Raw genomic sequence first — 576,716 nt, forward strand, 5'->3', positions numbered from 1 at the left:
GAGTAAAGGGTCCACGGCACCTCTCTGAATTCTTTCTTACAACTGCATTTTATTTATAACTATGTCAAAATAAAAATGTTTAATTAAAACAGGAATAGTTGTTACATGAAGACATAAAAGGGCCAGGAGTCAGAGGTTGGGAGATTTTGGAGAAAGTTATCAGTGTACCAAGAGATCCGACCTCCCTCCCAAGGCAATAAACTAGGGGTTGTTTCCTCTGTCCCTGCAAATCAAAACAGGGGCTTTAAGAAGACAGCTTGGAGAGTTTGATATCTGGCCTCCAGAAATGGGGACATATAAACTGACTCACCTGAAAAATCTAAAAGGCAAGAAACCAGCTAGCTAGAGGCTTTGATAGAAAAGCAAATGAGAGGTGGCTGCTCGGGACAGCCCAGAGTTTGTGAAACAAAGGATGTGTGACTATTTCCTGCGGAACAAATGGGGACCATACACAAGGGAGCTATGGGTCTTCCTAGTCAAGTCCGAGAGAGTCATCCAGAGGTGCAGAAAGACCTCGAAAGAAAGAAGCCAGGGTACTCCTGAGTTCCTGGGGATGCAGGGGCCCTCCCAAGCCTTGCTTCAGAATAGAAATGCCAGTGTAGGCAAAACAGTGCCTTTTCTCTTCTGAGAAACCAAAAGCCAACATGGGGAGGAGGAACAGAAGTCCTAGGTTAGAAAGGAATAGGCCGAAGCCAATGCTGCATAGTGATCACACGTGTTTTCTTGTGTTACCACAGATGGCAAACACTCATTATTGATTCTTGAATGGGGCAACCCTATGGACTTCTGTGAACAGGAGCTTATAGATAATTTTTAATCATCACATAAACAGGTCAGGGTCTTCATTACTCAAATGTACTTTGAAATTGTTTTTTAATTAACATAATTACAATATAACCAGCAAGAGTAAATTAGTTAAAATTAAACAATTTGATGGAATCATTTTTTTCTTCCTAAGCATAATCCCTGACGTAGCAGTCTTTTATGAGAAGTCATACTTTTTTAGGCTTCTCTCTCACCTCCCCTGCTCTCCTCACACCCCTGCTCTGAACCCTACCCCCACCCATTCTTCTCTCCAAAGGGGAAGTTCTAATTATAAGTCACATTGCAGGCCATGGATCATGCCACATTTGCTAGTGGGTGGAGCCATCACGCATAAAGGGTCAGCATATGAGTGTTTTCTCTCTACTTTCTCTCCATATGTGATGTTGAAGTGATAAGGTGGCCCATGTCCTGGCCATGTGCTCTCAGGATGATACAATTCTCAAAAAATCTTAAGGGGGGACAAAGAAGGCTGTAGAAAATTACTATTGTATGATAATATCTATTTCTTTCTCATGTTCTCTTTTCCATCCTTTAAAAAAAAAAAACTAAAAAAAAAAATCTTAACATACTTTTTTGTAATCAGTAACTATTTTATTCAAAATTCTTGAAGTCCTAATTCTGCTACTTGTTTCTGGTGATACTTATTCAAGGTGAATTGTTTCCATAAGTGTTTTGTACTTTTAGATTGTGAGCTCATGTTTAGTGGAGCCTCTAATTTGAAAACTAACAGTATAGCAAGGGTGTTCCCATCATTTACTCTTTAACAAATATCAACTAACATGCCAGTAGACCTATGCATAGTCTCCACCCATAAGGAGCTTTAGAGTTATATCTGCCTGTACTGATTGGGCCAAATAGTCAACATCTTAGTTATAATATTTATAGCTACATTTACTGAGCAATCATTGGGTGCCAAGCATTTGATATGCATTACATGTAATCCTTCAACAACACTTTAAGGGAGGAATGATTATTTCCCCACTTTATAGATGAGAAAAGCTGAGGCTTGTAGAGAGGTTGATAACTTTTCCATGGTCACTCCTAGTAAGTTGTAGAACCAGAATTTAAAGTCATGTCATCCTGATTCCAGAACCCAAACTTTTATGTCCTAGGCTACATTATAATCACACGTAAATTTCAAAGCACTCAGACTCAGGCACGAAGCAAAGGTAACAACCTAAGACCAACAGGAGAGAGACCGGACTGAGCTCCAGATGTTCCTCATTCATTTGCACATAAAATATGGGTGGAGAGTAATAACCTGCTACAGAAACCAGCCTCAGGGAACACACATCCAAGGTCTGGTCAGAAGCAAAGATTAATTTCAAGTTTCACAAAATAGGGAAACTGAGGCTGCTGCTTCCCTGCCCCCATTGGAATAGTCCTGGACTTTCAGGAGTCCAGCTGCAAGGAGTTTGAAGGAGAAAATAAAGTTGGGGGTTCTGTGGTAGAGGCAGACATGAAAGCACAGAAGTAAGTATGTTACACCAAAGTTGACTGATATGCTGAAGCCCACCATCTAGTAATACATTTTATTAGGATAAAAAAAATAAGGATTTTTCACCATGTGCTGCTGTTTTTGAAAATGCCACTGCATGGGTCTGGAGGACACAGCTCCATAAAATTTATATTTTCTGGATTTAAACAAGACAAGTTCAGAAGAAGATCTGTCAAGTTGAAAACCTGAGAAGCTAAGAGTAAAGTGTTAGGGGAGTGAGCTTTTAAACAGTGCTTTCAAGTCATTAGGTAGGTAGGTGATCGGTGGCAATAAACAGCAAGGATGCTTGAGCCCACTTACCAGTGGATGCAACCTCTTCTGAAGAAAAAGTATTTTCAAAAACTCAGACTAAATGAACTATGGCAAAATCCTTGCACCTCAATAGAATACATTATACAGCCTTGAAAATCTCGTTTGAACTGTTTATACCACTATTTGCCGTCTATAAAAGTACGATACACAGTCTTTCAAAATAATCCCTGCTCTTGAGTGCTATGGAAACAAGCACGATGTAATTATTAAACTCTCAGATTCTCGCCTGAGGCCGACTCACCTCCCGAGAACACCAGACAGGGTTCTTGCTAATGAAGCCACAGCCAGGGCCCAGTTCTCAGGAAAGCTGTCCAGGGTCACTGTGTTTCATGACTCCCAGCACCCCCGCTGGTGGCAAGGGGGGCAAAGCAAGACAGAGGGAAGGACAGCTCCTGAGAGCAGAGGAGTGGCGCTAACTTTCTACGTATATAAAAGAAAATGTATCATTAGGTGACTGCTGACATTTAATAGGTAATTCAGTCAAACGACCTCCCATTTCATAGCCTGGAATTTGATGCGGTTCTCCTTTTAATGACCACTGAGCAGACGCACGTTTCCCGTTTTCATTGAAAATCCCAGCACTCTGTCTTTCTCCAGGGCAGCTCCCCTGAAAGAGGGGGAGCGTGAAGGGGAGCCCCAGGGGAGCACCCCCAGACCTCTGCACTGACCTGTCGGTCATCACTCTGCCGCCCGCTGCCTCCCGCCTCTGTGAGCCCCGTTCAGGCCCCGGTCGGGGCTTCGCCTGCTTTCCCTTCCACTTTGGGGCGGCTGTCGCCTGCACCATTTCTCGGGGGGCCTCTCCCTTTGTGCTGAGGTATAGGGCTCCTTGGGCTCCGTGTCCTAAAGCAAGCACCAAGTGCATTTCTGGGGTGCTGCCTTTTGTCACAATGGGGAAACAAACAGGCGTTAACCACAGTAACAAAGGTGTGCAAGTTATAAACTGATAAGACTCCTCAGGTCCCCAGTAATCGTCCTCTTGGAAGCACAGTTCCGGGGACAGAGGAGATTCAACATGTTTCCAGAAAGAAGAATGCTCTGCCATTTAGCAGCTTACGCTGTAACTGTACAAAGTGAGACCCAAGCTGCCTAAAAAAAGAAGAGATGAGGGGGTGGGGGAGTGACTTGTATATTTATATGAAATGATCTCCAAAACAATTTAAGTGAAAACTAAGTGTAGAACAGATACATTTTGTGTTAAAAAAAAAAAAAAAGGAGAAAAATATAGTTAAATATATCTATTTATAAATGCCTAAAATACCCCTAGAATGATACATTAGAAACAGGGAACACAGATTGCCTCCATGGAAGGGACCTGGGTGGCGGGAGGGGTCCCTTGGCAAGAAAACTTCTCTCTACAGTCCCTTTAATATTTTTTGAAGTTCCATTCTTTCCTCTCTGAGCCTCTTTACATGTAATTGTACTCACCACTCCACTGATGTAGATAGATGGGTGATAGACAGATTTTAACGTTAGGAATCTGAAGAGATCATCCATTTCTCTGGCATGAAAAAGATGACCGTCTCCCTCTCTCTCACTGTCACTCCATCCATTAAAGGACTGTTGTGAAGTTAAAATGTATTCTTGAAGTATAAGAAAACTACAGTAGACTCTAAATAACTAGTTCCCTTCTCCTCCCTATCTGTCTCCTCCACTCTGCCTTCACTTCACACACAGCTGCCCTCTTCTTAAAAATAAATTTTGAAGAAAGCTCTTGAGGGATGCTTAATATCTTGCTGGTGGTTAAATTGAGCTTTCAAACATTTTTAAAGACTTTGTGGAAACATACGCTTTGTTCCCAGGGCTTTTCGTCTTTATTTGAGTACTACCAGCAATACTTAACCACCTAAAGTGCAAACGTTCTCTGAAAATTAAGTCAAAGGCCTGGCAAGTCTTCTGATAAAAGATAACAGCATCCTGCACATAATGTCGCCCTTCCCTGGAGCATTTTTCAAAAGCAAATTAACATCCTCAAGTTTAGTAAAAACAATTTGACTCAGAAGAGAATTGATTGTTGCAGATGGCCCTCAGCTTCTGTTGCAGCTTTGGAAACATTCTTCTCGAGTCACCCAAAACTGTTAGTCTAATGTGAAAAAATGAGAACTCGGCCCTGCCATGGAAAGTGTAGCAAGAGCCAGTAGATTGCATTTCCGCAGAGCTGGAACTGAGAAAACGCGGTAGATCAAACAAAGGCACCACGTTAAAATATTTGTTAACTTGCTGGTATGATTGTTGACAAAGATGTGCTCCCTACCCTGCAAGAGAATTACACAGCTCCACTGTTTGCCATGATTCCTGCGAGGCGGAGGGCATCTCACTGCCCATCGTCACCCTTGGCCATGGACTTGATCGGCCAATGAATGTCAGCAGAAGTGAGGGTGTGCTCCTCCCAGTCAGAAGCTTAAGAGGCCTGCTCTTGCTTTTTAATCTCTGCCTGAAGAGCAGCATACCCTAGGTGGGCTGCTCCATTAGCCTGGATTCCAAAATGAAGACTCGTGGACAGGAGCCACATGGGACAGAGCTCCAGCCCCAGCTGCAGCCACAGGCAACCTGCAGCGATAGAGGAAGGGCGTCAACCCAGCCACAGAGGGCAGGCAATGAGACAGAGAAATCAATCTCTGTTGTTATTTGCCACTGAGATTTGGGGGTTGCTTTTTATCACAGATTAGATAACTAATACAACATTATGATGCACTCATCCCAAGAGTGGGGAAACTGGATATCTGCATTCTAGGAAAAGGGGGAAAGAAATGGACACTTATAGAACATTTGCTCTAGGCCAACTACTGTTCTGGGAGTTTTCATGAAATTGCCTACCAATTAGATGCCTGAAATAACCTCTTGAGTCTCATCTAGAAAATGAGAGGCTAGGGTCCTATATTCTGTAAGTTCCCAGCCAAACTGATGAGAAACAAAGGTCAAGGAAAATCTTAAAATCGACCAAAGGAAAGGATATATTACCTTTAAAAGAATGACACCAAAACTGAAAGGAAAGGGGAAAAAGCAAGACAATGGAATATCATCAAAGTGGTAAAAGAAAATACCTCCCAAAAGAAACTTCTATATCCACCTAAAGTACTCTTCAAAGTTTAAGGCAACATACATTTAATACAACAACTCAGAGGATTTGTGATCAGCACAAACACACTAATGGAAATACAAAAGGCAGTTCTTCAAGAGAAAGGAAAATAATCCCAGAAAGAAGCACTGAGATACAGAGAACGATGCTGGACAATGGAAAGGGTCAACAGTGTCAGCATCTCTCAGTGCATATTGACTACAAAATCACAGCAATAATGTCATGTGAAGTTTAAAATATAGCATTAATATCTTCAACATCAGTAGCACATAAGGCAGGAGGGGGTTGCTCTATCATTTTTGCATCACCCAGAACTGGTAAAAACAGTTTTTTAAAAACCATATAAAGATATGTATCACAAGTATTAATCATAGAAAGGAGAAAAAAGAACACAGGCCAGTAGATGACCAATTTAAACCCAAATGTATCAATAATACATTGAATGTGGATAGATGAAATTCATAATTAAAAGAAACGGTTGTCAGACTGTCAGATTAAACACAAGCAACTCGATCACATAAAACAGATACATTGTAAGTAAATGAGATTGAGACTAAAAGGATGGTAAAATTATACATGCCACACAAACACTAGCCAAAAGAAAGCTGGTGCATGTCCACAACTATAGGACAAAGCAGACTTTAAGGCAAAAAGCCTTACTAGACAGACATAAAGAGGGATATTTTAGGATGATAAAAGAGCTGATCTAAAAAGAAAATACAGTAAGTCTAAATTTGTAAGAATCCAAGAACATTATCTCAAAACATAGTAAACGAAACAATTGGCAGAAATAAAAGAAGTAGAAAAATTTGCATCCTAGTTGAGACTTTAGCACACCCTTCTCAGTAACTGACAGAAGACGCAAATATACCATCAGTAAGGATATAGATTTGAACAAGATTAACGAATGACCTAGTGGCCAGTGTGCCCAACAAGTGTCAGATAAACATTCTTTTAAAATATCACAAGATATTTTTCAAATCATCCAAAATCTGAGACAAAAACTAAGTTTCAAAATCAAATTTCAGAAGATTTAAGTAATATAGGTTATGTCCTGACTCACAGTAGTGGAATTGAGCTAATAATACGAGAAAGGTGATTAAAAATCCCTGTATGTTTGAAAATTAATCCTTCTAAGTAGCTCATGGGTTAAAGAACTTAGTGAAAGCGAGAAATATTTGAAATGAATGACAATCTTTTTTTAACTACATATTCATTTTTACAGATGAAGAGCTAAACCACGCTTCGAAGAGCATTTATGGCCTTAAAGTTGCAAATCAGAGAAAAGCTCTAAGTTAATTGTCTCAGAACTCATCTTAAAAAATTAGAAAGAGAAAAGGACATTAAATTAAAAGCAAAGAAAGGTGAAGAGAGGAAAACATAAAGATCAGAAATTAATTGAATAAAAAGCAACCTGATGAGAGAATCTGTGAAAGGCCTAATGAAATTAACAACTCCCGCCAAGACCAAGAAAAAAGGCAACAGCAGGAATAAAAAGGGACACCAGCTACACGTCTACAGACATTTGAATACAACACCTGGATATCATTAACGACTTTATGCCAATGTATTTGAAATGGTAAATCAGCTGAACTAATTCCTAGAAAAACATAACTTAGCAAAAGCATTAGAAAGTCTGAGCGGTCCTCTATCCTTAGAGAAACTGAATACAGCCTGGTGTTTTTTCATGAAGCAATTTATTACAAACATTTCCTTGTGTCATTAAGTATACCTGTTCAGTGAGAATAGAGGACATTTATTAGCTAAGGTTGGGGTTTTGTAAGCTTTACTAATTCTTAACAACATGACCTTTGGTAAATTATATAACCTCTTCATGCCACAATTTTATTTTAAATGCTAACCTCACAGGTGGGATATCCCATGCCCTGGATCTAGTAAATGTTTGATAAGGATGGGAAGGAGTATTTTTAGTGAGTGCATAGAAGCCTATTTTTCCTCTTATAAATGTTACAAGAAAATCCTTGTTTATCTACCTTTACATATACTGTATCTCTAATTTCCTCAGGATAAAATGCAAGAAGCAAAATTGATAGATCAAGAGAGATTCATGGTGCAGGGGGCCCAACTGTCTTTCAGAAACGCTGAATCCAATCACGCTTCCAGAAACAGTGTGAAAATGCTCACTTTCTACACCCTGGTCCGCCTGGACATTATCCGTTTCTATTTTTCCCAACTTGGTAGGACAAAGCAGCAGATAAGTATTGCATTTATTGTGCCTTTTATTTAGTAGTTAGTAAGTGGGAACATTTATTAGCTCTCTTGCCATCTGTAATTGTCCTTTCATGCACTGCCTTTTCATAGCTTTTACAGGAGAAGAGAGGGTGGAAAACCATGCAGATCACAAAGTCCTGGTGTGCAAGGCCCCTGACATGGAGGGCGAGGAGAGGCAAAGGAAAAGGCAGACTCTTCCAGATGGTAGGGAGCAGGTTTAAAAAGCAAGGGAACGTACACACGAGGCCTGTCTCCTGCAGTCGCACCCGCCCACCGGAATCTTAAAAATGCATACAGAGGCCTTAGCAGGGTTCAGTCAGGTATTGGGGCCAGGCGGTCGAACCAACACATGACTCTCAAGGCTGGGTCCTTGAGAACGGTCCCACTGTGGGAACTGTGGGTGGAAGTTACATTCCAAGGAAAGGGGAGGAGCCTCTGACGGCCTGGATTTAGCTCTGGGGTCAATGGGAGGTGACATACTCTCAATTACCTTCTCCAACACCACCATCTAAAAAAATGTTTTAGCTAGTCTTTCCTAAGACCCCAAAATTGTTTGGGCCTTTTTTTTTTTAATCCTTACCTGGGGATATTTTTTCGATTGGTTGCCTCTCGCAGGCGCTGGACCAGAACCTGCAACAAAGGTACGTGCCCTTGGCCGGAGTCACACCCGGGACCTCTGCGGGCCCGGGCTCCAACCACTGAGCAAAACTGCCTAGGGCTGTTTGGGCCTTCTTGACAACCCTTCTTTCATCCATTTTTTCTCCTGGGATACTTTAATTTTTTTCACATTGATTCGTAAGAGATCTTTATAGAGTTGTTTACCTTTTAATTCTGCTTAGGTTTATTTACTTTCATCCCCATTTAATAATGAAAGCATTAAGGCAATGGATTTGTCTCTGATTGCAGTTTGGGTCATAGCCTGGGGGTCCCTATGGGGAGGTCTCTCATTCTCGTCTTAATTTTTCCATCTGCAATTTGTTTTTCGTAGTATCTGGATTGAGTACATAAATATAAAAAACAAAATCAGGACAGCACAGTCACCAGCTCACATTATGTTAGGTGTAGATTCTTGAATAATCACAGAACATGAAACAAAGCACATAAAAGCCACACCATGAGGATATTCTCAATGAGAGTAGTTGGCATTTTTCTCAATTCAAGGGTTAAAGAAAAAATACGGGCGCAGGGAAAGAATTTAAATTCTAAAAGGCAAAATTTATACATCTCCACTGTCAAAAGTTATATGTAGTGAAATGATATGATTAAATCATGTTTTCACGTACCGGGTGAAATCTACAATGCTTGGAGAATGCCAGTGCCAGGCTGTGGACAGGCACCAGCTGTCGTGAAGTCCTTGGTGATCTCACGTGAAAAGCATGTCGCCACAACAAACTGCCCCGGGGGCTGTTTCACTGGGACTAGAAATTACTTCCATGACTAACAATGTATGTGGCATTGTTTATATCGTAGCGCTGACAGTTCAGAAATGGCTGACATTTCCGAAAGAGCCAGCCGATGAGAGATTCTGTGCAGTATCTGAGAACAACGGGCAACCCGAACTATGCTTAATCATGTTTATAAAGCGAATAGCTAACACCTTCCCTAAGGAATAGATATACAGCCACATCAAAAAGATCAAAGTGTGCCCCATCCGATGAGATACAGTAAAATGGGCTACGTGAGCTTGGAAAACAAAGTAAAAAAGATGGGCAAAATACCCAACTGCATAAGAGATGCTGATTCCAGCTTCTATTTTGGCGAAAATGACCCTGTTCCTGTCAACGCTTAACTATAACAATCTGAGGCACTGGCTTTTCTCAGATGTCACAGACACAGAGGATTTCTTGACATCAGCATGTCCCAGGATGACTTCCCAGAGAGTCCTCAGAACCCAGAACACTTAACATTGGTCTGGGAAACATCACTGGAAATATATTTTGTAAAAGTATGTTTCTTGACATGCATACAATATATATTACCATGTAGCGCAACACTATGCACACTTAGTAACAATTATGCTGTCATATATTTTATATATTCTTTTTATTTATGTGTATATATAATATAAACATATGTAAAATGTATTTACATAGTATTTTTGTTATTATATATATTCAGTCAATCTTCACTAATCTTACATTCCATATTTGCAAAGTTGTCTATTTGCTAAAAATTATTCATAACCCAAAAATCAAGACTCATGGCACTTACACAATCATCTATTGACATACAAAAAGTGGCAAAAATTGCCCTGGCCAGTTTTGCTCAGTGGTTAGAGCACCCACCTGCAGACTGAGAGGTCCCCGACTCGATTTCGGCCAAGGGCACATATCTCAGTTGCAGGTTCGATCCCCAGCCTCAGTCGGGGCACACGCGGGAGGCAACCAATCAATGTGTCTCTCTCACATCGATGTTTCTCTCTCTCTCTTTCTCTCTTCCACTCTCTTTCTCCCTCCCCACTCTCCCTGAAAAGCAATGGAAAAAATATCCTTGGGTGAGGGTAAAAAAAAAGTGGGGGAAATCTTGCGTTGCCTAATGCTCTTACTCTCAGCTCAGGCGGAACAAGGCGACATTCTGGCTTCTTGTTGTAGCTCTTACTGTAAACAAGTGGGGGTTTTGTGGTTTATTTAGTAGTTGGGTTCTACCTCTCCAATATTCATTTTGTGTGTGCTATATATACATAAATATATATAAGCATTAATACATATAAGCATAAGTCAACATTAAAACTCTAGAATAACAAAGAAATAAACTGAAATTCCTTAAATATAAATCATATGAATAATTATGAATAGAGGTTGCAAACAGGGAAATAGAATGTTTTGAAAAGAATAATATTTTAAAAACAAATTTATGTACAATGATCGGGAGAGGATTCTAAGAAGACGTGATGCATATATATGCCTCTGAGAGCCTCCCATGCCCAATTCCCCTCTTAGGTAGATGGGAAAATCCTATCCCATAATTACCCTGGAATGTAGAGAACCACTACATGCCTGAAAAGCTTTCTGCAAAAAGCACAGTTAGGAGGAGCATGGCAGCCCACCTACTGTGTTCTCCACCAACGGTCACAAGCTGAGAATCTTCCCTCCTGGCATCTTCCTGCAGACCTTGCCAAAAACAAGCCTTCCCACCAGGCCACAGCAATCAACTGCCTAAACTAAAGGCACCTAATGAGCCAGCTAGTCTCTCCCGTGTATGCACAGAAATAATTAGCTTAGTTCTGATTTGCCTGTTTTTATAAGAACACTAAGAAACTGCAAGGAATCTCCACTATCTTTGCCCAAAATGTTTTGTCAGGAAGATGGCCTGTAGAAAACGTATGTTACTGTTTAAAATGTGCAAAATGAATTAATGTCACCTTGACTCAGCAATGTCTGCGCGCTTACACACTCATAAATAATCCAAACGACCCATGCCAAGAAATTTCTTGAATGAGAGGTAAACAGCCACAGGCCTTGGGTTGGTATCTTGACAAATGAAGTAATTAGTAGAACAGTGACTTAATCGTCCTGCTATGGGAAAGCATGCTAAGAAACTACAAGTAATTTACATCACGTATGCCCACTTAAATGCCTAATTCCTGAAAGCAATTAAAAAATATAATTTTAACTTACGTGGGCACAATTTCCAAGGAACCTCAAGGAATTCATATCCTCGTCACCCAGAATGTTTGCTTCTTGGAAAGACAGGTCTTTTCCCAGAAAGATCAATTAAATGCTAACCAGATATTAAGGCTTCTAAAAAGCTTACATCCTTCTAGATCAGATGTCCCCAAAATTTGTCTTAAAGGGCCAGATAGTAAATATTTTGGAGCTTTGCAGACCAGATGGTCTCTGTCACAACTACTCATAGTTGTGCAAAAGACTGACAGTATGTCCACAAATGGACATGGCAGTTTCAATTAAATTTATTTACAAAAACAGGCAGAGAACCAGATTTGGCACTAGGGCTGTAGCTTGCTGACCCCTCGCTCTAAACCCTTCCTCTAGAACTCAGTTAATGCAAAACAAAGTGTGAGGAGAGGGGCAATCGAGACTCCCCTCCACCCCACCCACCCCTGAATCAGAGCTCAGAGCTCCAAAAAGAACAACAGCCAACAGCCAGCGAGAATCTCTCCTTTTCTTGCTTGTTCGTATGACAGACTGTTCCTCAGAGCCAACGAAGACGTGAGGATGCAGAGGACGTTTCCAGAGAAAGCTTCTGTCATAGCATGTGACTCAGTCTCACTTCAAAGAGGTCCTCCTCTGGGTCAGAGGGAGGCATTTTCACCTGGAGCACCACTTCTCTCTCCAGGAAAAGCAAGTACCGGGAGGGCTTAGCTGCCACCTTGTGGGGAATTGGAGCCTGGACAGGGAAATGGTCGGGCCCAGACACCAGGAGCGAGCTGGACCGTGTGCTTGGTGACAGGCACTCTGTCACATTTGCTAGACCCTGGGCCTATGGGCCCTACAAGGAGCCAAAAAAGAAAGTCTCTTGTCCTCAAGGAGTTTACAATCTGTAGGGGAAGAGACAGATACTAATCCAAAAAAATTGCACAAACGTATGTAAAATTACCACCACAGAAAAATGGTCTTGCATGGTGCTCGGAGAAGGAACAAAAGTGGCTCGGCCTGGGCGGGGAAGGCGGGGAGAGCTGCGCTGCGAATGCGATGGTTACGCGGGGCCTGACGGTGAGGAGGGGCTTAGCAGGTGGGAAAGTGAGGGAAGGTGATTTCAGAAAGGGAGCAGTGTCTGCAAAAGCTCTGCTGCTGGAGGAGAGCAGGGGGGCTCTGGTGTGAGACAAGGGCAGGGAGGGAAAGGGGCCAGGCTGTGCAGGCCCCAGAAACCATGAAAATGGGGGGCTCTTTATTCTATAAGCAGAGCGAAACCATGAAAGGCACTTTAAGCAAGGAGGAGTGACAAAGTCAGATTTACATTTCAGAAAGATCACACTGTGTCTCAGTCAAGGTGTAATCAGGAAATGGAAACTGCACAGCAATTTGGGGAAGTTTAAGATCAAGAATTACTACCTATTTCACAGGAGATTAGAGTAATGGGGGACTGGCCTGTAAGAAATAAAGAGAACTCTAAAAATCAGGGTGGGGCAAAACTAGGTTCATAATTTTGAGTACATAAAAGTTTATTCTTGAATTATTATTAATTACTGTATTATTTTCCATACAAACAACTGTAAGCCCACTTTTGTACTCCCTATAGAAGCATCTCGAATACAAGGAGCAACTACTCCCCAGGGGAGAGCCTCCCACTCCCGGGGCTGAGACCCAGACCTTGCAGAGGGAACCGTGTGGCTCCCGGCGTGGCAGAGAAGTTACCTTGGTGGACCTCGCTGAACACCCCTCCTGCAGGGTGCCACGGGAAGCCATTCAAAGGGAGCTAACTCTAGAGTCACTCTGCTATGAGACCACCCACGAGGGATGCCACGAGAAGCTTCTGGCTGCTGGGTGCGGCCGCCCACGGTGCACCTCAGGAGCTGGGCTCAGGCACCGGTGCTGGGAAAGCCGCGCACAGGAGCAGCCTGTAGGGAGCGACGCGCCAGGCCAGGGAAAAACGCCCCTTCTCCAGTGTCTCTCCAGGGCCCTCTACTGACAACGTTTAGCATCGTGCAGGCTGCAAAGGAAGCATTTGAAGGACCCAGCAACGCACCAGGTACTTGAGGCTGAGGCCGTAGATTGATAAACAGCACGCATTAGCCTCCATGTGGAGAGCCTTCTAGAAGAGGAGGGAGGGTGAGTGAAAACAGACCAGTTAGGGGCACTTACGTAGCCCAGGAGAGAGAGGAGGGAGTGGTAATAACCTATAAGACGCTGCGCATACACTAGCAAGTTCCCTGTGGGCTATGGGAAAGACACCCAATAGTGGGGTTTCTGTCCCTAGGGTCACTGCACTTGAAGAGCTTCCCTGGAAGACATGGCTGAGAGAGCAAAGAGGGTCAGCTGTCGTGGGTCCTAAGACGAGAGAGAGGTAGCACCAGCTGTCCTGAGTCGATTCTTTGTATACAAAAGGCACAGGAGTATTGCTCCCATGAGACAGACTTGCCCAGCAGGTCTACAAAGTCACTAGAGAAAAGTGAGTGTCACTGTGACAAACCATCACTCCTGTTTTTTGAAAGTTTTTAAATGAGTGGCCTTTTAAAAAAAAGCATCCAGCAAACTTGGACTTCTGGTGCTTCATACAGGCCTTACCTACCTGCTGTCTCAAGATCATCAGGGGAGCAAGGACCAGGTGAGGGGGGCAAAGAAACACCTGCATTTCTTTAAAATATTGACATCACCAGGTGGTAGAACTTGAGTACCAACTGAGAAGGCAGGGTCGAAGTTAATTTGTCCACAACGAAAACTTACCACCTCAATACAAAACTAAACAAGAGTTGCCCTGGCCAGTGTGGCTCAGCTCGGTAAATGTCACCCCGTGCACTGAAAGGTTGTTGGTTTAATTCCCTGCCAGGGCATATACCCAGGTTGCAAATTCAATCCCCGGTTGGGGTCTGTGTGGGAGGCAACCAATTGATGTTTCTCTCACATCAGTGTCTCTCTCCCTCTCCCTCTTCCTTCCTTTCTCTCTAAAATCAAAGATATTTTTAAAAAACTTTTCAAAATAAAAAACCAAACAAGAGTTTATTATGACTCCCTCTGATTGAGGGTGGGGAGATGAGTGTGGCAGGTGACCACTATTTTATAAACCCTTCTATGTGGTTTGATTTTTTTTTTTAATCAATGAAGTCGTGCTGAGAAACTTTCAAATAGATGAGAGAAAGCTGTTACATCATTGTGGCACTGGACTGGAATTTCAACTACTCAAAGAAGACCACTCTTGGGCCTGAAAGTAACACAAGGACTTATTATCTGAGAGTGACTAAAGTCATAGGATAAGCCTGACAGAGTCAGTGGAGAAAGAACACAGTTTCCTCCTTTGAGTCCAGCTCTCTCAGTATACTGGCATCCGCGGGAAGTGCACTGAGAAAGAAGGGCCTAGAATTTAGCTCTGCTTGCTCAGTGGAATCAGGATCTGAACGGGTCTGAATGGAGAGGCAGCCCTGGTTTCTGAAGTCAAGTAGAGGAAGCTTTCATTCCATAAAAGTTTTGCTTGCTTTTTACAGGTTGATTTTTTATAAAGATGAAGCTTCAAACCTAAATTCTTCCTGTTTGGGAGGCATGAATCAATACAGGGGTGGGCAAAAGTCGGTTAATAATGATAATAAAAAATAATACAATAATTAATAAATAATAATACAAGAATAAATTCTGTGTTTCAAATACTCACAACTGTAAACCTATTTTTGTTCACCCCATCAAAAGGAGTAATGAAACAGACCCCCCTGGTGGATTTGCAAAGAACTTGGCTAAAAACATCTTGAATCAACCACTGTCCTGCCCATTTGAAGGTACGAAAGGGTCAGAGTAGAGAGGGGAAGGGAGTGGGGTGGAAGATTCCTTCCGAGAGCCCTGCTGGTCCTCGGACCAGAGGTGGTGGGTGTAAGAGGCCTGCCTCCGACTTCAGGCTTAGTGAAGGGGCCTCCGCAGAACACTCGTGGGGCTCGTGGCGCAGGGGTCACGGGGGATTACTCTCTGGCTCCTAGCTAGGAAACCTGGAGGACAGTAGTGCCTTCCAGGTGCGGCAGGTTTCAGGGCCGCTCCTTTTCTTGTGGAGCCTCTGCAGAGCTCCCTCCCTCCCTGCCTCTCCCTCAGGAAGTCCCTGACAACACCCCTCAACTTCTGCATCTAACAGGGCAGCTCCAGCCCCTCTGATCAGGCCTCTTTACCTCTGGGGGAAGCCAGAAATTGAGGAGCTCCCTTAGACTTCTCCCTCCCCCTCAGGCCCTAGAAGAGAGACCCTGAGGCCCGTATGGAGGGTGGGTTCTCTCAGGAACAGCACCTTCGAGGGCTGAGGGAGGAAGGATGGCAGCAGGGGGTAGGTGTACTGTTGATTCAGTTACAAGAGTGGCCCCACCCAATCCTATGACAATCTGGAACTGGGATGGCCCTTCAGAATTGCCCCAGGCTGAGGCAAGGGGCAGGACCCATATTCTCCCATCAACTGGACCCTACAGGTGGGCTCTTCTCAGGAGGGGACATGTCCTTGGGTGAGGTAGATCTCTTTGCTGAGGGCAGTTCCTGTAGCAGGACCAGGCTGAGGGGCATCCAAAACTCCCAGCACCTGGAGGGACGAGTGCCTAGTCTGCAAGAGGGACCCTGGACATCACACCGTGGAACCCACCTTACCCTTCCCACTCAGAGTCAGTCACTAAGTGTCTTCCCTATGTCTGCATTTTAAATTTCAAATAAGACCCATCTCTCTTCAGATTACTCTCATTACTGTTCAGAAAATACCTGGAAGTTTTGCCCGGCCAATGTGGCTCAGCAGATGAGCATCGACTATGATCCAGATCAAATCCCCATCAGGACACATGCCGGGGTTGCGGGCTTGACCACCGCTAGGAGGCGTGCAGGAGGCAGCCGATCAATGACTCTCTCATCACTGATGTTTCCCTCTCTCTCTCTTCCTTCCTCTCTCTGAAATCAATAAAAACATATTTTTTAAAAAAAATACCTGAAAGTCTAAATGCACCAGGCACTGTGGTAGGGTCAGAACAATGGGTCAATCAGACAAATAATCATCGAAACATACACTTTCAAACTGTAATAAGTGTTCTGAAGAAAAATTAAAAGTGCCGAAAGCTACGAGATCATGTAACCAGGGAGGCTTGCCCAGCGGGGAGTGGGGTGGAGGTGGGGAAAGCTTCCCTGAGGAAGTGTCATTTGAGCCGGAATCTGAAAGATGAATGAATGGGTGTTACAAGCAGGTGCTTGGTTGTTGGGGTGGGGTGGGAGAGGTGTGGGCAGGCTAAGGGAACAGCCTGTGCAAAAGTCCTGAGACAGGTGGGACAATGGATTGGAGGACCTGCAGAAGGCCAGTGTCTGGAATGCAGAAACCAAGAGGGAAGACCAATGACTGATGAGGCAGTCAGGAGCCAGATCCTGCAGAGCTAAATATTTGAGGCTTTTCCCCTAAAAGTAATGAAAGCCACTAAACCATTTTAATCTCTATAGAGTATAAATTATATACCTTAGTTACACAGAATATTCAACTATCCCCAATCTATGCACATTAAATGGATCATAGAGATATACAAAATGGTTAAAAACTAAACTCTGTGAATGTTAAATGCTGGGGGCAAAAAAAAGTTTTTAATGCAGATTCTATTATTACTACAATAGCCTGTTTCTCTGCCTCTAATGGCTACTTGAGGTTTCTCTGAACAACAGTACCTGTTACTGACTAAATGCTAGCTTGAGTGCTTTGCATCCATTACCTGACCTAATAAAACATTTTTACAAAGTAGGTACTAATTTAGAAACTGAGAAACAGAGAGTGCAACTTGCCCAAGTTCTCACAGTCAGTAAATGGCCGAATGAGGCACGGAGCCAGGGGTCCAACTGTAAAGCTACAGCTCTTGACTGCTACACTGTCACACGCCACCCAGGTTTGGGGAAGCGCCCAGCCTCTCCCGCGTTTGAGTACATCCACGCTGCCTTGAGCTTCCTCCCACCATGCACCCTCAGACACCACACAGCAGACCACAGGCTGTCTTTTGAGGGCCACCCCTAAAGTCAAAGAACTTGCTACTGGTTGAGCTCACCGGGTCCTGACGTAACCTCCCCTTACCAGCCCATCATTTTGATGGCTCAATCTTCTGGCAGCTAACCTCGCCAGTTCTAATGGATATATCCTAGAAAAATGCAAATTTACTTCAATATGAGTCAAAGAAAAGCAAGGAGGCAGATCCACTATACTATTCCAGTAACAGTTACTGTTCTGTCATCCTGTCTGTGATGTTCAAGTTCACCCTCTCTTCTTAAGAGCTGGTACGGTTCAAACTGCAGGTTTATAAACAATTAGGAAAATATCCGCTAGATGTCAGCCATGAGCCGCAACGGGTTTTCCTGGGCCCAGGAGTAAGCCATTAAGGAGCAAACATTCGGAGTCGGAGTGATTTCCTTTGCAGTGGGAACTAAGACAGGAATTGTAGTTAGCTTTTTGTGTGAACACTGTAGTTTGACTTTTCAAGGAGTATAAATAATCAGACCAATAGATTAGATCATGTCACTTGCTCAACAAGCTCCAAAGTGTCCTCATTCAGAGTAAAAACCAAGGTCTTGGCCACAGCGTGTAACACGCCCCTCCTCCTACTCTTCCACCCTCACCCCCTTCAGCCACTGTCCCCTGATCGTACAGAAATTTTTCCCCCAGAAACACCTGCATGGTTGACTCATTAAATTCAGGATATTGTGGCTACCTTCTCAGAGAGGCCTTCCTGGACACCCTTTCTAAGATAGCACCCAGCCTGCACCACCCACCCATCCAGCCCAATCCCCTAACCCTCCTTCATAACACTTACCACCACCTGATATGTTCGCTTACTGTTAGTCTCTCTCTGGAATGCTAGCTCTCTGAGAGCAGGGACTTTGTCTTGCTAATTCTTCTATTCCCAGAGCCTTGACTGTACCAGGTTTATAGGAGGTACTCAATAAATAAGAAGAGTTGTTATATCAAATTCACACCATGCTGTTTGCATTCATTACTAGTAACGATATTTACAAATAGGACACTGACATCAAACTTTGTAACCATGTCTTTTTTAAATTCAAATTTATTATGGCTTTAAGGAAGTATGTGATTAGGCATCCAAGCTCTTTTTGAATGATAACACTTTTTTAAATTACTCGAAGATTGTTCAGTGTTGTATACATGTTAGTTATCAATAGAAAAAGATGAACAATTTATGATTTCATGTGTTCATGCAGAGTAATGATGCTGAATCAAACTCCCAAACCCAAACACCTGGGTAACTGAGTCAAAAATCCTAGTTGGTTTGTTGGGTGTCTGTGGTGTGCACACATGTCCCTGTGTGTGTACATTTATTACAATTACTACCTGGGCATCCAGAACTGATCTGAAAGCTGATTGTTGCCCAAACTCTTCAAATTCAACAATTCCACCCTCTCCCCCCTATTACAAAACCAGAAGATTTAAACATTACCAGCAGTGCAGAACCAGTAAGACCATTCCTGTCTTTCTTTAGCAATAATATCTGCTTCCAGATTGGCTATGTCTAAAGCTAAGTGTGGAGTCTGGCTCCCTCCCAGAGCAGCTACGATGAACCCCTGTGAATACTTTTAAGATCCAACTCAAACCCAAGGTTTCATTTTAGTCTTTGACAAAAAAATGTCACCCAAACATTTATCTTTCATTCCCGACTCTGTGAAAAGGCTTCTGAAGACCAACTTCAGTGTCCGTCCAACCTAGGTCCTCACAGCTTGGTGCTCAGGGCTTTGTCAGGTGTAATTAATTGGATTCTGTCTACAAAATCAGCAGGGCTCGTTTCCTCTGGATATGTTTCTTGTTCCCCCAGAATGTACACCGTTTCCTGTGATCTTCACGACAGTTCTCTCTGAGATGCAGGACAGGCCAGCCTCCTCCAATTTACTGACGAGCTTGTGAGCAGGCGATGTGCCAAGTGCTCACTGTAAGTACAGCTGTGACGCCAGAACCAAATGCTCAAGTCCAGAACCTCCTTTCTTTATGCAAAAGCATCAAAAAGACGTGTGATTGCTAACTTACTAACAAGTCTGTTGACTTGAACATATGGATGATATAATCCCCTTGGAGATCAGCCATATTAAATCTAGACCAATACTGAGGGTACACTTGCAAATGCAAATGATGGCCACATATCTGCCCTTCACTTAGGTGTTTTAAACTACTAAACACCTAACTGACCCTCTCTAGGAAGCTATTTTTCTGGTGGGCAACAGAAAGGAACTTAAGAATCCACAGCTGCAGTGAGAGTGACACGACAGGACGCTGCTAGAATCTTATAAGCCAGGGGGAGAAAGAAAGAATCCCCAGGGAACTTACTAGGAAATGTATATATGTAATATTTGTATTACCTTTAAGATTTTAAACATAAGAAATAAAAATCATATCATTTATTGTTCCCTAAATGGCCAATAAATATTAAGTGACTATACTACTTAAACTGGAACTGCATGATTAAGGTGATTTAGACTTAAAATATACTTAGTTCCTCTCTACGAAGACTGCTTTAAATCTACCAAAAGAGATTCGTCATCATCTTTCACCTGGGGTTTAAAAGTAACTTTTAAAGGCTCAGGGGCAGGGTTGTCCCCCTCTTCACAGCGAGGATACACCACCCTGGCCTCCTCCTGGTCTGTTCCACTGAGCTCGTCGCTGTAGAGCTCATTGATGGGGCCCAGCGACTGGCTCCCGGCGATGATGTCCACACCCATCTCCCGGACCTCTCCTGGACCCTGGGCCACCGGTCGGCCTTTCGCTTTCCGAAGGCTATGCAAATTAAAAGCTTCCTTCGAGGGAGCTGCGTTGGAAATAGATTTCTTAAATCTCTCCCCGGACTGCTTCAGCCTCTCCCCCGACTGCCTGAGCCTCTCCCCCGACTGCCTGAGCCTCTCTCTCCTCTCTGGGGTCACTATTCTGGTTCTAATTCTGTTGACTCCCTTGTCGAAATTCTGCCGTGTCTTCTGCATGTTTTCTTTGGAAAACGCCTTTTTGATATTATCGATGTGCTCCTTGCCTGACTTCCTGAGCCTGGTGGATCTGCTTTCTTCAACGTAATATTCCTCATCCGAAGACAGATCTATTGGGGGATCGAAGACATCTTCATCATCTTCCTCTTGAGTCTCACTTAGGTTTTTGTCTTTGACGACAGACAGGGATGTGGGACACCGAATGTCCTCCTGGGGGAGAGAGAAAGCAAGCGTGTTAGAGACCAGCTCCTTCGCCTTCTGCAATGCCTTTAAATCTCCTCCATGGGCGGTTTATCCTATGCCCACTCCATAAATGGTAACTCTCCGGGTTTCTCTCTTCTCTCTTCTTCATTTTATTTCTTCTTCACCCCCCAAGCTCACCCTGAGCAACCTTACCCATACCTCTGCCTTCAGAATTGTGAATTGTAAGCAAATTCAAAATATTTTCTCTTTACCTCCTTTCCCTTCTCCTAAGATGAAGACACATTTTCAAATGACAGACTTCTCCACCTAGATGTAGCACGAGTATCTCAAACTTAACTCAAGGCCTACCCATCGTCTCTCCATAGCTATTTCCCTTCCTGGACCTCTCAGCACCAATACCCATCCTGGTGCCACCCAGCTAGAAATCTCAGAAGCATCGTCCCAAATATTTCCCCTCCTTCTTATCCCATATCCAACTGCTCAATAACAGTGCTTATTCACTCATCCCATATCCAAGTACTGTCAATACCACTGTTTAATAACTCCTCTGTTCCCATCTCTTTCCCCCTTGCCTCTACCAAGGTCTTAATTCAAGTTTTTTTCACCTGAGGCCTGAATCTGTATAATACTTCTACCTCGAAAACATCACCTAAGCGTTTCCTGAGAAATATTCCTAAAGCATAGCTCCGATCATATCCTTTCTCTACTTTAAAACTTCTGGGAGCTCATCAATACTCAAAGGATAGCATTCAAACTCTTCAGTACGATGAGAAGGCCCTTCAGTTTGAGCCAAGCCACTTCCTCACACCTCCAGTCCAGCAGCACACAGCCACTCTCAGTTCCCCAAACATAAATGAAAACATTGTGTACCTTAAGGTTCTCGCTACCTTAAATGCCCCTTCACCTCTGTTCAGCTTTGTAAAAAATCTCTCTCTTCAAGAATGGACTCAAATATCCCTAACTTCCCCAAGAGGCTAATGGTGTCTCCAACTTACGTCAAAATGACACGTGCATATCTCTATTTACAGCATCTACCACAGTTTGAATTGAATTGGAACTCTACTTATTTATAAATGTCTCCGAGGCTTTCACTTGATAAGTTCATGAAAACAAAGATGTGTCTTATGTTTTATGCCCAGTATGACTGGCAGGTCAAATAAGAGGCTATGTCTTCATCCAACAAATAGTAACTAAGCACTGACCATACACAGTCAATGTCCTAGGAACTGAGAACCACCTCCTGTGAAGAAACAGAGTAGAGGAGCTTACAGTTTGCGAGAGAGAGAAATAGGCAAGCTGAATATAAAGTATGTTGGATGGTGGTAAATGCTAAGAGGTGAAAAATAAAGCAGGGAAGTGACTGAAGAGGATGCTCAGAAAGGTCTCACTAATAAGGTGACATCAGCCTAGACCTGCAAGCAAATGCTGCATCTGGGAGGGAAGGAGAAATAGCAAGGTGGGCAGAGTGGCCGGAGCAGAGTGGTCTAGGGGCAAGAGGAGGAGGAGAGAGGGCGAGGGAGGAAGCAGGAGGGCCTGGTCACGTAGGGCTCCGTATCCAATAGCAAGGGCAGTGGCTCTTTACGCTGAGCGTGAGAGGAAGCCTTTTAAGAGTTTTGAGGAGAGTAGTGACATGATTTGACCCATGTTTGTAAAAGGACCACTCTGTTGAAAACAGGCTATAGGGGCAAGATAAGAATCTGGGAGAACTGTTTGAGACCACTGAGATAAGTCAGGTGAGAGATGGACCAAGGAGTTGGCAGAGGTGGTGGTGAGAAGTGGTCTGATTCCTGATCTACTTTGAAGGTAAGAGCCAACAGGATTTGCTGCTAGATTTGGATGTGGAGTGTTAGAGAGTGTCAATGACAATTCTCAAGTGCATGGTCTAACCAACTGAAGGACAGATCTGTCATTAAAGGAGATGATAAAGATGGCAGGGGGAAGAGACTGGATGAGAAGGATGGGATCTATATGTGATGACTCTGAGCTGCCCCCTGGAAATCCAAGTAGAGATGCCAAGTAGGCAGCTGAGTGTGTAAGTCTGGAGTTCAGAAGGGAGGTCTGGACTACAGATAAACATTCAAGAGTCATTAACATAAAGATTAAATTAGAAATCATGAGACTAAAGAGATCACCAAGACATTGAGTGAATGAGTCTACACTGTTATTCAAACTCCTTGGGATCAAGGTATGTTTCAGAATTCAGAACATTTCAGATTTGGGGAAAATAATATATTATGTAACATTCCCAGTGAGACATTGGGAAGAAACATTTTGGTGGCAAAAAATATGAATATTCACTCTAAGGTGGGCTAAAAACTATAAACAGCCTCATACTATTTCAGGTCAGGTTTTGCCATCAAATGAGTTTGAGTCAAGTAAGGTCTTGCTCCAAATAAGTTATAAAAAAATTTAGAAATTTCTAGATTTGGGTGTTATAGGATATAAATGAATTTTGAACTTGTAGATAAGAAGAGATGAGAAAATCAAATGGAGAAATATCAGCCAGTGAGTCAGGAAGACATCCAAGAGAGAGTAAGTAGCACCCCCCAGCAGCTAAGGGAAAAGAAGTTTTTTGGGAGGGAGAGGGAATCAACTATCAAATGTGTCAAAAGGAGATTGAGAACTGGACTTGGGAACAAGGACACTGGTGACCTTAAGAATCAGCCCAGAAACCCAGCTGCTAAAAGGAACCCAACTCACTATTTAGGGGTTATTTCTAAAACTGAACAATCAAAACTTTGAAGATCACGAGACTTTTAACTGACCCCCTTAGGTAAAATTCCTAAAGCAAACTGCTCCTATTTTATAGCCAGATTAAACCTGTTCAGAAGAAAATGTAAGAAACACATTTATGTGTATTCCAAAACCTATTAGTCTATGGTCAAGAAGGATTCCTGGAGCCTTATTTATTTAGATACTTATTAAATATTAAATTCTTTGGCTACAAGATTAGAGAGTCTAGGAGCTTTAAAAAAAGTAAAGTAAATAAAGAGGTAGGGTGGGCGTCACAGAGCTCTCTGATAAATCAGAAGCAGCAAAATTATTCCTCTCCTTTCCTGACACCTGCTGCAGGGAGTAGCTTCAGCAGCACTGCGTGGGTGGGTGCGGCTCGGGAAGGTATAATTAGAAAAGGAAGGGACCAAAAAATAATTACTGCTTGGTAGGGGGAAAACCCATCACAATCCTGCTGTGAAAGCAGATACAGCTTAACTCGGGAATCACATACCCTCCTTCACCTGCTCAACAAATTACACAAAAGCAGACTTAAAATAAAACAGAGGTAGAGTCAGGGAAAGTACTGTTATATGGATCTATTTGTTGTAACGCCTGTGAGTGAGAGATACCATGAGTCAGTGGTGACTACACTGTAGTAATAATTGAAGATTATGGGATTGAATTATAGTTGATTTCCAAATACAATTATTATATATCTTTTTATGTAAAATTCCAGGTAAAAAAGATGATTTTTATAACAAAATAAATACTTTGGGTCATAACTGAATATCATAGTAATATAGGCAGAGGAATTTGGAATATATAGAGGTCTGGGAATTATCATTAAGGAATGGCAAATATCTCACTTGGTAACCACAGGCATGTGTTTAGTAAGCAAAATTGTTAGAAGATATGCTAAGACTCCAGCTTGTATGATGAGAAGGTCATCAAAGTGTAAGCAGGTTCAGAGAGAAATGATAACTGTATGAGAAATAATAATTTTTTAATGCCAATGTCCAGGATTAGGTGACAGCTCAGCATACACAACTGTGAGAGAGAAAAAACCAATAAAGATTGCCATCAAAAGATATATCCTGGGAAATCTTTTAGAGGAAGGATCCAAACAGAAATGTACATATCCTATAGCTGAATTACTCAGCTTCAAGTTAATTTTAGTAGAAGGGGCATTCTCAATGTCCATATTAACTATGAGAATGAATTATAAGAATGACTTTAAGAATAATCATGTGAATATTGTGTAGTGTTCTAATATCTTTGATTCACCAAATCCGAGTTCTATGTCCACTGTGATTTGCCTTCATCTTCTCTACAAGCTCTCCCGTTATAATTGACTGCTTACTGACAAGCTGCTGCTTGCTTACCCCAAAAACTTAATTTCACAGAATCTTCACAGCACTCCATCTCACAAGGAAAGAGATCTGACCTAACTAGTGCCTCTCAGCTGCTTTTTCATACTATCTTCTGTTCTTTCAAGTAACTATAGGGGCTCAAAGAGAAAAAATAGCACATTTTAGGGAATAAGTGGGTGACTACAGAAACATCACAACTTTTTTTTTTTTTTTTAATTATATCAACAGACAAACAAGAGTGAATTAGAACTTCTCGGAAACTTCTTTGCTGTAGCCTCTGTAAATCTTGATTGGTACCTGGTCATTCTTGGCACAACCGTTCTCAGGAGGGACGCTGCATACTAAGAATGTTTGTTGGCCAGCCCCATGTAAGCACAAGGTGACTTGTGCCCATTACGGCCAACGCCCTTGGAGAGTGAATTGAAGAACGGATACCGCATTCTCCAGTGCCAAATCCAGATCTCCATGACATACACTAACACTGGAACTGGCCTCTGAGACTCAGGTGACTGGGTTTTTTCAAATTTTTAAGTCTGGAGAACTTCCAGGGGTCTGGAAGGAAAGGGAAGTGGCGGAGTCCAACCTTCTACCTTTGAAACAAGCAACACTTCTCCCTGCTTCCCATACTTCTTCCTAAACAACCAATAGGCTCTTAATACTACGCAGCTATAAAGAAGGAGCTCATACCCTCTGGGACAGTATAGAATGACCTGGAGAATATTATGCTAAGTGAAATAAGCCAGGCAGAGAAAGACAAGTATCACATGATCTCACTCATATGTGGAATCTAATGAACAAAATAGACTCATGAACAGAATAGATACAGAGACACAGAAGCATGGAACAGACTGAGGAATCTCAGAGGTAAGGCGTGAGTGGGTGGGTGGGTGGGTGAGATTAACCAGAGAATTTGTATGCATATGTGCGTAACCCATGGACACAGACAATAGTGTGGTGAGGGCCTGGGGGGAGGAGTGAGTGGGGGATGGGAGGGGTTAATGGGGGGGAAAGAGGGACATCTGTAATATCTTCAACAATAAAGATAAATTAAAAAAAAAAAAAAATGCACAAAACCACTGTGTAACTTTATCAGTCAACAGAGGGCCCTGCAGAATTGACTAATGTATAGAGAATGCTGTGGGGGGCTATTGCCTACATCCCTAGTATCTTACAATCATCTGCCTACATAATCCAACTGTGTTCCTATTTCATTTTATTTTTATTCTTCTAGGTTTTTCCCCCTAAGTATACGAGCATGCATCAATTTTAAAAATACAGTGTGGTAACAATGTATATATATGCACCAATGAACATCCCTGCATATATTACTGATTTTACGCTTAGAACAAAATATTTGACATTAATTTTTAGGCCAAAAGGTTTGTGAATTTTTAAAGTTCTTAATACCTACTAACAAAACCGCCCTCCAGAGCTACTGTAGCAATTAATACTCCTACTAGCAGAATACTGTAGTGCTTGTTTTTTTTCCCACCCTTAAACTCTGAGTATGTTATATTTTAGCAACTGCAAATATTTAAGTAGGTGAAGGTGGAATTTTGCTCCTTTATTTCTGTCTTTTGTGAACTGCCTGATAATAATTTTCCCGTTTTTCTACCATGGGAGGGGAATTCAACTTTTTCCCTTTGATTTGTAAGAATTTTAAAATATATTATAGGTATTATGCATTTGCCATGAATATGGTCCTATGTTTTTTAAAAAAAATGAGTTCAACTGTACAGTAATATAGGCACTTAGCCCAATATACAATGCCACACAAAAACTATTATATTAAATCAGTTAAGTAAAAAGACTCTGTAATTAAATATAAGGAATCACTTATGTGACTCCTACATTTATGTAACTATAATAATAAGAAAAATACAAACAATTGCCTGACTCATTATAAAATACAGTTTCTAATTACTGTGACTCTCACGTAAAAATTCCAATAGATTATATTCTGAAGAGCGTACATTTTACTGTTTAGGGCTTTCCTGGCTCTCCATAATAATAATTTTTTTAAAAAACCACATTGTGAGGCTCCTGGTCCTAGGTTTCTTTCTTTATATTACACAGAGGTGTTTTATACCAGAGGTTTCTTAGGTGTCTTCCAGTTCTAACATTCTAAAGTCTATGAGAAGGCATCACACTACTATGGCTAATATGCTGAAAGAGCCTGACCAATATTAAGTTTCAAAGGCAAGAAATAGCCCCAGCTATGGCCCATAGTTCATATTACACGAAATGGCTATGAGGCTTAAAATACTGATCTGATAGTAGGTTGGCTAACTTAGAAATGGTATGATCCTGAGACACCGGCTGATATGGAATTCCACTATGTGAATATATACAATAGTTAAGAGGTGACACTGAAAGTTCTGATAGGACTTGCTGGCAGTTCAAGGAGAGATTGCAGTAGTTATCAAGGTAAACCCAAGTGCAAGCTTACCTGGAATATTACCACGCGGAATTTGTTTTTCTTCATTATTTCCTCTTGCTTGGTTTCAACTTTCCTCACGTGAACCTGTTGCTTCTCCACCCGGGCCTTCACGTCTTTGATGTGAGCGCTGACTTTTCGGGTTTTCTCAAACAACTTGTTAATGACATGGCCCGTGTTGCTGTGGGACTGGGAAAGCTTCAGCAGGTCAATCTGGACAGATTTGACAGCGTTTCCCATGTCCCTGTGCCTCTCTTCTATTCTCTTCTGGCTGGCCTGCACTCTGTCCACGATGGTGGCCACCTTGTCCAGCACGGTCACAATGGTGAGAGCGGCATCTTGGTCTTCATCTTCTGTCACACCTGACAGGCGGTTCTGGTGGGTCTTACCAGCATTGGAAGCAGACCCATTATGTTCCATTTTGTTTATTTCTCAGCTAAAGATGGCCTCCCACAATCAATGCTGGCTCTTAGAGCAAACAGTTAGCTTCATAACAGGCAGCGGGGTTGTTTAAAGGGTTGGAAGCCCCACCCCTGGAGACTGGTCAAGTATTTATAACTACAAATACCCATACGTGACTGTTCTGCAATATGAGCCCTTGCAAAGCACTGGGGACTGTTCCAAACATGCTTACTGACTGACGAAGGGACTCAAATAAGACTGTGTGGAGAGGAGAGGAAGCTTTTCTCAAAACAGTTCACTGAAGCCACCATGTCGCTTATATTAAGCCCAGAAGCCAAATGACCAAAAAAGCAAACTCTGAATTAGTCAGGTGAGGATTTTTTGCCTTTAACTAATTTCCAGTAGCATTTGTAAAAGCAAAGAAGAATTCTGAGCTGAAATTTACTTTTTCTATTAATTTCACATGTTAATTGCACCGACATAGCAATATCAAAGAATGTAATAAATAAACACACCAAAGCAAAGGCCATATAGTGAAAACATTATATTATAACATGCTTTTCCAAATCAAATATTAAAATTAATATTCAATTTTGAACATATTCTTAAGTTCTACATGCATACTTCTGAGTATCTAAACTACACATTAAACAGCTGAATACATTCTACTCACACTTCAGATCTTGAAACACCAACAATCTATTAATATAGCTATTACTACAGGACAAATTTGGATAGAGGTCTTAGGTGATTTTTAAGCTCACTTTAAGAGCACCAATTATTTTTGCATTTTATTCACAAACACGGATACAATTTCTTTATGTTAAAACAAATATTTTCTTTAAAAATTAATGTGTATTAAAGTAGTTTAACTGAGAGAGTAGGCTTTATTCCAATCTGTTTGTTAAACAGACTATTTTCACAATATCTAAATCTACTTTCCAGTGATCTGTTCCATCATTGCTACCAGATACTTTTTTGAATTATCAGAATTACTTTTTCAAAGAGAGGAATTAATCAAATTCCAGTCCATACATCTCATAAATATTTTACACCTAACACACACATCTTTACAGTTCATGCGATAGGCAGTGTCTAAAAAAATCAGTTACTAAATCTCAAAACATTTAAATGTCTATTTAAACACAGTGTCTTCTAAAACTTTTTTTTGTAAGAAAAGTAATCTGTAAACATCTTTACCTTTAGTTCATGCTTAGCCATTTGCTGTGGTCAGGAAGAAGTGGGTATGACTTTACAACCATTTGTGAAGTGGTCCACCTTTGCAAAAATATTACATTCCATGGGTAAAGAACAAGTCTTAGAATTACCATGTGGTACAAATTTATGAAATCAATTTTTGTATTTAAAAACATAAAACAAACACTACTAAACAGTCCAAAACTGTTGTAGCTGAATATTCTAAGTACGAGCCAACTGTACTACACTAAAAAATGTCCAAAAATAAGGCCTCTGAAATAAATATTTCCATTCTTTAAAAAAAGACATAATAAATGTACATCACATGGTCAGTGTACATATAAAAGTCATCATCTTAAACCATCCTGGATGACGTATCTGAAGTAAAATGACCTAGGTTTTGCTTCTGTCGTCGTCCTCTGTTGTTTTTAGGGCATTTTCTGTTGAGTTAAAAAAGAAAGAAAGAAAAATGTCATTTTGTTTAGGATATTTCAAATGTTTCCAAAGTAATGCACATAAAACTGTATTGCATGCCATCATATGGAAGGGATAGAAGGGAAACAGGACACTATTTGATGCAAGACAAGGTAAGGACCAATGTGTCAGACGACTATCTTCCTGACAAAAATGGAAGATGGTACATGATGCCGGTACAGACACAAACAAAATTCACTTCCAAGGTCTCTACTGCTCACTTGCATCCCCAAGAGCAATCCTCACCCTTCCTCTCGCCCGGCAAACCCCCAGCTACAGTGACTAATAACATGTAAACCTGGGACAGTAGAAAGGATCCTGGCCTACATACTTTCCCTGAACACTGACACCCCCAAGATGATAAGAATAGCTTAGATGAACAGAGAAATCAGGAAGAAGTATGCTTACTTAACCTCTGACAGGAACACATAGGAAATGCCTAGAGATTTTAGGCAATGACTCGAAGTCGTTCCACACCCTGCTTGGGCAAACCACAGAACCCAATAAAGAACAGTCGTGCTGGGGATAAGGGATATTCCTGGACTCCGCTCTCATTTTGCCATACATGTTCTCCACAGTGGTGTAAATCTCACTGTGTTGTAACTGTGTTTGTGCCTGTCCATAGGATGAAAACATATGAGCTCTTATCATGTGTACAAAAAGTACTGTGCTGTGCAATGCGGATTAAAGGGACTGGGATGGATGCTGGTAATGCTGAGCTTGGGCTCTGCTAAAAACTAGCTGTGCAACCTTTTTTTCCTATATGTAAAATTTTAAGAGTTGGACTAACCTCTAAAATCTGTCAGCAAGAAATTCATAATCTAGCCCTGGCCCGTGGCTCAGTTGGTTGGAACGTCATTCCCCGACACCAAAAGGCTACAGGTTCAATTCCCGGTCAGGGTACATACGGAGGCAACCCATCAATGTTTTTCACATTAAAAGAAAGAAATTTATAATCTAATGGAAAGTCTTGTAATAAGGAGAGCTCCTAAATTTCCATGTTTTTAGTCAATTTCAAAGAGCACTGCTTTGCCTTGATTCAAAAGCCTTGGTGGTAACACTTCCATTTTATATGTGGTTTTTCACAAATTGTACCTCACTAATCCTCAAAAAAACACTATGAGATAGTGCTGGAATCATCTCTATTTCATAAATGGGGACATTAGTTAAGAAGCAAGCAACCCCTCTTGTAACTGTCACTAATTCACCACGACCTTGGAAAAGTTCTAACTTCCTAAGGCCACGGTTTTTTCATCTATAAATTAGGAGGTTTGTCAAGGGTGATGTCCAAGGACCCTGCCAACCTGTCCTTCTACGAGTCCAAAAACAAGAAAAATGATTCCAAGCAGAAAAGAAAAAAATGTTACTCATGCAGTCTTGATAAGTGGGTCAGTGGGAACACCCTATTAGAGGAAGATTCCTCGCATGTAACAGCCACCCTGGGAAAAGTGAACAGCTGTCCCGTAATGGACTGCGTGGGAGAGGCAGGCCTTAAAAATTCAAAGGAGACAAGTCCAAGTAATTATAACTATAATATTCTAAATCCAAAAGAGCAAGACATTCAAGGAGAGAAAATACCACAATAAAAAGACAGGCCTCAAGGACAGATCTATGCTATATTCAATGACATGACCCTTGGGTTACGAAGACCATGGGCGGTAAAGATACAGCAGTAACACAGTTAAAAATATACTGCGATGTCTCAGTGTCTGTGAAGGCAGCAAAGGGTCTGGGGTATCAAATGGAGGGTATAACTTGAAAACTACCCGCTGGATAATTTAATATAGTAGCTGAGGATCACAGCACACTGAGAACAGGAGCACAGAGCTGGATAATAGTCTGGATTAGGATCTGTACAAGGACTTCACTATCTCAATGATCTTGGGCAAGGTACTTCTCATCCCAGGGCTGTAGTTTTCTCATTTCTCTAGAATGAAGGGGTTGAACTCAAGAGTTGCTTCCCACTGACTCTAATATCCTTTGATCTTCTTAAAGATGGCACTATCACTGGGCTTCAAAATCTTCCCTTACCTTTACCTTACTTCTTTCTTTCACCTCCAAAATCACTTACTACCCCAAGTCCTAAATGGTCGCCCCCGACCTCACATTTTCTCTCCTCCAACACAATGAATTTTGCAAATGACACTCAAATTAATGCTCTGAAAAAATGTTTTATACCAAATTCCTCCCGTTCAAAACCCTGAACTGCTACAGTCAAGTTGGAACCTTGCTTCCATGCGATAGTCACATTTGCCAAATATATAAGTCACATTTGCCAAATATATATCCCCAGATGACCCAACATGGACCCTCCTCTGGATTGTTCAGTGGAAAGAGGAATGGTCGGGGACTCAGGCAGCACTCCATCCAGTCCAGGCCCCTCCACCTACCAGTCTGGGAGACCATAGGCAAACAAACACCTTAACTTCTGAGCCTATATAATAAATGGCCACAGGCAGGCCTGTTGTTGCACTTTTTTTTTTTTCCTATCTTCTCTTTCTGCTGTCATTACTTTTTATATCATTATGTCCCTATTTTAATCTACTGCCCAATTTTATACTCAGCCGTCTTGCCTAAGGGCAGATCATCTGTTCTATAAAGTCCACTGACTTTAGTGCCCGAATTTTATGAAAAATATGTTACTCAGAGAACACTTTTTTTTATTATCATTTCTAGATTTATCATTCCAGCTCCAGATGGCTGAGAATGCTGAAGGTCTGGATGGAAGCCAGACCTTGGGCAGAAGAGTCATAAATCCTTTATGGCCTGCCAATCTCTGTACTTGATACACTCCAATCCCCTGCCCAGAATAATGGGGAAAAGTATACAGATGATGTTTATGAAAGTCCTGAGCCAAACCTTAAAGGAGGTATGGAAAAGGCAAGCAAGAAGAAAAGACATGAGACTGGGAAGCACAGAGACAATATGAACTTGGTTTGCTTTGATGTTTCTCAGGTCTAGGTCAATTCTGACTTAGGTTATTTCCACTCAGCGTGGAAAACATCCATTTCATGCCAATGCACTCTAAATAGTCCTTTAATTTGGAGTTTAGTTACGATAACCTCCAATGGTTTTAGTTATATTAGAGAATTTTAAAGTTTAGTAGTCATGACTGTATTCCAGAAAATGAAACGACATTAAGACAATAATATTACAAGAAAAGCAGTTTTCTGTAACCTCTGGTTTCTTCCTTTCTTGTTATATTTACTATGAATAAAGTATATTCTTTGGGCATAAAACAAATTACAGTTCATCAGGGCTTAAGAACGTTTGGCATGGCTCTTCCGAGTATGTGCAGATCATTCTAAAATGCCCACTACTATCATTATTGCCCCTGAATGCAGTGCTTAGAACCAAGACACAGTTCTAAGATGCCTCATAAATTCCTTTATGCCACTGAATATTCTCATGCTCCCTCTACCTGCAGCTCAGACAGACCCAAGTCCCTGGGAATGAGTTCTTGTCCATCTTCTAAAGAAGCAAGACAGGGAGAGGTCAGACCCACATGGAAATGTCAGTGAACGAATGCTAGGATTTTTTTCCTAACAGACTGGTGGACTTAAAGCCCCTATCATTTAGAGTGAGGTTCAAGGTTCTCCTTTAATTTAACAGCTTACCCACTCTTCTAATACAAAGTTGGTATTCCTTAGGTCATCATTACCTACCTGGTTATGCACATGACAATAGCTACTATAATGGCGATCTGTACAGCTCCAATAATTGCTGCAATGAGAACATGAGTAAGCTTTTGCCTGCTTGGCACTACATAGAGAATACTAAAGTCTGTCTTTTCACAGTGCTGTCCAGTGTAACCAGATTCACATCTGAAAAGGGGGAGGAAAAAAAAAGAATTCCTATGAGAATTACAAATTTCAATAATTTTAGGTTTTAAAATTAAAAGATATGAAAAGATGATATATTTCAACAGGACTAGAAAACCAGGCACCCTCCCACTATTTGAAAAAAAAAAATAGCCCTTTGTGAATTTCCTTACACTCTTTTTGATATATCTAGTTTACATAGTGCTTTCCCCCATCATTATATCACATTAATTTTTAAAGTTGCTAAATAGTCTTTATTACCTTCATTCAAAAATAGATATTTCATCCAGTGACTACAATGCAACTAACTCATCTATTCCTTGTTCTAAGACTTGTCAGTTATTTTCCATTTTTCACAATTATAAATTAGGTATAGTGAACATCTTGGTTGAATGTTACTTCTGTACATTAGTGCTATTCCTTAGGCTAGATACTTAGAAATGGGATTATTGAATAAATGGGTATAAACATTTACAGTTCTTTGAATACAGCACCAAATTACAGTCGAGACACTTTTCAGTGTACATAATATAATCATTTACGATGCAGGCAGGAAATGAAAATAAGTTATTAATGACAGAAATGAAGACAAGCAGTCAAGTAGGTGCTAATCTTAGAAATTATCTAATTCCAATTAAAAGTAAATAAAAAGGCAACAATATCATGATGATAATAATATGACATAGGGAAACATTTAAGATATTTAGCAGAAAATTTACATTTTGGCTGACAGGAGTAAAATGTACGAATTAGGCAGCCTTCAGTTGGAACTGATTAATAAACATCTGAAGTGGAAAGATGGTGTATTTATTCATGTCCCATACTTCATTACCTAAAAAAAGCTTTTTAAATAAAGCACTTATAACAACAACAAAGAAACTTGGGGGCAGGGATGAAACAGGGGAAGCTGGGGTGATATGAGTCCACCAATCCCTTCCCTAAGGCTCCCAGACACCTGCCAGAAGGTGTCACTTTGGGCTCTAAGCTTCCTAGCAGACAAAAAAAAAGGGGGGGGGGGTGAGTAAGGTAGGTAGATAGACCATGAAATAGAATTGAGAGCCCAGAAATGCACCCATAAATCTATGGTAAACTGATTTTTTTTAAATATGTTTTTATTGATTTTAGAGAGAAAGGAAGAGGGAGAGATAGAAATATCGATGCGAGAGTAATATCAATTGGCTGCCTCCTGCATGCTGCCTACAACCCGGGCATGTGCCCTGACAGGGAATCAAACCAGTGACCTCTTGGTGCATGGTCAACACTCAGTCCACTGAGCCACAACAGCCAGGCTGGTCAACTGAATTTTGACAGTGGTGCTAAGACAATTCAATGGGGAAAGAATAAATAGTCTCTTCAACAAATGGTGCTGGGACAACTGGTCACCCACATACAAATAAATGAAGCTGGACCTCTTCTTTACAACATATAAAAAATTAACTCAAAATGGATCACAGATCTAAATCTAAGGGCTAAAACTGTAAAACTCAGGAAAAAAAATAAGTTAATCTTCGTATCTTTAGATTAGGCAATAATTTCTTAGATCTGACACCAAAAGCACAAGCATCATCAACAACAAAGTTAAACTGCACTAAGTGAAAGTGTGTGTGTGAAAATCTTTTGTGCATAAGGACACTATCAAGAAAGTAAAAAGATAAACCACAGAATGGAAGAAAAATTTTGCAAATTATATATCTGATAAGAGACTCAGATCTAGAATATATAAGAAACTATAACAACTCATGCCCTAGACAGTTTGCTCAGTGGTTAGAGTGTTGACATTCAGACTGAAAGGTCGTGGGTTCAATTCTGGTCAACGGCACGTATCTCGGTTGCAGGCTCGATCACTGGCCCTGGTCAGCGTGCGCAGGAGGCAACCAATCGATGTCTCTCTCACACTGATGTTTCTCTCTCTCTCCCTTCCATTCTCTGAAAGCAATGGAAAAATATCCTTGGGTGAGTATTAACAAAAAACAATTTAAAAAAAAAACAAACCAAACCATAACAACTCATTAACAAAAAGACAAAAAATTACAAAATGGGCAAAAGATCTGAACAGACATTTCTCCAAATAAGGTATACAAATGGCAAATAAACACATAAAAAGATAATAACATCATTAGTCTTCAGAGAAATGCAAATCAAAACCTCAATAAGATACCACTTCGTACCATTAGAATGGCCAGAATCGAAAATTCAGATAATAACAAATGTTGGTGAGGATACTGTAGAAAACCATCTAAAATTTCCTCAAAAAGTTCCATATGGAGTTACCATTTGGCTCAGCAATTCCACTCCTAGGTATTTACCTAAGTGAAATTTAAAAATACATCCATACAAAACCTGCAAACAATTATTCAGGGCAGCATTATTCATAATTGCCAAAAGTGGAAACAATCCAAATAGTCATCAACTGGTAAGTGGATTAAAAATATATTATCCATTCAATGGAACTCATTCAGCCATAAAAGGAGCAAAGTACTGACACGTGGTACCATGTGGATGAACCTTGAATATGTGGTGCTAAGTGAAAGAAGCCAGACACAGGAGACTATGCATTATATGAGTCCACTTAAATGAAATGTCCAGAGTAGGCAAATCTAGAGAGACAAACAGATTAGTGGTTGTCTAAGGCTGAAGAGGATGGGGAGATTTGGTAGTAATAGCTAAAGGGTATGGAGTTTCTTCTTGGAGTGATGAAATCTTCTAAAATTGATTGTACTGACTGCAACACTGCAAATACACTAAAAACCATTGGATTGTTTTTAAAAAAATGAAAGAGAAGAAAGTGGTAAGATCACTGACACAAAATACAACCTCCACAAAATCAAATCAAAGCAGTTGTTCAAAAGAACCACAGTGTTATTGTTATTAAATTCAAGGGAACTTTATCTCACTGGTCCTCATTAAAAGAGGGCACCCTCTGGTACAGAGGACATCATGCAGCTGCAATAAATTCAGTAATATAATAAAGTCCCATAGGAGTTTTTTAATAATGTCTTTCATGCTAAGCTAATGGCCAGAAGTCAAAGCTCAGTAAAATAAGAAGTTCCACAGGGAGCTATAACGTCCTAGATATGCAGCGCTCTGACAGTTAAGCTTAATCCAAAGATGAAAATCAGAATATCAAAAAGAATGTATAGGCCATATATTATTCAGGCAATCCTCCCTGGATATTATTTTCTGCAACTGACTTTGAGTTACACTCTCCAAATATCTTGAGTATTAACTTCTAGGTGATTAATTCTTCATCTGTTATTAATTAAAGGCAGATCCAGGCATTTGGTACACTACCCTTTCATCCCACACACCCTCCCCAGTAATAACATTCCCTCCCATGGCCTCCAGTGTTGATTCATTCAACTAACATGTTTATTGAGTAGCTGACATGTGGCAGGTACTGTAGTGGGCATTTGGGATACATCAATGAGTAAAAGAAATAAAGATCCCTGGCCTGGTTACCCTCTAGCTGAGGGAGGGAGGGTCAATAAACATAGTAAGTAAATTAAACGGTTAATTTTAACAACACTAAGAGATAGGTACTGTTATTACAATTTTAAAAATGAGGAAAGCAAAGCTTAGAAATTTTAAGTAACTTCCAAAGGGAATAGCCAATAATTGGCCACTCTGGCATATCTGATTCCAAAACTTTTAACCACTATACAATTCAATCTTCTTACTGTCGACTACTAAAATCCTATGAAATGCGATGGTATCACTTCCTCATCAGGGCATCCTCCTCTCTCATCCCTCACCTAGCCATCTTGAAAAATGCCCCATCCTAAGAGAGCAACATAATCTGAACTTCTGTCAAAATACAGGGTGTCCCAAAAAAATGTATACATACTTTAACAGCAGAGAGCTAAATTTTGAAAATGAAATGTATTTTAATAATCACTGCCTTTTATAATTATTCAAAGTGTGTGCATACATTTTGGGGAATACCCCATATTTACGCCACTGTGAGACAAATGAGGAACCCACTACATGATTTTAAAACTGGCCTAAATGTAATGTTATATATCAATTATATCTCAATGTTTGAAGTTAATTAATTCTTTAAAAACTGGCCTATTCTCTTCTTCACGGCTGTATACTTTAAATGTTCTGGGGAAAGGGGGTGGGGGGAACTAGCTCCTTCAAAGACAAGGACTTCCAATCAGGAAAAAGCCAAAAGCTTAACAACAAAAAATTTTTTAACCACTAACAGTTTATAGGTTGTTTGGTTGTTTTGTTTTTTAAAGCAGGAGGAGAGAAGGAAAATGAAAGAGTCAGGAGAAGGGAGCTAGGTGAGTAGAGAAAGCAACAGACCTAAATTCAAATGGCCTCTTTTACCTCTGGAGAGAAAGAGTCACTGGCTTGTAGGCTGATAGAACAAAAGAAAGTATAATATTTCTCCATGTTTTGATGTTTTTACAAAGAAAAGAAAAAAGGATTCTGGCGAAACTTCAGGAGGCAGGAGTGAGCCGAATAATAGCATCTCCCCTTGTCTGTGGAAACAGTACCCGTCTAACTAGACCAACCTGAGGGAGACGATGAGCTCCCCGCAGCAGCAGTAACAAGTGCTATCGGTAGACAGACACAGAAGAGCAAAAAGCACTAACACAAGTGGAATATCAGGAAAAATCAGGAAATTGGAGCTCTAAGTTTGTCCGAACTCTATTTGTAACTTCCTGCTAACCTTGAACAAGTCACATAGCCTCTCCGGAGTCAGACAGATTTCCACTCCTAACCGTTTCCATCTCTCACATCACACCTGGTTCTACAGCCTCATCTCCTTTATTTTTAGAAATCTATTTTAGCATATATTCTGAGTTACATATTCTCTGCTCCTCACACGTTTTAGTCCCTCAACCACCTTATGACAGATTGCCTAAAAACCAAAATAGTGTTGAAATATGACACACTTATTTTTATATTAGAATATATAACATTATATTAAAAACACTAAATCTCAAAATCCCAATACAACACTGTTTTTGCCTATTATCTGCAAATTTTTTTGAAATGATGCTAATTTCTTTCTACCTCCACTGCAAATAAACAGTACTTTTTGGTAATAGTTAGTCCTTCTGTAGAGCAGTGACCACTGATGGAAATAATTCTCATCTCTGACCTGGAGGTATACCGACTTACCTACAAGAAGCCTTCTGAGTAGCATAGATGAATTCACACTTTCCATGGATGCAGTAACCATTGAGGTTTTCAGGGCAAGGCATGTGGTTTCCAATATAAACATCTTCTCTTTGATCACTAGCATCTTAAAAGAACATAAACCAGGTCAATAAATAGTGAAAAACAAATTGAGAAATACGGACTTTTCAAGGGTTCTGAGACAACAAATAAATCCACCCGTTACTGGGTAATTTGGAAAGGAAATTTATCGAGTAGAGGGCTGGATAAGACTCAAGGTCACATAATGCCACAAGCACAGCAGGTAGACTATTTAGACTCAAAGCATTTGAAAATATTTGCAGGATGTGGCCACTATGAGCTACTGTTATTTAAAAACAATCTGCCAAAGAAAAACTAAACATCTTTGTTAAAGAAATAAATATGACTCCTACAAGAAGCTCACCTCTGTGACAGAGAGATGCTATATACAGCACTGGCTTTTGGAGAATCAACTTATTCTAGTCATTTACCTGGGAGGCTATGAAATTGAGGCCAGAGAATACTGGAATGGCAGAGAGTAAGCTATGGGATTCTGAAATTTTAGGGTGAAAAGCTTGTTTTTGGAATGAACACTAACAAGAATATCAATATTTTTCCAAATGAAAAAAGTTTTGCTCTTATTTTTATAGTTTTTCTTAGACTATATTAATGTAAAAATTCAAATAATATAGAGAACAAAAAATATTTAATCTTCTGAGATTTTCCTCCCCAAAGGAAGCCATTGTAAACACGCTGATGAGCATCTGTTCAGACTTAGGTATACTGATTTGAAAGGAACTGAGCTGAAGCAAAGAAAATGGAGGTGTGGTGAATAATTCCTCTGTCAGAAATGGGAAGAGGGTCAGGAAGGAAAAACAGGAAGAGGAGCGACAAGTGAAGACAGAGGGACCCAGTCTTCAAAATCAATCATGTTCATTCATTCATGCTCTATCCATCCCTCTCTATCCCTATCAGTCTCCGTCTCTCTCTCACACATACTTACATACACACACTCATTCACAAAGCCACATATTTTGGAATGGATTTTTGTACTTTTTTTCTGGCACATACACTAATACATTAATCCTCAACTCTATGGACCCAGAGTTCCCCAATGTGTAGGGGCCTGTCAATTTCCCCAGTTTCCTGCTGTTTCTACCGACGGTTCCAGCTTACAGAGTCTGTGTATTATTAGCTGTGTGACCTTGAGCATACTGCTCTCTCTAAGCTTGACATTTCATAACTGTAAAATCAAGATCATAATAGGACCTATGCATCATGCGGTTTTGAGAGGACTACGTGAGATAATTAATGCACGTACGAGACACTAAAACAACCAGCTAGCACCTCATGTAACAGCAAAGGCTTATCTTCTCCAAATACAAATAAAGGTGCTAATATAATTTGAAGGATGTTAATGGAAATTTAAAAAAGGAATAAAATAGGAGGGTGTGTATATATAGGCATGTGTGTGAGAAGAGGAAGAGCAAAGGAAAAGTGGGGATAGAGGTGCCAACTGCAGAAAAAACTAAGATCGAAAAATGCAGATTTTTCTGAAGATCAAAACTTACATACAAAAAGAAAAAATTTTAATGACTATTCAGCTTAATGATAGGATAACTAAAGCAGAGAGGTCGTGTCATCCCTAACAAGACCAAATTGATGCCTTTTAACTTCAAATTTTATGTATTCACATCATACTAAATTATGCCTAGAAAAAGAACTATACTAGGAGTCAAGAAGCCCAACATGTAAGTTCTCAATTTTAAGGATACCTCTGCTGTCTTGTGACCTTGGTCAAATCACTTTCTTTAACAGAGTTCAATGAGATCAGTATTGTCCAACAGAAGTGAAATACGAGACATAGGTAATTTTTCTTTTCTAGTAGCCATATTTTTAGAAAGTAAAAATAGGTAAATTAATTTTAATCAGATATTTTATTTAACCCAATATATCAAATAAATGTCATTTCAACATATAATCAATATTTATTATAAAACTGTGATTTTCCACTATTTTTTCTTAAGCCTTTAAAATCCAGTAAGTACTTTGTACTCACAACACATCTCGATTCCAACCAGCCACGTTTCAAGTGCTCAGTAGCCACATGTGGCTAGCAGCTACCACACTGGACAGCACAGAATAGATGACTTATTCACTTACCATTTATTGATCATGCTCTACACATCAGGCACTCTGCTAGGCCCAGGAGACAGAAAAACCATTGGGACATATCCTGTCCTCAAAGGGCTTACAAGGTCTCCTCCTGCTCCAAACTGTAATTCTGCTGTGATGAAAGAAATCAAGCCCTCCTTTGGGCTGCTGAAATCCTGAGCACCCACTTGTCTACTACAACACTCATGACATTGTCGTATAACTATCTGGGCTTTTTAAATCAGTCTCTGCCATGGAACTGTGAGCTTCTCTGAGACTCTAGATGTTAATGTTTTTCATTCCTGCACAACTCCTAACCCTTGGAATGTAGTACTTTTCCTTCTCTGCTTTAAAACTAAAAGTGCTATTATTCTATGTTTGAAATCAAGCCATAAGTGAAATAAGGCAAAAAGCACGGTCTCCCACAGCTCTCATGGACCCACAACTCTCAAAACATGGTACGTTTGTGGTGTGACATACAATGACGTATATAATAATGGGACCACAGAGACTGAGGTTATGTACCAACCTGTAATGATAAAGTCCTATAAGGTGTATAACAACAGGATTGTATAGTCTATGGAAGACTGTAGTAATGTAGTAATCTACCATAATAAAGTCCTATAAACAGAAAATTTCAAAAATAATGCAGAGCTGAAAGCTATCAGGATTCAGCTACATGACAGCAATGAGAGAAACTAATTTAGAAACAGGGTTTCAAAAAATTAATAGACAAAGTATGGCACCAACAGCATTTACTGAATGAATTAATAAAGGAATGTGGCATCAAGCTCTAGACAAAGCAAAGTGTATAAAACATGGACATGTCTAGTAAGACTTTGAAGTCTGGCTGTCACAGAACACAAATTCAGCATTCTGCTCAATACCAATGCTATCCATTCCATTATATGTACATACTATTTCTGTGCAGAGCCATATGTTCAGCGAAGGTACAGAAGACATTTTTTTAAAATATGCATGGTCCCTGTCCTGAAAAAACTTATCATCAATTTAGGAAATCAACATATACACACAAGAAGATGACCAATACAAGGGAAGGAAAGAAGGAAGAGAAGTGTGGCTCAGTAACTGAAAAGAACATTGGTACTTAGGAATGAAAGAGACTCTTGCAAGTTGAGAATTATAGAAGGCCAAGGTAGGGGTGAGGGAAGTCTAGGAAAGCTGGAGACCTTGATCTAGGGGGTCAGTCCAGGAGGCTCCAGAGCCCCAGGGCCTCCAAGGTCCCAGGCTGGGTCATGGGTTATAATTAAATGCCAAAGAAGGTTTTACAATAGTAGGTGTTATGGAAGTTCAAATTCAAAGGGTAACTCACTATAGGTGATATTACTCAGGAAAGAATTCGTAGATAGGGTAGGACTTAAGTTAGGTCTCAAAGCATAGATAGGCTAATAGAAGAAGGGTAGAAACCAAACGGAGGTTTTATGCTCACAGAATTCTCAAGAACAAGTAGTAGATGAACCTACAAAGAGAGGTACATTCAGCCTGGGGGAGGGTGTAAGTCAAAGTTGGAAAGATAGGATGAAGTCAGATTATGGAAAAACATGAACTCCGGGTGAGAAATGTTTTCTTAAATCACGCAGACAAAGAGACACTAAAGGCCTGTAGCTGAAGAGCAACACAATGAAACCCATGTTTTACATAAAAAATTAATTGAGAATAGTTGCCTAGGGCTGGTAGTTAGGGGATATGGGGAGTGACGGCTAATGGGTGTGTTTTCTTTGGGGGGTAATGAAAATGGTCTAAAATTAGATTATGATGATGTTTGTACAACTCTGTAAATATAACAAAAACACACTGAATTACACACTTTAAACAGGTGAACTTAATAGTATGTAAAGACTCAAAAGGTGTTGGAAAAATTAATTGGATGCCAGCATGCAAGATAAAGGGCCAAGAGAACTAGAAAGACCAGGTGACCAATTAGGAGGATACTACATAATCCAAACTTGTGACAGTGAAAAGCTAAGCAAGAGTTCAGCAGTAGGAATAGATATTAGAGATCCAGAGAAGTAAATATGGCTTGAAGATGCTTTGGAAAGTAAATGAGCTCAAAAACTCAGATCTGGAAGGATCCTGGAGGCCCTCTGGTCTGATGAAGGAATCCCTTTAGTTAGTAACACCGAAAGCCTGTTTCTACCTGAATATTTCGAGGTCAGAAACTCAACATTATACAGTTAATTCCAATATTATCAAATTTTCCTTTTGCTAAATGAAATCTTTCTTCCATTAACTTTGTGTAGATTTCTCCCATGTCTGTTCACCACCTAACCCACTGCCCACCAATTATTTTTCTTAAGGTTAAACCTCCCCAGTCCAATCCTTTAGAGAGTTTGATACAACCATCTTTAAGAGTGGTGCCCACAGCACTAACTCCCAGTACATTTAAGCAATTGGTAGAACAGAACTACTTGGTTTACTAGAGATGCTCTTAACATGGAATTATGTAAATGTGCTCCAAAGAAGATATACAAAATAGTCGATAAACACATGAAAAAATGCTCAACATAACTAATTGTTATGGAAATGCAAATCAAAACTACAAGATAAGCACCTCACCCTCAGTAGAATGACTACTATCCAAAATCCAGAAAATAACATGTGTTGTTGAGGATGTGGAAAAATCGGAGCCCTGTGGACTGCTGGTGGCAATATCTAGCCTTTAAGTGTCGTCCAAGTCTGACTCCTGAGCACAAGCTCTTACCATCACACTATTATTTCACCAAGCAACCCTGGGAGGTGTGTAGAGAATGGACAAAAGCGGAATGTCCAAGCACCTGCTCTCTAGGCCGAGTCAATTAATAACTTCAAAAAGGAAAGATAAAAAGGCTTTAAAGATGTCATAAAGCAGGGGCAGAGGCAGAGGCAGAGGCAGAGGCAGAGGCAGAGGCAGAGGCAGAGCCTCGCACAGCAGGAACTGGGCAGAGAATGGGCCTGTCTAAACAATGCCCTCAGGCAAGTGGTGACAGGCAGCCTCCGGGAGTCACAGCTGCAACGGCTGGTCTCTGAACAGTGTTCTGTGTGTCTGCCACACACAAAGTGTACTTGGTCACCCAGGGGCCCCAGAAAGAAATCCACCATCAGCAGGAGTATTTTCAAATACAAAGGAGAGTATGGTTCTATGTGATGATATTGTAAGAACAACTGGCACCAGATGGCTTATCCACAAAGGCATGTTCCACTGGCTTTCTGTCCTGGTCCATCAACGTAGAACCCAAATAAAGCAAATGAGGGCCCGGCCAGTGTGGCTCAGTGGTTGAGCATTGATCCATGAATCAAGGGGTCACAAGTTTGATTTCCAGTCAGGGCACATGCCCCGGACTGCAGGCTCGATCCCCAGTAGAGGGTGTGCAGGAGGCAGCTGATCGATGTTTCTCTCTAGTTAATGTTTCTATCTCTCTATTCCTCTCCCTTCCTCTTTCCAAAATCAATAAAAATGTATTAAAAAAAAAAAAGATAAAGCATGAGGAATTGTATTAACAACCAATACATGCATTTTGAAGGCCAATCGCTGAAGCCACAACTGTATCAATACTGTATCTGTAAGTCTAGGGCTCATTATTTCTACAGATCCCCAATTAAAAGATTCAATATACTCTTTCTTTCTTCCCCTATACTACCCTACACCCCAAGCTTCATCACTAGCATATCCCTCTATATATCCTTCCCTAATCCCAGTCTCCCTGCACCCCATCAAAGAACTTCCTACCTAGGGAAAAACTCTTACCTACCTTCCAACACCTCCCACTCTCTCATTTCTAAATTCGCTTTCCACAACAACCCTAACTCTTCCTTTCCAAGCCTTTCCACTCTGCCCAGTGAAACACCTTTTCTAATGTGAATAAATGCACCCACCTCTCAGCTATTCCCTTACAAAGTACTCCTTTCATCTTCCTGACGTGCCAAGATCACATTACTTCCCACACCTTTCCTTCCACCTTACCCTGCTGTCTTACCACCTGTCAACTCCAGGTCAGCATTCCACCCTCTCTCACAACAACCTTCCTCTCTTACAGGTCTGTGCTGTCCACCTTCTAACCATATTCATCGTGACTCTCCACCATGCTCCACAACACACATCCTCAGACTTCCTTCAGTGATTTTAGCAACTGGCTCAGTCTTACCTTTTGATGAGGCAAACTTTGTCAAAACCATTTTTAAAAGGGTATATCAAAAGAACCATATTAAAATATATAAATAACAATCACCAAGCAATGGAATATTTCAGTATCTCTGGTATCGCTGGTGAGCAGGAATAGAGACTACTGCGAGAAAGAGTTCGTAGGTGGGGTTAGGGTAAGGGCGAGGTAAAGCTCAGGAAAGAAGCAAAAATGGCTTGGTAATAAAAAGGTGTTATGGTTCAATTTTAGGCGGTAGGAAAATATCTTTTGATAACAAATGGCCTCATTAAAATGTCATACACCACAAAGGAACTTTGTGGGTAGATGGAATTATTATAGATTGTGATAAAGTGTAGTGTACATGGGGTGTATCCATTTGTCAAAATTGATAGCTAACATTTGTGCATTTCACTGTATATAAATTATACCTCAAAAAAAAACCCAGTAAAATAAGAATAATGATCATTAAGTGGATGTTGGTATAAAGGCAAAACAAGAATGACAGTGCTGATTGTCTGCTGAAGGTGAGTATTGGATATATGAAGGTTCATTATACTATTCTGTTTTTATATGTTTGACGTTTTCTATAATCAAGTTCTTAAAATGCCACATACCCACCTCCCACACACCTCAAGCTTGACCATCATATCCTTTATGCCTTCAACATCTACAACAAAGCTTCTAACGCCGAAATTTCAGTGGTTACCAATGGTTTTCCAACAGTCCAAGGAAAGCACTAACTCAGCCACCATGCTGGACAATCAAATGCTCCATTTCATGAGCACTCTCCTCCAGGAGCTCAACTTAAAAGATCTTTCTTGCTGAGTACCATCTTACATTGTTCCAGCTACTTACTTTGGTTGTCTAGATATAACCTCATTCAGCCTCGACGTTCTCGTTGGTCCTTTCCCGAGTAGTTGTAAGAATCAAATGAAGTAACGGATATGAAAATGAGACATGAAAGAGCACTGCAAGTGAGGTCAAGGGACTTGGAACCCAATCTCTGTTCAGGCCTCTACTACACGTAAGAGTTTGTACAAGTAAGTCCTACAGCTGCTTTGAGCTGCATACATTCTTTCAAAGTGTGGCCCAGACACTCATACTAAATGCTAGTAATACAAAAGTGAACATGTCCTCACTGAACTCACAGCCTAGAAGGGAACACAGATGAGTAAAAGGGCAATTATAATCAGAGTAGGTGATGTGCTTGCATAGGGGAATATATGAGAGAGGCACCTAATACAGATTTACAGGTCAATTCCCAAAGGGAATAATTCCCAAAAGGAAATGACTTTTAAGCTGAGACTGAAATGATGAAAAACAGTCAGGCAAAGAAGAGGTCCAGGCAGAAGGAACAAGGCTGAGAGACCTGTTCCCAGAGGGCAAGTGTTATAGCAGGTTCTACAGAAGTAAGGAGGACTTCAAAAGCAAATATGAGGGCTCTTTCTACATAATTTCCTACAACTGCATGTAAATCTACAATTACCTCAATAAAAATTTCAAAAAGCACAGAACATTCTGTAAACTGAGAAGCGCTTTAGCTATTTCAGTTAATAATATTACTAATAATCACTAAAGTATATTGCTAAGAGAGCAAAAGTTGGAAAGGTCATTATAGTAGACACAGAACTACTAAGGATAGCTAATGACCACATTTCAATAGTTGGCCAAAATTCGAAAAATCATGATTCAGTACCTTTCACATCTGGTCGGTATTGTAGTCCATCATCTTTCTTTCCCAATAAACTAGTGTCATCCGTGTCTATAAGAGAAAACAGTTTTCAAATTAAGATACATATGATGTTTAAGTCACACCATGAAACTCCTAAATATTCCAAATGCTCCAGGCCTTCCCCAACACTGTCCACTATCCTGTGTACATTTCCCACCACTGTCTTGATCTACTGAGCCATTTCTGAGTCAGGCCCCAGGTTTCCCAGATGTATACATGTTCTGCATGACAAACAGTCTGATTTCATTTAGACTTCACCTCAAATGTCGCCTTAAAGTCTTCCTTGTGCAAACTAAAATAATGCATACCCTAAAGAGAAAAAATTAATCCTTTCTCCAAAGGACAATGGTCTCAAGTTATACCTTCTACCATGATTTCCCTGGAAACATATCAGATTAAAATAAATGTGTACTCTCAGCTTGTTATCATACAATTTGACTATAAAAATGACCCCTGGCTGGTGCATTGTATTTAGACTATGAAGACTGTAAATGAACTGTAAATACCTATTGGGAAGCACAAGCTAAAAGCTTCCCCATACGCTGTGGGAGAGGGAAGGGAAGATATAGTTAGGTGTGGATGGAAACATTATAAAGGGGACTAAACTAAAAGTAAAGGGCCAAAGCATTCTAAATCTGCATGAATTTCAATGAACAAAATTCTTAAGCTTGACCAACTGCCCGGAATTTGAAATTCCAGGTAGTACCATTCAACCTTGCTCCAGTTCCTCTGAAAAAAAGAAAATAAAATTATTTCTCTAAGCTCCTCTTTCAACTTAGGCTCTAACTGCCACCCCATGAACGAAAAACAAAATATGCTACTTTCTCAAGATCAAAGCTAAGTGGACTGTCTACCTATCAGCAAATGGTTTCCCCTACCATGCCCATACCTGACCCCCACCTAGAACTCCTCGGATGGGTTTCTTAGGTATTATTTGGTAGCTTAGACCAGAAATATTGCACATAGTTGTGCAGTATTTCACAAATAATTTGTTATCAATATAAAGTACCACACTTTGGCTTATAGCCTTTCCGCTTGGTGCAGATAAAAACATATCCATTTAATAAGTCCCAAAAAAGAGGGAGGGGAGACGGGAGGGTGATTAGACCTAGTAAGCAAGAACAACGTACAGTCCTAGTCCAGGAGCACGTGCCTGGCCCTCGTGTGTTACTAGGAAATAATACATTATCCTAGTCTGTGTGCACATTACTGAGGAAAGAAGGCTTAAAAACCTCTGCCTTTAGTGCCTGAATAATTCTAGTAGAAATGGAAAAAAACCTCATTCTTAGTTGGGATCATGGCTTCTCAACTATGACAAAGCCAGAAGGGCAAAAAGAATTTTTAACTGAAGGGTAATAATTTTTCCTTTTCTATAACTTCATACCAAAAGCTCTAATGGTACATAATATGTAGGGGCAAAAACTACAGAGAGGATATGGAAACAAACAAACAGTTATGCTCTAGAGAAAAAGATGAAGGAATATATGAAATATTTATAATTTTGCTATAATTAGGTTGACATTCTTAAACAGCTGTAATCATTACAAATTTAAGACAACCTTTAAGAACTATGTGTGCATCTAGAAATCCATGTTAAGGTCAGCTTCATAACTATACAACCAAAAAGTATGGTTTGTGTCTTTAGAAGATGAAAATAAATGGAAAAAAGTCTAAGATAGTAACAGAAAAAAGAAATTCTAAAATCTAATAAAAAAAAGCAACAAAGATTTCACGTTTTACAAATTTGGATCACTACCAAAATGTACAACTAAAACTATAGGCATACAATATTAAAGAAAGGACTCTAGGTAAGTAGAAAGAATTTTACCTGTGCAATGACCAAGATGCCTTATATCAATTTGTTCTTGCTTTATACAAGATGCTTCTCGAACAAAACAGGGATTATTATAGGAACTCCCATCAGAAGCACACACGGGATTAAAACTGTATCCACTGCAATCTATATTACATACACACCTGTAGGAAAAGACAAAAATTACCTATGTTTTACAACAAATGTATTTCACAATGCTGCAACCCCAAAGAGGAACTAACTCTTTTTTTCCGGTTTTTTGTAGCAGATGTCAACATGTTGTTTTAAGTCCCTGATCAGTTTAAGCAAAGTGAATGCTCAGCTAACAATTTCTTTCAGGAAAGAATTTAGAGATAATTTCATCCAGATATTAATAATCCAGTGGTTTCTCTAGAATTTTCATATCTAGATACAACAATCAGGAGATGTCAAAAGTCAACAACATTCACTAGAAAGCAACATAGTATACAGGAAAGGACGCAGAATTAAGAGTCAAAAGTCATGAGTCTGAGTCCTAGCACAACTAATTACCAGATCAGCATCCAGATTCTTCCTCTAAGCCTTAGTTTAGAGGAAGTAATAATAGAATAACTATATCACAACTTTGACAATTAAAAACATAATAGATATAGCCCTGGCTGGTATGGCTCAGTTGGTTGCCTGTCATCCCATGTACCAAAAGGTTGCTGGCTCCATTCCCAGTCAGGGCACATGCCCAGAGTGCAGGCTCAATCCCCAGTAGGGGGAGTGTAGGAGGCAGCCTATGATGTTTCTATCTCACATCAATGTTTCCCTTTCTCTCTATCTCTCTCTCCCCCTTCCCCTCTCTCTAAAATCAATAAAAAAATATTTTTAAAAAAGAAAATAAACATCTATATTTTAAAATAAATAACATATAAAACATGTAAAATGAAAGTCCTCAAAATCTGTACATCTACCTATATAACTGAGTGTCCACTGAACACTGAAACTGCATTATAGAGAAGGGAGTCCAAGACATGGTCAGTCCTCACAAGAACACTAAAACCTAGTTGGAAATATGATAATTAAAAATGCAGAGACACTAGTTTTCAGCAACATGGTAGACTAGGAGTCTGGACTGACTCTCCTGCTGAAAACAATAATACTGGGTAAAATATTTTTAATCATTCTCTTAAATAAGTTGGCAAGAAAGCAAGGAATATGTAGGACAAAAATTAAATAAAGACAGGAACACAGAAAGGTCAATTGAGTTTGCTAAAGCTGATGTTCAGCTTGAAGCTATTTGTCAAACTAGGTAAATTCAACTGCTAACACTTTTGGTTTTGCAGCCTCTGGGAACAGGAGACAAAGAATACTGACCTATCTATGGTAAGGAGTCTGAAGGCCCTAGAAGAGCTGGTACCTCAAAAAGCTACAACCCATTGCATAAGGGTAAACTAAAACTGAGTTGCCATATTCCAAGGGGGCTCTTTAAAGAGGGGGAAATGGGCTGCCCTGAGTCAAGGCACTGGAGAGAAGAAAGAAAAACATCTCCCCTAAGAATTCAAAACCACAAGCCCAGCCCTCATGTGGGTAATTATAACTTAAAATACTACTTGAGTGTTCTAAAAAACCTCAAACCCAGAATTTATTTTAAAAGCTAAAGAGTGCAAGGGGCCCTAGGCAACTGACAGAAGCAAATGCAATCTCCTCTGGAGAAACCCAACTTTATTTCCCTAGACCGCAAACATTTTCCAAGCTATAGTTCCAAGAGAAATACGCAGCTCGCACACACTCACTCACATATCCACAACAAAGAAGGAATTAAAACACCATAAGCAGAGCAAGCATATTTTAAAAGACCCAAACAGAACTTATAATATGTAATGTATTAGTAGCAATAAAAAATTCAGTGGTGAGATTTAACAGTAGATTAGATCATCTAAAAATGAATCGGTAAACTGGAAGACAGGTCAGAGAAAGTTACCCAGACCACAGCCCAGAGTCAGAGTTGGAACATAGGAAAGATTAAGAGATGTGGAAACTGAGTCGCATGACGTAATAAAAATCTAAATGGAGTTCCAGAAGGAATTAAAGGAATGAGGCAACGGCAGTGTCCTCAACAATTTCTCATCAAACTTTCTAAAACTAAAAAAAGATCATCTCACTATCATTTCTAAAACTAAAAAAAGATCATCTCACTATCCAAGAAGCCTAATACGTTCCAAACAGGATTATTAAAAAGGAATCTACACACTGAAATATCACAATGAAATTTTATAACAACAACAATAAAGAATATTTTTAAAGCAGCCAGAAAAGAAAAGAAAGGTTACCTTCAAAGGAGCAAGAGAGACAAGTACCTTCAAAAGCAATACTGAAGCCAGATTTTTATTTATACCCAAAATACAGTGGAATAATACAATGTTCTGAGATACTATATGATTCTATCTAGAGAAATGTCTCTCAGGAATGAGGGTAAAATAAAAGTAACTTGGAAGAATTAAAAACTTAGAGTTTGCCGCCTGCTATCAGTAAAAGAAATTCTAAAGGCAGTAGAAAAATGATCCTATAAGGAAAAACGGAAATGCAAACACAAATGGAGAACAGAAATACAAATATGTAGGTAACGTTAACAAAATACTGACTATATAAGACAACAACAATGCTCTTTGCAGTTAAATTTTTTTTAAACAGGAAATTAAATTATAATGACAGCATGCAAATTGCGCAGGACTAAAATTACAGTGTTTAAGAAGAGATAGTGATGAACTTTTAGACTTTGATAAGTTGAATATGCATGTTAAAATTACTAAGGTTACCACTAAAAGAAAGAATACCCTTAACGTGAAACTAATAGAGAAAAAAGTCCAAAAGAAGGCAAGAAAGAAGAAACAAAGGAAAGGCAAGGACAAATTACACAATAAGATAAAAAAAATATCAAAATATATCAGTACTTATATTTAAGTGAACTAAATTTTCCAGCTAAAAAAGCAAGATAGGCTGGATTAAAATAGAAAAGCCAACTATGTGCTGCTTATAAGATACATGTTAAAAAGTAATGACCTGGGTAGTTGCCATGGCCTGGGGGAGGGGTGAATGCTGAGTTATTTTTTAACAGGTAGAGTTTCAGCTTTACAAGATGAAAAGAGTTTTGGAGGTGGACAGTGATGTGGTAACACAACATTATGAATGTATTTAATACCACTGAGCTGTACACTTAAAAATAGTTAAGATGGTGAATTTTATGTTATGTGTATTTTACCACAATAAAACAAGTTGGAAAAATTTAATGATACGGAAAGTTGAAAATAAAAAGGCAGCGAGAGATACCACCCCTGGAATGTTAGAAATCTGGAATGGCCCTAGTATTAGACGTAAGAGACTACAAAGCAAAAAGGATTCTGAGAAAGAAAGAAGGTCCTTTCATAATAATAAAAAATTTCATTCACCAAGAAGTCATAATAATTCTAAACATTTAAAAATAACCTCAAAATCTATAAAGCAAAAACTGATAAAACCACAATGAGAAATAGCTAAATCTACCATAGATTTTAACATGCCTCTCTCTCTGTAGTTATAGATCAAGCAGATAAGAGATCAGTAAAACTGAAATATTTACAGGTGAAATGCCATGATGCTGGGGTTTTCTTTAAAATACTTCTCCCAGAAATGTGAGGATATAAAAATAGATGAAACAAAATTGGACTTTTTGAAGCTGAATGATGGAGATACAAGAAGGGGTTATGCTTTATTGTTCTCCCTTTCTATATGTTTGAAGATTTCCTTAATCCCTGGTAAATTAAAGACCTATATTTGAAAGGCAAAAATTCAAAAGACCTAAAGGATCAAACATAAGAGACCAATAAATTTAACTTTGAAATGAAGATCATTCCATAAAGACAACAAAAAATTAGGTATAGCCCAATAACCAACAAATAATCAGTATCTAGAACATATAAATAAAAAAGTCTAAAGATATATAACTTAATGGGTAAGAGATGGGCAAAGCCATAAGGAGAAAATAAACAGAAATAAAGAAAAATAATAAAACAAGCTTATAGGAAAAATATATGTGAAAAGATGTTCAACTGTTTAACACTCAGGAAAATGCAATTAAAACCACAATAAAATGGACACTATCACATTCACTAAAATGGCAAAAACTGAGAACAAGGACAATACCAAGTGTTGGCAAGGGTAAGGAGCAACGGGAATTCTCTTCCTCTGCTGGGTGGAGAGCTTACTGGTACAACCATTCGGGAAAACAGGCATTACCATGAAGAGCCAGACTTGCACAAGTCCAACAATTTCACTACTAGAGAAATCTCTTACATGTGCACCAAGAGACATGAGTGAGAATGTTCACAGCAGCATTATGCACAAGAACAAAATATGGGAAACAATCCAGATGTCCCACCAACAGTAAAATGGACTATAAAAGGATGTGATATAATCGAACAACTGACTTCAGTAAGCAGCGGAACTGAATGAACTACAGCTGTGTGCATTAGCATGAATGAGTCCCAGAAACATAATGCTGAGCAGAAGAAGGTATGTGTAGTATGATTACAGTTATACAAAATTAAAAATCAATCAAAAGCCAACTCATACATCATTACGAGACTTATCGCATGTAGTAAAACTATAAAGAAAGCAAAGGTATGATTTCCACAAGATGCAGTATAGCAGGTGGGTGGGAGAAAGATGCAATTGGGGAGGGACATGGGGAAGCCAGTTCTGAAGTAGTGATAATATTCTATTTCTGGCTTGGGAGATAGGATTCACAAAAGTTTGTTTTAGTTTTGTGCATTAAACCAAATGTGTATGTTTTCATACACTTCTGAATATATGCTCTATTTCACAATTTTAAAATTAAGGCACCAGAAAACAATTAAAAATTCATAGTTACTAACTTAAGTCAAAATGGCTTTTACATTTTTAAAGGGTTGGGCAGGGAAAGACTACGTAACAGAGATCCCATGTGGCTGCAAGGCGTAAAATATTCACCATCTGGCCCTTTATAAAAAAACTTTGCTGACCCCAGGTTTAAGGGCAAAATTGGGATGGCGGTAATGGTGGGACAAATGGTGGCAAATGGAAGAAAGTATTACAGAACTGTTTTAGAATTTTAAAAAGGCTCAGCAACAAAGGCAAGATACTGTTCCAGTCCCGCAGGGAAAAACAAGTGATTCAGCAGTGGGCGCTGCCGCTCAACCAGGAACCGCCTTGGTCAAGTGTCTGACGGTCCGTGCCCTTGGTGAGACGGCACCACTGCATGGAAGATTAGGAACTGTGAGAACAAACCATCACTACTGTTTTCAATGGCACACGAGGAAAGAAAATGAAATTACCAGCTCAAGGAGAGTCCAGCTCAGTGAGACAATGAGCAGAGGAGGAAAGTATTAGACTCCAGAGGCCACTGATACAACTGATTACAGCAATTACAGGTGTTTGCAGACTGGCAACAGCAGCCTAGGGCAGGATGCCCAAAGCACTGGAGTGTGCAGTAAAGTGGAAAGAAATCATTTTAGTAAATATGACAAATTCAAAACACTTAACAACCGTTTACTCTGCACCTACTGTGAGGGTAGAGTCACATTTGCCTCATTTAATCCTGACTACCACAAATTATGAGTAGAAAAACTGAATATGAAGGAAGTTTTAAAAAACCTAAGATCATAAATGAGTGGCTGAGACAGTGTTCTCTCTACTGACTGCAGCTGTTGCATAAAACAGGAATCTCAGCATAGAAACTGACAAGTGAAAGGAGGTAAGTGCATAGTTATTTTCCACATTTATATCATGAAAGTTGCTGTCACTAAACTGGCCTTGCTTTTCTCCCAAGCATGCCAGACACTCCTACCCCAGGGCTTCCCTTTTTCCTGAAATACTTTTCCCTCAAATATCCACCTGGCTCAATCGTTCACTTTCTTCAAGTTTTTTTCTCAAATTCTAAAAGAACAGCTAAAAATCAAATCACTAAGCATACATTTAAAAAGCTGGAAAATGAGTAACAGAATAAATCCAATGAAAAGAAAAACAAAATATAGGTGATGGATACAGATAAACAAAGTTACAGTGGAGAAGATCAGTAACGCCAAGAGTTGGTCCTTTTTTGAAAAGACTTTCAAATTGACAAAGCAGGATGGGGTAAAAAAGAAAGAGAAACAAAATATCAGGAATGAAAAAGGGAGTTACGGATTAAAAGATAAAACATTATAAATAACTATGTTAGAAAGTTTGAAAACAGATAAAATGAATAATTCTAAAAATATATTAACTATCAAATTTTACCAAAAAAAGAAATAGAAGCTGAATGATACTATAATCATAGAAGAAATTAAATCGGTTGTGTGTTTTTAGAAAAATCCCTCAAAGACAACATCAGATCCAGGTGTTTTTAAAAAGAAAATTCATGAACACATTCATTCCGATCACCATTCAAGAAAAATAAATCCTGTTATTACACAAAGCCATCCAGAGAATAGAAAGAACAGTCCCTAATTTATTCTATAAAGCCATGTGACCTTAAACAAACATGCAGATTATAACTCATTGAATAAAAATGAGTAAGAGAAAATCTCATCCTTATAGCAGAGAGGATACCAGCTAATAATGCACGAGCATAAAAGAGATACTGCAATCATAAAGCAACAATAAGCTGTTATACAAAAGGTGCACATTGAGAACAAAACTGAGCTTTTGGAAATTAAAAATTATAGCAGAAATGAAAAACTCAAAGAAGTACTGGGAGATAAAGTTGAAGAAACCTCTCAGGAAGCACAGCAAAAAAAAAATTTTAAATAGAAAATAGGAGAGAAAAGACAATTAAAGAGCTAATCAATCTAGGGGGCCCAACATCCAAATAACAGAAGTACCAGAAATAGAAAAGAGAGGAAAGGAAATCATCAAAGAACTGGAAGATTTCTCAAGTCAGAAGTCACTAAGTTTCTAGGAAAAGGAAGAACACTGTGAAATTTCATTACTCTGGGGAACAAAAGGAGATGCTTTGAAAGAGAAAACAAATCATATACAAAGGGTCAGGAATCAAATGCCTTCAGACTTCAAGAGCAACACCGGGTGATGGAAGACAACAACAGAACAATGCTTTCCCAATTCTGATGGAAAATGACCTCGCAGCTAGAATTATGCACTTGCCAAGTTACGGTATTAACTGTAGGTTAAAAACATTTTCAAACATCTTGTACCCTTTCTCAAGAAGCTACAGAAGGTTATACTAAAATATGAGAGTAAAACCAAGAAGTCAAAGGCAAAAATTACAAGACACAGAGTATCCTATATAGGAGTGACGTAAAGGAATTTATAGGATGATACTCGTGGTATAACCAGAGATATATTTGGTCTTGGTCCCCTGTTCCTGGTTCAGAACTCCTAAAAACCCTTTCTCAGTGAGAGCAGAGTCTCTCGTATGCCGATGAGATGATTTATAGCTCCTTCCTGAGTTCTGAGGACCATCAGAGTCATTTTAGCAAATTATCGGATGTCGGCGAGGTCTCCAAATTAATAGTATGCTGAGCGAAAGTGCAAGGGATCTCATTTGTGGCCAGTGTCTAAAGTGGAGAGAGTCTTGTGGGTCTGAGCCCTTAACCCATGGGCCCTATGCTAACTCCCAGTAGATAGTGTCAGAACTGAAATGAAATTAATTATAGGACATCCAGTTCATATGGAATTGGAGAATTGATTGCTGTTGGAAAAGACACACATTACAGGAAGACCCTGGGAAGACAGCTCATACAAGATGGAAAGGGCAACCAGTCCACACTGAAACAGTTTCACTCTTCAGCTCTGTAGGCATCCGCGTTGCTGGCTGCCATTACCAAGACGCCTAACGCCACTGTGTCTTCAATTTAGTCAGAGGACAGAGTGCCCAGGTAAGCCTGGTCCAGATTCTGATCTGTATTTAACTTGTCTTGACCACATGGTGATAAAGTTCCCAAGCTCCCCTCCGTGTCCTAGTGCCCAAACCAAATGAGCACACTCATTTAACTGACGTACTCCCGAGAGCTGGCAGTTGGCTATGGTGAGATCAGAAGTAGAAATCACACAACAGTCTACTTCCTGAAGATGTTTCTGCCAGTCATCCATACCTGGTGACACTAGAATCCTGACAGGTGTCTCAGCTGTAGTGAGCCCCACGTTCCCTGTGACTCACTCATGGTCTTGCCTACCGACTTCCTCAGAAGGGAATCTTGTAAGCTCTCTGGGAAGCCAAAAGCCAGGCTCTGACCCAAAGACTGTTCAACGTATCTTCAGCAAGCCTTCATGTATGAGTGGCAATAGTGCCCTTGCTTTCCACGGCTGGGTTAATGCTTGGCCCTGCTAATATAGCAATGTTCTATTTTGTACCCAAGGTCTTAGGTACATAGGTATAGTATTCTCTAAGTTGTATGTGTATGTCTTAAACACTTATACATTTTACAATAAAAGTTTTCAGTGAAGCGTAGACCAGTGTGTATAGTGTGCTGACATGAGCCTGAAAAAAGGAAAGAAATAGAAGATATGTACATATTTGCTTGTACAGTATAAAATATTTCTGGGAGATTAAATAAGAAACAGGTCACAGTGACTACCTCTAGCACAGACAACTGGGAGGCTGGGAGGGGGCAGGGTAGAAAACAGACCTGTTAGTGTAATGGCTCTTAAAGTTTTAGAATTTCTAACACTGCAAATTTCAAAGGCTTGAATGCATACCTAAATAGATGATTTAGCTCCATGATTTTGGCAAATCACAACTCTGAGCCTTTAAAATAGGGATAATACCTCATAACACTGGTGAAAGAATCAAATAAGTTTTTATAAAAAGCCCTCTGAAATCATCAAATACTATGCACATCTGAAAGGTATTATTATTATTGAAAAATATCTATCCTTTCCATTCCTTTCTCCTTACTCTACATAGAAAGAGCCATTCCTTCTCGATAGGGTGAGTTTATTTAGCAGGTGGGAAAACAGTGGCTTAAAATAATTCATGTGAAGTTATTCAGACTTAACACACACCTAATGAAGCCTGCGAGGGGCTCAGCATAATACCAGTCTCTTTCACACATACTAAATCCTCAAAATGACCCTGTGTGCAGCTCTAAGTGCATAACAAAACCCTAGCATGAACTGCCAAGAGTTCACTGAAGACCTACGGAGGGCCCCTAAAATACCCAACCTTATGGCAAATTCATCCAACATAGAAATCAGCAAGACAAAGTCCCTGTCCTCAGGAGCCCACAATCTGCTAGTGATCCCAACAGTATAAGTGCTATGCAGAGGTTGTTTCTCAAGATCAAGGAGGAAGACAGAATAAAGTCACCTGACTCAGAGGGGCTGTGGAACAGAGCAAGGGAGGCTTCCAAGAAGAGGTGCTGACTTGTGACCCAAGTCATGCTTCACCCAAGTCTAGAAGTTAGAGGAGAAACAAGTAGAAAAACAGGGATGGGACTCCAGACAGAAGAAATAACAGAGGCAAAGCATCAAAGGTAACAGAGCATCCAGAAAACTGCAAGAGGCCATGGGGATATGGTGTTTTGCATTTTAAAAACAAACCTCTCAAAGGAAACCTTGACTGGCAGCTGGTGTAGAGCTACAGGAAGCTACTTCTGGGCCAAGGAGATTGTCGTTGCTAACATCCAATTTATACTTCATGTAAAATAAGAGTTTGATAGCGTTTATTTCCTGTTACCAGGAAGAAAAGAAGAGCATACAATTATTGTCCCATTGCAATCTAAGAGGCCACAGTAGGAATTTATTAAACGTAAATAATTCTAAAAGTCTACTATTCTATATATATCCAGAGCAAGGCTATGATCAGTGATAAAAGTTACGGTCACCTTTGATTACAAGGAAATAAGAACAGAAGAGTGGATCATGGTAGAAAAGGGACTTCTTTGGTTATTTATTTATTTATTTAAATATATCTTTATTGATTTCAGAGAGAGGAAAGGAGAGAAAGAGAGAGAGATGAGTCACTGATTGAGCCCACAACCCGGACATGTGCCCTGACCGGAAATCGAACCCCGCTCACCTGGATCCCCTAAGTTGACACTCAACCGCTGAGCCACACTCAGCTGGGCTCTTTGGTTCTTTTTTTAAACAGCATCTGTGGCCTCCAGATAAAAGGACACAACAGAGGACAAAGACGTATATACATAGCATTACTCTCTCTGTTTAAACAAAGGAAGAGATTTCATTGCACCTCCTCAGGGAGAGACTCGATCAGACTGTGACACGGACCAACAATCCGCGTCAGAACAGAAAATGGTACCAAAAAGTGACAGAGATGTCTAGCAGGTGGGCTAACGGCTTATCAGCGCTATTATACTGCACACACACCTGATTCTCTGAGCAACTCTGAGATCTTTTATCACTCAAGGGCAAAAATAGAAACAGCCTCTCCAGAAATACTGACATCAAAGAGGCAGAAAGCAGGAACTATTTCCATAAAGCACATCATAGACAAAGTTCAAAAGAAGTAATTTGAGGATTTTTATGACTCACCTGCACTGACATTATGCCTGATGAATCTACAGACTGCTCGAACCATCCGTGGGCAGGGATTCAGGTCAGGGATTTAAAAGACACGGATGTGAAGGAGTTCTATGATTATCTGGCCCACGGTCCAGGCAAACAGCTGATGGCTACCTTGTAACAATAGCTTCAGATTAGAAATACTGTTTAGAAAATGATGGGGTGTGATTGCTAAGGATATGTGGTTTAAGAAATATAACTTCCTGTAAAACAGGTACTGTTTCCAACTTTTAAAACTAAGTAGAAAGTCTACCCACTGTATTTCACAAATGTCATCACAAGGGGTTACTGAAACCTCACCCGTGTGGGAGTCGAATTTCTTGGAACCTCCACCTCCTCGCCCAGCATATAAATTCAAAAGGTGAGCATGAATGAAAATGTCCATCACGAACCAATGCAAAGCCCATAATGTCACTAGAGAGAAGTGCTTTAGGAAGAAAGGGACAGCTCTCAGAAGCAGAAATAACTCAAATTATAAAAATTTAAAACAGCCACTGAGCAGACAAGAGAGATAAAAGACATGCAATTAACAAAATCCACGCACTTACTCAAGGACCTGTTTACTCTGATTTTACATTTAGAATTACTTCTAACATTAGCTATAGTTCCTACAAGCATTTTGCTTCCTATGCCTGGGAGGTGAAGAACAAATTAAGAGTTGGGGTCATCTACAGTCAGGCTCACTGACAAGGCCCACTGACAGACCCAGAGCAGCAGCTAGGAGCCCTACACGGGAGAAGAAAAATTATTTTTTAAAAACGATATAAGAACCCAAAACACAAAACAGAATGGCTCCTTAAGCACAGGGGTGCAACAAGCGCCACTAAGAACACTGGAGGCCCCTGAGAACAGCATGGTGAACACATATGTGCACAACACAGTGAATAAATCCCTTCTTAAAACCTGTGTTCTGGTTGTGCTGCTTAACTGCAAGCCATTTCACCTCTTCTGGCCTCGGCCTCATCTGTAAAAACAGGATAACACTTTTTTGTCCTACCCACCATAAAGAGCTAAAAATAATTTATGTAACAATGCCTAAAAACTGTAACATTAATATTGTTAAAAGATGTTCTGTTTACTGTTTAAGATGACAATATATTTAAGTCAATTTCCATTTGAATGGCTAAATAAAAAATTAGCACTTCTCTTACTAGCAGAAAAATCAACCTACATGGTACTATTCATCCCTCCCCACAAATGTCAGATTTTTAAAAACTATTATCAAGAGAAAAAGCTTTTTAAAGCAAGAGGAAAATTTAGCTGCCCTTTGGAAACTAGATAGGTTATATAACATCTCTCCTGACAAGAAAGACATTTCAAAATGAGAAAATATAAAATATTTCAAATGAATGCCCATACCTAAAAGTATGACATGAAATATCATACCTATTATAGTTATAGAGCAATATTTTTCAAACTGAAGGTCATAATCACTAGTGGATTAGCAAGCCAATTTACTGTATCACTACCAGCAATTGCTAAGAAAATAAGATAGAAAATATTAGAGTACACTGCATTTAATAGTTCACGGAATGTTCTTACTTAATATGCATTATTACCATGTGTACATGTACACCAGTGCTGAGTCATGGTGTAAATGTATTCCTTACACGGAGTTGTGGTCAAAAATGTCTGAAAGTCACCGACAAGAAAATAGAGAAATTGGGCTGTGGTGGTCTAGACAAAAACTAAATGGAAAATTGTAAAGCACCTAGTACTCAGAGTGATGAGGAGATGAGAAGGGAGTACAGAATTCACAGCTGGGACCAGGCTGAAGCAGAGGGCACTGTTTTTGAAAAGTCTTCAAGCAGCAGTTCATAAAGTAGGAAAGAAATAACAGTTTTCCTTCCAGAAAAAAAACAAATACAGGAAGCAGATGTAAGAAAAACACTGTTCTAGAACTTAAGAGGATCTGCCCCACAAGACACTGACTTTAGTCCTGAGTTTTCTCATCTGTAAAGTGAGAGGACCAGATTAGGAGATAAATTTTAAGATCCTGTTCAACCTTAACATTCTCTGATTCTGGTAGAGTTTATAATAATTAAGTCATGATATGAGTACTTGGTTTGTAACTAAGACCTTTTGTATTTAATAACTAAAATGTTACCTTTTAATAAATTATATTAACGCTTTTTTTGATAAATAACAGGTTTTTACATAAAAATCAAGGCTTAGTGGCTAATGCTGTCTCTCAGTTTCAGAGTCTCTCGGTTTTCTATACCTAAAAGGTCTAGATGGCTGGGTTGAAATTACCTTCAGACAAATGCTACTATTCACCTGGTGGCAACCATGAAAAGCACAAAGAAGGGGCCTTGAAGTAGTTACATAACCTTTATAAAGCTTTCTCAGTACCATGGTCCATTAAAAGGTGTGGTTTTTTTTGCCCAACCAGGCGTGGCTCAGAGGTTGAGCATCGACCTAGGATCCAGGCGATTGGGATTCGATTCCCGGTCAGGGCACATGTCTGGGTTGCGGGCTCGATCAATGACTCTCTCATCATTGATGTTTCTATCTCTCTCTCTCTCTCTCTCTCTCTCCTTTCCTCTCTCTGAAATCAATAAAGATATAAAATTTAAAAAAAAGAAAAAAAAAAGGTTTTTTTTTTAAAATTACAATAACTACTGAGATACATTTAAATCAGTAATAAATGTTTTATAGACTAAAAGATTAGATGCTCCTAAAATTTCCTTTTGTCTCCTTCCACAGTACAAACCACCATTTTAGCTTAATCACTTCCTGTCCAGGTAGAGGTCCCAACTGCTTCCTTCATGTGTTTTCCTATGATTGCATCAATTCCCTGGCCTGGAGGTGCTGCTTGTCCCAGTGTGTGCGCTCCTCAGTTGGCTCCTTAGTCTGCATGCTCCTTCTTACTGGTAAGCCCTCCCCTGGTCTGTGCCTACTTCCTTATGCATAGAGCCTGTATCTACAAGAACAGTGGTTGCAAGCTCTCAAGTAAATAGACACACACAAAATGAATTTAGTACATACAACAGAGTTGCCCTGATTGGGCAGAGACTACCTATTGTATCATGAGGAGGTGTTCACAGAAAGATATATATTTTACCGTGTAGATATCACATTTGGGCTACCTCTGAGACTACATGGAATCTGTTCTGTTTCTAAGCCCAAGATCTCTTTCAATTTAGGGATGAAAAATGAGAGCAGAAAAAAGTATGAAACAGGACTGAATAGAGATACTGCCGAAGGAGTAAAAACAGATCAGTGGTCCAAGTCAATCAATCACTGACAACTATTTTGACTCTGAACACTATTATAAAACAGTCCTGAGGAAAAACACCACAGAGAACTAAATCTCTAGACACACACACACAATGGTGTTTCATCATGCCATATTATTGGTACAAAGTGAGAAGAAAAGAGGTAACATCTATTACCTGTTCTCTCTGAGAGTCCATATTACTCACTTCTCTCTTGTCCTACAGACTAACATCTACTTTGGAAAACATGTTCTTCCAAATCAAACCGCCCTGATTGAAATGGATAGACACGTCAATCCAAGTGACCAGCGTGCAGAAACAAAGCAAATTTGGGCCTTGTTGAATTCACTTTTTCCTGAACTTACCAGTCTTTTGCCAATTCTCACTTGCTTTGAAATACATACCAAGTAAATTATCAGACATTAATCTTACCAAGGGCCATCCAAATAGCTGATTTTGAACATTATATAATATCGAAAATAGTGTGATCCTGACTTGTAAAACTGACTTTGGGCATTAGTGCTAATTAAAGCATATTACTGCTACTCAGTGAAAGGCTAGAATATGCACTTAAGGTAAATAAGACGCAGGACTGGAAAATACACAGCGAAAACACATATGAGAGAGAGAGAAAGACTACATCTCTATAAAATAAGTGTTTTAAAATATGCACTAAGGGTAAATTGAAGCAGTGAAGATCCATTTGTGCTGTAAGGTCCTGAAGTCAGCATTAAGGCTTTTAGAATTAACCAAATAAAAGGCAAGCACCACAGGGAAATGAAAGAAGGTTGAGACTGGGAATAAAGAAGCAGGAATCTAATGAAAGGAAGAAATAAACATGACTGTGTTGACGATTTATTGTTACTATTCCACCAAACAACACCGTTTCTTTTTTTTCTTTTTTTTAAATATATCTTCATTGATTTCAGAGAGAGGAAAGGAGACAGAGAGCGAGAGACAGAAACATCGATGATGAGAGAGTCATCGATCAAGCCCACAACCCGGGCATGTGCCCTGACTGGGAATCGAACCCTGATCGCCTGGATCCCAGGTCGACACTCAACCGCTGAGCCATGCCCGGCCAGGCACAACACCGTTTCTTACAGGGAGTAACTGAAAAATCAGATAATGCTGTCCAGCAACAAAGCCCACCCTAGTAAAGGCTGAACATGAGCAAGAAAATAACAGAATATAATGTCAGTCTATGCAACCGGGATTTCTATACATAAATTTTACTTATATAATATTTACTTACTATAATTTAAAATTATGAAACAGTTTTGGAATTCTTAATACATGAAAATATATGTAACTTTTTGTATAAAAATTCAAGTTAAGAAGAAACTATTATTGAAACTAGTTGAAAGTATAATATAGGGTAATTCAGAATAAAGTATTTCTGCTTTAGTCCTTGGTATAAAATATATAAAACTATCAATGGAAAAAAGAGACAGAGGTAAAACCAAAAAAATCACAAATGGATTTTCATTCTAAAATATAACACTTAAGGTGAATTAAACAGCTATAGCATTATACCAACATAAGAGAGAAGTCAGTGGGCTAGCATTAAACAAAACAAAACAAAAAAACACACAGAAGGAACACATAAAATATACAGAAGCAGGTTAAATGATTCCTTTCTCTAATATATATATTTTTAAAACTCCAGGTAAGTTTATCCCTTGTCCTCGGTCAACTCACCCAACATTTTCTGCATCTTCATCACACTCAGCTTTATATTTGCAAGGTCCACACTTGGAATGTTTCCTGTGAACTTCTGCCCCTGACCCTTCCTCCTCTGTTTAAAAAGAAAAGTTAAATATTCAATCAAGAGTTGGGATCCTTCCCAGATATGCTTCATGTTTTCAATTATTCTATTTCTGGGGAAAATGCACCCCAGCTCTTGAAAACAATTACTTCCAAAATTTATCAATGATTGAGTCCAAAAAGATTGCCAATACTGAATACAACATATCCTGTGAGGAAAACAAGTACTGGTGCTAGCAAAATAATCCCCTAACCTCTGCATAAAGGAACAATTTGGTAGGTTTTAAAACTTTGTTGCCTTTATAAGAATTACCATATATTATTATTTAAGAGGCGGGGGGAAACATGAGCAATAATTTTAGTCCAGTGATTAGGCTCTTGAAATAGCCTTTCTAACTACATAACAACTAATTCCAGAGTTTAAAAAAAAACTCCAAATTTCAAAAAGGAAAGGGGTCTCTCTACAAAGAACTTGCCCCTTTTTTTGCTCTGCTACTTAGCACAGCCAAAAACACCCAGAATGCAGATGTGTGTGGGACTCTCATGATCCATCTCAAAAAACAACGCCTACCAGCAAACCCCAAAATTCAGCTCACATCCCACATTTTAGGGAACCCTACATTTGTGGGTCTCAACTTGTGTGGACCCTACCTGATGATCTCAAACTGGATGTTCATCAGTAAAAAGGTGTTAAAAGGCAAGTATCCAAATCGAATGTGCCTATTTGGTAAAACTTCCAATTTTGGGTGTATGCGCACACTTTATGTAGAAATCCTCCCCAGATTATCATGAATACTTCCAAACAGATTCCAGGGATCACAATCCTAAGTATCTCTAAGGCCTAGAAACATCATGAGATCTAGAAATCACACAATCACCATGAGCTCACATATGTTTATATATTAATCTGAGCAAACCTCTCAGCTTTTCTAACTCAACTCAGTTTATATCCAAAGGGCAAGACATCCAATATCTGTACTGCATAAGCAAATCTTGAGATCAACTTCCACTTCTCTAATACAGTAACAATGACAGTTTCCTAATTAATACCCAACCACACGGGCTAGACCACATGATCTCTTAAAATCCTTTCCAGCTCTAAGATCTAGAATTTACGATCTGATCCTTCACACATGATCATGAAGTTTCTACTTGAGCATGTCCACTTAAACCAAATTCTATTGTTCAAAAGCTTTACTCTTTCAGTTCTTCTATTCTCTAGGTAAGCTTTAAAATCCCTACCAAATGTGAAATTTTAGGATTCTATGAAATGTGGAAGACAGGAGTAAGGTTTTAAATAGTGTTGAAAGGATCACGACTGTAGTTTTCATTTGTATAAGTGTGAACCTTACCAGCGAGTTTTCTGTTAGTGTATCCCCACAGCATCTCAAACATTATTTTGTCTACAGTGGATACTCATTAAGAATCACAGCGTCATTAAACTGAGATAGATTAGTCATTCTTAATTCTGATAATTCAGGATAAATTGTTATATGCTATTCCCAAATATTAGTTTTATACAGCAGAAATAATTCATATACATTTTAAAATTAAAATAAAAAGAGAAAAAATTTAATGGTTTAAGCTAAACTCTAGATTCCATTAGAGTTGCTGTGCACCACTCACTCTAGAGTTTTTTAATACTGTACCTTGAAAATGCCTTCGGAGAAAAATGTGTAAGCTTGGGGTGCAAGACAGGTACAAATACCCTAGTCCAAGCTAAAAGCACTTGTGGGAGTGATCCTAGGAGAGGCACTCTGGTACAACCTCAGTTTAACAAGTGCTGCATTTTCCCTTCATCTGACAACAAAACTTTAATGAAAAATAACTGCATAAAACAAAGATGCCAGGCTAAGGGGGACAGAGGCACTGGGTGAGAGTAATGGCTACAGGTGGGGTTTCTTTCTGGGATAATGAAAATGTTCTAAAATGGACTGTGGTGATGAATGTACATCTCTGAATGTACCAAAAGCCACTGAATTCAGACTGAAGGGTCTCAGAGGGAAGGCGGGTGTGGGAAAGTGGGTGGGGAGAGGTTAATCAGAGAACTTATATGCCTATATGCATAACCCATGGACACAGACAATAGTATGTGGAAGGCCCAGGAGGGGGAGGGCAGATGCAGGGAGGAGGGAATCAACGGGGGGGAAAAGGGGGACATCTGTAATACTTTCAACAATAAATATAAATAAATAAATAAATAAATAAATACCAGGAGAAAAAAAAAGCCATAGAATTGTACACTTTAAATGGGCAGATTGTAGTCCTAGACTCATTGGCTCAGTGGTGAGAGTGCCAGCCCATGCACCGAAAGGTCCCGGGTTGGATTCCCGCCAAGGGCACGGACCTGAATTGCAGGTTCCAAACCCGGGCCTAGTCTTTCTTTCTTTCTTTCTTTCTTTCTTTCTTTCTTTCTTTCTTTCTTTCTTTCTTTCTCTCTTTCTTTCTCTCTTTCTTTCTCTTTCTTTCTCTCTCTCTCTTTCTTCTTTCTTTCTTTTTCTTTCTTTTTCTTTCTTTTTCTTTCTTTTTCTTTCTCTCTTTCTCTTTCTCTCTCTCTTTCTCTTTCTTTCTTTCTTTTTCTTTCTTTCCTTCCTTCCTTCCTTCCTTCCTTCCTTCCTTCCTTCCTTCCTTCCTTTCCTTTCCTTTCCTTTCCTTTCCTTTCCTTTCCTTTCCTTTCCTTTCCTTTCCTTTCCTTTCTTTCTTTTCTTTCTTTCCCTCTCTCTCTCTCTCTCTCTCTCCCTCCCTCCCTCCCTCCCTTTTCCACTCTCTCTGAAAAGCAATAGAAAAATTATCCTTGGGTGAAGATTAACAAAAAAATAATAATAAATAAATGGGCAGATTATATAGCATGTGAATTTTAGCTCAATGAAGCTATTTTACAAAGTGAAAGAACAAATGCCCTTCACGGGGTACTTGAAACTTACCACCTTCTCCAGATCCAGAGCCATTATCTGAGAAGAAAAACAGAGTAAAAATAAATACTTTTCCTGGAAATTGCATCAAATAGGAAATTTCTTATCCAAAACCAAACTGGGATATCCCTTCTCATGTAGCCCTTTTCTCATTTTTTTAAATATCTAACAGTTTATTCTTATATACCTATTTTGTGCCTTTCTCCAAATATAAATTCCTTGGACACACAACCACCTATATATACTTCAGACATCTTTGTAGCCCGCCCATTCAGGAAATATTCAGGGACCTTGCACAGAGTAAAGACCAATAAATATTGTAAATAAAATGACTAAATAAAATATATTTTAATTAACTCACTTAAAAGGTACAAGGAAATTTTAATTTTGTTAAAGCTTGAGAGAAATAATGAATAAGCTGTTTTTATTAGAAAGGGAAGGAAGGAGCTTTGGGTCTTACTCCAAAAATCTTCTTAATGAAATCTGTGGATAAAAACCCAAACCCAAAGGTAAGAAAAGCCCCAAGGATCAGAAGGAAAAAACCCCTCAGAGTTGAGGGTTTCATATTACTGATGAAATTAACTTCTTCTAAGGAAACCTAACCAGAAGGAATCTCACCAAGATGTGGGTGGGAGACTTGTTACTAGTGAAATGAAAGAGCCTCCCTCAAAGTTACAAGCAAGAAGCCAGGCTAAAATATAATGAATGTAAAATATTTATTTTATCATTGTAAAAGAAGCAACATATGGCACAGAGCACAGTGGAAAAAGAGTCATGCTGTTGAATCGTCAGCACCCAGCAGTAAAACAGCAGAGATGGCATGTGAAGAACCTGATACTTTAGCCAGCACTCTGCAGAGGGGAGGGCATCCTGGAGACCCCACTCGTTCTTCAGACAGTTCTCCAGAGGGAGAGACAATGCCCATCACAGTACTGCCCCTTTCCTTTCAAGCTCCTTCAGACAATAATCAAGTTCCCAGATATGGCAGAAACAGGAGGAACTGTGAAACCATATTTTATGTAGCACCCACTGCAAAATCTTCAAGGGATTTTATACAAAGTCTTAAATTGCATTCAATTTTTATTAATCAACCACTAAAAAATTACATCTTCTCTAAGTAAGGAGAAAAAGAAGGAGTGAAAGCAGAAAAGAGAGAAGAGAATTCAATTTAAAATTGTTTTTATGCCCTGGTCAGCATTCTGTGGTTAGAGTGGCGTGCTACCAGAGGGTCGCAGGTTCATGTACGAGAGGCAATCGGTGTATCTCTCTCAAATCAATGTTTCTCTTTCTTTCTCTCTCTCTCTCCCCCCTTCCTTCTAAAAGTCAATGGAAAAAAATATCCACACTTCTCAGGTGAGGATTAATAATAAATAGAATTGTTTTTGTGACCCACATTTTCTTAGGAAAACACTCCCTTTTTTCCTTCTATCCCACATTGGGTATATATGTGCTAGGCAACATGGTAAATTTGAAGAATTGATAAATAAGATAGTCCCAGGGCATGAGATACTTACTGCAACCTCTTTATAACCCATATCCAATTTAAAAAATATAATATCTAACACCTCTCTTTAGTGTTATTTAAAATTCCCAATTAAATATTGTTGTAACTGCAGAACCAGCTCAGACTAGTCTTATCCTGTTTCTAACCAGATACTGAATTGTTTTTCAGAAAAAACAGAATAAAACTCTTAAGTCATGCAGCTGAAGCACATTCAGAGAGAATTCTGACCTTCAATAACACGGGGAACCTAAGCCTCACATCCCCTCCCCGCCCACAACCAAAATGCTGAGACTGGACCAGAGCACAGGCATGGGAATCCTTTCAGAGGCAGAGTCCAGGAAGATCCTACGCTAAAGTCCTTCCATTGAAACCTGCCTGGCCAGCTCTTCTACACACCAGCCCCTCCTTCCCCAACCCATTAACTTCCACCCCTAACCCTTGCTGGGGAGACAGATTTGAGCCTCGCACACGTGACAGTACGGCTTCTACACAAGGGCAGCAAGCCACTGCTTGGTGACATTGTGACCACTCTGACAACGAGGCCGAGTTGTTCTCATGGGCTGTATTCTCAATGTGCACACACCTTCCCCAGCACACACAACTCCACTCCATCCCTGGGATTATGCTGTAACTCCCTAGGCTGGGCACACTGCTTCCGGTTGAGAAATAACTGATCTGGCTGGAAATGAAATGCAATGTGGCATATACATAGAGGTATGCACGAAGTGTGCACAGACTCTGCTGGGAGGTGGCAGGAAGAAAGATTCCACAGAGGAGCAAAGGCTTAAACTCAGTCTTAAAGCATTAGGAGTTTTCAAGTAAACAAAAGAGAATGTTATTTTTTAGCACAGGGCATAGGACCAATCAAAGACCAAATGATATAAACAGCACGGGCAAACCCAGCAAACAACAAAATTGATGTAGTATCTTATTGCTGAGCTCATTCAGTCCTCATTTAACTACCCCAGGAGATATCTATTTAACAATGTGGGTAACTGAGGCTCCAATTTGGTTAAGTGACTTGTCTAAGACATACAGTAAATAAGAGCTAGAGTTACTTTAAAGGCAGGTCTTTTAACCCTAGTGCAGTGCTTTTTTCCATCTACCACTCTGCCTTCTCATGTTTGACATTCACTGCCTGTCAAAGCAGTTGGTGTCTTTAAACACATACTCCTCATAAATGATGCACATTTAATTGGGGATTGTAAAGAACTCCATATTCCTTCTTAGTCTCTAAATCAAGTCTTTGAAACACAACGTATACAAGAACCACATCAAATGATAGTCAGTTGGCTTAAGAACATAATAATTTTACCAAGCACCTAATTATTTAGTTTATGGAAAAGAATTTGGCGTTGCCCACAGAGATGTCTTGCCTTTGTCCTCAGTTTCTGGGAGATAATCTATCTCATACCTGATAGAAGTGTCTTGCTTGGGGAGGTACTGACCACATCAGATCTTAGGGTGGGGCAGGCTACACTCAACAGTCTTCGGATGAAAGACCAACCATGTAATTTAAAGTGGGGGCTTTGAGTCATGTGATATTAGTGGACATGGAGTTTGAGATCAACCACATTGACAATCAATCAAGCATGCTTACGTAATGGGGCCCCAGTTAAAAAAAAAAACTCTGAATATAGGCACTGTAATATGTGAGGAAAGAAAGGAAATGGATACATCATATAATAGAAGAGTAGTCTTCAACTGTACCGCTCACATTCATACAATAATTCTTCTTACAACACCTCACCTTCAGCACTGCCCCCAAATACAAATGTAAGTAAGAAACTTAACACTAATGCCTTCCAAAATAAACCACTACCAACTCAGGAAGAAAAAGAGAAGTACACACAAATAACTGGGAAGAGGTGGGTGACAAGGATTGACAGAAAAGAGAAGACAGGAAAAGAGAAGAGCTTGGACACATCCTGGGATGCCACTAATGGCTTTCTATGGATATTCCCCACCCCCTTCCACCCACCAAAAAATAAATATCAACAAAATGGGTCCAGTATCATTTCCCATCCCAAATCTTATTCTGACAGTCAAACCATAGGCAAAAGAAATGCAAAGTCCCCACAAAAAATGGCATTAAGCATTAAAAGAGTACTGAGAAGTAACACAGTTGATATGTCTAACATCACTGGGGGTTAAAAAACAAAATGAAATGGGGAGAAGAGCCCTCCCTCTCCACATAAACCCCACCAATCCATACAGCAGCTCTGGGAATACACTTCTGACTGCACACTTCTTTTTAGAAAATATAGCAGAACCATTTCTCACATTTACTCAGAAGAGTATCACAACCTACCAGAATAGCATGGTCCTCTTGCTACTACTGTTATTTCTTTCTGGTGCTTGCAAGCAGCTCTTCTGAGAAAGCATTCATTTTGATAAGTGTCCCCATTTGATGCACAGACGGGAATGTAATTTGTATGGCACTGCAAAAGAAACAAAAATAAATTATCAGAAATAGGCATGAATATCAATAGCTTATTTCATATTCACAAATGCAATACCATAGTATTATGACATACTTCTAACTACAGAATAGTGTGTTCTTCTATTTGGTTTTAAAAAAGAAGGGTTATGCTACTTTTTCATACCTTTTTTCACATTTATAATGAAAATAACTATTACTTATCCATAAAAATGAGAATGAAAATCCCTTTCCTATCTACTTCATTTGCTTGCTATAAAGATCCAGTGAGATAATTTAAGAGTAAATTCCTGGCAATGTTTATAATGAGAGCTAAAAATGAAATGTCATTTTATTATAATCAAAATTCATTTATTCAATACCTCTGGAACGTAGTCCCAAGGTAAATGTTATAGAAGACACAAAGAAATACATGATCTTGGTTCTCAGAGACCTTTCAATCTTGTTACAGCACCATGCAAATAGGAAAAAAATGTGTGCACACACATATATATATCTCAAAGATAGACCATGTACTAAAAAGAGTAGACACTAAGTATATCTAATACCTACTACTGTAAGCTAGAGTACCAAGAAAAGCCTCTCAGAGAAAGTGAAATGTGAACTGGGCCTTGAAAGAGGAGTAGAAATAAGACAGCTGAAGGAAAAAGTTTGAGAAATGACACAGGACTTGTGTTACATTTAAAAAACTTTTAAACTTCTATATGTCAAAAATATCATAAACAACTAAAGTTTTAAAATCTGGAGAAAATACAAGATGACACAAGTTATATCATTACTAAAAAAGAGATAATACAAGTTAATTAAAAAATGGACAAAAGACAATTTTACAGAACAGTAACAAATGGCCAATTAACATAAAAATGCTGACCTTCACTAGTAAACAGAGAAATGAAATGCTACTTTAGCTTAAAAAACTGGCTATTAAACGAACAAAAACTTCAATTTGGTGGGCATACCAATATGCCTGTTGTGGTAATCTAAACTGATTCAACCTTTTGAGAACATAATTTAAGAATACATTTCAAGAGTCTTGAAATAAGAATGCAGTTTTTGATCCAGAATTACATGTTTAGGGATCTATCTGAAGGAAACTATTATAAACAAAAATTTATTACAGCTATTTCAAACAAAAATGTATTTCTTATTTTATTTTTCAATTACAGTCAATATTATTTTGTTTTAGTTGCAGGTGTACAGCATAGTGGTTAGGTAAACATATACTTTACAAAGTGACCCCCCCCCCCCACTTCCCGCCCGCAGTATTTCCAGTACACACCTTGCACCATACATAGTTATTACAATATTATTGACTACATTCCCTATGCTGTACTTTACATTCCTGTGATTATTTTGTAACTATCAATTTGTACTTCTTAATACCTTCATCTTTTTCACCCAGTCCCCTAAGCCCCATCTCCTCTGACAACCATACACCTCTTCTCTGTATCTATGAGTCTGTTTAAATTGCAAACAAAAATGTATTCATATAAAAAAATGTAACAACATAAAGCATGGTATATCTGTTCAAGTAATTAATATTAAAGTCACTGAGAATTACCTTTTAAAAGAATACTGTGTGACAGGAAAAGGTAACATAATGTTAGGTTGTAAAGCAGGCAATAATATCACAAACGTAACTTCCGAGAATTTTGTGCCACTTTAAAATGTATTATCTAGTCCACAAAACTGAATGCAAATTTAAAAATGACATAAGTAAAAATACAGCAAGAAAATTAATTACATATATATAAAATCTCAATTCTTTAGTAAAATAAATATTCATAAAGTAAATCCTAGAAGAAAACATCAATATATTTTTTTACATTACTTGTCATGATTTGTTATTTCCATGATTTTTTCTCAATTTTTCTCCAATGAACAAGATTTACTTTTATCATTTATTTACTCTTAAAAAGTGATCAATTTACTTTATGAACTATAAATATGACATGCTACCACAGCACTGGTAAAAACAATCTCTAATAAAATATTTTATGACCAAGTAAACTTGCTATACACTATCAGCAGACTCCTATGTCAACTTTAATTAAAATTAAATTTTTACTTCAGGAAGCTTTCCTATATTGCTCCAATTATTCATGGATCACATCCCTTTAATCTCTTCCCCTAAAATGTACACAATAACTTGTATGGTGTCTGCAGGAGTCAATATGTTACTTTGTAACTATACAGTGCATAATTTGTAAAAGAGATCATAAGCTCCAAGATGTCCAGTGCTAAGTCTAGGAACTTTTCAACCAACTCTTTGCTCAGCAAATGCTTAATGACTTTCTAATGGTGCACTCTCAAAGGTGCTAATATTGCCCCCTCGGCATAGATGCCCTATGAAAGATTTTTTTGGTTGTTACAATGATAAAGGACATTACTGTCATTTAGCAGATGGATTCCATGTATGCTAGATATATGTCCTGCAAAGGAAAGAAAAACTCCACACAACAAAGACATACATACCATACAATTTCTGAATGCTTCTCTAGCCAGCCACATGAGAACTATGGTAAGACTTACCATAGACAAATAAGCCTGCTCTGTTATAACTTACCCTAATATTAGTTTTTATTCTGGCATCCACCACACCTCTATATTTTTGTTTTCAGATATTTCTGGTATAAAATTGCACTAATCTTTATTAAATCCAAACGTTCATTATAAGTAGATAGAAGCATGTGACTACTGTATTGTCTTCTAGTGTAATCATGCCCAAGCATTTACAATTTGAATAATTTATAGTAAGATAATTTATTTTACTATAAATTTTTTATTTCTTCTTTACATTGCAATTATACAGTATATTGATTTAATTATGTGCTTATGTAGGTTACAGTATCTATGAATTTCATTAAAGAATAGTAAAGAAACAGAATATAAATTATTGGTTATAAAAAGGGGCCATTAAGTCTGATAGGGCTGAGAATCTCTAAGGTAATAGCAAACATTTATTCAAGAGTTTCTATCTAGTAAACACCAGCAACAAGTTATGTCCTATCTATCTTAGGTATCATGACAATCCAGTGAAGCACATGACTTAGTGCTTAGAGCCAGAGCTCTGAAGTAAATGTTGAGTTCAAACTGAGTCCACCATCCATATGTGACTATGGGCTGGCACTGGTGCCTTTTCCCCATTGGGAAAATGGTAATTATAATAGTATCTGTCTAATAAAGATGTTATGAGGAATAAATAAGAGTTCATCTTTAGTATTTGTATCTGGCCATAGTAAATTCTCAATAAACATGACCTGTTTGGGGTATTGCTATTATCATTTCTGAGACTTAAGTAGGCCCAGGGTCATAGCTAATAAGTTGGAAGACCTCAGTTCTTCACAACTGATGTACTCTTAACAATTACACAAGTTGTATGTCACCTGGTGGTAGTGACAGAGGGCTTAACATAGTCTAGGCAATGTCCCTCAAATTCAACCTAACAAGCACATACCTAGGAGCGAGCATAAGGTGGGAAAAGCAGACCTGCTATTTTCTTGGTCAGTCAGTTCCCAAGGGTCTCCCTTAGGAACTTCTCCTTATGCTATGGGCAAATTAAGGGATCTGGGCAATTTTAACATGGCAACTCCTGACTTAGGCAGGCACTGACATGAACCTAAGGTCTGCCTCCTCTATACCACCTCCCTTGCTGGGGGAAAGAACTCTCCCCTATACCTTCTCTTAAGCAGGAAGAAAGTGATTTGAAGTGGTTTAGAAAATAAGAAAATAATAAGATTGTGACGGTTAATTTAATGAGTAAATTTGACTGGACCCCAGGGTGCCCAGATTAAACCTTATTTCTGGATGTGTCTATGAGGGTGTTTCTGGATGAGATTAGCATTTGAATCAGCGAACTACATTCCCAGCCAGTATAGGTGAGATCCTCCTATCCACTGAGGGCTGAACAGAATGAAATAGTGGAGGAAGAAAGAATTCACCCTCTGCCTAACAGCTGAATGGGGACACGGGTCTCCTCCTAGTTCTCGGGCGTTAGCCTCAGACTGAGACTTACATCATCAGCTCACCTGATTCTCAGACCTTCAGACCTGGACTGAAACAAAGAAGAAAAAAACAAAAACTAGGAAAGACATCATAGGCACTCCTCTGTATGCTCCACAAGTTTTAATGGAAAGATGCAGGGTTGATCAATTCTCTCTGTAGAAAATCAACAAAAGTAGCTTTGTTTGCGTTAAGTGGCAAGATATAATAGCTTATTCATAGGCTGAAAAAAATTCAGACTTTATTTAAAATTCTATTATTTGTTAAAATGTGTTAAAATTATACCCCTGAAAGCTTATATTAACACTGAAAGCATGCTAAGTCATAAGTTTTTTAAATGACTTGAAAGATATTGCTAAAGCACCCTCATATGTTTACTGGGCTTATGAGGTCATTGTTCTTAAACTGGCAAGAGCCTAAGTTTAACTTGAACAGATCTACAAGCTTATAAGAAGGCAGAGTAGTAGTCAAAGGAAGGTTCGCTCAGCAGCAGGATCAAATCATGCTGTAAGCCCTTAGGCAGTTCGCTCCTACAAAGCAAGAAACTTGACTTTAAACATCTTTATATCCTCGGCATCTAGCCTAGCACGTAGCACAAAGTAAGCACTGGATAAATGTCTACTGCTCTCAACTCCCAACTTGTATTTCCTTTTCCTGCTTTGCCACAAGGTAAGAATGAAAAGGATTCAGACAGATCATGAGAGGATTTTCTAGCTGTTCAAGTATGTTCAAAAGGTCAAAAACACTATTTCTTCAGGAGTTGCTGGGAAAGACTTTCAAAGAATAAAAATCAGAATAGTAAAGACAAAGATAGATAAATATGATGTGAAAATTTAAAACTATCAAAAAATGAAAATGACATTAGGATAACTTCTTTAAAATACAGGGCTCTTAATCTATATAAACCGAAAAGGAAACATCTCTAAGGTAAACACTATTAAGACAAATTAAACACACATGTATAAGACACAGACTGTTTCCAGAAGGCAATACAAGAAGTAAAATAGATGTTGCCTCTGAGAAGAGCAATTGGTAGTCTGGAATAGAAGGAAGATATTTTTCATTATATTACATATATTCTTATATATTGTTCAAGTTGTTTACTATGAGCATATAGTGTTACTCTTAAAAATATCAAAACAGTACCTATAGCAGATTCTCATGAGAATTATATAAATTTTTATATGTTATATATATATATATATATATATATATATACATGTTTAGAACACTTGATGCATAAAATGCTCAGCACAATAAACTATATAAATGCTCAAATAATGTATTATATATCATGTACACACATACATACACATATATACATATGTCTTTACAAATCACCACAAGGGAAAAAGAAAATACTCCCCAAAATAGGCAAAGAATATGAAATACTAATTCACAAAAAAGTAGCCAGTAAATATATGGAACATTTTAATATCTCTAGTAATCAAATGCAAATTAAAATGTTGTGGGTTTTTTGTCTTTCAGATTTATAAAATTTAAAAGGACTTCAAAACCTACTACCCACAAGCTGAGCAGAAATAAGCAATCTAATATATTGCTACTGGTGAGAATGTTAATCTGCACATGAGCATCCCACTGACGCAACAATTCCACATCAAGGAATTTAAGCTAAGGAAATTATAAGACAATTGGATATTAAAAGCAGTTCTAGTCTTCCAGATACAGGATGGCTAAAACACTAATAAAAAACCTACAATCTTTCTGGGTTGCAGAACCAGAGGGCAGAGTTCAGGGCAACCAGCTCCACTAGAAAGTGAGAGAGAAAATATCCAAAAGGAGAATCAGAGTCCCAGCTTCTGTGTATAAACTCAGACCAAATTTCTGGCTGAATTCCTCTGAACCACTCATGGGGCATATTCCAGGCAGCCTAGCTAAGGCTAAAGAAAAAAAACTGATTTTTGTGTTGCTCCCACAACAGGGAAAATAAGAGTTTGCTGTTTGAGTTCAGCCAATTTAACTGTTTCACAAATGAATCAGCGGATATGATTAGAACAAGACCATGAGTGGAAAAAAATTCTAGTTTCTTCTTTGTCTCATCTGAAACCCTGAATCAGGGACAATCTTGGGAGCAACATTCTAAAACCAGATTATAATTCAATCCTAGAAAATGAACAGAAAGAAAACACTGAGTGCAACGCATTTTGCTCCCCTTCTTTTTAGACAATAGCATCAAAACTAAAACAGCACCTGAAAAGCAAAGACCTTAGTTAGGTTACCCTTTCTAGTCCATCTCTAACCCTGACCTCCCCTCAGGCACCAAGTCAGTGATGTTCTTTGGCCTAAAAAGATGAGACAGCAGCAAGTAAGAACAGAAGGAAAAGAGACTAGAAAGAGCAGGGGGAAATGTCAACATTTTAAATAAGAGACTCAGCTGTAACCTGTCCCTTATTTCCTTTCAGTGACAAGTATAACTCCCATTTGAATAGAACTTTAACATTTTTCTGAAGCATTTTCACATCTGTTATTGCCAGTCTGTCCTCTTAGTTCAAGGAAAGAAGCGAGGAAGGTACAAATAAATAATAGCCTTTCATCTAACAAAAAGAATCAACAGACTGTGAACCCAACTTCCTCATGGGGTCCAAGGTGTTTTAAGCTTTGTGATTTGCAGAACGAAGAATTTGAACATATGAGAAATGCAACATATTTCAAAACAGGTTGGATTTTCTCACCTGAAATTGACATGCACACTTCAAACCATCTCCATCTTCTTTACAGATGCCTCCGTATTTACATGATGATTCATCACAAGCTCTTACATCAGACTCCCTCACATTTAATTCTGTAAAAGAGGAAAAATTGTGTCATACACATGTATTTGTCTTTTTGTATCCAAAAATACATACATACATACATACATAAATAAAATCCTTAAAATAAGAATAAGAAGATATAATATTCAAAAAGCAAGTTCTATAGGACACAAAATGTTCAGGACTCCCAATGAGAATCTTGCATAAATGCCTAAAAGTAATCCAAATCAAAATAAAACTCAAAATTTCAAGATTTCACATAATTCAAAGGCAAATGGACAGAATTTTTCTATTTTGGCCTCCCAAGATCTCAAGATAATCTTCTTAGCACTGTTTTCATATTTTAGATTATTTTTCTAATGATTGCTACTTTTAAATAACTACACAATGTATACAAATATGGATTTATTATGTTTTACACCTGAAACTAATATAATCTTATGTCAATTAAGTATCAATGAAAACATTAAAAAGAAAGAAAAGCAAGTCACACCCAGAATAATGGCACTTATACAAAACTCAAAGCTATGAGAAACCAAACAAAGTTTTGTTTAGGAGTATTATTTTGTGTATATAAAATATTACATGATAAAAGATTTTAAGCAAATTTCAATCATCATTTAAGAAGTCAAAAAAGATAAAACAGAAAAAGCAATAAAAGTAACTAAACAGAATCATAATTCTTTTGGTACCCAGAATAAATGTAGGGTGATTTATTCACTCGAGACAAATAAACCATTTTAATTACAAAGGAATTATAAAGTGACCTTGAATTTCATACAATAGATACATATGGAATATTTATGTGCACAAAATTAAAGAAATTCAAAATCTGCCAGACTTAAAAATTTTTTTTTTAATATCTTGATTTCAGAGAGAGGAAAGGAGAGGGAGAGAGAGAGATAGAAACATCAATGATGAGAGAGTCATTGATCGGCTGCAGCCCACAACTCGGGCATGTACCCTGACCAGGAACCGAACCCTGATCTCCTGGATCGTAGGTTGACGTTCAACCGCTGAGCCATGCCCAGCCGGACCAGACTTAAAATTTTTAAGTGACTGATTTGATTTTATTCCACCACAGGAAGCACAGCCAATACTTGCATTCTGTGGTCATTTTGCTCCTGCTCCAAGATTGTCAGTCTTGCTCTAAAAGCATCAAATTAAGCTTTCTGGGAAACCTAATAAATTGCTTCAAGGTAGTGCTATGTAAACCTGCCAATCAAGTGGAATTGCACAAAAACCACTACAAAGCAATTTTCACATTTTGTATATGGGGAATGAGAGCCACAACAAATGCTTTTATGCAAACCATAAACAAATGATTATTTAAAAAAACGCATCCCAGTGCAGTGGTGACCACAGGAGTCTGGGAGCAGAGAGGCCTAAGTTAGCTCTGACTGACATTCAGTAGCTGAAACTCTGGGAAGAGCATGAGGTCTCCTGCAGCTCTGGATCAAGGTGAGGTCTTGGCAAGCAGATCCCAGGAAGCAATCCTCTAGCAATCCCTCATGCCTAGAGGAGCTAGAGGTCCTACCTATATAGGAAAACGTAAAAGTCATGAAATTCTGATTACCTGATTATTAGTCATGTTTTACTTTATGCCTATCCTGCTATCAAAATCCATGTTATTTTCCTGTGTTAATGTGTTAAATGTGATCATTTGATCAGAAGTAATTATCTACTATGTACCTAATCCTATGCTAAGAATTTGGGACTCAGAAAAACACATGAGAGCTTATGATCTTGCTAACATATGGAACAATTAGCGATGAATTCAATATAGCCTATAATTAAGGGAAGAACTGTGTTGTACAGGCTATGACTGCTTTTGCAGTTTCAAGAAGTAGGAAATAAAAAAATAGATTTGAAGCACAGGGTGCAGTGTCGGAGATAGCAAGACTTGCATTGACCTTGAAAAATCATCAAGACTTTTTTTCTGATTATAAAACTAATACAGGATCATTATACAGAATTTAGAAAAGACATTTAAAAATAAAGAATGTTTTAATTGCTCTCAACATGAGAGTCATGTTTTTTCAAAAGAGAGAAAAAAAGTGTCTCTCTTGAATAGATGTCACTAACTCTCTCTCCCCCTCCCTCCCTTCCACTCTCTCTGAAAAGCAATGGAAAAAACATCCTCAGGTGAGTATTATAAAGAAAAGAGAGAGAAAAGAGACTGACTGTCTTACCTAGGAAAACAACATTAGTGAAAGAGACACATCATTAAATAGTACATACAAATATTGATGTCGGTGGTTCCCAAACCACTGATATTAGGAAAACTAATAATCTAGGAAAACTAGTGGCATAGACTAGAGTGTACCTTCATTAAGAGAAAAAAAAAAAAAGGTAAGAATTTCATTTCCTCAATAGAAAGGATTTGCTCATTTTCAGTTTTCTTCACTTATATTTCTGTCAATATCTGAAGTTGCCAGCTATCAACAAAACTAGTGTTCAACAAATAAAGATTAATAGAAAATTCCAACAGTGTTTTATGAGAAGACACCATCGTGAACGTCACAAGCTCATGAATGCACATTTTAAATCGTTTTGTTATGATGGTAGCCACTGCTAATTACCTACTTGAATCTATTCTCCCCTTCTTACTTAGTAAGGGAACCTCAATTTTGTCCAGGGGGGAAAGGTACTCAGCTAAATAATCTGTATTTCCCACATCACATAATAAAATTGATTTATCAAGAGCATCATGACTTCCTGGTGCTCTGACTCCTCACAAATATGAGAACCACAGCCTTAGCTCAAACTCAGAACAGAAGGAATTCTATTTTGGGATCACCTTCTGAATGTTATTTCAAGGATTTTGTACTGTACCAGGCATCAAGAGGGTACTCTACTACCTGTCAATAGTGATGATGATTACACACCTGCCTTCCTGAGCCCAAGATGAAAATTCAGCAAAATAGATGAGCCATTACTGAGGCCCTCAAAACTCAGCTCTACAAACAGAAATATTTTACACAAAAAAAGCACTCAGAGGAGTGCCTCAAAACAAAAATATTTTGCTTTAGTTGCAAATCTGCCCATCACACAGTTCTCTAAATTTAAGACTTGTCTCAATTTTCATTAACATTTCAAAGCTGGGAAACAATACACACTAAGGAAGGAACCCTACTTACCTAAGAACCTGAGGTGCCAAAATCCTCAACTTTTGGCAGCATTAACTGGGTTCAGGCTACAGTTCAAAATGAGACCCATTGGCTCTACCGAATAATACATATGACTTTTCTACTACTCTTCCATTAAACAGAAGGTAGTCCTGAGAATCTTATGAGTTAGCTAACACTTATGGAGAGCCAAAAGTGATTAAATTATGCAAGCTGCTACAAGAGAATTCAGGGCTTCTCAACCTTGGCACTACCGATACTTTGGGTTAGTTTATTCTTTGTGGTAGGGGACTCTCCTGTGCACTGGAGGATGTTTAGCAACATCTACCCATTACATGCCAGCTGTAACATTTCATAAACGTGAAAATCATCTGTATCTATGAAAATGAAATTGAATGCTATGAAAAGACTTTTTAAAAGGTGAGGTGCTATTTAGAAATTGCTGTTGCATTAGGTATAGGCAAGATTTGGTAAATCTTTACTTCAGTCCAGGAAATGAGATGAGTTAGAAATTAAATTCTCTTCAACTTATGTACTAAATTAACCATATAACAGTAGTTATCTTCTACTATATAAAGATATGAGGGAGAAAACAACATGTACGCAGTATTTCATGATATAAAACCAAAAGCCATTTGCATTAATATTAAAAAGCATTAACAGCAGAGATGACTAAAACTTCTCTAAGCTATATTTAACCAGAGAAATTTCACATATGCCACGCAATTATCTTCCATCCCATTCTACATAATACTCACTGCCAAACTACCCTTTGTTAAACGCCACTTTGATGATGTCAATCCTCCCCCCCAACACCTACCATCACTCCCTGCTGCCTCCTTCGGCTCTAAACACCTCTGTGTCATGATGCTCAGCCAAGGTGATGGAGAGGACAACCTACTGCAGAATCAGAAAGAAAAAAAGACCTAGATCCCCAGCTGGGTATCAAAGACTCAGAATCTTTCCAGCCATATCCAGCCCTAACCAAAGGTCCTGAACTGATACTCTCTCCAGTACTCCTATTTCTGACTGGCTTGCCAAACCTGTGTGTTTCTTTCTCACAGACTCATAAACGAAATCTGTTCTATTATAGTTATTTAAAAGAATAATGAAGAATCTGCACATTTCCTGACATGACACATTGTTTTCTTAAAAGGCAGATTTTTCAAAAATGTATAACACAACTTGTTTTTTAATGCCTATTTTTAAAATGTGGAAGGTATATAATACACCAAAATATGAACGAGTTATCTCTTGGTAGAATTTAAACTTTCTTGTTTAATTCTGTATTTTTCTGAATTGTTTGAGTTTTACAGTGAACCTGCATTACTTTTAAAGTAGTATCAAACAGTTATGCACTACAACATGCAAGAACTTTGAAAATATATGTTAAGTGAAAGAAGCTAGGCATAAAATACCCCACACTGTATGATTCCATTCATATGGAATGTCCAGAATAGGTAAATGCATAAAGATACCAAATCTCTATGTGGTTGTCAGGGGATGGGGGCAGAGGAGTATTGGGACTAAACTGAAAATAGGTATGGAAATTCTTTTGGGGGTAATGAAAATGTTCTGTAATTAGACAGTAGATAGTAGTGATGGTTGCACAACATAGTGAATATATTAAAAACCACTGAATTGTATACTTTGAAATGGTAAACTTTATGTTATATGAATGATATCTCAATAAAAGTAAAAATAATTTTAAAAATCAAATAAATCATATTAAATCTTGGGGGGAAAATGAACAGGCATTATAATTTGGTGTTTAAGAGGCAGACCCTAGAACCAGACCGCCTAGATCAGCATCCTGGCTCTGTTCACTCACCAGCTGTGCTTGACCTCAGTAATTTACCACTGGGTCTCCATTCCCACATTGGTTTAAGAGGATGGTAATAGCACCTATCTCACAATGTGGACAGAGACTAAATAAAGACATCGAAAGCACTCAGAGCAGTGCAGGACACATTGTAAGTGCTATGTTAAAAGTTGGCTTTTTTTTTTTTAATTAACACCAGTGCTGGAGAAGGTGTGTGGGAAAATGAGTGCTTAAACCAACTGTGAGGGTATAAATTGAGAGAACCTCTCACCGAATAACAAGGCAGTATATTTAATTGCCTTTATCCTTTAACCCAACGATTCTACTTCTAGGAAATTATGATATAGAAGAAAAAAAATACAAAATGCATGTGCAAGATTTTTAACATCAGCACTTTTTATAACAACAAAGTGGAAAAAACCTGTGTCCATCTGTTGGAATTAATAAATTACTGATGAAATACTATGTAGCCATTAAGATTAAAGTATGCCTTAGAAACACATATTGATATGCAAAGATAAAGATCCATTGTGAACTGAAAAAAAGGTTATAAAACTAGTTATAATCCCATTTATATTTTGTAACATATACATGTTTACATGTACATTTTTTAAGACTTTGTAAGTACATTCAACACATTTTCTCCATCCAAATTTTTAAAATATCAATAAGTAAATCTGAACACAAGAAAATTACCCTCTTTCTCTATTTCTAACCACTATTCCTTAGTGTCTGCAACACTAAGTGGAATAGGAGGCAGCCAGAATCCAGGGAAGTCTCCCACAAAGACAAAAATCCACAAAACCACCTGCAGGTTCGCACTGGAGAACCTGATATTTACTATTTTAAAAGAGAATTTTTAAAGGACTTCACAAAACTCTGGTGCATTAGAAAGAGCTCTAGAGTTGGAGTTCCAATTATCTGATTAAGCAACTACATGATCTTGGCCAATCTCAGTTTCCTGGAGTAAAAATGGGCATAATAATCATCCCTCCTAGGACTGCAAGGACTAAGGGAGGTCTTTACAAAACAGCAGTGGAAACTATAAAGAATACCTCTCCTCTTTGGTTGAAACAACCAAAACCAAAACTTTAGAACCAAAGCCTTAAACTCCAGCAAATTGTTGTAAAATAGTGAAGAATTTAAAAATAAATAAAAAACTAAGTCTAATTAAATGGTAATTAGGAAGCACTTAGGGTCTGAACTAGAAAAAGGAAACAATAATGGTAAACACAATTGCACCACCTAAAAAAAAAATCTCAAATTAGTTTAAAAAGAAAAAAACACTAAACAACTGAGCTGACTTATGAACAATACAGAATATAAATATATCAATTAGGCTGTACACAACAGAATTGAGATAGAAATATCAGCAGTTTAGATGCACTTGCAAAACAATATTAGATGAAAGCTGACAATGCAAAATAAACTGAATTTAAAAATCTGAAAAGGAGATCTGACCTGTAAACAATAGTGGCTCCAGGTTAAACAAAAATATGCCAAAGTAAACGCTAATATCAAGAAAAAGGTTCAAAATGTTGCTGGTATAAAATGAAATAACTTCGGCATAAACATTAAGTTATTACAGAGGCAAATGGCAATGATCACACATTTCTTTATATTTTTCTATACTCCTCAAATTTTTTACATTGAACAAATACTGTTTTTATAACCAAGAAAAAAAGGTGTGGTTTTACTTTTTTATTTTAAACCATGGAAAAGAGAGGCTCAGAATACTTGCACAAAAGCGAGAGAAATGGAGCTGTGGCTGAAAACATAATACCTGTCAAAGTTTTTGAAGGCAGAAGAATACGTTAAGAACTTCAGAACCTGAAGTGACTTTTCAAAAAATGATGAAACAACTGAGCCTTGAAAAATACATGACATCGGTAAAAACGAAATATCAATAAACCTGAACACAAGATATATTCAAATAGTAGCAAAGGATTAAAATCATCTGATAAACTAAAAGCAAATGCTGAGGGAATTTTAAGATTTAAACTTAGAATTTCAAAGTGCATAAGAAGTAGGCCGACTCCTAAATGCTTCATTTCTCCCATGAGAGAAGCTAATAATGAAACTAATAATAGGAGCAATAATGAAAATAATTTTGTTAAAACAATGTTTCTAACAATGAAGAAAAAGAGGAAAGAGGATGGGATGACATTATCTCCCAATCCAGCTTTAAAAATGTTGAGAATTTAAATTCCATTAAAGAAACTACATACGTATACAGGGAAAATGAGGGATAAAAAAATATGAACTTTAAAAAACAAGGCTGGTTATAATTTTTTTTAAAAGATAATACAAATAATGACTAGGATGTGGAGAAAATGGAACCATCAGATATTGCTGATGAAAATATAAAATGGTACAGGCACTTTGGAAAACAGTTTGGCAGTTCTTCAAAATTTTAAACAGAGTTTCCACATGACCCAGTAATTTTACCCCTAGGTATAAACCCAAGAGAATTGAAAACATATGTCCACACAAAAATTTGTACATGAATGTTCACAGCAGCATTATTCATAATAGCCAAAAAGCGGAACCATCCCAAATGTCCATCAGCTGATGAATGGATAAGCAAAATGTGAGTGAGGTAGGTAGGTAGGTAGGTAGGTAGGTAGGTAGATAGATAGATAGATAGATAGATAGATAGATAGATAGATAGATAGATAGATAGATGATAGATAGATATGCATGCAATGGAATATTATTTGGACACAAAAAAAAATAAAGCACTGATACATGCTACAAGGATGAACCTTGAAAACATGATGCTAAGTGAAAGAAGCCAAACACAAAAAGCCATATATTGTGTGACTCCATTCATAAGCAATGTACAGAATAGGCAAATACACAGCAAAAGATGGTAGATTTAGTGGCTGCCTAGGGCTGGGGAAGTGGAGTTTGGGAAGTAACTGCTAAACAATATAAAGTTTCTTATGGGGAGTAAGAAATTCATGTTCTAAAATTGATTGTGGAGATAGTTGCACAGCCTTGTGGCTACACTAAAAACTTCTCGGTTTTACACTGTTAAAAATAATGATGATGATGATGATGATGACGACGATGGATAGTAGCACAAATGCCATAATCACTTCATATAATGTGAATGGGTGAATGCCCATGAAAGCAGAAAGGTCTATATATGTGTTGGGAAACAAATCCTAACACAAACTAAAAGACAAATATAAATCCAGAAAAAGATGCGTATGATTATGACTTTAGGAGATACCATAAATCCACCCTACACAAAAATTAAAAGTACAACAAAAAAATGAAACAAAGTAAAATTTTGTTTTTATTTGTTTGAGAAAATAGATATGTCCCAAATAGAATAACAAAAATATAAGATAAACTGGAAAACTGAAAAATAAACCTGTGTCATTGTAATTGGAGGCTTCAATAGTTCACTAGCAGGAGATGACAAAACAAAGAAAAGCACAGAACTGACATAAAGCATATTTTAAACCATCCCCCTGGGTAGGGGCCAACTTGGCAGAGTCAGGTTCAAAAAAAGAAAGATTTAGATAGATACAGAAAGAGACAATATGGCAAATGTGGCAAAGTGTTAACAACTGGGAAACCTGCACGTGTTCTCTAAGTTTGAAATTAATTCAAAATAAAAATTTCTAAGTAAAATTAAGGTATATAATAGAGGACTTAGAAGTCAAGGAAATAACACTTTCTTTTCTGGGGTACAAGGATCTTTCACATAATTTGTTCTCATACTAGGACCCAGAGACACACTTAGTTTTAATACAAAAGCTAGAAATTCCATGATGCATTCTTAGACCATAATGCAAGACGACAAAACAAACTGTAAATACATTTAAATTCATATGTTTTATAACAATGATGAGAGGAATTTTATCAGAAATACCTGTAGTGGAAAGGAAAAAAAAAAACATGATGATCTATTCCCACCTAAAAAATTTAGAAAGACCAAAAAAGGGGGGAGGGGTTGAAAAGGGGAAGGAAATACTAGAACTAAGATATAAAATTAATAAAGGAAAATAGAAATGATTTTAAAAAATCATTAGAAAGTGTTTCAAGTGAATGGTGTAATCAGAGATAGCAGGGTAGCTTTCAAATACAAAGAGGTAGGAGGTGAATTCAAGGAAAGAGTTGACAAGAGCAGGGTACAGCGGAGCTGCAAGGAATACAGACAGGAGGGGTGTTCAGACAGGACGGGTGGGCACTGCAGAAGTAACGATTTCCATCCGACCTGGTGATTATGAATAATAGAAATGAGGGAAGAAATACACACCAATTTGACTCTCTTCCAAACAGGCTCTCCATCCCAAATTAAGAGCATCACAATTCACCCCGCCTCCTACAGCAGGAGAGTGAGAAGCTGAGGGACAAAAAGATCAATGAAAGGCCAGCAGCCTCAAGAGCTCACGCTCCACTGGGCAGCTCTGGCTGATTTCTGCTAGGCAGAAATGAGAGCCCAGCGTTGCCAAGACCTCCAACTTTAGAAGGGGGGACCAAAATCCAGATTTTTAAGTGAAACCTCCAGATTTTTAATGGTTAATAACCAAACCAATTTTTTAAAAACACTGTGTAGCCCAAGTCCTCTGGGTTCCCCCCACTTCCACTGCTGTCATCTTTCACCAGCTCCCATTCTCTTCCCTTCTCCTTTTCATCTTCAGCAATTCAGACTTTGCTTTTCAAAACCATGATGTTACTCAAATCCTTTAAAAGTTTCCCTCTGTCTTCAGAGCAAGTGCCAAGCCTTCAGATCAGCCTCCAAGGCCTTCCGCTACTGTGGTGGCAATGTGTGACGCATCTCCTGCCTAAGTCCCCATATCCCAGGATCCAAATATATTCCCTTCACTAGCCCCATTTTTGTGCCTTTTCTACCGCCATTCCCTCCGCCTAGAATACACTTCCCAACTGTCCTCAGTTTCTATGTTCATTTAGTCACTAAATCATTCCACATACATTCAATATGGAAGGGACACCTAATTTTGTGCCAGGCACAGTGGCTACAGCAGTGAACCAAACAACCAAAAACCCCTGCCTGGAGCTACACAGAGGAGACCTAAGTAACACATCACAAAGGAAAAAGGTGCTTTGGAGCAGGAAAGGAGGAGGAGGGTGGGAGATGAGCAGAGGGGATGGAAGGCAGAAAATGCTGCAGTTTTAAGGCATCGTTTTGGAAGTGCCTGAAAGGCTGAGTAAAGAACTGGGACAAGAAGCTTCCAGGCAAAAGGAACATCAACAGCAAAGGCCTCGGGCAAGTGTGCCTGGTGTTCCCGATGACATTCCACTCTGTCTATAAAGCCCAGCTCAAGTGCCACTTACTCAGGAACGTTTTTGATTCCTACAAGGCAGAATTACTCATTCCCTTGACTCTCTATCTGTGTCTTCCTTAGGGTACCATGTACAGTGGAAACCTTCTTTTCAAACATATACAAAAGTAATCACTGACCAATTAATTTAAAAAGTCAGGTAGCCCGGCCGGGCATGGCTCAGGGGTTGAGCGTGGACCTAGGATCCAGGCGATACGGGTTCGATTCCCGGTCAGGGCACATGCCCAGGCTGCGGGCTCAATCAATGACTCTCTCATCATTGATGTTTCTATCTCTCTCCCCCCCTCTCCTTTCCTCTCTCTGAATTAATAAAGATATATTAAAAAAAAAAAAAAAAGAGGTCAGGTAAAGCAGGAAGTCATGTAGAAATGACATGTCCATGTTTTTAAATATGTTTTTATTGATTTTAGAGAGAGAGGAAGAAGTTTGGAGACAGAAAAACATCAATCGCACCTATTTTAATCATTTTTAACTTCAGACATATAAATGTACATTCCTTTCCCCGTGTAGCACCAAAACTTCTTCTTTAAGTATGAGGGCTATACCACACCCATAATCCATTATCTACAATGTCCATTTTCTTCCCCTTTAAAGTGGAAAGGGACTTCAAAAAATATTTGCCAAGTTTTCTAGGAGCAGAATCCTTCCAGAGATTTACAAGGTTTCTCCAATCTGTTTCAGTTGTCTTGACCATAATCTAATTCACTGAAAGGCAACTCTTTCAGCCTCTTGCCTTTATCGTCTTTTCAAGCATTTCATGAAAACAGCTCTTTCCACATTCATATTTAATCAATTTGAGTAATACTTACTAACTTATGCTCACAAATACCCGTGATACAAATAAATTTGAGAACAAACACAACTGACTCTTCCTTGATAAGCAGAGAAATCAAATGAAAGGCAAACTAGAGCTAACCTACAAGTCTGAGCATCTGTGAGCTATGCTCAAACTTGGTTAGCATGGCTTAATTCAGATTGTAAAAATTACGCCCAGTAAAGAATCTGAACAGACGTTTCTCCAAATAAGAAATTTGTATGGCCATTTAGGTGGCCAACAAGTACATGAAAATGTGCTCAACATCATTAGTCATTAGGGAAATGCAAATGAAAGCCACACTGATACGCAACTTCACACCCACTAGGATGGCTATAATCAAAATGGCAATAACAAGCATTGGAAAGGATGTGAAAGAATTGGAACCTAGGTATGTGCCCCAACTGGGAATCAAACCGTGACCTTCTAGTGCATGGGAGGGCACTCCGACCCACGGAGCCACACCAGCCAGGGCCATGACATTTTTAAAACCTAATTCAAACTCTCCACCTTATTTCTACTACCAAATGTGACTTAATAGTCTCTCAGTATGTTTTTCTGCCTCCCTAAGATAGAAATATCTCATGTATTTGGCTTCCTCCTCCCTCTCACTCTATTGCCTAGAAGGACCATTATCATTACCTTTATGTTACAAATGAGAAAAATGTCAATGTCTGAGGTCACCTTTCTTCAAAGTTCATCTTTCTTGACATGAATCATGCATTTCCAAACTCTTTTCTCTGAACAAAGGACTTTCTAAGAAGTTAGATTTTAAAAGAATAAATACAAATAAAGCAATAAGTAGAAAGTCCAGAAAGATTGGAGAGTTGAGGCAAGAGGACAATTTAAAAAAAAAAAAAAAAAGCTTGTTTAGACTAAAAAGAGCTAAACAAAAGGCCCACGGCTTAGGGAAGATGATGTAATACCAAGAGATGACAGGGACAAATGTAGACCCATTTAGCTGCTTCTTCGCTTTAAGTTCTCTTCATCAAGGATTATGACCTTCAAACTGGGAAGGGTAGAACTCTAATAAAAAGGGGCTAACATTTAAGGCAAGTGGCATGGAGAGTGGATGGTAACAGAATACAGAGCTAGCTCAAAAGAATTTGCTTTCTGATCCAAACAAATCACACTCCATGATAGTGAAAAAACTCTGAGATCTGACTGCTGATTACCTAAGCTATTTTGACAAGGCGCCAAAAAGACCAGGAATGAAAGACTGCTTTCTTAATTTTCAAAAAAGGAGACATGCGAATCCAGGAAAACACTATGGGTAAACTTGCCACACAGCCTCTGAAAATTTCTAGAATGGGTAAGTAAGTTTTTGAACACAATAAAAAGAAAATGCCACCACGGGGTCTTTATTAAGGCAGGCTACACAACATTTGCTTTTTGATAGGATTACTAAAATGAAAAATGGGAGGATAATACATACATATGCATAACTGATTCTAACAAGACAACCTAATAGAACCTTTTAATGGTAAGCTGGTGAAAAAACGGGAAAATGTTGAACAGCAGAAGCTCATAAATCTGTTAGACTTTGCTAGGAAGATGTATAGCTAGCTGGTTGAACATCTGGTTGATTAATGTATCAACATCGACCAATTTGGAAGGAAGTCTCCAGTAAAATATCACAGAATTCCATCCTTTGCCATGATCTAGACAACTTCTATTAATTTAATAAAGCCATAGACCAGTTCTTCACATGTGCAAGGGCCACAAGGCTGTGAGTGACCCAACACACACAGCCTGACAGAATCAGGCTCCCGAGAGATGCAACTGGGCTGAAATAAGAGTCCAAAACCAAAAATGAAATTTAACAGGGAATCAAGGCCAGCATTTAGATTTTAAAACTCAAATATAGCCCGTCTGGCATGACTCAGTAGCTGAGCATCGAACTATGATCCAGGAGATCGCAGTTCAGTTCCTGGTCAGGGCACATGCCCACGTTGCGGGCTTGATCCCCAGTAAGGGGAGTGCAGGAGGCAGCTGATCAATGACTCTCTCTTGTCATTGATGTTTCTCTCTCCTCCACTCCCTTCCTCTCTCTGAAATCAATGAAGACATATTTTAAAATGAATAAATTAATTTAATTAAATAAAAGCAGTTAACATTCTATTAAAAAAATAAAACTCAAATTTATAAGGGAGAAAATAACTTATATATGGTAGCCTTTCTTACCTAGTTATTTCCCAGACCCAATTACTCTAATTTTCTAATTAATCAGCTTAAAAAAATGTTTCCATATGAATCATCCCCAGATCTTCATCCTCACAAGAACCTATGTCATTTAGTTAAAACTCTAGCTTTAGACTAAAGTTATTCAAGTGTATCTTAGCATTAGAAAACATTTTATTTGATCAGCCTAATTTATATAAATATATCCTTAAAGAAAGCTCAGATGTTACTAAATCCAAGTCTTTTTTTTTTTTATGTCTTTATTGATTTCAGAGAGAGGAAGGGAGAGGGAGAGAGAGAGAAACATCAATGATGATGGTCATTGATCGGCTGCCTCCTATACACCCCCGACTGGGGATCGAGCACACAAACTGGGCATGTGCCCTGACGGAGAATCAAACTTCGATCTCCTGGATCATAGGTTGATGCTCAACCATTGAGCCATGTCCACCGGGCCAAGTCCTTCTTTTAATAGAAAAGAAAACTAAGAAAAATTAAGTAATTTGTTCCAAATAACACAGCTGCTTAGCAAAGGCCATGTCCCCTTTTTCCCACACCACATGGGTTTCCAGCCCTCTGAGTCCTTTCTTAAAATGTGTACTACATACTAGAGTTAGAAAACATACACAAAAACATCCATCAACACTATATTTTGCTAAGGAAAAATTAGCTTAGCACGAAGAAATAAGCACAGCTCATTAGCCCATAAAATATTTTGACATGCCATGATCACTTACAAGTTAGATAACCAATATATGTTACCAAAAAGCACTCTAAAATACAAATGGTTTTTATTCTCAACCATTAGTGTGTGATTATTTATTAAAGCATTATCCCATATCCCATTTAACATTAGAAAAATAAGGTAAAAGTTATTACATGGATGGAAAAGCTTTTAATGGACATGCCATTGTTTACTGTGCTCAAAATCCTGCCCCCAACCTAAAACATACTGTTATGAAATTATTAAAATATTTGAGATGTTCAAACCTAAAAGCAGGCCAAAGGTTTCCTTCATTTAGGGTACCATAAGAGTCTGTGCTAAAGCCCTCCTGCTTCCTCCTTACTCCCCCAGAAACAAAGACCCTTCAATAGCCCAAAGGTAAAGAGGTTGTCTGGCAGGCAAGCCAGTGGATCCCCAGTGGCCTAATGTCCATCCTACCCTCCTCTCTTCTCCCCCTCCCCACCCCAAGCCTCTTGTCCCACCCCCTTAGTTTAAAAAGAGACAAATGGAGAATTGGGAATTGATAAAGGGGTAAGTTAGCAGGGCTGTGGCTTATGATCACTAGCATCTGCTAGGCCAGCTCCAGGAGGACCCACCCACCCCTAAATGAGACCTGGTTGCCTCTCCTAGCCCCAGGGCTCCTCTGGGACCTCTTTTGAAAGGAAGAGGGAACTTCACTGCCCCAATACCCTCCTCCCCAGTCTCATCCATTAGAGCCCCAGCAAGCTCTTTGTTTCCAACAGCTGGGGGGGGGGGGGGGAGGCTCAGAGTGAGGGGAGAGGTCACTCCCTAGCTCCCGCTGCTGCCAATCTCCAGGCCCTCCCGCAGCGCACACACACACAGACAGGATCATTCCCTCCTTGCACACCACCTTCATAACCCGGGGTCACACAGGAGGCATGCACGGAGACCTACTCACCTCTTTCTCTTACCCAAACCCTACACAGGGTAACTCCCTAGTTCCTTCCTTCTGAATCGACACAACGGGGTTCACTCCAGGACCCCCCACTCTTTCTCCTCAATGCATATCCCAGGGCATAGCTCTGAGCCCCAAACTTCACCCATGCACAACAAAAAACATAGGGTCACTTCCTGGGCCCCAGAACTATTCCCTGCTCAGATCCACAGAGCCCGGGTCACCCCAGCCCCCCAGCGCGCCCACCTCTGCACCCACAGGATACACATACACACACACACACACACACACACACACACACACACACACACACACACACACACAGTGACTCTACATCGCCAATCTCCGTTCCCTTTACTCGAAACCCCAGTGCCCTGGGGAAGAACCTCCCAGCACATGCTCACTCCCCTGGCCCTCAGCCTCGCACCAGCCCCCTGCCGGCCCCTCAAGGCCACGCTCACACGGCCACGCTCACACACACACACTCACACACACACACACACTCACACACACACTCACACACACACACACTCACACACACACACACACTCACACACACTCACACACACACTCACCCACTCACACACACACTCACACACACACACACTCACACACACACTCACACACACACTCACACACACACTCCCGGCCTGGGCCGCACTCCCTCCCGAGCCTTCACAACCCAAACGCGGGTCCCGCGTGCACACCCACGATCACGCCGGGGGCTCTGGCCGCCTCGCCACCTCCCCACAAGCCGGGCCCCCGCCCAGCCGCCCGACACTCCTGGGCGCACCGCGGCCACTGCCCACCCCCAGCGCGGCCCCTGCCCTCCGCGCGCGGTCGCCCTCGCGCCCCGCGCCCCGGGACCCCGCGCCTGGCCTTTCCCAGCCTGGCCGCGGGGCCGGGACGGAGGGTCGGGCCGCGGAGGAGGGAGGAGCCGCGGGGGCAGGTCCGGCCCGTCCTACCTGAGCAGTTGATGCTCTTGCCTTTGCCGCCGGGACACTCCCCGCCGCCGCCGCCGGCGGGCGGGTTGGACGCGCGGCTCCCGGGCAGGGAGAAGGCGAAGAGCAGAAGCACCGACGTGTAGCAGCAGAAGGCGAGCGGGGGCGCGGCAGGCAGCCGGAGCGGCGCCTCAGCGGCCGCGGCGCCCATGGCTGGCGCCCCTGGACGGCGGGAAGCGCAGGGGGCCGCAGGCCCGGGGCATCCAGCCGCGCGCCCGGAGCCCGCCGCTCGGCGCCCCCAGCAGCCGCGCCGCTGAGCCCGCGGGCGGCCCCTCAGCACCCCCGTCCCGCCGCAGCCCGCCAGCCCCCGCCCGCCGCGCTCGGGACGCAGTCGGAGGGTCGCGGCGCGCGCGAGGGGCGCGGGCGCGCGAGGGGGCGCGCGAGGGGCGAGCCCACGCCGGGGAGACCGAGGCTGGGGAGCGAGCGCGCGCGCGGCCGGCGGGGCGGGGGCGGCGGCGGCGGCGGGGGCGGGCCCAGCCCCTCGCTCGCCTCCTCGCCTTCCCTTTGTGTCCGCGGCCGTCGCCGCCTCGTCACAAAGACCCCGGCCCGCCCGGTGAGGGGCGCGTGACAGGCCGCGGGCGGGAGGGGTGGCAGCGACCCCGCCCCGCGCACCCCCCGCGCCGCGCCGGCAGCCCCGCCCCCCCGTGGCCGCCCCGCCTCCGGGGAGCCATTGTTCCCGCGGCGGCCGGCGCGCGGGGCGGGGGTCGCGGCCTCCCCGCCGTCCGCCTGGGGGCGGCGGGGCCGGGTGCCCCGGGGCCTTACCCCAGCGGCCCGGTTGGCGCCCCCGTGAGCGTTTTGGAAGCCTTCCCTTCGCCCGGAGCTGGGTGGAATGAGGGCGGTGGTCTCAGTATCTGCAGGTGAGGAAACCACCCTGGAGGGGCGAAGGGGGCCTGTCCAAGGTCACGACCAGGACGGGGGCAGGACGAGAACTAGAACCCAGGTTGTGGCTCCAACTACGTAGCTCTTAGAGATGGCGGGTGAATGGCTAAATTTCTGGGATCCTCGCCCCTACGCCATTTGCCCATACCCCAACTGAATTTAAAGGATTGTTTTAAAGTGAGGAATAGAGTGAAGAAATAAAAGAAAGTCACTATATACACTCAAGCTGCCAAATTACTAAAATCAAGGAAGTTAAGGTATGAGAAAACGATTCTATACTTGTTTTAACTAGCCTGGGAACTTGAACTTTTTAATTTTTTAAGAGACTATTTTTATTTTTTTATTTATTGCTTAATCCCTTCACCTATGAGCTTTCTAGTAATGCATCGGGACTAGAAACCACCAGAAAACTCTCTGACAGCCACCCCAGGGACTAAGGAAAGAATGTTCAGGTATCCAGCATGTCACATAACCTGACCTCCACTATCCAGACCGCTGGTCATCTAGAGGATTATCATCTAACACCAACCCAGGACTGATTCTTCTCGAGAATGTACCTTTTACTATAAGAACCCTCAGCTCCTCTTGCTTTTTTGGCACACTCAGGTATTGCCTAGTTTTTTTTACGGTTTGCAAACCTTAAGGCCCTTGAATAAATCTTTATCATTTGTTTCTAGCCAAAAGCCTCCCGATTTCATTTACACTCTATCAACAAAAGATTCTATATTGCCTTCCCCTGCTAATAATAGCTAATATAGAGAGAAGATCTGCCCTATAGACGACCTGGACAAAGCTCTTTATTTTTTTTATTTTTTTATTGATTTCAGAGAGAGGAAGGGAGAGGGTGAGAGAGAAACATCAATGATGAGAGAGTCATTGATCGGCTGCCTCCTGCACACCCCTACTGGGGACCCATCCAGCAACCTGGGCATGTGCCCTGACCTGGATGGAACCATGACCTCCTGGTTCATAGGTCAGTGCTCAACCACTGAGTCATGCCAGCTGGGCGGAACAAAGCTCTTTGCTTGCATGCTCTCTGATTCTTTTTTACGGACCTATAAGAGAGTTTTCATTCTCATCCCAATTTTACAGATAAGGAAGTTGGGACCCAGAGAGGTAAAGTGATCTGACTCCCAGTCCAGTGCTCTTCCTATCACATTATAAGTGAGACCCATCCATAGGCAGGAAGATTATGGGCTGAATTGTTTAAAAGACCTCTGCCTTTTTCATTCTATTATGCCGCCTCTCACCTCAGAAGGAATTTTTAAATCTCATTGAGAAACTGATAAATTTTACTCATAAAATTATTTTAAACGTGTGAAAAGCCACCATAAGCAAAGCCACATTAGGGAAAATATTTTCAATGTAAATAATAGGCAATATACTTAATATAAAGAATATAAATCAAGAAGAAAACTACATAACAAAAATGGGAAGCTGTATTTTGTGCCTTATCACATAAAATACAGACAATAAATACATAAAAATATATTTAAACCTTTTAGTAATAAAAAGCAAATTAAAACCATAGGTGTTTTTTCCTGTAGATAATTAACAGTAGTTAAAACAATTGACAAAACCTAGCACTACTAGCTTATACATTTTGTGAGGGCAATTCAACCATATATGAAAAACCTTTAAAATATGTTTACCCTTTAATCTAACAATTCCACATATTGGAATTTATCCTAAAGAAATAATTGGACAAGCACACAAAATGTATATATGAATGTTCATCACAGCCTTTTTATAATAGTAAATATATTCTGAATGTTCATCCATGGGAAATAAAATATGGTGCTTCTTTGTACATTGGAGCATTATGCAGCTTTAACAATGATAATTAGGTTAGTATTTATGGACATGGGAAAAAGCAGGGTACTAATGAGTAGGTATAAGAAAATCCAATTTTTCTAAAATATCCGTGTGTGTGTACACATCCATAGGGGGAAAAAAGTCAAGAAGAATATATAGCAATATATTAATAGTGATTACTTCTGAAAGGGAAGGGTATGACTAATATGTCCTTGCCCTTTATATTTTTCTGTTTTTTCTCAATGAAAGTTTTTATTGCTATATATTAAAAAGCTCTTTCCTTTTAAATTATACTTTCATGATGCTTTTTCTATAAAATCACATTTTTACCATTTTAAGATTTGCCCCATACCTCTGACCTATAAGCAGTGGCATGGCAGTTGTTAGGACTAAAATTCAACTTCTGGCTTTTGAATCAGGTACGATTCAGGTTCCTGACTGCTCAGCCACAGCTGAGGGCTCCTCCTCAGACCCTCAGCTGCAGCAGCTTCTCTGGTAAGCTTAGCCTCCCCTGTGCTTCTTTCCTGCCCTGTGTCTTGGCTCTCCCAGCCTCAGTATTCTGCATCTTCCCCTTGACTGCTACCAAAGCCCAGGAAGAAATACTAAGAGGAGATGATTCTTAAATAAAAAGCAAAAACTCTGTGGCTATAAATCACAACTTAATTTACATCTGCATCTTTCTTCAAATTAGTAAGAAAAAATCACAGATTCAAAAGTTTTCAAACAGAAAAGGACTCTACTTCAGAAACAGGATTTCCCTGACTTTAATCACCTAATCTCAGAGAGGAAAAAAGATCTTAGTGGTCATCTAATACAACCCCCATCACATGCTTTAATATTGATCACACCAAAATGTCAGAGAGCAAAGAGTGTGGGACTTGCTATATAAAACCACCCAGAGCGTTTTAAAGAATGTAGATTTCTGAACACCAGACACACTGGGGGAAATTCAAGTCTCCCTTATTTGTAATAAAGTTCTGTAAGTAACTCGAATACATGGCCAGTTTGGAAACCCCTGGCCTAACCTTGATCACTCAGTTATTGCTTCTTAACAAACAACCGCAAAATGTCAGCCCCGTGCCACAATAAACATTCATTTTTATAGGTCTGGGCGTTGACTAATCTAGGCGAGGCTTGGCAGAATGGCTCTGCTTCAAGCTGGGCTTCACTTGTGTGTGCAGGTTGAGTCCGATCTACTCCAGCATTATTCATTTTGGGACCTGGCTGAAGGGGCAGCAACTATCCAGGGGGAATTTTTCTCTTTTTTTTTAAATTTTATTTTCCAATTACAATTGACATTCAGTATTATTCTGTATTACTTTCAGGTGTACAACATAATGGCCAGACAAACATACACCTTACTAAGTGATCCCCTCAATGTTTTAAGTACCCACCTGGTGCCATACATAGTTATTACAATACTGTTGATTGTATTCCCTATGCTGTGTTTTTATATCCCCATCACTATTTTGTAAGTACCAATCTGTACTTCTTAATCCCTTCACCTTTTTCACCCAGCCTCCCAAACCCCTCCCCTCTGGCAACCATCAGTCTGTTCTCTGTATCTATGAGTTTGTTTCTGTTTTGTTTGTTTGCTTATCTTGTTCTTTAGATTCCATATATAAGTGAAATCATATGGTATTTGTCTTTCTCTGTCTGATTTATTTCACTTAGCATAATACTCTAGGTCCATCAAAGGAAAATCTTCTTTGGAGATGGCATTGGTCCAAAGGGACATGCCCGACTGCACAAGTACTTTTCACACCCTGCTTGTGCTTGTCTGCTAACATCCCGCTGGCTAAGACAAGTCTCATAGCTGAGCTCAAAGACAAGGGGTAGGAAAGTCTATTCTTAAGGAGGTGAGAGAGAATAAACACCCAATAAATGTTCTTGAACAATAATCTATCAGAAAGAAATCCTATAATTCACACTATTATTTATGCTCTGCAAAATGTCTCAGTTCCAGGTAACAGAAAACCCAAACCAAATTAAACGAGATTGGCTCAGCTTTTTTTAAAAAGCCAGAGGTAGGGCCTATTGTATGAGTTGGGTTTTGTCCTCAATAAAGCTCCTCTCATGGAAAACATTGTGTTTCTTCAAGAAATCTTTGTGAGCATCCACTGCATGCTAGGCACCACAGTAGCCTCTGGGGGCAAGAGATAGTCCTGCCTGGGGAGAAGGGGACATCTGAAAATTAACAGTTACAATTCAGTGTGAGATACTAAATCAAAATGAAGCGTGCGTGTGTGTGTGTGTGTGTGTGTGTGTGTGTGTATCTGTCTCTCTGTATTTGAGGGGGTAGAAGCGAGGAGTAAATAGCAAATCCTACACCACACTCCCAGCCCAGACAAAAGTCTGGCTTTTCTGAACCTGCTGCTGGAGGGTCTAGCTGCATCATGGAGCCCTGATACACAGTAACGAGACAATTGAGGGCTGACAAATTGGCCCAGGTAGGAGAGAGTCACAGCACTGGAGCTCAGTCCAGGAACATTGGAATGATTCATGGGCCTGCACTGGGCAAGCCTGGGATTGACCTCTGGTCCAGTGTGAGATATTGGACCCCACTTCCTAGAGAGACAGGTCTTTAAAAAAATTCATTCAGTAATTTTTTATTGAAGGCCTACTCCTAGTCCCTGAAAATACAATGATGAGGATAACAGACTTGGTCCATGGTCCTTTATGAATTTTACAGTTAAATATTAATCAAACACTTATACAAATAAAAGTAAAACTGCACCAATGTTGATAAATGCTATGAAGAGGAAGGTCAGAGGGTTTACCTGTCAGAGTGATGCCTGTGCTAAGATCAGAAGGGTGAGTAGACATTAGCCAAGCAAAGAGGGAGTGTTCCAGGCAGAGGGAACATCATAAGCAAAGGGCCTGTGAGTATAGGGTCTGAGTGCAAGCCAGTATAGTAAGGACAGAGAGCAAGGTCAACTTGTTTTAAACTTTGTTCATTGATTTAAAAAATACTTACTGAGCACCTACTAGGATCTGGACACTGTTCTAGATGCAGAGAAAGAGCAGTGAACAAAACAAAGTCCTGGCTTCTCATAGAGCTTCTAATCTACTAGGGGAGACCCCGTAATAACAACATTGGTGGGAGAGAATATTTGTTGGATCGAGCCATAACAACAGTAGCTATAATTTACTAAAGACCTGCTACATCTCAGGTACTGCCAGACACGTCCTATTTGTTGTCACTAATCTTCCCACCCACCCTGTTGGTAAGTATTATTTCCGTTTTATAAATGAGGAAACTGAGACTCATAAGGTTAAGAAACCTACCCAAACTACAAAGATAGGAAGTTGGAGTTACCTGGCTCCATCTGAGTCCAAAGACCCAACAAATCACTAGCATGAACAGGTGGAGAAGCATCATCACCTGATACAAGACGGAGCAAAAATTGGCACCACTAAGTCTGCAGACATCAAGGAGTGTGCATGAGCCTTCTTGAGCCCCCTGCCAACACAGCAGGAGATTTTTGTGGAGGCGTCTTGTGATTGCACGCAGGGATTATTGTGATCGCATTGCCTATAATTACAACTCCAGTTGAAGACACTGTTACTGCTACCCACATCCCCTTAATGGTCCTCAATTACATAGATGCACAGAAGCCAAGGAGCCAAGGATCGCCAATATCCGAACAAAAAGTGCTGTGGGAATCCACAGAGGTAGCCTCACCCTGCCTGGAGGAGAATAGGCTTCATCACTGTCATCCTGTGCATTTGAAAGACCTCACCCAAACAGTCCCCATGAGCGGGCAGAGAGACAGGACGGGACGCATGTCTGGGCTTTTCCTGCAGGTCTTGGCACTTGATTTTTCACTATCGCTTTGCACACAGAATAAAGATATTTCTCCATCTTTCAGCAAATGGGAATTTTCAGCTGCAATTCAGAAATTTCTCCAAGGGTTTAAACTCATAAAGGATTGTATCAAAGAAACAGTTTCTCTGACAAAGATGATCAGACATAAATGGTAAGAGGTACAGCATAGTAATTAAGAGTGTAAACTCTGGAACTGAGCCACCTGGTTGTGTATGTGAACTCTGCCACTTGCTAGCTCTGTCACCTTGGGCAAGTTACTTAACTTCTCTACACCTTAGCTTCATCGTGACATTGGAGATAAAATGTGTATCTACTTCACAGGGTTATTGTAAGGATAAAATGGGTTTGTATAGGTAAAGTGCTTAGAACCGTGTTTAGTACATTGTTAAGTACTCAAAAAGTAATTGGCTAGAAATAATAGTGGCACAGTAAGTGTGTAATGGGTTAGCTGTTATTAGTAGCATCAGCCATTAAACTGCATGTATAAGCTAGTCTAAGAGTCCCATGTGGATTAGCTAATTAATGCTCCCAAAAACCTAATGGGGAAGGTGCTATTATTATCCTCATACTGTAGGTGAGAAAACTGAGCTTAGGAGAGGGTAAGTAATTTGCCGGAGGTTACACAGCGAGTGGGCAGCAGGATTGGGACTCAAATTAAGGCCTCTCTGACTCCAAAGCCTGTGGTCCAAAACAAAACCTAAAGAGTGAAAGTCAGCAAGCAGTCAAAAGAGCTCATCTGAGCTGTCTGGCTACTAGAGACACCTGCAGGAGGGCACCAGGCTGGCAGGGACAGCCAAACCACTGGGAAGGAAAGCTGTGACAAACAGCCAGGTAGGTCAAAGGGAAGGACGTGAGGTTACAGCCAAGAGCCTGGAAACCTGAGGATGGCATCCACTGAGCTAAGAATTATGAAAGCGAGAGAAAGCAAGGAGCTAAATACATGGAAGAATTAGAGTGAGTCCAATGGAGCTAAATCATTATATTTTACCACTGCATGTATTTAAGTATGTCAGCTTGCCTCTGTATGTATACATAGGTATGGAACATATGTCATTTGCCTGTGTGTGTACATATGTAGTGAGTGTATCAGCTTGCCTCTGTACATATGCATAAGCGCCAAGCATATGTCATTTTACACTCTGTGTACATATGTATGGAATGAGTATATATCAGGTTGCTTCTGTGAGAGTGTGTACGCATGCATATTCAAGTGTGACAGCTGGGCCCTGTGTTTGCACATGCACACTTACATGTGTGAATCCATGCACATGTTACTGTATGTAGCCACTCATCTGTACAGTGCATGTGAACTTGAATTGGGACAGCTGTTTTCTAACTCTTCTCCCTTGGCTCCCAGTTGAAAATTATTGCCTACGGTGTGATGGCCTCAGGACTCAACATCAGGGTTAATACTGTGAGGCTCGGCACTTAGTCTGGGCTCCTAATTAAATAAGTTGTGAAGGCAACAAACAGTAAGACCGCATTCTGAAGCTGTTCCTCCCAACACAGAACAATAGTGGTAAGACTTAGGGGCAGCTCTAGTGGTGGTGGCCTCAGCAACAGTGGGAACAGGGGCCAGGGCAGGGCTGGAGAGCACCATCATTCATCCAACATTCATCTAACAGGACTTAGGTTATGTCCCAAGCAATCATGCTGGACAGTAAGGATGGACAGGTGAACAACGTGGGCACAGTCTCTGTCCTGCAGTCTAATAGGAAGTCAGACTTGAAACAATTGCTTACAGTTGTGAAGGGCTGTATGAAGGATGTGTGAAAGCATCACACACGAACTCTCCCCCACCCCCCGCCCCTAAGGTACCAGGGGCTGGAGGTTTTAAGGAAACTTCCCCAAAGAAATGATATTTAAGCTAAGGCTGAGAAACTAATGAAGAATTAAAAGGGGATGAAGGGGGAACAGTATTCTACAAAGAAAGCTCCACATGTAAAATTGAAATCAAGAGTATGGCAAGAAATAGAGAAAAGGCAGCTGTGCTGAACCCTGGCGAGGGAGGAGGTGAATCACACAGGAATGAAGTTGGAGACTCCGGGAAGCAAGGGCCTGTCAGGGCCTTTTAAGGCGAATACAGATTCAGACTTGAGCCTAAGATCATACACAGGGAATCAGCTGCTCAGAATTGTGTTTTTCAAAGATCACTTGGTTAAATGTGTGAACTATAAGGTATGTTAATTATATCTCAATGAAGCTATTAAAAAAAAAATCACTTGGGCTGCAGTGTGCAGAATGGACTGGAAAGGCAAAACATGCCCAAGAAAACCGTGGGAGAGCTATGGCAGTGGTCCAGGTGAGTGATGATCGTGACTCTGACTAAGGAAGAAGGGGACAAGTAAATAAATTAAGAAGGTAAAATCTATAGAATTTGGTGACTGACTAGATGTGGGAAAGTGAGGGCAAGAAAGTGTCAAGGTAGGGCTATCCCCAGGTGCAGTGGCATTTACTGAAATATCCATCTTTGGAGAAGAAACAGGTTTGGACAGGGGGCGATGGGTTCAGTTGTAGACATACTGAGTTTGAGGGGCCAGTGAGGCATCTGTACCCATCGGCCCAGGAGCAGCTGGATGTTAAGTCTGGTGGACCTGTAAGTGTGGGAGTCATCAGAAAATAAATTAATTGAAGTCATGGAGGTGGGTGTGATGACTTAATGAGATAGTATAAAATTAGAAGAGAAGAGGGCCTAGGCTGAAGCCCTGAGGAACTTCAGTGGAGGGAGCGATGAAAACCACCAGAACGTAGGAGGAAAACCATGGAACAAAAGTGTTTCCAAAAGCAGGACATGGTCAACTGGTCAAATGCTGCTGAGAGGTCAAGCAAGATAATTACTGAGTAGTGTCCAACGGATACAGTCACTTGAAGTCATTAGTGGTCTTAGCAAGACCCTTTTGGTAAAGTGGTAGGGGCAGGATCCAGATGAGAGTTTACTAAGACATGAGTAAAAAGCAGGAATTGGAGATAGAACGTCTAGACAGCTTGGCTGTGAAGAGAAGAGAAACAAAGCTAGAGGTGACTGTGGATGGAAGGGGGGACTTTTTTAGATGAGACTGTAAAATATTTAAAAGCTGATGATAAAGATCCCTTGGGGGGGGGGAGTTGAATATACAATGCAGGAGAAAAGATCATAATCAATACTAGAAGATTCTTAAGAAGACAGGAATGGGCGAAATTCGAAGCACAGATAGAGTGACTGATTTTTGAGAGAAGGCACATTTTTTGTAACAAGAGGGAAGGGAGAATGAAGGCTGACGCAGGTGGTTTTGTGGGTATGGCAGTGAAATAACTGAGGAAACTCCCGGATCCTGGCTTCTATGTTCTAGAGTAAGGGAGGTAGGGTGGAGCGGGGACAGTGGGTAGGGGGAATGGCTGCATCGAAAGGTAGCTTAAGGTAGTTTTGATGCTACTATAATAACCATCAGTTCCTTCTTAGCCTTTCCACCCCAATTTCCATCATCATCTCCTGTGTGGGCAATTGCTTTCTCAATCTTATATAAAAAGTTATTTATTAAAAAGTGACATAACATGCAATGTATATAACAGACACTACTTTCAACCAGATTACTGTCCCAAGTCCCTACTACACAGAAATTTTGGATCAGATTTGAGAAGGGTGGAAAAAATTGAAGTGTCATTGATGATAAGGGGAGCAAAAGCATGTGAATTCCCCCAGCAGAGCTCAGGAGAGATGGAAAGCACCAGAGACAGACACTAGACAGAGAAGCAACCTGAGCAGGGGCTCTGAGAAGAAAATTAGGAGCCTTTTTTCTCAGGTGGGCATTTGTCCACATTGGAGAAAAAAACTACCCTTCCTACTACTCACCTCCAGCAAAGGAATTCTAAAGGAGATGTTCTCTTAAGAAAGCTGGGGCAAAGTGGAGCCTTTGCTTTCTGAGTAGCCAGCGTGACTTGAGGTGACCCGGATTCAAATTTTTTCAAATTCGACATACTTTTTTTCCATATGAATCTTGGCAAATGGCAAAGACTGGTCTAATCATTTTGCAATCCCCATGAAATAGCTAGTAATGAACGATCATCAGTGGATGTTAAAACAACTGTATGAAAGGAAATAACTAGTAACGAACGATCATCAATGGATGTTAAAACCACTGTATGAAAGGTTGTTGGGGACAATGATATTCAATCTTGAAGTATCGCCCCACAGACAACCTATTAACTATGAGTGAAAGAAAATAACTTTATAATGGAGAGATCTAGCAGATACCGCCTTCACCGGGTGATCAAATTTAGCCTCGCCAATGGTGGGGCAAGCTATGGCTCGTGGCTCCTGAAATGATGTAATGAGAGGTAGGTGACATTAGGAGTTTAACCCAAATCTAATCACAAGGAAGTAACCAAATAAATCCAGAATGTAAGGCACATTGACAAGGCCTGAACTAAAATGTAATGTCATGAAAAACAAAAAATGAGAGAGGATTGTTCTAGAATAAATTAGACTAAAGAGACAAAACTAGCAAATGCAATAAGCCTGGATTGGATCCAAGTATATAAAGAGCAATAAAGGCATTCTTAAGACAACTGAAGACATTTGAATGTAGACTACACATAGATGATACTATTGTTAATATTCACTTTCTTAGGTGGGACAATGGGATTGTGGTAACATAGGAGAATGTTCTTATTCTTAGCACATGCACGCTGAAGAATTTAGAGGTGAAGTTTCATAATGTCTGCAATTTTCCTTCAGGTGGTTGAAAGAGAGAGAGAAAAGCAAACTGTTAACAATTGGTATATACAGATGGAAAAATAAAAAGATTTAAAAGAACTTGATGCAGTCTATTTCTTCATTACTTCAAACATTTTTTTTTTTTGCCATGACCTTGGATCCTTTTATGTTTATAAACATAAACTGTGCTTCTTAATGTGCTGAATTAGATTGAACTCTTTAAAAGCATCATAGCAAGAAAATCGTTCTGCAAAACTTTTTAACATAAAAGAACGTCTAATGTGTGTAGAAGTATAAGCGAAGATATGGGAAAGTGGGAGAGAAAGCCAGGAAATAATAAAAGGAACTTTCCTGGGAGTCAGAAAATCTTTGCGTCCAGCACTCAGCCACTGGAGACATCGGCCTCCTTGTCTGCAACGTGGGGCTAATGGCATCCCCTTACTGCTGTACAGGTTCGGGAGAAACAGGATGTGAAAGGCTTTATAAACTGAAAATGGAGATGCAAGTGAAGCAATTTTTATCAGGCCACAGTGATGTCAGGGATTCTCAAACTTTATTATACCTCACAAGCACCTGGGAAGCTTGGTAAAAGTGTAGATTCCGGTCCTGCCCTCAGAGATTCTGATTCAGTAGGTCTTGGTTGGGGCCCAAAATTTCCTTTGAAAAAGCACCCCCAATCCTCTGGTGCACGGGATCTGAATCCACACCTAGACAGTGCTGTGTAGGTTACTGTGATCTGCAATCCTTGCTACTTAATGTGTGGCCCATGCTTGTTAAATGCACAATCTGCCCCCGCCACAGACCTACTGAATCAGAATCCACATTTGTAACAAGACGCCCAGGTGATGTCTTCTCACATTTAGAATATTTGAGAAACACTCATCTAAATGGCAAGGATGATTGGTGACCTCTCTTTTTTGCCTTGGTCACTGATTCTCTGCCTGCTCTCGGATGGAATTGGGGTACCACCTTTCCCACGGCTGACACCTTTAACCTCACTTAGCTCTTCTCTCTGCTTCTCTTTGTTTCTGGCTCCTCGGTCCTAACAGATCTTGATAAACATAAACAGGCAATCAAAATGCTTATTTTCTTCCATGCCTTTAAAAAGCTAACCAAAGCATACTGACTCAGGATCTAAATCCAACTAAACTAGATATGTGATTCTTTTTTACCCATTTTTAAGTGTACAATTCAGTAATATTAAATACATTCACATTGTTAAGCCACCATCTCCGGAACTTTTGGTGTGTGATTTTGAATAAGTCGCTTAACCTCTCCAAGCTTCATTTCATTATCTTTAATATATGGATAATATTACCTACTCCTGCAGAGTATTTTAAGAATTAAATAATATATAAATGTGCCCAGGACCCATAGCCAATGTTCAATAAATGCTAACTTCCTTCCTCACATTTGTATTAGGTTTCTAGACAGCACTGGATGTTTATAACAAATATCATCTATTGAAATCAACTGGTAAGAATTTTAAAAGCATACACAAAAATCTTCATATTCTGGGTACGTTAATGCCTTAGAACAGAGCAATTTATAAAGTAGAAGTATTCTATATTCTATAGAATCAGGCCATTTGAAACAGCTAAAGTAAACAGCAGCCAATTACTTTTTGTTGAGAAAATTGTATTTTGGAAGGCAACAACCCTTTTGTGCCCATTATATAGAAATTCTTGTACTGCCTATATTTAAATTGTTTTATAAACATCATTATGTTCACATCAATAACTTTCACAAATGGTGCTTTCAACCTTGGGGCTGATCCACTTGGATGAAGCATTTGAGTTCCATTTAAGGACACTTTATCTTTTAAGGAGAATGCAAAATTGAAAACTTGGGTTACATGAGATAAACTGAAAAGATTAGTTTAACTTCAGAATTAGATGATTTAGAACAGGGAAAGAGGATTTAAAGATCCTCTCCTCCAACACTCTTATTTTAAAAACAATGAAATTAAGTCAATATCCAGTGATGTAGTAAGTTGTCCTCAATCACATGGTGAGTTACTGGCAAAGGTGGGACCAGAGCCCAGGTTCCAGGAGTGTGTCCTGGTGTCACATGACCTTGAGGAATGGGTGACACTTCAGTGGCATAGGTGATAAGAAGCTGAGAGCCCTCTGGGTAGAGGGGTCAACAGAATTTCACAGAGCCTGGCTCCGAAATCAAGAGACTGATGAGTGTGTTCATGGAGTGTCACAGAATGGGGAGGCTGGAAAGAGAGATTAAGATGAAGGTTTGTGATGGGAGAAGAGTCTTGAACTCAACTCCTTGGTATCACACTAGTCCCCTTCCCACTTGTGATACTGTGGTAGATTTGATTATGTGCAAAAATATTTACCTCCTCATCTCACCATCTTAGGAGGAGTCTACTTCCCTCCTCTTGACTTTGGGCTCAGCCAGGAGACTTGCCTTGGCCAAGGAGATATTAGAAGATAAAACACTGAAACTTGAAAAAGCCTTCCACAGTTGACCTGCACCTCTGTACTTCTGCTGTCACAATGAGAAGAGCTTCCCTTGGATGGCTTCTACCCTTTTAGCACGGGGCACAGAGTGATCACATGAAAGTAGATCTGCCCTAGCTACCCACCAGATTTCCCAATGGCTGAGTGACTAGAGTGACCACCCTCCAGTCCTGTAGAAAATATAATACCAGCCCATCTAAAGCCACTCCCTGAGACTCAAGGATAAGAATCTAGATGCATATGTACCTCACTAGCACAGCACCGGCCTCTGAGTGTCCTTGGTTACTCTGGAAGCTGAACCAGGTGATGGGACAGAAAAGGAACTAGAATCTTACCTTCTACTGCTACTTATAGTATTTCCACTATAACAAGTATCCTTTTGATTAAAACTAACCAATTTTTTAAATAACAGAATTTGGAATTTTCCCCCCAACAAACCCATTCCAATTGGTGGTAACAGTGAGAGAAACTTCACACACAATCTGGGGATCTGGATAATGTAGAAACAGAAGTATCCCATCTAATAATAAACTGCACTGTTAGGTTAATACTCAGCTTGCAAACCCAACAATTATATTGGATAATACAAGTTCAATAGATGTATTCTTTTAAAATCTTATGTAAGTAAGTCACCATTCTATAAATTGAATCTCATGTAAATGCACCAAAAGGCTATTTAAGGAAATGCCATGTTGAAATTTTTCACAAATAATCACGCTCTTGTATCTGTTATGGAATTTTTCCATACAGGGGCTCCCTAAACCATGGTCCACCTGGGTACGTCCCCCACAGGGCAGTACCTCTGCAGGAGGTTATCCACATCACAATGACAACACTAGTGTTAAAATGCTTTACATCACTCTTTATTTCAAAAATGCTTTGCTAACAGACTAATCTTCACAATATTCAAGGGAGGTAGATAAGTATTACACCACTTTCACAGATGGAGAAACTGAGGCAGAGATTAGTAAATTGTGTTGAAGGGCATAATATATGTGGCACAATTAGGAAAAGAATGTGTTGTAGTCACGGATCACTGGTGACCTCTCCCACGACTTCTGAATCCCACCAACACAGAAGCAGTGGACGCAGCCTGGAGGCAAGTCCTCGTAGCTGGGCCCGTCTAAGGCTACACTTCACCTCACTGACACCAGGTGTTGAATCTGCTGTCCTTTGGCAAGTATTTCCCTCACACACATTCTCGCAGGACTACATCTCTAAAACAGGGAAGTGTGGGATCGTTGTACGTACAGACGGAGGGGTTGGAGAAACAGGGCCCAGAAGGAGAAAGACAGAAGAGAAAACAAACTGATCTCAAAGCAAGAGGAGAAAGAACCAGGGTACCAGCTGGGAAGCAGCGCGACAGGAAGGAAAGCCACAGCAGAAAGGAGTGCCACTCCATTTGAAAGGCTCAAACATCCAGAAATGCTATTGAAAGGGTAATTCTTAGCAATGACATTACAGAGCCACTCTTTATGGCTTTACCAAATATAATTATCAGGTCCTTCTGACATTCCCAGGAGGCACAACCACTCCTCTCCCATGGTCCAGACCAAGTGCTGATGTGATTGATCTGACACCACGGAGGCTGCTGACAACTCAAATGCACTCTCTCACCATGCCACCATGCCACCCCTCTTCTTCTGTTCTCTTCTTAAAAAAAAAAAAAAAGCCAATGCATTTTAAGATTCTGCCTGCCTGAAAAATTCCTAAAATATTTCCTAAATTGTTGATGCATAATAGGGTAGGATTCCATGTTTGATTTTTGTAAAGGGGCTGCAACAGCCATACATGGAATTAGCCCCTCTCAGCCAGAGCTCCTTTATACAAGGGACTTTTTTTTTTTTAAAAAAAAAAAGGACTTTGTGGATGCCAGCTGTCTAGAAAATAACTGAAGCTCAAGGTAAAGAAGTCATCTTTTCTGATCTTTCTAGTACGAAGTCATTATAGGAGATGGTGACTGACACACCACCCGCTGCGATGGAGGTGACAATGGCAGAGCAGTACCAAATGAACGGCGTGACAAGGACCCAGGGAGGGGCTAAACTGTCAGATGAAAAATGGAGAGGCAGAAGTCAGAGCAAAGAGGTGACAGCCAACGAGCTGAGAGGAGGTGTGGGTGTTTGGGCCTGAGTGGGAGGCCATGCACTAGTTCGTGTATGGGTCTCGCTTAGGACGGTCAGAGCCAGAAATTCAGCCTGTCTTCCTTTATCTCAGGAGGCAGCACCATCCCTTCAGGCATGGAGCTTTAAACTTTACCCCTCCCCTCCAACAAAAACAATCAGCTGCCAAGCCTGACTGCTTCCACTTCTGTAATGCCCTTCCCATTGGCCTCCCTCATTTTCACTAGAGCCTCCTCTGTGTCCTGTCATCTCATCCTAACCAGGGCCAAACCCTCTTAGCTCACCTCCGGGACCCAGTCTCCTCTAGACTCAGTTCCATCTTCTAATCTTCCTCCTGGGAGCACAGTTTTGATCACATTACTGCCCAATAGGGAAATTCCCCATGTTCTCACTGCCTCCCAGTTGTGTCTCATCATCTTGAATCTTCAATGGGACCTTGCACCTAGTGAAGTTCCTCTCCTTTCCAATCTCCACCTGCCCAAATGCCCACTCTAAAGGCTTCATTCAAATGCTACCTCCTCCAGGCGGCCTTCCTTCAAGTTTCTTAGCTTTCTGCTCTGAGCTACAAATGCACTTGAAGACATGCACTGATCAAGTCCAGGACAGCTGTGGACAAGCCTTCCCTCTCCTACTGGGCTGTGTCCATGACTTGGCCGGGCAGAGGATGGTGAACTGTGTCAGTATTTATCTGTCAATTCTCTAGAGCACCTACCAAGAAGTAGTTATTGCATTTCCATCTCAGGTTAGGAACTGCTTAAAAGGGAAATGAATTGGGATGGATCTGTTCTTGAATGGAGACACTACAAGTACCCTGTAACATGACCTGGCTCTCAGGATATAACAAATCCATTACACAGCTTTGAGGGATGGGGCAAGGGCGTGCAGATGGGACTAATTTTTTTCAAGTCAAGAGACCTGGGACTGAGGTTCTGCTTTGCCATTGCCTAGCTATGGGCCTGGTGCCAGGCGGTTCTTCTCTGAACATTTTTCCTCACTTCTGCATGACCCCACAAGATGAGGGTCAAATGGGACACATCTGTGAGCTCTTGTCCAGTGGTTCTCAGTCCCAATTACGTATCATCATCCCCTAAAAGGCTGCCGATAACTATAGTGGACTAGGCCCCAACCCAGGTCAACTGAATCAGAGTCCTCTGGTTGCAGGACCCAGTGGGGTTAATTATTTATAAAACCCTGTTTCTAATGCATAGCTAAGGTTGGAAACTCCTGTTAGAAACTCATAAATACCACTAATGGTAGAACAAGGTGCTTTAGGCTGCTGGCTTAATTATCCTTGATTTGTTCAGTTAGGAATTAGTTTGAAGCTTTTATAGTTCCATTATGTATGTGAGCCTTTTTTTGTGTTCTACACTGTTTGTGTGCTTAAGTGGTCAATTCTGAGCGGATAATATCCAGCACACTGCTGCACACAAAAATGTACCTAACCCAATTTTTTTTTTTTTTTTTTTTGAGAATAAGTAAAAACACCTCAGGATTCTCTAAGACCTTGCTACCCAGAAGTGTGGTGACCAGACAAGCAGAACTGGCATAACCTGGGAGCTTGTAAGAAATGCAAAATCTCATGTCCGGCTCCAGAATCTGCGTATTAACTAGATTTCCAGGTGATCAATAAGTAAAGCAAAGGCAAATTTTTCTCAGTCCACACCTGTGTTCCTAAAGGGACGGGAGGGCATGGAAAGTCAAGTTCTGTCTCCCATAAGCCATTGAGGTTTGGGACTTTATCCAGATGCTTCTTTACTAAAAGGTCCATTTGGTAAAAACTAAGTTAAGAACATAGATCCCTACAAAAGGATCCTTACTTTTGAAGGAGACTAGTCTTCACAGGGGTCCTTTAATAACCAGTTCCTCTGAGAGATTTAAAATGATAATGCACAAAATAAACTGATACCTATTTGTTTTATGCACTGCAAAAATAATGAGTATATGTGAACCTTACTGAACTTACAGTCCCTAAGACCCAACTTCCAAAATTATGAAGCAGGGAAGCTTAGCCAATGCAGTAAACCAATGACCCACGCCCCTGGACAATTATGATGTTAGCAGTACCCATCCAAGACTGTGCAGACCGTACTATAGTCAAGGAGTTGTAGCAAATTCTGAACATTATCTAGACCAACTCCCCTGCTTTATGGAAAGACCACAGCCAAGGAGTAAAAGGAGTTACCCCAGGTCCCAGAGCACTTGAGGCAGAACCAAGTTCAGAATTCAGGCCCTGACTCCTAGCCCTACACTCCCTATGTAGCCTCTGCCACACCTATTCCTCCTTCCCCACCACATGGCCTTGAAATTTCATTCTCAGAAATTGCTGACTGGCCTTGGCACTTAACTGTCACTTCACTTATGCCAGCTACTGCTGTGCCCAACTCCCAGGGCTGTTTATAACACTAGGCTACAGGAGAAGCCATATCATAGCCCTACCAAAATATCCATTTATCAATCCATATTTCCAAATATGTTGGTAATGGATTCTTTAAAAGCCCAATGCTAACCGCACAACATAAACTACATAGCCTTACTATTAGCTAGCACCAGGAGCATGGTGAGGGGAGGATCCTTAGGTGGCTAAAGAGTAAAACCAAGGGCAACCATTAACTCAGTAGTACAAAGTAGGAAGGAAACTACAGAGGGAAGGCCAAAACTGGAGCACAGTGGGGGAGGCAGCACCTTTAAAGAACATACACAATGTGACTATAAAATTGCAAGTCTTTTAATAAAACAAACATGACAGAATGTAGAAATCTAAATGAACATTTATCCCTCAAAGTAGCTACATCCTTAGTTCCAACAGTACTCCCTTTGTTGGTGTCATTTTGGGGGGACAAGGCAGTATAGAAGCCACATCAGAAAATATTCTTCCGCATGTTGGGCTGTTTAAAATCAGAAAATCCACACTCAGAGAATACCACTGAAAAAAATGAAAGAGGTGCTACAGCTCTCATGGAGGTTCCCCAAAGACCTCTAGGCAAGTGCTGAGCGACAGTTTCACCGCTGGAGAGACGCGGGGCCTACCAGGACGGCCACATTCAATGGGAGGGCATCATTTGGATAGAAAAGTTCTGCTATTTAAAAAAAAAAATCAGCCACACCCCTTTATAATCACACTTGCATTGGATTAAAAAAAATACAACACTCACACATGGTTCTTGTATGAATTCTAATTAGGAAACATTACATTCAGAATGATAGCACTCATAGTGATAACTTTCAGAAGACTGTAACAGCTTCTTTGCCACGTAAGGGGTACAGAGGGTGCAGCTGTTTACCTGAACGTATTCGTAAATAAGTGACAACTACCACTCTAAGTTTCCTAGTTGTAGCTCTGATACAGGTTACTGACCGCGAGTTCACGTTCCAGACTTGCTTTGCCAACACAGACCAACCACAAGGGAGCCACCCTCCCAGTCTTAGGGCGAATTGGGAAAGGGCCGGTTAAATGAGGAAACAGGCCATTCCTTGGTAAAAGTTTGTAGTTTTCTTTCCCAATACATCTTCTTTTTATTGAGAACTTCCATTTTTATCCTGTGCTCCTCCTCTGCCATCTCACACTCCCGCTCTATCTGCTGGATTTTGGCCACATGCACCTCATTCATTTGTATCAGCTGCAGCTGTAAGATGGACATTTGTTGATGGTGTTCTTCCTCATGCATCTTTTTTAAAGCACCTTCCTGAGAGGTTTTGCTCCTGTAGTTTTTATTGGCTGTTATTCTGACAGCTGAACACGAGGGTTCAGGTTGAGAGGTCCCCTCACATACTGGAAAATGTATGAACTCTTTCTCATCATCGCACAGTTCTCTATTTGAAACAGCAAATGATTCTGAAAAACAGTAGCAGAAAACACACGTTCAAAGATTTTACAGGCAGAGAGTAAATCATCCTATTGCAACGACGGGCCCCCACTGCAGGACGCATCTGAAACAGCATCCGCTCTGGCCTGCATGTCTGCAGGTACCCTTGCCACACCTGACTTTTTAAAAACCCATAAATCCAAAGCAATTTTCCCTTAAGAAGCAATGATAAAGCATTTCATCAGGTCATTTCTAGAGCTGTGGACTACGGGAACAGTGGTCAGAGACTACGCTTATCGAGAATCGATGACCTCGTTATGTTGATGTAAGTTCTAAACTGAAGTGTGCACAGCTCCGGAAGAGCAGAAGACCACAGTACGAGGCCAACAGTGGGTTTTTGGATTAAGTTTGCCCTCAATCTCATCTCCCTTGCTCCCTTTCTCACCCAGCCATGAACACATGTTCCACGTCCACAAGGGTGCCATGGCTGTTTCCTGGTCACCACCCTTCTTCCCCTGGATAGTTATCTCAAAAGTGTCCCTCCTTGAAAAATGAGTCTACGCGCCCTAGCTTAACTTCCTCAGCAGGCCATTTCTCATCAGTTTCCTACATCTGGCAGTTACCTCGAACACTGCCCCCTGGGGGTAAATATTCAGACCCAAAGACCCTTTTCAATGTCCCTCTTAGGTAACCTCTCCCTAGCACTTGAAAATACTTTTTGAAAAATTTCCCCGTTAGTTTCTGAACCATCGCCCTCTCCTAAATTTTCTACAGCTTCCTCTCTGATTGCCTCTTCTCACGTCTCCTTTCGGGACTCAGACTCTTGCTCCACCCACCTCTAACCTTTTAATACTCCCCTGAGGTTCTTCTCTTCGGCTGTTTTCAATCTCCCCTAAGAAACCCTCATAATCTGGTTCTAACCCTCCTTTATCATTCTTGCCTTACTCTTCAGGATACCCTGTGCACCTTTCAATCACCACAAACCACTCACATTCTTAAAAACCATGCTTTTTTTCATAATTCTGACTCACTGTTCCTTCAGCCTGGCGTTGGGCTTATTATCTGGTCCCCACCGACTCACTCACACACACACCCTTGCTCCAGTCTCCCCTTTTCAACCTCCCCCCTCCCTCCTACTTCATTCAGGATCAATGCCACTTGCTCTGGGAAACCTCAGCTCTCTCCTTTCTCTGTACTTATTCTGTGACAACACTTAACACATTCAGGGCGGGGCAAAAGTTGGTTTATAGTTATAAGTACATGAAACACAGAGTTTATCCTTGTACTGTTATTTATTAATTATTGTATTATTTTCCGTATGAGCTGTAAACCTACTTTTGTTCCACCCTGGACTAGTACTATTTTGGGACCATGCCTTATTCGTGTATTGTATCCTTGGGACCAATGACTTTGCCGGGTACACAGTGGATGCCTGGTAAATATTTACTGTCTGAAGCCTTGAACAAAAGGGGAAAAGAGCATATGGATACAAAATGATGCCATTTTCGGTGGTGCCACGTTTACACCGCTATTTTTATAGGGCAATTCAGGAGTTTCAATAAGGAAACCACTAACTCCACTAACCCACCGAGGCTTCTAGCTGTGATTCCAAGGCTTTCTTGGGAAACTTTACACTTTCAATAACGAGAATTGTCTCCTTGGAGAAAATACTATCAATTTATTCACAGGAGTTGATTACATTATTAAGTCCACTCCATTATTGCAGGAGATGGGATGCTGGGCATGTTAACGGCTACTGGGAGAAACCCAACTCATAATACTCTGTTAATAAAATGAAAACAGCTAGTTTAGATTATTTCACTCCAAGGGGTTAGGTAACAAGCATAACTAGTCCCTAATTGAGGTTAAAGAAAAGGTAAAAATTTTACTTTTGAAAGAGAAGTTTCAAAAGAGTACTTCTGTGTCATCCAGAGATACTGAAATGTCTCCCTAGGAATCTTCCCGACTCCAATGGCTCTGGCCTCCACTAGATGTCCTTCCTTCTTGCTGCCACTGCCTCCCGCGCCCACGTCTGGAGAGCATTTGTTAAAGCTGCCAGTTTAACTATAATACTTTGAAGACAGAGGCTAGCTTTTATTCATCCACATAAAGAAGCCAGGACGGGGCCTGGTGCACTGCTGGGCCTGTAAGAAATGTGTGGGGGGTGAACTGGCTGCAGTGGGTCACATCCCTCCCAGCACAGCACAGCTGGGTGGAAAGAGCAGTGTTCTGAGTGGAGAGCCAAGGCTCAGGACAAAGCGATGGGAAACGCTTGGCACTAAGAATAGGGGCCCTTAGACACGAATATCAATTATAAAGAGGATTACCTCATCTGTTTCCTTTCTAGTCATAGATCTGAAAGTGCCTTCTTTGAAGACTGGCCACAGATATTTTTTGGTACCTTTAGCTTCTTTTCTCTTTGATTTCATTCCAGAGGATACTCCTGAGTTCATGCCCTCACAGTTGCTCCTCTCTCCCAGTATCTAAATGCTCATTTTCATCTCAATAATGCTCTGCTTTAGGGACCTGATGATGATCATCATGATGATGATCCTGATGATGACAGCAGCTACTATTTTCTGGGTAGCTAACCAGGCTCTAGGCTAGTGCTGTACAGGCATTACCTCATTTAATCCCTGCCACAACCCTCTGAAGGAGGTATTAGTACAGAAAACCAAACACGACATCCAAAGTCATTTGGCTGCTTGAAAGAGCCAGGATTCCAATCCAGGTCTTCATCATTCCAAAATCCAAGCTCAATTGCTACCATACCTAGCCTCTCACTGCATCATTTGCTCAGCTGATCACTTATGTATCTTAAAATGCAGCGTCCAAGCTGTATCCATTACAAGACCATCTATTATTAAGGAGACAAATGTATATTCCAAATTTTTATCTCCAAATTTCTCTCTAGAGCTGTGAACATGAAGACAGTATGTCATGTCTAGGAGCAGAAATGACTGTACTTTAAAACAATTCTTTTTTAGTTTAAATGTGTACTAACATACGTATTTTAAAGGAAAAAAAAGCCATGCCTCTTGAGAAGACGCTAGCAGAAGCTGGGGCTTTAAACTAGAGAAGCCCGATGGAGTAGTTAATTAACTCTCACACAAATATTAGCTCCAATGGATGGAAGCTAGTGTTCAGATGGGGAGAATCTTCTCTTAATTAGAAAAAGACTACCCTGGGAATGGCAACCTGCTGCAAACACACACCATGTAATCTCTCTCCCAGGTAAAACAAAGCCACCCGAAGCAGAAAACAACTCAATCTTGTGCAAAATGGATATGAAAGCCTAAGGGCTTTCCTGGGACGGGAGAACATAGTCAAGGGACTGTTCTTTCATTTGGGCGATTCGAGTAAATTTCATATCAGCAGGAAAAACCTACTACGGCAGTTAAAGAATGGGAAAGAATCTGGGCTCAGGCCAAACCCCAGCTGTTCTCAACAGAACAAGGGAAACAGGACTGACTGGGGGAATGAATAAATAAGAGGTGACCTAAGATGCACAAGGTGCAATATTATGCATCAACTAAGAGAAACAAATTAGACTGACATGCTGCAATGGGAACAGATCTTAAAAATATTATTCTAAGTGCAAAAGGGCAAGAAAACGTTACCTGTAGCACAATTTTTAATCTATTTAAATTAAAAACACATGCACAAAGGACAGCTGTGTGTGCTTTAGGAACACGTGAAGGAATACACAGCCGTATTAGAATGATGAAGGGATAGGAGACGGGAATGAACGTGCTGAATGGTGATAAAAAGGGAGCAAATACCTAAGTAGCACAAAAAGGGGGCTTGTCGCAGACCAGCGATGCCAGTGTGCCACGGCCAGCACTATAACCCAGTCCCTTGAACTTGAGTTCCCACCCCAAAAGGACAGGATTGGATTAAACAGTGATAACAGTGGAATTTGTTAAGGAATGTTTGTGCTACTTAATTATAGCTTTGAGTACCAAGTTTGTATTATTCAAATATAGCTTTATAGTAAACAGTAGCACCTGAAATTAAATATAAGTTCTCAAGAAATCTGAATACTACCTGAAATCTTAGTTTGCTTAAATATATTTGACATTCATCGTCCTACCCTCCTGACCACTTCCAGCAAATTTTATGGTTTCCCTTAGTGTTCTGCAAACGTGTTCCCCAAAGATAATCTCACTTATCTCAAAATGGAAGAGAAGTGTCAAAGCGAAATGATCACATATCATAAATCTGCAGAATGTAAAGTGTTTTAATATATTTAAGGGGAGAATATGGATTTTTTGAAAATACATTCCTAAGTGTTAAACTTACATTTTAAACCTACTGTGTCCAAACACAGATGTACATTTCAAGAAAGTTGTTGACAGAGATAATAATATCCTGGTACAATGATCAGGATGACAGAGGTGAAATCATCTCACACACACAAAAACTGTTGGAGGGAGGCCTCTAGTGGAGTATTGCAAGGCTCCATCCTGGTTAACAATGCTAACAATTCTCTGCGTGCCTAATTCTGCAACAGGTACTCTGCAAGGAGTGAGGACAGTGCTGTCCTCTAAAATATAACACAAGCTAATGTAATTTTAAACTTCGTATGTCATATTAAAGAAGTAAAAAGGGGTGAAACTAACTAGTATAATATTTTTAAATCTCATATTTTGAAAATACTATCATTTCAACATGTAATTGATATAAAACTTATTAGTAAGGGATTTTACATTCTTTTTTGGTACCAAGTCTTCAAGATATAGTGTGTATATTTATAGCATGTCTCAATTCAATCTATCCCCATTTCAAGGGCTTACTAGCCTGATGTGGCTTGTACCTACTGTATTGGACAGTACAGCATTAGAGATACTAACTAAAATAAAACACACACACACTCACAGACTCCATTGTCAGAATACACGATGTAATGAGAGCCATAACCCTACTGCATATTTTCAACCTTTTCCGCACCAGGACCCAGAAAGAACGATTGATAATTCCACCTTGCGTTTTACTTCCTAAAAGAAAATTAAATACAAAGTGAGCTGGGTAAGCCCAAAGCTGTTTTAATGCATAGAAAGAGTGCCAGTACCTTATCTACTTGGGTTAACCAATTTCTTTGGACACTCCCCAACTAACAAAGCACCATGGTTCTCCACTGCCCTCCAGATCTGACCTGGAGACAGGAACAGGCACCATTCGGCTATACTCTAATAATGAAGTTCCCTGTGTCATATATGTACAAAAATCTAATTTACTATCAGTCTCTTTTACAAGTTAGCGTCTAGCAAAGGTCACTACAGGAAGGACACTGAGAATCCATATTTATTCCCTTCTTGCTGGAAATTTATAAATTGTGTTTATGAATACATGAATTATATCATTTCACCTAAAAAGAAAGAAAAACACTTTCTAGATCCTACCCTAGAATTTGAAAATGGGGAAGTGAGACTATCCTCTTAGAATAACCCTATGTAATCAATACACAATGATATAGATCAAAGATTTGCAAAATGAACTAACAGCAGTCAGGCCAACAGGGGCAACATCTCCCATAAGCAAACTGAAAAGCCGCCCTGCTGATTCACCTCCCTCCTCCCCTAGCACCAGTCCCTTCACCAGTCCCAGGGCCTGAACGGCTCCAAGCCAGCGAGATGGAGAGTAGCTGGCTGAAGCGACAAACATCTCCCAAACAAGCAAACTGTCTATTAGCAGGGCCCGTTCCCGCAGAAGCAGCAATGAGAGGGGGCAAGACAGGGAGCGGACAGTGTCCACATAAACACTGTTGGCTGGAAGGTACTGCGGTCTGGGACTCAAGAATCGAAATTCAGACACAGGGAGGGCTCCTACACTGGAAAACGATGCATGGTGTTTATGACATTAACCACTACGGTGGCCCAACTGGCTCCTTGGGCTTAACCTTGCAAACTTTTTATTGTAATTTAGGTTCCCAGGATAATCTGCCTATAGGGAAAAAAAAAAAGTGCTAATCAAAATGTTATTCAGTTCCCTTGGTTATCTTTTTCACTCTACATGGGTAACATTCTGTGACTTTTAATTAACGAGTCCCTCAGAGCTCAGTCTACTCTGGGGACACTAGTAAGCGAAGTTCTCACCCTGCAAGCCACAGATCAGGTTTCCCTATTGCTGGGTCCTTGGAGCACCTTATGAGCAGCCTTCTGGCCTTCCCAGGAATTATTAAGTGTGTCTTCTGCAAACTACAATGAATCTTTATATAAACTAACCATTCTTATCTTAAAAGAGGCAGGAATTATTGGGGGTTTATCTATATGCATTCTCTCCCCCTCTTCTTGCCTCGAGACATTTCAATAGCCCCTTAAGGCCAGCCTGTTAAAGCTATGACATACTATCATTACTTCCTTGATCGTACAACAATCTTTTCCTTCCCTAAGAATTCTATATAACACATTTTTCTCGTTTCAATGAAAGTATATTAAAACTAAAATAATTTTTCCCCCGGAATTTTTCAAGTTCCCCAGAGTGCCACAAACCAAAACTGCAGATCACAATATAATAATGGGTGGAAATGCTGGTTTTTAATCTGGGAGAATGCTAAATGGGTGTTCGCTCTCTTAGTCTCATAACTTTTCTTAAGTCTGAAATAGCTCACTTTTTTAATGTGGCCTTTTGCATGACTTAATGCAGCGCTTTGCACAATATAGGTCCTCAAAAAACACGTTTTTGAAAAAAAATGCGTGAAAAATAAATCTTCCAACAAATCCACTTCAGTATATTTGAGCTGTGTTAAGATAAGCGACTAAGGTACTTCATTAACGGCAGCTATATTCATGTAGCCCCTTAGTGTTCCCGATTCTCAATAACGGAGGTAAGAGAGGTGGCACAAGGATTTAAACAAGTACTTTTGATTTTATGTACTATGTGACTTGCATTGCCTATGTAAACCAGAGATTTCTGAATTGGAAAACCCAAGTTGGATATGCACGTTTCTTTTTTTTTTTTTTTTCATCAAGTCCCTTAGAATTAGGGATTTTAAAATTCAAACATCAGACAGGCACCCAGTGAAAGCATGCAAGCCGGGCTCGGCGGTACCTGGGGCGGTGGCGTCGGGGTGGTAGCCGGGCTCCTCCTCGGGAGGGCCCTGCAGGAAGAAGAGCTGCTCCGGCAGCATGCTGGCGATCTTCTCCTTGCCCAGCACGTGGGTGCTCAGGAGGGGGCTGACACTCCGCTTCACCTTCTCTCTCCTTTCGTGGGCCATGATTTTTTTGGTCCGGGCCTTGATGTTCTCCCAGCACTTCTTCAGCTGTTTGAAATCCCGCAGGGACACGCTCGGCTGAGAGTTGTACTCGTGGGCCAGCGCCTGCCAGGTCCGCTGCTTGAGGGCAATAGTTCGCGCATCGCTTTTCTTACATTCCAGCACATACTTGTACTTCTCTACTAACGCAAGCAGGATGCTCTTTTCCAACTCTGAGAAGTATTTGGCAGGTTTTATAATTTCGTTGTTTTGCATTTTCCACTCTATTTCTCCTGGCCGTTAGCTATCCTGCAAAAGGAAGTCGGAAACAGTCATCATGAACTCCAGGGATAACAATGTCAGCAAATCACTTAGAGATAATCCCTGACTTGATTCCCTCGTCTGGAACACAGCAGCACTTTCTTTTCTGTTAATGTTGACTTATGATAGTCTCAGGAAAACATTGAGAAGTTTACTAGCAGTGGGGTTTTACTTCTCAAGTAGGTCCTTTCTTGTAGGTCGTGGCCATTCTGAGAATATCAGTAGAAAAAGAAAAGTTGAACATCTTTTGTGGAATTTCAATGTGGAACTCTAATCTGTTCATTTATTTAGTTAGGAAACTAGTTATTCCCCGAATTCAGAATGTTAGGCAGCTTTTCAACTAAACAGCTTTCTCAAAGTTTTGTCACAGCTGAAGCCTGAGAAGCCACTGTGTAACTAAATACAACAGGTAATGTAAACACTATCAAGGTTTCAGAATCACCAAGAAATCATCCAAAACACCTGGCATTTCCATCACTAGGTCTGTGACCTTGGATCTGTCCATGCTCCTAGAGGAACCTCAGTTTCTTCATCTTTAAAATGGCTTGGACTCTGTGATCCTTAAGGTCTAAAAGCCACTTTTAAAAGTGTACAGTCCTATGTAAGTAATTTATATAATTTCAGAAGTGAAAGGGCCTGGGCACTTAGACATTGAGCTAAACACCTCTTTTCTTTCTTTTTTTTTATGGACATTTCATACAAATGGAATAATACAATATGAGGTCTTTTGTGACTGGTCTCTTTCATCTAGCACAGTCATTTCCATCTCAAGGCACACACAGACTAATTACTAAAATTCTGAGGCACACCAAAAAAATCTTTTTTACCAATCTGACAGAAATAGGTATAATTTTGATTCATTTACACTGGACAGCTACTTTTGTGTTGTCTGTTGTCGTTTTTTTTATTTGACAATCTAAGGGGGAAAAAAAGGTCAGTGCCCCTGACTAAATAGTCAGGTATTGCATGTTTTAAAAAGTCTTGTAGCACACCGGTTGAAAATCACTGACTTAGCATAATGTATTCACGGTCTATCTGCACCTTGTAGCATGTATCAATACCTCATTCCTTTTTATTGCCAAATGATATTCTACTTTATGGATGTAGCACACTCTGTTTATCTGTTTATCCATTAATGAATTTTTTATTAAGATATAATTGATATAAAACATTTATTAGCTTCAGGTGTACAACACAATGATTTGATATATATACAGGGAAATCACCACAATAAGTGTAGTTAACATCCATCAAACCACATAGCAACAGTTTTTTTCTTGTAATGAGAACTTTTTAGATCTACTCTCTTAGCAACTTTCAAATAAACAATATAGTATTACTGACTCTAGTCACCATGCTGTACATCACATGCCTAGGACTCACCTATTTTATAACTGGAAGTTTGTACCTTTGACCACTTCACCCATTTTGCCCACCTGCCACCTCCTGCCTCTGGCAACCACCAATCTGTTCTCTGTATCTATGAGTTTTTTGTGTTGTTGTTTTTTTAAGATTCCACATATAAGTGAGATCATATGGTATTTGCCTGTTTGCCTTTCTCTGTTTGACTTACCTCACTTAGCATAATACCCTGAAGGTCCACCCATGTTGCCACAAATGGCAGAATTTCCTTTTTGTGTGTGTGGCCAAATAATATTTATTTATTTATATATATATATATCTCACATATATTGTGAATATATTGTGTATCTATGTGATACGTATTATACATGTCGTATATAAATCAGATTTTCTTTATCCCCTTTTCAATCGAGGGAACTAAGGGCCAGTAAAGTGAAATAGACTGCCCAACATCACAAAGATGGCAACTTCAGAAGTCAAGAACTTGAACTGTCCTAACAGTTTGGTATTCTTTTTTTCCCCTTAATATAGCAAATAATAGCCATTTTTATTATGTATATTCCTTTAAAGTCTTTGTTCACATATTATTATTTTTAGAAGTCAAAGTGACATTTTCTCCATTATTATTACAGTCTACATACCTTTTCATGTTTTAATAAAAATTATCTGTTTAACATACACATAAATTTATTTTGATATATATACACACAGTAAAATGATTACTACGTTCAGGCTAATTAGCATATTTCCTCACATAGTTACCTTTTGCGTGTGGTGAGAGCACTTGAAATCTACTCTCTTAGCACGTATCCAATATTCACTACAGTATTATTAACTACAGTCATCATGCCTGTGTATCAGATCTCTAAACTTATTCATCCTACATAACAGCAACTTTGTACCCTTTGTCCAAGTCCAACATCTCCCCATTTCCCCTGCCCAGTCCCTGGCAATCACTCTTCTATTCTTTGCTTCTCCCAGTCTGAAGAGTCTGTTATTCTTAGTAGCACTTCACAACTATCTCTTGGCCTCTGACCAAATTACTCAACCATGACTCCCTTAGGTCATCATGGCATCCTCCCCAGGGCGGAGCCAGCATCTTTCACACAATAGGTGCTTAATAAATGTCTTATTCTGCTGAAACTCTGTTTTTTGACCTCACGCTTTTCTCATATCTTTTAATCACAGGAAGCTCCCTACAAAATTAATCTCTCAAATACATTATGGCAAGAATGTCACTGAAGTGACAGTGAACGCAGCACGTTCCTGTTCCTGGGAAGGACCAACACGCCCCAGGCCTTCTGTTCTCCAAGCCTCTGATTTTTCAGAGACACGGAAAAGCATCAAGACAGTGATGATGTAGTCCATTTAAAACTGACCGACCCATATCAAAAGAATTAGAAACTAACTTGAAAGGCATCCCACTGGCCAAAAATGGGACACCTGACATCAACACGGACAAACAACACAAAGACGCATTAAATTATTCTCTGGATCTTCGTGCATGGTTGAAAAGCTCCATAATAAAAAGGGGAGGGGGAGGCTGTGGCCTTTGAATTTATGGTACACTAATTTAAAACCACATTTTTACAAGCCAGCTATTCACACACTATACCTGGGGAGGGGCTACTGTAGATGTGAATAGCTGAAATCTGTTAGACCTGAGGCTGGAGGGGCCTTGGCCAGATCAGAGGGCCTTGAGAGTGACGCCAAGGAGTCTGGGCTTCACATGAGGGCCACGGAAGCTGACCCGGGTCTCCCACGGTGCACCGCCTCCTCCCAAAAGTTAAGGTTGGATGAAGTACTACTGTGATCAGCGTCTCCACATACCAGGTACCCTGTGTCTCACATTCATTGTGGGCACATCAGAAATCAAGAGATCTAGGTTTTCCCTCTGGTCTTGGGCAAAACTAAATGAGAGAAAATTTATCTTAAGAGATGTGTCCCTGCACCCCTAAATTCCCAGGCCTTCAATCATATTGCTCTACTCCTCCTATAATGATCTAATCCAGGCCCCTGCTTCCCCAAAGATCTAAAATTAATTTTTTTGCTTCCATCAATACTCCTGTTTTCTATAAATCTGTGTTCCCCAAATTGAAATTTATTAACACACATCCCCTACAATATATATCCTCTGTATCATCTCTTCCCACCAAGATGCTTATACCTAACTTTACTTTCTAGAGTTTTTTGGGGTTTTTTTGAAATGAATAGGTATACAAAATATTCTTTAACTACACAGCTCCCAGAGCAGATTCTGATCCGATCCCCATCCCAACTCCTCTGCCCCAGGATATGTCAATATGCCTACCTTTCCTCATGCGCCCACTCTTTTTAAGAATCACTGCTATAAGGATTGAGAATCTGATTTGCAAACGAAAAAGGGTTTGTTCCCTGTTTTGTCCTATTATAGGTAATGTTATTTTATATTTTTATAAATATATGACATATATTTATATTTATAAATATTTGTATTTTATATAAATTTAAAAATTTTTCTATTTTTATTTCTTCAAGATAAATTCCTAGAGGAGGAATGGTTGCCACAAAAGATGCAAACACTTAAGACTTTTGTTACACCACCACCCATCCTCCAGAAATGCTGTACCAATTTACATTCCTACTAATAGCACACGAGCATGTCTGTTTCCCCACTGCGTTTACTCTTGCTGTTAACATTTTAAAAAATCTGTGCCAACTGTGGAGGTGAAAAATGTCACTTCATTGTTTAATGATGTATGAATTCAGCTTTCAGGCAAATAACCCACACTCTGAACACTGAACAAAGTCCCTGTTACACTGGGTGGAATTTAAACTACATGCGATTTAATAATTCTTCCTCACAGTGTGTGCAGTACCACCAGCTGCCACCAGGTGGTGGTGGGCTCCTGGGGAGTCTACACAAAAGATCTTGCCCAAAGTGTGGCCAGTTGAGTCTCTAACAACACCAGATAAATTTTATTGAACCTTGAATGGTGGGTAAACCCTACACTAAGTGTTTAACATGCAGTATATCATTTAATCCTCCCCCAAATAGCTCCTGAGAGCATCATTTGTTACACTACAATATTTTCTGTTAAAAAAAAACACACAAAAAACTTTATTAAAGTACCAGAAGAAATTATACCACTGCTCTCAAAAGCAAATGCTCAGAATTACCAACACCTGGGGACCATTAATAGCCTATTAACTAAACTGTTATTTAATCACTAGCTAAGTAAATCCAGAGTTACCAATTTGCTTTGCTTAATTTTGTAGAACAGCAGGCCTCCGTGGGCCATGTGGTTGCACTCTGCAGGGCTATAAAGGGATTCTGGTGTGAGCCAGTGTACCCTAAGGCCCCTATGGATTCCCAGCAACCTCAAAAGTAGGTTGTTTATCCCCACTAACCACTTATTATTCCTATTTCCCAGATCAAAAAAGTGAGGCTCAGTGACTTGCCAGTGGTCACACAAATAGTAAGTGGAAGAACCAGGATTCCAATCCAGGTCTTACTCCCATGCCCTTACCACCCTCTGCTCTGGTTAGCTTTCTCCTGTCAGACCTAGTGACAGTCTCTGGTGCCTTTGCTCAAATTACATGTCAAATTACAGAGCAATCTAATTGTCATCTGGGAAAGCTCCTGGGGTAGAACAACTTAGGGGGAGATATGCCTGCTTCTGTCTGGCTCCATTAGGTGGCTCTTCCTTTCCCCTCCCCTCCCCATCACTCCTTCCTCTATGTCTCAAACCTAGGGCCCTTAGCCCCTCATTCCCAACCCCCACCCAGGTGTACCTCTCTCCCTCCAAACAGAGCTCGGAAATAATTTCTGCTGTTGATCTGATAAGAATGTATGTTTAAAAAGTAACTGTAGAGATAATTTGGAGCTTTAAAATGGTCCATCCCTCAAGGGAACGCTGACATTCTGCTTGAGCACCTGACAGTCCTAAATAAACAAGCACTTCCCAAAGGGATCTCCAGGCAAAGCTTATTAGAAGAAACTTGGAGGCTAGAAAGCACATTCTAGCTTAAAACTGCTCTGCAATGTCCATAATTGGCTATAGATGACAACATAACACACCTTCCCTGCTGTACCAGCTTTTATGAGATAGAGGGACTGGCCTTACCTGCCCCCCAACCCTGCTCAGCACAGATCATCTCTGTCTGAGGTTCTGCTAGTCAGAGTGCTATCCATTCCCACGCACGGTTATAGTCCAACAAGCAGCCCAGTGACCCTCCGACAGTGGGCCTTCAGCAAACATTTAATGAATGACGACATTCTGATATAGGTGTAGAACGGCCTACTAGACACAAAATGAGTATCATGCAGGATAAAACAGTCCATACACTAAAAACTGCAGTAAAGTAAAAATGGTCAAATAAAATAGCAAAATCCAAATGCCATGCAGTTCCCCCTTGCGCCAGGCAAAGGCTCACAGGACTAAATAAAAGAGCACAATTCCAATATGATAAAAGAACAAAAAGGAAAAAATCAGCACAATCCCCAGAACACTAACATTGACTAAACCACCAGAAGATTGTAATAAGTACATTTCATATCCACCTATTACAGAAACCCATCAAACGTTTGTAACTCCCCAAAATTCATATGTTGAAGCCCTAACCCCCATCCATGGTGACTGTACATGGAGACTGGGCCTCTAAGGAAGTAATTAATGTTAAATGAGGTCATAGGCTGATTGGAGATTAGTGCTCTTAAAAGAGACACAAGAGAGCTTGCTCTCCCCCCAACCTGGCCCCCCCACGGCTCGGAAAGAGGGCACGTGAGCACACAGAGACAGGAGCACCTACAGGCCAAAAGAAGAGGTCTCAGAATAAGGTCTACCTTGCAGGCACCTTGGTCATGGAGCTCCTACCCTCCAGAACCGTGAGAAACACATTTCTGTTGTTTAAGCCTCCTAATCTGTGGCATTTTGTTATGGCAGCCCGAGCTGACTAATACACCATCTAATGATATTTTAGGTCCATGAAGGGTCAAACTAAGTCCCAAAATTTGAGTAAAGACTTGAGAAACTTGGCCAGATTTTACTTCTACTTCCCTTTTTGGAAAAGGGAGTTCTCTCTGAAATCAACACTCAGAATGGGAACCAAGATTGAAGCTCTGTGGTACTGAGATCTCGGACAGGTGTGAGGACATTAATGAACAGCTGCTTTTAAAGTGAAGTGAAATAAATCAAAGACCTGGATGTAGAAAACCTGGGCTCAAATCCCAACTTCAGCACTCACCTAGCTGCGTGACTCTGGGAAAATTAATTAACCTGCAATTCTCTTTTTTTTAATCCTCACTGGAGGATATTTTTTCCATTGCTTTTCAGGGAGAGTGGAAGGAGGAGAGAGAAAGAGAGAGAGACATCAATGTGAGAGAGACACATCGACTGTTTGCCTCCCGCACGCGCCTGGACCCGGGGCCGGGGATCGAGCCTGCAACCGAGGTATGTGCCCACGGCTGGAATCGAACCCAGGACCCTCCAGTCCACGGGCCAATGCTCTAACCACTGAGCAAAACCGGCTAGGACTAACCTGCAATTCTTCATCTGTAAAATGAGATTAACAGCCCCTGCTCTGCCTTATTCCCTCTGCACAGATGTCCCACAATGGGAGTAAAGATCAAGCATAGGCTAGAGCTTCAAAAAATTTAGTTCTTTCCACCCCTCCCATCCATTTTAAACTGCCTAAAGTTGGGCAGTTACCTTGAGTTACATCTCAAGAGTAATTAATTGCCTTCCTCTTCTTCTCACCAGAAGTAGGAAACACAGATAGGCATTTTTGTAGACATGATGGAATGTCAAAACACAAAATACAATATCCAAAAAAATGATGGCAACACAATACGCCATAGAGTATCAGCTGTTTAACACTGGGACTGCTTGCGCGGCTGACAGGGGCTGCTGCTCGCTGCCAATGTCCAGCATCACGGAGAGGAACATCGCAGATCACTAGCCCGGGGAAATATTAAAATTCAAAATCCCAAGTAGGGTTTCTACTGAGTGAACATCCCTTTTGCACCATCATAAAGTCAAAAAAATCGTAAGTTGAACCACTGTAAGTCAGGACCATCTGTATACTCAGATACTTATTGGCACTTTTATTCCACAGACACACAATTCAACAAATATGTAATGCACTCCTGCCAGAGGCTCAGTATCTTCCTAAAATATGCAGGAGATACAAAGACAAGCTGAACCCTATAGCCTGGAAGGAGCGTTGGCATGCGTAAACTGCTACCGAAAACGACAGGCACACTGACACAGGCATCAAAATAGAGGGCGAAGCGGGCTGGGCATTCAGAGGAAAGTTATTTGCATTCCTCATGAACAAAGAGGACATTTGAGCTAGACCTTTGAGCATGTATAGGATATGAACAGAGAGAGGTGAAGGAGATCACTGAGATAAATAATTGATAAGAAAGGGCCTGGACTCTGAGTGGTGATGATGTTAATGGAGGAGAAGGTGCACAGCAGAGACTGTTTAAAAAGCAAGAAATAACTGGGACATGTGTGTCCACACTAGGGTGAGGGATCAAGAGAAAGCAGAAACATCATCATTTATTTTAACCCCTGCCCCCCTATCTCCTCTTTGGAAGCCTCTCAGTATCAAGATGCCCTCTTGCTAGGTAACCTCAAGCCGTCCCCCACCATCCCATTTGAAAATCCAAGGGCACTGCTCTCAAATCCAACACTCACTTTGTGACATTAGGCAAGTCCCCTTTCCTCCCTGTCAACTTCTCATCTCTAAATTGTAGTTAAAGGGTCTTTATTCTAAAGTCCCACCCACTGCTGGCAGTCCATGTTAGCACTGCCACAACACTGGTCTTTCTGCTACCGAATCGCCACATCATCCACAGCAAACACGCATAGGTGGTGTTTGCTGATTACTCACGAGGCAAGTGGAGCTACTAGCCAACGAAAGAGAAAGAGAATGCTGCCACAGAATAAAGTGATCTCTGCACTTCAGACACTTTAAGGCCCACACCCAGTTTAACTCTGTAGGTTAAGTAGTTCCAGGTGAAATGTCTAAAGCAAGTGACCAGATCTCCTGCCCACGCCCGTCGCCCCAGCTCCTTGAAGAGGGCCTGGTACACAGTAGACAATAAATATTTGTGGAATACATTTTAAAGCTAACCTGCTTGCCATTTGCTTTTTTTTTTTTTTTTTTTTTACTAGATGTTCTGCTATCTTAAATTTCTCCTTTTATAAAGGATTTATCACAACAAAAATCATTTCCTGGCTGCTTCTTGTAAATACGATTGTATTGTATGCCAAATTTTTAAGAGCCCCGCCAGACTGACGCCTTCGTGATTTCACTTTATCCAGAGGTAAGAGTAATCAGACAGGACTATTCCTGTGCACACACCTGCCTGTCCCTGCTCTAGGATGTTCAGACCTGGCTGCCCAGGATGGTCGCTCACCTATGCCCTCCGCCTCCTCTCTTTCCTTCAGAGGGCTCTGCAGCCTGAAACCCAGCTCGGAGCTTGCCTCCTCTAATGCGCTGCCACCTCTTCCCCTTCACCACCCGCTCCAGGCGGTCCTGTAACTTGGAAGTGTTTATTTTTACCATCTGTGTCTGAGTGTGACTGTGAGCAGAACCAGCCTGTGTTTAAGGCAAGAACTCCCACCTCCCGTCCTTCCACCTCCACAGTTCCCTCTATAAGCCAGATGAGGGTTCTTGAAAATTCTGACTCCTTCCTTCCCCTCCCCCACAGCTCCATCCTAAACCATCTCCCCACCCCCACCCCAGCTTCTCTGAAATTCCCTCGGAATCATTATTAAAGTATCTTCCCCAGAAAGTGCTTTTACAACACAGAAAGTCCCGTGGAGGTGTTCCCATTCCAGCCTGCGTCTGGTCTCTGAGGACTCTTGGCTACTCCCACCACTTCAGTAACAACCCTCAGCTCTCAAATCTCTGGGTCAAGGGCCCCAAGTGCTTACCTTGTACTGCAGCGCTCAGAATTACTCTGTGCTGCCCAGCCCGGCGTGGCTCAGCAGTTGAGCATCAACCTAGCATCCAGGAGATCAAGGGTCGATTCCCGGTCAGGGCACATGCCCGGGTTGAGGGCTCGATCCCCAGATGGGGGACATGCAGGAGGCAGCCCATCAATGACTCATCATTGATGTTTCTATCTCTCTCTCTCTTCCTCTCTCTGAAATCAATAAAGATATATTTAAAAAAAAAAAGAATTACTCTGTACTGAGCGCTATCCATATCCTCTGAGGGTGAGCTCCTGAGGCCTGAACTACAACCTCATTTGTATCTTTTGCACACAGTAGATCCTCAGTGTTGGTTCAAAGAAAGTAGGGGTGCCCTAACTGGTTTGGCTCAGTGGTTAGAGTGTCGGCTTTTGGACTGAAGGGTCTCAAGTTCAGTTCCAGTCAGGGCATGTACCTTGGTTGAAGTCTCAATCCCCACCCCAGTTGGGGTGTGTGCAGGAGGCGACCAATCAATGTCTCTCTCTCACTTGGATGTTTCTCTCTCTCTCTCCCCCCCCACCCCCCCTCACTTCCCCTTCCACTCTCTCTGAAAAGCAATGGAAAGAATATCCTCAAGTGAGGATTTAAAAAAAATGTTTTTTTTAAAGAAAAAGAAAGTAGGGGTGTTGGCCCCATTCTTTCCTCAGCACCACACACATTTCCAGTTGTCTACCAGCCACCTCTATCCAACTATCTATATGGGCACCCCAGAAAGCTCCAATTCTCCACAGCTAAAAGAAAATTAATTATTACCCTACCCCCAAACATCCTGATTTCTGATTTCTGATTTCAGCCACATCAACTTAGCTTCTCAAAGCAGAAATCACGATGTGCTCTTCACTCACATGTAACCAATCATCAAGATCTACTGTGTTCCTCACCGCCCACGTTTGAGGTCAGGCTCTAATCTCCCACAATGATCTCCCAAACTTCCAGACCCTCTTCCACACAGCTACCAAAGAGATCTTCCTGAAACAGTGACTGTGCCACAGCCCAGGGTGTAAACATCTGACATCTCGAGACCCCACTGCCTAAGTGATAAAGTCCAAACTCCCCACATGATACTCCAGGCCTTTCCAGATCTGGCCCTGATTACAGCATCCTCTCCACCCAACTCACCTCCATGCCATTGAACCTGCTGTGTTTTCCTGCCTCCTAACATGGGCTTCCTCTGGCTGGAATACTTTACTCCAAAGTCTACCAAGGGCTCATTTTTCATCCCTCAAGGTCCAACCCCTGTGTAATTTCTGTGAAGCCTTCCTCAACTAATGCTCAAGCTGTTATATTTATTATAACAGCTTCCTTCTAAAGTAAGTTGGAGGCATCTTACAAACTATGCCCACGCTCCTCCTAGGTTTTGTTTTTAAGAGAGAGAATATCAGGGAAAAATAAGACAAGGGTAAAAAAAGATAGAATTGAGGAGGTGGTGTAGCAATCAAAACCCCTATCCTAAGGTCTCAACTCATCTTGTTGGTGGTAGATTAGCCCTGAGTTTTCCGTCCAGAATGAGTTAGTTACTCCTCTGTCAGCTCACTGTCAGTTGTATGTAACTGTACAGCAGCACTTACCATATTTTTTTGTAATTTGCTCTTTGTGTCCATCTCTCTCACTGGACTGGGAAATTCCTAAGGGAATACATAATTTCTGACTCATCTTTGCCCCCCTGGCGTGAAGCCTATGACTCAGTAGACATTTGTTGAATGAATGTCACCATGGACAGGGAAAGGGTACGAGAGCTTGTTGAAATCCCTACCAGACATTTGAAAAACCACTGTCTTACCCTCACAAAAAATTACATGGCTGAGAAGTGGCAGAGCTAGATTTGAACCTCTGTCTCTCTCTCCAAAGCACCTGCTCTTTCCACCATGCATGCTCCTCCCTACCTTTATCATCACCACATGTCCAAATACCCCCTCCTTCAAGCCTGGTTTTAAAACCACCCTTCTCCAATCCTGGCTGGTGTGGCTCAGTTGGTTACTGTATGGAATGCTGCATGGCACACTAAAAGGTGGCGGTTTGATTCCTGGTCAGGGCACATACCCAGGTTGTAGATTCTATCCCTGGTCAGGGCATGTACAGGAGGCAACCAACCAATGTTTCTCTCTCACATCAATGCTCCTCTCTCTCTCTCCTCTCTCCCCTCCTCTCTCTCAAAAAATCCATAAAATTAAGTAAATAAATAAAAATAAAACCACCTGCTCACTCCGGAGAAAAGTGAGCCTGAATCCAACCCCCACCATCCACAACACTCACATAAGAAATGGTCACAAATCGGGAGAGGAAAGGGTGCCTCCTTGGGAGCTGAGAACTGAGCAGTCTGCTTAGGCATTCTGCAGACAGTGCTGCGGAAGTCCTCAGCTCCTCCTCTCCCTTTCCCCTGGTGCAGTACCTAGGCTTTCCCGCCTTTCTTTTGCTTTTCCAAGTTTTCTCCATTCCAAACTGAACCTCACAATGATCTCCTCAGGCCCACTCCTAACCAGGTGGATTGTATTCAAAACACAGTCATTCATTACATCCATTAGGTCTCTGTAATTTAAGTGTGACCTATCAAACTTTAGGATTGGTAAGCCTCCCAAACTCCTCAAACACCTTAGAAGAATGTCAGGAATCACACGAGAAGGGACAATGACATTTTAGGAGGCCCAATCACTTGTTCTCAAGCCATCTGAATACTTTTGGGGTGGCCTGGGAGTTAGAAGAGACAGCCTGTGTTCTCAGCCCAGCATCTCTCCTGGTGCCTAACTCCCCCACGACCAAGCAGCATCCTGGTCTCTAAGGACAGGATGGAACCCTGGTCCAGAATGCTGCTGGGATGGTGACCCCGGTCCCTTCCTCACATCCCCTTCCAGAGCTTCAGAGCCCTTGCCTCTCCCCTCAACCCACCCCTTGCCTCTTTCGGGCCCCAAACTCCAATAGCAGCCCTAACTCAGGAACTGTGATTTTGAATTACCATTCAACAACTTCCTTTCCACGCCACCAACTTTTCAGATATGCTGGAATGCACGCCCCTGGCCCTGCAGCATTCCTACATCCCACAACCTCTCTCCTGATAATGCAGAAACATTTGTAATCTTCAGTGTTACCACTCCTAAGAAACACCCAACCTTCTGGATTAGAATTGGGAGACTAAATTCACCTGAGGATATTTTTCCAGAGACAGTGGGAGAGAGCGAGAGGCTGACTGGTTGCCTCCCTCCCCCCACCCCCACCCCAGGCCGAGATCGAACCTGCACCCGAGGTACGTGCCCTTGGCCGGAATCGAACCCGGGACCCTTCGGTCCACCGGCCGACGCTCTAACCACTGCGCCAAACCGGCCAGGGCTCCTACTTCTTTTTAAAAAAAAATAAATAAATAAAAAATTATGCATGCAATTTACAGTCGCTACATCCTAGAGCCAGCTGGTGATTTAATTAGATAACTCACAACTGTTTGGTACCTAGGGCCTGGTGCGGAGAAAGTGCTCGAATTTGGCTATTACCATTTACGTGCATTATTTCCGTACATTCTCCCCACAATAGCACCTGGGGTAGGTATCACGCCACGCTCTCCACCCCAACCGCACCGCACCCCCCTTTACAAAAGCAGCGCCCAGGCTCGGGGTCAGGGAGCTTTCTCTCCCAAGGTCAGGCGGCGCCGGGGCGATGCGCGGCCCGCGGCCTCCGAATGCGGGACCCTCCCACCGCACCCTTGGATGGGACACAAGGCGTCCTCAAGGAGACAAGTACAGAGAGGCGAGCCCGGAGCCCAGCGCACGGTGGGGACCTCGGGATGGTAAGATCGAGGCACTGAGGGTCCCACGGGTTCCTCCCGAGCGGCTCCCGGCGCCCCGCGGTGCAGAGTTTGCGACCCCGGTGCGCCACGGAGCCTCCCCGCGGTGCGCGCCCCGGGGGCTTTCTTTGTACGCCGCAGGCCGACCAGCTCCCCGGGCCCCCAGCGCGGAGGCGGCCGCGGGGCCTGCGGGACAGGGGTCGCGGCGGCGCGAGCCCGAAGCCCGCCATGCCCGCCCCCGGCCCCGCACGCCCGGCCCGCGCCCCCGCCCCGCTGCGGCCCGCCGGGCGGGAGCCTCCTACCTGCGGCGGCGGCGCGGCGGCCGAGGGGGGCGGCGAGGCGGGAGCGCGGGCGGCCTCGGCTCCTCTCGCGGGTCGGGCCGCCGGGAGGGCCGCGGGCTCCGGAGCGCCGGGCGGCGGCGCGCCCCCGGCCGGCCAGGCCCCGCCGCGCGCGCCGCGGCCACAAAGCCCGGGAGCCGCCGCCCCCTCGCGGGCCGCGCTGCGGGTCAGCCCGCGCGGCGCAGGGCGGGAGCGGGGCCGGCGCCTCCCCCGAGACTCCGGGCGGGGCGCTGGGCGTCCCCCGCCTACCCGCCCGCGTTCTCCGCGCCGACGACCGGGTGCCGGTGGAGGTCCCTTTCCCACCTTCGCGGAGCAGCGCCTGCAGGGCCTGAAAAACGGTTTCATTTCCACGAACAACAAAAGGATGCGTGTGTCACCAGGGATTTGGCGACCGCGAGCGCGACTTAGCCCAGTCCAAGCCCGCGTCTGAAATGGGGCCCCTTCTTTTGCGACTCCCTGATTCTTGGAACAGCCGAGCCTCCCTATGCTGCGTTCATCACGGAGTTTTGTTTTGTTTTTAAATTTGCGGGATGATGTCTCGCCCTAGACTGTGAGCTCCCTAGGGCAGGGGACTCCAAAACCTAAGGGCATCGGAGCACGGCCTGAGCTTCGGTCAATAACAATGTATCACTGTCCCCTTCCCAGCCCCGAACTCGGAGGGGAGCGGGGGGGGGGGGGGGGGGGGGGGAGCTTGACTGCAGGATGGACAACAAATTGGGTAAAATAGTAATGATGGTGTTAATAATAATAAATCAATATTTGTAAAATAATAACAGTATATGGATATTTGTTCATTACTTGTGACAAAGTTGAATAGTTTCTCATATCCGCAGCCACCTGGACCGGTTCTGCATAAATTCTTCATTTCACAATGTCTACTTCATGTCACCCTTCTGCCCTCCCTCCCAGCTCTTTCTCTCCACGCCTGTCACCTTCCCCGACGATTGTTTAACAAATTCTGAATTGTAGGAAGGGTTTCTGCTTCCATTGTTCAACTTCGAAGCCAACTTCCTTTATCTCTGGAATATATATAGTCTTTATTTAACTAATTAAAAAACAAACTTCCTCCCCCCCCCCTTATAATTTCCAAGTCCCAAAAGCTTTTCATCCACCCAGGTTTACAAGCAAGTAATCTAGGAGATTCCTGAACACTGTTCCCACTGCCACCCCCCCCCCCATATCTGATACATACCAAGGCTTGTCAGTTTTACGTTCCTAGATTTCTCGGATTTCTCTTTGTCTGTCTTCATCCATCGCCAGAGTCCAAGCTCTTACCTGGGTCACTGCTATACCCACCTCTGCTTCATTTTTGCCTCCCTGCCTACCCACTCTCCCAAGTGATTTTCTTAATACACAAATCTAATGTGTCATTGGATACCTAATATCTATCAATGACCTACCTTTGGATTTTTTTGTTTGCTTTGTTTGTTTTGTAATCCTCACCTGAGGATATTTTTTTACGTTGCTTTTCAGAGAGTGGGGGGGGGGGTGAGAGAGACACCAATTGGTTGCCTCCTGCTTGCCTGGGGGCAGGGAACCAGGACTCTTCAGTTGGGAGCTCTAACCACTGAGCCAAACCAGCCAGGGTGACCTACCTTTGTTTTAAAGATAAAATTCATACTCCTTGATGGGACCTGCACTATGGCCCTGCCAAAATCTTCCTATCTGTTCTCCCCTTTTGTCTTTCCGTTTAACCCACTGCCCTTTCAGTTCCTTAAACACTCCCTCGCACCTCAGGGACTTTGCACATGCTATTCCCTCTGCCTAATGTTTGGAGGTTTTTTTTCTTATTACATTCTTTTTAAAATTAAAAAATTTCCCCTAACTATATTGAGGAATAATTGACAAATATACTTTTGTATATATTTAAAATGATTTGATATACATAAATGTTGTGGAATGCTCACTAAGATCAAGATAATCAACAGGTCACTTCACATGGTTAACTGTGTGTATGAGTGTGTGTGTGGTGAGAATGCTTAAGATCTACTCTCAGCAACTTTCAAGTACACAATACAGTATTATTAACTATAGTCACTATGCTGTACATTAACTCCTCAGAACTTCTTATAACTGAAAGTTTGTACCCTTTGACCCCAGCAATCACCATTCTACTGTCTGATTCTATGAAACCAGCTTTCTTTTGTAGATTCCACATATGGATCTTACTCTGTCTGGCTTGTTTTACTTAGCACAATGCCCTCTAGTTTCATCCATTTTGTTGCAAATGAAAAGATTCCCTTCTTTTTATGGCTGAATAATATTTTATTATACACACACACACACACACACACACACACACACACACGGCACATTTTCTCCATTCATTTATCCATCAACAGACATTTACGTTGCTTCCATATCTTGGCTATAAAGAATACTGCTGCAACAAACATGGGTGTGCATGTACCTCTTTGAGGGACTGATTTTTTGGGGGGGGGGAATAATATCCAGATTTGGGACTGCTGGATGATATGGTAGTTCTATTTTGGCTGGCTGCCCCTCAACCAAGTGCCTGCTACAGCTTCTATCACTCAAGGGTCTCCACTGAGTTTTCTTTGTTTCCAGATTTAAGTTCCTGCCCCCTCCTCTTTCCTCATGCATTTAGGCTAATAGGTGCTATCAGCACCTAATCCCTACCTACTAAAGAATCTCCATAAGTAGATCCTGTGTTAAACAATCTTCAAATTACTCTCTTAAAGTGTGCCATCTGTCTCCCCTAGGGACCCTGATTGAGACAGCGCCGCCCCCCCCGGGAATTTTTCCTGTAACTAAAATTTACATCGATGGTGCCAAAACTTTTCCTTATGGCCAACATAAAGGATTTTCGAATTCTTTGTATTTACAAAATTGAATGCTAGTTGGTTATTGGAAAATCATGTTTTTAAGAGATAGAAACAGAATACAAAGAATATGTTGAATTTTATCTCAATTGTATAAAAGAAAACAAAACAAGAGTGTGTGTGTGTATGAAAAATTGAGCTGATAATGCTCCAACATGGTAATAGTCACTCTTGGAGTAACAGAAGCATTTTTTTCTTTATGGTTTTCTGTGTTTTCCTAGTTTTCTGCAATCACACTATATTGTTATTATAATGAAAAATATACGTAAGTAATGCTACTTTAAAACATTTTTATTTGATCCAGTTATACAAATTATTAAAATCGTAATTAATTAAAGTATAAGTTAAATAAGACAAAGAAAATATATTGCCTAGAACATGACTGGGCACTGAGTAGGCATTCAATATGTCAATAATAACTTATTATTCACAAGTCAATGTTTGATATTGTGGGGGTTGAGAATGAGCCACCCCAAGATGTGCCTCAGTGGTTTGCAGATTACTTTGAGCTAAGGCAACATTAGCCACAGACTCAAGAGAAATTTCTGCGCCTCCTAGAACTCAACTACCTAGAAGAATTCCAATTAGGGGTCTTGCCCATAAGGATTAACAGAGATAACTTGTTTTGACCTATGTATAGGTTGGGAAAAACTTCTATTTACTAAAGGTCAGTTCTTCTTATGACCCTTTGAAGTCCCCAAGGTGCATTACCTCATCCTTGGCTCAGGATGTCTTATCTACCTCAGTTTGTCTTTCTGTCTCCTGCATGTGGGGTTCCTGACTCTCTCCTGCATGTGGGGTTCCCATACAAATGCATGTATTAAATTTCATTATTTTCTCTTGCTAATCTGTCTTGTGTCTGTTTAATTATTAAACTAGCCAGAAGAACTTTGAGGGTAGAGGAACATTTGTTCCTCCCCCACAACATACTTCTCTACCTTATGAAATGCAGAGGATAGAAATTAGCCTTTTCTGGATGACAGGGAATATCAATTATTATATCGTACTTTAATAGCATGATGCTCTGAACTCAGTTCAATTCTCCGGTAGTTAACAGCAAACACGTTTAGGTATTAGATTTTAGGATCTAGTGATATAGATAGGTATACGCTTTAACTATATGTTTCAATTGCTTTGATTTTCACCTATTTTATAGTCAAAGATTAAGAAAATATGTTAGTCATGTCCTAGATGCCTGCCTGTAAAGCAAATTGGTGGGAGAAGGGGTGGGGGATGTTTAAAGGTACACTTTGCTTGAGATAAGAGAAAAATACAGTTAGTTAAGCATAAAACAATGAGAGCTTAATAACAGTGGTCACAAGATATTTCATTTCCGCCTTTTGCTTTAAAGATAACATTGCTGAAGCACAATTTCAAATTGATTTGCAGAATCTTGGTTTTTTAAGCCAGTTAGATCCCCCAACCACAGTGATGAAGGCACCAAACAAAATGACATCAGGACCTGAATTAATCAGACTTAAGGGAAACTGCTGAAGCTTGCTCAAGAACTAACCACCACTTTTCCATCTGGCTGCAGCCATCAGGTAAGCCTTATATAGGTGCTTACGAGTACACCCAGGAGCTATGAAGGAAGAAGCAGTCGGATGTAATGGGCTTCCTTCTCAGGGTGAACTGCTCGCAGTACCACCAGCTCTCTGTGCTCCATAGGGGCACCCACCACCCCCCCGCCTCACCTGGCCCAATAAAGTGCAAAGTCTGGGATACAAGGCCAAGCCAAAGTTATATCATATATAGGATTCGAGTGCACTGTGATGGCCGCAAATGCCCAGTTCTTAAGGGTATGACCTAAGACAAGCCTACCCATCATGGTATTACCAGCTAAAGTTTGCTCAGAGCCTTCAATCTGTTGCCGAGGAGTGAGGTGGATGCCAATCTGGGGCTCTGAGAGTCCTGGATTCTTACTGGGTTGGTGAAGATTCCACACACAAATTCTTTGAGGTTATCCTCATTGATCCATTCCATAAGGCTATCAGAAGGAATCCTGACACCCAGTGGGTCACCAAACCGGTCAACAAGCACAGGGAGATGTGGCAGCTGACATCTGCAGGCGCCAAGAGCTATAGCCTTGAAAAGGCCCCACAAGTTCATGGTGCAGCTTGGAGGAGGCAGAATACTCTCCAGCTCCACCGTGACCATTAATATAAGTAATGTTTGTAAAATTCTGACCTAATAATTTAGGACACTCGTGTCTACTTAAAAGTGGTATTTAATTTGTTAAAACTAGTTGTCTGAAGATTGTTTCATGAATGCATTGTCAGATTATGAAAGTTAAAGTGCAATAATGTTTGAAGACTATAAATGGTGTATCCCGTTTTTCATATAAATACTTTTTTCTTTGCTTTATCTTATTAGGGAGTTTCTGTGTCAGTGTTTAAAATGCTGTTTGGTATAATAGGTGTAAAATAAATTCTGTGAAAGATGGAAAAAAAAAAAAGAGAGAGCTAACCATCAGCTTCTCCCGTGACCCCTAACCCCAAATCCTCAATCTTTGCCTTTAAAAACCCTTGGTTTAGAACCATCAGGGAGTTCAGATTTTTTTAGCATGAGTTCCCCATTCTCCAGGCTTGGTACTCTGCCAATAAAGTGTCTTAATTTCTCCACTGCAAAACTCAGTGTTCAGTGATTGGCTCTCTGTGTATTCAGTGGGCAGACCCTCTTTGCTTAGATAACACTATTATTTAACATACAAGAAAATCTCTAAAATGGAATCATCCCCGGAGAAATTAAGTGACTTCCCTGATACAGCTAATTAGTGCTCTCAGCCTACCTTTTCTCTCTAAAGACCTTTTCCAAGGTATCCTTCCTTCCCTCTGGAGAAATACCTTTTTTACTATATTTGTCACTGCCTACAATTTAGGTAATCCTATCAGTTAATCCTATTACAGGCTTTTTCTTTAAGTTATTAAGTTTATTTCTATATCATAGCACATCATGTACATTTTTTTCCTTTCTCTCCTTGTCTCGGTTCTATTTTGATTCTGGAAATGGAACTAATCAGGTGAAATGAGTACTACTGATAGAACACAGTGTAAAGAAACTCAAAAGTTTCAGAGTAAAATTAAATTTCATAGAGGATTAATGCAATCAACTCTTTAAGCTCATTAACATGTCTTGTGCTCCCCTTCAGAAATCACACAAATGTCCATTGTCAACTTTCTCCAACTTTTTATCCTAACAGTACTTTATCAAAGTATAATTTATGTATTAAAAATGAATAAGCTCAAGTGTAAAGCTTAATAAATTTTGACAAGCATATGTATACTATTGTGCAACCATGGTCTAGAGCAAGATAAAGAAATATCCCTTACTTCAGAAAATTCCTTCACCTCATGTCAACTTACTGTCACTCCATACCTTGCACTCCCTATCCCAACCGCCTGCCCATGGCACAGCACAATCACTATTCTGATTTCATAGCTTGGATTTTTCTGTTCTTGAACGTCTTAGAAATGGAATATCATACAGTGTGTACTGTTATTGTGTATATCAATTGTTCATTTCTTCATAATTCTATGTAATATTCTACTGCATGAATATACCACAATTTCTTTATTCTCCTGTTGATGGACAATTGGATTGCTTTCAGTCTGGGCTATTATGAATAATGCTACTCTGAACATTCCTATACAAGTCTTTCTGTGTACATGTGTCTGGGTATATGCCTAAGAGTGGAATTGCTCTATCATGGTGAATATTTCACTTTATAAGAAACTAGCGAACAGTTTTCCAAATTGGTTGTTCTATTTTATATTCTCTCCCATTACCCCACATCCTCACCAATATTTAGATTTCCAGTCTTTTAAATTTTAGTCATTTTGGTGAATATGTGGTGATATTTCTTAATGATTTTAATTTGCTGAGCACCTTTTCACAACTTTAGTAGTCATCCAGATATCTTCTTTTGTGAAGTCTTTGTTCAAATCTTTTGCCCATTTAAAAAATTAGGTTGTCTTTTTATTATTGATTTGTAGTTCTTTAGATAGGCTACATAGTTGTCCTTTGACTGATTTATTTATTGTGAACATTTTCTTCTAGTATGTAACTTTCTGTTTTACTTCTTTAAAAAGTTCTTTAACAAGCAGAGGTTTGAAATTTTTATTAAGTTTAATTCATCGATTGTTTCTTGTCCAGTTAGTACATTGTATTGTAAGAAATATCTGCCTACCTCAAGGTTGTGAAGAGGCAGTCTATGTTTTCTTCTAGAAACTGTATAGTTTTACCTTTCACATTTATTTATATTAAACTTGCTTCCCCTAGAATTCTGGTACACATAATAACCCTCCGACAGTACTGAAAGCCATGGGAATGGCTGAGATCACTGAGAGAGAGTACAGAGAGAGGAGGGACGAATACATGCCAATCAAATTTCTAATAGAAGTTTTCATGGAATTTGACTAGATGATTCTAATATTTGTCTGAAATGAGAATTGCTCAAGAATGGTCCAGAGACTTTTGCAAAGAATGAATGGATGGGGTTTGCTCTGTCAGATATTAAAACATTATATAAAGACATGCAATAAAATATACATTACTGTGGAAAAATAGATAATTTTAACAAAGGAACAAAACAGAGTTCAAGTATAAACAGGAATATTAAGCACTGGAGAAAGAATATACAAGTCAATAAATGGAGTTGAAACAGCTACCTATTGGAAAAGAAAGAAAATCCTTACTATACGCTAAGACAAAAATAAATTCCAGATAGGTCATGGAACTTAATGAGGAGTTATACAAACACTAAGAGCATAATAAGAAAATTGTTTATAATCTTGATGCATGCATGCCTTATTCAAGTACAAAAGAATGACAAACAACTATGTCAAAAATGTCTTCTGCATGTGATTATAATAAAAATTAAAAAACAAGCAAACTAAATCAATGATATACCATTTTTCAGGATTAGATAAGCAAAACTGTATCAATAAAAAAGCACCCACTGTGTGACAAAATTGACACTGGTACATTGTTAGCGCCCAGTTAAATGGTATAACCTTTTGGAGAACAGTATCTGTAAGTTAGAATTTTAAACGTGTAATCCTTTCAATCTAGAAGTTCCTCTCCTGTCTATCTATTCTAGAGTAACTTATACATGTGCACCAAAAGGCAAGTATAAGGGAGTTAATTACAACATTTATATTGATAAATATTAAAAAGCTATAAGGTTAACATATGTACTTATGTATCACATTGGATCTAATATGACAATGGTAAGAACCATCGTTATTTTGTATATCGATTAAAAAAAAAAATAGCCCTGGCCTGGTAGCTCCATTGGTTAGAGCTTTGTCCCAATATGCCAAGGTTGCTGGTTCAGTCCTCCACATCAGGGCACATACAAGAATCAACCAGTGAGTGCATGGATAAGTGGAACAACACCCTGATGTCTCTCCCTCCCCCTCTCTCTCTCAAATCAATAAATAAAATTTAAAAAAAAATAATAATGCCAGTGCTTGGGTCTCTGGTTACCTCAGACATCACTGCTCTGAATCCCTACCTGGTAGACTGGGGCTCACACCGTTGTCACCTTTACTAAGTCCTACATCTATCTGGTAAGCTGTAAAGACAAATTTGAATCAAGGTCCAAAATGCATAACTGGGGTTCCTTCCTCCACATCACCTGCCAGCCTCTGGCACGGGCATCTTCCAAAGACCCATTCTCCTTGTCTGATCTTCCTTCCCAGGCATTTTAATCTCTCCCCTAATTTTGCTGGGCCCACTTAATTTCAGTAGCAGGATTCTCAGTGCTGAGAAACTGAAATATTAGGGGAAATCCTCCACTAAGGCTCCAGCTGCTAGGTGTCCTTTGCCCTCCGTCCAGTAATTCTCCATCGCTCCAACCGGGTTCACGGCCCCAGGGAGTGTACGGCCGGTGCAGTCCCAAACTTTCCTCTTTCTCAGTTCAAGTCAACTTATATTCTCCCAATGTGCCTTTAGGTCTGAAGATCCTTGGTCGAGCGTAGGGGGGAAGGCAGCCGTCGGCCTGGACCACACCCCACGCGGGCCCGAGAAGCTCAGGGCCAGGCTCAGGGCCCGCTCCGTCCTCGGGTCGGGCGCCGATCGCGCTCGGCTCCCGGAGCGCCGGGGGCTTCCGGCGAGCGCCCCCTCCTCCTGGGGGCGGGGCTACGCTCCCGCTCCCGCCCCCCGGGCTGCGCGCGGCGGCGGGTCGCAGTCACGTGAGCGCGGCGCGGCGGGGGAGGGGCCCTGATTTCCGGGCGGCGGAAGGAGACGCGGCCGCGTGAGGTCTCGGGGATTTGAAAACACGCTCCGGGAGCGGGAGGCTGAGGCCGGCGGCGCGCGCCGTCGCTCCGTGGGCTTCTGCCCAGACGCTCTTCCTCTCCGCCTCTGCGCCCGGGTCTCGGCCGGACCCTCAGGTGAGTGGCGGGCGCCCATCGGGCCAGGCCCTCCCGGGGCGCGGGACGGCGCGCGGCGCCCTCGCCCCCCTGTCCGCGGCCCAGGCGGGCAGGGCCGGCTGCGGCCGGTCTGCGCCCCCCGGGGGCCCGGCTGGGGCGCCCCTGCGGAGCCTGCCCTAGGTGCGGAGCGGAGCGGCGCGGAGGCGGTTGCCTGCGGGCGTTTGAAGCGCCTCGGGTGACTGGGCGGGTTCGCGCGGTTCGCGTCTGGGAGACTTTCTGGCGGGTGCGCTCCGATTGGGCCCCACCTCCCGGCTGCGGTCCTGCCTGCCGTCCACTGGAGTGGAAGAAACGACAGTTTCTCAAAACCCACGGGGTCTTCACTTCTGGGATGCGGGACCGACGACTCGGGGCGGGGATGAGCAGTCGTCTCCGGTCGGCCCTTTCGCCATCCAGGTGTGGCGGTTAAGCGCTCTGTGCCCGGCGGAACCGGGCCACCGGCTCTGTCGGGTCGCCCGGGTGGGGCATTGGCTTTAAGGGAAGTCTGGTGTCTCCGGTTGGATCCCTCAGTAGAATTTGGGGGAACTTGTGAGCCTGAAAGGGGTTGGAGAGGAAATTTTCAGAGGCTGAGTGCAGTGTGCTTCTTAATATTTTGGGGGGGAAAAGAATTTGGAAATTAGAAAGGGTAATGAGGTGGCAGACGAATTAGCTGGAATAAGGTTTGGTGGGAATCCTGATACTTCAGGATCTCATTTCCCTTTTGTTGTAGTTAGAAGGCCGGCAGTTGGAATAGATGTTCAGTTTTAAAACTTTTGGGTCTCACCTACCTGGGAGCTCCGGTTATGGAGGGGAGTGTTCGGCCCCTGAGGCTGGAGTGCTTATCTCTTCGGTACCCGCTAATGTAAAATTGGCTTAGTCAGGCTATTTAATTTGCTGTGCTATGAAAAGTTTTTAAGTGAAAATAACAGAAATGGCTTATAGAACTTTAAGAGTTCCTAGTATGAAAATGTTCTCCCTGTACCCTGAAAATAATCTTACCAGCCTTAAAAAAGTCAAGGAAGGGCACTCAGCCCTCTTAATTTTCCTAGCGGAGGGGAAACATTTGTGTGACACCTACAAAAGTGGTGGATAATACGGCATAAACTTGACAGCAGACTATGTTGAATACCGATCAGGTATTTAGTGGCTAAAGTTAGCACAGAGGATTGGGGGGTGGAGGTTTAGTTAATGCATTCAAATTTTCTGAATGTCTTGTTCCATTTATTTTTATCTCTGGTACTAGTTAATTGTAGGGAAAGCTCACAAAGTGTACTTGCTTAATTAAGCAAACATTATTATTATTATTTTGTATTAAAAGAGGCCAGGTTAAGTATTAGGGGCTTTTTTTAGGTTTTACCCATTTTATTAGACTAGAGTAACGAGAGGCTGTGGGTGGGATGAAAACTTGGGAATGGCATATGTGAAGTAAGATGAGCCATTTTGCTACTCCGTTTTCCAGTTTTCACCTTAATTCCAGTGTATATGACATAAAGGTGGTTATACAGAGCTGTCTTGTGTATGAATCCCTCTTCAACTTCTTAAAGGACTGACAAACCTTCCTGAGCCACATCTTTAAAATGGGTTTAGTTCCACCTTCCCTCACATCATTTTGTGAGAATCGAATGCTAATGTATGCACTGCATCTAATATTGTGTTTGATGTGTGCTAGTCCTAACACTTTAAAAAATTATACATATTTGTGCGTATAGCTTAAATGTTAATCAGTGTGCCAGGCACAGTTCTGAGTGTTTTACAAATGAACTCATTTCCTCTTCATTGATCCTACTTCATAACAACTGTATGATGAAGTATGTATTATTATTATTATCCCTATTTTGTAGATAAAAACTGAGGCACAGTGGTTAACTACAGCCAGGAAGTGGCAGCCTTAATAAGAACCTAATCACTTTGGCTCTAGAAGCTGCCTTTTACCTGTGTAGCCAAATCCTAGCCCCTGGGTCATAGGTGATTGGCTTCTGGATTCCTGGAACTTGAGTTGCCTGGACTTACACCCGCCATTTTATTACTCTCTCAGTAACGCAAAGCTTCATTTTACTTAAATTTTTTGGACTCTCATATGTAGTGTTAACTTTTTTAAAAAATAGCCAGGCATAGGATAATTATGATAGACCAGAAGAAGTTTTATTTCAGAGGTACTATTCCAGTGGGGTATACAGTGGGAGGTAGAATTCGTTATTTTTGCAGCGTGTGGAAAATGCTTCAAGAAGAGCTGAGCTCGTTCTAGGTATAGGAGACTTTTTAAAATAGAAGTTAGCTTGTATTGTAGGAAGATAAAGCTGGAGGGAAAGTTAGGAAGGACTTGATATGTCCAGCTAAGGAGTTCACTGCAAAGGGAGTAAAGGAGCCCCTGAAAGCTCCTGAGCCCTGGTCAGATGTGTTTAGACGTGGCATTCTGGTGACTAGCAAATGGACTAGAGAGTAGATGCTAGAGACAAGGCAAGAATACCTGTGGGAAAACTATTGAACAGTCCTGGGTAGGAATAAAGAACCTAAGAAGTGGCCAGGGAATGGATAGAGGCACAGATCAAAGATTTTGTGTGTAGTGGTAAGATTTGGATATAAGTTGAAAGAATGGTGAAGGGGGGAAGTGTAGAGTGACTGGTTATGGCTGATTGATTTATTATAATAGTGGCCTAATTGATCTTATTCCTCTGTTACACTTTATTTCCTTTTATACTGCTCTTCATCCTGTTTTTTGGATACTATTTCCTGTTTATGTCTAGTCTGAATTTTCCTTGGTGTTCAAAATGCTTCATTCTTCATTTTTTGCCTATATCAGGCTTATCCTCTATACGGTTTTCCTTGCTCATGAAATGCTCATTAACTCTCCTTGCTGCATATCTGTCTCTTACCCATTTTTCAAGCACCCAACTTAGGTTCATGAAACTTTTCCTATTACAGGTTTCATTAAATAATAACTTTGGTTTTCAAACTTGGCTTTGTTTTGCTAGAGGTTCCTAGTAGATATAAGATATATCTTAGGAACTCTGCTGCTTTCCAACCCATCCTCTTAGCCCTCACCCCCCCACCCCCCCAAACAATTTCAAAAGGTTTTCGTTTAGCACATTGCTTGACAGAAGGTTCCATTTTTTACAAATCTTGTGGCTAAATTGATTTTTTTTTTTTTTTAACTTTGTAAAGCTATTTCCCATTTAATATTTTGATCCTTTGGTAGTCACTGTTGGCCTTGATTCTTGACTATCTTTGGAATAAGTGGTAATATAAATTTTGAAAATACCTTCTTTATTCTTTTATAATTTATTTTGTCTTTATCCATCATTTTAAAATTAATTCTTTTCATTATAGCACTCAAGAATGACCAAAAAAAGAAAACGCCAAGATGATTTTCAAAAAGTAAAACTAAAAGTTGGTAAAAAGAAACCCAAGGTAGAAAATGCTACTGTTACAAACTTTAAAACCAAGACTATACATCTGCCTGAGCAACTCAAAGAAGATGGAACACTTCCAACAAACAATAGAAAACTTAACATAAAGGTGAGTCATAAATACTGTTTTGATAAAATTAGATTAAAAAAAAAAATCACCTAGAATGTTATATTTTGTTGAAAAGTTGTTTTAACTCTTAGGGTTTATTGATGGCTGAAGTTTGGAGTTCATCTGTTACCTAAGTGTGATATTGCCACTGCAGTTTTCCCACCTTCTCCAGAAAGACTTGCTCATCTAAATCTGCAGTGATTTCTCCCTTGTTTACTTAGTTGATGATTTAACATATCATCTAGAAATATATTGTGTTTAACTTTTTGATGTGTCAAGTTTTTGATATTTTAGTTTTCAAGCTGTTTTTACAGCACATCGAGAGAAGATACTGTCTTGCTCATTTTTGAACCTTACAGCACATAGCTTATAGGTTATATAGTAAATGTGTGAAATTAATTGAAGTTTGGAGCTTAAAAATTGAACAGCTTTATTGAAATGTATTTTACACATAATAAAATTCACCCATTTAAAGTTGACAGTTCAGTGGTTTTTAATATATTTACAGTTATGCTGTCACCATAATCTAATTTTAGAACATTTTTTATCATTTCAGAAAGAAATGCTATACCTATTAAAGTCACTCCCATTCCTTCCCCCCAACCCTAGGCAGCCACTTATCTACTTTCTATTTGCATAGATTTGCTTCTTCTGAACATTTCATAGAAATGGAATCATGTCATACCATGTTGTCCTTTGTGTTGTTAGCTAGAATTTCGGTGCATGGTTCTATCACATTTTATTACTTAACGGTTGATGACTGATTATTTCCACTTTTTGACTTTTGTGAATAATGCTGTTACGAATATTTGTGAACAACTATTTGAGAGGATATGTGTTTTCTAGTTTTGCTTTTAAGCTCCAAAGGTTAAATAATATCAAAAATGTATTCGAAGTCATGTTTCCCCCCCCACAGATAATGCAAATTATTCCACAAAGAAAATTGTCAAATATTATAATCTGAATAAAATACATATAAACCCAAAAAAATCATTTAAAATAGACAGAAAGGGCCTTTTAAATTATGAGTATATATAAATGCACCCAGCATATGTGTAGTACATAGTAAGTCTTTAAATAGTGGTGGTAATTGCTGTCATTTTAAATGATAGTGTGCCTAAGCCTGCATGCACATTATTTTCAAAAAGAAAATTATGTAATATTTTTATTAAGCTAAAATTATTTTAAAGATAAAACTATGTTTCTGATCTTAATAAAAGCTAAGTATTATTTAGAAATAGTTATTGAAGCAGTTTCCCCAAGTAGTGTTAGTTTATCAGTGTAGTTTTAGTTAGCATGTTTATTTGAAAATGATATAATGCGTGTATATATGTGTATAGCTAAAAGGTGTATTTTTAAATTTATTTACAGGATTTGTTATCACAGATGCATCACTACAATGCTGGGGTTAAACAAAGTGCTCTTCTTGGACTTAAAGATCTTTTGTCTCAGTACCCATTTATAATTGATGCACACCTTTCAAACATATTAAGTGAAGTGACTGCTGTGTTTACAGATAAAGATGCTAATGTACGATTAGCAGCAGTTCAGCTTCTTCAATTCCTGGCCCCCAAAATACGAGTTGAACAAATTTCTCCATTTTTTCCTTTGGTAAGTGCCCATCTCTCTAGTGCCATGACTCACATTACTGAAGGAATTCAGGAGGACTCTTTAAAAGTTTTGGACATTCTGCTGGAAGAGTACCCAGCTCTAATTACTGGCCGTAGCAGTATATTGCTTAAGAATTTTGTAGAACTTATTTCTCATCAGCAGCTGTCCAAAGGATTGGTAAATAGAGACAGATCCCAGTCTTGGATACTTTCTGTAAACCCTAATCGGAGACTCACTTCTCAGCAGTGGAGGCTGAAAGTCTTAGTGAGACTCAGTAAATTCCTTCAGGCCTTGGCAGATGGATCCAGTAGGTTGAGAGAAAGTGAAGGACTTCAGGAACAAAAAGAAAATCCCCATGCCACTAGCAACTCCATTTTTATCAACTGGAAGGAACATGCCAACGACCAGCAACACATCCAGGTTTATGAAAATGGGGGTTCACAGCCAAATGTCAGTTCACAGTTCAGGCTACGGTAAGGATTTCAGTTATGTCCACACTCAGTTTTCCTATATTGAATTATAACTGCTGACCATTGATGGCTAATGGTGGGAAGACATGCAGTTGTCTTTCATAGTTTTCATAATAGTTATTCATGATTTGATTTTATTTACTGATGGGAGGAGTCATTTGTAAGTATTAATTTATTCATTTCTAGCAAAGCCTAATAAGTAAAACTTGATAGCCTCTTGGCTTTGTCATTTTAGAAATTTATTTTTCTTACTAGTCTTGATCAGTGTAATTGTCAGATGGTTTTTCATTTTACTGGTACTTTATATTTAAGATTTACATTAAGCAAGGAATATTTTTTAATCATTAAATTTTTTTTCATTCTTACCCTTTATTAGGAACCTGGTTGGAGGACTAGGTAGTGTGGATGAAGGCTTGTCATCTACCGAAAACTTAAAAGGATTTATTGAGATTATAATTCCATTGCTAATCGAGTGCTGGATTGAAGCTGTGCCTCCCCAACTAGCTACTTCTGTTGGAAATGGTGTAGAACGGGAACCACTGCAGGTTATGCAGCAAGTTCTTAATATTATTTCCCTTCTGTGGAAACTTTCTAAACAACATGATGAAAACCACAAATTGGTGAGAACTAATGGGTTCTTTATTTTCTTAGTAGTACCTTTTATCAAAAATGGGCAGATTAGATATTAGCATATTACCACTAATTGGTTATGGATTTTCTCTTTTTTATCCTCACCTAAGGATATGTTTATTGATTTGAGAGAGAGAGGCGGTGGGGGGGGGCAGGGAGAGAGAGACAGAAACATAGATGTGAGAGAGAAACATCGATTGGTCACCTCCCATACCCACCCCAACTGGAGATCAAACCTGCAACCTTTTGGTGTAGGGGATGATGCTCCAACAACTGAGCCACTTGACAAGGGCTATTAGGCATTTTCCAAAAAATTTTCAGGGTTTAATTGTAAGCTTTTTTCTTACTTTTGTCCAAAACAAATTAGTTTTGTGAGAGTATTACCTGAATTTAAAAAAAAAATTTTTTAAGTGAAATGCATAACTTTTAATATGCTTATTTTCATTTGTTTTTATTAGCTATAATTCACAGTAGGGTTACAATTTATTATGGCGGATTGGTTATGTAGGAACATGCTAGTATTTGGAGGCCACGTCTAGGGTTAAAATTGCTTATTAAGTGGTCTCTTCCGGTTTGTGCCACATTGCCAAGTTTAGTAGAAATGGACCGAACTGAAGATCTCATAACCAACCCTGAGCTTTTATACTACTGTGTTTTAGAGAAACTGCACATGAACTTGCGGCGTGTGTGCTCTTTTATCTTGATTAAGGATGTAAGCTCAGAAAACATTTCTAAAATTTCCCTTTACTGTAGATAAGCTTATGCTTGTAGGTGAGGTGTGAGTGAAGTTAACCTGAGTGAATTCTAACTCAGCAGTTTCTTACTAGGAAGCTAATAATAAAGACATATTTCTTAATGAGTAAAATTTTAATCTACTGTTTGGGGAAAATTGAATGTTGGAAGCTTTTTTTAAAGTGTTGTTACAGTGAATACAATATATAGTGCATGGTGCAAGTAAGGAAGAACAAGCTTAAAGATCCGTTGGTGGTAAATTAATATGGTAGCACACTTCAGAAGGGCAGCTTCGGAACAATACTTTAAAGCTTGAACCGGTTTATAGAGTTACTGCAGGGATTTTTGACTAGGTGTGAAATCTTGAGGTTGCCTACATATGTAAAAACCTGACAAGGCAGGTTTTTGGTTTTGTTTAATTCTTTTTATTTCAAGCTGTAGTTTACAGTGAGCTACTATGCCACATAAAATAAGACTAGGGATACATTTAAAATAATACATAATAATCTTGATAAACATAATTGTACTACCATGTGTATTTCTCTTAAGAGTTTGCTCTATTGCTATTAACCAGTTACCCATCATCTGTAGGGATGTCTGAAAAATTGCTTTTTTAAATAGGATGGAATTTTTATTACAGTTTTGAGCTTGTCATGATTCTTTGCATACATTGGCAAAAAATAGATCATGGTTAGGGGTGTAGTGTATGATTTTATAAAAGCAAACCTTGCTGTCATTTATGGCAGTTAATCTGTGATGTAGGCTAGTGACAGTAATAATGCAGATAGCTTCTTAGAAAAGTATATATTATTTGCAGTCTTGAACGGATCTATTTTCATATGAAAGGCTAGGCTAAGATGAAAATGAAAAGTAATGATATTCAACATGGACCTAGTCTTTCCTTCATTTATAGAAAGCTGAGAAATAAAAATTCCAAGCGTTTTGGTGTTTGGTTACATATGGGCACTGATTAATTTTTGTTATTGCTTTAGTAATAGTATTTGTAATTAGACAGAATTGTAGAACCAAATGCAAATTCATTAATTGTGCTAGTTTTGGATCATCTATGATTCAGATAACACTGATGGAGGATCTAAACACTACCTTAATTTTATGAATATTTAAAATATGCTTTCAAACTATCCCTGTGCTATTATAACATGACTATATTTATTAGCAGTTCATTAACATAGGATACTAAGTTCAAAAGACTGTTTTCCATAGACTGTTGAAAGCTATGTAGAATACTAAATTAGAGTACTGTATGTATAAAATTGAAGTAAAGTGAGGGGGGACTAATTTAAATAGGAATGGTATTTAAGAGCATCCACTGGTAGAATTCTCTGATTTACCTTGGCAAATTATTAGGTTGAATTGTTAATAATTAGATATATTATCTTAGAGGCAAAGGATAAATATATATGTTATTTGTACAAGGTGTCATTAAAGTCCATTTTAGTTTATTTTTTGTTACCACTCCTACTGTTCCCTCTCTCACCTTCAGTTATAGCTTAGTAGTTATTGGGTTACCCGTAACAGCTCAAACTTCAGGAAGAATGAAATGGCATTCCTTCGCGTTGAACTCAAATCATGTACCACAGGCTGAATTCTTTCTCTTAGAAAAGAATTCAGGTTTTCTATTGATAAATTGGAATTCCAATGCAAGGTGCAATCTTAGAATCACTGACTCCTTGTAGATTTTGCTAATAAATGCATTTAGTTTGTTAGTATTTGCTGCACAGTTGAGAAGTTTCATTTTTATCCAAGTAGTATTTTTTTATATGTTTTTATTGATTTCAGAGAGAGGAAGGGAGAGGGGAAGAGAGAGATGGAAACGTCAATGATGAGAGAGTCGTCATTGATCAGCTGCCTCCTGCACACCCCCTACTGGGGATTGGGCCCTCAACCTAGGCATGTGCTCTGACCGGGAATCGAACCTGGATCATAGGTCGATGCTCAAGCACTGAACCATGCAGGCTGGGCGCATATCGGAGTAGTACTTTTTTTAAACCTTTTTAGAAATTTGAAAATCTTTGATCTTTGTTTGAAAAGAAATCTCAGTTGTATTTCTAATACACTGTGTGTATCTTTAAAGTATAGCTTGTTTGAAAATGAAATATAATTTAGCATTAGCTTTTTAATTTACTTTGGTTTTGGGGGTCCTATACTAATAGCCTCAGGGTCAGTATTATAATTACACACTAGAAATTTTTTGTGTCTTAGTTTTGTAATTTAATGCTTGCTATTTTTTTGTCTCTATGTCTCATTGCTATTGTCTTTTTCCCAAGAGGATTAGAATTTGTGAAGAACAGTCAGGTACAATAATTTATCAGAGATTTATTGAGTATCTATAAATGTGGCTGTTTAATTAAAATTCAAGTCCTCAGTCACACTATCTACATGTCAAGTGTCCAATAGTTACATGTGGCTAGCAGCTACTATATTGGACAACAGATATAGAACAGTCCATTATTGCAGAAAGCACTGCTCTGCAATGTGCTAGGTGCTAGTCTAGGCTCTGGGAGTACAGATAAACATGACTGACAAGGTGCTTGCCTTCACAGTACTTAACCTTCTGGTGCGGTTGATAGACGGTAAACAGATTTATAATGCCAGTACCAGGAAGAAAGATGAAAGGAAAGCAGGGGAGAGCATATGTGCTGGAACAGACTGAGGGGGAGCTATTTAAAATAAGGGAGTCAGGAAATTTGAGTGCCATTGAATGAAGTGAAGGAGCAAGTCTGGTGAAGATTTGTGGGAAGAACCTTTGAAGCAAACAGAACAGCAAGTGCAAAGGCCCTGAAGTGAGAACAAGTTTGACATATTTGAGGAATAGCAGGAAGGGCTGTGCATGTGGGATACTGGGAGAATGGCAGAAGATGAGGGAGAAAGTGACAGTGGCCAGATCATGTGGGGAGACCCTGTGGCCCATGGTAAGGAGTTTGGATTTTAACCTGAGTATGGTGTAAAGACATTGGAGGGTTTTGAGTAGAGGAGTGGTATAATCTGAATTGTGTTTATTTAACTTTAATGTGTTGAATTTACATAGAGAACACTAATAAACTCACATGTGCTCACCATCCAGCTCTAGCAAAATTGTGGATCCCAAACTCAGACCATCCATCCCATGGATGATCAGTGCTGCTCTACCTACACATCTGTTCCTTTTCTCCCTTTCTGTATTACTATTTTGAAGAGTGAGTTATGTTTTATAAGATCACCCTGGTACTTTGTAGAGAATTGACTTATGTGAGGCAACAGTAAAAGCAGAGAGAGCGGTTAGGAGGCTATTGTAATCTAGGTAAGAGATAAAGTGGCTTGGAGTAGAATGGTAGCTAGTGGTTGAAGCGATGAGAATCCGCTGGGTTCTGGTACAGCCAGCAGGACTGCTGGTGTGCAGAGGGAGGGAAAGAGGAGCAAGGGTGATGCATGTTACAGTCCAGATGACAGTGTGGCTGCTGGAGGGCGGGGCAGAGCTCATGTTCAGTTTAAGATGCTTGTTAGAAGTCCAAGAGGAGATGCTGGGACTGCATTTATAGGTCAGGAAGAAGAGAAGAATCCAGTAAAGGGTCTTAGGGAGCTGTATGGTCACCAGTTATTTTAGCACCTCAAGTCCCGCATGCCAAGAAACCCCTTATACTCTGGCAAAATGGAATGGTTCGTCCTCTGGATAGGAGGAAAAAAGAGTGTTTGTAATCTGGAATTAGTGTTTCAAGGAGGGGAGAATGAATAATACAGCTACAAATACTGCTGAAGAATTTTAGAGAAGTGCATTGCTGTCTGAAAGTGTTGAATACCTTTAATGGGAAATAATGAAATTGATGGGGAATAGTGTTACTGTATAAGTAGAGTACTAGGTAGAAGCCTGTTGTATATTTTGTAAGTATTGCATTAGTGGTTCAAGTTCAGGGTTTCCTTCAATCTTTACTCTCTCCCTCTTTCTCCTCTTAAACAGTAGATAAAATGCACGTAAAAATAATTATTAAGAACCAAAAGATCTGTGGGTGAAAATTGGATGCCCTAACAGTTTATTCTGATTTTTAAATTTATTTACATATTATATCATGAACAGAATGTGTATTATTATGGTAAATTTATAGTTGAATATTGACAAGTTGTCAAATTTCTGTTCACAGTTTTATTGGTTATTTAAAATTATTGTTTCTAGTAGGTTTTCTAAGCTTTGCTTATTTTATTAGGAGTCATGGCTTCGAAGGAATTATCTTATAGACTTCAAACACCATTTTATGAGTCATTTTCCATATGCCTTAAAAGAAATAACCAAGCACAGAAGGAAAGACACAAATAAAAGGTATTGTGATTCTTTGCCACTGTACAGACTTGAAAAGCTGTTTAACCTGAAATGATTAGAAAATAATTAGACTTAAACTGGAACTTTCTACACTGAGGTGTTTATATCTAGAATTTGTGAAATAAAAGTAGCAGTAGTTTGGCTGATCTTGAAAAAGTCATTTTAAACTTTAAAACTCCAAGTTTTTATTTTTTAAAATCTGTAAAGTGAATGTTTTGTGTTATCCGAGTGTCAAGTATCAAATGATATAAATATGAATTTAATAAAATTTGCTGAGATGGGTGGTTTATTTGGGAGAGGCACTATGTAATTATCTCTAAGCAAGAGAGTATCTTAAAGGTCATGTAGTTCTGCTCTCATTTATATATGAGGAAACTAACTGGTAATGAAACTAATATCAGTATTAGTATTTATCAGTAACAGTAGCCTGGAGGAAGAGTGATAATTGGAGAAAAATAGTTTTCTTTGACTCATTTATAGGCTATTTAGTATTGTAAGGGAAGTAGGCATGGCAGATACCAAACTTAGTAGATGTGTGTGTCTTTGTTTTTAGCATCAAGCATTGCACGATTCTCTCCAATAATGTAGACCATCTCTTACTGAATTTAACACTTTCTGATATCATGGTCTCCCTGGCAAACGCCTCAACTTTGCAGAAGGATTCCAATTGGATAGAAATGATAAGAAAATTTGTGACAGAGACCCTTGAAGATGGCTCTAGGCTAAATAGTAAGCAGCTGAACAGATTGCTTGGAGTATCATGGAGGTTAATGCAGATACAACCAAACAGAGGTAGGTGATGTTGCTTTATCTTTATTTAAGAGAGGAGCTCTTAGGCATGCTATTTAGGGTCTAGCTTTGAATCAATAACTTTCAAACATTCTGTGTAGTAAAGCTAATTACATTCAAGCTATAGAAGGTAGCTAGCATAATTATAAAGGATTATCTGCTTGAACACTGAAATTGTTTATGGCTCAGAGCATCCCTTTCTCAGTGGATAGGTCCCTTTCTGAAGCAAACTGATAAGATTTTTAGTAGATGACTGAGTTGTTGTAAAAGGAGATAGGTATTATTAAGGGGAAATGCCATTGAGCCTAATGATGAAGAAATACCCTTTTCTAATTTGGTTTGACTAGAATTTGAGAGCTGCTCCTTTTATTCTTGCAAAATGAATCCTGTGTGTGTCTACTTTTTTTCTAGCTTGAAGTTACGTCACATTGTCAGTTTTAAGTGTGACTTACTAATTTTCTCACTCAAAAACAAAGCTTTCCTGTTTGGTTTCCATCTTAGTTGCCCTTCTGATGTCCTGGTTTTTTTATCCCTACTTAGGTTTGTTGTCCCTTAGGAAAATTTATACTGTAATCTCTGGGTGATTTGACTTTATATTAGGCCATTGCTATAGGATTTCGATGCTAGTCATCAGTTTGTGGTTAAGACCTGCTTTGTTAATAGGAACTAAGAAAACTACCTCTGTGCTTCTAGAGGAATTTGGGGGTTGATGATGAAATATTTGTGATTCACACGTCATATTTTCCTGTTTTTAGAGGCTACAGAGTCTCTCATCAAGGCAGTTTATACATTGTATCAGCAGAGAGGCCTTATCCTTCCAGTTCGGACTTTGTTACTGAAGTTTTTCAGTAAAATCTATCAAAAAGAAGAACTAAGATCTTACAGATTCAGGTAGTTTCATTTATTTTGCCTTTATTTTTCATGTTGAGTTATTTTGTAGTCTGTAATAAGATGATAGGGTGACTAAATCTTTGAAGAAGTTCACTCTTTTTATCCTAGATGGTAATATTTAAGAAACTACATACAATTTTATGAAGAAGCATATGTAATAGTGCCAGTAATCTTTATACACATAACTTAGCAGATAAAAGCCTCTTTGAGCATATATTTTCATTTGTCTACTTATAGCTAAAGGATAGTTAGAACAACGTAACAGCAGCCTCAGCCTTTTCTTTGCTTCCCATAAAAATGGAGATTGAGCCCTGGCTGGTGTGGCTGAGTTGTTGGGCGTCCTGTGCACTGGAAGGTTGCCTATTGGATTCCTGGTCAGGGCACAGGCTCGGGTTGCGGGCTCTATCCCTTCCTCTATAATCAATAAAAATGTACTTTTAAAAATTATGGAGATTGAACCACCAGCGCTTACTGACATATTGGGGCATATAGTATAAGAATGAGGGCAATAGAGATGAGAGAATTTCTGGCTTGGTTTAGTGCTATCAGGTGAGACAGACAACACAAAGAGTATAACTAAGGAATTAATTTTTTGATATGGTGAGTTTGATGTTTATTTGGGACAGTCAGGAAGAGTGTTAGCTGGAAGATAGAGTATATTTGAGTCTTTACTATAAACCAGATGCTTTTCATAATTTTTCTGATTTTAAATTCAGGTCTGATGACAAAAGTCATGCTTAAATCACTAAGTTCTTGGGGGTCAGTAAAAGTGACTGCTATTACCTGAGTATGGAGACATTAGAGCTTTAGCGAGTATACTAAAGAACTGAAATAACACAAGTTGAAAGCCCTTTAGTGTGGGGGCACCCTACATTGACTGCATCAACAAGTTAATATAGTGCAATAATTAACACTAATTAGGATAACTAGTATATAAAGAGTTAAGCAGTGTCTGTGACTTTTAATATAAAAATATAATTTAGTGCTCCAAACTTAGTGGATAAAACCTAGAAAATGCTGCCACTAAATAAATGATGCTGGTAATTTCATAGGCTCTCAAATGTTTAAATGAGTAAATGTGTTATTGTAGACTTATCACTTTATGGTATATTTAAATTGAAAATTTTCTTGTTTAAATTTATGTTTTTTGACTTTCAAATTATACTTTGTTCTTCCTTGGCTTTCCTTAGATATCGTAGTAAAGTGTTATCCCGTTGGCTGGCTGGTTTACCATTGCAGCTCGCTCATCTTGGCTCCCGAAACCCTGAACTTTCAACGCAGCTTATTGATATCATCCAAACTGCTGCAGCACGAGCACATAAAGAATTACTAAAAAGTTTACAAGCTACTGCTCTCCGAATCTATGGTAAGAGTTTGTTTAACTGTATAGATGATCGTTGGTATACCTTGATTTAGAAAAGAAGTTTCTAAGGGCAGTTCCTTAGGTTTGCCTTTCCTTTATTTTTTTATTTTTTTATTATTTTTTAATATATCTTTATTGATTTCAGAAAGAGGAAGGGAGAGGGAGAGAGAGATAGAAACATCGACGACGAGAGAGTCATTGCTTGGCTGCCTCCTGCATGCCCCTGACTGGGGATCAAGCCCGCAACCCAGGTATGTGCTCTGACTGGGAATCGAACCGAGATCTCCTGGGTCCTAGGCCGATGCCCAACCACTGAGCCACAGCCGGCCAGGCTGCCTTTCCTTTAAATTATTATAAATTAGTTTTGTCATGATTAAGTTACCAAAACAAAATCAAGCATCAAATGGTAAATTCATTTTCAATAGTAAGTATTCTTTATTAGAATAGTTAATGGTTGTAGGTGCTTCTTGCATTCTTAAATTGTTTTTTAAGCCACCTGCTATTCACAAATTTAAAACTGATCAGATATTTTTAAAAAATTCCTTTGAAGCATTGGTGGGAAATTTCTTAATCATAATGGATATCTTGTATGACTTCATATGTTAATACATATTATCCCTAGAACTGTTTCATGTTTTAAGCAAAAATATCAATTAAAAGCATTCTGGAGTATATACATATATAATTTACATTTATGATTGAGATATAATTCATATACCATAAAATTTGCCATTTTACAATGTACAATTCAGTGATTTTTTAAAACATATTCTGAAGGTTGTGCAAAAATCATCACAATCTAATTCCAGAATATTTTTATTACCCCCAAAAGAAATTACCCACTGGTAGACCCTCCCCATTCTCACTTTTCCGAGCTCCTGACAACCACTAGTCTGTATTTCTGTCTCTGGATTTGCCGATTCTGGATATTTCTTATAAATAGAATTATGCAATATATGGGGCCTTTCGAGTCTGGCTTTTTTTACTTAGCGTGTTTTCAGGATTCACCCTGGTTGACGCGTGTGTCATTATTTCTTTATTGCCGAGTAGTATCTGGATATACTACTTATATTTATCCATTCATTAAATGTTGGACATGTGGTTTGTTTCCACCTTTTGTGGGTGTATTTTAAAATCTGCTTTCAGTATTGCTTATGTGTAGGGGTGTGTATGTGTGTGTGTACATACATACAGGTTTCCGTTAGTCCGTGTGTTCATGTACGTACACACAGATAGGTCTTTTGCTTTAGGTTAGGTTGATACTGTAATTGTTACTGTTTAGCAAAAGTGCTTGTTTTTTACTGTTTTGCTTTATGTCCAATCCCTTTATCCTCATGAAAGTTCTTATTTCAAACAAGACAACTTGGATGTTAGGAAATTATTACAGTGTTAAATAAGTGTATCTTTAAATAAATAATGATTATGTTCAATGCTTTACTTTAGAAAACAGCTTAAGCATTCATTATATGCTTTATGATACAACTTTTTCATGTAATTGGTATGTTGGAATTCAGCAGAAGTGAAAACCTGCTTTATTTAATCTCTGCTTTGTATATCTTTATAGTTGAATTTAATGTGTCCATCTACTCCACTAGATCCACAAGAAGGCACAGTGGTGGTTCTCCCAGCAGAGTCTCAGCAGTGTTTGGTCCAGCTTATATATTTTCTACCCAGTTTACCTGCTGATTTGCTTTCTCGGTTAAGTCGCTGCTGTATTATGGGAAGACTCAGTTCAAGTTTGGCTGCCATGCTTATCGGGATACTGCACATGAGGTAGCATGCTCAAGTGAACTGGATTTTAAATGTATAATCTTTTTCCTCTGCACATTGCTACTACCTTCATTTGCTCTTAATGCAACAATTAACTTTATATTATTGCTAGATAAAGTTTATTAGAATAAGACTTATTTATTCACTGATTTCTGTAGATAAGGGTTGAAATTATCAAAAGCATACAGTAAGGGTTCAATGGTAAGTGAGAGTACTATGCTTAAGACCTTTGGTGTTATGGAATTGTGATACAGACTTTCAGGGATCTCAGAATTTAATACAGCTGGTGAGATAAGTAAGTTTGTGAACTTAGACAAGGAATCACTTGAAATCTGTGTGTGTGTGTGTGTGTGTGTGTATTAAAACATATATGATGTAATACAGTTAATTCTGTAGTGGCATTAAGTACAGTTAGATTGTTGTGTAACCTGAACCACTACCCATCTCCAGAACTTTATCATCATGCTAAACTGAAACTCTGTACCCATGTATAATAACTCCTCATTCACCCTGCCCTTCCCTGCCACTGGTAACTACAGTTCTATCTGTATGATTTTGATTATTCTGGATATCTTATAAGTAGAATTATATTTATCCTTTTGTGTCTTGCGTATTTCCCTCAGCATAACTCTTTCAAGGTTCATCCGTGTTGTAGCATGTGTCAGAACTTCCTTTTTAAGGTTGAGTGATACTCCATTGTGTGTATATCTACATTTTGTTTATCTCTTCATCTGTTGGTGGACACTTGACTGTTTCTGCTTTTTGGTTATTGTGAATAATGCTATAAACTGGTGTATAAATATCTATATTTTATTTTTTTTAAATACATCTTTATTGATTTCAGAGAGGAAGGGAAGGGAGAGAGAGATAGAAATGTCAATGATGAGAGTCATTGATTGGCTGCCTCCTGCACTCCCCCTACTAGGGATCAAGCCTGAAACCCAGGCATGTGCCCTGACCACAATCAAACCATGATCTCCTGGATCATAGGTTGATGCTCAACCACTGAGCCTGGCCAGCCAGGCTCTTTTAGTCCTTTTAATTCTTTTGGCTATATACCGAGAAGTGAGATTGCTGAATCATATGGTGGTGGTTTAATTTTTCAAGAAACTATCATGCTGTTTTCCACAGTGGTGGTACCTTTTTACTCTGAAAGGTTTTTCAACTAATGTTTCATATTGACGTGTTCAAAAAAACCTTAAATGTCTTGTGTTGGTTTCATCAGGCAAAGTATTTTAGTATTCAGCAATATTTATTACTGATTGTGGCTCATGGTCAGGGTCTGATATGGTTTTAGGCAAAAATCGAAGTTTAAGCAGTAGCTGTAAAGTTTAAAACATTAGCTTCCTTGTGGCTTCTTGTTACAGATCCCCTATCCCAGTTAAATAGTAGTGGCTCACTATATTATCTTTGTCTGCCAGGCTTTTCATACCAGTTTAGGACATATATTTGAATCCAGTCACCCAAAGTTTGTTGCATAACTGATGATAACCTTTCCTTTTAGCAGAAGAGAGTTATTTGCAACATGTTATATATGAAAATTTAAGGTTCATTCAGTGTGCATGTGCATTACAGAGAGACTTAGTCTTATTTTTAAGTATTTTAAACATTTATTAGTTTCCCATGTTTTCTTTTGTTAGAAATTTTCAAAGCCCTGCTCTTTGTCTAGTGTAAGCAATTATTTAGTGTAAGGCCTTTAAAAAAATTAAATGTTATTTTTTATTATTTTTTATTTTTAAATATATCTTTGAGTTCAGAGAGAGGAAAGGAGATGGAAAGAGAGAGATAGAAACATCAATGATGAGAGTCATTGATTGGTTGCAGCCCGCAACCCGGGCATGTGCCCTGACCGGAAATTGAACCCTGATCGCCTGGTTCAACTGCTGAGCCACGCCCGGCCGGGCAAAATGTTATTTTTTAAAGTGATTTTATGTTTATTAACTTCCAGTAGAGGGCACTCTGTTCCTTTGATATAACTAATGGAGGGTCTGTTTTAACGTTCAGTTAAAATCACCTTTTGAACATATCCCTTGAAATTCATTCTCTTTGGAAGGAGTATTATTTTTATAAACATCAATTATGCTTATGCTTAACTTTTGTCAAGGATATTTTAAAAAGTCTTTTTTCTTTTTATGGAGATTTGTGGTTACTGTTGAGAAAATATGTTAACTTAAAGATAATTACCATAGGGGTTCATAATAACTAAATTAAAAGTTGATTGTAGTTAGTTTACCAAGTTAATTTTTGCCTTTTAGTATTTGCACAATCTATTAGTACACTTCTTTCTGTAGATGTATTATTCCTAAATGAATCTTGTAAAAACTAATACAAAATTAGGACTTGTCAACTCTTTCAAGCCAGTGGAATTTTCTCATTGTATCACTTTTCCTAGATTTAGAATTTAAGAATAGTGTTTAGTTTCTTTCAGCATAAACGGGAGTGATTTCATCTCTTTGGTTTTCTCTTTAAAATATCCCCTTCTCTCTCTGACCATGACTATAAAACTAGCCAACTTTTTCATTATCTGTCACTTGTAGTAAGTATTATAATAGTCTTGCTTCTCAGTCCCATCTATTTTGTGCAGTTGCCAGATTAATGTTTCTGAAATATTCCTTTAATCCTTTCTGATTTCTGTCTGTTACCTTAGAGTTCTCCCCCTACCTTTTTTCCTACCCATTTAGAGTTTTTTATAGTTTGACTTTTTCCTTGTACCATTATACTTGTGTTATTCCACTGGACTTTGCTCAGCCGTATCCTCTCTGCCCTAGTTTGTTTATAGCTGGATTGGGGAACGTAATACATAAGTGTTAGATAAAAATCCGTAAGAGTAGTAGACATTCTTGGACTTAAGAAATTTGGCTTGGTTTTAAGTAGGGTGAATATATGATCTGGTCTTCGAGGAGCAGTTCCAGTTTACTACTTTTGTTCAGCATAATCAGCAACAGCATCCCTTTACTCTCAGATGTGTTCTGGCTTGGATAGTATATATGGGCATCATAGTTTTAAGGACAGTGTGACCTATTGTCATTTGTCCAAATTAGATTCCTAAATGGATGTGTACCCCTTTTAGCCACTGGATGGCACAATTGATTCCTAGTTCCACTGGATTAAATACAACTAACAGTAAAAAACGTTAAGTGCTTCTAGTTGAATTAGAAACTCCTAATTTTGTCTGACATTTATTCAGATATCTGAGTAAATGGTAGTTGGTAGCCTTAGCCCTCTGGAGCCGCCCCTCCTCAGCCTTTGCTGCATTCCTGGTCGGCATTTGCTCTCTTCCTTGTTATCTTGAAGAGGATTTTTAAAGGAGTCACTGGAAGCTGAATTCATAGCAGGACCCAGATAACCCTCATTTAATGAGAAGCTGCTTTACATGTAGCTATTCCCTTGAGTCCCCTTCCAATACTTTCACTACACTATTGTTAAGTAGATCTAGTTATAGATTTGCTAAGTATAGGAGCATGTAGTTATCTTTGAGTGGCTTTAAATGGAAAAAATTTTTGCCTAATTAAGCTACTTTGGCTTAGGTAGGAATCTGGAGCTTGTTTAAAGTAAGCAAGGGTAAGACTTCATAAAAATCAAGTAGTAAATACATAGCAGCTGAAACTACTGAAAAGCAAAACTTAATATTGGCCCCTTAGACTATGATTTTCAAATAGTATGGCAATTTTCTAAGTTATACAATATACTTTGTGGGTCGATTACGCTTTTTAATGAAACTTTACCTAAATATAAATATATTAGAAGTTAAAAAATTTCCATATCATGGTAGTTGAGCCCTTATATGTAAAGTTAATACATATTATAGGTTTTGTTTAAGCTATTAAATTACACTTGTTTTCTAAAAAGAGAAATGGTTATATTCTGTGTTGTTATTCTTAAGTCTTCAAGTTGGTCACTTCTGGTAATAGTTCTCCCATTGTTTATTATAGATCATCATTTTCTGGATGGAAGTATTCAGTTAAAGACTGTCTGATGAGTGATGTGGATTATTTCAGCTTCTTATTTTCAACACTTACAGGTAACCACATTCACCTGCCAAGTTAAGGAAAGGAAAAAACCTAGTATGAAGATTATCCTAAAATTTACTGTCTTTTATGTTTGGATCTGTTTTTTTGAGGATGGTAAAAAAGCTGTCTATCTTAGAATGATTTTTATAGAATGATTTTTATTGATTAATAAATGGAAATCTTTGAAGGAATATTTGTACCCTACATTGTCAGGCTCTTGAGGCAGGGAGATGCATGATTCATCTTTAAATCTCTCATACTACAAGTACCAAAAACTTGGGGATTACTTGAATGTTATGATTGTTTTTTCACTTATTAGTCTTATTTCTCAACTTTATTCTCATCTGTGTTTACACTAAATTGGACATACGACTGCTACTCAGATAGCCAGAGGAAGCCCCATTGCATACTTTTAAAAATTAATGAACAGAATATCCATTTAGACATGTTTAAAATGTTCAACTTGATAGGAAGAGCATCAGATTTTTATTAGCTGTTTTCTACATTCCATTTGCCCTCAAAGCGAAATTAGTAAAATGAATATAGAAATGTCATAAGTTAGATGTATGAGTGTTACTGTTGTTTAAATGATTGTACTCGTTCAACATTTCAGTTTTATGCTTGGATGATGGCGAGATTCTTTGAAATTTTTTGAAGGCTTGTAATTAGGAGACTTATAATTAATATGTTGTCAGAATCCAAGAGAAGTTGACAGGTTCTGATAATGAGTTGAATCTAGCAAGATAAATTTTATATAAAAGATAAATGTAGACTCCTACATGTTTACTTGATAGGTTTGGATGTACATTTTTGAGATGGAGGTGTAGGGGCTTTGTGTTTTAGCAGTGATACCTGTCAAAAGGTTTGGTGGTTTTAGAAAGCTCATTAGGAGTCAGTAACAGGATGTGGCTATCAGACTAGATGCTGCTGCTTTAGGCTGTGTTTAAAGCAGAAAGCTGGGGTGAGACTGACTACGTTGCTGGTATTCTGATAATCGTGAGAGCTATCTTTCGGAAGGGACTTTGGCAAGTTGTTTATGTAGGTCAGGCCAAGTGTAATAGGGGTAGTAAGAGAATCAGATAGTAGTTTGAAAGGGCTATTATGTAAGAGAATACGGAGTTTGGTATATGTATGGAATATATTATTTTACTTGTTCATTTGCTTTTTTTAAACCTACCATTATTTGGAAAGGTTATGCCTTTTACTTTTTTTAGGTAAAAGTCGTGAAGCCCTTTTTATAAGGGGTAAAGCCTGTTTCTTGCTGTATTATAGATTGGGTCAGAGCACACATTTGTGTACATAATTATATAAATTTTACTGCCTCCATTACTAGCTATTCATTTTTTTAAAATACTACATGAAATGCAGAAATTCAGAGGAAACAAGGTAGCTTAAAGAAGAATTTATCTCAAAGGTACATGTCATCTCTATTTTCTAAAAAATATGAATGTCACTTGCTTTGTGATTCGTTTTTTTTAATTTGACTTCCTTTGTACCCAAATTAGGGTTTTCAAAAGAGGAGTTGACTTGGCTTCAGAGCCTTCGAGGAGTTCCTCATGTCATCCAGACACAGCTCTCCCCTGTGCTGCTTTATCTTACAGACTTGGAACAATTTTTACACCATTGGGATGTAACAGAGGTAATAATGCATTTAAAAATAAATTTTTAGCTATTAAAAGTCACTTCATCAACCACCAATGGTTAGTATATATTAGGGTTGCCTTACATGAGATATTCTTAGAGATACAAAATAGGATAAGACATGATCCATGTTCTGAAAGTGTTTATGATCTTGGTTAGGAGATATATGTTTCTAAAACAGGAGTGTTTTTCATTGTAGATTATAGCACTAGAATAAAATAAATTAGCAATTTGAATGATACAAATTTTTTTTCTTCTATCTAGCACAGGACAGATAAGATAGATACATCTATGGAAAAGAGGAAAGGCTTTATGGAAAAGGAAGAATTTGACTTAGGTATTGAAGGTGAAGGATGAGTAAGACTTAAGTAGGATTTGGTATCCTTGAAGGTGGCTTTTTTTAAACAAAAAAATTTTACTGAGCAATTCCTTTAGTTTTGAGTGAATATATAGTTTATTAAATTTAAAACCCTAATTCTTCCTCAAGCTTTAAAGTTCATCTTACAAATCTTTTTAGATATAGTAAACTTAAGCAGTTATTTTAAAAGGGGACTTTGAATTACAATTTTAACTATTTGTAAAAGAAATAAAATATAAACTGTTTAAGTAACTTTTAATATAGTCACTGTTTGTCAAGTAGTTTAGTGTTCTGACAAACCTTCACCCAGATGTTAAAGTAAATCTTAAGTATCTAATAAATTAAACTTAAATGTGATAAATCTAAATACTTAAGTTTTGGTATATTGATAGTTAAAATTAATACCACTAGTTTAATTACTGACATGTTTTAAATTGGAATTGTAAGGCTGATCTTTTACCCTAATGGGCAGAATTGTCTTATATGTTACAGATATGTAAATTAAATGTACTAAAACATAAACATTAATACTAAGGATTTGATTCTCTAAAATATTTGTATATTAATTAGTTTCTTTTATTTCTTCAGTTTCTTTCCTTGTATTGAAAGATACTTGCTCAGTAAGAATGCAGTTATGTCATCCCCAGATGATTTTGATTTCAACTTTTCTTGCAAATTCTGAGGTTATCTTCTCTGCTGGCTAATTTTAATGATTCAGAAGGTCTCTGGCCAGGACACTTGACTGTATTCTTTCCTTATAACTCCTCATTGCCAGGCCACGTCCTTTTTTTTTTTTTTTAAACCTCTGTTAGTGTTCAAATAACCTACTTCTTCTCTTTTGTTGCTACCAGTTGATTTTATTCAACTGATCTGTTTCTGTCATTTTATTCTGAATACTCTTCATGTTCTCCCCATATCATAGGGTTATACCTTCTGTAGATACTTAAAGCATTTCTCTCATGGTTTTGACTCTGATCACAATACTTAGGTCATGCCAATGACATTTATCTTCTCTTTATTATGCTAGTGCCTGGTACTGTGTTTATATGTAGGTTCTCCAAAAATACTGGATTTTAAAAAGTGAAAAGAAGTAAAGAATTGGGTAACCAACCTAATTATTTAACATCTAAAATTTTATCTTATTCCATGGTAAATGAAGAGAGCTAAGAAAGGTAGACTGAAGTTAGAGCCTTAAATTCTAGATTGGGGAGTTTAGGTTTACCAGCAGTAGTAAGAATAGTTGGTTTAAGGGACACATTGTTTCTAATGTATTTTAACTATCATGATGTATTGGAGAAAGCATTATATGGGGATTAGTGAGCATATAGATTTGTCAATATCTAGCTTGGTAAGCTGGACAACTCATATAACCCTTATCAGATAATTTAAATTTTTTATAAGCACATCATTTGTGTAAAGCCAAGACATAATTGTCATGAAAATGTGATCAGTTATATTTCTGAAGTGAACATTTGGCAAGGACATGTATTAAACTTCAAGGTTGCTGTCTCTGAGATGTTAAGACATAAATAAGGAAAAAATCACATCTTATTTTTGGTTTTGAAGTTCTTAAGCGAAGATTTCAATTTTCTTTTGGATAAACTTTGCTATATTTAAGTGGGCCTTTTCATGTGAAAGTATGTATTAGAAATATACATAGTTTTTGACATTCTTAGTGTAAAAACTTATTTTTCTAATTACATTATTTGAACAAGTTATTAGTTGGTAGAATGGGATTTCTTAGTTGCAGTTTTATCTGCCTAGGCGGAAGTGATTTTTTAAAAATCAGATTTTTTTTGAGTAGGTACTCACCAAGTATAATTCAGGGGAACAGAAGGATGGATAATAAGAAGTCTTCTTCCATTTCCTCTCTTTCTGCCACCCATTTTCCTTTCCCAGTTTCTAAATGTATTCTTTCAGATATCTTCTGTCTTCACAAATGACTACCTATATTCTTATGTTTTTCTCCTTTTATAGAAATAACATACTCTATACACTGATCTGGACCTTGCTGTTAATGATGGAAACAGTAATTAACAGGGGAAAATCACAAAGGGAAAAGGAATCTCTGGACAGAGATACCTTTCCCAAATGGAGCTTTCTCTTCCAGAGCCTATCAAAGATTTTAAGGTTAATAATTGTCATTTATAAAATATTGAATGGTTGTAAAAGAATATTTTAAAGTGAATAAGCTCTGAAGGATAATAAAACATAAATCTAGTTTAAGAAAGAGAACATTGTTCATTGTTTTTTGAAACCCCCATGTACCTTTCCCATCTCTCTTTAGAGTAGCACTATCTTAAGTTTTGTGTACCATACCTTTTGCTGCTTCATAGTTTTATCATATTAGTATGCAACTCCAAACTGTGCTGTTTAGTTTTACATGTTAGTGAACTTTTAAAAAGGGAAAAATATTTTTCAGTAATTTGCTTTTTATTCGTTCAGTTCACTAAGACATCTGTTCTAATTTGTAAGCAGTAATTCATTCTTGTTCACTGCAGTGTAGTATTCCATTGCAGTAAGATATCATGACTCATTCATTTTTTCATAGTTTATTTATCTTTACTTTTGGCATATTTTATCTTTACTTTTGGCGTATTACCTATGCCTGTTGTTTTGTGTTTTTAAGTGTTTGCTTGTTAACTCAGCTTACCTTCAGATTATACTATATACTTCATACCATATGTAATGTGTAATGATAAGTGAAGTCATTCTGTTTCTCTGTATGTTATCTTTTTTTCTCTACACGCTTTTTTTCCTACATATTTTAAGGATTTTCCTTGAATCACTTTTTCCAGCAGTTTGATTGTACCATGGTGTTGTTTTCTTTGTGTTTTTCTTAGCTTGATGTTTGCTAAGTGTTTTATTAGGTTTATAGTATTGTGTTTGGAAAAAATGTCAGCCATTATTTCTTCAAAAAATGTTTTTTCCCCCTTCTGGACTCCAATTTACATGTATGTTAGATGACTTGATAATATCTTGCAGGCCTTTTTTTCCTGTTTCAGAAAGTATGTTGTGTCTTCCAAATTCACTGATTTTTTTCCTGCGGTATCTAATTTGCTCTTTAATTCAACCAAATAAATTTTTTTTTTTTTAATTAAGACTATTTTTTATAGCATCCCTGCCAAAGTGGTACATTTGTTACAATTAGTGAATTTATGTTGATATAATCATCCAAAGTCCATAGTTCACATTATGGTTCACTCTTGGTGTTGGACATTCTATGGCTGTGGACAAATGTATAACAACATGTATCCATCGTTATGGTATAAGACAGAGTACTTTCGCTGCCTTTAAATCCTCTATGCCCTGCCTCTTCTTCCCCTAATCCCTGGCAACCAGAGATCTTTTTATTGTCTCTGTAGTTTTGCCTTTCCAGAATGTCATATATTTGGGACCATATAGTACATAGCCTTTTCAGGTTGTATTCTTTCACATAGTCATATTCTTTTAAAGCTCCTTCAAGTTTTTCTTGACTTCATTAGCTCATTTCTTTGTAGTGCTGAATAACATTCCATTGTCTTGGATGTACCAGATTTTTATCCATTCGCCTACTGTGGGACTTCTTGGTTGCTTCCAGATTTTGGCAATTATGAATGAAGCTGCTAAAACATCCATGTGTAGGTTTTTGTGTGCATAAGTTTTCAACTCTTCTGTTTATAATCAGTCTCCTTTTGGTGCCACCCCTCTCCCATGCAGGCATCTTTCTCACCCATTTGAACTCCACTCTCTGGGACAGTCTGCCTCTGTTTATTCATGGATATAGCCTGCTCTGTCAGGGCCACTGCAATTCTTCACCCACTCCAGTGCTGTTGGTTACCTAGATTGGCCCCGCCCAATGGCCTTAGAACTGAATTGTTCAGGAAGGGCAGGGGAGGCAGGAGAGAGATTAAGTCGTAACTGTTGAATGGGCCTTTGCAACATGATTTACCTTTTTTGATTAATGAAAATATTCTCTGTGCTCATTTTAAAGTAGAAAGATAGCATGGGAAATGTGTTGTTTACATTGCTACTTACAGGTATAAAAGATAAAAATTGTCACTTGGAAACTCTGAGTGGTATCAGTCTACAAGAGGTTTTATAGAGAAATAATACATAGAGCTGTTGACTTTTAAGAGTGATTGACAGCTCTCTTGAATGTAGCTTGATTATCTTCTTCCTAGAGTGATGTTCTTTCCACCAGTCTTGTCTTTGTCTCTCCTTGCAATTTTTCTACATATTTCATTTTTGGCACTACACTCCATCAGCTTCTGGAGTTTTGTTACAGTGTTTCAGAACTCAGTGCTGTCCTTTCCTCTTCTCCTTTTCTTGAGAACTTAGAAAATTAAAACTATTAGGGATTTGACTCCCACTTCCCTCATGTTTTTCTTTTCCTATAAACTGTTCTCTTTTTACCTTTGGGGAATAGGAGCCAGTGTTATAACTAATTCAAATAGGGTATTAATATCTGGATCATAAGTGTTTATGTTTTTCCACCAAATGGTGAAAAGGCTTTTGTCAGCCCTTTGTTAACATCGCTCAGATCTTTTTACTGTAGCACTTAATAGAAATATAGTCTCTACATTGGTGAATTATATGCTACTTCAGGGCCGTGAGAGAAAAGTTTCTCACTTTCATTCTTGTGCATGGCATCTAATAGGACTATCTCAGCACTCAGCAGATGTTTAATAAATGAGTTACTTGTAAAAGTAGCCCATATATGAGGCTTGATTGACCTTTGACATTTGTGTCTTCAGAGTCATTTTTTTGTTAAGTGTCCCGTTAATATGTAGAGCAAGTAGATTAAAAAAAATTCTGTTTAAATTGTTTCTGACATAAAATGTCCTGATTTGGTTACTGGTTTTCTTCTTTTCTGACAGACAGTTTGTCACAATTTATTGGTTATCCCTGCCCGAAGCCAGAGCTTTGACATCCTGCAAAGTGCCATCAGTAAGCATTTGGTAAATAAACTTTTTTCCTGTTACACAAAAAAAGTATATAAATTCATTGGTTAAGATTAGGTTTGTCATAGTCTAGGAGGGAGTGAGAATCCAGAATCCTAAGCTTAATAACCTCTCACAGCATGATGCTATGGTGAGAACTGAGAAATCTTGGTGCTTTTCCTGGCTGTTGCTAATTAATTTTTGAGCTTGGGAAAATCCCCTCTTATGCCAGAACTTTCTACATCTGTGCAATGAAAGACCTTAAAATTACGCCTCAGGTCCTTCTGACATGTAATGCTTTAATTAACATGTGCCTGGTGTTAGTGTATTGGGAATCCAGCATCCTGATGCAGGCCTAATTTCCACCCACAAGATTTGGGGTCTGAAGTATAGGGACATCACCTAACTGGCTCAAGGCCTGGTCACTGGAGGCAGTGAGCACTCAACTATGAGACTGACTTGTCTTCTGGCCACTGAGTGTCTCGTGTTCCCATTGGTATTAAATTCACATTAGGTATACCTGGTTTTTGCTTTTAATTTTACTCCAACATTTACACTTTGACCTTTGGCTTTTTATTATAATAATGTATTATAGTGCAAGGGAGAGATCTGAAATTTTATCTTCCAAGGACTTTCCTTTGCTTGCATAATTTTACAGGCACATCCACACCTCTTTTCCTCCTTCGAAGTGTTATTTTCCTTGAGTTAGAAGAATACTGCTTTGAATTCCCTTTACTCTTTCTCCCTGCTATCAGACCCAAAGATCCTCACCTTTTTTTTTAACCTCCAGTCTAGAAATGTACGCCTCCTTTGACTACATTCATTATCCTCGTAAAAGCTCAGCATGCCAGTCAGTCTCGGCCATTATTTTCAGACAGCCTGATGGAAAGGTTAAGACCTCAGAGGCCTATAGACTTTTTTATGATTATTCAACAGTAGTTTCTAGGAGATTTAAGCCAGGTATACATACAGTTACAAGTTAGAGCCCACCTTACAGTTTATACAGAATTCAAATGAATTAGGATTCCATGATGTTCCTTATCTGGGTTTGGGGGCATGAAGCAATTAAGTGTTAAGTAATAGCTTCTTGACTGCAGTACTTGGTCATGTCTGAATGACTAGCTGAACAAAGGACAGGGGAAGGCTGATTGCAAAATGAATTCTATTTTGTATATTTAATTACCTGGGATGGGGGTGGTGTCAGATATTAGAGTTTTCCAGTTTGAATAATCTAAAGATCATGTAAGTGTGATTGTTGGTATCAAGATTTTCCTTGGATGCATGAAATAATCCTTTGAAATGATATTTCTAACCATTAGTAGAAATTATAATATCTAAAAGTTTTAGATTTTGTCATGAGGGGAAGCAGTGGATTGGGTTAATGGTATTTCTTGAGTTTGCGTGTTTTCAAAATCATTTAAGGTAGAGATTAAATTCTCAAAGGAAAATAGGACCTCAGGGTGTGGCAGGTGACTTGTATTATGTATAGATTAGTTTTCATAAAAGTGTTGTAAGGTTAACCCTCCAGTTAATAGGATTTGGTTTTATCCTGGGGAAGGGAAGAGGGGGGGACTACCGTGTAGATGTCATTAATCTTGTTTTTCTCTGCCTAGGTTGGGTTCACCGTAATTCCTGACAGCACGGCTGGCTGTGTTTTGGGTGTTATCTGTAGGCTCCTGGATCATACGTGTGTACTTAGTGAGACTCTGATGCCCTTTCTGGCTTCCTGTTGCTACAGTCTTCTGTATTTTCTGCTCACTTTAGAGAGAGGAGAAGCAGAGCATCTAAGAAAGAGGTAATAGTTTTTATATTCTTTAACTTTTTTTCCTTACCTGTTCCATTCCCTCCTTCCCAATCAATCAATTAAAAAAATTAAGAGTGAAAGAGAATTAGATTTTAGAAATATCCTAAATTCTCTTTCAGAGTTTGTATAAACCTAGCTATCCTTTTCTTTTTTCTGTTTTAGATCGAATTTATTGGGGTGACATTGGTTGATAAAATTATATAGGTTTCAGGTGCACAATTCTACAACACATCATCTGTATATTGTGTTGTGTGTTCACCACCCCAAGTCAAGTCTTCTTCCATCACCAGAGCTTTTTTGTTGTTCTTTCATGAATACCCTTTGTGGTGTGAGAATTTTTCATATTTATTTTTTCCTTTAAATAACAAACTTGAAAAGTTAGATAGCATTGTAAAGTTTTTTGAGAGCTTTCCTTATTAACATTGCTATAAGTCTAGTAACAAAAGAAATTCTACCTTTAGAAGGATGAGTTTATTAGTACAAGCCTTTGTATTTTGCTTTGGGCTTCATTAGAACTAGCCAGAGTGGAATTTTAAGTTCTTAGATTTAAGGAAATTGTTTTAAGATGCTACTGTTACAATTAATCAATACTTTTGTTCCTATCTGAAATTTGGACTAAAGATTCTAGGATAGTTTGGAATATTTCATTTTAATTTTAAAAAGCTGTTCTCATGCTTATGTTCTTAATGGTATACCCATTAAAATTCATTGCAGGAGGTTTTTAAAATATCTAACAGATGAATAAATAGAAGAAAAGAAAAATTTTTGATGTTTGCCTTTCTAGTCTTTTTTGAACTTTTAGATGTCATAAAAATATACATGATTGTATAAAACATTTATATAGTTTAAAGAGTAAGCTTAAACTGAACATTCATTTAACCAACCTTCCAGTTCAGAAATAGAACATTGTTCCATGTATTCTCCACAGTTACATTTCTCTTCTGCAACCCCAGAGATCACTTTTGGGTTTATCACCTTCTTCCTTTTTATTTAAAATTTTTATGTGCATTTATTTGTAAACAATAACATTGTTTTGCTCTTGCGTATTTTTAAGAATTTTATATAAAAGGATTTTGTGATTTGATTTTCATCATTGAGTCATTCATGTTGATGCAGAAATTTATTTCATTCATTTTTGTTTCTTTATACCAGGGGTTAGCAAATTTCTTTCTGTAAAGACTCAGTAAATATTTTAGGTTTTCTGAGGTATGAAATCTCATCAGAACTTCTCAACTCTACTCTTGTAGTGTGAAAGCAAGCAAGTAATACATAAATGAATAGGTGTGGCTGTATTTCAGTAAAACTTTATTTACAAATATAGGCAGTGAACTGGATGGGCTGTGGCCCAGTACCCATGCTCTGTAGTATTCTGTTATACAAATGTACCATAATGTACCCATTTTACTGTCAACAGCATTTGGATTTTTTCAGCTGACTGTGTGTATTTAAAACTTTGTGAATTTCACTGTAAATACACTGTGCACTGTACACCTTACACATACAGGTTTGATGGTATTTTTCTTACGTATCATCAAACTTTATGTTTGATACATCAATAGAAGGCTTTCTAAATAACAAGGAACTTCTGAGTTCTAAAAATTTTATAATCACCCCCACTTACGAAATGTGTATATTGCTGTTTGTCATTTCTTGTCACTTGAAACATAGCCGTTTTCTTGAACACTTTAATAAGTTTCAAATATCTTTTGTAGTTTCTTCAGAGGTACATCATGTTTTGACTTTATGTGGCTAGACTGAACAAAATTCAGTGTATGTAATACTTTTTGCCTGTTTAAAATCCTTGCTTTAAAAGTGTTTTATACTGGGTATTGAAAAGGTTGATATTACCAGGACCCTGTGCGTCTCTTGGGTTGACATTACTTAGTCACAAGGAATTATTGGCAGCCAGAGTCTTAGATGCAGGTTTCCTCTCCTATGCAAAAGTAGTGTTCCTATGAAAACTTATAAACCAAAATGCACAAAGCTAAGAAATTACAATTCATTTATATGGAAAAATTTTTGAGTGTTCCCAGACACAAATTCAACACACACAACCACTATCAAAATGCTTAATTTCATCCAGTTATACACTAAGCATGACACCTTAAGAGCTCTCCTAGGCTTTTCTGATACCTTAGGACACATCTTCTAATGGATGCACAAAATAAATGGAGATAAAGCACACATGCTCACAAACACAGCTCAAAGCTATGGCGGCTTGATGCTGAGTGTAGCTGCCCGAGGAGCTTGGTCGCCCAACTTTTGCTGCTCAGGTGTGCATTGCTGCAAAACAGATACTGAACACTATTTCGATTTCACCTTGTAAAAGTGAAACTCTTTGGATATCTTTTGGTTAGCAAAAACAGGCATTAATACAGGTCTTTTGTAACAGCAAAGTGGAGTAATGTGAACTTTTAAAAAGTGGGGTATGCCTGTACTTAAATTTCCTTTCAGGCTACACCTACCCCTTAGAGAAGGTGTTTGTGAGATTACAAATAATAAGTGCCAGTCAAATTACTGGGAGCCTTTGTTTTCACAAGTGCTGGCCAAAAAATCATCATGCTTTTCCAACCCGAGTTCTTCAAAACAGTGGCTACTGGACTGCGAAGAAACTACTCTGTTGTCCACCAGGCTTGTTAGTCATGAAAAATCTGTGTGACTGAGCCCTCTTGGTTTGTAGCTAGTGATCTTTTCTCCACTTTCACTGGTTTCCCTTTATCTTTGTTGTGTTGCAGATCCGGACTTATCTGGCATAGGTTTGAGACTTAGCGTGCTCCTTTCATCTGAAGACTTGGTGTTTTTTTTCCTTCAGGTCTTGGAGATACTGTTACTTTTTCTGACTGTTACCTCCCCTATTATCTTCTAAAAAGTCCTTTTACACATAGGGAGCTTCCCATTCTGTCCTCTATCTCTGAACATCTACTTCGCTAATTTTATTTAACCCTCCTATTGAGTTTTTATTTCATCAGCTATTGTTTTGTTGTCTTTGATCTAACCTGGCTTTTTCCTTGGCTCTTTGACATTCTTGCTTGTTCTTGGTGGTAAAGTTCCTGTCAGTCACATTTGGCTCTGTTTTCCTGGTGCAGGAATTCTCCCTTATTTTGGGAGCAGGTGGGGCTCTTCTCCCATTCAGTGGGTTGTCTTTCCATTTTGTGGATAGTTTTCTTTGCAGTGCAGAAGCTTTTAGTTTGATGGATTCCTCCTCCTCTTTCTTGTTTCCCCTGCCCGGGGATACATATCAGAAAAAAATATTGCCGAGAGAAAAGTCAGAGATTACTGCCTATGTTTTCTTGTAGGAGTTTCATGGTTCTGAATCTTACATTTAAGTCTTTAATCCATTTTGAGTTTATTGTATGGTGCAAGGAGACACCACCATGTTTCTTAAAGGACATTTTCAGTTTTGGGAACTGTAGAAACGGTACTTTTCTCATACATGTTGGCTCACCAACTCATTTTTGTTGCTTTTATTGTAGGGACAAGCTGTGGGGGGTATGTGTCTCCGTCCTGGCTCTCCTGCCTCGAGTCCTCAGGTTGATGCTGCAGAGCCTGCGTGTGAACAGAGCTGCTCCTGAGGAGCTGCCTGTTGTGGGCCAGCTGCTTCGTCTGCTGCTTCAGCACGCACCCCTCAGGACTCACATGTTGACGAATGCCATCTTGGTGCAGCAGATCATCAAGAATATCACGGTAAGAAGCGTGGAACAAGGATTCATGGGAAGGGCTGGGGGTGCATAGGATTCCTGTTCATTGACCAACTCCTGGAATTAAGCCCTGTGTGGTGATTTCCTGGGTTTCTCCTGTAGTCTAGTCCCTGACTGTCACTTAATCTGTGGGATTTCTTTGACCCCAGAATCAGCTTCGAAAACTTTAAACTATTCAAACTGAATTAAGGTGGTAGGCAGCTTAGTTGGAAAAGGTACAAGCCTCAGAGTCACTGCTACCTGGATTCTAATAAAGACTGTTGATTAACTGTGATAGTTCTGCAAGTTTTTTTTTTAACTTAATCCAAGCTTGTTTTCCTAGGTGTAGAAATGGGACTAATAGTAACTTTGTTGGTTTTGGGGGACCATTAATAAAAATCAGCCAAGTAAAGTTTTTAGTGTAGCTGACATTTAATTGCTCAACAAATGTTAACTGTCATTAGGAAATTATTTAGCAGAAATAAACCAGGCCAATTTCTAGTTCTCTGAAGACTAAGAAGTCAGGGAAAGGAAGTTGCAGGCTTCAACTTTGTCTAATGGTTGGTTCTTTGTTCAGGTGTGTGTTTTTGGGGGGTGAAGGTGGGTGGAGTTTTCTTATCAGATTCCTTTGGTGTTTTTAGTTTGGAAGAATTAGGGAGGGTTTTTTTTTGGTATAGATATTTGATTGGGGGGTCATTAATTGCTGTATGTAATAGTAATTCAGAAATAGTGGGAGGACAGTCAAAAATTTGGGTCATTCTGAGGTTGGACAATCAACCCACCTCCATAAGGAAGGGAATGACAGAAATTGTCATCAGCCCTGTACACAGATCGAGAGACTCTAGAATGCCAAAGGGAGGAAGTCTGGAGTGTAGGGATGGTGGGTAGTGAAATTTCATTAGTTCCTAGCATATGTGGGTGGGAACCAAACGAGAAACCGGTGTGTCATTTGTAACTAGAATTTTCACTGCCTAGTAATGCCTAATTAAGAGGTCCTTTTCCAATAAGATTTCCTGTGGTGATTTACAGATGAGGATACTTTTGCAGTGGCTCTGAGATGTTTGGATGTGAAAAACACTTCAGGTAGCATAGCAGTCTTAGTAGAATTCTCAAATTACTCTTGTTTTTCTCTGCAGACTTTGAAGAGTGGAGGTGTTCAAGAGCAGTGGCTCACAGACTTACATTACTGCTTTAACGTGTATGTCACTGGGCATCCTCAGGGGCCCAGCGTGGTGAATACAGTATATGAAAGAGGCACCATGGCACTTCCTGTTTAAAATTGTTTATTCACATCTAATTTTGAAGAGAGACTGATGTAATAAATGTTTGTCATTAAAGCTGAACTTTTAAAGAAGTTGTTTATGAACCTTCTTTTGCACTAAGGTAGGAAAACAATACAGGCTGGCTTCCTGGACTAGCATGTGATACGTGGCAGCATATTTTACATTTCATAGGAACTAAATATTTACAAAATTCAGAGTGATAACATGGTACCGTCTAGTATTTACCAAGAAATCAGCTAAATCTTTGTGATCCCAAATAGGCAAACCTCATTTTTTATGTTCTCAGTTCCAGTTTATTCAGTAGCAACAGGAACCAGTTTTTGTTTCGTTTGGGGGTGGTTATCTTATCCATGATGACATGAGCTTCTCACTAGGGAGTTGTTATTTACAGAGGTTCTGAAGCCCTCAGTGCAGGAGCAAGATTTTAAGACAGTGCTACAGTTGTTTTAGATTTTCCTATACCTAAATGGTGGTTGGTCTGATTACGACAATTACTTTCAAAGTGATTTTCTACTAATGATTTTCTAACTTATTATAGTTCTTCAAAAATTACCAGCTATATATCGTGATTTCTATGATATATTCATTTTTCTAATCATGAAATAATTTAATTAGCAAACTGTTTTTAAAAAATCAAGGGAATTAACATTTTATTGCTTCCTATCTCTCTTACTGTCAGGACAAGGGCAACAGTAACCTTAAGAAAATGGAAGCAGTCCTAGAAGTACATGTGAGCCTACCATGTCCCTGTTTATGCCTGTCTACATTCCTATATTAGCTTTGCCCTTAAAAAAGTGAAAAAGCCCTCAATCACTAGATTTCATTTAAACCAGGTATTCTTAGCTCTGTGTAGTTAGCAGAGTGGCACAGGAATGGCATTTTGATATGATTGCTCGCCTCTGCAGGTTGATCAGAAAATGCAAGTGGAATGTTAAGGCCTGAATCTATATCTTGTGCATCAGTGGTCTGGCTGATTTCCTTGGTGTCGTGTGATACCAGTACCTCCGTTCATAGGAGGGCGTAGCAGCCTGTGGCTTTCAGCGGCTAACACGAACTGTAAAGTGTAAGGGCCAACAGCAGTGAACAGAGCACCTACTGTGGTCTTACAGATAATTTCCAAAAGCAAACACTAGATCATGATCCTGGTCTAAAACTTAAAACTGATAATGTTGGAATAATAGGACGTGGTGTCTGTAATGAAATTTGTTGGATGAGATTCCAGGAAAATAGTGAAATGAAGGTGGCTACTGTAGGACAGGCTCCTCCCCATCTCATTTAGGTTCTTCACTGACGCCAAAAAACCAGGCCTGCACCAACTGGCTGGCAGGAATCCCAACCCAGCAGCCCCCGTGTTCTTAGTTTTACTTGGACTTGACTGAGTTATACATTCTCCTTTCTAGGTGGAGGCAGACAGCTAGGCAGTTTTGCATAGGCATAGTCTACCCTGGCCTTCCTAGCACAGGTTACAATAATATCCAAACAGTGCTGGCTAAGAGCAGGAAGAAATTCCGACGTTTTCTTTCAGTTGTCACATTTTCAGGCTAACAAGGCTTCAGGCACAGATATTCAAGTTCTCCCAAGATGTAAAAGAAAATCAGCAGAGAATTAGCTATGTACTAGCTATTCCGGACACAGTCTTCCTTCATAGGCAGTCAAGGCTTTGTTTTGTATTTTGATTGAGTAGCTGATTGCAGGTTATAAGAAAAATTCTTTGATCTTCCACTGTTCTCAAGAAGGTGTATACACTGCAAGTTGCTCACTGTTAAAAACAAATACCAGGTAGATATTCAAGTTACTAATTTTAATGCTGAAGGTAAGAGTTGACTGGAGGTAAGGAAAAAAGGGTTTAGTTTTGGATTATACATGGTGCTGAAAAAGGTGATGGCCAGTGTATCGTGGAGACAGGATGATTTATCAGCCTTGCATTTTCCGTCGTCTCAAAGATACATGACATCTCTTAAGAATCTTGAGTGAAGGAGTGGGTGCGAACCTTCAGTCAGCCTGGAATAACGTGTATCTTTCTCAGTGCACCTCCCCAATATAACAATATAAACTTACATATACACATACATATCTTCTAACTGCATGTGCCACATACTTGGCTATAGTCCATTCTAGAAAATTTGTTTTGAAAACTTCAGGTGATAGACTGATAGGCATATCAAACTTCAAATGGATCTTCTAGGCCTTTATATGACTTTGAAATTATAAAATTATAGGAAGCCACAGTTGGAAAAATAGGTGGTGTACTCAACCCTCTCATTTAACAAGTGAGGATATTGAGGCCCCAAACGGTTAAGACCTTGCTGAGGCCATAATGCTATGCGCTCCTAACTTTCTGAGGAGCAAAGAAGCAAACATGAAAGGTGAGTACTTTTAAAAAGTTAAAAACATATGTCTTTCTTTTTCTCTCCCGTTTTGATTACTGTTACTTCAATAAAATTATTTGAAAGTGAGCTGCTGTTTGGAACTTGGGCATGTTTTTCGGCTGCTTTACTCTTTCAAGTCTTGAGGTTTCATCTGCATGCCCTGCTCTAGGTGGGCAGGAATATTCTTCATACAACAGGGCACTGTTACTAGTAATCACTTAAGCCATGGTTATTCTATTCGTTGGAATGGATTTTTTTAAGGAAGTTCTTTTATTTTTAAAGAGCTGGACCACAAAATACAGGAGAGCCTGTTCATGTATGTATATACACAAACACACACTCTCATCATTACTATGCTGCTATTTGTGGGTAACTTGCAGGGGGTGGGTGGAAGAGTAGAGAACAGGGATTGCTGTCTCCTGAATACGTGTAGAGAAACAGCCCATGGATGCTGTTCCTTTTGCTCTTTCCAGCTCACTTTCTGCTCCTTTATAAGAGGTAAGGGCACCTCCAAAGCCTCTCCCCATGTTGGAGGTTGGGAGCAACAGTTTTCACTCAAATATCTGAATACTACAGTGTGCCAAACCATTTCCGTCTGCTAAACAACAGTGAGCAAAATCAGAAGATCCTTAACTCTACTGAATTCTCAAAGCAAAAAATGAATTAACATTTCTAGTCAACGTTTGAAGACCAAAGTTAGATTTCTTCTTTTTGTTCAGTCTGACATCTGTGATTTCACATTGCAGAAACTTACATGTATGTTCAAGTCATACCCATATTGTGGAAATTACTTAGACATGTTTTCTGTATGAAACACAGGCTTCAGCTAAACTGTAGCTAGCATCTCTGCGACCATCCACCTTATTCGCTGGCTGACGGTTAGTGGGGGTGAGTGAGCCTAAGAAAAGCTGGTGTCGCCCCAGGTTTAGGCTTAGGGAAAGATTCTCTAAGCCTTGTCTGTTTTTAAGCCTGCCAGAATGACGTGTGTAGGGAAAACAAACTGTTCACATGAGGTCTTAGGAAACCACTGTGCATTTCTTTGAGTTGTCCTTTAAAAACCTTTTATACTGCTAAACCACCTTCATTTTTAAAGATTTCTCATAGTACTGGATTTTTCTCTTGAGACAAAGTAAAAAAAATGCTCTAGTTTATGATGTTTATCTAAATGCTGCTTGTCTGGTAGTTAAATCTGACAGTTCTGTTTTGGAATCTGTCCTTCATTCAAGTATAATGATTATTTTTTTTCACATAGAACTATGGGCCTTAATTCCTTTGAAAGTTCCCAACTACCCCACCCACCATTCCCTGATCAGCCTGCCTATGTTACATGAGTTGCCTGACTCTTAAGATTTGGCAGTAATTACTCTCCCCCTACTTCTTAAGTCCCCCCCCTCCCCATTGAAAACTAAATGAATGTTAAAGTTCATGCTGACAGTCATTGTTCACCTTCCCAGCTGCACTCTGTCCTGCAGGATGACGGGATCGGGGAGGACGGGGGCAGCGTGTTGTCATAGTCACCCACGAGGAACACCGGACCTGGCATTAACTGCTGACAGCACTGAACTTATCACCCAAACTTAATGCTGGTGTGAATGAAGGGGCCCTGAGTAAAACACCCTTGTTTTGCAGCTGAAAAGAAAGTTCCCTGAGCTGCTCCTGTATAAGCAAAAGTGTGCACAGTTGAGCCTGCGCTGGATATGCTATTAAATATTAGTGTCTTCCTTGTGAGGCCCTAAAAGGCGAAAGCCAGGATTTGTGGTTGAGGATCTCTTCCCATCTTTAGGAAGGAGGTGGGCTTAATGTGGAACCAAAATGGAACAAGAACTCCCAAGGTATGACTTTGAAGAAAAACAGTACTTCCACTTCCCCTTCCTTTATGTGAATAAGCTGAGGTGAGCAATAGCAGCTACCATTTATTGTTCCACTGGAGGTGATTTTAACAAAGCTTTGGGCATAAAAATAACTTGCCTCTTATGGAGACAGATGTTGACTGCAGTAATAATTCCATGAAAGGGGCATGAAAAACACCTGTCTACCTGAAATCAAGTGGCCATTGGAAACCCCTGGGAGTGAGTTCTCTGTCTTTGGGGATGAAATAAAAAAGGAAATGTGTTTCCCCACACTGTCTTCCCAACATACTTTGCCAGTGGCTGCCTTACCTGAGTTGAGATGCAGCACAGAATGGGCTTTTGAAGATCTTGTGGGATGATGCACTTTCCCTTCTTGAGAACAACCTGAAATCAACCAACAATGGTCATCTATCTCACCAATGACAGCAGTGGCCTGACCAAGTTCTGAATTCCTTGAGTGAAGGCTTGAGCTTGCAAGTGTCGGCCTAATTGGATGTGGTGTGGAAATACCATATAGGCCAAGGGGTGAGTTCTGGAATTTTGCTGCCTGGGCCACAGATCTGTTAAAGGTGCTTTGGTTCAATTTTTTTTCTGTTGGGGAACCTGTTCTCTGCTCAGTTTGTTTTAATTTGCAGCAGTTCATCTGCTAAACAAGTACTTCCTGTAATGCTTGGGTTTGGGTCATTCCCACAGATAGGCAACCCTGTACTATCTCAGCAAAGTGACCTACAGTTCCAGTGATGGCCTGTGCTTCGAGTCCTCCAAATTGGTCAAGTCAGGGGAAGACCCAAGTAGTGGCCTGGAGAGGCTGCAGTGGTAAGCCTTTCAGTTATGAAGCCCAGCAGAAAATCTCTTGGCTAGAAGGCTCTCTGGGTCGAGATGCCAGAATGCCTCATCTCAAACCAATTATGATCTGGAATTTCTGGAAGGGAGGCACTAAACATGGTGCTGAGATTCTGTTGGTGACTGAAGTATATTAAAGTTCCTACCTGAAAGGAGGTTTGCCCAATGCAATGAAATCCCATTTCAGATTCTGATGTAACCCTGGGGGTGCTTGTAAACTACAGAGTGCCTAGAAAGACAGTTACCGTAGATTTGCTTGAGCACTGAGTGCCTGGAGGACTTTGTGCCCGAGCTGCTCTTGGATGGATTCTTGGCGGTCCTGCTTACTGCAGTGGTCTTTGGGGGGTTTAGTACCAGTTCCTTCCTCCAGACCCGGAGGAGCAATGCCATGCACTCTCTGTGCCACCTGTCCATATCTCTGGCTCCATGCTGCTTCATACGCAGAAGGTAGGACAGATGCTTCCTGAGCTGGTAGCTGGCGAGATCAGAGAAGGGAGAGGCTTTAAATCACAGTACTGAGAAAACTAAATTTTCTTAAGGTTCCTAGAAGCTATAGGAAGAGTATTTGTTGAACTGGGGAGATTCCTTCAAGCTCCCATTCTAATTTCAGTAGCAGTATGTTGGATTCTGGCTTTTTCCATCGAACGGTTCCTGAATAAGGGATCAGTAAGATGAGTCTTTGCCCTCAGACAGGACAGGCCGATGTGTAAACAAATACAGTATTAAAAGTACAGAGAGCGAGGAGCTCGATAGCATAGACAGATGTGGAACTGATCGTTTGTAGTGGTTTGTTAAGACTATAAGGCTGATCTTCGTGCTGGGTTTTAAAGGATGAGTAGAAACTTAGCCAATCAGAAAAGGGCGTTCTAGGCAGCAGGATGGGCATGCGCAGAGAGGTATGGGCATTTGCGCAGGCAAGTCAGTAAGAGATGTGTGAGAAGCATTGTCTATTTAGTGAGGGAAGGAGGTTGGAAGGCTGGGCTACACTGGAAGAAGCCAACATTTGTTCAGGACCTGTTGTATACCAGGCACTTTCCCTATGATTAAGCCTGAAACTAAATCTGTGAGGCAGATGTTATGAGTCTGATAAAGGCTGAGTTGAGGTGACATCACCCAGATGGTGACATAGGTCATTCCCAACTTCACTCTCCCTCATCAAAAGAACAACTAATAACTGTTCATGGACAAGACACCACTGAGAAGATCCTAGAATATGGGATTTCTAGGATCTAGAGGCTTGTCCCCCCTGTACCAGAGACCAAGACAGACCATATAAAAAGGGTAAGAGGAGTGCTACATGATGACAGCATTGCCCCTCCCTCGGGCCAGCGTAACACCACACTGAGGTCTACATTGAGCCTACAGCTCCTCCATTAGGAAAAGAGAACCCAGAGCGGACATCCAGCGCCCCAACATTGTGGGTTGCTTCTCGCCCTGTGAGGAGTACAAGGGAATCTGACTGTGACACAGAAGAGGGGAGGAACTTGCAACAACCAGCACATGGATCTTTGCAGACTGAGTTCCCACCTGCAGCATCCAAGCAGTAGTCCCAACCAGTGGTTTGCTCATATGCAGAGCCAAGATGGTGACACAGGCTGACCAGGGAACTCAGGAGCATGCAAGTCTACCTGATTTAGGTCCTTAAATGAAGAATCTTGACCCTGGGGCCTAGTCTGACCTCACTCAGGCAGTTATAGCTCAACTCACTGCTGATTACAGCTCCTGGCCCCTCCCTAACCAGAGATGCTGGCCAGACCACCTGGAAGCTGCGTAACCCAGCGACACTCAGGCAGAGAGTATGACAGACAGCTGATCATCTGCAGAACAAGGCCAATAGCACCATTCAGGCAGGGAACTTGGGGTCAGCTTGAATCAAGATCACAATCAAAGAGCCTTGCTGCCCCTAGAGATCAGTACTCCCATTGCCTGGGCAGGGAAAGTAATTTATATCCCCAGCCATTGCTGAATACAGCCTGTCCTACCAGGGAACCTAATCAGAGCACAGAGGAACCTGCATAGCCCACCCAACAGTCCTTCTTACAGTGGTACTTGAACAAAGAGCACAGCCCATGGCTTTCTCTGTCTGCAGAGCAAAATCAGTGGCTGTTTGGCCGGAGAATTCCGTGCAGTCTTGCCCGATTAGAGTACCCAGTCACTGAGCTGGGGGGCCTGTCCTGCTTCCCTGCCAGGGCGGGAAAGCTAATTCACAGCCCTGCCTATTGCTAAGTATAGTACCCAGTCCCAACTGACTATTAAGCCTGATCAGACAACCCATGCAACCACAGAGCTCATCCTACAGCCTTGCTTGGGCAGGAAACCAAGCCAGTAGTCCTATCCAACTGTTCTTAGCAACTGCACCCCTCTCCCAGAACTTTGGCAGTGGCCCCGTCCAAAAAGAGACAGAAGCCTCAGCTGCCCAGGAGCTTAATGAGCAGACACATCCAGAAACCCAACTGAGCTGATTGGTGAACTGTCTCTGTCAAAGCAAATCTGTGAAAGGAAACTGCTTACTCAAATGTGCAGATAGCAACTTAAGTAAACAAGAATCATGAAAAATCAGGTAAACATGACATCACCAAAAGAAACAAGTATCTCTGATACCTGACCTTAAAGAAATAGAGCTCTATGAACTGTCAGACAAAAAATACAGAATAATATCTTAAAGAAGTTTAGTGAACTGCAAGAACACATAGACAACAAAATTAGGAAGACAATGCATGAACAAAATAGGAAGAAGTTCAACAAAGAAATAGAAACCACCAAAAAAAAGCACCAAACAAAATACGACTGAAGAATTCAAGAGAGAATTGAATTGAAACTGAATTCAAAAGCAGACTTGACCACGCAGTGACCTAGTGGACAGGACATTTCAAATTACCCAGTTAGAGAAATAAAAAACGAGTAAAAGGAAGCCTGCAGGACTTACGGGACACATTTAAAAGAAATAATATCTACATATGGGAATTCCAGAAGAAGAAAGAAAGGGACAGAAAGTATATTTAAAGCAATAATGACTGCAAACTTCCCAAACCTGGGAAGACAGATGGACGTCCAGATTCATGAGGCCCAAAGAACCTCAAATAGGTTGGACCTGAATAGGACATTATGATTAAATTGTCAAAAGTCAAATAATTTTGAAAGCAGCAAAAGAAAAGAGAGAAGTTACATACAAGGGAACTGACATAAGACTAATGGCAGATTTCTCAACAGAAACTTTTCAGAAATCAGAATGAGATGGTATGTTTGAAGTATTGAAAAACACACATCTGCCAACCAAAAACTCTATACCTGGCAAAGCTGTCCTTCAGAAATTAAGGAGAGGTAAAGACTTCCCTAAACAAACAACAGCTCAAAGAGTTCATCACCACGAGACCTGCCTTACAGAGTGTTAAAGGGAGGTCTTTTAAGTGGAAGTAAAAGGATGCTAATTAACATCATAAAAACATAAGGTAATGTAGAATTCTCTGGTTATAGTAAAATGCATCAAAATTGGAAAGAGAGGTATAAAACTTTGCAGGCGACAGGATTTTTTATATATAGAAAATCCTAAGATGCCACCAAAGAACTGTTAGACCTAATCAACAAATTCAGTAAATTTGCAGGAGACAAAACTAACATACAAAAATCAGTGGTGTTTCTATACACTAATAACACATCTGAAAAAAAATAAAAGGATCCCATTCACAATAGTATAAAAAACAATAGAATGCTTAAGAGTAAATGTAACCAAGGTGAAAAGTCTCTAAGACATTGATGAAGGAAATTGAAGAACACACAAATTAATGGAAAAGTGTCTATCCTGTGTTCATGGATTGGAAGAATTAATACTGTTAAAATGTCACACTACCCAAAGCCATAAATTCAATGCAGTACCTATCAAGATTCCAATGGCATTTAAAAAAAAAATTTTTTTACAGAAGTAGAACAAACAATTCTAAAATTTGTATGAACCACAAAAGACCCTGGATAGCCAAAATAATCCTGAGAAAGAACAGCAAAGTGGGAGGCGTCACTTCCCAATTTCAAGCAATATTTAAAGTTGTCGTAATCAAAACAGTATGGTACTGGTATAAAAACACACAGACCAATGGAACACAATTGAGATCCCAGAAACAAATCCATTCATGTACGGTCAACTAATATTTGACAAGGGAGTCAAGAATACTCAATGGAAAAAGAGTTTCTTCAACAAATGGTGCTGGGAAAGTTGGATACTCACATGTAAAAGAATGAAACTACATCCCTATCTTACACCACTCACAAAAATTAATGTACTGTTTAATCTACAAATAAACACTTATTTTCCTAAATTTATGAAACTACTCCCTACTAGCCTTAAACGAATCACTTTCAGCACTTGTTCCAGGGCTGTCTTGCAGGTCAGCATGCAGCATCTTCACTTGTTCATAAATCCCTGTCTGAAATGCTGTCACTGGCTAAGTGCTTTTGTTTATCCAAATCAACAACAGTTTTCCTACTTCAATTGCCTGTGAAAACTGTTTCTTTCACACCCTTAGCAACGTTAGCACTCTTGGTGGCCGCTTTATGTTTTAAAATTGTGCTAATTGTTGATTTTACCAGCAACAAAAGCATTCTCTCCTTTGCTGTCTGAGAGATGCTTTTTGTCATGATGAGGTATCAGCATGAAAGGGTTGTTAGGTCAAAAGCCAAAGTTTGGCTCAACAACAGACATTTTTTCTGAGAACCGAATTGTTTGAGATGGGAGACCTAGAAACGAGGTGTGAGTAGAACTACCATATGATCCAGCATTACCACACCTGGGTATATAACTGAAGAAATTAAAACAGTATGTTGAAGAGACATCTACACCCTCGAGCTCACAGCAGCATTACAATAGCCAGGTGGTGGAAATAACCAGTGTCCACCGACACACGAATGGAGACAGAAGTTGTGATATAGACCATGGAATATTATTCAGCTATAAAATAGAAGGAAACCCTGCAACAACATGGATGAAACTTAAGGGTATTATGCTAAGTGAAAGAAAGCTGACAGAGAAAGACAAATACTGTATTATCTCATTTACATGTGAAATGTTAAAAAAAACAAAACACACAACACACCAAAATATGAGACTCAGAGAAAGAGATCAGGTTTGTGGCTATCAGAGGCAGGGGTGGAGGGAGGGGAGACTGGGTGGAGGTGGTCAAGATGTACAGACTTCCAGTTATAAGATAAATACGTCCTGGGGACGTAATGTATAACATGGAAGCTGTAATTAACGCTGCTGTATGGTACGTATGAAAGTTAAGAGGGCAAATGCTAAGAGTTCTCATCACAGGGAAATAAAACCTTCCATTTAAAAAAGTCTGTGAGATGATGGATGTAACTAACATTGTGGTGATCATTTCACAATATGTGTGAGCTGAATCATTATGCTGTGCACCTTAAACTTACACAGTGCTGTATGTCAGTTGTCTCAATAAAACTGGGGCGAGGTGGAGAGGCTGAGTAACTCGTGGAAGGCCCACGGCTAGTCAGCAGAGACCAACATTCAAACTCAGTGCTGTCTGGTCTGCCAGCCAAATACGGCTAAGGCTTTGGTCTGTACTCTGCTCTTGGTGGGGACTGGTTCTTAAGAATGGTGGCACAGGTAAGAGCTGTATTTTACTCTTTACTAAGATCATTCTGCTGGAGGGTGGAGCCTGGGGTGGGAGAGGCCAGGGACACGCAGGGGATGGCTCTATTTGTCTAGTGTTATTTGACGGTGTTCATCCCACGTGCACTCCCAAACTTCATACTGAGCACAGCTGCCTTGGAGCTTGCAGGGAAGCTGCATCAGTCTTCCTTCTCTGCAGCTGACCGACTACTCCTGGTGAGCCCCCGGGGGGCTGCGAGGGCAGCGGGCCCCATGCCCGACTTTACGGCACACCAAGCGGAAATAACCTTCCCAAGTCTGCTAAAAGCTCCTTGCGGCACCCGGTGCGCCCCCCCCTCCTGCCCTGAAAGGCCGATTTCAGTCGAACCACAAGACTTCCTTTCTTTACCTGGAGCGAAACCGTGCCATCCCTCTACTAGATGTACCCCACTTCCAAAAAGCCAAGTATAGAAAAGCTAGAGTTAGGGGCAGTACCGCCCCCTAGTTCAGTTCCTTCTCCCCGAGATGCCAAGCGTCTCCCACGCCCTCTGCTCTCCGGGCGGAGGACTGGCTGGGAAGCCCAGGTGTTGGCTGAAGCTGCAGCAGCTCCGCTGTCAGTGGGCACAGCTTCCACCTGATCTCCTCTGGGGTGGAGGCTGAGAGTCTGATGGCCCCAGTGGTCCCCCATTCCCAAGGAGAACTTGACTCCCGGTGGTTAAGAAACCTAACATGCCCACTCGTCCTTTCAGCCTGGACTCGGGGCTCTCATGGTCCACTTATTCCTGCTGGACAAGAGCTCCGCACAGAGAAGAGCCGACAGGAAGGTGGCTTACACGCATTGAGGTGAAAAGGAAGTGTTTTACACAGCAACTTTCCAGCCCGGTTTAGCTTGTCCAGTATTTGGTTTCAATCTTTGAAACAGTCAAGGCTTGACTGGCAATAAAACACATTTTTTAGACTAAGCTTCATTTCCTCCGGGCCCCGAGGTTCAACCTGTGCACCCCATCCTGGCACCCCTGCCTTTCGCCCTCCTCCACACATCTCCTGTAACAGCCGCCCACATGGACAGCCCTTCTGTGCCAGCCCTGTTCCTAGCACACCCACCGTGCTCCGTAGGTCAGGTGTCACCACACATACTGTCCCAGGACAGCACTTTGGGCTCCTGTCCTTAATATGGAAGAAGTATACGCTATAACAGAATCAGTAAAAGTATTTTTACTGTCACCAGACACACGGACTTCCAACGTGCAGCTTCCCAGGAGCCCTGTGGGAGCTGATGCCCCAGGTCTCAGCAGAGGGGGCTGGGTGACTACCTCCCCAGGTGGGCACAGACTATGAGCCCACTGTTCCTGCGGCAATGACTGAAAGCTCATTTGCTGCTATGGACACTTACTGACAGTACCCGTCAGCTCCCGACTCTTCAAAGGAGTCAGAGGCCCCTCTGACGGGAGTCGTATCAGCGGGGGAGCAGCTGTGGGCCTGACGTGGTAAAACTTGGCTTGTTTAGGTCCCAGGCTTCAGCTGAAATACCTAATAAAGCGTTCCTCTGGGACAGCGGCCAGTGCAGGCCCTGGCAGAACTCCCCACGGAGGGGAGCAAGGCCCACTCCCTCCTGCGGCTTCAGAGGCCGGCTGTCCAGGCAGAGCCGGTGCAGGCACTTAGAGCCCTGAAACTTGGCGAGTTGGTAACCTTGCTGTGCTGTCATCTGTGGACGGGGCAGAGGACTGTATCTGCCTCTCAGCGTTACTGTGAGGATTAAGTGAGTTGATACTACGTGTAAAACTCCTTAGCACAGCATCTGGCATCAGTGCCCAATAAATGCTAACCACTAGAATTAACAACAGAAATAACATCCCCTTGTAATGACATCACCTTGGCAAGTGTGTGCACCAGCCAGGCAGCCCTCTTCTCCTCCCTGCCCCGCCTCCATGTATACATTTTTTAAAAATTTATTTTTTGTTAACCCTCTCCTGAGGATATTTTTTTCCTTTGCTTTTCAGAAAGAGTGGAAGAGAGGGGGAAAGGGGAGACAGAGAGAGATGTGAGGACACATCAACTGGTTGCCTCCCGCACGTGCCCCACCAGGGCAGGGAGTGAACCTGCAACCCAGGTATGTGCCCTTAACGGGAAATCGAACCTGAGACCCTTTGGTGCATGGGCTGATGCTCTAACCACTAAGCAACACCAGCCAGGGCAACCTGTATTATCTCGACCACAGCACACATGACCTTTACTGAGAAATAAGGGAAAGGCCCTTGGACTTGAGTCAGACACAGCTTCAGGTGCTGGATCTGCACCCCTGGAACAAGTCATTTTCCTCTCTGAGACCAAATGCTCATCCGTATCATGACGGCTTCCTGGTGTGGCCAGGAGAGCAAAGGTATAAGCTGACCTGGTAAACGGCCAAGAGCTTGAACAGAGGTTAAGGCCACACTAGCAAAGGCTGTGCAAGCAGGGCTCTGAGTTAGGCTGTCTGGCACAATAGACACTGAGGCCTCTCCCTGCCTGCACCTCAGGAGAACCGTCCCCTCTCACTCCCTGCCCCCTCCGCCAGCCATAGGCGCTCACTGGCCCTTTTATCTCCTGACAGGCGTGTTGATATGTGGCACACCTGTGCTCGCAGCGATTTGCTTGCTTTGTTTCCCCATCAACCTTCCTCTCTGGAGATGGAGGCCACATGACTCCCACCTGTCGAGACGGCTCCAGCCCTCCCCTGGGCACCGGCCAGCACTGGAAGGCCCGATCTGGCTTTAGGCCCGAGTGGGGCCTCAGTGTGGAGAGCACGGGATATGTAAAAACCTGCAGCAAAGGACCCTCTGGAGGTATCTGGCCCAGCATTTCAGGAAGCTCCCACCCCTGCTCCCAGCACCCACTCCACATTCTGAGCTTGAGCAATGCTTGCACAGGTTTTTGTAATAAACTTCAGTCACTCAATCCACTATAGCCAGGCCCTGGTTTAGGTATTTGGGGGTATGACAATTCCTGATAGTAAAGACATAAAAAGAAGAAAAATGAAATACCTATGTGTGCAGGGCTCTAGAATTTATGAAGCACATTACCTCATTCCACAGCCTGTTATATATACAGGACAGGTGTAGCCATTGTTAAATCCCATGTTCCAGATGAGCAAACTGAGGGTCAGGGAGGCCAAGTGATCTGCCCAAGGTCAGAGAACCTGTTAGAGCTTCACCTGAGGGCTCTTTTCTTTACACCAAGTAATCTTGGGTGCTTCCTATCTTTCTTGGCAAAAACACCTTCAGAATAACTTACCCAGTAAATTACTAGGATCTACACGTGTGAATTTCACAGGAAGGCTCAATTAAATTGGCCTTGTCCCGCCAGCACACGGAGTGCACTAGAAAACACCGGAGAGCACGGGTGTCATGCTGGGGGCATGGGGACAACCACACGACCAGAGGTGCCGTGGCTGCCCGTGTCCTCACCTCCTCCAGGCCCGCTGGATGACTGCGGCCGCCTGGTTCTTTTTGCGAAATAGCTCTTTCCTGCTTCTCTCTCTCTGGATTATCTGCAGCCGCAGCTCTACAGGGAGAAGGTCGATATTCACGCTCTGCCCAGAGAGAGGCCCAGGAGCTGGGTCAGTCCCCTTGGGTGTCTGACCATCCTCAGCCAGGGTCGATGTCCCCAGCTTCCTGACTCCTGGCCTCAACACCTCTGTCCTCTGTGGCAGATCTGAGTAGTTCTCTCCTTCGAGCTTGTCCTGTGTCACCTTGTTTCTCGGTGTCCGATGGTGGAGAGGATTCTGCCCGGCATGGCCTGCCTCCCCTTTGGCACTGCCAGGCCGGCTAGACCCAGCTGGGGAGCACCTTCCTCCTCTGAGCTCCTGAACGCGCCTTTTCTGGGAGACACCCTTGGCCTTGGGGGCTGCGTCATGCCGCCTGCTGGGCTTCCGGTGGCCGTCCTGCTGGGGGAGGCTTGCAGCTGCCCAGCCCGGGTCCTCTCCTTTCTCCTCAGGCCCAGCCACCCTGACATAGGAGGGCTGCTTCGAGAAGCCTTTCCCCTTGTCACACCGCTGCTCGCCAACCGTCTCACCTCTGGGCTTCTCAGCAGAGGGGACTCCTGGACACCTGTTTCCATCACTGCCTTCAGCGGGGCTGAAGTGGACACAGGCAGATCGGCCTTTAGAAGGTTCTCTGGATGTTTCTTGGGGAAAGAAAGAAAAGGGGAAAGAATATTTATGGTTCAAAACTTGAATAGTAGGGCAAGTCAGCCCATTTATGTACATAAAATATTCAGACCTGTCCCATAGCATTACAATGATAGTGGTGATTGTGTTTAGAAAAAAACTTCTATTTTTAGCAAGGGTAGGCTGATAACCCGAAAGCCTTCCCACTACAAGTACCTAGAAATGCTGATTAAAATAAGAGTAAACATCCTTTTAAAAGCACCATAGTGCCTTCAAGAAAATAAAGGTAATCTCCAGGAGCCAAAAACAAGAGAAAACTGAAAATCAGAGTGGTAAGTGTGGTTTATAATGTCACAAGAGATAACCAACACAGAAACGGATGCCTAAAATGAGAGATGCTGGTCTAAGAGAAACCTGAAACCCATGGCACTGACTTTGGGACTGGCTAGTGAGCAGAAGCTGAAAAGGCAATGAAGGGACTTAGTGAAGACTGGAGGAGCAGAGAAATTGCTATTGAAGTCTGGAGAACAGTGAACTGTGTCATTCAGTTGCAGAATACTTGGCACTTTTTATCCATATGGATAGAGAACAGAATTTCAGTTCAAATTGAAATTTACTAAAAAATAATTTTAATGTAAAGTTAAATATGAATCTGAAAAGGTACAGCTTTTAGACATAGGACACAACCTTTATATGTTACATGCAAAGGCCCCAAGCTAAGAAAGAACTTGAGGAAATTCAGTATGGTGGCCACATCATGGGAGTTCAGTAAATGGTGGCTGAATGAATAAAGGAATGAACATAACACAGAGCATCACACCTTTTCCCTTAGCTGATTTTGCTTAGTATCCTCTGGTTATGCTATGTCACAGCCATGAGCACAACTACGTGCCAAATCTTTGAGTCCTCCTAGAAAATTACTGAGCCCAGCACAAGCACAAACAGGACAGCTCCAACAATCCGTGCCGAGACACAGCACAGGAAAGTCCTAAAAACTAAGATAAAGGGAAAATCTCAAAAGCAGCCAGAGAGAAACGGCGTGTTACCAGAACATTCCTGAGTAACACCAATCTGAATGGCAGAGTTTCTCATCTGAAACCAGGGAAGGCAGAAGGAAGAGGCACAGTCATTGTCAAGCGCTAAAGGAAGTGCCAACCATGAAGTCTGTATCTGCTTTCGCAGTTCTTCAGAAATGAAATGAAAACATTCTCAGACAAAGGCTCTGTTGCTAGCAGATCTACCTTTAAATTGGCTAAAGAAAAGTTCTTCAAACAGAAAGGAAATGAAAAGGAATTTGGAGCACCAGGAAGAAAGACAAAACAGAATAAAATATGGATACATAGAACAGACTCTCCTTTTCCTCATGAGTTTTATAAATTATATCTGATGATTGAAACAAAAATTATAAAACTGATACCGAGCAAAGATATTTAAAGGTGGGGAAGGTAAAAGTTCCTAAATGGAAGTGGTTCCCACATTTCACTCAGTGGTGGGATGTTGATACCAGTAGACTATGTAAATCACTTATGTATATTGTGATACTCAGAGCAACCACTACAGGAACTATAGAGATCTACTAAAAGGCACTATAAATCAATCAAGATGGAATCCTAAAGGGTGTCTGAGTAACCTCAAGAAGGGAGAAAGAAACAGGAATGAGAAGCAGAGGAAATAAATAGAAAATAAACAATAAAATGGCTGACATAATTACCTTAAATGTGAATGGTCCAAATACACCAATAAAAGGGCCCACAGTCCACAGGTTGGCACCGGACAACAAAGGCAATACACCTACCGTCTGGCTTTCTGGGCTCTGTTCCCTGTACGTCTGAGGAAAGACGCTGCTCCTTCTGGGGGGCTCTGCCTGGAGACCCTCCACAGGTTCTCTGCTCGGGGCTCTGGGCCACGTTGCTGGTGGGAGGCTGGTGGGGGTCCCCACTCTGCCTGCGGGGCTCAGCCTGGGTGCTGGGCAGACAGGGAGGGCCGTGGGGCCTGCAGGAATCTGGACTCAGCCTTCCCTTCTGCTGCTCGGCCTCTCTCCGCTTGTTTTCTTCCTCTCGCTTCCTGAAGTAAAGCCAAGGAGGAAGAGAGAAAAATGAAGAGTGTTACCCACTTAAGCGTTCCTGAGTGAGGTTTAAATTCTAAGAGGACCTGCCGTATCACAGGAGGGACCTGGAAATTCACATTTTTGAGAGCAGTCTTTTCTCCAAGATTTATCGCTCATAAGACGATGGAGCGGAAAGAACCTTCTAGGTTAGCCTGTTGAGACACACAGGACAGACAACCGGGGAGCAATCCCTAGGTGTGTGTCCCAAGCCTTTTCTCCTGTTCCAGGAAGCACATCAGAACACAATGGAATGACAGTCATAGGATAACCTTTAATTTTCTCTATTAAAATGACCACTGGCAGACCTTAATGATTATATGAAAAAATTTCAAAGCATCTCATAACTGATTATAACCCACTTGTGAGTTGCAACCCTCCTAACAAGCTCTAGCTAATGAGTCAAACCTACTGTTTTTCAGACGAGGTCTAGACAGTAGGATGATTCTCAAAAAGTCTCTGGAGTCAAATTCACAGAATCACCTCCAGGACCAATGTCCAGAAGCTTAGTGGCTTTTACATATGTTCACTTTTAAATATCTGTTTTCTTCTCTGATAAAGGGGGTCAATATATGGTAAAGGAAGGAAACTAAACTTTTGGTGGTGAGCATGCAACAGAGTATATAGGTATCAAATTATAATACAACTGAAACTTATGTTACTGACCAAATGTGACCTCGATAAATAATCATAATGAAAGAAATAAAATAGCATCCAAAAAAAGAGTCATGTACTAGTAGCTGGTGGCCAAACTGGAACCTTTGGCTAGCAAGAGAATAGAAGGGCTGGCCAGGGGAGACCAGTCTGAGATGAGCAGCAGTGTGAGGCAGGTGGTCTGAGGCAGCCCAGGTCCAAAAAGGGGCGAGATGCTTGAAGATAAAGGGCCTGAGTTAAGAACAGGACTTGACTGATACCAGTAATTTGTAGGGATTTCCAAGGGAAAGAAAGGAGGAAGGAAACTAGCATTCCCTGAGCCTGTCCAGTGCAGGGCACCGATGGTGCAGTAATGAGTGCGGAGCTCAGCCTCCCTCGAGGAGCCTTCTACACAGAGGGGAGGAGCTGGGAAAACAGAGACAACATACGATGGAAGAAACGCTACACAGTGCATTTGCACAGAGGAAGCAGTACTTCATTTTGTCTGGAGGAATCCAGAAGAAGGTCCCAGCTGTTCACTCTCAAAGATGGTCAGGCAGACGGGTGGGAATAAATGAGGATTTCAGCCCGAGGGAGCAGCTTGGGCAAAGGCAAGTCATTGGGGCAAACTGGGCCTGTATCACCTCTTCTGCTCTTTGAACAGTGCTTGCTATATTTGCTGCCCAGGTGACTCCGATACTGCTCAGGAAGAGAATCTGGTAGCCACTTAAGGGTCAGTTAAAAGCAGAGTGATAAGAGGTGTTGTGCAGAGAAGCCTGCCCTGGCAAGTATACGACCTTCTCTGGTCCTGCCTCTGCCAATAACCACAAAATGACCTTGAGTGCGTCACTTCCCATTGAAGACTCAGTTCCCCCAGGTCTAACACTCACATGAGAGCTTGTAATCCTGAACTGATTTAGCGGTCTGTTTGGAAACCAGATATCTCTATAAAATCTGGGACATCTTTTGTAATGAGATGGAGAGATTTCTTTTATTGAAGTAGCTTGGTGTCAGAGTCCCTCTCAGAAGGGGACCTTGTTTAGACAAATACTTGATTAAGGCTGGGGTCAGGGCTGAGGGCTGGTGAAAGAGATCATCAGGTCCTACGTGGTGACTGGCTCTGAGGCTCTGTCATGACATGAAGAATTGGTTGTAGCTCCTGACAGGGAGGGAGGACATGAGAGAATGAGAGACAGAGGAGGGAGGGGGAAGAGAGAAGACAAAAGGCTGGTGCTCACAGAGTGAGGGCCTAGGCACAGAGACTCCACCTGTGCTGAGGTGACAGAAAATGACTAGGTCTGTGCTCCTCACACTGTAATGAACTGAATCTCTTGATATCCTGCCAAAATCTAGATTCTGATTAGCAAGCCTGGAGTGGGGGGCAAGCTTCTGCATTTCCAACAGGCACCCAGGCTCTGCAGATGCTGCTGGTCCTCTGACCACGCCTTGAGCATAAGGCTACGAGAACAGGAAAGTCTCGTATGGTCTGTTAACTAGACCACTGTGAAACAGGAAATGTGATTCTCCTCAGTGGCACCAATTCTTTGTAAGGTCTGCCTTGCTCACATGCTTTTTCATAAGCAACCTGAGCTAAGAGACCAGAGATAGAAGAGTTGAGGTAGAGACTCTAAATCCCCAGAAGTCCTAGAATTCAGATTTCCACAGACTGGAATTTGAAGCCAAGCTTAGTCAGATCTCAAGGGACAGGGGAGACCCAGGTAACAGCTATCTGGGTCTTTGACATTAAGCCTTGTCAACCTAACTTGCCCTTCTGGTCTGTCTGCCCGTGAAGCCCCGGATCTGGGGTCGAAGCTTGCTTATCTAACAGTTTCACACCGAGTCCTTCCCGGAGAAGGTGGCCAGATGGGCCGTGCACACCTGTGCAGCTCTGATGTCTATGTGGCTCTGGCTGTTACATGCTCTGCCAGCTGCAGACACTTGAGCGCACTGCGCTGCAGCAGACAGGCGAGCAGGCGAGCAGGCCATCATCATGAGGGCCTGAGACTCACGTGGACGCCAGCAGGTGCCAGATCAGTGCCACGTGTCTGGGAGGTGGCTGCTTACAGAAGGTGGGAGCACCTGGGTGGGTGAAGTGCTGCTAACTGGTCTAACAGCCTTGCTCCTGACAGGCAGAGTGCTGCTCTTTCTCCACGCACTGACGAAGAGAACTGCTCTAAGGGAGCGTGGGTCCTTCAGGTGCCTGGTTGCCTGGCTTGGCATCTACCTGGGTCTCATTGCCATTAAGAGGGGCTTTGAGGTGATCAATTAGACTTTGTTATATGAGCAGTCATTTCTCTCTTTTAGGAAACCAAACAGCTTTCCTTTTCAATTCCAAGAAGTTGCTGCACGATCAGCCCTGGACAGACCCTGTCACTGCAGGCAGCTGCAGGACAGCAGGGGTCCAGCTTTTAGAGTGACCAGGACATCCAGAAAGCAAGGGGCTCTACTTTCAAGAGACTTCTTAAGGGGGAGGTTTGTAGGAGGTTGTTTTTTCATTTTGGCAGAACTACATAAGCAGATTTGGGAGAAAAGATAATTATCAGAATATATAACTGGACCCCCCAGCTTATGAATATAAGTATATGAATTTTTTTAAAAATTGATGCATTTTAAATTTAAAATAATCTTCCAGGTGGCACATAGCCCACAGTTGTACAGTTCTCCAGAGCTGTGGTTCTTGATGTAAAAGTGCGAATCATTGGGATGAAAACTGGGAATTATGCATAACCTACAACACACACACACACACACACACACACACACACACACGAGACAGCTCCTGAGAGTGGAACATGATCCCACATGTGTGTGTCTATCTGGGAGGAAAAGGTCCAGAACCATTGCTCATAGTTTAAGAGTTTGAAGGAACCTCGGATTACTGAGGGTGACACTCTTATTTGGTAGATAAGGAAACTGAGGCAGAGAGGTAAGTGCCTTACCCCAGGCTACATCATAAGCCATACACAGAGCTGAGAGAGAACTCAGCTGCTTTACTTCTCCTGGTAAAATTCATCTCAGTGACAAAATTGGCTTTTATTTTTAATTTTTTTAAATTGTTTTTCAAAATTTCACTCAATCTTCTTCCATCATCTAAAAAACGAATTGGGTCACATGAAGAAACTAGTAACGTCACACTAAAGTAACCATTAACAGCATTTCAAATTAGCTTCCAGTGTGGCTATTAGTCCTAAACTCTTAGGCTCAATAATTGTCCTGAAATGTAAGTGCTTTTTCTTCCAAATAATTTATTATAGAATACCAAAGATCTTTAATCTTCGCAGTAGGCTGTGCTATAAACTTGACGTATTTTTGTAAAGTTTAGAAACAAACACCAGAAAAAGAACCAATGTTATTCTGGTTTATATGAAAATGTAAAGAGGAAGGAAAGGATCTTGTCCATGACACAGCAAGTAACATGTAAGCAGGCAGTTTATTAACATGGCAGAATCATAATGTATAAAATAGTCCCTTTTTTCCTCTCTTTTTTTCTATTAAGGGAAAAGGCCAGACAACAGCTTTTGATGGGCTTCCAACTAGTCTGGTTTGTACTGTCTTTTCTAGAGCAATTTCTGTAGCTCCCCAGAGGCTGACAATATAACAAGGTGAGCAAGTCAACTGGGGATGAGCTTTGACGGCGTCTACTTTGGGTCCTGTGGGATACAGGTGAAGAGGGTCCCCCGGTGATGGGCTGAAGGGACTGGGGCTGTTTCATCAGGGAAGAAAAGATTTAAAGAACACGTTGCTGCTGCAAACCTCTGAAGGGCTACTGGAGCAGAGATGCACCCCAGGGCCCCCATACCCCAAACCAGACAGACCTAAGACCCAAGGATGGGGAGTTCCACAAATTAGTAGCCCAGATCAGAATTGCCAAAAAAAAAAAAAAATAGCCAACAAGGAATCAAAGACTGCTTGATGTGCAGAGGCCAGATCAAGGGCCCTAACTTAAATGACTTGAATGTCCAGTGGCTTCACGGTCTCAGCACTGGAGGCAACCACACAACATGATAGAGACCTGCCTCTGGGCCTAGAGAGTTTGAGTCCCAGAAGTTGACATTTTTTCCTTCCCCACTATATGGTTCCCACAGAGTGCTGCATTTGCCCAGTTTGACAGAAGAAATTATATCAGACACTGCAGAAAATAGGCAGGCTTTTTCTCATTCAATGAGTACAGTATTCAAGTTTCCATGAGTAAAGGAACTAAGAGAAATCTGAGAGATGTGATTAAAATGGTTCCCACAGATATGGGAGATCTAGTTAGTGTGTCTTGTGGGTCCGATTTGACCCGGCTTTGCCCTAATGCCATTCTTGTTTATAGTCCTGGTGTAGGCTTGGGGCCAACCAATTTTCTTAACTTTCTTAAGGATTGAAGAGGGTATTGTGCGCTCTGCTACGCTCTCTGTGAGTAACAGGAAGATTTTTATTGAACTGCATTTCAGAATTGATGGTGGTGACTTGGCACCGCCCTCTTAATCACTGGAAACAACACTGGCACAAGTGAATAAGCACTGGTTAGAAGAAAAGGTGACTTCGGGGCCTGGTTCTGCAACCAGCAGTTACTCCTATTGGGGTAAGGCAGAAAAAAGAAGTCAGAGCTGTTCCATGCTCTGACATAGGTGCTAGTATCTGGAGACAGCCTCTAGCATGAGCATGGCTGGTAGGATGACTTCCCTAAACCAAATAATGGTAGGAAGCTGGCTCGGGGTAGAACCGAGATTCGTGTCATCTCTCTCCCTTACTAGCTGTGTGACTTCAGGCAAGTTAACCTCTGTCTGTTATTTTCCCATCTATGAAATGAGATTAAGGAGTGTTGCCCTGTCTACTTTATTGGTTATTGTGCGGACTCAGTGAGTTAATGTATAAGAGCTTTGTACGATGTAAAGCAGCATATAAAGAAAAGGAATCATTATTACTTTTACGTAAAGGTACTATACTTGACCTTAGCCAAAAGGCCGAGAAGAGATACTTTTATGTAAAGGTAAAGCTATTAAGATAAGCTTCCCTATGGCTGGATGTGTTAGAAGGGAAGAAATCTGGGTGAGGCCTGAGTGCCACGCAGTCTAAGAGCTACAGGGCTGGGCATAAAGATATTTTTAGAAAATGTTCCTTGTTGAAACCACACTAATCCCTGCTCCATGAAGCCACTTTAATCACATCTCTGAAACCTTGCTTAGGTCCTATACTCATGGCAGTGGACACTTGAATATTCATGGAATGTAGATCTGTTAGAACTAATTTCTTCCTGTCAAAACTGGGCAAGTACAACTCTCTGTGAAGCGACATAGTGGGGTCCAATGTTCAAGTATATGCAGTGGTAAACCCCTTTGCTCTTATGTTCCTTTTTAAAATCATAAACCTGTCAATGGCAATCTCCTCACGGTAAATATGGAGGGAGCTGGAAAACCAAATGCATAAATATATAAGCGCTAGCGTGCATTGTGAGGATAAACGGTGCATAAATGTGTTTGCTGCCTGAGTGAGGCAAACAAGTGAGGGAGTACACTTACAGAGAGTCACTGGCCGAGAACCGAGGGAGCCCCGAGAGGGCACTGGGCCTAGCTCTTCCACTTGACAGAGGGGAAACGGAGGCCTAGAATGATGACTGACTTGCGTAAGGTCTTAGACCCAGGCTGGGCAGTTATTGAACATTTATTATTAACTGCTTACTATGTATCAAGCACTCTAGGCCTTGGAGATGTGAGGATACATAACAGTCCCTCTCTCAAGGCACTGACAATCTAGTGGGAATCATACCCATGCACTTCTGCAGGGAGTGAGTCTGGGATGCGGTGAGTGCTATAACAGAGGGATCCACACAGCTATGGAAGGATGTGGGACTAATCAAACTGGAAGAGGGGAAAGGCTCCATAGAACGTGAAAACGAGGAGGGAGGGGAGGGAGAGGTTGTTTCAGCACAGGGAAGAACATGAGCAAAGGCAGGCAGCCTACCTCGCCCAGAACCTGACTCAGAAGAGACCTTAGAGACCAGCTCTTTATATAATTTAAAAAATTCCTTATGTATTATCCTGGAGAGGTGATAACTCAATTTCTGCTGGAACATTTCCAGTGAGAGGAAGCTGATTACCTCACAGGACAGAAAAGGTTCAGTGCTAACCTTTTCAGCTGGCATCACACTGTGTGTAGGGGATCTGTCAGACTCTACCTCTTCATTGTTGCTGAATAATAGGCTTAGTAATATTTGGTCTCTGACTTCCTCTCAAGGGAATGAGAAATGTCATATGTTTTAGAACCTCTGACTTATAGAATGTTAGAGCTGGAAGGGACCTGATATCATTTAGTCCAATTTTTAAAAAGCTCTCTGTGACTCATGGACCCTCTTTGAGACTGTAATAAAAATGTATAGATCCTTTCCCTCAAAATTCACATATGCTCATGAAGCACGAAATGCTGCGTGCAGTTTTCAGGCATTCATGGAACCCCAAAGCCTGTCGTAGATTAAGAAATCCTTTCATTTTACTGATGGGAACCTGAGGCTCAGGGCAGTGGGATGGCATAAAGGAGAGTCGTGGAAGTGATTTCCCCTGGGTCAGACCACAGTATGAGCAGAAGAGTCAGACCTATGGGTCAACCCTGAAGAAAGGCACTGAGAAAATGATGTTCAGGCAGCAGGCTGCAAGAGGAGCTGCCAGGAGGCAGACAGGAGGCCTGGGTGCGGAGCGTGCGTGCCAGACCACTCTCTTTAACCATCTGAAAGGTGGTTTATGGACAGGATTTAGTCTTTTCTCTTTAGCTCAGAACCAAATGGTAGAAAAGAACTTCTGCCACATAGAACTGCCTACCAATGGGATGGACTGTGGGAGACGTACGAAGTCTGTGTCATTTGACTTTCTGAGGACACAGAGCTACCTCCTGTAGAAGAGACTTGAGCATCACAAGAGTTTGAACGGGAGGACCCAAGCTGGATTTGATTATTAACTCTGAGAGGCACACTCACTCTCATATACTGGCCAGAAGGAAGCTCAGGTCTCCCAGACAGTGTGGTGAGTAAAGAAAGTGGTAAGAGAGGAGGTGAGGCAAGTTCAGGATGGCTGAGACCTCAAGGGGGAGGGTGGGAGTGCTGGAGAGACACGACTTGGAGATGTGAGCGGAAGTGAACGCTGGAGGGTCTTTCCCAGCATCAGGGCTGGTATTCAGGAATAACAGCCTGTACAGATGACGGCACAGAGAATGAAAGGGGAAGAACGTAACAGTACATTTCAAAGCAGGGCTTGACAGAATCAGTGGCGGCAGCGCTAGCGGGACATCAGGAGGGAGAGGAGAGGCCGTGGTGGTGAGCCGCAGGCTTCACACAGCGAGTCTGCAGGGACGAGACGACAGGACATCAAACGGAAGGGCCCAGTGATCTGAAACGCGGCAGCAACGGAAGGAAGCAGGGCGGGTGCCCAGCAGGCAGCCGATGAGCTGGGATCAGGGCTCCAGGTCAAGATGTGAGACAGATTAAGGGGTTATCTACAGAGATGAAGTAATTTAAGTCTTAAAAGCAGATACATTTTCAATAAAAGAAAGTATAGCAGGAGTGGAGGTCTAAGGCGCTAGCCTGCAGGGCTGGCCTCCGTGTGGAGACGGTGTAATTAAGAAGATGTGAGGAGGAAGAGTTGGAGAGTTAGAGGAGATCTGTGATTCGAGAGGGAAATAAAAACCTGGCTAAATGGACGCCTCAGGGAAGGAGGGTGATCAACATAAACACGTCTTAATTGAGTGCGCATTCAGCCTGTGCCCTGGCGGGGAGTTATGGTCACGCCCACCGTGCCAACACAGGTGGTGCAGCGTGGGTTACAGAGTGCTCTCAGGTGGATTACGGGTATTCCTTCCACAGTATTTTCTAACAAACATGTCTTGGAAAATATGACTAAAACTTCTCTCCCAATTTCTCTATCAGTAAATTAGAAATCAATCTAAATTTAAAAAGTTCCTTTCACATCCTTCCTTTAAAGCAGGCGATTTCTGCCAGGACACCTGAGAAAGGTACACGGCGGCGCCGTGGTGTGCCTGGGCCACCTACGTCAACGAGGCAGCTGCAGCACAGACTGAATTTAACATTCTGGTGTCTGTTCCTTAAAACAAAACGAAACACAACATTAAACACTGACTCAGATTTTAAGAAATCACTCTTGAAAAATAAAATAAATCAGTTTCTCTTCCGCTTACAAATTTCTCTTGGAGATCTACGCTACAATGACTGTAGGAGGTGATGCTTAAAGTGTAAAAAACTTGTTTACTTCCAATAATGGCACTCGGTAAAGGAAAGAAAAGTAAAGGAGATCATAATTTTTCAGTTTGGGCAATTTCAAATATTAAAAACAGTAAGCGCAGTTCTCATTTAAAAGGGTTTCAAAAAATGAGCTTCAGAAACTAAGAATTAAGGACAAAGAGGACCTACCTTCCACAGCAGTGAGACTAATTAGATACTAAGTAAAAGGGTGAAAGGTGGGGAGGGGAGAACTAGACATTCCCTAAATCTCCTGTGGTTCAAGCCCTCTGGGCTGGGAGTTACAAAAGGCCACGTTAGGGGAAAAATATCATAAACTATTATGTACTTTATTTAAGCGTCACTACTTGAAACACTTCGCTCTGTATAGATGATCTTTTGCCAAATGTGTTCTCAGTGCCCAACTCTACACTGAATCCAAACTCTTGGCCCCAGGAAACCGGCCTCTGGGCAGCACCAGAGGCAAAGGACAGGGAGGCTGAGGTCACCAACGATGAAGATGTGGGGGGTTTCCTCAGACTGGAGAGTGCCTAGACATCCACTGGCCTGACCTGTCATGTTACACAGATGAAGAAGCTGAGGCCCAGAGAGAGAAATGCTGTGGTCAACTCATCGCAAGGTAGCATCAGAGGCGGGATTTGGACCCAGGTCTTCATTCCCCTCTACCACAACCCTTCCATTCCGCTGGTAAGGGAGCTTAGGGGGAAGGAGGACCCCAAGGTCCCCTCTCTCCAAAAACAAAGTGAATTGTGTTTGGATTAATATGCTCCTTTGGGGGGACAGACAAAGTCAGTCCCGTTGCCTTTGTAGAGTCGCACCTCATACTCAGATATGACTTCAAATTCTGAAAATTGATTCTCACACATTAAACTGGAGTTTACAGAAACACCACTGGAAGGAAACACAAAATTCCATCCCTTGCAAAGAATATTTACTTGCAACTCAGGATAATTTGTTACATGTATTAGCTACTTACAGTTGTCGCTCACATGCAGAGAACTTTGATAAGAAGAGGCATGTGGAGGCTTTGCGCTAATACTGGGGTCTTCGGGAAAAGTGAAGAAGAGAGAACCTCACGTAGAGAGCAATTCAAAACAATGTTTCCGAGGGCGCCACCTGCTCTGGCAGCTTCAGAGGCACAGAAAACAATGCTTCTATCAATTTTGTCTAGCGAAGGCTGCTCTTCTGGGTTGTGTTCCAGTTCACGGTGGTATTTAACTTCTTGCTAACATGGCTTATCTTGCCTTTTATTATTATTTTTAATTGCTATTTATTACACTTATGCCTCCCCCTTGTGGGCAAGATATGGAAGGAATTAAGAGTTGGAATGATGCAAGATTTGGACACATTCAAGATACAGCCCAGAAGTTATCCCTCAGGAGTCGGCCTGTGGTCTGCACCTTTATCATCAGAAGTTTTGGTCTCTATACCTGCTAAAGTGATACCCTCCTGCTATTTAAAATACCCAACACAGGTATCAAAGAAAAGGCAAATCGAAGCATAATCTACAATCAGTCATCTACGGTAAAATAATCACAATGTGTAATACGCACATAGGACTATTTTGCACATTTTGTATCATTATTCAAAAAAGTGTGGGATCCTCGAAGCAAGTATTTTCCTTTTATTTACTATTTTCTCTGTAGGCTCCAGCCAAGAGTTTTGTATGTACAGTAAGAATTCAATCAATGTTTCTTGAGTAAGTTACATCATTTAGTATAAATTTGTTAAGGAACAGGTTGGGGAAAGCAAGTTATATAACTTGGTGGCTTTAATCAAATAAAAACTAGACTAGTGTAGTGGAAATAGGATAGACACTATGGAAGTTTCTCTTGGGAAGGCGGGAGAGGCGAGAAGACCAGTTTTCTCTTTGCAGCTCACTGTGGGTAGCACTGCCACCCTCCAACTCCTTCCCGTGGGTGGCTGTGGCAGTAGTCTGTCCCTGGGTAACCGAGGAACAGTCACCAGGTGGAGGTTAGGCCTTCACCCTTCACTTCAGCCTCAGTCCTCTGAAGGACTGCTGAGCAGAAGGGGAAGGTGACATGGGTACAGCGATCAAAGTTATTTCAGATTCTCTCCTGATTCCCTCTCTGGCCACTCCCCCCACCCCGCCCCCTCAACCCTGATTCTGCGCTGTGAGGACCCATCTCTAACAGCCAGGACTTACTTGGCAGCAGCATCTTTTCTCAACTGCTCATGCTTCATGAGGAGGTTCTTCCGGTCCCGGAAAGCTTTCCTGACCTTGTAGCCTTTGTAGACAGCTTGGATTTTGAAGGCGGCGATGTCCTGGATAGCTGCAATGGACAGGGCGCCGTGCTCCAACATGAACTGGATCACTTCGTGGCGCTCGCCGAGCAGAGCATAATCAAGGGGAGTGTACCTGGGGCAGGAAGAGGTTTCAAAGCGTTGGAATGTAGTTCAAGGCACAGTTACACTGGCAGTATGTGCAAGAAAAGGAAGCGGCATGCCAAGACGTGGAACTTTCCTCGGGCAACACTATTTCCTGTACTCCAGGGCGCGCCTTTTCTCCGAGGTGCACAAAGTGAGGGTGAAGCTGGGTCAAGTGCTCTGTGCTGCTGACCATGTCAGTTCCTGAGTTTTGCTCACAAATTGGGGGCTGTGAGAACATGATCACTTTTCCCCTTTCCCATATTCCTTGCTCCTATCTGAAAAAGTACTGCAAATAATATTCTGTGAGCTTCATAATTTGAGCCCATGATTACTGAGAGTTAATGCTTATGAAATAAAAAATATACCTCCAAATGGAGAGATTTAGTATATGACGAGGATGGCCCTTTATCTGGAGAAAGGATGAATTATTAAATAATGCTGCAACAAGTGGGTAGCCATCTGGGGAAAAAAATGTTTTAACATATTTTACTCTAAAATAAATTCTGAATGAAGCGAAGATCTAAATATATACATATATAAAAGAAATCATGAATGTACTAGAAGAAATCATGGAAGCTTTTTAAAAACGTTTAATGGGAAGTTGTTTTTTTAAGATACAAAACTCAGAAAACTTATGATAAATTCAACTACATAAAAATAAAAACTTTGCAGGGCAAAAACACCAAACACAAAGGTTAAAGGGTTCCCAAACAGGATGTACTAATGGCTCCTAAACGTATGTCCAATCTCATGCATTTAAAAGAAATACAAATTGCCCGGCTGGCATGGCTCAGTGGTTGAGCATCGACCTATATAATGCAGGAGATCGAGTTTCCATTCCTGGTCAGGGCACATGCCCGGGTTACAGCTTGATCCCCAGTAGGGGGCGTGCAGGAGGCAGCTGATCAATGACTCTCATCATTGATGTTTCTATCTCTCCCTCTCCCTTCCTCTCTCTGAAATAAAAAAATATATATTAAAAATAATTTTTAAAAAATTACAAAAAAAGAAATATAAATTAAGACTCATATGAGAGAGTACTTTAATAATTAGATTAGCAAAGATCAGAAAGTTTAAGAACATACTGTGTTGGCAAGGATGCAGAGAGACAGCCTCTCTTGTCTCACATACTAGCTTAATCTTTAGGGAGAACAATCTGGCATATCTATGCAAATTATTTACGCCTCTGCCTTTCAACATGGCCATTTCACTTACAGGCATTTATCCTACAGGTTGCTCTCATTTGTGAAATGCTTTATGTACGAGGACACTCATAGAAGCACAGCTTGAAATAGTAAAGGAATGGAAACGACCTCAGTATCCACCCACAGAGGGCTGGTTAAATAAAGCACGGGCCGTCCATGCAACAAAGCCATGAGTACAACGCAGCCTTTACTGCAGAATATAAATAAATAAGTATATGAATAGACAATCTCCAGGATGTCTTACTACATGAAAAAGAAAAAAGAAAAAAGTAAGAAACAGAGGAGTACTATGGCATGCTCCATTTTACAAAAAAGACTATACCCCTATATGTTCACCTGTATGAAACATCTCCAGAAGTTTCCCAGGAAACTGGTGACGGTGATGCCTCTGAGGGGGAGACTGGCTGTCTCAGAGGCAAGGGCAGGAGGGACATTCAGTTTTCACTCAATGCCCTTTTATGCCTTTTAAATTTTGTACAGTGGACAGATAGCACCTTTTTGATAAATATATTATTTAGAAAAGATGGATATGATTGTCATGTAGTTATATGTTTAAATTTCAACTGGCTCAGGAGAAAATGACATAAAGGTAAAGATTGGCATTGTGCCTGGCTCAAAGGAAGGAGTTTATATGTGTCGGCTATTACTGTTATTATTATAGGACATACATCACAGTATGATTTGTGATGCTATAGTCACTTATCATAAATCTTACTTCCATTGGAACCAAACTAGTATTTATAGCCACCTAATGGCTGCCACTGATACGATTCTTCTCTGAGTGACTGTTATTAATTCAGTGCAAGAAGAGATGTTAGGAGGAAATAATCAGCTGATTTCTGAGGTGGAATAAATGATGATTATATGGATGCATCATTAGACACAGAAGATCATCCAATGATTATAGAAAAAAATGATCTCTCTCCAAAATTCACCTAACAGGACAAGGCTGTCAGTGTAAGCAAAGGGTGGTTGGCTACTTCAGTAAAGAAACTCTGAATTCAGAAGGAAGCCCCAAATGCTAAAATTAAGGAACCCCCATTTAAAGACAGCTCAACCTGCCAGTACTATTCAGGGACCAGAAGGCCATGCGTAGAGGTGCCTATATAAACTTTAAACATTTTTTATAAGTAGGTAGCATTTTGTAAATTCAGAACTTCCAAAAATTTAACTACATATTCAATGGAAAAGATCATCACACAATAGTAGCATTTAATTAAATTTTAGAGGACATTTAGTGTATAACCAGATCCAGAAAAATTAAGCAACTCACTTAAGGCTATGTAACTAGTTATCTGCAGAATCCAGACTGGAACTAAGAGCAAATGACTCCCTGTTCAATAATCTTTCTACAGCACATCTATCCATTATTGAGTATAAGTCTCATAGAATGAAACTTCTAAAATCAACATTCAAATAACCTATATTTAGTAAGCTTGATCACTTCTTCTAGAATTAAAATGTAGTGTCTTTCATATAGTACATAAAGAGGGTTATCAAAATCTGGTTTATGAAAGTAAGGCCCAAGCTAAGCCTTTACTTTCAAATATGACAAAAGGAAGTAACAGGTAGCATAATACATCCTAAAGAAGGCTGAACTGGGAGTCAGCAGACCTGCAGGACCGGGGCATTCTCTTCACTTCTCTGAGCTCCTGTCTTCTCATCTGTAACAGGTGAAAGGGAGGCGGGAAGAAGAACTTACTCTCTCAGGCTGTTTGTGGATGGAAATTGCATTTCAAATGTTTTTAATATTTTTATTATGAAAAAATTGTACTTTCATTAGGAGAAATTTCAAACATAAAAAGTAGAGAGTATAACACCATAACGCTTTACACACTCATCGTCCCAGTGTAACTATTAGCAAGATCTTTGCCACATTTGCTTCATCCAAGCCCTTCCTTTTTACTTTTGCTAAAGTATTTTAAAGCAAATCCAAGAACTCCTATCATTTCATCTTCCTGCATTTCAGTGTTCATCTGTAAATAATAAAGCATAACCACAATGTTATGTTATGACTGTATTAACAAAATTAACAGGAATTCCTTGGGAAGATCCAATGCCCACTCCATATTCAAATTCCCCCCAATTTTCTAAAAAATGTCTTTTCTTTTTACAACTGGTTTACTTAGCATTCTCAGTCAATTTTTGATAAAAAACAGAATCCAAATATCTAGCAAGGTTTTAAGATTGAATTCAAGCAAGTGAACATATTGTGATTATTACTATTGAATCTTTCTTTACCCCCAATTCAATTTAGAAACATTCAAGTGCTGTGAATATTCCTATCGATGTCAGAGTGTGGCTGTCAGATAGTTATTGACTGAAAGCCAGCAGGAGCTGGCAAAAATTATGTCTATGCAGTGCACATCAAGGGGTTAGTGTCAATGCATGAGAAGTAAAAATTAGCCCTACATTGATGGTAACCAGTCAAGAAACAATGTAGATAAAGACAAGAGACAAGATACAATTGGATCTGCCAAGTGGGAATGGTCTGATGGGACGAGCAGAATGCCTAAACCGGAATGTCAATAAACATAAAAGGCAGTGCCAAGTTCTGACATTTGTACATCAAGGTGCATTGCTGATGAAACATTAAAGGGGCCTGGAATATTGCCACTGTCTCTTTTCATCTATAGATTGGGAAGGACAGTTAGGTGGGTTTTTCCTTTGGTCTTTTGGTCTGTAATTAACATATGTTTTCTCCAGGAGGCAGTAAGCACCTTAATTCATAGCTTACTTAAGTCTGAAATTCAGTGCTTCACATATAAATGGGAATTGACTTGCAAAAAATTTTTTTTTACAGTTTCCTAAAAAATAATAGTCATGTGGTAAATAAACACTGTAATAGAATAAATGTTTATAGAAATAAATCATCACTAATTCCTAGGATTCTTAAACTTTTCCTTTTGTTTCTAGGATTTCAAAGGGAGAAATCTTTAGCTTTCTCACACATCTGCTTTAATGTCAAAACCTCAGCCTTGAAAATTCCACTTGGCTTTCCAGCTTCCTCAAATGTTCAACCCCCTAAATCTTCAAATCTTTTTTGCTTTGCAGTTGTCATATGACTATAATAGAGAGCATGAGTTCTTAAATAATTGTTCCTGAAGTAAGACATACGAGTCTGCTTTATCTGATTCTGCATGTGCTCTAAGAATTCCAGAAGTTTCTAATGCAGGTAGGAAGGCAGGGTGATGCTTACTAAGAGCTTGAAACAAAGACCTGAAAACACAGCAGTTATTTACTGAGTATCCACTTCATGAAAAGCACTATAAGCAATGCAGAGATGACCATGATCTGCAGGAGTTCTCTGCTAATAGGGAAGACAGGTTATGTAAAATAACAATACAAGGTGAAATGTGTCAAGTGCTGTAAAAATACAGTGTAGGGGAGAACCAAGTTTGGGACATGTGCCTGTGGGACCAGAACAATCTCCTTAGATGAGACGGCATTTGAACAGAAGAGTGACATGATTAACAATTCCATGAGAAACATGATTTAGCAAAGCTGCTTTGGAAGCGGGTGAATTGAATGAGAAAAGATCACAAGGGGGAAAGCGGCAAGGAGACATTGTGCTAGTCCCAGAAAGAGGCAAAGAAAGCTTCATTTAGACAATGATGCTGGCAATGAAGAGATGACAGTGTGAAGCAAGGAGAGCTCCTGAGTCTGAGATGTAGTTTTAGATCTCACCAGGACCCAGGGGACTGCTGAAGTGTCAGTGGTAGGTCAGATCGCCAGAGGAGACAGGCTGAGAGAAGAGATCCAGTCCTTGAAGAATGTTTATATTTAAAGAACAAAAAACAGAAGAGGAGCCAAAAGCAATGAAGAAGGGGCAGGTGTGATTAGAGGAGGAGAGTCAGGACAATAAACTGCGCAGCAGCTTAGAGAAGACAGAGCCTCGGTAAAGACGAGGCAGCAGAGCCAGGGTGCAGAAAGGCCAGGGAGCGTGGACAGAGGGCACAACTATGACTTTCAATCAGGAACCGGTCAGCGACCACTCAGACACAGATTTCAGCAGGCGTGGAGATGGAAGCCAGGCTGCAAAGGCATGAATGGCGAGCATGACGAAATGGAGGCAGTGAAGACAGTCTGAGGGAAGGAAGGCTTCAGAGGCAGGTAAGACAGGCTTTAGAAGACTGAGTTGGAAGACAATGGTTCTGAAAGGGGCGGAGAAGATGAAGGGGGGGCCCCAGGCAGGAGGAGCACGTTTCTGCTGAGATAGCTGCCCTAGAGAAAGTCCTTCCTTCTCTTCAAAGTTTCCATGACAGAAGAAAGACCTGGTGGTGGTGGCTAAGAGGGTGGGGATGGTGTCATAGCAGGGGCCACCTTAGTTAGAGCCTCCAGAAACAATGAAATCTAGAGCACAGACCTGGGCTGGGGCAAGTACAGGTATGGGAGTCTGATTACAAACTTAGTCTTTACCTACAAACTACTAGACCCTTCCTAGATCCAACACCATCAAGAGTCTCTTCTGCTTAGATGTCACGCTGTGTCTGGTGCTTTTTATCAGGCCTGGGTCCTTGGGGAGCAACCCCAGCCTAACTCTGTGGATCTCATATTACTAAGGAAATCTGTACTGAGACTAAAATCCTGAACTTTCAGCTTAGCTTCTCACTTTTTCATGCTACATGGTAGCACTTTGGTCCACTAAGTAAGTGATAATATCCCCTTCATCAAGAGGAACTTCTTGACTATTTTACATGTGCCACTGGCCTAACTAGATTCCTGGTCCTGGTCAATCAGGACCCCCTGACTTTATCCTAGCCACCAGCCGGACGGCATGGAAGTTTCCTCATCGTAAAATGTGAGCTGACCCTAGGTGATATCTAACATTCTGAAGAGCTTTAAAGTCCTAAGGTTCTAAGTAGACACTGCATGGAACTTTTGCTATTTTTTTTTCTGGTTCCTTATGACTATACTTATTATTTCTGAACCAGTATCTATTTTTAAAAAATATATATCTTTATTGATTTCAGAAAGGGGAAGGGAGAGGGAAAGAGAGAGACAGATAGAAACATCAATGATGAGAGAGTCATTGATCGGCTGCCTCCTGCACACCCCCTACTGGGGATCGAGCCTGAAACCCAAGTATGAGCCCTGACCGGGGATCAAACTGCCATCTCCTGGATCATAGGTCGATGCTCAACCACTGAGCCATGCTGGCCGGGCTGAACCAGTACCTAAATTTGAGATTTTTTTATCTGGCAGAAAGGATGTGATATGAGCATCAATGCATTCTTTTTATCATTAGCTTACTCACCGCTCTTCGTTGTTTTCCATCTGATTAGGAAAAGCGGCGAAGTCTAGCAGCAGTTTAATGGCATCAAGGTACCCGTTGTTACAGGACCAGTGCAAAGCTGTTCTCCCCTATGAGCATGAGCAAAAATCAAGTACATTTGCAACAGGTACTTTTGGACACACAGCTATTTATGCTAGCTCAAAAAATAAACAAGTTTCTCCCCAAATTACTTAATTACAATAAGGGAATCTCTTCATTTGGCAAACTGTCATTTTACTTAATTTCAGTGAACAAAGAAAAAATACTCTACCCGGAGCAGGCAATATAGAAAAGACGCAGGACATCTACCTCTTTGTCTTGAATGTTAGGGTCTGCGTTGTTCTCCATGAGCACAGCCATGCAGTTGATATACCCCCCATAAGCAGCGCACTGCAAAGGGGTTCTTCCTGCATAATCCTGCACATTTGGATTGATCTTATTTTCTATCAATATCTGGCAAACATCAGCATTTCCTCCCAGCGCTGCCCAATGTAGAAGAGAATGTCCATCTTGGTCAACTAGATCTACCCTTGCTCCACCTGAAAAGCAAGAATATAATGAAAATGACTAATATACAGAGCATGTATCAAACTTTTAAAAAATATGTAACAGTCCCTTAAATGCTCCACGCTTAGCATTATGCTCCCACGTGTGTTATCTACTTCAGATTTTTACAACAAGCCTGTACATTGGTAAGGGTAGGCATCATTTCCCTTTTACAGAAAATAAAACAGGATAAGGCAGGGGAAGTGACTGCCAAACTCCCACAACTACCAACAGGTGGAGCTAGGCCCTTGCATTTCCAGAAGCCAGGTGGGGTGGGGGGCTCTTCCTTCCATCCTTCGACCCAGGTGGCTCTGCCACATAAGGCTGTACATTTCAAATGGCGAATGCAAGAATTCCTACCTTTTGAGAGTAACTTATTAGGAGCACTCTTCATAACCAACCTTTAATAAGTGTCTGAATCACGTCTTTGTGTCCCATCTCACAGGCTCGGAAAAGTGGAGTATGTTTCATGACATCAGTAGCATCTACTTGAGCATTATTTTCCAATAATAACTTCACGGTGCTGACGTGGCCAGAAAGGGCAGCAGCATGTAAGGCTGAAAAGGGAGCAAGAGAAGGTGATAAACTCTTTAATAACAACTTCACCTCTTTATTATTCTAACTATGTATATTTCCTCTTGATTTCCCCATCGTTTTGGCTAAATGCAATCTGAGCTTAAGGATTCTCTACTTTTCACTTCTGTAGATTTCTATCTTCCTTTCTATTCCTGTGTACTACTCACACGTCCCCCTTTCCTTCTACCTTTCTTATCTCACGGTTTTCTTCCTTTCCATCTTGTTGGTCTGAAATGTCCCCCTCTCCTCAGTTACTAGTTTACTATTTTTCCTCTTTCTGAGAGAGCAAGAGAACAAAAACAAAAAAATGACAAGTAATTTAAATGATGCCGGCAATTCTGCCACCAACACACTAAATAAGCATGTGCTCGAGGGATGTGTGACAGGAGACATCAATCGTTCCTTCAGTGGGTTACACGTGCTACTGAGAGTTTGCACATCTTACTGCACTGAGTGCATTTTTCATGCAACATGGATCCAAAGGCAAGTCAGCAATTTCCTCAGGGCCCAATTTATGAAACAGCAATTTGTTTCAGCATTGGAGAGAACACTGAGATGGAATGTGGTTTGAAGGACTAACTGGGACTATATGTGAGCTTCCTGTTGGGCTGACCCTTGCCTATGCTGCTCCACTCCAGTGCTTGTCTCATGCCACCACTCTTTAGGTTACTCTTTAAATTCTATTTAAATTCACTCTTTAAATTCTGCTGAATTTGCGTGGATGACTAGAGGCCTGGACCAATTCTTTCTAAGTATTATGGCTCTATAGTGCCTAGGAACAATGTTTCTTTCATAAAGTGTGACCCATGAATCAGAACGTAGGATGCCTATAAAATTGCAGATTCCTGGGGATTTGTTGAGAACCTACTATGGGCTGGGTATTAGTGTAATGATGGGAATTCAGCAGGGAATAAAACAGATAAGGTTACATTCTAATAAGGGAAGCAAAAAAACCCAAAAAATCCAACCCCAAATACATAAACAAGAAAGTATTAGATAGTGATGAATGGTATAATTGAAGTAATAAGTAATAAAAAGGAGTACTTCTGATTGGTGGTTAGGGAAAGTGTTGCTAAGGAGCTGACATTTAAGTTGAGACCTGAATTATAAAAGAGAGAAATGTGGCAATCTGGAGAGGGAGTAGCTTGGGCAAAGGGAAAGGCCAGTACAGGACAGGAATGACTATGTTTAAGGAAGGCAAGGAGCTGTAGCACAGCAGGTAGAAAAAGCCAGTTCTGCCAGCTCCTCTGTGTACAGAAGGCAATTGATCGATGTCTCTCTCATGTTGTTCTTTCTGTCTCTCTCCCCCTTCCTGTCTTTCTACAAAAATAAAAATAAAAATAAAAAAATAAGTAAATCCTTGGGTGAGGATTAAAAAAAGGCAAAACTTTTTTGATATTACCTAAAAACTCTTTAAAAAATAATTTAGAAGGTGTGGTGGTACAGGTGTAGGGAGAGAGATTATTAGGTGCAGCGACTTCCCTCTCCACTCTTCCCCTAGAGCTGGACCAATGGTTTTGGTGGCAAAAAAAGATCTTATCCAGGACAACACATAGATGCAAATGGCTCTGGCATGTTTCTACAAATAAGAAAACATAATATTGAGAAGCTTGAGGCTGACTATTTATTCTATTCAGTGTTATTATGCTGTTGTGTGATTTTTCTTTCTGACTTGCAATTAAAATACAGTACACAAGGAGACCTCCAGCTGACAGTGAATGCTAAAAAATGTGTTTGTTAACCAGCACATAGTTAAAGGACTCTCTTAATTAGAGAAAGAGACTGAAAGAAGCAACTAGTAAGAGCTTTTGATGCAAAGCTGACTTGCAGCTTTGAAGCTTCTAGAGTCATGGGAGGTTATCTCTAAAATAGCAGGATGAGGTAATGCTATTCAAATCTGAGAAAAGAGCAAATTAAATGAGACTGGTGAGGATATTCTTATCTGTGTGAAAATATGGATAAGAATATACTTAGATGTGTACATTCCTTAAAATAACTCTAAATTTTTGAAAATGTAATTAATAACTACTAAATATGCATAGTTTTAAAGTACAGGTTTATGCTTTTTTACACTAAGATAATCAGAAGAGTTCCCATAATTATATCTAAGGAACAACCAGGGTTATAAACCAAATGCCACCATTCACCTGGTAGAAAATAGGCCAATTTTAGCCATAATACTTGGAGGAAATAAGGCCTTTGAGTGATATCCTGGCAACGTAAACTAAAAATGTACAGATGAAAGTCAAACAATATTAGATTAGGAACAATGATTTTAAGGTACTGATGGGGGAAGGGCACCCAATAATAAGACTATAGTTGTTTAATGATCATTTACCTTCCTAACTATAGATAAGAGATTTTCCTACAGACTCTGGGAAATTGGAGTATGTGCTGCAAGAAGAAAAACAGGACTGTAAAAAAGATAAGAGACCCTTGGGGCCCGATGGTCCATTACTCAGAAAAGAAAATACATTTTGAGAACAGACAAAAGGACAGGAGACAAATTGATTTTGTTGCTATGCCTGGACCCTGACCCCGTCCGGGAGTTTGCCTCAGGAATGCTGACCATTCTCAGTCCCAGGAACTAGTGGAACTGGGTTTTAATACCATTGAAAATTAACTACCTTGTTATCAGACTTCAAGACCCTGGAAGGAGACACACAGACCATGGACCCTGAAGCCATTTTCCTTCCCCCCTTCTTCCCCCTTGCATGCAGCTTTCTTTCTTATCCCTATATAATCAGCCAGCTAGTAGGAGGTGGGAGAGCAGAGTTTTCAGGGTGACCAACTGCTCTCTCCATACTACGGGCATTATTGGAATAAATGCTCATATATGATTCAACCTTGTCTCTGCTTAATTTGGCTCAAGTAGTGAAGGCAGCCCAGATCCACTGTGTCCGGTTTCAAACTATTGTACAAGTTTTATAGCATCATCTACATTTGGGAGCATGAATGAAAGCAAATCAATTATGTCTACCAGTTCTTACCTGTACCTCCATACTTGTCTGCCATGTTGATATCAATGTCAGATTTTAAACTCAACATGGTCCTAAGGACATCATCACTGCCTTTCCCAGCAGCCCACATAAAGGATGTTCTTCCTTCGAGGTCTGAATCATCTTTTACTGAAGGATGTTTTAAAAAGACTTTAACTGTTTCCTGTAAGAAAACTTCATTTAAAAATTTGAGACAAGAGAGTAGTATTTTTTGGGTAACAAAGCCACTGTTATATGTGACTTCCACTAAGAAGCAAAGTATTTTTCCCTACTTTTGAATCAAAGGAAATAACTGTAGGGTGTCTTTTTTTTGTTACTGTTGCTGTTTTTCAAAAAGAGAAGTGAATTGTCTTATAAATTAATAAAGTCCAAGAAAATCAAGGGACTTGAAATTGAACTTAGAATTTTGCATAATTATTAAAAAATCATCTCTAGGATTGGCAGATTATCTAAAACAAGTATTTCTTTGACTGAACATCCATTTAGTCAATGTTCTACCATTCTTTCTTAGTCCCATTAGTATAGTTACTTAATTACTGGTATCTGTACATATGTTAAATTTAGAGTCTAAGACTTGGGTTCAGGATCTGGGAAAGTCATTTAATCTCTTGGAACCTTGGTTTCTTCATCTGTAAACAGAGATAATGTGACCTATCTCATAGCATGTTCCATCTCACAGTCCTATGTTGAAACATGGAGTGTGTTCTGATTTTCGTAGATTGACTAGACTGGGCTAACTGATTATCTTATCTATTTGTAATAAGAAAGAGATCCTCCTCAAAATCTACTTTGTATTTTTCTGAGCTCTTGGAAGATAAAAGAAGATAATGGTTTGCCAAAACTCTAGGTGATAAATAAATGTTTATGAATGTCAGGAAGAAAGGACTATAGCTATAATTCTTGTGAATACCAGAGAGTAAGAAGGGTGGAAATAAGATATTTTAGCAATCTGAGTATTCAATGGTGCAGCTGGGAAGGTCAGGAAGATAGAATTATACTATGCTGATGATAGCATTCTTATAATTTAATAAAACCAAGGGTTTCACTATGCATACCATGTAGAAGGCATCAAAATCAACTGTGACTGCTTTAATGTGTGCCTCTTTGGATGAGTCTCTGGTTCTTGGTTGCCCCTCATGCTCAGGAAGCTGAAGCAGCCTAGACACTACCATGTTCTGACTGGATTGAAATAATGGAGGAGAAAGTGCTTTGTAAATTATAAAGGGTGGTAAGTGAAGAACTGTTAGTATTATTCAATATCTTTGGAAATATCAATAATTCATATGATTGCTTTCTCAGATATATAATGTACATAATTAGCACTAGTAATAATAAGAATGCATTCTATTTCTTGAGTACCTGCTCAATGCCAAGGCTACAGAAGGCACTTGTCATAACTTTCTCTAATCCTTACAACAATCCTGAAAGAAAAGGCACAATGATCATCATTTTACGTATGAAGAAACTAAGACTCAAAAGGTTAAGAAACTTGTGCAAGGTCACATGACTAGCAAGTAGCACAGTCAGAAGTGCAGCCAAGGTTTGCCTAGTTCCAAAGCCATACTGCCTTCAGGACAATTGTAGATTGCTGAACACTAAGTTGTCCTTAGTGTTATAAAAGTAACAAAAAGATGAAGTACACTTAAGGTTAAGCAAATATTACCCTGAAGAGTTAAAATAAAAACTGCATAAAACTTCATTTGAGTAACAATTTTATAAAAACCCAGACTATCACTTGCATTTCAGAGTTAACAGTATGAACAATAACTGCTGTACAAACACAAAAAAGCATATGGAAAGTGGTGAAATTTGAATAAGGCCAGTGGACTGTATCAGTGCCAATTTCCTATTTATGAGATGGTATTATATTTTTGCACGATGTTACCATTGAGGTAGATGGGGTGAAGGGAACATGGGATCTCGCTGTTTCATTTTTTAGAACTGCCTATGAATGTACAACCATTTCAAAATTAAAATTTAATTAAGAAAAAAGATAACTGTCACGTTTTACTTACAGCAAAGTTACTCTGAGCTGCATAGTGCAAGGGTGTTGCTCCTTGGCTGTCGGATGGGATGGTTCCAGACTTATTTCTTTCTAAAAGGAGATGAACAATCTGTGCATGGCCTGGAAGCAGACACAACAAGGTAGCGATCACATACAAAGAACATTAATTAATTTATAATCTATTTAAAGGAAAGGGGTAAGAGAAATCACTGGCACATAATACAATATTCAAGATGGTTTCTGAGTAGTGGCCCTCGGTGCAGTCTCTTCTAACTTCTCATTAAAATACTATGATATTGTAGAACAAAGGCAAAAACTACAACATTAAAAACCTAAATCTTCAATCAGGGAGGAAATGACATTAATTACTATTGCCAGATTGAGGAAAAGAATATTCAGTATCAGCTTATTGCATTCCCTGGCTTCGGCTTATAAAACTGCCCATAGGAAAGGTGGAAGGTGCACTGAAAGCCAGCCCCATGCAGCCGTCTAGTCTCCAGGTCCCACTGCACAACCAATCTAAACTGCACGGCTGTTCTCTTCTGTCCAGGAGGGCAAACCGTAACACAATCTCCTGTGATCTCAGAGGCCTCGTATCCATCCCTTCTAACCTCCCTCCCCCAGTCTTTAAACATCTAAGCAATGATTTCAAATCCCAGAAAGCAAGTGGGCAGGAATGAGGAGGTGGTGGCGGAGGAATTCTGGAGTGCATTCTGCAGGATGTGGTCTCCACAAGTGAAGAACTGTAGAAAGGATCAGAGAATGAACAAACCTGGTGGCAGTGTATTTTTAAACCTGAATTTCATAAATTCTCTCGCTTCAGCATATTGAAGAAGCGGCAATGAAGAAGATGCCACATCAGCAGAGAAAGGGCGTGCTGCAGGAAAGCCAGGCAGGAAGAAGGGCTCTGGTGAGCGCTGTGCTCGTGGACCTGCTCTCCAGTATGGTCTGAGGCAGACTTCTCCAGGACACAGACACAGCAGGATCAAAGGCAACCTATGCCACGTGGCCAACTGAAACACATCTTATCTTGTTTGGAGGGCAAAACACCATCAGAAAGATGAAGAGCACCCCTCAGAAAGTGATCTAGAGAAGGATCCAGAGGAAAATTTCAGGAAACTGCTCAGCATTTTCAACTAAGTGCTAAGAGATGGCCTCAATGAAACGACACAGAGTATCTTAAGTGGAAAATGGGCTGAAATAAAAAGGTGATGGAAGGAATTAAAAAAGGAAATAGAGATAAAAGGAAATACGGATAAAAGAAGGAAATCAAATACAATCTCTAAGAGGCAGAAAAAAGCAGAACTGACGGAACAAAAAGTCAATTTAGTGATGTGGAGACAAATCTGTGAAGTCTTCCCAGAATGCAGAAAAAAGGGAAAAAGGGATGCAACTGCACATTGAAATGATCGCTAAATAACAATAATAAATCAGATTATAAAATTGAATGCACATGTAAAAATTCATTTTCAGAAGAGACATGTGTAATTTAAAAATTAAGGCCACAATAATAATTGGGGGAAAACCTCAGTTATATTAACAAATGCTGAAAGAGTGATAAATAAAAGTGTGCTAACTCCTCGTTTTAAATAGGTGGGATTCAACAGATGCAGTTTTGCTCTTGACTTTGACTCAGACTTTAAAAAGTTTGGGATCAATTTAAACGTAACCACTAATAAAACCTAAATAACCTCCTGAAACATTAGGCAATTCAAAACCAAATAACAGCAAACCTAATCCACACACCTAAAAGCAGAAAACAAAGGAAACAGAAACACAAAAGCAAACTTTTAAAATAACAAAACCCAAAACACCAATAATACTCAAAGAACAGAATAGCAGAAAAAAATAACAAATAATACATATTATAAAAATGACTCTTAATGGGTACAACTCCTGCACTAAAAGAGAAAGACTCCCAGATTGCCCCCCAAATCACACACACATATGCACTCTCTCATCTAAAAAAGTGATCCCCAAAAAGCTTAAGTAAAAGGCATATCAGGAAAATATAAAGAAAAAGATCAAATATGATTGCATTAGCACACACATAAAATTAAAGCCCTCCCCCCCCAAAATAGAGGCACTGAATGTGAAAAGAGGATTATTTTACGTTTATATTTGTCAATAAATGTGCGTTACTTTTATGATAAAAATTAGAAGACATGGTGTTAAAATTAAAACTAATATATGACAGAGAACACATTTATATTACTAAAATTTAAGCATGAACAGAGGGATTTAAGTGTAAAGTTAGTGCCACATAATTAAAAATTAAAACAATTAAATAGAAGATGAGAGTTAGGGAAAGAGAAGGCACAGAAAGCTGCCTGTACTCAGGCGGTTCCTCCTCCTGTCGATCTTTTAATTCACATTCAACTTACCTAGTAAAGCTGCCCAGTGAAGTGGGGTTCGAAATAGGTTATCATATGATGTTATATTGCAGCTTTCATACGAGGTTAAGACATCAACCACGGTCACATTCCCATCAGCGACGGCAAAGTGAAGAGGTGTCCGACCCTCATAGTCTTGCCAGTTCAGTAAAGACTCCGTTGGAGCAGCATCCTATTTTTAAGGAACCAGAGACATCAGACACATAGAATCCTCAATAAAACACATTTGACATAAGTATTAACTGAGCAGTTTTCTAAACCTCTATGTTCTCTCTAGCATAATAAAGTGATAAAATTCAGAAAAAAGCAGTCTATATCTTTAAATTTTAATTTATTGACATAGGTATCAATATTTTGTGCTTTTGTATCTGTTATGGATTGAGTTAAAGCTGTATGCTTTGTTCTTTTGCTCCCTATGTATACATCTATAAATTACAGAAATTGTGAATGTATGCCCTTAATATTCACACTTATGCAATATACTCCATATATCCTTTGGCAATTTTTTCTTTCAATAGTATACTTTGGGGTATCTATGCTGATACTAGTTCATTTGTTAAACCACAAGGTAGTTACCCATTCTCCTACTGAGAGGTACTTAGGTCACTCACATTTTCCCACAATTAACAAGAATGCTGCAATGAACGTGCTTCCTTAGTAGCACATATGTGAGATTTTTCTGTAGACTAAAAACCTAGAAGGAGAATTACTGGGTTGAAGGATACGCTGTTCTCAGATGGTTGTACCAATGAACACACCCATGACAAGGTGTAAAAGTTTTTATTTCCCAAATGCTGGCACAAATTAACCATTTGGTATTATCAAGCTTACTACATTTCCCCCTTATAGGTATAAAAAGCATTTCACTGGTGTTTTGATTTGTATTTTTGGGAAAGGCTACTCAGGTCTAGCAGCACTGCTGTACTCACCAAAATGCATCGCACTGTATGAACGGCGCTCGGATCTTTGTGGTTGGCTGCCCAGTGAAGTGGGATCTTGCCTTCGACATCGGGAATCCCAATGTTGGAATCATGCTTGATGAGCAGCTTCACGTGCTCAGGGTTGTTGTAGTAGGCACTCCAATGCAGAGCTGTTTGCTGCAAAATTGAGATTCTCAGAATAACAACAGTAACAATAACAGCAGGGTAAATTTCCCCCAGGCTTTTACTGTGTAATAGGCACTTTTGTAAGAGTTTTATATATTTTATCTTGTGTGGTCATCATGACAATTCTGGAAGAAAGTACCCTGGAATTTGCATGTGACTAATGAGGAAACTGAGCACAAGGAGGACAAGTAATCTGCTCAAGGACATAAAGGTAGTAAGTGGTCAGAAAAACATAGAGACACTGGAAGACAGTAAAAAGTTTGTAGAATATTTGGGGAAGACATAATAAAGCCCAAAGACATTTGTAGCTTCTTAAGTGATTAATGGTTTTTGTGGATTTATCAAAGTGCTTTTTTCAGCAAAATATTAGCACTGTGGAAATGCTGAGTTAGGAATAATATTAGTTTATAGTAGGCTGTATAATAAAGTTGATTACAGAACTCTAGGTTATGTGAGTTACCACTAAACAAAATCTGAAAACTACATGAAGAACACTATGAGTAAAAGGATTATGGAACATAAACATTGTGGGTTTAATCATAAGAGTTTTATTACATGGGAGTGTTAGAGTGAGCAAGACTTTATAATCAAATGCCTTGTGAAAATAAAGAGGATTACTGCACTTGTCTAACTAAAGACCACTTTTTTCCCCCTGTAAAAAATGATCAGGGCAATAACCAGTTGATGAAAACAATGACCAATGTATACACTATGTTAAAATTCAAGAGCAGGGAAGACAGTGGATCCTAGCAATAAATGCCAGAGAGGATGTTAGAGCCAAAATGAAGAGTAACATTTCATAGCTAACACTTACTGAAAGCATACCCTGCACCGGGCATTGTGCTAAACATGTTATATGTATGATCTCATTTTCTTTTCAACACCCTATTTTCCCCTTTGCACAAAAGAGAAAATTGAGGCTGAGGAGTAATTTGCCTAAGGACACAGGTAACAAGTAACCGCAACTTCTAGACCGAAATCCAAGAAATCTGATGCCAAAGCGCAGGCCAGTCAACAACTATGCACTTAGTACACTGTCCCAGGCATCGGCCACCACAAATCTAACCACCATGATCACTATCACAACTAGCTGTGTGTTTTTTAATTTTTATTGATTTTTAGAGAGAGAGGTAGGGAGAGGGATAGGTAGAAACATCTATGACGGAGAAACATCGATTGACTGCCTCCCACACACTCCCTACTGGGGATCGAGCCGTAACCCGGGCATGTTCCCTGACTAGGAATTGAACCAGCAACCTCTTGGTTCATGGGTTGATGTTCAACCACTGAGCCACAGCAGCTGGGCACAACTAGCTGTTAAATAATGGGTTTCTGTTTGAATTCTAGTCCTGCCACTTGGATAGCGGGCAGAATTTTAACCTTCTTGAGCTTCTGGTTCCCCATCTGTAAAAAGGGGATGATACTACCCCCTACACATGGTTGCCAGGAGGATAAACAACAGACTTTAAGTGAAATACTTTACTAGGGCAGCATGTAGGGACTCAGAATTGTTCTACCATGTGCATGAGTGGAATTGAGGCCTTTGTCCATGAGGTTTCATACTATAAAACAGAGCATTTGCTTTCTGCTCTTACGTGTCTTTGATTTTGGTGGTCCATTACCTTGTTTTTATCCTGTGTATCCACTTCTCCTGGTGCCATAAACTTCAGCAGAAGTGCTAAACACTTGGGGTTCTTGTGCCGGGTGGTCAAGTGCAAAGGAGTCATCTCTTCCAGATCCTTCTGCATCCAATTTGCTCTGCGTGTGAGTAAGAGTTTCATGAAACGATAATTTCCCTAAATAAAAAACAAGAGGTGGTAAGAAGAAATTCAGTTTGGGGCCTTTTTTTCTTTTTTTAATTTTAAAGTGTTTCAAGTATTTTAATTATTCTGCTACAGTATTAATATTCAGAATAATTAAAAAAGGAAAAATACTTGTAATTCTACCACTCTATCAATTGTTTTATTTTTTTATGTTTCCTTCCAATCCCTTTCCATATGCATATATAGTTTACATAGTTGCTCGTCAATATTTCATTGTGTAAAAAGCAACATATTTTATTTAACCATTCTAATATCATTTCCAATATTTTCTTTATAGAAACTGCTACAATGTACATTTCTTTTCACATAGTTTTTTTTTTTCTTTTTTCTTAAGAATAAATGATCGGAAACCAATTTACTGGGTCAAAGGAGTTTGTGCATTTTAGTTTTTGGTGTATTCTCCAAATTGCTATCTAGTAGCAGCAATAAGTATATTAGTTTCGGCATATTCTGACCAACAGAGCACATATTATTTATATTTAAAATATGATAACTTTGTGAAATAAGCAGATTTATTTTTTATTGACTTCAGAGAAAGGAAGGGAGAGGGAGAGAGAGACAGAAACATCAATGATGAGAGAGTCATTGATTGGCTGCCCCCTGCTCATCCCCAACTGGGGATCGAGCCCACAATGCGGGCATGTGCCCCGACAGGGAATCGAACCATGACCTCTTGGTTCATAGGTTGACGCTCAACCACTGAGCCATGCAGGCCGGGCTAAGCAGAGATTTTTAAACCTCAATTTACAGGTGAGGGTAGTGAGATTCAGATAGGTTAAATGTTTTGTTCACAGTCATCTGGTTAATAAGGAGGTCATAAAGACAGGTATTTACAGGTACAACTAAAGTAGAAGTACCTTCTTCAAACTTTTGGTCCCTGACTCATATGTCACCTAAACACCAACCCAGACGTCACTATAGGCCATCCATTTGCAGGCAATACTCTCCACATCAGCTAAACCCTCCAATCTGGTAGAATCAACTCATCTGGAAGAAGAAACAACTACAAGGGCTAGAGCAACACACTGGCAGGATCCTGGTCAATCATTATAGAATAGTAGCCCCCTTATCCGCAGTTTTACTTTCCGTGGTTTCTGTTACCAGTGGTCAACTGCAGCCCAAAAATATTAAATGCAAAACTACAGAAATAAACAGTTCATGACTTTCAAATTATGTATAGTTCTGAGTAGTCTGCTGAAATCTTGTGTCATCCAGCTTTGTCCTGCCTGGGACGAGAGTCATCCCTTTGTCTAGTGTATCCACACCATGTATAACCCACCCACCTGTTAGTCACTTAGTAGCCATATCAGTTATCAGAGACAGAGAGACCACTTTCACATAATTTTTTTATAGTACGCTGTTATAACTGTTTTATTTTATTATTAGTTACTGTTGTTATTCTCTTACTGTGCCTAATTTATATGTTAAACTTTATCATAGGTATGTATGAATAGGAAAAAACATAATGCAAAGAGGGTTCGGTGCTATCCTCAGTTTCAGGCATCCACCCAGGGTCTTCGAATGTATTCCCCACAAGTAAAGGGGACTACTGTATAGTATAGTATGTCTATGTAATATGAGAGCCTTGAAACAAAACAAAACCAGCAAAAACTAGTTCTTTTGAGGTCTTTCCTAAGATGCTTAGTACCACAAAGTCAACAGGACCAAACTGTACGGCAGGATTAAGTTCTCTGCCTACTTCATGTCTAAGTATCTCTCCCTATTTAAAGTTAAAGCATAGTGGGCAGGGTTACCTGTCCTTTTCATCTTCGGAGATCCTCTCCATCCTTAACCTTATTCGAAATTTGGCCATTTAGGATTATAATGCATTGATGTTCTACTATGAGGGGCTATCAGTATAAGCAAGGCAGACCTTTGCGAATTAAGCTTACCCCTGCCCCCTTGGTGAAGCCTGTGAGGCTCTAAGGCAAAGGGGGCCAGTCAGAGCAACAATGAGGTGCAGAAAGATGAATGATAGTTGCCTGCTTGTCCACAGGGGCGAGACGGGATCCAACCCAGCTCAAGAACTGGGGCTGAGATAAGAAAGAACGAAGCTAGGAAAAGGGGTCCATAAGACTGTCTATAGCACACTTGGAATGAACTGAAAAGCAAACTGACTCAGCTCAGTTATTTCTGCAGAGAGGCTTGTCCTTGACCACCCTAAGTAGACCACCCTTATTTTCTTCTTTGTTCTAGCGCCTTTTCATATCATGCCTGTTACTCTTCTCAGTTTATAATGACATGTATATTTGTTTGTTTCCCTTCACTGTGATCTCCCTCACAAGCCTCAAGCTACAGAGACCATGTTATAGTGACCATTGTGCTTGGCACAGCTCCTGGAACAAAATAGGTATTTAGTAAACATTACTTGAAGGACTGACTGAATTAGAGGTAATAAAATACCTTCTAGCAGTCTTGTTATTTAAAAATTCTGACAGTTGCTACATTAGATCATAACAGTTAAGAATCTTAATCCTCAGGTACCTTGTATTTTGTTACTCAGTAATGATTCACGTATCTGAGCCTCCTTCATAGTGGACATCATTCATCAGAACTTCTCATTTCACCCAGTGTCAACTTTTGAAAAGAAAGGTGCTAAAATTTCCTCAAGAGGGCACCCTGCTCTAAATCTCTTGCCATCTTTTCTTTGAAAAAAAGAAAAAGTGCCCAGGAAAAACAAATCTATGTGGTACTTCACACCAAAAAATAAAGGTTGACCTTTCTGAGCATAGCATTTCAAATATTACAGAATAATTCATCATGACCTTTTAAAGATATTCAATCAGACAATCATTTTGATTCTGAAATTTAGAGGAAAAGGGAAGGAAAAGGAAGCTAGAATATATTGTGGGGGTGACTACTGAGTTACAGACACAGTGCCTTGCATATTTACATTTCACTACATTACTCCGGGGATTCTACCTACAGGGCGTATCTCAGTAATAACTGATTTATTCATTCAACAGCCTTGTTCTGATCAAGCAACAGTAAAATGTTTGCACTTAACTCCACTTATTATACAAAGATCTTTCACAGATTTCATCTTAGCTCCTCACAGAAGTATCATGGAAAATTTACAGATTAAGTAAAGATCTTCCTGTGCTTCTACTTCCCCATCTGTAAAATAGGAATAATAACAGTGCCTATGATTATTATGCATACGAAATGATAAAGATAATATCTATCAAGTACTTAGAACAGTGCACAAAGCAAATGCTCAGTAAATGTTTGCTAGTTTTATTATGAACAGTTTTCCAGTGTAGAGGAGGCAACCAAACATAGATGGCTGAGTGAAACCAAGAGCGGCCCATGACAGAGGGCACGTAGACACGGAGACCTGACTGTACATGGCGTACATAGTTCAGCTAGTGCTTAAGGAGGAAACCAAGGCTAGGGTGAGGTAAGAGTAAAAATAGTTGGAATGTTATATAAATAATGGTTTCTCTGATAATTTTTCCATTGAAAAAGATGTCTATAGTCTACCTAATGATGCTACAGGACCAATAAGGGCATGCCCAACAGGAATTTAGCTGGTGCCATGAGAGGGGCCAGCTATGTGATGAGGCCAGCTTCTCCTATCTGAAAGGCCTGAGACACATCAGAATAGTAGGACTAGAAACAATATAATCCAGCTGGACCAAGGCCAACTTCCTTGGCTATATGAACAGGCATTTATTAAATGCCCAATGTATGCAAACTTAATTATAAGGATGAGCATAGGGGATGGACAACTCTTAGAGCCAAAATCAGGAGAATTTCAAGTGTCAGTGGAAAAGGGAAAGACATTAGTCCAACGCAGCAGGCTGATTTTATAACTCTCCGAAGGTTGTATGATTCTGGGGACCCATGTTACTGGCTCCTTTGCTTCCTGTAAAACCAAAGGTCTAAACATTTCCTCGCTATTGCTTGAAATTGGGACTTGTTAAGTTTTCAGGTTTATTCTAATAACACAAATGCTTTGGGGAGGGTTTGGAAGTTAATCATTTAGTATCATTTCCTAGGACCATACAGAAGCTCCTGATCCTGAGGTATAGAGTGTTTTAGGACCTGCTTTTATAATTTTTGACCGGGTAGAAAACAGTGTAAAAGTGAAGGAGATAACAGATCAAAAGAATGTATATTCTTAAGAAAACTCATGGTTAAGACAGAAGTGAGAGCGCGGAAGTTACAGAAGAGTCCTGACCTAGTCACTAAAAGGATGTTAACTCGGCTTTGACCAGGTCATATACACTGAAATGTGAAAAACTTTCCGCAAGTCTCTGAAACGTGGAGTGTTTTGTGTTGTTTTGTTAGGTTATAATCTTCATCTTATTTTCCCATAATTATTAACACCAAGAGCTTCTTTAGTTTGTAATGTAAATGATTATAACATTTGGTTCCCCCCAAATGCATGAGAAGGAGCATAACACCTAAGAGGGTGAAAAGTCCTCTGACCTGGAGAACAAAGCTTGAAATGGGTCTGGGAAAGAAAGCAACCCGGATGCCACCTTTAACCCTGCACGGCGCTCTGTCTGCCCAGTTCTCTAAGATGAGCTCCTTTTTAAGGAAAAATCGTAGTCATTAAATCTCAATAACAATGATATAGATATTTTGAATGAAGTAACTTGATATTTCACTTTAGAGTTTTCATTTTTAAAAACATACCACATAGCAGATACGGTTAATGTTCCTGTTTTGCTCTTCCCCAATCCTGTTACCTTCTCTCTCTCTCCAGACACTACTCTCCTACAGTTGTGTTTATCGTTTCAACCAATGTTTTAATGCCTTTATCTCAAATATATGTACCCATAATATACATTGTACTGCTCTACGTGTTTCCAGTCTTCATACGAATGGTCCTGTGTGAATCACTCGCCTTGCCTTGGCTCACACATTTTCACGGCAGAAGTATTGTCACATGAAAATAACACACTGCCTGTATTTCCTCTAGAGGAGTACTTAGCATGCTTCTCATTTTTCACTATTACACACAATATTGTAATAAATGGTCTTGTACCCATCTTCTGGTAAGTGTGTACGACTTTCTGAAGCTTCTGGGTTGAAACTGCTCTCTGAAGTAGCTGCTCCAGTTCACATTTCCACCCGTGATGTGTGAGAATTCTTATTACTCCACATTCTGCCACACGTGGTTTTGTCAGACTTGCTAATGTTTGCCAGCGACATGGGCATACAATGGTGTTTCACCATGGACTTAATCCTCAGTCCTCTGATGGAGGTGGCATGGGTTTTACATATATGTTGGCTGTTTCTTCCTTCTGTGAAGAGCCTTTTTGTTTTGTTTACTAACTTTCCGTCTTGGCTGTTTGTCTTTCTTACTGATCCGTAGGAGTTATTTCCATATTCTTGATACTAATTCTTGGTTTGCTTTGCAAATATGCTCTCCCTCTGTGTGGCCTGTCCTTTTGCTTTGTTTGTGCTCTTCCACTAGGACTGAATTCATGGTCTGAATAGTGATCTGCCTTGGCATCAGATTTCTTCATATATTTTGGAGTTTTTGTTGCAGGCTCATTTTAAGGAGGAGATTGTTTGCTGTTATTTCTCTTTTCCTTTTCCCTCTTTGCTTACCCTTAGAGCTGCCGACACCCAGCTCCCGGTCCATTATAAGACTCTGTACTTACAGCGATCTTTTGCAGCCCTGTGCCTAATGACATGGGGGTATCAGAGTCATCGTCACTGAGCTCGTAGGAGCTTCCCGGTCCTGACTCTTGATCTTTGTCCTGCTCCTGCCACTTCTCTAGACAAAACAGCTTCCTCTAAAGCTATAACCTCAGATAAGGCAAACGAATACCCCCAAATTCTAAGTATTTTCTTGGCTTTAGTGTGAATATGACCACTTTCACTCACTGGGTGGGAAAAAAGGGAATGTCTTTTCTGAACCAGCAGTATCTAAAATTATAATCTTCAGAACTACTGTCTGTTCCAGGCAAGTGCCTTAATCATTAGCTTCTAGACAACTGGTAGCTGATCGTCAAAACATTCTGGGTCCCCTGCTACATTTCTTCCCCAAATGGCTCCCAGTTCCCATACCTGGCTCCTAGGAGCCTTTGCTATTTGCTCCTCCTCAGCTGAAACAACTGCTTTAACAGACTCCCGTGCTCAAGACTTGGCAGCTCTGCCTAGAGCAGCCCTTTCCCGCCGGAGCACCATGTCTCCTGATTAGTACCTTCGAGTTCTCTGTGTCCTCGCACATACACCCACCCTCACTGTAGTCGGGGCGAAGACAAATGTGCACTATACATGCAAATGTGCACATGTTTTGCTCATTTATAGATTTGTGTATAACTTGCCCTGGAGATATTATAACTATATATACAATAGCACATAATAGCACATATGAATATAAGGCAGGCATTCCACCATATTTCATTCTCAATCCTAACCATATTAGGTACCAAAAGATGCATTATTTAGAACTGAAGTGGAAACAATAGAAGAATCTTATTATTAACTCTAATGATATCTATATAATTACATATTTATAAACTCTCGAGGCATTTACCACATTAATTTGTTAAAAGACTCACCACCCCCAGGTTTCTGGTATTCCCTTACATCGCATACCAAGAACACAAAGTCTTGATTCCTTTTTACCTCTGTCTCATGTCCAGGAGGGTGACACTACCTCATTTCTCCAGCGAGCAATCTTGAGGAATGAGGTAATGTCACTCTCCTGGACATAAGACAAGAGCAGGCTTGCTTACTATTTACTAAAGCCTGGAGAGAGTCCCCAGATTCAGCATTCCTCAGATGCCATGTAAACCCACCCTGGTGCTCAGTGTCATTCTGGCTCCTCTGTATTGCTCTCGTGCTTCCTGGGACAAGGGAAACTGATGCAGACATGAAAGTGCTCGGCTACTTGCTGTGCCATGAGTAAGAAAGCTTTGATCTTGTCTCTGATGGTAGTCTTGTATCTTCTACCAGTACCCATGGCCAACTTATTACCTTGTAATAAATTAGTACATACAAAAGAAAAAAAGTAGGGTACAATTATATCCAAGACCTGACAGTACAGGTAATGAGGATGGGATGCTGACAGAGACACAGTTTTCCAAAGAGTAAGGACATGGGCCCTGCAGGTCAGGTTCAGGGATGAGAAGCCTCCCTGAGATCATGCCCAAGTGGTGGGCAAGGCTAGGGGGGTAAGGCAGCTCCCTGTCCTATCAGTTAATGAGCCTGAATGGTGAGGAGACAGATTAAAACAAGCAGGCTGAATGGTGGATTGGTGTCTTGGGCAGGCAAAGGAAGGGATGCTAGCAATGACATTGGGGCAGTAAGCTGAAAGGCAATATGGTGGTGGCTGCTGAGCCAAGGAATCTCCAAAGCAGGAATAAATGATTAGAGCAATGAGTACCTTGCTCTCCAATACAGAATTTTGAGTGGACAAAAAACATTAGATGTTCACTTGGCTGAGACATGATCAAGCAGTTGCTCAAAAGTGAAAATGAATGCAAAGCCTAGCACAGAGCCAACTGTACTATGTACCTGATCCCTGCAGCAGCCTGACCCATCTGGCCATGAGGACAAAGCGCGGGTGTACAGGTGGCCACTGTCCAAAGCAGAGCTGCTGGCTTAATGGTGCCCTTGATGCATGGACAATCTGCTGAAATCCTTGGCCAGGTTATCTGATGATCTGGCTAAGTGAAAACCTGGTGGTGTCCATTGGGAGGCAGTCAAACCTCACCTGGGAGGTAGTCCAACTCTGGAAGAAAGCCTATGGTCAAGGCAGGTCAGACTGGTGCCTGAAATGAAAGCCATCGTCCTTTCCTTAAACACTACTCCTAAGGACAGGGCTAGCTTTTCCTACCTCTTGGGATGCTGCCAATGTTCCAGTCATCTGGTCTGTCACTTGAAAGACTATAGATGGTAGATTAAAGATACCCCTGTTTGGGGGGAAAAACTGTAGAAACAAACTGTAGCTGCAAATTGAACAGTCTGGGTCACTCAGGTAGATGCCCTCAGTAAGGGTCTATTTTCTGATAAGACCGACTAGAATCAGGTTGCTAAACACGTGACTTGTGCCTCTTCAGGTTATACGTTTGTATATGGAGAGGGGGCCATGAAATATTCCTTCACTGGGTTTGGTTTGCTTTTTAGTCCATCTAGTGTCTTCTGTAATTATTGGCAATGACAACAAAGATCAGCAAGCCAGTCAAACTCCCTTGCATGAGTCGTAACAGATAGCAGACTAGCTTCAGAGTACAGCCTGGTTGTATGAAGGATGACATACTGCCTCCCCTGGTGCTTATTCACAGACGACTTAGTCCAGGATACTAAGGGGCATAGGTGAAGTCGACAATGTAGGTTGTTCTCAGCCAGCTGCTTGGAATCCTATTAATCAAATGGTCTCCGAGACATACTAAACAGATGTGTTCCCAGCCTCTGTTGGTCAGATTAATCACAGCAGCTGACGGAATGGCATGCTCATGTCAAGAACACATAGGACTAAGGGATGGGTTGTTGGAAAAGGCAATTTACCAGGGTCCTGATCATCTCTGCATGTTCTTATGCCAAGAATGCAAAGTCTAGCCCGACCAGTGTAGCTCAGAGGTTGAGCATCGACCTATGATCCAGGAGATCAAGGTTCGATTCCCGGTCAGGGCATGTGCCTGGGTTTCGGGCTCAATCCCCAGTGTTGGGTGTGCAGGAGGCAGTGGATCAATGACTCTCTCAACATTGATATTTCTCTCTCTCTCTTTCTCTCTTTCTCTCTCTCTCTCTCTCTCCCTTCTTCTCTCTAAAATCAATAAAGACGTATGTAAAATAAAAAAAAAGAATGCAAAGTCTTGGCCACTCTCTACCTATGCAACTCCTCAGGATTGTGTTTGTAGCAATCAGCTGGAGGGCTGAGGTCATGTTTCCCGCTGGACTTACTGCTTACTATAAATGCAGTAGGTTCCTGAAGTTCAATGTTCCTTAGCTGTGATGAAAACCCACTGTGTGTGCAGCATCCATCTGGGCCTTCTGCAACTCCCTCATGTTCTTGGGGGCAAGGGAAACCAATGCAAACATACAGGTTTTTGCTTTTTGCTAAAAGTAGTAAAACGCAGAGTAAAGAGGTAGTAAAAAACAGAGACTACTGCTGTAAGTAGTCTCTGACTTTAGAACCTCAAGTTTATTGTTGGCATCAGACAATAAACAGAGACAGACTAACTTCATATGTTGTTGGGTAAAGTCAAATCACAGACCCTGAAAATAATTCTATACCATTGTAATATAAAATGCAGTGAGTGTAAGAGCAAGTGAAAAATATGACTAGAGGGGCTAGAAAATGGAGAGTCTAAAACAGCATGGTAAAGAGTCTAAAATTTATTCTGTGTGTAATGGGGAGCCAATGAAGAGTTTAAGGATGAAATGACAGGAGTGGATTTGTGTTTTCTGAAACTATCTGGAGGCTATGTGAAGCACTGGTTTAAGTGGAACAAATCGTTAGGCTGGGAGACTAGTTAGGGGGTTACTATAGCAATCCAGAATAGAAATGTTGAGAGCTGAATGAAAATAAGGAGACAGGTTAGTGAAATATATTAGACTCCTGAACAAGCACCAGATGGAAAATGGTGCCAACAACTGTAACGATGGAAGGAAAAAGGGATGCGGGATAAAGATTTATGAGTTCTGTTTTTTTAACATGTGGAGTTTGAGGCACGTGAGGAAAATATATATGAAGATGTCTAGTGAAAAAAAGCATATATATGGATCTGAAGACTGGAAGGGATGGCTAGATTCAAGATACAGGGTTATGAATTATCTATATTAATAGTTGTTTCAACTCTTTATCCAAAGATAGCAATTTCTGGCATAAATGAAAGTATGTAAGACTGGAAAAATGAACCTCCACATCCTAACTGAAATATAAACATAATTTAAATATCCACACAAATAGCTCAGTACAATGCAACCTAGTATTCTTGTCCTTTTACCTAGACCATGAGGTATCATTGCCACGTCAAATACAGAGTATGAATGGACTGGAAAGGAGCGGGCCTTTCCACACTATTCTTATCTACTTGGATCATTTTCTTTTCTGAATTCGTTTAGGGGCCTGGTTGTACTCTGGTTTCTTGGACTTTGTTTTAACATAAATCTTCATAGGAAAGCAAGTAGTTACAAAAAACAAGTTTTTGGATAACACTGAATTCACTGAGCTATGGAAATGAAATGGAATCTGCTCTGCTTTTCCCAGTCACAGACATTCTCCCTCTTTCCTTAAGTTTCTGATTGTCAACCCTAAACACTGTGTTCATAGATAGAATTTCCAATTACTCAACAACTATGACGGTAATCACATTACTAACCTGCCATCTTAAGCAAATCGTTAAAAACTTTTAAAAAGTTATTTTACAATTCCCCAAGGAAAGGCTAAGAATGGCACTTCAAGGCAGAAGAGGAGCTTTATTTGTTATTTTCCAAGTTTAAGATGTTCATCCATCTGGCAGAGCAGCCAGACAATCCATCAGCCAAGAACATCTCTCTGGCTTAAAACAGACTCTGGCTCTCAAAGAGGATTCAACTGAAGAAAAGGCAACATCGTTAGTTGCTCTGTGGCTGAACTCTTCTAATATTTCTCCCCAGTGCCTTGCCTCCTCCAAGCCTTGGCTCTATCCACTAACTTGGTTTCCATAGGAATAGACGGAGCTATCCGGTGGCGCAGAGTCAAACAACACAATAGAGAGAGAAAATGTTATGGTCCTAAAAGGGGTGGACAGGCTTTTCTCTAAGAAACTATGGAAAGGTGTCCTGGACTCTGAAGCTTCCTTACCCAATGCCAGACTTTTCACGAACTTTTTTTTGCCTAATATAGTTTATTTTATTTTGCATTTCACACAAAAAGTAAATATTTCAAAAAGTGCTTGTGTGGTGCCCTCATTTATTTAGAATGGCCCTTTAAATTGTCACAACCTTTTGGGATAATTATAAAATGCATTTTGTTTCTCACAGTTGATGTTTCATTTATAGGAAAACATTTCTTTGATCTTAAATCAGTAGTTCTCAAACTCCAGCATGCTTCAGGATTATCTGGAGGGCTTGAAAACACAGATTGCAGAGGCCTTCCCTCAGAGTTGTCATTCACCAGTTGTAGAGTCCAATGATTTACATTGCAAACAAGTTTCTGGGACATGCTGGTGCTGCTGGGCTCAGGAGTTCACACTTTGAGAATCAGTGTTTATACAAAGAACCTAATGTCCCAGTTCGCAACCTTGAAGAGCTTAAAAAAACAGTAACAACAACAAACCACCAAAAAAGGAATGTGTGTTCCATCCCAGATGAATGAAATCAGAATTTCTGACACTTTGGAATTAATATATCCTTAATGCTCTGCAAGTGATTCAAAAATGGTATCAAGATTGAGAAGTATGGACCTAATTCAATCATTTACTCAACCGTCACCACTATTTACTATGTAATTACTCTGAATCAGACAATATGCTAAGGGTTTTGGCAACTTTACAAAAATAATTAAAATACAAATGTACACACTCATATACAATATAACATAATAGTACAAGCAACGGGGGGAGAGGAGTGCAAAAAATACAAAAACAGACCCTAGCGACAGGCAGGATAGAGGATGTACTTTTGTGGTGAGGGGGAGAGGTTAGATCAGGAAAAAATCCATGAAGGAGATGGCAGGTGAACTGGACTGGATCTTGATATGGGATCACCAATACTTTAGCACCCCTCCATGTCTCCATCTTGTTCTGCTTCCCCATTTCTTTGACATGGACAACAGATATTTTCTGAATTTTATGTAAAGTGCTGAACAAAGGTAGCTTTGGGTCTTATTCCCACCCCTTCCAATCAATTTGTCCCCACATAAGCTCCTCCTACATAGGAACTCTAAAGCCAACATTAGCGCAGTTGTGTATCGAGTCTCCTGTATTCGCTTATTACACTGTGTGATAATTCCCAGACTACCCCTCACTTTGGCCGTAATAGATAGCAAAGCCATTTGCAAATAATATTCACTATTGTAATACAATGAATGAGATCGGTCCTGTGTAAGGACAGGCAGTGATAACAGTGATCAGAACTCTGAAGATGGGGTACCTAACCCCGACTCGAGGGGCCAATAAAGGCTTCTTGGAGAAAGCAGTGCCTGGGCTGCTCCTTAAAGTGTACATACAATTAAGCCAGCTTCAGTGGGAAGGAGCTGAATGTGCAGGGGCACTGTGGGCGGAGGATGGGGGGAAGGAAGAGGCGACTAGAATAAAAGCTTTAACTGGTCAGTCTGCCTGAGGATAGAGTAGAAAGGGGGGCACATGAAGCTGAAGCCAAAAGGTAAGCAAGGAGTAGATGATCGTGAAAGGAGTTTAGATTTCCTCCTTGAGGTTTCTGAAGCAGTACTGAAGGGTTTAAATAAGGCAGAGTCACCAGAGAGGTCTCAGCCAGACCACCCTGTAGCCTGAATTCCCCGTAGCCTGTTTCCTCCTATGGAAAACAAGGCTGGATTATGATCTAAAGCTCGTCCAGCTTCATGTCCCTTGACTATGATTCTAAGAAGTGGAAGACCCACTCTTTATAGCTACCTCAAAACTGAATGTTTTTATTCTAGCTGCCTCAAGAATAACTTAATTTCTAATAATTTTTACTTTTTTTAACCACAGGGTAACAGCATTTAAGTCTATTTCCTTTTTCCTGATACAAACATTCATTTTCCCAGCATAAGAAGTTCACCTCCAGTGCCTGGCTCACAGAATGGGCTCGGTAAGTATCGGTTTCTTTTGATACCATTATGGTTCTTCTCTCATCAGAAAAGTAGCCTTTGTAAACAAGACATTTTTTAATTTGACCATGTTTGTTTTAGATACTAAAAAATAAGAAAGAATTCACTCTTAATTGTTTTCATTGTTTAATGTTCACTGTAATCTGCGTGGCCCGTTCTCCTCACTGATCCTGATCAGCCTTCTGAGTTATACTGCAAGTAGTTATTGTAAAAATCATGTTTTAATATTAAATTTAGAAGCGAAATGCAACAAATCTTGTTTACCTCCTGGCTCCTTTGAAGCACCCCAAGTGTTGTGGTAGGCCCATCTTTAGTTTTCCAATAATGTACCTCAGTTTTATTGATACTAACATGCAGTTAAAAAAAAATCAATTCATCTACTTGGCTAAGATATGTGCCTTTGGGGGAACTGTTTTGAACAACTGATTAAATCCATCTGTTGCCTTTTCTACTTCAGTTCCACACTATGGATGGGATTTCTTAGATAGTGGAAAAGATAAATGTACAGATAAATGTACAATAAATTCAATTAAACTCAGAAATTCTTAATGAACCTCTTTCAGACTATGCATTAAAGGTTTTAACTAAATGCTGAGCACTAACTAGAAATATGACTTAATAACTATTACCTATTTTCAAAATGATAGCCAAGGCCCTCACAGTGGTAATACTTGAGTCAAACCTGTCTTCTAGTCTCAGATCTAGCCATCTTGTAAAAACCATATCATAACCCACCTCCATCTGCAAATCAGCCCCTGAACTCTGTACTACTTCTCATCTTCCCGCCACCACTCTAGTTCCCTTCTCTTTGAATCGAAGAGAGAGGAACTGAGTTGGTAAAAATAATGCCAAGTTTGGTGGTTGAAGTGGGGAAGGAAGATGTGCCAATCAGAGGCTATTTTAGTTGTGCCATTTCGTAACCTGTCCCAGGGGAGGTGTTCTGTTAGTCATGATTTAATTCTACTCTAACAGGTGTTCAAAGTGAAACAGAATGGGCTCAGGAAGCACATCACAATCGTTAAATCAACATTTTAGTGTCTACCGCAAGCTCTTTGTGGACCAACTGGGGATAAACAAACATATATTTTAGAAAGCCACTCAAAAATTATGAACTATACATTTGATATGTATTCAAATATTTGGAAAATAATTGAAAATTGGGAAAGTAAAGTAAGAAGAAAGATCATCGATAATTCCATTACCCTAAACCTAACAATCTGTTAGCATTTTGGTGCAATCTCTTCCATTCTTTCTTAGCTTTTTTTATTGTTCCCACCAAACTACACATCTAATTTTAGATCTGGAATAAGCAGTGATTTAAAAAATAACTTTTACCATTTGCAAACCATCATAATAATAACTGATTCATGTGGGAGTGGTCAAAGGATCCTAACACTGATGGGTAAAAGTTTGAGGAGTAACAGGATATTTCCATGGTTTCAAATGAGCTATTCACAAAATACTTATTAATCCCAAAGAAAAAATAGTAATGTTACAGTGCAGTACCAAGTGCTCAAAGTGAGCATCTCCATGTGCTTTCTGATGTAATGACTAAGAAGAACACAACAAGGCTTCTGTGGTAATCTTACCAAAAGTGCATAACCTGAACTAAGTATGAAGAAACAGCAGATAAATCCAAAACGAAAGATAACATAATTGGCCTGTACGCTTAGAAAACATCAACGTCTCACACACACATGACTGAGGAACTGGTACAGATCAATGAAGACTAAAAAGATACAACAATTGAATGCAATGCCTGATCCTGGATTTAAAAAAAAGAAGTTTTTACTGATTTTTTTAGAGAGAGAGGAAGGGAGAGGAAGAAAGAGACACACACATTGACTGGCTGCATCCTGTACGCACCCCAACCAGGGACCAGGGACCAAGCCCTCAACCCGGGTATGTGCCCTGACCGGGGATTGGACCAGCAACCTTATGGTACGTGGACAATGCTCAGCCAATGGAGCCCACTGGCCAGGGCTGGATTTTCTTTTACATAGATGACATTACTGGGAAATTGGCAAAATCTGAATTAGGTTCATGGATTATAGCGTTTATGGTAATTGCCTGATTCTGATCATTGAACTGTAGTTATACAAGAGACTGTCCTTGTTTTCAGGAACTATGCACTAAAGATTTGGGGCAAAGCAGTATCAGGTCTGTAACTGAGCCCATGTGGTTTCAAAGCCGATGTCGACACACTCACACATTCGGACAGGATGAAGCATGTGGGGGCAGTGCGCGCACGTCGGGGTTTGGGAAGAGGGTGCATGAGAATGCTTTGCGCTGTTCTTACAACCTTTCTGTAAATCTGAAATCATGCCAAACACCAAGGTAAGAGAAAGCAGGAGAAAATAACCCTGATTTTTACATAAAAGTAGTAACACATTTATTAAAGAAATTTCAAACAAAAAGAGAAACATAAAAAAGAAAACGGTGGCCAGCCTGCATCTCACAAAGCTAACTGAGGTGACCACGGTTTACACTGGGTTACACTCTCTTCCCGACTCTTATCTTCAGGTTGCATTTACACTGTGAAATGCTCCATAATTACACCTTAATTAATATTCAAAGTGTTGTTGTTATGAAAGCCAGAATTATTGTCACGTCATAGATGAGGAAACACGAATTCAAAAAAACTTTTTGAAGATTATCAGTTTATATCATATAACAGAAAAAAAAATAATGCCACTAAATAGCTGGTTGACAATGATCACAAACTGGCTGCAATTTAGGTCCTGTAAAATGATAAGTTTGAAGATGATATTCTGGGATTCCTTCTAACACTAAAATGCTACAATTTGAACCTCTTCTATTCTCACCAACATTTTTTTGGATACAGAATCTGTAGTACCTAGCACAGTACCTTATATATATCAGTCACTAAATAGACATGTTTTGAATGAATAACAAATGCATTATGAATTATTAAATAGTTATGCTATAGAGTTTATGAAGATTAATAATATACAAAAGTTTATAAAGTATAACTTATAATTATAATTATTATTACTTAGAATAGAAAACAATATAAAACTAATTGCTCATTCTAAAACAGAGAATAAAGTTGATATGCCACCTTTTTTGAAAAAAGAGAGGCTACCTTTTTGTAGGAATCTAAGAAATTTATTATGAAGTTTATTTCTATGTCACTCTTGTTTCAAGTATAATTCACCTTACTCTCATCAATAACCAATTTAACTGACTGTTTACAGACAGATGGAGAGACAAATGACAAATTAGTACTCCCCAGGTTTGTGGCATGGACATAAAAAGTGAATTTATTTTTCAAATACCTTTTATAGCCATAGCCTTACAAGCAGAAGACATCTTATCTGGTTTACTATTGATCCAAATGACAAGGCTGAGCATCAGATTAAGGATATGTCAGAAACCTGAAAGGAGGCTACCAACGTATTCAGCAGGATGGTGGCTTCTTTCAAAATGATCTATTAAGGCCACGGTGTTTACAAAGGCAGTTGAGAAAACACAGCACAAGATACGGGGTTGTATCAAGTAACCAGCAGAATGCCCATAAAAACTTCTGATACTATTGTGAGCCCCTCTTACACCAATCATGATTCATGTTTATTTTCAGCAATAAAAACTATGCACAGATTTTTTTATGAGGAAAGAATAGATTCAGGGTTTTTTCTCCATCCCACATCCCTTTCCTATTGTCAGTTTCCTTCTCGGCAATGGTAGCATCCCTAACAGATGGTAGGTATTTTAAGACGATGGGAGGTACTATCTAATTTAAATGACTGCCAACCAGAAAGGTCAAGTATAATTCAAGAATTTAATTCTAAGATATCTTCTTTGGTGATAGTGAAATAAATATGACTAAGCTAAGTATAGTAATGACCAAAAACTATGATGCCAAAATGGAGTCCAGGAAAGTAAAAATCCCAAGTGTTTCTTATGTATAGTATAATAGTTTGTGGGGAAAAAAGACATTTTGGGGATAAAATATGAAGCATGCTAAAAAAATTTTTTTTAGCAAAACAAAGGAAGAAACCTGATCAGATGCGGGAAAATCTGTTTCTTGTGATCGCCTTGGGATGGGCATTTCTTTAAGGAAGATCTATTACTTTCTAGGGTAGAATAAATTGAAGAATGTTGTGAGAATCATGGGAAAAGGAAAAGCTTCAGAAAACTCCCATTTCAGATGGCTTTAGACCTGGACAGGTTTTGCAAAACTCAGAGTAGCACTCTAATCACTTTCTAGGGACCAACATTTGACGTTGTTATAAGACCAAAAAGATAGAGAGCAGTAGTCTAAAACTATTTACAATATCAGCAAACTACAAGCTTTTTGCTAACATGCAACCCTTTTTATAGCAATAATAAAATCTGTTTTTATTTATCACCAGTTTAACTGTATTATCATTAAATGCTGTAGATATAAGTGTTAAGTTTTGGTATTGGCTCTAACTTGCTATCTAAACATAAGCATATCATTATTGAGCATCTAAGCTACTTTGTGTAATGTAAGGCGTTGCTTTTAGATGTGATGAATAGAACAACTTTCTGGGCCTAGTTTCCTCAACAGTGAAATAAAGGAATCCAATTAAGTAATAAACTAGTATTTAGCAAAGGGTTTTATAAACCACCATTTCCTTAAGATGCTATTAGCTCATGCTAAAAAAAGGTATTGAGATGAAATGATTATGAGGCATCCTAGGTAAAGAAAATAAACAGGTTTCTTTACTGCATGACCTCTCAGAGCCTTTAGGTTGCTAATATGCACTGCAAATTTCCAAGAAGGAGCATGCAGTATTTCCCAAACATACTTGACCACAAGACCCATTTTTCATGCAACATATCATGAGAATATTGTTCTAGGAAAGAAGCTTTGGAAAACACTGCACAGAATAACTTTTAAGGTCCTTGTAAGCTTTTTATAATTTGTATTGTGTGTGTGTTTTTTATAAGAAACACAGAGCTGCTTAATGCCTAATCTTATTTTTCTTGGATGGAATAAATTTGGGAAACTGCTTAAAAAAAAATTTCTCACAAAGCCAAGGAGAAAGTTACTTGAGACTACAGATAAAAACAAGTCCAACTACAGGATATAATGAGTAATATAAAACATTGAGACTAAATGCCAGAAAATGTGGCAGGAAAACAAAATTACAAAAAAATTACAAAAATCCCCCAGATACCTGAGGCAGAGATTCTTACCAATCAGGCCTCCTTTCAAATGACACTATCAAAAGTAACGAGTGGGTATTTCACAATGGCTCACCAAAAGCTATAGGTGCTAAACATCAAATATTTATTGGACTTTAAGTTTTGTACCTTAGGAGATTTAATTTGCCTACTGCCATGGTGAAGTACTTCTCTTATTACCTCCAACATGCCTTGCCTTCACTCTGCTCAATCCCATCACATTACTTTCACGCTCAAACTCCCACTCACATCCTTAACCCTCCTCTGCCAACAGATAAGATATTGCTCTGGTTGGAAACAGGTGGCAGCAAACAGGGCCGTAAAGCTCAGAGCTTCCAAGAGCAGTCATGCACATCTGAGGTGGATTTCTGGTAGCCCACAATAAATCGAGTTAGTCCAAGGAGACTAAATTTATGAATGAGTCTGCTCAGTAATAGAGCCAGTTCAAGAATAACTCTGCTGAAATAAGAGTGGAATATTCAATGGAAAGGACAAAACCTGGGACATGTAGCAACTTCTTTGATTCTGAAGGCCACCAAAATGAGGAAGCAATGTCTATAGATTCTACCGGAAGGGTTAAGCTATAGACAAGCGATATGGGGAAACAAAGAACAGGGAAGAGAGAGAAAGAAACAAAGTGTGAAATAGTAAAAGGGAAATGAAAATAATTAGAATTAGATAGGAAAGAAATAAATTTGTAGGACAGAAAACCCTAATCCATCTCTCGTTCTCCTTTGTAATCAACTTCCTCAATGTTTCTAAAAATTGCCATGGCCATTTCTGCCTTTCAGTCTTTGCTCACTCTATCCCTCCTCTGCCTGAAATTCTACTCCCATTCCCATTCTTTGTCTGAGTCTGACCATTCCATTAAGGCCCACCTGAAATTTCAATTCTATCCTGTATTAGTCAGGTTCAGTACAAAAAACAGTAGCTATCTCAGGTATTTTAGGCAGGAAGGACTTTAACACAGGGAATTATGTGCCTATAACATAATTGGAACAACTCTAGCTAGCTAGGCTTTGAGGAATGACTTCCTGAACAATGCAAAGCCACCACTGTGGCTATTCAGTGCATATTTGTGGCTGCGCCAGTAAGTCAGAATAAAAAAGCTGATGTAATCACTGCTTGTCAACATCTGGGAGGAAGAATGGAAACTGAAATGCTCCATGAAAGCTTCCCTTGATGATTGCTCCCAGCTAAGAAGCACTTACACACAACACTGTCTTATAAGATTGCTCTTCAAGGATAGGCCCATTCTCCTATTTTTAGTATAAGGTCCTTGCAGCTAGAATTATGGTGTATATCTCTAGTCTCTCCCTCTTCTGATAAAAACTAACTCAATTCCTTTGGTTAGTTGCTCAAAGTATTAATAAAGGGCTAATTATAAACAGGTAATACTTTTGTAGACCACACCTTTCCAGTTTAGTTAAGTCCAAGACTTCCATGGTAATTCTGACTTTCAGCCCTCTATCTTGTTGTGGGATTTAAAATCTGTGTAAAAATTTAACCTGATAAAATTAGCATGCAGTTGAGATTTCCTTTACAGATAGGAAGGAGAAAGATAAAGGGACTTGGACAGAGGGACACATTTCTGTAATCTCTGAAATCATTCTCAAAGCTTCACCAAAGCTTTGTACTTTGGTCCTTGTACTTCTTGGAACACATTCTCCACAGTGTTTCTACATGTCTAGTAACTTGACCATCTTTTTAAGGATATCTGCATAGTAAGGGGCCTTGAAAGCTAGAGATAGTATTTCCCTTCAGGTCAGGAGATAGACTTGTTTACTGACCAGAATAATAAAAATAATGTCTCACTTGGGGACAAAGGTTGGGCCTGGTTGCTCAAAGCCCTAATGTAAGATTGAGGGTTTTCTAAACTCAGGTTTCCTCAGGTGTGACTCAGACTCACTGCCTGTGCCGCACTTACCTGAACCTGCTTCCCCATCTCCCCCTCAGGATTTGGGGGAAAGGAAAACCAATGCAAACACAAAGCTCATGATGTTTGCTGTACTGTGAGTAATATACTATCTAAAAAATTTGGTCTTGTGTTCTCTTTACCAGCTGAATCTACGTGGCAAGCCAACCTAACAGCTATAACAGCTTGGCTGCTTGACAGTATCGTCTTTTGGGTGAGTAATCATCAACTATTTGACAAATGAGTAAATGGGTAAATGAGTGAATGAAGTCTGGCTGTCGCATGAGAATGGTTTGAAGAGGAAAATGACTCGAATCAGAAAGAGTAATAGACCACTTCATTTAGTTAGAAAATAGATTATAGTAGACTGGGTTAGAATGATGGAATAAAGGACGGAAAAATGAGCCCAAAAGAGGGCAACCTCAAATGCGTAGAGATTCCTCATAAATCCTTGGCTGACCCCTGGACTGCAAAGGCATGGGTTCTGCAGAAACCAACAAATGGAAGGTGAAAAAGCTGGCAGAGACTTCAGCTATTACCCAACACAAAGGAGATAGAATTTGGAGTTTGAGTCCCACCTAGTTAGAGGGCTTGGTTCACAGCTCAGGCTTTTCACTGGAATCCCAGAAGAGCCAGGCATTAAAAGTATAGTTTTTTTTTGGACTATGGACAGGTCTAAGAGATTCAACTAAAGACTTTGAAACACTCAACAGGTTCAGTGTGAGTAGCCATTTTTAACTGCCAGATAAAACAAACAAACAAAAAAATCAACACTCTTTAGAGGATAAGAGAATAAAAAGTCCCTACAATGTATCATCCAAAATTCTGAGTATACAATAAAAACTTACCACACATGGAAAGAATCAGAAAAATAGGACTCAGTATTAAGAGAAAAAATAATATAAATAGACTTCAAGATGATTCAGATGTTAGTGCACAGAACTTTAGAGCAGCTGTAGGAGAAAAGATGGTCATAATGACTACACAGATGAGGAAATCTCAGCAAAGAGAACAAAACTATAAAAAGAACCAACTAAAATTCTAGAACTGAAAAGTACAATGTCTGAAATGTAACAATCATTGCATGGACTTTTACTTTTGGTTTTACTGATAAAAACCAAAGCTAAAAAAGAAAATATTGAAAGAAACTAGAAAAACAAACAAATGACCAACCATTACACACATGGGAAGGAGAGGAATGATAGTGTATCAGAAACAATGGAGGACAGAAGACAATGGAATGACATATTTAACTTATGTTTTATGAGAAATAGTACAATATTCCAATGTGGTAAGTAAAAAATGCATATTTTCAGCCCTATAGCAACCTCTTAAAAATAATACATAGGTATAGCTAAAAATTTTTAAATTAAAAAATATTTCATTAATCCAAAAAAAAGCAGGAAAACAGGTTGAGAAGAACAAAAAGGGGCAGCTCAAGCAGAAAATAAAATAAAATGGAAGACTGAAATGCAACCATATCAATAATTCATTAAATAGAAATGGACTAACATTCCAACTAAAATGCAGATATTGTCAGACTAGGTGGGGGGAAAAAGTGCAACACTCAACCTCATGCTGTCTACAAGAGGTGTACTTTAAATATAAAGACACAGATAAGTTGAAAGTAATATGATGGAAAAGCTTATGCTTTAAATAATAATCATAAGAAAGTTGGGGTGGCTACATTAATATCAGATAAAGTAGACAATACGATATTTACAGAGTTTCAAAGTACCTCCCACAAAATATTTATTAATTACACAGATGAAAGTACCTCTACAGCAGAGAAAAGCAAACACTCTCTTAAGTGAGCAAGTGAACATCTCCAGGAATGGGAAAAATCGAAATTCTGTGACACCTGATAGGACTCAATGAGAAGGACACAGCATCACTTCTTTATCTCTGCCAAAAGGAATAACATAAATCTAATTATGAGAACATATCTAACAAACCCAAATCAAGGGACTTTTATCTAGCCTGTAATCTTCAAATATGTCAACGCCATTAAAGTTGAGGAGAGATTAGAAAATTTTCCAGGTTGAAAGAGACTAAAGAAACTTGAAAACTAAATGTGATGTGTGATTTTGAACTTAATCCTTTAGGATATTATTGGGATAATAATGTAGCCTGAGGATTAGATAGTAGTTGTGCATCAATGTTAATTACTTGATTTTGATGGTCATATTGTGGTAAGGTTGAGGAATGTCCTTGTTTCTAGAAATTTGGGAGTAGTGAGGCAACAGGTCAGCAATTCACTCTCAAATGGCTCAGGAGGAAAAAGTTTGTGTACTGTACTTGAAATTGTTCTATAAGCAAGACATATTTCTAATTGTTTTAAAATAAAGTCAATTTGTACATAAAAGCTTTGAATACCACTATCAACCACATCTGCCCAACTGATGGTTTACAGAACACTGGGTTTGTATTGTGTGTATGATGTATGTGTCTTGCACATTCAGGCTCGAAGATATCATTTAAGGTTGTACAGGTTTATCATCCAAAGGGATATCTAACTAAATAAAACAGGGAGCATATTCTAGCTGAGTGGACTTCAGGATCTTCCCTTTGTATAAAGGGCTTTCGCTTGCCTCCCTCCTCAGTTCTGAAAGCACATGGTTCCTCATTCCCTTCACCATGAATAAGGCCGGCATTTGACAGCTTCACAAGGCTGACAGGGTTACCCAACAGCCCACCCTCCCTATTCTCAATCCAATTAGACCTCTAATCCTCCAGATGAAAGGCCCAACTGCTCACGTTCCTCATGACAACGACAGCTATTGATTATTTGTCACTGCAGCTAACACCTTCCCTGTCGGGGCTGCTCTGACAGAAGCAAACCTACCAAATTAGACAGCACTTTATCTGCCTTGGAGGCCAAATGGCACAACAAGTAAAGGCTAATAAATGGTATAAAAATGAACAAATCATAACATTATGACAAGCTGATCGCTGCCAGCAGCCTCCTAGCTCAAGTTTGATGTTCTGTGAGACTTGCTCCTTCGCTTTCCCCTCTGATCTAGCTCCAACTTTGACTGAATTAAAGGCCAGAACAATTAAGGCATTTGACCAGCAAAGATAAGCCAATTGAAGTATCACCAAGGGACATAAATGTCAATAACTGACTGCCATTTGTCAATACAAACATTCTGGAGATGCAAATGCTCAGGCGGATGCTCTCCACTAGGCTGCACTGACTTACTTTCCAGTGGACAGTCTGTGGCTCTTTAACCAGGAGGAAAAAAAGAAAAGGAAATATACAGTCTCAAGAGAGGAAGTATTCTCTGAAGAATACACACGAGTTGTTGGGCTGAGGGCGGAGGGTTGTATACAAAAAAGAGCGATAGCAAAGCAGAGCTATTCTTCCTTCTAAAAAACATCTAATAGTAGACAACTGGAATATCATCACTTCTTTTTAGTCAAGAATACATGCCGAATGAAAGAAATACTGGACTACCTGGGAAATTAACAGAGCTATAACGTTAGAGGTATACTCATTCATTTAATGAATGTTGTTTGACCCTCAATCATGTACAAGACACTGTTCTAGGCAATGGGGAGAAAGCAGTGAAAAAATCAGACAAAAAATCCCTGAATTCATGGAGTTTACAGTGTAATGGGGTAAAAGACACTAAATAAAGTAAATAAGTATTTAGTATAAAAAAATGTAGTATTTTAGATAGTGTTATGTGCTATGGAAAAAGAAATAGAGATAATAAAATGTGTGAAGTTAGGGGGTATTCAATAGGATAGCCAGGAAGGCTTCACTAAAAGTGACTTTTGAGTAAAGAACTAATGGAAGAGAGTTAAACACAGAGATATTCACAAACTATAACCACAGCTATATGAATACAGGATTAGTTTAAGCAGTATTAAATACAAAGCAGATTTTAGGGATTTTATTTGAAAAACCCTAAACATAAATCAATTGTAATTGGTGCCAAAATGTTAATGGTCATCAGACCAACACTGTATTCTACTCCAGGTGTCTTATTTCAGGGGAATTTAGGCAACTATGTGATACACGTAAAAGGGATTAGGATGGGAGGGAGACTTGAAAGCTATTATAAGAAGGAGGAATAGACAGAGTTAAACTGGAGGAAGTTCCTTCACTTGGCCAGAACAATTATTTTACTAAGATATACATCAGATCACGTCACTCCTTTGCTTAGAACCTTCCAATGCGTCCTCATCACATTCAGAGTAAAAGCCTGTCCCTGACAATGGCCACAGGGCGCTGCAGGATCTGGTGACCTTTTCTTTCATGTGCTCATCACCAAGTGCTCTCTCCTTGCTCACTCCGTATAACCACGTGAGCCTCCTTGCAGCTCCCCAAACCTTCCAGGCAGCATTGCTCCCACTTTAAGGTGTCCATTCTGACTGTTCCTTCTGCCAGGAAAGAGAAAGTTCTTCCCTCAACCATTTGCGTGACTAACTTCCTCACCTCCTTCAAGTCTTGCTTCAAATGCAGACATCCCAGTGAGGGCGATTTTCATTCCTTATTCAGGTTTACAACCCGTTCTCCCCAGTTGCCTCTTCCCTGGCATTCCTGACCTTCCTTGCTTTGGCACTTCGGTTATATTCCTGTTACCATATCAGTAGGTGATTATTTGGGCTTTGTAAAAGCTTAGCAGTCAGAGGAGGTATAAAGGGCCCTATGATGGGTCATGAGGAAAATGTGCCCAGGGCCTGACAAAATTTACACTGTAGGATTAGTAGGCCCCCTGATTCCCTCTTCCTCTCTTTACAATAGTAAAACATGAATAGAAAGGAAAAAAAAGAGGAAATTACATGAAAAAATATGGTGTTATGCCATAAGATGGTAATTAGCAAATGAATGCTCAACTTTTCTTTGGCACTGATGTTGAAGGGGTTCAGAGCAGGCCTCCCCAACATGTGCCACTTCGGTATGTGAATTATTGTGAGCTAAAGGCAATGAAGACCCTGTGAGCTCATGAGAAATTTTTACCTTTTCCTTAAAGAATTTAAATTTGGGGCCTTGCCTATAATAAGAGTTATTACCAGAAATAACATTTTATGATTTATCTACATGTCAGGGCAAACTTCTAATTACTGAACATCTGCTCTAATCCTGCAAATGACCTTCCTCCCCTCTGTGGCCTCACGGTGCCTTACCTCATCCTTAGCTCAGAATGCCAGGTATACCTCATTTTAACTTTCTGTCTCTGAACCTTGCATGTATGTGGGATCTCTGACTCTCTCATGAATGTGGGTTTCCCATACATATGTAATCAAATTTGGTTATTTTCTCTTGTTAACCTGTCTCACATAGATTTAATTCCTAGATCAGGCAGAAGAACCTAGAAGGGTAGAGAAAATTTTGTTCCTCCCCCACAATGTTATAGACAAAATTAATTTTTAAAAGTTTAAATGAAAGTGAATGGATCTGAAATCCCTTTTTATTAGCTGTGAAAATATTCACTGGCCAGTGCCCAGAGTTTAAAAGAAATCAGCATGACTCTAATGAAAAACAAGCTGTAGGTCTCAGAGAAATTCAATATATACTCTTTTCCTTTTAGCTTTTGATTGGTTTCCATGGGAATCTGGGCTTATGGGGATCTCTAACCTATTCACAGAAAGCAGATGCTTGTGTTTTCATGACTTGGTAAAAGTGGGGGTCAGTGAAGAGATAAAGATGATTAGAAAATGAATATGGTTGTAAGAAATATGATCATGTTAAAAACAAAATTCTGCAAGACACACAGATTTTAAAATGCAACCTGTGAGACTGCTCTACTGTGGTTGAGAGGCATTATAACAGAAAGAAAAAACACTGAACCTAAAGGAGAAGCTCTCAGCTCAAATTCTGAATCCGGCCATGAGAAAGAAATCCTTAGGTACTTGTTTGGGATTCTGACCAGGAAACTGGATTTGGATTTGGGAAAGACTCCAGGACAGAGAACCAGAAGTCTGAGAAAGTGAGCCTCAGAAGAGCATGTAAGTTCTCCTTCAGTGACGCCTCATCAGGCTCTCTGAGCTGGGAATGAAAAAAGCAAGGTGACTTCTGACTCTACAGGTGACAAAGTGGCCTTCAAGAACTCAAGCCTGACCTCAGTTTACTTATATAAATAATAGAAAATTCAACTATTCTAACTGCCATGAAGTGACTATGAAAGTAAATAGATTTTTTCCTTACTTGAGCTACATTAGAAAAATTCAAAGTAGTGATTTCAATCAAGATTTGTTGATATGTTGTTCCTTGTGACTATAAATGTCATCCACGCAAGTAGAAGTACGTTAAGTATGATCAAAGTATTAAAGGACAGACGGGCTTTTATTTCAATGCTAAGATTTGTTTAGAAACAGACCAACTCCGATTTTGGTTGGAACACTCATTTGAATGTAAGAGCCTATGTATTTGAAATGGGTTCCTAAACTGGAAAAACAGAGGATAGCTTTAGAGATAGTTTCTAAATACTCAGAAGGGAACAAACCTGATGCTAGTTTGGAGACCTCCAAAGTTGGAATGTAATGAAACAAAGATTCTTTAGACTAGGACTCAGCCTACCTGGAAAAGGCAGCCTAGCTAGGGTTGAAGTCAAAGAGCTAAATTGCAAGGGCTGTCTACCTGACATCACCCATCTCAGTCCAGAGATTTCCTGAGAGACCAATGAGATTGCTGAACATAAGCAGTTTATCCACTCAGACTTTCCTATGTTACTAAGTAATGGCATTGCAAATGTCTTCTGGTGCTTTCTTTTAGAAGCACACAACAGCTAAAATCTCATGTGCTTACTCTTCAGATATCCCTGGCTACACAGTTTGTGGTACAATGTATACTTATTAAATTGTTTTTAAATGCACTGAGTGAACACAGCCACAGGAAAGCCTGGAAGCACCCACTGAACACCTCTAGGTGATTTTGACCCATGCTCAAGTTTGAGAACCACTGGGTTAGAGCACAGACACATGCTTTCATACAGCTCCTGAGGCAAAGGCTGGGGAAGCATGACCCGAGTGCTTAAAAGCCTAGACTAGAAACCATTCTTGATTCAATTCTCTCTTATCCTACCTACAAATCATGGTCACCAAGTTTTGGCCATCTTACCATTCTTTATAATAATTTTTTTATTGAGGTATAACATACATACAATATAGCACATAATTCTCAAGTATACAGATTGAGAAATTTTTATGTAACCAACCTGCAGATCAAGATATAGAACATTTCCAGCAGCCCTGAACACTTCCTCATGCCCCCTCTCAGTCAGTGCCTATCCCCGAGTAACCACGGATTTGATCTGAATCACCATATAGTTTTGCCTGTTTCTGAAATTCATCTAAATAGCATATGTGTCTGACTTCTTTCACTTAACGCGATGTCCAGGAAATTCATCCTTGTGGTTGAATGTATCAGTAGTTCATCCTTTTTTATTGTGTATTATTCCATTGTAGGAATGCATACATCACACTTTATTTACCCATTTTACTGTTGATAGGTATTGGGTTTTCTGTGCTATTAAAAATGTTTGCTATTATAAATAAAGTTATGTACATTCTCACATGTGTCTTTTGGTGAAAAGAAACACTTATTCTTTTAGGTATTACCAGGGTTAGGGTATGAGTTGAGTGATATTGTGTGTGTGTGTGTGTGTTTTGCCTTCATAGATATATTCAGTTTTCCAGAATGGATGCACCAATTTACATTCTCACCAAAAATATTTGAGAGTTCCAGTTGTTCCATATCTTCGCCACCAACTGGTACTGTCAGACTTTTTCATTTTAAACATTCAAATGGCTGTATAGTGGTATTTTATTGTGGCTTTAGTTTGTATTTCCCTAATTAATAATGATGTTGAAGACCTTTTCATGTGTCTTTTAGGCATTTGGATATAATTTTTTGTGAATTAGGACTACATGATTCAACATGAATAAATCTCAAAAACATGATGTTAAGTCAAAAAAGCAAGTTAGGGAGTGACACATAGTATATTACCATTTACATAAAGGTTTTAAGAATGTAAAATAATATTTTTATGGGTGTGTATGTTGAAAGATATACATGGGAATTGAAGCCACAAAAATTAAGATATGCTGAAGAGGTAGAAAAAGAGGGGAATGGGATTTTGGAGGTTAATTTTATTTCATTTTAAAAAATCAGAAGCAGAAAATTTTAAAATTCAGTTTTATCTCTTCTGGGAATTACGTACCTTAGTGTTTCTTGTGTTTTTTTCTATTCTTATCTATAAGCTTAAAATAATTAATTCAAAAATCAGAACAAAGTACATTCAGGCATATGCAAAAGGAATGATGAATAATTAATAAGAGAACTGAAAGGAGAACTGACTCAATCTCCTCACCCAACGATGAACTAGACTAGAAGATACTGAAGGAACCTTCTATCTCTGGCATCTATTGATTCCTAAAGAGCAATCTGATGTTTACACCAGTTGCAGTATGATTAGTAGCAGTAATATTGATAACTTCCACTCTTAGCATATTTCTCCACCAAGCAGAAAGCATTATATCTAAGTACTCATCTTTTCTATACGGCAGATAGGGAAAAGAATTATCCTATTTTATAGATGAAGAAATTGAGTCATACAAAAGTGATATTTATTGAGAAATTAAGCTCGTAGAGTCTTGTAAAAATCCTACTTACAAAATTATAAGAGGATGGGGTTGACAATGAAAAGAAAGAGATATAACTATTAATTCAAACTTCAACATTTTTAAGACCATACCATTTGTGATAAATGTATCTGATGTTCACATTTATTGATTGATTGATTCATCCTTTCATTCATGTATTCATTAAAGAAACATTAACTGAGCATTAAATGGCAAGAGCTGTGTTAAGACCGGAACTATAAAATCAAATAAGATATGACTTCTTCCCTTATATAGCATTAGTGGGGGTGAAATATAGATAAGTGAAATCTATGATTAATAGTGGTAGGTAAGCCCAGACAGTGTGGCTCAGTGACTGCTGGGCCCATGAACTAAGAGGTCACTGGTTCAATTCTGAGTCAGGGCACATGCCCTGGTTTTGGGCTCGATTCCCAGTAGGGGGCGTGCAGGAGGCAGGTGATCAATGTTTTTCTGATATGGATGTTTCTATTTCTCTATCCCTCTGCCTTCCTGTCTCTCTAAAAAATCGATAAAAACATATTTTAAAAAAATAGTGGTAGATAAGTGCTTATGGTAGGCGTATATATACTGAGGGGGAATACAGGGATAGACTTGAAGGGCCCCAGGCAGTGGATTGTTTGGTATATATGTGGTAAGTGTGAGTGTGTGTAAAATAAGGAAACCTAATACTGTATTAAGTTTTCCTGAAAAGTTTCAGAGGTATTCTACTCTTCTCCTTTACTTTTTGTAAATCATTAACAAGGAAACAATATATTTTGAAAACTGAAAATTAATATTCAGTTTTCATTGGTGAATAAAGAATTCTCTTTGATTTTAAAAAGAAAACAACAACAACAACAACACAACCATAACCTGAAGTTTCTTTAATTTTTGTGTTTAACATGATATAATTTTTCAAAGTGGGTACTCTTAATCTTTTTGAAGCCATATTAATAACCTCCTGGAAGATTAAAAATGCATAACTATGAACATTTAGTAAGACTGCTAAAGCTTTTTTATCCTTATTAACAAATAAATGTATCTGTGGAAGTCAGAGAAAGAGTAGCTTCCCTGGAGCAAAACATTTTTTAACAATTAGATATTTCTTGTGAGAAACCCAGAAAAGGTATGACTGATTGCTTTCTTGGATTAAACTGAGGGTGCTAAATGAAAAACAAATTAGGTACAGATGTTCAGTATATTGAGATTAATTTTATTCTCATGGGTACCATTTCCTTAGCTGCTTGGACTAATAGCAATTTGTTTCCAGAGAAGTGAATATGTGTCAAAATAACGAAGCCAATCACCACAGTTCAATAAGTTTTTCCCGTATATGTATTTTGAAAGTGGATAAATGTTTCTAATAAACAAAATGTCCAGCATTTATATTAATAATGACTTTCTATATAAGTAACACAATATATATTCATTCATTCAACCAAGACATGTCAGACACTGAGTTAGATTCTGGGGGATTCAAAAATAAATAAAACAAGATTCTTGCCTGGAGCTCTAATCTAGTGGGGGAGAGACGAGTAAGCAATAATTACAGTACAAGATAATGGGGCTCTGGTAGAGACAAGAACAAAACACCATGGGAACATGAGTTTTCCCTATTAACCAGCCTCGAGAAAGATAACATAATATGGTTCAATATCACAAAAAAGCAAAAACATAACAAATAACATACGAGAATGGCTGCCCTTCAGGTCAATAATAATAACAATGACTATTTACAGGTCAATAATAACAACAATGACTGTTTATCTTATAAAACACTTAGGTATTGCAAAATAGATAGGCCAGCCTTAATTATCACTTAATATCTTACCCACGATTTTCGTAAACAACTTAAGAGCAGGAATCATGCCTTTCACCTTTGTATTCCAAGGCCCAGCACAGTGCCTGTTATACAGTAACAGTTTTAACACAGTGCATGCACATATACAGGAACACTGATGATTGCACAGAGGGCCCACTTCTGAGTTCACAGTTAACAGAATTAAAAGGATAGGCAATACTTGAAAAGAATATTTGATATCCGATATATCAGAGAAGTGCTATTAACCAAAGGGAAATGAAGTTTAATAGGGATTGGTACTGACAATATTTGTTATAGAAGACATATGTGACTCATTTTTTAATAATCTCTCTAGGCGTATAGTCATGACTACATAGTAGACACTGGTAACTATTTACTGAATGAACAGATCTACTTCCACAAATGTATCTCCTGGATCCAACTTCTCTCTACATAGCTTTCTATGTACCTCCACTCTCATCTTCCTAACTGGCTCCCTAGCAGTTAGGACCCTTCATTTAAAAAATATAATTTAAAAAAAAAAAAGCATAGGAAGTATATAGTACAAAAGCCTGGCATGGGCCCACATCAGATACTAAATGACTGAAAATTAGTGAGCTAGGTTGTCCTGAGAAAATTAGTTATTCATATGTTTTAAAATGAGAATGGATGGATCCCTACACAAAAATCTATTTGTTATATAATAAAAGACTTGAATAGGAAAGAAAATATAGAAACATTTTAAAACAATCTCTGCTTAGCTCTTCAGTGTCCCAGCTGTTGTTTACTGCTGGGTTTTGAGAACCTCACCCTATAAAAGCACAGTTTAGAAACCTGCTAATGATTTGTGAGGGATTTGTACCTAGATTTTTGGGTTCCTTTTCCACAGTTCCCTTCTCTCCAGGATTTGCCCTTAAAGTTCCAGCCACTGCTAACTCCAAACTCGATCTGGGTTTCTCAGCCTACTAAGATTACAGCTCCTACTAGGGTTGTATTCTTCACATTCCAATTTGGAAAATGCCTTAAAGGAAACAGGCAGGCTGCATGTGGAACAAATTTCATGATTCCTTTCTCTGCATCATCGCAGTTCCTTGGATCCTGCCTATGTTGATTGTCCTCAGTGCCTTCAAACAATCTACTTTATGTATTTTGTTCAGTTTTTAGAGATGCTTTTGGCAGATGGGTTATTCTAAAATAAGTGGTCATGGTCAGAACTTAAGTCTAGTTATGGAAGTTTCTTATTGATTGCTCATTTTTCTGATTTCTTCTTTTATATCTCTATATCTTTTTTCAAAACAACCATCAATGGTTATTTTATATTGTGTTTTTAATGATGGCAATAGCCAACGTTTTTGATGTAATAAATCTGCTTAATGTTTTTGTTCTCATTCATGGTAGATTGCTTCCTCATGTGTTTCACTGTGAGATCACGTTGGATCTATTTTAATATGAAGGAATCCTAGAAGTTTAAGGTGAAGATGTTTTCTCTAAAGAGAATTTGTGCTAGTGTCTGCTCAGAGGCAAGGTGTGCTACAGACCTGGAACATATCTCATCTACAACTATTCTTTGAAAATTCTTTCTAGGCCCTTCACCATCTTGTTCCTGCTTGATCTATACAAACTTTAATTTCTTAATAACGGTGTTTTTGTATGAAACACAAAATCAAACACAATACTCAGGTTTGATCTGGAGAGACAGAGTTCTAAATAATTATTACCACCCTTATTCTGAAAATTCTACTAATGCTAGTACAGCCTAAAGATATATTACTTCTTTTGGCAAACATGGAAAAACAAACTATAACACAGAGATGGGGAAATGCATAATTATGAGATAGCTGGAAAAACATGAAACTTGTTATTTATGAAGTCAGCTATGTAAATTGTGACATGTAAACCACAGTTCTATTTATTCCTTGACATTAAAAAAATCACACAGAAAAATAAAGGAGAAACAAAAGCGAAAAAAAAAACCCAAGGCCCTGCATCTGTGAAGAGACTTAGAGCTAAGCCAGCATGCCTGGCTGTGCACTCCCTTTCTCTGAACTTTTCTCATATTACACCTCAAAAATGTCTTCCTGTTGGATCATCAGCGTCAATCTTCATTTTCCCACATGATCCACTGATATTAAGTTAGGTTCCTACAACCTACATTTTTGAAGTTGAGTTTTAAACCTAAATGAATCACAATAAATAAATAAAAATCTATCAGCCCTAGCCAGTTTGGCTCAGTGGTTAGAGAGTCAGCCCGTGAACTAAGGGTCCCGGGTTCGATTCCGACCAAGGGCACGTACATCGGTTGCAGGCTCGATTCCCAGCCCCAGTCGGGGCATGTGTGGGAGGAAACCAATCAATGGATGTGTCTCTCTCACATCCATGTTTCTTTCCCTCTCTGTCTCCCTTCCACTCTCTCTGAAAAATGGAGAAAATATACTAGTGTGAGGATTAAAAAAAAAAATCTATCAAATTCTTAATACTGGGGCTATTCCCAATCTGAAATGTTTACTTTATGAAAACAAATTAAATGGATGAATAATTTTAACAGCTGACAAGCCTAGGTGAAAGGTTATAAGTACCCAAGCAGTAGTTAAAAGTGAGATTGAAAATGAGATTTAAAAAAAATTACTATAATGAAAAGCAAATTCAAGAGCAGTAACTTTGAAAATAACCTGACAGACCTAACATATAACTAGCATAATCAGTAGTATATCTTAATGTCAGTCTCTTTTTACATATTCAACTAATGAAAAGGTATTTTTCTAACCCCTCAATTAATATGCTATATCTGGTTCATATTTTTAAATGGGAAATAACTCTAATAGTTTCTGTTGGATCTAACTAATTTTCATTGCTTTTTACACAAAAAAATACATAAGTCTAAGATAACAACAACAACAAAAAATACCAGGCGCTAGAAATACATTTTATAGGCCAAAATTTTATGGTGGGAAAATAGTTTTCGGGTAAATAATTCTTTAAAAAAATTTGAAACTTCCCATTTTATTTTTTGATATGTTTAAATCTAAAAATCTGAGTTCTTGACAATGCCTTTAAAAACCTGAAGTCATTGAAACGGCAATATAGTTTTAGATTTTTTTAAAAGTTGAAAATATATCCAGAAAATAAATTTCTTTTATGCCCCCTAAATACCACTCATTTTAAGAGAGACTACAGATTTTTATTGTAAAAGTAATACTCATTAAGGAAAAGAAATTTTAAACAGTGCAAAGTACAAAAACTCCTAATGTTCCCAATATTAAAACCCAACCATTATTAACATCTTAGTGGGGGTGTTTTTCCTTTGCTTTTTCCCATGAATAAATTGATTTCTAATATAGTTTAATCATATTGTACATATAATTTTGATTCCTTTCCCCTGACTGAACCTTAGATCATAAAATGAACTCTACTGTCCGAGGAACTTAGATGAGTGAAAGTAGCCACACGGATGGTTATCTGTGCTTTACTATCTGCAGTTTTAAGACTATTTGTGGAGAAAACATATGAAACTAAGAGTCATATACTTGTGATTTCTTTATCATCTGTCCATTGCACAGTTCCATGAACCAAGTAACAACTACCACACAAAAGGTTTATACTTCAAAGTGACTTTATGTCTCACCTTCTGAGCTGCAAGATGGAGGGCTGTTCTTCGGCTGTGGTCAGTTTTATTAACGTCTGCTCCTGCCTTCAGGAGAGTATCTGCACAGTCCAGTCTGTCAGCCAACACACAGTACATGAGGGGTGTTCTCCCAAACTGATCTTCTTTGTCTTTCAGGGCCGCATTTCCTACGAATAAAAGAAACAGTGATATTTCATCATTGTTGTTATTACTAATTGGACTAGGAACCACATTTACTAAGCGTTTATCAAGCACTGTGCTAAATGCATTAAATACATTATCTCATTTTTACTGACCCTATGAGATAGATATTACTATCCCCATATTATAGGAAACTGAGACCCAGAGAAGTAAAGTAACTTGTTTACATTACACTGAAAGTAGGTGGTGGAGCTAAAATTCAGAATGACTGTTGACTCTGTAAAGGTCATATTCTTAACTACTATGTTATGCTAAATTAACATTTTGAGATATGAAGCTACTTATTTTCCTCCCTCACTCCCTCCCTTCTTTTGTCAACAAATACTTAGTGCAGACCATACACCAGGCAATGTGGTATGTTTTTGAGAGATACAAAGATGAATTGTGGTTGGTTTTCCGTTTCAGACAATATGAAGCAAGTGCATTTACCCTGATCCTCCTGCTATTTACAACTAAACGCCCCAGGAAAATTCATGAAAGGTGGAGAAAAGCAGAGAGACTGGTTAGAGAACTGTGAAACTCTGGGAACCACCTGATGGTGCGTTCCCTGAAGGTTTTTGTTGTTGTTTTTTAATCTTTATTTATTTTTATTTTTTATTGAACTTATTGGGGTGACATTGGTTAATAAAATTATATAGGTTTTAGGTATACAATTCTACAATGCATTATCTGTATATTGTATTGTGTGTTCACCACCCCAACTCAACTCTCCTCCTGTCACCATTTACCCCCCTACACCCTCTTCTACCTCCCCTTCCCTCTAGCAATCGCCATACGGTTGTCGGTGTCCATGAGTCTTTTTTGGGTGTGAGCCTCCTATACATAGCCAGTTTGGCTGCCAGAGTAGCCCAGCAGAAACACTAATGGGCACAGAGAAAATTCCTCACGATGCCTACTCTTTCCAGTCAAAAGACTGGGAAGCGGGTAGCCCTGCAGGAATGAACTCTTCTGACTGTACCTGCTCTACTCAAAGCACATACTGTAGAACAAAAGAAACTGGCCACTCCTTTCCTTCCTGCTGAGTACTGCAGTGGGGAGGAGCCCTATGAACCACTGTGCCCCAAATTAAGCAAAGGATGGCAATGAAGTGGTATCTTACCCCTTCCCAACTAGAGGGTGGGGAGTACTGTGGAGAGGAGGAAGCTGAAGAAAGCAATTCTTTAAATAGGTACATGACGTTGTGGACAACTTCTGGGCAGCTCATGTATGAAACTAACCGGAATCAAACTAGAAAAATCTATGGAAAACGGTCAAGTTCTTATTAAGTTAGTTATTATTTGGTTACCACGTGACCCAAAAATCTCTCTTCTAGGTGTTCACTCAGGGGAAATAGAAGCATGAAAACATGTTCACATAAAAACCTGTAAGTGTATATTTATGGACGCTCCATTTATAGTTGCTAAAAACTAGAAGCATCTCAATTGTCCCTGAAATGAAGAACAATAAAGGAAACTGTAGTACATCCACACAATGGGATACTGCTCAACAAGAAAAACAAACTACTACTGATCCACTCAACAACATGGAAAAAAATCTCAAATGCAGTAAGTAAAAAACAGTCTCAAAGGATACATATTGTTTGATTCACTTACACAGCATTCTGGAATATGTAAAACTACAGGGACAGAAAACAGAGAAGTGGTGGGTTTCCAGGGACTGAGATGTGGGGAGGTACTGATTATAAAGGGACACATGAGAATTTGGAGGTGCGATGGAACTGTTCTTTATCTTGATGATGGTGGTGATTACATGCCTATATATTTGTTAAAATTTAATCATTGTACAATACAAGGGAGAAGTTTACAATATTCACTGAATTACACTTAATAAGCTTTACCTGACAAGAACAATAACAAAAGATACCATGGTTCCTACCACGCACATGAAGTGAAAAAATTTTGCTCCTTTCATCACAGATAATGACCAGGTGTTCACAGACTAGCTGAGAGCAAGCTCATAAGGGTTGAGAGTAAGGGAAGCCAGTTACTTTTTCCCCCCAGACAAGGCAACTAAGAAATTTTACCTTTATTATTTTTATTTTTCAGTTACAGTTTATACTCAATGTTATTCTGCATTAGCTTCAGATATACAACACAGAGGTACTTTACAAAATCACATACTTTACACAAAGCTTTTGTACATTAAGGGAAACCATCAACAGAATAAAAAGACAACATACTGGATGGGAAAAGATACTCGTCAATGACACATCCGATAAGGGGTTAACATCCAAAATTGATAAAGAATGCAGACAACCTAACACCAGAAAAGCAAACAACCCAATTATAAAGTGTGCGGAAGACCTGGCCAGACGCTCCTCCAAAGAGGACATACGGATGGCCAAGAGACATGAGAAGTTGCTCAGCATCACTAATCATCTGAGATGCAATCAGAACCACAGTGAGGTGTCACCTCACACCTGTCAGAATGGCTGCCGCCAACAACTCAAGAAACAAGTGTTGGCGAGGGTGTGGAGAAAAGCCAGTCACTTTGGAAGTGTTTTGGCCCTGAAGTTGTTCAGTGGTGAGAGCATCAGCCTGCACATCGAAGGGTCACAGGTTTGATGCCTGGTCAAGGACAGATACCTGGGCTGCAGGTTTGATGCCCAGCCTCCGTCTGGGCGCATGTGGCAGGCAACCAATCCATGTGTGTCTCTCTCTTTCTCCCTCCCATCTCCCTTCCACTCTCTCTGAAAATTAGTAGAAAAAATCCTCGGGTGAGGATTGGCAAAAAAAATAAGAGTAAAGTGTTTTGAACTCTGCTCATGGGGGAAGAAAACTGACCAAACGAAATATTGCCTTTGTGGAAATATAAACGGTAGATGAAGAAAAAGAAAGTGTTGCAGTTCTGTCTGAGTTGTTTTGTGCCTGTTTTAGTTCTAAATATTTCAATATATATTTAAATCTTGGACATACTGGGACCCAGAAGTACTTTATAGATTTCAGATAATTCACTTTGCTAATCCATGTTTCCATGTACACTGGTAATAAAGCAAGAAAGGTCATGGCTCTGGAAATTTAAAAGAGCCTTACAAATATATTCAGATTGCCTTCGGGGGAAGCAGGTGTTCTTTTTCAGAATCTTTGCTATCAGCCCTAGCCGGTTTTCTCAGTGGTTAGAGCATCGGCCTGCGGACTGAAGGGTCCTGGGTTTGATCCCGGCCAAGGGCATGTGCCTCAATTGCAGGCTCCATCCCTGGCCCTGGTCGGTGGGCGAGCAGGAGGCAACCAATCAATGTGTCTCTCTCACATTGATGTTTCTCTCTCTCTCCCCCTCCACTCTCTCTGAAAAGCAATGGAAAAAATATCCTTAAGTAAGGATTTAAAAAAAAAAAATCTTGGTTTTCAGATAGAGGCAAGTTTTCTGCATTTGATCCAACCTATGTGATAACAGAAGCCGCTGTGCACAAGTCTTCTGAGTTACGGTAAAACTGTCTGAGGTACTATTTTGTCCAGAAGGCCCTCCAACATCTAATCTGGAAGATTCCAGAGATTCTATCATTGTGTGTACAGACAAGGACTCATTTAAACCCAAACTCATTTATAAAACTAAAATGTATTGTAGGTAGAGCTTGTTCCTTTTATTGTTTGAGCCCTTCTGGAGTCAAAATGACACTAACAATATGTGGGACTAAGGCTAGTCTCCAGTTGTCTTTCACAATTAAACGACTCTACCAGCATCTTCCTTGTTAGTGTTAAGCAGACAGTACTACCTAGCGTTAGCCAAAAGGTGGCAATTCACGCTCTCACTGCCCTAGAGTGAGACTCCTCCTCGGAGGCTTTAGTAAGGGAGTGGATTCAGGAACTGTGGTCACATGTACCAATGTTGAGAAATGGAGGCAATCGTCACCTACTGGGATAGTCCTAACTGATTAAGCTTCTCAGGGCCAAAGGGAGATCAGCACCATGGGGTTAATAGGTAACTTTCTACCAGGACATAGAACTTTAGGCCAGTTACTATGCTCTTCCCAAGTCTGCTGTGAAAACAGGGAAGTTTCAGCCCTCTCTTCAATCCTTGGCATACTTTGTTTTGCATAACTGGTTCTTTATGCTTCCCACCAGAGGTTTAATTGGGTTATGTCACCTATTCAGTAAGTAGTGCCTGTAAGGCAAAATTTGTGTATCTGGGGAAACAGAAGGCATGTAACCCTTATTCGTGATTAGAAAAGGAGCATTCAGTCTCACTTTGGTCCTGTTCTGAGTTGCTTTAGAGGACGGTGGCGTCCTGGCTAGCTTCTAAGTAGCAAGGGTCCCGTCAGGTTCTGAGCTTCCTGGCTAACTGAGAGGCCTGTGCCTTTACCTGCCTACCCTCCCACCTTCCTTAGTTTCCTCAATTATAAGATTCAGCCAATACCTGCCCAGCCTACACAACAGTTTATTTTGATGTTTGAGTGAAATGACTTATTGTGTGGAAGTGTTTGGTAACTGTGACAGGCTGTACAAACATAGGGCTTGTGGTGTAAACTGACATGCACTAGATGACAGGCACTTACATCTGAGTTCCTGTCCGGGACGCTAATAAAGAAAGCAGCTGGCTAGTGTGCTGTGTTGTTTTCATTATTCTGACGACTGTAGAGACAGCCTCTAATCCATGGCCAATGGGTGCCTGCTTAACTGGGGCTGGCATTCTGCAGGTGCTGGGCCGGAACACTGCTCAGAAAGCTGAGCTGGAACCATGACTGCAAAGCCACTGCTCTGTCGCACTCAGCTATTTTAGGGCTGGTTGGAGCACAGGAATCTGTATGGTTAATGGGCTCTTACGTGCAGACACCAGAGCTCCAGCTCTAGCAGTCAGAGCAAATGCCTGTCACTTGTAATGACAGTTGTGCCAGTCCACACACTAGTGATGGTGCCATATACTCCAACAAAAGCAGAACCAGCATTCTCTACTGACATCTCATTTGCTTGGTCTGAAATGTTACCACTGTGGCATCAGAGATGCACTTCATGTGCTTTCTTCTACTTCCTGTGTCACCTCTTTTGTACTCTCAGTCTTGAGAAGGCATTTAAAAAATATCTTCTTATTGTTATCAAGGCAACGTAGGAACAGTGGAAAGAAGCTTGGATTCATAATCAAAAGATTGGGTTTGGCTCTCAACTTTATGGTTAATAGCCCTGCAACTAAATCTCTTAACTTCTAAATCTCAGTGTGCTCACATATAAAATGAGAATAACCTATATTTTGAGGACACTCGAAATCTTAAAAAATATTTTTATACATTACCTCATTATAATTGTTGTGGTATCTTAATATATCATTTACACTTATTGCTATTGTGAAGTTGTCATAGTTGTTAGATTTGCCACTAGACCATGCTATTTAATGTGTTAATAAAAAGTGATTATAGGTATATTTCTATGTGATAATGTAAAAATACTTTGATAAACTATATTTCAATATAACTGATTTTCTTTGGATTCTTATATATTTAAGCTCTTAAAAACAGTTCTGAGAAGGGCAATGAGCTTTACCAGATTGCCAAAAGGGCCTGTGGTGCAAGAAAAAAAAGTAAGAAAAATCCAGTCTAGATAACCACGAAGTTCATTGATCAGGTGTAGACCTAATTGGTTTTCTTTCTTGTCTCTCTCTTTCTTCTGCATTCATACATATGAATGTGCATGTGTCTGCAGGAATAGGGCCACAGTATAGTATTTAAAAGCATGCATTTTGGAATTAGACTTCCAGGCTTCAATCTTAGTTCTGCTGCTTGTTAGAGAAGGTACTTAATCTCTCTATGTCTCAGTATCTTCACATATAAAATGGAGATAGTAACGGAACCCAAAATTCCTTGTAGTGCTTCACTATTAAATGAGTTAATGAGTTGCTAACACTTAATACAGTGCCTGGCATATATGACATACTTTTGTAAATGTTGGCTAATTTTATTACTATTACTAGTATGGATGCATATACATGTAAGTACACTGATATACGCATATGTATTAAGAAGGCATTTATAAAACATTTAGTGAGTGCTAACATTTAAGGTCATGGTTGAGGTAAAGGAAGAAATATCCTGAAATAATGCCACTACTCTACCACTTATGAGGCTCCTTGCCATACCTAACTACTGTGTTGGGAGATGTCATAAACAGAGAGAAAATGATTCAGAGAAACTCATACTTGCTCAGAACATGGACAGGGGGAAACATTGTGGTAGAATCAGAATGGTGCTTCCTGGTCACTTAACCACTGTCAACCACCCCAAACACTATTAACAACGACAATATCAATCTTGACACACTGTCCATATTTACAAATGATTTAGTTTGGTTTTCACAAAGAAAACAGTATTATTCTTTGTTGCATCACCACACAGTTACAATTTTTTTCCTTGTCATGAGAACTTTTAAGATACAATCTCTTAGAAACTTTCAAATATACAATAGAGTAATATTAACTATAAACATCCTGTATGTTTTACAGTTATTATCCCATTTAATTCTCACAGAAGCAGGTTATTATAATCTATAGTTTACAGATAAGGAGACTTCAGCTCAAAAACATTAAGCGGTTTAGCTAACATAATACAGCTAATAAATGACAAAGCCAGAACTCAAAACTCAGGTTTATCTGACTTGAGAATTCATGTCCTTTGTACTACATTACATCGTATAGTATTAAAATGGATCTAAGAAATTCCATTATCAAGTATATCTCTGGTATTTATTCAAATTATTTGAGTTTGATGTTATGAGAGAAAGCTACATATCTATAAATGATAACCATAGCATATAAGGATTTTGCTATGTATGTTTATGCTTTTAGGGCCCAGGACAGAGCTCTAATTCATCTGAATCTAGGATGTAATGAGTTAAGTTAAAACATTGATCCATTGCATTAGGTTAAACACCAAAAATTGCTACTAAAATGATGTCTCACTCAGGGAAAGCCTCTTCAATCCTCCTCCGGGATACTGGGCAGCACAGAAAGTGTTTGATTTAATTAGCTGTGTATGTAGAAAGAGATGCTCATCTGTTTCCATGGAGGCAAACACATCACTGACATACTTCTCCATGGAAACAGAGAAGGGAAAATAGAAAATGCTAAAGTGAATGAATTCACTGAACAGTTGGTGAGCAAAGATGAAAGAAAAACATAATTCATCTGTAGTACTATGTTACTAGTTTAGAGAAAAGAAATGTGCTACATAAAAGAATATATAAGGTAAATTGAAATTAAAGATGAAACAGTTATTAATTTAGTAGGAATATACAAATGTTAGGAAATAACACAGAGCAAAGGTATTACCATTTTTGCATAGAAGATATAATGGCAGAATTCTTAAAGATGAGCAGTGTTACAGCTCAAAGTCAGTAATGAGACAAGATGATAGAAAAAACATAGGGAACCAATTTATAAATAAATCTATCGGCTTTATACTGCTTTCATATCATTTTTTTGTTTGTTTGTTTGTTTTAAGGATTTTTCTCTGGGGATATAAAAGAAATATTTCAAGTTTTATTATGTAACACATTAGTTAATTTGTATAACTGAGCCTGTGTATTTTTAATCTGCAACATACTACATGTTCTGTTTCCTTTCAAAACTATACTTTTCATTAAAATAATAAAAAATTCATTTTATAAGATATTTTCTCTTAGGAATTCTGACTTATTTTTTTTTCCCATTGGAATTTAGTCCTAACCTGCCTCTCAGTTCAATTCAATTAAACTCAATGCATATTTAATCCCGAGCTTCAAGATGATTACAGACTTCTGAGAAGGTAAGGTATATAAGAAAATGATTGTAATATTTATTAATTCCTTTAACAAATATTTCTATTGTGCCTACCATGTACCAAGTACTGTGCCAAGCTTTGTGGATGTAGTGATGAATTAAACAAACAATGTTAATACTCATGGAGGCCACTAGCTTATAAAGAGAGATGTAGTTATACATATAAATATACAGTTACAATCTGAGACAAGGTCTATGAAAGGAAACTATAGAACACAATGAACAAACTCACTGAGATTGGATGGCCAGAGCAGGCCTCTTTGAAGGAGCAATTTGAATGCTGAGATCTGAAAGATGACTAAGAGTTAGTCAGACAGAGAATGGGAGACCAGTATGTCAGGCAAAAGTCCTGAGATGGAAAAGGGCCTGACAGGATTGAGAAACAGAAAGAAAGCAAGTTCTTCTAGTATGAGAGTGATGAAAGGTGAGGTTAGAGAGAGGAAGAGGTATCACTTCACTTTTAAGTTTTATTCCAAATACAATGGGAAGCAATTAAAGAGTTTTTGAGCAGAAAAATTACAGAAGTATATACACAATTTTCAGTAAAAGTAAACACAGAATGTTTAGCAAAAAAAGCAGAATGAAACTATAGTGCTTAAGACCTATATCTAGGTGGTAAAACTACAATGTGATTATTACCATAAAAGTTAAGATAACAAATTACTCCAAGGGGGAAGGAAGGATGTATTAGGGGCTTCTGGGGGACCAGTGTTCTGTTTCTTGAGCGGTTACATGGATGTTTGCTTTACATTTACCTGTGAAACTGTACATGCAAGTCTTAAGTACTGCTCTATATGTATATTTCTTTTTTTTTTTTTAAATGGTACATCTTATAATTGACAACATCTTTTTTTTTTTTTAAAATATATCTTTATTGATTTCAGAGAGAGGAAAGGAGAGGGAGAGAGAGAGACAGAAACATCAATGATGAGAGAGTCACTGACAGGCTGCCTCCTGCACGCCCCTGACTGGGGACCGAGCCCACAACCCGGGCATGTGCCCTGACCAGGAATCGAACCCCAATCGCCTGGATCCTAGGTTGACGCTCAACCGCTGAGCCACGCCCGGCCAGGCTCTACATGTATATTTCAAAATAAGAAAGTATGTTTTGTTTTCCTTTAATAAAGAGATAAAGCGGTGGGGACAATGGTTACAGGCAGCTCAAGAAGTTTGGTTTCCAGAGGGCATGATAGTTGCATCTATATCCACTCTCTGATTTTTATTTTCATGAACTGAGCACCCTGAGTTTTAGAGGGGCATGACACCATCAGGTAGAGACTTTATTTTTCCAGCCTCTTCTGTCCTAGGTGTGGCTCTGTGTCTAAGTGCAGTCTACCTCCTGCATGACAAATTGCTTTCCTGCTGCCTGGGCTATGACTACAATGTATCTGCCTTTGACCAGAGGTGGAAGCCACATGTTGAGAATGGCAGGGCCACGCCCTAACAGCATACCTGAATGACTGTATGAAGCAGAAATGTCTATCCACCCTAGACTGCCCGATTATCTTTGTACTATTATGAGAATGAAATATACTTGTATCTTATCTAAGTCGCTGTTACAGCAGTTTAGTCTGTGCACTGATACAGTTATGAAGGAAAGTAGAGAGACCTGGCAATACCTAGAGGAGAATGGAAGAACCAGGAAGGGACTTCTAAATAATGGAGACAACAGAACATGTTTAAATGTTGATGGGAAGAATTACAGTAGAAGAAAAGGTTGAAGATGTAGTAATGTGCGTTTTTAAAAATGGAGCAAGGTCCCTGAGAAGACAGGAAGGGACAGAATACAGAGCATGTGTGGAAGAGCTGCCGTTTGATAGAAAGGGATATTTGCTCTCTTTTAGCAGAAAGAGAGAAGATGGGTGCAGAGGAAGGGTGATATGTAAATATCTTGCTGAAAGATGAGAGAGTTCCTACTTAAGGTCTTCGTTTTCTGTAGGAAGCATAAAGCACTAGGTAAGCTTGGAGGAAGGGAGAACTGGCAGTCAGAGGTTTGGCAGAGTGAGAAGGTAGGAAAGCCTTATTATGGAGAAATGTGGTATTATGAGCAGAAAGTGTTGAGTGACTACTTGAAGTGAATAATTGTGAATTTAGGGTGCCACTAATCTCCCAGACAGGTTAAATTGTTCAGAGGTTGGCAGAGGTACATGGATTAGGTCCATCCAGAGCTGGGATTGCAACAGCCAGGTGCAAAGGAAGGTGAAGAGAAAAGATCATTTTTCCAAGCAAAGGATTTTAATAATAGACCATTAAATCAGGGCCAAATACAGGGGAATGTAATGACAGAAGGAGACTAAGAGTAGAAACTGGAAAAGAGAATAGATTGTGGAAGTCTCAGCGACATTGAAAAAGTATTGTTCTCAGTATAAGTGAGCCGGAAGTAAAAGTTTCAGTTGAATGAGGAATGTTTGAATGAATGATTCAGAGGCAGTCAAGATGTCAAGTTCCAGGGATCAACTGTGAATGTAGGAAGGTGAGGCTGAGGTATCAGGTGATAACATCCCTAATAGAGAAGAGAAATCTTCACAGTATGTGGTAAAAGAATTTTGTCTTTAAAGATAAGTAGGAGGAGCTTATTTAGCAGAGATGAAGGTAAGCGGGGAGAAGGTAGAAAAGAGGAGAGGGAACAGATGTATAGGGAAAAGTAAGACAAAATTCATGGCATACTGGGGAATAGAAGGCCTTGCCAGAAGTTAGGGTGCATGAGTAAAAGTTCCCGGAAAAACTGGAAAGGTAGGATGAAAATAAATTCTGAAAGAATGGGTATGAAACTTCAAGTGGTGTGGATTTTATTTTAAAAGTCCAAGCTGTTAATCATGGTGTCACCAGACACTGGTGTGTACAATGATCACAAGTAATATACATTTTTATTTTCTTTATTTTCTTTAGGTCTAATGACTTATGAACAGGTGAATCTGTGGGTTTTATGACTTTGAAAAATTCTTACCCATTTTGTCTTTGAATATTGTCTCTCTCCTATTCACTTTGTTCCCTTTCTAGAAATTCCATGTTGAACCTATCTCTATACCTATGCTAGGTAGGACACCGAATCAATGCCAATCAATCGAATCAATGATAGGGAGACCACTGAATCAGTTTTAAATCATTATAATTTAAATTATTTGTAAATGTTAGTACTTTCGGTATATATTAAAGAAAGATAATTTATTATCTCACTGTAGATCTCTGTTACTACCAAGATGAATTATCTTAGCACCTTAGCGTCCATATCCAGATTCAATGCCAAATACATGGATATTTCTCAAGTACTTTTAACCTAATTCTAATCCATATTTTTAAGTTTCAGGACTTTATTTCTTGTTCCACTCCTGGAACAAAATGTAAATAATGGTGTATTTCCATTAAAACATGTAAGTACAGTGCAAATTAAAACTAAGATTAACAAACTTACTTAGGACAGTTATTTTTAAAGTGTCTGTATTTACAGGACTGCTTACCTATGATGAGCCTGTGTAGAGTGCCTTTATCTCCATTAATAGCAGCAGCATGAACTTGGGATGCTAATGACGAACCGGTAAAGAACAAGTTCTCTGACTTGTTCATAGTCTTCTCAGCAACTGAAGCAACCTGAAACGATTTAAGCCATGAGCACACACAGGGAACATTTCTGAAAGCTATCTCATCAGTTGTAAGTGGGTATATTATAAATATGGTTTAGTAGAATACGTGACTAGGCTTCAAAAAACCTGCAGCCCTAGTTTTAGAATGCGGCAAATTAGGTGATCCTTTGTACAAGTTGCTCATCTTTAAAATGAAGGGGTTAGATTCTCCTAAGACCCTTCACAGGGGCTGAGGGAAAAAATGGGGGGAGACTCCATATTTAACATTTAGGCACAGGGCCCCCAAACCACATTGATTTCTAAGATAATACAAGTAATTGGATTCCACATAATATTAAACATTAGAATTGGTATTGGGAATAAAGGCAATGACCACAAAATAGATATGATGTGAACTTAATTGTTAGGTCACAGTTAACTAGATTTATGTGCTAAGAGAATAAGTACCTAGTTCTTTCTTTCATGCAGATAAAGGCGGGATTTTTATTTGTTGTTTCCTTGTGTTCACCAGGGAAATACATCTCGCTTAAGATCCTGACCTTAGGATCTTACTTGGCACACCACATCATTAGAGTTAACCATATTTCATTAAGAACAATTTTGTTCTGACTGGTAGTCTGATATGGTTGCTAGAACTGTCTAGAAATGCATTATATGCATAGGAAAACAGTGAGTTTTCTATCATGAGCGTTTAAGCAGAGGCTGGATGATGTCAGAAATGCAGCAAGAATTCAAGCACCTGATGGGAAGGGAAAAGGGTTAGTTGGAAAGGGAAGAGGGACCAGTGAACTTAAACTTCCTTCCTAAACATAAAATGTTCTATCAAAGCTGAATGCCTATAAGGAGCAGGGGGGTAAAAAGTCTAAGAAACACAGGGAGTCATGGGGATCATGGCAAACTGGAGTATACATAGCTATTTAAAGAGAGCAGCTGTTAATCAGCTACAGTTAATAGCTGCCGTAAGGATAGGCAAGGCCCTCTTCTGATTTTACCAAGAAGCGTAATCACTCCAGTCTCTGTGACTCCCCAGAATCTGGGAGTTTTGTAAGATAGATTTATCACTACTGATGAGCTAGTACTTGTGTTGTCAATGACAAGGACTTTTGGTTCAAATTCTGCCTTCGAGTGAAAGTGTTTTCTTACTTTTGGTAAAGGTCAACTCTTCATATCTTTATTTTACATGGGTGTTGTGAGACACTTCTGTCATGTCTGAGCATGTCTGTCATGTCAGAAAAACCACTGTCCTACGCAGGATTATATTAAAGTGACTTGAGAGAAGCTACAAAACGGGTGGAGGTAGAAACACAAGAGAGGAATAATCGCACTGGGACTCTAGGCCCTGTTCCATTGGTAATAAGCAGCATGTCCTTTGGCTACCTCAGCTCTCAGACTTTCTGTAAAATATAAAAATGGAAAAGGTAGATCATGTCGATTTATTCAACTAGTTAATTACTAACTATGTGCTAGGTACTGTTCTGAACTCTAATACATGTCATTTTAGATCAGAGTTCTAGGCCCATCAGAATCACAAACACACAAACCCCAAATTCTTCATACTCATTGAAAATACACTAAAAACCAATCTCATTTATACATGTCTTTAAATATTTCACCAACAGATATAAAGCTGGTGTTGAGTGAATGTTTGCTAAGTGAAGTTACAGTCTGGGTGCTAAATCCAGAGGGTGAGCAGGATCCAAGTTAAATTTCTTGGAGTCATGAGTTCACACATGAGTATCCGCTCTTTTGTCAATTCCCCATTTCCATCTCCTCTGTCAGAGAGGTCGATGGGTGGCACAGAGGGAAGAGCACTGCACTGGCCGACCGGAAACTTAACTAAAGTCTTGATGCTGCCAGTGTGGAATTCTGTCACCCCGAGAAGTGATTGTCTAGGGCCTTTTTTTTTTTTTTCCCCTCAAATGTATTTTTTTTAGCGCTATTGTTTTTTGTAATAATATTTATAGATGAAAATCAAAAGCACTTTAACTATAAAATGCTATAAAAGGCAAAGGTATCATCATCACTATTAATTATAAACAAGCCAGTGTCTAGCGGTGCTGCAGGCAGGGGGTTCTGAGGCCCGCGGGCGGGCTGCTGCGCAGCGCTCGGCCGCCGCCGCGTCGCGGCGAAATCCCGCAGACAGGGCCGCGCGAGGCGAGGCGAGGCGAGGCGAGGCGAGGCGCAGGGGCAACTGCACGAGGCGGACGCCTCCCGGCCCCCGCGGCGCGCCGCCTGCCGCGGGCCCGCGCCTGTGGCGGAGGCGGGGGAGCTGCGGCCGGGCGAGGCCTCCGCTGCTCCGCTCGTGGGTTCCGGGCTGTCCTGTGAGGAGCGGTCACGCCTCAGCAGCCATCACTCTCGCACTGGGGCTTTTCGGTGCCAGCGTGCTTTCCCAACCTGCCCCAAGCTACACCTTACACGAGCCCACGGAGACAATCGGGGATAAGTCATTTTCTTATTCGACGGAGGCTCGGAGAAGCAGCTCCGACGCTAACGCAGGCACTAGCGCAGCGAGAAGAGGCGGCAGGCGGGGAGGCCGGGGATGGAGGCTCAGGCCGCTCCCGGCCGGGAGGCCGGGAGGCGCAGGCAGCGGCCGAGGCAGAGCGACTGGAGCGCCCCCAGCCAGCACCCTACTACTCACCCGCGCCTCCTCCAGGACTCACGTCCCGGGGCGGCTCCAGGAGGCACGACCCCCACCGGGCCGCCCCTCCCGCCCGGACAGTAACCTACACCCGGCTGGGGCAGATTCCCCACCGCTCGGAAACTAATAAGCCCCCCCCCCAGGCCCCCGGCTCTGGGCCGCACAGCCTTCCGGGAATTGTAGTTCCTATCCCCCCGAAACCACAGGGGTACACCCGCTCTCCGCCCCTTTTATCCCACAGGGCCTCGCGCGCAGAGAACCGGGGGACCTGGGCTGAGAGCCTGACGGGAAAGGAGTTCTGGATGCCCGATGACGTGGTCAGGGAAAGTGGTGCGGAACTACATTTCCCGACCTGCTCCGAGGTGGGCAGGACCCGGAAGTGAGGGTTGAGAGGCCTCTCTGGAAGTTGCCCCGGGTGTTCGCGGCTGGAGCTCCGGGTCGAGAGGACGGGTGTCGCTGCCGGGAGAATCCTGCGCTGCCGCCGGCTCCCGGAGCCCAGCCCTTTCCTAACCTCACCCAACCCTACCCAGTCCCAGCGGCCAGCGCCCGTCTCTGCCGCGGATCCCAGCGTTACCATGAATCCTGCCGTCTTCCTATCCTTACCCGACCTGAGATGCTCCCTGCTGCTCCTGGTGAGTGAGGGAAGGAATGACAGACCCTTCGACCGACGCGGGGACGGCCTCCCGCCGTCGCCGATGGGGAGCCCCGCGGCCCCTGCCCCTGCTTGCTTATCTTTTTCTCTGGTGGGAAGGAGTACGCCCTCCCCCGCTGCCTTCACTCTCGGCATCCGTCTGTCCACTTTCCAGGCCCCGGGCCCCCGAGGCCTGACAGACGCGGTGGGAGCTCGGGACCTGTGAACCGGGGCATTGGCCCCGGGGCCGGGAGACGTGGGAGGGTCGCCGCGGGGCGCGCCCCAGCCCCCGGGGCACGGAGGTGGTTTCGGTCTGGGCGCCTGGCCCTGATAGACCTATCTGTCCCTTCTCGTCGCCGCCTCTGGGCGGGTGTGAGGCCGGCAGGTGCGGGGTCGTGCGAGCCCCGCTCCGGAGCCCGACCGGGTGCCCCGGCCGGCCGAGCCCTCTGTTGTGGCCTGACGTGATTGGCTGGGAACCCGGAACTGGGGCTGCTCCGGCGTCGGCTGGGGGGAAAGGTGGAGGCTGTTACTGCACGCCCTCAGCCCAGCCTCGCTGGGTCTCTGCTGCAGCCCTCTCCCCGAAATTTAGGCAGGGCTCTTCTTCCGTGCTCCTGATTCGAGAATGATCGCGTTTTTGCATACACATGCACTTATTCCTGAACACGCTCACCGTGCTCAGCTCCATCCCACTTATAAAGGAGTCTTTCCTCCGTGCTCTTTCCTCCAAAGTACATCTTGAGTGTGCAGCCTGAGTGATCCAGGCTGCAGGTCAAACTGAGACGAAAGGGGGGGACTAACTCCATGGGGAAGACATGGCATACTTTTAATTGAACTGTTATACAATATTTGATAAAATTTTAATTGTAGATTTTTTAAAAAAAGCCAAATTTAAGATGGACGTTAAGTCAGAATCACTTTACAATTTAAAAAAGGTTGATTAAGTGACTCCGAGGAAATCATATAGCTGGTTACCAGCAGAACTGGGACTTGCAATCAGGTCTCTTGACTTACTTTAAGTGCTTATTTCACCATAGTACATTGTTTTTAATATTTGTATTTAAAGTAGTTTCTCTCTTTCTCCCTCACTCCCTCTCTCTCTCCCTCTTCCCTTCTTCTTTCTCACTTTCCTCTGTGATTTACAAGTCATATTTGAAAACCATATACAATACTTGAACCTTTTCAGAGGGAAAGCACTATTAAAAAAACTAAAGGGGGATGTCAAAGTATTTTTGAGAACTAAAAATTACATATAAACATGGTAATATTATTTGATAAAGTTTATATTGCCACTTATACAGCAATGAATGACTTCTGTATATAGGAAGATAATCTCTATGGAATTGATTTTTGGTAATTTCATTATACACTGTGGTTCTCTTTTCCTTCTATAAGTACTAGAACAATACTCATTGTTATTAGAGATTACTCTCTCTTTAAGGACACTAGATCATATTATTTTCATTATCCATAAAATGGTCTGAAATATGAGTGTCTGCCAGAAATTATTTTTAGCTTACCAAAAAAAATAAAAACAAAGGGGGGGGATCTTAAAACAGCGGAAAGAAAAATTGACACTGAATAAGAAAATGCATCAGATGCACTTTTTTTGAAATGGTATGTTTGATTGCAGAGCTAAGTTTCAGAAGGAGAAAGAGCCAGGCCTGCGTGGCTCAATAGTTGATTTAGGAGGTTTGGGTTCGATTCCCTGTCAGGGCACATGCCCGGGTTGTGGGCTTGATCCCCACTGGAGGGCGTGCAGGAGGCAGCCAATCAATGACTCTCTCATCACTGATGTTTCTGTCTCTCTCTCTCCCTCCCTCTTTCTAAAATCAATAAAGATTTTTTTTTAAAGAAAATTTATTTTGAAGTAACTCATGCTTTTTATAGAAAACCTACAAATCCAGTTAAAGATAAAAATGAAGGAAATTCTAAATTCCGGTAATTTTCTGATAATTCTAAATTCTAGTTAACATTTTGCATATTTACCTAAGTAAATGTAGAGGAGTAGAAACTTAGAAATCATTTTAGAGAATACCTATAAAGATTAATGGGCTGGAAAATAAAGCTCAACAAAAGGCTTATAAACCAGAACTGCAAGACAAGCTAGATTCAGTTTGAACACAGTGTTTACCAGAGTAGTTTTAGCAAATACACACCAGTTAGCAAATATTTATAAAACATCTGTCAGATCATAACTTGAGTTGTTTATCTAACTGGAAATTCTGTCTTAGTGATGGAACTTGCTTACCCAGTATCTTACCTGTCTGAAAATATGTCCTTTATCTTCCCCAGTGTATTTTCTTCCTCGTGCCTCACTTCCCCTCTCTGGCTCGTTTATTCCCTCCCATGTGCAGCCATTGAATATTTCAGTTTCTACCTAGCTGAGGTCATCATTTTTTTCCCTTAAATGGCCTATCCTAAAAAAGACATATCTTCTCTTACTACAGTAATTTTTTTTCAGGCAAACTGTATCTCATCCCTAAAGAGCCAGATCTATCCAGACTTAGTGCTGTTCATAAGATAACAGCTGAAAGATATAATCCTAAAGTTCTACAGGCAAGTAGTTTTCCCTGATCTCAAAGGCATTTTGGAATATCACTCTGTGCCTAAAAAGCTCATTGTGATAATTTTTCCCCCTGGGCATAAATACAAAATTATAAAAAATGTACAAAAGATACACATATAATGATATTTACTGCAAATCTCCAAATATATCCTCACATAACTTTTCTAGAATTCTATTTCTTGGATCCTAAGGTATGTCTGTTATTTGGGATTTCTGATACATTGTACCAAATTGCTCTACCAAAAAGCTGCACCAATGTGTACTCCTACCACCAGTGTATGAGTATTTTTACTTCCTCACTCTCTAATCAATCAGATGTTACATGTTTTGTAACATGTGCCAATTTAGTAGACCAAAAACAGTATCTGATTTAAAATTTACATTTATTTGATTACAACCAAAGTTGAATATTTTTTTATATTAACCATTTATATTTCTCTGTGTGTATCTAATGTAAGTGTTCACGTTATTTGTCCCTTTTTAAAAAAATAAATGTTTACTTCCTCCAGTAATTCAGAATAGAATAATAATTCAGAATAATTCACAAGATACAATTTGAGAACAATGGAAAGTGTTATTACTTTGTCCATTCATTTAGTGTCAGTTCAAAAGGTAGCATAGTGCAAAGAATACTGAACTAGAGGTCAGGGCATCTATGCATAAGTTCCAAGTATTCCATATGCTTAACACTGTAACCTAGGATAAATCACCTAACTAAATTTTTTGTAAGCACATTGGATTTGATGAGTCAGTGATTCTTTGTGTAGTCTATCTTGTTTTTAAAAAAGGATATTTCTCTAACTCCCATAATTAATAGACTTATCATTTGACTGGGTATTTCCTCAAAAAAACCTGCTAGCTTTTCAGTAAGTTGCAGGTCTGTGCCCCCTCACCCTGTTATCCAGTGTAAAGAATAGTGTGCTTTGGTCACAGCGCTCCTGATATTGACAATTGCTGCACTCCCTTTCATCTAACCAAGTAAGTGACTAAAAACAGTTGGACTTTTCACAGCACTTATTGACCTTTAGCCTACCTTTCATTCCATAGAGAGGAGCTATCTGTGACCCAGGCTGCAGGAACTTTATTTCATTGATGTTATTCTTTACTTTCCTCCTGTTCGTTTGAATGCCTGTTTGCTATTTGCTATGAAAGAGAAAAAGATACTAAGATTCGTGTCATGCTTCCAAGAAACTGATAATTTGGTAGGGGAGAGATGTGTATGTAAATAATTAGAATTCCCAAAGGAAAATGATAGATGCCATAGTGTATTTGTAGAAGTGTGGTTGTGTGCCTAGGCATCTGGATCACCTGGGAGCTGCTTCTAGCGACCTCACCTCAGGCCCGCTGAGTCAGAATCTGCACTTAAACAGCATACCCAGCTGATCCATATGTACCCGTTAAAGAGAAGGACAACTGTAGATGTTTGAAAGAGGCATTGCTTACTTTTCAATGGGAGACTTAGAGAAGTCTTGAAAAATGGTGAGAGTAGGGCCTTGAAAGGTTAAATTGAGGGGTTAACTTTCAGTCCTGAATGGAATGAATAAAAAAGTTTCAATAACTTAAGTCTTTAACATGAATACCTTTTTTTTTTTTTTGGTTTTGTTTTTTCAAGAAGTCTTGCTGACATGGCCAGATGTCAGAATTGGCCCTAAAGAAGCTAGCAAACCCTTTAGCCAATTTCCATGAGGACAGCTCATTACCTTAGCCCAAATAAATATCATGGTCTTTAGTGGATTCTCACAGCTTGCCGATTACTCCATTCAAGAGGGGAGGGGGAAATGCCACTTTGCAGAAGTCTCTTGTGTAATTCCATAGATCTCAGGTCTTGGTTCTGTCCTTTAGAAGATTGCATTCAAATTCTAACTGCGTTGATTCCCTTGGTGGTATTGTGGTCAAAAGTGCTATGATTTTTCCAGCCCTGTGATTTTTCTCATTATATAGAACCTTGAGCATTATATTTTAACGCATCTAATTTTTAGTCACCTGAGTTTGTAGACATGAACATTATTAAGTAATAGATAAAAGCAATGGAAAAAAAAGAAGAAATCATCTCAGAAAAATATCCTAGTAGTATTTGAGCTTAGGAAAACTGTTGGGTGAATAGCAGAGTCCCAGTTCTTTATTCATTTTTTTCCTTAAGATTATCAGAGTCTAGTAATGGGACCTTTGGTAATTGGATTTAAGAGATTTTTAGAAAAGGGTCTTTAGGAATCAGAAGGATTTTTGACCCTGGTAAAAGGGATTGGGGCCCTTTTTATTTTTGTGGGACTCTACCATCAGTGTCTTGCTCAGTTCAGTAGGTGGAAGGGATATAAAAACCATTTAGTTATAATGACTGAACTTATAGTTGTCTAAAGTTGTGCTGTAAATTTAAATTTATTAAAATAAAGTCTAAAATTCCGCTCCTCAGTTATAGTAACTACATTGTACATGTGGCCAGTGGCTCCTGTGTTGAACAACACAGACTATGGAACATTTCTGTCATTGCAGAAAGTGCGGTTGGATCGTGCTGGTCTAGAGCTTGTCGTCTTTGCCTCAGGAAGCAAGACAGGTGGAGGTGAAGATGAAGGAAGTGCCTCCAGTAGGGCTGCGAAACTCGAACCTCTGTCTTGTCTGCCCAAGGGCCTGGAAGATGTCTGTAATCTTATCAGTGAACGCAGATTTGGCTTTGGTTGCCTGATAACCAATTTAGGGAAGCACTGGAGATTACTAGTTACAGTTGTAAAATAAGTTTGAGTGTTACTATTGATTTTTCTGAAAGGGTGAGTCACTTTCCTTTTTGAGACCTTAGGTTTTCAGCTAAAAATTGAGTGAGATTGAATAGACTGTTTTGGGAGTCTAGGACATTCGAATGGAATATGACTGAGGCTTTGGGATTTGAGAGCCAGCAATTTGTCTCTATGGTAAAATCTCTTTTGAGGGCGACATCTTACGAAATGGTACTTTAGAGCAGTGATTTTTCAACTGGGGTGCTGCAAGTATTTTTTTTTTTTTTAATCCTCACCTGAGAATATTTTCCATTGGTTTTTTTGTTTTTTTTTTCTGAGATAGAGAAAAACATTGATGTGAGAGAGAAACACTGATCAGTTGCCTCTTGTACTTTCCCTGACCTGGGAGTCAAACCCGCAACCTGGGTATGTACCTTGACTGGGAGTTGAACCTGTAACCTTTTGGTGTACAGGGTGACACTCCAACCAACTGAGCCACCCGGCCAGAGCATGCCACAATAATTTTTAAAACATTCAGTACCTGACTATTTAGTCAGGGGCACTGACTTCTTTTCCCTTTAGATTGTCAAATAAAAAAAGGACAACAGCCACCTGGTGTGAATGAATCAAAATTATACCCATTTTTTGGTCGGATTGGCAAAAAATATATATTTTTTGGTGTGCTGTAGAATTTTAGTAATTAGTTTATATGTTCCAGGAAATGGAAAAGTTTGAAAACTGCTGCTTTAGAGGAAATTTTATTGAATAAGAACATATCTACATTTTAGTTGGGAAATTACCTGTAAAAAGATGGCCTGTCAGTATATTTTGTTTGTCTTAGGTATCAGAAGGATACCCTCGCCAGGAGCTAATCTTCTAATTTGATAAACCCATAAATGAATGTGCATCTCTTACTGCCTACTTTAAAATGGCTAGAAGTTATGTGACCTCATGAAGACAGACTAATGTTTAATATTTAAAGCAGTCTGCTAAGAAACTTGAGCCAACTCTAAAATATGAAGAAATAGAGTTCGTGAGTAAGTCGTAAACAGTTAAAATTTTGTGGTCCTTTGGACAAGATACGCTCATAGTTACATGCCTGCTATTTTGCTCTTCTGTTGTATTTGAAGTTTTGGAAAACTCAACTTTTAAAAAGTTACTGACACAGCAGTGAACTCTATCTCTGTGGAAAGAACAGTTTCAAGTGAAGTGTGATTTGGACTTATTCTGAGAGAAGAAATTTAGGCAGTCTCAACTCCTTTGACTTTTATTACTGTGGTTCTGGCCCAACTGCAGTAAAATCTCTGCTAGCTGGTGACAAGCTCACACTTTTGCAATGACTCCACATTCTGAAAGAGCTAAGAAAGAATAAAGAAGAGCTACTTTTTTTATTTTTGTAGTAAAAGTAATTTCTTAGAAAACATCTACTTAAATCGACTCCTTCCTCAAGCTTTCTAGATAGTACCAGTTTTTACTATAAGAATGGATATTAATTGTCTTAGAGTCTTGTGATCTGCTTAACAATTAACAAAAGTATCACAGTATTGCAGAATATGTGGTTCTTTGCTTAATCTTCGAATGAACAGTTTCAGAGACCTTAATTTTTCTTTAGAGCTCTAAAAACCATGCTACATTTTTCCCCCCATAGAATTTTAAATTTTATTTTTTTATTGCAGTTTGCATTTAACACTTTTGTATTAGTTACAAGTGTACAGTTAGCAGATAGACATTCAGGTTCCCTCCAATAATTCAAGTGCTCACCTGGCACCTTAGATAGTTATTACAGTATTGTTAACTATGTTCCCTGTGCTTTACCTTAGGTCCCCATGCCTGTTTTGTAAATACCAATTGGTACTTTGTAATTCCATCACCCTTTTTTTTTTTTTTTTTAAAGTATATCTTTATTGATTTCAGAGAGAGGAAAGGAGAGGGAGAGAGAGAGATAGAAACATCAATGATGAGAGAGTCATTGATCTGGGGATCGAGCCTGCAACCCAGGCATGTGCCCTGACCGGGAATTGAACCCCGATTGCCTGGATCCTAGGTTGATGCTCAACCGCTGAGCCACACCCGGCCGGGCTCCCATCACCATTTTTTAACCTGGACCCTAACACGCCTTCCCTCTGTCCTCCATCAATTTGTTCTCTGTATCTATAAGTCTTTCTGTTTTGTTTGTTTGTTTATTGTGTTTTTTAGTTTCCACATATAAGTTATATATGGCATTTGTCTTTCTGTTACTGATTTATTTTACTTAACTTAATACCCTCTAGGTCTGTCCATGCTGTCACAATGGTGAGATTTCATTCTTTTTTATGGCCAAGTAATATTTCATTGTATATATATATGTACCGCTACATTTTTATCTGCTTGTCCAGTGATGGACACTTAGCTTGCTTCCATATCTTGGCTATTATAAATAACCCTGCAGTCAGCATCGGGGTACGTATATTCTTTCGAATTAGTGTTTTGGGGCTCTTTGAATATATACCCAGAAGTGGAATTTCTGGTCATAAGACAGTTCCATTTTTAATTTTTTGAAGACCCTCCATACTGTTATCCATAGTGGCTGCATTAATCTGCATTCCCATCAACAGTGCATTAGGGTTCCCTTTTCTCCACACCCTCGCTAGCACTTGTTTTTTGGTTTATTAATGATAACTTTTCTGATAGGTGTGAGGTAGTATTTCATTGTGGTTTTGATTTGCATTTCTCCGATGATTAGTGATGTTGAGCAACTTTTCATACATCTACTAGCCACCTGTATGTCCTCTTCGGAGAGGTGTCTATAGTCAGGTCATCTGCCCACTTTTTAATTGGGTTGTTTTTCTGGTGTTGAGTTGTCTGAGTTCTTTATAAATTTTGGATATTAATCCCTTATTGGATGTGTCATTGATGAATATCTTCTTCCATTCAGTAGATTTTTTTCATTTTGTTGATGGTTTCCCTTGCTGTGCAGAAACTTTTTAATTTGATGTAGTCCCATTTGTTTATTTTTTCTTTTGTTTCCCTTGCCCAAGGAGATATGTCAGAAGAAATATTTATTGCCCAAGGAAATACATTAGAGATTTTACTGCCTATGTTTTCTTCTAGGAGTTTTATGGTTTCAGGTCTTACATTTAAATCTTTAATCCATTTTGAGTTTATTCTTGTACATGGTATAAGAAGGTGGTCATTCCATATTTTTTGCATGTATCTGTCCAATTTCCCCAGCACCATGTATTGAATAGACTGTCTTTACTCCATTGTATGTTCTTGCTTTCTTTTTCATAGATTAATTGACCATATAGACATTTATTTCTGGGCTCTCTATTCTGTTCTACTGATCTGTGTGTCTGTTTTTATGCTAGAATCATGCTCTTTTGCTTACTGTAGCCTTGTAGTATAGTTTGATATCAGGTAGTGTGATACATCCCACTTTGTTCTTCCTTTTCAAGATTGCTGTCACTATTTGGGGTTTTTTATGTTTCATACAAATTTTTGGAGTATTTGTTCTAGTTCTGTGAAAAATGCCATTGGTATTTTGAGAGGAATTGTGTTGAATCTATCACGTTGGGTTGTATGGACACTTAATTATGTTGATTCTTCCTATACATGAGCGTGGTATATGCTTCCATTTACTAGTATCTTTTTTTTTTTTTTTGTCTTTGTCAATTTATTTATTTATTTTTTTATTTATTTTTTTAATTTTTATTTTTGTTTAAAGTATTACAGATGTCCCTTTTTCTCCCCAATGACCCGTTCCCCCCGTTCCCTCCTCCTCCTCAGTCCCTCTCCCCACCACAATCCATGTCCCTGGGTCGTGCATATATGCATATAAATTCTTTGGTTACTCTCTCCCCCTATCTTTTTGGATTTCTTTCTTCAGTATCTTTTAAAAATCCCAGTACGGGTCTTTTACCTCCTTGGTTAAATTTATTCCTAGGTAGTTTTTTGTTTCTTTGTTTTTATGCAATTGTAAATGGGATTGTTTTCTTAGGTTCTCTTTCTGATAGTTTATTATTGGTATATAAAATGCAACCAACTTCTGAAAATTTATTTTGTATCCTGCTTCTTTACTGAATTTATTTATCAGTTCTAGTAGTTTTTTGGAGGAATCTTTAGGTTTCTCTATATACAGTATCCTGTCATCTGCAAATAACGACACAAACTGTGCTACGTTTTAAAGCATGTTTCACTTATTTGTTTCAGTAATAGCCCAGTTTACTTATTATTTAATCGTGTCTGTACTCTGTTCCTAGGAATATCTTCCAGAAGTATGTGAAGTATTCTTCCCTTAGTGATAACTTGAAAGTATATCAACTAAAAAAAAAACTTTCAGAAGAATACTTAGTTTAGGAGTCAGAGTTTTGGTCTCAAATCTTGGATCTGTTGTTTTTCACTTTTGTTATCTTGCCTGTTAACTTCGGAGGAATGATATAGGTATTATATCTGAATTATAGGAGGGGTTATTTGCATGTTTCTATGATTTTGTGGAATAAAAAGTTGTATAAATGTATCGTAGTTTCTTATTCCTAGATCTTAGTCTCTAGTACAATATCTTATACAGGTTAAGTCCTCAATAATAATTTTGTTAAGTGTATGGGGGGAAAAAGGTAAAGCTAGGGTCTGGAGGATCAGGAATGCATAGGGGAGTCATAGTTTGAAAGCATCACAGAGAAGGTGAGCCTTGGCATAGGTGAGGGAGTTAGTTATTTGGATTTCTTGGGCGAAGAGCCTTCCAGGTAGGGGCACTAGCCCTAATGTGGGTCTGTCCCAGCCATATTCAAGGAGCAGTGTGGGGGTCATGCTGTGCAGCATATTTAAGACATGTAGCTAAAACCCATTTTTGCAAAATTACACTTATTCTTACTATGTACATTGTTTCCTGATTTTTTTTGGTCCTATTCTGTGCTTTATTTTATTTTTAAGAAATTGCTGATCTCACCCAGTAAGGTAAAAATTTCCTAACAGGGTTGCTGTTGTTATTATTGATCCCCTTAGTCCTTTGCCCAGATGCCTCTGCTGGGAATAGCTTTGACTATTTACCCGGAGTAACCCCAGTATGCAAAATTAAAAATATTTTCTATGTGTGAGATGGTGGGTCACACCTATAGTTGTAATAACTTAAAATGTTAATACAAAAGATTTCCTGATATATTTTTTGATCCCTCAAAGCAGTATACTTTCATGGTACAAAAAAAGCATAATGAAGAGAAAAGTGCATACCCCAACCACTGATAACATTTTAATGTAGAGTTGACCCTTGAGCAATGTGGGGATGAGGATTGCTGACCCCAAGTACATAGGTGAAGATCTATGTACTTTACTACTAATAGCCTACTGTTGACCAACAAGCCTTACCAATAACATAAACAGTTGATTAACACATATTTTGTATGTTATTTCTATATATACTGTATTCTTACTTTAAGCTAGAGGAAAATGTTAATAAAAATCATAAGAAAAATACATTTACAGGATTATATGTATTTGTACCCCATGCAGTTCAAACCTGGGTTTTTCAAGGGTCAACTGTATGTCCTTCCTTTTTTTTTCCCTGCATATATTTGAAAGGACTTTTAACAGTAACATGTGCATTTTGAACAAGGTAGGGTTGGGCTTGTGCTCTTGTTTGACCTTGGTATAGAGTGGTACACCACTGGTGATCTGGATTATAGAAGGAAAAGATGCCCACATGTATACATGTGCTTGTACTCATAACTTGGAATTGACACCTCACTTGACCACTTAACCTTTCTGAGCTTCCATTTTCTCACCTGTCAAATGGGGATAAAGACCTCTTCTGCAGAGTTCTGGGAAGACAAAATGAGACTCTTTGTAAATGTGTCCATGGCATATCGTAGGCACTTAAACTTTTCTGGTCTCTGCCACTTATTAGGTGCTCAAGAAATGTTGTTTATTTTTGGGACAATGAGTAAATGAATCATTTCCCTTTTTTGTAATTTTCAAATTGTCCACTAGTGGTATAAAAATTGTGTGCACTGAAGTAATAAACTGGTATGACTGGCTTCCAGCCCCAGTGGTGTTCTAATGCTGATAATTGTACTGTCCTAACAGCAGCCTAACAACGTGACTATTAAGTGAGTAAGTTATCTTATCTGCCTAGCTCTGTTTTATAATTGTACTTAGTTTTGTACTTACACTTATTATGTAATGATGAACCTTGTTTAGCCACTTGTTTGGAGAAGTCAGCCTATTTGAGTCTTACCATTTAACAAATATTTGTACTTCCTATATGTCAGATATCACAAAGTTTCATTTTCCTTACTTATAAAGTAGGGATGATATAATTCCTACTTCAGCTTCAGAGTTGCTACGATGATATAAAAGATGATATGTGTTTGTAAACAGTAAATATAAGTTGTTACATTGGAATATTGTTGCATGCTTCAGACATGTTTGTACTTGGATTTTTTCTCTGGAAGCCTAGGTATGCAGTGTACATTCCTTTCAGGGAGAGTTGGTGCATCATGAAATAGTTCTTGAGTCTGTATTTCTAGGATTCCTGACAATACTAGAAGGTAGAGAGACTTTAAAGCTGGAAAAGCCTAGTTCATTCCTGGCTCTACTTCTTTGTAGCTGTGTGATACTAAGCAAATTTCCTTATCTTTCTGACCCTCAAATTTTCTATTTTAAAAGTGGGGATAATTCTGCAAGGTTGCAAGGTTAAGGTATATATTAAGTACTTTGCACCACCTAGCATATAGGACCTGTTGGGTTTTTTTGTAAGGAAATGAATAGAGAAGGAAACCTTGTCCGACGGATGAAGCCATCATTATGAATTAGAGAAAGTACGTTGGTGGAGGATAGTGCTTGTGCTGACCATCTTTCTGTGCTTTCACTATCTTTTTGACCTTCTGAAATGAGTAAATGGGTGAGGATTTTTATTTTAAAAGTCTGATTGTAAATATTAGTGGTTTCTTAAAATGCTTATTAACTTGTCTCTTTTCCCTGTAAGTTATGACATAGCCTTATTAAAATAGTGACAAAAGTAACTTGATTGATAGAAATAACTAACTTGATATGCATGTTTGATTTTAATACAAAGCAAATAAATTCCTGTAAGTGGTGTAAATGAAAGTGGTGAAACATGCTTTGTGCTCTACTGTTTAAAAGGTATCATTTGCTCCACATAGAAAAGCATCACTTCTGTTACTTTGTACAATCAAGATCATTCAAAAAATATATCTTTGTTGTAATTGATGAGGTTTGAAAAATGACAGCATTTTAGAAATATATAATCTTTAGTTGAATTTAGTAAGGGAAGAAAAGATTATCACAGCAGATTTTTGGTCACTGAAAAGATGCAAAAATGAAAACCCTGTTTCCGTAAGTGTAGAAGATTCAAATCGCTGGTTATGTGGTTTCATTTGTCCCTATAAGCCTAACTTACATATACCATAGTTATCCCTTACATATTGCTTCTAGTGGAGTGTAAAGTTATTTACACGTAATATGTATAATATCTACTTCTTTAGTAAGTTTTGGCCATTAAACTAAATCTGTTTATAGATTTGATGAGAACTGTGGCTATGGCAAATCTTTTTAAATTTAGGTACTGTGCTGAAAGTATTTGGTAAAACCATATTGGCATAGAAGGTAGTTCATGATGGCCCTGGCCTGTGTGGCTCAGTTGGCTGGGCATCATCCCATGCACTGAAGGGTTGCTGGTTCGATTCCTGGTCAGGGCACATGCCCAGGTTGTGGACTCAATCTAAGGTGGGGTGTGAGCAGGAGGCAGCCAATGTTCCACTCTCACATCGATGTTTCTCTCTATCTCCCCCTCTCCCTTCCTCTCTTTAAAAAAATAATAATAAAATAAATCAATAATATAGTTACAATTTTAAAAAAAAGATAGTTCATGATGGGTATTTCAACTTGGGTCAAGAAAAGGCCATTATACAGTCTTGCTTTTCTAATCTTATGAATGCATTTACAAATCCTTCCCATTGGGAAGATGGGTACTTGGTTGAAAAAGGAGGGTAAATTATGTTTTCCAGTCTACAACGCTAACTAATAAAGGCTTCCTTGATATACACTTTAAAAAAAAAAAATCGTTATTGATTTCAGAGAGAGGAAAGGAGAGGGAGAGAGAGAGAGAGATAGAAGCATCAATGATGAGAGAGTCATTGATCGACTGCAGCCCGCAACCCGGGCATGTGCCCTGACCGGGAATCGAACCCCGATAGCCTAGGATCCTAGGTTGACGCTCAACCGCTGAGCCACGCCCGGCCGGGCCCCTTGATATACACTTGAACAAAAGAGTGGTTTAAGGTATATAGTAAGATGAGCCCTCAAGAAATACCTTTTAAATCTGAAAAGTATCTAATATCCTGTAGCAAAATAATCATATTTTCAGCCTTCTCTTTCTCATTTGACTTATGAGGCAAGAGAAACCACCTGTCTAGAAATGACTGAAGTAGTTAGTTGTATGTAAGGCTGTGGTGTTTGATGCCTTAGTGGTCTCTTTTAGCTTACTTTATTTGGGGAATACTGCTTTGTACTGTAGTACTAATTTCCCTTGATCATCTATAGCTGTTACTTCTAATGCATAATGGATTGTGATATTATGAAATTATCAGAGTTTGTCTATATTCCCACATGACATGATTTTTGAAGAGTCTCACTTATTTTGAATAATGTAATTTTGTTCAATGTTGTTTTGTTATAAGGTTGATGAGATGCTGTAGGATCTTAACTCTTGTTTGTATCAATTAGCTTATGGAAAATTGGTTGTGTTATATGTAGTTTTCCTTAAAGTCACAGAACCTATCCACAATGTTAAGTGAGGGCTTACTGTACTTAGTTAAGAAATATCCCTGAATATTGTAAAGATGTGAATACAAGATATTTTCTTAATGGCTTAAAGTGCACTTTTATTCAGGTTGTTTAAATGGTTTTTAGTTTCAGGAGGAAACAAGGGTGTCCTCAGGGCACAGTTTCTTCTAAGAGAAATAGAGGACACTAGTATTATCAAAATCTATTAACCCGTTGTCAGGACTGGGGTAATTCATATCAATTAAAATTTTAATGGTAATTAAAGCCAATACTATTCACACAAACCAAATGGGTATATGAGTATAACCTTTTTTTTCTTCTTCTTTTTCTGGAAATCATTCAGAAATATAAAGAAGCATTTTAAGTTCTGAAATAATATTTGCTAATGCTATAGTTCATAAGTCCAGAGGGACACATCATATATGGGAAGGCTAATTTCATCTCTTGTTGGCAGTCAGAGACTATGTGGTTTGTTTGATTTGCATGCGTGGACACTTTTAAGTTTGTAGATTGAACGTTTCTAATTAAAGAAGCTGGTATTTGCCTTATTGGAGGCTACCAGCATGATTGGACTTTTTAAAAATGATTGTGATGTGTTCCCCAGGTAATAGTAGCTTTTAATTGTGAATTATACTTCGCTGTTGTAAGTCTTCTTCTCATAACCTTTGTAGCATTTCATAGTTACCTACCCCATTTCTTCTTGAAATGCTGTTCTTTCTGCTTCTTTAATGCTCCAGTAGTTCATTCTCTCTGTTTCTGTTTCTTTCTCTGTTCCTCGTTGGTTTGGGAGAGGGAAAAGGCCTATGTTTAAGAGCCAGAAGACAGTAAGGAGGTAAATGTGGATATTCTCTAATGTACTAAGAGCTTCTGTTTTCTCTCGCTGTCCCATTTTGTCATCCAGCCATTTTAACTCACAGCTTTAACTGTTACTCTCTAAAGACTGGAGTAGCGTGGGAGTCTGGTAGTGCTTTGGTCAGTGCCTTGGGCTCAGTTACTTTCTTGGTGCTTTTATCCTGGGTATATGAGAAGTAGTCAAATACAATTTCGAAATTTTTCATGCTAGATGGTAGAAAGCACCTACTCTCTGCCCGCTGTTTTCTTATTGACTGGGCAAGGCATATAAATAGTGAAATTGCATTAGATCAGTGACTGCAAAGAAATTCTTTCTCCAAAATAGTTTTACTCCCCTTTCAGTTCTACCAGGCACCTAGGTTTGTAACTTCGGTTTGTTGAACTTTTAGCCCTTTAGCGTTTTGTCATGACCTGCTTGGCTTCCTTTTGAAAGTTTCCCCAAATCTCCTGCAGCCCAGTTCAGACCCCAGGTTTCCTTCTTTGCTGCCACTGCGCTCTCTCCAGTCTTTGTCATAAAGTACGGAGCACTCATCTTTCTTAAGTCTTGAAATCACTGTGCTCCTCCCTTAATGAGAAGCCTCCCTTGTTATTTTCTGCTACAGTAGATATCAACCCCTCTGTCTGGCTTTCAAGGGTTTTATACTCACTTTTCTAACACTTTGGTTTTTTCATTAACAATGGGGCTCCAACTTAACCTTCCAGCTCCGTCTTCCGGCACTGCGCCGTGTGAACTTCCATGGCCCGGCTTGGCTCCGCCCTCGCTTCATCCACAGAAGCTGCTCTGATCATCTAACCCATACAGTGCTCTTTGCCTTTTTCCTGCCTTCTCCCCAAATTTTTCTAGTTTACTTTCTGTAATCCTTACAGTGCTTGCATCATATATCTTGTGTGCTAATTTTTCATGCATGGTCACGAGGACAGAATGTGCCTTTGAGCTGTGACAGTCAGGCTTTCCCTGGCTCAGTGCTTCCATCCCCACAGGTCCTCAGCCAGGTACTGCCACAAGCTGTGGGTCTGTTCTTGTACATGATGGGATTGTAATGAATGTGTAGGATGGAAAGGAGAGCAGATGCCCAGCCTGGTAAGGTAAAACTTTCCAAGGGCACTGCTTTTACAGTGGATTGGTTTTTCCTGTAAGTTTTCTATCATAGCAAGTGTTCAATTGGAAGCTAAATGGCCATTCTGCCAGGGATGCTGTCAAGAAGAGTCCTGTATGATGTGTGAGGGAAATACTACATAATTAGATAAACTAGGGCCCCTTCAGTTTTGTAACTCTAAATAACTACTGTTTTGACCTAATAAAGTAGAGGCCAGAGAGGTTGATAGGAACTGAGGGATTGACTAGGATATTCATGAGTTAAATATTAATACTGATAATTTATAGGTGAGTAATCTTTATAGTTTATGGTCCTATATTTCAGTGCTCTCTTTACAGCTTATGATGTTGAAAACAAAATTTGAAATTATAAAATATACTTTTGTGGCCTCACATTTGATCATTTATTTGACTCCTGAGTTCCATTTAGGAGATTGTCTAGCCTACATAGATTCTTTATCTGAAAACTTTATTGTTTTGAGTTACTAAAAACAAAATGTTCGTTGGAACTGCTGCATTCATTTCACGTACTGATAAATAGGAAAGTTATGCCCATCCTGTAGCAATAGAGGGTGTAAACTTCAGTTGATTGAGACTTGCTTTTTTCTCCCTTTTAAATTAGAAACCAGTGGTATATTTTTTGTATTCACTCTCTTACTTTGGCTGTGAATTGATTTGTCACTTTTTTACTTGCTAGTTTGTCCTCAGGCAGGCCAAGTATTTTTCTTGTTTGATGACTTTGATGGGTGTAATGTAAACATTTATGTATTATTATTCACACTCCTATCCCCGGTGCCTAGTACAGTGCCTAGCACATAATCGATGACTCAGTAAAATATTTGCTAAGTGAGTAACAAACGAAAAATGTATGCACCAACATGTATGTAGGCTTTCTTAATGGGGCTTTGCCATCAGGCATCCTGGGCACGAATTACAGTGTAGCGCAAAGAGCAGTCCTCTTTTTCCCTTTGGCTTTGATTTGCAAGTATTTGTTCTGGACTGTTACTTACAAGATCCAGTGCAAGGTATTAATTGGGAGACAGTAATGAAAGGAACAATATTGCACACACATAAACTCCACCCCCACCCCACCCCCGGGTTCCAGAGTGTGTGTAGAAAAAGAAATGAACAGTGCTCATCTTGAATTTTCTCCCACTTCCCATCCTTTGTTAGTACCACCATTGCTAGAAGCTTGGGTTTTAGAGGAACAGTATGTAGTGAATTTAAAACAAAAATCCTTTCCACACGCTGAGAAGCTCATTCCTGGTTCTGAAAAGCTTCTGAGTAACAAGAGCATTCTCTGAAGGTCAGAGAAGTACATTGTCTATTCCAAGTAAATTAGTTCACCACATTTTTAGAGTATAGTGAAGGACAAAACACAGATGACTGTAGTTTTTAATCGAAACCCATGCCCTATCAAATAACTAATACGCAGGGGAAAGTATGAATTGCAACACTTTTTTCCTTTTATTTTCTATGGTGGTTTTTACTGGCAGAATTTGAGTTTAGTGATTATATTACTTATATTTGATTTTTTTTTTTTTTTTTGCATAGAATCTGTTTTTCTAAACATGTCTGTGCCCACCATATTTTAAGTTATTTAATGAAGAATGTTGTAATTGTTCTAATGTTTCTTTATAAAAGCAGATTGGTTCTAACTTGTCCTAATAGGTTGCACTGATATTGTAGGAAGGTTGGTTGTTATCAGTGAGCAATGTAAGGGTTAAAGGAGCTTCCCAGTGTTATTCTATACTTAGTCCTATTTTTCCCCTGTCTTTGAACTTCTAGTTCATTGTAATGCTTCTGGGAATACTAACAGTGAGATGTGCCTTGATTGATACTCAGCTTCAAGGCTCTTACAGTGCCTGTCAGCCTCAGCTTCTTTTCTCCTGGGACCTTTCATATCTCTTAGCTCCTTGCAGCCAACTGCAAACCTCTAGGCTTCTGCTGCCTACCAGCTTAGTACAAAACTGAGGGTAAGAGAAGTGGCCCCAGGGAGAAGAAACAGTCTGGATCCCATGGCATTGGGACGTCGGGTGGGAGGTTGCTTTGTCAATCTGGATTAGAAATGGAAGGGAACTGGTACCTGGTACATTGCTTATTTCTTGCTACAGGAGAGACATAGCTTGTAAAGGACTTCGATAAGCTCCCAACAAAAAGCAGGCAAGTGAAAGATGCCACAAAAGTACACTAAGCTGTCACTGCAAAATGCTCAGCAGAGGTAATGCCAAATGAGAACAGTAATGCCACATGGAAGGAACATTCTCTATTGAAGCTTCTATTTTATGACAATTTTGATGCAGAAATATCTATTTAAGCAAAAGGCAGTATACTTTTAAAAATTAATATCTGTAAATTTCTAATTACACAGATTAGAAAATTCTGTTACAGATTCTGCATTTTTCAAAAAATCTCACTAATTTGCATGTCAATACAGAATTTTCACAAATGAGTTTTACCTGTTTTTGTGTTTATATTTGAGGACCAAAAACATTGTACAACATTTAAAATGAATTTACTACATGTTTGTTTATAGAGTCAAAAGCTTTGTTCTCTAAAGCAGTGCTTCTTAAACTTGAATGTGCGTAGGAATCACTTGGGGATCCTATCAAAATGGAGATTCTGATTCAGTAGGTCTGGGGTGGGGCCTGATATCCTGCATTTTTCACAAGCTGTCAGTTGATGCCAAAGCTGCTGCCTCAGGGACCACTGTTTGAAGAGCAAGATTTTAAGGTATTGAGCTTTAAAACAAACAAACTCACTCACTGGAAATATTCTTCCTTGCTTTCTAAACTGATTTCATAAGATTTTCTAATAAAACATTTAAAGCAATACCTACCAAATGCTTTTGTGACTATAAATCTTGCTAACAGAAATAATATTTAATGACTTCTTCTGCCTGATACTTGATTAGCTTCTGATCCCAAAAGTCACTTATTTTCATGACTGAATTAAAATCTTCAAATAGGACAGTACAAAAAGTATTGGAATTTTATCCACTACTGTAACATAGCTCTTCAGAAATGTGGGTGTTCTGTGTGCTGAAGTATCTGGAAGTCATGCCAGAAAACAGCTCAGGGAACCCGAAGGCATTACTAGGGGTTTGTGACAGCTCTTAAGAGAAGGTAAAGGGGTTTCTGCAGTGGGCAGGAAAATCACTTCTGAGATCCCCTCTAAACCTGAGTTTGTGAATCATCACCTGGCGCTGTGCTTTTTGCCACTACACGTTTTAGTATAAACTTCATACCTACTTGATAACCTTATTGTCTTCAAACATGTTAAAAATGTTTGTTGGCTATTCCCATTTCTGAACATCTTTCCCTCATTTTCTCATCTCCAAGCCCCCCCAGTTCTTAGTGTATTGACATAATCTACCCATTCATTTACTTAGCATGTATTCAAGTGCTTACTGTATACAGATAGGATACTGTAGTAGTAAGTGGTCTCTGGGATACAGAATTGAGTAAGGTACAGTCTCTACTTTCAGGGTGCTCACTTGCCTATAGGAGGTAAGGTAGCACAAATAACCGGTGTGAAAAGTAATATTGACACCCTACAGAAAGTGCGCTAAGGGTTCAGAGGAGAGAGACTGAATCACTATTGTCTGGGACCATCAGGAAAGCCTTTATAGAAGAGGTAGCTTTTTAAATCTTGGAAATGAAATAGGCTTTCCTGGTTGTTCCAAGCTGAGGAAACTGCACCAGCCATGTATGGAGGCAAGAGAGTAAGAACACACATTTTAGGAATTGCAGGTACTATAGATCCCTTGCATGCTTGGATTTGTAACTTACAGGATTTGGGCCATTTGCGAGTTACGCTTGAAGGGTCATGTAATTTTTCTGAGTAACTGGTTTTATACTTTTGTTTCAAGTCAGTGAGTGAGGCTAGTGATTGGTGTAGCATTATATCTTAGCTCCTATTTATTCTCTATTTACTCTTATTCCACTTTTCATTTTACTGTATATTATATGGGAGGGCAATATATATTTATTAATAATTTAGGATTTGTGAAGAGCTTGTCAAAGTTCCTCTCAATTGCTAAGGAACTGCTGCAGATAGGGTGGCCATATAATTTATTGCCCAAACTGGGACCCTTTTGAAAGGGGGTGGTGTTATTATTAATAATATTCCAAGGCAACAGGCATAAACTGGATTTGTCTCAAGCTAGAGTATATGGCCAACTAGATTGGTTACTCTAACTATAGTTTATGTTGTTTGTAGTATTGATTGCAAATGGGAGCAGTAGGATGTGACTTAGGAAAGCTAGTTTGTAAGTGGTCCTAAATGCCAGGCTGAGGAGTTAGGTTTTTATATTGTAGACAATGAAAAACGCTTGAAGGTTTTTACTGGGCAGAGGAATTAATATATGCAAATCAGCATTCTAAAAGATTAGTCTGGCCTCTGTGGACAGGTTGGATTGAAAGGGAGTATCATCGATTGAAAGGGTATATTCGAATGGTAAAACTTGAATGGTCTTAATGTACTAGGAAAATTTATTTATAAAATTATGAACAGAGAAGCTTTAATAATTCACTTCCAGTATGTGTTATTGATGTTTGTTAATACTTCTGAAGAAGATCCTGTTGAGCTAATGACTTACTTGGTTAATATTTTTTCGAAAGGAATAGCACTGGGGCCTAGTAGAGAGTGCCAGAGCACTTCGTATGTGTTAGTGTTGTAGCATGTATATATGTTTATACTGTAACAGAGTTTGATCTAACATTGAGGGAGATTGCTTAATAAAAAAAAAAAACTTTTCAAAATTTATTTCTAAAATACTCTCTCTTATCATGTAATCAAATTTTCATTGTATCTTGTTTCAACTTGATGATTAGAGAGAATTTTAATTTTACAGTAACTTCTATTTCCCTAGCCTACACTTTCCCTTTTTCTATCCCTGTGGAGTAGACCAGGCTTTTGAGAAAGAAAAGGCATTTTCTACCAGGAAAAACACACACAGCTTCATGGAAGAGGGAATCTGTGACTTAAGGGTTGATTATGCAATAGTGGAGGAGAGGATGCTCCAGGTAGAGGGAACCATATAGACAGAGAGAAGCAGAAAAACTGTGGGCATGTCTGGGGAAAAGCAGCTGGCTGTTAGGTGGCTTCAAAAATGCTATGGAGCCCGGCCGGGCGTTGCTCAGCGGTTGAGCGTCGACCTGGGATCCAGGCGGTCAGGGTTCGACTCCCGGTCAGGGCACATGCCCGGGTGCGGGCTTGATCAATGACTCTCTCATCATTGATGTTTCTATCTCTCTTTCCTTTCTCTGAAATCAATAAAGATATATTTAAAATAAGTAAATAAATAAAAATAAAAAATAAAAAACTGGACCATTTAAAAAAAAAAATGCTATGGAAATACACCCAGTGTACTGGTACCACCAGCCAGTTAGGAGGTCATGGAAGGTACAGGGAAATTTAAGGGAAGGAAAGCTTTTTAAGGAAATTTAAGGGAAGGAAACACAAAGATACCTCAGTGTTTAAAATCCATGTAATGGAAGGAAGTATTATCTACCTGCTGGAAGAAGCTCCTATTTAAAACTAGTCTGTCGCCTGGCCGGGCATGGCTCAGCAGTTGAGCATCGACCTAGGATCCAGGAGATCAGGGTTCGATTCCCGGTCAGGGCACATGCCCAGTCGGGCTCGATCCCCGGTCTGGGGCATGCAGGAGGCAGCCGATCAATAACTCTCTCATCATTGATGTTTCTATCTCTCTCTCTCCCTCTCCTTTTCTCTCTCTGAAATCAATAAAGATATATTTAAAAAATAAAAATAGAAAAAATAAAACTAGCCTGTCACTTTATTTTTTTAAATGAATTTAGTACAATATTTACCATTTCACTGATGGGCCTTTTATATAAGATCATATCATTAGACACATTTTTAGACTGGAATGTTTAATATTTGGTACAATAAATGCACATGGAAGGAATACCTAAGGAATTATAGATGATTGGAGATGCCTCTCTTTTTTTTGGCAAGGAAATGAGCTAATGAACTAATTTGTAAAATACTTCATGTTCACGTTTATATATTTACATGTTTAAATATTCCATCATTAGAGACTGTATTCTCCATGATTACTAACATCTTCCATTCAGAATTTCTTTGTAGGTTTTCATTGTTTCCTTAAAAAAAATAAATTTAAAATCTGACTTCAAGTCTAAATTTAAAAATTAAATTAATGACTACCCTCATCCCTTCCTGGTTCAGAGCTACTTGTCTTTATTTTGCTTAAGCGCTATAGCATTTGACACATAAAAATGTTTCCCTAGGAGAATCTTGTTTCTGCCCAGGGCTGACATGAAAAGAAGCAATTTGTCAGACTAGTGGAGCTTGCTAATAATTCAAATAAACAGCCTGTCTTTCCCTTAATACTGCATATTAATAGAAATGTTAATGATAAACGCCTCCTTCACACCCTACAGTGACTGAGAAGAGATTACTGGGGCTGAGACAGTTTTCTTGCTTTGGGCCCTCTTAACCACAATAGTTAGCTGAATAGTCTTAGGAGTTGCATGTTTATTAGCACAATGATTCTTAAGTAATTGTTATCCGTTTAATACAGCCAAATTGATCCTTGGTTGCCTCATTTTTGTTATTTCCTAGCATGTAAAAGCAATTAAATTTAGAATATAGTTGTCTGTAAACATGTATTTTGATAGGCAATAACTATTCAAAAGTGAGCTTCCTTGGATTGCACAGCTATGATCACTCTTCTGTCTTTGCCACATTTTTCTCCCCTCCCCTCATTACACCACTGCTGGTTGGAGAGCTCCTGGACGCAGGGCATACCTATACCTTGCCTGATGCATTCCTGCCCTCAGTACCTAGCAGACACTCTGCAAATGACTGCTGACTTTGGTAATGACCAACTTTGTTGCTTTATGATATTTTTGCATCCTCTTGAATTATTTTTCAGTCCACAATCTTGCTGACCAATGTAACTGGATTTGTTAAAAACAAGACAACAGGCCCCAAATGGAGTCACTTATGCCAAGCCTTACGTCACCAAACTGAATTATGTTTTGACTCTCGGAAATGGAATCTTACACCAGTCAGTCAGGAATTGCCTGATCAGCACTAATTAGGTAATCTGCCTGATAGACTCCTGCCATCCCTAAAGGAAGGTAACGTTGCAATAACCAGCTCACTTTTTTGCCTAGTATCATTTCCTTGTTCCCATCCCCTGCTTCCTATAAAAGTCTTTCATTTTGTCCAGCTCCCTGGAGTTCTTTTTTTTCTGCTAGATTGGATGCTGCCTGATTTGGATTGATATTTGCTCAAATAAACTCTTAACAAGTTTAACATTGGCCCTCGCCAGTTTGCCTCAGTGGTTAGAGCATTGGCCCACGGACCGAAGGGTCTCTGGTTCGATTCAGGTCAAGGACACGTACCTCTGCTGCAGGCTCGATCCTGGCCTGTCAGGGTATGTTCGGTAGGCAACCAGTCGATGTGTCTCACAATGATGTTTTTTCTTCTTTCTCCCATTGTCTCTCTCCCCCTTCCTTCCACTCTCTCTGAAAAGCAGTGGAAAAAATATCCTCGAGTGAGGATTAAACATTTTTTTTAATATGCCTCAGGTTATCTTAAAGGTTACAGTTATCTAGAGCTGGCCATACACTGATGAGGGAAGGACCTGTGAATTGAATAATGACTAGTGAGGGAAGTCTGATCTTTACAGTTTTTGAGGTGTTGAAAATAATGAAATTAGTTTATATGGGCCAAATATTTAGGGATTTAAAATTATCTAGCTTGCTTTTAGGATAGTATAATTTATTGGTTGCTAGCAGAAATACTAGTTAGCTATTGGTTACACTATTGTGGTAATTTGAAAATAAGACTAGTGTTATTCCTAGGCTTTTTCTAAGAAACAAGTAAGTTTATAGAAATATTTCAAATAATTAGCTGGGCTTATTTACATACGCACATCAACACGTCTCATTATACCACTTAGAAATTGAATTACAAGTGAATTATAAAGTTTTTGAGTTGTAACTGTTGTGAGTACTGAAGTGTCCATGAAATGGGTGGGCAAAGCAGTAGTCTTTAGAACCTTGGTTAGGGCCTGACACTAGTTGTCATTCAGTAAAGAGCAATGGTTCAGTGAATGAATTTCCATATACAAACTCTGGTTTGAACAAAAAACTGCCTAGGCATCAAAACACATAGTGTATTAAGGATGGAACCTAAAGATAAAATACACTAAATAATTCTTTTTAAAATAATTGAACAATGCTAGTTTAGTTTAACATTGTATTTTTTCTTTGTTTTGTGGATAGCAAGCTGAGATTTTCTTTGATAAGTTTGAACTCTGTGTTTCAGAGATGCTAAAGTAGAAGCAGAACATTCTTACTCTCTTTTTAATAGCCTCTCACTTAACGTATTGTTACCACCAGTAAGTGAAGATGAGGTAAGAAGGGCTTTTGAATTCTCTTCATTTTGTTTTGTCTTAGAATCAAGGTAGGATAGAATCAGCTAACTTAGCTTTGATTTTATGTTCTTTCAAAACTGATAATCATCTGGCAGTGTTTTCCTTGTGGTGCTATAAAGTTGTTGACAATATTTAAAAGAGTGAGTAAATTCTTAATTTACTTAATTATTTAGAAGTAATCTTTTATATATTTGGAAGTATTGGGAAGCCTTATTTCACCAGTTTCCAGGCTCGAGAAGTTGTACTTCTCCGGTTTCATTATCTAGTGAAGGATTAAGATTAAAACCAATTGATGGATGATTTTGTAACTAACAAATGGAACCAACTTTATTCATAAATTTTCTTCTTAGACTTTTTGTATTATTTGCCTTTTGTGGAAACATTTATTAATTTCACCTTTTTGAAATTTCCAGATAACTTGGGTTTTTACTCCTGTAACAACTGAAATAACAAGTCTTGATACAGAGAATATAGATGACATTTTAAGTAAGTACTTTGATATTTTTAAAGTATACTTCTCTATAAAGAGTTAATTGAGATTTTACTTTATTTTTGTATATATAAACTGTCTAGAACGATTGAGGAGTTGGCATTCTGATTAATTCCATGGTTTACTGATAACAAAAGCACTGTTGGTTTTAATTTTTAGTAAAATTTCTTTAAGTGTGTTACAAGTAAAGTTTAGGTCCTGTTTTATTTCTTTGCCTAGTCATAATTACCACTCCTAACAATTCTTAAAGTATTTTGCTAAAGCCTCCTTAGTACTAAATGTTAATGACTTTAGGACACAGCTAGAATTTTTTGTCTTTTTTATCTTTTAACTAAGTCACCTACTCTGATCTCTTTTATTGTCATTGGTCCAATTAAGTTCTATAAGTGTTTTACTGAATGCTTTGTTTGCTGACTGTGTATTTGTGGATACGATGAACTTTGGGGAAAACATTGCTTGTTCTTAAAAGTAGAGGGAAGGTGGAGACGTGGTTGACAGAAAAATCACAATTTAGGAGATTTAAGAAAATCTACAATGTGCATAAAAGATTTTTTAAGCACTCCATTTCAACACACTGATTTGAGCAGAACAAAACCAGAATAGTAGAGGTAAAGGGGTTTATTCATTGAGCATCATCACTGTTTTATGTCCTTGAAAGTGGTTTTAAATGCTAAAAGTCTCCCCTCACCTTATGGGATCTCTTTAGAGCAATGATTCTATGAACTTTAGCATATATCAGAATCACCTGGAGGACTATACTGCAGGCCTGGCCCCCAGTTTCTGATAGAAACTGCTAGACTCCATCTAACAATTTGCATTTCTGTACAAGTTCCTATGCATTGCTGTAGCTTCTTGACCCGGGACCACAGTTTGTGAACCATTGCTTTAGAGTAAATAAGCAAAAGGGAATTGAAACTCACATACTCTCACTCATTTATTCTTCCAAATTCTAGAATATCTGTGTGCTTTATTTTTGTGAGTACTTGAGGAGTTTCTGTTTGTATTAGGTTTAGGAGAAAGGAAGGGATATATCTTTCCTATGTCTTCATATCCAGATACGCAAATGATACCAAGTTATTTTTGCAACAGAATAACTGTTACGTGTCTAGGAAACAAAGACTTTATTTTACCCAGCACTATTAGTAGTAGATTACTTGTTGCAACCAGGTAGAGAGGGCTGTTCTGTGAAATAGGATTTTACTTACAGAGCTAATTCAGTTATTTGTAAATATGGAAGGTCAGAAATGGATTGTTAAAATCCAGATCATTCCACTTAATTTTTTATGAGAGTAGGCTGTTTATTAGCTTACTTGCCTGATCTGGGCCTGATTCCCTTCTGTTTTATACTCACTCTGTGAAGGTTTAAAGCTGGAGGACAGAGAGAAGGAACAGGGACTCCTACAAATAGTGTAAATTGTCTCTGCCTGCGTGTGTGGTTTCTGAGTGAAAGGTAACTTAATGGTCGTTGTGTATGTTTAGTGGGCCCTTGCAGTGGAAACAGACCATGATGAAAACCACATCTTTATGTCAAAATTATGTAGACACAAATAACTTAGGTTGTTTGGTTTTGTTTTTTAATTTCAGGAAATGCTGATGTTGCTTTAGTAAATTTTTATGCTGACTGGTAAGTAATCTTATTTCTGTGGTTTAACTTGCTAAAGGTGAATTTTTCTTTGCTAGAAAGGGGTGAGTGGGGAAGCCTTTTTCTTTTGTGAGACAATATTCCAGTACAAAATCAATTAAGGTTTATTTATAGATGAAGGAGCTTAATTTGGTGAGCATTTGTGTTTTAAGAGAGATATATACCTGATTCCATTATCCCACATTTTAGAATAAAAGACGTAACATAAAGACTCAATCCCTCCCCCCCCCCCCCCCATATGAGTACTTACTGCAATTCTGTATTTTTCCTGATTGAGGAAGTAGGGCAGTATTTGGAGGTGAGGGTGTCGGTGTGGCAGGTTTAGAAGGAAAAATAATGTTGACATTTTAAAACATTTATCATCTATTACTACTACTAGGAAGCCTCCCTCCCTGTCTGAATCAGATTCTGTCTTCTGTGTTCCCGTAGTACCCTGTTTAACATTTTCTTTTTCTTATTGCATAGTTCTGTCTTTTATCTTTGTTCGCATCCTAGCAAACAAACCTTGAGGGTAGGTAGAGCCAGTGTCTTACATAGTATTCCCAGCATTTAGAACAAGGGCATAATAGGTAGTAGATGGGACAGGAAGGAGGGAGTTTCAGCTAGAGAGAAGTTTGAAACACGCATATAATCCTTATTCCTAAACAATCTGTATCTTATTTGGCTCTCATAGGTTTACCACCCACTAGTCAGCACTACCCTGTTTCAGGCCGTAGTCCCACATTTTAGATTCCTGGGATAGCCTCCTAATTGATTTTCTCTGCCTCTAGTCTTCTGTGTCACCATTCTGTTCTCTACAAAGTAAGGTGGTCTTTCCTAAAGTGCACATTGGATCAGTTTACCCCCATCTTACACCCCTAAATGGTTTTCTTTAGGTAGACTTTAGGTAAGTCTCTTCTTACTGATGACCTGGTCCCCTCCTACCTCTACAGCTCTACCTCTTGCCTTTTCCCACTTCCATATTCTGTTCTGGTTATGTCGAATGTCTTTCCACTTCTGTAATATTCTGTGGACTTTAGCATCATTAGTCATGGTGTTTCCTCTGCCTGAATGGCTCACTCTTACCTACTTATGTACCTACTTAAATTTTAATCATCTTTCAAGCCTTAGATTAGATTTCACTTTCTCCAGGTCATCCTTTCTCCTCTCTAGTCAGGTTAGGAACCCTTTTTATCTCTCCCTGAAACACCCTGTGTTTACCCAACCAGGACACTCCTGTGCTATAGTGTAGTTGGTAGCTCCCTACATTGTTAGCTTTGTGAAGTTATCACATCTGTCTTTTTTCAACATTAATCCCCAAGCACTTTGCATAGTACTTGGCAGATAAGTTTATAATTAATATTTACTGAATGAATGATGTATAGGTATTTAATGAACAAATGTTTACGATACACAGAGAAAATGCCATTTATAAAATACAATAAAGGTAGCATTTTCAAGGTAAATTAGGTAGACGCTCATCTAGTCCAATCCTTTAAGAAGAAAATTGAGATCCAGAGGAATATTTTCCCAAGGTTACTTGACTAGATTGTGGCAGAGTTAAAACTAGAGCACAGTTCTCTTAAGGGATTTTATGTGTTGTAAGAAAGAGAATCAGAGCGTGCCACTGACTTTGTTGCAAAAACTGAATTGTTAAGTGTGGGCTAATTGCAGTTATTTGAAAAAACATCCCCCAAATCCCTTGAGTTGTCCACGAATTAGTACTATTTCATTCAGCTTAAAAAACTTAGGGAATTGGCTGCAGGACATAGGCAAACACGGTGTAGTCTCAAAAGCCAGTTCTGAGTTCCCTCTGGAAGATATGAATGTGACTGTTTGAGGAAGAATTCTGTAACAGAGCTGCCTAAAAATACTGATGCACCTTAGAAGGGAATAAACCATAGGAGGTACTGAGTAGTGCTGTTATATGTCAGGCTCTTTATATACATTCTTTTTAATGCTCAGAACTACCCTGCGGGTAGGTATTATAATTTCCATTTTAGGTTGAGGAAATTGAGGCTCAGAAAGGTCATACGGCTAGTAAGTGGTGGAACTGGGATATAAACTCAGGTATGTCTGACTCCAAAGCTTATTATTTTTGTTCACTAGGTCATATTATTAAGTGCCCCCAATTTGTCCTTGAGAAAAGACTTTTACCCATTTGGTTGATTTGTAAAGGGTTGATTCAAGCATTAGGTTGGATTCAGATGACTCTTAAGGTCCTTTTAATAGATCTATTGCTTTTGTTATGTTACTTTTATAAATGTAACTTTACATATATATATGTGTGTGTGTATATATATGTGTATATATATGGGAACATGTGCATGAAGGTTCAGTAATATTGTAACTGAACTTTTATTTCATCTTCCCTTCTACATTTTGGTATTAAAACAGACCCTACTTTAAACAAGAACCTGGGCTTAAACGCTTACTACTAGCATACTGGACAATCCAGAAAGGAGGAGTTCTTAATGTATGTCTTTACCTTGCCTGTAAGCCAGGAGCCTTCTACTGATTCTTTACTAGATCATATCCTACTTATTTAAGAAACTATTAATCACCCTGGCCAGTGTGGCTCCGTTGGTTGAAGGTCATCCCATGCACCAAAAGGTCATCAGTTCGATTCCCAGTCAGGGCACAGGCCCCGGTTGTGGCTTGATTTCCTGGCGGGGGGCATGCAGGAAGCAGCTGATCAGTGTTTCTCTCTCTCTCTCCCCCTCTGTCTTCCTCTTTCTCTAAAATCAATAAAAACTTTAAAAAAAAAAGAAACTATTAATACCTACCCCTTATCTTCCCTACCCTCCAGCACCCTATTTTAGCAAACTGTAAGAACCTACAAACCTGTGGTCCTAGCCTCTCTAGTTCCTCCATTCTGTCAGTTTATTCATGTAACAGACATCTGTTGAAATGCTTATTAGAATATGTAGTCAAATAAGACACGGTCCCTGATGTCCACAGACCCCACCCACCTATCCCAGCTGGGAGAGATTTAAGAATGCTAAAAGAGGAAAGAGCCACTTGAAAGCAAGAGATTGAAGATACAGATTGTGTCTCCTTGATATATTCTAGGACATCTCCTTAGGAAGTCAGGTGAGTGGGCTAGAAGAGATATATATAAAAAGCAATAGGGAGGAAGTGTGAAGTTTGCATCCTTTCACAGGCTTTATAATATTTTTGTTGAATTCTAGTTAATATGTATGACCTAATCACATATGGATTAAAGGGTTCATAGGCTTCATTTAAGTAAATTTCTCGGTAGAAAGGGCTCTGTAAGCAATAGTAGCAATTATAGTTTGTTTTTTTATTAACAAATTCTCAATACCCTTTTCATATGAGAATGACCATTCTAACCCAGCTGGTTGTGTGCTGATTCTGATTCTTTTTTCTTTCTCATCAGGTCTCTTTAGTGACCCACAGCATGTATTTGTGAAGTGGTTGGCCTGACTAAGGGACAGTCAGAATTAGAAGTGTCGAGTTTCTGGAATATTGTGGGGCTTGTGCCCCTTTTTAAAAGTAAAAATAAAACACACCAAATGACAAAGGAAACATCGACCAGAAGTCTTGTTTAGGAATTTAAGACTTTTTCTCCTGGACTTAGTGTATTTAGTAGTTTATAGATACAAAAGCCCATTTTAACCATGGGTAAACTTTGAGGGGAAGCAGTTCATTATATACTATATATCCTTTTCATACGACTTATTTATTTAGTCTGCTGTTAGCCTATGAAATCTGATGGAACTAGTCAGGTGAATTGGTCTAATATTTGCAATAAATTTATCATTTTAAAGATTTTGAACAGTAGTCTAAAAATACGTTCATTATTTAGAGAAAGCTTTTATAAATGCCTGGGTCTTAGTAGTTGCGAATCAAGTAGATACATCTTAGAGGGCTTATTTCAGGCTTGTTTCGTGGCCTTTATGAGAGAACCTTAGCTGTATGTTTTCCATAATATTGGCCATTTTCCTAAGGTGAAAAAAAACTCCAAAATATTTTAATTATTTGTACAGTCTTTGAATTCAGAATTGTCTTCATCTCCAGTGAATGACATCAGGATTCATCCCTAAATTAACTGTGATTGTCTGAAAGCTGTTCATTGTATACATGCTAAATATCAATGGGTAATAACTGAAATAAGATTTTATTGAGTCTGCTTTTCAGTTTTAATTGGTACCCTTCTCTGCATAGGTGTCGTTTCAGCCAGATGTTGCATCCAATTTTTGAGGAAGCTTCCAATGTCATTAAGGAAGAATATCCAAGTGAAAATCAAGTAGTGTTTGCCAGAGTCGATTGTGACCAGCACTGTAAGTACTTCAGTAGGAAGTCTGGATGAAACGCCCCATGCCCATTTCTACATGCATACACACACACCTTTTCTTTTTCAAAAATGCTCTGCTTCAAGTGGAAAACAAATCAAAAAATACTAGTGACCTTGCTCAAAACATTATTATTTAATTCTTTTGTACTTATAACAGTACTTTCCATTTTCCCTGTGTGAAGGGTTTAAATTATTTATTTATTTATTTTTTCATTAAAATATAGTAGGGCAAGCATATAGGTAGTAAATCATAACTAGCAATGTTTTCTACCAAAGCTAATACCAAAATAAAATAAAATTGAAATACAGTTTTAGGGGAAATAATGGATTTCTGTTAGTTTTAGAATCATGCAAAAATACCATTTGTAGTCATGCCAAATAAAATAATCTCAGATTTTTTTTATGTGTTTCTGTTATTTAAAAGATTCTATATAGATTGGCTTAGACTACCTTTCAGGCGTAAGTAGCTATAGTTACTATTTATAATTATTGAAGCCTAGGTTAGACGCACTTAAAATCCCACCTCTTGGATTTTTCCTGTCCTAGTGGAGCATTCTCTCAAATCCTCTTGGGTTTCTGTCTTCATGACAGAGGTCTTCCACTTGAGCTAGTTCGCTTGCAGTAGTGGTTTCTCCTCAGTTCCCCGTCACACTTGAACTTTCTTCTCTCATGGTACCAAACTAATTGCATTGCTGGTTCATTGTGTCTTAGTCGTCTCACCAGCTGCAATGGCAATTCTTCAAAGGCAGGAACTTTTTTCTTTTCTGTTTTCAGTGGTTTTGTTTTAATCCCCTTTAAGTGGAGACCAAACTACTCATTAATCTCTGAATCTCAAGCATCTGACAGTTTCTGGGAGACAGAGACTGCTCATTAAAAGCTTGTTGCATGGGGACTGTTGGTAACTGGACAGAATCTAGAACTCCCCCATTCTGCAGATTTTCATCCTTTACACTTGACAGAATTCGTACGTGTGCGCACTAACCTCATTTTACTGATGAGAAAATGGAAATAAGGCGTCTTAACCAACGTCGTATCACTTAAAGTCTAATCAAGCCAGATTTAGAATCCACGTCGGACAAATGCCTTCACAGACCTACAGTATGTTTTCACTTAATGTCGTTAATAGGTTCAGCAACTTTAAGTGAAAGGATGTATAACAAAACCACTTTTACCATAGTCTAGTTGATATAGCAAAACAGCGTTAAACAAAATGACGCCACTCAAGGACCTGCTGTATTTGCTGCTTTTCTGTTCACTTCAACAAACATTTTGGGGATTTACTGGTAAAGTCCTGTGCTAGGTAGAAATAGCTAACAGCAAAGCATTTCAAAATCTTACAAGCCATACCCCACATTTGTCTGCTGAAAGTCATAACTAGATAGGATGAAAGCAGCAATGAAAGGTTGTAAATGCAAACGGACTACATTTCCACTCTGCTTTCTCGATCTTTCCTCCCACCTTTCACTGACAGAGAACATGATGTTTTTGATGTGAGTTCTCATTTCAGATCTTTCTGTTTTTATATATTTAATTAGACATTATAGTGCAGACAACTCTGAATCTGGATAATAAAATCTGAAATTATGCTCTCAAGCTTATAGTCGTTGGGAAGCAAAATTAACTATTGCTATACCCTAAATATCATTTATTCTAGCTTTTAAAAAGATAACATACTTTTCAGATAAATCTGACATCATTGCTAGTAATCAAGTTCTCTTTTAATGGGAATAAACAGCCATAGTTCAGATCTTTTTGATCCACCAAAGAGATCTACAAGATTAGTTTTTTACTAATGAAAATCCTATCTTAGATATTGGCTATTTTCTCTAAATATTTATTCCCTTCTGTGTAATTTTTCACTTTTTAAAAGTTATGAAATCCTTATTGATGATTTACTCACATTTTAGAGATTATTAGACAGTACTTTGGGTTACCCCTTATGTGCCAGTTGGATTATAGAGATTTTGCACTAGCGGCACCTTAAGAATCCTGTGATCTGGAGAGGAATTCCTGTTAGGCAGATTGTTCTTTGGTAGGATTTTTTTTTTTTTTAAGAGATTGTACAAGTTTAAATTATGCAATGTAATGTTTTGACACATGTATACAACCCATAAAACCATCACCACAATCAAGATAATCAACATGTCTGTCATCCCCCAAATTTTTCTGTGCTCCGTCGTGGTCCCTGTCTCCCTCCATCAATCCTCAGGGGACCATGGAACTGCTTTCTGTTTCTATAGATTAGTTTGCGTTTTCTAGGATTTCATGTAAGTGGAATCATACATTATGTGTTCTTCGTGCGCGTGTGTGGGGTTTTTTGTTTGTTTGTTTTTACTCAGCATGGTTATTTTGAGATTGTCGGTGTGTGTCATTCATTTTTATTCATTGAGTGGCATTCCATTGTATGGTTACGTACCGCAATTTGTTTAACTGCTCACCTATTGACAGACATTTGGGTTGTTTCCAGTTTCAGGCTATTACAAATAAAGCTGCTGTGAACATTCAGGTACAACTCTGTATAAAAAGTCACTGAACTTGTAATTTGTCTTTGGTTAAGAAAAGAGTCAGAAGGATGGCCTTGTTGCTTTAGTTTTTGAGACTGTGTGTGTGGAAGAAGCTTCAGGTATGTACTATACAGGTGCACTGTCATACTATGCACTGGAATTCCTGTTCATTTTCACTGTGATAAAAGGCCTTCAACAGTCATTGGATTTTAAAAGAATTTTCTTGAATAGACTTACTGACATTTTGGGGGGGAATACTTAGAGCCACTCTATGGCTTTTGGAAACTGACTGGAGTTATCTCTGTCAGTTTTTCAGTAAAAACCTCCTGTATGGCAATTGAGGCCATTCTGTTGATCATGAAATTATGATATATAAAAATGTAATGGCTCTAATTTTCATAAAACATTTCAAGTGAATATTTTCAAAGTAGTTCTTGTGGGTGGCAATGTAGGGACTCATTCCCCAGATAGAACACGCTGGTAATTCTTCTGAAGTCCCGTGTCAGTTTACTACTTGATCAGGAAAGCCCATCTCAGTACATAATGACAGGAGACTCTTCTTTGGTTTGCTGCCTGCATTTCCTTCTATCTCCCTCTCTTGAATCATGCAGCACTCATTGGAGTGCTTTCTATCTTACCTCGACCTCACTTCTTTATACGCCTTTCCAAGGACTTTCTTTGTTGAAAGGTTCGGGTAAATGGGCTGAGAACTTGGAACTGGAATAGAAAAGAAGGCAAGAGTAGATATAACAGGCTAATTTTATCTAGTCAGCCCTTTTGTTTCTGTGTATGAGCTGGATGTAGCAGCTTTGATTCCCTACTCCATGCCCCACCCCCACCCTACCCCAAAACGTTGGGAACTGTGGAAAGAGAATTTTGAACTGACTGATGCTGGAGTGTCATCAGGAAGCTTCCAACAATGTAAGCTTAGGTATATTTTTTGAAATCCCAGTGTAAAGCTTGTAGCTTGAATAACCCCCACGTAGTGGTAAAATTTAGTTCACTTTCTTAGGCCCTCCACCCTCCACTGATTGTATAACTTAGGGAATGGAGGGAGACGTAGGAGGAAACAGACAGAAAAGGAAAAGGAAGCCATGCTGAGGAGCAGCCTCTTCCCACTGCCAGAGGGCATTCATGTCCTGCGACCGCAGCCGAGCAGGTCGCCTCCCGCATCCTGCAGAGGACTCGGGTGCTGGGTTCATGTTTGTCACAGATCTGACAGTTGCCCTATTAGCTTCTCCCATCTGGAGGGCCCATAAAAGGAATCTCTAATCTCTGGTGAGGATTTATTTATTACTGACTTACTGTAGAGGGCTTCTCTTACGCTGCACATAGGGAACCCAATCTGCTACATCTTTTCTGCACATGTATTAAGTTTTAAGAATTTCATTCAAGTGTCTAGCCTCTGGAAACAATTAGTAGTAGTAGCAGCAGTAGCCGTAACGTTAATGACAATCATAATGATAAAGTGTAAATTCTCTAAGAGCAAGGACCTTATCTTTTTTACCCCCTATCCCTCACACTGGAATGGTGCCTAGCACATAGTAATTGTTGAATAAATGGGTGGATAGGTGTGTAATAAACAGTAGCCAGCATTTATGAGCTGTTAGTTTTGTACATACTACATTAAGTACTTTAAGTAGGTTATTTCATTATCTCCTAACAGTACAATAAAGTATTTTCTGCAATATTTTGTCAGGTCTAAATTGTCATTGACTGTAAGTCACACTTATATCTATAACTGGGGAAAAAACCAGAAAAATTGAACCATAACACATTGCTTTCTCATCACTTAGAATTTTTATATCTATTGTAAGAACTATTTTAGACTTACTTAGATACAGAGTGTTTTTTTCGTATTATTGTATATACCTAAAAAGGGAAATAAATTTGTTCAAGTAAAATCCTGAAACAATTTCACATTTCAATCTGACTCTTGTACATCACTTTCCAATTCTGAGTTATTGTTTTTGTGTTTTTCCACACAATATCAACTTCTGTGCCATTAAGAGTGTTGGTAATGCTCTCGATCAAAGAATGTTACTCTACTCTTTCTAGGATTTTTTTCCAAGCTGCTGATACCCATTCTGCAAGTATTAATGCTGGCATTTTACTATTTGACTAACCTCAGTTTATTTTTTTCTCAACTGAAATGTCACTGCTAGTTAAGCAGCTTTTATTCAAAGTTAGCAAAATAAAACCAAAACATTAGTGGTTTTCCCCAGTGGTGGTTGGGTTACAAATGCTTCTTGTTTTCTTCTTTGTAATTGTCTGTTTTCCAAAATTTCTTCACATACACATAATTAAAACTTACCCTTGCTTCAGCTGTGGATCATGATCTCACTTTGTCTCATTTTCTGCAGGCTTCTCATTTGGGGAGTTTGGGAGAATTCATCACTCTCTCTAGTAGTGGTGGTCATGCTGCCTTAGGTGTAGCAAGTCCCATCATCTGCCCCTGGTGGGACTGGGTTCTCTGCTGACCCCCAGTGGCTATAGGCTGTATGGCAAGAGACATTCATAAATGATGCAGGTCAGCGCAGAACTCCTGGCATTTTTAGGAAAGTACTTTGTAATTGGCCTTGAATTAGGCAAGCACTTGCTCCCAAACACCAGAGTTACTCTTACTTAACCTATCTTCTTTCCAGTGCTAACTTTAACCTTCCACATTGTAAATTTAGAAGCTTCATGAGAGCTATGCATAAATGAGGCATTAAGAAGAGTAAATAATTATAGACAACAATATTATATTAAAAACATCAAACTTGCTAAGAGACTGGATCTTAATTATTCCCACCACAAAAAAAGAAATGTCAATCATTTGAAGTGAGAGAGACGCTAACTGATGCTACAGTGACAAGCATATTGCAATACTGCAATATATAAATGTATCAAGCCCACATATTGTACACCTTAAACTTACACAATGTTGTATATCAAGTATATTTAAATAAAACAAGTTTTAAAAAGAATAAGAAAATATGCAGTAAGGAATTCATGTGCAGAAAACAGAACTTGGATGTGCAGACTTAACCTGAGTCCTGAGTGCACCTAGTGGGCTCTTTCGCTGTAATATTTTCGTTTAGAGTTTTATTTTGTTTTCCTGTTTTTTTGTTTTTTCCGCATTGAGGGGAAGGCATAGTTTGGGAATGAAGAAAGGTACAGAGGCAGCAGTGTTCATCCTGGAGCCATGAGAACAGTGAGACCTATCTGTTGAAACCGTGTGCCTCTGTACTGCCTGCCGTGGACAGTCACAGCATGGTGGCCACTGCTGAGGCAAGAGCCTGAGGCAGTTTCCCCACTGCGAACCCTGCTGGGCGGGCCTCACTGCGGCAGGCAGGCAGGCAGGACCCATCCAGGAGAAGTGAGGGACCGTTACAGCAAAAATACACGCTAATTTTCCAAACAGTGAGCTATTAACCTTCCGAAATTTTAATTCCTTTGACATCCATTTTAACATTTGATCCATCCAGTTAATAAAAAAATTATTATACCCCTTAAGTCATTCTCTGTTATATTGTCAAAATGTCACATTGTCATTGTCTTAAAAATCACTTTAGACCAAAGCTTGTAAAAAGTCTCCTTTATGTCTGAAATTATCGATCAATGTAATTTTAAGGTTTTCACTTTTTAATAATTAACAGCCACTTCCTTGTGCAGCATACCTGCTGCGTGATGTTGTTGGAGGTTAAGCAAGCTTCTGCTCCCCCATCGTTTTCAAGTGTTATTTAACCTTTTTCTATCCATAAGTAGAATTTTAAGGCAACCTAACTGTTGCAGTGTTTAAGTTTGTAGACAGACTTCTTGTTATTTCTGCCAGGACCATTGTAGTAGCTTCCTTACTAGTCTCCCCCTAGTATAGATTGTTTCTACCATCAAATCTAGAAAATTAAGGTGGTCAGCAGAGGCTTTTTGCCATTCCCTTTGTTGTGTTGTGTTTCTGTTTCATTACTAGAAATGGAGGCAGGGTTAGATTGCTCTCATGGTTTTTTATGCCACCACTTTAGAATTCTGCCTTCATTTTTTCTCAGTTAAAAGCAATTTCATCCCGCTCAGCAGTTGAGCATCGACCTATGATCCAGGAGATCAAGGTTTGATTCCTGGTCAGGGCACATGGCCTGGTTGCAGGCTCAATCCCAGTGGGGGGCATGTGGGAAGCAGCCCATCATGACTCCCTCATCATTGATGTTTCTCTCTCTCTCTCCCTCTCTTCTTCTCTCTCTGAAATCAATAAAAATATATTTAAAAAAAGAAAGTAAAAAAATCAATTTCACCTGTTTTAGAACCACTTCAGTACTCTCTCGGGTCACCTTTATCTAGAAATACAGTACATCTTTTATCATTTTCACACATGACATAAGGCATCTTGGTAAATGTGAATCCTAAAAATGAGATCAGCATACATTTTGATTTAGGTTCTTATTTTGAGACAATAAACACACATTTTAATGGTTTAAAAAAAGAATCTTCACTGCCTGAGATTATACCCATAGGCCATAACAGGATTATTATTATTTTTTAGTGTATACGGCTGAGTTTTGGTTTTTTTGTATTAGTTTACACAAAATTTGCATATTTGGGATTATAAACTATTCTTCTAGCAAAGAATATAATATTAGTTTATAGCCCTTGAAAGTGATTTTAATTTTATTTTCTTTATTAAATGCCGTGAGAGAACCTCATAGTATAGAGTGATGTGAATATTTTCAAAATTAGAGTTTTGCACATTCTAATTCCTTTCTGGAATATATCTATAGTAATGTTTACTAACATTAATTTAGAGTTTACTGTGTCATGCATTTGTATTGTCTCATTTAGTCCTTAAACCAATCCTATGTGGTAGAAATTATTATCCTTAACGTGAGAAACTAAGGCATAGATAGTTGATTCGAGTTACAAGTTCACACAGCCAGTAAATAGCAAATTTGGGATTTAAACCCGGTAATATATGTCCAGAGCTTGCCTCTTAACCAGCACAAACTTTCATTTCTTTTTTTCTCTGACACTGAAAAAGAATTATTGAACCAAAATGTTCTCACTAAGTAACTGTAAGATTTTGGACTGTTTGGCTAATGGGCTTACCCAGATCAAGTACGAGGGTGAAGTTAATTTTTTTCTTCATTCTTTTAGCTGATATAGCTCAGAGATATAGGATAAGCAAATACCCGACCCTCAAATTGTTTCGTAATGGGATGATGATGAAGAGAGAATACAGGGGTCAGCGGTCAGTGAAAGCACTTGCAGATTACATCAGGCAACAGAAAAGTGACCCTGTTCAAGAACTTCATGATTTAGTAGAAATCACCACTCTTGATGTAAGTTGTTAACTTTTGCTGGATCAAATGAACATTGCCTGTTTAATTAATGTAAACAAATTTTTATGCAATCAAGGAATCTGTAACATATTCTTATAGTTCATTGCAATGGATTTGGCATATACATACTTATCAAGTTGAATTTTTCTTTAGTTATTTCTCAGGGGGAAAAATGCTAATGTTTTACTGAACCTTTGGGTAAAATGTATAGCATACAGTAAAGTTGCACTAATTTGAATTAATTGAGGTCAAAGGGTAGCCTGAATTACGAAGAAATAAATGTTAATGGTAGGCTTACACCAAAGTTTCCTTGTTTTTCTTAGTGGAGACCCTCCGGGTGTCTGCTCTGATTACTCCTATATCAGCTCTTTGCTATGTGTTTTAGTGTCCTCTAAAATAGCCCCACTTAATAATAAACTTAGCAAATCCTTTTCTTTGTACACTAAGTAGTGTTTCAAAAAACATATACAATTGCTTTTGGGCTTTAGATTTTCATTGTCAGGTTTGAGATTTTATTTTTACCCTCCTTACAAGCTAATACATGAACCAGTTGTAGTTTCATGGATGCTGTCAAGAGACATAAGGCTTATGGGTCAGTGACAATTCTTTATTCACATTACAGCCACCAGTGTGAGCATGTTTGCATTTGTTTCTTTGACCCCCAAGTCTTACGGAGGTGACGCAGAGGGCCCAGTTGGATGTCTGCATGTGCAGTGGGTTGTGTTACAGGAGAACTCTGGGCTCTGGGAACTCCCGTGTCGTGTCGGTGCTAGTAGTAAGCCTGCTCTCTGTCCCGGAGGGAGATGTTACCTTATACACTGTTGCTAGCTGAAACACAGCCCTGAGAAATGGTCTGGTAAAGAGTAGTCAGGCTTTTGCAGTTCATGTAGATCTGCATGTGTGACAGTGTGAGAGACCCATGGAGGAGTCTCTACCTTCAGTCAATTGTATCAAGTTTTAGATATTTTAGAATTAGTCACCTTGTTTAGGAAAAGAATGTCTGATTAAATAGTTATCTATTTACTGAAATTTTAACATAAAATGTTAGAAGGAAATGTTCATAATTACATTAGACTGTAGTTAAAATTGTTTTCAAACCAGTGTAATCTTTAATATTTTTGGAAAGATGTTAAAAGCCAAATGTGTATTTATAGTCATACTTCATTTGGAGATAATTAAACAAGTTGGGTAAGTGAAATAACATGTTCATAGAACTACATATGTTTGTAAAATACTTACATTATTTTACAGCGCAGCAAAAGAAATATTATTGGATATTTTGAGCAAAAGGATTCAGAACACTATAGAGTTTTTCAAAGAGTAGCGAATATTTTGCACGATGATTGTGCCTTCTTTTCAGCACTTGGGTAAGTATCTTAGTTGAGAGTGTGTCAGTTTGGCTGAGATGTTAAAGGAAAAAGTAGAGAATTCATGGATAAGTCTGACTTACAAGCAAATAATGTGGTTTTTGATTGGTCTATGTGACCACACCAGTGATCTTCATCCCCAGTTAGTGGTAACAGTCTGGGTTTAAAAATGGCTTTTTAGTGCTAAAACTGCCAATCCAAACTTATACCGAGACACAAAAGCAGGTAACTAAAATTTCCCTTCAAAAACCTGCCTTGTATTAAATTTTTGTTCAATAAGTTTTAAAAATATATGCTTTCGTTGGTATTGCATAGTGTTATCAGTAGGAAAGATGATGAACAAGTATATATTTCAAATAGATAATTCATACATTGCAAAACAGCTGCTAATTCTGCTTCATTCATGTATATTACTGCTATTATTTTTCTTAAAACATGTTAGTACTACTTCTCTCTTCCTGTAGGGATGTTTCAAAACCAGAAAGATACAGTGGAGACAGCATAATATACAAACCACCAGGGGTAAGTTGCTGTTTTTTAGTGTATATGATTTTGTTTTATTTTATTTTATTATTATTATTTTTTACTTTATCTTTATTGTTGGGACCATTACAGATGTCCCCCTTTTAACCCTACTGATCCCCTCCACCCCACATCATCCCACCCCCAGGCCCTCCCCACACCAATGTCCACGTCCATGGGCCATGCCCATAAACATACAAGTTCCCTGATTAATCTCTCCCCACCCACACCCCCTTCCCACCTTCTATGTTACTGGATCCACTTTGTTCATCAGTTTCATATTCCACATATAAGCGAGATCATTTGGTACTTGTCCTTCTCCGACTGGCTCATTTCACTAAGCATAGTACTCTCTCGTTCCCTCCATGCTGTGCCAAAGGCCACAGCTGCATAGTACTCCATGGTGTAAATGTGCCACAGCTTTTTTTTTTAAATTTTATTTTTGTTTAAAATATTATAGATGTCCCCTTTTCTCCCCAGTGACCCGTTCCACCCCGTCCCATCTCCCTCCCCAGTTCCTCTCCCCACCATTATCCATAACCTTGGGTTGTGCTTATATGCATATAAATTCTTTGGTTACTCTCTCCCCCTCCATCCACCTGCCCTCCTCCAATCCCTCTGACATTCGTCAGTCTGATCCATGCTTCCATGTCATTGAATCTATTCTGTTCATCTGTTTATTAAGTTCTTTAGATTCCACATGTAAGTGAGATCATGTGATGTTTGTCTTTCTCTGCCTGGCTTATTTCACTTAGCATAATTTTCTCCAGGTCCATCTGTACTGTCCCAAAGGGTACGAGATCCTTCTTTTTTACAGCTACATAGTATTCCATGGTGTAAATGTCCCACAGCTTTTTTATCCACTCATCTACTGACGGGCACTTGGGCTGTTTCCAAATCTTAGCTATAGTGAATTGCGCTGCTATGAACGTAGGGGTGCATAAGTTCTTTGTGATTGGTGTTTCAGTTTCCTTAGGATATATTCCTAGAAGTGGGATCAATGGGTCAAATGGCAGGTCAATTTTTAATCTTGTGAGGAAACTCCAAACTGCTTTCCATAGTGGCTGCACCAGTCTGCATTCCCACCGGCAGCGTACTAGGGTGCCCTTTTCTCCACACCCTCGCCAGCACTTATAGTTTGACGACTTGTTGATGGAGCCATTCTGACAGGTGTGAAGTGACACCTCACTGTGGTTTTAATTTGCATCTCTCTGATGATTAGCGATGTTGAGCATTTTCTCATTTGTGTCTTAGCCATCAGTATGTCCTCTTTGGAGAAGGGTCTATTTAGGTCCATTGCCCATTTTTTAATTGGATTCTTTGTCTTCCTTTTATTAAGTTGTATAAGTTCCTTATATATTTTGGATATTAACCCTTTATCAGATGTGTCATTGGCAAATATGTTCTCCCATACAGTGGGCTCCCTTTTCATTTTGTTGATGGTTTCTTTTGCCGTGCAGCTTTTCATTTTGATGCAGTCCCATTTGTTTATTTTCTCCTTAGTTTCTCTTTCCCTAGGAGATGTATCAGCAAACATTTTGTTATGAGAGATGTCTGAGATTTTACTGCCTATGTTTTCCTCTAGGATTTTTATGGTTTCATGCCTTACATTTAAGTCTTTTATCCACTTTGAATTTATTTTTGTGTATGGTGTAAGTTGGGTCCAGTTTCATTTTTTTGCATGTATCTGTCCAATTTTTCCAAAATCATTTCTTGAAAAGACTGTCTTTACTCCATTGTATGTTGTTGCCTCCTTTGTCAAATATTAATTGACCATAATGGCATGGGTCAATTTCTGGGTTCTCTGTTCTGTTCCACTGATCAATATGTCTGTTCTTGTGCCAGTACCAGGCTATTTTGATTACAGTGACTTTGTAGTATAACTTGATATCTGGTATTGTGATCCCTCCAACTTTGTTCTTCTTTCTCAAGATTGCCGTGGTGGCTATTCAGGGTGTTTTTTGGTTCCAGATAAATTTTCGAAGTGTTTTTTCTAGATCTGTGAACTACTCTGTTGGTATTTTAATAGGGATTGCATTGAATTTATAGATTGCTTTGGGTAATATGGACATTTTAATGATGTTAATTTTTCCAATCCATGAACATGGTATATTTTTTCATTTGTTTATACCTTCCTCTATTTCTTTTTTCAGTGTCCTGTAGCTTTCTGAGTAAAGGTCTTTTACATCTTTGGTTAAGTTTATTCTTAGGTATCTTATTTTTTTAGTTGCAATGGTAAATGGGATTGTTTTTTTTAGTTTCTGTTTCTGAGAGTTCATTATTGGTGTATAAAAATGCCATCAATTTCTGGGTGTTAATTTTATATCCTGCTACCTTGCTGAATTCATTTATTAAATCTAGTAGGTTTTCTGGTGGAGTCTTTAGGATTCTCTATGTACAATATAATGTCATCTGCAAATAATGACAGTTTTGTTTCCTCCTTTCCCATTTGGGTGCCTTTTATGTTTTCTTCCTGTCTGATGGCTGTGGCTAGGACTTCCAGTACTATGTTGAATAAGAGTGGTGGAAGTGGACACCCCTGTCTTGTTCCTGTTCTTAGGGGAAATGGTTTTAGTTTTGCCCATTGAGTATGATGTTGGCTGTAGGTTTGTTATATATGGCGCTTATTATGTTGAGGTATGATCCCTCTATTCCCACTTTGCTGAGAGTTTTTATCAAAAATGGATGTTGGATTTTATCGAATGCTTTTTCTGCATCTATTGATAAGATCATGTGATTTTTATCTTTCAATTTGTTTATGTGATGTATCACATTTATTGATTTGCAAATATTGTGCCAGCCTTGCATCCTGGAATAAATCCCACTTGGTCATGGTGTATGATCTTTTTAATATATTGCTGGATCCGATTTGCTAATATTTTGTTGAGGATTTTAGCGTCTGTGTTCATCAGGGATATTGGCCTGTAATTCTCTTTCTTTGTGGTATCTTTATCCGGTTTTGGAATTAGGCTAATGTTGGCCTTGCAAAAAGAGTTTGGAAGTGTTCCTTCCTCTTGGATTTTTTGAAATAGTTTGCAGAGTATAGGTGTTAATTCTTCTTTGAATGTTTGTAAAACTCTCCTGTGAAGCCATGTGGGCCAGGGCTTTTGTGTGCTGGGAGCCCTTTGATTACTACTTCATCAGCGGTTATCAGCCTATTTGAACTTTCTGACTCTTCCTGATTGAGTTTTGAAAGGTTGTATTTTTCTAGGTATTCATCGATTTCATCCAGGTTGTCCAGTTTGGTGGCATATAGTTGTTCATAGTATTTTCTTACAATCCTTTGTGTTTCTGTTGGGTCAGTTGTTATTTCACCTCTTTCGTCTCTGATTTTGTTTATTTGGATCCTCTCTCTTTGTTCTTGATTAGTCCGGCTAAAGGTGCATCAATCTTGTTTATCTTTTCAAAGAACCAGCTCTTGGTTTCATTTTTCTTTTGTATTGTTTTTTTAGTCTCCATGTCATTTATTTCTGCTCTGATCTTTATTATTTCTTTCCTTCTACTTACTCTAGGCGTTTCTTGTTCTTCCCTTTCTAAGTTTTTGAGTTGTCGGGTTAAAGAGTCTATTAGAAGTTTTTCTTGTTTTTTGAGGTAGGCTTGTAGTGCTATAAACTTCCCTCTCAGGACTGCTTTCATTGTGTCTCATAGATTTGGAGTTGTTGTGTGTTCATTTTCATTTGTTTCCAGGAAGTTTTTTATTTCTTTCTTGATCTCTTTGGTAACTCATTCATTGTTTAAAAACATGCTTTTCAGTTTCTATGTGTTTAAATATCTTTTAGTGTTTTTATTGTAGTTGATTTCTAGTTTCATGCCATCGTGATCCGAGATGATGCTTGATACGATTTCACTCTTCTTGAACTTATAGAGACTTGTTTTGTGTCCTAACATGTGGTCTGTCTTTGAGAATGTCCTGTGTGCACTTGAGAAGAATGTATATTCTGCAACTTTGGGGTAGAATGTTCTGTAAATGTCGATTAAATCCATCTGATCTAGTGTGTCATTTAGGGTTGCTGTTTCCTTGTTGATTTTCTGTCTGGAAGACCTATCCAGTAAAGTCAGTGGGGTGTTAAAGTCCCCGAGTGACTGTATTGCTGTCGATCTCTCCCTTAAAGTCCTCTAGAATTTTTTTTATAAATTTAGGTGCTTCTATATTGGGTGCATATGTGTTTATCAGGGTTATATCCTCTTGCTGGATTGATCCCTTTAGTATTATGTAATGACCTTTCTTGTCTCTCGTTATGGTCTTCATTTTGAAGTCTATTTTGTCTGATATGGAGTATTGCTACCCCAGCTTTTTTTTCACTTCCATTTGCATGGAAAATTTTTTTCTATCCCTTTACTCTCATCCTGTATGAGTCTTTTGTTTTGAGGTGGGTCTCTTATAGACAGCATATAGTTGGGTCATGTTTTCTTATCCATTCAGCCACCCTATATCTTTTCATTGGGGCATTTAATCCATTTACATTTAAGGTTATTATTATTACAAGATACTTATCTACTGACATTTTGTTTCTTTATAGCTGTTTCTCATTCTCTTTATTTCTACGTCTAATTATAGCAGTCCCTTTAACATTTCCTGTAATGCTGGTTTTGTAGTGATAGAGTCTTTTAACCTTTTGACTTGGAAGCTCTTTATTTCACCATCCAGCTTGATTGATAATCTTGCTGGATAGAGTATTCTTGGTTTCAGATCCTTCTTTTGCATTATCTTGAATACTTCATGCCATTCCCTTCTGGCCTGTAGAGTTTCCGATGAGAAGTCAGATGACAGCCTTATCGGGGCTCCTTTGTAGGTAACAGTTTGCTTTTCTCTAGCTTCCTTTAAGATTCTCTCATTGTCTTGGATCTTTGACATTTTAATTATGATGTGTCTGAGCGTCGTCCTCTTTGGACTCTTCTTGCTTGGAACTCTCTGTGTCTCCAGAACCTGTGTGCCTTTTTCCTTGACCAGGTTAGGGAGGTTTTCTGCCATTATTTCATCAAATAGGTTCTCTAACCCCTGCTTACTTTCGACCTCCTCTGGCACTCCTATAATACGAATATTGTTTTGTTTTGTTTATTGATTTCAGAGAGAGGAAAGGAGAGGGAGAGAGAGACAGAAACATCAATGATGAGAGAGTCATTGATCAAGCCCACAACCCGGGCATGTGCCCTGACCGGGAATCGAACCCTGATCGCCTGGATCCTAGGTTGACGCTCAACCACTGACCCACACCCGGCCGGGCCGAATATTGTTATGTTTTATGCTGTCCCACAGCTCCCTTAGACTGTCCTGTTTTTTCATTGTTTTTTGTTTTTGGGTCTCTGATTGAGTCATTTTTTCTACTCTGTCTTCTAATTCACTGATCCTATCCTCAGCTTCTTCTAATCTGCTGTTTATTTCTTCTAATGTAGTCTTTATTTCTGCTATGTCATTCTTCATTTCTGACTGGTCATTTTTCATAGTTTCCAAATCTTTTTTCATGCTGTTGGGCATCCTTACAATCAGTATTCTAAACTCTGTATCTGAGAGGTTGCTTATCTCTGTTTCATTTGGCTCTTTTTCTGGAGACTTCTCTTGTTCTTTCATTTAGGGCTTGTTTTTTGGTCTCCCCATTTTGGCTAAATGTTAGGTAGATCTGCTAGGATTCTCAGTCTTTTTGGCAGGTCTCTGGTACAGGCCAATGTCAGGCGCAGTTTGTGACTGGCCCTGAGTACCCTATTTGGGGCTATCAACAACCCCAGGCTTGAGGTCTCCGCTGCTGGGGTTGGATGCATTTGGACAGAACCGAGATGCACACCAAAGTCTGCTTTTGGTCCCAAACAGATCAGGCAAAAACTCAAAGCACCCTGAGGTCTGCCTCAATCTGCAGACTTGTTAATTTGATCCTTCTAATGAGCCTCAGGCCGTAGAAGCTCCACAGGGTGGGGAGGCTCTTTGTTATCAGTCTCTTAACAAGCCTCAGGCTGTAGAAACTCCTCTGGGCAGGGCGAGAGGCTTTCCATCAGGGTAGGGCAGTTGCTTTCCCCCTCAGCAAAAGCCGAAAGTTTGCCTCCCAAGAAAGATGTCCCCCACAGTCTGGGGGAATGACTCTTCCCAGACTCTCCCCACACAGCTCCAGTCCACTCCACTCCCCCTCCCCCTCTGCCGGAGCCCAAGGTGAGTGACCGCACAGGAAACGTCGTGCATTGGCCCTTTAAGAGGGTGCCTGCATTTCCAGCCATTTCTCCCTGGCAGACAGAAACCCAGTTGCTTTTCACAGCCAGATGTTATGTGGGCACCCTTCTCAGTTCTGGTGCTCTGGGCTGGGAAGCTCAGCCTGGGGTTTATGCCCCAGAGTCCTCAGTGGGAACCCCCCTCAGCTGAGATCTCCCTCTGGACCTTCAGCTGCTGCCTGTGGGAGCCCATCCAGCCCTCTCGTCCACACTTCCTACCAGTTTCTATGTGGTCTCCACTTTTCCTCCTTGGTTATGAGGGTGCTCCCCAGCTTGTCTTCAGTTGGTTTTCAGGGTGTTTTTTCTATGTTTTAGTTGTAAATCCAGATTAGTCCTGGAAGAGTGTCAGTGTAGCTTCCACTCAGTCCGCCGCCACCTTGGAATCTAAATTAAGTACACGAATTGGTTGACATTGCAATTTTTCACACACAAAAACAGTCTATATTTTCCCATTTCATAATGTTCATTTTAATGCTGTTTGCAGTTCTTTGACACACTAAAGTTTTTAATTTTTATGAAGTCATATGAATGAGATTTTTGCTTAGGAAGCTCATTTCCTGTTCTGAATTCAGATAAGAATTTGCCTGTATTTTCTGGCTTACATAGTATGACCTTCTCTACATTATAGGAATCTAGTATAGTGTGTCACAGTGTAGTCTGGTTGTTAAGAGCATGGGCTCTGAAGGAGACTGAGTGTTAATGTCAAATCTGTCACTTTCCTAGGTTTATAACTCTGGGAAATTTTCTTAGCTTCTCTGTGCTTCAGTTTGTTCATTAGTAAAAATAGCCATGATAATGGTCCTGCTTTAGGGGATGTTTCAAGGATTAAATGAGTCAACATATAAGGTACTTACAACAGTGGTTGGACATAGCAAGTTTACTCAGTTAATGTTAGCTGTTTGTCATCATTTTAGGTACTTCATAAGTATTGATTTTGAGTCTATGTGGAAGTAGATACTGTAGATAATTAATGTTAGAGATAGCCATGCCTTAGATTTATATAGTATCTTGTACTTTTCAAGGCTTTTTCACTGAAAGTCTTCAAATTTTCTTCTAATATCTTCAAATCTAAGGACTAGCTAACTTCATTTTTGGGATAATTCTTTTTTACAATGCCTGCCTGCCATTGGTGAGATACTGATAAACAGTTAACTGACCCAAATCCAAGGAAAAGCAGAAGGCTTATGTACCACAGGTTGGATAGTCAGGTCCCTGATAATCACAAAATTATCAGCTCCTTACCATTTATAGCCCTCTTTCTCAGAAGTTCCATGTTTTTTGCTGCTTTTGTATCCCCTGTAGATTTTCTGGGCTCATATATAATGCTTTAAGAATGCATTTTTGGTAGCACAGGTTAGATTTGTTTAATACAGTGTTTTTCTCTGTTTTTGTAACAGCCTTCTGCTCCAGATATGGTATATTTGGGATCCATGACAAATTTTGATGGGATTTACAATTGGATTCAAGATAAATGCGTTCCTCTTGTCCGAGAAATAACATTCGAAAATGGAGAGGTATGGACTTTCTAATGTGGGTCGTCATTTTTAATTCAGATTTCTGAACAAGCAAACTTTGACCGTTCATCTTACTGTTTCACTACATACTTATCTGTAGTAGGAATCATACAGCTGAACATAACTACATCATAGCAATTTCTGTAATACAGGCCAGTGGTTCTCACCCATGTTGTCCCAGGACCCCTCTGTGGCATTTCCTGCAGTGTCGGTGGTTCATTACAGTTTTGAAAATGATTTTGAAAATGCCTCAGGGGTTTCAGATAACCACCCTTGGTGGAAGAGCCTTGTTTAGGGGGTGTCCTTTAGAAGCAATGCTCTGCAGATTTTAGTTACAATCCGTTGTACAGTGTGAATAATCCTTTGCCATAAAATAGTTTTTCTGATTCCTGTCTATCCTAAAAGAATGAAGTCATGAGATAATAGTTATCAGTTATCATGTAACAGACCTCAGTGATCCCATGTGCCTGAAATAAAGCAAACTTACAGCTCCCACAAAAACAAAACACAAAATTCAGAGGTTGAGGAGCAAGAAAAGGGCTGTCTATGACACCTCTCTGTTCATTACCATGTTCAAAATACATCTTTCTTTTCGTTTCACTCTGTGTTCAAAACCCACGCTCTAAGAATGCAGTTTTAGAAAGCATTATCACGTAGTAAACACACCCATCTAATCACCATCTAGTTAGAAGTTGGCAGTTCTCTAAAGGAATCAAGTATTTTAGGCCTTGCAGTTCATACAGTCTCTGTCAGAACAACAGCAGCCTCAGACAGTATATAAACAGGTGTGGTTGTGTTCCAGTCAAGCTTGCTTGCTTGTGTTCTTTCTTAGCTTATTTATCAAATGAACATCCCTGCTACTTTTCTCAGTTCTCTAGGCTTCAGGCATGCTTGGCTCAATTATATTGTGTTAGCTCATTTAGTCCTCAGAAGCTCAGAAAGATTTAGTAACTTGTCATAATTATTCACCTGCTTTAGCAATTCTTGCAGAAATAGTTTAAAAAATAGAGTTTAAAGGTATAGACTGGAAAACAAACAATAAAATAAGAGTTCCAGTTACCCCTCAGTCATTTTAAACAGTGGGGAAACCTCTGAACCTGATTGTCCTAATGTCCCTCCCCTGACTCTGAATGCCTACTGGGTAGAAACTGTGTTGATGTGGACAGGGGAAACTTAGAAGCCCAAGCAGCATAAACTACCAACTACTATGTTAATGTATGTAAATTAGTTTAGCAAATAGATTTTTTCAAACTACTAATTTGCTTATTACTTTTCTCCTAATAGCTGTTAGTTCATCTGTACTTTTGTTTAGTCTAATAAATATATTTGTTTTTACTTTTAACTTCCTAGCTCTTAAGTTTTCTAAAAGGTGACTGCTGAGTCTTCTTTCCCAATTAGTATTTATTCAGCAACATTTGTTTATACCATTGGACCTTATTTTTCCCCTGGGACGTTGCAGCTGTTGCATGTTACATGGGTTGGATTCAAAATTGTTTCTACCTAGAAAACAGCTACAAAGAGAGACCTGATTATTCTCATGGACTATTTCTCTATACAGGAATTGACAGAAGAAGGACTGCCTTTTCTAATACTCTTCCACATGAAAGAAGATACAGAAAGTTTAGAAATATTCCAGAATGAAGTGGCCCGACAATTAATAAGTGAAAAAGGTAGACAGCTTAAGGTGTTTATTTCCATCCTTTCTCTGTCTCTCCCATTCCCTTCCCCCATTACAGCCTCAGAATGTGCATGTAAACATGGGTGTGGGAGGCATTAGTAGAGACAGAATATGAAGCAGTGGCTTTTTTTTTTAAACCATGGCTGTTTTAGCTTCCTAAAATCAATTAGCTTGAAAAGTGGGGTCATAGGTGAATATTGTCAGTTTTAGGCACTTTCTTCTAGCACATTGATACTTGCCTGGTCCCTTTCTAATAGACAGTCCCACATATTGCTTAGAGGACTTACAGAATCTGATTAACATTTATTTCTAAATGAAGAAGAGTTCTCTGGACTTCTCCAAGGCATCAAAAAAAAAATTGGGGGTATTACCAACTTTCCCTTTGTCGTTAGAGAAGAAAGTCAGACATAATAAACTGAAGGCATTGTATGTTTTGGGGGTTGAATTAAATTGAAAAATCAACCAGTAGGGACTGGAAGGGCATCCTTGATGAAATGAAGATGGTCCCCGGAAAATAGTTTATATGTCAGTTTCTGGAACTTGCTCCCAAGACCTGGGTAATCTGTAGAACAGAGAAGTACCAGTGTAAGAAAAATGAAAAATTCACTACAGCATTTGAATTTAGCTTGAGTTCATATAATTCCCAAGAAAATTATACTTTCTTTTCAGTGTTGTAATATTTTGGTTTTAGTTTTTGTGATCTATGTTACTCTAAAAGATTTGGGGTTTTTTTAGTATGTCACTTTTTATGAACTTGCAGTCTTATGAGACTACGATCAAGAAAATTCTGATCTACCTCTCCCACTTCTTTTTCTTTTAAAGGTGCAATAAACTTCTTACATGCGGACTGTGACAAATTTAGACATCCTCTCCTGCACATACAGAAAACCCCAGCTGATTGCCCTGTAATAGCTATTGACAGCTTTCGGCATATGTATGTGTTCGAAAACTTCAAGGATATATTGTAAGTATTCCTTTTTGTTTTTTTTAAAATTACTAATATATGTCTCAAAAATGAACTGAAAACAATTGTTTGGATATTTCAAATAATCTTATAATGGAACAGTAATACTTCATTATTTAGATGGAAAAGGTGTATATTTTTTTCATTCCAAAGTGTGGTATAATTGACCATGAGAATTATGATACATCCCTATTGGAAAGCCAGCATTAGGTGATCTAATGCTTAGAAATTAATCTCTGAAAGAAAATTTTTGGGCTTTGAGAAATTAGTTCTGAATTGAGTTTGGTCTTTGTCAGCACATCAAGGCAAGTAGAATATAATCCTAGGTCAGGTTACAGGAAATTGGTAATATTGCTGCTTATGTGTGACTGTCTAGCAAGCATATTAGTAGCAGTTAAGACCCAGAGGATTGCTATGACTAGGCATTTCTAAGGGCATAAAGCTATGAACCTTTGAAAGAACAGATAAGCTTTCTGACTATTCTCAGCTATTCGTTGAATTAACAAACATAAACCTTATAACTACCACAGATATTTCTATTAATTTCTGAGATTTAAATACAGTGGTAAAAGTGGAGATTTTTCTTCATATATGAAAAATTTAAGCAAGACTGTGGTATTAATTCAAATTAGATATTTTCTTTTAAAAATTCATTTACCCTTTTTATGTCCAAAGATTAAATTGCACATTTAGAGGATGATTTGAAGTCATATTGCGGAATGGATTATCTTGCTCACTTCTAAATATTTCAGTAGAGATATGGTTGTTTGATAGAAGATTCTTAGTCCTAACATATAGGATACCCAGAATTGAGTCCTACCTTGGGCAAGTCACTTAACTTCTCTGTCTTGTTCCTTTACATTTAAAATATTATTGATGGTACAGCCTACCCAATGAGATTGCTGTGAAAATTAATGTGTTCTAAGCCAAAGTACTAACAAACATTGTTTTAACTTTACCTACACTTAAAACAATACCATTTAGCCTATTAACTCATTAAATATTTACCCACATCTTCTATATGGCAGTCACTGTGTAACATAAACCAGTCTTTTAGTTTACTAAGACTAGATCCCTGCCCTCAAAGAACTCTCAACCAAGGAGAGAAAGGAAGTAGGGTAACAGGCAGTTGTTTTCTGATGTGATAAATGCTCTTAGAGAGTTCAGCAGAGAGGTGCCTGATCCAAGATTTCTGGAGATGTGAATGCCTAAGGTAAGTCCTACAGTTCTGTAGAAGTTTAACATGAAGGCGAGAAGGAATCAGGGCTTAGAGAAAGGGCACATTGGCAGAAACAAATACCAAGTCTGTTGGCTGAATGTGCGTGGATGAGAGGAGGAGAGACGAGGTCAAGGGAAGTAATGAAAGGCTCGCTCATGACAGCCTGGTTACAGAAGTCTGACATTGTCTTGAAGACTATGAAGAGCCAATGGAGAGCTTTAGTGAGGGGATTGTTTTTTAAAGATAATTCAGGATGCAAACGAGAATAGATTAGAGGGTTAATGTAGAATCTAGGAGACTGTTCAGTAATCCAGGAGAGTTGATGATAACCAGTAGATGATGCTTGAGTGAGTGAATTACCTAAATAATTCTGGCAGCATTAAAGTTTACTGATCAGTAACCAAATTACAGGGTGGGGTGAAAGTACGTTTACATTTGTGAGTATTTGAAACACAGAGTTTATTCTTGTATTATTATTTATTAATTATTGTATTATTTTCCATATGAACAACTATAGACCTTCTTTTGCCCCACCCTGAATATGCTGAACTTTGGTTTTTATTCCCAGGAATGTTGTTGTACATCCAGGGAAACCTGTGAGGAATTCCATCGTGGCCATCTTAAGTTTTCTCCTCCAGTTCTGAAATCAGATTTAAAACACTTTAGCACTTCTGATTCCATTTTGGTGTCTGTCAGAGAAGCCATACTACAAAATGGTTGTATTCTTTACCACATGACCCAGCCCCCTCCCCATCCATCGGCTGGCAGCACTGTACCTATGCCTTGGTACAAAAAGAAACTGAGCCAGGAAGAGTCTCCAGAGAAATCTGGAAATGGGAAATGTTCCTCTCCCATCCTGCAAGTCATTAGTCCTATCAGCAAGGAGGGAGATAAGAGAAGTGACTACATTTGAAGCTCTTTGAAACAAATTACTTCTTTAATTTCCCCTTTAGGTGCCTGATTTCCCCTTCTAGGCACTGTTCCCACTAATATTTTTTAACTGTAAGGAGGCATATGCTGTATGAACTACAAACTGAGCCTATGTGAATAGACGTTAGTGTTAAAAATCAAATAACACATGCAGCAAAGTGAATCTGACACATTTTATGGCTTGCATAATTGTTATTGTGCTGCATGGCAATTAAGGCTTAAATGATAAGCAGTTTCCATATATTACTATAATTACTATTACTTTTACTTAGGACCTCAGCATTTCTGGGGTCATATGGAGGAAGTAAGGTTGTGGTAAGAAGAGAGAAAGCAGGTTTATGGTGCAGTCTCTTCCCATTCCAGAGGTAGGCATTGGCGGGGACGGTGTACTACCAGTATGCTTTCTGCCTCTTCCTTTCTGGGGAAACTGAGGCTGAGGGAGGTAACATAACCAATAAGGCCATATAACTAATTACTAGCAGGTTTAGGATGTATGTCAGAGTATATTGAACCCTAGAGTCCTGAGCTCATAACACTTGATCCCCCAAAAGTTACATTTCAGTACATATAAAAAGCAGTATAAGTATGAATGTGAAAGGTGTTTGAAGAGACAGTACTTACGAGTACCCGAAACTAAGTCACAGATTGGTTTCTTGCCATGTAAGGGAACAGATTCTCTGTGGAGATAGGGAAAGAACGGAGGGTAATTGCAGAACCTAAGAGCACCTAGGCACAGGTCTAGGAAATGCTCCACAGCCCTGAGAGAAGAGAGTAAATGACTGGGTGTGGTTTCAGACTGTTGAAGGACTTTGAAGAGAAACTTACATCCTAAAAGATTGTGGCCAGTGAACACCCTCCCATCTGTACCTTTGCCCAAGAGTTCTTAAATAGTAATTTATCCCAAATCTTTAAATCACTGAAAACTATGATCATAATTCCTGAAAGTACGTAGTTTTGGAAAGTTGGCGGCAGCTGACTGAGGAGAAGAAAGGGGCCGGGCAGAACAGGAAGTAGGAGGCGGGCGTCTCCCTCATTAGCCTGCCTCCTTGACCTTAGGGGAGCAAACCAGGAATTGGATGGAATGATAAAGAACTGGGAGGGAAAGGTAGAAAAGAATTTTTAATCAGATCATCATTAAGGTCCCTTGTAACTCTGAGAATCTGGTTTTGTTCATCATTACCTAGGGGGGCCTTTATTTTTTTACCCAAATAAGACTTTTCTTCAGTGGAAAAAAATTGTTATACTGAGAAAGTTCCTTAAAAGGCAAATTTTATTTAATTAGTTTTTATTTCTCTCCCTATATCAATGGCTTTGTGACAGCATCAGATGTTCAGTAAATGTTCTGATTTGCTTTTAGTTTGATCTGCTTATTATAAGTTTAAGTGTTTGACTACTTTGAATATATATATCTGCACATCTGGAATGTATCCTAATGTTTACCCACTATCTGTTTGCCCTGTTGTTCCCCACCTCTCCGATTCATCTCTGTAGTTTTGGTTTTCTGAGTATGTCTTTCCTCTCAGCCACTAGGCAATACAGTGAGTGGCCTGAGTCCTTAAACACCGTTTTTATTCTCAAGTAATGTACTTACATACAATTGACATTGATTACCTACTTATAAGTACTATGTATTTTACAAATCATCCCAGTATATTTTACCTTATTTGGTCCTTCCAGCAAAAGACACCAAGCTTCAGTCCCTCATCTGTAAAATAGGAATAATAATAGTGTCTGTTTCATAGGGTTGTTGTGAGCATTAAATGAATGTTTGTATCTATAGCTCTTAGAACAGTATCTGATACTTGGTAAGTGCTATTATAAGGCTAGCTATGGTTCTGCAATAATATATTTGGATTCAAATAAAAATCTATGTAAAAACTACAATTAAGTTAAATAAAGCAGTTCTCATTTTACATATTAGAAAGCTGAAGCTTGAAGAGATTAAGTAACTTAAATGGCAAAACCTTTTTTTTACACTGTAATACATTAAATGAGTTTGTACTACATTATTGTATAAGTTAAAAGTGGTACACAGCATTAGGAAACTGAATCCAGAAATATATAATACAAGAATAATATATCACAACTAAGTGGACTTTATCCTAAGCATGCAAGGCTGGTTCAACATTCAAAAATCAGCCCATGTAATTCAGCATATTAATGAATAAGCAAGAAAAACTGCTGATTGCTGTAATCCATGCAGAAGCATTTGACATAATTTAACGTCCGTTCATGACAAAAATGCTTAGCAAACTGGGAACTAGGAATATATGGAAATTTCCTCAATCTGATAAAGGATATTTATAAAGAACCTATAGCTAATGCCATATTTAGTGGTGAAAGACTAATATTTTCCCCTTAATCAGGAACCAGGCAAAAATTAGGTCTACTGTGTGTCTGTGTGTTGCATATCATTTGCTCTTTTATCTCTCTGATTATAAGAAATTTATGTTCTTTGTAGATAGTTCTGAAAGTTAATAAAGTACCAGAGTGTAAATTAAAAATCACCCATAAATCCACAAGCCAGAGAGCTACAGGGAACAGATCAGTGGTTGGCAGGAGTTAGGGAGAAGAGGAGGGTCTGACTAAAAAATGGGTGCAGGAATTATTCTGTGTCCTGTTTGTGGAGGTGGTAACAAGACACTTATATGCATATGTTAAAACTCATAGAACTATAAACCTAAAAAAATGATTTCTACTGTATGTAAATATTTTTAAATGGTAAAAATACCTTGCACGCAGTTCTCTAAGCTCGTTTAATGATACACTTAACTGTGTGTAAATTTTGCATCACCTAAAAATAAAGATTGTAAACAAATGAAAAAGTGTTTGGAGGATGGGAAACACCTAGGTGTTCTAATTAGAAAAATTTACCCTAAAGTGTGAAAAAAACAATTGAATTTATTATGGCAAGGGTCCGTTTATTTTCCTTTTCAGCAGATAACTATGTTGTCTGTTTTTCCTGACAATATATTGTTGATTCACTGATTGTTACTTAATAATGGATAGTTTCTGCCCACAAGCTAGATAAGAGCTCTTTTGTAGCCTGTTTCTCTACCACATCAATTCAGATACATCCTATCTCCCTTGTCTTTGTCTTTTGCTCACAATTCTTTCTTCTCATCTGTTGACAAGGCGAAAAAACTCAAATTAGGAAAAAATCTATTTTGAGTGTTCTCTAAGAATTTGTTACTTTTAAGATTTAATTATAAAGCATTTCTTGACTAGCAGAAGCAATTCACACTGTATTGGTTGTGATCATCTTTGGACCTTATAAAATAACAAACAGGAGCTTTATCTTAAACATTGTAAATCATTTGCAATTCTTTGCATTGAATGGTTATATTTTAGTACTTTGCTGTGGGTGACAGTAGATGATGTCAGATTAAGTTTAAATCGATCTCCTCTCAGTGTTTGTCTCTGGTGCATGTGCAGTTGCTTCAGCACCAGAGAACCTTTCAGAGGCATTCTGTCAATACAGCTACCTGACAGTCATTTGTATTTGTAAACTGTGCATTTGGCACCTGCTGTTCTCTGTTGCATTGGAGCTAGTGGGGAGCCAAAATGGGTGTACAATGAAGTTATTGGTTAGTACATCTCTGTGGGAGTTATTGAAGGGAAGAAACAGCACTTTCAGGGCCTCAGGAAAGGATAAAAAGAAAAAGAAACTGGTAATAACAACACCAGCCAGCTATTCTTTGCTACCAAAAAATGATTTAAAAAATCAGTCAGTTCTACTAAAGGAATTAAGTGTTTGTCCACCAGTATTTTAATTCTTTTAACAGATATGAAAAACAAAGGGTTTCTATTTAAATATATATATAATGAATTTTTTAAATATCACAGTCTCAGTAGAAGACAATTCATGTGAGAAGAAACATAAATTAAAACCAACAATGGAAAAATGCTTAATTTCTGAAAAAATGGAAATTAAAATGCAGGTGTCTTTTACTTATCAAATTGGCAAAGCAAATTTTAATAAAAAAGACAAAGGTGCTGTCAGGATTTCAAAGAATAAACAGATAGACAAGTAGCAGCAAAAACTGGCTGATGTTTTGTATGTATAATTTGCCCACGCTTTGTCAAAAGTTCTTTAATTCAATGCTTCTACCTTATTGGCTACAACTCAAGGAAATAATTACCAAAAAAAGGGCTGATATGTAAGTTGTAACTTAAAGTCATCAGTAGGTTCTTGGGAACTGTAACTTAAAGCAAAAACGACGTATAATGAAACCAATTTTACCATAGGCTTTATAATGGTCAGTTTTGCTACAAAGCATGTCTCTGTACTGCAAATTTGTGTATACCCTGATTGGTAGTTAGGGGAATGATGTCATATACAATGAGTTGTATTGGTTCATGTTTTTCCCCCTCAGAATGTTTTGAAGCCATCAAAGAAAAAGCATATCCACCATTGAAGAGAATGCCTTAGTGGTGTGTGACGACCTAAAAAAACCCACAAAAAAACCCCACCAGTTTCATGGCCTTGAGAAGTGCTTTTGCCTTTCACAGTGTTAAGCTATCCAGTGAAGCTGCCCCTGTGGTTAAAAAAGTTAAGAAATACCCCCATGTTTAAGAAAAACACGTGAAAAAGCTACACCCTACCTTAGATTATTTGATAAAACTGGTTCTACTGACCATGAATGCCCTCAAGGACCTGCCAGGTTAAGGCCACCAAGGATCATCTGGCTGACACAGGCTTAAATGCTGGTGGAGGCTAAACAGTGCTAATATTTTTGTTCTAGGCTTTTTGTAGGACTCTGGTGATAAAGCTACATAGTTTTAAGTGGGTAATACTGTTTTTGACTTGAGCCCTGTTATTTTCAGTGTGATTTTGTAGAACTTAAGTGTTTTTAGTTACATTAATTCAGGAAAATATATAAATGCCCAACAATAAGGGACAGTTACGTTGTAAGTTTTATGACAGCAGCTTGACAAGACTGATGCATCTATGAAAATGATAAGCATAGAAAATTTTCTGTGTAACAAGTTCAGGAATTAGAGCACAAAACTGATTGTCTAGATAAGGTTACAACTGTATAAAAATGTTTGACATGTACTTGGCCTGTAATAGTTATGGTAGGATGGTGGCATTATAAGGAAAATTTTTAAAAAATTATGTTAGATTGGTAAAATAGAGGTAAGTCCATTTTAACAGCTTAAGCTAAATTTTTATTTGACTTTGGTTTTAGAACTCCTGGAAGACTCAAGCAGTTTGTACTTGACTTACATTCTGGAAAACTTCACAGAGAATTCCATCATGGTCCTGACCCAACTGACACAGCCCAAGGACAGGTAGCACTCTTATTTTTCACTGGGAGCTCTTTTTCAACATAATATGCAAACTATGTTCCTCTTAAAATTAATTTTTAAAGATTTTGACCCTCAGAAAAGTTGCAAGACTGTTACAATATAATTTTTTGGTCTGAGTATGCCTTCTGTGGAATATGGCTATGAAAGGGATAAAGACAGTTGGCTTCAAATAGGAGACAGGAGATGGAAGCAGATAGGCCAGTGAAATCAGTGGGTTCCATCAGTTGTTCGGGCTGTCCTTTGTGGCTGGAAGACTGACCTCACTATGAAGAAAAGAGTGATTTGGTCTTCTTGCTAAACCATCCTAAGAGCCCCCTCACCAATACAGTATTCATAATGCTCAAAACTTAAGGTTTAATGCAGCTTTCCATTCCATATGAGATTTAGAATGCTTGACATTTTGTATTTGAGATATATTCATACATATACAGACATGTATTTTTTTAACCTGAGAATTTTACTATTTTTATATTCCTGCTTTGTTAAACATCCCTAAATTTGCATTTTGATTATTGATTTATATCCCTCACTATACCAAGAAGGAAGATGATATATATCAAACTCTATTTCATATGGCCAAAATTTCAACCCTCTTTTTTGCCCAAAGAACCACATATAAAAGAAAAATAAAGACTAAGTGAATTTCTCTTTACTTTGAGTCACAATAAGTTGAGCGTCAGGAGTTCCTTTTAAGAACCTGATGACATGCTTTTTTCCTTGAAATCTGAGGTCAGATTTTTCTTTGATAATTAAGCAACTATAGAAGCAGGCAGATTGTTGGCAATAACCCAAAAGTGATTATTTTCATCAGATTAAGAAAATATATAGTTTATCATTATTGTATTATCCTAATTTGTTTCAACTTCTCTACTAGACAGTTGAATTCCTTGTATTTTATTTATTCATCTTTGTGTACTAATGGCACCAAATACATGTTTGTTTATAGTAATATAATTTCAGCTAAATTAAACCAAACATATATCTCAACAAAAAATAAATTAAGAATATATTGGGGAAGTGGATCGTGACAAAGTCATATGGGAAATTTGTGGGCACATTGTTTGCCATTATAATGGGAATGTGCCAATAGATATAGGATGTAATATATGTACTATGTGCCTATGCTAACTATAAGGGTTATTAAAAGAATGACAATCATGTTTGCTCTTGAAGAGCTTACAGTGTGGAAATAAAGTATAGACTGTACTACCTTTTCTTAGAAATTCTTGGAAGTCACTCTTATAGTTCTACTGTGTATTTTTATCTGCTGTTTGTGCCCAAGTAAAATAATGCAGAAATTAATTTCTTGCAGTACTGAAATGTTTGTTTTCCTCCTTATGTAAATTCAGTTTTGATCATTTCTGGCATCAAGGTAATTGTAATTCTGGCTACAGAATAGGTGCCTTTAATTCTCTTAGCAGTCATTTGTAAGAAGAAGGGGTTCAGGCCCTAGTCAAGAGTTGTGCCGGCTCTATAGAATGTTCTAGGAAAGTGCCCAGGTGTCAGGTATTTTGTTTCCTTTTACCACAGGAACTGTCAACAGATCCATTCTCAGTGGCTCTGTGGCAGCCCTGCCCTGGAGAATCTGAGTAAAGGCATATGAAATGGGGAAAGGAAGATTTCAAACTTAACTCGTCTTTGGCATACAGTAGCTATCTTTTATTGATTATTAAGCAAATAATTATAGGGCAACTACCACTCATTTAATGTTATTGAAATATTATAACTCCATAAAATATATTGATATAAGAATGTTTTATTCTTTCTCTTATAGGATGGCCAAGATGTAGCAAGTAGTCCCCCTGAGAGCTCCTTCCAGAAACTAGCACCCAGCGAATATAGGTATACTTTATTGAGAGATCGAGATGAGCTTTAAAAACTTGAAAAACAATTTGAAAGCCTTTCAAACAGCAGCATCAACTTACGTGGTGGAAATAGTAAACCTATATTTTCATAATTCTATGTGTATTTTTATTTTGAATAAACTGAAAGAAGTTTTGGGTTTTTAATTTTTTTCTCCCCCGACTCAGAATGCATTGTCACTTAATATAGCCTCTTTTAAAAAAATCTTTTAGGGTTAAAAAATAAAAAGACAACAAGAATCTGAGGCCTATCTGCTTTAAATCTGTCCTGTAAAATTTTTATAAATTAAGTGAAAGGTGACATTGCCAGAAACATACCATTAACTTGCACTACTAGGTCACAGAGGACTTAGGGATGTTTCCTGTGTACTTCGTGCTTTTTTGCTCTTTACATATGATCAGTTCTGTTGGTATTTTCATTATCACATTTCTCAAAGCTAAGGGAGCACATACTCTGGATACTTGGGAGGGGAATAAATTAAAATTTTCACACTGTGTACTGTGTTTTACTAATTGGTTGGATACTGCTTATGAAAATTCCACAGGGGTATATCTTGGATTCTTAATGTATAACTTGAAGAGGAGGAGAGCCATAAGCCAGAACATTTGGCAGGAATTCTCCTTGTGCATTAGGAAAAAGAAAATGAAAGGTGTTATTAAATTTCTATGTGTTTGTCTAACAAAGTGGCATATGGATGATATTTAAAACTTTGAATTATACCTAAATCTTGGAAAGGAAAATACTAGTGGAGCAGGTTATCAGTATTGAACTATATCACTTTTAAGGCTGCTCCTATCATGACACTTTGATTTCCAAAGAGAAAAACCAGCACAAAAATTGAACTTCAATAAGAATTCTAACCTCCTATCTTGTAGTCTTGTTATTACTTGTATAGATCAAAGACAATAGGTACATATGTTTTTAGCTTTTTCCCATTGTGAAATTGTCAGAGGACCCTACCCCCTCTAGATTCTCTGATTTCCAGGCCTGCAGTGTACAGTCAGTTGGATCCCTGTGCCAGGCCTCAGTACTGCCAGGGAACAAAACCAGAGGGAGAGGACCCTCAGTCATATCAGGAAGCCCAATGCCAGAGGACAGACAGGTTAAAAACTGGCTTTCCTCTGGGCCTGGGTTGGTGCTATAGGCCAAGAGTCATTTTATATTTGGAGTCTAAGTCAATCCCAGTTTGGGGAAAGATTCTTTTTAAGCTTAAAAGGCTGACATGTGCCATTATATGTAGTATGTAATATATGTAACATCTTCCAATTCTTTCAAAATAAAGTGAATATTTATAATGGATATTTAATGATTGTTATTTTAAAAAATCAGCCTAGAAGTCTTAGTTATGCATGACTTATCATTTTGTTCGAAATAATAAATGTTACTAATAAAGTGATAAGGGGCATGTTTAGTATATTTTACCAGATTAACCAGAAAAGCAGGACAGAGCTTCCTAATGGTTGGACCTTCATTGCATTTAATTAATAACTCTGAAGTTAGATTTGTAGTCTTCAAGTTAGAGGATGAACCAAATCTGAGGTGGTCAGAATGAAAATTCACAAATATTCAACAAGCTAGTACACAAAACCACAAGTAGCACATACAATTAACTGGAATAATTTCTAATCTTATAATTGTCTTTTAAAAATAATAAAAGATAACACTCAAATATTAGGTTTCAGAGCCCTGGCTTGAGAGCGTTTAATGTAGAAAGGCCTCAAGGAGCACATGTTCAATGTGATCTAAGATAATCAAGTGGCTGTTAAAAAAGTGAGTGGATTTGAGAGGCTCATTATTTACCATTCACACATATTTGGACTTAGTGCCACTACCACTGTCTTTTCTAGACAAGCCACTGAGGGCAAGGATATTGAGTTTTATGTCCGTATCTCCAATATCCAGTATTTCTAGACACTAGCAGTCATCATCAAAATGTTTATTGAATGAATGGGATGCAAAATGACCTTGGGAACTTTTTGTATCCCTGGAAGACTCAGTACCCATCAGGAATTTGTGACAATTTTATAAAAACTCATTAACAAGCTTAAGTGTGAAATAGCAAAATGCATTATTGAAAGTAAATTCTTGTCACAGAGCTAGTATGTGGTGGGTGGGAGGAGGCCTGTGGCTAGGGAAATGCTAGCTGATTCTGCAGGGCCTTGTACTGTACCTTATAGGCAACAGAGATCCATCAACAGATTTTAAGCAGAGAAGTATGTTCATATTTAATTCTGAGAAAGAATACTATGGCAGCAGGTCTAGGTATATTAAAATGAGTCCAGCAGAGGAGACACAATGACCAGAACTAAGACAGTGACAGCAGAGATGGAGAGGAACAGATACGAGAGGTGGCAAAGATGTAGGCTCCATAGAGACTTGTCACCAGCTGGATGTATAAAGACAACTTCAGAAACCTAGAACTCACAATTTAGACTTCTTCCTGTCTGAACCATGAATCGGAGTATTACTGGTGGAAGTCTTCTCATTTTATCCAGTCTACATTGAGTCGCAGGCTCCTCAGCTGTGAAAAGGGAATGAAAGACTACTGAAGAACACAGCTGAGTGTAAAACCAGAACTAGAAGCTGGCCCCTTTCCAGTTTTTCAAAAATTGGTCCAGTAGTGAGGGGGCCATAAAAGGATGAAATTCTGAACATTTAGAGATTGGGCATCTATCTAAAGCATCTCAAAGAGAGCTCTCTGATGAAGTCAAGTTGTCAAAAATCATGTACGAAAGAAGGAAAAACTGGCATCATAAAGGCCAAAATGAGAGTGAAATGTATGACTTTGATATATTAAAGCTCAGGATGAACTTAAATTTGCAGAAAATACTGAAGTTGCCAAGAAGGCATGGGGGAAAAAAGCAGCAAAAAGAATGGATAAAGCAATGTCATGGATTAACAATCAGGAAAAGCAGAATTAAGTGAATTTTTGTTTTTTCTCAAGGAGATAATAGTCTGGCTGGCCACAAATAAAATGACAAAACAAAACAAAAAAATCTTAAATAATTTCAGGGCTCTTAGGCCCAAACTTCAGTATTCCAGAGAGCTGCTGGAAGTTGCAGGTGCTTTCTCTGTTAGCAACTACTGGGAACTTTTGAGAAACCATGGAGGACCTAAGGCGACAGAAGGTTAGAAATGGACATAGAGTATTTCAGTTTTCAAAATAATATAGTAAATGGTTTTACCTATTTTTCTAAATGAAAATCTCATGAACCAAACTGAGATGTTAGTAGTTTATATTTAGGGAAAATATTTCAATAGCTGTAAAGAATAAAACAAAAATCAGTTTTTAAGTCCAATATTTAAAGACCTTGAGGACAATAAGGTGTTTCAGGACCTAAATTGTTTTACGCTCATTATAACTTTTATGTGTTCACTAAAACAGGTTGGATAAGACCTTTGCTTGGCAACTGTTTTTTTTTAAGCTGTGTTTGAATTTTTGTATGTACTTCCAAGTAATAAAACTATATTTATAAAATATTTCTATATTTGAGATTTTACTAATTCAATTTGTCATAAATACCATACTGGGAACATTTTACGTAGAATACAGATAAACCGGAGTCACAAGCTCTTCCAGTTTCGTTTTTCAGATAAATTGAATCAGGATGGGAAGCTACATGAATCCATGTGCTAATAACTCAAACCTGCCTTTAGTTGAAATGTCACAGCTCCCTCTTGCAGAACACACTGGGGAAGGGCTAGCTTGCCATTAGGCAATAGGTTTTTGTGTCACTAGGAGAGGAAAACTGCAGCTTACAAATTGCTTTTCTAAAATGCCCCCTTTCCTCTCCCCTCCCCTACCTTACCTAGTAAATTCCTTCTATCCATCCTTCAATGCCTAGGACAGTGATCACCACCTGTGGTTCCGTAGCCCTTTATGTGTTTTAGAGTACCCAGTCTAATACAAAGTTGGAAGTACATGTATCCCTTTTCCTTGTCACCATGCAAATGCCCTGGAAGCCAAACTATGGCCCCCCCCCCCCTAAATGTATACACACTTTAATAGCTAATAGTTCAATTTTGCAAATGAAATGTATTTTAATAAACACTGCCTTTACAATTATTCAAATTTTTGGGGGCCCCCTATACATATTCTCAGCAACCTAGAACGCTGTAAGTGATCAATAAATCCGATAGGGGAAAAAGCCAAATTACATAATATATGAACAAATGAATAAAGGACAAGAAAGCATCACCGTACCCAAAATGGACTCTACTACCTTATCTGTGATTCACTGTTACCTGCTGTCTAGTCACCTTTAATTCCATATCTTAAATTGGCTAGGGGTCCTCAGTTTTAACCTGGAATAGATTAAAATTGTATACTATGAGAATGGCACTTCAGTGCCCTCTTGAGCCATGCAGAGTCCTGCAGAGGGGCTGGAAACTCACATGAGCACCACGTTTTCTGTGAAGTAGACCTGACCCCTAGCTTAGTCACTCAGCCTTGGGGAAGGACAGACTATAGTGAGTTGACAAAATACATTGTATGGTTTATAAAACATTTACCATTCAGCAAGCATTAATTATCTACTGTGGCCAGGCTAAGGATACAACAGTGAACAAGACTCCCCTATCATCCCAGGGCTCAAAGTTAAAATAGATGGGTAAAAAGGTGATTCTAACAGAACATTGCAGGTGCTGTGCTGTGAGTTAACCTCAGTGGGATGGAGGGGTGTGTGCAGCCTTGGGAATTAGGGGAGCCTTCCTACAGGAAGTGGTTTCTTGGCGAGGAACAGAGAGCTGTCTATATATTTTTAAACCCATCAGGTTCCTTCTCTCCCCCCAGGAGAATTACAGTAACAGAAGCTGTCACAATTCTTTACTAGTAAGTACTGTTACAACAAAGTATTGTTAGGTATTGCTGCCCTGTTCTCTCCCAACTCTGGGCCATTCAGGTAAAAGATCACATGCTTGCCTATCTGTGCTGTTTCTCATGTGTTTTACTTAATGGGATTGGTGCCAAGGAAGAAGATGTATCTCCCTTTCGATGCCAGGTGTAAACTTGCCTAGGTAGGATGAGCTCAATCTTGGAAGGCTGATACTATGATTGTTTTCTTGCTCTAACCACTTCCCAGGAGGGGGAATAGAGCAGAGCATTCTGGGCTGTGCATACAGTGGGGGAAGTAGAACAGGGCATCTATTCTAACTTACCAATTCCTCATAATTCACAATCATCCATGTCTTCATAATAAGCATGGCTTTCTGATTTAAAACATTAAGAATCCATTTCAGAAATTTTCTAGGCTTAGAAGGTAAATTCCCTGGTCTGTGGCTTCTGGACTCCAACTTCACCCCTTAAATTTTAGAGTTTTGTCCAAGCTCAGTGTTCTGGCATCTTTTCTGTTTTCTGGTTCCTTAGAGATTTCTGGTGGTACTTTATAATCACACCAGTAAGTTCCCACTAACCCTAGAATGTGTTTTAATCTGAGCCTACAAATGATAACTTCTTTTGAAACACAGATGCTTTTTGGTTTTTTGTAACTCCACACCTATTTTCATTCTCCTCCTAACTAGGGGACTGTACAATTTTTTCATCCAGACCAGGACATTTACAAGTGAAAAGGGCCCTGGCTGGGTAGTTCAGCTGGTTAGAGCATCGTCCCAATACACCAAGGTTGTGGGTTTGATCCCTGGTCAGGGCACATACGATAGTCAAACGTGTCTCTCACTTTCTGTCGTCTCTTTCTCTTAAATCAATAATAAAGAAGAGTGAAAGGAACCATTAGTAATATCATCACCAGGACATCAGATATAAATAAAAACTTTTCCAGACAAACTGGAATGTATGATCATCCTACTCCTAACCAGATCTTACACATTTTCATGTTTGAATATTTTTAATAGGGATTAAGAAGATTTCTTTTCTACCAGGTACGTCATCATTATACCTTAATAACTGAGCCTTTTAAAAGAGTCATTTTAAGAATTCTTGATATTTTTTTATCAAGTATTTACTCATCTTAGGTGTCTCCCTAACACCCTTCTTGTAGGTACATGACACAATAACAGCAGCAACTAACATTTATACAGGCTCCATTCTAGGCACTTGACATACATTCTTTTAATCTTCACGACCACTTGTAAGATAGGCAAGGTATCAATGGGGGGGGGGAGCAACAAGGGAAGGCCAAGGAAGTCCTGAGTTATTGACCCCCTCTTGACCCAGAAAAGAGGCAGCAATCTGTTATGAACAATAAAACCTAGAGAGGAAAGATAGGGAACTAATGTCTATGGAGAATTAATAAGTGCTGAACACTTTATTCCTTTTCATTCCTAGCAAGTCACTGAGAGGCTGTTTAGTGGAATAAGTACATGAACCTGAGTATTCGAGACCTTGGTTCAGACCCTGTCAATCCTTCAGCTCTGCCTTTGCCAATCTCTGCTTGCCTAACAGAGCAATTAAATTCCTGCTGCTACTGTTCCTATACTCGGATTACAAATCCTTCTTGGATCCCTATTATTCTGACTGTACCAATCTTATGGTAAGATAGGAGGTACATCATTTATTTCTTCAGTGATGCAGTTCCTATACCCCCTCTTCCAAGACATGACTTATGGTTGGAAAAAGAGAAATACCTTTACCTCCAAATTCTGAAATTTTCAGTTCATGACTTCCAAGTCCTAGAGATGTTTTCCCAATTTCTTCTGTTGCATCATTCACTCCTACATTAATATACAAAAGTGAGTACTGAGCAAAGGCTTGAAACCTCTTAGAAAGCTTTTTCCCATTTCAATCATATCCCTGAAACACAGCAGCACACATACCATGGCCTCACGTGGGAGTCACTAACGGGAGTGTAGTTTCTCTCCTCATCACTGTACTTCCTACCATGAAATACTCCAAGAATTAGATGATATGGTCCCTGACACAATCCAGTTGGGGAGACACCACCACCACAAATGACAGAACTTTACACCTATGAAGTTGTAAAACATTGCAGAATTACCAGCAAGTGAAAATGGGAGCCACAGAGATGCAGTGGTCAACATATTTATGAAGAGGTGGAAAAGTGGACTATGAAGGTCTTGGACACTGGGAACTTTCATGACTATTTTCTCAGTGGGTTAATAATGTTTATGGAATAAATAGCAGGACAGGAAGAAAGCAGGAATTAAATATTAAGCAGGGGATCTCACAGCAGAGAGGCAAGAAAGCACAAATCATTTCTTACATGTGGGAAAGGGAAGCAAATATGCCAGATATTCCAGGAATCCAGGCAAATGTGAGGTTATTACTAATGTCTCTGGCAATGAGAGCAAAATGGACTCAAGAGGGTTCTAGTTTTATCTGATACAAAGCAATACATTAATTCCTTTAACCAAAGAATTAAGTTAAAAACAAACTACCCTGACCAGCTTCATCACTCACAACATTGAATCCGCAGGTTTTCTCTAAGCACACTATGCTCCTTCGTGTTTTGAACCCTTTGCACATGCAATTCTTCTGCCACTTGGAAGTCCACACCTGTGTTCAGTCCGGCACAGTCTTCTCTAGGGTCCTGCTCAAACGCCACATGTCACAAGGCCTTCCACTACTTTCCAGGCAGAGCTAGTCACTCTGTTCCATGTGCTCTCATTACTTTGTTCATTCCTCTTTTAGGGTACTTAACACGTTTTATTGTGATTTACTTGCTTTTAGGCATCTGAAGTCATTAGCCCAAATGGTTTAGGAGGGTAGATTTCTATATGTTTAATATTTTTCTATGTGTGGCCCTGGCATTCAATACACAAAAGGCATTCAGTTGAATATTTGTTGAATGAGTGAATTTATTGCATGTTTCCTTACAAGCACCTCAACAACAAAATAAATTCAGTAAGCTTTACAGAATCTGCAGAAATTCTCACCACTGGGCCTTTTCTTGTGCTGACCCTTGCTAACACCAAGGTTTTAACAACAAAATGGAAAATATATTTAGGGGGCTTAATTAATGGAACCCAGGTAAACATCTTTTGAGAGATTAGCCTTAATACAGAAAATCTCAAGTACTTGAGAAATGTATGAATAACATGTACTCTTGATTGTTTTTGTCAAATATTTATTAGACTAGTTTCTCACAGCAGCTGGACAATGGTCCATTCAAGGCTGGGGTATCTGCTGCTGAAGAAAAATGCGCATGCTTTGGCTATCAGATGCACAGATGACAAGACTGACATTGTTTTGGAAGTTAAGAAATTGAACATAATTTCTTTTGGGGGGAACAAAAGATTTCTTTTCCTTAGGAACCAACTTTTAGGCTTGTTCAAGACCTTAAACAAATCTCAGCTGACTTTTTTTGTAGAATATCATTTACAGAAGTTATTTTAGTCTGGGAAAATGTAAACATAGTATGTTACCAGTTTGTACCGTTACCACAGAGAAACATTAAAATCATTCTTGTGGAATATCTGGCTGTCAGTGGCATTATCACATGATGAGTAGTGAGTCTGAGAGAGAAAGCTGGGGGCAGAATATGGAAGGCTATGAATGCCAACCTAAGGGATTTGAACTCTGTCAGGTATTCAGTAGAAGCCGCTGAAAATATTTCAGTAGAAAAATGAAAGCCAGACCTGGTTCTCATTCTTGTGGCACTGATGTAAGGAATGGCTTAAAGTGAGAAAAGATGAAGAAGGTAACAGCCTTTTATTAGAGTGCTGGCCATCAATATATTTAGAGGTGATATAACCAACATTCAAAGCAGAATTGACAGGACCCAGTGAGAGCCTAGATATAAAGAACGGAGGCACTGAGCTGGTAACCACTAAAATTTACCATCGGGGAATCCCTGGCTAGAATAGAAGGCAGCCACCCCTGAGAAAGCGCTTACTACAGGAGACAAAGCCAAAAGTAGAACTCTGACTTCCGGATTCTCCATCCAATTTTCCTTCTGCTACAGCTATTGCCTGATTTGAAACGTTAAAACTGGTTTGAAAGACCACAAGCTCCAGCAGGCAACTTGATATGGCATAACAAAAACTCAGTTAAATTACTTTGAAAATTTTTTCTTAGACCATGATTCTAATTCTAGCTTTTGTGATAACTAGCTTTGATCTTGGGCAAATCATTTGCCTTTGGCACCTTTTACGCTTTCGATTTATTTTTGTTAATATTACACAGATGTATTCCTTGTTACCTACAGTAAATGATTTCTTTGAGGGCAGTGATGTGGGTGATAACATATGGATCTTTTACCATTGTTTATAATACCCAAGAAGTCTCTCTGTAATTGGGATCAAATTAATGAATATAGTGAGAACCACCTGCTAGAAACAAAATAAAATATTAATAAAAGCACAAACAGAACCTGAACTGTTTACATTACCTAAGGCTAGCAGGGAAGCATCCCTACCTTTTATTAGGCCTCTAACTATTTAAGAACATTGTCTGACATTCACAAGGACTTAAGAGCCACAGCCACACTGTACTTTATTACGAGAGAATATGCCGTTTCCAAGGAGAACCTATTCCCAGGCTTTTCTTCATCCTTCCTCTCAAAGATTTCACATGGCAGCAAGGAAGGGCAAAGGGGAAAGACCTGTCAATTTTAAAAAGTATGGGGTAGTTTGGTTTCTGCACTTCCACTGGAGAAAAATGTTGTGCATTATCCATTTATTTTTCAGGTTCCCTCAACCCCTTGTAATTGATAATACCAGTATTCAGTTCTTACTCCTGTGTAAACTACTTACGGCACTTACGGGCGGGCAGACAGCCCACAGAGGAAGATTTAGGATTGCAGCATTCCCCCTTTACAGCACTCAGCTTCACTATAACCTAAAAGTAAGTTCTTGCTCCAGCGACTCTGGCCAGCATCCCCCCTTTCTGGGCATCCTTATGTTACTGGCTCCAGCACAGGTGGATAGGAGAGCTAAGCCGGCAGAAGAAAAGCAAAACTGAGGAAGGAAGAGAGGAGAAGTCATAAGGTCAAGGGAGCATAGTCTGTGACTAACAAACGCTGAGATGGTTTTTATGTGTGATTTGCAAAATGTCTTTGGAGGCAATTCCAAAAGAAAAGTTTCAAAACTGTCCTAATACCAGCGTCACGACAGAGAGTGCATGGCTCCTAAGGGTACCATTTTAAAGCATAATCATTATTTGATTCTACGAGTTATAGTAGATTTTTCTTAAAAAAACACACATTATTTTTTAAATTAAATATAAAAATCACTGCTCAAGTGATGGTTATAACCCACAAATGTAAGGAAATTTGTAGGATCTGTGGGTAGGCTTGAAACACTTTTAATTTTATAGTCTTAAGACCAAACTCAGCATTGTGTACTTCTGTGTTGGCCAATGTTAAAAACTTTGAGGAAAGAATTTTTTTAAAAAAATGCAAATGAATGGCACATGTAATTTTAAAGTAATCCTGCCTTACAGAATATATGGGTGTTTGGCTGAAGCAGAATGAAGGGCCCACCTCAATTTTATATACTGAAGTAGCATAGTATGAGATTAACAGTTTTTGTAGTTCGGTAGACCTAGTTAACATCCTGGCTTCACCCATTTGTAGTTGAAGAATCCTCTGCAAATTATTTAACTTCTCTGAGACTCAGTTTTCCTACCTGTAAAATGCCTAGTGAAGTGCTTGGCAAACAAGATATTCAATGACTATCAGTTCCCCTTTAAGTGTGGTGTTTTTTGTTTTGTTTTGTTTTTTTCAAACTAAGGGTTTCAACCAATTGGTAGATTATAAAATCACTTGAGTATGTTGCAACCAGCATAGTTTAAAAACTGAAACAATAAAAAACATCAGTATGCTGCACATAATGGTAAGAATTGTTCCATTATACATATGCTGAGTTTTGATAGAAGTGCATTTTTTATGGTGGGTTACAACCAAAAAATTTCAGTCTCTGCTCTGCAGAGAAATTATCAGATTATTTTATCAAAAGGTCTTTAGGAGTGCTGCCTTTACCCAAATAAACCTCTATAAATTTGAAGAACTTAATCAAAGTGCTTAAAGTGTTCCTTACCTTTTGTTGCAGTAAAAATAAGACATGCATCATAGAGAAGATGAATTTGATCTGATACTGTTGGGTATTAAATTCAATTTTAAGATTAGTTTGTGTGTCATATTGACTAATATATACTTCTAACACTAGAGTTCACAGATATATAATTTATAGTTGATTAAACACTTCTAGAAATTTCTAAAAAAAGTTGGCTATTAGGTTCTATTATGAAAATTAGATACTATTTCTGAATAATTTTAAATAAAACTTAAAAGGATTGTACATTGCCTAATCATGAAGACTGCTACAGAAATATTCCAATCCTGACGAGTAGTAAAAATCAAAGGCCTTTATGAGCACATACAATGGTGTCTCACACTGGCTCAGTAAAAATGAGAGCCCAAAACAAAACATGAGCATCAATTATGGGCCTCCTCTCTCCTTCAGGTCCTGGTATAAAACCAGCCTGACAGTATAATGAGTCCCTAGTTGTGTTAAGATTGTGGGCTTAAAAGCATAAACAATTTTGGGTTGGAAGAGTGGGAATACTATGCAGTGTTGAAGATTGGGCAATGTTGAAGAGTAGAATACTAAAAATTACTGATTTCAATGATATAGTTGAAGCGTGATGTAACTGTATCTTAAATGTATAATCTTAGCTGACTAGGCCAGATTGACCATTATCAGAATCACCTGTGGGACTGAAGGTTAGGAATCTTGTTTTAAATATGCACCACAGGTAATTCTGATCCTCACTTTGGTTTGAACACCCTGTGTTAAAGGGACAACAATGATCAGAAAATAAAAAAGGTGGAGTTCAAAAATAATGATCCCAATGTTACAGGTCTCAATATCAAATACTGGATCAGAATCTGATACTTATTCAAAGTTCTTCCTTCTTGACATTATATTAAAAATACAAGTCAACAGGTAGCAATACAGTATTTGACATTTTCTAGTTATTTAATGACAATAAGATATGGTGCTTTCTCTTTGGAATTTATTGGTAAGAGTCAAAAAGTATGAAGGAGAAAGGTCTCTTTAGATTAGACACAGAAATAAAAAGTAGCAATCAATAAAAGTTATTAAGAGTAAGCTCAGCAAGAGAGAAGTGATAAACCATTCAACTCCCTGATGACTCTGGCTTCTGAGCAGAGAAAGCTCACATCTTCTGTGGTGTTGGTTCCCATCCCTCTGTCCTCAGAGAAGAGTGCGGAGTAAGGCAAAAGGTGGCTTTTCCTATTTCAAATGAGTGGAGGTGCAGGATGAGGCTGCCTGTAATCTTACGTTCTTTCTTTCTAAATTTAAAACCTTTTTGTTGTTTGATATAGACACTGGATTGGGCTGGGCCATGCTTGCTGTCAAGTGTTGGGATTAGCACCACAAATCCTCCTTCAGGGCTGAGTGTTGGCACCAGGCTTTGTCCACCATCGCCTTGAATGTGAGAAAAGGCAAGCAGAATGGCAGCTGTGAAGAGGGACGGAAAGCACAGCAGACAGCAAAGCCTGGGAAAAAGAATGGTAGTAAGAGATGTGAGGTAGAAAGCTAGTTCTTAGCTTCACCAAGGGCTGGCTGAAAAGACCTAGAGTTAGAAACTCCCTCCCTGTGTGGCGGGTACATCAGCCCCTTGAGATTGGAAGATGCCCCAGGAAATGATCTGGCATATTCCCTGCCTGCTTACTTTTTAGCTCAAACTCCTAACAAAGTTGGAAATATTTAGAGATCTCCCTTTCTCCCTCCCTATCTTACCTAGAGATTATAGGAAAGGATGAATAGAGATGGGAGATAATTTTAAAAAAGCAGATTATGAGAAAAGCCCTCATTATACATGGGTAGAATTCACCCCACAAGTCAAAGAACTTTTGAAAAGTACAAGGGAAGGAAGGCAGAGGGCACCAGATCTTTCTTTCAGGTGAAGAGACAAGCTGACAAAGCAAGCTTAGCGCTGCCTTAATAATACTGTCTCCTACCATTTGAGATTTTGTCTTTATTTAAAGAGACAGAGGGAAGAGTTAAGGAGCTAGTGTCACAAATTAAGATGTTTGAGAGAGAGAAGTTAGGCCTTTCTTTCACTATTAGTTTCCTTCATCAGAAAATATAGTTGAACCAAACTGCAATAGGTTCACCGAATGGACTCCACCAGGTACTTCACTTGTGCCATTGCCAGATCTGGATTTCTCTATTTGATAAGAAAGGCTCCTGAACTCCCATTCTTTTCTTTGCTAACAGACCTAAACAATCTCCTACATTTAGAAGACAAAAAGCGTAATTATAATATGCTTAGCCTTAGGGTCTCCAAATCAGGGTTATCAAAGAAACTATTCTTCCATAACCCAACATGTCCACACATCTCATGTCCTTATCAAAATTATGGGTTCAGTTTTCACATTTCCAGGAAGAAAATCTGCTCCCTGGCATCCTTTAAACTTTACCTGACAAGCATTATACACCCTTTAGTTCAGGCCCCTCAACTCCATTAACATCCCAGCAAACAAAAAAACATATCCACTTATCACAGTCCAATCCCACTTCAGCATCTACAGCCACTATCTTGATATAATCATGTTCCAAAAGCTGAGTGTCCAATAGCAGCAAAGGTCCATTAGGATAGATATGTTGGTGCCAATAATACCGAAGTTTGGTTTTTTAACTGCATTTTTTGTTAGTTTGGCTGTGAAGATCTGGACAGCTGGAAATGAGCTTCTCCGTCATTTTCTGTTTCCTTCTTTGTATCAATTTTCCACCTGTGAAGCCCAACACCCCACCACCAAGTGCAGCTGCAATTCCTGCCACTTTGAAGCCTGCAAGGAGGCCAATAGGGCCCCCCACTGCTCCTCCGAGGAGTGCACCTGCCACAGGCAGAACTGCCAGCTTGTATTTTGCAGCCTGTAAAAAAAAAAAATTCAATTTAGAAATTGAGTTGAGAATATCTGCCTGTGGTGATGTGCATTTTCCTCTCATTACTCCTGGCAATGCCTCTTTAACTCTTGGTACATAATTAACCTTAGAGATTGTACTGGGGGGAGGGGGCAGAGAAAGTATTCCACAGGTACTACAATCACTCCAGATCTCAGAATTTAGAGAAATGGGCTACAAAGAGTGGACTGCTACATATTGATTTTACCTGCAAAACAATCAAACCACTAACTACCTAGCAGGCTTATTTAAACAGTTTCAGCAGCCACAGATACCCTCAAGGCTTTTATGTTGCACAGAGATTATTCCATGCTCTGTACCTGGGGTTAAAAGCAATATTCTATGGAAAATAGATTGGGCCCACTCCAATGCTGTCAAGTCCTTAGATTTTTGCCCCTACTGGATTCTGGCAAGCCTCTCTACTCCTCTCCCTGAACCTCTGCAAATATTCCCTTCTAACACCAAATGCCTTATAGTGGGGCTGCAGATTATTCTCTCTGAAAAAATTTCTCTCCCAACAGAATGAATTTTAGAGTAGAACATTACTACAGCCATTGATTTCTTACCCTACCTATGTGTCATTTCTTCCTTATTTCCTTAATTGCTGGTTCCCTCAAGATTAAAGAGAGCAGATCAATTGGGTTAATACTACAAATTCCTGGGAGCCAGAGTAACATTGATTTGCCAGCAGGAGCAGAATCTTACCTTCCCCAAGTTTCTGGTTCCCTCTTCAACATTCACAGCAGCACTGTTGACATGGTCTTCAATGCTGTCAATCTTCTCCTGCTGAGACTAGATGCAAAGGAATTATGAGTGAGCATTCCTGCTGGGGAACAGCAGAGAGCCAATACACACTATTTTAATTCCTGTAATCAGGGGCCTGTGTACTGTAGCCTTGCAGTCTTAATAGTGATTCATTAATAGCATCTGATAAACTATTTCCAAAGTACAAATTCACTTCAATGAAAAAAAGAGGGTGACTTAATTATTAGGTAATAAAAGGGTGGCACCTTTACAGGAAAAAGCAGCTCACACTAAAATTCATTCAAGCGTACAAACATTCTCCAAATGAATCTGTTTTCCAGGAGAAAAGAAATCCAAATAAGCATTTACATGTCATGTTGGGTTTGATGGGAAAAAAACAAAATCAAACAAAAAACCTCCCTAACTTATCTCTTTGAAGATTCAGTTTAAAACAGGCAAATTTGACTTAGGAGTAAAACATCTCTGACCCAATAAATACAAATTATTATGTTTTAGAAATAAGAATACAATATAGTTTGATCTGCCATGAAATCTTTTTACTTCTGATATGTAGTAAGGAGCAGAGAGTGAATTTACTGTCCTGTTTACACCTGTACAATGTAATACATTTTAAAATCATGATGAGTTAAAATGCTTCTGATCAAATATATTAATAAATTATTCTACATAAAACGATTAAACCTGTACTAACACAATAGAAATTGTGACTCATGGAATCTCTGGGTAGAAGGAATGTTTAGGTCAGAGTGCGAGAGTCCCCTCAGATGTGTGAAGCCCCACTACGTTTCTGACAAGCGGTTACTGAACCTCTGCTCATACATATACTTCCAGTGACAGGAACTCATTACTTGCCACAAGAACACATTCCCATTTTTAAATCAATTTCATTTATGCAGAACTTAAACATATGCACTCATTTGAAGGGTGTAGTATGAGTTTTAACAAATGTACAAACCCATGTAACCACCATCACATCGATATGTAGGCTATTTAGGTGTGTGTGTTTTTTAATTCACAGGAAAAAGAAGAGAATCCCTTTTTGATCCCAGCTAAATGCCAACTTCTACAAAAACTGTGAAATAATTCAACTTTAATCCTGAAGTAATTGATTGCCCTTATATAACTGACTTCTTCGCTTATCCTGAAGCAGATATAACACTCTTCTAACTGTAATCATTTCACTTGAGAACATGAAACCCAAACACAACTAATCCCCCACCCCCCATTTGCTTCCTATCAGCATTACTGGCTCCTTCCCTTTTCATACAAGGATGGATCTTTTCCACTGTTAGACCTTTCATAGTATCCCTTCATTCTTATATTCTCCACCACCATCTTGACATTTCTAACACAATCCCTAAAAAGTCCTTTAACAGTTTCTCTTCTAACATCTTGGTCAGAGACAAATACAATAGTGGTTCTCACACTTGTGTGCACCAAAATCACCTGGAGTACTTCTCAAAACGCAGATTGCTGGGTCATGCCCACAGAACTTGATTTAGTAGGCTGAGAATTTGCATTTCTAATGGTTCCCAGGTGATGCTGATGCTGCATGATGAGTCCATGATTCTCACACTTTAAAAACCACTAGTGTACATACATGATAGGATTAAGGGCACAACCTTTGGTCAGTCGTCCTGTGTTCAAATCCTACAACTATCACCATGTGCCCATGGACAAATTACTCAAGAGCTCCTGTCAGTGTTCTCATCTCTTAAGTGAGGATAGGCCCAGCCGGGCGTGGCTCAGCAGTTGAGCGTCGACCTAGGATCCAGGCGATCGGGGTTCGATTCCCAGTCAGGGCACATGCCCGGGTTGTGGGCTCGATCAATGACTCTCTCATCATTGATGTTTCTCTCTCTCTCTCTCCCTCTCCTTTCCTCTCTCTGAAATCAATAAAGATATATTTAAAAAAAAAAAAAGTGAGGATAATGATACTTATATCTCCTAGAGTTGAGGTCAGGATAAAATGAGATATGATGCTTGAAAATTCTAGAGCAATAAAATATTAGATTTCTCCTAGCATTAATTCATTCAGTGTTTCTTTTCCTCAGACAATAAAACTTCTTTAATGTTACCTTCCCCTCGCCCGCCCAACCCATAAAAGCATAAGGACCAGCACTTGTCTGGATTACTGACACCCTATCTTTGTTTCCTTTGGGTCATCCCCAACACTTTCCATTCTTGCTTGAAAGTCTATGCTAGAAGATAAATCACAGGTTTAAAGCTCTATCATCAACTTCCATATCTTGATGAGTTGAGAGGTAAAGGGAAAATAGCCAACATGTCTCTTTTCTCTCAGCCCCAAAAGAATTCCATCAAGATGGCAGAGCCTACCAGGATTATTATTTCTAATACTCCAAATGTGATCTCAAGACCGCAGGGAAATCTCTTTTAATGCTCCTTCCTAAAAGGTTGGATACTGACGTCCTATGACTTTTTTTTTTAAATAACGTAAAATTCTAAAATAATTTTGTTTTAATATTTTTTTCACAAAAATACTTTGGAATAATTGGAGTAAGGACTACAAGACAAAACAAGGCCTGGGATTACTGATTATCTGAACTGTAATGCTCCCCATCACTGCAATCACCAGTACTTAATGAGGCCTGTATCACCCTGGGGAGTAGCCCACACCTCTAAGCACTTATTCACTGACTTAAGGAAGCTTGCTTAAATATGGGCATGGAAATGAGGCAGACTGTAGATCAGCCCCTATCCTGGGATCAATAGTCTTCCCTCCGTTGTACAGATCTGCCTTCTTCCCCTATTTTACTTGGTTTGAATCCCAAACTTTGCCCGTATCTTCAGATTCAGCATCTTGAGTAAGGAGGACTCAATGACAGAACAATTAGAGTTAGGCAGCTGGTGTCAGAGTTGTCAATCACTGTTCCACAGCATGACCAGCCAGACTCCATTCAGAGCCAAATCTGGTCACCACTTGTCCACTATGTCCTTGGCTCTTTATGTTGGGCCAAACCACACATGCACAACCTTATCTCAGTACAACAACGGTGGCTCAGAAGCCTCCTCAGCTCTGTCTACCATCCTCCCCTTCTTGCTTCTGATTTGCTTATGTCTGCTTTCATATGCCTGTGCTGCCCACATTTGACATCTTCAAACACTCTTCCTGACATTATATACTTTGGTGGTTCATATATGTTCTCAGCATCCCTTTAACAATGAATTAAATCACTTATGAGGGTCACTGTAGTGTTTCTCAAACTAGAGTAATGCATGGATTTTTCCCATTTTAAAGGAAAAAATTTTTCAAAAGACTAAATACGTCTATGAATTTCATTTTAAGAAACATTGAATTAGGTCCCATATCTGCCTAAAAAAATAAGTGAATCATAATTAGGAGTGAAGAAAATTTGATTTATTAAGTTAATATTTGTCAAGAAGAATGCAATTTGTGCATTTGAAGTCAAACTTCAAAACTAATGAAGAATTGTTTTTCTTTCTTTCTTTAGATTTTTTAATTGATTTTGAGAGACAGAGGGAGGGAGAGGGGGAGAGAGAGAGAGAGAGAAGCCTTGATCAACTGCCTCCTGCATGCCCCCTACTGGGGATTGAGCCTGTAACTCGGGCACATGCTATGACTGGAAATCGAACCGGCAACCTTTTGGTGCACCTATGACACCCAACCAACTGAGCCGCACCAGCCAGGGTGAACTGTTTTTCTCTGGAATGCTGTTGTGGACAGTTACAGGCCCAGCATCTTCAAATAATAGTAATACATTCAACAAGTTCATCTCCAAATCCATTTACATCAATAAAAATGCTCTTCCTTGACTAGTCTTGCTAATAGTTGTGTAGTTTTATTATTGTGCTTGAAAAGCTACAGATTTCTTTAAGAAGCAAATGCCAAAACTCCAGATATTTTTCTTTATTACTAACTCCAAATTGCAGCCAGCTTTCAAGGCCAGCTTTACTCTTACATCTTGACCCATCCAGATAACATTGAGCTATCCTGGTTCTGAACTCTGAAGGTATGTAATCTTTATCCTGAATCATATGCAATCACATACACAGAAAAGCCCAGAAACAAACATACAAATGCTATGATATACTGGCAGAATACAGGATTATATTCACCTAGAGTAGACAATAAGTGAAGTAGGTAAGTAGGATGCTGATATCAGGGGATTTAGCAATAGGAAAAGAACTGTAGGAACTATGGTGCTAAAATATCTAAAGGTAATGTTGGTAGCAAAAGCAGAATCCTAAGCAAGGAGCTTAACTGAATCAAATAATGGAGGAGCGAAAGCAGGAATGCAGTTGGGGCAGTAGGAGGGAAGGGGATAAGAAGTAATAGACATCATTTCATTTAGTCCTCCCATCAATTTTACAAAGCTTATTGTCGTCAAATAACATCCCGAAGGTCACATAGATAATAAATGGAGGAATCTGATCTAATCCACTACAACCCAGCTTTTATGCATCCTGAGTAAAACTGGATTTAAAAATCCATAGGGAATAAGGCAAAATGTAGAGACAAAACTGGACCTGCTGCTAGGGTGACCTGCTATTGAGCAACTGGCCCAGCAGCCTTTAAATTCCCCTTGACTAGAAACAGGGTAGGTCTCACAGTTACAGGAAAGAGGGCACTTGAGCAATAAAGGTTGAAGAAAAATGAAGATGGTGCCTAGTACATATTAATTTATTAACATCTACTGGATCACACCTGGATCTCTCAATGGCTTTGTAGGTTCTTTTTTAAATTGTGGTTAAAAATTGACATATCACAAAATTTACAATTTTAACCATTTTTAAGTATATAATTCAGCGGCATTAAGTACATCCACAATATTATGCAACTACCATGACTATACTATAGGTTCTTTTTTATACTATTCTCTATTCTTCATTACGCTTAGCTCAGTGCTATGCACATAGAAAGTGCTCCATAAATAAATGGTTAACTTGCCTAGATACTATCATGTCCATGTGATGATAATGAGAGGATGTGGTCACTCTGGTTATGTTCCCAAGTCATTTGGTGCCTAAATGGAGCTTCTGTGAATCTTTGACCATGTGGTCATGAGAACTCAGTCACTCTGGAAATAGTAATCAGGGGTTCTCCTTTGAGCTATTGCCTAATAACAATCTGTCCTTACACAGATTATTATAAATAGGACATTTGTATAGAGCTATGGCTATAGCCAAATCCTTCCTGCACGAACCTTCCTTAGATTAGGGGTTAGGAACTGCTTACATAACCTAATAGTATATGTAACTGTTAAACGGCCACAAACTGTTAATTTTCCTTTCATGTGCCTATTGCATTAGAAGGGAACTGTGTTTGTCTCGAATGAAAACTTTTTACATGTTTAGTTTGATTTTAAAATCAATTTTATTGAAGTATAATTTACATACGCTATATCTCACACATTTCATGTGTACATATCAATGACTTTTGACAAATGTATGTATTTGTATAACCAGACATGCACAGATTTTACAAGCTGCATTAGATCAGAGATTATGCATTACAATTAAATAAATCTTGATTGTAAAAACAACAAATATTTTTGGGTTCTTGTATCATTCTCTTTTATATACAAGTATATTTATAGATTGTACAGGTATCTAATTCAGAAACTTCAAACATTTTGCTTCTTCTGACTTAGAGGCATAAAAAAAGGAAAATGCTTTAAACAATTTACTGTATTCAATTTTAAGCATTACATTTCAAGAGAAAAATCCACAAACTAGAAAACAAGCAGAGCAAGGGTCTAGTACTGAAAAGTCTAGAAATAATATTCTAGGAATACATTAGAGAATCAAGCCTTTTTAAGAGAAGAAAATATGGTGAGGTGGGGTAGAGTGAGGAAAGAGAAGTTGGTCTAGTCTCAAAAGGTTGAAAAGCTTTTATATGGGAGAGAAAACTTGTTCAGCATATGGCTCCAGAGAGCAAAAGTACCAGAGGGAAATTATTAGAGGGCAGAGTTTACATGAGGAAGAACTTCTAAGAGTTAGAGCCTTCACATGGGATGGATGAAATATGAAGCATCCCTGCATTGAAATAGTTCAAAAGGAGACAAAAAAACATCCAATTGAGAAGTTGGGGCAAGAGTAGAAGAATTAGATTAGTTAGATGACCTCTTAAATCCTTTCCTTACAATTCTGAGATTGTGTAATCTAGAACCTTTATAATTTAAAGCCAGGTGTCAGGGGAACCATAAGTAAAAAATGTATAACCCCCACATCATAGTTTGATCAAGAACAAAGAACTAAATCTAGCCAGAAGCATAAGCAGAAATAGGTTTGCTCTTGCATGTACTTACATACATACACACACACAAAACTCATACATCCAACCTTCCCATAATTCCTGGGAAGAAAAAATAATTTAGAAAAATAGTAACAGAAAATTTGTTCTATCTTTTCCACCAAATTTACTTTATGTTCCCTAATCTATGTTAACACTATCACCAGCTACCTGATTATGCATAACAAAGCCTTAATGTTTCTTATCTTTGACTTTTCCATCTTTTTCCAACTTCCACCCCAGAAATACTTCTCAGTTGTCCTTTAGCTTTACCCAATAGTCCTCCCTTATTCATGGGAAATACGTTGCAAGATCCCCAGTGGATACCTAAAACTTCAGATAGTACTGATCCCTATATATATACTGTGTTTTTTCCTATACGTACACACACTTTACAGCTTTCCTTTGGCATATCCAAATTGCCAGTATCACTACTCTTGCACTTTGGGGCCATTATTAAGTAAAACAAGGCTTACTTGAACATAAACACTGCAATACCACGACAGTCTATCTGATAAACCAAAGATGGCTGTTATGTGACTAAAGGCAGGGAGCATATACAGTATGGATACTATGGACAAAGGGATGATTCATGTCCTGGGCTAGACAGAGCAGACGGTGCCAGGTTTCATCATGCTATTCAGAACTATGTGCAATTTAAATCTTATGAATTATTTCTGGAATTTTCCATTTAATATTTTCACACCACGGTTGACCACAGTAGCTAAAACCATAGAAAGTGAAATTGTGGAAAGTAAAACTGCAGATAAGGGGGAACTACTATACTTGTAATGCCATTGCTGTTGGTGAAACTCTTGCAATCGATTCCTAACTAGTCATCCTGCCTATAATCTGCCTCTCTCCCAGGCTATTAGTCACACTGCCAACAGTGATCTTTCTGAAGCACAGACTGGATGGATCACACCACTCTAACCTGCTCAAAAATTTATATTGGCTCCTACAAAGTAAAGTTGAAATTCTTTGGGATGGCCTTCAATGCCATCTGAATCTTATCCTAACCCTCCTTGCTTTGCTTGTCCATGGTACCTTATGCTTTGATTATACTGGAATACTTGTCATTCCTGAAATGTACTGTATTCCATGTTTTGGTTCAGCTGTTTTCAAATGTACCGCCTCACCCTATCTGTGGGCACTTTACTCAGTTTTCAGGGCTCAAGCAAATGCTACCTATCTTGTGCAGTTATCGTTAATGCTTCCACCTCACAACCCCTGCCTCCCTCCCTTGGAATTAAATGCTTCTTCTTGGAGCTTATAATACTTCTCGCCATACCTTATTTTTGCATTTAACAATCATGCTTGAAATTTCAGTTTTGGGGGTCCAAGCTTATCTCTACCCACTGTAAATCCTTGAAAGCAGAGATCAGGCTTCATTTATTTCTATATCCAATCTTATCAGACCCCCAGTGCCAAGGATCTAAAACAGTACTTTTTATATAACAAGTGATTAATAAAATGTTTATTGAACTGATCTGGAATTTGAGAACAGTTAGACTTCTATCCATGACCCAATAGCAGTCTTAAAAATTATAACTTCTATTAAAATTCTAATCAAAAGTTTAGTGATTGATAAAAACCTTTTAGCTATTAATCTAACATCTCTGAGCCAAAAACAGTTATATACTTACATTCACTAGGAGAGAGAATTCTGTGACCAGTTGGCTAAGTTCAATTAAGTCCTTAAAAAGAGAGAGAAAGAGGAAGTTAGTTACTTTTATGCCTCACAGTTACCAAAAGGAAAAAAAAAATTAACATACCGCTTCTAAGGTTTCCCATGATTCTGCAGCATTTTGATCTCGAGGAATTTCAGGCAATGCATATATCTGAGTCATACTCTGAGGATCAGCTTCAGTTTCAGTAGTGTGCAATGCTCCTGGATGAACATAGCCTCATGTTTAGAGTTTATTTGCTTTGTTAAAATGGTGATAGCATGAATCTACTCCATAAAACAACTGTCATGGAAAATGCTTACTAATTAAATTCAGGCTGAAAGTAAATCGATCATTCTATAAAAACAGGTTTATCTATAGGCAGATTGTTCCCAGGTTAACAAATATTTTTTCTTTAATTATTCTACAAAGTTACCTTAAAAAAATGGCTACAAATACTCTCCACACACTCTTAATAACTAAGACTAGATGTAGAAGTACCAAAGGAAAACTATTCTATTTGGTCAGTGTTCCATGAAGAGATACCCAGGTTTAATAGCTACCACTGCTAAATCAGTATCCTTTTTCTTTGGCTATTTTAGTAATATCAGATTCTCAAGCTGTTAAAAATACGAAAGTGACGTGTTTTTAACAACGAAAATCAGTCATTTTGGGTAACAAATTTGTCATCAAAACTAACACCTCGCCCGGCCGGGCGTGGCTCAGCGGTTGAGCGTCGACCTAGGATCCAGGCGATCGGGGTTCGATTCCCGGTCAGGGCACATGTCCAGGTTGTGGGCTCTATCAATGACTCTCTCATCATTGATGTTTCTATCTCTCTTTCTCCCTCTCCTTTCCTCTCTCTGAAATCAATAGATATATTTTTAAAAAATAAAATAAAACCCCATATTTTTAAAAAAAACACACAAAAAACTAACACCTAATACCATATGTACATTTTTGTACATATTGTCACCCCTCTTCTCTTCAAAATCATTTTTCTGGCCCATACCTCCAATACTTCTAATCCTTTTCTGAGTTTTAAAAAGTCATCAACCCATTAAGGCTTTCCTCATTAAACACTGTTATGATGATGAATTAATTTACGCTCCCAAACTTGACCTTTAAGTCTTTCTTATTTCCTTGTACTGGTATCAATTTCATTCATTAAACTTATATTTATACAATGCCTATTACATTCCAATCAGTGTGCTAAGATGCTGGGGACACAATGGTAAACCATAAAAACAGTTCCAAGGAGTCAACATAGTACAGTGGTTAAGAGTATGGGCCTCATCAGAAAGACCTGGGTAAGAATCCTGGTCTGGCTATTTACTAGCTCTTTGACTTGGGAAGGTATTTCATCTCTCTGACTTATTTTCCTCATTTATAAAATAAGATGATTCTCTGTACTGTGCCTGGCTTATATATCAAGTGTAAGTGGTTAACAGTTACTACTACTGCCATTGCTGCTGCTACTATTATTAATGGAGCTTACCATATAATGTGTGATACAGATGTGTTAACAGGCAAGCTCAGTATAGTCTGATAAGAACTGTGATATGGTAAGTATGGAATGCTATGTGAGCACAGAAGAGAGATAGTTAACTAGATTTGTGGAGGAGAGGGTGGTCCAAGAAGGTTCTGAAGCTAAAGCCTGAGGATGAGCAGAAATTATATCACTGAACTGGGGCAAGAGTAAAGGGAGAATCAGAGAGTATCAGGTCAAGGAGAATAGTATGTGCATAGGTTTGGGAACTGAAAGGAGTTCAGTATAGCTGAAGCATACTCTATGACAAGAGAAAAGCAAAGGTTGAGGTTGGAAATCTGAGGGTGATATTACTCATGGCATTGTGAACTATGTTAAAGAATTTTGTCTTCCTCATAAGACCAACCTGGAACTATTAAAAGGAATAGGAGACTATTGGGAAGCTGGAGGGTACCGTATCAGATTCCAGATTTAGAAAGGGAACCAACCATAGCTATGGTGTGAAGAATAGATTAAGGATGGAGTTGAAAAGTAAAAAAAAATTAGAGAGTGAAACACCAGTTGGAAGGCTTTTCAGTATGTTGGGTGCAAAATGATGATGATCTGCTCTAGGACAGTAGCAGTGAAAATGTAAAGAAGAGATCTGAAAGTCTACTTTCCTTTCGTCCCCCTTACTTCAAGCTTAAAACAATGCCTGTCACTTCCATATTTTCTGAGCACCCATTATGTATTGTGCTGGGTACCAGGGATGAAAAAGTAATACAAAGTACTTGCTCTCAAGGAACATATTTAGAAGAGTTAGAGATACAAAGAGATAATCCTAAAACAGTAAGAAAATTCATTAATATCTAAGTAAATATAGATACACATAGTGCTTTGTGGACATTCCACGCTGGGGTGGCATCTGACCCAGTTTGGTGTGGTGTGCAGCTTATGGGACAGCTTCCTAAAAAAGATGATCTTACTAGGCAAAGAAGATAATACAAATCTAGGTAGAGAAACCATCATGAAAAGGCCAAAAAGAAAGAAATATAGCTTAACATAAAATCAGCAGTTTGGTCTTGCCAAAGCATAAAGTAAAAGCCATAAAGTTACAAGTATAAGACATTATAGATGGTTAGAAGGGGTCTTATAGTCCAGTTAAAGACTTTGGACTTTACCTGGTAGATGGTGGAGAGCTACTGAAGGGTTGTGAGCAGGGAAATGACAGTGACATGTGACACCTGATCTAATCCAAAAAGTAAGTCATTTTAACACTAAGTCCAACTTCTCTCTCAATTTCTCTTTCCATCCTAGCCTATAGAAATGGTATTTTATAAAACTGCGTTACTAGTTCACTTTCATAATTTATGAATGTTTTACCTCTGGAGGAAAAAAAATCTGTTTAAATTGTTTAGGAAGGGCATAGTCAGTCGACTAAAAAGTAATTTGTAAGCTTATCAGAATTGATCGTGTTCTTTTAATTTTGAATCTTAACTTATCTGAATACATTTCCTTATCTTACAGGAAGAGCAAAAACATGATACAGAGTAAGTTTTACATTACAACATTATTGCAAGATCCAATATTTTAAAAGCTCTCTATGATCTTTACAAATGCTTCAGAGTTATTTACCCCATGTCCTAACATCGCATAAAGATACTTTCATTTTAACCTCAATCGAGATAAATGAAGCACTCTAAGATCTTTCTTCCACTTAATATTCCTATTATAAGAAGAACTCCAACTTCTTTAGAAGCATGATGAATAATGATAACTTTGTTATTAACATACAAAATGTAAAACATAAATCATAAACACAACACCCACTCTAAATATTTGTAAGGCATAATCTTTGTACTATTAGAGAGAATTCAAGTAAATTATGCCAGGATATATAGCAAAATGAGGAGAAATTATCATATATAATTCTTGATCTAAAAATGAAGGGATGGGAAATGTTTGACATTTTAGGCAAACATTAAAGATTTCCCTCAGTAAAAAATAAAAAATGTTTAAGTCATTTACATCTCATTTGAAACCAAACTGCGTATGCATCTTAGTTCAAATGAAGTCTTAGAACAAAGAAATCTGTTCTCTTCCATGGAAAATCCTGCTGTAAACTTACAAGGCTGAACATCACTAATCAATTCAAGGCATGACTAATAATTAAGAAAGGAAACCCTTTAATTTCTACAACTTCCATAATTCATTTAGTCCAGCTTGTATTAAAAATCTGTACCTCAGTGGTCATCCACTGACTTTGAACTTTTACAAATTGCTATAGACATGAGGAAGCAAAACACTGAGACATATTATAGCTGCAGGAAAAAAGGCAAAAGAACTTTTATTCTGTCCACATAAGTAAAAATTGCTATTGTTTTATGGCATAATAATCTCAGCTAGTTCTATCTACATGGAAACAACTGCAAATGTCAGAATATATCACTCATCACTGTTTTTTTTCTTTTCTTTTTTAAATATATCTTTATTAATTTCAGAGAGAGGAAAGGAGAGGGAGAGAGAGAGATAGAAACATCAATGATGAGAAAGTCATTGATCGAGCCCACAACCCAGGCATGTGCCCTGACTGGGAATCAAACCCTGATCGCCTGGATCCTAGGTCGACGCTCAACTGCTAAGCCACGCCCGGCAGGGCTCATCACTGTTTTTCAAACTCCAGTTTTAGAATCTTATGATTGATTATAAACTCAAACATTAAGATATATTTCGTTGAAGTGAGAATTAAGCTTAATAACACAGACATAAGACTTTTCCCTTCTCTATATATGTCTAAACATCCATTCATTCACTCCTTTTCTCCTCCTCACAATGCCCCTCGCCCCTTCTTTCTTTCTCCATACTTTATGAAGGGCAGTGATTCTACTAAGAATTACAACATAATATATAAAAAATTTCCAATAGTTCTTTGGTCTCAGCAGCAGAAGTGAGAGGACAAAGAGAATGTCATCGGTAGGTAAGTGCCACAACAAGACACACACGCTGCACCGCCGCTGTAGCTTGAAGAACTACCACCTTCAGTAGTTCACCTATGACAAGCGCGGCTACCCTGCCAAGCAGAACAAGAAGCACCAGAACTGGTCACAGGAGGCACCTCAAAATTGTATACCGCAGATTCAGGCATGGATTCCGTGAAGGAACAACACCTACACCCAAGAGAGCAGCTGTTGCAGCATCCAGTTCATCTTTTTTTTTTTCCTTCTTCTTTATAGTACTTTTTATTCTATATTTGAAAGTCTTTGGGGATGAAAAAATTAAAGGAAAGAGTAAAATGAGTTCAAAGATTTGTAGCATTTATCATGCATTCTGAAAAGCAGGCTAAATGTTACTTCAAAAAGTAATAACTTTTAAGTGTATTTGCTCTGTATTAATTTGGGATTTCAATGTAATAATGTTCTGGTTTAAAAAACATTTTTCCCACTAAACTTTACTATATTAGAAAAAGTATCATTATGAATCTAAATTAATTCAAAAACATTTCCTGATTTTCTCATGTTCTGACAGCTTAAAAATATTGAAATTAATTTAATGATCACCTACATAAACCTATCTATCAAAATAAAATGACTTCTAAGTCATGGCTTAACTTACCTGCAAAGGAGGATTTTTAAGAAAATTAAAACCAATTGAAACCACATCTTCTGAATAATATACAAAAACCATTTACAGGTTTTACAAAACAGTTCAGTACATGTATATACCTGTGATAAAATCTAATATTTCATCAAATTGAACATGGTGGTCTGAAGTTCCCAGAAGTTTTAAGATTGGATTCATTTCTTTTGTGAATATTTAAAATGTAATAAGATTCTGTTCCTATAGTGCTGGTGAAGTTGTGTGCTGAATGCGGAGTAAGAAAGACAAAGATGGAGAGAAGCAATGATGTACTCTGCATGAGTTGGTACACCTTTCTAAATACGATTCAAATCTGTAGGCTCATCACTTCTCGTGGTGGGAAGAAATATGCTAAAAATGAAACTAGACACACAAGTGAGACAGAAGGGAGTTTCTCAAATCGAGCAAGACTGGCAGAAAGATTTGCTTTAGGAACTCGCAGAAGCTGGACAAAAGAAACAGCAAAAATTCTCCAGAGAACATAAAACACCCTATTCTACTTCTTATTTCTATCTGTAAATGAAAAACTATTTTTGTATTTTGATCTCACTCATGGAAATGTGACAACATTGCTCCTGAATCTCTGCTGATGTTTCCAACCAGTTTATTTAGAATCAGATTGGCTTTTTAAAGGAAAAAGTATTTTAAGGCACTTAACTTCTATGCAAATCAAACACTTTTTTTTCCTGTATAGGCTGTCACTACTATGAGTATCTAAAGCAAAAATAAAGAAATCCAGAGAATGTTGGATAAAAACGTGTAGAATGACAGAAAGATTCTATAGCTAAAAGAAGACCGCATGTGAAGCAAATCCAATTCCTACCCCACTACTAAAATTTTATGCAAATTAGTACTTTCTTTTCATATTCTTCTCCTCCCATCCTCTCAATTATTTTTTAAATAATATTTCTGGATTTAAAGCAACCTTGAAGAAACTCTCATATCTGGTGTAAAACTCAGGCACTTGGTGAAGCAGTTAATTTGAACTGCTTAATTTTGGAAATGGATGCAAAGTCAAAGCGCAATGTGACAAGCAGACCATTCAGAATTTGAAATTCTAACATTGTTTTAGGTATAACTTTGGAATTTGATTTTATAAATGGAATGACTGTCTTAAACCAGAATTGGTGGCACAGATTTTTTAGTTTCTCCCAGTGTTCAAGTTATTAGGTTTTAGACCAATTTGGTGTTCTATGAACTGAGAAGTTTGAGAATCGACAGAGTTGGAAAATAAACTTCACCTGTTATTTCTTCTCTCTCATCTTCTGGCTCTGCTCCAATCTTTTTCATTTCCTCTGTATACATGCTTCTCAAATTTTGCCAACATTTTTTTTAATACTAGTCAGCTTCCTCTGCAGAAAGTTAATTGCCAGCAAACTGGGTAAACTGCCTTTTCTAATAATCACCCAATCCTCTGATGATATATAAACCCAAGTTTTTTGAGCCCAAACAGTCCTACTATTAGAAACACAAATAATGCAATAACAAAATAAAAATGAAAAGAAGTATTAGAATAGTATCATGTTGTAAGTAAACTCTCAGAAGTGAATTTGTTTGCCAGTGATGGACAATTCAAAGCTAAATAGCAAAAAAGATTGATGCCAGCAATGCTTTCCAGAAAAACCAGCATATCTTCACTGTTATTACTGCCATCACAACTGTCAAAATATCTGGGTGGATAAGATCGCCCTTAATCACATGGAATGATAAAGCCCAGTTTCTCTACATATGCACGTAAAATATCAGTTTGTACTAAATGATATGAACAGCATACAGCCCCATCAATATGGTGGTGATAATTATATATGATATATGTAATTATATATTTATATATATTTATTATATAATTATACATATCATATATATTATATATTTATTATATAATAATATATATCATATATATATATGATAATTAAATAGTAACTACCAACTATCAAAAAGCATTCTTTCCAAAAACTCTTCAACTAAGGGTTCAGTGCTAACATTTCCTTCTTCCCAAAACAACACTTTAGGTACTGGTTATACACAGGGTGACATGATTATAGCAGATCTGAAATTACAAAACTGTCTCTAAAAAGATTTACTCATATTTAAAAACATTTATTAATGGTCCACTATGTGCCAAGCACTATGTACTATGTGCTATATACTTACTATGTGCTAGGTACTAAGAATACAATAAAAGCAAGATTACCCAGAAGTTCAGGATGATGGCCTAAATGTTTCTATTTCTCTAAAAATTATTGGATCATCAGCACTGAAAATATCAGGCTAAAAATAATTAGGAGCCTCCTAAGTAAAGGAAAAGAGGGAAACTGGGCAGGTGTAGAATCTCTCAGATTCTATGTTAATTTGTAATTTATGTATACCCCACCTTTTCCATAAAGATTTAGGGCAGCTTACAGCAAATATAAAATGTAACAAGATGGCATAAATTAAAAATTAAAAAGAAACTCTAAAACATAAAAGGGCAATAATTATAAAATAAAGCCAGGATTGTTTAAAAATTTGGCTTTTGGTAGTTAAAGATTTTGGATTTAAGCTTTCTAGTAGAAAAACCTTAGCAGTGTTGCCATTCAATACCCATAAAATTGAAGGAAAAAAAAAGACCATTTGCATTGAAGTACTACTATGCATTAAACTACGAATTTTTTTCAGACTTCCTTATATAGACATTACTATAATACAATCAACAATTATCAATTACATCCTTAGTAGAGATATAATGAGAAGTTTCACTGGGCTGTTTCTTAGAGTGTCACTTCATAAAAGTTGATGGCATAACCTCCAATACAGATTTTTTTTTATGCTGTCAGTTAAATTCAGAAAACTGAGCTGGGTGATAGCTCTAACATCCCCTGTGAAAATCAGAATGCCTAAGAAAGAAACACGATGACTAGGCCACCCTTGCAGTTGGAGATGAGGGAAGAGTACCCTGTAGACAAGGATGACATTCTCCTTAGAAAATACAGTAAAATTTATTTTTAATATATAGACATATAGGTACTTAAAGCCCTGAAGTCCCACTTTATATAGCATAGCCTCAAAATTTTTACTCTTCAAAATTTCTAGGATATGCATTTCCAGGCACACTCAGAGTCCAAGAATTCAGTATACTGGAATAGAAGGCAATCCCTGAAGACATACAATATCTGCAATATCTATACAAGAAGGTGAACTTTAATTAACTGTATCATATTGATCAAGAATAAGACTAGTACATTACCACCAACAGTCACAGATCTGGTCAAAGAAGGCTGTAATATAGTTTCTTCATCATTAAATTGTTTCTCAAGTTCTTCTACAGATTCCTGACGGAGTTGGAGAAATTCTGCCGCTGCTGCTGCTGCTTCTTCTTTAACAGGATCTATCATTTTCTTCAGAAGTCTTAGGTCATCTTTCTGGACTTTCAAACAAAGTTTCTCCATTTCTCGGATATTGGAGCGGAGTTGCTATTAAAAAAAAAATCATTAAAGCCACCATATATCTTAGTATAAAATATCTTTATTTTCAGAGGTAATTTGTGATAATGGTTAAGAATGAAAATGATTACAAAAGAAGGTATGCATAACACTTTTCTATGTTTCATGTCTCTGGCCAAAACCAGCTTCTTTAGAAACTCACATCCTCGTACTTTGAATTTATTTAGTATTTTTCCTTTATATCAAACACTGGAGAAACATATAATGAAGAAAAATTTAATGATTTCCCCACTTCACCAATCCCACTACCTCTCTTAACTCACATTTCGCTTCGCTCATGCCAACACTAATATACGTAGCCTTTTTTTTTCTTTTTACAAAAAATGTATAATCTATAATTTGTCATTTCACATCCCAACTTAACAGTATCATCACATATATACCTCCTGGTCAATGGTTGTACTGTATTCCATAATATGGATAAAATATAATTTATTCAAACACTCCTCCAGTGATCAATGTTCATTCATTTTGTGTCCAGTTTTTAGTTATTACAAACTATGAAACAAATATTCTTTATTAGAAATCCTAATATACTATAACAGTATATATTAGTATTAGAGTAAATATTATTAATATATATTTTGTAGAAATGATTCCCAAAACTGAGAGTACTGAGTAGTCAAGGGATAATGTGCATATTTATTTCAATAGCTATTACAGCTTTTTCCCAAATGTTTGTAACAATTCATACTAAAATATGAGTACCCATTTCCCCACATACTGCCAGTACTACACGTTATCTCATTGTTTTTTACTTTATATTTCTGTGTGTGTGTGTGTGTGTGTGTAATCTTTTAATACATTGTTAAACTCAATTTGCTAATATTTTATTTGGAATTTTAGCAAATGTATATGTATGTGTGCATAAGTGAAGAGTGTATACTATCTTTACTGGGTTTAAACTTACTTTACAGGTTTAAGGTGTGCTAACTTCATTAAATGGGGAGCTTTCCACCTTTTCAACGGTCTATACTTTGAAAAACATAAAACTACTATTCTTTGACAATTAAATAGAATTAATCTTTAAGAATGATCCCAGTATAATGATTTTAAAAATTATAGATCTCCATGCCCAGTCGGCGTGCGTCAGTGGTTGAGCATCGACCTATGATCCAGGAGATAGTGGTTCAATTCCTGGTCAAGGCACATGCCTGGGTTGCAGGCTCGATCCCCAGTGGGGGGCATGCAGGAGGCAAACAATTGATGTGTCTCTCTCACATTGATATTTCTCTCTCTTTCTCTCTCCCCCCCACCCCAACTGCCTGCCTGCCTCCCTCCCTCCCTCTGCTCTCTCCCCTCCCTCCCCTCCATTCCACTCTCTCTAAAAACCAATGGAAAAAATATCCTCAGGTGAGGATTAACAACAACAAAAAGTAATGAAAGGAATGACTTTCTTGGAATTGGTCCTGAAATAAAAGCATAGACTAGTGAAGTGGGAATGAAACCCATGAGAGAAAGCTATCATGCTATCTTGGAATTCATAATAGTTACAAAAAGGAATACTGGCCCGGCTGGGCGTGGCTCAGCGGTTGAGCGTCGACCGAGGATCCAGGCGATCGGGGTTCGATTCCCGGTCAAGGCACATGCCTGCGTTGCAGGTTCGATCATCACTGATGTTTCTATCTCTCTCTCTCCCTCTCCTTTCCTCTCTCTGAAATCAATAAAGATATATTTAAAAAAAAAAAAAAGGAATACTGGAAATAGTGATACTTTAGGGAAGTGAATCAAGTTGAGAGAAAATAGTTGTATGATGCTATGGCAGAAATTATATTGCAACAGAATCTTTTCTGAGAGAGATAGTTTCTAAAAAGCGAAATTCTGACACTATGAAAAAAAAGTTAATCTGATAAGAAAAGTGGCATCTTAAGAATCCAATGTAGTTGTGTAAGCGTGCTATGATAAGTTTAGAATTTTAAGAGACTTTAAAAAAAAAAAAAGGAATAAAAAGAAAGGCATGTGAAATAGATGAATACAAAAGAGTGGTGTGAAATGAGGAGAATCATGTAAGTAAAGTAAGAGCCCAGAATGAGCGGAGGCTGGTGAAAAAATGTTAAGAACAATAAAAAGGATTTAAAAAATACATGTAGAGCAAGAGGAACAGGAAAGAAGGTTTAGGCCTACTGCTTGGTGCAGATGGTATAACGTTAACAGATGATATAGAGAAAACAGAACTACTTAACTCCTATTTTGTTTTTGATTCTCTATTAAGGAGAAATATTCAAAATTGAAAGGGGCGTAAGAAACATGCTCAAAGGGCACATGAAACATCTTACTGTATTTCACAGGCTTCATGAAGGAGGTAAGATCTGAGCTGTCCCTAAAGGATACTATTGGGAAAACAGAACATACTAAATAGAAAGAATAGATTGGGAAAAGACAAAAGTGAAGTAGAAGAGTAGAAGCTTTCTAAATACTATTATTTCATCAATTTTAAGACAGTATCTTTTCCACATTATAACCTCTCTGAAATTGGAACTTATCTTAAAATAGACGGTAAAAAGCACTGTGTCATTCTTAACTGGCACCACTTTTTCTTTCTTAGACGTACTCAAAATAACGATATATTTTATCACTGATGGTGCCTTAGATTTTATTTCCTCCCTAAGGTTCTATAGTCAGAGTAAACATCAAGGATCCTAAGTCCTAATTAATCAGCTCAGAATATTTAGACACAATTGAAGTTTAAATTTTTCTGAAGCTTATAATAACCTAAAACAAGTTACCTTCTTGCATTCATTTTGGAACTTACTCTTTTCTTTTCTCTTCCATTCTCTACCTGGCCTTGCTTCTATCTAATCCTTTCTTTTCTCCTAACTTCTGTCTACTATCCTCACTTCTCCCTCTTTCCTCCTCATTCTCTCTCTTTTCTATTGCTTTTCCCTTTAAAAAAATTTTTTAATTAAAAGGTAGATAGCTCAAGTATTCTATATTTCTCCTAGTAAAATCATGAATGTCGCATTTACTTCTACAAGTTCCATGGCTGATCTTAGTTTTTTGCAATCATGCAACCTTTGAAACAGTGATAGACCTCTCTGCACAGCAGTATCATTCTAAATGTGGTCAGAAATCAACTGAATCAGATTTTTGAAGGTGGACAGAAATCTGTGTTCTCAAGTTTTGCGTCACCACTGCTATGGGAAACTAGGCTGATCAAGTTTCTGTAAAAGCCAGGTTAATGTTGTTTGATGAATTATTACAGTAGTAAGAAATTTATAACTTTTTATTTAGTTTTGAAAATTATATGTGTGTGTGTGTGTGTGTGTGTGTGTATAGCTTAAAAAAATAACTGGATAACCAAAAGGAGTAAAAAATCAAAGGAGAAAAAGGCCTCCATTCATTTACTCAACAGATATCTAATGAGGACCTACTTATATAAGTATTAAGTGTAGTACTCCATTTTCTATCCACCTGAGTTAATATTAAAAGTAATTCCAGATTGGATTCCTGAACTATCATTTATTACACCCTTGTCCTTTAGACAAGTGATTTTCAACCTTTTCATCTCATGGCACACAAACTAATTACTAAAATTCGGTGACACACCAAAAAATGTATTTTTTGCTGATCTGACACATACAAAAAAAGGTATAATTTTGATTCCTTTACACCGGATGGCTGCTATTGTATTGGATGTTGTCAGTTTTTTATTTGACAATCTAAGGGGAAAGAGGTCGGTTGCTCCTGACTAGTCAGGTATTACATGTTTTTTTTGAGAGGAGGCGAAAGGGAAGGAAGGAGGGAGGGAGGTAGGGAGGGGGGGTAGAGGGAGAGAGAGAGAAAGAGAGAGAGAGAGAAAGAGAAAGAGACAGAGAGAAAGATTTGTTGTTCCACTTATTTATAAATTCATTGGTTGATTCTTGTTTGTGCCCTGACTGGGGTTCAAGCTGACAACTTTGGTGTATAGGGATGAAGCATAACCAACTGAACTACCCAGTCAGGGCCAGGTATTACATGTTTTAAAAATTCTTGCAGCATACCATTTGAAAATGGCTGCTTTAGACAAACACTAAATTTATCTGTTTTTCAACCTTCTTTTATCTGAAAAATGAGGATAATACCACCTTTATCCAGCATTCAGATAGCTGGCACTCTATCACTTCTGGTCTCTATAATATATTAGACAATCATGTACTAACTTATATTAACTTTTTTACTAAAGCTTTAAACTATGATTTAAATGTTTAACTTTTCATGAATTCCTATCCAGCTAAGTTCCCTCAAAGCAAAAAATGTGATATATTTTTCATAATCCTCTATTATCAGCTAGCATTATTACTATATGTTAAGTATTTGGGGTGGGGTGTAGGGAAGACTAAGCTTTTTAAAATACACATTTTATACTTTTGTATAACAAATCAACCAAAATGGGGGAAAGTGTAATCACATGTGTTTTATATTAAACAACAAAAAGCCAACTTTTTTTAAGCTTGAGCTAGCAGCTAAAAGTGAGAGTTTTAAATTGAGCTTATTACTAATTCCTCTCATTTACTAAATACCTACTGTATGACAGAAGCTGTATAGGCACTTTGCACACATGATCAACAATCCTTACAACCATCCTGGAATGCAGTAGAATGAGATTTTACTTTCAAAAAAAACATGTACAACTGGTATTAAGAATTCTTTTTCGGAGGGAGCAATTATCATTTATAAGGTCTTTTTTTTAAAAGGTAAATTTGAACAAGTTTGTTTATAATTAACCAATTGTTTCTTCCAATAACCAGTGAGCCACATACAAGGAATCAAAAGAAGAAAGAAATCAGGAAAACAATGGGTGATATTACAAGAGAAGAAAAAAACTATAAATAAAAAGTCCAAAGTGATTTAGACCAATTAGAAATAACAAGAGTTTAAAGATAAATGGCCATAAACTCTATACACGAAATTAATTATATTTCTATATAGCAAAAGATGGAAAGCATAATTTAAAAGAAAAACATTTAATATCTCTCCCAAATACACAACACACACCCTAAAATTGTAAAGTACTTAAGAATAGATTATAATGAACTAAATTGAAATAGATAAACAAAACAAGTATAAACCCTGTATGTATTCTAGTCATCTGTTGCTACATAACAAATTCCTCCAAAACTTAAGGGCCTAAAACCACATTTTGATTTTGCTAGTGATTTTGCAGACCAAAAATTTAAGAAGTCCTCAGCTGAGCAGTTCTCACTTGGGGTCTCTCATGTAGTTGAGTCAGATGTTGACTGAAGTTTATAGTCATCTGAAGGCTCAGCTGCAATGGATGTCCAAGATGGCTCACTCATGTGGCTGGCACTTGAGGCTGATAATTCCTAAGAGCTCAGCTGTGTCTATCTCCCACATGGGGGGGTGGGTCTCAGGATACTTGGACATTTCACATGATGGCTAAGTTCCCCCAGAGCAAGCATCCTGAGAGAACCTGTGGAAGCTATCTGGTCTGTCTGACCTAGCCTCAAAAGTCAAGCGACATTACTTCTGCCTCAGCCAAGTTTCAGAGGGACGGGAATTAGATTCCACCTGTTGGTGGAGGAATAGGGAAGTCATACTGTAGAAGACCATGTAGGATGGAAGACATTTTGCATATGTTTTTTAAAACTACAATCTACCACAACCTGTTCAATATAAACTATAAAGAAACACAAATATTAAAGATGACAGAAATAAGTACAAGAATATCCCATACTCTTAGGTAGAAAAACTAGACATTGTAAATGTCAGCTTTCTCTAAATAGATGAATAAATTCAATGCAACTTCCAAATTTCCAATAAGATTGTATATAGACTTTGAAAAGCAGATTGGAAATTTTATATGGAAAACTAAAGAGCAAAGTATAGCCAAAACACTCCTGAAAAGGAAGAGTAAGATGGAAGTATTATCCTATAAGATATCAAACTTTATCATAAGACTATCTTAAGATAATGTGGAACTTGAAGGAGAAATAGATAAATTGACCAGTGGAAGGGAACAGAAATATCAGAGATAGACTCATGCATATATGGAATTAGCACTGCAGAAATCAGTTAATAGTAAGAGACAACTGGTTTTCCAAATGAAATAAAATGAAATTTTATTTATATCTACCTCATACCATCAATCCCAGATGGATTAAATATTTAAATATTAAAAGCAAAAAATTTAAAACATTCAATGGAAAATATCTTCTTGATCTTAGGATAGAGAACATTCCTTGAACAAGACACAGAAAGTGTGAACCATGAGAAAAGATTGATAAATTAGACTACATTTAAATTTATAATTCCTTTCCAATGGAGACACTATAATGAAAGTGTAAAGATAGCTCTTACTCTATAAATTTAATAATGATAAATCTAGAAAATCTATCATAAATGTTCATTAAATTGTCCAAAAACAAGTTTTACACAAACTAGCAAAGAACTAATCTATATATAAAATTCAGGGAAGATATGAATAAAAACTAAGCAAATATCCACATCTAACAACAGTTTCAGTCACACTATTTTAATGACACATGTAAATCTTTTGTGCCAGATGGAGATCAATAATGTAAATATATATATTTAAAATCAGTAAACAAAAACTTTGACAATAATAATTATCTCAAGAAAATTTGTAAGTGATTTTTAATAACATTTAAACAGTAAAGATGGTAAGAAATACAAGTCATAATAATCTCATTGACATTAATGAGATTATTAATGCTTAAGACCATTCAATAAACACTGAATCTTGCAGAGCACCAGGTAGTGTGGGATATACAAATAAGGAGGACACAGTCCCTGATCTTTAGGCCTATAAACTAGTTAGTAAGCAGTAAAATACAGATATATACAGAGAAGTCAAATTTCTATCTACACCTCAAATCAATCTGTTTTTCTCCACCTCCACCATCTCTGTAACCCCTCCTAAATGACCTCTTGCATTCACCTAATTCTATCCCAATCTAGTCACTATACTGAAGCTACAGTAACCTTTCTGAAATGCAAGAGGACAAGAGATTCATTCTTCGGAGAAAAAGACTCTAGATTTAGAAACACCAGGTATAGGGCTAAAAGAGGGGAGTTATGTGAAAGCCTGCACTGAACAATGAAAGCCCAGCAGCCTTCACCTAACCTGCTTCTATAACTGAAAAATAGTACTTACTTGCCCTATGGGGATTATGAGGATTCTTCTTTAGAAAACTAAACTAAAACAGCCTCTAGATACTGATATTTGGAGGTTCCTCCAAGGAAAATACCAGCCTGCCAAAGAACCTTTAAGTAAAATCTACCAGCAGACAAGCAATTGGCTGTTTAGTGTCTCAGAAGTGCATAAGTTATTATATTCAAAGACAAAATGCTATGAAAAAAAGAAAACAAGAAAAAGCTCTTGGAAATTAAATACAATAATAGAAATAAAGAATTCTGTAGAAAGAATTGAAGATAAAGCTGAGGAAGTCTCCCAGAAAGTAGAAGAGAAAATTAAACAAGCAATCCAAGAGTCCTAACATCCAATAGAACAGGAATCAGCAAACTTGCAGCAAAGGGCCAGACAGTAAATAGTTTAGGCTTTGCAGGCCATATGGTCTCTGTTGCAACCACTCAACTCTGCTTCTGGAGTGTGAAAGCAGCCAAAGACAATGTGTACACAAATGGGGCAGATAGCAGGCCAGATTTGGCCTGTGAGCCAGTTTGCTGACTCTTGCAATAAAAGATTAAAAAAGGGAAAAAAAGAACAAAGAGAAAACACAGAGGAATAAACTATGAAATAAATAACTTAAGAAAAATTCCCAGAACTAAACAACATGAGTTCTTAAGGTCGAACACAAAAAGCACATAATCATCATACTTCAAAATACCAGGGATAAACAGATTGGGGAAAAAAAAAAAAAAGGTCCTAAACAAAGACTGGGAAATCAGATGATATCAGCATTTTAAAAAAAATTATTTTTCAATTACAGTTTACATTCAACATTATCTTGTATTAGTTTTAGGTATATAGCATATTAGTTAAGATAATCATATACTTTACAAAGTGCTTTCAGTAATCACCTGACACCATACATAGCTGTTTCAATATTATTCACTATATTCCCTATGCTGTACTTTACATCCCTGTAACTATTTTGTAACTGCTAATTTATACTTCTTAATTCCTTCACCTTTTTCACCCAGTCCCCCAATCACCCTCTCTCCTGGCAACTATCAGTATGTTTTCTGTATGTATATATGTCTGGGTTTTTTTTCTTTTTTAAGTTGAATTTACTGGGGTGACATTGGTTAATAAAATTATGTTTCAGATGCACAATTCTATAATACATTATCTGTATATTGTTTGTGTGTTCACCAACCCAAGTCAAGCCTCCTTCCATCACCATTTATCCCCCACTTTACTTTCTTCTAACTCCCCCAACCCCCTTTCTCTCTATATAGGTCAGTTTCAATTTTGTTTGTTCATTTATTTGGTTTTTAGATTCCACATTAAGTGAAATCATACAGTATTTGTCTTTCTCTGACTTATTTCTCTTAGCATAATACCCTCTGGGTCCATCCATACTATCACAAATGGTTAAGATTTCATTCTTTTTTATGGTCGAGTAATACTCCATTGTATGTATGTACCACTTCATTTTTATCCACTTGTCTATTGATGGGTACCTAGGTTGCTTCCATATCTTGGCTATTGTAAATAATGCTGCAGTGAATACAGCAGTGCATATATTCTTTCAAATTAGTGTTTTGGGTTTATTCCCAGTAGTGAAATCACTGGGTCATAAGGCAGTTCCATTTTTAATTTTTTGAGGACCTTCTATACTGTTTTTCATAGTGGCTGCACCAATCTGCATTCCCACCAACAGTGCACAAGGGTTCCCTTTTCTCCACATCCTTGCCAGCACTTGTTTTCTGATTTACTGATGATGGCCATTCTGACAGGTAGAGATATGTCATTGTGGTTTTAATTTGCATTTCTCTGATTAGTGATGTTGAGGATCTTTTCATATGTCTACTGGCCATCTGTAGATCCTCTTTGGAGAAGTGTCTATTCAGGTCCTCTGCCCATTTTTTAATCACTGTTTGGTTTTTGGTGCTGACCTGTATGAGTTCTTTATAAATTTTAGACATTAATCGCTTATCAGATGTATCATTGCCAAATATTCTCTCCCATTCAGCAGGTTGCCTTTTTGTTTTGTTGATGGTTTCCTTTGTTGTGCAAAAACTTTTCAGTTTGATGTAGTCCCATTTGTTTTTTTCTTTTGTTTCCTCTGCCTTAGGAGATATATCAGAAAAAATATTGCTAGGAAGAAATGTCAGAGATTTTACTGCCTATTTTGCTTCTAGGAGTTTCCTGGTTTTAAGTCTTACATTTAAGTCTTTAATCTATTTTGAGTTTATTTTTTTATATGGTGTAAGAATGTTGTCTAGCTTAATTTTTTTTTTTTTTTTTTGCATGTATCTGTCCAAGTTTCCCAATACCATTTATTGAATAGGCTGTCTTAATCCCATTTTATGTTCTGGCTGCCTTTGTCAAATATTAATTGACTATATAGGTGTGGGCTTATTTCTGGGCTCTCTATTCTGTTCCATTGATCTATATATCTGTTTTTGTGCCAGCACCATGCTATTTTGATTACTATAGCCTTGCAGTATGATACAAACATTTTAAAAAGCAACACTAAACTAGAAAGCCTACACCTTCATAATTAAAAGAGAATTATATATCTATTGAAATTAGCAATCACACATGAGAGAAGAAGATATTTTTCACTCATATAATAACTTAAAATTTTACCACCAAGGTTCCCTTATTTACAGAGCTACTGAAAGATGTACTCCAACAAAACACTGGGGTAAACCAAAAATGAGGAAGACATGATATTAAGGAAAACAGGGACCCAACATAGAGGAGCAGCTCAGGAAGTTCCAGCGAGCCTAGAAAGTGAGTCCAGATTGAAACTGGGGGAAGAAGGGCTTCAGAAGACAGTCTTCAGGCTAAAGAACAGAAATGATGTACTTAAGCATATGAAAAATATTACTGATAGCATATGGCAGAGATGTGCTGCAGCATTTAGAAAAAACTACAAATATACAGAAAGTTAGGCAATTTAAAAAATGAGGCAATTATTAACTTAAAAAAGAGTATGTACTATATTTTGCTAATTTGGCTTAGCAAGAAACTATATCTTCATAATCAAATAATGAGATACTAATAACTAATTTAACCAAAAGTTACATGTAATTATGTAAGGGGGAGGGAAGTAAAGAGCAAGGTGAAAAGCTAGGTCTCCACCTATTTCGGCAAGAAGTGAAGCGATCATGCCTAAACCTGATTAAGAAATACCAATCTACACACGGTATTTAGAAATAAAGAGTTAAAAACCAGGAAAAATGACCCAAAGTTTTAATTTCTCTCATGGACACAAACAGCAGTGTGGTGGATGCCAGAGGGAAAAGGGTGGGGAAGTGAAAGGGATCTTAATATATGGTGACAGAACATATGACTTTGAGTGATGGGCACACAGAGCAATATACAGATCTTGTAACATAGAAACCCACACCTGAAACATATATGTTCATATTAACCATGCTCACCCCAATAAATTTAATAAAAAAGAAAGAAAGAAAAAAGAAAAAAAAAGTGGTTTCTTCCAAGTAGGACTTGGAGATGGATAGGGGTAGGGTTTTATAAGCCTTTTAATTTTATTTGTCTTTTAACTATGTAAATATATTATTTAAAAAAATTAATTTAAAATAATTAAAATTTGTTTTATTTTTAAAATATGTTTTTATTGGTTTCAGAGAGAGGAAGAGAGAGGGAGAGAGAGATTGAAACATCAATGATGAAAATGAAAATCACTGATCAGCTGCCTCCTGCACGTTCCTTATTGGGAATAGAGCCCGAAACCCGGGCATGTGCCCTGGCTGGGAATTGAACTGTGACCACCTGGTTCATAGGTCGATGCTCAACCACTGAGCCATGCTGGCTGGGCAAAATTTATTTATTAAAAAGCCAATAACTAGCAAATAATAATTATAACACTACATTAATTCAACAGTATTACAGAGAGAAGAGCATTATCTTCAAATTATAAGAAACTCTTACAAAAGACAACAACATAGTATGATATGTGCAAGGGTCATGAACAGGCAATTTACAAAAGAAATACTACCATCCAAGAAGTATACGAAAAAACCTTTCACACTTCAAAGCAGTAAAAGGAAAATTACAGATTAACACCAAAAAAAATGCAACATTATTTTAATCTACTAATTAGCAAAAACTCAAGAAATGGGTAATATTAATGTTGATAAGGTTTTTTGGAAAATGCCATGACTGTGAGAATGTACACTGATATATCATTTCTGAAGGAAATTTTGGTAATATGAACTAAAATCCTAAAAATATTTATAACATTTCATTCAGTAATTCCTGGTAAAAATAAATCCTTAAGGAAATAATTATATATGTGCATAAAAGAATTCAGCTACAAGGGTATTCATTTTAGTAAAATTTTAAGTCTGTCTTGTTCATGTTGATTTACTAAAAACAGCCTTACCTGAACTGTACGTCCCGCGTTGATATGCTCTTCGTGCAACTTGTCCCACATTCTGCATCTCTGATACTACACAAAAGAGAGGGGAAAGGTACTTTTTTTTTTTTTTAATCATTAAAATGACTATTTCTAGTTACCACAAAAAACCCTAGACACCTACCCAAACTTAAACATATTAGCTAAAAATGTTATTGACTTAGTAATGGCAATTAACTATCCAAAGACCATACAAGTATGAAGGTTTCAAAAATATTACATATCCTGGCAAATGGTAAAACAAACAAAAATCACTAGGTACTATTTATTTTATTGAAAGAGACTATGAACTTTGTCTTTTTTTTAATCTCCAAAGAGTTTACAATATGAAGAATGAGAATTTTTGTTGTTGTTGTTGTTAGTTCTCACCCAAGGATATTTTTTCCATTGATTTTTAGAGCGTGGAAGTGGGGGGGCAGAGAGAGAGAGAAAACTGAGAGAGAGACTATTGAGAGAGAGAAAAAAAAAACCAGAAAAAATATGGTTCTGGTTATTTCATCTTAGCTAGAATGTGAGAGCTGGAGCTGGAGCTGTTATTTCACATGCAAGATAGGAACAAATTGTCCCGACCGGTGTGGCTCCGTTGGTTAGAGTGTCCTCCAGTACACCAAAGGTTGGGGGGTTTGATTCCTGGTCAGGGCACATACCCAGGTTGCAAGTCCAATCCGTGGTTGGGGTGCGTGCAGGAGGCAACCAATTGGTGTTTTTCTCTTACATCAATGTTTCTCTCTGTCTCCCCTTCCCTCCCTTCTCTCTCTCTCTCTTCCTCTTCCTCTCGCTCTAAAAAAAAAAAAAATAAGTTGAGGATCAAACAGCAAGTTAAAAAGAGCCCAGGTCTTTAATGACTTTTGAGCTGCCACTGTAGCCCTAGACTCTCACCATAACTATGAGATTAAAAATTGCCCTGGCCAGTGTAGCTCAGTGGTTAAAGCATTGGCCCACGCACTGAAGGGTCTTGGGTTCAATTTCTGGTCAAGGGCATGTACCAAGGTTGCAGGTTCCTGTTCCCCACCTGAGTTGGGATGCATGTGGGAGGCAAACAATTGATGTGGCTCTCTCACATCGATGTTTCTCTCTCCTCTCTCTCTCTTCCTAAGCCCTCTCTTCCACTTTCTCTAGAATCAATGGAAAAATTATCCTTGGGTGAGGATTAATAAAAATAATAATAATAAAAAAATAAAAATAAAAACCAAAACAAAAACCTCTTCTGTCTTATTTCTGCCACTTGCACTCTAACCACATACTAATTAATACAGTACATGCTACACAATAAGTTTTCCCTCAACCCCCTAAAATATGAAACAAAAAAAATTATGTTCCATGCTTACTATCTTGTTGTTCCCATTAACTATGCTTAAATCTATCTTACATTAGCTAAAAAAGGTGAATGCTAATACAAATTTCAGAACTACATTCTAATCAAGGCCATCGCGTATAATAAAATGTAATGCTGAAGGACCTATGGAATATAGTCCCAGGTGTCCACAGCACACTACTCTCATTGTTTTTGGATATTGCAGAATCACTCCATTAAGGCTTACCTTCAATTTCCCTTCAGTCTGACTTTCTTCTTTTAAATTCATATTGGATGACTGATGGCTAGCATAATAAATATTTTATCTTTCTACACTCTTCCCCCAGGAAGAATATGCCTTTTTGAAAGTGAGGCACCTTTAGACACCTGAAGTCCAAAATTAGTTCTTAACTCTTTTGTCCACAGTGAACACTGCTGCTTTTAAACATTTTTACATTGCCATAAACTATCTATCAAAATATGCTATTCAATCTTACATAGATACAAAATCACTTTCATAACTAAATTAAAAATCCTAGAGACAGCAGAATGATCCAGAATATGTTATAAAACATAGATCAGTATGAGTTTAACTGCTTAGCTCAGACATCACCTACATTGTAAGTTATAATTATTCTGATACTGTCTAACATTTTCACAGTAAGTAAAAATTTTACAAAAAGTTAAAGAAAAACTGTTCTGGCAAAGAAAGATCAATATAACTCTAGAATAATTTTCTTATGAAGTCTGGTACAATTAATCAAGTCAGTAATAGACCCATTCCTATCCCAACCCACCTTTCTCTCAGGGTTCTTTTCTACTGATGTCTGGACGGTACATGTGGTTAAGTTCTGAGGCTAATGACAGTAGGCACTTTCATATGGAATAAATAGAAGAAAAAGGAAATCTAAAACATGCCAAACCTCAAATGTAAAAAGGACAATAAAAAGTGGTCTCAGTAGACCATAGTCTACTTACTTCTGCCTTTCATAATCAATTCTACCACATTCTACTCATCTTTATAACCAAGCAGTTCAGAATGAGCTCATGAATTTGAAACGCACCTTATTAAACCTCCCACCTGATATGATTAATCAAAAGTAAACAACTCTATTTCTATACTGTTATAGTACTAAAAGAATGAGCCTTCCTCATTTATCAAAGCATGGAACCCTTTAATTTGTTTCTGCTCCTGACCAGAATAACCAGCTTCCTGGACAACTCCCCCATCCTTAAAAGTCATAGTACTGCCCTGGCTGGGTGACTCAGCTGGTTGCAGTGTCATCCCGTGCACCAAAAAGCTTATGAGTTCAGTTCTCTCTCAGGTCACATACCTACATTGTGGGTTTGATCCCCAGTTGAGGCACATACTGGAGGTAACCAATCGATGTTTCTCTCTCACACAGATGTCTCTCTCTCTCTCTCAAATCAATAAACATATCCTTGAAGATTTTTTAAAAAAGTCATAGTACTTATTGCTTATGGATAAAGAAATTAAGGGATGACAAAATATTAATCTTGAATTTTAGATACCTTCACACTTGTTTTTCGGGGTCTTTTTCTTGTTGACACTATTACAGATGTCCCGCATTTTCCTCCCCTTTGTTCCCCTCCACCCAGCCTCTGCCCCTACCAGGCCTTCACCCCATTATATACCTTCATATTTGTACAGAAATTTTCATCATAATATTCTTGACACTTATTTTTTATACTTTTAAAAAATAGTTAAATACTAGGAAGACAGGTGGTATCTATGGAAGAGAAAGTTTACACTCTTATAAATTGTATAAGGTAGTCAGTTGAGGGAGATAGATACTGTTTATAAAGAAAGGCTTTAATGACCACTTATATGCCCACACCCTCCCCACCACCAAATCAATGGAGGGCCACTCAGCTTAAAATTTATACTGGGGGAGGTTCTTTTGAAAGAGCAAATACCACTGACCTATCCCACAGCACAGAAGGCAATATAACCTATCAAAATCAATGCTCAGTGCTCAATAAATCTGATGTTCCCATAAATGCCACAATCATTCCACCAGACCACAGCCAGTCCAGGTTCTAAGCAATCTCCATCCACCATAGTCCCAGAGACTAGTTCTTCCTTCTACCTATCTCCTAAACTGACCTCTAGGCAATATTTCTGAATTTTGGGCTTTCCTCAAAGCAGTGAACTTGGGAAATTCCCTCATATCACATAATGATTTGCCCCTTTATTCTACATGCACCTGAAGAGATTAGGAGTTACTGATACACACTCAAGATTCAAAAAACTTGCCATGGGGTAAATGAAATTAAGGTAGGCCCGTCCCTTAGCCAAAGTTTGCAGTTTTCATATTTCAGTTCACTTCAATTATTAACTGCTTAACACATCAGTATGTACAACTAAAAAGATGCAGATCCCATTCTTATATCCCTTCCTAAAAAAGGAATAATATGAGAGGTGTATTTGCAAAACAACAACAACAACAAAAACCAGATTAAAGAATAAATACTGTTGTTAAATCAACAGAAGCTAGATATTTTAGCAAAGCTTATTTAATATTCTGAATTTAGCTAAAATGTACAATAAATAGAAATCAGAATATGTAACCATTTTTTTGTGGTAGAAAATGGAAAAACTTACCTTCTCAATATTTATCTGGTGCTTTCTTAACCTCTCCAGGTCCGTTGGGATTACTATTTTAATGAATTTTTGGATAGCTGGTTCAAGACGGCGTAATTTCACTTTTTCTTCATCTTCAGACATCCTAAAAAATGTTATGTCACTTCTACTTGCAACAACTGTCTTCTCTACTCATATAGAACAACCTAAAAGGGAAATATTTATTTAAGAATGTTTTTAAGTGAGTTCCTATTATTTTTATAAGCCAACTATTAGGTAATTTTATAATTTATTCTAAATACATATTCATGTTAATGCTGAATTTCAGTGACTTTTAAAGAAACCTTTTATTTTAAAATGTATTTCTCTGTTCAAAAGTAATGTTACATACCCTCAATATACTAATGCTATATTCCCTTTAGAATGCTTAGAAAAATATAAAAAAGAATAAAATAAAATCAACAATCACCTGCTCACCCATCATAGTTAACTACTCTTTCCATTTTTTTCTCCCATCCCCTACTCCTACTCCCATTTTGATATAGATATATATGTATATATATATATCTATACACACACATATATACATATATGAGTGTGTGTGCACGTGCACATGTAAATACCTTTTTTAAGAACTAGGAGTATACTGCCCAAGTTTTCATGGCCCAATGTATCTTGGACACTGAATAACTTTTTTTAAAAAGGTGTCAAATGGTAAAATTGGAAGAAAAAATTTCATTCTTAATATTTCTGCTTGTATCAAACTTAATTTCTAATGTCATAATAATGTATCTATGTAATGATAAATATATTTAAAGTATATATATAAATGATATATATATGTAACTATGTAAAGTATTATATATAACATAGTATGCAACTCTTCTCATCCATGAGGCAATTTAAATTGCCTCTTCCCTTTCTTACAAAGCAGTTAGCATTGTTTACAACCAATACAAAAAATTAGTGACACAGCTAGAGTAAGAACCCAGGATTCCTTAGCATACATTCAAATGCTCTTTCTAATTCACCAGGAGTTTTCTGTAAGTGTTCCAGAAAGTCCGAGGATATGCCTTTGAGGCAGGGTAGGAGAGAGTAGGGACTGGCAAGTGAGCAGGCTCCGGGACCCCATACTTGCTCCAATTGGAGAAAATTCACTTGTCTATTTCATAAACTTGAGTTTACTAGATTTTAACCAAGCTTAAAAACCACTGTTTTGCACCACGGTTCCATGCCATCTCACTAGCCACAACCTCTTCCATATTAAAAATAATAATAATTGACCATATTAATCCCATTGGGTTATCATGTCTTAGACAGGATCCATAAAGACAGAGGTTCACAAAAAAGATTCTGTGGAATCACTAATTCTTTATGAAAATTTGTGTATGTATTTTGAGTTCTTTTAAAGGACAGAGTCCCTTGCTTTCATGAGACTATCAGAGAGATCTATCACTTCAGAAACACTGAGCTATTATTCTAAATAATGTTCTGTTTCTCTTTTACAGTTGAAAATTTTGAAGTGTTGGTATACAGGCTATCTTATTTACTTCTAATTTGGATTTTATGTTTGATCTGAGCTCAAAAACAAAAAAAGGAAAATCTCTAGACACCAAAAATGAGTCCTACAGTAGTGAGTGGGAACTGGAGACACATGGAGAAGTTAACTGCCAAAATAGTTAGTCCTCAGACCCAACAAAACAGAAAAATTCACTAACAGACTAGAGATAATGAAGCAATCTAAAAAGAAAATTAAATTAGGTACATTTAAAAATATTCAAAGATATAAAGGAAGGAATAGAATCTTTTAAAATTAGATAATTTTATGAAACAGTAATAGGCCAATCTAAAAATAAACCTAAAAAGTCTACTTAAAAAATTTTACTCAAAAACCTCAAAAGATGGGTTAAATAGTACACCCTGTAGCTGAAGAGAGAATTATCGTTTGGGAGATATCAATCAGAACACAGAGGAATAAAGAGTACAAAATATAAAATTAAAATTAGAGATCTAAGGGATAAAACAAGAAGCTCAATAACAAATAGTCCCATAAGGAAAGAATAAAGTGGTGAAAAGGCACTCATTATTCAAAAAGAACAAGCTGAGAATTAGGATGTAGGACCTCAAATTGAAAATGCACATAAGCCTTAAGTATAATAAATAGAAAAAAACAAATTTACCTGAACACATAGAAGGGAAATAGCAGAACATCAAGGACAAAGAGAAAAATCTTAAAAAGCAAACCAAAAATAAAAGACAGATAAAATAAACGAATAAAAGTAGCAAAGTTTTCATCAAAGCAAGATATCAAAAGACAGGAATATCTTCAAAGTGCTCAGGGAATTGGTATATACCCAAGGAAATTATTATTTAGAAGAGAAGGCAAAATAACAATTATCAGATATACAAACACTGAATTTATTCCCAAGCCCATCATTAAAAGAACTACTAAACTGCATACTTTAACAATAAAGAAAATAAACTCAACAAAGTGGAATGGCAAAGATCAATCAATATAATAAAGTATACTGTTACTGGGTGAATAAATGAATGAAATGAACAAAGAAAATGATTTTGAATAAACTGATTACATATAATAAAAATGTTTCCATTTAAATTATTATTTTTCTACAATGCATCTTTTTTTAAATCCTCGCCAGAGGATATGTTTTTTAAAAAAAATTGATTTTAGAGAGGGAGGGAGGGAGGGAGGGAGAGAAAGATGGAGGAAGAGCGAGGGAGGGACAGAGAGAGACATCAATGTGAGAGGGAAACATGGATTGGTTGCCTCCTGCATTCACCCTGACCAGGGGATCAAATCCAAAACCTGGGTATGTGCCCTGATTGGGAATTGAACCCACCACCCTTCAGTGTATGGTATGATACTCCAACCAAGCCACACTAGCTAGGGCTACAATGCATCTTTTTATAGCACATAGTATTACTCTGCATAGATGTTCCATAATTTAACTAATCATCTATTGTTGGCTATTTAGGTTGTTTCTAATTTTCCACCATTATAAGCTACGCCACAGTGTAATTACCTCCTTACACATAAACCAAAATACCATCTACAATTATTTCTTTAAATTAAATACCTGGAAATAGAATGAGTAGGTATACAGATTTTTTAGGACTTTTGATATCAAATGTCCCAAAAAAGGTTGTGCCTATTTACATTCCCACTAGCAACACATCAAAATGTTAATTTACCCATACGCCAATATTTGGTATTATCATTCTTCTTAGACATTTGATGGTGACAGAAATGGCCTTCATTATTGTTTTATTTTTCAGGTCTTAAATTACTAATGGGATTGATTTATTGGCCATTTGCATTTCTTCTTTCATGAATTGCCAGCGCCTGTGAAATGTATGTTTTACTGCAAGGTATCTTTTTACTATATTTAACATATAATAGACTCAAATTATCAACTATTTGTCTAATGTTTCCCAGTTTATCACACTGCCTATTGTGTTTCCTTCTACTATGCAAAGTATATACTATAGGAATATATGTATAGCTTTTATATATGTGTGTGTATGCCAGGTACTAGAAGTAATGACACCCCAGCAGCAATGATCATACCTACTGCCTAAATCTTGGTGTTTAAATAACACTCTCCAAAAAAAAGAAACCAGGGGTCCTTGGAGAAGTGGTTGATTCCAGGGCTGGGGCAGGGAGCATCTTATGGTGCCAGAAAGTAAGGAAGTTCTCAAAAAAGGATAGAGGTTTGTCAAAAGGGCACAAGAAACTGAAAAAACTCCCAATGGCCAAAGCTGGAACAATTTGAGCCTAAAATAAACAGCAAAAGTGTAGGATAATAACCAACAGAAAAATAAATGAGTCCATACTGATACAAATAAATAACAATACATAAATGGGAAAAGGGGGTAGCTTTTCCTTACAGAAAAACTTAAATTAATAAATGAAGAAGTGAAGGAAACAGAAAGTCACCATCATAACATCACAGTACTAATTACCAAAGGCAAGATCCACCAAAGGCTGCAAAAGTCAGAGAGTGAAAGTTTGAGGAGAAACAGCATGTTTGCATAATTTACAAGTTATCTCCCAGGATGTGAATTGTTTACAAAGGGAAACACAGTAACTTTACGTTATAGAATCCCAGCAGACACCACCTTAACTAAGCAATCAAAAGCATTATCAAATGCAGTGTGTCTGTCCTATCATGCACCCCCTCGAATGATTAACTGAGAAGGGCACGTGGTATCAACAAAATGCACAGCTTTAATCAAACAAATCATGAGAAAAATTCAGTCAAAACCCAACTGAGGGGCACTCTACAAAATAACTGACCAGGATTCTTCTAAAGCATCAAGATCACAAAAGACAGAAAAAGACTGAATGGTCACAGACTGGAGGAGACCAAGGAGCCATGCCAACCAAATGCAATGTGGGATCTTAGATTGGCTCCTGGAACAGAGAAGGGTCACGAGTGTAAAAAAAATGATGACCTCTCAAGAAAACTAGTATAGTACTGGGCCTATGTTAACTTCTTACTTTTGATCACTGTACCAGTTATATTAGGTGTTAACATTAAAGGAAGCTGTAGAGGACTCTGTTACTACTTTTGTAGCTTTCCTGTATTTTTAAAATTATTTAAAAATAAAATCTTAAATTGACGTTTTACATAAGCAGGGCAAACATTTAGAAGTAAAACCCTGCAATCCTCTTCACCGCACTAACACGGGGGAGGGTCCCCAGGCTCCGCAAACTTGACCATTCAGTGCCCACTACACTACCGTCGTGGGCTGAGGGCCGTAACACTCATGCTTCCCGGAGAAAAAAGTCCTGGTGGGTTAACTAAATTACTTCGGAGATTATTAAAAACCGAAAAACCCCATTTCTCAGTAATCAGCCAAAATCTCTGGAACACCGCCCCCCCCCCAGGGTGACGACCCCCGCATTGGTGGCACCAAATTTTCTCGGGCACGCCGCCCGGTGTTTCTGGCCCGGGACGGGGGACTGGATTCGGGAAGTAAAATCAAGGCCTTTGGTCCTACCAGATGGCCCCCTCTCCCGGCTTCGGATTCCGAATTTAGAAAAGGAGCGCGTCAGACGCGGGGCTGTCCGGACCCACCTCCGGCCCGGCTGACGGGCGGCCGGCCCCGCGCTCCCGGCCTCCCCTCACTCCCCGGCCTCGCGGCGCCCCTCGCGGTGCCCCCCGCGCACCTGGGACACACACACCGCACGCCCACACGGGAGAACGGGCGCGCGGGCCGGCCTGGGGCCCCCGAGGGCCTGGGGCCCACCGCCGCCACGGGAAGGGCAGACCCCGCGACCCCGGGAGGCCATCGTGCTCGTCCCGTCGGCCGCCTCCCGACACCCGTTTCGAACAGCGCTTCCAGAAACGAAACCGACACTTCTTGGTGCCGGGCGGAGTCCCTAGGGCTCTCGCCATTCCGACTTGAAGCCCCGCTCTCCGGGGGCGCCTGTCCCGCGCGCCGAGGCCCCCGAGAGGACCGGGGCCGACGCCTCTGAGGCGGCCTCCCGCGAGCCCCTTACCTCCCGCCGGGCGCTCCGGGGCGGTCGGCGCGCACGGCGCAGGCGCGGCGCGGGGGCGGGGCGGCCGGCGGGCCCTCGGCTAGGCCACGCCCCCTCCCGTCTGGCCTCTCCGGGCGCGGCCGGGCGCAGGTGGGAACCCACGCGGGCGGGGCTTTTTAAAAACGGGTCTTGTTTCATGCCGCGGGGCTGCGACAATGGGGCCCGGAGGAAAGAGGCGGGTAAACACTTTTCAGGTCAGTTTGTTGTGTTTTAAGTATGAGACGCTTCACATTTGTATAGCCCTCTGCACTTTGCAAGATTTTTTGTTCCTTTTCCTCTGTTCTTCCAGGAATTTTATTGGCGGGCTCGCCGTGTGTTCTTAGAAATTGAATCTCAGAAAAGCTGTGCTTTCTCCCTCTCGCCCCCTCCACCGCCCCCCAAAACTGTGAGGCGAAGAGGGCACGAGTGTTACCTGTAACAGGCGCAGAAATGGAAGCCCAGACAGGCTGTGATCATTCCAGCTTTGCAGCGTAGGACGCCGGGGCTCCGCAAAGCGTGCTGAGTGGCTCGGGCCGGTGCACCCAGCGAAGGACAGAGCGCGGGCTCCGCCTGGCTCGCTCTTTCCTTCCGAGCTCTTCCTGCGAACCGCTGCCAGCGGCGCCCGAGCCGAGCCGGCGGCTGGCCCCGAGCCTGTGCAGGCCACGCGGCATGGCCTCAGCGCCATGCCCAGGCTTCTTAATATGTTTGTGGGTGTTCGTATGACTTGCTTAGCTGGAATCTATGCACTGATGATACTGTCCTCAGAAGTCAGAGGGATGGTCAAGGCTCAGGAAACTCAGTTCTTAGGGTCCTCCAGCGCAGTGGGTGCAGAGGCAGAAATTGTGCACCACAGACACTGAGGGCCTGTGAGAAAGCCTTGACAGGCAATTTCTAAAATAAGTTTAAAAATCTAAGCAATTTGGATTTTCTTTGTGGGCATAATAAAATGTTGTTTGTTTTACTCTAGGAGTGAGATGTTTATAAAATTTTAATGCTAAGGAGAAAAATTAAAATGTTAGGCAATATCATGGGAAAATGTTTTCTGAGCAAAGGTCAGAAAACAAGATCTTTTGAAGTAAAGGTAATGCAAGTTAAGCTCTGAAAAAGCTATCTCATGTACAATAAAGGCATGGCACTCAAGGATTCTATATTTGAACCAAGCCTTCTAGTTTATTATATGTATGTTTGCTGTAAGTTAGGTGTGTTGTAACAGGATAGAACTTTTTACTGTAACAGTTTGTTAGCTTGATTTGTAAACTAAATATTTAAACATATGGTGTATGGACTTCTTTTGTACTCTTGCTCTGGGCACTGAAGTTGTTAGGAGCAGGACTGCTGCAACTAGCCAACAAATATTTTCCTGAGGTCCTAACTGAACCAGGAAGTAAATTATATATATATACACACACACACATTTTCAGGTATCATGATTGCTTACTTGGCAAACCCAAAGGAATGAATTGAAACAAGTTCAATAAAGTTTCTAGAGAAACAACTTTCCTAAACAACAATTGCCAATTAAGAATGTGAGAGAAAAGGTCACTTTCAAAAACAGCTGAATCAAGTTTGTGTTTATAGGGAATTACAGGACCTATTTGAAGAATTAAGAGTAATAACTATGCCCGGCTGGCGTGGCTCAGCGGTTGAGCATTGACCTATGATGCAGGAGACCTTGGTTCATATTCCGGGTCTGGGCACATGCCCGGGTTGCAGGCTCAATCCCCAACAGGGGGCAGGCAGGAGGCAGCCAATCAATGACTCTTTCATCATTGATGTTTCTCTCTCTCTCTCTCTCTCCCTCTCTCTAAAACCAATAAAAATATATTTAAAATATATATATATAACTAAATGGTGTGGGGGCAGAGGATTACCAAGGGGCATGAGGAAACTTTGGGGTGATGAATGCTTTCATTATCTTGATTGTGGTATTAGTTACCAAAACTTACCAAATTATACACTTGAAGTATATCTGAATTTCTTGTATGTCCATTATACCTGAATGATGCTATTTCTTGAGGAAAGGTATATACAGGGTGGGACAAAATAGGTTTACAGTTGTTTGTATGGAAAATAATGCAATAATATATAATAATACAAGAATAAACTCTGTGTTTTGAGTACTCACAAATATAAACCTACTTTTGCCCCACCCTATATTATGATTTACTTAGAACCTAGCACAGTTCTTGGAACAGACTAAGAGAACAATAAAGCTGGACAAACTGAAAATCAATTACTTTTCTTGGACTTATCAAAGAATTACAGTGCTTTGCAAATAGGATGTGAGAGCAACAGTGCAAAAATAAAGTTCATGAAAGTTGCCACTCTTTCTAAAGCAGCGAGATTGTTATAGAACTAAGAGTAAAACAACAGGGCAAAAATTATTTCCAAGATACCAAATATTTCTAGATTCCTGTTGGAGAAGCTGCCGGAGCACTCTTTCATAGGATTATAGAATCTACTCTCAATCCTTTTGACAATTGACACTCTCACCAGTAAACCTTTTAATCCCCCAACTAGTGAAATACATTTCAGGAGTTGGAAATCAACAAAATTCACAGAGCCCCACCCTCCCTGTTCTCAGCCCAGCAAGCTCTCAAATCCCATTGTCACACCCCCTAGGGGATTTTTCCCTCTTTCTGTAGGCCTTAGCGGATTGCAGGGACTCCTTATATTTCCACTAGCCAAAAACACATTAACTTTAATATTTTGTTTGCAGGTTACTACTAAAGAAACAAATATTGCTTGCTATATGGAAATAAATTGATAGACTCAGCAACTGTAACTTTGCTTTTATAAGTGAACACTTCAGAATAGAAATGTTTGAAGCCTGAGCAAATGGTTTCAAATATGTAAAAATTTTTCTGAATCTTTGTACTCAAACGTTAAAGGACATAATTGCTAAGTCTGAATCTTTCCAACATCTGGCAAGTGCTTTCCCATTCATTCAGTCAGTAAGTCTACAAGGCCAACATGCCAGTCGCTGTGCTGAGTCCTGGTGATTCAAAGTTAAAAAATAATGCCATTCCTGTCCTCTAGGGGCTCACAGTCTGGTGGGAAAGACACACATCTCAATAAATACAGTACAACCAGCAAGCAATATGATTAGCTATCCCTGTAAAAGTTCTATAGAAAAAAGCACAGAGAAGGTGACTTCCATACGTAGAAGTTGTCAAAAAAGGGAGGAAAGAGCATTCTGAACAGAGAGAACTTATGTAAAAGGCACAAAGAATGCAACAGGTGTGAGTTCAAGTTCCCAAAGTAGTGGGAGTGGATAATCAGAGAGAAGGTTGGTTACCCAAGGTCAGGATGAGTAAACTACCTCAGATGTATTTACCAAAGTTCGTGTTGATTGTGTTCCCATTTGTTTCAGATCTGGTCACGGCACTATTTAGTTTTAAACCTTTGTTGCAGCCCTGTTCATCGAAGACACACATTATTCAGACTCACACAGGTCCTATCGATTCCTTGTGGAGGCTTCTGATGCCCTCCAAGTTTTCATTTAAATGTCCAGTCTCATAGCTCACCATTTTCTGAAGATCCACTAGGTTCCTATAATTTCCTAGTGTCCCATCCACTTCCTTGCTCCTATGCCTTTGCTCAAGCTATTCCTCTCTTTGGAATACTTTTTGCCTTCTTCCCATTTGATCAATGCCTGACTCCTAAAGATCCACCTCAAATCCCGTTCTGCCCCCAAACCTTTCCTTATATCCCCAGCCCGCACTCCCACAGTACCTCAGTTTAATTTTGCTCAGCAGTACAGTCTTCACATACCTGTCTTTCCAACAAGAGCAGAAACACTGAGGGTAGGCACCTTGTGTTATTTATTGTGTTCCCAGTACATGAGCTGGAATGTGACCCTTGATAACTGTTTGTTTTAAATGACATGTCTCGTCAACTTTGCGATCTCATTGGCTCATTTCACAATTGAGTTCACCCAGCTGGGAAAACCTTCTGAAGCTCAGTTTGTCACTGAGGGTGAGATCAGAGGAAGGAAAGAAAACCACCTGAGGCATAGATTCGCAGCCCTGATGGCACAACAGAGCCACTTGGGGGCCTTTTAAAAAATAGTTACTTGGGCCCCAACTTCAGAGATCATGGTTTAATTGTTCTGAAAATAGAAATCATGCCTCAACATATTTTTTTTTAAGTTCTCTAGATAATTCTAAAGTGCAGTCAGTTTCGAGAACCACAGTCCCTAAAGGGCAGGTGGGAGATAGTTGCCAGGCCCCAGATATAAGTTAGAATAACTTCTAATTCACTTTTCTCAAAAAGTGATGCTTTCCTCAGGAAAACATAGCTAATAGAGTGGAGGCCACAGAGTCTGGGTGAAGCTGACCTCTTTCTGGGTCAATCTTTGCCACAGAGTCTGATTCATGCTGTGGGAGGCATCATACATTGGACATGGTACTGGACCTCATGTTCCCACTCGATATATCTAGAGAATCCCATTGTGCCTCACACCCACACAGACATCTTTAACAGGAAGTTACAGGAAGTAATAAAACGAACTGAAATAAAAACACCAAGCACTAAATCTTCAAATGAGTTATGAAAGCCTGAGAGTTCCTAGTACTCTTGAGGGTCTCCCACATGGACATCGCCTACAGCACTCAGTCAGTGGAATGGAGGGACAGAGCCAGACACCAAGGGGAGGACCCCATGCCGCACAACTCCAACAGCACCGTGCACATTGCATTCCATGTGAAGAGTGTCCCCTGGGATTGTGTAATGCCACATCTCGGCACAGGGATGTTCCTGTCCTTAGACCCAGGGGATTCCTGGTAGTGGCCCTCATCTTGGTTCTGTTCCCCAGCCCTACCTGTATTAGCATCTTTTCCTCCCCGGTGATGTCTTCATCAGAAATTTCCCCAACTGACAGCTCTCATCAACACATTCTTGATCCACCCGATGGGTTGCACCATCTTGCTGAACTCCAGCCAGAATTGGTCCCTAAATCAGTCACTGCAGCAGAGTTTCAGAAAGGGTGGCAGTTCCTTCTGAGCATCACTGCCCTTCTTCCTCATTAGTCAAAGTATCCACAGAGAAGGAAAGTACATATTTATTTCTAGAATTTGGCTGGCCTTTTTTTTTTTTGAGGGAGAATAGAATTTAACACTCTAAGAGCAAAGAAGAGCTAAATTGAAATAGTATTATCTATAAAAAATTATCCCAGCCCGGCCAAGCGTGGCTCAGCGGTTGAGCGTCGACCTAGGATCCAGGAGATCGGGGTTCGATTCCCGGTCAGGGCACATGCCCGGGTTGCAGGCTTGATCAATGACTCTCTCATCGTTGATGTTTCTGTCTCTCTCTCTCCTTCTCCTTTCCTGTCTCTTAAATCAATAAAGATATATTAAAAAAAAAAAAAAATTATCCCAGCACCGGGCAGAGAGTAGGGACCTAAAAAAATGCTAAGTTTCTGTTGTTCTTGGAGGGTGATAAAATGACTGTGGTAATAGGTGCGGGTGGTGTAGCTACTGAACAGCTTTTACTTTTTATATTTTTAGTGTAGAGAGAGCAGCAGGGTTCTCAAGGTAAGGAGAAGATTACTTTTTTTCTCTAAAAGACATTGTTGTGAGAAAGAAAAAGAAATGGGAATTTAGCATGAGAAAGTGTTTTGTAAACTATGACACACTATATAAAATGTATGGAGTTATTAGTAAGTGTCATAAGAAATGTATAAACCAAACGTCATAAGGGTTTGAAGAAGAGGAAGAGACCACACCCTGCTCTGGACATCAGGAGGAAGTGATATCTACCACTTCATAAGGAGGTACCTTCTACAAGACTTCCTCATTGAAGAGCACAATCATGATCCCTACTTGGACCACAAAGCAAGCTGGTTTTGAGAATAGATTAACATATTTGTGTCAACAATAGAGCACTACGAAAATGCAAAATGATGTTATTGTCGCTCTTATCAGTGATGAAGATAGTATTATTAACTTTGAAGATCCTGGCCACCATTCAACAGGTAGAGATGTCAGGAGAAGGCCTTACAGGTAGAGAGATGAGGGCTGGAGAGGTTTCCATGAACTTTCCTAGCTGATTCAGAATCCCTCTATATAACACCTTTGAGCATTAGTTGACACCTACTCTGGTATTGAATAAAAAAATGTCGTCTGCCTTCGGGGCGTTCATCTTGATTTGGTTTGGGGGATGGCCTCTCAAATATCAGACCAAGAAGTTTAATTTATAGCCAGTGGAGAGATGCTGAACCTTTTAGAGCAGAGGAGTGAAATGTTCTGAGTTGCATTTTCCAGTACTCCTGACAAATACATAATTCCACTGTCAACCAGCTTGGTTTACCACCAGGAAATATTTTAGGCTAGCAGGCGATTGAGCTTTTCCATCCTCAGACTTCAGAACCTAGAATGTTGCCCCCCAATAAATAGACTTTATTTTCTAAAACTTTATGAATCACGGAACTGATTGTGTCCTTCTTTGCAATGGCTGTTAGAATGCCTAAGTCAAATTTAACAAGTACACAGGACATCAAAGCATGAATGTGAACACTCTCTTTAGCCCTGGCTTACTTTTCCACATTCATTTTCTTTTTTATCCTTCCCTTGCTTTTAAAATATCTTGTTGATGTCTGGCCAACGTGGTTCAGTGGCTGAGCATCAACCCATGAACCAGGAGATCATGGTTTGATTCCCAGTCAGGGCACATGCCCTGGTTGCAGGCTTAATCCCCAGTGGGGGGCATGCAGGAGGCAGCTGATCAATGACTGTCTCTCATCATTGATGTTTCTATCTCTCTCTCCCTCCCTCTTCCTTCTTCTCTCTGAAATCAGTAAAAACATATTTAAAAAATAAAATATCTTGTTGAATTATATGTAGTTTTGTAAGTCATCTTTAGTCCTTCTGGAATAAGGTTAAATTATAAATAAAGATCATTTCTTATTTTTTTATTTCTTATTCAATTGACTGCTGGTGAAGAATATTTGAAATGTCCCCTGGGGAAACTTGCATGGATGAGACATATTAGAAAAGTACCATTTCATGCATTTCTTTCTGGTACTATTGCTGATCTTCTAACTTTTAAAATTTGGTTAAAGTCATGTATAATATTACACAAATATAAAATGGACCTATTGGTAACTGAATATTTTTGCATTTAGTGTTAAAGTTTGAATTTTGTTTTCAAAAGAATTTAAGATACAAACCTAAAACTACCTAAATCTTTGTTCTTATGTGTTTTTAAAATTCTATTTAAGTTTAAATAAAGGAGCTAAGATTCATAGCCTATCAGAACATTAGAAGATAAAGTCTGTTATCCCAATTTTTAAAAAATCATACATAAAAATGTGTTTGAAATGGAGTGAAACCTGTTCTGTTACTACAAGATATTGGTAATGCTCGGATTACATTGCTAGATCAGAAGAAAGGGAGATATAGAAAAGTCTGCATGTCTTCCTATATTCCATCTCCCTTATCATTTTAAACTTGCATTCTTAAACATCTGAAAGCAAGAAAATCTTTAAAACTTAGAAAGTATTAAGGACATTTTCCTCCATTAAAAAAGCCCTGTTTGTCCCCACTTGGTAGCAGTCCGCCCTGCCCAGCTCGAGCTCTCCAGGAGGTCCGGGCAGAATTTAGGGCAGACTGGGTTGTGTGGCTCTAAGACAGGGCCATTTTTTCCTCCCACGCCCAGACAGTGCATAGCCCTCCCTTCACATGGCCTAACCTAGGTCTGTTTGGGCCTGATAAACATTGCTGGCCTCACCCTGATGACTCCCTGAGACCCCGCCCCGACACAAAGCAACCTTCCTTCCTGCCCATCACAGTAACTCACAGACTAAAACCCTTCTGATGTCCACTTCCACAAGCAAACTTCAGGTCTTTTTCAAAGTGAGGTTCCATATTTATTATAGCATTTAAGAACTCAATCACCTAACATGTGCAAAACTGCACATGTTTTTATTAGGCTTCTTTTTTTTTTTTAACGTGTCACTGACAAAGTGTTTGAATGTTTTGCCCCAGTTGCATTTTTTTGCTTAAGACTTATGATGTTTATGGCATGATTTTGCATGGCAATGGTTAATAATAAAATAAAAATCCCTGTTTAGAGATTGCTTTTAGGTCCAATTTCTAAGACTCCCAAGTAAATCAGTTTCCTTGGTTTATATGTATACCCTTAATCTTTGCCCTTCTCATTTCCTACTCCCTCATTCAGTTGACTAGGTGATCAAAGTTTATCCTTTTTCTTTTTTTAATAGACTTGACTATTTCTAAAATTTAAAAAAAAAAAAAATCTATTCTGAAGACAGAAAGTAAACTTCAGAAGGGAATTCTAAAAGAGGAATTTAGAGATGCTCCAAATAAAGGCAAAGTTGCCTTCAGGTGACTTCAGGAGGTGGAGTGAGCACAAGGTTAAGATGAACTCACTGCAGTTTTACCCAGACTTCTGAAAAACAAGTAATTGCTGCAATATTATATTAACTGATTTGGAACATAGAAAGAAAATCAAATACCATCTAGTTGATTTTATGATTTGGATTTGATCTTAACCTGATAAACCAATGAGTAAATATATCTGCTGATAACCCAACCAAGAATATAAATGATGAACTGGTTGAATGGCTAATGCATTTGTAGTGAACTCATGTTGTTATCTAGGGATCACTGCCTTCTTCTCTATGCTCAACAATCTGCCTAAACTTTCCCAGAGGTTTATATTAGACTTACTTTTCCTGTTGTTTTTTTTCAGACTCAAATCATTTCTCTATTTAGAAATTCAGAACAAAGGCTTGTTTCTAGAGTTCATACACCTCTTCTCAACTCTATGATGTCTCAGAATGTTTCAGAAGGCAATAAGCAGTGTTGTGTCTCTTGCATGTTAGGGGATAGAATATATCTGGGTCTAGAGATTTAAAGTCATGCAGCATAATAAAGGCCACTCTTCCTTCCTTCTCATGTGTCTTGAGCCACAGTCCTCTACCGTAGTGGTTTGTCTGATCCTTTGAGATCCTAGTATGCTTCCATTGGCACCAGCAGAAAATGGAAATCAAGTTGAACTTGAATATGAAAGGTGAGAACTAGAAAAGCCGTTAGATCAAGTCCAGATAAAGAAACCGTGAGGGATTCAATCCGTCTCGTTCCTGATGGAGGCAAGTATATTGGGCTATATTTCAAAGCTAATGCTAGTAAGTACAAGATTCATATGTTAATTCTTCTTGTCCTGAGTCTATGCTTATGTGCAGCAGACTTTTGATAATAATTAGGCTTTCTATGTAGATTTGCCTATAGATAAAGAATATACTTATCAGAGGATCCAAGTCCGTAGTTATAAATTAATAAACAAGCTTCCTGGTTTATGCACCGGAACATGTTAGTGGATATCCATCTGAGAGAGGGAGAGAGAGAGAGAGAGAGATCTGCTTTGACCATGCTGCTAAATCAGGTTCCAGAGGTGCAGTCTCTGGAACATGCAAATCATACCAGAATACTTTTGAGGTCTCTCTGGGCACCTAGCAACTCTTTAGCATGGAGTACTTTGATTTCATCTTGTAGCTAGTTGTCCACAAACATCCACTCTGTGAAGACAGTCCACCTCTTGGTTTGCAAGGCCAGAAATAAACACAGCTACTTCTCAAGTGCAGTTACTGACGACAATAGGCCCTTTCTTCCTAAGAGCAAAAGCTGGAATTCTCCCACCTGTTAACAGCTGTGAATCTTCTGAAATGCTCCATGAAACAAAGACTGTTGTTTTTCTTTAGACATATGACGTGAACATTCATTTTACAGCCATACAGTGAAATATGCAGTTGTGTGGAAAGCTTCAGGAATAAAGAAAGATTACAATAAATCCCTTTTCAAACCTCTTAGAGATTCTTCAAATGATGGTATCTAATTTGAGAATTTGATACATGTTCCAAGGACTGAATTGTGGGTCTTTATAACAAGTAGGAAAAAGGACTGAAAATGCCTAAAAGCTCTACCAGCTATTTTTTTAAAATGCTTATAAAATATAATCATTGAAAAATACTATTTGAAAGTATATCATGTTTAAGGAGGCACCTGAAAGTAGCATTGCTCGGCAATTTTGAGTTACTTTCCAACTAAAAACTGTTTAGTGGACTTTAAAATGATTTTGTATTTGTGTTTAGAAAGTATGCATCTCTATCCAGTTTGACAGTTTAAGTACCAGGCCCTAGGAAGATAAAATCTGTAGTGACTAAGGCGGTGCTTCTTAAATAAGAGCACATTGAAACTGCCATCCCAAATCACTACTGTCTCTTCTGGCAAGTCTAGATTAGCACTGACTCTCATCTGTTGAGGGAGCTTGGAAACAGCCAGTTTGGATCACCCAGCGAGTACAGGGTAAAATCAGAGAAGGATCCCAGAACTCTGTTCTTTAGCCAGCCCATAGAGAATGGAGAATCTTGCAGAGGTGCTGTAGTCAACAGCTGGATACATTTCAGAAGAGAGCATGACTCTAGTTTCTTCTCTGTCTCCTTAGGCCAGCTCACAATGACCAGGCAAGGACCTGCCCTCGCTGACCTCTAAAGGTAAGTTGCCATGATGTTTCTTACTTGCTCTTGCTTTGCATCTCCTCTTTGTCTCAGTAAGTTACCTGACTTTGGTTCTGCTTCTGGCCCTCTGGAATTGGTGTTTGAACTTGGTCTCTGTTCCTTTAGATCCTGGATTTTCCTAATAGATTCCAATTTGGTTTATTCTGTTGGCTTTCTGGGCTATCCTAGTTCTTGCCTTTCTGAAGCTAAGTTCCAGCACAATCCACTTGGCTGGCTGGTGGGTATCCTCTTTGTTTGCAAGAGTATATATGAGTGTAGGGGACGTAGGGGGAGGGTGTATGCACAATTGGGGTAATCACTCACTAAAGTGAGAGGGAGGGAGATACCTTAATAGAAAGAAGGGGAGTAGGGAAGTAATGCATTTGCTACTCTTTATTAACCATCCTGAGGTTTGAGATAAATTCTTAATTAGGTGTTTACTTTCCTGCCAAGAATTTTATCTCAGCTCTCAGATTTTGCTGCCACCTGGTGCTAAAATGTTCCAGGTAGTGATGACTAAATAGTTTGACAAACTCCTGAAAGTATGACCTAAGTTCAGAAATAACGTGAATTAAGATACTGGATACTTAGTGTAATAAATAATAGATATAACATTAAAAAATAAAACTGACTTAATATAATAAATGAATGTGGTATACCTGTCTGTCATAAGTTTATAAGGAGTAATAATAGTAAATTACTATGTGCTTCTGATATCATATATATATATGTCATTCTGACACTTCTCCTTTAACCAGAGCTTAAGCAGCTTTCATCTCTTATGTTTTTGAGGGTCTTATTTCTGGCATCTCAGAAGCCCCACCATTAATTTCAGAGAGTGGTTCTCCATTTTTCCCAGGAGATCTGGGACTTCATTGTTAATATTTCTGCCTCACTCATTTATGGCCCATTTCTCACATTATTTATCTTTCACATCGCATGCCATCATCCACCCGTGGGATCCACATCTTGAGATGAGTGCAGTGGGAATTTTACTTCTTTTGAAGAGACTGCAGCCTACCCACAGGAGTGGGGCCTCTCTTGCTGGTTCTACAAGACACTTATACTGTATCATTGATGGCACATTATCAGTATTTTCTAGATTATTCAGCCTTAACCCCGAGATAATAACAATGGCTCAAAATTATTGAGATATTACTATGTGCCAAGCTTGTGCTAAGCTCTCTAGATATCCCTTTTGATCCTCTCAGCACCCTTATAGAATAACAACTAGCATCCCTCCATTTTAAAATAAGGAAAATGAAGAACAGAGACATTATAATTTTCTCAAAGCAAAGGTAGAGGGGGATTCAGATGAAGGTGGTCTAACTCCTAAGCCCATGCTTTTAACCACATGTCCCATGTGGAGGACATTAAACGGCTGGCATGCATCAAACCGAGCCCAGGTTTCTAAAAGACTACTCGAAGGCTAGGTGAAGATCTTGCATATGCCTCCCTCCGCCCTTTCTCTCCCTCACAGCTTCCTATTCTGCATGTAGGGCACATACATTTTCACAGGACTAAGCAACTGCTTCTAGGGAAAGAAAATCAGGTTGAATTCTATACAGAGAAAATAAACATTTCTCCCAAAGAAACAACAAAGTCTATAGACGTATAATTCTGGCTTCTAAAACCTAGCTGGGGCAATCTATATTATACCACAGTCACCTAACTTTTTAGGCTAAAAAACCTTTATTCAGGTTACAATACAGTGCTTCCCGAGAACAATGGGTGGAAGCTTGTTTTATGTTTGTGTAACTGGAGGGTCAGTTCAGCGCTTTATTTCCTTGAAAGAAAGGATAATCTGCCTCAGGGTGTCTTCTAGCAGGGCAGAAACTGCCCACAGCAATTTAATCACAGTGTCTTGCTTTTTTTCCAATATAACGACAGAGCAGGCTTCTTGCTCCAAGCCCACTATTGAGATTGCACTCAGCACTTTCACATACTCCCAATACAGGTCTGTAGGTGAGAAATGGATATTTTACTGAAAATTTAATGGGATTAGGGGAAGGGATTTTATATTGCAAAATCACATTGTAAACCTTAATAAAAAATCCCCTTTAAATGTCTCTGTCCTTTCCCCAGTTTTCCATGTTGATAGCAACTTCCCTTTCTTTTAAAAAAATCTTACTCCTCCCTCCAGGATTTTTCGCCAAACACACACTCCTCTTGGGCCTCTCATCCCAAACTGTCACCTCACCCCCCATCTCATAGTTCCCTCTCCAATTTGCATCCTCAGACTCATCTCGGCACTCAGAAAAGGAATCTCCTTTTTAGAAGAAGGAAGAGTATGGTATATATAAAATGTAATTTTTCCCAGGCACAGATAAATTTATTTTTTAACAAATTTCCCTGTTGCAAGAGCTTCTATGCATCAACTTTTAAATTGGTATTAAAATCTTCTTTTTAAATTATGAACTAAATCATACATGCAAAAGAATAAACATAATGTATATGTATGTGCCTGTTAAAGAATAGAAAATAAAACTACACAAAACCCAGCATACTGGATTGTGCTGGGTCAGCTTGGGTAAGCTGGGAACTGCGTTTCCCACTATTCCCTTGACTCTGTGACTCAGAATTAGAGTTGGTCAAAAGAATTTGCCCCAATATGGGAGGTGGAAGTAGAGCAGCAGCCACTAGTCTCTGAAGGTCATTGTAGTCAGGTGTGTCGATGGACAGATGCAGAGGTTCCAACTTGTTCTTGCTCTCTTTTACTTTGCCAATAACTTTTCTCTCCAACTGTTCCAGATGTGGTTTTTTTACTGAAGTAAAACAACATATCCTCGGTAGCTATTGATACAGCAAATCCTTTTTTCTCAATGCCCATTGGTAAAGACCACTAGAAGCAGTTGTCTGACTCAGAAGACCTAATGGTTCTTAGAGTGTCTTGACAAAGCTTCATTATAGAGCATTAAACAAGCCTTTGTAGGTGAATAATAGCAAAGACCTTTTGAGATTTTGAAGCAGATTTGTCATCCTTTCCCAATTAGTATTCTTTTGAGAAACAGCTTCTGGCTTGTTTTTGGGCCCTACAAGAGACGAAACACTTGACTATGGGCCACCAGTTACCATGAAACCTGAGATGCCAATCGCAAAGTGGGTGACGTATGACCCAACAATCTTGGGTGTGTAGAGCAGCACTTCATCAAATGGGAGTGATATGTAAGAGATGAGGCTCAAGCAGGTCCTGAAGACACAAGTAAATTTCATTAGTAAGTGATTCAGATGACCATAAATGCTGTTTCGGCTATATTGGTGTCTCCTCTCTCAATCTGCCCCTTTGGCCTCATGGGGCAACCTTTCTGATCATGTGGGACAAATTTATAAATATTTCTACCAAAAAAGTTGGCAGAAGCTGAAATTGGATACCTATAGCATTACCCTCCCACTCGTGTGGCCATGAATGACAATGTGAAAGAGAAATCTTCGCAGTGGCCAAACTCCAGCCAGTGCACCTGGTTAGTTCATTTGCCCGGAAGGAGACATGACCAAAGGTATGGATGTGCATTAATTTATGAGCAATAGCTAATGGTTTGGTTGACTGGTCTCAGATTTGGAAGGAAGATGATTGCAGAATTGGAGGAAATGAAATATGGAGAAGAGATTTGAGGATAGACCCCTCTGAATAAGGACAGAATATGATACTATTTGTGGCCCAGGTTAATGCTCACCAAGGAGCGGTCTTACTAGAGAAGATCTTAATCAGACAAACAAGATAATCATGGCCACTTTATGTAGGAGTGGACTGGGCAAGGACAGGAGTGACTGAGGAAAGAGGCTGACTGATGTCCACAGAACAGGTCATCTTGTCAACATGGACTTCCTCTCATTAAAGCCAGTCTGTTTACCTCCACTGCTGAGTCCCAGCTGCTAACAGGGGATATGACACTACTTTTCAGGCATGGCATCAGGCTGATTATACACTGGGCCATTTCCACCATGGAAGAGGAAGTGCATTTGTGTGTGTGTGTGTGTTTATGTGTGTGTTTTAACCAGAGAACTCATTTTACAGAGAATGAGCGGTGCAGTACTAGTCTTCCCATCACCTGGAAGTAGCTGATCTGATTGAATTATGTAATAGCCTTTTGAAGACTCAGTTTAGTTCCAGATGGATGGCAAAGTTTTGCTCTTCAGAACGGTTGAAGTGGACTTTGTGTATCCTTTCATTAGGAGAAGTTTGTATGTTAGTTGAATGGATAGTTGAATTTTGTTATACAAAAGCATGGTCATGTTGGTGTTTTTATTTGGAAGTTAAATGTGTCTAAAGAAGTGCGCGTAGATACCAAGTTGACAAGGGGTGGACTGTGCTGGATTGTGCTACACAGACTTGGATAAACTGAGGACTGCATTTCCTAGAATTTCATTTTGTACGACTCTGAGTTAGAGTTGATAAAGAGAAACTTGTTCTATATTTGAAAGACAGAAGTAAAAGTGGAGACCAGATACGGTCATGGACAGATACCGAGCTGCCTAGCAGGTTCATCTTATCCTTTCCCGTTAGCATTTGAACATGTTTCTCCTATCCTTAAAAACCTCTCACTGGCCCTCATGTCCCCTCCCACACTACCGTCTCTTCGGCGCTGTGCCCATTTGTACCTTCCCCTCCATCCTCTGCGGCTGGTTTCCGTCACATCCTGCTCCCAGAAACTGTTCTCACCATTCTCCCACTGACACTCCTTCTTCCTGGATTTCTATTACTGTTGTGTGCTGATGGCGTTCAAGACTCTCTCTCCAGATGTCTTCTCTAAGTTCCACACCTGCCTATCCAATGTCCTACTCAACACTGCCACCTGGATGATACACAGGCACCTACAACTCAGCAGGTCCATAACTCAAGGCGCCATATTTTCCCTCAAACTACCCCTCCTGCATATCTCAGTGAATAGCATCATCATCCACCCAGGTGTCCAAGCAGAAACCTGGTTTGAAAGTTTCCCACTTTTCTCCCTCCCACTGTCTCTCTTGCTGTTTAGATTTCCTTGATCTCTTGCCTGGGTTGCTACAACAGTCAAGCTTCCTGAAGTTGTGAAGATTCAATTAAATAATACAACTGGAATGCACCATAAAAATGCTATGGTTTATCTTCAGTGTAGACCCATATTAACCCTGAGAATATGGGACAATAAACTGTGAGAAATTGCAGCCAATAGTGGGCTAAAATGAACAACAGTAGACATTTCTAGTGTGTTAGACCTGGTTACAGTGCTATTCATTCCACAAGTATTTACTAATTTCCTACCACAGCTAATAACTGTGCCTGCAGGAGGCACTTCCAATGCATTGATTCATTATGTATTTTGGGGGGGTCTAGCTTTATGTGACATGACTTTTCATAGGAAGATGAAAAGTCACAGTCCCTATTCTTAAGGGGCTCTCAACTTTCTTCAGTCACTACCCATGTTGAATGATATCTCAGATGGCCCCATCTAATGCTGAGCTCCTCCCACAGACAGTGTTGCATTGAAATTCTTTTCAGAGTCCATGATTTTCAGAGAATAAATTAAGTGCAGAGGAAAAGAAAAAGTCAACCTAGAAACATACGTAGACTCTTGTCTAGATGCAAAACTTCTTTTTTGATGACACATAGGAACCACCTCTTTGGGACCCAAATTAAGTTGCAAGCAATCTCAGTAATGAATTCAGCCTTGTCCTCTGTCCATTCTCAGAACCTCTGGCTTAATTATGAGAAGAAAACTTATTTATCCTGGGACATCACGACTTTGGTATAAATTCCTGGAAGCCATCAGAAAAGCAAAGGAAAGATCTTTCTCAGAGTCTCTTCTCTGGAATTCTGAGAAAGGAGTGTTTCATGTTTGGCCTGTCAGGTTGCTTTTATTTATTTATCTTTAAAAAAATTTTTTTTATATCTTTATTGATTTCAGAGAGAGGAAGGGAGAGGGAGAGAGAGAGATAGAAACACCAATGATGAGATAGTCATTGATCAGCTGCCTCCTACATGCCCCTGACTGGGGATCGAGCTTGCAACCCGGGCATGTGCCCTGACTAGGAATCGAATCACTATCTCCTGGATCCTAGGTCGACGCTCAACTGCTGAGCCACACCTAGTCCCACCTGTCAGGTTGCTTTTAATATCAGCCCACGGATTTGCCCCTATTTAATTCTTTTTGAGCTTTGATCTCCCTGTCCATCCTGAGGCCTTGGTCTCCTATTGAGTAAGGAAATCTTGTGTCTTCCTCAGATATCATCTTTCCCTGTGCACATTCTTTATACTATTAGTTATAAATACTAAAAATAATAATACTTATATAGTACTATACATTTTACAAAACTCTTTTCATGGATTTTAGTTAGTTTAATCCTAACAACAACCCAAAGAGGCAAGAGCTATGAGGAACCCAACGCTCAGAGAAGAGTAACCTGTCCAGGGTCACCCAGCTATCAGATGGCAGGCATCACAAAGAACCCAGGTAGTCTAACTCATATCTTGTGTCCACCATTTCTCCTTAAATCCACACAGTGGTCAGAGTAATTTCTAGCCCTGATCCATTTCTAAATTATTCTGAAATATGAATAAAATCATGCTGATATTGGGAGCCAAGGAACACTGATGTTTCTCTTGGGGCCTAGCTTGGTTGTGGGAACCCATGATATACCAAGTGCAAGGAAATTCAGAAGTTCTCCTCAGAGAGTGGTTCTCAACCTTGGCTACACATTGAAAACACCTAGGGAGCTTTAAACAGGATTGAAGCCTGGCTTCTAGCCCAAGAGATTTTTATTTAATTGGTCTTGGGAGCAGCCTGGCTATTGAGATGCTTTTAAAACTCCCCCAGTGATACTAATATGCATCCAGATTGAGAAACATTGCCTGAGGGCTTCCACAGGTTTATTTGTTCCTTGTAGGACATATGGACTCATTTTCTCTCTCTCTCTTTTCTAAATACTTATTACACCACATATAGTCATTGAATAAATCTAGAAGATACAGCCTAAATTTTGGAGGTTAATCATAATTATTTCACAGAGAAGTAAGAGTATAGCTTTCCAGACTTTTCTTTCTATGTAGAGACACATAAATAAGCCTATAATATATATTTTTTAATTCTCACCTGAGGATATGTTTACTGATTTTTAGAGAGAGAGGATGGGGGGTGAGAAAGAGAGAGGGAGAAACATCAAAGTGAGAGAGAGGCAGTGATCAGTTGCCTTCTATACCCACCCTAATCAGGGGTGGAACCTACAACCGAGGTATGTGCCCTGACCAGGAAGCGATCCTGTAACCTTTTTGGTGTAAGGGATGGCACTCCAGCCAACTAAGCCGCGGGCTGGGCAAGCCTCTAATCTTTTTAGAAATCAAAATGACACATGCTGCTGTCTTGGCCATGTTTTTCTATATCAATAAATTTAAATTAATATCATTCCCAAAGCTCTATAGCATTCCATTGTTTGGCTGTACCTCATTTAGTCTTTAATAAGAAAGAGGAGTTTTCTTTTTATCTCCATAAAAAGAAACTTCCTTTCAGGCAAGATGACACTTGAAATCCTAGAATCCAGTAAGAATGATCGTATTTTGTGGTTTCTCTTGGCTTCTGAGCCAACTCCAATTTATCTGGAAAATTATAATTAATCAAGCAGTATGCCAATGTGGAAGAGTCTTTTTGGGGGGAAAATTTGGAAACTATTATTAACATTTAAGCACCAAAAATCTTAAAGAAAGAAACTGTGGGCTCTCCCATGAAAGTCTCACTATGTCTTCAGTTGTTTGGGGTTTCTTCTCATATTGTTAAAGTCTAGCCAACTACCTGGGTAGGCTCATTGACAGAATCTATGAAATAATGCTAAAAATAATGACAACTAATATTTTGTGTGTGACAACTAATATTTGAAAGCACTTTAGAGTGACTAATTCTAATGCAAAAGAACTAATTATTATTTATTAAGTACCCTTATTGAGAATCAATATGCAAGGTGCTGAACAAGGCACTTACTAGAGTCCTCTATTTGGTATCTCATAAAGTAAACACAGTGCCATTTTATCCCCATTTTACAGATGAGACATCTAAGTTTCAGTGAATTGCTTGAGTCGACCTGTTGAAATGGATTGTGTCATGGTTTTACTCAGCATTGTGCCTCCGTGCCTGGCACTGTGCCTAGCAGAGACGAGCCCTCCATACACAGTTGATGGATGATGGAGTATTTAAATCACATGCTGTTTTGTTAATTTACACTGCCTCTGGCTGATGCAGAGGAGATTTGCTCCCTGGGCTTTCACTCTTTGGCAATGATTACTCACACAGTCATAATTTGATGGGTCATAGAAATGGGCCTGAGCTCTTTTCATTCTCTAGGGCAGTTGTCCTCAAAATGTGGTTCCTGGTCCCATGGCACTGGTGCCACTCACATGCTTGTTAGAAATGCAAATTCATGGACCCCCTTTAGACTACTGGATCAAAATTTCTGGACATGAGTCTTAGAAAACTGTTTTAAATAGCTTTCCAGATGATTCCAATGAACATTAAATTTTGAGAACCATGGAGAATAAATGAGTACCTTTCTGTTCTGAGACTCACAGCAATAATTTAGCTTGGACAGTGATTTTCTGCCTTTTTCATCTCATGGCACATATAAACTAATTACTAAAATTCTGTGGTACACCAAAAAATATTTTGCCAATGTGACCAAAAAAAGGGAATAATGTTGATTCATTCACACTGGATGACTATTGTTGTGTTGGCTGTTGTCATTTTTTAATTTGACAGCCTAAGGGGAAAGAGGTCAGTGTCCCTGACTAGTTAGTCAGGTGTTGCATGTTTTAAAAATTCTTGCGGTACGTCAGTTAAAAATCGCTGGCTTGGACGATTGGGTGAACGGAGGAGCTATTTACAGAGACTGGGAAGACAGGAGGGCCCAACTTGAATGAAGATCACAGATTTGGGTTTGGTGTGTTCAATTGGAAGTACCTGTGGCATATGCAGGTGAAGTTATCTGGAGGCATCTGGAGCCTCCAGGTTGGGAGCTCAGGGATAAGAACTGAGTTAGAGATATAGATTCACGAGTGGTGGCTGAAGCTATGAAAAGACTGCCCAGGGTAGTGGGAAGCAGGCCATTGGCATACCCTAGGTAAGGAGAGCATCTTTAAGGAGAGCAGGGGAGAGAAGAGGTACTCAGAGAAAGAAGAATCTGAGGACAGTCATTTTTTTCTTACAAGTGACTCTCATTGGAATGTATGTCTCATCTTCCCCTCTGGATTATAAACTCTTTAAAGACAGGGACTGTGTAAACCTTAATAGGTCCCTCAAACAAGAGTACATTGCTTCACAGTCTGTGAATAATCAGTGAATTCTTGCCAGGATTCTGCTTTGTAGAAATCCAATGTGATCAAAGCTACTGGCAAGATGTTTCCCCAAAAACACTTATATAATTTGCCAATAGACAGTGTGGCAGATTAAAAATAAGTGAATAAATAAAGGGGATCATGTGTAATCCACTGATATCCATGCTAATCACATTAATCAGAGTGAATTAATTATACCTGAAAACAGATGCAAAGTTAAATTCCTTAGAAAATCAATTCATTAAACCCATATTGGAATGCACAGTCAACAACCCTATGTTTAGAAACTATCAGCATGATTTGTGGCAACTTCTGATTTACTAACGAAACTGCTTAAAACATTTTTAAAGGCAATTACAATTACTGTCTGGCATTTGATGGAAAGAAATCTCGTCAGCATTGTCCCTCGTGTGTCAACTGTCACAATTTTCTAAAAATTTTGAGGCAAAAAATAGGCAGGCTCTACTATTTGCTAGCCTAGATTAGGGTTAATTCAATGTGTGTCTGCAAATAATAGTGTTTAATGTAATCTCTCTAATTACAGATAAAACGCATTTTCAGTCATGCTCATCACTGACAGTATTTTGGGATAAGTTAAACTGACAGCTGCTTTCTAAAGGAAAGAAAAAAACAAACCTTCCTTGAGGTTATGCTGATTTTCACTCTCTTTCTCTGTCGTCTTCTTTTTTTTTTTTTGCATTAAAGTTCAGAAAAATATGAAACTAGACACTTTGGCTCTACATAGATAACAACTTTGGAAATCATGACATAGTCTGTTTCTTGGGAATTTGATGTTTTCCATCTTCCACCCCCATCAATGAATATGTAACTTGAATTCACTCAACAAGCATTTTCTAAGGGTTTCAAGGAACCAGGCATGTGCTAGGCACTAAAGAGATTGAGAAGGAATGATTCTACCAAAACTGTCCTCTACAATTGGTCCCATGAACCAAGTCAAGCTTCCCACTCTACTAGACGTGATAGTCACAGTGCCACTATAATAACAGCCCCTTCAGACTGAAACTATTCAAGCTACAATATTTTCTGAAGGGTCAATGCCTATTCTTCATCAACCACAGCTGATTCGACCAGAGGTAAACCAAGGGCAAAGAATCCATAGATTGTTCAGGGACCTAATTCGGCCTGGCATGAAAAGTTGAGCTAGACCTAGTAAATTTCCTCTCTCAGCAATAGGAATTGGAAAATACAGAGTAAGGTGGTTAGTGATGAAAGTGAAATTAGAAGGTGATAAGAGAGAAACCACAAGATAGAAAGAATTATGACCATGAGGGGGCAGGCTGCATCCGGTCTATGAGGTTATGAAGAAGCAGAAACACAGGACCTGGTTCAAAGTTGAATGAATCAGGGAATTAATAAATGAACAAATAATTGTGACCTAAGATGCCTTTGGGATTTTTTGGTAGGCTCAAAACATGACTGATTCACACTAAGTCACTATCCATAATATGCCTGACACTTTTTTTTTAAAAAAAACCTACGCTGCAGATGGGCTATTTTACTTGCATTTTGTGGGTCCTAGTTGGGGTTATAGTTCATCTTTGAATAATGGGAAAACTCAAAATAACAGTCGTTTAAACAAGGAGTTTATTTCTTTCTCATGAAAAGTTTAATATAAGCAACCCAAGACCGAAAGGGTGGCCATTCTCCACAAAACTCTCAAAGACCTGGCTTCCTTCCAGCTCATTTTTCTACCATCCCCAGGAGGCACCCTTAGCTCCGTAGTCTAAGGTGGCGTTCACGTTCCAGGTACAAGGTGGAGAGAGGGATGGACAAGAAGAGCTGAATGACACCAGCTATCGATTAAGATGAGTTTCTAGAAGCTGGGAAAGTCTTATACATGATTTTGGGGTGGAAATTAAGGAAAAGATCCAAGCTGTACTTCCAGAAATAGGGGTGACACCGAAAAGAAGTATAGCAAGACAGTTCATAAACAGCGCTAAGCAAACAGAAGCGGCACCCTAAAGCCAAGGCTAGTATAAAAATCGGCAGAATTTGAAGATATCTTGAGGTCATCTTTGGGCCTCCCCATTGGTAGAATAAGGAGTTCAAAACAACCCCTTCTAGATCCTGAAGAGCAGCGGCTCAGCTGACGTGGGTTACAATACAAATCAGATATATTCCAAGACCAGGCCTGCCCACGAGCCGTCTTAAAATACCACCTATCATGATACTACTCTTGAATCTCCTCCAAGTGGAAATTTCCACCCACAGAGACACTTTCTGGGGCCAGACAATAATAATATTGTCTCTCGAAGGCTGCCGTCAGATGCCATCTGGAAGGAGAGAGTGGCGTATACGACACAGTACCCAGATGACACTGTCACTTACATCCCATTGACCAGAGCAGACTGCCAAGGCCACCCTTAGCTGCACGGAAGTCTGAGAAATATGTTTATCCTGAGTGGCGTGCGCCTGGCTAAATATTCTATTTCTATGTAAAAAGGCCTGGCAGCTTCTTACACGGTGAAACCTACCCAGCGATCCCACTCCTACGGGTTTACTCTAAAATGAAACATGTTCGCACAACACCTGTAGGTGTCTCAGTTCTGCAAGATGAAGCGTTCTGAAGATTGGTTGAACACGTGAATGTCTGGGACACCACTGAACTGTACACTTAAAAATGGTGACGATGGTGTTATGTGTATTTTACCACAATTTTTTTAAAAAGTCAACATCTAGCTTCTTGTATTATCTTTGTGTATTTAACTTACGAAAATTCAACTACAGGCAAGTACCCCTTAGTTAGCCCTGACCTTCCTGCCTCCTTGCCCATTCAAACCAAACTTTTGTTTCCTAGTGTCCCTTTCTTTTTCTTTCTTTCTTTGGCCAAGCCCCTGTATTTAAATTCACATGCAAGATGATGCTTCATTATCTCTCTCATTTTTTCTTACCAATCCTATTTTATTGCTGAGGAAACGAAGGAACTGCTGAGAAGCAGGAAGAATGGTTTGGCTTTTAGATCACACATGGCACTTAGATGTCACAGAAACTACTTTATGCATAAACCGATGGAGTAAAGCATGAGAGCTCCGAATTTCTCTTTTTGAACCATCCACACACAGGAAAATGTGTTTGCACAAACTCGATAGATGATGTTTGGGGTAGAGTTGAATAAAAGTTGCATTTGTGTTGCCCACAGAGAGGGGCGTCTAGTAATGTGGTAGTAAGGGCTTCTGCAAAAAGGCACAGTACTGATCAGTCTTTGAGAACTCTAACTTGGATTCTTGTAAATTCTGGTTCACAAACAATCAATATCCCATCATCTTGGTATATAAACAAATCCTTCAGAATCCTAAATAATACACTTAGACAACAAATTGTTAACTCCACTGAAGTTATGTACAGTTGAAAGAAAATTAGTTTCATATGCTGTGTGTCTGTATCTCCTCAAAGAACCCAACAGTGCTTTGCCCGCAGGAAGTAGTCAATAAATGGTTATTGAATTTAGAATGTCCTTCCCAATCAGTGAGGTTTAATATTTTTCTAATTGGAGTGCCTATTAATTTTTCAGCATTAGTAAGCCTTTTAAAAAATCCATTTGGGGATGTGTTTAAGAGTGCAGAGCAAATACTATTATATAAATGATTAAGAAAATACTGTTAAATGAAGCATGCTCATTCAACACACCAGTAGCCATTGATAAAATGTAATTTAATTTAATCATTTAAATTTACATTGTTAATGTACAAGAGCGTTTCTTTCAAACCACAGGTTAATACATACTAAAGAGCAATGCTGTTTGAGGAGCAGAGAAACTCTGGAAAACTCTGCTGTCTGAAATGAAAGCAAGGCACTCTCCATTAACAGCTGGTGGATTCCTGATTTCTGCCCACGGAAGGCATGTTCACACTGAGAGAGCTTTCCCGCAAGGGAAGAATCACCTGCTTTAATTCTTGCTGTCCTCTTCTGAGCTAGTTTGGTCATCCACTCTGTAAAAACGTGTGTCAACATCAAGACAAAAAAAGAGTTGAATTGATAGGTGACTTGGGAGGTGCTCATAGTTGTAATAACTATGGAAGACAAAAGAACACTGGCTGTAATCTTTATTTTCAGCACTAGTGTCTGGAACTATAAAAACCTTCTTCATTCCTTCCAACCAATTGATATCATGGCTAAAAAGTCTTTTCCTTAAATCTGATGGGTGTAAAAATAAAAAGGAACAGCATTTCTCTGGGGCTCTGTTTCGTGTTTTTGTTGTTTTTTTCAGACATGACAAAAAAAACAAGGACTGTTCCAATACTAATGGTACACAAAAGGGTTATGTATGCACAGTACTTCTAATTTATTCAAATTCAACTTGAATTTGGTCTGAAGCTACCTTATGTTAAATGTTAGCTTTCCTGGTATTTAATAATGTTTATCATGTTTGCATATAAGCTGAAAAATTAATGCAAAAGTACTATATTCATGGTTATCATTAGATAAAATGTAAGTATTACTGGTTATTTTTAAAAGCCTGTTTTCCTATAGATGCAGTAAGTTGAGTAAAAAGACTATGAAAAGGAGAATTAGGTCCTAGTCTTGATTCTGGTACTAGCTGTTTGACTTTGGGTATCTCTTTACCCTTTGCTGGGGCCCGGGTTTCTCCTCTTTTCGGGTCGGGGTGGACTAGCTGACAAGTCAGGCCCCTTCCAAGTCTAACATTCCAAGATCCTAACATTCCAGATGCTATCATCTTGATATAAAAATAATCTTTCATAAAAGTTCACACAAACATAATATATGATCAAATATCAGAATGACTCTTGGAAAACAAAACATATATGGTTTGCTATCTGGGTTTCTCTTTGCAGCAATTAGGCAATTCATTTGGCATTTGTTTGATTGTATAATTTAATGACAATATAAACAGCATAGTTTTGTTATTTTTTCTTTAAAAAGACTAAAGCAAAAATGATTCAGAGCTAACAAAAGCTACTGTGACATTGGTTTCACATTCAGTTTGTTTCTTAGCAAAATGGCCAAACATATTTTGACTTGATACAGAATATATAATATAAAGACTTTTAGACCTAAAAATCTTCAAACATTATTTGAATTTAGCAAAACATAAGCAAAATTTTAATATCAAAGTGCTAAACAGTACTGCCTTGAAAGTCACTGCAAATGAACCATAAAATAACCGCATGGGGAGTAACATTTATTGTACAAATGGTTAATAAAAAGACACATTATAAATATATATGTAACCTGCTATATTTATATATATTTGCTTATTTAATTTCTAATTGGCGTATCCAAGTCACTGTGAACACCCCATTTAAGTACTCTGTAACTCAGCTTCCAGGAGCTGGTGGTCTTGCAATAAATACAGGCAAAGCTATTACAATATAACGTGCATACAAAGGTTTATACAAATAAGGACACTATGCAACAAATTATCTCATCGTAATATGGCATTAACAGTGTAAACATACAAAAGGGAGTACGAACACGGAATGTTGAAACGCAGCCCACTAATCCTTTCTAGTACTCACATTCATACTATTTAAAAAATAAGACTTGCTTGCTCTCCAAAATTGTCTCTTTAACTGGTAACAAAAATTAAAGTATACATATTAAAAAACCTTGTTACCCCTGGTGTTTACCCTGTATGATCCAGTTCCTCATTTGTGCATGTTCTCATCTAGGGATCAAACACTTGAGAGTCACTGAACAGTCCTGGGCTTCCGAATGACTGTGTCAGTCAGTCGCTGTAACTGAAGGAAGTTTAGGGAACTGTGGATGGGTTGATAGAACACAACCAAAACAATTGTATGCAATCCCTCTTACAATCTGAGCTCCCTTCAGGACATCTGGACAGTCAGGGGAGGGATCTGGATCCATTAAGAATGGCCTGGAATCTAGGATGGGCCATACCTCAGAAGGGTTCTGTAGGGCAGGTGGACAAAGCCTCTGCTAGGAAATTAGCACTTGTCATTTGCTAACTTGACTGCCTCCTTTTTATTTCTGTATAAAATAAAGGAGAGTTAAGAAACAAGACTTAGTAAGACAGCACTTTAAAAATTGCACTTGTATATGGAAGCGAACAGCCATTATAATTTTGCTATGTCTGATTTATAGGTTATTGTCCATCTTTCACCATCTGTTAAAATAAAGGAAGAAAGAAGTTAAGACGAGGGAATTTCTGCCTTGTTTGCACCACATACGTACCCTTGATACAGGAAGTATATTCTAAAGCAATCATCTCAAGACAGGTCCTACCCTGGCAAACAACCCTTGGCTGTTCTTGTTTTTAAATACAAAGCAACTATAATTGTATTCCCCAGAAACAGTTTTAAAACAGTTATATTATCCTTTTTTCCCCTGCTGGGATAGCATCGTCCAAAAGTGCTTTGTTAGCAATTTCTTAGAAAATCCTCATGAACTATATAACCCCCCTCCCACCCCAAGCCCAAAGCCTAAATATAAAACACAACCCCAACACAATACTCTGCAAGTTTTCTGGCTTTAGGTTGTAAGGAAAAGTGCCAGAAAAATAAAGTCTTTCTTTTTGTCAGGAGCTGCTTTCTCTCTTAAGGAAGGACAGGAATGGTAGGTGTCCAGGCCCATCTGCAGCTTAGCAAGCAGGTGCTAGCAGATGAGGCGGCTCCCCGCTCAGGCTGCTCCTACTCAGAAAGGCAGGGTGTCCAGGAAGAGCCTGTCGATGATGGACGGTGGAGACACCAAGTCTTCCAGCTTCAGGTAGAAGATGCGCTGGAGGCCCAGGGTGCAGATCTTCCGCAGTTCTACCAGGGCACTCAGGACCTTGGGCTCGGTGGGCTCCAGAGCCTGTCCCTTACTCTGGTGGTCTTTTAAGCTGCTTGTGATCTTGTTGCATAGCTCCTCCACTCTCTTTGGTTCTTTTAACCCATGTCGTTCTGCAGAGGCATAGGAAAGGGCAAGTTTAGGAGGCAGTTACATCTTAGGAAACCTGACTCCCCAGTCGAGGCCTGGGTTCCGTTCTGCTAGTTGGGATGGCATTTTACAATCAAAGTGCCCACCCTCTTAGAGATACTTCATGCCCTTTGGTATCAAGCAGCACCAGGGTTTGAATCCCAGTCTGTCACTCACTGTGTGCCCTTGAGCAAGTCCCTTAACCTCTCAGCCCTGGTTTCCTTATAAAATGAAGATAATAACATACGCAATTCAGGGTTTCTGGGAAGACCAGCTTAGGTGAATTATGCAGAGGAAGCACAGTTTCCTGCACATAGCCATACTGAATGAATGACAGGATGGTTGTTATTTTGCACACCTTATCTTACTGAGGTCTTACAAAAGCCCTGGGTGAGTTTTCCCCTCGCTAGAGCCCATCTTAAAAGGAGGAGGTTGGATTTAATGGCCTCTAAGGTCCCTTCCAACTTTGAGGTATTATAATTATACTCAAGTCCAACCATGAAAATTGCCAACAGCATCTCAATGGATTGTAATAAGCGGACGTCTCATCTCAATGCAACGTAATACAGAGAAAAGGGCACTGGACTTGGAGTCAGAGCCGAGTTCCAGTTTTGGTTCTGTCACTTACTGGCGGTGTGACCTAATCTCTCTAAGGCTCAATGTCCTCTTAGGAAAAATAGGGATTACAGAATGGTAGATGCTCTCTTCTTCTTTTCTTTCTGTGTGTCTTAAATATTACACAGTAAATCAAAAGAGAAAGTGTGATTGTGATAAAACCCACTTGCATAGGTTATTGTGAGGCTCAGCTAAGATGATGCTACATGAAAGTGTCCTGTCAACTGAAGAGTTTTACACGCACAATACAGTCAACACCCAAGATAATACCTGACACGTGGCAAATGGCAGGGTCAAAAAAAGAGCAATAAAGTCCCCCGATTCCCAAGCTTTGCAGTATATAATTTTGCTTTCCCCAGGGAACTAGCTAATCAGCCCAGCTGCAGATCTGTCCCCTATGGTTTACCTTTACTCAATATGTGCACTCAAGAGTGAACTTTAAGAGTAATCCAGCCTGGAATGGTGATGTCTAAAAGTTTTATTTGCCCCCCAAAGCAAAAAAACAAAACAAAAAAAACCCAAAAACACAGAGTGCAAATTTGACAGTATATTTCAAGAGCTACAAAATATTTATTGCCTCTGACCAAGTAATCCCACTCATGGGAATTTATCTGAAGGAGAGATTCAACAGAAGAATAAAACTGTATTCATGAAGACATTTTGGATAGCATTATCTATTTTAAAAGCCGGGAAAAGATAAAGGGTGGAAGAACAGAGGAACTGTTAAGTAAAAAATAGTATGTCCACGTAATGGAAGATTTTTTAGACATCAGAAAGGACAAATACTAAGGCTATGAAGTAATATGGAAAAAATACATAACGTCACATTAAAGGACAGAACATAAAGTGGTGTCTAAGCCGTGTTTATAGCTATGTAAAAATTATTTCTGCATATAGAGAAGGGTGAAAGAACAGAAAAGTGAAAATATTGATGAGATTGTCAGATAACTCAACTCTTTCTTTTCTTTTAAAATTTCCAGGCTGATTTTTTTTGTATAATAAACAATGTTAAAATAGAACAAATGGGGATTTGGTCCTTTGTGAAGCCCTCTAGTAGCTGCAACATGATCACACAATCATCTTGCTGATAGAACATTCTATTAATACTGAGATATGTCAAATTAGGTTCATAACCCAGGGAGAGATGCTTCTCCCAGAATAAAATATCAATCCATTCATTTAAGCTTTCCCTTCCTCTCGGTGCCTCATGCCTTGAATTATATTCAAGATCCCATATTCATTATCAGAATAAAGAAACTGAGCAATGCTCTTGGCTGGATTTCGGGAGGGGGTTGATTATGGAGCCTTGTAACCAGACTTTCTCATGGCCAAACTCACAAAAGGTGCCTCGGAGTTTTCCCTGCTCTCCAACCAGTGGTGACTGCTCCATAACTATGGCAACCATTATTTATTCAGTGAATTCAAGTGGAGATCGATACCTCCTGCCAGCTGGATCAACCCTGGGCCTGGAATTCCTTGAGGAATTCAGAGACACTCCTGTTAGAAGCCAAAGGCACCTTCTTTGTTGTTTTGAACAGCTACTGGATTTGTGGCTTCTTTACTTTTTCAAAGGGGCTGAGATAAAATTCAGTCTCCATGCAAACTCCTGCCAGCAGCCAGCAAGGTTTTCGAATCACTAGGGAGTCACTAAGTGTCTGGGAGCTTCCTAGTAATTTCAAATTCCTCAAAACCCCAATCACTGACATTTTATTTTAAGGGACCCCCTTCCTTCTTGCAGCTTGGTAAACAGGGCTGCAGAGCTGACTATTCAGAGCGTTCACAAATTCTGGAGGAAATCAGACATTTGAATTTTCCCCCTTCCTAGAGAGTTGCACACAGATTTTAGTTTAAGATCTTTGCCCACCATTAAACAAAACAATTTTCTCAGTATTTCTTGCATTTTGAGCTACATTATTTTTATCCAATACTTCCATATTTTAACTCAGCTTTATTATGTATTCAGAACTTTAAAATACATCTTCTAGAAATGGTTAAGTAATGAATTTATGTGTCAAAACCATAGTGTATATACATCGGAAAGAATTTCAGTCATTTAGTTCAAACTCCCACCTAAGATAAGAATCTCCACTACAAGATGCTACAGAAAATGCCCAGCACCAGCTGGACTATGAGTTCACCGTTCCAGCTGATAATAAAAAACACAGGGTGGGCAAACATAGGTTTACAGTTGTTTATATGGAAAAGAATGCAATAATAAATAATAACAGAAGAATAAACTGTGTTTCACGTACTCACAACTGTAGACCTACTTTTGCCTAGATTATTTTATTATTTTACTACATTTTTACCTAGATTATTTTATTACACCCTCACAATAACCCTTTGAATTAGGCAGGATAAAGATGATCTTTATTTAATAAATAAGGTAAGGCTCAGAGAGTTAAGTGGCTTGCCCGTGGTCAAAATTAACAAGTGGTTAACTTCATTCACTCCAAGACCAGAAACATTTCTGTTATACCAGGCTGCCTTGAACATTGTGTTAGAATGTCCCTCCTCATTCTGAGATGACCTCAGCCTCCCCGGAACTCCCTCCTACACTTTGTGCACCTAATTAACTAATTGATTAATTACTTCTTTCAACAAATACTTATTGAGTACCTATTTATGGCCACTGGGGTTAGAGCAGTGAACAAAACAGACAAGAGATCACACTCCTAACCTGTGCGGTGTGAGTATCTAAAGACACTGCTGGGTTCCTGTGCATTTAGCTATCCATCCCCACTGAGAGCGAGGAAGGGAGGCAGGGAAGACAGGAGAGGGAAGGAATGAGAGAGGAGGCGAGAGAGGAGGGGGGAGAGAGATTGATTGAGTGAAATAATAGAGCTTTTTAGCTCGGTGGGGCCTGGCTCAGGGGATGAGCATCGACCTAGGGTCCAGGAGATCCCGGTTGGATTCCCAGTCAGGCACGTGCCCGGGTTGTGGGCTCGATCCCCAGCAGGGGGCGTGCAGGAGGCAGCCGATCAATGACTCTCATTGATGTTTCTGTTTCTGTCTCTCTCTCTCCCTCTCCCTTCCTCCCTCTGAAGTCAATAAACATATATTTTAAAAAATAATAATAATGATAGAGCTGTTTAGGTCTGTGCTCATGTTTTTCCATGTTTACCTAGGTAAAACCTACTCATTCTTAAATCACAGACCACATACAGTATTTCTTCAAGGAAGTTTTTTCCTTATACTCCCAGTCTAGATTATTTTTTCTCTTTTAAAGATACACAGGTTGAAATCAGATATTTATGTAACTATTGCCTGCCTCCTCCTTTAAACGTGAGCCCCATGAGGGCATGGACTGTATTTGCTCACTGTTGAATCTCCAGCACCACGCCTACCACATAGGAGACACCAGGACCCACAGCGGGTTCACTCACATGCTCACTCCAGGACATACCAGTCATTGAGCACAACGGCCTGCACTCTTCTTTCTCTTCTTGCTATTGAGATTATATATGTGATTTAACAAATGCTCAGTGCAATTCCACTGTACCCGTTTTCCCCCAAAATGTGCTGAAGCACTCCACTGCCATGACCTTGCTATGCCGTTTCCTTGACTGCAGTGTCCTTCTGTATCTTGCTACGTCTAGATACCACCTCCTTGGGAGGCCATTCATGACCAGCACCTCCACCTCTCTACACCCCCAAAATGTTAGCAGTAATCTGGACTTCCCCTGCACTGAATCGGTCCCTTTTAAGGACCTGAACACTCACCACCATATATCGAGTTCATTGCCTCATAATCAGATATGACTTCCTAGTAGCCTATACACTTTCTGACAGCAGAATTCATGCATGACTCATCTTTGCACCCCTGGAGACTGACCCTGTGTCTGAAATACAGACAGCCCTCAACAGTTGTTTAATGAATGGATATTTATAAACTGGCAATTCCACACAAACTTTCTATTTGGGGGGCTTCTTACTTATTAATCATAATTAACTGCAACTAGATATCCCCTCATTAGCACCTCATCAGAAGCAAAGCATTTCCATCCCTCCTATGTCAGGGACGTGGCACTGGCAAAAAGGAGTGGTTAGTGTAGATGAACTGGGGGCCTAAAAACATTTAACAACCATAACTGTGGGGAACTCCCTTTTACTGTAGGGAAGCAGAGTGATCTGAAAGAAACCATTTCCTGCCCCACCTCACCACCCAGTTTTTCACATAGAGAGAGGTAGGGGAAGAAGAAAAAAAAAGAAAAAAAATTAAGCCATGCTTGTGCAAACGGCCAATACTGTCCAGATTCTTAATTTTCCTGGAAGCAAGACCCTGTTTCCTTTCATGAGTTCTCTGTGGTTTAGGAACAGACAATTTTGGGCTGTTTGTTCTCCGATGCCAATAGCCCAACTCATATTCCACAATCATCCTTTATGATCAACGGAGCTTACTCAGAAGTCAAGATTTCACGGGAGCCCATATTCAAATGAAAATTAATATCCACAACAATGTGCCCCGCTGTTTCCCAGCCATCGCCTTTTCTGCCACTTACTGATGATTACACACATTTCAAACCCCCTCGCAACCAGCAAATCACAAAAAGAGTACTGTCAGGCCCAGAAATGAAAGAAGAGGGGCTTATGTATGTTATAACCACAGCACCTTAAACAACGTGCTCTGCACAGGCTGGCAGGACTGGGGGGCAGGAACTGGAAGTCCACCATAAAAGAGCTGGCCCATTCTAAGTGCCGCTTAATTCCTTTAATATCATTGTCCTTCTCTGAGCCTCTCTCAAACATCCAAGGAGAAATTCACCATACTGCTTTCTAAAGCCACCACCTGTTTCCTCATGTCCCTGAGACTGATTTTGGACCACCTGGGGTTCCCAAAGGGAAGGGGCAGGCATGTGTCTAATTTGAGGGTCTCTGTCACCATCCCTCCAGGATGGAACACGGGTGAATCTAGTGCAGATTCTGAACTCAGTCTGGCTGCTTGTGCCTTAAATGTGCTTATTTTCTTTGGGTCTCCCATACGCGCTTTGAAAGTCCTTTAAACCAAATCCATATCCTTAGAGACTGCCTTATTTTTATTTCATTAATGTCTCCCTTGGAAGTCCCTGGCAGCTCCCATCAAAAGAAGGGAGTTTCTCAGTCAGGACCAAATACCGAGGGAATAAGCTAGTGTCTGGTTCCTACTGCAGCACATGCCATTTAATTTCCTTTGCCTCCATGTAAATTGTTCAGTGGTGAACCAGCCTAGCCCCTTAAGGTGCTCAGACATATCTCACGTTAGCTAAAAGAAAGGTCCCAAGAAGGTGCAAGGAAACAATGCATATGTCTGATGATCAGAAAGAAGGGCCCGTCTGTGCCAAAGGATGCATTTGTTTCCCCTGTGAAACTCATCATCTGCCTGAAAAACATGTTTTCTACAGTCGAGAGGGTATCAAATCTGAACTTCAATTCTTAGTCCCACAGCCTAGGCTGTGCTCCAGTCTGATGAAAAAAAAAAATGGGAGGTGAGCCCCAGGTCTGGCCAGCCTCTCCTGGAGCCGCCACCTGTGGTCACTGCCTCACCAGGCCCCAGTCTGGCTAAAACAGAGGAGGTCAAACCAGAAACCCTGAAAGTATCAAGGCACAAAGGGAGCTGGGGCCTGGGGCCTCGGGAGCAGCCACAGGAAGATGGGATCTCCTCGCTTACCCGATATGCCTTTCTAGTTCTCTCTTCTCTCATTCTCTCTCTCTCATTCCATCTTGGGACTCTTTATCTCCCAAAAGATGGAAAGAGAGAGACGTCTAGGGATAGAAAGACATAATATAGAAATTGAATATGTTTTATGCTTCTGTTTCTTAACTTTTAAAAATTGAGCTGAGGCATTCATTTTTGTTGTTTACAAATATCCATTTTCCTCAGTTCTCTCTGCCAATCGAAGTTGTTAAACAAAGTTGTGCATAAATAAATAAATGTGTGTTTTATATATGTGTAGTTCTTTGGTTTTACTTTGGGTCAATAGCCAAGGACTGGGGAGAGGGGAAGAGTTGCCCCTCTACCCCACAGGAAAAGGCTGGTTAAGGTAATCTTCCTTTGAAACCCATGTAAAAATAACCCTACAGCAGCTAGTTCAACTGTCAACACAACGCCTGTGGAAACTTAGATTTTCACATATTGGGCTTGTTGACAATGATAGCTCAATAGGACTTCTCTCTCCTGGAGATTCATGACAATAAATTACAGATATATGTCTCTTGTTTAAACTAGGTTTAACGTCACAGATCTCAGAAAAGTGCCAGTCATTTTCTTAATTTTCTGGTGTGTGTGACAACCAAAGCCAGAATCCACCTTAACACAGGAAAGGAGAGAAAGGGGGAGGTGGTCACTTTGGGTAACAGCAGGGTGGTGCTTACCTGTGATCATGCTCAGTGCTGACAGGCATGCTAAGGCTTGGATATCAAGGTTCAGGCTCTGCAAACTTAAGGAAAAGTCTTTAATGGAGTCGAGCCACTCCCCAAATCCACGAAGGCACTGAAGTCGGTGCAGGACAAGTCCATTGCAGAACACAAACTTATCTTCAGCAGTGTTTGACCTACAAGAGAAAGTTGGGGGTGGGGGATAGAAACACATTAACTAGGTCTGTTCAGTCCGTCTAATGGGATAGCATCATAACACACAGGCACCCAGACGGCCATGGGGCAGTGTTCAGAATCCATTGTGGTGCTGTGAAACCTGCCCAAACACCCTTGACTAATAAGACTGTGCTCCTGGGATAACAACCACCACCACTTGTCTATGCTAACTTTCTAGGTGAGCACCAACCCCGGGGAAGCTGCTAGACTCGGTTGCGGGATTACCCTGGGACAGGACACAGAGACGCAGGCACTCACGAACTGTGGAAGTGAAACTCAGTGCATTGCCTCTCTCTGCAGTGAACTGAGACTGTTCCCTCATTTTCTTAAATGTCAAAAACTGATAAGGCCTGAGGCTACACACTATAATTCCATTGCGCAGACTCTAAAAACACCAAGTCCCTGCAAGCGCCAGAAGTCAATCACAAACTAAAAAGTGGCCTAAAATCAAGAGTCCTTATTTTGTATTACCTTCTCTGCTTTTAACAATGGTACTGTGGAAGGCTATTTCTAAATCTGTCCTGACAGTTTATATTATGTCCATAAGCATCCTCTACTTCTCTCATGAAATGTGCCCTGGAACTTCTAGTTGGACATCACCACTCAGCCGTGGGGCCTTCGGCGCTCCTTTACTCTCTCTGGGTTTCCTTTTCCTTATGTATAAACAGGAGTTCTACTTGCTACCTCCTAAGATTGTTGTGGAATTAAATAAAATATTGGATTGGAAAGCCCATGCATAGTGCCTGGTACATAAGAGGAGTGTTCGATGTAATTAATTCTGAATTTTATGTGGTCCTAACTTTAATCTTAGCCTTCCTTTAATTTTCAAATCTCTTTCCACATACTTATCTCTTTCAGCCTACTGCACTAACAAGTTAATATCTCTCTAACTGTGCCTCTTGGACGCAGAGCGTCATTCATTCACTCATCAAGTATTTCTGTCAAGAATGTGCCATTCCTAGAGCCAGACACTGGAGAAAACTTGGTGAACAGAGCATGTATAGTGCCTGCCCGCATGGAGCTAATCCTTTACTTAATCCTTTGCTGTCTGCCTAACAAATGATAGTCACATCTCTGGCCAGGCTCCTGCGTACACAAGATTAGTTGTAATGATGCTAATTATTGGCACTCTAGTTGTAATTAGATCTGTCTCTCCCACAGATCCCTCCACAGAGGTACACAGGACAGAATGGCTCAGTCTCAGAGTTTAATACCTGGACCTCAGACCACTGGAATCAGAATCACTGGAGCATGAGTTAAAATGCAGATTTCTGGACTTCCTCTAAGACAGCTCCCAACCAAAAGAGCTGGGAATGAGGCATGGGAAACTGCACTTTAAACAAGAATTTCTCCTAACACAGTATAAAACTGAAGAGGGGGGTAAGAAAGAGAATGGGGGAGAAGGGGACTTTTTTCCCCTATAATATTCTGTGAAATGTTGGTACTATCTCCTAAAAATACATAACTGCAAGGAAGCAAGGAAGATTGAATTTAAAATGTTACACATGGACATTATGAGAGGAGCTGAGATCCCAGGTTCCAGCTCTTTGGAAAAGAACTCCCACTTTATGTTCAGTGTCACTGAGTATGACAGGTTGAACCGAATCTTTTGATCTAGGAGCTATTCTCTTGGAGTAAACATTGGGGGTTAAGGAGCTGTGGCGACTCTTTAGAGCCCCGTCTGGTGTAATAGAACAGTGACTTGTAAATAGAAACCCGTGAGGTAAATGCAACGCTCAAAACAAATACTTGCTCCCAGGAAATACCTTATGCACCATGGGACTCTGTAGAATCACAGAATGTTGGCGTTAGGAGGAGCTTCAGAGGTCACCAAATCCAACCTCCTCATTTTACAAAGAAGGAAACGGAACTTCCGATGAGGCAAGTGACCTGCTCAGGGTCTTAGAGCCGGTCCACATTAGAGCAGAGGGTGGAAGCCAGCAGTCCTGCCTTCTGGCCCAATGCACTACCCACTGCGCAGCCTGACCATATTTTACATTTCCTTCCTGTGCAGCCTTCTCTCTGATGACTCATTTACAAGCACAGCAGGTTTCAAACTTCTTCAAAGAAAGGAGTGGACGGAAGATTAGATAATAGTAGTTACCTGATGGAAAGTCTGAGAACAAACAGCTCCAAAAAGGCTGATTCTATAAGTAACGTCTGATCTTCTTTGGGAAGATCAGTAAATCCAGGGATCTTTTCTGCCCAGCTTCTGGATACGTCGATGGAGGCTGTCAGGAGGCTGTAGAACTGTTGAACGTGCTCGGCGTCCGTGCCTGCAGCGGCCTGGTCCGCGGGGCAGTACTGGAACGCAAACCACAGAGAGCCGCGTTATCGCCACTCAGCCGGGACGACCGCAGCATTCGCAGGTGGGCCCTTCCGAGGCTGTCCATACCTGAATCCTTACTTTAAGGTCCAACAGTTGATAAACCCTTTCGCACTCACAGTCTTATTTCATTTTCACAATGGCCCCATGATACAGAGTGAATTTTGTTACCACTTAACAGGCAAAGAACTTTGCTGAAGTCCCATCAGTGCAGTGGTTTTCGATGCTGACTGCAACCATCTGGGGAGCTTTAAAAAACACTCACATTTGGATCATCACCACAGAGATTCTAATTTAACTGGTCTGGGCTGAGGACTGGTCCTCGGGACTGTTAAAAGCTCCCCAGGTGATTCCAAAGGGAAGCCAGCATTGAGAACCAAATACTTCAGGGGTTTGTGTCCAAGTGAGCCTCCAGCATCTACTGATTCCACTGAAGCACAGCTGTCTCCAAATTAGATGCTTAATTAACCCATGGTTCTCAAAGTGTGGTCCTTGGACCAGTAGCATCAGCAACACCAGGGAATGGACTAGAAAAGAACATCTCGGGTCCTGCTCGCCTAGCCGGGCGTGGCTCAGCGGTTGAGAGTCGACCTGGGATCCAGGTGATTGGGGTTTGATTCCCAGTCAGGGCACATGCCCGAGTTGAGGGCTTGATCAATGACTCTCTTATCATTGATGTTTCTATCTCTCTCTCTCCCTCTCCTTTCCTCTCTCTGAAATCAATAAAGATATATTTAAAAAAAGAAAAGAACATCTCGGGTCCTGCCCCAGACCTACAGAATCAGTAACTCTGAGAGTAGGCTTAAGAAACTGTTTTATAAAGATCTCCAGGTGATTCTCATGCACACCAAAGTTTGGAAATGGCAGAATTAATGACTAGGAGGAGATAATGATTTTTGCTTGCTGTAGACAGATTTCTGTGAGACAAAACAAACCAGGAAGAGGAGCGGGGAGGGTGTCTCCTTGGAAGGGCCCAGGAGGCTGTGGGCTATTGGACTCGGGACTTGTGGCTGCTTAAATTATTGAAAATTAAAATAGAAATTCAGTTCCTCTGTCACACTAGCCATATTTCAAGCTCCACAGCCACACATGGTATAGAACATTTCCATCACTGCAGAACATTCTGTAGAACAGGATTGATCTAGAGGGTCCCTGGAGGAGAAATATACAAATAGGAATAAAGTCTTTACCCAGTTTTTGGATATTCTGGGTCTTGCCTGAATCACAGGAAGAAAATCTTTCCTACTTCAGGCAGAAAGATTGATACAGCAAAGTAATAATCAAGGGACAACCAACAGCACAGCCAGATCTACAGAAATGCTTATGTAAATACACACTCATTCCCTTCACACTAACCGCTGCTTGCTCTTTCGCATCCCTTCTCTCAGTTAATCCTCCTGGGGTATGGATTTTAATTCTTATTTTACAAATCAGGAAACTGAGGCTCGGAGAAGCCCAGAGAGGCTAAGAGACTTTCCCGAGTTCTATAACCAACAGTGGTACAGCCGAGACTTGGACGTGGCCTTCTGCTTCCCTACCCTCCTGGCTGCTCACATGTCTGATGTTACTAGCTGGTAGCCCGTGGTATGGTTTTAAAAAAGCATTTTATTTTGCTCTAATTGGAGGTCTCCAGGTACGTATTCCTTTGGTCCCATGTTTTGTCAGCAACACAGTGATTGGCACATGATTGACTCAATAAATAGTCGTTGAATATTGTTCAATGAAAGAAGAGTCAAGAGTCAAGGGAGTGCCTCGGTTTCCACAACGCCCTAACCTGGCCGGAGGAGAGTCAGCCGATACGCAGCCAGGCCCTTATTGTAGAACTACTTAGGTATGAGGAAATGAGGCACTTGTCTTAATTGGGCCTTTTTTTCTTTGTGCTTTCCCAAGAGGCATCATGAAGTAACAAAGGAAACATCAGATGAGGAGCTGAGCTACTTTAATTCTATATTTGTCCAAGCCCCTAATTTGTGAAACAGTGTAGCTCTCTGCTGCTTACTTTAGTTATCTGGGGTAAATGACTTCAGTTTTCGCCTCCTTAAAATGGGGATAATGCCTTCCTCAATAGTTTGTTGCGATGCTTAAATGTGATAATATATGTGAAGGGCCTGACACATAGAATGTGTTTCACAGATGATGACAGTGATGATACTGATAGTGGTTATGACTCTTCAAATTCTCACTGTCCCTCAGCCTCCATATTTAAAATGGGAAAAGATTTCTACTTTGCAGCTTGACTTTCTAGGATCCTATAACATCAGGTCCAGTTTAGAGTCCTGGATCCTCTGTTCCCAATCATCCCGGCCAGGGCCCAGATTTTATGAAGCCCTGGATGTTTCTGTGATATAATGGACCATGGGAGAAGAACCAGTCGTCCTTCCTATGGAGAGTCAAGGATGGCAGCCTGATCCTGGTGTCAGAATCTTCCCACCACCTCCTTTCAGTTTACACACACTATCTTGACTGCAAGAGAGTGGAAAAAGGGGATTTTATTTTACTTTTTTACTTTCTCTCTGATATGAATCTAATTCCATATGCTCTCCAAGGGCAAGATGAAAAATCAGGGCAGAGCCACCTTTAGAAAGCTGACAGCACTACATGTGGAACTCCCAAATGAGTGGTAATATCGAGCAGAGGCAGCAGAACATGGGGTCCTCCTCTCGGCTCTGGCACTGACTTGCTGTGCAGCCCGAGACAAGTCACTTAACTTCTCTGTGCCTGTTTCCGCCTCTGAAGTAGGAAGTGACTGCCCTAGCTGATCCCTAAGATTCCTTCTGACTCTTGCATTCAGTTATTTTTCTGTTATTGATTTCTAGTTTAATTCCATTGTGGTTTGACAGCAGACATTGTATGATTTCTATTTTTTAAAATTTGCTAAAGTGTGTTTTGTGGCCCAGACTATCAGCAATCCTGGTGAGCGTTCCAGGATTGTGAATGTGATGGCTCTTGCATGCGATGATTCTAAATGTTGCTAATCACACTGGGTATGATGTAATTGCCTAGAATTTGACCTTGATTCAGCATTGTTTTGTTTTAAAACAGTGTGTTAATGGAGAGAAAAAGACTAAAGGCTGCAAACTTTTTCCTGGGAATGGGACCTAACAGCTCCCTCCTGCACTGACTTCCCTGAAACCATGGCTCAAAACTCAATAATCCCTCTGCTTCCAATATTTGCTCACCATCCTGAGAGCACTTAGCTTTCACCCTGGGTCCCCTGCAGGCCTCTGCCCCTGCTGGGCTCACATTTCATGCATCCTGCACACAGGAAAATGCAGTCCCTGCTGCCCTGCGTGTGCAGTTTTCTCTGATGAGGCCCAACAAGGAGAAAAGCCAGCAGACCTGGCATGCCAGGCCCCAGCCAGGCCCTCTGGGCCTCACCTACAGTGATTCTGTCCATGTTTCCGTATTCTAGAACCAAACTGGACCAGCCTGAGCCACCAGTAACTTGGGGGTGAAGAGAGGGTTAGCATCTAATGCTGAGGGAAAGGACAAACCAAGTATCCCCTCTAGTGAACATAAGATTTAAAGAAACATAACAAAACATTTTAGATTCTTTCTCTGACTGGCCTACCACTTTATAAAAATCTCACCAAGGAATACTGGACCTGGCTTTGAAGAACCAGACCCCCATCTCTGATTGTGTGCTCCCCTACATTACTCTCTCAGGGCCAGGCAGGCTTAGGGTTCACCAAAGAAAATCTAGAAATATGTGTTTATTGATCATTCCAATCAAACATAGACCAAATAAAAAAGACTTTAGAAATGAATCTTTTCTCCTGTTTATGCTAACTTTTTATTCTAGCCTGTGTGGATGATTGATCCATTAAAAATCTCGCTTTACAACTAGTCAAAGACGCAGTATTACATTTACTGACAACTAATGGCTAATGGCGATCTCACCAAAGCATCTGGAATGAGAATCTAGAACTACAAACAACGATGAAAGTTATTTAAACTGAAATGAGCCTATACATTTTGTATGACAATAATATGGCTACAGAGGTCAGATCTGAGGCACAGCCTAGTCCTAAAATAAGTTATTTGAATGGGAACACCAGCTCTAAAAAAATTAGCAATACGATGCTGTCATATCTCACTTGTCAGTCCAGGCTAAACATGAAAAAATCCTAAGAACATTTTATCTCCCCTTACAATGTTAATTTTCCCTGTATCTTTATATATTTTAGATGTGATCATTCTAGAAGCCAAGCTATATATACATATTCTTAGGTTCTTACGCTTTAAAAATTGGCAGTGAATATATTTTCCCCCACATTTATTCCTTTCTTATCTAATTAACTCCTCTTAAAAACAAACCAGAAACAAACCCCCCGCCCCCAATGGCATCACTCAGTTATTTGTTTACTTTCTCTTTCGTTTATGCCATGTAAGCTCCAAGAATGTAGGAGCTTTTCTTACTCAACAATGTGTCCATTGCTCTAGAACAGTGCCTGACACCCAGGAGTCATTCAATACATATTTATTTATTTACTTATTCCTCAGCAGAGGATATTTTTTCCACTGCTTTTTTCAGAGAGAGTGGAAGGGAGAGAGAGACACACACACACATCGATTGGTTGCCTCCCCCACATGCCCAGACGGGACAGGGAACCTGCAACCGAGGTACATGCTTGGCTGGAATCAAACCCGGGACCCTTTAGTCCTTGGGCCGATACTCTAACCACTGAGCAAAACTGGCTAGGGCATCAATACATATTTGTTAAGCGAATTAATTGCTTTCTTGAAAATTTTTATCTCCATTGCTCATTCCTGCTCAGCCCAAGAAAAGCTGGGAAATAGGAGATTCAAGGTAAAATTGTTCCTATTAAACTATATCAATGGTTCTCAAATTTTAGTGTGCCAATGAATCATCTGAGGTGCTTGTCAAAATATAGATGTCTGCCTGTCCCTTTCCTCAGTTCTGATACAGATTTCCCAGCCTGAGCATGGCTGGGAAATCTGCATTTTAAGCAAATACCCTGGCTCCTTCTGATGGAGGCCGTCTGGGCAGCATGCTTTGGAAATGCTGACCTGTCCCCATAGTGAAATTATAGCAGGCATAACAATCAGAGAGTCAGGGAGTGAGAAGGCTGGAAGGGGCCATGCGAGTGCACTTAGTCCAGTCTCCTCACCATTCAGATGAGACAGGCCCACCGGGGGGAAGGAACTGGCCTGAAATCATCTAGTAAACTGGTGGCAATTTGAGAGGATCTTCTGAGGAGCCTCACGAGACCACCCTCTGCAGTCTTCATGCTGTTTACTTTGTAGGCCTAACATGTGTTAGCCATGTTGTTTCTCAAGCTATCTCGGTGACATACTTAAATACCATTTGCTGGGGCCTGGTTTTATCTGAGCAATATCTCTTGTGTTTGGCATCGGTACTACACTAAGTGACACCAATTACCAGAAAACATCCTAGTTTTGCTGAAAAATACTTGAAATGACCAACTAATGAGGATGTTAAGTTTATTTTCTCATTAGTAATTACGCAGGTTCTGAAGCCAAGCCCAGTATCTATATATACTTGTATTGCTAAATTAAAAGCAACTGTGGGGCAGAGAATAGCAACATTTCAAGAAGAAACCAATCAAATGTGACATGTTTTGACTGCACCGATATACAATGATCTGAGCTCAGTTTCGAAGGAGAGAAGTTTGGCCCAAAGGAAATGAGGAGGTCCCAGAGCCAGGAACGCTTCACAAAGTGAGCGCTCTCTCTCTGGCCTCTAAAACACTCGTTCCCTCTGGGACTTGGAACACAACTCTTCCCCCTCCTCCCACAAATGAGGAAAACTGCTCACTTACTACCTTAAAGGCACATATGCTGGTGCAAGAAGGTTGGAACACACCTGCCTGACAAACATTCCCTCATTTCTCTATTTGCCTGATTCACTGAGGGAAACTAGTACCTTTTATAAATTGTTTCCATCAAATCAACTGTCTGACTCAAACCTGACAGGGCACATTCTTATTTAAAATGTAATAAATTATGGATACACACTACTGCTCTTATCGGCTACTGCTGAAGAGTGAAATTAGACAGGAACAAATTAAGAGACTTTCATTTTTCACTTCTAAATGGTTTGCCTTTTAAAAACGAATGGATATATATTGCTATTATTGTAATTTTTAAAAATTAAATGAAGCTTCTTTTAAAAACATCTAGTTAAATTGCCATTAAGTAGAAGTGGCAGTGTGATGAACTAGGAACATGTATTCAAATACCTTGAATGATGAGATTTGGATCTAGGCCATGCTCTGCCACTGACCTTAGACAAGTCACTTAACCCCCTGGAAGCCTTTGTATACTCCTCTTAAAATATGGGGGTTGGATTAGATGATCTGATCTCAAGGTCACCTCCAGTTGTATAAATTTAAAAATATAAAACTTTAAGGAGGAGAAGGTATTATGAAAATTGAGTTTCAATTGATGACATTTTTTTCAATCCTCAGCCGAGGATATGTTTTAGAGAGAGGAAGGGAGAGAGAGACAGACAGACAGAGAGAGAAAGAAACATCGATGTGAGAGGGAAACATTGTTCAGTTGCCTCCTGTATGTGCCCCAACCAGGCATTAAAACCTGCAACCTAGGTATATGCCCTGACTGGGAATTGAACCGCAACCTCTTGGTGCACAGGACAACATTCCAACTTGACCAGGGCTGAATGATATTCTTAAAAAATTACTGAAACCATAAATTATATCACAGAAAGCTGGGGCTTAAGTAGTAGGCACTCAACAATTTAATTTTGCTTCATTCATTTTATGTTAATGCTTTTTTAGAGAACAAAGCAAGTTCAATTTTGTTAAATAACACGTTACTTAACAACACATATTTTTATATGTATAGGTATATATAATCACTTGAATTTAGAGACAATATGGTAAACCCCAGAATCATAAAATCTCAGAGTTGGAAGGAACTTAATATCATCCCAGATAACCTCTCTGCTAGGGAGAAATCCTGTTACGTGTTCTCCTTAGTTACTTGTGTTGATGATCACACTTTCATAGCAGCTCTTGTAGCTAAGAGAGCTCATCCCTCTCTTCAGAGTGAGCTGAAAGGGTTCCCCTCCTTCTCCTAGGTCTGTCCTTGGGAGCAACAGTCCTCTTTGCCACAGGGTAGAAGAGTGACCTTCTTCATTCCTGTCTACATATTGTTATTTCATCCAATCATCCTTTACAAGTTTCCAAAAACAGTATGTCCATGTACCTCTTAAACCCCAGGTTGGAACTGGACTCAATCCTGAAGTGTGGTCTGACAGGACAGAGCCCATGGAACTACCCTCAACTTGGTTCTGGTACCATACTTCTGCAGCCTAAAGTAATTCAGCATCTCTCTCTTCCACCACACATATCCTCTGTTGGTTCATGGTAAGTGTATAAACTCCCAAGATCTTCTTAACATGAACTACTGACAGGCCAAGACCCTCGCATGTTTTAAAATTATAAATGCTTAGATTAGCTTCACATTTATTTTCGTTAACTTTCTTCATGATGGTTTCAGCCCATCTTGTTCCAACCTGTCGAAATCACTCTGAATGTTGATACTGACATCCATCATATTAGCGATCCCTCCCAGCTTTCTGTCATCTGCAAATGTGATCAGCATGCCTTCTCTGCCTTCATCCAAGTTTTTAATGAAAACTCACTGTATTTTTTAAAAAGTCTTTTAATTTGTTGATTTGGGTCCAATTTTTGATAATTGTGTAAAGCTATCTAAAAGCAGGAGGATCCAAGCTATGAGGTTCAACCTAATTCCAAAACAACGCAATTAAAATAAATACGCTTTACAAAATTGAGCCAGGCCCCAAAGGTAGTATCAGTGTGACCCAGACTCTGGCACGGTCAATCTGCTATTTTGGACAAAGCTAACAATTAAATTGGATAAATGTTTGTTGATGAGGATGATGACTCTAGTCTAACACACTGAATGGTGCAGAGGCAAGCAAATGAGCTGGATTGATTTTTCAGTGTGGAGATAGTTCCCAGCTGGGACAACTCAAAGTGCTGGGGAGGGTTTGTCATAGAATCACTGAAGAGTCCTCACAGATCAATAATCGGATAATTTGGGGCCCCCGCAAAAAAATCACTTTTGGAGCCTAAATTCTCTGGACTGACCATCAAAAGTGATTTCAAATATCCTGGAGTAATGACAGATTGTGTTATGTAGCCTTGGTATGGGTAACTGATGCCCTGGAACTGCTAAATGAAGTGAGAAATATGGAAAAGGTATGCAAACTGTTCAGCACAGTGGCAGGCACAAAGTCATTCAATCAACTCTTATTACTAGTATCATGAGTAGTGACCCTGATCATTCATATGAAAACAGGACATTACAAAACTTACTCTGGAATAATCGAGATCTCTGGGTGTTGAGTCTGTTAAAGCTCGGACAAGGGCATTCATCATACAGATCGGAGGAGAAGGTGGAGAGGGCTGAGAAGGTTCCTGCTGTAATGGGCTCTTTGGTTTTGAAGGCAGCCGACCTCTCCTCCCCTTCAGACTATCTGTACGGACAACTGAGGCCAAGAGAAAAAGAGAAGAAATGTCTTCAAAGATATTCATGAATAGCCATAAATCACAAATAGGAATCAAAACAGTTTACAGTGGAGCCATCGTTAATGAGACCAACCATTTAAAAGTGGCAGTAAGTTTGGAATAATATTCACACAATGATTTAATGAGAGTTGAAACAAGCAGCATAAAAGCCATCCCATAACTTACATTTGGTAATGAATTAGCCCTAAAAATCTCCTCCTTAAATAGAACAAAGATGTATGTACACAAGCTCTCTATTGATTTTGAGAAATTAGAATAAATGGTCCTCAGCTATATTTAAATGTAAACATACACTATAAAAACAAAATGTTGGCAGGAAAGGGAAACGAGGAAAATTCACCATCCCAACATAAATATTAACATGTTTTCAGTGATATCTGAGAATAATACGTATAAGCAAGTTGTACAAAAAGCATTATAGCCATACCTTCTTTAACCATTCCGACACTGAGACACTTCTGAAATCGACAGTACTGACATCGGTTTCGACGTCTCTTGTCTACAGGGCAGTTTTTATTTGCCAGGCAAACATATTTTGCATTTTTCTGCACCGTTCTCTGAGAAAATACAATACAGAGATAGTCAACTAATAGTTTCTGGAAAGAGGTAGAACCTGACAAGATGTATTTTAATTACAATGTGAAAAGCGATGGTGCAATTCGTATAATTAGATAAATTTAATTTCCTAACACGCTAGCCTGCAGGAAAAACAATTTTATTAGTGTTAGCTGCTGACAATGAAAATCATCTCGGATTGTTCTGAAGCAAGTCTCAGGAGACATCCAAGTCTGAATGATAAAATCATATCTGAAATTACCAGGTCAACATATCATACCTTGGAGAATTAGATTATCTCCACTTTTAATATTCCTTTGGGAACAATTTTCTACTTGTTCCACTCCCCTGATTATTGCTGACCTTATTAAAATAAAATCAAAATTATCTGGGATGTACTTTGTTAGCTATCACTTTTGTAAGTCAAATATCACAATAACTGGCTTTGTTCCCCAATAGAGATGAAATCATAAAAAGCAAAAATCGGGACCTGTTTAGTTAAAACATATAGAAAATAATGTTTGAATGCAAAAAAAATAAAAATAAAAAATCACTTAATCTGCCTGTGTAGTTTATTTTCTCTTTAAAAAGGTAAATGGCCATTTTTTATATTTAAAATCAAAATCTTAAAATTGGACACTAAAAACCACTATCATATCCAAGAAAGAAAACCAAAAGCAAAATGAGAGAAAGAAAGGAATATGAGAGCCATATATTTTCCATGAAAATTCCCATTCATAGGTTATTTCATAAATGACTATTGACATAGATATCAAAATAGCCATATTGTAAAATATATCTCATAAAAGTTGGACTTGGATATAAAATAATGTTCTATTCTTTAGACTCACATATAATTTTAAAATGAGACATGGAGAAATAATTGAGCGTAATTTTATGCTCCATATATAAGAGAGGTTTGATTTTTTAAAAAATTAAAAACATTTGTGCAAATGGATGTATGTATTTACCACTTAGGGTAAAATCATTCAGAAATTACCCGAATCTATACAATTCCAAATAGAGCAGAACGTTGAAATTTATTTGATAAGCCTAAAAAAAAAAAAAAAAAGGAAATCCAGATAATTTGGGGTTGGTGATTTATTTCTTGCCCCAAATTCTAGACTTATTTTCAATCGTTACTTTCAGCAATCCCCAGCCTCCATCTATCAGTTTTCACCTTATCATCTTTTAATTCCACTTTAGGAGATCATTTTGCTTAGCTTATATAAAACTTAAAAACTCTTAACAAAGTCAGATCCATTTTCCTTGTGTTAGTAGGTGATTTTAGTTTAACATGCACAATCTCAAATCACAAACATGCTTCCAAGTTGCCAGCATTTACATTCTCAGCAGTTTTTAAGGGTAGGAAACTTGTGTTTCCTGAATGAAGCTCTCTTTCATCAAACATGCAGTAATTTCTAAAACTCTATTTATTGCCATTGTCCTCAAGGTTATATGCCAATTTGAGTGCTTGGTGGCATTTTGCTTCAGGTATACATTTTTCCAATAACCTGAAACCTTTCCTACAGTCATGTGTGCCTGCACAGTTTAAGGACAAGGAGAGATCGTTACAGTTCAATCACTGAATTCCATCATTAACTGCATTTCATGTCACACTTTTAAAGAATTCAATTTAATGGTAGAAAGCCACTGGGTAAAACCTGCTCCCCTTCCCTTAATTAACAGATCTGTGGGGTGGTTCTCTCCCATCCTACCCCCCGCCCTTTCAAATATAGATTTGTTTTCAAGGGATTGCTGCAGAAAAGGAACGCTGTTGGGGAACACTTAATTGACATTTCCAGACAAGGAATGTATTACCACTCCTGCATTTTGGCCAACTTTCAATTATTCAGGGATGGTTATATTTGAAGTTACTTGCACTTCTCTTAATTGTTTTTCTTTCTTTTCCCCTTTTTGGCTGCCTGTTTCACTGCCCTTCAGCATTTCCACTGAAATGATGTAAAAATCAATCTGTGAAAGGAATGCAGTTCCTTGAAAGTAACCCTGGTAAAGCCTGAGTAGTTAAGACCGAAAAAATGGCTAACCTGAGGGTTCTACATTTAAAATACCATAATCCTGTACATGCCTTCTGTATGGCACTTGCATTGCAAAGTTTTTCCACAGGCATTTTCTTATTTTCTTGCAGAATTTAATTAATCACATGACTTCTATCCCCAGATCAAAAATAACTGTTGCTTGTTGGTACATATACCAATCCACAAACATGTGAATTTTTACAAATACTTGGTAGTTTTCATTTATAATGAAGTATTGTTTTTATGGCCCTTTAGAGATTATAAAGTGCGTTCATAATTGTTTTGTCTCATTTAATTTTCACGGTTCTTCTCTGAATTTTATTCACCTGATAGGGAAACTGAGGCCTAAAAAGAAGTGTCATGCCCAATGTCTTACAATTGGTAGGTGACAGATCAAGGCCTCCTATTTGAGTGCTCTCCAAGCCCAGCCTGCTCCCAGATACATCCTGTTGGCCTCCCATATCCTAGTTCCCCAGTCGGCATCCAGCTTCTCCTTTCCCTCCACCCTGCCCAGCATTGTAGGCTAGGAGTGATTATTGTGGGAGAACATTTGTGGGTTTGCAAATGCCTGAGATAGTGGCCAGGGGAGTGGGGAGAGTGGCACAAATTTCTGGGAGAAGTCTGGGAGTCAGTAGCAAAGGTAGAGCAGCCAGAGAACATGGCCTCTTCCCCTGAGTGGTATAAAGGCCATGGAACTGAAGAGTCAGGAGAAACCAGCTGGAACTGTCCCACATGCTGATAAATCAGTTTACAGGCTACACAAAGCTTCACCTCTCTAGGCTTCAGCTTCCTCATGGGTAAAATATGGGGGAGGCTGAAGACCCTCCTACTATAAAATTCCCCTTTGGGTCTATGAGATCATGAAGTGCTCCCACACCTGGCACTGAGTGTGGCACAGAGGTAGAGTGGATGGGGGAGACCCCAGCTTCCATCTTCTGTGAAGGGAGCTGTCCCAAGCTGCATCTAGTCAGTGGCCTATTCTGCAGCTGCAGAGGTGTGGAGCCCATGTGCACTTTGGGGTCATGCAAACATGAGCCGGCGTCCTGCCTCTCTCTCACTGCCTGAGTGTGTGTCCTGGGCAGTTGAATAATCTCTCCGAGTCTCCATCTCCTCATCTATGACACAAGGATAATCAAGATCTACCTTCAAGACACTTAAGAAAAATAGCTACTAAGTGGCCAGAATGCACAGTCAGGTCTGTCTGATTCAACGTCCTACCTCTTCCTATGAGCTAGGGTCTGGCCCACAGACCCTCTCTCTTCAGGATGGACAGGCGAGATATGCAAGGAGGTTTCTGCACTTTTGAGGTCCCAGATCCCTTTGAGAATGTGCTGAAAGCTCTCCCCAGAAAAGGGATCACAAGGTGATGCCAAGTCGGGAAGCTCGCCGCGCCTCACATCCACCGGGGGCGGCCTCCCGCACATGGCCTTCAGGTCAAGCAGCCCCGAGCAAGCGCGCGTGAAGGTGCTAGGCTACAGGGACCGAGCGCAGCGGTCGCCCCTTACACCCCGAGGGACCCGCGTAGGGGCTCCCCCGGAGCGGGCGGCCGCGGAGGGAGGGGCGCGCTCACCTTGAAGAAGCCCTTGCAGCCCTCGCAGGTGCGGACGCCGTAGTGCTGGCAGGCGGCGTTGTCCCCGCACACGGCGCACGTGCCCTCGCCCGAGGACGAGCTCCTGATGGGCGGCGACGGCAGGCTGGGGCTCTCGCCCAGCAGGCTGCACGCAGCGGGCGAGCCCGTGGGGCCGAGCGGGAAGGCCAGCGCGGCTGTCCTCTTGGGCAGGGGCAGCCCGTAGGGGTGGCCCTGGAGCGCGGCCGCCTGGGTGCCCGCGGCGCGCAGCGGCAGGCTGAGCGCGGGGCCGGCCGTCGGGTCGTAGCTCAGGTGGTGGCCGCCGGCGGGGCTGGGCGCGGGCGGGTGCGGCGGCGAGGGTTTGAAGTCGAAGAGCGGGAAACGCGCGCCGGGCACGGCGGGCACCGCCTTCAGGGGCGGGTCGAGCAGCGGGCCGGGCGCCAGGCAGCCCTGCGCCGCGGGCAGCGCGTCGTCCCACAGCGCCCCGGCCTGCGCGGGGAAGCCGGGCGTGGTGGGCGTGGACGGCGGCGACTGCTTGAAGTACATGGAAGTGCTGGGCAGCGCCTCGTCCTCGGCTCCGGCCGGGGGCGGGATGGACGGCGGCGGCGGCTGGTGGTGGGGGTGGTGGTGGTGGTGGGGGTGGTGGTGATAGCCGTGCGCGTGGCCCTCCTCCACCTTGATCAAGGGCCGCGGCCCCGGGGGCTGCATCTGGTACTGGCAGGAGGACTTGAATTCGTAGTTGCCCGAGTAGCCCTCCACGAAGGTGCTGAAGCTGGGCAGCGACGTGGTGGCCCTGGCGGTGATCTCGGTGCCGCCCAGGTCCATGGTCAGCTTGGCGTAGTCCGGGTTCATGATCTCCGAGGCGTACTCGGCGCTGTAGGTCTGCGCTGCATAACTGGACCCTGGAGGCGAAGGGCTATACTGGGCTTGCACGCAGGGCATATCTGCAGGGGCGGGGGAGAGGGTCTCTCAGAAGAAAGTCAGCACTGCCTCCGTTGCTCTTCAAGTCTAGGCACTAGAGCGGAAGGGATATCCTTCCCTCCCGGCAGCACAGATCTAAGACCCCATGCTTCCTGCTGGGGAAAAAAAGCTGAATCCCTGACAGACAGTCGAAGGGGCCACAGGATGCCAGAACCTGGCCTCCTGGGGGCCTCTGTGTCCACCTTCCTTCCCTTGCCCTGTCCTTCACCAGCTCTGGGAAATCTGATGTCCTCTCTCATAGGCCCAGTGACGTTTTTAAAAGTGGTTTTGAGCCCTATAAATTAATTGGAGTGACTTCAGCCATTAGTTGGAAGGACAGAAAGAAAGCCAGTGAATGCCCTGTGGGTTTATTTTGGAGGGAAGAGGTCACTGGTCTCCCAAGTCACACACATTGATTTATAAACCTATGAGTAAAAAAAAAAAAAAAAAAAAAAAAAGTGTCCTACATGGGATTTACTGACCAAGGGAAACAGTGACATTCTAACATTGTATAAGTGCCAACTAAGGCTACCCACACATACTGCGGTGGATTTCTCCCACCCCTCTCCAGTCCTCCAGATAGGGCTAGCAGCCTGCATGAACTGGACCCCTGCTGGTGACTTCAGCCAGCTAGGTGGTGAGGTGGGGAATGCAGGCCCAGGAAATGGACTGGGGGGTTTGCACCATCTGCAAAGAAGAAGATCAGCAGCAGCAACAAAACACCCACCAAACCTGCTCTCTGCTATGTACGGTGTATATATATATATATATATATGCTTTTCCCCAATTCTGACTAATAAAATGTATCGGTGGCTGTTTTATGACAACAGTTTATAGCTATCATAATAGGCAAGTTAGTTTACATATTTTTTATGACAGGAGAATTAGTACCCCTTAAAAAAGAAAGCAGTTTCTTAATAGGTTTAGTTCCTCTGCCAGTTTGACTATATTGAGCCCCCAAAGTATCCAGGGTGCTTACTATTGTTCAGAGAGGTTGAGCTGGATAAGAATGCCCTGAGACTGATCAGATCTAGTGAATGACTTATCTAATTATTTCCCTTTCTTTATGGCTAAATATAAATGGTAAAATGGGCAATTTCTGGTGGTTGGTTTTTCTGAACCAGAGGAAAACCAGGTGCTTAACGTCTCTTTGGAGTCGACGGTGTAAAAGGTGTGACTAATAGAAAAGTGAGTACTTCACATTTCCTTTGACATCTTTCTCTTACCCACATTTCCAAATCTGATTGAGTCATGGGTGTATGGGATGAAATCTTGACTTGAAAAAGGGTGATGAGGGCCTGTTGGAAGAAGCAGTGGTGAGGAGAGGCCAGTTCGAGCCTTAATTTTTCAAGCAGGGCCTTAAAAACACTCACTAGTTTGAAGTTAAGGGATTACTTCTCCTGCTTTCCAGTTGTTGGGGTGAAATGAAAGACTAATCATTTAAAAGAAAGAACACTGCCTGATGTTTCATCTACTCGCCTCCTTTCACACCTCTAGGACTTCTCTTTTAGTCTTTCCTCTCATTCTCCCTTGCCAGTCCCTACCTACTGCTCTTGTGTCTTGTTGTGGTTCCCAGTTAGACAGTGAGCTTGCTGGGACTGAGTTCTATTTATCTGCATATCTTTGGTGCCTACACAGGCCTGGCACCTGGCACCTGGTGTCCCTTTGACAAATGCATAAAGAGGTATTACAAGCCAAGCCTGCAAACCTTACTTTTGCCAGCTCAAATTTACTCCTTGGTTTTCAGGTCAAATGCTTTTTCTCTTTCCCTTAGAGCTTCAATCATCCACACTTCTGCATCCAAATGGTTTGGGTTTTATACACACAAAAATGCTTTATATTGCTCTTAAGTGACCTCATAACTCTTAAATGCATAAACTGCATATAAAGGGAGAGCAAAAATGAAGACGTTAAAATGTATTAAAATATCCTAATCTATGGTGTATTTGCATTTTTCTTAGGAAAAATATTTTTGAGACATGCAATGCTTAATTTAATCTGACTGCTCCACTCGGTAGCAACAGGGTGTGGTATCCAGAGGAGCTTCCTGCAAGGAAGCCACCTGTGCTGCCAAACGCACGGCCAGCAGTCACTGTCTTGGCGCTGGGCACGTAGACCACTTTGCGCGCCGGTGGTTTGGTTCCCCCACCCACCTCTCCAGGCGGGTTGGAATAAGGGGTCGCGCCTTCAGACCTACCTGGAGGATATCTTGCGCGCTGAATGGTGGGGCTGTGGGTCTCTCCAGCGGAGGCTGAGAGTGAAGCAGAAGGAGACGTAGGACTGGGCGAAGCAGCGGCGGTGCTGCTGGACTCCGCTGAGCGTCCAGTCTCAGGGCCGGGGCTGGCCGGGCTGCGCTCTTCCGCAGTGGGCTCTGCGGGCACCCGGAGAGAGAAGAAAGGTCACAGTAAGTCCACGCTGAGTCAGCGGGGCCTGGGCAGGGCGTATTGGGAGTTGGTGGGGGCCTCTAGAAAGGCTACGTTAATTACAAGAAAATTATAAGGTGACTGGAGTCCTGGAACAGGAAGCATCCCACCACCTTGGGGTACCGAGGAAAGGTTGTCCGTATCAGCCGCGCTCACCGTCCTTTTGTGGCACCCGAACCGAGGCTAAAAAAAGCAAAGCCTGACGGCGCCCAGAAATCGATCCCTCTGCTGCCACAATTGGTTCCGAACTCACGAAGTTAGGAAAACCGAAGAAAGGAAAACACTTGAGGAAAGAGTTCCGCCCACATTCGGAGGGTGGGGGGTCAGTGAGTGTGTACGAGAGGGAAATAGTCATTTTCCAATTCCACCCGCTCCCACCCCTCAAACACAAATTTACACGTTGCATAGGAAATGCACAAGGTCCGGAACGAATGCATGAATGCCCCGAGGAATTAAGAAAGTCTGAGCTTTTCATTCTAAATGCTAATGGAGCTTTGCGTCTATTAGCCGCGAGTTTCGGGGTCCAGGGGTCAAGCAAACAAAAGGGCACAGTGGAAATAGGCCAGCGCTGGAAGCAAGGCAACAGGGCGGAAGGCGTTCGGCGCTGAAGGGGCGGTCGGAGGGAGCCCCCTGCACACAGCGGGCGGTATCCTCGAGGGTGGGCGACTTCTGGGCTCAGGGCCGTCCGGCGGCCCAGAGGGGGCACACTCCGCGGGCGCCAGCGCGGCTCCGGGGCGGGCGTCTCTGCGCGTTGCTTCAGCGAAACTTAGTAGCTGAAAGCGCAGCTCCGAGGGGCCTCGAGGAAGGATTCCACTGCTGCAAACTCCGGCCTATAGCGCCCCCTTTGTCTGGACCCACTCACAGCTCCAGGGGAGGGAACGTGGAGCCAAAATAAACAAAACCCCAAATCCTCGCAGGTGTGCGGGCTGCGAGGGTCGCGTAACTTTCGTCTCCTGCAGCCCCGGCACCCATGGTTTCCCTGGAGAAGGAGTGGTACCCGGAGTCCTCGGGTCCGGAAAGCCCTCGACCGCCAGGAAAGGCCGGATGCCCTTGACACCCCCAGTCCCAGCCCCAGCCCCTTCCCCAGCCCCAGCGGATCCTACGGAAAGCTTGAGCGAGCTCTAGCGCAGGCACGGACGGATCTTCCCACGGCCGTAGCTTGCGCTTCCAGCCCTCTACCCCCCGCATCTTCAGTGGGGGTCTCCGGCAACCTCCCACCCCCTACTCCAGTAGGTGCCCGCAATCCCGCCCTTCCCCTGGGCCCTTTAAGCGGAGCCTTTCTCGGAGGATTGGCCTCTGACTTGCTGGGTGAGGGTCGCGTCTCTTCGAGGAGGGGGCTCTCCTGGAGCACCAGCGTTCGCGGGGAAGAGCCACGACCCTGTTTCCTACCGCGGAGCCGCGCGCCCCTAGGCTTTCTCCCCACACCCTCCCAAACGTCCGGTTACCTAGGCAAAGCCTGCGCGCCTGGAAACACGTTCGGTGGCTCCTGCTCGCGGCCGCCAGGCCCGGAGCACGGAGCCTCGGGGTTGTAAATTAGGAAGAAATAACTACCTCTGTCAAAGCCCCTTTCTTTCTCGTGGGCAGACGAAAGGAACACCCCCGTGTTCCCCTCCCGGTGGTGAAGCGTGTGGAGGAAACCGTGAAGCGCACCATTGTGACCCCGGCTCCTCCGCGGAGTTTCCAACCCTGGGGAGCGGGGGCGGAGGTTGGGAGGGGCGAGAGGAGAGGAGGAGACCGACAGAAAGGGAAAGAAAGACAGAGATTCTCAGAAAGACCGAGCGAGAGGAGACAAACCGCGGGGAGAAATCCTTCAAGCGCTAGGTCCCAGGGAAGGGAGTGGGTGGGGGCGGGGCGGGGGCGGGCGCGGAGGCTGCTGCGGCCTGAGGCGTCTTTGATGCTCACATTGGAGCATCTCGTTCAGCTAAGATAACTCGAATATACTCTGACTTCATTCATTATGCCCAGGAGCCGCGTTGGGCAGCTTTCTCTTCCCCCAATTTAGTTCTAGAGAACATTTCTTTGTCGTGGGAAAAGAAGATTCAGGACTGAATTTGCGATGGAATGACTAAACAGGCACCCTGTACCTCTTTCCTGGCACCCCAAGGCTTTGGGACAACAAACAGCCCGAGATTTCTGATTACCAAACTCCCTGCAGTATCCCTCTGGAGTATCTGGAGGCAAAATAAAAAGGCAATCTTCAAGAATGTTCTTTGGAATCAAGGGACAAGTGCTTACACCTCACGACCGCCCCGGGTTCTGGAGGTGCCTTTGGAAGGCCGTCCGCAGGCTGCGCCGGCACGAGCGTCTCCTCACCACCCAGAACTTTCATTTCTATTAGAGTAAAACACTCGGAGCAACTTCTCCAAAAGCGCGAGCTCTGTCGGCTAAGAGTAAAACTCGCCTTTCCCACACCGAGCCAAGCCCGTGGGAGAGGGGCCCCGTCCCCACGCGTGTCGGAGCGCGGGGGTCCGCAAGCACGCCCGATTACCTCCGAAGGGGACAGTGTGCGCCGGCCAGTGGCGACGCCAGGCAGACGTGCCCAGTGGAGCCCCAGGCTCATTTCAATACAATAAGCCGCATTCCTACAACGGTGCCCTTTCCTGAGCTCCTCCGGGCGCGCGTGCAGACTCCAGCCGCCGCTGCCCAGGCCCTCTTCCTCCCACGCTCCCTCCCGGTCAGCCGGCTCCGGGTCACTCTTAGGTGTATTAACTTGGGCCCGCCGGAGCCCCCGATTTTCAGCCCTAGTTAAAAGGCAGGCAAATTACCGCCGTTCGTCCCCGGGGCCGAAACTCCCCGCCGCCGCCGCCGCCGCCGCCGAGAGCATCATTACCATGACAACTAGAGCCGAAATACCCTGAATTACGTCGCGGGAGCTGCGACTGCACAGATCCCGGTCCTGCTCTTTGTTAGAGGCTTTTCGCCCCTTCGGCTGGGGGGGCGGGGGGGGATCCCACGAGCTGCCGGGATCCCCGCGGGTCCGCTACTGGGGAAAAGTTTCAGAGGCGAGCCCACCCGCCGCTCCGCGGGAAAGCCGCAGCGAGGAGGTGAGCGGGGGGGGGGGGAACCCCACACTCAAAGTTGTCCATTTAGGGAGCGACGCTTCCCAAGGTGCCAACTTTTTAGCAAGTCCCCCACTCAGCCGGGCACATCTCAGATACGTACTTGAGTGCTGTGGCGGTTCCGTCTTCAGAGCGAGTTTCTAGAGCGCTGCCCCGAAATCTGCGCCGGGGGAGTCACAGCTGCCTCCCGGAAGGGCTGCGGGGGACGGTCCGGCGGCTCCCAGAGGCGGCGAGCGGCTGGAGGGGCTGCTGCGACCCCGACTCATGGGAGGGCGCCGCCAGGGGTTCCGCCGGCGTCCTGCCTCCGACGCGACCGGGGTGCAAGGGCGCCGCCTCCGGTCCCACCTCCGCGGCCACCGCTGTCAGCGTTGCAAAGGGAGCCCGGGAGGGGCGTCCGGCGGCCGCGCGGCGCTGCACCCGCGAGGGCGCAGGGCGAAAGGGGTGTGAGCGCGCGGGAGAGAGCGGAGTGTGTGTGCGGAGCGCGTCTGCGCCGGGGCTGTGTGTGCGAGTGAGGGAGCGGGTGTGAGCGCGTCTGTGTGTGGGGAGCGGAGGAGGAGCGGGCGCTGGCGGGGCGGGGGGCGGGAGGCAGGAGACTCCGCTCTCCCGGCTGCGCGCTCGCTCGCTCTCTCGGCACGTCATTTATGCCACAGGAACCCTAGCGGCCTCTCCATAGAGTGCCTGGAATGCGAGACGTCAATGTGACGCCATGGGACGCTACGTCACCCTCCTCCTCCCTCCCCTGGCCCAGCCGGTTCCGCGTGTGCGAGGGAGGGTGTGTGTGTGTGTGCGTGTGTGTGTGTGCTTGTGCGCGCGCGCGCGTTCCCCGGCCATTCGCCGGGCGCACAATGGAAACTAGGAGGCGCAGCCAGCCCCAGCCCCGAGGCCTTTCCGACCCGCGCTGGCAGCCCCTTTGCAGTGGCGCTGCTCCCCGGGCACGAGTCTGCGAGCGAGCGCGGCGCCCCGCCCGCGGGTCAGGCGGGACCGCCCAGCTGTCAGGCTCGGGTGGAGCGGAGCTGGAGGAGTGCTGCTGGCGCGCCTCCGAGGCTGCCCCCAGGCAGGCAGCCAGGCGAGGGGGTAAGCGAGAGGACAGCCTTCCGAAAGGGAAGGCTCCGCCAGCCAGCGGCTCCGAGTGACCTGGCAGCGGGCGCAGGAGTCAAGCTCCAGACCAAAGACTCCCTGAGGTGCAGCCGCGCTTACTGCCAGCAGCGTTTCTAGAACTGTTTACGTCTGTCCGGCCCTCTGCGCCTAGGCTAGTCCCTGTCCTCCCATCGTTGTCTGGCTGTGTGTTTCACACGGGGATGCAGAGGGCTGTGGGAAGATAAGGTTTTGTTTCTTTATACGTAAGATGTGCATTTTATAACTGGACCCATTGTAACCCAACTAAACGTCCGTCCACCATCCACCGCGCGCGCTGCAGCAGAAACTATTTAAATATGTGTAAAATACACACACACACACACACACACACACACACACACACACTTGTTGAACATCTGAGCGGGTCTGACTATTGCAAATGTTCCCCCCGCCCCGCCCTCGTCAGAAACTGAACCCTCAGTTCGCACTTTCACTTTTTGAAGAGGGCCTCCCCTCTCATCTCCCAAATTAAACGTTACGAAATCAATCAACAAGATTTATTAGTCAGTCCCTCCCTAAGGGATTTACTCTGGTCTCCCGGGACACATTTGTCATTAAATGGTGTGCTGAAAGCCTGGGCGACTGTGTGAGGGAGAGCAATTTCTTACTAGAAATGATGAATTTAAGTGTGATTTTTTTTGCCGAAAACACAAACAAAAATTTAGGAGAGTTAAAGGCTCCTGGTTGTCGAAGGTTGCTTCTGAGTGGAAGCATCCTCTTTTCAAGAACTGAATTTTTTGAGAAAATATTTGAGTGAAACAGTGCAGACAGACAGACATGGTTCCCGTGTGTCCGCTTGAATCAGATGTGACATTTTATTTCTTTGATCGGTCACAATCTTAGAGTGTGTGAGGGGGGAGGAGCACGGGGGTGGCGATGTAGGAGCGCTTAGTCTAAAGCACAAGTTTCAGAATCGAAGAAGGTTCTAGCCAGTCCCAGAAACTTGAAATCAAAACTAGTATTCTATATCTGACCCAGGGATATTTCTACGCCTCCACGCCCACTTGAGACAGGGTGGGGGGAGGGGACCGTGGGAGGGCGCTCCGCAGGCTGACCCGGCGGCCCGAGCCGGCCTCTGCGGGCCGCGGGCTCCAGGCCGGCCTCGGGAGGAAGGAGGGCGCTGCTGCATTGTATCCATTCAGAGGCCGGGGGTGGGGGCAGGGCCCGGAGCCGCGCGGCGCTGACGCACGCGAGGCGCGTGATTGACGCAGGCGATGTTACTAAATTCGGCGGCCGGCCCGGCCCGCCGCGGGCGCGCGCGGCAGATAGCGGAGTAGGTTCCCCTCGGTCACCCCGCCCCTGCTCCATTCAGCGCGGCGCGGGGCGGGGCGGGGCGAGGCGGGGCGGGGCGGGGCGCGGCCGGGCGCGCCGGGCGGGGCGGGGCGCGGAGGGGCGCGGCGCGCTGCGGGGCTGGGATCCGGCCGCACCAAATATAGTCGGCACTGGCTATTTTTAGCCTGGACCGGAGCGCGAGCTCGCGGCGTGAGGGGGCGCCCTGACCCCGCCGGGAGTGCGGAGGGGGCGGGGGCGGAGTAGCCATCTTGGACTCGGCTCGACCCCGTCTGGTGACCCGCGACGCGGGTCCGGGCTCGGCGCTGGGGTCGGGGTGAGTGGGTGCGAGCTGGGGGGGAGGGCGCGCGGGCCGCCACCCGAGGGGCGGGGGAGGCGCGGGCGGGGTCCGCGCTGAGGGGCCGCGCGGGCGAGGGAGCGGGGCGCGCGGCCGGCGGGGAGCGCGGTCCTCGGGAGGGTGGTTCCCGCGGGCCGGCGGGCTCGGCCGCCCCGCCACCCGGGGGCCTGGCCACCCGAGCAGCGTGGGGGCGGAGTCGCCCGCGGCCACCACTTCCTGAGAGCCGGGGATACCCCTCCCGGACGTCACGGAGGAGCCGAGGCGGCGGTGGCGGCCCGGGGCTCATCCTGCACTTGCATCACGGGTGCAGCAGCAGCTGCTCTGCTCCTTTGTGGCTTTTTCCCCTGTTGAGTAACTGCTTTGTTAACTGAAAATACCATGACGGGCCAGTGCGATCACCAGCTTCAGACCTCAAAGAAAGTGAAGCTGTCAGGCAAGAAGAGGGAGACTCCCTTAGTCGGCTGCGATGGTATCTGGTGGGTGGGTGTGTAGAGAAGCACTTGACAATTTCCACGTATTCTTGCCTAACTCTTCACCCCCAAGAAGGTTTAAAAATACTTTTATTTCCATGCAGTAAAAATTTCAAGAGTTCTGCACCCCACCCATTCCCCCTTCAATTTGAAATCTCATGCCGAATTGGAGTCGCACTAAAGCAGAGACCCTAAAATTAGGTGCACTTTTTAGGAAACAGGACACCTTTCAACGAATTTATTTAATAAGCTACATTTTCTAAATGTTCATCTATAAAAGGTCCTTGCCCAATCAAGGTAGTTATAAAACTACTAACCAAGTTTGTTCCTATCAGTTGGGCTCCCTCAATTTTAAACTTGTATCTTTGTTTACCTTGAATTAAAAATAATTCTCTTCCTTGCTGAATATCTCTAGGTAAAGCATTTCTCTCTGCGTAGGTGTATCTTTCTGGACATCTATGTTGGTTAATTTTGTGCTTCCCTGTCTCTCACCTTCTTACATCTTCCCTTCCAGAGTATGGTCACATCTTTGTTTCTTGATGACCATTAGGCTCAGAGCTGTTGTCCGATTGCCCTGAACCAGTCAGCTGGCATACTGCTTCTCTGAGTAGGAAGCTGGACTGTGTTGGAGAGGTTCCAGTGGTCAATGATAAGTGGCAACATTTTTGCACTCAAATGGAAAGTCTTGGAAGCAGAGACAAGGCTCTGTTACAAACTGGGACACCATCCTCTGCTTAATCCTAGGTCCCAAAACATATGCAATTCTTTAGGTAACCTCAAATGGAATGAATCATTCTCTTCTCTTTTTCAAATTAATGTCTGTTGTTCTATAACGTTACAAAACTCTGGTTTACTAAAAGTCAGGCATAATATTCTGTAAGGCATATGTATTACTATTTCAATGACCTAAATTACCTTTCGGATGACTATTTTTTATTAGATGAAAGTTAATACTTTATAAATCTCTCTCTTTGGGAAATCAAGTAGAATAAGACTATCTTAATCTATGAAATGTTGACAATTTACCAGGTTTTGCTCTTTTTCTAGAAGACGGACATTCATGTGTCGCCTGATTATATAAACAAAGCAAAGAAAGTAGTTCCTGCTTTCGTAATATTTATGGCAGCCAATCTGTTAAAGACTCTTTCTATGAAGTAACTATTACAGGTTCACTAGATAGTTAACTTTTATTTTATTTTGGTTTTGTAGGTATAATCTGTTTGCAAGAACGACTCTTTCTCTTAGAAAATTAAATATGCATAATTGGGGAAATTTATTGTGTGTGATATAAAGCAATTGCTTTAACAAAGTGGGACTTAAACAGTTGCTTCAAATGCTCTTCTGATTAAGCAATGACATAAATCTTGTTGATTTTGCTAATATGTAAAGAATGAAAGAATGATGACAAGTCATTAATGCAAAGATTGGGTGAACAAAGGTAAAATAAAAATTTCAAGCCAGAAGTTAACTAAGGTGAATATAGGAAGGAAAGGTAAAAAAAAAAATTGTGTGTAACTTCAAGTTTCTAGAATCAGTGTAGAAGTTCTATACTGTATTTAAGATATGTATATAAAATTTAGTAACTTGAGCTACGTTGACTTACATACTTAAGTGTATGGGCTCAGGAATGTGGGAGTATTATAGTAGTTTTCTATCTGATCTACCCGCATACTATCCCTTCTATATTAATTCTATTATTTCCAGAATAATCTTACTGAAATAGAGCTTTTGTTATTACACCCCCGGGCTCAAAAGTCTTCAGCAGTTGGACCTTGTCTCTACAATAAAACACCAAAGCCTCTACATTGTGGCCTCTTAATTTCCACAGGATTTTTCTGTTCTAGTCTAACTGATATCCTCACTGTTCTTCAAACATCCTTTTACCCTCCCACATTTATTCATAGTTTTCCTTTTTATGGCATTTCCTTCTTCCCCTTCTCTGCTTATTGAAATTTTACCCTTCCTCTAAAATTAGCTCAAGAAATTAACTCAGGTTGTGCTTTAGTCTTTCATAAAGTCCTTATTTTACTGCCTTGTTTTTGTGCTCTTGTGTTCATTGCTTATTCCTCTATCAAACTATAAGCTTCAGAAGCATGCCTCACACATCTTTGAGATTTTTGTGGCAACTAAGTTTAATGTAGATAGAAAATATCCATAAAATATTCCCCCATTTAAATTTGAATTAATAATATAAGTAACAAATTGTATGAATGGATGTATATGAGATCATACATTAGTTGTTTTCTTTACCTGAACTTTTGATACTTGTGATCAAACATACCTTGTCAAGTGCCTGCCACAAGTCCAGACAGCTGCATGGTGATACAAGGAAATTGCAGTTTGGCTTGTACCTGTAATGTCTGTGTAGGAAGATTTGCTATGATTTTTTTTTTCCTGGTAGACTTTTGGTTTGACTCTCGTTCTACCCTTTTTCCCCTCCCTCTGTTTCTACTTTCTCTTAGGCTATTTCTTCTCATAAACTGGATGTTGTAGGCTAGTTAAATGCTAAAACTTTGGGGAAAATTTCTTAAGGTTTAGAAAATTGAGAACCATGACATCTATTTATAATCAGTTAAATATAAAAATTCTTGAATCTCTCACCTTTTCCAAAGTATATTTAAATAGATTTGTATGACTATATATGCTGAAGCAAACTAGGCAAAGAGGTTCTGGAATTATGATTTGTTAGAAGTTTTAGAGAGAGGCCCTTGTGACTTAGAATATTAAAATTTACTTTAATAAAGAAAAAATAATGGATCAGGGGAGACTTTTTATGTTATGGAAAATTTTGGAAAAGAGTGAAAACCCAGTATGTAAAGATTACTTAGTAGTATAAGTGCTAATAATATTTTAAAATCTCATTAAGTAGTATTTTTCTATTCATTAGTAAATAACAGAACAGGCTTGCATTCTAGTTTAAAAGATAGTTTACTTCTTAGCCATGTTTTCCCCAGTCTCTGGTTAACTCTGGAAGGCCACAGTGGTTTGGGGAGAAAAGTTATTACTCATGTGTGTTAAATCTATTCAGGATATTATTTATGCCTGTGAAATAAGGTCTGCATTTTAGCTACAGTTGATAGATGAAGTAAATATCTCTTTCCATATATAACTGCATACTTCTTTCTCATCAGCTAACTCTAAAAAACCCTCCCCCCCAAAAAAAAAAACACGACTGCCTTACATGCACAAGTTCAGTTCCTTCAGCATATTCTCCAAGAGTGGGATGCTGTAATTTACTGAGACCACTAGATTGCTTCTCAGAGGCCTGGATCTGGCTTTGCTGCTATGAACCTGCCCTGCGTTGGGTAAGTTAATTAATCTTTTGGGGGTCCTTGATATCATCATCTGTAAAATGATAGTGTTGGGTTCACTATATGATCTTTAAGGATCTTTCAGGTTGTGAAGTTAAATGCTTTTCTAGGTTTGTTAAATATTGTGACTCAACTCTGGCCTGTTCTGTCACTGCTCAATTGCTGTAGTCAGGAGGCTCTTTAACTTTTTTGTATTTAACATGTGTGCTTATAGTAGTAATATTATATTAAACTGCTTTGACCTGCATGATAATTAACTGTAGCCATTGAATGGGATCTTGGTGGCCTGAGAGAGTTAACGAACTGCCAGTATGACAGCCTTTGGTTGTCCGTAAAGTGGAAACAAGCAGAAACCTGCATAGTCTGAAAGTCATTTAATATTTTTAGCTTTGAAATTTGTTTTTGTACAATCATTTGAATATGTATGAGTCACAAATTTACTTCATACAAATTAATAAACTTTCATTGGAATGGATTCTGTTGTTTGTTCCTTTTCAGTTCTTTTCTGATCTTCACTGTGTGCTAGGAATAAGCCATTTCTTAAATGTTGCAGCCAAGGCAGAACTGTCCTTTCTGCTTTTTTCTTAGAGAAGAACTGGTGATGGTGGGGTTGCAAGTCTTTATATCTCCTTTTAGAGGGTGAATAAAAGGAGATAGGGAAATATTCAGAAGGCAGGTCAAAAGAAAAGTACCAAGTAGCTATTAAGTTGAAAAAATGTTAGCAAAGCAAGCAGAAAGAATAAATTTTGTTTGCAGACTTGTTAGGTTTGCCATTGGGTACATCTTTATGGATAAATAAGAGCTTACTGTATAGGCACTGGGAAGTACCTGAGTTTTAACACATTTCAGGTTCATGTATTGTGTAAGTTTGGATAGTAAAAACATTTTGTCCATTAATTTAGGCCTATTTTTTTAAATGCCTGTTCTACATATTTAGGTATTTGGTTTCCTGCTTAGATCATGTAATTAGTAAGTGACTTTTTAAAACCATAATACATTTTCCAGTATTTATTCCGCATGTTTATAGTTCACTACTGGAAAAATTCCTCCCTAACATCTGTTCTGAATTAGTTCCATTTTCCAGTTATATTTTCCTGTTTTATCAATTGTAGTGATGAGAATAGAAAGCCATATTTTAAAGATTTATATTATTTTAATTTAGTAAAAGTGAAATAAACTATCTTATTATTTTTAATTTCTGAAAATGATTGTCTTATTTTAAATTCATATGTTAAATTACTATTTTCACTTTTTAAAAGAGTAATAGAATAAACTGGATAAAAGTTTACCATAGTTTTGTAGCACTTTATAGTTGTCAATTGACTTTTTAGACTTTTTCATATTTCAAAATTTTTTGAGAGAAGCTAATATTACCCCAAAATCTTTTAAAATGTCTTTTTAAATTTAAATTATCTTGGCCATATTTATTTTTGGGGGATAAAGTTATTGCGCACTTAGCACAGTTTTTTTCACAAAATAGGTCCTCTATAAACACTTGATAAATGAATGAAAGCAGTTTTCAAGAAGCGTTTTTCAAAATATTCTATTTTCTTTATCCTAACTAGCCTCATGGCCTTATTAACTTTTCTGAGAGGGTTTTACCCAGGGGTTAGGCATAAGAAAGGAGCAGAGAAGGCCTGCTGTACATTTTTGTGTTGCTGTTAACTATACCTCCCTGTCCCGTTGTTTGCAGTAATCTTCTAGTTGCCCATGTTGAGGGTAGCACCCCTGAGTTACACCACTCTGTGACATTTATATTTGAACTAAGAACTAATTCAGGTATCCTAAGGAACTGTACCACCTTTGACCCGAGTTCCCCAAGAATTAATCTCTGGCTTATTTCTTTATTTTGATGTGCCACTTTCGCTATGACACTTTCACAAGATTGTGTTCTTCCCTCTTTTCTTCACTGTTTCTTCCCTGGGCATATGCAACCTGTTCATCAGTGAGTTCTTTATGTGTAGTAGTGAGATTTCCAACTGTAACCCTGACTTTCTTTTCCATTTCTGAATGCCACTATTCAAGGCCTCCAGGTGCAGTCACGTGTCTACGATCAATTATCCAAAGACTAAGGGGCCCAAATGTAGAATATTATCTGGGAGCTTGAATGATACCTTCTAAACATTTAATGTATTAAACATTCTAAAATTTAATTTTTGAAAAGGTAATACATTCACATGACTCAAACAACAAAATGTTTAGCAATGAAAAGTTTCCCTTCCACCCCTGTTCCCTATCTACTCAATTCCCATCCTTCTAGAGTTTTAAAATGCATATTGAAGCTAATACAAATATAAATTGTTTTCCTTTCCTTTTTTAATACAAATAGAAGCTTATATATTTTATTGTGCCTTTTTCACTTAACAATGTGGAGTTCTTTCCGTAATAGTGGAAAAATATCCAAGATATATTTCACTGTAACAGTATAATTGGAGATCTCCTCCATGTCATTTTGTGGCTATAACATTTATTTAACCAGCCCCATATTGATGGACTTTTGGGAAATTTTCAGTCTCTTGCTATTACAAGTAATGTTGCAATAAATACTTTTGTTACATAGATTATTTCACACTTGTGAAATATATTTGGAGGGTAAATTACTAAAAGTAGAATTGCTGACCAAAGAGTGTATCTCATAGTAGTTATATAGGTACAACCAAAGTGCCCTCCGTAGAGATTGAACAGTTTACACTCCCATCCAGAAATGTACCAGAATGCCTGATCACCCATATTCTTACCCATAAAATGTGTTATTGAACTTTTGGATTTTTTTCTAATCTGATAGGTGAAAATATTATCGTAGTGTAGTTTTAATATCTATTTCTCTTATGAATGAGTTTGAATATCTTTTAATATGTTTAAGAGCCATTGATTGATCGATTGATTGGATGCCTCCTGTGCGCGCCCTGACCGGGCATCGAACCTGCAATCTAGGTATGTACCCTGACCAGGAATCGAACCTGCAATCTTTTGGTGTACGAGAAGATGCTCCAACCAACGAGCCTCCCTGCCAGGGCTTTACAGTGAAGTTTTTGGCCCATTTTTCTTGGTGTGTGGTTGAGGAATAGGTCCAACATAATTTTTTTCCAAATGGCTACTCAGTTGCCCCAACAGCATTAGCGAATAGTCCATCTTTCCATTGTTTTGCTTCTTACCAAAAACAACAAAACTGTTCAATCTATAGCCCTCCTCCCCCACTTACATACTTTGCCGTGCCTGAATATGAATACAGTTCTCTGTTTTCCTTTCTATAGTATGCCTTCTTTAATGGCAGAGATGTCTTCCACTGTGCTGTCCCCCTGCTTTCCTCAGAAGCAGCCTGGCAGACAAGTAATATTTGAATGAATAGAGGCTGCCTAGAAAGCTCTCCAGGATTTTTTATTGAGCAATAACTGGCTAAAAAGAAATCCTGACTATAACCAGGTTCCTTAGAAGACTGTTCAAACTAGAGATGTCTTCTAGCTCTCTCTAGCCGTATTAAGCGGCTACGCCACTACCTTCACTCCCGAGGCAGTCCGATTCATATTACTTTTCTCTGTGCAAATTCATATCACTTGCCTCTTCTGCTTTGTCTGACAGTATGGGTATGACCTTTTGTAATTTGGAGCGGGAACCATAATATGCCAAAGAAGTGGTTTGGATTCCCCATCATGCAGTGGCTACTCCAGAACCTCATTTACTTGGGAAAGTGATTGTGGGTAAATGATTTGGGGAACATGCATCCTTAATTTGAACCCCAGGACATTAAGCTTTTTCATCTAGGGAAAACCCCAATGTTGTTCTACTAGGGGAAAGTGTCCAAGCAGGCTGATGAAAAGGAATTTACTTGATACCCTTACTAGCTCTTCTGAAGCTGACTGGGCTAGTTTTACAGCTCCTTGATAAAAGACTTTCTTCCACTGTGAATCATTGCCCCAGGTGATCCTTCTTTGTCATACTTGTCTTGGGCATCTTGCTTGATCTTTATTATTAAACCTTTTTTGGGGATCATATTCCTTACCTCTGCCTTCAGACTTTCCCCTGATGCTGGTAGTATATTGATTGTCCAACACCAGTTTGACTTGAAGTTATTTTGGCTGAAACCAATTTTGGCCAAATACAGTTTAGTTGAAAGCAAACTAGTCAACTGTACAGATTGGTTAAAACAATGATTTGGTAAAACAATGAATGTCCTAAGTTACTTGTTTTTTGAGTAGTGGTAACTTTTGTGTATTATGGGGTAATTAAACACTTTTGATTAATTTCCTAAGGATTTTTCTTCTTTTACATTTCAAATTAATTTTCAACTACAAGAGCACTTTTTTGCTTGTGATACCAACAAGTTAAAACCACCTAGCTGCCCAACAATAGGAGACTGTTTGAACAAGCTTGATCTTAATGACAAGGCTGTAAGAGGTTAATGGAAACAACTAAAACATTGAGTGATAAGATAAAAACATGTTTCCTTTATTTTTTTCCTCTCTTCATTAAAAAGGCAGTGCACGTGCAGTACAGGACACTAAAAAAATGTAGATAAGGAATAGAAGGACAAAAGAAAAAAAAGCCATGAACTCACTCACCCAGGAATAACTATTGTTGACCTTTCAACAATACATTTTCAAATACATTTTATACACATAAACTGTATACTGCTTATAGTCTGCCATTATTTAAACATTCACCAATTATTGATTCGTCACCTTTGTCCAGGATTAGGTTTTGGTTCCTTTCTGCCTTTTGTCTTGCAAGTGTGGGCCAGTCCACCTTAATTGGAAGTGGATCGCCATTCTCTCTTTCCTTCTTGCCCTCAACCCTGTGCCTGGCCACATGCAGACTGGGCCCCAAAGACCCTTCCTGCTTCTTTTAAGGGTGACAGTTTGTAAATGAAGCCATTCTGCCAAGTCTTTCTATGGACTTACAAAAGGGTCTCATTCCAAATGCCTGTGGAATCTCCCATTATATATAAAAGAATTTTTGGAGTTTATGCTTGATGTATATTATGTGTTTATGTATGTAAATTAGATGGGGACACTTAAGTGAGAGGAGCAATTAGATTGGGTCCTCACTAAAATAAAAATAAAGAGAAAGTCATTATCATTGGAGGGAAATTATTTAAAGAGATTTTCTCTAAATCACTGTTGGCAAATATATGCCATGTGTTGTGCCCAAACCCAAGTCCGTGGTAGACATCACTAATCAGTCAGGGCACTATTTCTCATTCGATCCAAACTCAGCTTTGGGTCTTTATTGAAATGGTATTCTAGGTAGCTATATCTATTGAAGTTGCTGTGGAAGACAAACATATTTACCATTCTTGCTCTAAAATGTTGCATTAAAGTTTTTTTTTAAAATAGTGAGTTGAACAAGAAAGTTATAAAATGCTTTATATTTGATAAATAAGTTTATAATGGTAAATATGGGATATGAGCAAAGAGTAATTATCTGAATCTCAGGCAGAGCACATGCCTCATAGTTAAGATTATGGAAGCAGCATAATTAAATTACAGGTTTGTTATGGAGTAAAAACAGTGTCACAGTAATACTCATCATTATAAATTGCCCATGGTTTGGTCATGGTGATTGACTCTGCAGCGTTCATTCCACCCCAGATGATTAGTCTAAGCAGTCTTTGTTAATTCCATTTCCTTTGTCTGTGAAGGTTTTAGGAATAATGGCCTGTAACCTATTCTGCCCAATGAAATGTGAAGGGAAGTCTGGAAGAAGGCTGGAGTGCTTCTGGGAAAGGGTTTCTTGTCCCTAAAAAAAAGATAAAAGAAAGAGATGGTCTCTTCTCCTGATGATGTTGTGTCTGAAAATGACTAGAACTGCCCAAGCCATCTTAGGAGAAACTAGTTTTGGATAAATCTGATCGAGAAGATGACAGAACACAGAAGGAACCTGAGCACTTGATGACCTTACTGAACTGCTGATTGTATTGTACTTGGTCTGCCTTACTTCCGAACTTCCAGTTCTGTGAGATAATACAGTTCCTTGTTGTGTAAGCCAGCCTGATCTGGGATTTTGTCATCTGCAGCCAAAAGCATTCTGGGTTATATACCCACTTTGTCCCAAGCAGGCTCACATCAGATGGATTTGATTTTATTATGATAAAATCAGGGGTTCTTCCCTCCCCAGTCTTCTAGCTTCATAAAGTGGGTGCAGATGCTAACTGGCTAATCTCAGTCTTCTCTCAGGGCTCTGTCTTAGACCAGGGTTTTTCAAGAGAGCAGCAAGGAACCAGCCAGCACCCACCTTTTGTGGAGCCTTTTGAATTGTTCAGATATCTGGTGGTGTGACTGCTCTGTTTGTCGTTCATTCCTTCATTTCCTGGTACTGATTCTGACTTCTTGCTTTGATCTCAGTCCCTGCCCTTGCATATTTTGCATCTTATACCTGGCCTCAAGATTGTTTAATAAATTTATTTTCCTCTCTGTTTTCTCCCCTCTGATTCTGTTTTTCTAAATCTCTCTTACATATTCCTTCACTTTGTGACTTTATTTTGTGGTCAGTGGGGCTGTTTTAAGTACTGTATATAATATTTACCAGAAATAATAGTGAGTTAAGTTAAATAAGATATTTGGTCTAGACTGATATGGTGAAAGGAAGAGTAGGTCAGTACTTGGTTCATTTTCTTATCTAGTGCCTTTTATTCATGGCACAGAATAAGTAGCACCAGAAATGATCTAGGGGTCCAGACACTTGAGTTTTCATTATGGCTTCACTATTTGCTACCTGAAAAATCTTGGGCAAGTCACTTAAAGACATTGAGTTTCTTTGAAATTTGTTACTAATTCTTGTCTAATTTTTTCGTAGTATTATGATTTAAATAAAATAAGGTAAAAACCTTTTTTTTTTTTTTTTTTAAAGAATACTTAAGCTTGGTTGGATTTTCTGATTATTTTCCAGTGAACTAATGTCAGAGTCTCTAGAATCAGCTCTGTGTAGCTTGTTAGTCTTTTTGGAAAAGGCAATGAAGTAGGATATAGGGCATAGTAATAACAGTAATTAGGGATTGAAGTTGAAATTTTTGTGGCAATTTACAGCCCAAAATGAAAAGAAAGGGCCACATGATATGAAGGGGAAGTAAAGGTCAGGATGTTGATCTTGAGGCTTATTTCTAGTTCATCCAGAAATTCTGGTAAGCCAAGTTAGGGGAAAGAGAAGCCAATAGAAGAAATACCCCCTCTAGTGGCGAGGGGCCAGATTCTACTGTTGATTGCAAAGGTGGGTGACTGGGGAGTGGATGACTTCTTAAGAAGAATCCTGATAATCTAGAATTAGAACAATTAGGGAAGATCTTTAGTTCCAGCTTTGGTTATCGGTAGAATTAACATATTTCACAGAATAAGTAGTATCTTGGCACTTTCATATGGAATCAATTGTCTGGAAAATGTAGAGGCTATGTTTGTTGAAAGAGGTTCACAGTTTACTTTTATGTAGGCCAGTTAGAGATCATCAAAATTAGGAGACTGTTGTTGCTAAGCTTCTTATTGTTTGAGATGACACAGTAGGTACCTTTATAAACTCATTTGTAGGGGGATAAAGGCTATATTTAAAGTTATGGATAATGCTGTAGAGTAGTATTTGTTTGTATTCATATAAAATAATGGTTGTGGATTTCCTAAGTATGATTTGAAATTTTTACTGGCAGTCCTGGGAACCAAATGTTTAATTTGCATCTTAGAAGTGATTTAATTGCTACTTGTGGAAAGGTAGTGAAGCTGAGTATATTACAATAACATATTACCCACGATTCAGTGGCTCGATAGGAGCAGCTAATGCATTCTTGAAGGACATCTAATCTTAAGGATGTATACTGTTGATGATAATTATTGCATGTGATTATTACGTTACAAATTTCAAAGTCCATTGAAGTATTTACTGTTTCAATTCCTGTTCAGGAAGAATTCTTTTAAATTTACTTAAAGATCTCTGAAGAGGCAAAATTTTATAGAATAAAATATTTATGATACTTGGTGTCAGATCTCAGGAAGATCTGAATGCTATTCAACTCTAATATAGAAAAGAATGATTGAAGCGCAAGAAACTAGATGCTGGTACAAGACTGCATTATCATAGTGCCTGCCATTTATTTATTTTTAATGTCAAATTTCCTTTCCCCAAAGGAAAGAAATTTGAAGCTTGCAGTGGAACCAGCCTCTCAATAATTTGGAATATATTTTATGATTTTTCTTGTGAAATGAAATTGGAATATTTCTCTGGAAAATATAAACTTGTACATAGATAAAGTGAGATTATAGTTATGAAATTAACCTTTGTGCATAGTTTGTGGAGCTAATACCTTTAGTTTATGGTGATATTCATAAATATACTTGATTTCAGGAAGAAGAACTAAGTCTGGCAACAGAGCAGGATCCACCTATTGGGGAAAACCAGAAATAGGAAGGAGAGGTTATTAATAGTATTCCTAGCTGAGAAAAATTCAGTATGGAATACTTAAGGTCAGCTAGGGAAGGAATTATAATTTTGTTAAGTGAGTTCACAGACATTGTTTAAGGCAAGTCAGTTAGAACTGACTTGTTAATATAATGGGGGCAATAAACCAATTGGATAGTTTCTTTGCTAAATTAGTGTGACATTACTAGAAGATATCTGAGGGAATTGATATACTAGATAAGGTTAGTGGTAATTAGACCCTCATGAAACTAGTACTAAAGTGGTACTACAGTGTGTACGTTCGTGATAGCTTAATTCTATAAATAAATTTTGATACCAAGAATTGATATAATAATGGCATTGCTAAAATTAGGCAAGTATTGATTTGTGTTAAGGGTTATAGCAAGTGGGCTTGAATAAGGAGACGTCTCCAAATCTCATTTGAATTTGCAGATAAAGTATAAAGGTATTAATTTATATTTATATAGAATTTTACAGCATTTGGGGTCTGAGGGGGGAAAAAAAAAGGAAAAAAAATGGGGCTAAATTAACAAAGTAATTTACACCTGCCTATTCATGATTAACAATATTAAAAATTGACTTTTTTTGTTTCTTGTATAATTGGGCTAAAAGGTGTGTGTGTGATGCATTTTGTTAATGGCTTTAGTTAGTATGATCAGTTTTTTACATCACATGGGCATTCTAATTTGGGTCATATAACTCAAGATCCATGTATGTAAAATCCTGAGGGAAGAGATTGGGTGTGTCTTGTTCACAGATCCCTAGTGTAGTTCCTGACACATAAATGTGCTCAAACAATTTGCTGAATGAATGAGAGAACTTTTTATGACACTCGAGTCAGGCAGTCGCAAGTTCCTTACAGTTTCACTTTTTGGACGATCCTGAATGTAGGAGAGTCCTCACTGACTCTAAGGCATTCATTCCATTGTGAGTCTATTACTTTCAACAGAGCCGGCAACTTACTCGTCTCTGATAATCTTGAATTCCAGGCCAAAAAACTGTTGTCCTTGCCTTGTTTGCATTAATAAAAATTAATCAGTGAGATTCCTCCTGCCCATCAGTTCACTTCTCACTAGCACAGGTTCAGGTACCATTAGAGGTGTTAGGGTGGAGCTCCTTGTACAGCTCTTTAGATCATTAGTGCTGTATGTTAAGCTCTGGGGAGGGTTCTGGCTTTTGCCCTCTCAAAAGTCTGCAAAGTTTTGCTGCTTAGATAGCTTTTAGTGTTAACAGAAGTGCAGTGATTCTGTGTGCCAGACTCTCCTATGTATCACCTCCAGTACTGCTTCCAACCAACCTTAGAAGCTAAGTACTATCACCATCCCTATTCTATAGAACTACAAAGAAGTTAAGTAACTTGGTCAGGTTCACGCCAAGATTTGAACCCAGGTGGCCTTACTTCAGAGCTATGTTTTTATTTGTGTCCTATGCTAGCCTTATGCTCATTCATTTGTAAGTAACCTGTTCATTTTGGAAGTTTATGTTTTTTCTTTTTGAACTTCAGAAATTGCACCAGAATATGTCTAAGTGTTTGCCTTTTTCACTTATCCTGCCTGGTACTCAATGATGCTTTTGATCTAACAACTAGTCTCCTTCTGAGGGAAGTTTCTTGTATTATGTTTTGATTATTGCTTTCTCCATTATGATTACTCTAGGGTTTCTTTTATTTGTAATTAGACCTCCTAGACCTGCCCTCTAGTTCTGTTTTCCTTCAAGAATTCCATTTCTTTTTATTTTTGCTCTGGATAGTGTGATAACTCATTCGCTTTTCTAGATAACAAATTTGTTTTTCAGAAGGGTCTGTTCTACTTTTTACTTCCTCAACTGATATTTAAAATTTATAAATCATGTTTAAAGAATTTCCCGGTCTATTATTTTGTTTTGATAATTCCTTTGCATTCAATAGCATATAAAAATAACATAACTAAGTAAACATGGTTTATTTTAGAAATGCGAGGCTATTTCAGCGTTAGGAAGTATTAATGTAATATATCACTTTAATAGATCAAAGGAAAAAAGTCTTACACTCGTTTCCACAGATACTGCAAAGGTATTTATTTGATAAATGAATACCCATTTTTTTTTCTTTTTAATCCTCACTGGAGGATATTTTTTCCATTGCTTTTTAGAGAGAGTGGAAGAGGGACAGAGGGGGAAGGGGGGGAGAGAGGGGGGGGGGAGAAAAACATCGATGTGAGAGAGACACATCTTTTGGTTATTTCTCCGCACACACCCCATTCGGGGCCGGGATCTATCTGCAACCGAGGTATGTGCCCTTGACCAGGAATCGAATCCGAGACCCTTTGGTGTGAGGGCTGATGCTCTAACCACTGAACCACACTGGCCAGGAAAATCAATACCCATTCTTGATTTTAAAAACAAAGAAATGAAAAACAGCTATTGATAATCCAGGAAATGAAGGATACTTTCCTTTTTTTTTTTTTTTTAATTGGAGTTTTGCTTAAATCTATAATTTGAAACTGCAGGTAGTGGAGGAATGGTAAATATTAGTCAAAGCATAGTCACTGCTGAGATTCCTTATACACTAAGTATTCCTTCAAATAAATATTTCCCAGTGCCTTTCTTATTTAGCTTTTACTAAACCTCGATGGTTCTTCCCACCTTGTTTCTAACTGTATTGAATAACTGCATTTTACCATTTATTTTATTCATAAATGCCTTTCACACTGCTACTTTCTACTTTCTTATTTGGTATATGCTCCTGAAGGACACTGTCATGACGTCATTGACATATGTAAGCTTGGAATACTGAGGAAGCATTTCCCAAGTGTGTCCTGTGAACGCTTGATCTGATCTGGGGTTTATATAAAAAAGGTGTCTTGGTATATTAGTTAGGGTAAAGCAAGGTGTTATAACAAACACCAACATTTCAGCAGCTTAATATAATAGAACTTTGTCCCTTATGTAGTGGTCCATTGTGGATGTTTCTGTTTGATGGACAGTTTTTCTCTATATGGTGATGCAGGGACTCAGGTTCCTTGCATCATGTGGCCCTACCCATTCTCTCGGGCCTCGAAGGCTTGTTTCCAGCTGGTGGAAGAGCAAACTATATGTCACCTTTGTAATTCAAAGAAGTTATAAGAATGAAGAAACATAATGGAAACTTTTCCTAGGAGTCCCAGCTAACCCTGCCTTGAAATCTTCCCCCATTTCTATTAAGATGAATAAATGCCTCTTTTTTTTGCTTCCAGCCACATTTCTCATACATTCATCTCAGTCTGAATTGTGTTATCATGTACGCATTTGGCCTACCTACTCTGTGCGTTCTCTCAGGGCCTGGATCACACCATATTTATCCAGGTATTTCTGTCTGAGTCAAGAACAGACTATTCCGTAACAGGTGTGCAGTAAATATTGAGTTAGTGCTTAAAGCAGGGAGCACAGTGAGTAAAGTGGTTGTGCATTTTGTTCTTGTGTAACGCAGCCTATCTTCAGTGCTGTACCAGATTCACTAACTCTTAAGTAATGCCAGTGGCTAATTAGGTACAGTGCAAAGTATGTGGGCCAAGGGTTTCCTTTCTAAAATGATATTGGTTGCCTCCAGGGATTTCTTGTCTCTACATCCTAAATTAGTTAGCATGGTTCTGTTACATAAATGTGTGTAGTAAAAAAATGACAAGAATAATCAAACTGCTGATGACATGGTCCCTGCTCTGATACAGATGAGATACTTCTATCTGCTTAATATTTTAATCTAGAGCAGTTTCTTCCTATTTTTTTCTTCATACTATTTTCTTTCCCCCATTTCTATCTTTTGCTACAACTTCTCCTTGTAAATATAGCTGTATTTTTGATGTGGTCATCAGGGGTCAGTTATGAATGAATGAAAAGAAATACAAATAGAAGAATTGGGAGCTGATAACATGTGGCAGTGACTTTTTAAAATTGAAAATTGCTTGAGGATAGATTTCATGGTCTGAATTCTCTGCAATTCCCAGTTTTATTGACAATATGTTCTTAGCCTCCATGTTTCTTCCCTACATTCTAGTCATGGAGGTTTACTTATTATACCCTAAAAGTTCCTTCAAAGGCCTTTCTTCAGATCTTTTCTTACTGGTAGGTCCTCTGCATATATTGATTCAAGTACTACCATCCCATAGAGAGTAAACTCAGATTCCAAAAGGAGGCATTATAGACCCCCTCAGCCAATTTCATTCTTTACTCCTTCTGCCACTAAATTGTTCTAATTCCATAAGAGCACTAGTTACAGTTTTTTCATTAATTTGTTCATTCATTCTCTACACATTCATTGAGTGTCTAGTGTTCATATGTTGTTCTGGGAGCTAGGATAGAGCCCATTATGACAGTCTGTCCTCAAAGAGCTTAAAGAATAGTGGAGCAGCCTGGCTGTCATGGCTCAGCGGCTGAGCATTGACCTAGGATCCAGGAGGTTGAGGTTCGATCCCCCGGTCAGGGCATATGCCTGGGTTGCAGGCTCGATCCCCAGCAGGAGGCGTGCAGGAGGCAGCCGATCAATGACTCTCATCACTGGTGTTTCTCTCTCTCTCTCTCCCTTTCCCTTCCTCTTTCTGAAATCAATAAAGACATTAAAAAAAAGAATAGTGGAGGAGGCAGATAAGCGGAACAGTTTCAGTACAATGAGTGGTTGGACGATTCCATGGGAGCACGGAGGAGTATCTAATCTAGCAGGGGATGGGGAATTCTGGAAAGATTTGAGTTGAATATTGAAGTTGGAGAAACGGAGGTAAGGAAGGGAATTTCCCTGGCTAATAGAGCAGCACGTTATAGGTCATGGAGATGTGAAATGTCTTGCATGTCTGAAGAGTAAGTAGCTCATACTGGAGTGTGGAGGGGGCAGTGGCAAGGCAAGAGGCCAGAGACGCAAGAAGGGTTTGAATGTGATGGGCCTGCTTTGCTAAGCTAGGGATGTGAGCTTTCTGAAAGCAGTGTTGAGCTCTTGCAGGTTTTTATGTAGGGGAGCAGTGTAAGTAAGCCTGGAATTCTAAGAGTTTCTTGAGGGTAGGAATCAAGTCTTATACTTTACTATATCACCTTAGCACCTAATACATAGCTTAATACATAATAGAAGCTCAGTAAAATTAAATTGCAGTTGCCGTGTACCACTCTAGTTTTTTTTTTTTTTTTTTAGAGAATTGATTTATATGAAATAACAGTAATAAGTATTGAACACTTTTTGCTTGTAGACTCATATCAAGTCTACAAGCATTATCTTACCTAATCCTTAAAACTACTCTCTGAGGTAGGTATAGTGCCCTAGAGGGTTTAAGAGGGGGGATTATAGTATAGTAGTGAAGTCAGCTTAAGTTTGAATTTCAGCTCTTCCACTTACTAGTATTGCACCTGGAAGTTGTATGTGTGCCTCAGTTTCCTCATCTGTAAAATGTTAATGATATCTACCTCATACTTCATATTGAGGATTAATGATTCTTGTAAATATATGTAAAGTGCTTGGCCATATAGTTGCTATATGATTACATGCTCAATAAATGTAAATTTGAGCTATTATTGAGAAACATACCCAAAGTCACAGAGCAATTAGTGGTGAAGCCCTGGGTGAACAAAGCAATCTCATTTCAGAATCTTTAATCACCATACTATGTTACAACTGCTTCTGTAGTTACAGTGAGATGTAAAGATGGGTTCTGAAGCAGTGAAACAAAATAAATTTCAGTCAACATAAGAAATACCATTTGGGGCAGGGAATTCTTAGGGACTCTCCAAATGACCCCCACTTGAAAAACTCATTCTTTGCTACCCTACATGTAGTGTAACTCACATAAGAGAGTTATGTGAGAAATACATCTCTGCACTTTAGGTTAATGACATTAAATCCATGTTCATAATGCACATGGCTAATGAACCTGGAGAATGTCTTACAAAGGCCTCCCTTTAGGAGTTGGTCTGCCAGGGCTGACACCTGGTATACTGTGTCAAGTCTTGTTGCTCTGTCCCTCTTCTTCATGCTCCCTAGATTTTTCCAACTTTAGGACCCAAGTGGGAGTCTTGTGTTGGAGGATGTTGTGCAAACCACATGCGTAAGGAAAATAATTTACATTTTCCTTTCTTAGCTTCTGGAACATCAGTGATTCCATCCTCCCACTTCTGCTGGGCAGAAATTGAGGTGTTCTCCTTATGCTCCCTCATCTTCTCCAGAACCCACCAACACACACACACACTCTCTCTCTCTCTCTCTTTTTTTCTCGCTCTCTCACTCACTACACTGTCTTTGCCATTCCTGTCAGAGGGATCCAGAATAACTACTTTGTTTTTCTGATCCAGGGACCCAAGGAAGCACAAAGTCTTTGATACTAAAGGAGCCCATCAGCAGTTCACTTTTTCTTCTACATTACTACTCTTCCCACTCATGACAGCCTTTTAGCTTTCTTTCCTCTGTTTCCTTACTCACCATTTTATCCCTTCCTTGCACAATGTCTAGGATATAGTAGGCATTCAATAAATAGTTCTTGAAAGACTAAAAGACAAGATGCATTGTATATTCAATACCTTAATAATACTCAATTACAGAAAAATGGCATGAGATCCAGGGCCAAAATATTGCCTTACCTAAAATTTTTTTTATAAGAGCAAATTGTTCTTAGCAAGCGTGCCCCACCTTCATCTCCACTTCCACATTAGAGTTCACACCATTTCTAGCTTTGTTTGATTACCCTGAGTATAGTTTTGGTGGGGAAGGAGATGAATGGAAACCTCAACCTGGAAATCTCCAGGTTGGAGGCAGGTCTGTCTCATGGTATTTCTCCATCTTCCTTTACAATTGCATCACTTTACAGTGGAAAAGTTTCCACAGATTTAAGTTCATAAAGGAAATTAATCATAGGAGACATACTCCTTACTGTTAGAAAGTGGTAAGAGAAAATAATCTGTGGAAATAGAAGATATCTGGACAACTCAAATTCATTATTTCAGCTCCCTTTCTAGGTGTAAAACCTTCGTGGTATTCACTGGCTTCTACAGACTTCAACGTTGGGAGGTGGGGGTGGCGGTGGGCAGCAGACTTAATTCTGTTAGTTTCCAGTTTTTGAACCCCTTGCTTATATCATCAGTTCCATTAAAAACTGTAGTAATTGTCTTGATACTTTAGCCCTCCTACATACCTTTTCTCCCACTAACTCAATTAACTTTTTAGAATTTTTAATTTAAATTATTTGATATTACTTATTGATTAGTGTGTTAAAACCTGCAAAATTATAGATATCCAGGCCCATGGTCCAGAGAAAATAACCTTCATAATTTTGATATCCATAAGAACTCAAACTTATATAGACAGCAATACTTGGACAACCCCCCTCCCCACTGGTTTCCTAGAAAACCTTTAGAAATGTGAAAGAGAGGCTTAAACTTCAGGACCTTATCTTTGCCTGACAGTCCAGACTCATGTTTAGTCTGGGCCATTATGATGTACCAACAGACTGTCCAGACATGTTCAAAGCAGGGAACCTGGTCCTTCAGGACTTTGGCCCTGGATCCCATGCAGTATAATGTAACATGCAGAAACACTGTGTGTCCAAAGATGAAGAATGTGTGTGTGTGTGTTCCTACAACCTGGAGATTGTCTCCAAGACTTCAAGTGAAAGTGATAACCCAGGCTTGAATTTGCTGTTACACACAAATCTTGTTCACTGCCTACTCCATATCCAAACCTCATTAAGAAATTAGAAAAAGATAGGCAACACTGTTGGTGAGAATGTGGAGAAACTTCTGGTGGGAGTATAAAATTATGTAATCATTTGGAAAAATTTTGGCTGTTTCTTGTAAAATTAATCATATACCAGTGCTGTGGCCCAGAAATTCTACTTCAGGGTATTTATTCAAAAGAAGCAAAAACATGCCCACAAAAGGACGTGCATAAGAATGTTCACAGCAATCTTATTCAGACTCTCCCCAAACATGTAAGAACCCAAATATCCATCAAAAGAAGTATATGTTATGGTATAATTCATGTAAAAGAATACTATTCTGTAAGAACAAAAAAATGAACTACTAATGTATGCAGGAACAAGAGCAAATTTCAAAAATATTTTGTTGAGTGAAAGAAGCTGGACACAAAATAATATTGAAGGATTCTATTTATATAAAATTCTAGAAGGGTCAGAATTTATGTTGACAAAAATAAGAGCAGTGGTTGCCTATGAGGGCATATGGTAATTTTCTGTGGTGATGGAAATGTTTGATATCTTGATTGGGGGAGTGGTTGCCTAGGTGTATATATCAAAACTTGTTGAATTGTACACTTAAGGTTAGGCATTTCATTGTATGTATATTTATCTCTATAAAAACCAACCCTCCAGTTAACTATATGCCATTATAGTAATGACCTGTTGGGCAAAAATTACAATAAAGAACAAATAAACAAATCGGTGGTAATGTTAGACAGATTTCAAGGCAAAAGCATTATAAGACACATTAAATAAAGTAATGCATTTTGTATTGGTAAAAGGTAGAATTCATAAGAAATATTTCTATCTGGAGGATGCAGCACTGAAATATGTAAACAAAAATATTATAAATATAAGGGGGATTTGAGATGAACACGATAGCTGCAACTCAGTAATTGACAGAATAAGTGGATACAAAAATGATATATAAAATTTGGATGAGAAAAACCAATGATGTATATTCTCTGCCCTACAGAGACAGTATTCATTGTTTTCTGATGTCCACATTAAACATTTATAAAATGTGATTATATTGTGGGCTAGGATAGAAAAATTAATTTTCAAAAGCAGAAAATGTATAGGCCACAGTCTCTAACTATAATACCATAAAAATTTGAACTTGATTAAAGCAAAAAATCTAAACTCTTTAATAATTTAAAATATACTTTCCTAAATCATTTTTTGGGGCAAAGAGAAAATGAATGCATTAATAATAATAAGGACTGGTCCTAAAAACTTAAGGGTATGGCCAAAGCAGTATTTAAAGCAGATTTATTGCCTTAAACATAGTATTTTAATATTAAATGTGAAAAGGGAAGAATTAAATGATTGAAAAAATAAAAAATAGAGCAGCAAATACAACTGAGGATGTAGGAAACAGAAACTAACAAAGTTAAATATAAAAATTACAAAATTGGTAAACATAAAGTGTGAAATGATAAATTCAGTTAGTATGTTGAGAAACAAAACTGAATTAAGGGCAGCTAAGGAAAAAGAAAGGAAAATCAATACAACAGTAAGATTGGAAATGGGTATGCAACCACAGATATGAGGGACATAAGACATCACAAGAGAACCTGATAATACTCCTTTTCAAGCTAATGGATCTGAAAGTCATGATAAAATAGATGGTTTTCCAAGGAAAAAACAAAATTTTAAAATTAAAGAATATCTGTGTATACCAGGACCCATACAAGGAATTGTAAAGATTGTCAAAAATGTATTCTACCCAGAAGACAATGGACTTTGATGATTTTATGAGTAATTCCTGGAAATGTTCAATGGTTGTTAAATATTTTAGATATAAGAAATATACAGAAATCTCAATTCATATTTTTTGAATCAGACGTGATACCTAAACATGGCAAAACTAATGTATACACACAACTGTATCAATCTCACCTATGAAAATTGATATACAGATTCTATAGGGATATTAAAAAATAATTCTTATACTATGTTAAACATATTATACCATAACCATATAATGTAGGGCTTATATCTGGGATTTATGGATAATTCAACATGAAATTTATTAATATAATTTATTACATTAAACAGACGAAAAGAGGAACAAACATGATACCATAAAGGCATTTAATACAAGTTACTACCCATTACTGATATAAAACTCTTAGTAATGTGAGACCAGAAGGAGATTTTCTTAACATATTAAAGCCTATTTATGAGAAACTAAGAATATACTTTCTTTTTTAAAAAAATATGTTTTTATTTTTAGAGAGAGAAGGGAGAGGGAAAGATAGAAACATTGATGAGAGAGAAGCATCGATTGGCTGCCTCCTGCACACCCTCTACTGGGGATTGAGCTTGAAACCCAGGCATGTTCCCTGACCAGGAACCCAACCAGCGACCTTTTGGTGCACAGGATGACAACCAACTGAGCCACACCAGCTGGGCAAGAATAAACTTTCTTAACGTTGAACCTTAGAAACATTCCATTAAAGGTGGCAAATATTACTGAAATATTTAACATTATTATGGGGGTTTCTAGCCATTGTTTTAAATAGAGGAAGAGTAATTACGTATAAATATTGGAAAGGAAGGGACAAAATTATCATTACCTAGAAAATATTTAGAAAATATAAGTTAATCAAATGACAAACTTTTAGAGCTAATTTGAATTTTTGGTAGGCTCTTTGGTTAGTGTGTGTTTGTCAATATACATACATATATACTACATCATATGATATATACCATATCATGTGCTATCCCCTCATATATACATACGTTTTTTATCTATACACATGTACATATCTGCATGTTGGTTTCACATGCATATATGAACCAACACAAACCAGCTAGAAAATACAATAGAAAACAAAATTCCTTTCGTAATTGCAATTAAAAAATATAGAGACCTTGGAATTAATTTAGCAAGAAATATGCAGGATATATGAGAAAACTACAGAATTCCCTGAGGACAAAGAAGAATAAGTGGAGAGATACCATATTTCTGGATGAAAAAACTTAAAATTATAAAAATGTGAATTTCCTCCAAACTACCCTGTAAATTCTGACCAAATTCCAATGACAGGTTTTGAGAATTTGCCAGAATGACTCCAAAGTTTAGATGGCATTACAAACAGTTTAAGGTACCAAGAAAAATATTTTTAATGTAATGGAGGGTGACTTGCCTTATAACTTATTAAGACAATTATGAAGCTATGATAATTTGTTCTGCATAGAACTGGCTCAGAAATAGGCAGATCACAGGAACAGAATCAAAAGTACAGAACAGCCATAAGTGTGTATAGCATTACATATAATTAAGTTGTAAACTCATTTTAAATCAGCAGGAAAAACATAAAAAAAAACAGCATTGGATGGGGCACTAGTTCACTTATCTTAGAAAAATCCTTTTGGAACTTTTCTCCTCTAATTGCTCTTCACAATGTCAAATTCATCTAACTTCCAATATTTTTCCCCATCCTCTGCAGCTGCTTCTAATTCACTTCATTGCCCCTTTGTCTAAAATTTCTTTCATATTCTCTTTTGGATCCCGCTTTATCTTCTTCCTCCCCAATTTTCCCTTTCCTATATTTATTTTCCACCTGATAATTCTCTGCCTTTGTGGGTTTAAAAGAGAAGAGGCTGTGAATACTCAAGTGTTGATTTTTTTTATTTTATTGATTTTTAGAAAGAGAGGAAGTGGCAGAAGAGAGACAGAGAGACATCAATTGGTTGCCTCCCATACACACCCCAACCTGGGGATCAAACCTGAAACCAAGGTATGTGCCCTGAGCGGGAATTGAACCCACAACTTTTTGGTGTATGGGACAATGCTCCAACCAACTGAGCCACCTGGCCAGGGCTCAGGTGTTGATTTTTTTTTGTTTTCAGAGTTAAGTAAACTGTGGGTCATTTATGAACGAGAGTGCAGTCATTACAAATGAAACCAAGACAGGGATTTTTAGACTGCTGGGGTACTTGTAAGATGGCTCAGAAGCTTCCAGAGGTGGACATAGAGTAGGACTAGCAGACAGGGCATGAATTCCTAAATATGCTTTAACCAGAGCAATATTGGTTAAAGGTTCACATAAAATTTTTTTCAGGAAAGGTTACTGCTACTGAAAAGTTTAAAGGTTACCTCTTATAAAAACAGTTACATAATAAATATGTTCAGTAGAAAATAACATTTAAAAAGTAGCATGATTTGAAAATTAAAAATATATGGCTATGAAAAGCAGTTAATAGTAGTTCTGTCTGAGTGGTGGGAAGTGAATAAATTTATTTACTCCTTCTGCTTATCTTTAAAATACTATATACTGGTAACATATTATTTGTTTTTATTTTATACGTTTTGGGGTATAATTTAGATCAGTAAGATGCACATATTTCAAGTGTACAATTTGATGACTTTCACATATCTGTACATCCATATGACCACCACACAGATCAAAATATAGAATATTTCTCAGAAAGTTCTCCCATGTCACCTTTCAAGTCAATAGCCCCATCCCACCAGAGATCACCACTATTTTGACCTAGTTTAGATTTGTTTTTGCCTGTTCTTAAAGTTCTTGTAAATGAAATCATACAGCATGTAACTTTTGGGCCTGGGTTATTCTGTTCAACATATTTATGAGATTAATTCGTATGTGTGTGTATTATTAGTAAGTTTTCTTTAAGTTGCTAGGTAATATTTCATTTTATGACAATATTACAATTTGTTTATCCTTTTGTTGGGCATTTGGGTTATTTACATTTTTTGTTATTAGGAATAAAGAGGCTCCGAACAATCTTGGGCATATACTTAGGAGTAGGATTACAGTATATGTGCTTCTCTTGACTTTTCAAATTTTTTCCAAATTTCTCTTCAAAGTGGTTGCATGAATTTACATTTCAGTGAACAGTGCTTGAGACTTGCCCATTCTCTTTTTTCTCTGTCACTATGAAGTAAACAAGGCCAACTGTCCCCTACAGGAAGACCAAAACAGCCTGCGGTAATGTGGCAAAACCAACTCTCATCTGGTCCAGCGTCCACTCCAAGAGAAACATGCTGAGAGCAACAACAGGTCTGTGGGTCAGCAGTTGTTCTTAGTGTCCATGAGTTTCTGGGCTGCAAGCCCAGTCTTACTGCATAGAACTATACACACATGTGCCAATGTCAATTTCTTGGTTTTGATATTGTATTATAGTTATGTAAGATACAACCATTGGGGCAAACTGATGAGGGGTACATAGGAACTCTCTGTTATATCTTTGTAACTTTCTGTGAATCTTTAGTTATTTCAAAAATTTAAATTTAAGTCTTTACAAGGTGGTTAATAGGATTCTCTTGGGCTGATTCCATGACGTCTTCCACAATTGTCTGAGTTGGGGCTTTTTTTTTTTTTTGTAAAACAAAATTGTAGATAACCTGACAATGCAGTTGCTTTTCATAGTTTAACTATGAAGTTTGTTCCCAAGGAATTTTCTATTGAAGGCTCAACTACACATTCAGTGGTCTGTGTGTTTATATTGTGTTCGAGCAGCACTAAGGCCAGCCTTAGCAATAGCACGTGTGTACTGTTGTTTCTGGATCCTTGGACTCCATGCTAGGTACCACTTTTCTCTTCTCCATTTCTAGGCTCAGTGCTCCCCAGCTCTGGGCAGACAGGACTGTGGAGTGGCCTGGCAATTGTCCCTTCTGACCTCTGAGGAGAAAATCCCCAAATGACCATGGGCACATGGGTAAGATATGCCCCATGGTCACATAGGGATTCAGTCAGCCTAGAATCCTTTCTCCTCTAGATCAGGTGGAGGGTGTCAAGGGATGAAGGGGGTGCTGCAGGGAAGAGGAAAGATGAACAGCCCCAGAGTTGCCTGCTCTCATCCCCAGAACCTGAGGAGCCCTTAGGTTGCACTGGAAAGGGAATCGAGGTCACAACTGGGATTCAGGTTGCTAGTCAGCTGACCTTAGAGGGGGAAGTTATCCTGGTTTATTCTGGTGGGCCCAGTGTAATCACAGTGGTTCTTAAAAGTAGAAGAAGGAGGCAGGAGATGAGAGTCAGAGAAAGAGAGATGATGATTGAGTCAGGATCAGAGAGATGCTTTGCTGCTGGCTTTGAAGATGGAAGAAGGGGCCATGAGTCAGTGAATGTGGGTAGCCTCTAGAAATAGGAAAAGGCAAGTAAATGAATTCTCTCCAAAGCTTTCAGAAGGGAATGCACCTTGATTTTGGTCCAGTGAGACCTGTGTTGATATCTGACCCACAGAACTGTAAAATAATAGATTTGTGTTGTTTTAAGACACTGTCTTTGTAGTAACTTGTTATAGCACAATAGAGCACTGATGTAATAGAAAACTAATATACTCTTGCATTACGTAAGGTCCCAGGGTAAGAAGGAGGCCTGGCCTCAGGAATCAGAGTAGAGTCCTGAGGCTGAGTAGTGAAATCTGAGACAGGAGGTGGTTACTGGGTAGGACAAGAAGCCCAAGGTTCAGGGGGCATGATCTCAGAGAGAACAGCGCTATGCCAGGAGGCATGGAGTAAAAGAGAGGTTCAGCTCAAGCAGTCAGAGAAGCAGTTTTGGGGATTTGGAGTACATAGGAGTAGCATAGAGAGGTGAAACTTGGAATGGGGGAAAGTGTATTTGGGAACAATGGGTTTACAATAAGCTGGGGAACAGAAAGGAAGTGGAAAGAGCACAGGGCTAGGAATCAAGAAGTCTGTATTTTAGTCATTTTGCTGGCCGAGCTTTCTGATACAGGTAAGTCTTTAAACTTCCTGGGCCTCCATTTTCCCATATATACAGGGTGGTGCAAAAGTAGGCTTATATCAGTTCATATGGAAAATAATACAATATTAATAAATAGTAATACAAGAATAAACCCTGTTTCATGTACTCACAACTTAAGCCTACTATTGCCCCACCCTTTATATGATGAAGGGCTCAGAGTATGGAGATTGCTTTCCAGATTGAAATAAATATTACATGATGTGGTGAAACCTTAGTAAGCAATGTAGGTGACCTAACTGTGATGATAACGTTTCCGCTCACTGTGTCACTAGGTCAGTATCTTTGGGCACGTTTTAATGCAGTGCATGTAAATGACAATAGGATGTGGCTCCCCCCTTAGCAGATAATATCACTCCACTTGTGAGTGTCCACCATATTGCTTCACCATAGAAATTATGACCGTGGCACATACGAGCCTTCCTGTAAGTGAAATATTTTGCTTTTACAGAGTTGTATGTCCATAATGCTTTTCATGGGACAAGTTCGAAGTCTTCACATACTGCCTTTCTGATTCCTTTTGGGGTAGACAGGGCAGAGCCATTTAAAAGTTGGTCAGACAGAGAAGCACAGGGCTCTGAGTCCCCAAATCCCTCTTAATTCTTAAACATTAACTATTCCAGAATCCTGAAATACTGAATTTAGTAAAAATGTCTTTGCATTCTGTTTGATTTGGTACACTTTTCAGTTTTTCACAAACCTTTTACTGACAGAGCATTGTAGCATCTGCCAGTGACAGGGCAACCAGAGGGTTTGGCAGCTTGTGGGTGGGAGTTTCAGGGTTTGGGGACTTGGCGGTAGTTAGATGGGCTGTTGGTGTGGGAGGATGGAGCTGTGTATTGATGATGGCCTTGGCTTTTCCCAAATCACAGTTGCATCATATGAGATAGCTGAATTTATGTTGCGCTTTACAAAAGCCTCCTGGGAAAAGGGCAAAACTGGCTTTAGTGCGTAAGAAATTTATTTATGGCAATCATGGTACCAAACTGAGACTGGAGACTGTTGAGAATCTGGACTGTTTTCTGGTGGAGAAAAAAAATAAATTCTATTTTACTTTTGTAAGTAGAAATCATATAGTAGAATCACTTTGTAGTGCAGTGATTTTTGAAAGTCTTGTCCTTTCCATAGGGCAGCAGGTAGGATATTCTTGTCATACTAATTCAGTTAAGGATGGCTTCTCGAAAGAAATTTGAGGGAAATAAAAGAACAAGAGTGAGTGGACAGAAAATGACCAGCTCCATGGGAGGTGGTTTGAGGATGTCGAGTATGGTTGGCCAGGTTTCTTATGACTCATTTGCACAGCAGAGCTGCATGACTGGTCCTCCTGGAAATACCGGGTCACAGCTTTTTGTGGTACTGAGATGACTCACAGAGAAGGGGCTGTAGGTCCCATCAAAAGTTTATCTGATCTGCATAAATGTGACTTATGTCTATGGTTTAATTTGATTTTTTAACTTGTGGTACCCTGATTTCTACTGATAAAATAAGGTTTAGTATGTATCATGTTAGCAGGAAAAGGAGTCAAGTTCAGGAGAACAGACAGCAGAGATGTGGGACTCCATCTAAAAGACTGGGAGGTACAAGATCAGGTATTAAGGTCAAAGAGTGTAGGTAATTAAAAATTAGGCCTAGCACAGCAAGGATAGAGCTTAATATTTACAGATTTGAAAGCTGAAGTCTAGAACACATCTCAGAGTGTGGGCTACCTGGGATTATAGTTGGAACAAACCAGGACCTCTGACAGCAGTGCTACTTGAGTATGAGAGAAGGTAATTAATTCCCTAAGGCATTTATTCTTTTACCAGAGGGATCATTAAATACTTTTGCCTTGTGATCAGCAGGTTTCCTTCCTCTGTTACTTTCTTTTCTGTTAACTCTGGTAGGGTTACATAGAATTGAGCAGTTTTAAAAAGTTATTGCTAATTGGATAGGCAAAAAAAGTTTTTACTCAAGTTTTTACTTTTTGATCCTAAGTGGGATTTAACAATAACCCCATATATGTTAGCTATCTGCATTTCTCCTTTTGTGACTTATCTACTCGTGCTATTTGTAATTTGTTTATCAAAATTTTAGTGTTTTTCTTATGAAGCTGTGCATGCTCTTGATATATTTGCTTTTTGTCAGTCATATTTGCTATACGTATTTTTCTTTATTTGTATTTACCTTTTAATTTTTGATTTTATACTTTTAGGGTACATGGAATCAACAAAATGAAAAGCCAACGTATGGAATGGGAGAAAATATTTGCAAACCATATATCTAATAAGAGGTTAATATCTAAAATATACAAGGAACTCTTACAACTCAGTAGCAAAAGAAAAACAACCTGATTTAAAAAAATGTAATAAAGTCTTGAATAGACATTTTTCCAAAGAAGACATACAGATGGCCAACAAGTATCTGAAAACATGCTCAACATCACTAATCATCAGGGAAATACAAATCAAAATCACAATGAAATATTACCTTACACCTGTTAGGATGGCTGTTTTCAAAAAGTTGAAAGATAGCAAGTATTGGCAAAAATGTGGAGAAAAGGGAACACTTGTCCACTGTTGGTGGGATTGTAAATTGGTACAACCACTATGGAAAACAGTATGGAGGTTCCTCAAAAAATTAAAAGTAGAACTACCATAGGATCCAGCAATCCTGCTTCTGGGTATATAACCAAAGAAAATGAAATCAGTATCTGGAAGAGAGAGCTGCACTCCTGTGTTCACTGCAGCAGCATTCACAATAGCCAAGGTATGGAAACAACCTAAGTGTGTGTCTGCTGATGAAGGGATAAAGAAAATGTGGTACATGGAATATTATTCAGCCTTAAGAAAGAAGGAAATCCTGTCACTTGCAACAATGTGAATGAACCTGGAGGACATTATGCTAAGTGAAATAAGCCAGACACAGAAAGACAAATAGTTCGTGATTTCAGTTATATGTGAATCTAAACCAAAGAGTACAAAAACCCGATCTCATACAAAGTAGAAGGGTGGTTACTGGAGGCTGGAGCATGGGGGATAAGGGGAGATTAAAAAGAGAAAAGAAATTAAAGTGATGGTTGCCAGGGAATGGAGAGAGGGTGATGGGGAGTTACTGTTTTATGAGCACATAGTTTCAGTTTTTCAGGATGAGGAGTTCTGGAGATGGACTGTGGTGATGATTGTGTGACAATATGAATGTACTTATTACCACTAAACTGTATATTTAAAAATGGTTAAGATACATTTTATGTTATGTATATTTTATCACAATAAAAAATCAAAAGAAGAAAATAATTGGAAAAATATGTTGAAACATAAGAAAAGAAGCAAATAAAATAAGGGACATGTTTAGATATTGCAGAGATTAAACAGATAACAATAAGATCTTATGGTGGGCAATAGTTTAGTGGTTCCTGACTGAGAAAGCTAAACATAGAATTACCATATGACCTAGCAATTCCACTTCTAGATATATACTGGAAATGATTAAAAATGAACTTAAAAAGGTATGTGTACACCAGTGTTCATAGCAGCATTATTGCCAGTAACTAAAGGTAAACAACCCAGGTGTCCATCAACAGATGGTTAGATAAAAAGTGATATCCACGTTCAGTGGACAATGCTGAAATTCTTATATGCTGCTACAACATGACGACTCTTGAAAACATTATGCTAAGTTTGAGCCAGACACAAAAGGACAAATATTATATGATTCCACATATATAAGGTAGAGAATAGGTAAATTCATAGAAGCAAAAAATAAAATAATGGTTACCAGGGCCTGGGAAGAGAGGAGGGAGGGGAGTTATTGTTGCTTATTGGGTAGAGAGTCTGCTTGATATGATGAAAATATTCTGGAAATATTGGTGAACATAACATTGTGAATATATTTAATACCACTGCATTGCACACTTAAAAATGGGTAAAATTGTAACTTTTAGATTATGTATATTTTGCCACAATAAAAAAATTTTAAAGAGTTTTTACTTTATTTTTTAATTTTTTTAATTTATCTTTATTGTTGAGAGTATTACAGCTATACCATTTCCCCCCCCAATTGATCCCCTCCACTTCTACCCCCTTCCCAGGCCTTCACCCCATTATTAACTGTTTCCATGGGTTATACACATATAACTTCTTTGGTTAATCTCTTCCCACCCTCCACCCCCCTTCCCTCTTTCCCCTGAAATATGATCGTCTGTTACATGTGTCAATGTCTTTGGATCTATTTAGTTCATCAGATTCTTTTGTTCATTAGCTTCTTGTTAAAGAAGACCCTTCAACATTTCCTGTAGTGCTGGGCTGGTGGTGATGAACTCCTTTAGCTTTTCCTTGTCTGAGAAGCTCTTTATCTGACCTTCAATTCTAAATGATAGAATTAGAAGGGTAGAGCAATCTTGGGTAGAGCAATCTTGGTTGGGTAGAGCAATCTTGGTTGTAGTTCCATGTTTTTCATCACTTTGAATATTTCTTGCCACTCCCTTCTGGCCTGCAAAGTTTCTGTTGAGAAATCAGCTGACAGTCGTATGGGTGCTCCCTTGTAGGTAACTAAGTGCTTTTCTCTTGCTGCTTTTAAGATTCTCTCTTTATCTTTAACCTTTGGCATTTTAATTATGATGTGTCTTGCTGTGGGCCGCTTTGGGTTCCTCTTCTTTGGGACCCTCTGTGCTTCCTGCACTTGTAAGTCTATTTCTTTCCCCAGGTAGGGGATGTTTTCTGTAATTATTTTTTCAAATAGGTTTTCAATTCCTTGGTCTCTTTCTGCCTCTTCTGTCACCCCAATAATACGAATGTTGGGCCTCTTGAAGTTGTCCCAGAGGCTCCTTATACTGTTTTCATATTTCTGGATTCTTTTTTCTTTTTGCTCTTCTGGTTGGGTGTTTTTTGTTTCCTCATGTTCCAAATTGCTGATTTGATTCTCAGCATCCTCTACTCTGCTGTTGATTCCCTGTAAATTATTCTTCATTTCAGTTCCTGTAGCCTTCATTTCAAATTGGTGCTTTATTATGTTATCGATTTTCTCAGTTATTTCCCTAACAGTCTGCTTAAAAATCCTTATAACCAAAATTCTGAACTCTCTGTCTGTTAGCTTGCTTGGATCTATTTCATTTAGTTCCTCTTCTAGAGGTTTCTTCTGTTCTTTCCTTTGTGACATGTTTCTTTGCCTCCGCATTTTGGCTGCTTTCAGGTGTTTGTTTCTATGTAGTAGGTAGAGCTGCTATGTCTCCTGGAATTGGTAGAGTGGCTTTGTGTAGTAGGTGTCCTGTAGGGACCAGTGGCTCAGCCTCCCCAGTCACCTGAGCTGGGCCTTCTAGGTGCCCCCCTGTGTGGGCTGTGTGCACTGTCCTGTTGTAGTTGAGCCTTGGTTGCTGTTGGCATCCCTGGGAGGAACTGACCCCCAGACCAATCAGCTGTGAGGACCAGATGCAACTACAGCCAGAGAGCTGCTGTGCTGGAGACACCCCTATGGAGCAGGATTTACTTCAGTGGTGCTTTGGTGTTCACCAAGTGCACCCCTTGAGTGTGTCACTCGTGGATGTGGTAGGGTTGTAATCCAGTGTGGTAGAGTCTGATCACCAGGTGCACTGTCTCTGGGGCCTCCAGGGAGGTGCAAAGTCAGCCTCTGCCAGTGCCTTGCCCAGGGCCACCCAGTATGAGCTACACAGCAAACCGTAGCTGGCTGCTACTTGTGCTGGGCTTGGTGTTGCCCAGGAGAGGCCAAGCTATGAGCCAGTGCAGGCTGCCTCTAGTGCCAGGCCTGGGGCCACTTATCAAGCTGTATGGGGCGGCTGCTGCTTGTTTGAGAGATTTTAGGAAAGTCGTAAGCATGAGGCTTGAGAGGCCACTTGCATAGAAAAGCCCCTGGAAAGGGCCTGGATGAGCTGCAGGTGGGGAGGGGCGGGGCCTCTGGGAATCACGGGGCGGGGCCAAAGGTGAGTCAGGTGCTGGCGATTCAAACATGGCGCCTGCCTGCCGGCTGTGTGCGGGGAGGACTCGCCAAAGGAGCCATGGCCTCCGCCAGCCCTTCTGCCTGGAGGAAGCCGCCCCTCCACCTCTCGCCCGGATCTCAGGCAGGTTAGTTCCTCCCCGAGTGTCCCGGGTCCTTTCAGGCCGCTGCCCGGCGCTGGGGCTCAGAGGGAGCGTCCGGGTGAGTCTGTGCCGGGCCCTTTAGAGGAGCTGCTGGGGCTCCCGCAGCCTCTGTGACCCTCAGGGACAGTCCCCGCTGGTTTCACAGCCCAGAATTGTGGGGATGTCTCTTCCTGGCCTGAAGCCCTGGGCTGGGGGCCTGCTGTGGGGCTGGGACCCCTCACTCCTTGGGGAAACCTCCGCCGCCGAGATTCCCTCCCGGGTTTAAACCGGGCACCGGGTGTGGTCCCGCGGCACGTCTTTGTGATTCAGCCCCGATCCGCCCGCCTCTCTGCCCCTCGTCCCGGTCTCGGTCTCGGTGCTGCTTCAGCTCCCTGGTTGTGGGGCTTCTGTTCAGCCGGATTTCAGGAGGCTCTGAGTGATGGTGGTTCTGTGTTTTAGTTGTAATTTTGATGTGGTTGCGGGAGGCGGCGGGCGCAGCTGTTACCTACGCCGCCATCTTGTTGTTCCTCTAAAGAGTTTTTACTTTAAAAATCATGACTTTTAAGATGACTTACATGACTTTTTTCCAATGTACCTTTTTACATATAATTCTTTATATTTTCCTCTAGGCATTATATAAAACTGAATTTTTGCATGTAACAGTTATCCAGTTGAAATTTATTTATGAGAGATACAGATACAAATTTGTGATTACATAATTTGTGTGTTCTCTTTTGCACTGATTAGTGATCTATATAATAATATCTGTTTATGTGTAAATTCTGTTACTGACTTTAAGAATATCAAAATGATTTTTTTGCTTCATAGTGCTTTTGGGTATGGAAATGTGGATACTGAACTTCTGGTTGTGTATTTACCTAAGGCATCTCTTTTATATGTCATATCTGTCCCATGATAGTATAAAATTAGTGTTTTTATTTTTATTTATTTATTTTTTATTTTATTTTTAAAAATATATCTTTATTGATTTCAGAGAGAGGAAGGGAGACGGAGAGAGAGAGAAACATCAATGATGAGAGAATCATTGATCAGCTGCCTCCTGCACATCCCCTACTGGGGATCGAGTCCACAACCCAGGCATGTGCCCTGACCGGGAATCGAACCATGATCTCCTGGATCATAGGTCCAGCTGGGCAAAAATCAGTGTTTTTAGAATGTAGTTATCAAGTGATGCTATAGCTTATTCAAATTCCTTTATAAATACTAGTCTTTCCACATATGGCCAGGCTCAACACCGCCAGTGTTGACAAGAAACATTGTATATCATGTTCAGTTTCCTTAGCAGGGAGAGGTGAATTAAAGAAGGAAACCTGCTTCTGTACTATTTGTAGAATCATTAGTTCTTATTATGTCATATTTGTTCCTATAAGTAATAACACTTATCCTTCCAACTGGACTAGTGGCTGTTAATTCAGCAAATTTGATTTTCCAAGTGAGACAAGTTGTTCTTGCCTCAAACTCATGAATGTAATGTCTGGTGGTAGATATAATTCTTCCATTATCAGCCCCATTCATCACACCGAGGGAGGTGGCCAGAGCTGTGAGGTTGAACATGGCAAAGACTGGTAAAGATTTGTCTTGCTTAATTTCACTAATGGGTTTTATTTTTTCAAGTTAATGATATGCCTATCTACATATAGGACTGTGTTTATAGGGTATATATTTTCAGTATGAAACTGCTTTAGATCATTTTTAGAGTACTTTAATTGTAATTATTCTGTAGATATCTGTCAAGCTACCTTGTCCACTTGAGTAGCTGGTCTCTGGGTAGAGGTTCAGCTTGCCCAATGATACTGCCTCTGAGTTTTGTTGGCTGTTAGATCCTGTGTGTGTGTGTGGGGGGGGGGGTTCAGGCTCATGGAGGGCTAGAGGACTATCATGTGTGTCTTGGGATTTGATCACCCTTAGCGATTTCTGCCTCCCTTTGGATTCTTGTTCTGTAATACCCAAGGGATCCAAAGAAACATAGTTATTGTCTTGCTACTGAGTAGAACATCAAAAGTTAAGTAACTGTTTCTTAAAAACTTCTGAGTTTCCTTAGGTTCCTGGTGTGGTGTGCACTAATTTTTTTTGGATTTGACCAGTCGATCAAATCATTCTACCTCCTCTTTCATTCTAGTGAATGAAGCAGGGATACCATTCCCACTGGGTTGGGAATCTGGCTAAGACTTGATTCATGGATTCTGTGGAGGAATTATAGTTTATTGGAGCCAGCACCTGCAGATTTGGTGAAGTTATAGGAAAAACAACCAAAAGTTTCTGTGGAAAGCAAGCAGATTTTTAGGGAGGTTAGGAATCAGACAGAATTGGTAGTTTGAGATAGAGCTATTTGAGTGTTCAAGGGTTTAAGGAGAAATAGGCACGTCTTTCTGGAGCTTTGGCTATTTTCTAGGATTCATGGAGAAGAGAGGTTTTTATAGCCTTATCTGTATATCACAGATTTCTCTCCTAGGTTCAGGACAGGATGGAGGAAACAGAGCCTGTTGTGCAGCCTAATGGCATGGGAATGAGCAGTAGTTTCTAGGGGATGAGCAGTAGTTCCAAACAACCCAGGAAGAATGGTTTCTAGCCCTTGAGATGTAACTGTGATTGGCTTCCTAGGTCCTGGTAAAGAAATGGCCAGAAGGGAGGGCAAACAAGTAGTAAGAGGGCTGGAAGCAGCTGAAGAATCACTTCATAAGTTCCAGTCTTCAGTTCTATTTGATTTGGTAAAGGAGAACCCCCCCTCCCCCCCCCCATTAAGGGCTTGCTTACTGAGCGCTGGAAGAGTGAGAGGGATCAGTTGAAGCTGAGAGGACCAGGCCTTAACAGTGTCAAATGCCGAAAGAGAAGCAGTAGGGATGGGAACTGAGGGTTAGACTGCAGAGTTAAGGGTTCAACGTAGTAAAGATTCGAGTACCTTACGAGGCACAACCAGGAAGCATAATCAGGCAAGGTTATGCCTAATAGGCAGGCATAGGGTAATAGCGACAAGAAGGTAGAAATTTGGGAGATAGGAATCTTGTACAAGATTTTAATTTTTAGAAGAAAAGAGTAGTATATATTAAGTAACATAATTTCAAAGATTCCTCTGCTAGATAATTTGAAATCAAATTTTGTCTCTAGAAGTTTTAAGTTTTAATAATACAGATCAAAAGCTAAATACAATATCACATGTTTGTGAATATCTTGCAAAATTTTTTCAAATTGTAAGTATATGTGGATTATAAACTTAAGATCTCAGATCTATCATCTGTCTATATCTGTAATACAAAATTAGCTTGATTCCCTTCCTGATTGTGTACTTTTATTTTTGGCTTGCTATTCACAGTTTAAATGACTCAGAAGCGGAAGTGAAAAATCATTTTACAGTTTGACTAGAGATTTTTTTCTGTTAGGGTTGTAATTCTTACATAATACGAATACAAACCTCTGAATGTTTATTAGATGTCTGGTGCTGTTTCTGTGTAAAATAACAATTCCAGCCCCCTAACTTCCATGCTTCTCTAATTATATGTAACCTTGTTTAAGATCATCAAGTACAATGATTCATCACTCCAAGGTGCTCTTCGAAAGGCTACATTGTTACAAGACCATTGTTCCCTACTGAGTATATTTATTTTGAGCTTTGGTTGATTTTTTATTTTTAACATAAGCTCCAGATCTCTATCTATACTTATTATGTAAGAAATAATAAATACTTGAATGCAGTTATCTACTTTTGAAAATTCACTTCTTATAAAAACAGAAAGCTAGTGTATGTACTCTTAAATGTCCATTTAGATTTATTCTGATCATTATCAGCAACATCATTATCATCATCATCATCATCTGTTAATATTGGTTAATAACCATTTAGTTCAGGGATTATTATAAGTTCCAAAAGCATTTACAGGTAGTATTATGCCAAATAACAGAGTACTTATCCTTAGAAAAAAGAGAGAAAAATGAGTAATGGTCAAAATTACAAGCAGTTTCTTATTTTCAAATGGGGTGGTTGCCAAATTTTGTTTGTAGGTAGTTTGAACTTAGAACCCTTTGTATTGATGGACTGATAAACAATACTGTGTATGGGGTATACATACCTGGTCTGTTTGCCAAAACCCATTCAAGAGTTAAACCTCTATGTGTTCAACCCAATGACAGAGAATTTGAACGTAAGTCTATTGGTAAAAATTTATCAAGACTCAACACAGAGCCTTCCACTAGAGTTGTTGGAGAGTAATTCATTTTTCCTTTCTTCACCTGCACCAAGGAAAACCTGAAGACATATTTATGCCATCTGCTGTGCTTTGAATTATGTCCCCCCAAAAGATATGTTGAAATATGACTTTGAGTGGTGGGCACACAATGCAGTATACGCATCATGTATCATAGAAATGTATACTTGAAACGTATATAATCTCATTAACCAATGTCACTCCAATAAATTTAAAAAAAAATCCTAATCCCAGGTATCTGTGAATATGAGCTTATTTGGAAATGGGGTCTTTGCGGATGTAATAAATTTAAGATGAAGTCATATTGGGTTAGGATGGGCTCTAGTCTAATGACTGGTGCCCCTATAAGAAGAAGGAAATTTGGACACAGAGACAGCCATGTGATGAGGCAGAGAGTGGGGTGAAGCATCTACAAATCATGGAATGCCAAGGGTTGCCAGCAACCACCATACTCTAAGGAGATGCAAGCAAATTGTCTTCCCTAGAGCTTTCAGAGGGGGCATGGCCCTGCTGGCACCTTGATTTGGACTTCTATTCTCCAAAGCTGAGACCAAAGAAATTTCTGTTGTTTTAAGCCATCCAAGTTGGCAGTAATTTGTTATGGCAGCCCTAGGAAACTAATACACCTTCTAAATAAAATTTGACCATTAGAAATTCCTCATGTGTCTCTATTCTCCATGATAGCTTGGAGAAAGAATTTATTACAAAAATAAAACTTGGTTTGTGTTATGGACTGAATGCTTGTGTCTCCATAAAACTCATGTCGAAATCATAACCTCCAATGTGATGGTATTAGGAGGTAGGGCCTTCAGAGGACAATTAGGTCATGAGGATGGAGTCTGCATGAATGGGATTAGTGCCCTTATAAAGGGACCCCAGAGAGCTCCTTTGCTCTCTTTCTACCATGTGAGGATCATGAGAAGGTGGCTGTCTATAACCAGGTAGCCAGCCCCCACCAATCATTGAACCTGCCAGCACCCCTATGTTGGACAGCCTCCAGAACTGAGAAATAAATGTTTGTTGTTTTAGCCACCCAGTCTATGATATTTTTGTTATAGCAGCCCAAACAGACTAAGATAGCATGGTTAAATTTTATATGTTGTTTAGTTTGCCATCTTAAAACAATTGTAGTGATAATATTTAAATGGCTATATTGTTAATGTTTTTTAACTATAAATCCTTTAGTTCATTAAGAATTTTAAGATAGGCGATATACATAGTCCTATGATTTATAGAGTTACTGTAAGACACTAGTATATGAAAAATACTAAAGACTATTTACAACAGAAACCTGTACATGTTAATCCTTGCTTTCAGTAGAGAGAGAACATATATTAAGTATAGGTTAGATATAGTTAAGTTTTTAAAAGGAGATTCTTATGTTTTCTACTTTTACATTTTTAAAAATTGTAACATGGCTAAACTCCAAATTTCCAAAGTAGCAGTAGCCCATTATATCTTTAGGGTCCCCTCTTCCTCCAAAATGGACTAAGAGTCCAGGGACCTTAATGTGTTCATAGAGGCCAGTCATCATCCTTACAGAGAAAGAAAGAGAAATAACTGGAAAAACTTCCAGTCTCCTGTTGGGTTCCTTTTTTCATCTGTCATTGTTTCCATTGTCCCTAAGTCAGTGGTCACACCAGGCCCTCATGGTCTGGTGTATCCTCTGCCGCTCCTGTGATGGTGCACTTTCTGGGCAATAGCCCAGTGCAGCAGTGTTGTGTTTCACACTGGACTGTAGGCCTTCAGTTTGCACTCCTTGGTTAAGATCACTGGCTTTAAAGTCTGACACTCCTGCATTTGAGTCCCAGATCTGCCACTTACTAGCTGGGTGACCTTGGAAAATGAACTTAAGCTCACTAGGCCTCTATTTTCAGAACTGTAAAATGGCCATACTATTGTACCTTCCTCATAGACTAGTTGTAAGAATTCAATGAGAAATGCATATAAAGTATTTAGGAAAATCCCTGGCACATAGCAATATTTCTAATAGTGAAACAGTGACTCAGTAACCAAGGGTTATATCTACATGTTTATGAAGCGATTTGATGATGTCAGGAAATACTTATGATATAATTTTAAGCTCAAACAGGAATAAAATTATATATATATAATGTGATTTTTAATGTGACAAGGAGGCTAATAATGGTCAACAAACATTCCATTTTATCTCCTTGACATTTCCATTCTACCTCCTGTAATTATGTAACTAGTTATAGATAATAGCCTGTAAACATAAAAGAGCTGGTGTGAGACCCTCCAGCTGTTGCTTTTATCTCCTAAGATGACTGATGGGCCACGTGTTCCAGATACAGCTACCAGGTGGTGGAGTTTCCTAATCAGCCTGGATTCCTGATGGACTAAAGGCCCTGCTGACACATGATGGACAGGTAACATGAGTGAGAAATAAGCCTTAATTGAGTTAGGCCATTGGGATTTAGAGGTTAATTTGTTACCACAGCATAATCAGGCCTACCCAGCCCAATACCCTAATCTTCATTAAAATATGTTTAAAAATACTTGAAGACAATGCACCAAAGTTGTAGGTGGTTATTGTTAGATAGTGTGATTATGGGTGCTTTTAATTTTCTTTAAAAATTTTTCTGTTCTAAAATTATTTATTTATTTATTTATTTACAAGGAAGTGGTGATGTGTTTAGTTCATTTTAGAAAAAGTTTGGTCAAAATTGGTTAAATTAGAATCATTGGCTTTGAAAGAGGAAGCTTGAGCTATTTGGAGATAATTAATGCGAGTTACTTTACTCTCTAGCACTGACAACTAAATGAGGATTCAGTGTAGATTAGGGGTTGACAAACTATATAGTCTGTGGGACACAGGTGGCTTGCAGCCTGTTTTTGTAAATAAAGTTTTATTGGAACACAACCACATTCACTTGTTTAAATATTATTTATGGTGTTTTAGCTCTAGAGAGGCAGAGTTGAGTAGTTGCAACAGAGACCACCTGGCTCATAGCACCTAAAATATTTACTATCTGGCCCTTTTCCAAAAGTATTCCAACCCTTGGTGTGGTTTGTAATCTTTGATCAGGGCCAGGACTAGGATGAGAGTGAGGCATTTACCTAAGGTGCAGAATTTAAACGGGGCACTGAAAAACTCAGTAATCAAGATTAAATAACATTTTAATGGAATATTTAAAAATAAATATTAATGTGAAAAATTCATAATGACCAAAATATCAAATTCTTCAACAAAGACAGAATCAGTAATAGTGCCATGCCAAGGCACAGTGGAGCCTGAGGCAATACTAATCCCATCTTCATTTAGAATTTTGATATTTTGTCTATCATGTAGGGCAGAGAAGTGCCCTGAATTCCCTGGCACAAAGCTTAGCATATAGTGGGCTTGTAATAAGGTTTTTCATCAATTATGAGTTCATTAGCCAATGAAACTGCAAAAGAATTCGGGAAAGTGTGGGTGGGAGCAGTTTTTGACCTAGTTGTTCCGGTACTTTTGTACTTACCTACAGTTTGTAGAATTACTATGACAAAGACATGAATATATAAAAAACACTCTTCAGTAGTTTGGTGCACCAACACATATTGATGATGGGGTTTTGCCTTAGTCCAAGACCCGTGGGCGCCACCCTAATTTATGTGACTGTTTCCGTGGTATTTTGGGGATTTATTATACGTACTTTAAGCATAATTTTGAACATATTTTTTTGAAATTTAGATTATCTGTAAAGACTTGCTTGTAATATCTAAATACTTGATGTATTACTTTTTCGCCAACTATTTCTGGAGCCCTCTCCCATTTCTTAGTTGATGAATTCATCAGATAAACTAATCTCATCCTCTCCTTCCAGGCTTTTCTTGTAATATCTCTATTCTGACTGGAAAATGGGTTGTCTATTCCAAAAGCTGGATTTTTGGGGGATTCCAAGCCCCAGTTTTCAGAGTTTGAGGGTTCATGTACTATGTGCACTTGAACTTCACTCAATAGGCTATTTGGATGTAGCTGCTCCCAAGGGATGAACATTATATTGTTTACTCTTTGGCACAGGGACCCTCTATCAGTACAGAGGCTTAGGTGAGGATAGGGAGCGTTCACCTTTCTCATTCCAGTACCCTCTATTTGGGAGAGGGGTAGGTTTTGGTAAAGGTTGGGGATGGAAGCACTATGAAAATGGGTGCTGAAATTGCATAATAGCCATTAGACACAACATTTTAAAGGGAGAGTAATAAATGTAGAAATAGAGAACACAATTATACATTTAGTTTACCACTGAAAAAATCAAAATAAATACAGCTAAATGATAGTCACTCAAATGCAGAGAAAATTATTCATGAAATTCTGATAAACTTAGGAATAGTTTAGTCTGAATTATACTTGAAATGTTAGCTGGCATTTTGTTAGATGTCTTTGTTACTAGACTTCTGTTACGTAAAGGTAGGATTTATGGTTCTTCTCCATGCAGGGAAGGAGAGAAAGAACCAGAAGGGCTCTCCTCCCTCACCTCGGCTCTTTGATGTGGATAGGGTGAGGGTGGGAAGCCGTAGGAGACAGCGAAGGAAAAACTCAGGAATGAGGCTGAAGAAGGGGAGAAGGAGAGAGTGAGAGGAAGGGGTTAGAGGAGAACTGTGGCCCTAGCTGGTTTGCTCAGTGGTTAGAGCATCGGCCCATGGACTTTGAAGGGCCCGGGGTTCGATTCCAGGCAAGAGCAGGTACCTCGGTTGCAGGCTCCATCCCCAGCCCTGGTCTGGGTGGGGAGTGTGCAGGAGGCAGCCGATCGATGTGTCTCCCACATGGATGTTCCTCTCTCTCTTTTCCTTCCACTCTCTCTGCAAAGCAATGGAAAAAATATCCTCAGGTAAGGATTAAAAAAAAAAAAAAAAAAAAGAATTGTGGAGTGGAGAGGAGGAAGGGAGAGGCAGAAAGAGATTGTGAGGAGGGAGCAAGAGGCAGGAGTCTGGGCCTAATAGCTCCATTTTGTGTACTAGCTGGAGATAAGATGATGCAGGCAGAGACTTAACAACCATTGCCAGTGGAGACTCGTTCCTCACCAGACAGGAATCCTGCAAATCAGTTGTATAAAGAGGGGAAATACTTTCAACAATAAAGATAAATTAAAACATAAAAAATAAATAAATAAAGAGGGGAAATACTTCAGACCTGGTGCCACTATGATGAGAAAATTCTGTGTCCACCTACAATGAAGTGAACTATATGGGAGAACTAAACATTTACCAAGGACACGTGGCAAGATCTATGAGGAATTTGCTTGAGAATTAAGGGTCTAACACTTCATTTACTCCCGCTATCCTAATTTCCCTTTTATTTCTCCGATTTTCTGACATATTTGGGGAGGACTGCCAATAGCACGTTCTCTGGTATTTGGAAAAATGGAAGGGCTTTTCTGAAGCAAAACTTACTCCTCTCTCTTAACTCTACATAGAGGAATTGGTATCTTAAATTTTCTCTATTTTTAAAAAATTGTTAGAGAAAACTTGAAGATTTTCGGCATAGGCATTTTTCTAACATTCCATAGCTGAGTCATGGTGGAGAGGCTATTTCCAGTGTTCACAGCAATTGTCTTCTCCCTGGAGAGAATAGAAAGTTAGAGAATTTCTTAATATCTCCCACAGCACCTAGTCATGTACTTTGTTTACAGAGGGTTCTCAGTAAGAATTCACAAAATTATAAATTTTAAGGTCTTTATAGGCAATGGCATGGACACAAGAGGATTTTTTTCTACTTAAAGAATTATGAGAATTGTGGGCTCCTAAGCCAACTTGTGCATCTGTTATATTTTATATCTGAGTTATATTGCTGGCTTTATCTTTTTAATATAATTTGTATTTTTATCAAACCAATATAAATGCATGGTTGAAAAGTCAAACAGAATAAGACTTACAGTGAGGAGAAACAGCAGTATTCTGTGTCATATTTTCTTACACCTGATTCCTGTCCACTGTTCTTCATTATTAGCTGTTTTGCTTCCTTTTTTCTGAATAATGTGAGGATACTGACTTAAAAATTTTTGTATTTTTTATGCACCAATGACTTTCTGCTATAAATTTGGAGCTTTAGCTCTCGCATATCATCTGTTCTTTCCCTCCTCCTTTCCCCTTCCTTATCCTAATATAGTCAGATAAGAGTTTTAGTTAAATCAATATTTAGAAGTTCTCTTATTAAAAAGTTTTCTTAAATGGTTGCACTCTTTGCCTTATCAAGAATACTTCTGGGCATTTGTTTTAAGAAAATATCAGAGGTGTGCACAAAAGATTTATGTACTAGGATGTTCATTACAGTCCATTGGTAATTATGAAAAAGTTGACAAAATCTGAAGTCTAGCATTAGGACTATTTTTTTGCTAAGAATATACTATTACCTATTCACATGATAGCCTATTAAAAGTAATGTTTTGAACCATTAAAGTAATATTTTGGAATACTGTTTATAGACTAAAGTTTTATGAAATAATGAATAAGAAAAGATGCTAATAAGCCAGTTGATGGTATAACTAGTTTGGTCCAATTATTTTTTTAAAAAGAAAAAAAGCAAAGGAAAAATATGTGTGATAAGAGGGTGTGGAAGGCTATGTACTAAAATGTTAAAATTATTTTCCCCAGTTGATAGTAATTTTGTTTTCCTGTTTAAGTTTTTCTGTAATTTCAAAATGAACCATGTTGGTAAACTGCTTTCTAAACGAATTCTAGTATTTTGCAATACCATCAGCCATTTACAAGATTAACTGCTACTGTATTCTCAGCATTACTTGGTCTGGTACATTTACTTTAAAAATTCTTCATCTTAGGTGTGCTTCCTTTTTTTAAAATTTATATTTGGACATCTTTGTGGAATTTTGACAGGAATTAAATGCCTTTCCTTTTAGCTATATTTTATAGGAAGACAAGAAACTGTCATCATAAGGTACATTAATCATTCTAAATTTTTTTGCTAATTTAATTGACAAAAATTGCACCTTAATTTGAGGGTTTTTTTTCTTTGTGCTCAAATGATTTTTCATAGCTTTTTTTCTTTGTTGTGCATTGACTGTTTTGGAATTCCTTTTATGTCTGTTCATGTCCTTTGGATGGTAGATTTCTAGATAATAAGATGGTGGAAGAGATTATTCTAAGCAGAGAGAACAGCATGAACACAGGCATTAAATTATAAAATCGTGGACTGAGTTTTTGAGATAGCAATTCCTGTTTGACAAGATTGCCACGTACATGTAGGAGAGTAAGGCAGGAAAAGATAATGCCTTAGAGATGTTGATCATTGTCTGTCCTTCTGAGAGATTCCTTCTAAAGGAATTTTTTTTTTTGCCCACAGCCCTGTTTCCCAAGGGTCCATTCCCTGAACCTGTGATCCTGCCCAGTCCCCATGTGATTGGATCCAACTGATTGGGCATCTGATCCAAATGCAAACAACCCATAGGCTGTTGTGTGGTGGCATTTCTGTGATCTAGCGTCAGATGACAGACTAGGGCATTTGAACTCTTTAGAATTGGAACTGGGAAATCAAGAAACTGAACTAATTGGTGGGGGGGTGGGGACAGAAACTGCAAAGAAGTGTTGAGAGTTGCCAGGGTTTAGAAGGTACTGGGAGCTGTCATATTGTGCTGTATACTAGCTGAAAACTACGAGGGAATGGAAACTGAATAACTGGAGGAAGCAGAGCAATAGAGAGAAGGGAAACTGAAAAGAGAAGCAGAGACACTGATAGAGAGAGAGAATGGTTGAGTTTCAGAGCGTGCTTGTTTTCTGACAGCTATCAGTTGATCAATAAGTATTTTTGAATATTCTCTTTTCTTGAGGTAACTTGAATCCTTCCTAGCATGTAGGTATTTTGGGGGGCCATATTATGAAGAACTTTGTATGCTAGGGCAAGACATTTGTAATTTGCTAGGCAAAGGATAAATATGAACTACTTTTGAGATGCAAAGTAATATCATTAGAAGTGTGAACTGGAAGTAGTTCACACTTCTAATGATATTAGAGTAAATGAAGAGTAAACTAGAAGTAGTGTGTAGGAAAGATGGAGATATTGATTTGGAAAGCTATTAAATAAAATATGTAGGAGGTAATTAAGGCCTTGAATTGAGGGTATGACAGAAATAAATTAAATGAATAGACAAGTGTAAAAACATAACAAAGGAAGAATTAATAACACATGTTAGTTTATTAAATACAGAGACAAAGAAAAAGACATGAATTGGAGCTGAGATTTTAACGCTTGGAAGTTAGAAGCTGAAAATATTAGTAAGAGAAATAGGGAAGTTAGGAGGCTGGGTTGTTTTGGGCTGTGGAGGGCCAGACAGCTGGTTCGTTTTGTTTCTGTTCAGTTTCAGGTGCTGTGGGAAATGCTGTTTAGTTCAGCTTCCCCAGCTTTTATTGCATTCCTATTACCATGTTCCTGGCCCTGGACGGTGGACGTGGCGGGCTGAAGTACAGGGCTGAATAAAACTCTGTATTTATGCCTCTGAGGAGGCCCTACTGTTATGGAGGCCCTACTGTCAGGTAGAGACACACATGTGGAGCAGCTCGAAAGAGAACTTTTGGACTGACGATCCATAAGAGATCTCAACAGGTCCCAAAGCACTGGACTTTCAAAGGATAGAGTGAGGTGGTATAAAGAAGGCCAAGTGTAAAACCATGGGGAATATGGGGTGTCATAGGGCAGGAGAAGGAAGAACAAAGGGACGCATGGCCAGGACAGTCTTAGGAGAACCAGGACAGTACAGAGTCACAAGACCCAGGGAAGAGAGGGTTTCAGGAGACACAAGGTCACTCACAGTGTTAAATACTGTGAAAGCTCGAGAGAATGGAGCTGGATTTGACATGTAAGAGTCCCCGTGATCTTAGAAGGAATATAAAGGGCTAGTGAAGAAATGGAGGAGGCAAGTGTAGACTACTCTTCTAATAATTTGGGTGTGGAAGTGATGGTAAGAGGAAGAAACTTGAGGGAAGGGGCAAGGTCGAGAGATTTTTGTTTGTTTCTTTTTAAAAACTGGGTTCACTTGAGTAGGCAGATGAAGAGATGGTTGGTCAGGAGAGATTAAAAAAAAAATTAAGGAAGGGAATTGAAAGAGCAAGGAAGTAAGGAGACAGGAGGGTTTATGATCCGGTGTAAAGATGGAGAGGATAACATTACCAGAAGGAGAGCCATTTCATCCTGGAGCCAAAGATTGAAAGGGGGAATACAGTGTACAACACAGAGGAATTCAGAGGGGAAGACAAGGGAAGTCAAAAGAAAAATACCTCACACGCTTCTATTTTCTCAGAATAGTAGCAGGCTAGAAGCGGGAGTCTTGTGATTGGGGATTTTAGGAACATAGAGGAAGAGAAAGTTTTGAAAGGCCACTAAAGGGAATGGAACAGGGAATTAGTATGAGGTGAGTGAGAGGGGTTTCGAATGGTCATAAAGAGAAATAAGGATGAGAAGCTGAGAGGTGAATCAAGAAAATGAAAATATTTCAAGTAGTAGGAATCAAAGAATTTCACCCACACTGCTTTACAAGTAGTTTAATTCCAGGCCACTTACTCATGGATCTGTCAGAGTTCCAGCCCCAGCCCCCCTTTCTGCGTGAAAAGCGACGTGACAATTGATTATAAGGTTAATTTAAGGAATTGGTTAAATCTGAAATATGACTAAATCTTAAAAATATAGAATTGACCCAATCAAAAGATCTGTGTCAATGTATATTGAACAAATGTGATAACTGGTCAGAGTCACAGTAAATGATTCAGGAATATTCTAAGAAATACAGGGTGTGTGTGCTAGGTAAGCATATTTTTCAAAATTTTAAACAATTCTGATTTTGCATATAAATATTTAAATGTCTGATTTATACAAAATGACTGCCAATTAATTTTTTAGCTAAAAGAAACTTAGGGCCCTGGCCAGGTAGCTCAGTTGGTTAGAGCATTGTCCCGACATGCCAAGGTTGCGGGTTTGATCTCCCATCAGGGCACATACAAGAAAGCAACCTATGAATGGGTAGAGCCACAGATTGATGTTTCTTTCTCTCTTTCTCTCCCTCTCCCTCTCTCTCTCTTCCTCTCTCTCTCTCTCTTTTTTTTCTCTCTCTCTCCCTCCCTAAAATCAACAAAATAAAAATTAAAAAACAAAAAAAAGAAACTTAGTTGTCACAATGCCCGTTCTGTAATGTAAGGCAGGTTTTCAGTGTGAAAGTTGTAGTTGTGGAAGGTAGTCTGGGCAGTTTTTATACATTCAGAAGTAATCATTTTTTAGCAATGGAATGAGAAAATTATTTAAAATGTTTTAAAAAGTGTTTAATTTATTCTCAGATCTCAAGACTGAGTCCCTTAAGTTTCTGGAAATAATCATAAAAATTAGACTGAATATCTGAGAACTTGTTTTTCAGCAGAGCTCCAAGAAAGGTTGAATTTCCTTGAAATAGTAGGGAAGTAATATTCTTATTTGTATTTGTGGACAGGATCAAATAATAACTTTATATTGAATTTCAGTAGTGACCAATAGGGGCCAAATAATTCTTCTATGTCATTTTCACATGTAATTTTAGTAGCCACAGAGAGAATACACAGAATCACCACAGCAACAGGCAGGATATTATTATTACTCCTGGCTAGAAAATTCTCGAGACTTTTTTTTTTTTTTGGTACTGAAACTAAATAAAAAGTGATTTCAGAAAAATATGAAAGTTTTATTAGACATTTTGTGTTTTCAAAGCACGTTGTGATAGTTGGTTATCTTTTATCCTGCTGTGACAGCAGATGGGAATGCCATCAGTGATGTCCATGGGCTTCAGCATTAGGTGGGGGTCAGTGATCGTCCTGGCGTCTTGCCCAGGAGCTGGAATGGAATGATTCGGTTTTCTTGATTGAATTCCAAGGAGGCTGCAGGAGAGCCCTTCACACTGGACTGGTACTGAAACCTTTAACACTTTTCTGAATTGGTAGAACTTGTCCTTGGGATAGAGGCAATGCTAGCGATACACCTATCTCTAAGTGTGTGTGTGCATGTGTTCACTGCTGCTGGCAGTCCAAGTCCACACTCAAGACCCCTGCGAGGGAACAGCTGGTTTCTCACCCTTACTCTCTCTTAGATCTCAGTTTAGGAAGAGGTGTTCTGCATTTCAGAGGTATTCCTAACCAAAGAATCCAGCTTCCATGATCAGGTATTGGGCGACTCTGTAGATGAAGCCTTAGTATGGCAGGCCAGGCTCCCTATGTGACTCAAAAGCTTGGACATTGTCCGTGGCTATCCCTATTTATGGGACCACATTCTAAAAATATGCCCCCTTAAACTGTGTCTGAGGAATAAGTCATGAGTGCCTAGGTCTACTGTTCACTCTATGCTCAAGCTACTTTAACTTTCCCTGAAGTCTGCTCCAGACACCTTTTAGTTCACCTCACATTTCTGCCACCAATATTTGCTTGGCACCTGGCTAGGTGCCATCCATTTTACTATCTCTGTGCCAGGAATTCTGAAACACTCTGCCATGTGCAGGTAAGAATTCACGAATGGGAAAACAGACAAGCTTCCCTTGCCCCCACCTCTGTGCCCATTACCAGGATGGCACATGCTGAGACCTGGAGTTTCTACTGCCACAGGACTAAAGTGGTTCTTTCTCTTCAACCCAAGGCTGAAGTCCTTTTCAAGGAGGACAATATTTATGGTGAAGTATTTATTAGTTTTCCGCATCTCCTGTGGGGCTATCTTGGTTCTCTTTAATAAGAAAAAGAATGGTGTTTACCTTTTCTAACAAGACAACTGTGACCTCAGCATGTTCATCATATACAGTCCATACCAGCTCTCAGTAGAAGAGGCATCACAGCATAAAGCAAAGACCATGAGCATTGGGAACCAGTAAGATCTGGGTTTGACTCCAGCCCTATCGGTTTCTAGTTATGTGACGTGGTAGAAGTTGCTATAAGCATTGTTTATCCACCACGGGACTGTTGTGAGAATTAAATTAACTAATACACATACAATTCTTAGCATAGGGTCGGGCACATGATAGGCACTCAGGAAATGGTAGCTATCATCATCATCATTGATCTTCCTGAACATGGGGCATAAATCCTTCTGAAATCTGACAGCCAGGACAGTTATAACGTTGTCCTTGGAAAAGTGGCAAGTAAACCACACCCATCCAGGCATATTTTGATGAGCCTGAATAATGTAGGGTGGGGCAAAGTAGGTTTACAGTTGTTTGTATGGAAAATAATACAATACTGTAATTAAGTAATAATATAAGAATATACTCCATGTTTCGCATGCTCACAAACTGTAAACGTAGTTTTGCCCCACCCAGTATATTGTGAGGCCATTTGGCATCTTCACTCCTTGTCCATCTTCTGATAACTGTGGAACAACATCTTGGATGACTGACGGGACTGAGGAGTCATAGTCTTCTTGGGGGACGCGATGTACATCTATGACTTGCTGTCTCATAAGTCTCTGCTTTGGATAGTTTTTAAAAGCTTCCTGCAGTACCTAGGTCAACTCTGAAAATGTGTATTTGAGAACCCAAGAGCAAGACTCAGTTTCCCTTCAGAGATTTGCCAAGTCAGAGAAGCATATTATGTCAGTAAGATGGTGGTTGGCTTTATGTCCATACCCAAGTGTTATAACTATGTAAACAACTCTGTCCGTCAGTCAAGCCATTGATATGAATCCACAGGAAGTTTTGGAATCCACCTTTCTTAACTGCCGTAGACTTCTTATACCACACCTTGCTACTCTCTGTGGCACTCAGTCCCATAGCTGCTGCTGTGTGCAGCCCTGCGACTTTGCTTCAACTCACTGCATCTCTCACATCATGGGTGCCTTTCACGACCTGGGCAAAATATAGGCCATTCAACCGGCCTTCAGGACACTCCCTATCAAAGAACTAGTATAAGAAGTACTTACATTAGCACTTGGCTTTCAGGGAAAATATCTGTGTGGGTTATACCATCTGTCTTTTTCTATACTGACTTCCCACTTGAGGTGAAAGCAGAATATTTCTACTCAAGGTCCTTTGAGGGGGTTGCTCTGTCAAATGTCATTACACCCCTCCAAGTGAATCATCCACACCTTCATGTATGTATGTGTGTGTGTGTGTGTGTGTGTGTGTGTGTGTGTATTTTTCATGTAAAAAATTGTCCCTTTATATGGTGTATGCCAAATTTTCAACTGATGTTCCATTTTTCTTATATTTTTAATTTTTATAAACAAGTACATTTATAATTAAGAAACAAGCTCTAGAAAAACAGGCTGAAGTGATACAATCCAGGCTTCTGTTCGCAGATCGCCTCTTTTTATTCCGCATGCTCCCCTAGATCATGTCGTCCAATTGCATGACTTGAATTGCCACCTTTCTGCTCGTGTGTTCAACATATCTTCCTGTAGCTCAGACTTCTGTCCCAGATGATGGACATACAATTTCAACTGCCTCCTGGGCAGCGTCTCCTGGACCTACCACAGGAAATATGTTACAACCTGGCCACAGCTGATGGCTGATGGGTGGTCAGAACTCATTTGGATTTTTGAACTAGGGGCCAGTGAAAGCATGGTCTATACTTCTGTGGTGGTAAAGCTGAGATGAAGTATGGTAGCTGCTGGCAACTGTTTTCCTCATCATATGCCTGCAGCTAGTTTCAAAGAATAAAACAAACTTGCAGAGAAAAGCAATGAGGTAGAAAATTCTGGTGGAATTCAGGTTTCTGGTTCCAAAGTTGCTGATACTGAAGTGTCTTATCTTTGAGGTCCAGCTGTAGTCCTGCCCTTCTTGTAGCACTCAAACCAATACATTCCTCCCTTTTGCCTAATCGAATTCAAGCTGAATTTCTGTTACCTTGCAACCTAGAGTTTCAAGCAGTCCACTTGTCTCAACTCTTCCTCTATATAACCTGTTCCATATATTTTGTTGATATTATTTTATTAATTCCTTATGATATTAGATGACTTGCATTGATAACACTTTTGCTGAGCATATATGGAGTGTTCAATGTGAACAATGTGATCAGGAAATCAGGTAGAACAAGTGAGATGACTTAAGAACAGCTAGAAGATTAGTTAGGAGGGTTTATTCACATCTAAGGTTACTCAAGATTATTCTCTAGGAGATAGGAGACCAAAGTCTTATCTAGAACAGAATGGAAAGATCTGAGGTTTGAACTCTGAAGTTCAGAGAATCTAGAAAAAAAAGATTGTCAGCAGATTATAAGCACTGATTTATTTTTTCCAGTTTTATTGAGAGATAATTGACATCCAGCATTGTATAAGTTTAAGGTAATGACTTGACTTTCATTAAGCACTGATTTAGAATGGGGGGCAGTGGTACCTATTGTTTTACGGAAATGTGTTCATAAGGTCAGGGAGTTTAACATTTGTTCAGGAGTTCGACATTTGTATACCCACTGTATAGATACCTGTATATACAGGTTCAATATGAGAAGAAGGAGTTTTTAATTTGTTTGTTTTAAAAAGTATTTGTTGAGCCCGGCCAGGCGTGGCTCAGTGGTTAAGCGTCGACCTAGGGTCCAGGCAATCAGGGTTCGATTCCCGGTCAGGGCACATGCCTGGGTTGCGGGCTGCAGCCGATCAATGACTCTCTCATCATTGATGTTTCTATCTCTCTCTCTCCCTCTCCTTTCCTCTCTCTGAAATCAATAAAGATGTATTTTTTAAAAAAATAAATAAAAAGTATTTGTTGAAAAATTGGGTTTCAGTTTTTTAAATAGGAAATTAAAGTTTTTATTAATCTAAATACTAATATAATTACTAAAAATGTGACTCAGGGCAGTCCAGTCCATATATCTTGTTTTATGGACTTGAAAGAGTTCTTTTATCTTGGATCTTATAAAAAAATCATCATCATAAAAAGAAACACAACCTAATAAAAATAAGCAAAAGATTTGAACAGATACTTCACAAAGGAAGATATACAAATGGCCAATAATAAGAACATGAAAAATGTGCTCAGCATCATTAGTCATCAGGGAAATGCAATTTAAAACCACAATGGGCTAACATTGAATACCCACCAGCATGGACAAAGTTAAAAGGTCTGGTATCCCCAAATGTTGGAGAGGATATGGAGCAACCACAACACTCATTCATCGCTGGTGGGTGTGTAAAATGGTTTAACCACTTTGGAAAACAGTCTGGAAGTTTCTTACATAGTTAAGTATACAACTTCTTCAAGACCCAGCAATTCTACTCCTAGGTATTTACCCAAGAAAAATGAAAAATATGTCCACAAAAACACAGTACTTAAATGTTCATAACAGCTTTTGTCATAATAAATAAAAAATGGAAACAATCTAGGGTCCATTTATAAGAGAATGGATAAATATACAATGGCATTTTCAAACAATTAATATTACTTAGCAATAAAAATGACAAACTACTTATATACATAACAACATGAATAAAAATCTTTTAAAAAACCCCTCAAAACTATACTGAGCAAAAGAAGTATAAAAAAGAGTAAATATTTAATGATTCCATTTACATGAAATTCTGGAACAAGCAAAACTAATCTATGATAAAAAAAAATCAGAACAGTGGCTGCCTTTGGGGATGTGGGGGCTGAGAATGACGAGAAAAGACCGAGAGGAAGCTTTCTGGGTTAATGCTAATATTCTGTAACTCCACAGGGGTTAGGTTATACCACTATGCATGTGTCAAACTCATCAACTATTATACTTAAGATTTTTGCATTTCACTGTACATACATTTTATCTCAAAAGAACTGTAAATAAATATTAAACTCGCCAAAGTATTTTGGGGAAACTGTGCTGATATTGCCAATTACTTTGAAATGCATTAAAAATAAGATGGATTGATGAGTGGGTAGAAGGAATCATAGATTTATATATGATGAAGATATAGCAAAATGCTAATTCTAGAATTCAGTTGGTAGGTGTATGGATGTTCACGGCAGTTCTTTCATCTTTTCTCTGGAAATTTTCATTATAAGAGAATGGAAAAAATAAATAGCGAAATGGAAAAAGACATCAAATATATTAGTTAATGAGAACTGATTATATATTAACAAAGAGATTCTATACAGTTCATTAAACAGCCAGCTTAAACATAAATATATTACCACCACATAATAAATTACAAATAACCTATAGGTACACCCCAAACAATGCCGATTTGAAATAGTAATGACGACTTCGTAAATATTTTTATATTAGAAATACACATATGTATACACTCATGCCAGCTCTGAGCATTATGATAACACAGACCCCCCTCACTGTCCCTCAGGAAGTGCGACACATTGAGACCCATCAACAGCTCGGTCCGCCGGAGCCGGGGAGTGGGACTCACCACCCAGCTTGCTTGCTCTTTCTACCGGGACTTCTCTTTCCAACACTGTTTTCATGGCTTCATTCTGGTAAATAGGTTTGAGCCATCATGGCCAAGAAAGGTATGCAAGTGGAAGTATTGGAGGTGCTACAAAACTGTGATGCCGGATGTGTAAAATGCGGATTTTCTGTAGCAGGTGATCGCATTAAGGAAGTAAATGGTAAACCCAGCAGCCAGTAGGGCCTGCTGGAAATCCTCTCAAAAGGGAGGCGGCCAGGAGCACAGGCTCTGCAGCCAGGCTGCCTGCTGCCAGCCTTGACACTGCTGCTCATCTGCCTGTGTCCTTGGGCCAGCTAAGTAACCTCTCTGCCTCATTTGCCTCATCCCTGAAATGGGTGTAAGCCTAGTGCCTACTTCCTAAGATTACTGTGCAAATAAAACGACTCTGACCATGTCAAGCCCTCAGCGCAGCTCTGGGCACCTGGTAAGAACTGGGTAAATGTAAGCACTGTTGCTCTTACTACGGAGGCATCAGAGCGTCGCTGCCGCCTAGGACGAGGTAATCCACAAATGTCTGAACAGGTGTGGCAAGAAATGGTGGCCACAGGTATGTCATAACTTCAGGGACTTTGCAAAGGATGCAACCACGATGGCCCGTCTGTGACGTAGGGAGTGTGTCTTCACGGGACCCTGTGGGAACGTGCCTGTCCAGTGCCCATGCAGCTCGTGCTCCATTTGCCAAGAATGCGCTCCATTTGCTAGACCTTGAAAGTCAGTCCCCATCACTAGATTTTGGAGACCCTGCTAGCTAGAAGGTCAGTCCTGATCCAGTTCTAGATCGTTTTCTCAGATTGTAATTTTGTAGTGAATACATATATAAATATTTTTATTGTGGTCACCTAGTATTCAAATTCACTTTCTATGTTTGTGGAATTAGTGCGAGACTTGGGGACAAGCAGGGCCCACTCCACAGTGGAGGCCAAAAGAGCCAGATATTGTTTCTCCCTTGCAGCTTGGGTTTAGGCTCGCTAACTTCAGCTCTACAGTCTTCTGCCCAAGAATTTGCATCTGAGGTGAGTTACCTGAAGAAGCAAGGACAGTTTAGAATTTCCTGTGGTGATGGCGGCCGTGACATCCAGTGTCCAGTGGTGGTGGTGTCAGCAGTTTTAGCAGAGTTTTCTAAGGGGCAGGCGGTGGCAGTCTCGCTGTGCCATCCAAAGGTCCGTGGTGATGGCTAAGCACCAACACGGCTACTCCCATTATGTGGCCTTGGTGTGGCTCTGCTTACCAATATTTTCTTGGTTTCTGCTTATATTGAAAGCCTAGCTCTACAGGGTTCATGCTGATTCTGTGGATCACCCAGTAGCTTTCAATGAATTCCTTTTTCTCAGTGATTAGCCAGGGTTGGTCTTAATTGTTTCCAACCTGAAACTGTACCTAACGCCAAGAATTTTCAGGTCCCTGATCCTATTCTATTCCTACTGCTGCAATGGCCATTTCTTTATGTCAGAGCCAACATATTGATTGTAGAAATGACTAATTGAGACTTAAATGTCTATTGCAGTTATTTAAATCACAATATTTAAAGTACAGGCTTTGTGTGCCCAGACATAAAAAACAATGTTTCTTGTCAGAAATGTGCTGTATTGCTATAATATGCATTATATTTATTCAACTCATTTCAATTTGCCAAACGCCTACTGGACATTTACCTTGTTCTGGGCGATGGTTAGGCTCTGAAGATACAAAGCCGAGTAAGACATGGTCCATCATGCATGTATTTAGAATTATAGCTGTTTCTTTTGTTCTGTCATGGTGAGATGGGAGCAAAGCAATTCAGCCACACACAAAGGGAGGAAACAACAAAGCAGCCCAATGCATGGGTAGGAGTAAGGGTGGGGAACATGTTGGTTAAAAACCTGGATCTAAAAGTCTGACCAGCCTTGATTCATTTTTAGGCTCTCATTTGGTGTGTTAAATTGAACACTTTCCTTATCCTATCTAAACCTCAGTCCGTTTGTTTGTAAAATGACAACAGCAATGCCCACATCCTCATATTATTTTGAAGTTTAAGTGAGACAATGTATATAAAGTGACAGTGAATGTAAACGCTGGGACATGAGTAAGCACTTAGCAAAATGGTAGCCACATTCACACACTGGAATAGAAAGCTCAGAGGGATTGTGTAATTCCTAGGTTAAGTACAGCTCTCAAGAGCATAAACTTTGCTTCGATAGTTTATATTAGTCCCGTAATCCCCTTGACCATTAGTCCCTCTTTTTGTTGTTGCTTTTTCTAGTCCAGTTCTATTATATTATTCTTAACACCAGTAGTCAGAAATGGATGTTTTCTTCCAGCATGGATAAACCATAGTTTTAAATAAAAGAAGGCAACACTTTTTGGTTGTTTTTCTCTACTTGATGCTGTTTAGCAGCATATTTAACAGAATTTTTGGCTGCAGCCTCACGTTGAGGCAATGTCCTTCCTGGAATTTCTGTCTTGTGTCTGGGTTGGAGTGCTGTTGTGATATAGGCTTGAGCGTATCCCCCCCCCCCCCAATTGCATAAATATGTCCTTTACACAGAGTGAAACCTCTTTGCCTTTTCCAGCTCGCTCGTGGGCATTTGCCAGCATTTGATATAGAAGGCCCGAGTTGCATGTTTCAAGACACTTATGATGCTTGAATCTCTCCTCTAGCAGTATTTTCTCCAGGAAGACCAAGAAAAATGATTCATTTACCCAATTTGCTATCTGATCTTTTCCCTGAGCCTACCTCTTTTAGACCCTGATCATTAAATTGTTATTCAGATTTTTTAGCCCACTTCTTAAAAAAATGTGTTATAAAAAGTGTTTTATTGCCTTTGGAGTCCTTTTCAAAGTATTTCTCAAGTTATATTTGGCCTAGTTTTCAGTTTATAGCTAACCTGCTATGTTTCAGGGGCTTCTTTTTTATCCTTATATGGGCTAATTTTCTATTATTAAAAACTATAAGTTTTTAAGCCCTGTAACCTTTTTTATTTTTGGACATCAACTAGACAGGTTGGGTTTTTGTTTGTTCATTTATTCCTGGGAGAGTTCTTAATTTAAACAATTTTGGGGGGATACTCCCTCCCCAGTCTATATACAACTTTATTTTTGCCTTCTGGTGAGGTGTTTGAAAATGGTCTGCAGGCTTATTTTTAGTTTTTCTTCTTATTCACGTCTCTCCCCACCCCAACACCTGCATTTGCTCATGTGGAAATTATACCAAATGAGGAATTGTAGACTGAAGTTCTCGTGCTAGAACTACTTCACAGCTACTGTGTGACTTTGACTAGGTGATTTGACTGCTTCGGCCTCCAGTTTCCTCATCTGTGAAATTAGGGGAGTTTATTCATTTATTCAACAAGCATTTTATTAGGCAAAAACTATATCGTGGGTATGTGCCAGGTGTGGGAAAATCTACAGTGAGGAAGTTAAGATGCCTCCCCTCGTGGAATGTGTGTTCTGTGTTAAGTTGTACAGATTCCACACCCTTTTGAGTTTTTAGCATTGTGTGTACAGAGTGGGACAAAAGTAGGTTTACAGTTGTGAGTGCATGAAACACAGCCTATTCTTATATTATTATTCATTAGTTACTGTACTGTTTTCCATACCAACAACTGTAAGCCTACTTTTGCCCCACCCTGTATAATAAATGGTACTTCCACTTAGTTCCAAAACTCTTTTGAACAAGATAGAAAAAACTCAATATGTGTAAAGTTTGCTTTTGGCTGTTGGGATTTCCTTCAACTTGAAACAATACCTCACAGTTTGCCTTACAGGACATTCCACGGAAACCACCTTGAGGTGCTCTATCTAGAAAGGATTTAGGCCAAAAGCTGTATACTGTATCCATCCCCCTCTTAAAGTGAATCTGAAGACACTTTGGAAATACGCTTTAAATCTCTGCTTTTAGAAGTACATTAGAAAGTAGAATTACTGGAATAATTACTACTGACCTTTATTCAGATGTGGGAGTCAGTATCAGTGACAAGGAAATTAAAATTTTCTTGTTGCTGTCAATATGACAATACTTATTGAGTTGTAAATTTGTCTTTAGTTGTAGACTAAAGCTGTTACTCTGTAAGTAAAGTAATAATGAGTAATAATGGTAAAAATGTGAATTTTACTTTTTGGATGAAGATATAGTATGCGACACTGCCTTGGAAAAATGATGGGATGGTAAACCTTTAAACTTACTTGTCAGGGGTTATTAAGGTTACAGGAAATATCCCAATAAGATATTTAAGCCAAGTCTTCTCTTCCTTTCCCTTCATATTGCATTTCCTTTAAAGTGGGCTGCTTGTGGGGATGCTCTATGCTACGTAATAAAAAAAGTTCGGAATTATATTGAGGTAATTTTGGAACTATTATTAGAATAGAGCCATCTGAAGGAATTTTTTTATAACAAATAATGGCTGATAGGAAACATTATATAGAATGAAAGATGCAAGAAAGTGACAGAAAATAATGGAAAAACTGGTGGAAAATCCAGAAAACATTTTGCATGAAAGTCAATGTATAACAAGATTTTGCCTCACTTTATGGAAAGAAATTAAAGAGTAAATGGCAACTTTCTGTTTCTCAAATTCTGTCTTTATTCAGGATAGTAATTTTTGTTTCAACCATCAATTATCACACTTGCATTTTTTCCTATTCATGAATTCGTATTAAATTTTCTTAACATCATGGCTCTAATTTCGTTTGTCTCCTTAGATTAATCTTCTAAAATTTTAGGGAAAATAATCACAGTTCCTGAAAGGAAGTAGAGTCCAGTATTCTGAAAATGTTCTTGCATATGCATACTTATACAGAAATAACCATGAAAGAAAATACAAAGTACTGCCAAAGGAAAATTGGAGGTAAAGAGCTATTAAGATTTCTGAGGAGGGAAAGAATACTTCCGAATTGGAAGAAAAGGGAAAAATCTGTGCTTAGGATTTATACTGGCTTTAAAAGATAGTAAAATTAGGGCATTCAGAGATGTAGGGAACACATTCTAGGTGGAAAGGGTTGTAGCCCAATACAGGTATAATAGGAAAGTATATTGACTTGGAGTTAACTGAACTTGGGTTCAACTTTCTCTAATTCCTATTTTCACCTGTAAAAATTGAAATGATGACATCAAAACCTTGCTGCAGGGTGGTTGTGAGGTTTAAATGGTATAATGGAGTGGAAAGTCCTAGCAAATTTCCTGCAAAAAGTGGGTGCTTGGACAAAGGCCCTCCCTTCCTTTTTCATATGAATGTGGAGAACTTTGGAGGTCAGGCAAGGAGATTGCTGGAGCCTTAATCCTGGTTCTGCCATTGACTAGCTACATGACCTTGGGCAATTTAACCTTAACCTTGCTCAGTCTCCGAGTGCTTTCTAAAGTGGAGATGATAATAGTGCTATTATCATAGAATTGGTGTAAGGAGCATATGTGGCATAAAGCACATACTTAATTATTTTCCATAGGCTCTGAGGGGCAACTGGAAGTTTTTGAGCCAGGGGGTAGGGGAGAGTGCCTCAATCTTTTCTTTAGAAAAGTCAGTGTGTTGGTGGTTTATGAATAGGAATTGGGTGGTGAAGGATTGGGGAGAGACCAAAAGTGGGGAAGACTAATTAGGAGATTGGTAAACACTCCTGACCAGAGGCTCTGAGAGCCTGATGGATAATGGTGGGGGCAGGGATGGAGAGGGGCCGGTCCCTTAGACTGTAGGTGTGCTTTTTAAACTTCAATGTGCATAGGAATCAGCCGGGGATCTTGTAAAATGCAGGCTCTGGTTCAATAGGTCTGGGTGGGGCCCGTGATGCTGAGTTTATATCACGATCCCCCATGGTGCCAATGATGCTGGTTTACAGCCACACTGAATAACAAGGGTTTTGAGGGCAGTACAGGAGCCCTCAAAATAGGAGGAGCTGACAATTGATTGTCTGTGGGGAAGAGACAGAAGGATGGTGAGTTTTCAATAGAAGGGGCTAGAATCGGATGGAAAACTGAACTCAGATTGACAAGCTGAGCTCAATTTCCTGAAACTGGAGTTTTAGGAGGTAGACGAGTGTAATGCCAAAAGGGTAGATTTATTAGAAGACCTGGTTTAAATCCTGGCTCCAGCACTTATTAGAAAGATGATTTGGACTGTAGCCCTTCCTCATCTGCACATGGGAGATGACAATGACTGCTTCAAAGGACTGTTTTATGGATGAATGGAGAAACGTTGTTGTGAAAACCCAAGCGGTGGCCAGCACATAGGAGGCACTCACTGAATGAAAATGAGCTTTATAGACGATGGAATTTGTGAACTAATCCAGCTCCCAACCTAGGTTTTAACATATATGTTTTTCCTACCGTGCACGTACTGATACTTCAAATTGTACAGTAATTTGACAGCCTTCTGAACTTTATGTTTTCTAAGTATTCATTAGCTGACATAATTTCAGGGGACTTGAATGCCAGGATTGGCAGCGGTTCCACCAGAGCTACATCCATCAGAAACCTGCAATTGTCAGATTCTTCCTTTTAAGGCACTTCTCCAGGAATAACTGTCTGAATCAAAGAGGAAAATATCTGGTCAAACTCATTTATAATCATAGTCCAATAATGGTAAATGGCAGGCTGTGGGATAAATCTGTGGACTTCCACTTCCATTTCCAACCAGGGGCAGCATTATTGATGATGGAAGAATTAGCTCTTCAGAGCTTATCTGCAACCTCGAGTTGGATGTTTCAGACTGGTTGAAAGTAAATATTTTCCTCTTAAACTTAATTTGAACTTTCAAAACTATCCTTGCATCTGTTCCTACACATAATCAGTGAGATTTTAGGCATAAGGCTAAACTGAAATGGACAAATAAATTTATGATAACAAAGCAATTAGGGCACATATTTTATTCTGGAAGTCTTCATGAATAATTATTTGTAATATTAACAAGTTGTGGTTATCCTACTACGTTGCTGGACTGTGCAAGAACAAGTACTTTCATCCCTTGCTTCATAAAAGAGATCAGAAAGAAATTCCAGGCCATAGTATCAAGATATTATCTTAAATATAACTGAGATCAAGCAATCCAGAGACTCATTAAGCTACAGTCCTTTTAGAAACAACTTCTCCTTTCCAAAAATTAAATTACATAAAATATGCAGGAATATTTTGGGCTCCACTGCAGGGACACCAACAATGCAGATTGGGGACTTTACCTCCTTTGCTATCACTTCAGTATGAGGAAATTCAAATCACATGCATGGATCGATTACTACACAAATCATCTCAGTTTCCACGCTGTCTCTTCAGAATCCATTATTTTCACCCAACTCTAAAAAAAAAAAAAAATCTAGTTTTTTTAAAGCTGAAAAGTGCTCCTGAAGAAAATCTCTGCTACCAGAATTATTTTGATCTTGCTTGAGTAGTTGACTAAAGTCCTTGCCAACCTATTTACCTTAATTAACTCCACAGGTATGTTTCCCTCAAGATGTACACTAAGGGTAGTTGACTGTAGATTCAAAAAGGGAAGCCTTCCATCTCCTGAAACTGCAGAACCATTAAGGCTGTCAGAGACAGCCTCAAAATAACATCACATTTCTTCTTTAAAAAGTCTCAATCTAGTTGCTTGCTTGCATAGGAGCTAGGTATAACTATTTTATAAATAGTTCTAGGTATAAACTATTTTCTACAGATAATGGCTATTAAAATATTTGTTGAATGAGTGGATTCTGTTATTCATTTTACCTCCTCCAAAGAATAACTGAGACTTTTGTGAAACTTTTATCTGGATACACTATTTCTCCCCCATAAATCTTTTCCTGTATCTAACTATCATCCATCCGATAATCTGAAAGAGAAACCTGGAATTTATCCTGGTATCCTCCCTGTCCTCCCCATATCCATTCAATTTCCAACACTTGCTGACTTTTACATCCTAAAATGTGTGTTGATCCTGTTCTCTCCTTCCATTCCTCCTAGCACTACGCCAGGCCCCAGCCCTCACACTTCTCTCTGGGCTTTTACAATAGCATCCTAAGGGCTTTCTCTGCCACCAGTAATGACCTCCTCTGATTGATCCTTCAGAGTGATATATTTAAAATACAAATTTGATCAGTTAATTTCCTTTTAGTGGCTCTCCATCATCCACAGTAAAAAAAAAAAACAAACAAAAAAGAACAAAAGCTAAGCTCCTGGCATAAAAGTCTAAGGCCTCCTGTGATTTGGCTTAAATTAACCTCTCAGGTTTATTTTCTATGGGCTGCTCTCTGCCTAACACTTCCCACTGCAACAAGTCTTTCATCTTGGGCACTACTGACATCTTGTGCTGGATAATTCTTTGTTTGGGGGGGGGGGCTGTCCTGTGCCATTGTAAGATGTTTAGCAGTGTCCTTCATCTCTACCCACTAGAAGCCAGTGGTACTCCCTTCTCTTGGCTGACAATCAACAATAACTCCAGACATTGCTAAATGTCCCCTGGTAGGCAAAATTGCCCCTGGTTGGTAAATAGGAGTTGGGTGGTGAATCACAAACTTTTCACACACAGCAGGCTACGTACATAGCACTTCTCCTCCTTTGCTTTTGTTATTTTTTGTTTCTGGACAGCCTTTCTTCTTTGCCTAAGGTAAAAAGAGAGAGGAAAAGAGTCTGTCCTTCTGTCCTGGCCCTTCTTTGTCTCCTCTGAAGAGGAGGGATGAGTGATCTGATTGGTTAAGTGCCAGGACACTGATTGAAACACAGGTGGGATCATTTCTTTGAAAGGACCACATATGAGTGTAAATCCACTCTTCAATTTTTTAAAAAGCCAATTAATACATGAATACATGCTTATAAAAATTCTAATAATAAGAACATAGAATTAAAAGTGAAAGCTTTCCAGGGTCAAATCATTCTAATTAAAAACAAAATTGTTTTGGTAAATACTGATGCAATATTATCACCACCAGACACCCTCCTCCTTCGTGGCCACAGCCCCTTGGGTTGGGTATGGATGGAGGCTGGGTTGGCTCACCAACTGGCAGGAAACTACTCACTTGGGGGTGCTTGCTGGGATTACTGGAGCAGGTATTCACATTCCAGGCCTACCTAGCTCAAAGAAAGAAATTTCAGCAGAACTTCTAGAGGCCACGTGTTCCACCCCTTCTCCAAATCCTTACTGTTCTTTTCCTTTTATGTGCATAAAAATCCACAAACCATAATAATCATCAGAGCTGTTATTAAGAGAGCCTTTTGACGTTTTGTGATGTATGATGTTACAAACATCACTCTGTAGACCAGCCTCAGAGGTTCTGCTTCACAAGATCAAAGGTGAGGCCTGGGATCTATATATTTTTTACCAGTTCCCTCCTCCTCTCCAAGACGAACCTGATGTGCAGCCTGGTGTGAACGTCAGTTACTAAAAACTACAAATTAACATGTAGAAAGATGCACCCAGCTACCCAACATTTGACAGCTGGGTTTATCACTTCACATTCATGTGGATTCAGCAGGTAGTATCTACACTTAAAAAAATTCCAAGTTACAGAAATCCTTATGGCAGATGGGAGAAAAGAAGTCTTTATGTGCCCATGTCCTAAATACCAAGCAGGACTTAAAAACAAACGAGGTAAAGAGGAAATACCTACAAGGGCTCTTTCTTAAGATAGCAAAAAACATGCCCGATGGTGCGGAAATGTAATGATTTTCACAAAGGTTGCCAGCCACGGGAACAAAGGGTGCAAGCAATCCTTTCCATATGAGTGTAACCCTAGGGCCCATCCTTTAAGCGGGGAACTTAAAATCACCTTTTCCCCTAATTCTGTTGATTCTTCTTTTCGATCCCTTCTCGCCACTTAGGACCCCATGGGAGGCCACTAGGAATGGTGGGCTGAGTGTTCCTCGTAGTAGAAATGGTGATGGAGTAAACTGGAAAAATGCATCCTACGTTCTCCTTAACATGAACCTGACTACAACATTGTATCTGTGCTGTGATTACCACTGTGAAATTCTGTCTGCATATGGACAGGGACTGAAAGGGAGCATGAAGAAAACGGAACAGTTTGGTTTGTAGGATGGCAGAATTTTGGGTGGCTTTTTCTTTCTTTTATTTTGAATTTTGTCAATGTTTTTGTAATGTTTTATAATAAACAATACTATAAAAAAAGCAGCTGACTAATTATTGTTAGAAAGAGCAGCTCAGCATCAACTCTATCAGAGCTAAAACTGCTGCTTTTGGCAGATGGTCTCCAACATTTACGTTGATAATATCAAGTAACCTTAACCAAGGAGTCAACTCTTTCTGGCCCGTAGGAGCATTTTCCCCCCAGCTAAGTCGTTCTGGCAGGCATGCCAGGTATTAGTTCAACGGGGGCCACAAGGAGAGGGTTGTGTTTTGTTGTTTTTATTTTATTAAAATAATAGTTGAAAAGGTTGATTGGTTACACCTGCCCTAAGAAAGGTCTTGGACTCAATCATCATCTACAATATAGGGTCCTTAAAAGTGTTTGTCTGAGTGTGTGAGTGGATTCTGACTCCGTTCTGAGGGAAGTACTGGTATCACCTGCAGGCACCCCTGCAGCTTAGCTTAGTGCTGAGATGGAATGGCAAGAATACAAGTCAGGTTCTTAAAAATGTGAGAACAGAATGTCAGCTCACTTCCTGCACATCTGGTGTTTAAAGCACGCGGGTAATCAACGTCGTAGACTATTGGCACTTCAGGCACTTGTCAGTGAATTCAGTCCTGAAGTGACTTGTAACTGTGCACTTGCCTGAGGCTCACCCGAGGTGCGTAGTATTGGAGAGAGACAGTTTAATGGATGGGAGTTCTCTCCATTCCTCTTCTAGGGGCTCTCGTTTCTGTTCTTGTGATTCGCTGTGGTATCAGGAAGCAACATAGCGGGGCTGGATTACCTCTGCTCCTGATGGAAGCGCTCTCACTGAGTCAAACATTTAACATTATGCTTTGAGCCTTTTTGAGATTCAATATCAGAACAGTCCATGGGAACAATGTTCTTGCGAATATCTTTGCCGAGGATGTTGTGCCTTATGTTACCTAAAATCTATTATTAGCAAAATAGGTGATAAATTCCCTCTGGGTTTAGGACATTAACTTTTCTTTGGTTGTAACACGCGTTAGAAACTGGGTGTTTCTCTTTGTGCCTTAGGTAGCAGGAGACTCATGGTTCATCTCTAGCACTTGTCCACTGGCCATTCGGTACAGATCAGAGGAAGTGATGAGCTCGGAGAGCAGAGTCAGGCGCAACAAGGAGCATGGGTAGCATTTAGTGCCCATGTAGTTGCTGTGCCTTTTATGAGTTAGGTAGGGACAGTGCTTCCAATTTTAATGATCCCATTGGAATTTTTTTCTCCAAGAATTTGTTGTTCCTGAAGTGCTAGATTTTCATAAAGGAAGAAATGCATTTCATTTTCTATAAATATCAAAATTAATTACTCATCGTTATAACTATTTATAAAAATTCAAAATTAGATGTGCATGTTCTTCATAGACTTTTTTTAAGCCTTGAAGAGATCCACTTTATTACAGTACTTACAGCTCTACTATCTAAGGAAATTATGACATAAGGTTTATAATTGAATTAAGCCAATACCTTTGCCTAGATCCTAAGAGGAAATTAGTTAAAATTGGTGGGTAAAATGATGGTGTCTATTAGGAAAAAGTATAGGAAATTGAGTAGCATTGTTTTTGTAGATTTCACACCCATGTATCTAGTTGGGAACATGCTCATTCACTTGCTCATTCATTCTTTCCATCATTTATCATGTGAGTCTAATATGCTCTAGGGACCTTTTAGGTGCTGAGGATTCATCAGTAAACAGAACAGACAGGACTCCCTGCCTTTACAGAATTTATATTCTAGTGGAAGGGGTGGGGAAGAGGGGAGACAGTAAATAATAAACAAAAATACGTGGTATGACAGTTGGAGTTAGGTGCTGTGGAGAGAAGTCAAGTGGGTAAGGGAGAGATAAGGTGCTCTGTATGTGGAGGTGGAATTTGCTATTTTAAATAGTGTGACCAGGTGGCATGTGAGTAGAAATCGGAAGGAGAGAGCTACGTGAGCCTCTCTGGGAAGAGCTTCCATGCAGAGAGAACATTTTGTGCAGGAACCCCAAAGCAGGTGCATGCTCTGTGCGTCTGAGGAAAGCAAGGCGACCGATGTGGCAGGAAAGGGGTGTGGGAGCAGAGAGGTGGGAGGCCAGAGAGGGAATAGGGAGCCAGATCATGAAGGCCATTTTAAAGAGCTTTTAAAAGTGAGATGGGGAAATTGGAGGGTTTCAAGCAGAGCAGTAACATGATCTGACATGCTTTAAAAGCATCATCTGGTTGCTTTGTGGAGGATACACTGTGGTGAGGAGATGTGGGGAAAGTGGGTGCAGGAAGCCTAGAGAGGAGATCGTGCTCATTTCCAATTGGCCTGTTGTGGAGAAAGTGGGAAGAAGTGGTCGGATTCTGGATCTATTTTGAAGGAAGAGCTACTAGGATTGCTGACTGTTAGGACAGGAGTTAGGAAAGAAAGATAAGTGTTTGGTCAGTGCTTCAAGGAATGCAAAGAATGAAGGTGCCTTATACCGGACGTGACTGGCTTATTTCACATCCGCATAATGTCCTCAAGGTTCATCCATTTGTAGCATGTGTCAAAATTTTTGTCCTTTATAAGGCTGAATAAGGTTCCATTGTGTGTGTGTGTGTGTGTACATACATTCTGCATTCTATTTATCCATTTATACATCTGTAGAGCCACAGTGAGATATATGTATCCGTGTGTATATATATATTTTGCTAATCCTAACCTGAGGATGTTTTTTCCATTGATTTTTAGAGAGATTGAAAGAGAGGGAGGAAAGAGGGGAGAGAGAAACATTGATGTGAGAGAAACACATGGATTGGTTGCCCCCTGAATGTGCTCCCACTGGGGCTGGGGATCAAACCTGCAACCCAGGTACATGCCCTTGACTTGGAATCAGACCCGAGACCCTTTGGTGTGCGGGCCAGTGCTCTAACTACGGAGCCACTCCAGCCAGGGCCACAGGGATATTTATTAAATACTATCACTCTTAGGAACTTACAGTAGCTTGTTCCCATCATTCTCGGGATAAAGCTAAAAGTCTTTACTATGGTTTACAGGGCCCCTGACTAACACTACAGCCTACATTCTACTTATGTGCCCTTAACTCTGCACTTTAGTCAGGCTACCTGACCTTGCCCCAGTCTTTTCCATATCTAGGTCTCTGCCCCAGCTTTTCCCTTGGCTTATGATACCATTTTTTTTCAGGATAAGCCCAGCTTGTTCCTCAGGACTCAGTTCAAGATGTTACCCCCTTCAGGAAGCTTTCCCCGTTTTGTCCAGGTTGGGTTAGGTATCCCCTTTTTTGTGCTTGTAGAATCCCCCGAACTTCTCTTTACCAATGCACTTGTCATACTTGGAGCAAAGATGATTTAATTACCAGTTCATTCCTGGAGTCTAGTATACTTTTAGTGCTCAATACATTTCTGTCAAACGAATGAGTAATGGGGTGGGCAAGGATCTGGGGTCACAGAGGATGTGGGCATCGAGGCAACACCAGTGTAAGTGACAACCTCAAAGGCCACCAAATGTGAAGGGGCAATCCCATGTAGCCTGCTGAACACTGGCTCCCTTCACAGCCACGGAGGGGGCATTTGGTGCACACTGCGGGACTTGTGATGCGCTGAGATCCACATCCCCCAACCCTCGTCTGTTAAACTGTTGGGGGTTTTGGTACTTTCAGCCTAGTTTCACTCTTTTGCTCTTTTGGTAAATGATGCTTACACCCTTCCTGCCTCTGTTCTCTACCAGTTTTTCTCCCCACTCTCCTCCCCCTATTCTGAACTTGGAAATAAATTCATAGGTTTAGGTGACTTAAACAAAAATGAGACTTTATTCCGTGAAGTCAGTGTTTCATTTGTAAAAGAATCGATGGGCTATTTTGGATCAAATAACTGTGTTTTCTTTAGCCATTTAAAATGGTCTATTTTCATATTTTTTTAAGCCATTGCCTTGTGAAAGGACCTAAGAATATCCCCAACTTAGTGTTAGATCCCGTAATTACATTTTCCCATTTTGAAAGCAGTTATGCAGCCCTTACAATAGAGTCAGCGCAGCTAAAAATAAACCTCAGGCAGTTCATATTAACTGGGTAATAATAACAGGCAACAAGGAGGCTCGGTGTCCAAATATGATGAAAACAGGAAGTTCATTACACAAGCTGTTCTTTCCTGATAGATCTGAATTCTTAAAGCCTTAACTCAAAAATAATCCCTTCAGGTTATAAATAAAAGCAGAGAATTGTCTCTTACTTGTGGCTTAATGGGGATGATAACATTGTAGCTAAATAAATCCGCAGAGTTATGACAGAATGCAGCACCCGAACGTCCGTCCGCGGGTAAAGGGAAAAGTGCGTTTGGAGAGCCCTGTCCGTCCAGACGGGCAGCTGGGTGCGTTTGCCCCGCTTTACTCTTTTCTTATCCTGGGCACAAGTTACCAAGGAGACATTGCTTTACTTGGGTACAATGGTAGGAAAGCAGAACGCCTTCAGGTGTGGAAAGTACTTTTATTTTCCCCGGGGGAGAAAATAGATGACCAGATCGACCCCAACAGTAAGTGTCAGCCAGGCAATGTAAATTTCAATCCTGGATTTTCAGGGCGAAGTGGGAGTGAGGCCCAGAGGAAGAAGCTAAGCCCCCTTCCTTATACAGCTCCTTTTCTCTAGCGAGTGCCACTGATTGTAAAGGTTCAGATTTTCTTGATTAAAATAAAGTGAGCATGAAGAAAAATTTTAATTTACATAACTAGAATAAACCCCGCCAGCTCCCTTTCTGAAGCCAAATCCTAGCCCTCCAGGTGTCACTGAGTGTTGTGAGGGGTCATGGGACACTGCCATTCGCTTCCTCTTTGGGTATCTCTCATTAGTTGTTACTAGGACCACCGGTAGGGTCACCCTGGCCCAGGCATCAATCACATCTTTCTTTAATTTCCTGTAATACAGTGGAGACCTGGCTGGGAGGTTTAATCAAGACTTGACTGCAGGATTGGGGTGGGGAAGAGAAAGGGGAGGGCAGAGAGGTATCCATCATAGAGAGTGGCAAGTGCACACTGACCTGCCAGTTTTCTCTCCAGGCTGGGTCAGTAACCCCTGCAGGGTTTGCCTTGAACCAAAGAGTGAGCTTGGGGGGATTTGGGGACATTCAGAAAGTGAGTACTCCCAAGTGTGCCCACTTCCATATTGGGCCTACCCCCCTTCCAGGAGAGTGATCTTTGTGTTTTGTTTTGTTTTCATACACAACAAACCTAGGAATATATCTGAGGAAGGAGGTTCTTGCCACTTTTGAAATGATCATGTATAGGGCCAGTCACATTGGGTCTCGGGAGGGCCACGTTGCCAAAGCCTCACATTGAAAAACAGCATCAAATGTTATTTCCAAATGAGGTTAAACACACAGCCACTGACACATACTGATCGAATGGGGGTAGGAGTGGGGAGGACATCACAGAAGACTTTAAACTTGTGTCCTATGACCAGATCACATTAACTGTTGGGTACCGTCAACTTTATATTTTGTAAATCTGTGACTAGCACAATTGTATTGCACTATATATATTTACTGAGTGTAAACATTTAGGATAGATCACAATTTTTGTAATCCTGCTTGGCATTTCTTCATTTTCTAAAATAATGCCATTCTTAGAAACTGAAAGTAGCCTGGCCTCTGACTTTTTCTGCCCTCAGTGCTGCCCGTGGGTAGAGGTGGGCTTCTGCAAGAGAAGGAGGAAGAGTGGTTGCTCTGGAAGGATTCACAGAGATAGTCCCTCGTGGTGGAGAAATGCAGTGGTTCTTAAACTTATACCTGCAACAGAATCTTCTAGGTAGCTTGTTAGAAATGACATATGATGCACTGAGAATTTCTGACCCCGACCCAGGATCGTGATTCAGGGGGTCTGAGGCTACTCTTTGAAAAGCCCTACAACCGATTGTAGAGGGAGCTGTTGGAGGGAGGTCAGATAATAGAAGAAATTACCTTTGGGAAAAAGTAATGGATCCCTCTGGGAACAGTGAAGACTGTCGTAGAGAGAGATTTCCCCACTAAGATCAATAAAGAAACAGAGCAAGAGACCTGGCAGGTGAGAGAGCAGAGGGTAGGTAGGGATGGCCATCAAGCCTGGCTGCAGAGAGCTGGGAGCTACTGAGGAAATGTTTGAATGAGCAAACCGTGGGGGTAGGCAGTTATGCCAGAGGGACATGGGATGTGAGCAGCTTCTGGGGGCACCTCACTGGAGCGAGTGGCAGAAGACCTCAGGGTAGAGTGGGCATGTCCCAGAGGGTCAGAACCTTGAGCACAAAGCTGAGGAAGGAGAGGCTCCATGGGGCCTGGCAGAGGAAGAATCTTGGAACTCACCACTCACTCCAAAAATTGTGAACAAACTTGAATATTCCTTATAGGTCGCTTAGCAAATACATGCACAGTGAAGACAGATTTCTTATGACATTTCTGATTAATTAATATTGTTGTAAAAATAAGGGAATATATAGAGTACTTAATATAGGAGAGGGAGGTGTCCTAAGCTGTGGGGAAAGGGGCGTTTTTCTAGATATTTTGGTTATAGTTTGAGCTAAGCAAAGTGTGACATTCCTTCATAGACCAACCTGTGCCTCTCATACCATTAGTACTTCTGCTACAGGGTCAATTTTATACATTTAAAAAATTTTAGTTTAGTCCTGGCCAGTGTGGCTCAGTTGGTTCGAGCATCATCCTGTGCACCAAAGGGTTGTGGGTTTGATTCCTGGTCAGGGTACATACCCAGGTTGTGGGTTCAATCCCCAGTTGAGGCACATACAAGAGGCAGCCAATCAATTTTTCTTCCTCTCTCTCTCTCTCCCTCTTCCTCTCTAAAATCGATGAAAACATATCCTTGGTTAAGGATTAAAAGAAAAGTTTGAACACATCAGTTTCATTTCCATGATCCACTTACAACTCTGTGCTACAAATCCAAAATTCTTCTGCATTGCTTTTTGTCCATTCCAACGACCTACCACAAAAGCCTTCCTATGAGTAAGAAGAAAAATTTATCCACTCTTTATGATTGAATAATTATTGGGCATTCTGTGGTTTTAAATATAAAAAATCTATGTTATGTAAGTTTTTATTAACTTTAAATTTCACTTTAATTTATACTAATAATGGCAACTGTGCTCCATATTTTGGAGTTATCTGCTTAGCAACCTGACTAAGAGCCATTTGAGCTAACAGCCAATTCTCAAGCTTTCTGGATCGCAAAGCTCTATTGTTTCTTGACTTCCACATATTATCTTTTTCTTTTTTTTTTTTTTAACTAGTGGAACAACATTAATAGATTAGAGAAAAAAGTCTTAATAACTCAACTTCTATTTTGCTTCTGTTGTGGTTATCACAGGCAATGGTTCCTAGGCTATAAAAAAATGAAACAAATAGTATTAACAAGGCTTTGAAATCAATGACAGTTGTTGAATGTGTATGTATGTTTGTGTGGTTAGTGTGTAGGAAGTCAAAATATAGTCTACTTCAATAATTCAATAAATTTTTTAAATGCCTAATATATATCAGACATGATTTAGGTGCTGGGGATATAAGACTGTACAAAGCAATGTGCCCATTTTCAGGGAACTTACATTCTTGTGGTAGGAGATGGATAACAAAGGTTCAATAATGTGATATGGTTGCTAGAAAGGTAAAACAATCACTGTGTACCATTGTAGAAGTGAGGTGTCAAGATCAAGGGAAGCTCATGGCCCACTGTGCTTTTTACTGCTGGGATTTTATTCAGTTCTGGGTGTCCCTAATTTGAAAAAGTGTCTCCGATCTAGGGGAATTGAGTGCTGAAGGTGCTGAAGGGTATAGACTCATGCCAAATGAAGAAAAATTGAAAGGACTGGGAGAGAGATGATGACTTCTTTTGGAAAAAAGACTCAGGAGATGAAATAAAGCTTTCTTGAAAAATTTGAAGGGCTGTCATGTGGAAAAGGAATTAGAGTCCCTGTTGCTCTGGAGACAGAACCAGAAGCAAAGAGTAGTAATAAAACGTAGGGTGCAGAAATGTTTTAACTTTCTGTTTACATGCAGAGAGAGGACACAAGCCTGGCCTAGCTCTGCCTTTAAATTACTATACTCTACAGGCCCCAGTTTCATAATCTGTGAAGTCAGGCTTTGGGTTATTATGTGCTCTAAAGTGGAAATTATAGTTGGTCTATCAATGGGCTGTTATTATTTATTTATTTATTTATTTATTTATTTATTTATTTATTTTTATTTATTTATGCAGAAATGGAAAATGCTTTATTTCCAAGGAATTACAAAAGCTAGTGAAATACAGGGTAATGGGAGCATTGCTGTAACCTGGTGTAACAGAAGAAATGGCCACCTAGTTTCACTTTCCAACTACAACCACGACGGGGATCTCCTGATTTAAAGTAAGACTTGATGAGCACAAAACTATAGCTTGCTGGGCACTGGGTTTCCTCATTTGATCTAGAAATTATGAGACTAACAACCCTTGAGCTGTAGCATCCATATTTAAATAACCTCTTCTCCCTCATTCCCACCCCTTACCTCTGCTTTCTCGTGGAGATAGAGACTCCTAAATGATTATGTAAGAACTCCTTACGTTCTCTGTTAATGAGACTGAGGTGTGATTTTCACTCTATTCACATTCCCTGGGGCATCAAACTCCCAGAGAATTGAATGGCCTCCTGAAAGAGCTCTCTGTACTAATTCCCTTGGTACCCGAAGTGTCACAGCAGAATTTCTAGTGCTGGCGTAGTATCATTGCTCCCATTCTTTCTCCTGAAAGTGGAAAAAGTGAAAAGTACCCCGAAGCCACTGACTCCATAGCACATGGCCCCTACATGCATGTCTGTGCATAGCGAATTTGGTGCTGGTGGAGGCTGAGGTGTGCAGGCTGAGCGGTGGGTGTGGCAGGAGAGGGAGGGGCTGAACACAGCAATGGCAGACTGGATGGCAGCCATGAGCAGCAGAGCTGTGGGACACGGTCATCTGTTGCCTGCAGCTGCCAGGCTGACTTTATCCTTTATACAACAAATATTTATTGACCACTTATCATGTGGAAGACACTCTACTAGGAACTCTGAGGGACACACAGGAGTGTGACACACTGCCCCTTTCTGGCAAGGAGTTTCTGGTTTGGCTGGGAAATAGTTACCAGCTAGCAGCAAGCCCTTCATTGTTGGCAAAGCACCTTCAGGCAAATCATTCTCCTCACAATAGCCTGTGGGTTGAGACCCTTCCAGGACCCTCACAACAGCCTGTGAGGTATGTTACTCTTCTTAGACAGGTAACTGTGGCTTTGAAAGTAAGCAACTTAATCTGAGATCACCCATTTATGTTGTCTGAAATGCCCTTGCTGTTGTTGACCTAGACCTAGGCATGTCTCTAACTCCAATTCTAGCGCTCTTTCCACTACACCACACTAATAAGAAAAGTTAAAGACCAATACTTAGCTTATAGTATATATCAAGGGAATTGCACAGATAAGGTGTGTTATAGGAACTTAGGAATGCAGATCATTGTGACTAGGTACAGAAGGGAGGTTGGACTACAGAGGTGGGTTATAAATTGATAGGTGGAGACCAAGAGAGGGCATTCCAGACAAAGCAAATGTTTCATTAAAGGTGGGGAGTAAGAAAGCAGACCTTTAAGGAGATGTTCATGGGGCTGCTCTGCTTGGCCACATCATTTGTGTCTGCCTGACTCCAGAGGTGCCGTTCACATAGACTCTGATATAAGTGGCACCCCAGCGATTACTGAATGCGCAACCTGCATAGCAGTCCTGGGCATTTGGACAGTTTCATAGAGAAGTGAGATAGAAACTTGGAAAGATGGGCAAGGGTCTGATCATGAAGAGATGGGAAGGTTAGAGTAAGGATTTCCTATTTTAACTTATAGGCATTGAATAATTCGTAACTAGAAAAGAATAACAGTGAAAACAATGTTTTGGGATGATTGATCTAGAGATGTGCAGATTAAATTCGAAAGGGGAGAGGTTTGGGGTAGACCAGATAATATTTTGGTCACCTAAACATGAGGTTAAAAAGGATCTGAACAGTGGGCAATGGGAAGTAAAAAAAAAAAAAAAAAAGAAAGACAAACATGGATGACCTTCTTTCATTGATTCTACAAATGTTCTTGGAGTTTTTAGTAAGTGCAAGGCAATATACTGCATGCCTGTGATTTACTAGGGATTCAAACAGGCATGAACCTTCCCATTCTAGAGTTTATAGACCAGGAAGGGAATCAGACAATTGTCAAATACTCACATAAAGATTAATTACAAACTATGATAATGCTATGAAGGAAAAGCACAAGATGATATGAGAATGTATCATAGGATAGAATCTGATCTAGTTTGGGTAGAGAGAAATCAGGAATGTTTTCTCTGGAAAAAAAGATGTTTGAACTGAGGATGAATAGGAGTGAACTATGCAAAGGGAGGTGAGGAAAGGGAGAACAGCATGTGCAAAGGCCCTGTGGTGTCAGGGAGCATGCATTAAAAAAAGTGGAAGGTGACCAGTAGGGTTAATCTCTGGCAAGCAAAGTAGAGAGTGCTGACATGAGACTGCAAGGAAATGTAGGGGCCAGATAACACTGTTGTTGTTTTTAATGATAGTGGCCTTATTTTTTTAATTAAATTTATTGGTGTGACATTGGTTAATAAAACTATATGTTTCAAGTGTACAATTCTATGATGTATCATCTGTATATTGCATTGTGCGCTCACCATCCAAAGTCAAATCTTCTGTCACCATATTCTTGACCACAGTAAAGAGTAGAGAGTAAAGGATTCTTTGTTTTTATATCAAGGCCAATAAGGAGATACTGAGATATTGTAGCATGGAGGTGGTGTGTTCAATCTTGCGGTTTTGAATGGACATGCTTGCTGTTATGTGGGGAATAGATGGGAGGTGGGCACTCAGGGAAACTGGTGAGAGCTTACTACAGCAGTCCAGGAGAGAGACTGTGGATTGGATGATGGAGGTGGCGGTGGAGAGAGAACTTTATGAAAGAGACCTTACCAGGACTTTACTGATAGGATGCAGATGAAGAAAGAGAAAAAATAATCAGCAGTTACGGCTTTGGGTATGAGAGTCTTGTAGCCCAGTGGCGTTATTGGGGATATTATGGAAAGTGTGGGGTGGTGGAGGTGGTGGTGCTGGCTTGATATGCAGGGCTAGGGGACATGCTGGGTTTTCCAAGTGAAAAGTAAGCAGTAGAATTGGAATTTTAAAAAGACAAAAGGATCATAGCGGTAAGACTGGGAACTAATGATAAAGTCATGCTAGCTAAAATGTGAGTGGGGGGATAATGAAGGAAAACCATAGAGGGTTTAGAAGTTGAATTGTATAGAACAGTGCCACTGGGTAAGGTGAACTGACGAGGTAGGGTGGACCTGCAAAGAGAAGTGGTCACAGAGGTGGAAGGGTGTTATTACAAGGAAATCAGAAATTTAACCACTAAACAAAGTTCTTTTTTGTTACAATCATATATATACTTCCCTGAATTAAATAACAATAGACATCTACCAGGAAGAGATTACTGGGTAGACCACAATGTGTTGTCACCGTAATGTGGTTGCTTTCATAGTATACTTGTTTAAGGATGGATACAAATAAAGCTTAAGGCCAAGGCCTCCCATCCCTGCATTTACAGGTCACAGGCAGAGAAACTACATTTAGGTTGGAGCTTTTGCTAGTGAATATTGTCCAGGATCAGATTCTACAAGACTCATCCATTTGTAAAGAAATAGGTCAAGGATGTAAAATCATCAAGATGCTTTTCTCCTCTAAAATATTAATAATCTGCTTCTGTATTTGAGAAGTCACAGTGTGTTCCTGTGACCAAACTTTCATTCCTATTCCAAATGTCTCTAAAATCCATTAACATTTGTCTCAGCATTAAATAAGCACATTAAAAATGAAGTTATCAACTTTCTCTGCTGAAAGGTTTCTGTCCACTTGCAGGTATGCCCAAAGACTTCAGTTCTGAAGGATGGTAGCATGCTCAATTGTGCCAGCTGTTGTCAGGAATCCTGGGCCAAACTGGTTATTTTTGGATGTAAAACCAATTTGAGGTGGGCACCAATGACTTAATGCACTTGCAAGACAAAGCATTAAAGTGAAAGTCAATTGTGTTCTCTTCTTTGGAAAGACTTTTGTGAGAGCAAATCTCAGGTGGCTTCATCCAGCCAAGATTAAATTCAAAGTTGAGTACTTTAAAGATGAAATGGAAAGGTTCCAGTCAGTGAATTGGGTAATTTGTTCAGTTTATGGTTAGTGGAAAACATGAGGCAAGACATCTTCATCGCCTCTCAATCTATGCGAATAGCGGAGAGGGGTGGCTGTGAAGAGTCACTTCCTGATAACCTCCTTATGTGGTTTTGTATCTGGTGAGTCAGCTCTGGATCACTTTCCCATAGCAGGGTGGTAAGACCCCTGTTCTTCTGGTAGTGCCCCTTGGATTTGTCCCATTCTGTTTTCAGAGTTTATTCTGAAATGCTGCTTCCCCCCTCCCCTCAAGGATCTGGGGCCAACATTTCAAATGGGTAGGGGTGACCACACTCCAACCTAAGCACAGGTTCATGGAAGAAGTATAGAGAGAATTGAGCTAGGTATGTCAGGAGTCAGTAGAGTCTGGACTTCAGGAAAAATTTACACTTTTATAAATTACAGCTAGGGAGGTGTTACCTGAAATCTAAGTCTTTAGCAAAATTTATTAACCTTTTCTTTTAAAAAAATTTTGAGGTATAATTTCTATACGTTATATAATTTATATATAATGAAATACAACTTATATTTATATCCATGGGGATACTTTCCGAGATCCCCAGTGGATGCCTGAAACTGTGGAGGGTACTGAACCCAATACATACACTATGTTGTTTCCTAGACATACATACTTTTTCAGTTAAAGGATGCACTTTACAGCTTCCCTTTGGCATATCTGAATTGCCGACGTCATTCCTCTTGTGCTTTGCGGCCAATATTGAGTAAAATAAGAGTAACTTGAAAACAAGCACTGCGACACCATGACAGTCAATCTGATAACCCAGGTGGTTACGAAGTGACTAATGGGCAAGTAGCCTATTCGGTGTGGATTCGCTGGACAAAGGGATAAATAAATCACATGCCTGGTGGGATGGATCGGGATGGCGAGAGGTTTCATCATGCTCCCCAGAAAGGCACAGTTTCAAACTTACGAATTGCTTATTTCTGGAATTTTCCATTTAATATTTTCAGACCTTGGTTGACTGCGGGTAACTGAAACCACAGAAAGTGATACTGTGAATCAGTTGAGACTGCTGTGCAGTGAAATGCTCAGATCTTTAAGTTCATCAGGTTTGACAACTGCATATAAAGACATAAAATATTTTCAACTGCCCATCATGCCCCTGATCAGTTCCCATACTTACCCCTCAGCTACTGACCAGCTTTGCATCATCCTACCTTAGTTTTGTCTATTCTAGAATTTCTTAAGAGTGGGATTATATAACATGTGCTCTTTTGTCCTACTTTTCTTTCATTGAGTATAGTATTTTCAAGATTCATTTGTGTTGTGTGCGTCAGTAGTTCATTCGTGTTTGTTGCTGAGTAGTTAGTATTTCAGTCTTGAATGCACCATAGTTTTTAAAAACTCCCTTTCCCTGTGATGCACATTTGGATTGTTTCCAGATTTTGGCTATTACGAATAAAATTTCTATGAACGCTCTTATATAAAGCTTTCTATAAACATATGTTTATATAAACATACGTTTTCATTTCTCTTGGGGGAAATATCTGTGAATAGAATTTCTGGGTCAGTCAGATATACATTTACCTATGTAAGAAACTGCTAAACATTTTTCCAAAGTAGTTGTACCATTTTACACTCCCACCAGAACAAATGAAAATTTTAGTTGTTCCACATCCTTTCCAACATTTGGTGGTGTTAGTATTTTTTTAATTACTGTGTGTATGTGTGTGTGTCTCATTGTATTTTACTTTGCATTAACCTGATGACTAGTGATGTCGAATACTTTTACATGTGCTTATTGGCCATTTGTATGTCTTTGTGAGCTGTCTGTTCAGATCCTATGCTCATTTAAAAAATTGAGTTCTTTGTCTTTTTATTATTGATCTACAGGATTTCTTTGTATGGTCTGGACATATTTGTCAGATGTGTGTATTGTGAATATTTTTTCCCAGTCTGTGACTTGCCTGTTTACTTTCTTGATGGTGTCTTTAGATGAGCAGATGCTTTAAAGTTTGATGTAGTACAACTTAACAGTGTTTTTTCTTTTGTGGTTCATGCTTGCTCTGTATACTTCTTGAAAAGTTTTTGCCTACTGTAAGGTTGTAAAGATTTTCCCCTAAGTTTTCCCCCTAACTTTACTGCTCTATTGTTTTACCTTTACATTTAAGTCTATGACCCATCTCACATTGATTTTTTGTGTATCATGTGAGGGAGGGGTGAAGATATTCTCTCTTTCTCTCTCTCCTTTTTGGTATGGATATGCAGCTATTCTAATCCAGTTGTTGAAGAAATTTTCCTTTCTCCACAGAATTGCTTTGGTGCCTTGTCAAAAGTCATTTGACTGTATGTGTATAGGTCTATTTTGGGACTCTGTTTTCTTTCAAGTCCTGTTTTCTTTTCTAAGTGTTGTAATGGTTTTGAAATAGAAATGGATGAAGATTCTTAAGTATTCAGAGGTTTATGAATCAGTGTAGGAGTCCTATAGTAAACATCTTTCACCACTCTTTGTGTGTGTGGCTTTTTGTGTGTGTGCAGTGAACACAAGATCACTTATTTGATTTTCATGTGAGTACTCCAGGGGAGGTTGTTATGAGCCAGAGCTTTTAAGCGTATTGGCCTTCACTTGCTGCTTTTAGCAACATCTTTCAAGAGTGAGATGAACTCAGGCAAGAATTAGCTGGTTTGAGAGCAGAAACAGAGGGAATAGAGAGAGTCTAGAAAGGTAGGGCTTGGCAGGGTTGAAGAAAACTACCATTTCTGAACCTAAATAAGCTGCTGCCTTTCTATTCAAGCTTATTATTTCAAATAGTTACACTGTAGCCGCCATGAATTGGGAGAGGCAAAAGCTAGATCTTTTGGCTCTAGCTGGTTTGGCTCAGTGGTTCGAGTGTCGGCCCACAGACTGAAGGGTCCTGGGTTTGATTCTGGCCAGGGGCATGCACCTCAATTGCAGGCTCCATCCTGGGCCCTGGTTGGCATGTAAGCGGGAGGCAACCAATCGATGTGTCTCTCACATCGATGTTTCTATCTCTCTCTCTCCCCCTCCCACTCTCTCTGAAAAGCAACGGAGAAAAATATCCTTGGGTGAAGATTAAAAAAACACACACACACACACACATATAAAAGCTAGATCTTTTGCAATTAGTTAAAAATTTCTAGCTGAATTCTTCTTAGCCATTGGTACGGCACCCAGTGTGGCTTCCTCCATCTTCCCTGGCTCACTTTGGAAGGGCCCATCAATCCTTAGAATTTAGGCTACTTGGTTGTCTTGCAACTTCAACTCTCTGATGGTTCCGAAGTGGTAATTTGTAGTCTATCCAGCTTTTATTGTTGTTAGGGTTGGATTAAGTTCTTACCAGCTTTTTATATCCTGGGTGGACACAGAACTCCCGAGAGGGTGACTTATGAAGGTATTCTTCACTCTGTAAAATAACTTTTTGTAACATCCCTTTGAATTGCAATCCCTATTACCATTCCAACTCCTACTACCATTCGTCTGTTTCTTTATTGGATCTTACTCATCTGCCTCTAAACCTCCAGACCACAGCTTATGGAGAGTACGACTTGGCATTTATCTCTATTCCCAGTAAATTGCACAGATGCTGGCACAACTGAAACACCCTGTTTGTTGATTAACTGATGAATGGAATGCCTTGGCCAATCTCACTTGACAAATGCTTATCTATCTGCCTTTCAAGACTAAAAGCAATGTCACCTCCTCTGAGAAAACTCTGTGAGTTCCCATAGGAAGAGTTAGTTGCTCCTTCTCTGTGTCTCCTTAATACTTGGTCCATTCCTCCACTGGAATTGGGTAGGATGATGTTTTTACATCTTTTGGTCTAGCTTGTGAGTTTGTTGGGAGCATGAACCAGTTCTTATTCCATATTTCAGGTACCTACAACAATGTTTGGTACATATAATTGTGACTCGGTTTGCAACTGGATACTTAAAAGTGGGTTTTCTAAATGAACTGTTGAATGACTTTGTTGAATGATTATATAAAATGGGTTTAGATTTATGCAACTTTTATTTAAATGATTAATATAATAAAGAAATGCACTTGTAGGATGTGTATATGTGTGTGTATTTTGCCTCCTAATGATGTAGGTAATTGTAGAATTTAATTAGGGCCAAGATGGTACCCACGTGGCACCTCTGCCACCATTTTCTCCTTGTGTGCCCATGGCCAACAGTTCATTGCAGTTCTTTCTGTATTGATCCCAGACATAAACTCAACACCCTACTTTCCAATAACAACTCCACCAATGTATTAGGTTTGATGCATGGAATAAAGATTATTTTCCATTTCCTAACCCAAGGGGTTCCTGAAGCAACAAGCTAGGAAGTCATCGTTGATGCCTGGATGCCTGTGCTGGATGGTACCTAGAGGAAAGGTTCAGACACTCTGCAGATTCCTGTCTCTCAGAACTTAGTTGCATTTGCATTTTGGCTATGATCCGATGGTGGAAACACAAACTCCAAACTGTCAATCAACCTGGGCTTCTTTTCCAACGTTTTCTAAATCAATTTCTTTTAAAAAAATATTTGAACACCAAAATTATACAACTCGTTTTTAAACAATTGCAGTGTTTTATATCTATATCTATATATTACATTATAGTTGGTAACTTAAAATTGTTCATTACTGAAACTCTTGTTTAGGACGTGTGTATACAAATGTGTGTGCAAGACCGTGTCTATGTCTGTGTGAACTGAGGTGTTCATGAGATTTGGGAAAGAAGGGAGGGAAGATGTTTACTGAAAATATATTTTTATATTGTCCAGTTTTTGCCTTTAAATATCAGTAGAAAAATTTCTCAAGCATTTAGATTTCTGGCATTGTAATTTATCTTCAAAACAGAAATTAAACCTAACCAGTTATAAATTTGAGTTTCTTTCTGAATTAACCATGCTGGCATTACCCCAGCTACCTCCTTATGTTCACATGGTTGCTTCCAGACTCTATGTAGAATTTTATGTCTCTGTAGTATCAAATTTGTTAAATGGCATATTTTTATATCAGTAATTTTTATAGCATATTGTTATTCCAGACTTTTACATGCCTCTAATTTATTCTTAACTTCAATATAGCAGTAGTGATTTTTTTCTTCTAAGTTTGACAGTATGAGCACTTTGGTTGTGATTTAAAGTCATGATAACACCATCACTCATTTGTACTTTATTTTCTATTCTTTTGCAAACTTTAGATATTTGGACAGGTATGACTGTAAATTTAATGCTCCTCAAGTTTTCTTTTTATATCTCTTTGAGAACCTTTTAGATTGTTTCTTAATATGATTTCGATGACGTGTTTCTGATTGAGATAAAGTGTTTCTGATGACCTTAGATTACTCATGATACTTAAATGCAGAATAGTAAGGACGGTTTTGATTACAAATCAAATAGAGACTGATGCAGTTTTCTTAAATCATATTCCATCTTCTTAGTCCCCTAGTAACAAGGAGTAAGTTGGTCATACTCTTTCTCTTCCGTCTTTTACAAAATGAGGTCATATGGGATCACCACAGGAAAGATTTCGTGGCAGTGTCCTTTCTCAGCTGTCTGGGCACCACGTTTCTGTGGCTGTCAGGATTATGGTCAAAGATAACATGGATGAAGAAGGCTGCTGAAGATGTTTTGGTTGCTATATATAGCAAGTTTCATAAGTGCAAAAATCATGATTGATTTTTTCTTTGGATACTTTGCAATTGGGATAAGCTGCCACAAGGTGAATGGTGGTGTCTTGGTTATCTGATAATGGTCCAAATAACTTTAGTGGAAGACCTATTCAGAGCATCAATTTTCTGTTTTAATTGTATCATTTTATTATTGGCACAGAATTATGACCACATTAATGGAAATAAAAATAAAGAAGAAAAATTAAACTAAAAGATCAAGCATCTTTTCTTTTCCCTTGTTTATATTCAGTTTTCATCCATCCACAACCATGATTTGTGTGTAGTTGAAATCGTAGCTTTTGATATACAATTTCTATTCTAATTTTTATTTATTTATTTATTTTTAAAAAAAATCTTTATTGATTTCAGAGAGAGGAAAGGAGAGGAAGAGAGATAGAAACATCAATGATGAGAGAGTCATTGATCGAGCCTGCAACTGGGCATGTGCTCTGACCAGGAATCGAACCCCGATCGCCTGGATCCTAGGTCGACGCTAAACCGCTGAGCCATGCCCGGCCGGGCCTATTCTAATTTTTAAATAACATATTGAAAGCATGTTTCTATGTTATTACATAGTATTTGTAATGATCACTTCAATAAATATGCATCTTCACATCGGTAATATTCCTCCAATGTTTATATACAAAAATTTATAGGTTACATATAAGTTGTAAAAAAAAATCAACAGGTAACACCCATGTGCCTACCATTCAATTTGAGATAAAGAACATTATCAATAACTTTGAAGTTCCCTGTCTGCCTCTTTTCGATCCCATCCTCTTTACCTCCTGGAGGTCACATGATCACCATCTTAAATCTTGTGTTTATTGCATCCTTGATTTTCTTTATAATTTTATCATATATTTGGCTATATTCCTAAACAACATATGGTTTCATGAATCATTGTTATATATTGTTAACTTGTTAGTATATTGCTTAGGATAATTGCAGCCGTGTTCTTGATTGAGATTGGCCTGTGCTTTTCCTTTGTCATAGGTCCTCGCCAGGTTTTAGAATCAATGCTATGCTAGACTTCTAAAACGAAAAAAATAAATTGCACTGTATTTCCTTGTTTTTTTATTTTATCTGGAAGAGTTTTCATACATTTAAAATTATATTTTTCTTAAATGTTTGGTAGAACTTGCTTGAGGCCATCTGTACCTGGAGTTTTCTCCAGATGTGAAAATTTATATCTCTGATTCAATTGCTTTGATGGTTGTAAGATTACTTATTTTAAAAGGTTATAAAACTATTCTAGAACTCCAAATAGATATATGCTAGACTTTTACATTCTATGTTTTTTAACCTTTCTTTCACATTTTCCCTCTGCTTGTCTCTCTGTGTTGCATTCTGAATAATTTCTTCAGATCTCTTTTAATTAATTGATTTTTTCCCCACCATGTCTAGTGTGTTTTTAAACCCCTCTGCTGAGATTTTAATTTCAAAGATTATATGTTTAATTTCTAGATGTTATTTTTACTCTTTTTCAAATTTGACTGCTGTTTGCTCATATTTTCAAATCTATTTGTAATTTCCTGGACATATTAGGTGTCCTTGGCGCTTAATTTATGCCTGTTCACTCCAGTATTTAAGTTATTTGCACTTCTAATTCTGACATCCGTTTTTTCATCTTACTTTCTTTTGCATTTTGTGAACTTTGATTGTGATTTGTGCCATGGAACTTTGGGTAAATTCTCAGATGCAGCGAGGAAGGTAGTTTCTTTCAGAGAGAATTTTCATGTTTGTCTCAGGTGCTTTGGGGGTATCGGTGTGTGACAGGGACATTTTAAGCTACATTGTCAGGTTAAGATTTTAACAATTTATTTTTTCTAAACCTATGTAACCTAATGGAAGTTTTGGATGCAAACCCAAGTAAATGCTGGTGGCTGATAACTGTCCTCAGGGGAGATTTAAATTCTGTTACTTCTACTCGTGACGAAAGTCCCCACAAGAACGTCTCTTTATGGTCCTTTGAAGGTGGGAGTCAGCTTCCTTCTGGTTCGTCCTAGCTCTGGAAGCATAGCCCTCTGGGCTCTCAGCCTTGTGGAAAAAGCTGCCCATTGGGTTTCCCACCTTGAGCGACCCTTAGGATGTTTGGGAAAATAAACTTGAAATGAACGGATTTGGTGAATATGCTCAAGGTGAAAGTCGGCTGCAGGGCTTCCTTTTCTTCTCTGGATCTTTGGCTTTGGATTGGGCATCTTATTTTCTTATCATATCATAAATTAATTTAAGAAGATACAAAAATCTTTACCTTTCAGTTTTTGTTTTGTTTTTTTTTTTTTAAACTGGTGGTCAGTTTTGGTACTTAGTCCGCCATACTACTGGAAATCATTTTTTAAAATCTTATTTTAAATGACTGACTAATATAATAAAGTATCACGTGAATATATCACCATTTATCTTACAATTAATACTTTAACATTTCCAGTGAACTCATTCATCAAGTCGATATACCACAGCTCACTTAACTACTCCTCTTTCATTGGGCACTTTCCTATTTCCAGTGTTTATCTACTATAAAATATTAAGATGAAAGTTAAAATACTTTTGTATCTATAGGTTTCATATGTCGTGATAAATTTTCATTTTGTCACATAAGTAACCGTGAGACATGTACCTATTTTGAGTGACATGGTCAGATTTGCATTTGGAAAGAGTGAAAGGATGAATTTCAGATGGTTGAGATGAAAGACAAAGAGATGTGTAAGGAAGCCATTGGAATAGTCTGGGTAAGCCCAGAATCAGAGGAGATAGAGCAAGAAGATTTCAGAGCTTCTGGTTTGAGCAACTGAGTGGATATTAATGTCCTTCACGAAAATAGAAAATTCAGAGAAGGTGCAGATTATGGGTATGTGTACATATATATGTTGAGTTTTCCGTGCCTGTGGAGATACTCACTGGGCCTTTGGATATTTGTAACTGGAATGGTCTGGCCTGGAGATAAAGATTTGGGAGAGCTGAAGGAACAGACTAACTGAAATTTGGATCATGAATGACACTGCCAGGGAAGATCGTGAGAAAAAAGTTTAGGGTAAACCCATGGGAAACACCAATATTTAAGAGGTTACAAGCAGAGCCAATGTAAATGAAAACATAGGACTTATTATTCAAAAAGAGGAAAAAGTGCTATTTAAGTTATATTATAAAACTTTTCCTTTTCTTCTGTGGTCTCTCTTGACATCATGGTGACTTTTATTTGTGATGTAAGGTCATTTCAATAAAGAATAATTAAAACTTTAAATTATTGGCATAAATTTTATCATTCATCTTTATATTGTGCAACCCCAGTTTTTTAACAGCTTTGAGGTATAATTTGCATACAGTAAATTCACCCATTTGAAGTGCATAGTTCAGCGGTTTTAGTACAGAGTTGTGCAACAATCACCACGATCTAATTTTAGAACACTTTCATCACCCTAAAAGAAATCCCCCAACCCATTACCAGTCTCAGTTACCCCCTTCCCCAGCCCTAGGTAACCACTAATCTACTTTCTGTCTCTATAGTCGTATCTATTCTGGACATTTAATATAAATGGAATAATACAATAGGTGTTTTTTTGGGACTGGCTTCTTTCAGCAATACCAATTTTAAATGCAAACATCAGAGCATTTAACTTGTATGTGAAATTACTAAAATAACACATTTCATATTTCATGGCTCATTTCTGGAGGGTGCCATGAGCCAAACTCAGGAAGGTTGAAAGAAAGAAGAGAGAGGATTCTCCTCTCCCCTTCCCTCTCCTATACAGCTGGCTGAAAGAGCACTTCCTGGCAAAGGGATGCTTGTTGAGCAAGTGCAGGCCCTGCCCCATGGTTTTTCCTTCTATCAAAGTGGAATTTCCACACCAAGCCCTGATCAGAGTTGGGTTAGGGAAAGTTGAGCCAGTCATTTCCTCTCTCCATGGTCTGCTGCCCCAAATCATGGCAGAGTGTTGCCCACAAGGATCCTTAGACCTCTGTGCCACAATACACACTGAGTACCTGGATGGGGGAGGCCAAGAGGATTGTGGGCCAAGACTCAATGTCAGTGTCCCTCTGCCATACATGCCATGGTGCTGCTGGTGTGGCACAGGAATGGAGTGTGTACCTAACCCTCATCCCTCCAGTACCAAGTTCAAGCCCTTTCCAGGGACAGAGAGTGGCAACCGTCACAGGGTGGTGGTAGAGTGGGGAGGCCAGTCAGGACCTGGGATCCAAGGAGGCATAGCAGTGGGCAGTGAGAATCTGTCTCTGGGAGGTAGCAGGAGGAAGACAAACTTGAGCTGAGACTCTAGCCTGGCAGGCATTTCATTCTCCCACTGGACTTCACTTTCAAAACAGAAATTCAAAGAGAAAATTATTAGGGATTCCAGACAGTGACTACAGTGCATTAAACCCCAAGCAGAGATCCTTCTGAACACTGAGTCTTGTGCAAATGCACTAATCTCACTTCTATGAAGCTGATCCTGGCCAGAGAAATGGAAATCTCTGGAGCAGAAGAAAGAGAAGTTTGACAGGAGCTATAAGAAAGTGATATCGAAGAAGCTGACTGAGGAAGATGTTTCAAGAAAGATGGAAAACTCAGCAGAGTCAGTGACACATTTCAAAAGGGACGCTGACAAACTAAAGGAGGTGCTAAAGATAATGGAACATCTAGTGTAGAAGTTGGTGAGCCATGGCCTGTGGGTCAAGTCCAGCCCAATCTCTGTTTTTATAAGTCAAGATTTATTGGAACACAGCCACACGCATTTATTTACATATTCTCTAAGGCTGCTTTCATGCTGGAAGTGCAGAGATGAGTAGTTGTGACAGAGATGTATGTCTTGTAAAACCTAAAATATTTAATGTCTGGCCCTTCATAGAAAAAGTTTGCTGAACCCCAGATCTACAGGTCACATTCTATGCTGCACACTTGAAGGAGGTAGAAATTTCATCTGAACACGAGATGATAAAAGAGTTATATAATAGTTAATAAGAAGAGTGTCTAATATTTATCAAGTGTTTGCATGTGCTTGGCACTTGTAGGCATGCATTATCAGCCTGCATTATCATACTTAATAGCGATTAAGGATCATCTTCCTGAGTAGATTATGTGTTCCTCACTGTCAAGTTTATAATTTCAAGATTACAGCTCCAGAATCTAGCAAGCATGGGGCTGCGAGTGAATGCTTGCCAAGCTAAATGAGCAGGGTTACCATGTAGAGGAGATGAAAGCTCCTTCTTGGAGATCAGAATAGAAGTTTCAAAGAAGCAGATTTCAGGTCATGGAGTAGTATCAGCTCCTTCCAAAACAATGAGATATCTACCGCTGAGAAGGGTTTGCAAGAGCCTGGCTGCCCATCCAGTCGCTCATAGATATTACAGGCGTTTCTAGCTCTGGGTGCCAAGATGAGGTCTTGACTTCTAGGATTCTGTCATTCAAACTAGGACAGCGAAGACTAGAACTCAGAAGTTACAGTTGTTGTAGTTCTTCTACTGTATTGCACTGCCTCCCCTTGACTTTCCACAAGAAGAGCTGTGAGGAGAGAGGTATTGAAGTGCAAAGAACATCATGAGAGCATCAGGAGGCTTGGGGTTATAACTCTACCCCTGCAACTAATTTACCACATGAGCCTGGCAGTCTTTTAATCTCTTGGGGCCTAAGTGTCCTCTACTGAGGGGGATAGACTAGATAATCTCTAAGTTCTCTTTCAGCTCTAAAATAATTTTATCCAAGGATTAGCAGGGCTCCTCCTATCGAATGGACAGGACAGACAAGTTCAAACAAGATGTTTCCCTGCCATGTGTTGCTAGAACACAGGTTCTGCTTTTAAAAATATTTTACCTACCTCCTGATTCCATCCCAGTCTCAGCTGCTGGGTTCCCACCCCCTTTCTGTAGTCCTGTTCCTGTCTCGCTTTAGGGCGCTTCTTACTTGGGAAGTTAGGTTTAAACAGGCTGAAGTATTAGCCCTTCTTCAGCGTGGTGAAGGCAAGCTCTTCCTTGTTAAATTCTGCTCCCTTGGCTGGTGAAGAACTTGGAGCTGTTCAACTCTTGAAAGGTTGGGGATATTAACATTAACCTCAGAAAGGTGATTGGGCCTCCTTTATTTAGGGCATTAGACATGGAGAGCTCATATTTCTCGTGGGGGAACATTTTATTCTTGGTGGAAGCAGTTTCAACTCTCAGAGTGAGCCATCTCGCCATTCCTTTATTTAAGTTTTTTTTAACCTTTAATAAAGAGCTTAACCTAAATTCTTTTTAAAAATTATGACAAGATTCAACCTTAAGTGGCCTCTCATCTAGCAGCATTTTTTCCATAACCCACTCAAATAGAGATCAACTACTAACTGTGGTCTCCAATTACCTCTAGGGTTTTGTTTGAACTACCCCAAGTTTTAAAAATTTCATTTGACTTAGGTGCTTAGTATTCAACTGTTTTAGAGTTGCCCACATTCCACACTGTATTTGACCATATATCTCTAATTCTGAATAGCCCTAAAAACTGCAGTGTCATGTTAAGAACTCCTGTTAGCCCAAGACATGTCAATACGTGTTGCCAACTTCCAACTGATTCTCATCCAGAAGATTAGCCAGGCCGCCACATGGTGTTCTTTTTTCAAAACATCATTGCTGCATTATAGCTCAGACTCGATGTGGTGACATTAATCTCAAACCTGCAGAATGGTACTCTTAATTCTGCTTGGGTGGAGAGCAACTTGAGCTGGCAGTATAAGCCTTTTATTTTGGGAATACCATTCTTTGCCATCATTTCTGTAAGGACTCTTAGTCAGTTATTAGGAATTTTACTTTGCTCCTGAGAAATATTTTCTCTCTTTTCACTTTGAGATCATCAGATTTCACATCTTTAGTGAATAGTCTCTAGCACTGATTTAGCTGCTATATCTTCCCCAGGCATGTTTTAATTATTCACTAAGAAGCTATAGGAGTTCCAGCTAAAAATGTAGCCTTGCTAGAAACCCCTGGTGAAGTCTTTCCCAGCTTTCCTACTAAAATGCCTATAAAGACAAAGAAAAAATGTAATAATTTAAACACAAAAATTAAAACATGGACTATGGACAGCATGATCTCAAAAATTTGGGAAGACTCTATACTAACTATAAAACAAATCTGAGTCTAACCTACCTAAGTCTTTTTCTATGGCATTCCAAGTCAGCTTTACTGCACGACACAGAAATGCTTCAGAGTGAGGAGGGAACGCACTGTGTCCTCTCACTGTCCATTATCAGGAAAACTGGGTGGATAAGATTTTATCCATGTGGGTTGATATGTGAGGCTGAGAGTGCTGTCACATCATACATACCCAGAGAAATTAAAATTCAAGATGTCATCTCCCCTTCACCCCACTTTTTTTTATACTCATGGTCTGAAATGATTGCGTTTCTTCTTGTCGTCAACAATTTTGTCGAACATCATGGTGACACACTGCTTTTCATTTCTGTTCTGAACAAAACCACTATTCACCTTTAGAATTAACAGTTTAAAGCATGCTGAAAGGGGTTCTCTTGCTTTTTCTACTGGGTTAAACTATTTCTACTGGGTTAATTTTTTTTCTTAATTGGTGTACATATAACTGGATGACAGCATCTCTAGAAAGTCAACCAGCATTGGTCACACTCCCATTCCTAGCTTTGGAAGTTCTATTATCTGTCTGAGAAATTTGTCACTTTCTACTACCTTTAATTGTGTTGTCTTGTATGAGACCAAAAATTACTTGCATGTACAAAATTTTCATTTCAATGCTGCTACATAGTATGATATTTTGAATTACATTTTAAGTGAAAATGCAGAAGTCATTTTTAAGCTAAAATTAACCCTAGGTTGAGCTATCAATGCAAATAACATCCAATGTGACAATTGGACGAACAATACCTTCCATGCATGGCTAAGATCACATGTATGTATCAACAGCAACCATGCCTCAAATTACTCCTCTACTTGGCTACTGCCAAATGTCTTTGACATCTATTGAAAGATATATTCAAATCTTAGAAAAGTTAAAATTTGAAAATAGCACTAATGAATTGTAAAATGGAAAAATTGTTGAATTCTTCAGTAAATTAAAGAACTCTTTTTAAAGAATAAAACAAACAAACCCCTGCTAAAATGATAAACCTGTAACTCACACATAGTGTCCATAAATAACTTAGGCATTGTATAACTCGAAGGTCCTGGCTCTCTCTGTGGTAACTCCCTCTTGGACTGTAAACCCTAATCACTTGGTTCAACCAATTTACATAGTGCCTAACCACTGCTATGAGCAAAATCCTTTTCTTGACCCAGTTTTCTATTCAAGATGTCATTTCCCCTTCACCCCACTTGCTGAAGAAAAAAAAAAAAAGAACTCCCAACACTTCCTTCCCTCCCTTTCATGTCTCGGTGCATTTTAATCAGAGTCCCACCCTCATTGCTCCACTGAAACGACTCTTGAAATTTGAAAATGGCTTCTACATGTCAAGTCTTACGCCCTCTTCTCGACCTTGATCCTATGTGATCTTTTTCTCAGAAGCCCTTGTCCATCAACGTGCTGATAGCTTTCTGTTCCTTCTGACCACTGCTCTGCCCGAGCTGCCGGCTCCACTGTGGTCTCTGCCTCAGACTCAGGTGTCCCCATGCTCAGCTTTCTCTTCCGACTCTCCTCCCCTGCTAGGTCATCTGTGCCTCCACAGGTAAGCTTACCTCCACAGGCGTTTGGCTTCTATGTCTGTGCTTACAGCCCTGAATTTCTAACTAACTGCTAGACACCTGCAACTACGACAATGATTATTTCATTTTGCATTCGCATCACACCTCGTTTCAAGAAGAATCTCAGAGGATTCAAACTACCATTTTCACTTCCTGTTGAAATCTTACGCCATCTGCAAGGTGGAAAGTTGTCTCCACTACTGTAATATAATGAACCACCAGTTGTGGTCTTATGTCATTTTAATTGTACCATGGTCATAGCTTTCTATTATAAAAAGTTGTGTCTGCATCCCCTATGGTTTGGAAGTTACTTGAAGGAAAGGAACCATCCTTTCATGCTTTTCCTGTCACCTGTCCAACTCTGAGCACAAGATCTTATAGAAAGGGGTGCACTGTTCTAATTCTAAATTGAACTAGAACAGGAGGACAGAGCTTAATGCCCTCAAATAGGTGGTTTTAAAGCAAATAAAAGGGAAATATTCTTTTGCACAGCAGGGGCGAAACTTGTTACTCATCTAGGGAGAAGAATATAGAAGATGAACATATACATAGGTTCTACAGGTTCTACAAGAATTTAATCAAACTTAAGTTTAAGTCTGGAGAGATGTATAATGTGTTACTAGGGGAAGAGGGACACGCCTTGCCTTTCAAGTATAGGCTATGGTTGACAATTACCACAATTCCTCAGGACTGTCCAGGCTCACACAGGACATCTAGTCGCCCACAGATTTGGCAACAGTTCAATTATTCTGTTCAATTCAGATCACCGAGCTGGCTAATACATGCTTTCCACTTCACTGCAAGCTCTGGAGACACAAACGCTTGTCCACACCCCAGAATGAATCCAGGCTGAGGTTCAGCACAATTAGTTATTTGTTTCCTCTAGCATCTGAACCTTGTGAGATTCAGCCACCTCCTGGGAACGAGCCGTCTGCCAGCGAGGCATGGATAAAACAGAGAAGGTTCCAGCTGGCATCACCTGCTGTGTTTTGCCTTATTTCTCTATACACATTTCTAGACTTCTGAAAGCCAGGGGCCTCTCTCAAGAGGACACATGCCACATGCGCTGGGCCTCTGAGACCTTGATTCTGATGCTGATTTTTTAATTTTTGAGTCTCAGTCTGACTCAGGTAGGAGACAGACAATGGATCTGGGACCCTGATGTTCAGATTCTCACATGGTTCTGACCCTGGTTACTCTCACATTCAAACCCTTTCCAGGTAGTCCCCTGGATGTCATTAATCTTTAGTTCATTTAAAATTTGCTTAAAAGTTCATCTTTTAAGAGTACCTATACTCTGCCAAGATTTCTTTCTTGTTCTATAATATGGCATTTAGGGTTCATTTTCATTGTACTGCTGTGAGCCATGGATGTTATTGTTGGGGTTTCACTGCTCTTCTTTCCTCAGAAAAGATCAGAGAAAAGAGTGGGTACTGGAGAGAAAGAGGGTACTCCGTAGTTTGAGGGACAGTGTGACATATTAGAAAGAATACTGGCTTTGAGTTGGACATATCTGGGCTTCAAGTCTAGTTCTGCCACATACTGGCTCTCTGACCTCATTTCCTCATCTTTAAATTGAGGGTATTAATTGAACTTATAGGATTGTGATGAAGTTTAACTGCGATTAATAATGAAACTGGCCAAGCTCAGTGCCTGATGGTACATGGTAGATACTCAAAATATGAGGGCTGTCGCTTTTGTAGTGGCAGCTTCTACCAGGTAAATGGAAATGAAAGGTACCAGGTTCTAGGGTTAGGAGCTGAATGACATCTAATAGGGACTATAGCCAATGGGATGGGGCTCCTGAAGTTGCACCAGGCTTGGATCTGATTGAGTGCAGGCATTGTGATGAATACAGTTGCCATAGGAGAGAAGGGATAAGATGGAACAGAAAGTTGAAGGCAGAATTATTTGACCAGGTTGCCCTTGTTGTTGTAAGATGGTTCCATGTAAGGAATCAATGTTGCTCATATATAATGGAAATACCTTCTTCCTTGCATACTGCTGAATAAAAATTGATAAATGTTTGCCATACAATTCACTCTTTTATCAGTTATCAGTGGTAACCTTGAGTAAGGTAAGTAGAAATACAATCGGATATATCACTGCCATCTTTACCTCCATTGCACCGACTGCGGTCATGTCCTCCTAGAAATGAATTTTAGTTGTCTTGGAAGAATTTGGGAAATACTCTTGTGTCCACAGAGACTTGAGAACCACACTATCCTTCTTAGCAACACATTTATAAACTTTTTCTTAAGATGAGCTACTTCTACAGAGGGTTATATAATCTGTTATACATTAATTACTCTCTAATCTCGGTTTTAGAAGACATCGGATCTTTGCTTTTCCTAGATGCTGGGACAGCATACTGTATGAAATCAAGGCCTGAACTTCTCACCTTGAGTTGGGCACCAGAATTAGACAGAATCATGAAAGGAGAAATATCTGGAACCTACCCCAGCTTCCTGGATCAGCTTCTCCTATATGCCCTGCTGTTGTGGTTTCCGCTGCAGTTTAAAGCAAATTTATAGAAATATAAGCAGCTAAGTCTAGATACCTTTTTCCTAACTAAACTTAAGTTATAACCTGTCATTGCCTGATCTAATTAATTTTTATTTCTTTTCTTCACTCTGATCTAAGGACATTATCTTATTTTCTCATACTTTGGTATGTGGGCTTAACTCTTACTAAGAGAATTTCTTCCTCAGTCTATGAACCACTTGGCCAGATCTTAGTACCTTGGTGAAAGAATATTTTCTTTTCTTAGGAATGCGGAATTCTTCTTACATGTAGGTCTTCTCAGGTCCAGGTGTGACTTTTGTGCCTAAGGAACAAGATTACCAAGGAAGGCACAAATCTCATGGCTGTGATTTTCCAATCAGCTAAAGGTTATAACCGGCTAACCGCTTTTACGTTGCTCCTCCCAGTTTCACATGCCTGATACAGGGGGAAAGGCATGAGCTGTCAGTTTAAGAGCCAGCTTTGGAGTTAATTTCTGTGATCTTGGGCAGCTACGGACCCTCTCTGAGACCTCATTTTCTCATCTGTGAAATGGACAATAACTAAAATCATAGCATTATTATGAATGTGAAATAATATGTAAACGGCCTAGCATGGTACCTGTGGATAGCGAGCACTCAAATGCATTTTTATTTCTTACTATCTCTTACTCCTCTCTTTTGAGGTTTATAATGGGGTAATTATTTGCACAAAATACTAATTATTATAATTTAAACACTCTAACAGCTTGCAACATACTTGAAACTTCATTCTCAAAAGAATGATGCCTAATTTTTCTTGGACTTAAATATAAAGTTCACTGCATTTATTATTTGCCCCAGAATACTGAGAGAACTGGCAGTTAAGAATTCACAGCTCTTATCAGTGATCTTTGAAAAGACATGGAGGATAGGAGGGATTCCAGAAAACTTGGAATAAGCAAATTTTCCACATTTCTAAAGGAAATATGCACCCTCCACCCCCCCAAATTAGAGAGTCGCTAGCTTGATAACAATCCCTGGAAAAAACTCTACAAATGCAACTGTGCTTATGATGTGTAAGCATTTAGAAAAGAAAGCAGTACTTGTTAGGCGCTAGCGTGAACTCACTGGGACTAGGACATTTCCCTTCTCAATGAGTGTAGGTCCTGTGGACATGCTATGTTTTGATGCAGCAAAGCAATGAAAAGAAGTCTCGTGATATTCGTGTGGGTAAAATACTTCGAGAAATGTGGCCTGGATTATCTCTCTCTCTTGCATCTCTATCTTTGTTCTAAAAAGATTTTTGGCGGTTTTAACAATACATAAAATTCAATCAGATGAGGCCCCCCCCAAAAGTGAGGAGATAAAGGCAAAGGTAAAACACGGAGAACAAGATGAAAGCACAAGAGTGTGGTTGCATCATGACATTTATGCCATGAGACCCTTTATTCCACACCCTGTCCGCTTTCTGGAGCTGGTTTACACATTTTGCCATGGGCCTTTGAACAGCCCAAGAAAAGAGGAAACATCATAAATAAAAGTGTTTACCAGAAAGGAAAACAGTACTGAGAGTAGAGAGAAACTTCTGTGGGTTCTTGTAAAGAGAACATATGTCACATGTGAAACCATCTTCTCAGGACATCCTTACATGGAATGCAATGGTGGGTTTCAAAGGCTGCTTCTTATGAAGTACCTTGATGCAGGCAAAAGCACTATCTTGTAAAAAAATCCTATGGGCAGCTAGGGGTTGGGGGTCCTGAGAATGCCATCAAGATAAACAACTCCCTGGCAGTCAGGAGAAAGCTTTTACCGTTGGGCTCTAGTTCAACAGCTGGTTTACTAAAGGTCATTGATGTTTCCACTGCTCTGGTTCTATCCTTGGACACCCAGAATTGTCATCAGAGATAAGCCATTGAAGACACTTCTCACATTCCCGGAGAATGAATTTGGGAGGGACAGTAGGTATAGTTAAATTATCTTAATACCTGAAGGGCTGGGTCAAAGTCTACAAGCTAAAATTTGGTAGCTGTCAATATATAAAATAGTGGATTTAGGTTAAAAAGCAAATCTTTGTGTTATAGAGCCAGGGATACCCTGAAAGCAAAGTAGACTATTTGAAAAGGACTCCAGGAGCTTCTGTGACTGCAAACTCAGGTGGCCCAGTAGTGTGACATGGCTTCCAAGAAAGATAAAGTCTCACCTATGGGAACATTGTGCCCACTGAGTCCCATCGTTCTCTGCCCTGGCCAGGCCACATCTGCAGCCTCGTGTGAAAGTTTTGCACTATTTTTCCAACAGAGAAATCCATTCAAAGGACAGTGTCTGGGACACTGAGAATTCTACAGGAAAATTTAGAGAAACTGCAGATGCTTATCCTGTAAATGAGAAGACAAAACAAAATAAAGTCTGCCTCAGTTGAAGAAGTATTATGTGGATAAGAAAATAATTTATTCCTGGATTAATCTGGAAGGAAACATGCGAAACCGCTGATTGACTATGGAGGAATACAATAAAGAAAATACTCTGAAAATGAGAGCTATCTGAAAAACCAAATGCTCTTCATTATGAGTAGTGAGCTTCCCATCACTGGAAGAACCCAAGGAGAGCCTGGATAATTGCCAGGAATGTTATAGAGGACAGTCTGATGAGGGTGGGAGATTGTTTTAGGTGACCTTCCAACTGTAAGTTCCTGTCCAACTCTAAGATTTTAAGCATCTTTATTTGAAATGGCAAAAAAAAAAAACTCAACAGTTTTTTAAAAATTCACAAGTTATTTAAGGAAGAAAATCAATCTAGTCTCAGACTATTGTTAGTGCCTCAGAAGACCTGCCCCCAGATGACGAAGTTAAAATAACACAAGCAGAAGATGATGAGTCATGCTGCTTTCCTAATGGCCTCTGAGGTGCAAAGCCCGAGACTGCAGTGCCACGCTGAGTGACGAGGGGGAAGAGCTGAATTATGGCAGGTATAGCGCTGCCGTGTTCCCAGCTGGTAGCGTGTGTGTATGTGATCACCTAGAGTTCCTTGCCAGCTGTTTTTTCACATTAGTCATACTGATTTAAAACAAACACCCCTCTTTTCATTGATCTTAATAAGCACTGTTCTTTTAGGGGGAGTAAGACATTTCATCTAAACTGGAAGCTTTTCTTAATTTTCAAATGCGCACGATAGGATTGTATCAGTATGTGCTTAGCAAGGTCATTGTGAATCTCAGGTGAGGTCATTACTGAGGTTCCACTCTTTCTTCTCATTCTTGTCCCAGGTCACTGAGGTTGATCAGGGTCCTGAGAGTGAGGAAAACTAGTCTCTTCTTGGGCCAGAATAAAGGCTTTAGTGGTGGACAAACTTTCAGAAGCGGTCTTTGGAAGATGAGCTTCTGGGACAGATGGCCTCCAACAACCTCTCCCCCTTCCAGGGTGAGAGAACTTCGATGGGCGGATTTGCTTTTGTGGTGCTCCTAGGGCTTGAATGAGGCAAAGCCCTGAGGGTGCTGGATTGAAAACAGGAATATGGTTGTACCCGGTCTGGAATGGGGACTGGGTCAGCAATGTTAATCAGGGCCGGGGACTGGATGAGACCCTGGAGCAATTTAATCAGGGTTGTGGGGGGAGGAGACCCTGAAAGCCCAAATCCAAGGTCTCAAGCCAGGATAAGAACCAAGGGGGTGTCTAGACATTAGAAGCTAGGGAAAGATCAGATGAAGGCTGTCCACAAACATTCTGCTAAAAAGGCTGTTGACTTCACAGGCTCACTTTATCACGCCAAACTTGTAGGCCTCTTATTCCCAGTTAGTGGGAATGTGACTTGGTGCAAACTTTATGGAGGTCAATCTGGAAATTAAAAGTCTTTAAAAAAATGTGTACCACCTTCAATCTAGTAATTATGCTTATAGAAACGTATTCTAAGAAAATAATTATGTCTGTGAAGACGCGGTTGTCAGGATGTTCATTGAAGCATTATTTACAATAGCCAAGAGGTGTAAAAACATAGAAGTCCAGAAATTGAAGAAATTGTTTTACATAAATAACTTTATATTCACATAATGTAATATGTGATCATTAAAATCATATTGTCATTGAACATCTTTGAAAGTGGCTTTAATTGGAATTAATGGAGTTGTCTTGAAGTCACTGCTAAGTAGGTAAGGATCAGCTCAGCTCTGGTCAACATTTCATTTATTCTCCAGAATTGGACACTGCTATTGTCCTCGATTAGCTTGTATATCTCAGGGTCACAAAGCTGATAATGTGTAATTTCTTTTTGCATAGAACTTTTCACTTATGTCTTTCCTGGCATTTGCATAGAGACTTTATGCATGTTAACATTTGTATGATGTTATTCCCCTTTGCTGGTTCTGCCACATGGGCTCTGCCTCTCGATATTGGCACACCCCTATGTTCAGCTCTTGGACCTATTTATTTTCTATCTACATTTACTACCTTGGTAATATCTTCTAGTCTTGATAGCATTTATGTCCTGATAAGTCCCTAATTTCTAACCTGGACCTCTCCCCAGGACTCAGACTAACATGTTCAGCTATTTAGAGAACATCTGCACTTTGATGGCTAATCAACTCAAATGTCCAAAGCTGAATTTCTAATTACCACCACTGCACACCTGCTCTTTCCACAGTGCTCCCTTTTAAGTAAACGATAACTCAATTCTTTCAGTTTCCAGGGACAAAAACTTTGGTGGCATCCTTGACTCTCCTCTTTTTCTCATACCTCATATCAAAACAGTCACCTGAGGCTGCATCTTCAAAATCTATGCAGAATCTGAGTGCCCCTCCCACCCGCAGTGCTGCCCTCTGCTCCAAGTCACTCTCCTGGATTGTTCCAGATTCCTACTTGGTCTTCCTGCTTCCACTCTTGCCCCCTACGATCTATTCTCAACTAGGTAATCCTCCCCAAACCCAAGTTATGTCATGTCGCTCTTCCCTGCTCAACACTCACCATGGGTTTATATCTCCCTCAGAGAGAAGTTCAAGACTTTCCAGGATATACAAGGCCCTGTGTGATCTCGCCTCTGGCTACCTTTTCTGACTTCATCTTTTATTACTTTTCTCCTCACTCTGGTCCACCCACATTGACCTCCATGTGGTCCCTAGAATTTGCCCAAGTACTTTCCTGCCTTGGGCTACTGCCTGGAATTTTCTTCCCCTCCTACCCATAGGGTTCCTTCCCCCACTGCTTCAGTCTGTGTTCTAAAGCCACCTTTTGTGTCAAGGACTTCCCTGACAAATCTATTTAAAATCACAATGCCCTTCCTTTGTATTGCTACTTATGTGTCTTGCATGCTTGCTTTCCCTCCATTGCAGCTATCGCCATCAAACATGCTTAATTATTTTTTATTATCTGATTTCTCCAACAAGAATGAAAGCTCTACCAGAACAGAGATTTTTCTTCTTTTGTTCACTGCTTTCTCCCAAATCTCAACAAACGATGCTTGGTATAGTAGAAACTCAGTGAATATTTGTTGTTGAGTGAATCTACTGATGCTGTATTTGAGGAAATACCAAGGTGTTACCTTTGGTGCTAAGGTGAAGAATAAAGCTCACAGTCATTAGGAAACTCTGAAGTGCTCATGGGGTGAACGACTGCTATAATATCATAAGATGCCCAAAGGTAACAAGGGAAAAGTAAGATGAGACCTCTGAGGCTCAGTTAGGATGATGAGTGTTCCTTCACTCTCTCCTAATTGTTTTCCCGTCACTTGACATGGGATATAGCTTGTTATCATGATGGAGGGAAGGGTGCTGAACTGGAAGAGAACTGTGAAATGTTATAATGGGAGATGGTTCAAAATATCTTAAAGCTAGGTGGAGACATTCATGAGGAAGACATAATCTTATCATTTAAATCTCCAAACACTATGTATATCCTGTCAGTTTCTATGTTATTTACCTTACCCATTACTTCACAGCTGTTTTAGGGTCTATTATAGGGGATTTCTAATTTTGGAAGGTAATATAAATTGACAGGGGACTATATTCACCATATATTGAATTTTAAAAGATTATAAAATACCATAAAGATAGTAATCTTATTTAGTTAGGAAAAAACCGTATGCTTTCTATCATCTATTTAATGATATATGTGCTAATAAAATGTAATGGAAGGATATATACCAGGGTCCTATCAGTGAGTATCTCTGGATGTTAGAACTGTATTTTTATTTCTTTTCTTTGGCTTAAGTAGATCTCTAATTTCTAACTTTCTACAGTGAGTATATTGTGCTATTATAATAAAACATAAATTGTGAACATGGTTGTGGAGTTATTAGGCTCTCTGAGGGTATGGGTAGATTGTAGGCAAGGATCATGGAGTCCCAATATTGGAAATGACTTTTTGGTTATGAGGCTCACCTCTTCAATATTCTTGCCAAGTGTTTTTCTACTTATACACCTCTGATGGCAGAGAGCTCACTCCCTTCTGAGTCAACCCATACCATATGCCCACCTATGACTTCCACACAATGGAGGCTCTACTCTTTGGATTCATAGATTCTGGATTTTTGCAATAGCCTCCTCCTTGGTCTTCCTACTTCCACTCTCACCACTTTATAATCTATTCTCAACAAAATGACCCTCCAAAAACCCACGTCAATCACTCTTCAGCTCAAAACCCATTTTCCAGCTCTTTCAGAGAAAAGTAAAAAACTTTCTATGACTTACAGGGCCCTATGTCACCTAATCCATCTCCTACATGAAAACCAGCTCCCTTAATAATTGCTTATGTTTTTGAGACTTATCACCTTCTTGGGCATTTCACTTTGGATGTTGTTCTCCTAATTTTCTTTTACAGTGTTTGCCTTTTTTTTTTTTTTTTTTTAACATGTCTTTATTGATTTCAGAGAGAGGAAGTGAGAGGGAGAGAGAGAGAGACAGAAACATCAATGATGAGAGAGTCGTTGATCAGCTGCCTCCTGCATGCCTCCAACTGGGGATTGAGCCCGCAACCTGGGCATGTGCCCTGACCGGGAATCAAGCCAAGATCTCCTGGATCCTAGGTCGACATTCAACCACTTAGCCACACTGGCTGGGCTACAGTGTTTGTCTTTTGAGCTGAACACAGTATTCCTAGGATTACTGACCATCACAAAGCAGAGCATGATGTTTCCTTCCTCCTTCTGGATACTTTGCTTCTTTTAATTCTGCCCAAGTTTGAATTATCCTGCTTGATGACTTGTCAGGAGTTCGAGGAAAGAAAGATGGTGTTCCACTTTCTTATTTACACATTTTTCATGGCTACAAAATTTTCCAGCCTCTCTCCCATTCTCTCTCTCTGTGTCTCTGTCTCTCTCTCTGTGTCTCTGTGTCTCTGTGTCTCTGTCTCGTCTCTCTCTCTCTCTCACACACACACACCTGTATAGTTTCAGTCTACCATAAGGGAAAGAGAAGGGGAGAAAAACCATAAAGAGGATTTTATATTAGGGACTGAAACTTAGAAAAAAATAAATGCTCTCTTGGTGTTAAGAGAAATATCACCAACATAAATAAAATAAATTCTGGTTCTTTGAATTTTTATAGTTATAATTTATCTTAATTTAATGAGATTAAATTTTCTTCTGGGGAAGGAACACCTTGGTGGGCATGGTTGTTTAAGGTGGAAAGCAAAGGATATAAGAAGCATTGCCCATATGGACTTATTTCTCATAAAAACATGCTGTCTAGTTAGGGTAGCATACACACCTGAAAGAGGTAAAATAGCACACCCTGAGAGCAGACACGGTACCACAGAAGGAGCCACAGACATAGGCTTCAGAGGATTGGCAAGTTAAGGATTGATGAGAGCGCACATTCCACTCAATAAGTATTTTTTTGAATATCTGCTCTCTGCAAATAACTGTGCTGTGATCTATGGAAACATACAAAAAAAAGAATAAAACATTGACCTTACCCTGGGTGTCTCCGTGGTTCTGTAGAATGCAAGATTAAGCAGTAATAGGAGTTTTTAAAGGATTGGGCAAATGTTCATCATCATTTTAAATTAAATAAACGACATGCAAAATGATTTCAACTGTGTATGATTTCAACTGTGTAAAGTTCACAGAAGATTAGAAGAAAATATGCTGAAATATATATAAAAAAAAGTTAATCATAGCAGGGTGGAATTACAGTGATAGCCCTGTCCCCTGGGGCCCAACTTCTTTATATTTCCTGTACTTACCAATTTTCTATCGTAAAATACACTATCATGTTTTACAATCATTTAAAAAGTAAAGTTAATGCCACCCATTTTACTGACATTCTTATTTTAAGATTTTACCCCAAGTCCTGAGATAATTTCTTAGCCTTTAGTTTTATTGGTTGTCATAGCTTCTGACCACCGATTCTTTCTTAACACATACTTGACTTCTATGGGGCTGTACTTTTCTAGTTCTTTTACACTTTGCATTTCTCCTTCTGCCTCCCTCGCCTCCAAGCTTGTGGTTTTAAAGCTCTGCCCTTGGCTCTCACTGTTCTCTGAGACCACTCTGTTCACAGACTAAAGTATCTCAAGTGTACAATCTGTGACCTTGGCAGCACATCCAATTCCTGCATCATGACACTCGAGTCCTGGCCTCTCTGAGGTGTATTGGGAGCCAAGGTGTTCTTCTATAACACACTTGTGCCCTGGCCCCTCCACATCAGATCATTTTCAGAGATAATGTGGGGTGGTGGGGCAGAGAGAGGAGGCTGGGTCTTATCTGAGCCTCTGTTTCCTCATTTGTAAAATTGAACTTAGGGTTATTATGAAGCTTGGAAGAGTTAAAATATGTCAAGTGCCCAACATGGTGCCCACATAGAACACCTGCTCCAGGAATGTTCTTTCCCTTCTTCCCGAACCCCTTCTTCCACTTCTACCATCTGCCTGAATGCCATCTTCAGAGCATATTGTCGGCAGCGCTTACTATATACATCTATTAAAGAGACAGTTAGTTTATTTTGGTTGCCATCGAAGCAAAGGATTGCCATCAAAATGTCTACTTATGAAAACAGAATGGAGTACTTATTGATCCACCAATTAATGGTGTTCTATTTTGGCGTAGTTTCAGTGTTTGGAAGTTTCTTCTGTAGTTAGCAGAATATCGGTGATGAAACAAATAAATGTATTATGGGGGATTAAAACAATAGCAAAAGAGATTATTGAAATGACTTAGTATCATTTTTATGGTTTTCCCAATGCTTGTTTTAGCTGCCTTTCTACCATTTACCAGGTTTGAGGACTGTAGAGTCCTGGGACACTGCCTCGCTGAAATACACTAGACTATTGAATGTAATTATGATTTATCTGGAGAGAGGGTACTGTTCTCTTTTCACCTTGGTGTCCCTTGGCATTAAATTGAAAGGCGATGTGGAATAGTGGAGAGTGTTTTGGACTTGGAATCAAAATAGTGGGCTTTGCTTTCAGGCTTCAAAGAGTGGGAAATAATTCCTATTTCATAGGATTTGTATGATCAGTTAGCATCTATAAAAACACTTTTTAAGAAAATGCTATGAGTGTAAGTCATTATTATTTCTTACACTAATCTACAAATCATCCAGAAATGTCTATCGCTTTCTTGATGTCATTAAATATTTATTTTGTTTTCCACCATGCCTGCCCTTTAAGCAATAGCAACAAAGAAAAAAAGATAATTATCTTTAAAAATACTAGCAGCCAAAGAACCTCAGCTACTATATCTCTTGTCACTTAGCTAATGCATGGCTTAGAGTGGATGCTCAACAAATGTTTATTGAATGAGTTATGAATGAAATAGGTCTATCCCACTTTTGCGATAGGAATAAAGTCATGGTAACTTTTTAACACAGAGACAGCCAAAATTCACTGACCATTCTTGAAAAGGAACCATGAAGCTGTGATCAGCTTGGGCTGAACACTGTGTACAATATATGCTATTAGGTTTCAGACTGGCTCTTAACTATTAGTTTCAACTAATCTGTTATTTTTTAAAGAACTCTAGCATTTGCTGAGTATTCTGTAGTTCATGAAGCAACTTTCATTTCAATATGTCCTTTAACATCATAGAATTGTAGTAATCCCTTATTATAGATGAGGAGATAAAATTAAAAGAAGTGAAATAACTTGTTTAAGGTAACATGGAATGTAAGAAGCAGAATCTGGCTGTGAACTTAAGTCATTTGGGTCCCAGCCCAGGGCACCATGACCTAAGACTCCTGCCATGGCTGCTGCTAATGTGGCACTTGAGTGTTTAGCCTCTGAATTTCCCCAAGGCCTAAGATGAGAAACAGGGAGGCAATTCGGTTTTGGAGGTGTGGAGAGGGAAGCTGGCTGTTCTACAATTGCTTGCTGAGCCATCTGCTCTCTCTTCCTCTTCAGAAATGATGCATTCGTTACTGTGGGCTGCTTTTGCCGATTATTTGGATTATGTAATTTTCTCTGTATGTCACATGGGGGGCATTTGGTGACATGCAACTCTGCCTACATTGGTTTCCTTACGTAGGGTGATAGGTACACACACATTTGCTTTCATTTCAGTGTCTGAACAATTTTAATGCCATTTAGACAAGTCACATGTCTGTGCGACAAGAGCCTTCACATTCCAACTTCCCTTTTTGCGTAATGCTAATAGAAATTGGAGGAAAAAGACTCAAACACGCACATACACACGACAAAAATGAACCAAAGGAACCTACTGCTTAGGTAGGACACTGCTCAACCGTGTCATTTAGTTTTATTTCAGTAACAATAAAGGCATGTGTGTGTGGGTTGTCTGTTATTTTACAACTTAGTATCCAAACCTATTCGTGTTTAGTAACCATTATCAACAATGATTCTGGAACAATTTGTAAATGAACCATCAGTTGCAAAGCTTATGTGGGGTGGAAGAATTAATTTTTATCACTGTAGGAATATTTGGTAAGATGACTAGGAATCAACAGACTTGGGTTAGCCCTGCTGCTAATTTGCTTTATGACCTTGGGGAAATAATGTCACCTTTTCAGGCCTCAGTTGTTCCATCTATAAAACGATGAGGGCAAAAAATTTCTTATAATTCGTACTCCAAGGCTCTGTGATCAGTTGATTTTGTGATATGCAGAAATCAGGGCTGACATGCATGAGCTATATTTTCAGGGAATAAGGAAATGACTCCAACATTCTCTTTTTCTCTGCTAGTAAAGAGAAGAATTATGGGAGGGTTGTCAGGCTGGGAAGATACCTCCAAAATAAAGTACAAAGTTTGTTGTTTAGTTATAAAGAATATGAGGCAACGTTTTTGCAACAAAGGACTGGAAAAATTCTATTTCTGAGAATGTGCCCAATACCTTCATGGTTTAATAGGATATTCAGAATCACTGAAAACTTGATGACTGGTAGCTTATCTCAAACTGTATTAATTAATTAATTATTTCTTCATTTTTAGATATATAGTGAGTACTTACAATGTGCCAACCATTGTGCTAGATGGTGAGGGTTTGAGGGTGAATTTAATTCATTAAGTGACCTCAAGGGAAAAACTGAGTGGGGAAGGGTTTACGGAAACCCTCTGTACTTTCTGTGACATTTTTCTATAAACCTAAAGCGGCTCTTTAAAAGTCTATTAAAAAATGATGGGGACTTATCAAAAGGACACAGGTACCAGCTTGAATGGGCTCCCATTCTAGGTCAATCTGAGCATTAAAATAATGATTTTGATTGATTACAATGCCTCAAACAAAATAGGAATCCATGAGCCCATACTGATAAAATAAATAAGTGAATAAATAAATGAACAGGTAGAGATAAAAAAATATCTCCCTTACATGCCAAGTAAGAAATGTAGAAAGAAATATGAAATTAAAATCACCATTTTGCGGTTATCAAAGAGAAGGGAAATGGAAGCTCTTGTGCACTACCTGTTGGAACTTATCTTTCTCATCCATTCTGGAAAGCAATATAACAGTGTTTAGTGTGCATATGTCTGATGGCCCAGCAATCTTACTTTCAGATATAAATTCCTACAAAGATAAAAAGGGATGATGTATAAGTATGTGGTAGAATGTTGAGGTAAACATGTCTTTCTTTCTGCAAAGAATGGATAAATGAGATGTACTGGATGGATATCATGGAATACTATATGGTGATAAAAATCAATAAACTTTAATATATGCAGCATAGATATAGATTTTTAGACACACACACACACTACACATAGTGTTGAATGAGAAGCTGCCAAACTGTTTTCCAAAGTGGTTGGGCCACTTTATATTCGAATCAGCTGGATATATGAGAGTTCCAGTTCCTCCACATCCTCATCAACACTTGATATGGTCAGTTTATTTAATTTTAGTCATTCCAATAGGTAAGGAATGATATCTCATTGTGGTCTTGATGAGCGGTTCTCTAATGACTAATTATGTTGAGCACCTTTTTATGTGCTTATTTTCACTCTGTCTTTTTTTTTTTTTTTTTAAATATGTCTTTATTGACTTTAGAGAGAAGAAGGGAGAGAGAGAGAGAGAGAGAAAGACATCAATGATGAGAGAGTCATTGATTGTCTGCCTCCTGCACGTCGCCTACTGGGGGTTGAGCCTGCAACCTAGGCATGTGCCCTGACTGGAAATCAAACCTCGATCTCCTGGATCATAAGTCAATGCTCAACCACTGAGCAACACCAGCCTGGCTCACTCTATCTTCTTTACTTGTTCAAACCTTTTGCTGATTTTAAAAATTGGGTTGTTTATTTTCTCATTAGTGAATTTTGAGTATTCTTTATATATTCTAGGTTCAAGTCCCTTATCATATATTGTATCTGTATAAATACTTGTATTTATAAATCCTATATATACTTGTATTTACGTGCTTATATATATTTGTATTTCTGTTTTAAATACAAGTACTTTGTAAGTATATTTTTTCTAGTTTGTGATTTATCTTTTCATTCTTTCAACAAGTTCTTTTAAAGAGCGAAAGCTTTAAATTTTGATGAAGTCTAAGTTATAATTTTTCTTATATGGATTGTGCTTTTATTGTCCTATATAAGAAATTTCACCTAACCCAAGGTCACAAATATTTTCTCCAATCTTTTCTTCTCTAAATTTTATAAGTTTAGGTTTTATACTTATGTTTATGATCAATTTTGATTTAATTTTGTATATAGTGCAAAGTGTGGGTAGCAGATCATTTAAAATATACAGCTATATAATTGTTTTAGCACCGTTGGTTGAAAAGTGATTCTTTCTCCAGTGAATTGCCTTCACATCTAATTTTTAAAAAATTAGTTGTCCTTCTATGTATGAGTTTATTTCTTTACCATGTATTATGTTCCATTAATCTAGTTCTCAGTCATTTCATCAACAACACACTGTTTTGATTGCTGTAGAGTTTTATAATTAACCTTTAAATCAGGTCGTGTTAATCCTCAAACTTTTTTCCTCCTTTTCAAATTTGTTTTGGCTATTCTAGGTCTTTTGTATTTTTATATGAATTTTAGAATTGGGCTGCCAATATTTAGGGGGAAAAAGCATACTAGAATTTTTATTGGGATTATGTGAAATCTATATATCAATTTAGGAAGAGTTAATATCTTAACAATATTGAGTCTTCCAACCTATGAACAAGGTGAACCTCTCCACTTATTTAGGTTATCCTTAATTTCTCTTAGCAATGTTTTGCTCATATTTTTTTTCAGATTTATCCCTAAGTAAGACATTTTTAAAATTTTGATGTAGTAAAATCCATCTACATATATTCACCTTATGATTTGTACACTTTGGATCTTATTTAAGAAAGCTTTTCACGTCCCTAGGCCATAAAGGTATTCTCATATTTTATTCTATTAGCTTTATAGCTTTGCCTTATACAGAAAGGTCTTTAATTCATCTTGAGTTCACCTTTGTATATGGTACAAGGCAGAGATCCAACTTAATTTCTATTCAAGTGAGCCAATCTTTCCAATACCATATAGAAAATTATTACTCCCTTGTTTTAAAATGGATCTTTATCATATATCAAGCTTTCATACATACATAGTTTTATTTCTGAGTTCTCCATTTGGTTCCATTGACCTACTTGACCTTCACCATACTCTTTTAACCATGGTAGTCTTGTAGTTTGTAGTAATATCTGGTTAGAGGAAATCACTTCTTTCTTTTTCTTCTTCTTCAAAGTTTTACAAGCTATCTGAGGACTTTTATAACTCCACCTAAAGTTTGAATTATTCGAATGTTTTTAAAAAGTTGAAATTTTGTGTGTGATTGCATTGACTTTGTAGATTAAGTGGAAAGAATTGACTAAGTTAATCATCTCTCCATAAACCTGGTGTAGCACTCCATGTACTCAAACTTTAAAAAACCACACAACTGTATGTCTTTATTGATTTAGAGAGATGAAGGGAGAAAAGAGATAGAAACATCAATGATGAGAGAGTCATCATTGATCGGCTGCCTCCTGTATGCCCCCTACTGGGGATTGAGCCAGCAATCCAGGCATGTGCCCTGACCAGGAATCGAACCTTGATCTCTTGGATCCTAGGCCAATGCTCAACCTCTGAGCCATGCCCCGCCGGGCTCACGTTTTCATTTTTAATCATTCTTCCTGCCAATCTCTGTCTTTTGATTGGAGTGTTTAATCTATTTATATATTTTTTTCTATATGATTTAAGTCTTTTTTGTTCCTTTATTGTTCTATTACCGCCTTCTTTTGTGTTAAATAAATATTTCCTAGAGCACCATTCTAATTCCTTTGTCATTTATCTTACTACATATTTATTTATTATTTTTTTAGCAGTTGCTCGGGGGATTAACATTTTATAGCAATCCATTTTGGATTAATATCAACTTAATTTCAATCATATACAAATCTCTTTCCTATATAGCTTCATCTCCCTGGGTTATTATTATTATTTAACTCTCACTTGAGGATATTTTTTCCATTGCTTTTCAGAGAGAAAAAAAATTATTGTTTTTTGTTGTTGCTGCTGTTTGTTGGTTTAGGGACTCTCCTGAACTAATTCTACGAAGTCTGTATTCTGTTGTGTGTGGCCACTGAAGCCTCTGCTTAGCTAGCTTAATGATCAGCTAATTTGGGGAAAGATATTTCCTTAAATGCTTTGCCAATACTTTTTTAAGCCTCTGTTTATGTGTTGGGCATACCTTCAACACTCAGAAAGGCAGCTAACTACTTTGCCTTAGCCTTTACCTCCTGTTTGCACAGAGCCTCAAGTTCAGAGGTAATAAATTAGGGCTTCTTAGGTCATTCCTGGGCACGTGCACATGGCTTTCTGGTTTTCAGAAGCATGTTGGAGCTTTTCAAAGCCTCTTACGGACATCTCATTCCCCAGATTTTACTTTTATTTTTTTAACGTCAGCTTCTTGTTGGCCCCAACTCTTGTCAACACTACAGGAAGCCAAAATGTTAAATGGTGGTCATTGATTGTTTTTGACAAATGCCTCAGGGAAAAGGCTGTTCTCGTTGAACAAGTTCTGAGTTAGGTTTAAGAAGACAAACTTTGCAAGTAGTGGTTACTAAGGAAACTGACAGACAAGTCCAATAACAGCAATTTTCTGGAGTTGGAACTTTTGGGCAGCCCCAAAAATGTCAGCTCCCTTCAGTGGCTGCAAGGCTGCTGGTTTTCACAGCTACCATGATTGTGAGGTTGTTGGTCTTCAAGGCTACCATGGAAATGGGAGAGGTGAATGGGAATAGGGCAAAGTAAAATACCACAAAACTCACTGTTTGTATTATGATTCAGCAATTTTTCTTGAATAAATTACCCTCAGATAGTTACAAGTCTTTTGTTAATTTCCAGAGTTCTGAAAGAGTTGATTTTGACATTTTCTTTTGCTGGTTTTCTTGTTGCTTTATGGAGCAGATTTTTAGAGGTTCTTACTCTATCATCCCAGAAGTCAGTCTTTTCCAATTGCTTCTTTAAAAATCCATTAAAATACTCATGATTTTTCTCTTGTAGCTATTTAGTATTTTGAATTACAATGATAGATTTCCTTTGCATTCTTAGGGGAAATCCATATAATCATGATGTATAGTTTTAAAATGTATTTTTGAATTGAGTTAGTTAATATTTCACTTAGGATTTTTTGCATTTATATCTGTAGAAGTACTGGGCCAATGTTTTTATTTTCTTGCTATAATCTTACCCAGTTTTGAAAATTTGATTATATTAACCTTAGAAAATGAATTGGTCTGCTTTATTGCATTTTCTATATTTCTGAAAAAAACTTGTATAAGATAGAGATGATCCATTCCTTGAAAGTTTGGTAAAATGAACCTATACAATCATCTAGGCTGGGTAATATTAGAGGAGGTATGTCAATTTCCTTAATGGCTTTGGTGAGATTTAAGTTTTTTTTTCATACTTTGTCATGCTCTACTTTTTTCCTCTCTCTTTTTTTATTGCTCTCTAATTCTCTTTCATGAAAACCTAAATTTTGCATCTTAGCAAAATATCACACAAAATCTCTCATGATGTCTTCTGCTTCCTGTGGAAGATCACTTGCAGACAATTGCTTTTTCTTTTGTTCCTTTTTTTAAAAAAAATTATTTATGTATAGTTAGTATACAATCTTATATTGGTTATATTAGTTTCAGGTGTACACTATAATGACTGGACATTTTTATACCCTACAATGTGATCATCCCACAAATTCTAGCAATCACTTATCACTGTGTAAACTTATCACAATATTATTGACTATACAGTCCCCTTCCCTTTTCATTTTCCACCTATTCCCCCATCCCCTCCTTTCTGGTAACCATTCCTTTGGTCTCTGTTTTTATGAATCTGTTGAAAATTGCTTTTCTTTTCATTCATTTTCTGAATGAATGTCAAAAGAAGAGAGGGTTCAAAGAAAAGTCTAAAAAAGGAATATCATAATATCCAGAGGGATGGATGCTTAATGATATGGTTGATTCCGATCCTAGTTTTCCGAGACAGGAATAGATCATGAATGAGAAACAAGTGTCTTAATATTTTATTTCATGTTGTTTGGACTTTTTATTATTGTTGTTGTGATTCAGAAGGAAGCCACCAGTTGTTTTTCTCATCCCAGCTCCATAAGTCTTTTAGAGAGTGAAAATTCCTCCCAGATTCAGACAACCAGGTTCTCTGCAGGTCTCAGTTTTCAGAGTAGTTTTTAATTTTGGACTTCTCATTTTTGGTAATTTTACTGGGCTGCTGGAAATAACTGCATCAGGGATTGCTAATTTGATTCCATTTAAAAAAGGAATTTCATTGCAAATGAATTTTAAAATAATTTTTATAATAGTTGAAGTTCACTTTCAAGTTTCTTTAATTTATAGATTAACCTGTGAAGGACTTTCATTTTTATAATATTTATTCTTTCCCTTCCAAAATTTTAGTTCATAATTTAACATAAATTTTGCATTCCTTGAAAACATCTCTATTTCATGTTTTTGGTGTTGGTATAATAAATTGTTTATAGTTTCATTTCTGACTACTTTTAATATATGGAAGTTGTATAAGGCATACTATATGCATTTATATGCTTATCTTATCACTACTTAGCTGAACTCTTTTAACAACTTTTATAACTGATTTTTAAAAATTTTGTATGCAATGGTACTATCTGAAATTAACATTTTCTCTTTTTTCTCTAATATCTAAAATTATTTCTTTAAAAGTGTTACTGCATTTGTAAGAATATGAAGTGCAGTATTAATTAGTAAACTGTGACAGTGGGCATTTAAATGTTGTTTCTGTTGTTAATGAGAACATCTCTAATGTTTTCCTCAGTTACATAGAATGCTAGTTATGGTTTTAAGTAGATACTCCTTTTTATTGAATATCTTTCCACAATAGTTAAAATGAAATATCATTGTATGCCTACATTTTTCTGTTTAAAATTTATAAATAAGTTCTGATGTTTCTTGAAGGCCCATTCGGCATATATTTAAATATACTATTAATGTTGTATATTGTTTTGATAATTTTTCTTATGTAGAATATTTTGTAAATTCCTGTGACAAATAACACTTGTTCATGGTGTATTTGGTTTTTAGTAAATGGCTGAATTCTGTCTGCTAATATTTTGTTTAACATTTTTGTATGTATATTAATAAATGAAATTGGCCTGTAGTTTTTTTGTATTACCTTTATCAGGTTTTGGCACTATGATCATAGTTTACTTAGAGTTTTACCACTTTTGCAATGTTCAAAAATGGTTTATGATAGCCCTGGCCAGTGCGGTTCAGTTGGTTGAAGGTCGCCGGTTCAATTCCTGGTCAGGGCACACACCTGGGTTGCAGGTTGGATCCTCAGTCAGGGCCCATATGGAAGACGACAGATTGATGTTTCTCCCTCTCTCTTCCTCCCTCTCTAAATCAATTAAAAATGGTTTATGATACATTGGTATTATTCCCTGGTCATTTAAGATAATTTAAGATAAACTCATATAATCCCTCTACTTTTTTTGATATTGTCTCCAATTTGTTTTTCATGTTTTGCTTATCATATTTTGTGAAAAGAAATTATTCTTTAGATAAAATTCATTTTCACACAACCGCATATTCACACATTTTATTTTGTATGTTGATTATGTATTTTTTCTGATGTCTATTAAATTTATTTGCACATTACTCCTGGTTAAATTTTTGCTGTTGGCTTCTGTTTTTAGCAAGTTAGATCATGGTTTTATTTTTTACTTAAACTTCTGTTCAATTTTCCATTGTGCTTATTTAATTTAATTTTTCCCCTTTCTCATTTTTGTGTAAGTTTTTTTTTAGCCTCTAAAATATTCAGCTGATATTCTTTATTTTTTTTTTTTAAAAAAAAATGAGCTGAATGACATCGTAACATTTTTCTCTAAGAGTTTTTTTTTGCTGCATTCAGCACACACATTGAGTTTTCAAGGACATCATTTTCTGTATTACCTGCTATCGTATTCTTTTAAAAAATTCTTTTCAATTACAGTTTATATTCAGTATTATTTTGTATTAGTTTCAGGTATGCAGCAGAGTGGTTAGACAATCATATACTTTACAAAGTGTCCCCGATATTTTTAGTACCCACATGCCGTACAAAGTTATTACAATATTATTGACAATATTTCCTATGCTGTACCTTACATTCCCATGACTATTTTGTAACTACCAATCTGTACTTCTTTATTCCTTCACCTTTTTCACCCAGTCCTCTAATCTCCCTCCCCGCTGGCAACCATTATTAGTCTGCTCTCTGTATCTATGAGTCTGTTTCTGTTTTGTTTGTTCATTTATATTGTTCTTCTGGTTTCCACATATAAGTGAAATTGTATGGTATTTGTCTTTCTCTGACTGACTTATTTCACTTAGCACAATTACCCTCTAGGTTCATCCATGCTATTGTATTTTTAATTATTGTTCTGTAAATACATTTTGTTTATAGAATATTTTTAACATTCAAAGGTCTTGTACATATTCTTATTCTTTTTATAATAGCTATTTCTGTAGTTTGCTCTTTATACCTTTGTCAGAGCTCTTAAAGTTTGTATGATTTGGGGAATGGTGAGCTGTCTTCTAAAACTCTGCAGAGGAATGATGGATGAAGAGCATGCTTAACTTTCCCTTAGCTGGTTTATTAAGGTCCAGGTTATTATAACCTCATTATTAGGGCTTATATATGAAAAACAGAATTACCATCATATTTCAATGGGTTACATATATGAAAAAGAAACTGGCATCCCTGGCAGTTTCAGTGATTAGAGCATTGGCCTGCACACCAGAGGATCATGGGTTTGATTTTTGGTCAAAGGCATGTACCTGGGTTTCAGGTTCGATACTCAACCCCAGTTGGTGTGTGTGTGGGAGGCAACCAATCGATGTGTCTCTCTCACATCAATGTTTTTCTCTCTCCCCCTCCTTCCCTCCCTTCCAGTCTCTCTGAAAATCAGTGGAAAGAATATCTTTGAGTGATGATTTAAAAAACGTAAAAAAAAAAAAAGAAATTGGTAAACAGCTATATAATGCTTATAAGTACTTTCACATAAGCTCATTTTCTTAATTCTTTATTTCTCTATACCATTTCACAGTTTACAGAGCTATTTTTATAGATACTTTCATTTGATTCCCCATAAGAACCCTATGAGACAGGCAAGTAGGTATGTGGTGTTAATTCATTTTTCACATGAAAGAATTAGGGCTCATGGAAGTCAACACTTTACTCAAGTTATCAGGTTAATTTCTGGAACATCTGGAAGTAGAATCAATTCTCTTGCTTCACAGCCCTGTGCTCATTGCCCCATGTCACAGTACTTCAAGTCAACCCTAAGCTTAAACACTGCATGTGGATTCTTTTCTAGTAGTTGGCTACAAATGATACATAATTTTAATAACATATGCTTATTTCCAGAGAAAGGATTGTACTCCCTTTCTATGCCAATGTTATTTTAATGTGTGACAGTACATAGCAGGCGGCATACTTTTATATGAAAAAAAATTTAGGAAAAAATGTTTGCATGTATCTATTTTTGCAGATCCATTCTAATTTAAGGAATCATGATGATTGAAAACCCACATTTCAGAACAAATTAGAATAAAAATTTCTGTTACATCTTGCTTGACTTTGACCTCCTCTGAAGCCAAAGTAATTCCAGGGAAGCATTTTAAATTTCCATCCTGAATTTCATGAGTGAAGTCACCAGACAGGTGTGTGTTGGAATCCTGGGCTTCCTTCCTGTCTCACTGCACCAAAGAACTCATGGCTGGAACTTCTTGGTCGTGAGCTGTACTTTAACAATTGTAGCAATAATAATACCTATCCATTCCTCTGTTTAGTGCTTCAACGTTTGCAAAGCCCATTCCCAGATATTCGTTTTAAACTTCTGTGAGGAAGACAGGCCAAGGGTTATTAGCCCCATTTTACAAATGAGGAAATAGAATTAGAGGTATGAAGGGTCCTGTCTGAATTCATAATGGGTAGAGTTCTTTAAAGCCACATCCTTTGGCTCACTGTTTAGGATGCTTTGTACCATGCCATACTGCCTTCAGTGTGGTCGGTAGAGAGATCTCTTTGATAACTGCAATGAGAAAGGTTTAAATTGTTTCAGACTATAACAGCAAAGTCACCGAGAATTTTGCAAGACTGAAGAACAGAAGGAAGCAATTTTTTATAGGATGTTATGAAATACCTTAGGATGAAAATGTAAGAGGTTATGTAGTTTGATGCACGAACTTAAAAAACAAAACATGACACATATACCTACCTGACTCAGTAGGCATTATTTTGAGAGTGAATAGTCTGTTTTGATTTTTTTGTGCCATGTTTTTAGGTGTATCTATTGTATTAATATGCACACATGCATAAACACATGTACAAACATAGACAGATGTGTGTATGTACATAGGCACATGTACATATACTCAGATATGCTTGTGCTCATATGCACGAAAACATTTTCTGTTGAGATTCCTCAGCAGCCCAAAAGAATTAGAACTGCCTCTAAAACAGAATCGGATGCTTGTCTCCCAGGCCATGTCCATAGGCAACATGAGCACAAAGGTGGCCCTCCAGAGTTTTAGAAAAAACCTGGCCAGTTCCCCGGACGGGAAAATAAATCAGGGTGTACTCAGCTTTGTTTGCATGAGTGAGAGATGATTTGCACGGGTGTTTTTTCTCACTTCTGAATACAGTCTTAGTGTTGCACAGTTGTTTCTTTTCTTTTAAACCTTATTGTGATCCTAAACTGCCTAGCTGGTTGTTGTTTTTTAAAGTGTACACTTGGTAACACTCTACTTCAGAATAATAAATGACAGGGAGGAGCCCTCCATTCTCAAAGTCTTAGTTACACCAGTAGACGAAGACTGGGCCAGGATTGTGCAAGTGCTTTTGTCATTGTCTTCTTACCATTGGATTAGATGCCATGGTGCTCTTCTTCTGGTCTATATGCCCGTGAGGTCACTGATGTGGCAATCCTGACCACTGCTCAGCTGTCCACTCGAACAGTGATACGGTCATCTTCTTAAAGTTCAGTCTTGAAGGACAACAAGTGTGGATACAGTTAAAAGAGCTAACAAAAAATGTTGAGACACCCAGAGTTTAGCAAATTAGGAAGCTGTTACTATTTTGGACTAAAGGGCTCCTGGAGTCACGGGAAGTGCCACTCAACATAGCCGTGGTCCTGAAGGAATGCAGCCTTTAACAGAAACATGGGCAAAGCAGAGAGGAGCAGGGGAGGGATTCTCCAAACCCTCTCTTCTCCTGAACTCCAGTCTGCAGCCAACCCAGCCTGAAGCTGATCAGCAAGGATCCTGGGAGAGAGAGTCTGTGGGGGGAGCCTCTTGTGGCATAGAATAAGGGGAAAGGCAGGGGGTGAATCTGGGGTGTAGGAACAAATAGACAGTAACTAACGCCATGGTTAAAGGCATTATACCTCATTCCTCAATCCAATTGAGAAATATTTATTTTAGAGGTGCGTGATTAAGAAAAGTTTTCCTTCCCTAGAGGGATAGCTACAATTCAACACCATGAGTAGTAAGAACAATGGTCCCTCTTTGCTGTGGCATTCTGGAAGGTCAGGGCAAACCCTACAGCCAGTAACTGTGAGGGCAGCAGCTTGCCTCTCTGTGCTTGTTCTATTTACTTTTTTTTTTCGTGGCCGATACCTCTTATTTATATTTTACTTTGTCTTGTTATTTTATTTTTAATTTATATATATATATATTATCTTCACCAGAGGATATTTTTTCTATTTCTTCAGAGAGTGGAAAGGAGGGAAGGGAGAGAGAGAGAGAGAGAGAGAGAGAGAGAAACATCAATGTGAGAGAGACACACTGATTGGTTGCCTCCCACCCTCGCCCTGACTGGGGGGGGGGAATGAGCCTGCAACTGAGGTGCATGCCCTTGGCCGGAATCGAACCAGGGACCCTTCAGCCTGCAGGCTCACGCTCTAACCACTGAACCAAACCAGCTAGGGCTTTAATATGTTTTTCAATTTTATTGTATTTCTTTGTGTTTGTATTGTGAAATTAGGTGAGTATAAAACAGACCAATAGATACATACCTGCTTTATAAATTCTCAAAATCAGCTAGCATTGTGTGTTGCTCATTGTTGGCCTGTTTAGTTGACTGCAGGACAGTTCAACCAGGCAGATAAATAATTTATATGGTTATTTCTACCCCTAGCTAATGCTGATTATATTATTCAATATCTGTGTCTTCTACCTGAAGCATTTGGATAACTTGTAACTTTCTATATTTTCAGAAGGAATAACAAAGGGAACTTAAACTGAAACTCTGATACTGCAAGTGAAGTTTTAACTGCATGAGTCACAAACTCGAAAATGTAGTTCTTCCATCATGTCCTGACTGTTTTGGTGAGACTCAGGGACTTTTATGAGAGAATTTACAGAACTAGGCAAGATGAAATAATATCTGCCTAAAATGAATATTTGGTTGGAGGTTAACAATATAATAACTTCAAGTATTTTCACATTCATTTTTGGTTTCATAATAAACTGCTCTGCTTAAGTAATAGGTTCTTAGATATAAAGATGAGAAAAGATGGTAGGAAAAAATTCAGGGTTGGAGAATCCTCTTTGGTGTCTGTGTTTAAGGTTTTTAAGTCTCATGCCTTTATAATCTGCACATGAGATACTTTGCTATTTTAAAAACTATGAAAATTGGACACTCTAAAAATAAAGTAGACATCCATTCACCTTCCTCCCATCTCCTCACTCCTAAGTTTTCTACAGATCCATTAAATTGTGCTTTCATACGTTTCCAATGTTCAGAAACAATGAAAATTATTAAATTCAGAAACTTAGTGAAAAATGATCAAAATCTCCCGTTAGTCATTTTTCTTTTCGGCAACATATTCTCAGTTCCTTTTTCCCATCTTTCTAATTGGTCATACATTATAAATAGGTTAGCATTTGGGATATTTACATTTTGTTCAATCTGGTCATAATTTCTTTTTTAAAAGTTGAAGGCAAATTTTATTTGATATATTGAATGGTAAGGCACATTCCAGAATCATTCAAGTGTTTCCTTTGGGAGCTCATTGATAGGTTGTTATGAATTATAAGACAGACTTGTGAGATGGAACAGCACCTTGAATCTAGTCATCAGATATACATCTTTTAATTATAAAAATACTTTTATTTGAAAAAGAAAAGTGGAGTTATATTTTAAAAAATGGGCTAGATAAATAAAATACTCTTTCCAGATTACAAAGTTTTATACAGATATTAAATCTTTTATGTATAACTTCATTTATCATATTATTTGATATATAGTTTTTGTAAAATATTTCTTTATTAATAATTTCAAATGGAATGATTAAGTTTACTTTTTCATGTTCTTGATTTTGCCCTAAATGGAATTTCCAGCTGTTGAATTCTAGGAAGAGAGTATTTCTTTGTTTTAGCCTGTTTATAGGAAGCCTTAAAAGATTGAGGACCTAGAAGATCATCAACATCAGAGTCCAGGAGGGTAAATTCTTAAGTTTATGGAAATAGTGACCTCCGTGGTGTCAAGTAGAAAGGCAAATGCTCATCTTCAGGGACAGAGCTGTAAAGAGAAGGAGAACAGCACGCTTGGAGCTCATTGAACTTTGTCCAATTAATGCTTTTCCTGAGCAAACATTAATGTAATATCTAGTTTGTCAAATGCTTTCTTTTATCATCTTTATAGACTTCTATAAACTAAAGTCTTCCCTCCATTGTGATGATTGCCAATGAATTACTAGCAGAAGATATTTGGATATGGTTTCCTATGTAGAACTACGTATATAAAATTGCTTTTGATTTACAAAAATGGTTCACACTAATATTTCAGAGTATTTTTTTGTAAAGACTAGGAGGAAATAATATTTTTTGTAGGAGACTTATCTACAGGAGGGATTTTAACTGAATATTGAAGAGAATAGAAATGCTAAATGTAAGAGCAACATTGGATTCCAGTGGGAGGGACCTAGAAGATGCCAGTGGACACAGTGTTCAGAAATTCTCAGGCCAGGTGCTCAAGTATTTCCATACTAATATAGTAACCTTGAAAGACAATACATAGTGATTCTGTAAACATAGATCTCTGTTCCTCCAGGTTAATACCAGGTTAATACTTGCAGGGTCTGAGAGAGCTGTTTTAAGTTGAAGCTTGTTAAACAACTGTTTACACCAATGGAAATATTCCTCCTTGTTGTCCTTGGTACATTAAACAAGACTTATTGGGCAACTATATGATCATTCGACCCATATTTCTCATCCTAATACATAAGCATGTTATGAGACACTTGGTCAGATATAGTACCAAGTGAGACACAGTACTTTATATCTGTAGTCTTGTCCTATATCAGAAAAGTAGGTGAGATTTGTTCTCTCTTGTTCTTGGTGAACTTATGCATGCTTGTGTTCCACAGAGGGGACACAGGTACAATTGCCATCTGCTAATTCTTTCTTGGCTGCTGAGGTTTCTAAATCCCAGTCATAGTATTTGACCAATCTGTTGTCCCCTAAGACCACTTAGGTTGACTTTTTCTCTTCTTTGTTTTTCAAGGTTCAATAATCCTATTAAGAGATGGGCAAAGGTCCTGAATAGATACTTCTCTAAAGAGGGCATACAGATGGCCAATAGGCATATGAAAAAATGCTCATCATCACTAATCATCAGAGAGATGCACATTAAAACCACAATGAGATGTCACCTCACACCTGGCAGAATGGTTACCATCAATAAATCAACAAACAAGTGCTGGTGAGGGTGTGGAGAAAAGGGAACCCTCGTGCACTGTTGGTGGGAATTAGACTGGTGCAGCTACTGTGGAAAACAGCGTGGAGTTTCCTCAAAAAATTAAAAATGGAACTGCCTTTTGACTCAGCATTATTTACAAGAGCCAAGATCTGAAAACAGCCTGAGTGCCCATCAGTATATGAGTGGATAAAAAAAGCTGTGTTACATTTGCACAATGGAATACTATAAGGTGATAAAAAAGAAAAAAAACTTACCTTTATCGACAGCATAGATGGACCTAAAGAGTATTATATTAAGTGAAGTAAGCCAGCCAGAGAAAGACAAATACCATATGATCTCACTTATATGTGGAATCTAATGAGCAAAATAAACTGATGACCAAATTAGAAACAGAAGCATGGATACATGGAACAGACTGAAGGCTGTCAGAGGGGAAGGGGGAGGGGGAGGCTGGATGAAAGAAGATGAAAGGATTAGCTAAAGAACATAACATGCATGACACATAGATATAGACAACAGTGTCTATATCAATGGGGACATCTGTAATAGTGTCAACAATAAAAATAAAGTTTAAAAAAAAAATCCAAAATAATTACGTAAACCAAGGAAGAAGTAGTACTTTTAATCTAAAGGACACTTGCTACAGAGTTGAGGACTGCTACATCAGGTAAAGCTCTCAGGGATATCTCAGTGGGTGCTCAGGGCCTTTGAGGACTCCCTCTTTCTTTCTCATAGTACCACAGCAGCAGGACAGACATCCAGAGTGTAGTCACGGCAGGGCCACCAGGGATGCTACTGTGCTTTGTCGATGAAGTGGTTAGTGGATTTATATTCCTCAGAGCCAGAAAGTCAGCAAATTTCTTTATGTGAGTCAGTTTTATAGTTTCTTCCGATCTGGAGGTTTGTCATGCTCATTGGCTTACAGTGGTTCCTCTAATTGTTCAAAATGTGGGGAAGGGAATAAAGGCAGCTGTAGGCTGGCCTTGGGCAGGAGGGACAGTGGCCGCTTGCCCCTGTGGAACAACATTCATTGGAGTCACAGGTGGGTGCAGAAAGTGAGAGGTAGTTAAGTTTGTCTATGAATAAAAGGTTTAAGGAATCAGGATGTACTCTTCCTTTCCTTTTTCTGAGACTCCTTTGTCCAATTATATTTCTGGGCTGAGACCTATGCTCTTTGTGGTTACATAGACCAATTTACTAGGGAAAAGGGTAGAGTGGATGTGTCATCACAGGCATTTAAAATGCCAGATTGCCACGTGTGTGTGCGCGCCCAGGCGACAGATATGTATGTGCTAGCATTTTATTTTCGTTTTTATTTGAATATACATTTACTTGATAATTAATATCACCTGTATGGCCTGCTTTACTTACTTGGATTCAAATGTGATTATATTGCTCTAATTACCCCCAAAGGATTATGTAAGCATTTATAGCCAATCCTAGAAGGAAGTTCAGTGTGTCCCTCTTGAGGCCTCCCAGCCACCCCTATCTCTGCTTCATCTGAGAACCCACAGGGTGGAATTTGTCTGACTTCCAAATGTTCAGGAATAAGATAACTGGAGAGCCTGATCAGCACCTTCTGCCAGAGGCTGCCAACGGTGTCGTTGTCCAGGACTGACCCTGTGCAGTTCGGGTCCTTGTCCTGTGCCCCACACATGCTTGCTCAGTGTTTCCAAGCTCAGTAATTGTGCCAGATTGGCTGGGCCTGCTAGCCTTTTAAACATGCCTTCCCAGCTCCCGTCCATGAAACTCATACTAGTTGCTGGTGATCATACCTTTCTTGTCTAGTATTTTCAAACACAAACACATGTTGTGATCTTTTGCAGGAGCTGGTTACCTTTATTCTGTTTCTCTTCCCTTTTTCATTTTAGCTAGTTCATATGATGAAAAGGCTTTATTTTCTGTCTCCGTTTCCATACAGAAAGGCAGATGTCAGTGTTTATAACCTTGTATGGCCTTGTATAGCCTTTTTCAGTGCCTTCCTCCAAACAAGATACCTGTTGTCTTGGCCACCCTTCTTCATTAGAGAATTTGAATTAGTGGGAAATAGGGCAGAGAAAAGTCCTACTGGCTCAATCCGCTGGGCTGCCACTGGGGCAGGGTAACCTGGATCACCCCCATTGAGCTGTGTGATTTCAATGAGGATCACCACTATTTCCCAGACAGGGTTATTTTGTCACAAATTGTCTGTTTGCTGAAAGTAAACACACTTCTGTTTTCATAGCAGCCATGTCTGATGATGATTTACTTTTATAAGGACCATTGATCTCACTAATATGTGGAATCTAATGAACAAAATAAACTGACAAACGAAATAGAACCAGAGGCATGGATACAGAAACAGACCAATAGATGTCAGAGGGGAGAAGCGTGAGGAGGACTGGATAAGAGAAGGTGAAGGGATCAGCCAAAGAACATATATATATGACACATAGACATAGACAGCAGTGTGTGGGGGGGTGCTGGGTGGAGGGGGGCAAGCAGGGGGCAAATACGGATATCTGTAATAGTGTCAACAATTCAAAAAAAGAAAGAAAAGAACCACTGGTCCATATTTCTTAATAAGCTATGCTGTGTTTTAAAATTTTCACCGTCAAATTTACCCAAGTTCAAGATGTTAGCTTTTTATTCTTAATTCCATCCTCAAATAAATGTGCTAGTTTTTTCCCCCCATTACACCTACAGAGCTGCATGAGGTGGACAAGGGCCCAGCAGTATCTTGACAAAAAGAAGCAGAAGGCAAATAAAGCACATACCAGAAAACGCATTTGAACCAACCAAGCAAAAATGCCATTGCACCATTGTGATTCTCCCCGGGAAACTTGTGTTTGTTAGGTGCCCTCTCTTGAAAATGGCATTAAGGAGGGTTCACACATCCCCCAGTAGTTCAAGTGGGGCTTAGCTCTTGGCATGATTAGCTAGATGGGTTTTCCAACACATTTATTTTGGGGACTTTTTTCCGCCTCTGAGTCTTTAATCTGGTTGCCAGACCTTTCCCTAATTTCATTGTTCTGTGATTTTCTCCTGTTGAGGATACTATTGGGTAAAACTTACAGGCACATTACTCAGCCTGGCAGGACTGGGGGAAAATGACTATTTCCTGACATTCACTTTTTAAGGTTTGCTTGTTTCCCTGTTGGATCGACTGTGTTGACATTCTCCCTGTGTGTTGCTACGTAGTCTAACATCTGAGAAAGACTTCATTCTGAAAGATGACATTTCATCCAAACACCTTCTTGGTGTAGCAATGTAAATAAAACCTTAGAATCCCTGCCACAGAACCACTCTTGATGTAAGAGCAAGTCTCTTACCCTTGTCCTACCTTATCAATCATGTTAAACCTTTTTTTTTTTTTTTTTCCTGATAACAACTTCCTCTTCTGAGACTAAAATTCAAACCCTTATGTACCTTCCTTCTGAATCCAGGTTCATTTGACTGAATGTGGAAGGAAAAGGCTCATGGGTTAGCATAGAATCTATGCGGAGTTGACTAGAAACCTAGTTTTTGCTCCCTCATGCAGAGCCCAGGAATATGCCACTTTTCAGGGCTCCGTTTTGCCCTCAAACTTCCTCAGCCAGTCTAGTCTGGCGTCCTGTCTTTTGGCTCAAGGGTTGGGCCATTTTTGCTCCTCTCCAAGTTCACCCAGGTCCACAATCTTATCTTTCCCTTTGAGCCTCTCAGGAGCCTCTGTGTCTCCCATTTGAAAGTAATCTCTCTTTTCAAATCCTTTAGCACTTTATGCTTCTCTCTCCTATGCCCCTGAGCATTTTCTCCCTGTTCCTGTGGTTATTTTACTGCATGGTTTCTATATTAGAAGCCAAAGTACTCAAACAGGAACCATGTCTGATTCTATTTGTATCTGCCCCAGTCTCTGACACAGATCCTGACACACAGGAAGTGCTCAGAAATGTTGAATGCTGGTGAAGATATGTGAAGGAAAGGAGCAGGCCAGGCCTTCCCTGGAGCACAGCATTAGGTTTGACTAATCATTAAGAGATGGATTAGGGTTAGCTGTCTCTGCTGAAGCCTTATGAAGAGGGAATGAGCTTAAGTCATGGGAGAGGGATTTTGTGTCAACAAAATTCAAGCTCTGGAACCCCATTCATTAGTCAAGGCCTAGGTCCTGTACTAGAGAGCCTTGGAATTTCTTTTGTTAAAGTTTTTAAGGTAGGCTTTGGAACTATGGATATGGGCAAATGAGCAAGAGCAGGAGAAATAGAACTCTCTTCTGGATTTATTGTTTTTTCTAGGAAAGCAGTTCAGTTCAGAACAAGGATGGCCACGAGTCAAGTATTATGGCCTCAGTGGTCCTAAAGGCCTCCAAAGAATGAATAGGAAGCTTGATTCTACTTTGAAGAGATAGCTAGCTACATGTGTGCTCTCTTAAATGTTGGGGAGAAAATAAATAATGAAAATGATTAATAACGCCAGAATAACAACCCAGTTATAGTATAATGACTAAGGCCCCAGCCCCTGAAATTTCTCAGAATGTGCCTTGAAAAATTACCCATCCAAGAAAATATACTTTGCTGGTAGGATGCTCTACTTTGAACTAAGTTTGTAAAATTTCTCCCATTCATTGGTTCTCTGTTTTCAGGAGTCTCTATACAGTCACGTCTTTCACTAAGCCCCTGCCTTTTTGCTCAAATCTATTGTGTTGATAGAATTGCTATTTTCCTCAACAGCAAGCCCAAATCTTGATCTTTGAGTTCTCCTCACATTAGCCTCCCAACTAAGCATTTCCAGGGCTGGGCCCTATTTCTTCACCACTTTCTGGAACAGTGAGGCCCTATCTGCCAGGACTGCACTTCTGGACACTATATTTACCTCCTTCCTAACTGGTTTTTCTCCTCTCCCTTCTTTCTCCAAAGCATCGTTCCTAGGCCCTATGTTCATGATTGTATTTCCATGCACAATAACTCAGTGGTTCTTCATTGCTTACGAGATGAATTCTAGCTCACTAGAATAGTAGGCAATACCTTCGACAGTCTGTCCCTTTTCTCTTGATCTTTCCTTTCAAAATTTCACCCATTCTTCAGGATCCTACATCTCTATGTCAATTTAAATTTAATTGTTTATATGTTTGCTTCCCCCATTAGGTAGTAGCACCTTGATGGTAGGAACTGAGTCTGAACTACTTTTGTGTTCCCCAAGTAGCTAAGACACAGAAAGTCCCGGACTCTGACTTCTTGAGGGCATAGACCATCACATTCCCCGTCCCAGCACTAGCATAGTTTCTAGCTCTGACAAACGTGTTGAATTATGAATGAATATAAAACAATATATTTCCGTGCTTCCAGTTTCTTTTCAATGAAGAGGTAGTATAGTTAAAATGTTGACTCCTCTATTGTCTAGTTAGGCCTTGGGCTTGTCACTATTCTCTGGGTCTCAGTTTTTTGCTTTCATAAGAAGAGGAAGTTAAGTTTTCGATGTAATTGTGTGTGTGTGTTTGTGTGTGTGTGTGAGAGAGAGGAAGAGCACAAGTGGGGGGGGGGAGAAGGAGAGGGAGAGAGAGAATGAATGAATTCCATGAATTCCATTGGTATTTCCACGGGGAAAGAGAAATACTCTTCCTCGCAATTAGACTTTATTTATATAAATTACCAAGGGTGACACCAAGGCCAAGAGAAGTTGAAGTTTAGCATTCAAAGAGATCGTTTTATCTCCTGAAGCTGGAAGAAGCATTGATTTATGTTTGCAGCCTTGACTTGGCTCCACAATCTTGGGACCTAATAATGATAAATCGCATCAAAAACTAGACTCTTCCTCTGAGTTTACAAAGTGCCTTTGTTTGCCACCTTCTTCCTGTCTTTCTGTCTGCCTTTCTTGTTTTGCCACAGATATTGTCCAAGCACTTTTGAATTTCTAATCATTTCATGGGAGCCTCATAAACACCTTATAAAGTAGCTTGGGTAGCTATGGTTATGATCACTTAAAATTAAGTGGTGCTTTGGCTTTAGAATTAACTCCTCTTTTAATTTTATAAAATCTTTTTTGTTATGAAAACATTCTAACCAGACTTGGGTTTGGAATCCTACTTTATTTTTTACCAGCTGAGTGATCTGCATCAGATTACTTAGTCTCTCTGAAATGTGATCCCTCATCTGTAAAATGGGGTTAACAGTGGTATCTACTGCACAGGTTTGTTTGAGGATTAAATAAGATAATGCTTAGAGAGGACTTCTTGTTCCTGGATCACAGAAATGCTAAATTAAAATAGCCATTATTATTTGATGATTCCTTGACCAGGGGGACAAGGCCCCCAATATTCTTTCCTAAAGTCTTTCGCATTACAGGGCAACCTTAGCATCGTTGTGTCTTTGTTTGTTTGTTTGCTTGCTTGTTTTATTCTTTTAACACGTGCAGTAAAAGCTTTCAGTGCTATGAACTTGGGCTTAATGTTGGTGTTGGATTCAGGAATTTTTTCTTAGCCTCCCTGACTACCATTGCTCCTGGAATTTTTTTGTTCTTGTTTTACTTTCTCCTTTGAGTTGCTGTTAAGCAGAAAGTCAGAGCCAAGCCACTTTAAAGAGCTGAATCTCATGGCATTTTGAAGATATAGGCAGGCTTTATCTATGTCCCCTTTCATATTGCTGTCTTACACCCTTGGCCACTCCTGAAACAGAGAAGAGTTCCAAGACGTCCTTGTGCTTTTTCTGTAGATTGTCATCTCCTTGAGGACACAGAGTATTTCTTGCCTGGCAGAGATTTGGGCACTTGTTCAAGTGCAACCTTGGCCCATTCTTTACCTGTGTACGATTCCTAAAGAACATGGATTGAAAAGTTGGAGGAGGTGGGACGGGAAGAGATTAACCATAGAATTTATATCCATATATGCGCAACCCCTGGACACAGACAATAGTGCGGTAAAGGCCTGGGACGGGGGCAGGAGTGGGGTGGAGAGGGTCAATGGGGGAAAAAAAGGGGAACATTTGTAATACTTTCAACAATAAAGTAAATTTTTTTTAAAAAAGTTATTTTTAAGCTATTAGGGTTATGTAGAATAAATATGTCAGCAAAAGGTGTCACTATCACAATCATTTTGACTTATGATAAGATTCTGTCCTTTCTTTGCCACTAAAAATGTGGCCCTTAGACCAGCTTGTTAGAAATGCAGAATCTTCTGACCTTAGACCTACTGACCCTAGACTTACTGACCCTAGATCTACTGAATCAAAATAATCAGATTCTGCATTTTAACAAGATTCCCAGGTAAATCTGTGCACAGTACCGTTTGGAAAATGCTGCTCTAAAAGTCATGTCTTCAGTCCAACCCAGTGATAAAGACACCGTGGCAGACTGGCTGTGCTTACCAGACTAGTTCCCAAACTGGCTGTTGTTAACTCACTTGGTTCTTGACCTTAGCTTATTTTATTCTGTTTTGATACCTAGTCATTTATCTGCCTTTCCATTTACACCATATTGGCAACCCACTCAAATTTAACTTTTGGGGTGCTTAGCCCATCTGCTTTGCTTCCCACTTAACAATGAGCATTCTCCCTTCTGTCATGGTTCTCCTGCAGATGGGAAGTTCTGAAACCCTCATGTCTAACTACCTGTTCTTACAGGTCACTCTCACTAGGCAATCCCTCACCTCTTCCTTGCTCAAGCCTTAGTCAATGGGGCCTTTCAAAATGCATCTATTAAGAATTGTGTGTGTGGAAGGGCAAATGCACCCTGATATGTTGAGCCTCTCCCCCTCCAAAGTACAGATATTAGTGAGAGACAATCTATGAATGTAGTGATAAGTGTTTTAAAAGATGGTGACTATTCTCTACTGACTAGACTTTATCTTCTTTTATTAATCCCCACCTGAGGATATGTTTTTATTGATTTTAGAGAGAGAGGAAGGAAGAGAGAGAAAAACATCAATGTGAGAGAGAAACATCAATCAGTTGCCTCCTGTAGGCACCCCAGACCAGGGATGGAACCCGAAACCTGGGTATGTGCCCTGACTGGGAATCAAACCTATGACCCTTCAGGGCATGGGACAGTGTTTCAATCAAATGAGCCACACTGGCCAGGGCTAGACTTTATCTTCTTAAATACAGGAGTTACATTTGTCATACATAAGTTTTATTAAAAAGAACTCATATACTTGATACTCCTACACTGAATTGTTAACATTCGATTCTGTTTTTTGTTTTTTTGTTTTTTAAATCATATCACTGGGGGAAAGATATAATTTTAAAGGATTTTATCTTTGGGGAAGAAAGGGGCTTCTGAATTTCTTCTACATTGAAATTTTTTGTGTGCACAGCAAAATACCAAATGGAAATAAATTCAGTGCAAAGAAATGAGGAGCATAATGACCTTGGATGTTTTCATCATATTTTTAAAAAATATTCTCCCTCTTTTGTAAGGTTTCATAGTGAAATAATACCCTTGTCAAAATGCCTAAGAGCTCCAATACTAGGTGAGGGAGGAATGCTGACAGAGAGAAAACAGGTGTTTTTCGCTCACTAATATGGCATCTGGGCAAAGATTTCCACTCTTCCCTGCTCCATAAGAGTAAATAGTTTAGAACTGCAGTCTTGATGAGAGTAAAAATGATTGCAAATCATGTTCACGTTATCTAAAGGAAAAGTTTAACTTTAATATTATGAAAAATGAGATTTCACCTATTTTTAACCTTCTCTTTGGTTACCAAGGCTTTTGTTTGAACACTGACAGGGGAAAAATCCCCAAACTATTCATGACTATTCTATGTTAATTTGTGCTAATCAGCTAAAAGATATCATCTTCCCTCTAATTTGGAAATATCGAGATATATAGGAAAATATTTATATTAACGATGGTCATATCTCTGTCATTTAAATTAGAATGAGGTGACGTCAAATGGCCTGGTTCCCCCCTAAAACCTTTCTGATTTCTTGTCCCCTTCCACCAGTACAGTGACATATTGGTGCAGCTTGTGAAAGTTTGGGTTTAGGACTCTGAAGTTTTCTCTATATCCCTAATGTAATAAATTACTGTAAATAGTCTATAGGTATTAGAAAAGATAGTATATTCTCTATTTGTACAATATCAAATTATATAATTTTATACACTTGTATATTAAATAAACTTTAATAACTATCACACCTTTATGTGCTGACTTACTTTTCATTTATTTTAGTTGTCACAGACAGATGTGTTAACATTTCTGGATACAATTACATTTCTGTCATTTCCCTCTCTGTATTTTAATAATTTTTTTGCTTTACATTTGCTGATGTAATAGTATTTGGTGTTAAATGTTCATAACAATTATATTTTCATTGTAAATTATTATGTGTTAACATTTCTGAATACAATCACATTTCTGTCTTTTTTTTTTTTTTCATTTCTAACAATTTTTGCTTTCCATTTGTTAATGCAATATTATTTAACATATACATGTCCATGATGATTATATTTTCATTGTGAATTGAACCTTTACCAATATAAAATGATGGTCTCTTGTATTTGACTGGTATACAGCGCTATCTGATAGGATACTGTAACCACGCTTTACATTTGTGTGCATTACATAGTATTCCTTTACCTAGTCTTCATATTTTTGTGCTGATATTTTTTAAGGTATATTTGGTAAACAACAAATAGTAAGATTTTGTTATTTGACCCAATCTGAGAATCTTTGAATACAGTGTTGAAATTCATTTACACATTTCTGTTAAAACATATGTTTTATATATATATTTAATCATCTTGTTTCATTAACTTTTTTATATTTCCTTCTTACCTTTAAGGGGTTCATTTTCTATAAGTGGCTTATGATAAGTTTCTTTCCTTTAATTTCTCCATTGTTTTGGGAAGTATATAGTCCATTTTAAATTCTATAAATCATTACAATTGTAGTAAAATGTATTTTCTAAACTATTTTGTCTCATTTTAGAGAAGGGAGTGAAATAATATCTTTTGAGTCCTCCCTCCTGAAGTCAAGAAATTTCACTCTCTTTAAACTCATCTTTTATTTCTATCTTCCATCCTCTAACCTTATTATCGAGGTTGTTCTGGGTTTTTATCCAGATTTTTATTGCATGATATTTTTACACTACATATTTCTTCTAAATCATAATAATAGTAATAGTGATGATCATGATGACTTTAAAAATGTTGATTGATTAATCCACCAAGTATTTAGACCCTGCCCCACTGACCAAATAAACCTCTATGAGGAAAATACACACAGTCCCTGATCTTGTTCTGAGCTTTACAGTCAGGAGATGGAGACAAGTAAGTGAGTGATCATAATATTTCAAGTGGCGGCTAAGTGCCGGGACTGGGCTGTATGGAGGCTCTGCAGGGGCACCTAGGAGGGACCCTAACCTGCTTCTGGTGGCTGAAAGAAGATGCTCCATATTTATAACCTTCTATTAGAAGAAGAAATGGCTCCGCATGTTTTTTAGTTTCCTTCACCTAGTAGAGAATCCTCCAGATTTCTGACTTCTTTGTGCCCAAGTAAATATACAGACATGGAGGAAAAACTCAGGACGTTTTATGAGGCACCACTACTTCACAGGCATTGTGCCAAGTCCTTTGCCTGAGTCAGACTTTTTCCCACTTCACAGATGGAATAACCGAGGCTCAGCAAAGTTAGGTATTTTGCTTCTGACTGCATAACTTGAAAGCGGTTCCCAGGCAAGCCTAGCAGGCTGCAGTGCCCTTGCTCTTTCTGCAGTAGGATGCCGGAACTGAGAGTTTGGGTCTATTTTTGGAAGAGAGCATCCCCAAGTTTGCTGAATCATTTATGGTATAGGAAACACTTCTTTATCTCCTGGGAAAGGTGTGTGTGTGTGTGTGTGTGTGTGTGTGTGTGTGTGTGTGTGTGTGTGTGTTTAGGCGGTTGGTAACAAGGTTCTTCCAACTTCCTAGTGCCTGAGGCTCACTGAATTTGTTACAAGGAGTATAAGTCGTTGCTTTTTAAGAAAACTTTTTAGAAAAGGAACTTTCCCATCCTAGTAAGCACTGGTGGGCTGGTGGGAGAGTTTCACTCCTTTCTTCAACACTTTTTAGGTTACTAACATTGGTTTTAAGTCCCTGCCTCTTTAGAATAATTTTATTTGTTTCCTACTCAGATGAGTTCTTGAGTCTGGTTCCCCGGCAAGCCAAATATGTGGAAAGATGTTTCTTTGAGCCCCTTCACGGTGACTTCTAGTGGGGAGACCATTTGCAGTCCATGTTTCTCTTCCTCCAGGAGGGAGGGAAGCAGGACCTCAACAGAAACCTGCTCTTCTGGCTGCAGTGTGAGCTAGCTGACTTCTGTGGTCCCCTAGAAATTTCCCTGCTTGTTGCCACAGAAAACTGACTGACAGTTCAGTTCCTTGTCTTGCAGAAGAGCTGATTTTACTCCTCACCTTCCCTCCCTCTGAAAACATGAACCGTGCACGTAAGCCTTAGCTTTCAGTCTCTTCTCCGCTACAGACGTCTGCAATGGCGGCTGTTCTGTCAGAGGACGAGCATGGGCACCCTACTCCCACGCTTCAGAACCGCCTTCAAAAAGGCCTTCTTTCTGGGAGAACTGACCTTGAGCTGAAGCATGGACTGGGGCGGCAAAAGGGCTGGGGAGTGAGGGATGCCAGCACATGGAGGCAGTGGAAGCAGGGAAGAGTGTGTTAGACCAAGGCAGTGGTTGCCCGTCCCGTCCCCTCCAGAACTGAGCCCTGGTGGGAGGCTGGGCTCTGCTCAATTTCCTGCCCCCTGTGTGCATGCTTGGCGTACCAGGTGGGCCACCATCCAAAGATGTCACAGCAGAGGGAGGGCAGAATCTCAGAGGAAGGCCTGGTTTCCAGTCCAAGATCATGAGACTCCACTGAGTGGGCATGTCCTTATTTGTGTGGCAGGGGAGGCCTGTTTATCAGAAGCACAGATTTTCAATTCCTTTTACCAAGGATTTTGTGGTGAAATAGTCACTGGGTCAGTCCCCAAGGAGCAGGCTGCCCAAGTGGGTCATGCCTTGGCATGTGGAGGTAGATTTCTATTGCTACCCTGTGAGAGGTGAAGAATTGGAGGGGCTGATTCTTTAGAGGCTGTGCTCTCAGTCTAGCCAGGGGACCAGTCTGGCTACTAGACACTGACCAAGTGCAATAAAGCGTCACCCAATGCCCAATGGATGGAGGGCTGTGGAGGGTGAGCGAGACACAAAGAAAGGGGGGCCAGTTCTGTTGGGGGTTGGGGAAGCAGGAAGGCAACAACTCTTAAGCACAGAAATTTTACTTGGGATAATTATTTGTTACATCTCTGACTTTCCCATTAGATGGTCCCATGCAGGCATGGCCTATGTTCACCTTGCAGAATTCTGTGTTCCTATTGTCTAGCATGGTGCCTTGCACATAGTGGGTGCTCCAAGAGTATTTGGCAAATGAATGAGTCACTGGGAGGTCAGGGGGCCTGGAGCCTCTTCAGAAACCCCTGAGAGGGACTGAGAGGGTGGTGGGAGGATGCAATATTGTGATGTTGCTAGGAGGCTTGCCTCCAGGGATCTTCACTGAGTTCCTCAGAAAGCTGGGCAGAACCCCTAGCAGCCAGGGTAGGGGAAAACCTGGGAGCTTGGAAGCCAGGCACTTTCCAAGAATGTATTTTTGTAAGTTGATTTCAGAACAACAAAGGCTATCCCAAGAAGGAGAAACTTATTTCTCAGTAGAAGAACTAGGTACACTCCTGGTACTTCTTATACAGTGATGATCAGAGCTAGAAGGAAACTGAGAGATGTCTAACTTCTTGAAACCTAGAGAGACAGATGGTAAGCAGCTTCTTCCAGGGCACACAGCTAGCTGTGGACCGCAACCAGATCTCCTGGACCAAACCAATTCTCCTTTCATTACAACATACTACACTCTGATATGGGGCTACTGTTGTAGTTGAAGAGAAATCATTAGAAAATGAACAGTTTCCTGAAATATCACCTGCAATTTATTGCACTCAGAATTTCACACTGATAAATAACCTCTTTCTCATTAACATGCAGGCTCCCTACAATTAGCACTCTCATTTGCACTGTGTAAACAGCTTCTAACTGTGCCTTTTACCTCTTTGTTCAAACAAAGACTTCTGTTAGCAAAGAAACAAGAAGGAAATTAGTAGCAGGTGAGAGCTTATTTTTAATTATATTGAGATTGACTGTTGTTCTCCAAATCTCCTCTAATTCCCCCAAGATATTTATTTGCAGACCGGAGTTTTCAATCTATTAAAGCCGCAGCCATTTCTGATCTTTATTTACTAAATGAAAACACAAATGGCAGCAGTGGGTTTCTGGCGTGGCGCCAAGGGAGGTGGCGTGGGGGAGGGTGCTGCATCCAGCTTCAATCTGAGGAGCCTAGCAGTCAAAGTGAAGCGGTGAAAGGAAAAGATGCTGAAAAGCACCAGTGTCAGCAGGGGATGGGCTTAGAGTCCAAAGTCAAGGCTTTCTCAGTGATAACTCCCAACCTCTACTACCTGAAGTCAAGTTTAGGTTCTTTAGCAGAAGGATTTCAGTTTGTCTCTGAGAATGAGAAACTTCGAGTTTCTTAGCTCGGAATGTGACAAAGAGTATCTATTACAATTTCTCACCAAGAGCAAGAATTCCCTTTGAAACATCTGAAAGTGGATGTTGTAGGAGTCACCATTTCAGTCATTAATGTACTCCGTTCTGAATTTTGTCTTTCCCTGAATCGACATCTTGTCTCCAGCAACTTTCACACTTTGGGGCATCCATACTGAAAAGAAACTATTCCCTCTTTTACATGACAATCCTATTTCTCTATACACATTTGAAAACAGGGTCATGCCCCCTGAGTCTGCTCCAGTACATATGTGCCAAGTTTCTTTAACTATTTTCAGTGGTACATGGTTTCCAGGCCCCTTATTACTCCGTCCTGTTTCCCTGCACGCACTAGATAGGCGGTGAAGCCCTCCTACAGTACGATTGAACACAGTGCTATAAGCATTTACCTGATTGGTGCAAAGTCAATGTAAACATGAACACCCTGACACCCAGAGGCCATCCTTCCCTGCTGAGGGCCTCGCCCTGCCCACTGTCCTCTTGCAAGTTTTCATCTGTTTGAAGAGCCCATCAGAACTCTAGCTTTCTTTTTAAAATCTACCACCCTTTCCTAGGAACAAGAAAGCCCTCTTTGATGAAGAGTCAGTTATCAAATTCGAGTATATTTTATTTAGCTATTTTATTCTGAGCTATTTCCATTATTTGTCAAGTAATTTGCATCTTCTAAAACATTTCATTTTACAGAGACCTTTTACAATAATCGCAAGAGGCAGGCAAGGTGGAGGTCGTTACTCCCATTCACAAATGAGGAAACTAGGCCTGGAGAGGTAGTGACTTGTGGAATGCCATACAGAGTTGGGAACCCAAGTTTATGCCTTGTTTTTCACTGCACTATAGCTGGCTCTCCTTAGCAGATAACTGGGTTGAGAGGGAACAATTGAGCTTCTGGAGAAACAGAACAAGACCTTGGTTCCTCTACTCTGTCAGGTAGAGCAGTTCTGGAACCTCCATCTTCTATCATTTGTCCAATGAGGCAGGTCGATGGGAGCGAGCCCCATCATTGGTATCATTCACCCACATTTACAAGCTGAATAGAGAAGGCGACTTTCTGAAATTTAAGGTAAAGCATGGATTGGAATTGTTTATATTGCATTAATTTGTAATTTATGCTCTGACTACTTCTAGGTGACTTAATTCAAAGTTATATTTTAAAAGAATATTCAAAGAACCTAACAATAGAAAGGGAAACAATTATACCTAGAAATCTACCCCAGGAATAGTTACTGTTGGCTTTCAGTTTCCTGGTGTCCAAGGCAAGAATGGAAACAATGGGCTCCCTAACTCTTCTTTTCTTATAAAAGGAAGCAAGCAATTAGAGAAGCAACGCCTACACCAACTGGAATCTCTCACTTCCATCGCCATGTAAACAGCTCTGAACTGCATAATAATGATCCATGATTTCAATGGTCTGGGGTGTGTTTTGAGAATCCACACTTTGAAACTGCTCCCAGGTGCTTCTGGTAATCAACTAAATTAGGGAACTACTATCTGGGCATGCTTGTTAGCAATGCAGATTTCTGACTCTGCCGCATAGAGCCCTGTGCCCGGGATTCTTACTTCTAGTATGGACTTTTGATCGGAGCAGTAAGTAGCTTGTTAGCAGATACTTGGGACTCTCTAGTGAGGTCAGGAAGGCAGGCGTTCTTTATAGGAGCAAGGAGGCAGCAGCAATGATGTTTCCATCTGACGGGAGTGGATTTGTAACCTTACTGAGACAGATTACTCCTCCTTGGCATGGTCCAGTCAGGATTACCAAAAGCATGGCCCAGACATCTCTTATTTAGTAAGCAGTTTTGGTTCTGATCAGTTGCTCAAGGCATTTGTAGCCCAAAGATTTGATACCACAAGGAAAAAGAGAATTATTTCAAACCAGGTAGATTTTGGAGGAGAGTCTGGCTGTTGACAAAAGAGGCTTAGCGTGGCTCCTATGAATCTGTGTAATACTGCGGTTATAAGGTCCCTCTCTACAACTCAACGCACCTCTGCCTAACCTGCTAACTTCACCTGTAAGTTATTTAATATTGTGCATCTGAATGCTGAAGAGTGTCTGCACATTAGAATTAATGTCAGTCTTGGACATGATAAATATGATTCTAGTGGTTCCTCTGAGAAGCCTCACTAGGGCACCGTTTTATTGTCTGCTGTCTCAAAGGCTTAAATCTCTTTTTCTGCCTTCAGTTCATAGGATGAAAACATGTGAAATCACTGGGATTTATATAGGCAGATTTGGCAGCTCTTTCATTTTTTAGTTGGACTGTCAGATGTAAATCAACGTTACAGCACTCTTTCCAAGAATGTGTTAGAATGTGCATGTGTTTGGGGAGCAGACATGGTATTTCTATTATAATTTTGTTTGTTAGGTGTGATCTGAATTGTTTGGCTTTGTTTTATAACATTCGCAATTTGTGGTTACTTAATTGGTTCTCCTCCGTTACCCCTACCCAGTGACTGTCGGGTTCTTTTTTTGACGCTGCGTCTTTACTCCTGCCCAGAATGCCCAGCCCCTCCTGCCCATCCTTTAAGACTTAACTCTGAAATCACTTTCTTGATAAAGCCTTTTCTGATGTCTCCATTCTATAGTGCTCTTCCTTAAATTAAACTTCTTTAAAATTTGTTGCCAAGACCATATACTTAACATTTTATTGTACACTTTCTAGTTATCAACCATCTGTACCGTTCAATGTAGCACTTTATTATAGACTACTCTGTTGGCCGACAGTTTCACATGTGTATCTTCTTTTCCCAATTAGATTTTTGAGCTCATCGTGGACAGAGCCCACATTTTATGTCTTTTGTACACCACTCCCTCCCCAATGGTGTGTGCTTACAGCTAGCCTCATGTAGCTACGTCTTGTTCAGGCCATTATAACAAACTTACTGTAGACTGGGCAGCTTAAACAACAGAAATTTATTTCACACAGTTTTAGAGGCTGGGAAGTCCCAGATCAAGGTGTCAGCCAGTTCAGTTCCTCCTGAGGGCAGGCTTGCTGGTTTGCAGATGGCCGTTCTTTTTGTTGGATGCTCACATGGTGCAGAGCAGAGGGAGGAAGCAAGTTCTTTCATGTCTTTTCTTATAAGGGCAATAAGCCATCATGAGGCCTCCACCCTCATGACCTAATTACTTCTCAAAGGCCCCATCTCCAAATAGCATCCCATGGGGTGTTAGAATTTCAATACAGGAATTTTGGAGCAACACAAACATTTAATTTTTTTTTTTTTTTTTTTACTTTTCACTTTAAAATATATCTTTATTGATTTCAGAGAGAGGAAAGGAGAGGGAGAGAGAGAGATAGAAACATCAATGATGAGAGAGTCATTGATCGGCTGCAGCCCGCAACCCGCGCATGTGCCCTGACCGGGAATCGAACCCTGATCGCCTGGATCCTAGGTCAAC

The 576,716-nt window shown here is 39.5% G+C and overlaps 8 protein-coding genes, 2 long non-coding RNA genes and 1 pseudogene across 16 annotated transcripts; 5 read left to right on the top strand and 6 right to left on the bottom strand.

Annotated features, from left to right (window-relative positions):
- Positions 1-18,576: 18,576 nt before the first annotated feature.
- Positions 18,577-28,089, bottom strand: CAVIN4 (caveolae associated protein 4). The gene is made up of 2 exons (XM_081150701.1): positions 27,248-28,089; positions 18,577-20,719 (listed from the first exon to the last, which is right to left on the bottom strand). The coding sequence occupies exons 1-2, from the start codon at positions 27,653-27,655 to the stop codon at positions 20,036-20,038; spliced, it is 1,092 nt and encodes a 363-aa protein (XP_081006827.1). The 5' UTR covers positions 27,656-28,089; the 3' UTR covers positions 18,577-20,035.
- A 77-nt stretch (positions 28,090-28,166) lies between these two features.
- Positions 28,167-93,519, bottom strand: TMEFF1 (transmembrane protein with EGF like and two follistatin like domains 1). Its single transcript, XM_081150702.1, has 10 exons — positions 93,107-93,519; positions 77,155-77,264; positions 70,331-70,460; positions 66,528-66,554; positions 63,538-63,634; positions 48,134-48,282; positions 46,270-46,335; positions 38,263-38,386; positions 32,974-33,132; positions 28,167-29,274 (listed from the first exon to the last, which is right to left on the bottom strand). The coding sequence occupies exons 1-10, from the start codon at positions 93,291-93,293 to the stop codon at positions 29,190-29,192; spliced, it is 1,134 nt and encodes a 377-aa protein (XP_081006828.1). The 5' UTR covers positions 93,294-93,519; the 3' UTR covers positions 28,167-29,189.
- Positions 93,520-111,658: 18,139 nt separating this feature from the next.
- MSANTD3 (Myb/SANT DNA binding domain containing 3) lies at positions 111,659-134,157 on the bottom strand. Of its 3 annotated transcripts, none has more exons than XM_081150705.1 (3): positions 134,011-134,157; positions 119,809-120,259; positions 111,659-112,787 (listed from the first exon to the last, which is right to left on the bottom strand). In XM_081150705.1, the coding sequence occupies exons 2-3, from the start codon at positions 120,224-120,226 to the stop codon at positions 112,378-112,380; spliced, it is 828 nt and encodes a 275-aa protein (XP_081006831.1). In that variant the 5' UTR covers positions 120,227-120,259; positions 134,011-134,157; the 3' UTR covers positions 111,659-112,377. The 3 variants fall into 3 exon arrangements, with proteins under 3 accessions (XP_081006831.1, XP_081006829.1, XP_081006830.1); XM_081150703.1 differs by lacking the exon at positions 134,011-134,157 and adding an exon at positions 133,672-133,779; XM_081150704.1 differs by lacking the exon at positions 134,011-134,157 and adding an exon at positions 129,562-129,632.
- An 8,585-nt stretch (positions 134,158-142,742) lies between these two features.
- On the top strand, positions 142,743-176,801 carry TEX10 (testis expressed 10). Its single transcript, XM_081150691.1, has 15 exons — positions 142,743-142,942; positions 146,285-146,473; positions 147,845-148,557; positions 148,931-149,174; positions 154,116-154,228; positions 154,782-155,020; positions 155,773-155,908; positions 157,099-157,274; positions 158,867-159,044; positions 162,974-163,062; positions 164,557-164,690; positions 169,910-169,990; positions 171,586-171,767; positions 175,250-175,460; positions 176,590-176,801. The coding sequence occupies exons 2-15, from the start codon at positions 146,294-146,296 to the stop codon at positions 176,728-176,730; spliced, it is 2,817 nt and encodes a 938-aa protein (XP_081006817.1). The 5' UTR covers positions 142,743-142,942; positions 146,285-146,293; the 3' UTR covers positions 176,731-176,801.
- Positions 176,722-270,950, bottom strand: INVS (inversin). The gene is made up of 17 exons (XM_081150690.1): positions 270,811-270,950; positions 268,050-268,179; positions 256,651-256,817; positions 222,624-222,797; positions 220,825-220,992; positions 219,887-220,067; positions 217,513-217,622; positions 215,489-215,660; positions 212,324-212,479; positions 211,686-211,915; positions 211,359-211,465; positions 204,673-204,885; positions 193,337-193,605; positions 190,841-191,558; positions 182,044-182,273; positions 181,265-181,339; positions 176,722-178,495 (listed from the first exon to the last, which is right to left on the bottom strand). The coding sequence occupies exons 2-17, from the start codon at positions 268,153-268,155 to the stop codon at positions 178,389-178,391; spliced, it is 3,183 nt and encodes a 1,060-aa protein (XP_081006816.1). The 5' UTR covers positions 268,156-268,179; positions 270,811-270,950; the 3' UTR covers positions 176,722-178,388.
- Positions 270,951-271,179: 229 nt separating this feature from the next.
- Positions 271,180-332,179, top strand: ERP44 (endoplasmic reticulum protein 44). Its single transcript, XM_081152505.1, has 12 exons — positions 271,180-271,442; positions 296,289-296,361; positions 297,950-297,989; positions 302,175-302,290; positions 309,936-310,120; positions 311,372-311,487; positions 311,952-312,009; positions 319,602-319,718; positions 321,277-321,388; positions 322,219-322,360; positions 329,702-329,804; positions 331,597-332,179. The coding sequence occupies exons 1-12, from the start codon at positions 271,386-271,388 to the stop codon at positions 331,696-331,698; spliced, it is 1,221 nt and encodes a 406-aa protein (XP_081008631.1). The 5' UTR covers positions 271,180-271,385; the 3' UTR covers positions 331,699-332,179.
- Positions 332,180-343,517: 11,338 nt separating this feature from the next.
- STX17 (syntaxin 17) lies at positions 343,518-383,834 on the bottom strand. Of its 2 annotated transcripts, none has more exons than XM_081151796.1 (8): positions 383,789-383,834; positions 378,283-378,467; positions 374,330-374,395; positions 362,570-362,795; positions 354,348-354,463; positions 354,219-354,269; positions 346,239-346,325; positions 343,518-345,503 (listed from the first exon to the last, which is right to left on the bottom strand). In XM_081151796.1, the coding sequence occupies exons 2-8, from the start codon at positions 378,403-378,405 to the stop codon at positions 345,264-345,266; spliced, it is 909 nt and encodes a 302-aa protein (XP_081007922.1). In that variant the 5' UTR covers positions 378,406-378,467; positions 383,789-383,834; the 3' UTR covers positions 343,518-345,263. The 2 variants fall into 2 exon arrangements, with proteins under 2 accessions (XP_081007922.1, XP_081007921.1); XM_081151795.1 differs by having other exon boundaries at positions 383,456-383,805.
- Positions 358,574-359,038, top strand: LOC308564008 (large ribosomal subunit protein eL37 pseudogene; annotated as a pseudogene). Its single transcript has one exon. The product of its transcript is annotated as a large ribosomal subunit protein eL37 pseudogene (transcript).
- A 59-nt stretch (positions 383,835-383,893) lies between the features above and the next one.
- On the top strand, positions 383,894-407,813 carry LOC308564297. The gene is made up of 3 exons (XR_013999923.1): positions 383,894-384,021; positions 394,271-394,319; positions 407,350-407,813. It is a non-coding gene; the product is annotated as an uncharacterized lncRNA (long non-coding RNA).
- Positions 407,814-408,460: 647 nt separating this feature from the next.
- On the bottom strand, positions 408,461-435,969 carry NR4A3 (nuclear receptor subfamily 4 group A member 3). The gene is made up of 7 exons (XM_081152322.1): positions 435,905-435,969; positions 432,751-433,691; positions 429,014-429,143; positions 428,374-428,546; positions 419,804-420,003; positions 417,481-417,659; positions 408,461-410,498 (listed from the first exon to the last, which is right to left on the bottom strand). The coding sequence occupies exons 2-7, from the start codon at positions 433,687-433,689 to the stop codon at positions 410,251-410,253; spliced, it is 1,869 nt and encodes a 622-aa protein (XP_081008448.1). The 5' UTR covers positions 433,690-433,691; positions 435,905-435,969; the 3' UTR covers positions 408,461-410,250.
- Positions 435,970-441,700: 5,731 nt separating this feature from the next.
- Positions 441,701-472,511, top strand: LOC308564296. Of its 3 annotated transcripts, XR_013999921.1 has the most exons (6): positions 441,721-441,932; positions 445,555-445,728; positions 448,598-448,668; positions 466,729-466,846; positions 467,401-467,504; positions 470,742-472,510. It is a non-coding gene; the product is annotated as an uncharacterized lncRNA (long non-coding RNA). The 3 variants fall into 3 exon arrangements; XR_013999922.1 differs by lacking the exon at positions 448,598-448,668; XR_013999920.1 differs by lacking the exons at positions 445,555-445,728; positions 448,598-448,668 and having other exon boundaries at positions 441,701-441,932; positions 470,742-472,511.
- Positions 472,512-576,716: the final 104,205 nt, after the last annotated feature.

This window comes from Miniopterus schreibersii (assembly GCF_964146895.1).
Source record: "Miniopterus schreibersii genome assembly, chromosome: 11".
Lineage (NCBI taxonomy): Eukaryota > Metazoa > Chordata > Mammalia > Chiroptera > Miniopteridae > Miniopterus > Miniopterus schreibersii.

Excerpts from the sequence above, each read along its gene's own strand:
- ERP44 (XM_081152505.1), top strand. The coding sequence starts at position 271,386 with ATGAATCCTGCCGTCTTCCTATCCTTACCCGACCTGAGATGCTCCCTG. Across the intron at positions 321,389-322,218 it reads ACAATTAATAAGTGAAAAAG|GTGCAATAAACTTCTTACAT; the intron begins GTAGACAGCTTA and ends TTTCTTTTAAAG. Across the intron at positions 329,805-331,596 it reads CTGACACAGCCCAAGGACAG|GATGGCCAAGATGTAGCAAG; the intron begins GTAGCACTCTTA and ends TTTCTCTTATAG.
- NR4A3 (XM_081152322.1), bottom strand. The coding sequence starts at position 433,689 with ATGCCCTGCGTGCAAGCCCAGTATAGCCCTTCGCCTCCAGGGTCCAGT. Across the intron at positions 417,660-419,803 it reads GTTCTCAGACTTTCCATCAG|GTCAAACACTGCTGAAGATA; the intron begins GTAACTACTATT and ends TTTCTCTTGTAG. Across the intron at positions 410,499-417,480 it reads AGCACTGAGCATGATCACAG|AACGACATGGGTTAAAAGAA; the intron begins GTAAGCACCACC and ends ATGCCTCTGCAG.
- INVS (XM_081150690.1), bottom strand. The coding sequence starts at position 268,155 with ATGAACAAGTCAGAGAACTTGTTCTTTACCGGTTCGTCATTAGCATCC. Across the intron at positions 222,798-256,650 it reads TCCATCTTGCAGCTCAGAAG|GGAAATTATCGTTTCATGAA; the intron begins GTGAGACATAAA and ends TTTTTTATTTAG. Across the intron at positions 191,559-193,336 it reads AGAGCCCAGAAAGCCAGACG|AAACATCCAGAGAACCTTCT; the intron begins GTAGGTGTATTG and ends TCTTTCCCCAAG.
- TMEFF1 (XM_081150702.1), bottom strand. The coding sequence starts at position 93,293 with ATGGGCGCCGCGGCCGCTGAGGCGCCGCTCCGGCTGCCTGCCGCGCCC. Across the intron at positions 63,635-66,527 it reads CTCTGGATCTGGAGAAGGTG|AGGAGGAAGGGTCAGGGGCA; the intron begins GTAAGTTTCAAG and ends CTTTTTAAACAG. Across the intron at positions 29,275-32,973 it reads ATTGTCATGTGCATAACCAG|AAAATGCCCTAAAAACAACA; the intron begins GTAGGTAATGAT and ends TTAACTCAACAG.
- CAVIN4 (XM_081150701.1), bottom strand. The coding sequence starts at position 27,655 with ATGGAACATAATGGGTCTGCTTCCAATGCTGGTAAGACCCACCAGAAC. Across the intron at positions 20,720-27,247 it reads TCCGCGTGGTAATATTCCAG|GAGGACATTCGGTGTCCCAC; the intron begins GTAAGCTTGCAC and ends TCTCTCCCCCAG.
- TEX10 (XM_081150691.1), top strand. The coding sequence starts at position 146,294 with ATGACCAAAAAAAGAAAACGCCAAGATGATTTTCAAAAAGTAAAACTA. Across the intron at positions 155,021-155,772 it reads GCAGATACAACCAAACAGAG|AGGCTACAGAGTCTCTCATC; the intron begins GTAGGTGATGTT and ends TCCTGTTTTTAG. Across the intron at positions 159,045-162,973 it reads ATCGGGATACTGCACATGAG|ATCATCATTTTCTGGATGGA; the intron begins GTAGCATGCTCA and ends TGTTTATTATAG.
- STX17 (XM_081151796.1), bottom strand. The coding sequence starts at position 378,405 with ATGTCTGAAGATGAAGAAAAAGTGAAATTACGCCGTCTTGAACCAGCT. Across the intron at positions 362,796-374,329 it reads ACGCGGGACGTACAGTTCAG|CAACTCCGCTCCAATATCCG; the intron begins GTAAGGCTGTTT and ends TTTTTTTAATAG. Across the intron at positions 354,464-362,569 it reads CAGATCTGTGACTGTTGGTG|GAGCATTGCACACTACTGAA; the intron begins GTAATGTACTAG and ends ATGTTCATCCAG.
- MSANTD3 (XM_081150705.1), bottom strand. The coding sequence starts at position 120,226 with ATGCAAAACAACGAAATTATAAAACCTGCCAAATACTTCTCAGAGTTG. Across the intron at positions 112,788-119,808 it reads CCCCGACGCCACCGCCCCAG|AATCATTTGCTGTTTCAAAT; the intron begins GTACCGCCGAGC and ends ACTGTTTTTCAG.